Here is a 576,716-nt window from a genome sequence, read left to right as displayed (position 1 = left end):
CATTTTAATGTTCATGACAAATCCATACAAATCTTGGTAGGCTTTGTTGGATTTACTGGATTAATTTATGTAATTGTCAGCATATAAAATTAACTATGAGAATCTAGTCAGATACCAATGAATGACTTTTGCCTAAAGCAATTGATCACTTACCTGCCTTTCCCTCAGAAACTACTGACGATATAACTTAATGTCAAGGACTCCGTAATCCCAACAAAATCAAAAATATTGAAAATAAAACCGGGCACAAGTTTACAAACATCAATTTTCTGGCAGATCATAGTTGCCAGTATCTCACAGTTCTTTCTTTATATTCTCCTTTCCTTTCCTTTCTTATGTGGGAGATGTTAGTCTAGGTTTTTGTTACCTGAACACTACCTATCTTATCATTTGTCTATAAAGGGCAGGTCATGAACAATGGAGTAACAATTTTTACAAGTTTCTCCATATCACGGATGAGGTTAGAGTGTGTAAAAGGGAAAGGAGGATGAAAATAAGGAATGATATTTCTGTCACCAGAGGACTTTTCTGCCTGTTTCCTTGGCTTCTAAGCCAAAGCAACCTGGGAATAAAAGCATTCAATCTATTGCAGTGTTTTAGTTCTTTCCAACTCTTCCCAACCCAGCCCACACTCCAGGAATATTCAGTCCAGAAAAGTGAGATTTTACAATATAGAAAAGCAACTCTCAGTCTTATCCAACTCTTTTATTTTAAAGACTTACTAATTTATCTGAGAGAGAGAGAGAGAGAGACCATGTACTTACAGTGGGAAGAGGCAGAAGAAGATGGGGGGAGAGAGAATCTCAGGCAGTCTCTCAGGCAGTCTCCATGCTGAGTGCAGAGACAGACAGGGCTGCATCTCATGACCCTGGGTTCACAAAGTGAGCCAAAATCAAGAATCAGAAACTTCAACTGAGCCACTCAGGTACCTCTCAACCTTTTTTTTTTTTTTTAAGATTTTTTATTTATTTATTTGACAGAGATCACAAGCAGGCAGAGAGGCAGGCAGAGAGGGAGAGAGGAGGAAGCAGGCTCCCTGCTGAGCAGAGAGCCCGATGCGGGGCGCGATCCCAGGACTCTGAGATCATGACCTGAGCTGAAGGCAGAGGCTTTAAACCACTGAGCCACCCAGGCGCCCCGGTACCTCTCAACTTTTTAAAATCACATTTAAGGGGGCACCTGGGTGGCTCAGTGGGTTAAAGCCTCTGCCTTCGGTCAGGTCATGATCCCAGGGTCCTGGGATCGAGCCCCGCATCTGGCTCTCTTCTCCGCAGGGAGCCTGCTTCCTCCTCTCTCTCTCTCTCTCTGCCTATCTGCAATCTCTCTCTGTCAAATAAATAAATAAAATCTTTAAAAAAAAAAAATCACATTTAAGGAGAGTGACTGATATTATTAGCTGACTCAGTATCACTATCCTCTCTCCATCTGACGCAGAATCAAGATCTGACTCAGTGCATATTCCCCAGATTCTACTACAGCGAAGGACCTCTAAATGCTTAATAAGGTATGAATTGATAATTCTGTGAATTCTGGCCCTCTCTGCTTCTTCTTTCCATCTTTCTCCCTGGGACTCAGACAGATTCTGGAGGTGTAGCAATCGGCTTGCAACTAAAATTCCTGTCATTATTCGTGCTAAGAATAACAGAACATGTGCAAATACTGTAATAGGGTTTTCTATTATTTGCAGCCAAATACCCTCTTAACTGGCGGAAGCAGCATCTCTGTTTATAAGTCCTACACAGAAAAGCTATTCCACCCAGCATCATCAATATAGCTGTGAGGCAGCCCATTTCCATGGCAGCATTATGTCTCTATAATTGTCAGACAAATTAAATGTGGTTAATTGTCACATATTGTTCCCAGTATAGTGACATTTGATGTTTATGGTAAAAACAATGCCATCAAGATGACTGAGTATAGACAAAAAACCTCCCTAGAAGAGATGAAATTATTATCAGTAAGCCACACCTCATCAGAAAAGGGCTATGCTGGTTTAGGCATAGTTTATGGTGATCGTTGCAATGGCAGGGCAAGAGAAAAGGGCTAACAGATTAATTAACAGCCTCATTGACTGGCTTTTAAATCCATCTCAATAAGTCTCTAAATATTGGTTTTATTGATAACAAGTGCAAGCTCAGTGCTATCACGAAGAAAGCTCTGCCACAGTGTATGAGGATAGAGTCACAGAGCACACAAGAAATTTTGACAAGCACCAGAAAACATTCTATGGTGGAAAAGAAAATATTTGTCTTGCCACTCACACAGTATAGCAACATTTCTATATCTTCTTTACTTCTCAAGAGGGTAGACCATTTTTATACTAAGTGAGAAAAGGAAGCACTAAAAATGGTGATCATGACACTCATCTGCTTCTCACCAATCAATATTTGTCCAAAATCATTCCATATCACACTTCATGTAAATGAGACAATGCCAAAATTGCTGCAATCTGGCAGAATTCTTGGTATATGGTGACCGTGATCCAAGCTCCAATGCTTGCATGGATCCTTTCACCAAGGAAATAGCCATTGTTCACAGGGCAAGGTGGAGCTGGTGTCCTAAATGGCCTATATTGGCCTAAATGGTCATCAGCACTGGCTGTTCACCCATCTGTCTATGCAAGGCAAAATGCTTCAATTACAATAACACTATAAAAAGAATCATTGATATACTTGGAGAGACTGCTTACCAAGGGTATCCGTCCACACCAAAGTAAATATAATATTGTTAATTGTGGCTGACAGGAAATTTGCAAAAACGTTTTAAGTTATTTGTATTACTAACAGCCATCTGAAGTCTTTTTTATTTCCTTAAATCTGCTGCAATTTTCTGAATGAATTTTTATGGACACATGTAAGGAAACAATTACAAGTGCAAATAAAGAATTCCCTGAAGTCCCACTTATCTTGCGTGATTGGAACATCGGTAAACAAGTCCTTTAAAAAGTTCAGGCACTCTCTCCCATCTTCTCCTCACCATGATATGATGAACCAATCTAGTGAAGAAAGAGTGCAACTGACATCTGAATTATCCCCTTCGAGAGACATCATGTAACATTAAAAATTAATCTTTTTACTTTTTGATGTTCCCCGAACTTTCTCTCTCTGTTAGTCTGTAAGATTTTTCTTTTAAGCTAGAAGTAACAAATTTTTCAGGAAAACACTAGGATCCTTTTCCTCTACGAGTGAAAATGTATTTGGTATTCTGTTCATCATAGTTCGGTTCTCCTCACAACACTATTATAGGTACTTCAATTATATGTATACATGGTATTTCTGTATATTCAAAAAACTATTGCTGGTATTCTCAGAAAGCAGGATGTTTATAAATATGTTCAATATAAATGGAAAAATAAAAATTGAATATACAGCACTAGTCCCAAGCATGACAGGGAATCCATCACCTGCTCTGCCCTCAAGGGAGAGGAGACAGACACAAAAATAACAATAATACAAGTAGAAATTGATGTGTCAGAAGAGAAGTAAAATGAAACAATAAAGGAGTTCGAGGGGACACTCTTCCTGGCTGGGAGACTGGTGAAGAATTCACACAAAGGGTCCACCTGCAAGGGTGCAGCAAAAGAAAGTTTAAACAACTAAAGAAGCAGAGCCACACCTGCTAGCATGCACAGAGGGACTGACAGGAGAAAGGTGGGCAAACAAGGCATAATAAATTCTGTGCTTTGTCATGAACGTTGGAAGCATGAAGTAGTGTGGGAGAAAGTAAGTCTCAATTAAGTAGATGATTCACATGAAATATACTGGCCTGAAGAAATTGAAACTTTATTAGATAGATAATCATGACTTTTTTTTAAGAGTTTATTTATTAAACAGAGAGAGCATGAGCATGAGGAAGGACAGAGGGAGAGAGAGAATTTCAAGCAGATGCCGCAACAAATGCGGAGCCTGACACGGAGCTCCATCTCACGACCCTTAGATCATGACCTGAGCTGAAATCAAGAGCCTGACATTTAACCAAGCTGCCACCCAGGTGCCCCATTCATGAAAATGTTTATGACATGGTAACCCTACCACACGAAAGCAACAGTCACAGCCTGGAAAGGTCTTCTAATGCTATTGTGCAGATGAGTGAGTGGGGGCAGATTGCCAAATTTTGTCTCCAGCACACAGTGCTGCTTACAGACCACTCATCCATCTGAGGTCTTTTTCTCAACCAGTCCTGCAAGGGATATTTGCTTGCTCCAGAAAAGAAATATGCAAATTCATCAAACAATACAACTCCAAGTCACAAGGGATCACAGGTTTTAACTTCAATTCATAACAGTTTTGAGATTTGGATTAAGACTCTCTCCATAATCTTTGTGACCCTGAAAAATTCCTAACTTCTTTAAACATCTATGCCTACTTATAACAATATCCCAAGTTTCCCCATAGTGTTCCAGCAAAAAGGAAATATATGAATAAGAGATTTTCACATAGAAAAGAGTCACAAATATATCAGTATAATTAAATTACATAGAATCTAAAAGAATGTAAATATATACATATATATATTTGTTAAACACAATGCCAGTTCAATTTCCTTAAACACTTGACAAGACCTATTTTCTGTGAGATTTCTCGCTAGCAGGCCCTCAGTCACATTAAGTGTTCACAAAGTACATGGAAGTTGTATTTTATCGTACAGCTCTAATTGAGCTGTCTAGGTTAAAGAAGCCGAATGTTACGGAAATGTTTATTATACAAGCACACTTAATCTGAAGCTGGAAAGGAACATTTCTGTAGCTTCGGCTGTAATTTATCCCTGCAAAAGGCAAGAAAAAAGGCCTTTATCACCCTCTCATTTCAGTGAATTATGTTTATGGAGTCCTTCTACAGCTATGAATCTGGTTTCACTCCAACGTGAAGAGGAGTTAAGTCCCAAATCTCTCTCAGTTGAATCTCATTATGTTTCTTGTCCCTTGTTTCCCATCAAGACATATGCCTTCCCTATACATACATACAGTGCAGTCACAGTCATCTACGCCTGCTCTTACTTATAGCAGCCATTTATTTATAGCAAGGCAAACAATGTGTAAATCTAGGTATCTGGAGACATTTATTATTTCAAATATTTTAGTTTCAGTTAACTTGCTATTGGGGAATAAGTTATTTTTCTTGTTGTTGTTGTTGTTGTTGTTGTTTCAGTTGGTGGGCCAGGTAAAGGAGAGTCTTCATTTTGCTAGATTGATGTTTTCCTCACCTTTGATACTTTGAATCTGATTATCAGGGTGACAATAGCAGCCAATAAGATTAAGTATACATAGATTAAGCACAGGAGGCAGAATTAAATAATTTTTCTCATTTTATTTTGTTCTCCATTAAAACATCAAAGACTAATAAGTTCATCAAAATGGACAGTATTACTTGTCAAGCTATTCACCTGTGTTTTCTTATAACAAAGGAGATATTCTTTATGTATAGATTATAGTCTTGTTTTCAAAATCTAAATTTATCTTAAAATTTAGTAAACAAAAGCCTACATAATTTAATTGGAAAAACTTCATATAACTGTTAGTCATCTAGAAAATAAACCTCCAATAAATAATAACTTAATTCAAATAAGGAAATAAAATATAGTGATGAAGAAATCATTCTTCCCAACATGAAAAAATCATGTGGTATGTAGTAGCACTGACTAATAGACTCACTCATAGAGCAAACATTTATTGAGCGCTGACTATGGTTCAAGCACTCTTCTGGGTGTTTGTTATATGACAGTGAACAGAACCCCCCCAAATTTCCTCTGTTCATTGAACTTACATTCCAGCTAGATGAAAACCATTCCATAAAACAAGGAATAGGAAATAAGAAAAAATTACATAACCACCCAAAAGTGGTTGATTATTTTTATTTTATAAGTTTTTTTAAGATTTTATTTATTTATTTGACACAGAGAGATTACAAGTAGATGGAGAGGCAGGCAGAGAGAGAGAGAGAGAGAGAGAGAAGCAGGCTCCCTGCTGAGCAGAGAGCCTGATGCGGGACTCGATCCCAGGACCCTGAGATCATGACCTGAGCCGAACGCAGCGGCTTAACCCACTGAGCCACCCAGACGCCCCTATTATATAATTTTAATAAGGTAGAACACAAGTATTCCAAATGGAATTTGGTCAGGATACCAAAGTAACAATCTCCTCTCCTGCGACATAATAAACTTTTTTCTCAGAGCCATCTCTCTCTGAAAACTCTGGAAGAGGAACTGTTATTTCAGTATAAACCTAAAATAGTAAGTCAAGTCTTGATTCCAGCGACTATAGTAACATAAAACATGAATGGAATTTCATTTAACAAAAAAGTTTCTTAAGGTACAGTAGAATAAAAAGCACTTAAAAAGTTAGCTATCACACAACCAAATGTTGGGATTCAAAGCCACAGGCATTCTCTCCATAGTTCTTCCCACAACACCTTGCTATGGCAGAAAGTGGTAGACCTAGAGAATGTGATGGAAACTCAAACACAACTACTGATATGGCAATTTCTTAAAACACATCAAAATTAAGTAATCATTGGGTGGCTCAGTTGGTTAAACCTTGAAATCTTGATTTTGGTTCAGGTCTTGATCTCAGGGTCATGAGATCCAGCCCCCGATCAGGCAGGGTCACTCAGCCCTGAGTCTGCTTGAGATTCTCTCTCTCCCTCTCACCCCTTCCCGTGTTCTCACACACACACTCTCTCAAACAAATAAATAAATCTTTAAAAAAAAAAAAGGTAACCATTAAGGGAAGTGATCAACCACCAAAAAATTGATTTTTCCTACCACATTCAAATGTATAATACTCAAAAGCAATAATAAATGCACTCTTGAAGTGAAAATATCTAAGGACATTTTAAAAACAACAAAAATGGTTTATTATACATTGTTTTCAGATCCTAGATAGACAGGGCCACTGAATGTGGAGAGGATTGTGGTGGAGACCTTCTGGCTGTTCTCCACATATATTTTAAACTTTCTCACCTTTGTGCCTTTGCTCATAGTTCTACAGAATTTCTGTCACTCCACATATTCAAATCATACCCTTCTGTACCATTGTCAGCAGGAAGACAGGCTCTTTGTCTCTTTCTAGTCTGCTCTCCTTCACTGCAGCTTCATAGGAAGACTGGCTTTTCTTGTGAGAGCAAGAATACAGCCAGGAGCAAATGAAGCTAAATGTTTCCTTGTTCCCATCCAATATAGGAAACAGAGTTGCTTCTTCCTCCAAAGCCCCAGTGTATTTTACCTGTCTCATTGGTTTAAATTAGCATGGGCCTATCCATCTATGAACTAATCCCTGACAACAGGCATGGAATGGCCACAGTCAGTTTACACAAATCATTGGAAGTAGAGCAGATGATAGGGGCTTAGCCAGTATCCACCACACCATCTCCCAAAGCCCAATCCAATTAACTCTTTTGCAAAGCTTTCCTCCTCCTTTTTCACTCCTCTCTCAATTCTAGGCTACTTGTAACTTTCCACTTCTCAGACCTCTGACAAGATTTCTTTTTACTTCTTTCATGACACTTATCAGTTTATGCTTTATTAGCATTATTAAATTCTAATCCATACATGTCTTGGGATTCTTTGGGCAGCCTTTACTTACATCTCATGATTTCCTAAGGCCTGATTCAGTACTCCCTTCTCTACCCTGAAAATTCCCCCCAAAATACCCAATACCAGAAGCACTGGTAGTGAGTAATGGCCATGGACTCACAGAAGGAAAAGGAAAATGACTCAGCTCATATGTCTCATACCACAAAGCAGGACTTTCCAGGTCTTGCCTAATGCCTGCTGCCTATAAGCCCTCACGGACTAGCTGCCAGCCATCTACTGAGCACTCTCTCCCAAACCCCCATGCTCCTGATTCTGTGTGGCTAATTCCTGTCCAGATTTTTAAACATGAGACAGAGTCAGCAAGAAGTCTGTGTGGACATGATTGCCCTCATGTTCACCCTTCCTTGTTTTCTCCCTGTTATATATTTGCCATGGGTGAAATAGCATGGACTAGCTCCTCATTCTGAAAGTCACAGTATACCTGTTCCTTGCTTGTCTCTGCTTGGCCCTCCTGCTTCTGTCCTAAATAACAATAAATACAACAGTAAGAATAATTATAATGGCTTTCCCAATGTCCTTTGTCTATAGCCTAAAAGAATGTTCCACTGTACTTCTCTAATCCTTGCAAAAATCTTCTATTTATGCCCATCACTTCATATGTAGTTATACTGGTGGTTGAAGGGTAGGAGTGAATTTCTTGTGTGTGTGTGGTACATTTGTATATATCTTCTCTTCCTACAAGAGTGTAAGATTTTTGAGGAAAGACTCAATTTCTTTTTTTTTAAGATTTTATTTATTTATTACATAGAGAGAGGAGATCACAAGCAGGCAGAGAGGCAGGCAGGGGTGGGGGGGAGCAGGTTCCCTGCTGAGCAGAGAGCCCGATGCGGGGCTTGATCCTATACCCTGAGACCATGACCTGAGGGCGAAGGCAGAGGCTTAACCCACTGAGCCACCCAGGTGCCCTGAAGACTCGATTTCTTACAGAACTTACGTACCATACCCCATTATTTCAATATCTTAACATTAAATAAAAGTGAAAAATATTATATATGTGCTGCAGTTACTAAAGGAATTTCAACTTAAAGTTTACTATAAACTTCAACAGACGAATGGATAAGGAAGATGTGGTCCATATACACTATGGAGTATTATGCCTCCATCAGAAAGGATGAATACCCAACTTTTGTAGCAACATGGACGGGACTGGAAGAGATTATGCTGAGTGAAATAAGTCAAGCAGAGAGAGTCAACTATCATATAGTTTCACTTATTTGTAGAGCATAACAAATAGCATGGAGGACAAGGGGAGATGGAGAGGAGAAGGGAGTTGAGGGAAATTGGAAGGGGAGGTGAACCATGAGAGACTATGGACTCTGAAAAACGATCTGAGGGTTTTGAAGGGGCGGGGGTTGGGAGGTTGGGGGAACCAGGTGGTGGGTATTAGAGAGGGCACGGATTGCATGGAGCACTGGGTGTGGTGCAAAAATAATGAATACTGTTGCACTGAAAATAAAATAAAAAAATTAAAAAAAAAAACTAAAACAAAGTTTATTGAACTTTGCTCCACATGTTCTACAATGCTCAACCCTTATAGCTGCCAGATAGAACTCTTTCAGTCTGGGTCCAGGTTTAAATGGGCCAGAATGTAACTTGGTTTTTTGGGGGTTTTTTTTGTTTGTTTGTTTTTTTACTTGAAAGAACAGAATCATTTTACATAACATCCCCATTTTATATATCTTTTGCCAACATCATTAAGTTTTTAGGAAGTAGATCGAATGTAAACATTTCTTCTCTGAGAAGATATTGCTAAGGGCACTGCTTACCCTTAGGGAATTTCTACTTTCAAGAGCTAAAATACCACTTGAACAGATTTTTCTAGAGAGCACGAGTGGTAAAACCTCACTTCTAAAACTCATTGTGTACAGCTTCTTGCTTGCCTCTGTTGGGTCCTTGGCTTCAGCCTTAAATGACAATAAAAATAACAATAACAATGGCAATAACAACAATAAAACTAGTATCTGCCTTTTATTGAGTACTTACTATGTGCCAGTCACTCCTAAGTATTTTTCATACATAACCAGATTTAACCACAATGTTAACCAAATTCAATTTCATATGAGATAGGTTTGGTTATTTTCATTGCATAGGTTAAGAAATTAAAGCACAGAGAAAATATTTGTCCAAGACACTAAATAGAAGATTTAAATCCATCTCTGAATAACTTTGCTCCATTCTGCAGAGACTTGCAACCGTGATGGCCAGTCTAAGTGAGCGTCTGGGTATAGGGTGCTGTCCCCTTCCTGGTGAAGAGTCAGCTTGGAATCTAGCCCCCTGACCTGCAGTCATTCTACTTCAGTTTCATTATGTGTGGCATTTAAACATCTGCTTGACTTGACCTCTGCCTTGGCTTTTACCCAGTTTTCCTTTGGGATCAGTAACGGTATGAGCTGAACTTAGTAGCTAAAGCCTGATCCCCTTACCAGGCCCTGTTCTCCTAGATCCCCAGACAAAACTCTACTTCCCCTCTCACCTTAGTCACAGACTCAGGCCTTTGAATTACACTGAGGCCCTGAAAACCTCTGTGGCTGGAAAATTCACTTCCAGAGTATGCTAATATCCTGAAACAACAATTCCAAGGAAAAGAGGGCATGGGCCTCCCTGAGCTGTCAGAGATATTCTACCTTTTAGTGAATTAAATCTTAAGCCTTAAAGGAAATCATAGTTAGGGGACTGAAATTATGAGGGAAGCCATAAAAACACTTAGATTCATTTAAAAAAATGTACATAAACAAACAGAATAGCAATAATATTTTACACATCTAGGGGTGCCTGGGTGGCTCAATGGGTTAAGCATCTGACTTCAATTCAAGTCATAATCTCAGGGACCTGGGATTGAGCTTTGTGTATCAGGCTCCCTGCTCAGTGAGGAGTCTGCTTCTCCCTCTCTTTCTGCCCTTCCACCTACTGGTGTTTTCTCTCTCTCTCCCTCTCTCTCTCAAATCAATAAATAATATCTTTAAAAAATATAGCGTTTTACATATCTAAAATTAACAATAATGGGCTTTATACAATTACTGTCAATTTGCAATACCTTATTTATTATAATTTTATGTTTTAATTTTTAAGTTTGCCTCCTCTGTAATTTTTTATGTCATGTATATAATTCACTTTGGATGAACTACTTAACTTGAAGAAAAGACATGTTTTGCAAAAACAAACACTGTTTTTAGATTTAACACATCTCCTTAAAAAATAATCACGGAGACAACCAATGTAAACATAAAAGCTAATGTTTACTGACTGCTCTGTACATGTTTGACATTATTATTGTTGCTGTATTTGTTGTTGTTGTTGTTGTCAAATTAGAGATGAAGAAAATAAGGTTAATAACATCCTAACAAAGATTAGGTGGCATGTGGCAAACAAAAGGTTTAATTAGTGAGAATGCCTAGAGATTTTGAAACTCCACCTTATCTAGGAAGTTTATAATTCTATGACCAAAATCATAAGGAGGCCTAGAGCCTTTAAGGGTTTGTGAGTTCAAAAAGGGATGATATAAGAACTGAAAAGACAGAGGATGCATAAGTAGAATTTGAGGCTGAACTTTGGGTTGTTGAAAAATGCAGAGGGGACACTGACTCTGGAGATTTTCTTGTGAGCAGAATGTAAATAACATTGACTGAGGTGTGAGTCAGATGGATTCAAAGAACCACTTTGACATGGTACCAGCATGACTTCTCCAGGAAATGGAAATAATACTATCTAAAGAAAGCAGTCATCCTGAGATTTCAGGAGAAATTAGAATGAAATTTATTTTAAAAGGAAAATACTCCTAAGAGTCAGAAATCTTAAACAAAGGAAACCAACAAAGAATCATATTGATGTATCTCAAGCCTATGCTTAACTAAAGGAACTACTTGAAAGTGCTCATTTGAATTATTAACTTGTGTATGCCTTGCCCTTCATCCCAAAATGTGCTCACACCTTTTGGGAGTTATTAAAGTTGTATTTATGCATTCTCTTCCTCAATACATGAGAGCAAAAAGAAGGGGTCTTGAATACTAGGCATTAACACTAGAATGGTGGACTATGATAGGAAAGCAGAGTTAAGGTGGTGAAGCTGAAAGTGGACAAACCAGAAATTCACCCACATTGAGGAGTTACGAGTTGAACAATGAGTAAGCCATAGGGCAGGCAGATTCTAGCAAGACTTGCACATCAGAGGGCAGGCAAGAGCAGTAAGTTAGGAATCAAGCAGATACAGGGAAGACAGATCCTCACAGCTCCCAGACATCAGGCAAATACAGGTCAGAAACCAAGAAGGCAGGCCAAAAACAGAAGGCATAGCTGTCACAGAGCAAAGGAAAGCAGATGTCTGAAGCCCTGGACAAGCAGAGTAGGACCACTAGTTCTATAGAGTGAAGAGAGAGGGCAAAGGGAGTGAGAAAACAGATTCATGGGCACATGCAGAATTATGATGTTTTGTGCTTTTATGCACAAAAGTAGCAGAAACTAAGTATATATTCTAACAACATAACCTGTTTAACACTGAATTCTGAAATTTTCTCTTTGTATTTAATTGAATATACTATTAGTAAACACAAACAGTATACTTTATTATCTATTTGCCTCTTTCTCAAATGACTAGTAATTCAAAATAGTAATCTAAGAAAATTTTCTGTTGCTTCCTAGGGAATCACTGATATTCCCAAAACTAAACTGTCCCACTCAGATTTCAATAACAGTGGTCATTAAAAAAAAATACTAATAGTGGTCATAACCAAACACTCCTGAGATTATAAGGATTGGAGATGACACAAACAAATGGAAAGATGTTCACGGACTGGAAGAACAAATACTGTTAGAATGTCCATACTACCCAAAGCAATCTACAGGTTCAGAGCAATCCCTATCAAAATATCAATAGCAGTTTTCACAGAACTAGAATAAATAATCCTAAAATTTCTGTGGAATCACAAAAGACTCCAAATAACCAAAGCAATCTTGGAAGAAAAAAAAAAGAAGAAGAACAAAAAAACTGAGGTATTATAAATCCAGATTTCAAGATATACTAGAAAGCTGTACTAATCAAAATAGTATGGTACTGGTACAAAAGTATATCAATAGAACAAAATAAAGAGTCTAGAAATAAAGCCACAATTATATGGTCAATCTCTGACCAAAGAGTCAAGAATATGCAACAGATGGTGTTGGGAAAACTGGACAGCAACATGCAAAAGAATGAAACTGGACCACTTCCTTTACACCATACGCAAAAATAAATTCAAAATGCATTAAAAACACAATGTGACACCTGAAACCTTAAAAGTCCTAGAAGAGAGCACAAGCAGTAATTTCTCTGACATAGATCATAGCAACATTTTTCTAGATTTCTTCTTAAACAAGGGAAATGACAGTGAAAATAAACTATTGGAACTGTGTCAAAAATAAAAAGCTTCTGCATAGTACAAGAAACAATCAATAAAAGTGAAAGACAATCTATTGAATGGGAGGAGATATTCACAAATGACATATGCAATAAAGGGTAGTATCAAAGCAGATAAAGAACCTACAAAACTCAACATCAAAAAAACCCAAATATCCAATCAAAAAATGGGCAGAAGATATGAACAGACATTTCTCTAAAGAAGACATACAGATGTCCAACAGACATATGAAAAGATGCTCAACCTCATTAATCATCAGGGAAATGGATATCAAAACCACAATAAAACATCACTCCACTCCTATCAGAATGGCTAAAACCAAAAACTCAAGAAACAACAGCTGTTAGCAAGGACATTGAGAAAGAGGAACCCCCATTCACTGTTCGTAGGAATGAAAACTGGTGCAGCCACTGTCGAAAACAGTGGCTAATTTTTAGAGGAATTTCCAGTGTATGGAAGGGTATAGAATTACCATATGATCCAGTAATTCCTGTACTGGATATTTACCCAAATTATATGAAGACACTGATTTGAAAAGGTATATGCATGCTTATGTTTATTACATTACTTACAATAGCCAAGATATAGAAGCAGCCTAACTGTCCATCAATAGATAAATGAATAAAGATGTGGTATATACATATGTATGTATGTATATACACAATGGAATGGAATATATACAACGGAATATTACTTTGCCATTTAAAAAGAATGAAATCTTTCCATTTGCAACTACATGGATGGATCTAGAATGTATAATGCTAAGTGAAATAAGTCAGTCAGAGAAAGAAAAATACCACATGATTTCGCTTATGTGTGGAACTTAAGAAACAAAACAAATGAACAAAGGAAAAAGAGACAAACCAAAAAACAGACTCTTCAATATAGGGAGGAAACTGATGGTTTGTTATGAGCACTGAGTAAAGTATAGAATTGTTGAATCAATATATTATACACCTGAAACACACTTTAAGTTAATTACGCTGGAATTAAAATTTTAAAAATAAAAATTTTTAAAGAAAAAAGAAATATGTTTTAATGTAGGAAGTCACTGCCCTCAAACCCCTAAAAAGCTCCTCACAGGCCTGGCTGCCTAGCCCTCTCCCAGGACTCCTCCTGCCCATGACACAGCCATGATGCCTAGATGCAGAGGCATCCAGGATCCCATTCCAGGTCATGGCTGGTCTCTATACTGAAGGGTCAGGACCATGCCTCATCAGTTGTTGAAAGTTCTGGATATCACATGGGGGGTCATATATACTTTCTTTTTTTTTTTTTCTATTTTTTTTTAAATTTTCAGCATAACAGTATTCCTTGTTTTTGCACCACACCCAGTGCTCCATGCAATCCGTGCCCTCTCTAATACCCCCCACCTAGTTCCCCCAACCTCCCAACCCCCGCCCCTTCAAAACCCTCAGATTGTTTTTCAGAGTCCACAGTCTCTCATGGTTCACCTCCCCTTCCAATTTCCCTCAACTCCCTTCTCCTCTCCATCTCCCCTTGTCCTCCATGCTATTTGTTATGCTCCACAAATAAGTGAAACCATATGATAATTGACGCTCTCTGCTTGACCTATTTCACTCAGCATAATCTCTTCCAGTCCTGCCCATGTTGCTACAAAAGTTGGGTATTCATCCTTTCTGATGGAGGCATAATACTCCATAGTGTATATGGACCACATCTTCCTTATCCATTCGTCCGTTGAAGGGCATCTTGGTTCTTTGGCAACCATGCCAAACATGGCCATTGCTGCTATAAACATTGGGGTACAGATGGTCCTTCTTTTCACTACATCTGTATCTTTGGGGTAAATACCCAGTAGTGCAATTGCAGGGTCATAGGGAAGCTCTATTTTTAATTTCTTGAGGAATCTTCACACTGTTCTCCAAAGTGGCTGCACCAACCTGCACTCCCACCAACAGTGTAAGAGGGTTCCCCTTTCTCCACATTCCCTCCAACACATGTTGTTTCCTGTCTTGCTAATTTGGCCATTCTAACTGGTGTAAGGTGATATCTCAATGTGGTTTTTTGTTTGTTTGTTTGTTTGTTTTAAAGATTTTATTTATATATTTGACAGAGAGAGATCACAAGTAGGTAGAGAGGCAGGCAGAAAGAGAGGAGAAGCAGGCTACCTGCTGAGCAGACAGCCCGATATGGGGCTTGATCCCAGGACCCCGGTATCATGACCTGAGCCGAAGGCAGAAGCTTAACCCACTGAGCCACCCAGGCACCCCTCTCAATGTGGTTTTAATTTGAATCTCCCTGATGGCTAGTGATGATGAACATTTTTTCATGTGTCTGATAGCCATTTGTATGTCTTCATTGGAGAAGTGTCTGTTCATATCTTCTGCCCATTTTTTTGATGTGATTATCTGTTTTATGTGTGTTGAGTTTGAGTAGTTCTTTATAGATCCTGGATATCAACCTTTTGTCTGTACTGTCATTTGCAAATATCTTCTCCCATTCCGTGGGTTGCCTCTTTGTTTTCTTAACTGTTTCCTTTGCTGTGCAGAAGCTTTTGATTTTGATGAAGTCCCAAAAGTTTATTTTCGCTTTTGTTTCCTTTGCCTTTGGAGACATATCTTGAAAGAAGTTGCTGTGGCTGATATCAAAGAGATTATTGCCTATGTTCTCCTCTAGGATTCTGATGGATTCTTGTCTCACATTGAGGTCTTTTATCCATTTTGAGTTTATCTTTGTGTACGGTGTAAGAGAATGGTCGAGTTTCATTCTTCTACATATAGCTGTCCAGTTTTCCCAACACCATTTATTGAAGAGACTGTCTTTTCTCCTCTGTATATCTTTTCCTATTTTGTCAAAGATTATTTGACCATAGAGTTGAGTGTCCATATCTGGGCTCTCTATTCTGTTCCACTGGTCTATGTGTCTGTTTTTATGCCGGTACCATGCTGTCTTGGTGATCACAGCTTTGTAGTAAAGCTTGAAATCAGGTAATGTGACACCCCCAGTTTTATTTTTGTTTTTCAACATTTCCTTAGCGATTTGGGGTCTCTTCTGGTTCCATACAAATTTCTGGATTATTTGCTCCAGCTCTTTGAAAAATACCGGTGGAATTTTTATTGGAATGTCATTAAAAGTATAGATTGCTCTATGCAGTATAGACATTTTAACAATGTTTATTCTTCCGATCCAAGAGCATGGAATGGTCTTCCATCTTTTTGTGTCTTCTTCAATTTCTTTCTTGAGTGTTCTGTAGTTCCTCGAGTATAGATCCTTTACCTCTCTGGTTAGGTTTATTCCCAGGTATCTTATGGTTCTTGGTACTATAGTAAATGGAATCGATTCTCTAATTTCACTTTCTGTATATTCAATGTTAGTGTATAAGAAAGCCACTGACTTCTGTACATTGACTTTGTATCCTGCCACGTTACTGAATTGCTGTATGAGTTCTAATAGTTTGGGGGTGGAGTCTTTTGGGTTTTCCATATAAAGAATCATGTCATCTGCGAAGAGAGAGAGTTTGACTTCTTCATTGCCAATTTGGATACCTTTTATTTCTCTTTGTTGTCTGATTGCTGTTGCTAGGACTTCTAATACTATGTTGAACAAGAGTGGTGAGAGTGGGCATCCTTGTCGTGTTCCTGATCTCAACGGGAAGGCTGCAAGCTTTTTCCCATTGAAGATGATATTTGCTGTGAGTCTGTCATAGATAGATTTGATGAAGTTCAGGAATGTTCCCTCTATCCCTATACTTTGAAGCATTTTAATCAGGAACAGATGCTGGATTTTGTCAAATGCTTTTTCTACATCAATTGAGAGGACCATGTGGTTCTTCTCTCTTCTCATATTAATTTGTTCTATCACATTGATTGATTTGCGAATGTTGAACCATCCTTGTAGCCCAGGAATGAATCCCACCTGGTCATGGTGGATAATCTTTTTAATGTGCTGTTGGATCCTGTTTGCTAGGATCTTGTTGAGAATCTTAGCATCCATATTCATCAGTGATATTGGTCTGAAATTCTCCTTTTTGGTAGGGTCTTTGCCTGGTTTGGAGATCAGGGTAATGCTGGCTTCATAGAAAGAGTCTGGAAGTTTTCCTTCTGCTTCAATTTTTTGAAACAGCTTCAGGAGAATAGGTGTTATTTCTTCTTTGAAAGTTTGGTAGAATTCCCCAGGGAATCCATCAGGTCCTGGGGTCTTGTTTTTTGGGAAGTTTTTGATCACTGCTTCAATCTCATTACTAGATATCGGTCTATTCAGGTTGTCAATTTCTTCCTGGTTCAGTTTGGGGAGTTTATAGTTTTCCAGGAATGCATCCATTTCATCTAGGTTGCTTAGCTTATTGGCATATAACTGTTGATAATAACTTCTGATGATTGTTTCTACTTCCTTGGTGTTAGTTGTGATCTCTCCCTTTTCATTCATAATTTTATTAATTTGGGCTTTCTCTCTTTTCTTTTGGATTAGTGTGGCCAATGGTTTATTGATCTTATTGATTCTTTCAAAAAACCAGCTTCTAGTTTCATCGATATGTTCTACTGTATCTCTGGTTTCTACCTCATTGATCTCAGCTCTAATCTTGATTATTGCCCTTCTTATGTGTGGAGTTGGTTTGATTTGTTGTTGATTCTCCAGTTCTTTAAGGTGTAGAGACAGCTGGTGTGTTCTGGATTTTTCAATTTTTTTGAGGGAGGCTTGGATGGCTATGCATTTCCCCCTTAGGACCACCTTTGCTGTATTCCATAGGTTTTGGACCGAAGTGTCTTCATTCTCATTGGTTTCCGTGAATTGTTTCAGTTCTTCTTTGATCTCCTGGTTGATCCAAGCATTCTTAAGCAAGGTGGTCTTTAGCTTCCAGGTGTTTGAGTTCCTTCTGAACTTTTCCTTGTGATTGAGTTCCAGTTTCAAAGCATTGTGATCTGTGAATATGCAGGGAATGATCTCAGTCTTTTGGTATCGGTTGAGTCCTGATTTGTGACCCAGTATGTGGTCTATTCTTGAGAAAGTTCCATGTGCACTCGAGAAGAATGAGTATTCTGTTGTTTTAGGGTGGAATGTTCTGTATATATCTATGAGGTCCATCTGGTCCAATGTGTCATTCAATGCTCTTGTTTCTTTATTGATTTTCTGCTTCGGTGATCTTTCTATTTCTGAGAGAGGTGTGTTAAGATCTCCTACTATTAATGTATTCATATCAATATGACTCTTTATCTTGATTAACAGTTTTCTTATGTAATTGGCTGCTCCCATATTGGGGGCATAGATAATTATTAGATCTTGGTGGATAGTCCCTTTAAGAATGATGTAGTGTCCTTCTGTATCTCTGACTACAGTCTTTAGTTTAAAATCTAATTTATCTGATATGAGAATCACTACCCTGGCCTTCTTTTGAGGCCCATTGGCATGAAAGATGCTTCTCCAACCCTTCACTTTCAGTCTGGGTGTATCTTTAGGTTCAAAATGGGTCTCTTGTAGACAACATATGGATGGGTCCTGTCGTTTTATCCAATCTGCAACCCTCTGTCATTTTATGGGCGCATTTAGGCCATTCACATTGAGAGTGATTATTGATAGATACGTTTTTATTGACATCGTGTTACCTTTGAAGTCTTTCTTTCTGTATATTGTCTCTATATTTCTGTTCAATGCTATTCTTGGGATTTTTCCTCTTTTATAGAACCCCCCTTAATATTTCCTGCCGTGTTGGCTTGGTGGTTGCATAGTCTTTTAAGCCTTGCCGGTCTTGGAAACTCTTTATCTCTCCATCCATTTTGAATGTCAGTCTTGCTGAGTAAAGTATTCTTGGCTACATGTTCTTCTCATTTAGTGCCCTGAATATATCTTGCCAGCCCTTTCTGGCTTGCCAGGTCTCTGTGGACAGGTCTGACGTTATTCTGATGGGCTTTCCTCTGTAAGTAAGAAGGCTCTTTGTCCTAGCGGCTTTCAAGAGATTATATATACAATTATGATTCCTCAATTTGACTATCAGGTGCCTTGATTTTTTTTTGGAATCTATAATCTTGGGTGGAGACCGTTCGGCCTCTAGTACATGAACGCAGGTTCTATTCACGAGATTGGGAAAGTTTTCATGAAGAACTTGTTCCACTATATCTTCTAGACTTCTTTTCTTCTCCTCCCCTTCAGGGATTCCAATAATTCTGATGTTGGAACGTTTCATGGCATCATTTATTTCCCTGATTCTGTTTTTGTGGCTTCTAAGCTGTTTGTTCCAGGCTTCCTCCTGATCCTTTCTCTCTGTTTGTCCTCCAGATCACTAATTCTATCTTCTGTCTTGGTTACCCTAGCTTTGAGAGAATTTAGATTAGGTTGGAACTCATCAAGAGCATTATGAACCTCATCTCTGGTAGCTTTTAGCTCTGCCCTAACATTGTGAACATCCTCTCTGGTCACTGTCAGTTCGGTCCTAGTCAATTCCGTTTGGTCATCCATGGCTTTCTCCAACCTAGCTATTGCCTGGATAATTGTTAGCCTGAATTATCTTTCCGACATATTGTCTATGTTGATAGCTGTTAGATCTGTTGCAGAAGGTCCATCCTCTGTATTTTTCTTCTGTTGGGCATTCCTCCTCCTAGTCCTTTTGGTGAGAGATGACTGAACAGATGTGGCTGGATGTATCGACCGTGGTGCTGTCAAGGTGCACCCTGGAACACTTCTTAGCAATCAGGATTCCCCACGCAAATGAGAGAAAAAAGAAAAAAGAGAGAGAGAGAGACAAGAGACAAGAGAGACAAGAAAGGGAAGATAAAAGAGAAGGTTCAGCCCAAATGGGCCCTAAGATAAGATTTATGAAGTATACAAACAAAAACAGGCAAAAAAAAAAAAGACTGCTGACTGGCGTCTTCTGCCCCTGTAGAGATCCAGACGTGTATAATTCTGATCTCAGGCTGATTTCATGGGTGGTCGGAGTTCTTTGGTAGGTAATCAGCTCACTTTAGGGTACAGGTTGAAAAGGCGCCTCCTCCTACTTCCCCGCCATCTTGTCTCCTCTCTATATACTTTCTTTTAACCAACTGAGCACCTGTTGCCTTTGAGGACACTAAGAAATCTCCTGTGATCACCATCCGCACTATCTTCACCACTCAGCTATTCCACTTTGGTGTTGTCAAATCCCAGGATCCTCAGTCATAAAAGTTCCCATACCTCCCAACGTCCACTGCCTTGTCATACACACTCTACACTTGTCATCCCACACTACAAATGCAAGACAGTAACCACTGACACCCCCCATGGCTTTGGCTGAAGATTTGAATCCCTATATTTTACCCTATTAAAAGTTCTGGATTTTTTTATCTGCTGTGTATAATTAATGTCCATTTTTGTTACCTTACTTAATATTTCACATGATTGACTTTTCTGTTCTAGTACTGCTTTTTTTTTTTTTTTCATTTTCAGCATTATTTTGGACATTTTGCTCTCTGTATTTACTTTCTTACCTACTAGGACTCCCTTTACATCTTTGATCTGTCCTCTCATTAAAATTCAGAGTCCACACCAGTCTTCTGCTTTGATTGAAATGAGTAATTCTTCCCTGTGCCCATGTTTGGCAGGCATTTAATAGTAATTAAAGGTTTCCCTGATCTGTTCATGGGGCTCTCTGATAATCAACAGGAAGTCACTTTGATTGATAGTCACTGTCACAAAAATAGGAAGGCAGAACCTCTTAACAAATTTCCATGAAGAAATATTCAGTAGATGAAATGTTCCAAATGAATGTCCAGACATATTTAACCTCAAAGCAGGGTTTTTTTTTTTAAAGGACAATGTGAGCTTTATTGTCTGGCAACCATATCAAAGTAGAGCCTGGAATAGGAATTCTGAGGGTCCCTGAGGCCTGAAAAAACCCCTAAGGTTCCCTTTCTCCTACTCATTAGCTGGAACTCTTTGGTGGTGTGAGGGATCAACTAGAAATCTATAGCAATAAAGCTGGTGGTGAGACTGTCCTGGCAGGTGAGAAATTAAGACAGGAAGTGAATCCTGTGGGCTTTAAAATAATGAGGAGAAATGGCAAAACCAACAGCAGTGGGTAAAGGGCATGAACAGCTAAAGAGTCTCCATGGGTCATCATTGGAAAACATATTATTTCAGTATATATTCTCTTGATTTAGTGCCTGCTGCCTGAGGTCTGTGGTTTCACTAAAGCTAATAAATCATTGCTCTGGATGACAGCCTGAGCACCTGTGTTTTATCATACAGCAGGAAACCCTGTAAATTACCAAGAGAAGCAACTAGTGACCATGCAGCAGAGCTAAGAGAATCAGTCAAAGCCTCAGTCCATTAAGACCATTTCATTTTATTTGCAGGTGCATTAAAAGAAATAGGGAGCACTACAAAAAAGATGAGCCCCAGCCTTTTGATTAGCATTTAATGAGAACTACACAGGGCAGTTGGAGCAGACTCCTAATGGTCTACAGATGGAATATGTCCACGGTGGGACCTCACCTGCTTCTATCTGCCCATTGGCTATGCTGCAATTTAGCTTATAAAAGCAACAGGACAACTTCAAGGGAGTGAGTTTGTGGCAGACACAGAAACCTTGCTTTGTGCTTTTGTGCCTTTGAGCTTTGTTTCGTAGAGAAAGTTGGCTTATGGATTCACTTGGTGTGTCACACTTTTCAAAACTTTTGATTCCATGCCTTCCTCTCAAACAAATTGGCCAGGAAAAAAAAATGCCAAAGTTGGATATACTTCTCTTAGCAAATTCATCAAAGTGAGTAAGCTCACTCTTTTTCCCCTTAACTTTTTAACTACTTCTGTCTTATTACAATAACCTCTATATTCTTCAGCATTCACCAGAGGCAGAGTAAAAGGAAGCTTGACTAAAGAATCTGTGTGCACCACTCACTTAATGGAGCCATCAGCCATAAGACACACATTCACAGGAGACAAGCTGCAACAGTGCTTTTCTCCAAGCACTACTTGACTTAAAGTCTCCTGTCATTAAAAGAAAATCAAGTGCTCCTAACTTAGGTCAAGATGACATTAAACTGTATAGGACCAGGTTTTTGACTACCTAGAGATCATTAATCTAGGTTGAATACATGCAGTATTATACTAAGGTCACACTTCTTTACATGGAAGAACTCAGAATATCCTTGCTGGGCTTCCAAATACAAGGCCATGAGCCCAGATTTCAGTATGCCAACTTCTGGAAGACCAGAGAAAGGGAATTCTCACTATCTCTAATTGTCTGTTCCTAAAATAGCCATATGGCCATAATTCAGCAAAAAACCAATAGCTCTCTATTCCTTGTCATTCATTTAGAAACTGTGAGCTGGATAGGGACATACAGTAAGCAATGGAACTTCTCTTCACATACTTCCTCTCTGCTGAATATCAGAAGTAAATCCTGTAGGAACATCAATAGAAAGATGCCCATTCAGTGCCTCTCTGTGACTATTCAGCCAGTTCTCAATTATTCAGGGAGAAGTCCTGCCATATTCTGGGTAATTTTCATTCTGTGTATCCCTTATACTCTGTCATCGTCTCTTCACGTGCTATCCGCTATTTCTGGTTGTGCCATTGCTGTGGTGACAGAAAGAAGCATCACCCATCAGCAACCCCCTCCCCCGAAGCCATGCCAATGGCACTTCAAGCAGGGCTGCTAGAGTAAGTACTCCATCAACTTCCACCTCTCAAAGCTGTCAGCCCAAGATGATGTATCTACAAAGGGATTTCAGAGCTTTATAAGCAAATAATGCCTCTTCCAAAGCACATATTAACTGAGCAAACAATACGCTTAATTCAGCATGTGCATTTGCATATTTACACAGAAGCCCCTGATGCTTATTTGCCTAAGATAATGAAAGAGCATCCAAGGGACCTTCTCCACTGGAGACTTCTCCAGTGCAGAAAATATGAAGGGCTGATTTAAAGTTTTAATTTCCTTTTTCTGTGGGGAAGAGTCATTGTTTAGATTACTTTAGATAATCCATAGTATCTGATAAAAGAGAGATTGGACCAAAATAGAAATTCTTATCAATTGTTTTCTTTGCAGCACTGCTGATTTATTTCAGTATGTTTTGCCAAATTTTCTTCAGACTGCCACATTTTCTTCAGTCTGAAATGAGGTTAATAACACCTGTAGAAAGACAGGGAGTCCTAATGATATGTAAAGCTGTGAAGTTCAACAAAGTTTTATAGTAATGTGAAATCCAAACACGAGAAATTAAACTAATAAGCTATCTCTACTCGCAGCTGTCCACAGAACAAATGGTTACTCACAAACACCCTGGGTAATCAATTAAGAACAGCTTCAACAGAATTCCTCCTTTTAGATTTTCATACCTTAAATTTTTTTTCTTTTGGTATAATATTCCCGAATATGATTTCTGTAGTACATCCTATATAGATAGGCATGCCTTCCAAAACTCTTTTTAGATTAATAAACAATAGAAATAATCAGATACTCAACATTTCCTTTTCTCAGGTAAACTGAGCTGTTTATCATAAAAATCATCAGTTGATTTGAATGGAGAAAGACATCAAAGAGACAGATAAGAACAATAGGCACCTGGGTGCCTCAGTGGGTTAAAGCCTCTGCCTTCCATTCAGGTCCTGATCTCAAGGTCCTGGGATCAAGCCCCACATTGGGGTCTCTGCTCAGCGGGGAGGTGCACCCCCCACTCACTACCTGCCTCTCTGCCTACTTGTGATCTCTGTCTGTCAAATAAATAAAAAAATCTTTAAAAAAAGTTAGATAAGAACTGATTTTACTTGCATACTAAATGACTATGAATGTAGAAAATCATAAGGAATTTGCAGAAAATCTACTACTGGAACTAATAAGTAAGTTTAATAAAGTAAGGATACAAGATCAACATACCAAAAACTGTAGTCTTATATACTAGTAACAAACAATGGGAAAAGGTAATTTAAAAATCAATACCATTTACAGTAATATCAAAAATCAAGGTATTTCAATATATTGAAATAACAAGTGACAAATGGGTTAATGTGACAAAATGTTCAAAAATAAACTCATACATATACAATAAATATGTTATAGACAAAAATCCAAGGTAAATCAATGGAGAAAGGAAAGTCTTTTCAACAAATAGCATTGGAACAACTATATAAATGTATGAAAAAGTGAAAAAAGGGAAATTGACCCCTTCCTCACACCATGGATAAATGTGACCTAAGATGGATATAGACTTGAACTTAAAGCTAAAATTCTAAAGGCTTTAGAAGAAAAAAACAGAAGACTATTTCTATAACTTGAGGTAGAAAAAGATTTCTTAGGGAACACAAAAAATACTAACCATGAAGTACTAACTTTATTAAAATTTAAAACTCATCCAAAGACACTCCTAAGAAAGTGAAAAAGGAAGCTACCAGCTGGGAGTCTATATTTGTAATACTCTTATCTGACAAAGGACTTATATCCTAAATATATAAAGAACTCAATGATAAAAAGACAAAAATCCAATTTTAAAAATGCAAAAAAGTTTTGATTTCACACTTCACAAGAAGATACAGGATTCACACTTCACAAAGAAGACATGGAATGGCCAATAAACACATGAAAGGATGTCCAACATCATCAGTCATCAGGGAACTGCAAATTAAATCCAGAGTACAGTGACACTTCCTACTCACTAGAATAACTAAAATTAAAAAGACTCTCATAAATTGGTGGTAGGAATGTAAAATGGTATAACCGTATGGAAAACTATATGGCAGTGTCTTAAGACAAACATACACCTACCCTGTGATCTCGTCTGTCCCTAGGTATTTACCTAAAGAGAAATGAAAACATGTCCATACAAAGATTTTGATGGAAAGCTTTCTAAATAATGGCCAAAATGCAAAAAAACACACATGCATACCATCAACAAAAAAATGGGTAAACAAAATGTGGTATATATCAGATAATACTAATCAGCACTTAATGTTTAAAAATGAACTACTGATACGTGAAACAACATAAGTGAACCTCAAAAACATCATGTCGAGTGAAAGAACTAGACACAAAGGAGCACAAAATTTATTATTCTGTCACAGGAATGAAGTTCAAAACTGGACAAAACTGGTCTATGGCACTAGAAATCAGAGCATTTGTTGCATACTGGGAATCAAGACAGCCTAGAAGAAGGATCAATAGAACTTTCTGGAATGGTGAGAATGTTCTGCATCATCTTTCGTTTGTTGGTCACATGGACAAATGTTGGTCACATTTGTCTAAATGCATTGACTAGTACATTTAAGATCTGTGCATTTTACTGTATATAAGTTTTACCTCAATAAAAAGGAAAAGGAAAGAGAAATAATCACATGGAAAATATACATAATCAATTCTATATTACCTATGTCCAAAACATAGAGTGTTCTAATAATATTATTTAATAATATAATTATTCATTGAACCCTTGCAAACTAATATCATTAAATACTCATTGAACATTTTCTATATCGTAGAAACCTCTTTAGGTGAGCACATTTGATAGATTTTACTCATTTTATCCTCATGATAACCAGACGAAGAAACTTTTTTTATTATCACCCCCACTTTACAGATGAGGAAACTAGAGCTCAGAGAGATTAACTTACTCAGGATCACAAAGTTAAAAAGGTAAAGATTAATGAGAAACTTGATCAGAAAAAGATATATTGTATCTAAGTGGTGAAGAGTTTAAGAAAAGAGAATGTGAAAGTTTCATGAATTCAGGGTAATATTAATCATGATGATAAAGACAGCTAAGATTTATTGAGCACTAACTATATGTCAGACAACATCTAAATACTTAGAGAATTTTAATTTATTAAGTCCTCACAATGACTCTGTAAAACAAGTATTGTTATCCTTGTTTTTACCGATGAGGAAATTGAGACAGGGAGAGTTTCAGTCATACGGTCAAGATGCAACACAAGTAAACAGCAGAAATTGCCAAAATATTAGAGAACAGACAAAATAAAGAGAAGAAACCTGCAAGATGTTTGCAGAAGTGAGATGTTATCCCTCAAAAACACAGTTGAGGGATGCCTGGGTGGCTCAGTGGGTTAAGCCTCTGCCTTCAGCTTAGGTCATGATCTCAGGGTCCTGGGATCAAGCCCCACATCAGGATCTCTGCTCAGCAGGAAGCCTGCTTCCCAGTCTCTCTGCCTGCCTCTCTGGCTATTTGTGATTTCTCTCTCTGTCAAATAAATAAATAAAATCTTTACAAAAAAAAAAAAAAAAAGAAAGAAAGAAAGAAAAAGAAAAAGAACACAGTTGAAAGTTAGCCATGTTAAGAATGCCCTAATTAGAAAAGTCATAAGCAAAGCAAGTAATAGGGGAGAAAGTAACACATTCCAGCTATATTCACTTTCAGGGGAGGACTTAGGAGGTGCCTGGGAGGGAACTGTACATTGGATAAAAGAGGCATCCCCAAAAGGCTGGTCTCAGTTATACATTGTGATTGAATACTCTCTATCTAGTAGAACTTCTGAGACACACAGGGACACTGAAGTACAAACCGACACAATCTCGGGCTTTAATGTAAATCAACTACAGATTTATGAATGGACATAGCTTCAGTTGTTCTGCCAGCAATATTACTGCGTAAGTTAAGCCCCAGTCTAGGGAACAGTAAAGCACATTCTTCCTCTGCGGTGGCCTGCGGTTTGCGCATGGCGCTCCAGGAGTTGCTGCCATTTGAGGGAACTTGAGACTATTCAGTGGGGCAAGAATAGGTTAATGTGAACAGATACATATGAACAAGAGAGTGTCTTTTATTGTGAGATTATAAAATCATCCTATTAAGTACAAAATGTTGACTCGAAAAGGAAAAAGCTATGACAATCTGTCTTGGTGGGATGCAAAACAACTCTTCTTACCTATGCAGTTCAGCTCTGTCTCCTTCCTCACAGTGATGAACTCTATCACATCTCTCCGAGGGCTGACATTTACCAGCAAGCTTGGCAGCAAGGGAGACAAACTCAGTCATTCCTAAGGACTGAGCAAGAGGACAGATGCACTTTAAGTCTCTACTTACCATTTTACACACTTGGGCTGCAGGCTGAGGGAGAGAAACCAGCTCGGTAGGCAATTGAAGGCAATGTGGTCTTGACCAGCTTTCCTACTGCAAGAACACCAGGTGAACACAAAGATTTGTTTCTAATATGCTAGCAGAGAGATGCAAGACTGGAAAGTCAAATCCAGAGATAAACACTTAAATTTTTTAACAGGCTAACTCTAAGCATATGCTCTAGGAACAAAACTGAAGAAACATCCACTAGCAGGTATTTTTCTTTTTCTTGGGAAATTTGAGAAACTGTTTTTCGCCAAGTTGGGGACAAAACTGTATGAAATGATGGTTTCTAGTATATTGGCTTTTATCCCTCGTTTCTTGAATACAGAGAAATTTATGTCTTGAAAATCACTCAGTAATGACAATGAGGACAATACAGTGCATTTTGCTTTGATCATTGCAAGGATGAAACAATACTACCTCAATTATCTTTTAACCACTAGAAATACCTGATGTAACCAGGTACATCTTTAATATAAAACATATGAGTGTTTTCTCTGTAAAACGCCAGTACATATATATAATGTGACACTGGAGGTGGCATGGCAATTAAGGGTATAATTGCTGTAATTACTGATGGAATTACTCATATTCCTCTATGCTACTTTTTCTAATTATCTTGGTTTAATGAAAATGTGTATTTTTGCATTGAACAGGATGTGGCCATCATTTGGCTGCCTGCCTGGGATGATGTACAGTGTCTGTCCCTTGAATGAACATAGAGCAGAGAGGTCACCACTTGTTTGCAGGAAGAAGAGGTTTCTGGAACACAACAGGCAATTTAAATGCATGTCATGAACATCCTGAAAAAGCGCACAGATGGGTTTCATTGGAAGAAATATAACAGTAGGGGGGACATTATCCTAGAAGGAGCCCAATAGCTTTACAGTCTTCAGACTTTAATAAGAATGACTTGCAAAAATAGTACAAAGGCTTCATACTGTTTGTCCATTCTTCTTCTAGTCTCTGACTCAAAATGGATTCAAACAGCTCCATTTTTCCTGGTTTTGTTATATTCTTTATCACAAGAGTGAGGCCTGAAAGATTGGTGCTTTAAACATTCTGACAGTTCCAAGACTTAAAAGAAACCTACTCTGTCTCTTTTTATTTCATGTATTTTAAATTCCTTGGAAACTTAATTGGCAGGTTACACTGCTTATTTATTCATCTATCAGCCACTTGGACAGAGGTTAAATAGACACCCATTGAACAAAGACTATATGGTCATTCAGAACATAGATCTAATATATTCTGTTTTTTCTAGGAGTAAAATGTACTTTGTAAATCCAGATAACTATTGGTGTCACAGCCACTTGGTTTCACTTATCAGAAGAGCTATAGTATTTACTTTATTATGTCCATGAAAATCTTGGAAGGGAAACAAAAATAAAACTAGGAAAATTATCTTGATTCAATCACTCAACAATTCTAAAGATGTGCTTTCAGAGCCTGTATTAGTTTCCTATTGTTGCTGTCAATAAATTACCACAATATTAGTGGCTTAAGACAATACAAATTCATTATCTTACAGTCATGGAGGTCAGAAGTCTAAAATGCGTCATTAGAGCTGTATTCCTTCTCAAGTTCCAGGAAAGAATTTGTTTCCTTGACTCATAGCCACATCACTCCAACTTCTGCATCTCCTCCATCTTGCTTCATGCCTACAAGGATCCTTGGGATTACATGGGGCCCATCCAGATAATCCAGAATAATGTCCTTTTCTCGAGGTCCTTGACTTAATCACATCTGCAAAGATCCTTCTGTCATAGAAGGTAACATAGTCACAGTTTCTGGAGATTAGAATGTAGACATCTTTAGAGGCCATTATTCTGCATACCACAAAGTCTTTTATTTTAAATTGGTAGTAGAGGGATCCTTTGCCTCGCCTTCTTTTAGCTTATATTTTTTTTCTTTAAATCAAACTTTTCTGAAGAGAAGTCAATTACTGTTTTTATTAATTCAATTTTTATAAAGCTAAAAAATGTAAGAAATTGCATGTTGCATGTTTAAGTCACAGAGCTGTTTGTTACCCTTCGAGTTTTCATTCGCCTAGTCAATGAATGGATGTTTCCATCATGAAAATTAGAACTAAGAATATACACCCAGGTATGTGTTTCTAAATTAAATTAAAAGCCACTTTTCAATTTAAATTATTGTCTCCTACCTCTCTTCATGCACTGACATAACTACTGCATAATTTTTTTCCTGACTATCCAAGCTTCTCACTCCTATTCTCAGACTTCTACTGAAGTCCTCCACCTCTTTCTGCGATATCCTTTTCATTGTTTATTGACACCCCCTTCTGGTAATGTTTGAGTTCATGGCAATCCCAAAATTTCCCTTTTCACACTGAATGCTGAGTTAACAAACTGAACAAAGTTAAACCAGAAATAATATAGCTTCCTTGGGGGCAGCTACTGTTATCTTATGTGTTTTTGTACCTTAGTGGACACTTCTGAACCACCCTAAAAGGCATTCATACATGTGTCAGGAATGGAATAAGGATATATAGCTACACAACAGAAAAAAAGTTTCTGAGTAGGAAGATAAACAATAATCCTGGATAAATACTCCTGGAGAGATCCACACCAAGGCAATGTAACAGTCCCTAGTATTAGTCTCACCTACCCACTGAACATGTAGAAACGAAACACATCAACATAAATGACACAGTAACTAAGATAATCAGTGAATCATCACCTAACTGGTCACCAGCTCAGATGGATATATATAAACAAAAACGTAAATAGATAAGAGCAGTACACAGAGAGTATCCTATGTGTTTTCTGTGTCCTAGGGCAAACTGACAAGATCAGGTGACAAATCCTCTTTATTTTTATATCACATATTTTAAATGTCTTGGAAACTTAATTGCCATATAACACCATCAGTTTATTTATTTATCAGCCTGCTGGTAAAATTAGTAAATGTTGTAGTATATGAATTTTGTGCACATAACTAAGGTACAAGTCATATCACATTCTTCTAGTTCTATAAATTCATAAATTCAGAAACCATTTATTGAATACCTTCTATATACCAGGCATTGGGCTAGATATGAGTCAAGGATTGAAAAATACAGTAACTTTTGCCTTCATGGAAAGCTAACATTCTAGTGAGGACCATAGAAAATGCTCATGATAAATAAATCAAAGATATGTTAGATAATGTTATGTTCCAATGGGGAAAATAAAGCAGGGGAAAGGACGTGAATTGTTGAGGGTGTGAGGAGATCAGATTTTAGACAAAGTAGCCAGGAAAGGCCTCACTGAAAAGGAGACTTTTAGTTAAAGTGGGAAGGAAGTGGATCAATTAGTCATGCATGGTATCCTGAGGAAGAGCATTTCATACAAAGGGGAGAGCAAGTTCAAAGGCCCTATGATTGCAAGGTAGAAGTTAAGAAGGCTAGTATGGTGGAAGCTGAGCGAAAAGGTTGAGAGTGGTAGGAATAAAATCAGAGGGAAAATGAGGAGACAGATGCTATACAGTTTGTAGGTCATGACTAAGACTTTTTCAGAATGAAATGGGAAGGCATTAAAATATTCTGAACAGAGTGGTCACATAATCTGACCCATGCTCAACAAGGTTAGTCTGTCTTCTACATTGAACATAAGCTAAAGAAAATTAAAGGCAGAATCGGGACAGAAATGATGGTGGCTTGGACCAGGATGCTATCAGTAGGCACAGTAATAAATGGTCAGATTTTGAAGAGGAGAGTCAAAAGAATTTGTTGAAAAAGTAGATTTGGGGTATGACAGAAAGAGAAGAGTCAAGGATTAATTCAAGGTTTGAGGGTGAACTACTGGAAAAATGGGGTTGTCACAATTGAGATGAAAAAGACTATAGGAAGAACCAACTTGAGGGGTGAAAGTGTCATGATCACCAATTTCAGCTTGCATTGGTGATGGGGAGAAGTTCTTCCCCACATACCACCAAGCAATTCTCAGGACATCAGTTGGGCGTCCTATAATATAACTCAACCATTACATTATCTACCTGGAGATAGCATCAGATTCCACTGGTTAAGGGCTCAGTCCTACAAGACTGTCCCCATCTTCAGAAGCCAGTTGAAAGCCCAGATTGTTACCTGTACTTGTTGCCAACTGGTTATGAACCAGACATTCCCATGACTCCCTCCTTCCTTGGGTCCAATTAATTGGCTAGAGCAGCTCACTGAACTCAAAGAAAAATTTTTCTTATTAGATTACCAGTTTATTATAAAAGTTTATAACTCAGAAACAGCCAGATGTAAGAGATGCATAGCCAAGTTATGTGGGAAGGAGTAAGAAGCTTTCATACCTTCTCCAGGCACACCACTTTCCCCAAATCTCCAAGTGTTCACCACCCACAAGCTCTCTGAACCCTGTCCTTTTGGGTTTTATGAAGGCTGCATTACACAGGTCTGACTGATTTAACCATTTGCCATTGGCAATTGAACTCAATCTCCAGGCTCCATCTCCTCACCCAGGGAGTGAAGGGCCTGAAAGTTCCCTTCTAATCACAAGGTTGATTGCCCTGGCATCCAGCACACAAACATACACACACCCCTTAGGTATATTACAAAAGTCACCTCATTCACATTACAAAAGGCTTATATCTCTCTCATCACTTGGGTACTTCCAAAGGTTTTAGGAACTCCATGCGAGAAATGGGGAGAAAGACCAATGTATATTTCTTATTATAAATCACAGTATCACAAAGGGAAATTCAAGAGCCTAGATTAGGATACATTTAGCTTGAAATGCCTATTAGATAGCCAGTTAAAGATGTTCTGAAGCTATTTGGATATATATCTTGGACCCATTCAGCTACAGACTCCCATCTACCTGACTGGCAGGATAGTTTCCCAGGGTTATTTTCCTCTCCACTGGATATTGGGAACACAGGCTTATATTATACTAGAAAACCAGGAAATGACCTGGTCTTTAGTCAGTGGTAATTCTAAACATTGCAGATCCTTCTTCTTTCCCTTCATGCTGCTGTGAAAAGCTGGTACATTGTCCCTCCATTATCCACAGACCCATTCACAGAGAGACACAGATGATCTTCAGGACTCAGTGAAAATGTCCAATCATTAAGAACACAGGCTGAGACCATCATAATCAAATCAACTTACTTTTTGACTTGAGCAAGTTATTTAACTTGTCTGTACCGCATATCTATCTGTAAAATTATTAGAATACATCAGGACCAGAATCTACCACAAAGGATTATTGTGAATATTTATTAACAATCATAAAGCACCCTCCTGTCTGTAGAGTGGTACTTGGCAATTCAGCAATAATGAAGAGCCATTGTTCCCACTATTACAAGAATCTGCAGTAGCCCCCACCTAAGGTGCGATATGCAAGTGGAGTCATCAAAAAAACAAAACAAACAAACAAAAAAATACGTGCTCCGGTGGCACAGTTGTTTAGCATATGGTATTTACACAAGTGGGGTCACAAATTCCCAATACGTCTCTTAGTCTCAAGGACTTTCAACATTCCCCACCCATATCACCTTTAAACTTGGCCACTTTTGCCTCTCCATTATACACTTTCCTTCTATCTACCTCCTTTTCAAAGATTCTGAAGGAAAGAGATCTGTAGAGTGAGAAAAGGAAAATTTGAGCTTTTCAAAATGTCTTTCCTCAGACTTTTTCTCTTAAAGCAAGAATAGGGAAAGAAGTTACTAACACTCATGGATTTAAAAAAAAAATAACTCATCTGTTATATTATGACTATGCACACCCCTAAATATGTCTATTTCACCATTTTATGTTCAGGTTTCAGAATCTATTCAAGTTTGTTCATTAAGATTGCTTGATTGAACCATGATAAAGAAATATAAGGTGCAAGAAAGTTCATATAGTATGTAGATAAGCTCTCATCCAACAAAAAGCATCTTTGGGTTAAATGACTGCACAAAAAATGTAGCACCCAAATTTGAAGCCAAGACTCTAAGCCTTTCTTTTTAGTCCTCCTCTACCTTATCACCAATTGTCTCCCTCAAGTAAATACATGGAAATCATTTGTATTTACCCCATCAATTATTTAAATGTTAATGAGTGTTTCAGAACTTTTTATAGCATATAAATATAGGAAAACATTTCTGGTATATTTCTAGTTAAAAAGCAAGTTCTTATTGCACCAAGTTCTCATTACTAACTAAACAATCTGACCCAACACAGCAATTTAATCAACTCATCCTACTCATCTATTGTCTGAGAAAGTAAATATCCTTCTATTTTTTTTAACTTTATGTTCAATATCTGACATTAGGAATTTTTACTCATCATCATGGATGTTCTTTTCTGTCCCATCTTAAAAGTAAAATTTTACTTCAAAAATACTCTCAAAACATAGCTATCCATTTTAGCTGAAAGACGCTGGATCTTTATATTTTAAGACCTTTGATTGAGCTTCCTCCAAAGCAAAATTTCTTATAGTACTCAATCAACTTGTGAAATATTTTGGTCTTAGATAAGCTTTTCACTGATTCCAGGCAATAGCATTTTGACAAACAAGTTTACCATTGAAACCAACAGTTGCAATTCAGTAGAAAGAAGTTCTCTCTTTTTCATTTTAATAACATTTCTGCACAAATTCCAAAATGATAGGGTCCCTGTTATTCTGGGTGCAATGCTCATTACTCATGTCTGCTGGGGCATTATTGGATGTATACTTTGGAATAAAGAGGGCTTTTACAATGTCTAATATGATGTCCTTTGCAATCTGTTATTAGCCTGTGTATCGCCTTGCCAGTTAATCATTCCATTATAGATTCTGAAAATCTCACTTCCCAGAATGATTGAAATGCAGTGTGCTACAAAATTAGAAATAGCTATATGAAAATGAAGTAAGGATAACAAATGTTATAGATTGGTGCATAAAATAAAGGCTTCAAAAAATGTTTGTTCTGGAGATCTCTGAATTCTTTTACCATAAAGGAAAAAGGGCAACAGACAGGCAGAGAGACAAGAGAGCTAGGGACCTGACCACAGGTGAAGAATAAAATAAAACTAGCTGTTTGTAGAGGACTTTTTGGAAGCTAGCCAACATAATTAAAAATCAAATTAACACATACATCAGCTCTCTATTTACCTGCCCTGTCATCTGAGAGCAGAAAAGGCCGATGCATCTCGGCAGTCATCCCCAGAACCGCACAGCGCCATTAATCTCACTACTTGTTTATGTGTTATGGTTGGCTCCCTTGCTTCTGTGTACTTTGCTGCCATCTCCAGGAAACTGTGATGACAAGAACAGCCCAAATTGGATAGTTGTTATAGCCCTAGAAAAATGTCTTGGGATTTTCCAAAGTGACTGTATGTGAAAGCACCTTTAATTTCTTAGAAAAACCTTTGGAAATTCAAAATATTTGTAACTATTGATGGTTATTAAATCACAGATACAATATCTATAGGTTACCTATTTGGAAATGAAAGTCACACTTGAAAGTGAGAGTTTCATTAGCAAAATTCCAAATTCAGAAGAAATCCCACTAAAATAGCATTTCCACACTGTTAAAGATAATAGAAAAATAGTTTGTCATGAATACCTTTATTACTATAACAATCCAAAGAATTAATGGCAAATGGTCTGCACTGAGTATACTGAATTACTATAAATTCAAATCCATTTTTTAATGAACAAGTTCTCTAAAGGAGACGGCACACACTGAGATTCCATTTGCTAGTGACCATAAAAGAGGGTAATAAAAAAGCTGAAGGCAGGGCAGGGATTTGTGTTTTCCCTAGAAAACATCCTAAATTGGGGAAGAGGGTGTTTCTAAGGCTTTTTAATTTGCTAAACTCCTGTCTGTAGGATGGTTACTGCCCAAACAGGCACGTAAATAGGCCCCCTTGACTGGCACGTAAAATAAAAATAAACAGTTCTCACAGCCCTCAGGAAAAGCTCAGGGTACTTCTCAGCAGTGAACACACAGTAAGTGCACTGAGGTTCAATGTCATATATAACAATGTGTGACTGTTCACAGTAGCAGTGTTGTGAACACAAAGGACATGACTGAATAACTCGGGGAAGAAGGAGTGCCTGCTCTGACCCTGATTATTTATGTTTGACAAGAAATATGCAACATAATAATTGCACAATTCCTTAGTCTACAGCTAACATCTGATATATGAATAATACATATCTATACTTAAGATAAAATAATGCATTTATGACCAGGCATTTCATCTTTTAACAAAAGATCATACGCCAATCCTTAGATACTCTGATAAAAGATATATCCTAGATGCCCAATAGAACAGAATAGACCTTTTATATATAGTCAAAGAATTTAGTTTTTTAAATTCCAGTATAGTTAACATACTGTGTTACATTAGTTTCAGGTGGACAATATAGTGATTCAAAAGTTCTATTACATTACTTAGGGCTCATCAAGATTACTTGATTAAGTAATCATTACTCTCACTCCTCTTCACCTGTTTCACCCATCCCCCACCAACCTCCCCTCTGGTAACTATCAGTTTGTTCTTTACAGTTAAGACTCTTTTTGGTTTGTCTTTTCCTTTGTTCATTTGTTTTGATTCTTAAATTCCACATATAAGTGAAATCATATGGTATTTGTCTTTAGTTAAAGAATTCTTTTTTTTTAAGATTTTTATTTATTTATTTGACAGAGGGAGAGAGAACACAAGTAGGAGGAGCAACAGGCAGAGGGAGGGAAAGAAGTAGGCTATCACCGAGGAGGGGAGCCCAGTGTGGGGCCAGATGTGGGGCTAGATCTCAGGACCCTGGAATCATGAACCGAGCAGAAAGCAGATGCTTAGAAGATTGAGCCACCCAGGTGCCCCTAGTTAAGGAATTCTTAACGTGGGAAGTCTAGGCAGTCCACGCTCAAGATCAGAATTTAAATCACTTTCCACCTGCTGGATTACAGTATCTTTTATACCAAGGACAGTGTCTCCTTTACTTAAAACCCTTAGTTCCCAACAAAATGTGCAACACAATAATCTTTAAATGTTTTAGCTGAATTGAACATAAGTCACTAAAGTTATTCATTGATGACGACTTATAAATCTTCTAAAATAATATCTTCTAATCCTTGAGACAACTAGTATCATTTTGAAGCAACTGCTAAAACTTCAAAGAAAAGAAAGATCTCTCACCAGCAGACTTCTCTATGGAAATTAAGCCACTGTCAATGTGAAAATAAATTTAAGAGTGGTACATTAAGTGTTAATGCTAATAGTTCTGATCCTTTTTAAAAATACTGAAAAATATCTAATGAATGACTCAGTTTACTTGAAAAGAAGAGGGATAAACTATCAGGGGCATCTGGGTGGCTCAGTCCATTAGGTGTCTGCCTTCGGCTCAGGTCACAATCCCAGAATCCCGGGATTGAGGCCCTCATCATCTTCTACCTCTCCTTCTCCCTCTGTCCCTCTCCCCGTCATGTCCACCCACTCTCTCTCTCTCTCAAATAAATAAAATCTTAAAAAAAATAAACTATCATAAGAAAAAATCAACAGAAAGAATGAGTCAGCCAATTAAAGATTCCTCTGTAGAACACAGGTCTCGACTCCAAATACAAACCAGGCAGAATTAGGGAAGAGATGCACAAACAATATACAATAGAAATATATGAAGGAGGCGATGACTCCACTGTGCCAAAGAATTAAAGAATACCTGAAAGGAAGGCCAATTAGACTTTACCAAAAGGCTTCAGAATTTTTTGAAGAATAAAAGACTGATAGCTCATAAATTTGAAAACTGTACTTGCTGGTTTTTCCATAAACACCAAAGTGAAATTTACTTTATAAACAAAGTGGTCCACATCACACCACAAATGGAATAAGAAAATGAATTTTCCTAAGGTCCATACTACTAATTTTTTTTTTTTTTGCCTCTTGTCTTTAGATTGGACAAAGGCAGGGATAAGGCGACTCCCTTCATTATAAATTAGTATAAATGTAATCGGACTATTGGCTGTCATCTGCCCAGAGTACAGCTCTTCCCACAGCTCTACCAACTGCACTGGCTTCCATAAATGGACCCACATTGAATGAATGAGGGAAGAGGTCAGTCCTTGTCCTAGTCTGATAATTAACCTCCATCCCTTTAAGCATAAGACACAAGAAGAGGCAGAGAACCCTAATTCTAATATGCCAGCTGTCCCATTTATTATAGGAAGACAAGGGGTATCTTAATTCTGATTTAAGTAGGCAATAGAAAAACAAACCCTTTAATATATCAGTTGATAACAGAACCTTTTTAGTAACACATGTGCACTCTAAACTATGAGAAATGTGTCTACAAAATATATATCGGCACACCCCAAAACTGTGTGCCCAATGAATGTATGTGCTGATTTTCAGGATTTGTAACATATTTCCACAAGATACCAAAATTCCCCATACACGCTATAACCTCCTCAAAAACCAATGGTGCAAAAATGATATTTAACTCAGAAAAGGCTTTTTCAACTTTCCTTTCTGGCTATTTTTCCTTCCACATATTTTAATAGCAGTCTCTATTTCTCCTTATTCAATAATTTCATGGATTTGTTAGGATTAAAGAAGATGATGTATATATAAAATGCTTATAAATGTAAAACAGCTGTACAAAGTTAGCTGTTATTTTTACTGAGTTGAAAGTGACTTCTCTCCAAACTTCTCAGACTCTCAAAACTGTGCCACAAATATAATCATATACCAAAGTAAACTAATATGCATATCTTAAGCTGCTGGTATTGTAGAGACAAAAAGTTAAACTATAATAAAAACATGATCTCTCCACATGGGCTAGTTGGAGCACCAAGAACCTGATATTAATCTACTCTTCTGCTACGATGCACCCAAGGGAATTAGCCCAGGCACAGGAAGGCCAAACCTAGTGGAGAACAAAAAATGCTTTGTAAGAACAGGGCACCATGTATTCACGGGGTTACTTATGATTCAGGTAATGACTGGACTCTAGTAGGTAACATCATGGATGGCATCTCTGGCCATATCATCAGTAAGGCTAACAGATTATAATAAATTCTTTCCTGCCTATCCTTTGTCTTCTCCACTGAAGCAGGTTGCATCTTTTCTGCTAAGCAAATTAGGGAGTACAGCTGGATCCTTATAAGGGAAATCTATACAAACAAAGCAGAAAAAAATAGTAGGAGCCAGCATTCTCACTAAGTAATCTTTGGAGGTTCCTTTTGAATGTATTTTATCTATACTCCTTTAGAATATATTTGGAATATAATTTCTCTAAACCATCCAGAAATCAGTTCCTTTTGAATTAGTGGAAATTCATTCATCTCTGATCATAAAACCTCTAGCTGATTCTCTTGATCTTGTCTTGATTCTCAAAATAATAAGCTGGATGGCCTTATAGACCTGTGTCATTCAATGGTTACTTCTCAGTTACTTGTATCACACTGAATTAAAGTTGTCTTTGTATCTGTGTATTTCCCCACTGTTAGTTTCTTGACAAGAGGACTTTTCTCTATATATTTCCTTCTGACCTCCCATCTGAATGCTGCTTATTTGAATGACATCCTGAAGGTCATTAAAACTATAATGAACACCTTCTTTGAACCCCATAACCTTTCAAATTTACTCAATACTATAGATGGGCATTTCTTACATGGATGCCTAAGTCTTGAAGTTATTTTCTGGGCAAAAAATATGCTAAGAAACCAGAAAATCCTTAAATAAATCTTTTTAAAGTGAGGGGGGCACCTGCTTGGCTCAGTTGGTTGAGCATCCTACTCTTGATTTCAGGTGGGGTCATGATCTGGGGGTCATGGGATTGAGCCCCAGGCTCCACACTCTGCAGGAGTCTGCTCAAGATTTACTCTCCCTCTGCCCCTCCCCCACCCCCTTCCTCTCAAAATAAATAACTAAATCTTGGAAGGAAGATTTAGTTATTTGGAAGATTTAGTTATTTGGAGGGAAGATTCCAAGATTCCTTGGAAGGAAGGGGAAGGAGGGAGGGAGGGAGGAAGGAAGGAAAGAAGGGGTCAGAAAAGTCTGGTAAAGATAACATGCTAAATAGAACTCAGATACAATCATGAACGTGTAACAAACTAAACCTATTATATAAAATAGATCACCCTTTCAAAAATAGGTGTTACAATAGATTTTAATAGGAAGTTTAGAAGACAGCTGACAGTGCCAAAGATAAATACAGATTCAGGAACATTGTCTCCTACAGTATGGCTGGTGCAAGAGAAATTCCAGAAGCAAAAGAATTGCTGCCAGTATTCCAGGAATTAATTCATTTATCTTTCTCTCCTGAATGAATCAATTCACAATGTTAGCAAACGTTTATTTACTAACCTACAGTGCAGAAGCAATGTACTGTATATTAAGTAAGGATACACAACAAAAGCTGAAAAGGTTTACAGAGGTCTACCATATTCTTGGAAAGCCTATTCAGCTTACAAGAATGTGACTTAATGAGTTGTTTCATCTTCACTCTATTTCATCTAATGAGGTATCTCTACAATTATTTGGACTCACTTAGAGCCAAACACCTGGAGATGAGCACCAGCATGCTGTGACCTTCACAGTGATGTGGTTGGCTTATGATTCCTTCCATTCTTCCCTCCAAGTACTCACAGCTTGCTAATCACAGTAGTGATGATCTTGTGCATTACTCACATTGTTTTATTCCTTTGTCTTTATCACTGTTGTTTCATTTAGTTCAATTACATAAATTTGATAAATTCTCTTTCAGTTAAATGTTGAAGAACCAAAAATTTCTGTGGAACTTTAGATTTAGAAGGACTCATCCCTGAGGGACTTTTCAGGAACAATTTATGCCCCCAAGCCTAAGGGGAGGAAGGGAGACCAAAACTATGCCTTAATAATGGCACTTTCCCCCATAATTACATAAATTCAATGCAATTACTACTGGGTTCCTTAAAGAATAGGAAAAATATTTTAAAGTTGACATGGAAGAATCAATATGTGATTGTTGCCAAGATATCTGGGGAGAAGGGATAGTGAAATTGTGCCTATGAGACATTTAAATTATTAAACTAGACTAATCAAATCAGCATAATAATGGCATAGGAATAGCCAAATAGATAACTGAAACATATTAGAAAATCCATAAACAGACCCAAGTATATATAAGAATTTAAAATACATAAGAAAAATATTTCAATCTATGGAAAAAGAGAATGCTTGTGTAACTGTATATGGAAAAAATAAAAGAAATAGAAGGAAATAAGGGCAGACCTTCATTTCATATAAAACTAAATCTCAGGTGGGTTAATAGTCTAAACCTAAAAATAAAACTACAGAAATATTTTTAAGAAGTGCCTGGGTGACTCAGTCAGTTAAGCAACCAACTCTTGATTTGGGCTCAGGTCATGATCTCAGGGTCTTGAGATCAAACCCTGTGTTCAGTTCCACACCATGTGAAGGCTGCTTGAGAGTCTCCCTCTCCCCCTCCCTGCTACCTCCCCACCACTCCCACTAGTGTGCCCACACTCTCTTTTTCTAAAAACAAAGAAAAGAAACAGACAAAAATATTTTTTAAATAGGAGATTTTCTATAAAACCACAAGATGGGAAAATTATTAAACAATAAAGGAAACCCAGAAGCCACAGAGAAGATAACTAAATATGTTTGTTGTTTTTTTTTAATAGTAAATAAAAAAGAATTCTTCTTGGAATAAAACACAATAAACAAAATCAAGAAACAAACCACATCCTAAAATAAAATGTGTACCAACAAAACTCATGACTGACAAATAGTTGTATTCCTGATATACAAAATGCTTCTACTGATTAATAGGCAAAACAACAAACCCTGCCATAGAAAAGTGAGCAAAGAAAATATAAAGGCAATTTAAAAAAGAAGAAATGCAAGTCACCAGGACACAAATGCTCACTCAACTTCACAATAATAAGAAAAATGCAAAGTAAAATAACCAGATACCATTTTCACCCATTATTGTTGCAAACACTTAAGACTGATGTATCCAGGACTAATGAGGATGTGAAGCCTGGGCAAGCTCATACATTGATGATGGGAGCTTGAATTGCTTCTTTTTTTGAAAGTATCTGGCAGTCTCTGTTAAAATATTAAATGTGCGTAATCTTTGACTCAGCAATTCTAATTCTAGAAATTCATCCTATTGAAACAAAATCACAAACATAAAAGAATGTGTATAGGAAAGTGTTTACTGCAACACTGTAACATCAAAGTAACTGAAAACAACCTGGCCGGCTATAGATAAAGTTACAATTAAGTATATTAAGGTACATCCACATGACAGATGATCCTACAGTTATTAAAAAGGAGCTGAGTTTTTGTTCTGACTGAAAACCTAAGACATACTAAGTGAAAAAATGTAAGTTGTACAGCAATGTGTATAATATGAAATATATATTTCATATAATATAGAAAAACCTCTATAAATGTGTGTATGCATATATATGTATATATATGTGTGTGTATTACATCATACATATATATATATATACACACATATACATACATATATATATTTTTTCATGTATACACACTCAATTAGAAAAAATATGGAAGAGGGATGCCTGGGTGGCTCAGTGAGTTAAGCCTCTGCCTTCAGCTCAGGTCATGATCCCAGGATGCTGGAATCGAGCCCTGCATTGGGCTCTCTGCTCAGCAGGGAGCCTGCTTCCCCCTCTCTCTCTGCCTGCCTCTCTGCCTACTTGTGATCTCTCTCTCTCTCTGTTAAAAAAAAAAAGAAGAAGAAAAGAAAAAATATGGAAGAATACCAGGACTCCCACCAAATGTTCATATTGGTTTTATCAGAGAGATAGGAAGAAGGAGAAACTTATAATTGTTTCTTCATATATGTCTTTATTATTTGAATGTTTATAATAAACATCTAAACATGTCAAACTTTAAAAACTTATTTCAAAAGTAGCAGCTGATCCTGCCATTCTACTCTTACTTTATTTACTTATTCAACATATATTTATGGGTTCTTAAGCTTAAAACTAAAATTATATAATTGCCTAAAAGGAAAATCCAAAATAATTCCAAACAAGTAAAATCATTAAGGTGTTTGGGATATAGTTAGCAACAATTAAGTCATTCCATTGCAGTTCTACCCAGTAATTAAGTTTAAAAATTTATTGAAGTATTTTTATGGTTAGAAATCAAACTGGTAGCACAGGTCCTATGATTAAAAACACTTATCATTTATTCTATAGTCTATGGCATAAATCATTAACAAGATTCAGAATTTTTTCTTTTCACACTTTACCTCACTCTATAGACCCCATTCTATGAGGAAATAACTACCTTAAGAGAAGAATGTAAATCTAAACTCTCACACATTATTATAAATTTGCTTCCTGAACTTTGGGTAGCTATTGCATTAAAAAGAAACCCAGAAGTTTACTATAGGTGCCAAAAGTTGTCTCAAAAGACCCAATATGTATGAGAGAGTTTCTAGGGAATGTATTATCTAGCTATTCCTCCAGGTTTTTCAGGCTCTCTGTTTACTCTGTTTATATTAATTCCTCCATTCCTTCACTTTGATGGGGCAGGGTTTGTTCCTAGGGGATCTCAGAAACAAATGTGGAATAACTAACATCTTTATAGGTTCCTCATAACATCGTTCCATTCTATTTTAATTGATATTTTAACCCTTTCTTTTAATTTTTTTACTTTTGATTTTTCTCTTTTTCAAGTATTTTGGTGTATTTTTTAAAAGAATATAACTTCTTAACTGTATTTACTATATTTTCATAAATATTGAAAGTGCAAATTAAAACAGTCCCTTGCACAAAGAAAGAATAACTAAATACATATACCAACTTCCATTATTCATAAAGGTGTATTTATGCTATTTTTGGAAGACTATTTTCAATGTTCCTCTAACTATGTAAACACAAATACAATTATGAAAATTCTACAACAGGGGTGCTATGGTCTGAATGTTTGTGTCCCCCGCTAAAAATTCATAGTTTGAATCTTAACCCTCAAGATGATGGTATTAAGTGGATGGGACTTTTAAGATGATAATGTCAGGGGAGCAGAATCTTCATGATTGGAATTAGTGCCTCTGTAAAAGAGACCTCGAAGAGCTAGCTTGTCTCTTTTGGCATGTGAGAACACAGTGAGAAGTCAGCAGTGTGCAACCCAGAAAAGGGCTTTCACCAGAGTCCCACCATGCTGGCACCCTTCCAGCCCAAGAACTATGAGAAATACATTTCTGTTGTTTATAAACTCCCTGGTCTGTGGTTTTTGTTATAGCAGCCTAAACAGCCTAAGACAAGGAAGAAAGACATATTTAATTAATTGGTTCCCTCAATAAATTAGGTTCTCTAATAATGTAGCCCCAAGATGAGTCATTACTATTCAAAGCTAACAGAACTCGGACTTTCCATGTGCCTTGTAAGAGTGACAGCACACGTATTAATTGGGTGTCATCCAATTAATCTAAAGTCTTGGACATTCATTTTAAGAAAAAAAAAGGGGGGGGAAGGGAGGGATCTCTTTGGGTTCTTCTTCTGTTAATACCAGATTCTTAAATAGGGCAGTGCCCTATTTAAGAATTCTCTCATTTTTCCCCAAAAGAACTTTGATTGTAGAGAAGCACAAATTTCTACCACAATTTTATAATTCTCTCTTCTCAGTTTTCTGAGCTGCTTAAAGTTTAAAGTTGTATTAGACTAGGGTTGTTATAGAACATCTGATTCTGATTACTGACTCATGGAATTTATTTTCAATATAAGTGCAAACTTCTACTGTATAAGATGTGATTTCAGAGAAGTCTGAGACAGAATCAGGAAATTTATTAGAACTATATTCTATATAGTTCTATATAGATATAGAACTATATATAATAACTATCTATATATAACTATATGTATATATAGTTATATACAATAGAAGGTTTATTATAATTACCTGTATTTTCATGGTTCCTTGGAGTTTCAAAGTATTTTGGGAATAAATTATTCCATTTGATCCATGCAGTAGTCCTAAGTCATATATTATCCTTGTTTTCAAGAACAAGAAAACTGAGATTCATGGAAGAAAAATGGTTTACCTGGGTTCTTAGAAATAAGAAATGACAAAGATCATGACCCCATTCTTAATCCCTATCATTCAACTAAAATTTGCAGCTTTTAAAAAATTTATTAAAAGTTAGGGGATCCAATGTTTATAGCAGCAATGGCCACGGTCGCCAAACTGTGGAAAGAACCAAGATGCCCTTCAACGGATGAATGGATAAGAAAGATGTGGTCCATATACAATATGCAGTATTATACCTCCATCAGAAAGGATGAATACCCAACTTTTGTAGCAACATGGAAGGGACTGGAAGAGATTATGCTGAGCGAAATAAGTCAAGCAGAGAGAGTCAAGTATCATATGGTTTCACGTATTTGTGGAGTATAACAAATAGCATGGAGGACATAGGGAGATGGAGAAGAGAAGGGAGTTAGGGAAATTGGAAGGGGAGGTGAACCATGAGAGGCTATGGACTCTGAAAAACAATCTGAGTTTTTTGATGGGGGGAAGGTTGGGGGAGCCAGGGGGAGGGTATTAAGGAGGGCACATATTGCATGGAGCACTGGGTGTGGTGCAAAAGCAATGAATTCTGTTATGCTGAAAAGAAATTAAAAAATAAAATAAAATAAATTAAAAGCAACTTCCAATATAAATAAATAAATAAATATGCCCTATGTTAAATAACTGTAATTGAAATAAAAACTTAAAAAATAACTCCAAAAAAGGGGGGGGGATAACACAAGGGTAAATACCATGGCTTCTCCTGGGTTGTATCTACACTACCCAGAGTGTGGGACCAGTCAACAGGAAGAGAATCCCCATCTACTTCAGCCTTATACCAAACTTCTATATTCCTATTTGCTTTCCAAGACTTTTTGGAGAGTAAATATCTACTTTCTCTAGGGGACAATACCAATAACTCTACACAGGGGGAGGATTTGGTCCATGAATATCAACTGAGCAATTACCTAAAAACGCAGTGTGTTCCTCCAATGCTTGTTGTTCAATTGTGCCCAATAACTTCTATGAGAAGACTCCAGCACTCTGCTGCCATTTGGTCACACGGAACCTGCTCAGTCCTTTCCCTTTTAACAGGACTCCCTCCAGTCCCAGGGAAGACCAGGCTTGTGTGCTCTTCCTGCAGACTTCAGAATTCCTACATAATCTATCAACAGTTGCTTAAAGAAGAGCAAGCATTCCAGGACCAACCAGCAGTATCTATTCAGGGTGCTTTCTAAATCTATACTTAAAGAAAAAAAATTCTATCTTCAACCTTCTACCCCTTAAAACTGAAAGAATCTTCAAAAATCTAATACATATAAAATAGATACACAACTTATTTAAAAAACAGAGTATTTATCTTTTTAGTTTAGAATACCTGCATTTAAATTATTTCAAAGTCTCTTTTCAAAACAATTGATGGATAATCATTTACTTCCTATAACTGGAAGACCTTTTACAGTGTTATTTATTTTTTGTTTTTTTAAGATTTTGGTGAAGAGGTTGTATTTTTTTTAAGATTTTATTTATTTATTTGACAGAGAGAGAGAGAGATCACAAGTAGGCAGAGAGGCAGGCAGAGAGAAGGGGAAGCAGGCTCCCCCTGAGCAGAGAGCCCGATGCAGGGCTCGATCCCAGGACCCCGAGATCATGACCCGAGCTGAAAGCAGAGGCCTAACCCACTGAGCCACCCAGGTGCCCCAGGAGGTTGTATTTTTAAACAGAATTTATTCCCTAGAAAGCTAATTGTGAGTTCTGTCAAATTTAAGAAAAGTGGTTGCTCTTGATCAAGTGGTTAACTTGATCAAAACAGGTTAGCCACTAGTTAACCAGTAGTTCTGGTTAACTAGAACCAGAAAAGTGGTTCTAGTTAAGGTAGAACTACTTAACTACCTTAAGTAGTAATATACACCTGAACTACTTAAGGCGTAGTTCAGAAAATGATTATACCATATAATTAAGCACTTTTTCTCCCACTTTTCCCCTCAGAACAAAGAATCCATCTATCCCAAAGAGGAACTTTAGTCTCTGGGGAATAGAAAACTGCAACTTGGAAATGCTAACTTTTCCATCTTCTCACCATCAAGGTCTAGTCTCAGACCTTTACAATGGAAATTTTCTAATATATACCTTCTCATCTCACTTACTACCTGCAAAGGTCTAATTGTGCAACATAAAAAAGTGCAACATAAGCAGAGATGAAAAGAAGTAATACATCTATCTGGATCATTTGTGTCCCCAGTAACTTGTACAGTATAGACATTCAAGAAATATGGGATGGATGGATGGATGGATGGATGGATGGATGGACGGACGGAGGGACAATAAGCAAAAGAATGGAAAAACTCAATGCGACCCAACTATTTAAGTTAAGTACTGCTTTAGAACTTAAAACAGCAATGATTTAGTATTCTTCAGGAATCCATGGGCTGGTGAGGCAGATTTTCTGCTGGTTTCAACAGGGCTCCATTTGCTATATTTAGCTGCTGATCAACAGGCATGAAAGATCCAAGATAGTCCTGTTCAGACATCTGGTAGTAGGAACTGGTTATTAGCTGGAATGCTCTGGTTCTCTTCCACATGGCCCCTCATCTTCTAATGAGTTAGACAGTCTTCCTGATGTATCAGAGTCCAGGCATCATTCCAAGGGTGAAGACAAAAACTGTAAGACCTCTTGAGTCCTCGTCTTTGAAACTCACATAGCATTACCTCCACCACATATGTCAGTCAAAGACAGACACAAGGCCAAGCTAGAAAGGAATGGGAAAATGTATTCCACCTCTGGAAGGGAAGAAACTGCAAAAGATTTGATTTGTTCTATAGTCCACCTTCTGGCATAATTATTTATATTCTTTGTATAAGCAAAATTTACTCACATGCTTTCAAGACCCCAAAAAGTCTCAACCAATTAGAGCATTTCAAAATCCAATATCTAGGGGCACCTGTGTATTTCAGTTGTTAAACGTTTGCCTTCAGCTCAGGTCGTGATCCTGGGGTCCTGGGATCAGGCCCCACATCTGGCTTCCTGCTCAGTGGGAATCCTGCTTCTCCTTCTCCCACTCCCCCTTTGTATTCCTCCCCTTGCTGTCTCTCTCTGTGTGTCAAATAAATAAATAAAATCTTTTTTAAAAAATCCAATATTGGGGCACCTGGGTGGCTCAGTGGGTTAAAGCCTCTGCCTTCAGCTCAGGTAATGATCCCAGAGTCCTGGGATCAAGCCCCACATCGGGCTCTCTGCTCAGCAGGGAGCCTGCTTCTCTTCCTCTCTCTCTGCCTGCCTCTCTGCCTACTTGTGATCTCTCTGTCAAATAAATAAATAAAATATTTTTTTTAAATTCCAATATTTATAATTTGTACCCGTGTTTAATTCACCATCTATTCCTGCGCCATGAGACCAGCATCTTTAAAAATAATCTGTAAGAACTTCAGCCTATTAGCAAACAACTTCCTGGACTTCATCATTTCATTCTTCCTTTGCATCACTTCTTTCCAAATTGACACGTTATTTCTCCAACTCCTAACCTCTTGCTTTGCCTACTTTCTCCCCCACACACATTTGTCCCTCCTGTCAGCTAATAAAATTTGTCTGGGATAACCATAGGAATTTTCTCCTCAAATATAGATTACTCTCTGCAGTGCCATCTTGCCATGTCTCTTGGTAACTAACCCATCCCAACAACCCCCATGTAGCTGGCAGGAGGTATCAGATATCCTGGAGGAATTACAGGAATTACTCTTTTGAAATATTTATAAATTGCTTAAAAAATCAAACCAGTTGAATTGTATTTATGACTGCAGTAATGATTTGTAGTTCAACACTTTACTGCTTCACTTACCTATCTATAAAATTGAATAAATAATTTGCCTAGGGAGGTAGCTTGCCTCCCACTGATTTACAGTTTGTTACTGGGAGGATTTCCAAAGACCGCAACATATTTTATTTTTTCATCTCATGGAAAAACTGCTTTAAATTTATACATTTTAATTGGCATACTTAATTATATGGTATAATTATCTTCCGAACTATACCTCAAAATGGTTTGATCAAAAACAACCACTTTTCTTAAATTTGACAGAACTCACAATTAGCCTACTAGAGAATAACTTCTGTTTAAACAATTGCTATTCATGTTCCATTTTGCACTCTTATAATAACTGTGGCCCTGATTCATTATGATTTAGAGAACTGAAAAAAGGCTATACTTTTTCTCTTCAAAAAGATTTCTGAGATATTCATTTCACATACCTAAAGCACTTTGAATGAGGTAACCAAACCATCATTGTGATTCTTTTTGCTAAAAATAGAGTCAAAGCAGATAAATGAATTTCATTTCTTGGGTGTACTTCCTTAGTCTCCATAATCCATGGGCTCTGCCCATAAATAAAATACTGTACAGTATAATTTATAATTGGAGCTCTTTGTTTAGAAATGGCATTTGTTATTTTCTGTGCCTAACATAGTTTAAAATGTGTGATAGCACTATCTCTGACGATTTGCAACTTCACTTTGATATGCTCTACTAAAATCACTTTGAGTTTTCATACATGAATAGTATTTTTAGGTATCAAGTGGCCATTAGCTATGTGTTCTTATATCTGCTTATGCAGAATAACTATTAAAATCATATTTATTTTTCAAAAGATACATTTGAGCCACATTCTTAACATCTCACTAAGCCAAATATAATTGATTCACTTATTCAATATTTACCCACCATGTACAGGAAATACAACAATGATAAGACAAACTCCTTGCCTTCATTAAACTTACATCCTAGAATGCAGGGAAAGTCAGTAAACAAATAAGCAAGTAAGTGGAGAGGGTACTAAATGAAGATAAATGCTATGAGGAATAAAACAGGATGTAGAGATACTGAGCACCAACTCCTGGGAGGGGGAGAAGAGGCTACTATTTTGTGTAATGGTAAATGTCTGATGAATTTATTTCAGTCTAGATAATTGATCCTAAATATATTGTAATTCTGACCAAGCTCTCTCTTCCTCCAGGATTATGCAGCATATCAGTGTGTTCTTTGTCTCACATGTTAGTGATTTTAGCACACCAATATACAATCAACTAGATTCCTAACTTTCTGGTACCTGCCTTAATTCCTCTGGATTTAATTATCATGAAACAAAGATTTTCCTTCTCGTTGGAAATTTATCTTTGAATGTATTCTATTCTAGAAAGCCGTCAAGTCAGTTTGGTGGGACCTCATTTGGATAAGAGAATAAGGTTCTTTGCTGAGCTCATCACTGCTCTTTTTTTTTGTCCCCCCCCCCACCCATGGAGAAGGATCAAGTCTTTTTTCTATTCAAAGTTAAAAACAAAACTGAAAAAAAAAATGTCAGAAACCAAAAAATAAACAAGAAAACTGAGAAAAAGTTACACTCATTTTATGTGAGAATAATCTGAGTTACCATCAAAATGAAATTGCTGATGTTTTTTTTCAGAACTGAAAAGTTATACACAGATTATCTTTTAAGATTGTTGCATTGATTTTTAGCCAAAATCTTTTATTTCCCACCAATTTCCATCCTGTTCACAAAGCTCATCAGTCTGGCATTAGCTGTCTAAATTCCTATCTGTGTTTCTGAAACATGATTCTTTTCAGATCATCATCTTAACTGTTTTTCATTTGATATGTTTCCTATGTAGTTGCTTTGAACTTCATGGATCTTTGCTCTTCTGATCTCCACCTCCTACACACAAGAACTGAAATCATAATTCTACTTACCCTTTACCACCCACCTTAAGAAGTTATAGTTTCTTTGTGTGATTTTCTATTTCTAATCCTAAATCTTGAGACTTTAAGAATATTAATCAATGTGCAACATTGCACTGCAGCAATGCTGAAAACATGAGGATTGTACAAAATGACTGAATATTATTGAAATATAAAAGACTTAGTTAGGATCTTTGAAGGAGAAATAATTCTAAATTATAACCATTCAGTTTAATTGAGAGTATGGCACTATAGGTAAGTATTGTTTCAAGTAGTGAAGCGGATTATATGAATTGCTCCAGAAAACCAGTAATGCTTCTGGCTCCTGTGGTTATGCTTAGTCTACCAGCTTGCTCTGTTTTCCACTGTGGTATGCCTGCAGATAAATACTTTGGAAGAAATGTTTATTCTGGGCTTTTGCTGGATCACAACCACAAAAGTGATCAACTAGAACAGAGAAAATTAAAAAGTTTAAGGATTAAAGAGTTCATTAATTTCAAGGAGAATGAATATTGTGAATACCTACAAACTTTTCTTAATGGAGTATGGCTTTTGAGTTAGAGAAGCATTAGAATGAAATTACTATTCCTTCCTACTCTGCTTTCTCACTGTATGATAAATGATAGTCAGGTTTGCTGCATTGGCCAATTTCCATATTTTTGAGATATTTTTCTGGTGGCCATTGTTATGCAAAGTCAGCTTATCATTCAAACCGCCTATTGACTCTTTTTCTTCTCTCTCTTTCTCTCTCTCTCTGCAATATAGGATTTTTTAAAACTATACCACAATTTGAAAGTTGGATATTCATTACTGTGTTACTATTTTTTTTAAGATTTTATTTGTTTATTTGACAGAGAAAGAGAGAGATCACAAGTAGTCAGAGAGGCAGGCAGAGAAAGGGGGAAGGAGGCTCCCCGCTGAGCAAAGAGCCGGATTCGTGCTCTATCCCAGGACCCTGAGATCACGACCTGAGCTGAAGGCAGAGGCTTAACGCCCTGAGCCACCCAGGCTCCCCGTGTGTTACTATCATTATGGAGATTATCTAGTCAAAAGGCAACACAGAAATGTTACTGGCCAAAGTAACAGAAGTTTGAAAGATTAGCAGTTGCCAAGCAATAAATTCATTGCTTAATTCTATTTATTCATATAAAAAGAAGAAAACAAAAGATAGAGAACCCGTTGATTAAATGGATATATGTATATATGACTACATTATTTTTCCCATTGTCATCAATAGTTTTTCCTCTGCATAGACTCATTTTAGTTTTAACCTCTTTAGATTTGTAATCTCCAAGAATGAATGACAAATAAGGATAGTGATTTTACTAATTCTCTAAATTAACAAGTCATTATGCTGTGGTATAATTTATCCTTTCAGAAAATCCTTTTTGAAAAAAAAGTTAAGAGGTTGCTGATTTTCATTGGAGAAAATTTTATTATGGCAAAATTTGCTTTCTTGACTTTAGCTTACCATTAAACTGAAATGTAACATTGCAATAAATTCTCCAACTCATCTCAGCCTATACTAAGACTTCTCTAAATTGCTGGGAGGAGCATTCCTACACTGACTTTTTGTTGCTTTGGGATCAGTGAAAAGAGAGAAGATATAATATTTTTGTCATCACTTCTGTTTCTGGTAAATTTACTGGTTTTGACAAAACCTTAAGCATTTGCTTTAAGGCACTTAGGAAAACAGAGGCATTGTAAATTGCTAGTTTTTAAAATCTGTATTCATTCGTTTGGTCTGCATGCTTAAAGTGTGCAAAGTATTACCTAAACACTGGTTATGGATTGGGGAGGGATGCTGTGGCTTAAGATTGTTCTGTTCCTCTTACAGACTAAGTTTCAGGAAGAGAAAATGTAGACATTACAAGTATACTGTGAAGCATGCCTAGTATTTCTACAGCTTTCCGTGTCATAGATTATAATGATTCCCAGGCACATATCATCCATTTACCTGCTGCATGGCTATTGCTTACTAAGTATGTACCCTTTATTTTGAAAGAAGATACATATACACTATCTACAATATCAGAGGATTTCAGGGTGACATTAATACTTAACTGTCAAAAATGTAAACTAATATTTGCTTCATTTTTCCTATTCATATGTATTCTCTTAGAACTTAGAATCTTCCATGGATGGAAATCATGAGACACCTCTTGAGATTACTGAATGTATGGCCTTAAAAAGTGAATGCAACTTCCAAAAGTTTAAAATTTAAAGTCAAGGTGTACCCAAGCCACAGGGGAAATCTGGTTCTCTTTGTATTATCATTTTTCACCATCCCACTTTATGCATGGTCTGTCTTGAAATTTTCTTCTGAAATACAGGCAAAGTTTCTGTCATTAGGAGACTACTGTTGTGTGAAGTCAGCAAGTGCATTTCAAACTTTAAAATATGCATTAAAGGAATTATATTTGCAGTCAGTAATTGCAGTATGCTATAAAACCCTGGCCTAACAGGTTCAAGGACAGTGCTATCATGGCATTTACAATACCTACTTGCGTTAACAACTTTATGTAAACATGATCTCAAGTAAGTGTTCATTTCATAATGACTTCTGCTATCAATACCCAATCCACTTAGTTACCAGGGACTGTCAATACGCCCTTCACCTCTCATGTACTTTAGTGACAGGTTCCACTTCTCCAGCTTGTTGTTAGCTTTATTGATTTAAATTCCTTCTCTGCTTCTACTTACATGTCTAGAAGAGAATGATATAAGCACAGACTTTCTGACAAAGATGCAATGAACAGTTTAACGTGACTGCTACTGGATCAATCTGTAAGGTCAAGGGAGAATGGAGGGATATAAGTATATCAGGAAGTATTTACCACTATTCTTAATTTACACCAAACCAACTGCCATGAATATACTTTTCAAATTCAGCTAATGTTTTCTTTTTGGATAATATAGAACCCAATCCTGCCATTTAACAAACATTTCTTAGTACCTACTATGTGCTTGTCACTGTGTTTAGAATCACAGAAAGAAAGATGAAAAAGACATGTTTTTTGTTTACAGCCTAAAGAGGGAAAGAGAAAGCTTTAAAATAATCATACTACAATGTAATGAGTACTAAAGTAGAAATATGAATGTTTTGGGATTTGAATTCTTGGGTCTTGGCATATATAATAATAGCTTCCTCCTAAGAAGAGACTGTAAAATGAAAGTCCTTGATGTGAATGGATTAGCAAGTTTGAGTAAAACGTGGAGATAAACTGCTTTGCATAATAGAGGAAGAAGAATTTGACAGTTTGGGAGAGAGGTCTACCATACTCACGAATGCCTGGTGTGGGAGATTTGTGTTGTCAGAAATAACAAAACTTTTGGGACACCTGGGTGGCTCAGTCAGTTGGGTGTCTGCCTTTGGCTCATGAGCCCAGGGTCCTGGGGTCAAGCCCCGCATGGGGCTCCCTGCTCAGTGGAGAGCCTGCTTCTCCCTCTCTCTCTGCCTGCTCCTCCCCCTGCTTGTGCTCTCTCTCTCTCTCTCTGTCAATTAAATAAAAATCTTGGGGAAAAAAAAAAGGGAAAGGAAAAGAAATACCAAAGCTAAATTTCACAAAAAAATTGATGTGTTGTGGGTCAAATGTGCTGCTGTATGTTTAAAGACAAATAGGCATAAAAGAGTATGAATAAGTAGCTAAAGAAGTTAGAAGTTATTATTAAGAGATGAAGCCAGACAGAAGTACTGTGTTGAGAACAGAAAGGACTCTGTGTACCATGTAAAGGGGTTTGGTTTTACGTTGAACATAAGGAACTATGGAGCGTGTATACATCTGAGTATATATAATCAGATTTCTGTATTTCAGCAGTTGGATGTCCCATAAGTACTTCAAATTTAGCATGGTCAAAATTTAACTCACTGATGAACTATTATTTCAGACCTGCCATTTATTTTTTTTTTTTAAGATTTAGTTAGTTAGTTATTTTATGGGGGGGGAGGGTTGTGGATAGAAAGAGAGAAAATCTCATGCAAAGTCCTCCCTGAGTGCAAGCCAGACACAGGGCTCAATCCAAGGACCCTGAGATCACCAGCTGAGCCAAAACCAAGGATTGGATGCTTAACTGACTGAGCCAGCCATGTGTCCCTCAAACCTGAAATTTTCATGATTCTTAATTCCTCCCACTCTTAATCTTCTCAAACCTACCTCTTAAACCCTGCAAGGCTATTTTTCTTATTCTCTACTTCCATCACCCTATTTCAAGCCATCACTGTTTCCCACCTGAATTATTACAACTGGTCTCCCTCTTCAAATTCATGGAATTTCAATCCATTCGCTGTAGAAAGATAATTTTTTTTCTAAAATGCAAAGTGAATCATAAAACTTCCTATTTGTGTCTGCTTTTCTTAGAAGAAATTCTTAGTCTCCTAAAATTGATTTAGAAGTTGCTGAATGATCTGGCTCTTGATTACTTCTCCAGCTTTATTTCACCCCATTTTCTTCTCAGTCTCCACCTCAACCATATTGAATTTCTTTTAGTCCATCAAATGTTGCGACCACTTCAGCGTCTTTGGCAGGAACTCTTTCTTTTGTATGGAACATAGTCTATAATTTTACAATCTCTATATACATGACTTTCTCCTAGGAAGTGTCTCCAATATTCCCAAGTATAGGTTAGATTGTGCCCCTATATGGTTCTCTAGTACCTTGTATTTTTCCTATCATAACAATTAACATGTTGTTTTGTAATTTCCCATTAATTTGATAGTTCCCCTGTAAATTAATTTATCAACTAACATAAAAAGTAACCAGGTCTTTTTGCCAGTGGTATTTCTAGGTCATATCATACCTGGCACAGACACATGTACTCAATAAATGTTTGTTAAAAGATTACTTTATATCAATAGATTGTAGGTTTAGAGAAATCAAAGGAAGATCAATTTAGGTTACTGTGACAGTCTATATAATTGATGCTGAAAACCTGAAATTAGGCAGGACAACTGATAATGTGTGGGGGACAAATGAAGTGTAGTGAAAGATTTAGAAAGTAAATTTGGTAGGACTTGATAACTACCTGGATAGAGGTGGTAAGGGAAAAAAGAAAGTTAAGGATTATTCAAATTTTAGATCTTAGATCATTAGTGATGTCAATAAAAGAGGAAATACACGAAGAAGAGCAAGTTTTAATGTAGAAAAGGCACAATAACATTGAAGAGAAATCATCAGGTTAATTTTGAAACATTTCATTTGAGAGAAATGTAGATCCAAACACTGGTTGAAAACCTCCTACTGGAAGTAAAGCTCTGAAAATTCAGAAAAGAAATAGGAGATAGATACAAAATTGAAAGTCTTTGGCCTACGGATGATAGTTGAAGTCATAGGAAGGGATAAAATTGGGAAACAATGGTACGTAGAATAAAAAGAGAAAGACAATTATGATGGCACCTGAAAAGCATCAATTTTAAGGATTAAGCTAAAGAATGGAAACTATAGTATACTTGTGGTCAAAATGACAGATTGAACACATTCATCTACTTTTAATCCATCCAAATGACACTAAATTAAGAATACAGATATTTTTATTTTTAAGGATAGCTCATAAGGACAGGCAGAACAGAAGTGTGACAAGAAGAGCATACAACTTAGGAAGGTGACAAATATTTGGACAAATGGTAAATAATACCACAAACTGGGAGGGGAGAACACCACTAGAATCTTATCCAGTATTGAGGGTGCCCAAGACCTAAGCCAATTTATGTAACATCACCCCAAAAGCCTCAGTAAGAACTGGTACCACCATATACTTCACAAAGTTGGAGTAAATTTCTACTCACATGTTCAGTGTTTCCATAAATATTTTTCAGTTGTCAACTCTTCTAAGAATGAGAAGACAATGAAGTATTACAAACAATGAAAGAGAATTTCTACAATGAAATACAGCAATCAAAACAGTTAAATAAAAGTTGGAGGTGACTGATTTTCCAGGGGGGGGGGAACTCCAAAGAAAATTGCTATTAATACCCTTGGGTATTAATAATTAAAATACTGCAGGGGCGCCTGGGTGGCTCAGTGGGTTAAGCCACTGCCTTCGGCTCAGGTCATGATCTCAGGGTCCTGGGATCAAGTCCCACATCGGGCTCTCTGCTCAGCAAGAAGCCTGCTTCCCTCTCTCTCTCTCTCTGCCTGCCTCTCCGTCTACTTGTGATCTCTCTCTGTCAAATAAATAAATAAAATCTTTAAAAAAAAATAAATAAAATAAAATAAAATACTGCAACCATGAATAAGAACAGAATACCATTTTTTCACTATTTTAAGATATTATTTATATGCAAGTTAGTTAACATATAGTATATTATTGTTTTCAGGGGTAGATTTAGTGCTGCATTAGTTGCATACACCATCCAGTACTTATTACATCAAGCTCTTTAATGACGATCACCCAATTACCTCATCCCCCACCACCAACCTCCCCTCCAGCAACTCTCAGTCTGTTCCCTATAGTTAAGAGTCTCTCATGGTTTGCCTCCCTATTTTTACCTATTTTTATTCTTTCCTTTCTTTCCCCTATGTTCATCAGTTTTGTTTCTTAAATTCCACATATGAGCGGAGTCATGGTATTTGTCTATCCCCAGCTGTCTTTCTACAATTTTGTTAGGATAATATATTCTAATTCCATCCATGTCATTGCAAATATCAAGATTTCATTCTTTTTGATGGTTTAGTATACCCATTGTATATCCATAGCACATCTTCTTTATTCATTTATCAGTTGATGGGTATCTGGGCTCCTTCCATATTTTGGCTACTGTGGACATTGATGTTATAAACAAACATTGGGGTACATATGCCCCTTCAAATCACTATTTTTATATCCTTAGGATAAATACCTAGTAGTTCAATTGCTGGGTCTAAGACAGCTCTATTTTTAACTTTTTGAGGAGCCTCCATACTGTTTTCCAGAGTGGCTGCACAAGTTTGTATTCCCACCAACAGTGTAAGAGGGTTTCCTTTTCTCTGCATCCTCTCTGACATCTGTTGTTCCTCGAGTAGTTAATTTAAGCCATTCTAATCAGTGTGAAGTGGTATCTGGCTGTGGTTTGGATTTGTATTTCCCTGATGATGACTGATGTTGAATATTCTTTCATGTATCTGTTAGCCATTTGTGTGTCTTCCCTAGGGAAATGTCTCTTCATGTCTTCTGCCCATTCCTTGACTGGATGTTTTGTTTTTGGGGTATAGACTTTGATAAGTTCTTTATAGATTTTGGATACTAAACCTTTATCAGATAGGTCATTTACAAATATCTTCTCCCATTCCATAGATTGCCTTTTATTTTTATTAGTTGCTTTTTTGCTGAGAAAAAATTTTTATCTTGATGAAATCCTAACAGTTCACTTTTGCTTTTGTTCCCCTTGTCCCTGGAGACATGGCTAGTAAGAAATTTCTGCAGCCAGAGTCAAAGAGATGGCTGCCTATGTTCTCCTCTAGGATTTTTATAGTTTCAGGTCTCACATTTACGTCTTTCATCCATTTTTTTTAACATTCAATATGTATTTCTTTTTTTATTATTATTTTTTATTTTTTATAAACATATAATATATTTTTATCCCCAGGGGTACAGGTCTGTGAATCGCCAGGTTTACACATTTCACAGCACTCACCATAGCACATACCCTCCCCAATGTCCATAACCCCACCCCCCCATCTCAAGCCCCCTCCCCCCATCAACCCTCAGTTTGTTTTGTGAGATTAAGAGTCACTTATGGTTTGTCTCCCTCCCAATCCCATCTTGTTTCATTTACTCTTCTCCTACCCCCTTAATCCCCCATGTTGCGTGCTCCGTATCACTCGGCATCAGGGAAATACAAATCAAAACTACAGTGAGATATCACCTCACACCAGTCAGAATGGCTAAAATGAACAAGTCAGGAAATGACAGATGCTGGCGAGGATGCGGAGAAAGGGGAACCCTCCTACACTGTTGGTGGGAATGCAAGCTGGTGCAACCACTCTGGAAAACAGCATGGAGGTTCCTCAAAATGTTGAAAATAGAGCTACCCTATGACCCAGCAATTGCACTACTGGGTATTTACCCTAAAGATACAAACGTAGTGATCCGAAGGGGCATGTGCACCCAAATGTTTATAGCAGCAATGTCTACAATAGCCAAACTATGGAAAGAACCTAGATGTCCATCAACAGATGAATGGATAAAGAAGAGGTGGTATATATACACAATGGAATACTATGCAGCCATCAAAAGAAATGAAATCTTGCCATTTGCGACCACGTGGATGGAACTAGAGGGTATCATGCTTAGCTAAATAAGTCAATCAGAGAAACAACTATCATATGATCTCCCTGATATGAGGGAGAGGAGATGCAACATGGGGGGGGGTCTTTCATCCATTTTGAATTTTTTTTTGTGTATGGTGTTAGAAAGTGGTCCAGCTTCATCTTCTGCATGTGGCTGTCCAATTTTTCCAGCACCATTTGTTGAAGAGACTGTCTTTTTTCCACTGGATATTCTTTCCTGGTTTGTAGAGGATTAGTTGACCATAGAGTTGAGGGTCCATTTCTGGGTTCTCTATTCTGTTCCACTGATCTATGTGTCTGTGTTCATGCCAGTACCACATTGTCTCAATAATTACAGCTTTAAAATACAGCTTAATGTTCAGAATTGTGATGCCTCCAGCTTTGGTTTTCTTTTTTGATGTTAGTTTGGCTATTTGGGGTCTTCTCTGTTTCCATACAAATTTCAGAATTGTTTGTTCCAGCTCTATGAAAAATGTTGTTGGTATTTTGATAAGGATTGCTTTGGATGTGTAGATTGCTTTGGGAAGAATTGACATTTCAAGTCTTTGTTCTTCTGATCCATGAACATGGAATGTTTTTCCATTTCTTTGGGATTTCCTCAATTTCTTTCATAAGTGTTCTATAGTTTTCAGAGTGCAGCTCTTTTACTTCTTGAGTTAGGTTTATTCCTAGGCATCTTATGGGTTTTTGTGCAATTGTAAATAGGATCAATTCCTTCATTTCTTTCTTCTGCCCCATTGTTACTGTATAGAAATATGACTGACCTCTGTACATTGATTTTATATCCTGCTACCTTGCTAAATTACTGTATCACTTCTAGCAATTTTTTGGTGGAGAATTTTGGGTTTTCCACATAGAGTATCATGTGATCTGCAAACAGTAGAAGTTTGACTTCTTCCTTGCTGATCTGGATGCTTTTTATTTCTTTTTGTTGTCTGGTTGCTGAGGCTACAACTTCCAGTACTATGCTGAACAAGAGTGGTGAGAGTGGACATCCCTGTTGTGTTCCTGACCTTGGCAAAAAGCTCTCATTTTTTCCCCACTTAGGATGATACTCACTGTAGGTTTTTCATATATCGCCTTTAAGGTTTTGAGGTATGTTCCTTCTATCCCTACATGGTTTTTATTAAGGATGCTGTACTTTTGTCAAATATTTTTTCTGCATTTATTGAGAGAATCATATGGCTTTTGTCCTTTCTTTTATTAATGTGGTGTATCATATAGATTGATTTGCAGACATTGAACCACACTTATAGCCAGGAATAAATCCCACTTGATTGTGGTGAATAATTCCTTCAATGTACTGTTCAATCCCATTAGCTAGTATCTTGGTAAGAATTTTTGCACCCATGTTCATCAGGGATATCAGAGTGTAACTATCCTTTTTAGTTGAGGGTCTTTGTCTGGTTTGGGGATCAAGGTAATGCTGGCCCTCCCAGAATGAGTTTGGAAATTTTCCTTCCATTTCTATTTTTTTGAACAGTTTCAGAACAGGTATTAATTCTTCTTTAATTGTTTGGTAGAATTCCCCCTGGGAAGCCAACTGGCCCTGGAATCTTTGTTGGGAGGTTTTTGATTACTGATTTTTTTTTTTTTAACTGGCTATGGGTTTGTTAAGATTTTCTATTTCTTCCTGTTTCAGTTTTGGTAGTTTATATGTTCCTAAGATTATATCCATTTCTTCCAGATTTCCTAATTTGTTGACCTATAAATTGCTCATAATATTCCCTTATAATTGTTTGTATTTCTTTGGTGTTAGTTGTGATATCCCCTTTCATTCATGATTTTATTAATTTGGGGTCTTTCTCTTTTGACAAGTCTAGGGGGTTGTCAATGTTGTTAATTCTTTCAAAGAACCAGATCCTAGTTTCATTGATTTACCAGTTTGTTTATTTGTTATTTCTATATTCTTGGTTGCTGCTCTAATCTTTATTATTTCCCTTCTCTTGCTGAATTTAGACTTTATTTTGTGCTCTTTTCCCAGCTCCTTTAGGTGTAAATTTAGGCTGTGTATTTGAGACTTTTCTTGCATCTTGAGGTAAGCTATATACTTCCCTCTTAGGACTGCCTTTGCTTCATCCCAAAGGTTTTGGACTGTCCAATTTTCATTTTCATTTGCTTTCATGTGTTTTTAAAATTCTTGTTTAATTTCCTGGGTGACCCATTCATTCTTTACTAGGCTGTTCTTTAACCTCCATATATTTGTAGTCCTTCTAAACTTTTTCTTGTGGTTGACTTCAAGTTTCATATCATTGTGGTCTGAAAATACACATGGTATGATTTTAGTCTTTTTGTACCAGTTGAGTCCTGATTTGTGACCCAGGATGTGATCTATTCTGGAAAATGTTCCATGTGCACTCAAGAAGAATGTGTATTCTGTTGCTTTAGGATAAAATGCTCTGAGTGTAGCTGTTAAGTCCATCTGGTCCAGTGTGTCATTCAAAGCCATTGTTTCCTTGTTGATCTTCTGTTTAGATCATCATTCCATTGCTGTGAGTGGGGTGTTAAAGTCCCCTACTATTACTGTATTATTAGCTATGAGTCTCTTTAAGTTTGTTATTTATTGATTTAGATATTTGGCTGTTCTCAAGTTAGGGGCATAAATATTTACTATTGTTGGATAGACCCCTTTATTATGTTATAATCTCCTTCTTCAACTCTTATTACAGTCTTTGGTTTAAAATCTAGTTCATCTAATATAAGTATGGCTACTTCAGCTTTCTTTTGATGTCCATTAGCATGATAAATGAACAGAATGGTATCCAGTCTGATACCTTATGTCTTTTGATTGGAACATTTGTATTCAGAGTAATTATTGAAAGATATGAATTTAGTACCATTGTATTACCTGTAAAGTTAAGAACAGATAACTTTACAGGGCACCTGGGTGGCTCAGTGGGTTAAGCCTCTGCCTTCAGCTCAGGTCATGATCTCAGGGTCCTGGGATCGAGCCCCATATTGGGCTCTCTGCTAAGCGGGGAGCCTGCTTCCCCCTCTCTCTCTGCCTGCCTCTCTGCCTACTTGTGATGCCTGTTTATCAAATAAGTAAATAAAATTTTTTAAAAATATATTTTAAAAAGGAATTAGAAAATGTAAGAAAATAAGTGAAAATAATAAAAAAATAATAATAAAGAATAAAAGTAAAAAAGAAGCTAGATCCTATTTTCCCTAGAGCTGAAGTTTTGCAGCATGATATGATCAATAAACTTTACATGAGCTGGATGTTTATGCCCGTCTTCTGGGGGAGGGCCTGCTACGCTAATTCCCAGGCTGACTTGCTTTAGTGAGATGGGACTTCAGGGTATAAAAGAGTAAGGTTTGTTTCTTCAGCTGCAGCTTTTCACTAGGTGGCGCTGTTTTGTTCCCTGAAGATTTTAAGCAGTGATGGGCAGGATGAATATGGCTGCACCAAGCTCTCTGGCCTAGGAGCTAGAAGCTTGTGGCCCTTGCTTTTCAGTGAGTTCTTACAGAAAAGCAATCAATCACCCTAGTTGTGTCCCCAGTTTCCATCTGAACCCTATGTTCACCCTGCCCATATCTGAGCCTTTTATCTCAGATGTGACTAGGCTTCAAAATTCCAATTTTCAGGGACTCCTGTGGTGTGTAACCACACTGTTCCTCTAAGGGAGCGTCTCACCATGCTTGCTAGCCAGTCCCAGGAAAGTGATCATACTACTAGAAGGCAATTTGCTGTTTATAGTAGAAAGCTGGCTCTAAGACCTGCTGCTCTCATCTGGCTTCCTGGTTCTTATACCTGGGAACAGTGCAGCACCTTGGTGTCACATGTTCTTTCTGCTGCCCAGGGGATCCTCAGACCATCCTGTCACTCCTGGGATTCCGCCCCTCTTTGCCACCTGAACACCTTTAAGTCATGCAGGTCCCAGACAGGAGCGAACTTCCAAAAGTTCACATTTTGTGCTCTACCACTTCTAGTGCCTTGTGGTAGCCTCCATAAGCGAGTTCCTTGCCTGCTGCAGTGTCCAAAGTTGTGCCTCCCCCAAGTGAATTTATGCACCTTCTATCTTCCAAAAGGTGGTCACTTTTCTACTTAAAGACTTGCAGATTTTGTTCTCTCAGAACTCTGATTTCTTGGGTGTTCAGAATGATTTGATAACTAGCTATGTTCAAGGGATGAGACAGGCTCAATGTCCCCCTACTCATTCACCATCTTAACTTCTCCCCTCCAACAGAATACCATTTTTAAAAGAACATTCTGAAAATAGAAAGAGAAGCATATCCTAGAAAATTAGAACTTTGATAGTGGAAATGAAAAATCAAAAATATAAATGTGAAGAGAAAGTTAGGAAATATTCTAAAAAGTTCAGCAAAAAAGATAAAGAGACTAAATAAAGTTAAGAAAATTGCCCGTTTGGTCAAGAAGCTATAAGAAAACAGGAGTTCCACAAAGAACAGAGAAAAAAGGAGAAGAAAATCATTTGCATTAGTTTCCTATGGCTGTTGTAACAAAGTATCACAAACTTGACAGCTAAAAACAAAACAAAACAAAAAAACCATACACAAATGTATTCTTTTACACTACTAGAGGCCAGAAGATTAAAATCAGTTTCACTGGGCTAATGTCAAACTGTTGGCAGGCTGGTTCCTTCTAGAGGTTCTAGGAAAAAGACATTTCCATTCCTTTCCCAGCCCATACCAACCACTTGTATTCTTTTTTGTTTGGTTCCCTTCCTCCATCATCGTCAAATTACATCACTTTAATCTCTGCTCTGTCATCACATGGCCTTCTCTAGGACTCCAACTTCTTTTGCATACCTCTTATAAGAACCCTTATGTCATGTCCAGCCACATAATCCATAATAATCTTCCTGCCTCAAGATAACTAACTTGACCACATCTGTAAAGTCCTTTTTGGCTTATAAGGTAAGATTCACAGGTTCTAGGAATTAGGATACGTACATCTTGACAGGAAGGGAGGTGGTGTTGGAGAGTATTATCCAGCCTACTAAACTACTGATGAAATAATTCATGAAAATTTCCCACAACTGAAGGATCTGAGTGGGAAAATTAAAAATACACCTTACTTCCCAGAACAGTGATGAAAATGGAGACACAATAAAGTATAGTATAATTAAATCATAGAATATCAGAAACATATGACGATCCTATAGGCTACAATATAAATTATAATGATGTAATTCTTCCCAAGAGCACATTGGACATTAGAAAACATTGGAAGGAAATTATTTCCAACTTAAAATTCCATAACCAACTAAACTCATATTCAAGTGTCAAGTTAGTGTAACCCTGATACCAAATTCTAGCAAAGATACAAGAAATGAAAATTACAGGCCAATATTTCTCATACATTAAAAGACCTAAATGAAATATTAGCAAATCAAATCCAGCAATATATTAACATGACAAGATATCAAAAGAAAGTAGAGTTTATTCCCAGAATGCAGAATTGATTTAACATTTGAAGCATAATCAATGTAAATTACCACATCAACAAAATAAACAAGAAAAACAATATATCAATTAATTAAGAAAATGTAATTGATAAAATTCAACATCCATTCATGATAAAAACTCTCAGCAAACTAGCAATATAAAAGAAATTTCTCAATCCAATAAAGGGTACCAAAGAAAAATTATAGATAATATATTATAATTAATGGTGAAATACTGAACACATCCCCCTAAGAAAGAGTAGAGCAAGAAGAAGGTCCATTATCTCCACTCTGCTCAGCACTATTGAAAAGAACCAAACTACTACTATAAGGTTAGAAAAACACATAAAAGATATAAATATTGGAATGGAAGAAATAAAACTGTCGTTATTTGTAGTGGTATTTTTATATATGTGTAAAATTCAAAATAATCTATAAACTATTTCAATTAAGTACATTGAAAAATTTCACTCAATATGAGTTCAACATACAAAGATTAATTGGATTTTATTTACTAGTAACAAACAACTAGCAAATGAAATTCTTTTAAATATCATTTCCAAAAGCATCAAAAAAATGTAAAATACCTAGGAGCAAATCCAACGAATTTATACAGAGCCGACAGAATTTGTATAAAATCTTTATATTGGAAACTATAAACACTGATGAGAGGAAGTGAAAAAAAAAAATCTAAATCAGTGGAATAACACGTTTGTGGATTAGAAGATCAATATTGTTAAAATATCAAATTTTGCCCAAAATGATCTATAGATTTGATTCAATCCCAGCTATAATCCCTGACTTTTTATATTTTATTTTTGGTTTTATTTTGGGGGGGGCACCTTTTTTTGGTGGACTTTGACAAGTTGATTTTAAAATTTATATGAAGATGTAGAGAACCTTGAAGAGCCAAGATGACCTTGAAGAATTATGCTAAAGGATTTATACTTTTTTTAAGATTTTATTTATTTATTTGACAGACAGAGATCACAAGGAGGCAGAGAAACGGGCAGAGAGAAGGGGGGAAAGCAGGCTCCCTGCTGAGCAGAGAGCCCAATTCGGAACTCGATCCCAGGACCCTGGGATCATGACTTGAGCTGAAGACAGAGGCTCTACCCGCCAAGCCACCCAGGTGCCCTGAGGATTATACTTTTAGACATCAAAACTTACGCTATACCTGCTGCAATCAAGCCTATGTTAATGGTTTATCTGATTTACTCAAAGTTTCACTGTAATTCAGTGAGGACCACAGTATTTTTCTTAATAAAAGTTGCAGAAGATTGGATATCCATATGAAGGAAAGTGAACCTTAATCCATTCCTCTCATCATATTCAAAAAACTAATTTTAAGTAGATCATAGACATAAATGTTGAACATAAAGTGTTTTTTAAAAGTTTCCAAAAGAATACATATTTTGTGACCTATACATACAATGTAGTAGCCAAAAAATGAAAAATTACTTTTAAACACAATTACATGGATGAATCTCAAAAACATATGGAGTGAAAAAACATAAATGCAAAAAAGTACATAGTAAATGATTGCATTTTTATGACATTCAAGAAGGCAAAATTAATCCATGTTATAGTAGTTATAGTAGTCAGAATAATGGTAACTCCTGAAGAGTGGATACTGACTAACGTGGGGCACTAAGAAACATTTTTGACTAATGGAAGTTTTCTATATCTTTATTTGGGTGTATACAGGTACATACATATATAAAAGTCATCAAACTATATATTTAGGACTTGTGCAATACTATATATGAATTTTATCTTGTGAAATTTGAAAGACATAATTGATATTTCAGGGTAGGATAAAAACATATCTACACATGTAAAGTTATAAACTATGCTTTCTGTGAAATCTATTCGAGGACATACTCTACAAAATAAGAAAACAAACCAACCATGAGGAAGACCTAGGATAGAAAAAATAGGAGATCAAACCAAGGAGATAAGGTGAGAGGATCCCCACCATAGTGATAAATCCCAGATATGGAGGGAAAATAGCCCAGATTGGAACAAGCTCTGGGAGAGATGACTCCAAAAAAATTAGTTTGATAGAAAGCCTGATATTACTGAACATCTAGGGAGGTGATTTAGACAATTGTGGAGAATATGAAGTTTCATTAATGAAAGGTACATAAGAAGAGCAAAATCAATAAATAAGACAACTATATTTTCCAGGAAAATCATAAATTGCATAGAAAGTTAATGTAAACATAGTTTACTACCTAACTCAACTCTTTGAGGAGCATTTACGTGGTTATAATCATGTAGTCCCTAACTATCTAACAAACTATAATATAAATACACAAGGGTATAAATAATCAACTAAGGGGTTCCTCTGGGGTGGAGGAAATGGTGGGAAGTATGTCTGGAGAATATTGTTTTTTATAGTAAACTGGCAGCATATTTCACTGCCTTAAATAATGTGCATGCACAATTTTTATTTAAATAAAATCCTCAAAAGTTTTCAAAAAGAGAATGAGAGTGATGCAAAAGGGATTAAGAGGTGATCAGTTAGGAGATGAACTTCAGGAGGACTAATGGTTGGACTGAGTGATAGATTGCTGATGATCATGGTCTAAATGGAATACCTCAAGGTTTTCAAATTAAGTTTTCAATGCTATACCCTTGTATTTTAATCCTATCATCTTTCAGAGCAAGACAACCTTTCTTTTTGAAACTCCCTTTTTAATGCAAAATGCTTTAAATAATTTGAAAAACATTCTGTCAGCATGTTATTCTTGCTGGGAAAAGAAATTTCCTTCTCTCTTCCTATTATTGCTATCTCTCAACACATTCAGCAGAGGAGTTATTACTTATTAAAGCAGAGGACAATCCCTAAGACTTTTCAGGAATTATAAACAATTACAGGAAAGAGAAGTGTTTCATTACCAAAAGGCAATAATGATGGAATTCATTACTGAATATGCCAGCAACATCACAGAGTTTAGAGAGCAAGCATAGCATTTTAACCTTTATTCTAGCTGATAGAAGATGATTCAGTATTCTATTATCCACAATGACAAGTGATTTATTGGGATACTTTCTTTTCTTTCAAACTGTTTTAAGCCATTGTTGTTTTTTTCTCCAATTGCACTGATTTTTCATCTTAGTGCATGTACGAGGCTTAAACACTTGAGCCATCATTTTAAAAAACAAAGCCAACAATAACATCCTCAGCTCTAGAGATACACACTTCGTTAATGCTATACCACAAATGGAGGTTTGCCTTATTGCATGCCAAAACAGCTTTTAGACACACTTTTAGTACACTTGTCTCAAAGCAACCAAAAGCTTAGGAAAATCCTACTTATATTTCCCCAAAATTCTGCTTTCTAAAACCTTGTTTGAGGGAAAAACCACTGTGTGCAGAGCCAGATTCTCTTACTAAAAGGGAAAATTACTTTAAAATAGAATTCTTTAACATTGAAGGATGCAGGAAGCAGATTAAAGGCTGATAGTGAGACTGCGATGATTACGTATGTGCCATTTTTTCAGGCCTGAAATTCTAGCATGCATTTCCCTTGCCCTCAAGGGAGGTGAGATTGTTGGTTTTATGGTAATCGATCAGAAAACTATCAGACAAGTGAGGTTTTGCTGAGGTTCTGAAATAAGAACAAAACATTTAAGAACCTTTCCTCCTAATGTTCTTCTCCAATGGAGAGAAGGACCCATACTTTGGGTCACTGCTAGAGTGGCAGATTATTATTTAGTTTTCAGGTAGGGAGTTGGCAGGGAGTACTAAAATGCTGAGTCAAATGGTGCCTTGAAACACTGATATCTTTTTGACAAATTGCCCAGATTTCATGGTTAATGAGCCATTGTTATCTGTGTTCGGTTGATGTACAAAATTAAAGTTCTGAAAGACTAAAGACTGCCACTCTAGTGCATTTTCCAATATTGATTGCCCTCTGTAATTTTGTTACATACTAAAATTTAGAACTGTATATGCATGAAATGGTAGAAAATTTAAAGGAAGAATGTGTCATTAAAAATAATAATCATGCTTAGCGAAATAAGTCAATCAGAGAAAGACAACTATCATATGACCTCCCTGATATGAGGAAGTGGAGATGCAACATGGGGGGGTAAAGGGGGTAGGAGAAGAATAAATGAAACAAGATGGAATTGGGAGGGAGACAAACCATAAGTGATTCTTAATCTCACAAAACAAACTGAGGGTTGCTGGGGGGCGGGGGGGTTGGGAGAGGGGGGGTGGGGTTATGGACATTGGGGAGGGTATGTGCTATGGTGAGTGCTGTGAAGTGTGTAAACCTGGCAATTCACAGACCTGTACCCCTGGGGATAAAAATACATTATATGTTTATTAAATAATTAATTAATTAATTAAAAAAATAATAATAATCAGTATAGTTTCAGGTTGCTTTTTATATTAAAACATACAATCTAGTGGGGCACCTGGGTGGCTCAGTGGGTTAAAGCCTCTGCCTTCCGCTCAGGTCATGATCCCAGGGTCCTAGGATCGAGGCCCCCTTTGGGCTCTCTGCTCGTCAAGGAGCCTGCTTCCCTTCCTCTCTTCTGCCTGCCTCTCTGCCTCCTTGTGATCTCTGTCTGTCAAATAAATAAATAAAATCTTTAAAAAAAAAAAAACATACAATCTAGCAAGAAGGAAGTCTAAAGTACTGATATCTCAACCTTAGATTAGGGAACAAAAGAATTGGATTCTGACTATTTTCTTGAGTGGTTTGAGTAAACTACTTAATCTTTGTGCATCTAGGTCTTTATCATCTGACAAAAAACAAAATGAGAAAACTAAGAGACATTAACTCTAAAAATCTTTATATCTCCAAAGATCTTTGTTTTTGTTTTTAAAATATTATAATTTCCATGGGATATTAATCTATGATATTATCTGTTCAAAACAGGCCAAGATTTTATCTATATTTTTATAATTTTTATGCTTATTTTTAATAGTAATCTTTTGATTCACATAGGTTTAAAAATTACACCCATAAGGAATATTGGGGAAATTTGTTGTGTGCAGGCCAGGGTGATAATGTTTTATTTTGCTATTAAAATTATCATATTAAGAAGCTGTCATAGTTTTTTATTATGAAATCTTTTAGCCATATTGAGAGAGAGAGAGAGAGTTATAATAAACATCTACCACCTGTTGAAATAACTTTCAAAGATAACTTTCCAAAGTATTTCAAAAATAACTTTCTGAGATGGAGCCACTCCTGCCCAGGTTAGACATCAGCAAAACAAAACTCAGATAGCTCTCATGTCACTATAAATGCTCTGTTTAATCAGAAATACAGTATGTCCAGTCAGCCAATCCCTAAACACCAAGCCAACTCTGAGCTTTATACTTACTTTCTTTCTCCTTCTCACCCCAAACAAGGTTTACTATGTGGCCACAGCCAGTCAGACATCATCTATTTGTCTCTTCCTTTTTCCTCCTTTTTTTGTTCTAAGATTTTATTTGTTTATTTGTCAGAGAGAGAGAGAGCGAGCGAGCATGCAAAAGCAGAGGGAGCAGCAGGGAGAGGGAAGGGGAGAAGCAGGCTCCCTGCAAAGCAGAGAGCCCAGCATGGACCCCCATCCCAGCACACCAAGATCACAACCTGAGCCAAAGGCAGAAGCTTAACTGACTGAACCTCCTAGGTGCCCCTCTTCTTTGTTCCTTATTCTTTATCTTATGAAAGCTTCCTGCCTTTCACCCATTTTGCGGTTCTCCAAATGGAGACTTTCTGCTTCATGTAACATTAAATAAAATTTGTTTGTATCACCTAAGTTGTCTTCTTTAGTCATTTTTTAACATATCCTACTTAAGAAAAAAATCTTATTCATCTTCCTCTCTCAAAACAGTCATTTATCCTAAATTTGTTGCTATCATTTCCAATCATGTTTTATGTATATACACTAAGTGTCATCTTGCATGTTTCTATCTTTATGAAATAGTAGTGTATCATGCTTATACTATATATAAACAAGATTATATTTTTTAGATTATGTATTTTGGTAATTTGTCTATAACTCATAATTTTAATTGTTTTATTCTAAAAACTAATACAAAAACATTGTTCATTCACTTATGGATAAACATTTAAGTTGTTTTCAGTGTTTTAAAAAGAAGTTTCAATAAACATTCCTTTATTTCCTGTACATATGTAAGGAAATGTCTCTAGATTATACAAATAGAAATGGAATTATTGAGTTCTAAGGTTAGGTACAACTTTGTGTTTCCAATTGTTCTTCAAAGTAGCTGTATTAATCTATACTCTTACCAACAATGTTGACAGTGCCTTATGATGCACAGAAAACTTTGTACTTAAGTTAATCAATTTTATCCTTTCTGGGTCCTATTTAAGAAATCTATCCATGAAGTCTAGAACTTTTTTTTTTCTATATTTTCTTCTGAAAGCCTAATTTGCTTACACCAAGCCCCATTCCTCTGTGCTCTAGGGTGCTACTTTTTTTAGTCAAGTTTGCCTCAGTACAAGCACTGCATGCCCTTCCCCCAGAAGACCAGCACAGACCCCTGCCTACAACATTTCTCCAAACCAGAGAGTTCTCTGGGGCCTCAGTTCTTGTGGAAGTGTCAGCTCTCATTTCATAAGCAGACCAAGCACACTTAGTTAAAACTCACCACATTCAGGCCAAGGACCAAACACTGCCCACAGCAGACAAGGACAGTCCTTGCAGATGACTGACCTGAAGAATAGAGCAGCCAAAACACGACAGCAGAGCACACTCAGCACACACCAGAGACACTCCCTGAAGTTCCAGGCCCTGAGCACTATATGACTTCTTCATAAGGCCAGTACTTTTAGGAGCAGGAGATATCATTGGCTTTTTGAATACAGAGAAGATAGATACTTGGGTAAAAGGCCAAGATTTGGGAATTTATCCCAAATGAAAGAATAAAATAAGGCCATGGCCAAATATATAAGCAAAACAGGTATAAGTAACATGACTGGTAGAGAAGACATCAGTGAGACCTTTACCACAGAGATAAAAGAGTCCAAAAAGAATCCATCAAAGATGAAGAATACAATAAATGAGATTGGAAACAGAAGTGATGCAGTGAACATCAGTTTGGAAGAAGCAGAGAAATGAAGTGGTGATCTAGAAGACAAAGCAATGAAAAATGATGAAATGAAAGAAAAGAGAGAAAGAAAAAATATATAACATGAGAACAGACTTAGGGAAACAATGACTCCATCAAATGCAATAACATTCATATTATAGAAGTACCAGAAGAAGAGAGAGAAAAGGCAGCAGAAAATTTATTTCAATAAGTAATAACAGAAAACTTCCCTAATTGAGGGAAGGAAACAGACATCTAGATATAGGTGGCACACAGAACTCCCATCAAAATCAACAAAAGCAGGCCAACACCAGGATATATTATAATTAAAGACAAAAGAAGTACTTAGCTTACAAGAGAAAATCCATAAGGCTAGCTAGATATTTCTCAACAGAAATTTGACAAACCAGAAGGGAGTGACATGATATATTCAAAGGACTGAATGCAAAAAATCTGCAGCCAAGAATATTCTATCCACCAATGCTATCATTCAGAATAACACTTTGTCTATTTCAGAACAGCAATTTGTCTGTTCATTCAGAATAACAGTTTGTCTGTTTCCCAGAAAAACAAAAACTGAAGGAGTTCATCACCACTAATCCAGCCCCATGAAAATATTAAAGGGGATTCTTTGAGTGTTAAAGTGAAACTCAAAGTGACAAGGACAAGAAAGAATCAGAGAAAATCTCCAGAAACCACAAAACAAATAATAAAATGGCAAGAAATATATACCTATCAATAACTACTTAGACTGTCAATAGACTAAGCATTCTAATTAAAAGACATACAGTGTCAGAATGAACAACAACAAAAAGACCTATCCATATGCTACCTACAAGAGACTCATTTAGACCTAAAGATCTAAAGACCATTTTAGACAATTTAGACCTGCAAATTGAAAATGAGAAGGTGAAAAAACATTTGTCACATAAATGGATGTCAACAGAAAGCTGGAGTACCAATACTTACACTGGACAAATTAGACTTTGAAATAAATTGTAAAAAGAGGCAAACAAGGGCATTTATATAATCATAAAGAAAACAATCCAATAAGAAAATACAAAAATTGTAGATATTTTTGCATCCAACATGAAAGCACCCAAAAATATATTATATACTGTTTATATATAAAACAATAATAAACATGAAGGAATTAATTGATGATAACATAATAATAGGGGACTGTAACATCCCACTTACATATATGGGTAGATCATCTAAACAGAAAATCAATAAGGAAACAATGGCTGAATGCATATTCTTTGCAAGAGCACATGGAACATTCTCTGGAATAGATCACATATTAGCCCATGAAACAGGACCCAACAAATACAAAAATACTGAAATAACACCATGTACCCTTTCTGACCACAATACTACATGAAACTAGAAGTCAAACAAACAAAAATCTGGAAAGACCACAGATACATAGAGGTTAAATAACATGTTATGAAATAAACCAGGAAATCTAGGAAGAAATTTTAAAAGTATATGGAAACAAATAAAAATGAAAACACAACAGTACAAAATCTTTGGGATACAGCAAAAACAATTCAAAGACAGAAGTTTATAATAAGCACTATAGGCCTATCTCACGAAGCAAGGAAATTTTCAAACAACCTAACCTTACACCTAAAAGATCTAGACAAAGAACAGCAAACAAAACCCAAAACCAGCAGAAGGAAAGAAGTACTAAAGATTAGAACAGAAATAAATGATATGGAAACTAAAAACACAATAGAACAGATCAATAAAACCAGGAGCTTGTTCTTTGAAAAAATTAGTAACATTGATAAACCTCTAGCCAGACTTATCAAGAAAAAAAGAGAAAGGTCCCAAGTAAATAAACTTACAGATAAGAGAAGAAAACCACAAACTCCACAGAAAAACAATTATAAGAGAATATTATGAAAAATGATATGTCAAAAAATTGGACAACTAGAAGAAATGTATAAATTCCTAGAAACATATAATCTAACAAAACTGAAACAGAAACAAATAGAAAATTGAACAGACCAATTACCAGCAAAGAAATTCAATCAGTAAGCAGAAAAATCCAACAAACAAAAGCCCAGGACCAGATGACTTCACAGGCAAATTCTACCAAACATTTAAAGAAGAGTCAATATCTAGTTTTCTCAAAGTATTCCAAAAAATAAAATGGGAAGGAAAACTCCCAAATTCATTCTATGAGGCCAGTATTACTCTGATACCAAGTCCAGATGAAGACACCACCAAAAAAAAAAAAAAAAAAAAAAGAGAGAGAGAGAGAGAGAGAACTACAGGCCAATATCTCTGATAAAGATAGATGCAAAAATCCTCAATCCTCATCAAGGGGCACCTGGGTGGCTCAGTGGATTATGCCTCTGCTTTTGGATCAGGTCATGATCCCAGAGTCCTGGGATCAAGCCCCACATCAGGTTCTCTGCTCAGCGGGGAGCCTGCTTATCCCTCTCTCTGCCTGCCTCTCTGTCTGCTAGTGATCTCTGTTTGACAAATAAATATTTTTTTTTAAAAAGATCCATATATTTAAAAAAAATCCTCAACAAATACTAGCTAACTGAATCCAACAACAAATTAAAAAAATCATTCACCATGATCAAGTAGAATTTATTCCTGGGTTTCCAGTGTGGTTCAATATTTGCTAATCAATCAACATGATACATCACATCAACAAGAGGAAGGATAAGAGCCACGTGATCCTTTCAATAGATGCAGAAAAAGAACTTGACAGAAGACAACAGCCACTCTTAATAAAAACTCTCAACAAAGTAGGTTTAGAAGGAACACACCTTAACATAATAAAAGCCATCTCTGAAAACCCCTAGCTAACATCATCCTCACTGGAGAAAAACTGAAATCCTTTTTCTTACAGTAAGGAACAAGAAAAGGGGATCTACTCTCACCACTTTTATTTGACATAGTCCTAAAAATCCTAGTCACAGCAATCAGACAATAAAACGAAATAAAATGCATCCACATCAGTAAGAAAGAAGTAAAACTTTCACTATTTGCAGTTGACATGATACTCTACAAAGAAAACCCCAAAAATTCCACCAAAAAACTGCTAAAACTGATAAATGAATTCAGTAAAGTCACATGATACGGAATCAACATAGAGAAATCTGTTGCATCTCTATATGTCAAAAATGAAGCGGCAGAGAGGGAAATTAGGGAATCAATCTCATTTACAATTGCACCAAAAACAATAAGATACCCAGGAATAAACCTAACCAAAGAGGTTATAACACTAATGAAAGAAATTGAGGACGGCACAAAGAAACAGAAAGGTAGCTCATGCTTATGGCCTGGAAAAAAATATATTGTTAAAATGTCTATACTACCCAAAGAAATCTGCACATTTAATGTAATCTCTATCCAAATATTAATAGCATTTTTCACAGAGCTAGAACAATCCTAAAAAACCTAAATAGCCAAAGCAACTTCAAAAAAAGAGAGGCAAAGCTGGATGCATCATAATTCCAGACTTCAAGTTATGTTACAAAGCTCAAAACAGTATGGTACTGGAACAAAAACAAACACATAGATCAATGGAACAGAATAGAAAACCCAGAAATAAACCCACAACTGTATGGTCGATTAACCTTCCTCAAAGCAGGAAACAAGAACCAATTGGAAAAGACAGTCTCTTCAATAAATGATGCTAGGAAAATTGGACAGCCACATGCAGAAGAATGAAACTGGACCACTTTCTTACATCATACACAAAATAAATTCAAAATGGATAAAGGACCAAAATGTGAGACCTGAAACCATAAAAATCCTAGAGGAAAACATAGGCAATAACCTCTTTGACACTGGCAATAATGGCTTCTTTCTAGATAGGTCTACTGAGGCAAGAGAAACAAAAGCTATCAGAATTTCATCAAAATAAAAGACTCTGCACCATAAAGAAAACAACAAAACTAAAGGGCAACCTACACAATGAAAGAAGATACTGGCAATGACATAGCTCATAAAGGATTAGTATCCAAAGCATATAAAGAACTTAAACAACATCAAGAAACAAATAATCCAATTAAAAACCCAATTAAAAAATGGGCAGAAGACATGAACAGAGATTTTTCCAAAGAAAACAGCCAGATGTCCAATAGACACATGAAAAGATGCTCAACATCATTCATCATCAGGGAAATGCAAATCAAACTATGAGATAACACCTCACACCTGTCAGAATGGCTAAAATCAACTACCCAAGAAACAACAGGCATTGTTGAGGATGTAGAGCAAGGGGAACCCCTCGTACACTGTTGGTGGGAATGCAAGCTGATGCAGACACTCTGGAAGACAGTAAGTTTTCCTCAAAAAGTTAAATATAGAGCTACCTTACAATCTAGCAATTGCACCACTAGGTATTAAAGGATGTAAAAATAGTAATTCAAGGGGATGCATACACCAAAATGTTCATAGTAGCATTATCTATAAAAACCAAATTATGGAAACAGCCCATTGACTGATGAATGGATAAAGAAGTTGTGGTATATATACACAATGGAATATTACTCAGCCATAAAAACGAATGAAATCTTGCCATTTGCAATGATATGGATGGAGCTAGATAGTATTATGCTAAGTGAAATAAGTGAGTCAGAGAAAGACAATTACCATATGATTTCACTCATTTGTTGAATTTAAGAAACAAAATGAACAAGCAAAGAGGAAAAAAGAGAAAGAGAAGCAAACCAAGAAACAGGCTTTTAACTGTAGAGAATAAACTGATAGTTACAAGAGGGCAGATAGGTGGGGGAATGGGTAAAATAGGTGATGGGGATTAAGGAGTGCACCTGTGCTGAGCACCAGGTGTATGGAAGTGTTGAATCACTATATTGTACACCTGAAACTAATATTACTGAATGTGAGCTGGAATTTACATAAAAACTTTAAAAAATTAAATGTATAAACCACCTAGACAATGTAAAGTTGAGATCCAAATGAATGAGAGGGTGGGCCCTTATTCACAAATTCTCTAAGAAAAATTCTGTTACCCCACCTCCCACCTCAGACTAAGACAGGTAAGTTGTTTAATTGGCCCTCTGTTCCAGTGGATAGATATTTTTCTAGTTCATTCTTGACCTATTCATTGGTGTTACAACTCTTTAATAGTTTTTCTTTTATCTTCTGTTTCATTTTCAATCCCCTAACTCATATAGATCTATAGCATCATTTTCTGTACCCAAAGGGCCATTAAATTCTACTTCTTGATGACAGAGATGAAACCAACCCAATCCCACTTCCCTGGGTAGACACATCAACTTTTGCCTTGGGGTTTTGTTTCCTTAACATTTCTCTCCCTTGGGATTTTCCAAATTTTCTCATGAGCATTTAAATCAATGGTTATGTTTTATCTAGTATTTCTTTTTTTTTTTTTCAGTGTTCCAAAATTCATTGTTTATGCACCACACCCAGTGCTCCATGCAATACATGCCCTCCATAATACCCACCAACAGTATTTCTAGGTTTCTAAAAACTGAAGGCTGTTCTGGATATATAATCCCTACTATCCAGAATACAAAGCTCTTTCATGTTGTTTTAATGTTAGTCAATATTGGATATTATGTTTAATAGTCAAGTCAATGATGAAGATAATTTTAGACTTACTAAAAAATGAAACCAAAATCTGTCACATACGATTCAGTGAGAAATCCTTATATTAAAGTCACATTCAAAATGGTTTTAGCTCTTTCTTAGCTCTTTTTAAATCTCTTTTTTCAGAAGTCATGGACAAAGAATTTGGTTATTCTTCTAAAATTCTTTTAAAATTTTCTAAAGCTCTATTATTTAACTCATAATTTATTAATGTATTTGAGTTTATATGAATATAAATTATGATTAACTCAGTTACTCAACTCATCTCACACTTTCCTGATTTGGGTTGGAATGCTACATGTCATGATCTATAAGAATTCAAACTCTCAGTTCAGTTATTTTGCCAAGTTTTCCCATTATTGCCCATACCTAGCTTATGCCACAGTAAAAAAAAAGAAAAAAAGAAAAAAAGAAAAAAATTGTAGGACATTTTCCATCCACATGTGAAAGATTTTCCTGCCTCTGAGTTTTTGCCATGTTTTAAACTATCCAGAAGCTCTTATCCCCCACTTCTCAAGTCCAACTCTCAAACCTACACATTCTTCAAGACCTTACTTATAGGACTGTCATCTTCATGAAAGTACTCTTTATTGCCCCAATTGATCTCCAGTCTTCGCCTGCACAACTCTGTGGTCCTTATCACATTCTATCATGGTTTATTGCTTCATCAGGGTTTTAAATTTTGCTTTAGCTTAGAAAATACAAATTTTTATTCTTATATTCCATGATACACTTTGAGAATTTCTGAAAGTCAGCAAATAGAATTTCAAAATGAATAAAAGCTCCTTTGCAATTCAAATTGATTATTTTGTATTATTACAAAGGTGTCATTATTTTTTTTTAAATATAAGTCCTGCAAAGGGAGATTTAAAAGTGTTACATGAAAAGAAGGAAGGAAGGAGGGAGGGAGGGAGGAAGGAAAGAAAGAAAGAGAGAATGAATTACATGCTACATAAAAGGTGTGACAATAACTGGAATAAACCTCTGTAGATTCCTATAAAAAAGAAGTTTTAGACTATATGACTCCTAAGGTTTCTTCTATCTCTAATATGTTAATATTCTTCACCAACTACATATACATTTCCATGCATATTTCAGTCAGATGGCATAACATTTGTGTCGGCAGCGAGACAGTTACCCAGTTAGGGCCAGGAACACAAGTTCACCAAGGAACTGGCTCTTCTGGGAGCACAGCTAAGGCGGAGTGCAACTGGATGCTCCCTTCCCTCCATGCATGGAAGCTATGCTGGAGAAGCAAATAAAAGACAAAACACTAGAGACAGGGAGAGAAACTTTCCTCCTACATTGTCTCAACACTGCCCTCTATTGTCTCAGCTTAACACTATGGTTGCTGAAAAATAGAAATCTTCATAAGATGCAGTAAAAGCAAATAAAGCACTAAAACAGGAGGAGAAACTCTTTCCTCCTACAATGTCTCTCCATTGTCCTCTGTTGTCTTAGCTTAAAACTACCCTTGTTGGGGTGCCTGGGTGGCTCAGTGGGTTAAAGCCTCTGCCTTCAGCTCAGGGCATGATCTCAGGGTCCTGGAATCGAGCCCCGCATCGGGCTCTCTGCTCAGCAGGGAGCCTGCTTCCCCTTCTCTCTCTGCCTGCCTCTCTGCCTACTTGTGATCTCTGTCTGTCAAATAAATAAATAAAATCTTTTAAAAAATAATAATAAATAAAAAAAATAAAACTACCCTTGTTGAAAATGAGAAATGATTATAGGATCCAGCTCTATCATCGCAGACCAGGCAGTGAAGGATGGGTTCGAAGCTGAGTGACAACGAATTGATGACTGGCAGAATAAGGAATGTAAATTTCATTGCATACATGTTATCCTCAATTTAGGAGCAGATTTCCTAAAATTTAAAAGATAGATGTTCATATTAGGGTATAAGGAGATAAATTTGGATACTTTTAAACAATAATATAATTCTTTCAGACAGCAAAGTATTAGTTAATAAACTACAATTTCAGTATATTGAATTATAGTAGAGCAGCTCAGTGCATTGTATGATTTCAACTTATTTTCTAAATTTGCATTGAAGAATATATTTTACCTGTCCAAACTTATTCCAGTTTGATATCAAAGTCTATTTTTAATAAATATTATGAGCTATTCATTGGGGGGAAAAGCAGACTTATGACTTAAAATAAAAGAGCCGTCTAGTGGCTGGTATATATATATTGTATGTGTACAATAAACATTTGAATCTAATCTCTAGGAGTTTATTTGAATACAGAGATAGTATGATAGCACTAAACATACATTACATCAAATTACAGAATAAAGATCTGCCCTATAATATGATTTTCTTACTCATAATTCACTTATTTTTAAAAATATTTCTAATATATTTAATAAATAGAAAAATGCCTTGTAAAACCTAGGTAGCATGACTTTGTGGTGAAAAGCATGGGCTTTGAAAATAGACTGAGTAGGCTTGAATCCTGGCTCCCATACTCATGAAACTTTGGGCAAGACTAACCACTATTTTACACATTTATGTCATTTGTAAAATGGGGATAGAGTACCTGCCTCATAGGGGGTTTTGTGTGTATATTAAATGAGCTAATAGAAATAAAGTACTTAATAAGTGTCAAACAAAAGTTCACTATTGTTTTTCCTTTGATATATATCCTTGAGAACAAGTATCAGACACTCTTGACTGATTATGGTGACTGATTATGCTGATTATGTTAAGAAAAACAACTAATTTTCCCTATAACTCTCTTATCACCACATCAAAGAATCGAGGGATAAATCTAAAGTGAACTCTCTCTCCCCTTAGAACTTCAGGACCATTGACTATTTCTTCAAAATGAGACCAAACATATTTTTTGTACTTTTCCTAACACCTTGTCAGGTAGTCATGACTGACTTATCCCTACTACTCAAGGTTGTGACCTGTCAAAATGAATCATATTATATGTTTACATTTATATATTTCCTCACCCAACTAATGATCAGAAAAAATCTATTAAGCCCTAGGATGAGAGTCCTTAAACTTCTGATTTTAAAGCTTGTTAAATTTCCTGTTTCAAGCCATGAATAGCAATACTAAAGAAGTTATTCATATAAAGTTACTTTAGAAAATAAACTGGTACCAAGAACGCGCTATTGAGTAGAACATATACATATTGAGTAGAATGTGGTAGAACATTTTTTCCTGCCAGTCTTAATACAGTCATGTATCCAGTAGTTCAATTCATAATCATTTAATAAAGTGAACATTTGTAGTCTTAAATATTAAGAAAGAAACGGGCTATTAAAAGTTAAAACCCTAGTTGCATTAACTATGTTTTAAAAAAAAATCCCAGGAATACTGTAATGAAGTCTAGGTTTAGGAGCAAGCACTGTGCAAGTTAATGTAAGTAATGAACCTTTCATGTGAAATGATGTAGTGTCACAACTCATTTGCATCCCACTTAAAGTGTAATTAAGTTTCTCTGACAGCACGGCTTATGGCTGAAAGAACAGACCTGGCTGCTAAATTAATCCAGAGTCCCTCAGTTAATAACACTCAGCAAAGAAAACTTTACACGCTCTTTCATTTAAATTTCCCAAACTCCCATTTACAGAAGTATATGACAAGGCAGTCCTACAGAGAAACCTCTGCATGAAATTGATGGCATCTTACTAGATAGATTTAATCATCAAAATACCTGAAAACTGGACTTTGATGAATCAGAACGTAAGAATATGCTATTTTCATTCCAACTAGGAATGCTGGTAGTCTGAAGGGGATGATTTCACATTTAAATTTCACTGCACCACATATTCAAATTATAGTCTGTTTTCAAACTTAAATCTGAAGTGTTGGTAATTTTAAGACTTATAACAGAACTGGCTTACTGTAAGTGCTCAGAAATAATGGAATTTATTTTTTTATTCATTCTTCCAGGACTTGAGTACTTCATATAGGTTTCCAAGTTAAGTTGTTATTCAATAAATTCTCTTGAGGTTTTTGTTTGTTAGTTTGCCATTGTCATTGCTTATTTTTTTGTTAAGAATATTCAGTTTTGCAATCCCCAGAACCAATTATGATGTTGCCACAAGATGAGAACTACACTGTGTTATTTAAGACACATTTTAACTAAAGAAGAATTTGATTTATAAATAATCTAAACTGTTTTTAGAGAGGCAGACAAAAGGACAATTTCTCAGAATCAGATTACATTTCTTTTCAGGGCCATATAAGAATCTTTGCCCAGGGGCGCCTGAGTGGCTCAGTTGGTTAAGCAGCTGCTTTCAGAGCAGGTCATGATTCCAGTGTCCTGGGATTGAGCCCTGCATCAGGCTCCCTGCTTAGCAGAGAGCCTGCTTCTCCTCGCTGCTCTGCTTACTTGTACTCTCTCTATATCTCTCTGCCAAATAAATAAATGAAATCTTAAAAAAAAAGAATATTTGCCCAACAGTTATGCATAGCTACTGTTTGGTGCTATTATCCCATTTTTCTCTTCCTGGCCACCCCAATTCAAAGGCTAACATCAAAAGAAATACTCTATCTTTACATTAATAGCTACAAAAATCAACTAACGTTTCCACCACAAATAAACTGGTTCTTCAGAAAATCAGTTAAAGTTTTGGTAGCTGAAAAAAGAAGACTAGATATCTCTTTAACATACAAGACATTCCTGAATCCTACAAGTGCCCAATGATATAATCATATAATGCCTCTTGGACTTACTCCAGTCCCCTAAACTAATATTGTTTGGGGTCTTTCAGGTTAAGTGAGCATCTGTTCTGATAGATGATCTGAATGCCATCCCTACCAAGAAAACTGCCGTATTTAAGAATTAGACAATATGTTAAAGTATAATATTGAGTACAAGTTATAATGTTCACCTCTATGTATTTGCACAGTACTGATACATCCCTAAGGCAAAATTCGCAGCAGCTCATTTTTCTACATCAGGTCTCACCACTATGCAATGTGTCACGGCATTTTAATGGAAACATTGCATTCTTTTTTCTGATTTTCCAAAGATCTATTTCAGGAAACAGAAAACTTGCCAGAAATGACGAGTTGACAGGGAAAGAGCATTCCAACAATTATTTTCTCTTACCATTTATTAAAAGGAATCATTACATAGTAAAACATAAAGAGTAACAGTCATGTTCAATTAGATGATTTATTTGGGGCATGTTGTTGAAACATTTACAGTGGTACCAGACAAAGATTTTACTTCAGCTATCCAACTGAAGCCAAAAGGTAGATTGTGGAGGTCTATCTGTTAAGTGCTTTTCTTTATGAGTTATAAATTGTCTTGTCAGAAGTATCACAGCAAAGCTCCCTCTGCAACTGAGTCTGGAGGCCCTCAGTTGTCTCCCATAATCCACTTCAGATTGAAAGGTTTAAAATATTCAAGGTAATGGCTTCAGGTCACATTGAAATAAAAAATTTGAATTTGAAGTATTCAATACACAACCATGTTTTTATTTATTTATTAAAAACAATGAAATTTCAAAAGAAAAACATATGTGTTTAGAAACTGTATATTAATGTTACATTGTCTTTTAAATTACATTTATATTAACATTATGTATTATGTACTTTTTTACATACATATACAATCTTTCTTATGTGTGAGTATACAGACCTTGCTACAATAGTCATTGAAGTGAAACCGTTCTTTCTATGCTAATGATTACATAGATAGATAGATAGATAGATAGATAGATAATGTCATATATATATTTCTTAATTCAAATCACACCTAAAAGAGTTTGTATCAGCAGGTTATTTAATTCACATTTTAAGATATGTCAAGATGGTCCAAATCTAAGGTTCACCATGTAAAAATAAAGGTAACGTGTCTTGATGAAGTCCCAATAGCTCATTTTTTATTTTGTTTCCCTTGCCTTTAGAGTCATGTCTTAAAAGAAGTTGCTATGGTTGAGACTGAAGAGGTTACTGCCTGTGTTCTCCTCTAAGATTTAGATGGATTCCTCTCTCATATTGAGGTTTTTTTTATCCACTTTGAATTTATTTTTGTGTATGGTAAAAGAGAATGGTCCAGTTTCATTTTTCTGCATGTGGTTGTCCAATTTTCCCAGCATCATTTATTGAAGAGACGGTCTTTTTTCCATTAGATATTCTTTTCTGCTTTGTCAAAGATTAGTTGAGCATAGAGTTGAGGGTCCATTTCTGGGCTCTCTATTCAGTCCCATTAATCTATGTGTCTGTTTTTGTGCCAGTACCATGCTGTCTTGGTGATCACAGCTTTGTGACATAGTTCGAAATCAGGCATTGTAATGCCCCCAGCTTTGGTTTTCTTTTTCAACATTCCTCTGGCCATTCAGTGTCTTTACTGTTTCCATACAAATTTTAGGATTGTTTGTTCCACCTCTGTGAAATATTTCAATGTTATTTTGATAGAGATGGCACTAAATGTGTAGATTGCTCTGGGCACCATAGACATTTTAACAATGTTTATTCTTCCAATCCATGAGCATGGACTCTTTATCCATCTTTTTGTGTCTTCTTTGATTTCTTTCATAAATGTTCTATAGTTTTTAGAGTACAGATCTTTTAAGGCTTAGATAGGTTTATTCCTAGGCATCTCATAGTTTTTGGTGCAATTGTAAATGGAATCAATTCCTCAATTTCTCTTTCCTCAGTCACATTGTTAGTATATAGAAATGCAACTGATTTCTGTGCATTGATTTTGTATCCTATCACATTACTGAATTGCTGTATGAGTTCTCGTAATTTTTTGGTGGAGTTTTTTGGGTTTTCCACATAAAGTATCATGTCATCTACAAATAGAGTTTAACTTCTTCTTTGCTGATCCAGATGAGTTTTATTTCTTTTTGTTGCCTTATTGCTAAGGCTAGGACATTTAGTACAATGTTGAACAAGAGTGGTGAAAGTGGGAATCCCTGTTGTGTTCCTGACCTTAAGGAAAAAGCTCTCAGTTTTTCCCCATTGTGAATGATATTCAGTGTGGGCTTTTCTTGTATGTCTTTTATGATATTGAGGTATGTTTTATCTCTATACTTTGAAGAGTTTTAATCAAGAAAGGATGCTTTATTTTGTCAAATGCTTTTTCTGGATCAATTGAGAGGGCCATATGGTTCTTGTCTTTTCTTTTATCAATGTGATCTATCATGCTGCTTGATTAGTGAATGTTGAACCACACTTGCATCCCAGAAACAAATCCTACTTGATTGTGGTGAATAATGCTTTTAATGTACTGTTGTATCCTATTGGCCAGGATCTTTGTGAGTATTTTGGTATCCATGTTCATGAGGGATATTGGTCTGTAATTCTCCTTTTTGGTGGGATCTTTGCCTCATTTTGGGATCAGGGTGGTACTGGCCTCAGAACAAATTTGGGAGTTTTCCTTTCATATCTGTTTTTTGAAAAAGCTTCAGCAGAATGGGTATTAATTCTTCTTTAAATGTTTGGTAGAATTCCCCTGGGAAGCTATCTGGCCCTGGAATCTTGGTTTTTGTTTTTTGTTTGTTTGTTTGTTTTTGTTGTTTTTGTTTTTCAGATGTTTCTGATTACTGCTTCCATTTCCTTGCTATTTATTTGTCTTTCAGATTTTCTATTTCTTCCTGTTTCAGTCTTGGTAGTTTACAAGTTTCCAGGAATGCATCCATTTCTTCCAGAGTGCCTAATTTGTTGGCATATAGTTGCTCATAATATGTTCTTCGAACTCTCTGTATTTCCTTGGTGTTGGTTATGATCTCTCCCGTTTCATTCATGATTTTAATTTGGGTCCTTGTTTTCTTATGGATAAGTCTGGCCAGAGGTTTATTAATTTTGTTAAATCTTTCAAAGAACAATCTTCTAGTTTTGTTGGTCTGTTCTACTGCACTTCTTGTTTCTATTTCATTAATTTCTACTCTAATCTTTATTATTTCACTTCTCCTGCTTGGTTTAGGCTTTATTTGCTGTTCTCCAGGTCCTTTACATGTAAGGTTAGCTTATGTATTTGAGATTTTTCTAATTTTTTGAGAGACGCTTGTATCGCAATGTACTTCCCTAATAGGACCACTGTTGCTGTGTTCCAAAGGTTTTGAACAGATGTGTTTTCATTCTTATTAGTTTTCATGAATTTTTTAAATTCTTCTTTAATTTCCTGATTGACCCATTTGTTCTTTAGTAGGATGCACTTTAATCTTCAAGGGTTTGAGTTCCTTCCAAATTTCTTCTTATGATTGAGTAAAAGTTTCAAAACACTGTGGTCTGAAAGGATGCAGGGAATAATCTCAGTCTTACAGTATTGGTTGAGACCTGATTTGTGACCCAGTATGTGATCTATTCTAAAGTTCCATGTGCACTCGAGAAGAATGAGTATTCTGTTGTTTTAGGATGGAATGTTCTGTATATCTCTGCGAAGTCCACCTGGTCCAGTGTGTCATTCAATGCCCTCGTTTTTTTGTTGGTCTTCTACTTAGATGATCTGTCCATTGCTGTGAGTGGTGTGTTGAACTCCCTTACTATTGATGTATTATCAATGTCTTTCTTTACTTTGGTTATTAATTAATTTATATAATTGGCTGCTCCCATGTTGGGGGCATAAATATATACTATTGTTAGATCTTGTTGGATAGACCCTTTAGTATGATATAGTGTCCCTCTTCATCTCTTACTACAGTCTTTCATTTAAAATCTAATTTGTCTGATATGAGGATTGCTACCCCAGCTTTCTTTGGAGATCCATTAGTCGTAAATTGTTCTCCACCCCCTCACTTTCGGTCTGGAGATGTCTTTCGGTATAAAATGCATGTCTCTTAGATATCAGCCCTTTGTCTCTACTGTCATTTGCGAATATCTTCTCCCATTCCATGGGTTGCCTCTTTGTTTTGTTGACTGTTTCCTTTGCTGTGCAGAAGCTTTTGATCTAGATGAAGTCCCTAAAGTTCATTTTCGCTTTTGTTTCCTTTGCCTTTGGAGACATATCTTGAAGGAGTTGCCGTGGCTGATGTCGAAGAGGTTACTGCCTATGTTCTCCTCTAGGATTCTGATGGATTCCTGCCACACGTTGAGGTCTTTTATCAATTTTGAGTTTATCTTTGTGTATGGTGTAAGAGAATAGTCAAGTTTCATTCTTCTCCACATAGCAGTCCAATTTTCCCAGCACCATTTATTGAAGAGACTTTTTTCCACTGTATATTTTTCCCTGCTTTGTCGAAGATTAGTTGACCATAAAGTTGAGGGTCCATATCTGGACTCTCTACTCTGTTCCACTGGTCTATGTGTCTGTTTTTGTGCCAGTGCCACACTGTCTATAAAGAACTCCCCAAATTCAACACACACAAAACAGATAATCATGTCCAAAAATGGCCAGAAGACATGGACACTTCTCCAATGAAGACATACAAATGGCTAACAGACACATGAAAAAATGTTCATCATCACTAGCCATCAGGGAGATTCAAATCAAAACCACATCAAGATACCTTACACCAGTTAGAATGGCCAAAATTAATAAGACAGTAAACAACATGTGTTGGAGAGGATGTGGGGAAAGGGGAACCCTCTTACACTATTGGTGAAAATGCAAGTTGGTGCAGCCACTTTGGAAAACAGTCTGGAGATTCCTTAAGAAATTAAAAATAGAGCTTCCCTATGGCTCTGCAATTGCACTACTGGGTATTTACCCCAAAGATACAGATGTTGAAAAGAAGGACCATCTATACCTCAATGTTCATAGCAGCAATGGCCACAGTCGCCAAACTGTGGAAGGAACCAAGATGCCTCTCAACAGACAAATGGATAAAGAAGATTTGGTCCATATATACTATGGAGTATTATGCCTCCATCAGAAAGGATGAATAACCAACTTTTGTATCAACATGGACGGGACTGGAAGAGATTATGCTGAGTGAAATAAGTCAAGCAGAGAGAGTCAATTATCATATGGTTTTGCTTATTTGTGGAGCATAAAGAATAACACGGAGGACATGGGGAGATGGAGAGAAGGGAGTTGGGGAAAATTGAAGGGGGAGATGAAACATGAGAGACTGTGGACTCTGAGGAATTAGCTGAGGGTTTTGGAAGGGTGGGGGATGGAAGGTTGGGTGAGCCTGGTGGTGGGTATTATGGAGGGCACATATTGCATGGAGCACTGGGTGTGGTGGTGCATAAACAATGAATTCTGGAACACTAAAATTTAAAAAATAAACAAAAATTTTAAAAAAATAATAAAATGAGTCTCTTGTAGACAGCATATGGATGGGTCTTGCCTTTTTATTCAGTCTGACACCCTTTTGTATCTTTTGATTGAAGCATTCAGCCCATTTACATTCAGAGTGACTATTGAAAGGTATGAACTTAGTGCCATTGTATTGCCGGCAAAGTCCTTGTTTTTATAGATTGTCTCTGTTTCTTTCTGATCTATGTTATTCTTGGGCTCTCTGATTGCTTACAGGATACCCCTTAATATTTCTTGCAGGGCTGGTTTGGTAGTCACATGTTCTTTCAGTTTCTATCTGTCCTGGAAGCTCTTTATTTCTCCTTCAATTCTCAATGACACCCTTGGCAGATAAAGTATTCTTGGCTAAATGTCTTCTCATTTAGTACCCTGCATATATCGAAAGCCCTTTCTGGCCTGCCAGGTTTCTATGGCATAGGTCTGATGTTAATCTGATGTTCCTCCTTCTGTAAGTAGGGAACCACGTGTCTCAAGCTGCTCTCAGGATTCTCTCTTTTTCTTTAAAATTTGCAAGCTTCACTATGATATGTTGGGGTGTTGATATATTTTTATTGATTTTGGGAGGAGTCCTCTCTGTTTCTCAGACATGAATTCTTGTTTCCTTCCCCCAGATTAGAGAAGTTCTCAGTTATGATTTGCTCAAATACTTTCTGGCTCTCTTTCTCTCTCTCTTCCCCCTCAGGCACACTAATAATTCTGACATTGGTTCATTTCAAGCATCATTAATTTCTCGAAGCCTTTCTTCATGGGTTCTGAGTTGTTTTTCTCTCTTTTCCTCAATTTCCTTCCTTCCTTTCCATTAGCCTATCTTCTAGTTCACTTACTCTCTCTTCTGCCTCATTCACCCTAGCTGTTAGAACACAATTTAGACTGCATTTACAGTTACAGCATTTTTAAGTTTGGCCTGATTTGACTATATTTCTGCATTTAGAGATTCTCTATTATCTTTTATGCTTTTCTCAAGCCCAGCTATTAACTTTATAATTGCTATCCTGAATTCCATCTCTGACATTTTACTTCTAACCATATTGATTAGATCTATGGCAGAGAATGTTACCTCTGGTTCTTTCTTTTGTTGTGTATTCCTCCTTCTAGTCATTTTGCCAAGAGAAGAGCAAATGAGCAGAATCCAAAATATCAACCATGACCCAAGCAAAATACACACTTGACAAATCCAAAGCAGTCAGAAACCAAAACAAAAAAGCAAACAAGAACAAAAAAAGAAAAAGAGAAAAAAAGGGGGGGGAAAGGGAGAGAGACTATAATCTCACAGGGTGGACAAAACAGTGTGATCCACTTGTTCCTAAGTTTATTTGGGTCATTGTGTTAAAAGACACCAACTCCCAAACTGCAAATAGAGCAAAATTTATTCTATATACAAAAATAAAATTGAATAGAGGGGGAAAGGACAAAAATGAAGCATATGTCTATAAAATATAGACATAAAAAATTAAAGTTAAAAAGGAACTTAAGGGACTCCTGGCTGGCTCAGTTGGTTAAGCATCTGCCTTTGGCTTGGGACATGATCCCAGGGTCCTGGGATCGAGTCCCATGTCAGGTCCTTGCTCAATGGGGAGCCTGCTTCTCCCCCTGCCTGCCACTCCCCCTACTTGTGTGCACCTCTCTCTCCCTGAAAACAAATAAATAAAATCTTTTAAAGGATAAAAAAATTAAAAATAAATTTTAAAAAAATTTTTGAGAACACTTAAAAACAGTTGATAAAATAAGAGACTAGTTGAAATGGGGAAAAAAAAAACAAAAAAGAAATGGAAAATTTGGGACTGAAAGATAAACCATGAGAAAAAACCTCAAGCTCAATAGACTATTTTCCCCTGGTGCTGGAGTTTTACAGCCTTGTGGGATCCATATACTAGTTGTCCACCTGTTCTTTCAGTCATTCTTCTTGGGGGAGGGGCCTGTTGTGCTGCTTCTCAGGTGTCTTTGCCTGAGTGGAGTTGCACAGCCCCTTACCAGGGGGCTGGGCTCAGTGTAAGCTGGTCCTTTGTATTGCTTTTGTTCCCTGGAGGCTTTCCATCCCTCTTTAGAGGGTCATAATAAAAATGGCCAGCCCTGATCTTCAATCCCAGAGCTGGAAGATCACACCCTACCACCCCCCCACACACACACACATATACACACCAGCCTCCCCTTCAACAAATCCTCTGGGACAAACAGTCTTCACTTTTGTGTACACCAAACTCTTTGGACTCCTGGACTCTTTGGGCCCTCTACAATCCTCCTGGGGGATGTCAGGTCTAGCATCACTCCTTTGTGTTCAGTGTAGCTGAGAGCAGTCATGGGCTCGTGCACATACCCACTCTGCCTCTCTAGGGGGACTTCTGAGTGTCATTCTACTGTCCTTTCTGGGACCACTACTCTGAGAGCTGTTGCCTGGTCATGGGTACAACCATTTTGCCCCTCTCAGGGGATGGCAGACAGCCTGTGTGTTCCAGTCCTTTTCCGTGTGCTTAGGTAGAGAGTGGGCACCCAACAAGCCCAGCTTTCAGTTTATGGTGACCCAATCTGAGAGTCCCCTCCTGGACTTGCTGACCTTAACTAGTTTCCTGTTCCACTGCTTGGGCATTCTACCAGCTCAGGCACACCTGATTCTTCTGTGACTCCTGCAATCCTGAGATCACACTGACCCACCTAGAATTCTGCCCTTTTCATCTGAGCCCCTTTCAGATAGAGATGTCTCTCACTAAAGCAGATTACTAAGGGTTCTGATTTTGCCCTCCAGGGCCATTATCACTTTCCAGTAGCCAGCTTATGAAAGCTCCCTACCTCCTCCATTTATCTTCTGATATCTCCCCACAGATTCATGTCTCCAGAACTCCTACCTTGCAAAAAGCAGTCACTTTTCTAATTGTAGAGTTCCACATATATTTTCTTACATCCCAGGCTGAATTCATGAGTGTTCTGAATGGTCTATAGATATCCAGCTAAATTCAAAGGAACAGATGAAACAAGGTCCCCTACTCTTCTGCTTTCTTGCCTCACTAACACTATTCTTAAAAGCATACAGAAATCATGCAGTCTTATACAGTGCCTAATGTATCCTGAAGGAATTTGATCCAAACTGACTGGTAGATAGATTCATTTCAAATTGGTGGCAACTGATCCAAATAATAGAGTTGTTAAAATATAAAAGTATAAAATACAATTCAAACAAATATGCTGAAAATAATTCACCTGTGCTATAAAGCATATAAAACCTATATGTATATATAATGTATAAATACTTACATATTTATAATTTTATATGTATACTTTTTTTAACTTTAGGCACTGTGAAAAAATTATGAATATTTAAAGTATCTTCCAAAAAACTGTACAATATCTGCAATGAACAAAAACAAAAAACAAATTAAAAAAACTCAAATATTTATAAAATGTAACACATAGGGAATAATTGCAAAAGGTAAACTATATTTGGATTTTTGGAGTTATAAAAAGTTGAGAAAATACTGTAAATATCCAAGAAAGACTAAGTGGTAGATTTAAGTCAACACTTTAAAAAGCTTAACAAATATTTTAGAATAAATTCAGTTAAAATCTCATTTATAAATATACCCTCTTATTCTCATTATCAGAAATACAATGGAAATCTTTCTTAGATTTTTTTTTAAAAATTAAGGAGTTCTTAAGTCTCTTACCTCCCTCTCACAACCCCTTGTAGCTAAAAAACAAAAGGAAATATGTAATCAAATTATTGTTGCTTACTCACAAATTTGGTCCCTGTTGGTCCTCAATTTCTTCATATAGTATTAAATAAATGGCTTCATAAATTTGCCTAATCCCCAATCCATGAATTGTATATGAACTCTTTTTATCAATATCAGGTGGCAAATATTCCCAATGAAGAAATGCAATTGCATTCTACTGGCTCCAGGTAACATTGACTTTAAATGGTAAGCGCAACAGTTTTTTTCATAGTTAGGAAGAAGTGATCAAAGTGGTATAATTTTAACTTGACAAATTTAATGTTTAAACAAATAGAACCAAGGTTTAAACTAAACAAAAATTATATAATTACTTTATAAGACAAGTTGTCAGTCATGGTTCCTAGATTAAAAATCCATTAGTAATACCATTTGTAGTTTTATTATTTATAGAAAGTTAAAAGTGTTTACGGTCTGCTACAAAACACATAAAATGTCAGATTCAACTTGTGCAAATGGCTACTTTTTAAAAGGCATAATGGTACTGCTGTGCTAAGCACTGGTTCTTAAGTCTTGGAGTTCTAAGGAAAGCATCTAAAGCTGTTGTTTGCTCATTAGCCCAAACTTTATTGTAGTTGTTAACATCTATGTTGATCCCCAGCAGGCAAACCCAGACTCTAGAGACCTGCTAAGCAGCCACCTTAGCTCAAGGAATCTGACCCTACTTATATGCCCTCACCTGCTTGATTAGTCATTTTATTCTTTCTCATTATTTCAGAAGCTGATCACATTTATTATATTGGTCTTTTTCATTCAATCATTGATAATTATTTTCTTATTTTATTATTTGTTGATATTTTGCTAAATTTTTGCTGATATCAATTTCTACCTTTTTAAACTGTTCATCTCCTTATTAATGCTTATTAACTATAATCTTTTAACAGGGATAAGGCACAAAAGGGATAGGTTTTAGAAACCACCCATGTGCCAAACAGAGAATATTGGATTCCTTTTTTATTCAGATTGTCTCCCCATAGATTTTCTTCCCCTCTTCCCAAAGCAGATCCTGTCAACCCTAATGAAGAATCTAATATTAACTGAAGTCAACCAGAATCATTGACAATCCCATTCTAAGAATTACCCACTTGGAAAACTGTGGTGATCAAAAGCCAAATTACCTTCTCTGCTCTTCCAACTGCAGTCCCTCAGAGATCAAGACAACTTAATTGTAAAAAACTGTTCAAGAAACTGCTGTAACAATGTTATACACAGAACAACTGAGCACTTCTATGAATAGACCCATAAACTAAAATCTATTGTTTCTGATAAACACAATCCATTGATTATAGCCATTTTCCTTAACCATCTATTCTGTATCTAGAGAATTAAGTATGTGAGGAATTTCATCTAGGGAATCTCTGGAGCTCACTCTGGTATAACTCCATAAAGCTTTAAAAGTTGTTTACCTCCTAGAATTTCTTAAGAGAAGTTTCTAAATAAAGAGTCTATCATCAAATAACTTGAATCCTCTATATTATCCTGCTGCCAGGAGAAACTGGAATAACTTGCTTGATCTCCTTTCAAAATAGGAATTCGTAAGAGTTCTTCCTTATGGCTAGAATTTGGCATTTGGGGCTAGAATTTATTGATTTGTTTTAAGATGATAAGTGTATCATAAGAGCCAAGCACTAATTGTCTGTGATGTTATTTTTCCAAAAACAGTTTTCACAAAAGGATATTTTTATAAAGTCCTCAGACTACCAAACTCTAACAAGTGTGAGGATCTAAATATAACACTTCACTTCAATTCTTCTCACTTCACTTGTTTCTATAACAAGAAACTTACATTAATTCCTGACTTTATCAAGTTCTGGATTGTCATTCAAGAAGAATTTGTTAAGTGCTTTCCATGCAGTAGACACTTTTCAAACTGCAAAAGTAATCAACAAAACAAAGTCCTTGTCCTCATGGATCTTACCTTCTAGCTACATTCATAGAAAGGACTCAAGTATCAGCAGACACCTAAGGCAAGCAGCTTAAATTCCTTTTCCCATTTACCAAGAGAAGAACAGCATGCCATTTTTGATTTGCTGAAAGCATTGCAGAAAAAATGATTAATGTTCAGAACTTAGATTATAGCAGTAAATCATTATCCACCTGAATAACCTTTTTATTCATCACCTTCTATTTCCTTCTGCCTGAGAAGAATATAATTTTAAGAGGTCAAAGATGATGTCTACCTTGTACAGTAGCATGGCTCTATTGTCTAGCAAACTTTACATTTGTTGAGTGACTAATGAGCAACAGGCAAAATAGTGAGTGAGTAAATGAGTATCACTGAAGTACCTATTCATAGGCAACCCTAAATCATCCACAGTATCATTCTTATTGCTTCCCAAAGTGACTCTGTTAACTGACCTTCCTGTTATATTAGGCAGTATGCAATCCTAAGAAAAATTGTAAGTATACTAGTCATAGATTGAGGTAGCTATCTCTGTGCTCCTCACCCACCCCTTCTTCTGCCTTCCCACAAGTTGGATTATTCTGCTGATGACTTATTTATATTTTTCTCTGACTTGTAAGGGGAAAGATTCTATATAGTAGCTACAGGAAGGAACCAATGTGCCATTTATGTATTATCACAAAGGGGAGCCCTCCTGTTTTGCAAAACTCTAGCATCATCAGCTTGCAGCCTACCTTCTCAAATCCTACTCCAGTTTCTCCTACTAAATTGCACAATGGATTAATCACTTTCCAATTAAAAATTAAGCATGGTCCAGGAGCCACATGACAATCAGGCCCTCAAAAATATTCTAGGCCAATATCTTCTAAACTTATGGTGAGTAATACTATAATTTCAAGTAAGTGCTTATTTAAGCACAGTTGCTTTTTTGAGAAAAACTTCAGCTCTGAGACATTTGCACATATTTCCTTTTACATGGATTGGATTTTCATTCCAGTAAAAACATAAGTCGGGCTCTTCAATGTTCCCCCTAGAAAATCATTTTGATCATCAGTTTGGCTGATTAAGATCACAATAGTCTGGGGCGCCTGGGTGGCTCAGTGGGTTAAGCTGCTGCCTTCGGCTCAGGTCATGATCTCAGGGTCCTGGGATCGAGTCCCGCATCGGGCTCTCTGCTCAGCAAGAAGCCTACTTCCCTCTCTCTCTCTCTCTGCCTGCCTCTCCGTCTACTTGTGATCTCTCTCTCTGTCAAATAAATAAAAAATCTTAAAAAAAAAAAAGATCACAATAGTCTTCTTTCAATCAGCCACACATAATAGAAGACGTCATAATAGTGTGCTTGCTGTTGCTTCTCACTGTGAATTTTCAGTCACATGGTTCTTATTACAAACTCGGCTAAGATCAATTATATTCAAAAGAAATTGATTAAAGTGGTCATTTCAAAAATATTTTATGATTATAAACTCATCCAAGTTACCCACAAAAACACAAATTCTTGGAGATAGGGAGAAGATAGTAGTGGGGTAGAAGGGCCCTAAACTCCCCTAGCCCCACAAATACAACTAAATAACTTTCATACAAAATACCCCAGAAATCCATTGGAAGACTGGCAGAACAAACTCCACAACTAAAGGCAGAGAAGAGATCACACTCAAGAATGTATGAAATACAAAGACACAGACTTGGAGAGAAATGGATTATGGCTGCAGTGGTAGGGAGGGAGCTGTGGCCACAGAGAAAAGCCAGAGACAGACTATCACACAGGGGAGTGTATGGGGAAAAAGAATCCCCATAGCCAAAGACTTGAAAAGCAAGAGGGTCCAAATTTCATGAGTTTTTCCAAACAGTGGTACTTAAAGTCTGGAATTTTAAAAGCCAGCATGCTTGGCTCTGGGAGAGCCTGAGGACATTGGAGAGAAGGCAGGACAAACAGCCTGTCAATATACAGTGTAGAAACAGCAATCTGAAGAATGCCTAGAGCACAGAGTTGGGAGGTCAGTTGTTCATTTTGGAGCATGTCCCAGAGAGGCAGAGTTCACAGAGAGACCCCTCAGGGAAGAAAAGAACTGGAAGGCTCAATTTCCCTTTCCCCCTACCTCAGCATAAGAACAGGACCACCAGGAAACCAGCAGAGGGCCCATACTTGCTACCTAACTTGCTTACACCAAGCCTCCTGACCTTCTGTGCTCTGGTGGAACCACCATTCCTGGTCATATCTGCCTTACTTCCAGCATGGTGGGACCCCTTCTAAAGAAGACCGGCCCAAATTGTGGAGGCCAAGAAAAACAAGGCTATACCCACCTGGAGTCTAGCCCTGACATAAGTACAGCCATCTTGGCAAAGCAGAGGCTGGCACCTTGCACCCCCTCTCCACCTGCTCCCCTCCCCTCAGTAGTATGTGTGACATTCCTCAGCCACCCCTGGCTGCCCTAAAAGAAAAACAAATAGTTAACTTGCAGAGATCACAATCCTGCAAGACAAGAGTCCCCCTTGGTTTGCCAATGTCCTAGAGATTTACAACGAAGAAGCTATCTTAACAATAGCACAATTTCCAGAGGCAGATAACTCAGTTCCTTAAGCCCTAATGTCGCCCTCCCCACCATAAAACTGAAGGAGGCTGAGGCAGAAAGAAATGCAAATAAAGTTACATTTCTTCTAAACCTAAATCTCACTAACAAGGACACTTGATAGGAGAAATGTGAAACTTTATCTCTAAACCTCCAAGATAGTGTCAGCGATCATTCCCAAGCATATGACCCACTGATATACATCTAAAGGGTCTCACAAGATTTTTATTATTGGTAATGAATAACCTTTTCCCCCAGACAACAGCTAGTCCCTCAAAGTCCTGGAGACCTCGCTTCCAAAATTCCTTAGAGACTTACATCATCCATAACCCCCTTTGTCCTCACCCACCACCGAGTCCACCCTAACTCTGCCTTTAAAAACTCTGACTGTAATCTGGCTCGGGGTCCAAGTCCCTACTCGGCTGCATCGGGTATACTTGGGCCCAAGCTTAAGCTTGTCAAATAAACCGTCGTGTGATTGCATCAGTGCTTGGCTCCTTGGTGGTCTCTCAGACTTGAGAACTCGGGCATAACACAAATCCTGCCAACACAGCATTTTCCCACCTTGGAGTTTTGCAAGGCCTCAGTCCCAGTGGCTGTAGTAACAGGTCTCATTTCACAGGCAGACCTGGATTACACATTCAAGCCAGGGACCAAATACTGCCCACAACAGGAAAAAAGAGCCTCTGCATATGAATGATCTGAAGGATAAAGCAGCCAGGACACAAAAGCAGAGCAGACACAACACACACTGAAGACACTCCCAGAAGTGCCAACCCCTGGGGAATAGGGGACACTACAATACAAGACACAACAGGACCTCTTCATCATAAAGCCATTATCCTCAAGAACAGGAAATGTAGCTGAATTTCCTAACAAAGAGAGACAGGCACAGAGACTCAAACAAAATGAGAAGACAGAAGAATTTGTCCCAAATGAAAGAACAGGACAAGGCCACAGCTGGAGATCTAAGCAAAACAGATATAAGTAACATGCCTGATGGAGAATTTAAAGCAATGATCATGGAGTGCCTGGGTGGCTCATTGGGTTAAAGCCTCTACTTTCAGCTCGGGTCATGATCCCAGGGTCCTGGGATCGAGCCCCACATTGGGCTCTCTGCTCAGCAGGGAGCCTGCTTCCCCCTGCCCCTGCCTGCCTCTCTGCCTACTTGTGATCTCTGTCTGTCAAATAAATAAATAAAATCTTTAAAAAAAAAAAAGCAATGATCATAAGGATACTCACTGGACTTGAGAAAAGACTAGAGGATATCAATGAGACCATTAACACTGAGGTAAGGAATAACATAACAGAGATAAATGAACAATGAACAAAATGAGAAACATGCTTGATGGAATGAACAGCAGGCTGGAAGAAGCAAAGGAATGAATTAATGACCTAGAAGACAGAGTAATGGAAAGTAATCAAGCTGAAAAAAAAGAAAGAGAAAAGAATTATGCAAAATGACTTAGGGAATTCAGTGACTCTATTCAAACGTAATAATATTTGTATTTTAGGAGTCCTAGAGGAAGAAGAGAGAGAAAAGGGGGAAGAGAATTTATTTGAGGAAATAATACCTGAAAACTTCCCTAATCTGGGGAAGGAAAAAGATACTCAGATCTGAGAGGCAAAGAGAAACCCCCCAAAAAATCAACAAAAGCAGATCCAAGCCAAGACATGTTGTAATTAAAATAGTAAAATATAGTGATAAAGAAATAATAATAAAAGTAACAAGACAAAAGAAGACAGTTACATACAAAGGATAGCCAATAAGTTAGCAGATTTTTCAGATGAAACTTTCCAAGCCAGAAAAAAGTAGCATGACATATACAAAGTGCTTAATGGGAAAAACCTGAAGCCAAAAATACTCTATTTAGCAAGACTATCATTTAGAATAGAAGAACAGATAGTTTCTAAGACAAACAAAAACTAAAGGAGTTCATGACCACTAAACCAGTCCTGTAAGAAATATTAAAAGGAACTCCTTGAGTGGAAAGGAGAGACCAAAAATAACAATGTGAAGTAGAAAACACAAAAGTAATAAAAATTAATATTTCTATAAAAAATCAGTCAAAGAGGGGACACTAGGGTGGCTCAGTCAGTTAAGCTTTTGCCCTCAGCTTAGGGCATGATCCTGGAGTCTTGGGAATGTGTCCAGTGTAGGTCTTCTTGCTCAGTAGGGAGCCTGCTTCTCCCTCTGCCTGTCCTGCCTGCAGCTCTCCCTGCTTGTGCTCTCTCTCCGACAAATAAATAAAATCTTAAAAAAAAAAAAGGCCAAAGGACTCACAAAATAAAAGGATATAAAATATAGCACCATATATCTAAAACTTGGGGAAGAGAGGAGTGAAGAATAGGATCAAACTTAAACAACCTTCAACTTAATATAGACTGTTATATATAGAAGATCTTATATACAAACTTAATGGCAAGCATATATCAAAAACTGTTAATAAATATGCAAAGAATAAAGAGAAAGAAATCCTATCAAAGTACCATCCATTTTTTTCAAAGAAATGGAACAAATAATCCTATAATTTAAACGGAAGCAGAAAAGACCTCGAATAGTCAATGGAATATTGAAAAAGAAAGCCAAAGTTGGTGGCATCACAATTCCAGACTTCAAGCTCTATTACAAAGCTGTCATCATCAAGACAGCATGGTACTGGCACAAAAACAGACACATAGATCAATGGAACAGAATAGAGAGCCCAGAAATGGACCCTCAACTCTATGGTCAACTCATCTTCGACAAAGCAGGAAAGAATGTCCAATGGAAAAAAGACAGCCTCTTCAGTAAATGGTGTTGGGAAAATTGGGCAGCCACATGCAGAAAAATGAAATTGGATCATTTCCTTACACCACACATGAAAATAGACTCAAAATGGATGAAGGATCTCAATGTGAGAAAGGAATCCATCAAAATCCTTGAGGAGAACACAGGCAGCAACCTCTTCGACCTCAGCCGCAGCAACATCTTCCTAGGAACATCGCCAAAAGCAAGGGAAGCAAAGGCAAAAATGAACTATTGGGATTTTATCAAGATCAAAAGCTTTTGCACAGCAAAGGAAACAGTGAACAAAACCAAAAGGCAACTGACAGAATGGGAGAAGATATTTGCAAATGACATATCAGATAAAGGGCTAGTGTCCAAAATCTATAAAGAACTTAGCAAACTCAACACCCAAAGAACAAATAATCCAATCAAGAAATGGGCAGAGGACATGAACAGACATTTCTGCAAAGAAGACATCCAGATGGCCAACAGACACATGAAAAAGTGCTCCATATCACTTGGCATCAGGGAAATACAAATCAAAACCACCATGAGATATCACCTCACACCAGTCAGAATGGCTAAAATGAACAAGTCAGGAAATGACAGATGCTGGCGAGGATGCGGAGAAAGGGGAACCCTCCTACACTGTTGGTGGGAATGCAAGCTGGTGCAACCACTCTGGAAAACAGCATGGAGGTTCCTCAAAATGTTGAAAATAGAACTACCCTATGACCCTGCAATTGCACTGCTGGGTATTTACCCTAAAGATACAAACATAGTGATCCGAAGGGGCACATGCACCCGAATGTTTATAGCAGCAATGTCTACAATAGCCAAACTATGGAAAGAACCTAGATGTCCATCTACAGACGAATGGATAAAGAAGATGTGGTATATATACACAATGGAATACTATGCAGCCATCAAAAGAAATGAAATCTTGCCATTTGCGACGACGTGGATGGAACTAGAGGGTATCATGCTTAGCGAAATAAGTCAATCGGAGAAAGACAACTATCATATGATCTCCCTGATATGAGGGAGAGGAGATGCAACATGGGGGGTCGAGGGGGTAGGAGAAGAGTAAATGAAACAAGATGGGATTGGGAGGGAGACAAACCATAAGTGACTCTTAATCTCACAAAACAAACTGAGGGTTGATGGGGGGAGGGGGTTGGGAGAGGGGGTGGGGTTATGGATATCGGGGAGGGTATGTGCTATGGTGAGTGTTGTGAAGTGTGTAAACCTGGCGATTCGCAGACCTGTACCCCTGGGGATAAAAATATATGTTTATAAAGCTGTAAAAAAAAAAAAAAGAAAGAAAGGATGAATCCCCAAGTTTTGTAGCAACATGGACGGGACTGGAAGAGATTATGCTGAGTGAAATAAGTCAAGCAGAGAGAGTCAATTATCATATGGTTTCACTTATTTGTGGAGCATAACAAATAGCATGGAGGACAAGGGGAGATGGAGAGGAGAAGGGAGTTGAGGGAAATTGGAAGGGGAGGTGAACCATGAGAGACTATGGACTCTGAAAAACGATCTGAGAATTTTGAAGGGGTGGGGGGTGGGAGGTTGGGGGCACCAGGTGGTGGGTATTGTAGAGGGCACGGATTGCATGGAGCACTGGGTGTGGTGCAAAAATAATGAATACTGTTATGCTGAAAAAAAACAAAAAAATTAAAAACAAAGAAACAAAAAAAAAAAACACAAGACCAATCTAGGTGCCGCCTAGGAGACACTCATTTTAAACCTAAAATTACCTACAGATTAAAAGTGAGGGGATGGGGGCGCCTGGGTGGCTCAGTGGGTTAAGCCGCTGCCTTCGGCTCAGGTCATGATCTCAGAGTCCTGGGATCGAGCCCCACATCGGGCTCTCTGCTCAGCAGTGAGCCTGCTTCCTCCTCTCTCTCTGCCTGCCTCTCTGCCTGCTTGTGATCTCTCTGTCAAAAAAAAAAAAATAACATCTTTAAAAAAAAATTAAAAAAAAAAAGTGAGGGGATGGACAAAATTTTATCATGCAAGTGGATATCAAAAGAAGGCCAGAGTAGCAATACATATATCAGACAAAACGAACTTTAAAACAAAGAGTGTAACAACAGACAAAGGAGGACACTACAAAAACAAAGAGGGCAATCCAACAAGATGATATAACAACTGTAAATATTTATGCACCAAACATGGCAGCACATAAATACATAAAATAGTTAATAACAAATATAAAGGAAATAATCAATAATAATACAATAATGAAAGGGGCCTTACCCCCCCACTTACATCTGATGGACAGATCATCTAAACAAAAATCAACAAGGAAAAAACAGCTTCGAACAAAGCACAACGCACTGAACCAGATGGATTTAACAGATACATTCAGAACATGCATCCTAAAACAGCAGAATACAAACTCTTTTCAAGTACACATGGAATATTCTCCAGAATAAATCATATATTAGCCCACAAAACAGGACCCAACAAATTCAGAAAAGTCGAAGTCATAGCATAGCAATTTTTCTCTCCACAACTCTATGAAACTGAAAGTCAACCACAAAAAAAATCTGGAAAGACCACAGATAGATAGAGATTAAATAACATGCTATGAAACAATGAATGGGCAGGAAATCTAGGAAGAAATAAAAAATTACATGGAAACAAATGAAAATGAAAACACAACAGTTCAAAATCTATGGGACACAGCAAAAACAATTCAAAGATGGAAGTTTATAGCAAGTACTACAGGCCTACCTCAAGAAGCAAGAAAAATCTCAAACAACCTAACCTTACGCTTAAAAGATCTAAACAAAGAACAGCAAACAAAACCCAAAACCAGCAGAAGGAAAGAAATACTAAAGATTAGAACAGAAATAAATGATATGGAAACTAAAAACACAATAGAACAGATCAATAAAACCAGGAGCTGGTTCTTTGAAAAAATTAGTAACATTGATAAACCTCTAGCCAGACTTTTCAAGAAAAAAAGAGAAAGGTCCCAATTAAGTAAAAATCACATATAAGAGAAGAAAAATAACCACAAACGCCACAGAAAAACAATTATAAGAGAATGTTATGAAAAATGATATGTCAACAAATTGGACAACTAGAAGAAATGTATAAATTCCTAGAAACATATAATCTACCAAAACTGAAACAGGAACAAATAGACAATTTGAACAGACCAATTACCAGCAAAGAAATTTAATCAGTAAACAGAAAAGTTCAACAAACAAAAGTCCAGGACCAGATGATTTCACAGGCAAATTCTATCAAACATTTAAAGAAGAGTCAATACCTATTCTTCTCAAACTATTTAAAAACAAAACAAAACAAAAAACAGGAAGAAAAACTTCCAAATTCATTCTATGAGGCCTGAGGCCAGCATTACTCTGATACCAAGTCCAGATAAAGACACCGCAGATAGAGAGAGAGAGAGGAGAGAGAGAGAACTACAGCCCAATATCTCTGATAATGATAGATGCAAAAATCCTCAACAAAATACTAGCTAACTGAATCCAACAACAAATTTTAAAAATCATTCACGATGATCAAGTAGAATTTATTCCTGGGTTGCCAGTGTGGTTCAATATTTGCTTATCAATCAACATGATACATCACATCAACAAGAGGAAGGAAAAGAGCCACATGATCCTTTCAATAGATGCAGAAAAAGAACTTGACAAAAGACAACAGCTACTCTTAATAAAAACTCTCAACAAAGTAGGTTTAGAGGGAACACACCTTAACAAAATAAAAGCTATCTCTGAAAACCCACAGCTAACATCATCCCATTGGAGAAAAACTGAGATCCTTTTCCTTATAGTCAGGAACAAGAAAAGGATGTCTACTCTCACCATTTTTATTCAACATAGTCCTGAAAGTCCTAGTCACAGCAATCAGACAACAAAAAGAAATAAAATGCATCCACATCAGTAAGGAAGAAGTAAAATTTTCGCTATCTGCAGATGACATGATACTCTACAAAGAAAACCCCAAAAATTCCACCAAAAACTGCTAAAACTGATAAATGAATTCAGTAAAGTCACATGATACAGAATCAACTAGAGAAATCTGTTGCATCTCTCATTATGCCAATAATGAAGCAGCAGAGAGGGAAATTAAGGAATCAATCTCATTTACAACTGCACCAAAAACAATAAGATACCCAGGAATAAACCTAACCAAAGAGGTGAAAGACCTGTACTCTGAAAACTATAAAACACTGATGAAAGAAATTGAGGATGACACAAAGAAACAGAAAGGTAGCTCATGCTTATGGCCTGGAAAAAAATATATTGTTAAAATGTCTATACTACCCAAAGAAATCTGCACATTTAATGTAATCCCTATCAAAATATTAATAACATTTTTCACAGAGCTAGAACAATCCTGAAATTTTCATGGAACCACCAAAGAACCTAAATAGCCAAAGCAACTTCAAAAAAAGAGAGGCAAAGCTGGATGCATCATAATTCCAAACTTCAAGTTATGTTACAAAGCTCAAAACAGTATGGTACTGGAACAAAAACAAACACATAGATCAATGGAACAGAATAGAAAACTCAGAAATAAACCCACAACTGTAAGGTCAATTAATCTTCCTCAAAGGACGAAACAAGAACCAATGGAAAAAGATAGTCTCTTCAATAAATCATGCTAGGAAAATGGACAGCCACATGCAGAAGAATGAAACTGGACCATTTTCTTACACCACACACAAAAATAAATTTTAAATGGATTAAAGACTTAAATGTGAAATGTGAAACCATAAGAATCCTAGACAAGAGCACAGTTAATTTCTCTGACATCAGCCATAATAATGTTTTCTAGATGGGTCTCCTAAGGCAAGGGAAACAAAAACAAAAATAAACAATTGGGACTATTTCAAAATGAAAAGCTTCTACATAGCAAAGGGAACAATCAACAAAACTAAAGGGCAACCTACAGAATGGGAGAAGATAGTTGCAGAACATATCTAATAAAGAGTTAATGTCCAAAATATATAAAGAACTTAGGGGCTCCTGGGTTTCTCATTCGGTTAAGCATCCAACTCCTGGTTTCAGCTCAGGTCATGATCTCAGGTCTGTGAGATAGAACCCCACATCAGGTTCCACACTCAGCATGGAATCTGCTTGAGATTATTTCCCTCTTCCTCCACCCCTCCCCCAGCTCTGATTCTCTTTCTCTCTAAAATAAATAGTTTTTTAACAATATAAAAATATATTATATATTTCTTTATAATTAATAATATAAAATATATATATTAAATATATATCAATATATTTATATAATTTATAAATAGCATATATTATATGGTATATATTAATATTATATATAATAGATATTTATATAATTATAATATAATTATTTTAAATTATTTTCATATTATTTATAATACAAATTATATTTATATTATAATTTATTATCAATTATATTATTTATATATATTATTATATATATTATATATTATTATATATATTATTAATTATATTATTTATAATACAAATTATATTTATATTATAATAATATAATTAATATTAATATACTATATATTAGTATAAAAATAACAATATAAAACTCAACACCCTAAAAACAAATAATCCAATTAGAAATGGTCAGAAGATAGAACATACATTTCTCTAAAGAAGACATCCAGATGGCCAATGGACACATGAAAAGACGGTCATCACTTATCATCTGGGAAATGCAAATCAAAACTACAAAGCAAAATCATCTCACACCTGCCAGAATGGCTAAGATCAACAATACAAGAAACAACAGGTGTTGGCAAGGATGTAGAGAAAAAGAACCCTCTTGCACCATTGGTGGGAATGCAAACTGGAGCAGCCATTGTGGAAAACAGTATGAATGTTCCTCCAATAGTTAAAAATAGAACTACCTTATAATCTAGCAATCACACTCTTGGGTACTTACCCAAAAAATATAAAAACACTAATTCAAAGGGATACATGCACTCCTTTGTTTATTACAGCGGTATTTACAATAGCCAAATTATAGAGGTAGCCCATGTGTACTGATTGATGAATGGAGAAAAAATGATGTGGTATATATATACAACAGACTTACTCAGCCTTAAAAAAAATGAAATTTTGCCATTTGCAATGACATGGATGGAGCTTGAGAGGATAATGTTAAGTGAAATAAGTCCATCAGAGAAATACAAATACCATTATGATTTCACACATATATCAGATTTAAGAAACAAAGAAAAAAAAGACAAACCATTTCCTGAAGACAATTCATTTTGTAGAACAGAATCATTAGGATTTTGTCCACCTGCATTTTTTGCTAGTCTAGATTTTCCCTGGAAGTGAACTCTTTGAAAGATTTGACTGTCTTGGGGTGCCTGGGTAGCTCAGTGGGTTAAGCCTCTGCCTTCAGCTCAGGTCATGATCTCAGGATCCTGGGATCAAGCCCTGCTTGAACTCTCTGCTCAGCTGAGAGCCTGCTTCCCCCTCCCCCTCTGCCTGCCTCTCTGCCTACTTGTGATCTCTCTCTCTGTCAAATAAATAAATAAAATCTTTAAAAAAAAAAAAAGAAAGAAAGATTTGACTGTCTTATTCATGGTTATAACCCTAGCCACAAGAACAATTCCATATACACAGTAAGTGCTCACAAAATATTTGTTGAAAGAATTAACTAGTCTATAAACCTCCTAATTATCAAACCCCATACATAATGCCAAGAGTATTTAATCAGAGTAGAACTTATAATATTAAATACAGGAATATCGAAGCCAGAAAGATTGAAAGTTGACATTGATGACTTCAATGTATTTTAATTTTAATTTTAATTATAAATTATTTTCTTTCTTCAAACAATAACATTTACCATTTGGGAAGGACTGTAATAACTATTATTTAGAGAGCAAATTCCTGTATAATAATGTCCTATAGAATTACATGCCTATTATATGTCCATATGCTAAAAATGTGAAATGTATTTGTTTGTTAACATTGTGGGAGATTTTGCAGTTGGCACAAGTATTTCAGTGAACTTCTAATCCAAAGAACCACCTAGGAGAAAGCATGCATTCCTTAAGACAGAAGGATTTTTTTCTTCCTTTCAGAGCAAAGGTTTCCTTATTGTGTAGATTCCCAATATAATAGCATGGGTTTGGGTTCTTTTTTTTTTTTATTTTTATTTTCCTTTTGTTTTTGTTTTCCAAAATAGAACCAGAGATATTTAAAGTAGATATAAAGAAAACACATACTAAAAAATTCACATGAAACTTGTAAGAAATCCAATGTTAACTAAATTAACAAAACATTTGAAAAAGTGAATACATGTTATTGAAGTGAAAGCTTCAAGAAAACAGAGGTGACGTAGTATTTGACTCTGTATCCTATGGCCCTAACACAGAACCAGGTCCATAAAAGGTACTCAGTGAAAGTTTGATGAATGAATGAAAGAATAAACGAATGAATTCATTTCTGCTTAATAAATATATTTAAATAACTACTTTTGTTCTCATTAATCAAAGCCATTCTTTTTTTTTTTAAAGATTTTATTTATTTATTTGTCAGAGAGAGAGAGAGAGAGAGAGCGAGCATAGGCAGACAGAGTGGCAGGCAGAGGCAGAGGGAGAAGCAGGCTCTCCACAGAACAAGGAGCCCGATGTGGGACTCGATCCCAGGACGCTGGGATCATGACCTGAGCCGAAGGCAGCTGCTCAACCAACTGAGCCACCCAGGCGTCCCCAAAGCCATTCTTAACAAATGAGTTTCAATAGCAATTTGCTTGATAATCAAGTACACATACCATTTTCTACATATTAAGACAAATTGTGCTCCAGTTTTCAGTGTTGATTATGCTAAATATTACAGTATGACAGAGCCAAACCATTTTAAGAATTCAGCAAAACATTTAACTCTATTTGACACTTAAATAGACAACAGTGTTCAACGCATCAGTTTGTTTTTCTGTAACATCCACTACTAGGATTTTAATCCAGCTGGCATCCCATTAACAAAAAATATACTCACAGTTCTCAGTTTTCATTTTTCCCCTTTTACAAAATAGAAAATAAAATTGTAAAGGTAATAGAGCTGTAAAAAAAAAAAAAAGTACCAAATTTATTTTAATGACAGTGTGAGTGCAGTTTAGGACAGCTGCTCTCTGAATAAATAGATTCAGGGCCTAATAACTACAGAAAAAGGCATGGTAGATGTCCACTGCTGGGACCTGAAGACCTGTTGGCTGATCACTGCCCAATTAGGATTGCTGGTCTCAGCTCCAGTTTCCCTCTAGCTCAAAACACTGTCCAGCAGCTCCTTTTGTATGCAGCAGTTCCTAGATGGATTTCTTACTAGAATAGATTCCTCACAAACAAGGATAATCCTTTATTTGACGTTTAGTCACTTGAATTCCTCTCTGTATTTTTCACTGTCAGGCTTTGCAATTTTTATTTATTCCTGGTAGAATGTACTTACTATTGCAGTTACGGCACTTTTCACTCTAAGCCCTTCTTTTGGGGCTTTTGAGAAAGAAAAGTCTTTAGCCAGAACTTTCTCATGCCTTTTGATAGTCTAAAAATGATTTATCTTAGAAGAGAATAGAGGTGAAAGGAGTAGAAAGATCATTTATCCTACCATCTTTGAGAACTTGATTATCAGTTAATCACAAGTTTATTGTTAAATGAAATGTGATAGCTTTCAACATTTAATTTTATTGCTTCTATCTTCGTTTAAGAAGTAACACAAAATTATTTTACAATCTCACGAATAGAGTAAATCCAATAGGACAAAAATAATCCTTGTGAATAAAGTAATTTTAATTTATTCCCTTCCACATTAATATGGTAAAATGGATTACTATAACACTAGACAAGAAAACATGACTTAATCTTATATATATTTACAAATATATTTATTCATATATGGATCTATATATAAACAAATATTTATTTATTCTGTGGGTGCCCTTTCCATTGTTTTTAAAGACCAGCTTCTTCCACACAGGAAGGAGTCCATAATAACTAGAATTGTCACTCTCTAAAACCTAATGTCCTATTAAATCCACTGCTTTCCAAAACTTTTTCCCCATGAGAATTACTCTGTGTGTGTGTGTGTGTGTGTGTGTGTATACACATATACTTAGGACTAAATTATAAAATTATAAAATATATTAATATATATTAATATACTATATATTATATATTAATACATCACATATTAGTATATAAATTATAAAATGGTTACTGAAACAATTATTTAACAGCATTTCAAAATGTATCAAACTCACTGTGGAACACTCTGATTTTGCTACAAAGAAATAAAATATTAGACTAATTTCTTTAGAGAATAGCAAAATTCAAGGCAATCTGTTGCTCTTGTCGCTTCTTTTTCTAATAAAAGAAATTCTTCAAAGTTATTGCCTATTACTTACAAGTTCATCCAGGAAGAGGAAGAGAAAAAACAGTGAGTAGACTTGCTTAAAAGACTATTATTCCAACTTTCCAAATGTGAAATCTTTGATATAGACTAGTAAATAGTACAGAGACTATAATGGAGAATATACAAAAACTAAAACTAGATATAACTATTACAAATTTAAAGGAAACTTGTCATTATCTTTTTAATTAGATGTGAAAGCACGCTGTTTATGAAAGTTAAGCCCCATACTTATTTCTAATTTCTTATGTTAACTTTGAAAGCTCTACAATGTATAAAACCCACTAAAATATTGAATACATATACAGATGATTTCTCAAAATAAATTTTATACACCAGAAACAGAAGTAGGGGGAAAGTATAAATAAATGTATATATATGTTGTGTTTATTATTTTTTTATTATTTAAGCTCTAGAACTTGATTTTTTTCTCATTTTTATAGATTCAAATGTAAAATTAAAATAAATAAACTTTTTTTTTTAATTTTTTTTTTCAGCATAACAGTATTCATTATTTTTGCACCACACCCAGTGCTCCATGCAATCCGTGCCCTCTACAATACCCACCACCTGGTGCCCCCAACCTCCCACCCCCCACCCCTTCAAAATTCTCAGATCGTTTTTCAGAGTCCATAGTCTCTCATGGTTCACCTCCCCTTCCAATTTCCCTCAACTCCCTTCTCCTCTCCATCTCCCCTTGTCCTCCATGCTATTTGTTATGCTCCACAAATAAGTGAAACCATATGATAATTGACTCTCTCTGCTTGACTTATTTCACTCAGCATAATCTCATATTTGATTTAGAGTAAGACAAAAAGTAAGGTATTGCTAAATTTAAATTCCCTTCTCTAAGTAAGAGGTAAGCTGGGCATGTGTACTGTACATCAGGAATTCCTCCAAAAGACATACCATGTGGAGAATAGAACCCAACATGTTATAAAAATAGTGCACTGGAGCCAAACTCATATGGACTAGAGTTGTCTTAATTATTCCTCCAGGGAGCATGGCGCATAAGGAAAACACATAAGGTACGATTCGCTCCTTTCCTTCATATTCAGAATTATACATTGAATCACCTTCTTGGGTACAAGGAGACAAACATAAGTGACTGTTGCCTAACTTTCTAATACTGAAAATTATTATGCTCACTTCAAAAATCTTTTTTTAGCACAAAAGCATTACTTCTCACAGATTCTTAAATAATATAATATTTTGTGTCCAATCAAATATTATTATTGGGTATGGACCACAGTAGAACCACCTGGCAGGCATATTATTTGGGAACAAATCCCAATCTGTGTTTTTTGTTTGTTTGTTTGTTTGTTTGTTTTTTAACACTACACAAAATGTCAATTAGATGTTAGCCAGGGCTCAAAATGAAAACATATGCATGAGCCATTCAGAACTTATGAATAAATAAAAATGGAAAGGTCAATAATGGTCTTTCTTCCTCACTGTTACTAAGCTTTTGAATTAAGCTCAGGAAATGTATGCAGGTGGTTTTTGATTAATTTGATAGAGGTACATCCATGGAACCAATTTACAAGTGATTTGCAGGCAGACTAGCATTACTGAAATAAACGGTGCTATTACTATGATTTATGCTACTATTTCTAACACAAATGATAAACTGAAATTTACAGTCCTTAATTACCACCATGAAAAATTGGGAGGAAAAGAAAAGAGCAAAGATTGGCAATTTGCAAACTTGTCATTAAGGCAAGATACAAAAATCCATTTGCTTTACTTTAAAAAAAAAGATATTGCACAAATAGGTCTTACTATATTGTTATCAATCCATTGGGGAGGAGGAGGGAGTTAAAAAACAAATAAGAAGAACTTGACCTTCAGATACCAGGAAGTGTGGTTTTGGGAAAGCAGCTGACAAAATGTAGGCTCTAGTTATAAAAAACAGGAAAGTGACAAAATACAACACAACTCTACACATTATTCTGGGCTTCTCACAAGACCCAGTTTGTTCTTCAAATCACTTCAGTTTCATTTTTCAAATGTCTTATAGCAGTTTTTTTTTTAAAGCAATTTAAAGAAATCATATCTTAATTTTTAACTGTTTTTTTTTCTTTTATCCCATTTACGTCCAAATAGCACTAGAAGTCTATTAAAGATGTTTTCAGAGGTATTGCTACCCATAGAATTCTAACAAGGCTACACAGAGGAGAACCTAGTTTAAGAGACACAGCTCAAGCTGTGCAGCTGTCAAGAGGTTATATATACTGTGAATGCCCAATTGCCTAGGCCAGGGCTTTTTCCTCTCTCCATGTTTAATTACTTCCTATTTTAATAATCCACCCAGGCTTTTATTTCCAATACTCACATCCTTGTGTGACTGACCTACTACCAGGGAATACATAGAGTTCTAATGGATCGCCTAATCACTATCTGCTAAGTTTGGTTCAATATATAGTAATAACAGGTAGTGGTCATTCACACTGCTTCATAGACTCATCTATGGCAAAACTCTGAAAAGTTACAAAACATACCAACTGGTTATATATGAGGGGCAAGGGAGATGAAACAAAGACAGCAGAAGCTTCTTGTCTGCCTGACTTACAAAATAATGGTGTAATTTTAGATATAGGGATGGCACAAGCCAAACCTGGGAAATGAGAGTTTAGTTTCAGAAATACTAAGTTTGAATTGCTGGCAGGACATCCAGGTACAGATATCCAGTAGACATTATCAGGAATGTAGGACTAAATTCTGGAGATAACTTGGGCCCAGATATACAGATGTTGAAGAAATCTGAAAAAAAAAAAAAAGTAGAGGTTGAAGGATGAAAGAGGGTCAGATGGCCACAGGGCAGAATGTAAAGACAAGACACCTGACAGCAAAAACAAAGAGAAGGCGTATTTGGAAGACAGAGAAAAAAGAGAAGAATGAGATCAAAAAGAACTAATCAGAGGAGAAATTTTAAAAATCCTGAAAAGAATCTCAAGTAGAAAGGAATGATATCAATGTCACATGCTACATAGAAATCAAGAATAAGCAGATTCCATTAAATCCTAATGACCAAGATGACTTCAGAGATAATTACCAAAATAATAGTTTAAGAGATAAACACATTTGAGATAAAGGAGCTACAAGTATAGAATTTTCCTATTAAAAAATCAAACAGGGAAAAGTTAAGAACACTTTAGAGATGGATCAGTAGAAGGTGTTCTAAATAATAGATGTACAGCATATATAAGTATCTCATTGATATTTGATTTCTTGCCACTTCTTAAAAGTTTCTTCTTTTATGACTGGGATATTATAATGAGTAAAAAGCCTTCAGATAGGTCTTTGATGGAGTTTATCCCTTTGTATGTAGGACCCCAATGATCATGATGGATAATTTTATCTTTGCCTTGTTCCCAGAAAGCCTAAGAGCATTTGTGCATTCTACCACAAAGCAGTCTCTCCATTTCTACTTCCCATCAACACAGGCTTTCCCACTCCATAAGCCTTCATTTTTTAACCAGCATTTTCTCCCTTTTAATCATCTTCCTCATGAGATTTTAAATTACAATAAAATTTTCACATCTACTCTAATAATCTCCTTAATTTCAAATTCATATATTTCAGACTTTTCCCTCAAGAATTGTCCATACCTCCATTCATCTGTATTTAGATACTGTCTCCTTTTCATAAGCATTTTCTAAGTCATATTTTCTGTACCCTACTGAAATCCACCATGTGACATTTGCAATGCTCTGAAACAGAAAATTCTGGTTCTTCTAATTTATAAATATTTTCATCATAGTTAATATTAACTAGATTTTGAGGGCTTATTCTATGTATCAAACATTTTGTGTAGTGCTTGATATTGATTATCCCATTTTATCATCTCCAAAGCCTTTTAAAATGAATATTTTTATCCCATCCAACCCCTAGACAAGGAAACTGTTGGAAGAGGAGGTCATTAATCTAAAGTCACAAAACAAGTAAGCGACAAAGCTAGAGTTTGAACCCACATTGATTTGACTCCAATGTTCATCATCTACCTTATGGAAAATTCTATTTCAATCCTTTTATAGTCTTACTTTATAAGTATTATTGGAACACTGCACAAAACAAATTCTCATTACTGAAAATAGGCATCTGGTTCATCCTAATGCAAAATACTCAAAAGGATAGAATTTAAGAAATTTTTTTGTTCCTTCTTCTTAGCCTCTCTTCACAATTTACCAACCAGCATCCTGTCTCCCAAGAGACCCATGAGTTGTTTTTTTTTTTAAGATTTTATTTATTTATTTGACAGACAGAGATCACAAGTAGGCAGACAAGCAGGCAGAGAGAGAGAGAGAGGGAAGCAGGCTCCCCGCTGAGCAGAGAGCCCTATGCGGGGCTCGATCTCAGGACCCTGAGATCATGACCTGAGCCGAAGGCAGAGGCTTTAACCCACTGAGCCACCCAGGCGCCCCCCCAATGAGTTGTTTTAATGGGTCTTTCCCTCTGTCATTCTTCCTGTTCTTTTCTCTATCTTATTTACTTTGAGTGCATATTTACTGGTAGATAGCATGAATATGCATGAGATGACAATTTGAAATTACTCCTTAACTTTCATCAATATTATGATACATCTTCTAGATTTGGCTTTAGTACGTATATTATTTCTTACTCAATACAATATATATCACATATCTATAAGCATATATACACACTATTTAATGGTATTAAGTTAGTAGCATATCTTCATATTCTATAGCTTAGTGTGAACATGTTAATTTTTTTTATTTTTATATACATACACATACATATGTAATCTAATGGTATTAAACCAGCAGTATGTTTTCTTCTAAGTAGTTTTCACACAATGCATATATTGGTTCTTTACTACATTCCTTTTATAACTTTTCTCTCCTTTCTTCTTTCACAATTAAAATACTAGTTATATTTGTATCTTCTCAAACACACTAAAAATTGAACAACATAATTATACTTAAAAGAAAATGTTATGCCTCTATGTGATACTTTCACTAGAACTTCCCTGTCCAATATTGTAGCCATTAGCCTACCTGGCAATTTAAATTTAAATTTAAATTAATTAAAATGAAATAATAGTTAAAATTTATATTTCCCAGTTATTTTCCCAGTTCCCACATTTCAAATATTCAAAAGCCACATGTGGTTAGTGGCCCCTGTTTTGGACAAAGCATATATAAAACATGTTCCAAGATCATAGAAATTTCTATTGGACAGTGCTGATTTGTGATTTTCAGTAGATGAGTCAATCTTAAGTATGTTTTGCTACTTCTCTTATTACCCTCTATGAATGAATAAAGAAAATATGGCATACGCATATAATGCGATACTACTCAGATTTTTAAAGAGAGGGAAATTCTGCAATATAGGACAAAATGGATGAATCTTGAAGACATTATGCTAAGTGAAATAATAAGCCAGTCTGAGAAAGACAAATACTGTATGATTCCACTTATATGAGGTATCTGAAATAGTCAAATTCATAGAATCAGAGTGGTATGGTGTTTGCAGGAGTTAGAGGAATGAAAAATAGGGAGCTACAAATCAACAGACATAAACTTTCAATTTAGGAAAATGAATTAGGTCTAGAGATGAGGTATGTACAACATTGTACCTACAATCAACAATAATGTATTGTAAACTTAGAAGTTTAATAGGGTAGATTTCTTCTTTTTGTCCTTACCACAATAAAATGTAAAAAAAGAAAAAAAAATAGGGCTATATCTGGCATGGTTCAGAGGGAAACAAATGGCAGAAAATAAATTATTCTTTTACCACTGGAAAAAATATTATTATCTTTCTTCCTATTTTTTTTATTGCCAATACATAGCCCTTATAAATTTTTCTACTTACTACCACTTCAAAGTAATAGTCTTAGAAATATTTTACAACATAATATCAATAATGAAAATGTCCTTCAATTCAAAAAGTCTCCCATAGCTTTTTCCTAAACAAAATAGCCAGTAGACCTTCAGTCCCTTTCTTCATTATTTCTCCTTGTTTCAAAACTTAAATAACAAAATAAAGCAAGACACACCTTTCTAATAGAATATGCAACTGTTTGTAAATTCCAGTGATGTTCCTACTGGTGGTCCCTTGCTGAGAATTTTGTTGCTAGAGTTGGAAAAGAACTCCCCAATAGTTTATTATGATTTTTATAGATAGGTCATTATTTCAGTTCCTAAATCCTATATTTTTCCTACTGTCATCAGCGTTATAATAGGCATCTGGTTTTTTCCTTGCTTTCCTATTTTCTGAGAAGCTTGAAACCAACAGACTAGATGTGTGAAAAGTTGACAAAATTTAAGGTTGTAGTCTATAGTCTTGAAACACATAAATAAGAACTGGGTAATATATACACCAAACCTCTAATCTTGGCCTTCTTATCACATACTCTTTGACTGAGATAGTCTTGACAACAGAGAGACTACATCTTAATGCATTCATTAGTAGAAAAAAGAGATACATCATACTGTTGCATCTTAATGATTAAAAAGAACCACGGAAACACAGCCCAAGTACTTTGCATATGGAAACCAGAAAAGGAACCAAAACTCCTAAAAGCAGTTGTATGTGGGAAAAAGGCTGTAGTGAAGAATACTGGGACAAAGGAATACTGTATTTAGTCCTATAAGACCTTCAGTTGACTTTTAAACCATGTGCATTTTACTAATAGGTTTTTTAGGGTAATAATAAAAAATTTTAATCTATGGAAATAATTTGTCCACCAGTTGAACATAGGAATTTTACATATTAGAATAAAGTGCAGCAATTAAAATGAGTGGACACAGGGGTGCCTAGGTGGCTCAGTCAGTTAAGAGTCTGACTGTTGATTATGGCTCAGGTCATGATCTCGGGGTCTTGAGATGGAGCCCTGCATTGGGCTCAACATTCAGTACCAAGTCTGTTTGTCCATCTCCCTCTGCTCCTCCCCTCCAAGGGCACTCTCATTCTCTAATTAAGAAATAAATCAATAAATAAAGAAAGAAAATTTTTAAAAATAATAAAATAAAATGAGTGAACACACACACACACACACACAAGTGAGTGAACCATTGCAAAATATTTGGCTTTTGCCCTGTGTGTGTGTATCTGCCCTGGAATGTGCTACTCACAAAAACATCTTAGTTAATAGCTCTTCCCAATTTACTTTAAAAACTATATACTTCAGGGGCACCTGGGTGGCTCAGTGGGTTAGGCCTCTGCCTTCAGCTTGGGTCATGGTCTCAGGGTCCTGGGATCGAGCCCCACATTGGGCTCTCTGCTTGGTGGGGAGCCTGTTTCCTCTTCTCTCTCTGCCTGCTTCTCTGCCTACTTGTGATCTCTCTGTCAAATAAATAAATAAAATTTTTTTTTTAAAAAAGACTATACCACTTCATAAACTTTTAAAATATATAAAATGTAACAGTTTTATGGGCACACACAGATGTTTAAAAATCAAGAAAATATATGGAAATGATATAGACCAACTTTAGAATAGTAAAAATTGAAAAAACTGGAAAAGGTAAGAAGAGGAAATGAATGAGGGAAGAGAGAGGCATAAGAGATGGACCCTGGTGTCTATAATGATTTATTTTTCAATATCTATCAAGTCTAGGTGCTAAACGTTAAATCTAGATGGTGTGTGTGATTATTTTCTATACTTTTCAGTTGTTTGGAAATATTTCACTTAAAAAAAATATGCTTCTTTACTGTTTAAAGTGTCCTCAGTTTATATAAGATTTTCCAACTAAGTACACACTATTCTCTGCTGCTCCTTTTAGGGAGCAGAGTAGAAATTCTATCCCCAGAAGAGCAGTTACATTATTAAATCCAATCTGCAAGGGCACATATAAAATAACAAGCCTTATTAATGATCTACTCATAAACTAGTCAAACAAGTGACTCATTAAAAAAAAAAATTTAACCTTGGCATATCAGCCCTACTCAGGCCCTTGAACTTCCTTGTTTTGCTCTTTTTCCTATAACTTCAGAGAAGGAAATAAAGGTTAAACACCAAGTATATTAATATTCAAATTTCTAAAAACATTTAAACCTACATTTAAAAATAGTCATTTTAAAACAAAGGTTGATTTAATTAAGTAAAAATTTCTAGTACTCACTGCAAATGCATCACCACTAGAAAGCAATAGGACTAGGTGCTGTCCATGCCTAAGTGCAAAAAAAGAAAATCATAATGATAAAGTTGAACTTAGGAGAGTAATTCAGGCATTTTCAAATTAAAATGGCATCTAAGTTTCATTTTTCTCTAATCTTATTCATGATTTTCCAGTAGATCACTCTCAGAAAACTGTAGGTTACTTAACTGATTGAACCTATGAATAATTGGTGGTGAGACACAGAGTACTTGCACTGATATACTTAAAAGGAGGATGATTGTCTCTTTTCCACTTGTGTAGATAATGTAAATATCTTCAACTTACAAAAAACCTACTATTAAAAAACTAAGCATTGCCCATAAATCTAAACTTCACCTAAATTTTCAGCTCTATTTCTATTAACAGGGGAAGTTAATTGCCAGATAAAAGAATATCAATTTCAGGACCAGCTGTTTGGATTTGTGTTAATAATAATGTACAACACACTGTACATGATATGTGCAAGTATTCCATTCATAAAATAGTCAGAGATGGCAATATACCAGTATCTGTTCAACCCAGTCAATTTACTGCCATTCACAAAGGAGATGTATGTGCATTAAAGTCTGCATTAAATACATACTTGCATGATGCCATATTTACAAGGTCAGAAACTAAACTAAACTAAACTTGCCTCATCAAAAATCTTAAGGAATGAACATCTTTGAGGTATTTCTTAAGAATTCAGATTCCCGGGGGAGGAGCAAGATGGCAAAGGAATAGAAGGCCTAAATATCTTTGGGTCCCAGGAGTTCAACTAGATAGTTAACAAACCATTCTGAACACCTACAAATTCAACAGTAGATCTAAGAGAAGAATAGCAGCAATTCTAAGAACAGAAAAGCAACCACTTTCTGGAAGGTATGACTGGCAGAGAAGTGAATCCAAGGTGATATACGGGAAGAGGGACAAGCTCCTGGCAAGTGATAGAGTAGCAGAGCAAAAAATCAGAAAATTTAGAAGTCTGCTCCACTGAGGGACACCTTTCCAGAGGCTAAGCAGCAGGGGTGGAGCTCTCACAGGGACAGTGTGGTCTCAGGACCCACAGGGACACAAAAAGACCAGAGATGTCTGAGTGTGGCAGAGCTCCCAGGTATCAGAGCAGGGAAGCTGGCTATAGAGACAGAACTGAGAAGTGGGCTCTCAGCTCAGGATTACCTTAAACTGTTATCTGAGACACAGTTGGGCCATTGCTATTTGGGCAGGGGCCCCATAAGTGACAGATCCAGTGAGACTCACCTTCCTCCTCCAGGAGGAGTGGTGCAGGAGTATGCTACAGGAATCCACTGGGTTTGGAAACTCCAAATGGGGCCCTGCACCAGAGATAGAAACAGTCGGCCATAGGCTAGGTCATCACAGAGTGTGGCGGAAGACCAGGGAGACAGGAGGAATTGACTGCTTTTCTCTGAGGGCACACTGAGGAGTGGGGCCTGAGCTCTTGGCTCCTACAGACCAGAGATTGGGAGGCCACCATTTTCATTCCTGTCCTACAGAAAGTGTTCAGGGAACAAAAGCTACTGAGAGTGAACCCAAGCAGATAACTTAGCCTGGTCCTTGTCAAGAGGAGTGCAATTACACTTTGGGCAAGGACATTTGAGAATCACTGCAACAGGCCCCTCTCCCAAGAGATCAGCAAGAACATCCAGCCAAGACCAAGCTCACCAATCAATGAGAACTGTGAAACTCCAGAGCCTATGGAAAGTAACACATAGAATTCATGGCTTTTTTCCCATGATCCTTTAGTCTTTCAAAGTTAAATTTTTTCAATTTGATTTTTCTCTATTCTATTTTTTTAAATTTTTCCTCTTTCCTATTTCAACATTTTTAAACTATTTTATCTTATCAATAGCTTTTTTAAAATGTTTTTTAATTTTCATTGTTATAGTCATATTTTCTCTCTTCATTGTATTTTACCTAATTTCTTATATACATATAGGTTTTATTTTTCCTTAAAATGTTGGGATACTCTTTCTCTAATAGATCAAAGTATACCCTAAATCTAGTGCATAGCTTTGTTCTAGTCTCCAACCTGATCACATTCTTCCCTCTTTGCTTTTTCTTCTTTTTCAACCAACTTCTTATCAACTCCTTTATTTGAATCTTTTTAAAATTCTCATCTTTACAGTTATAGTCCATCCCTTCATTGTTTTTACCCTTATTTTCGTGTATATATATATAAATTTTTCTTTCTTTAAATTTTTGGGAGATAGTTTCTTCTAACAGGCCAAAATACACCCAAAATCAAATGTGTGTCTCTGTTCTCTTCACCAGCCTAATTATATATACATATTTTTTCTTTTTTTCCTCCCCTAGTTTCATGTCTCCTCTGATTTGTTCTGTGTATATTTTTCTAGGGTCATTGCTGCCCTTTTAGTATTTAGTTCTCTCACCTAGTCTTATCCAGATAAAATGACAAGGTGGAAAAACTCACCACAAAAAAAAAAAAAAAAAAAAAAAAAGAAAAAAAGAAGAAGCAGTACTGATGGCTAGGGACCTAATCAATATGGACATCAGTAAGATGTCAGAACTAAGTTCAGAATGACAATTACCAAGGTGCTAGCTGGGCTAGAAAAAAGCATAGAAGATATTAGAGAATTCCTTTCTGGAGAAATAAAATCCCTTTCTAGAGAAATAAAAGACTAAAATCTAACCAAGTTGAAATTAAAAAAGCTATTAATGAGGTGCAATCAAAAATGGAACCTCTTACTGCTAGAATAAATGAGGCAGAAAAGAGAATTAATAACGTAGAAGACCATATGATGGAGAATAAAGAAACACAGAAAAGGAGAGGCAAACAACTACTGGACCATGAGGGGAGAATTTGAGAGATAAGTGATACCATAAGATGAAACAATTTTAGAATAATTGGGATCCCAGAAGAAGAAGAAAGACAGAGAGAGGCAGAAGGGATATTGGAGCAAATTAAAGCAGATAATTTCCCTAATTTGGAGAAGGGAACAAGCATCAAAATGCAGGAGACACAGAGAACCCCACTCAAAATCAATGAAAATGGGTCCATACCCCACCATCTAATAGTAAAAATTACAAGTCTCAGTGACAAAGAGAAAACACTGAAAGCAGCTCAGGACAAGAGGTCTGTAACCTACAATGGTAGAAATATTAGACTGGCAGGAGATCTATGCATAGAGACCTGGCAGGCCAGAAAGAATGGGCATGATATAGTCAGAGCAATAAATGAGAAAAATATGCAGCCAATGATACAATATCCAGCTGGGTTGTTACTGAAAATAGAAGGAGAGATAAAAAGCTTCCAGGACAAATAAAAACTTAAGGAATTTGCAAACACCAAACCAGCCCTATAGGAAATATTGAAAGGGGGTTCTCTAAGCAAAGAGAGAGCCTAAAAGTAGCAACCAGAAAAAACAGCGACAATATATAGTAACAGTCACCTTACAAGCAATACAATGGCACTAAATTCACCTTTCCATAGTTACCTTGAATGTAAATGGGCTAAATGCCCCAATCAAAAGACACAGGGTTTATCAAACTGGATTTAAAAAAAAAAAGCCATTAATATGCTGTGTCCAAGAAACTCATTTTAGACCCAAAGAGGCCACCAGGTTGAAATTGGGGGGGATGGAAAAAAATTTATCATGCTAATGGACATCAAAAGAAAGCTGAGGTGGCAATCCCTATATCAGATAAATTAGATTTTAAGCCAAAGACTATAATGAGAGATGAGGAAGGACACTATGTCATAATTAAAGGGTCTGTCCAATAAGATGATCTGATAGTTTTAAATATCTATGCCCCTAACATGGGAGCAGCTAACTATATAAACCAATTAATAACAAAATCAAAGAAACACATTGACAATAATACAATAATAGTAGGGGACTTTAACACCCCCCATACTGAAATGGACAGATCATCTAAGCAAAAGATCAACAAGGAAACAAAGGCTTTAAATGACACACTGGGGGGCACCTGGGTGGCTCAGTTGGTTAAGCAGCTGCCTTTGGCTCAGGTCATGATCCCAGCGTCCTGGGATCGAGTCCCACATCGGGCTCCTTGCTTGGCGGGGAGCCTGCTTCTCCCTCTGCCTCTGCCTGCCATTCTGTCCGCCTGTGCTCGCTCTCTCTCCCTCTCTCTCTGACAAATTAAAAAAAAAAAAATCTTTAAAAAAAAAAAAATGACACACTGGACCAGATGGACATCACAGATATATTCAGAACATTCCATCCCAAAGCAACAGAATACACATTCTTCTCTAGTGCAAATGGAACCTTCTTCAGAGTAGATCACATTCTTGGTCACAAATCATGTCTCAACCAGTACCAAAAGATTGGTATCATTCCCTGCATAATTTCAGACCACAATATTCTGAAACTAGAACTCAATCACAAGAGGAAAGTTGGAAAGAACACAAATACATGGAGGCTAAAGGGCATCCTCCTAAAGAATGAATGGGTCAAAAAATAAAAAAATTAAAAAAAAAAAAAAGAATGAATGGGTCAACCAGGAAATTAAAGAAGAATTTTAAAAATTCCTGGAAACAAATGAAAATGAAAACACAACTGTTCAAAATCTTTGGGACACAGCAAAGGTGGCCCTGAAAGTATAGAACAATAACATGCCTTTCTCAAGAAACAAGAAAGTTCTCAAATACACAACCTAACCCTACACCTAAAAGGAGCTGGAGAAAGAACAGCAAAGAAAGCCTAAACCCAGCAGGAGAAGAGAAATAATAAAGATCACAGCAGAAATCAAGGAATAGAAACCAAAAGAACAGTAGAACAGATCAATGAAAGTAGGAGCTGGTTCTTTGAGAGAATTAATAAGATTGATACTGGCCAGACTTATCCAAAAGACAAGAGAAAGGACCCGAATTAATACAATCATGAATGAAAGAGGAGAGATCACAAACAACACCAAAAAAATAAAAACAATTATAAGAACATATTACAAGCAATTCAGTTATTGCTTATTGAGGCCGTACTCTATACCTGCCAATGCTCTGGACACTGGAAATAATACAGGCCTGTGGTTAAGAGGGCAGGCTCCTAGGGTGAAGGAGTCTGGGTTTTAATTCCAGCTCTGTCACTTGGTATACCTCAGTTTTTTATACTGCAGTTTCCTCACCTATAAAATGGACAATATAACAATGCTTTCTTCCTAGGTTAAAACCAAATAAGATTCTGGAAAAAAAAAGAAGAAGAAAATCAAATAAATAAGATAATACATGCAATGTGATTAACATTTCCTGGTATATGGTAAATCCTCAATAAATATTATTTATAATTCAATCACATAGCATCTATAAAATAATGTCAATAATATAACCATTCATATTATAATCTATGTACTATAATTCATTGGACAAAAATTCCATGAAGAAAGGATTTTTGCCCATTTTTTCTTTTCATTACTGTATCTCCACTGCCAAAAGGAGTGCCTGGAACATAGTAAGCACACCAAAAAAAAAAAAAAAATTAAATAAATGAATAAGTAATCAACAAATACTTAAAATGATTCCATTTTCTTTATTATAGACATTAATTTCAAGAATTAGAAACTAACTACATAGAAAAATGCTCTATTAAGATTAAATAAGGGGTACCTCGGTGTCTCAGTGGGTTAAGCCTCTGCCTTCAGCTCAGGTCATGATCTCAGGGTCTTGGGATCGAGCCCTACATCAGGCTCTCTGCTCAGCAGGTAGCCTGCTTCCCCCATCTCTCTCTGCCTCCCTCTCTAGATGATTGTGATCTCTGTCTGTCAAATAAATAAATAAAATCTTAAAAAAAAAAAAAAGATTAAATAAAGGGATGCCTTGGTGTTTCAGTCAGTTAAGCACCAACTTTTGGTTTCAGCTCAGGTCTTGATTTCAGGTTTGTGAGATCAAGCCCTGTGTGGGGCTCCATGCTCAGCAGGGAGTTGGCCTGAGGTCCTTTCCCTTTTTTTTCTCCCTCTGCCACAACACCCCCACACTCTCTATTTCTCTCTCTAAAATAAATAAATAAATCTAAAAAACAAAAAGATTAAATAAAGCGTGACTTCTATCAGATCAAGATAACCTAATTCCTTCCAAGATGCTGTCTACGAAAAACATGGACTGTTATACAGGCAGTAATTACTTAAAGTAAAAATCAACAACACAAGAAACAACAGGTATTGGCGAAGATATGGAGAAAAAGGAACCGTCTTACATTGTTGGTGGTGCAGTCACTGTGGAAAATAGTACAGAGCTTCCTCCAATAGTTAAAAATAGAACTACTCTACATGATCCAGCAATTCCAGTCCTGGGTATTTACCCAAAGAATATGAAAACACTAATTCAAAGGGATACAGCACCCCTATGTTTATAGCAGCATTATTTACAATAGCCAAATTATAGAAGCAACCCAAGTGTCCACTGACTGATGAATGGATAAATAAGTGGAATGGAATATTACTCAGTCCTTAAAAAAAAGAATGAAATCTTATCATTTGCAACAACTTGGATGACACTAGACAGGATAATGCTAAATGAAGTAAGTCAGCCACAGAAAGACAAAATACCCTATGATTTCACTGATATGTGGAATTTAAAGATTTTATTTATTTATTTGAGAAAGAGAGAGGGAGAGAGAGTGTGAGCAGTGGGAGGGGTAGAAGGACAGGGAAAGACAGAACCTCAAGTAGACTCTGAGCTGAATGTGAGCCTGATGTAGAACTCAATCTCATGACCCTGACATTGTGACCTTAACTGAAATCAGGAGTTGGACACTCAATCAACTGAGCCATCCAGTCATGCTTTATATGTGGAATTTAAGAAACAAAACAAATGAACAAAGGGAAAAAAAAGAGAGAGATAAACCAAGAAACAGACTCTTCATTATACAGAACAAACTGATGGTCACCAGAGAGGATGTGGGTGAAGGGATGGGTTAAATAGGTGATAAGAATTAAGAAGTGCACTTGTTGTGATGAATACTGGGTGTTGTATGGAAGTATTGAATCACTCACTATATTGTACACTTAAAACTAATATAACACTGTATGTTAACTAATTAAAGTACTTTTAAAAACTATATACAAACTGATGATGTACTATATGTTGGCTAAGTAAACATAATAATTTAAAAATCTTGAAATCAATAAAAATACGTAATAATAAAAAAAACTACTTACAAAAAAATGCCTACTTCTCTATATGATGTAAATAAAATCTTTATATTGGAAATGAATGTGGTGAGTTAATTAAACATACCTGTTAGATACTCAGAGAAGTCTTAACACTGAAGGACTTGAAAAACCCAAAATGTTAAACTCTTGATTTTCTTATCAATCTCAGGCTACACAAGACAAATAAATGCTTTTAGTAGAAGAAATTAGAATATTAATAATTCTAATCTTATATCCCAACAACATATTTTAGTAGTTCTTGGTGTATGGCAAAATGGCTTATGCACATTTGTTTTTCCATTCAGTATTCCAGAAAATCCACCAAAAGCCAGCGTTGCAGATGGAAAAGAAGAAAGAAAACATAAAGAATTTAAGTAACCCACCAGGATTTGCATTTAAGAATTATACAACGACTATACTGGAGTTGTGAAGATGTAATGAACACAGTCACTTCTATCACATTTTCCTTTTCCTTTTTTTTTCAAAAGCCTTCTAACCTTTGAAGAACTGCTCCTTACCCTTCTGACTGTATGCTTCAGGCAGGGCTGCCAAATTACAGTATCATAGCTTCTTTACATACTGAAGTGGGAAGAAGAAATCTGTTTCTTTTATAGTGGCTACATTAGGATTATTGCAAGCTTTCAACTTCGAGTCATTTCCCTCACTACCACCTCATAAAAGAAGCCCCTCTCTACAGGAGGAAAGAATTTAGATAGATACACAGAGATATGGAAGAGATATAGGATGAATGGGGGGGGGGTCAGACATGGGGATGTGGGAAGAGAAAAGAGGAAGAGAAAAATACCTGATGCCATCACTCTAATTTTTGGATAGAGGCAAATTGAAGCAGGCCAACTAGTCCTCATCTTCTTAGGTTCCTGAGCCAGTAATTCTCTCCTTCTACTCACATTTCCTTGAGTTTTACTTCCTCTACTTACAAATAAAAGAATTCTGATGAATATAGGAGGCTTTCAATTTTACTTAGTTACAAAATTTGTAGAGATACAGTTTTAGTTTATTAGTCAAACTATTTCAAGTCTTATGTATATTCAAGATTTTCAACTTTGGAAGCTATTTTTTTGTTATATATTTTTAATGTTTTATCCATTTATAGAGTTAAAACTACAAAACATTTGCGTTTTACTCATTGAAATTATTCTCTTCGAGATGTGAATGCCCACACAATAAAAGTGAAAAAGTGATTCATTTTGAAGAAATTATACTAGCAATTCAAGTTAATATAATTATCATAAAGTTATTAACAAAGGGAGGATAGCACAAAGATTAAAGGGCATGGACTCTGAAGCCAGACTGCCTGGACTCAAGTTTAGACTCTTCCACATTCAAGGCATGAGAGCTTGATCAAGTTATCCAAAAGAGACATATTTCTTCACAGGTGGTTAAAGGATTTGATATGTGAAAAGTGCTTAGAATGACATTTGACACAATGTAAGCATTACATTAGCGTTAGTCATTATTGTTGCTCTTGTTATCCAAAATAACATGGTGCTTTCAAATGTCCCCTTGAAAAAAGAAAAAAAAGGGGGAAGGGCTCATTATGTTGACTCATTTTATCACTTCACAATTTGCTTTAGTGAAAGAAATGAGGATCAGAACTACTTGATAAATGCACAAAAGTTTAGGCATACACATCAAAACTGATGAAGCATTTTAGCACCAAATCCAAGAAGAGCATGGTGGTTCCCTCTGCCACTTATCCTCTCCTCTAAAGAAGAGGAATGCGGTGGAAAGCAAATGACCTGATTGGGACTTGAGACTTAAAGAATCTAATGCTGATTGGTTTTACTTATTTTCTACAATAGGATGATGTTGTTTTCTTTTTTTAAGGCTGCACTGTGATTCTAGAGATTGCATGCTCAAAAATACAGAGGACCAGGCATGCACTATAACCATGAGAAACATTCTGAGTCTTACAAATCATAAAAACACACTGTAAGCTCAAAAAAAAAAAATCTGCTGACCATTTTGGCCATTGGGATGCCTGGTTATACATCCTAAGATGAATAGTGATTTTATCTGGGTAGTAATATTACAGAAGACTTTTATTTGTGTATGTATCTTTTCTTTTATCCTAGGTATTTTATAATGTATAGAATTTTATTTTATTATCAAAGAAGAAAAATATACAAAATATGTGAACTTTTTAGAAAAAGTATAAGTATAAGTCAGCTACACTGAACTGAATTTGCTAATTTGCTGCACCTAAGAAATCACCAAGCCTTGGAAGAAGAGCACAGCATAAATAAGAACTTCAAGGAAAAACTTCACTGAAAGATAAAGGAATCTGTGAATGAGGTTAATTTAAGGAGGTGAAGAACAACCTTAGATGACTGGCTGTCATAAATAAAAGTTCAGTGTAGCATTTTCAACAGGCAGAATGTGAAATGATTCAAATAGACTGAACATGGTAATTTCTTTTTTGGCATGGTAAAATTATATTTAACTATCCAAAATAACTAAATAATTTTTTTCTTTAAGGCTATAGACATGCAATGCATCTCTGAACCATACTCCTTGACTGAACATCTTTACACATATCAATATTTTTTGTCCAGCAAAAGTAGAGCCAGAAGAATCCATATACACTTGTGCAGACTTTGTGTTGAAATGAGTGATGCCCTCGACACAACTGAATTTATTGTTTTAAATTTTATAATTTTAAAGCTTAAAGCAAAGGCTTTGGAGCTCAGAATTCATCTCACTAGGAAATTATCTTCTAAATTTTGTTTGCTTGTTGATTTAAAGTCTATAAAGCATGGGGGAGGTATAGAACTTATTTAGTGAAGTTGAATTAATATTCTAATAATAATATCCTAAAACATTGGGTATCATGACTCCCTAGAAGCTCTCTACAGTGTTCAGCTCTTTAAGACTAGTTTCATGAAGTCACCAGTCCTGATGAATTTAAATTAGGAAGTGGGTCAACCTTAGGAAATATCATAATCTCTGTCACCTGTGTGATTTTGCATTACAGAGGAATTGCATAATTTCTTTAATGCTTCTAACTTTGGACAATGCCTACAATAATAAATATGGGTGACACTCATCCATATTTTGCAAACCAAACAGAGTGTTTGAGAGTTTAACAATTTTTAAATCTACTTGAAAAACTACCCTAAGGTAGCAAGCAGGTTTAATATGCATTAAAAGAGAATTTATCAGCAGAGTTCTACCTCCAGGTACTTTCCCCTCTTGCTTTACAAAAACAAAACAAAACAATGTTTCAAGACAGTGCACCTAGCAGTCCCATGAGCCTGTCTCTTGCTTCAACAGTTTTTGAACCAAACAAACCCAAGAATGCCCCTTCTTTCATCTCCAGACCACCCTCCAACTTCTTTTCCAGTAGCAACCTTTGGAACCATCTTCTCAGCCATCTTCTACCTCTGGCAACAAGCCAACACCCTATTTTGAGCATAGCTCCTTATTACCAATCAACTATGAGCTACCACATTCATGAGAATTATTCCACCAGGATGGAGGCTGCCCTCAACTGCCTGATTAACATGCATCTTCAAGCCTCTTATACCTACTTCTCTCTCTAGGCTTCTATTTTGACCATGACAATGTGGCTCTGGAGGATGTGGGAGGCTTCTCAGAAACTTGGCTGGACTTGGCTGAGAAGCTCAAGGGCACCAATGTCTCTTGATGCAAAACCAGCTCAGCAGCTGTACCCTCTTCTAGGATATGCAGAAGCTGTCCAAGGATGAGTGAGGTAAAACCCAGGATGCCATAGAAGCTGCCATGGTCTAGAGAAGACCCTGAACCAGGCTATTTTGTATTTGCATGCCCAGCACTCCAGACCTGCATCTCTGTGACTTCCTGGAGAACCAATTCCTAGATGAGGTGGTGACATGCATTAAGATGGTGACCACCTGACTGACTTCCCAGGCTGTCTGGTCTCCACGCTGGGCTGGGCCAGTATCTCCTGGAAAAGCTCATCCTCAAACAGGCTAGAAGCCTCCTAAGCCCAGTGGCCCTTGAGGGGCCTCTCTTACATCTCCCTCCTGTCAGGGCTTTTGCCTGAGCCTCTCCCGGCAGACACTAAGTAGCTTTTTAACCACTCTGAGGCCCTCTTCCAAGCTGGGGACCAAATGGAAACAATAAAGGTTTTTGCAGAAAACAAACAAAAATGATTAAACAGCTGCAAATAAATAACAATCATAGTATTGAGAAATTTAATCCAAAAAAGACAAGAAAGTAAACATTTGTATAAAGTTACATTCTAAAGAAGGGAAATCTAGACCTTAAAAAACAAAAGTTTTATATTCAATATTACTGCAAACTATTAGAAAAGTCAATGTAACATTCTCACGACCTTGTGAATATTTAATGTTAAAGAAATTTATCTGTTGTCCATACAAAATATTTGATTCCAAGTTTATATATATATATATATGTATGTATGTATGTGTGTGTATATATATATATATATATATATATATATATATACACACACACAATTTTACATATATTCTGTTCCAGTTGTTTCCCAGAGTGATTTCACTGAAATGTTAATTCCACAGAGCTTTTATAGATAGTTAAGTATTAAATGTGACTATTCTAAATGACAGCTTAGAATAGTAGTTGAGTTCAAATTATGTCTACTACACTGATGTGATCTTGGGCAAATTTCTTAACTGCCTTATGCCTCAGTTTCCTAATCTATGAAATAAAGATAAAAATGGTATCTGGAATATAGGCCTAATGCATGAAGTGTTTAGAATCGTGTCAGGCACATAGTGAATAAGTGGCAGTTGCCATTGTTATTGATATTGCTGTTATGTAAAACAAAAGTACAGTGGACAAACATGTTTGTGATATTTTGGGTTATTAATATAAAACAGATTTGTCTTTTGAAGGATTTTGGAGTTACTAATATGCTAATATTCACAGAGACTCTCCAAGGGACAAATAAAGTTTCCAATGCTTTCCAAACTTATCTCCCTAGAACCTCCCCCCCCCAGCATACTTTTCAAAACTATTACCAATGAACAGACCTGAAGGATATAAGTAAGTGAAAAAAGGATTTCAAAAAGAATTTTAAAAAATAATAATACAAACAAATCTGTCTAATCACTTTAGTAAGAAATTTTTAAAATTCTACTTCTAAAATCAGACCCAGAGCACCTGGGTGGCCCAGTGGGTTAAGCCTCTGCCTTCAGCTCAGGTTATGATCTCAGGGTCCTGGGATCCAACCCCGCATCGGGCTCTTTGCTCAGCAGGGACCCTGCTTCCCTCTCTCTCTCTGCCTGCCTCTCTGCCTACTTGTGATCTCTCTCTCTCTCTCTTTCTCTGCCAAATAAATAAATAAAATCTTATAAAAAATTAAATTAATTAAAATAAAATCAGACACGCTTTGAGTACCAGCTGCATTGCTTATGTATTATGTGATCTTGGGCAAGATAATGAACATCTCTGAGCCTCTGCTTCCTTATTTGTAAGATAATGATCATATCCATATCTATCTCACAGGACTGCTGTGAGGATTAAAGGGAATAATAAATATTGTATTTGCAATTGTAAATAAAGTAAAGTAAGTTGTAAATAAACTACTTGCCAGAATGCTGTCAAACTGGAGACAAAGATTCTGCTTGGACCGTATTGTGCACTGAGGTGTCGCCATTCCCCCACCCCACCCAAATGAGTCTATGATCCTCTGATGCTGAATGTCTTAGAACCAGGAGAATTCAGACATCTCCAAATGTTTCTGGTTAAGACTACATTATTGCTAATATAAGATTTTTTTGAGTAATAAAATAATCCCAACCATAAAAGAACTATGGCATAACAAATTATTCAAATTATTATCCAAATGAATGTGGAGTTAATATATATTACAGGAATTCAAAACACAGAGTGATCACCATGAACTGGATTATCCTAGGAGGCTTCACAGAGGAGGTGATTTTTAGTCAGGTTGAAAAGAGACAATTAGGGTAGGCAGAAAGAAAGAAAACTTCTATGTGTTCTAAGATTCGAAGCATTTAAGTTAAAATGACAGGCCTGCTTCATTGAGACAGAGGTTTCTGGAAGACATAAACTGAACATGGTTTGAGATGAGCCAATTAAAGACTTTGAATAGCAGTCTAACAATTTGGGGCTTGACCTTAAAAGCAAAATAGGGCTAATAATCTTCTTGAAAATCATAAAGTGGTGTTATAGGACCACCAGCCACGTGATTGTGTATGGAATAAGCAGGATCAGAAAGAAACTGGCAGCAGGAACATTATCTGAAAGCATATTATAGAAGTTTAGATGGTCCTCAAGAACTAATGTTGAGGATGGAAATGAAGGGACATATTCAAGGGACATCCCCAAAGAAGAATCAACATGATTTGATAACTACTGGGCCAGGGAGGGTGAAAGGTAAATGATGATACAGGATCTCAAACTGATAATGTGGAGAATAACTTAACAGAAAATTGAAATTCAGAAATAAAAGTGATTTTGTATGACAACAATCAGATTTAGGTATGAAAATCTGGGGTGAAGGAAAAATATATTCAGATTTATAACAAAGTTGTAAATACATTTTCAAGAGAGATTTAAGACAAAGAATTTCTACTCATCAAATTCTAGTAGCTTAAGAAATAGATTTTTGGGGAGCAAGATGGCAGAGGAATGGGAGACTGAGATATCATCAGGTCCAAGGAGTTCAGCTAGATAGTTATTAAACCATTCTAAACACCTACAAACTAAACAGGAGATAGAAGAGAAGAACAGCAGCAATTCTAGGAACAGAAAATAAACCATGTCCGGGAAGGTAGGACATGCAGAGAAGTGAATCCAAAACCACAGGAAGATAGACCGTGGCAGAGGGGCCAGCTCCCAGCACAGTGAGAGAGCAGTAGAGCACAAAATCAGAACTTTAGAACTCTGCTCCATGGAGGGACATTGCCCCAGAGGCTAAGCAGGGGGTGGAGAACTCGCAGGGATAGTGTGGTCTTAGGACCCACAGAATCACAGAAAGACCAGGGGTGTCTAAGTGAGACAGAACTCCGAGGTATCAGAGCAGGGAATCTGGCTACAGAAATGGAGCCAAGGAGTGGGATCTCAGCTTGGGGTTACCTTAAACCATGATGTGCAGCACAGTCTGCCAGTGCACTTTGAGCAGGGACCACACAAGTGGCATATCCAGGGACACCCCGTTCCTTCCTCCTCCAGGGGGAGTGGCATGAGAATGTGCTGCAGGAATTGACTGGGTTTGAAGTCTCCAAACAGGCCCATGCACCAGAGACAGAAACACTCTCACAATCAGGTGAACTCAGAATGTGGTTGGAGACCATGGAGACAGAAGGGATTGACTGCTTTTCTCTGCGAGGTCACTGAGGAGTGGGGCCCTGAGCACTTGGCTCCTCCAGGACCAGAGATTGGGAGGCTGCTGTTTCATTCCTCCCCTCCAAAGCTGTCCAGAAAGCATTCAGGAAACAAAAGCTACCCAGAGCGAACCCGAGAAGATTACTTAGCCTGGCCCCTGGCAAGGACAGTGCAATTCCGCCCGGGGCAAAAACATTACAGAATCACTGCAAAAGGTTCCTCCTCCAGAAGATCAGCAAGAATATCCATCCAAGACCAAGTTCACTGATCAATGAGAATGAAGGATCTCCAGGCTAGGCGAAAGCAACCCATGGAATTCTTGGCTTTTTCCCCATGATCCTTTAGACTTTCAAAGTTAAATTTTTAAAATTTTATTTTATTCTTATTCTATATATTTAATGTTTCCTCTTTCCATTTTAATGTTTTTTTAACTATTTTATCAATACCTTTTTAAAAATCTTTCTAAATTTTCATTGTTATAGTCATATTTTATCCCTTCACTGTATTTAACTTCTTTCTTATATACATGTAGATTTTCTTTTCTTTAAAATTTTGGGATACAATTACTCTAATAGATCAAAATATACACTAAATCTAGTGCATAGCTTTGTTCTAGTCTCCAGCCTGATCATTCTTCCCCCCCGCTTTTTTTTCCAACCAATTTCTTATCAATTCCATTTTTAGAATCTTTTTTTTAATTCTCATCTTTCAGTCATAGTCCATCACTTCATTGTTTTTATGCTTAATTTTGTATATATATAAGTCTTTCTTTCTTTAAAATTTTGGGAGGTAGTTTCTTCTAACAGGCTAAAATACACCCAAAATCAAATGTGCAGCTATATGTATGTGTGTATATATATACACACATACATACATACATATTCCCCCCCTTTTTTTCCTCCCCCCGGTTTTGGGTTTCTTCTGATTTGAGTAGTGTATATATTTCTGGGGTCATCGCTACACTTTAAGTATTTTCTTCTCTAAATCATCTATTCTTACCTGAATAAAATGACAAGGCAGATAAACTCACCACAAAAAAAAAAAAAAAGAAAAGCAGTACTTATGCTTGGGGACCTAATCAATATGGACATTAGTAATATTTCAGACTAGAGTTCAGAATGACGATTATCAAGGTGTTAGCTGGGCTTGAAAAAGGCATGGAAGATATGAGAGAGTCCCTATCTGCAGAAATATAATCAATTTCCAGAGAAATAAAAGAACTAATATCTAATCAAGTTGAAATAAAAAAAAGCTATTAATGAGGTGCAATCAAAAAAAGAAGGCTCTTCTGCTGGGATAAATGAGGCAGAAGAGAGAATTAGTGATATAGAAGACCACATGATAGAGAATAAAGAAACTGAGCAAAGGAGAGGCAAACAACTACTGGACCATGAGGGGAGAATTTGAGAGATAAGGGATACCATATGATGAAACAATATTAGAAAAATTGGGAACCCAGAAGAGGAAGAAAGGGGGGGGTAGAAGGGATATTGGAGCAGATTATAGCAGATAATTTCCCTAATTTGGCTAACAGTACACGCATCAAAATGCAGGAGGCAGAGAACCTCCCTCAAAATCAATGAAAATAGGTCCACACCCCACCATCTAATAGTAAAACTTACAAGTCTCAGTGACAAAGAGAAAACCCTGAAAGACCTCTTATAAGAAGTCTGTAACCTGCAATGGTAGAAATATTAGGTTGGTAGCAGACCTATCCACAGAGACCTGGCAGGCCAGAAAGGATGGGCATGATATAGTCAGAGCAATAAATGAGAAAAATATGCAACCAAGAATACAATATCCAGCTAGGCTGTCACTAAAAATAGAAGGAAAGATAAAAAGCTTCCAGGACAAACAAAAACAAGGAATTTGCATACACCAAACCAGCAAAACAGAAAATATACAGTAACAGTCACCTTATAGGCAATAAAATGGCACTAAATTCACCTTTCCATAGTTACCCTGAATGTAAATGGGCTAGATGCCCTAATCAAAAGACATAGGGTATCAAACTGAATTTAAAATAAAAAAGACCCATTGATATGCTGTCTGCAAGAAACTTATTTTAAACCCAAAGAGGCCTCCAGGTTGAAAGTGAGGGGGTGGAAAACAATTTACCATGCTAAAGGACATCAAAAGAAAACTGAGGTGACAATCCTTATATCAGATAAATTAGATTTTAAGCCAAAGACTATAAGAGACAAGAAAGAATACTATATCATACTTAAAGGGTCTGTCCAACAAGAATATCTAACAGTCTGGGACGCCTGGGTGGCTCAGTTGGTTAAGCAGCTGCCTTTGGCTCAGGTCATGATCCCAGCGTCCTGGGATCGAGTCCCACATCGGGCTCCTTGCTTGGCGGGGAGCCTGCTTCTCCCTCTGCCTCTGCCTGCCATTCTGTCCGCCTGTGCTCGCTCTCCCTCTCTCTCTGACAAATAAATAAAATCTTTAAAAAAAAAAAGAATATCTAACAGTTTTAAATATCTATGCCCCTAACATGGAAGCAGCTAACTATATAAACCAATTAATAACAAAATCTAAGAAACACATCGACAATAATACAATAATAGTAGGGGACATTAATACCCCCCATACTGAAATGGACAGATCATCTAAGCAAAAGATCAACAAGGAAATAAAGGCTTTAAATGACACACTGGACCAGAGGGACATCACAGATATATGCAGAACATTCCATCCCAAAACAACAGAATACACATTCCTCTCTAGTGTACATGGAACACTCTCCAGAATAGATCACATCCTGGGTCACAAATCAGGTCTCAGCTGGTACCAAAACAGTGGGATCATTCCCTGAATAATTTCAGACCATAATACTTTGAAACTAGAACTCAACTGCAAGAGGAAAGTTGGAAAGAACTCAAATACATGGAGGTTAAAGAGCATCCTCCTAAAGAATGAATGGGTCAACCAGGAAATTAAAGAAGAGTTTTTAAAATTTCTGGAAACAAATGAAAATGAAAACACAACTGTTCAAAATCTTTGGGACATGGCAAAGGCAGTCCTGAAAGGAACGTATATAGCAACACAAGCCTTTCTCAAAAAATAAGAAGGGTCTCAAGTACATAACCTAAATCTACACCTAAAGGAGCTGGATAAAGAATAGCAAGGAAAACCTAAACCCAGTAGGAGAAGAGAAATAATAAAGATCACAGCAGAAATCAATGAAAAAAAGAACATCAGAAGAAATCAACGAAACTAGGAGCTGGTTCTTTGAAAGAATTAATAAGATTGCTAAACCCCAGGCCAGACTGATCCAAAAGACAAGAGAAAGGATCCAAATTAATAAAATCATGAATGAAAGAGGAGAGACCACAACCAACACCAAAGAAATAAAAATAATTATAAGAACATATTATGAGCAACTATACATCAGCAAATTTGAAAATCTGGAAGAAATGCATGCATTCCTAGAGTCATATAAACTACCAAAACTGAACTAGGAAGAAACAGAAAACCTGAAGAGACACATAACCAGTAAGGAGATTGAAAGAGCAATCAAAAATCTCCCAAAAAACAAGAGTCTAGAGCCAGATGGTTTTCCAGGAATTCTACCAAACATTTAGAGAAGATTTAATACCCATTCTTCTGAAACTGTCCCAAAAAATAGAAATGGAAGGAAAACTTCCAAACTCATTTTATGAGGCCAGCATTACCTTGATCTCAAAACCAGACAAAGACCCCACCAAAATATCCTTGCTGGACACAGATGCAAAAATTCTCACCAAAATACTAGCCAATAGGATCCAACAGTACATTAAAAGGATTATTCACCACAACCAAGTGGGATTTATTCCTGGGCTGCAACATTGGCTCAACATCTGCAAATCAATCAATGTCATACAATACATTAATAAAAGAAAGAACAAGAACCATAGGATACTCTCAATAGATGCTGAAAAAGCATTTGACAAAGTACAGCATCCTTTCTTGATCAAAACTCTTCAAAGTGTAGGCATAGAGGGTACATACCTCAATATCATCAAAGCCATCTAGGAAAAACCCACAGTGAATATCATTCTCAATAGGGAAAAACAGACTTTTCCCCTAACATCAAGAACATGGCATGGTTGTCCACTATCACCACTGCTATTTTAAATAGTACTAGAAATCCTAGCCTCAGCAATCAGACAACAAAAAGAAATAAAAAGCATCTGAATCAGAAGAGAAGTCAAACTGTCACTTTTTGCAGATGATAGGATACTTTATGTGGAAAACCAAAAGACTCCACTCCAAAACTGCTAACAACTTGTAGAGGAATTCAGTAAAGTGTCAACGCATGGAAATCAGTTGCATTTCTATACACCAACAACAAGACAGAAGAAAGAGAAATTAAAGAGTCGATCCCATTTACAATTACACCCAAAACCATAAGATACCTAGGAATAAACTTAACCAAACAGGCAAGTAATCTGTACTCAGAAAACTGTAGAGTATTCATGAAAGAAATTGAGGAAGACACAAAGAAATGGAAAAACATTCCTTGCTCATGGATTGGAAGAATAAATACTGTGAAAATGTTTATGCTACCTAGAACAATCTACATATTTAATGCAATCCCCATCAAAATACCATCAATTTTTTTCAAATAAATGAAAAAAAAAATCCTAAAATTTATATGGAACTACAAAGACCCCAAATAGCTAGAGGAATGTTGAAACAGAAAACCAAAGTTGGTGGCATCACAGTTCCAGACTGCAAGCTCTATTACAAAGCTGTCATCATCAAGACAGTATGGTACTGGCACAAAAACAGACACATAGATCAATAGAACAGAATAGAGAGCCCAGAAATGGACCCTCAACTCTATGGTCAACTAATCTTCGACAAAGCAGGGAAGAATGCCCAATGGAAAAAAGACAGTCTCTTCAACAAATGGTGTTGTGAAAACTGGACAGCCACATGCAGAAGAATGAAACTGGACCATTTCTTTATATCACATACAAAAATAGACTCAATATGGATGAAAGACCTCAATGTGGGACAGGAATCCATCAAAATCCCTGAGGAGAACACAGGCAGTAACCTTTTCGACCTCAGCACAGCAACTTCTTCCTAGAAACACTGCCAAGGGCAAGGGAAGCAATGGCAAAAATGAATGATTGGCACTTCATCAAGATCAAAAGCTTTTGCACAGCAAAGGAAACAGTCAACAAAACCAAAAGACAACTGAAAGAATGGGAGGAGATATTCGCCAATGACATATCAGATAAAGGGCTAGGATCCAGAATCTATTTTTTATTTATTTATTTTAAGATTTTATTTATTTGACAGAGAGAGATCACAAGTAGGCAGAGAGGCAGGCAGAGAGAGAGAGAGAGGGAAGCAGGCTCCCTGCTGAGCAGAGAACCCGACGTGGGGCTCGATCCCAGGACCGGGAGATCATGACCTGAGCTGAAGGCAGAGGCTTTAACCCACTGAGCCACCCAGGCACTCCTAGGATCCAAAATCTATAAAGAACTTATCAAATTCAATGCCCTTAATAGAAGTTTGGGAACACAGAGCAGGAGCCCCTCGTTCTGTCAGTGTGAACTGGAAGAGTGGGGAGAATCTCAAGGACTTGACAGAAGTTATAATTAAAGGCTTATAGGAACAGAAGAGGAAAGAAAAGCAGCATATTATAAATGGGAAAAATAGCATGAACAGAAAGCACAGAGCATGTTGAAATCTGAGGAGAGATGGGTGAGCAAATATAAACAGAGCATGCTGTGCAAGGTAGAAGGTGGTGGGGAGAGGTGATATGGTCAGAGAAGCAGAGAAGTAAGGCTGATAGAGTGGGTGCAGATCCCAGGAGCTAACATTAGAGTTTATGCTGAAGCCACGTGGAACCACTGCAGGGTTTTAAGCAGAGAATTTACTGACAAGGTTTATGTTTTCGAAGAATCAATTTGGAAGATGTATAGAAGAATAAAAATACTCTAAGAAATTTTGAAGTCTTATCTAAAATCTATTTTTCTATCCCAACTTCCCCTAACTACACTGGTAATCTTTCATTTTCAAAGTTATGTCTTTATTTCAAATGATTCTTTTGAAATGTCTGAAGAAAAAAGGATCTTAAAGAATTGAACTCAACTCAATAACAATGGAACTCTTTATTCTCTCTCTGCAAAATTATACTTCCTGAATGTCCCTGTGCTAGACACACTCATGCCTTCTCAATTATTCCTTTCTCATTACACAAAGAAAATTAACCAAAGTTATTCTGACTGAAGGAAAGAAAGCAAAATTTAGAGCCAAGAATAAATTACCATAAGCATTGAATGCTATAGGTTTAAACAGCCATTAAGAAAACTATCCCATCATAAAAGCAAAAGAAATTTATCTGCACAAAAGTTTAAAACTCCATACATTCAATGGTATTATTGTTCTTTTGCTCCTAAATATTCTCAAATTACGTCTAGCTCTGAGCTACTTTTGCACAGAAAAAGCGTTGGGACAATTTTAAAATGTATTATGTTGAGGGTTTTTTTCACCTTCCTTTACAAATAGATTATGCTCTAATAGCCCAAAATGGTCAAAAGCATTCTTACAGCAACTTGCAAATTTCAGTAAAACTATCACTAACTTTAGTAAAAATTCAAAATGTCAAATAATCTTATTTATACAGGAAATTTTAGTTGTTTAGTTATATAGTTTAAAAATATCAAACGCCAACAAGAAAACTTAAAGAACAAAATAAAATTAATATGCCTGGACAGAAAGCACATATTTTTAATTCTAATATTCAAATGTTCTCTGGTGTGAAACTTCTTAAATGAGGTATTTATTTTATTAAACACACTTGGTATATAAAGAAAACCTTAAATGCAAAAAAAAAAAAAAACAAAACAAAACCTCACAACACCATACATGGCAGTTTGGGGGTATCCTAGTGCTCAACTGCTGATGCAATTATGATGTCAACCTCCTTCCAAAATTCCTGATGTTTACTAAATTCTCAACTGCTTAAAGAATGCTTTCTTTTAAACTTGCAAAATTCCCATTTGATGCCAGCACTACGTAGAGTCGAATTTGGCCTGATGAAGTTGTAGTTTTGGTTTCTTAAATCAAATTTCCACAGAGGAATAATACAACACCTATAGTAACAGGGACATGTTATTTAGCCAAAAATGCTATGACTCCTGAAAGGCAACACTGAATTTTTCTAAACTGGAATAAGTAAACTTCTAAAAGTCAAAAAAGAGCAGATAACTCTAAACAGACATGTCTTGTTTAGTTATATAAACTTTCATTGATTTCTTTTTTTTATTTTTTAAAATTGAAGTAAAATTGACATACAATATTATATTAGTTTCAGATGTACAACAGAATCATTTGAGATTTTCATTCATGTGAAGTGATCATGACAATCTGGCTGGTTACCATTCTTCACCATACAAAGAAAAAAAAATTTTTTTTTTTACCTTTGTGATGAGAACTTTTAAGAGTTCTCTTGGCAACTTTCACATATGTGGTACAATATTATTGACTATAATAACCATGCTATATATTACATCTCCATAATGATTCATTTATTTTACATCTGGAAGTGTGTACCTCTTGACCCCATTTACCCATTTCTCCCACCTCCAATCCTTTTCCCATCTCACAACCACTAATTTGTTCTCTGTACCTACAAGATTTGCTTTCTTTATTAATTTGTTTTGGTTTTTCTTATATTCCACATATAAGTAAATCATACATTATTTGTCTTTCTCTGACTGAGTTACCTTAGCATAATGCCCTCAAGGTTCACTCACGTTGTTGCAGTTGGAAAAATTGCATTCTTTTTTATAGGTGCATAGTATTCCACTGTATATATACACACCACAGTTTCCTTACCCATTCATCCACCCAGGGACATTTAGGTTGCTTACATATCTTGGCTATTGAAAATAATGCTGCAATGAACATAGGGGAGCACATCATCAAATCATAAGGGAGGAGAGCAAGAGAAGAAAGGAACGGAAAAGAACTACAAAAACAACCATAAAATAAGCAACAAAATGGTAATAAGTACATACCTATCATTAATTATTTTGAATATAAATTGACTAAATGCTCTAATTAAAAGACTTAGGGTGACTGAATGGAAAAAAAGTAAGACCCATCTATATGCTGCCTTCAAGGGACTCATTTCATAAGTAAAGACACACATAGATAGGAAGTAAAAGGATGGAAAAATCTTTATCATCCAAGTGAAGCAGAAAGAAAGCTGGGGTAGCAATACTTACATTGGACAAACTAGACTGTGAAACAAAGACTATATCAAGAGACAAAGAAGGACACTACATAATCATAAAGGGAACAAATCAAGAAAATATAACAATTGTAAATATTGGATTCTTTTCTATTTTTGGCATATCTGTTATAGGTTTTAGATTTGTGATTACTATTAGGTCTATATATAACATCTGATGCATACAGCAGTCTGTATTAAGTAGATGGTCACTCTTAACATTTGAACCCATTCTAAAATGCACTAAATTTTTATACTCTCCTCTCCACCCCACTCCACCCCCATTTTATATAAATGATGTGATATTTTACATCCTTGTATTTTGTGATATAAATAGTGCCCATCAGCATTTTTGTTCCCAGAGATGTCTCCTAAAGATACCTGCCCCTCTAGTGCATATTCTGAGATTAGTAAATAAATCTTCCCATAAACTCCAGGTCAAACTGTTGCTTCTAATGCTTTACCTTGGTGGGGTTGTTTGTTATGCTGTCTCTTTAAGGGCAGGGACTCAGTTTCCTATTGCCCTCCAGCCCTCCCAGAGCTGAACCTACTGATTTTTAAAGTACCCAGAGTTAAGTCCCACAGATTGTAAAAATTTAAGCCCCACTGGTTTTCGAAGCCAAATTTTATAAGGACTTGTCTTCCCAGTGCAGGTTCCCCATGTCATGTGTGGGGTCTGTTCCTCTCTTTGTGCTTGTGGTGTTTCTCTAATTTGTGGTTAGTCTTGCCAGGAATTTAGTTCCTCATTGGGTCTCTGATGCTCCAATATTTTTCAGTGTGGCCTCCTCTTTAAGATTAACTGTGCAGAGTATGTTTTGTCAGCCTCCAAGTTTGTTTCCTGGGTTAGTTGCTCTGATGTGGCTCTTATCTAGGTTTTAATATTAGCAAATGAATCTCCTTCACATATAGTCTAGGTATTTTTCAAACTGCTACTTTCATACTTACCAGCGAGATGAGGAGAGCTTAGGATCCTCCTATTCCACTATCTTCCCAGATTCCCAATGTTAAATCCTCATGTTGGATTGATCCCTTTATCATGATGCAATGCCTTTCTTTGCCTTTTATTATAGTTTTGTTTAGTCTATTTTGTCTGATATAAACATAGCTATAACAATTTTCCTTTCATTCCTACTTTCACAGGATATCTTTTTCTATCCCTCTTTCAGTCTTGTATGTCCTCACATCTGAGATCAGTGTTTATAACAGCATATAGATGGGTCTTGTTTTTTATATTTTTTTAGTCTTTTGATTAGAGAATTCAGTCCATTTACATTTAAAGTAACTTTTAATAGTTATGTACTTATTTCCATTTTGTTACTTGCTTTGTGGCTGTTTTTATAGTTCTGTTTTGTTTTGTTTTGTTTTTTTTCCTTGCTCTCTTCCCTTGTTGTTTGGTGATTTTCACTAGTGTTATGATTTTTTTCTCATTATCTTTTGTGTATGTACTACAGGTTTTTGCCTTGTGATTGTTGTGGGGGTCACATTCACATACTACAGTCTATTTCAAGTTGATAGCAACTTAAGTTTAACATATTCTAAAACTATATTTCCCCCATCAACACTTGGTGTGAGATATATATATATATATAATTTTTATTCTTTTAAATGTAAATGTTTTATGTTTTTGGTGTCACATTTTACATCTTTTTATTTTGTGTATCTCTTAATTAGTTATAGTTGTAGTTAATTTTACTACTTTGTCTTTTAACCTTCATACTAACTTTATGAGTAATTAATCCACTACCTTTACTACATATTTACTTTTACCAGTAAGATTTTTACTTCCCCAACATTCTTCTTACTAATTAACCCCTTTTCTTTTTGGCCTAAAGAAGTGACTTTAACATTTAGTGTAAAGCCAAGTTAGCAGCAAAGAACTCCTTAGCTTTTGATTGTCTGGAAAAATTCTTTATCTTTCCTTCATTTATGAATGATAATCTTGCCAGGTAGAGTATTTTTTGTTCAAGTTTTTTTTCTTTCAACACTTTGAATATATCATGCCACTTTCTTCTGGCTTGAAGAGTTTCTGCTGACAAATCTTATGGGGGTGCTTTTGAATGTAACAAGTTTTCTCTTGCTGTTTTTAAGAGTGTCTCTTTATCTTTAATTTTTTACATTTTAGGTATAATGTCTCATGGTGTAGATCTGTTTGGATCTATCTTATTTAGAACCCTCTGTGATTCCTGAACCCAGATGTCTGTTTCCTTTTCCAGATTAGGGAAGTTTCAGCCATTATTTCTTCAAATAAGTTTTCTGTCCCTTTCTCTCTCTTTGTATTCTTGGACCCCTTAATGCAATGTCATTCTGCTTGAAGTTCTCCTATAAGTCTCTTAACCTATCTTCAGTTTTTAAAATTCTTTTTTTCTTATAGCTGCTCCTTTTGGATGAATTCCACAACCTGTTTTCTAGATTGCTTGTCTGTTCTTTTGCTTCATGCAGTCTGTTATTGAACCACTCTAGTGTATTTTTCACTTCACTTATTGTATTTTTTCAGCTCTGTGATTTCTTTTTGGTACTTTCTTATATTTTCTGTCTCTTCGTTGAAATTCTCACTGTGTTCCTCTATTCTTCCCCTGAGTTTAGTGAGCATCTTTTGACCATTACTTTGAGCTCTCTATTAAATAGATTACTTATCTCTATTTCATTAAAGTCTTTTTCTGAAGTTTTATCTTTTTCTTTCATTTGGAACATATTCTTCTGTTTCCTCACTTTGCTTGACTGTATGTCTTTCTACATTTTAGGTATAACAGCTATCTCTCCCAGTCTTGAAGGAGTGGTCTTTCATAGGAGATGAACCTGATCATTCAGCCTTGCCTTAGCCCTTGGTTGTCTCTCCAACTTTTGTGACTACCCAAGTAACCTGATTTATTCTTGATAAATCCCAGTTATTGAGGTTGTGCCAAGATGTGTCAGTGTTCTAAAGGGTGGAATCTCAGCACCTACTTTCAGGCTGATGGAAGTCAGATCTTCAAGCAGCAACATTTAAGGCATGCAGATACATACAGTCCCATAGGATCACAATTTTAAACCCTGTTGGCCTCTAGACTAGGAGATCCAAGATGTCCCCTGGCCAACAGCTGAAAAATTTGGGCTTCAGACAAGTGTATAAGCTTCTTTCTAGGAGACACCTGTGAGCTGTAGCGAAGGCAAAGGAAAATGCAAAGATGATGTCTCCCGTCTAGGGTCCCTGAAAGCTTCTCCATATCCTCTAGATGTATGGCAAACCTAAAGCCTATTTCTCAGACTGAAGCTCTAGACCAAGTAAATAGGCCTTTGTCATAGAAGACTGGGGATGTGTTTTATTCTGCTGTCTGTGTAGAGCTGTGGGGGTGGTAGCCTGTTGAGAACTGTCTTTGTCTTTTTTATTGCTACAGTCCTGTGGGGCCCAGTCCCAAGTCCTCCTGACCATCAGGGTCAGGTGACTAAGGGGCATTTTCTGTGTAGACTCCATACAACCACTAGCTTTAGCAAGGCAGTGGGAAAGTGCTGAGGCTGGGGCACACCCTCTGGCTTCAGATAGGCAGTGAAAGAGCACTGGAGGTAGTGGGGCAGACCTGCTGGCTTTAGCAAGGCAGTGGTAGAGTGTTTGGACTGTGTGTATCTTCTAACCTTAGCAAGGCAGCAGGGAGGTGCTGTGTCTGTTTGTGACCATGTGTGCTAACGAAGGAGCCAGAGAGAGCAAAAATGGCATCAATTAGTGCCTCCATCATTGGAGAATCCCAACTGTCCCCTGCCCCCTGGCAGATGTTTTAATATTAGCAAATGAATCTCCTTCACATATAGTCTAGGTATTTTTCAAACTGCTACTTTCATCCCCTGTCCTGGGGCAAGTGAATCCACATTTAAGACTTTTAAAATGAGTGTCTCTTCCCTACCACCTTTCCCTTGGACATTAGCCTTATGGTTTTCAAAGCCAGACATTTTAGGGGCTTGTCTCTTCAGAGCAGGTCCCAAGGTTTGGGGCACCTGGTGTGGGGCACACACCACAGTTCTCAGAAAGGAGCTCTGGATTTGTGAGATCCCTCCCAATTGTGGGTCACAGCAGTAGGGGTGGGGATTTTGGCAAGGTCACATCTCTGTGTCTGCTAATTGTCTCAGAGAAGTCCCTTTATCTTTTGTTGTGGAAGAGCTGTTCAGATAGTTCTCAGTTCTTTTTCAGAGGAAATTGTTCCATATGTAGTTGTAGATTTGGCATGTCTGTGGAAGGAAATGAGTTCAGAATTTTCCTGTGTTGCCATCTTGTTGATAGTTTTCTTTCTTTTTTTTAAATTTTAGAATAGTTTTATTTCTTTTTTATTTCTTTTTTAAATTTGTTTATAAACATATAATGTATTATTAGCCCCAGGGGTACAGGTCTGTGAATCGCCAGGTTTACACACTTCACAGCACTCTCCATAGCACATACCCTCCCCAATGTCCATAAACCCACCACCCTCTCCCTACACCCCCTCCCCCCAGCCACCCTCAGTTTGTTTTGTGACATTAAGAGTCTCATGGTTTGTCTCCCTCCCGATTCCCTCTTGTTTCATTTATTCTTTTCCTACCCCCCCCCAAAGCTACCCTACCCCATGTTGCATCTCCACTTCCTCATATCAGGGAGATCATATGATAGTTGTCTTTCTCTGATTGACTTATTTCACTAAGCATAATACCCTCTAGTTCCATCCAACTTGTCGCAAATAGCAAGATTTCATTTCTTTTGATGGCTGCATAGTATTCCAGATAGTTTTCTTTTTTAAAAGTTTTTATAGGAAAATCTCCAACAATTTTCAAGTGATAATAACTGGAAACCAAGCTGCATTAAAGTTAGGGCTGAGTTGATAAATTAGAGAATTTTATTTCTAGATTTTCTACTTGCATCTACAAGGGCAGAGTTACAGTTATGCAATTATGTTGAGTGGATAGAATCAATGTAAATAACAGTCTGGATAACTAGGCTATAAACTCCTTGCTATATCATTTCTTCAATTATAGAGCATACAATTTGTGTCCAGCTTTTTCAAATAAGTACTTCTATTCTCTACCTAGTCTATGTAGACACTGCCCTTTTAAAAAATCCAAGAATTTATGTAGGTTTCTATAGCCATCTTTAAATTTTTCTGATAAATACATTTGAAATTGTATTTTTCATATCTAACACTAGTACTGAGTTACAATTACTTTTTTAACATTTTAATCATAGATGAGCAGAGAAATTATAAAATCAAACTAATGTCATTTGTAGAAAGATCAGCTTATTTTACACAATATATGAAGTGTCAGCAAAATAAAATTATTAGTTTTATCTAATGAGATCAAAGCATGACTAATAATTTATTTGTATTAATATTTCACTGGGACTACTATTTTGAATTAAGGAAATGGGTATATATGTATGCCCATTTATATATATATAGGTACTAAGTTGCCTTATAGAATAAAATGGTGAAGTTATTTATAATTTGCATTTATTCATTTGCAATTTACAAAAACATAAAAAAATGTATTCAGGTAATCTAACAATCCTATGTATTATTATACATATATCAAATCTAAAGAGGATTTAATGAATAGCATTTTCATCCTATTAAGATATAAAACAATATTTAATTTTAAGTTTTAATTAAGCCTTATCTGTAAGCAATACATAGAACAAAATAGGGAAATAAGGCTTAAAATTATATAAGGGTCTCCTAAATACATTTCTAGCAACTAAAATAGTGATGAACTAGATACAAATAATATTATATGAGTAACATAGAATATAAATTCAGGAAAAAAAGTTATAAGACCCACATTGAACTATACAAAATTATAGTAACATAAAGCTTGTCCCACTGTAGAACAAGGTGATCTCTGAAATTACAAGGCAGTGAATTCAGAACTATAAAAAGGAAATATTACTTCATAACCTTTAGTTAACCTGTAGCTACAGTTCCATAGGAGGTCATAAAATCAAATTCTGTGGTTGGATTTAAAAGCTGGATAATTTTGTAGCCACTCATAATATCAAGGTTCAAGCTCATTGCCTTCAGTGGCTGATATAGAATTCTTTGATCATTCATAACAGTAGACTACTAGGTATAAATGTGTGTGGTTCTATATTTTGTTTTAAAAGTTAAATATTGAAATAACTTCTTGGGAGTCAAATGACACTGTTTACCACATTAGTCTCCTTTCTAGCATATGTTAGAGGTGAAGAATGAAAGCCACAGGAGTCTATGTTTAATAAAATACTGGCATCAGATTGTTGTTAATATTCCTAGTTCCAGGTTATTTCATCTTCAGTGATCTTCTGTTTCCAAACTGAAAAACTTCACTTTTCCAGAATGCTCACTCTTCTCCCCTACATGATGATTTAGCTAATGAAGATATTTCCTATAACTATTATCTGCTTAAAAAAATACAATTACAATGTCTTACCTAGGCATGCTTTTTAATTGCTTTTTAAAACATACTGCCCTTTCATCTTTAAACATTTTTAAGTTGTTATTTCTTGTCTCTGTGGCTTTGCTCATTCTATCACTGGAATGCCTCTCCCACTTCAAGGATATATTTTAATTCCAGTTTTTCATGAAGTGATCCCTGATCTCCTCTGATTGAAGTGATAATCCAAACCCACCTTCTCTATCCAGCCTGTATTGCATCTGTATTTCTAATCTCTATCCATTTCTGCCTCGTTCAAAAGTATGCATAAATGAATATGGCTTACCTCTTGATTGGCTCTCTTCTAGAATGTAAAAATCTTATAAACCATTGCTACACCTAAGTCATCCCTAGTGCATTTCTATGCACCTAGCCAGTGTCTTCAATGTGCCAATTTTTCCGTAAGCATCTGTGACACAAAAGAATAATTAAATGAATGAATTTTGATGTGAGTATGTGCTTCCTTGGACAATAATGCATATGAAGAATTACTTTGGTGGCATATCTGTTAGCGATATCTTTACATAATTCTTACCTCTCCTCTTCCAGCTGGTGATTATTTGCTTTTTTGGTTACTTTTGAAAATTCTAATACTTTAAAATAATAAAAAGAAAATTAACCAATACAAAAAATTAAAAAAATTCATAAAGCCAGTATTCATATGAAAAGAAATACTGTAGTAAAAATATATAAATTAAAGAATGCTGAGACTGCATTCTTTTAAACACAGTCTTGGGGTTGGTTCTTTCTGGGTAGAATTGAATGAAGCACCAAAAATATCATTTTGTTAACCTACTTCTTCCATCTAGTGGCAAAAAGCAGGAAGAAACAATGTCCTAGAAAAACACCATGATCAAAGGGTTCTAAATGCCATTTCAGGAACTATTGAGAGTCCAACATCCAAGGTTTAAGTTATAAGTATATTTTTAAAAGTATATAAAGTACATAAAAAGTATATTTAAAATTCTATAAAAATAATTCTAGCAAATTGGTAGTGTTCACCTAGGGTAACTGTCAAAGTCACTTAAATTCATATATGTATTTACACATTTTAACAAAAACTTCTAGTACAGATATAAATGTTGATATCACCCTGAACTAAATTGGGATGAATTTGTTTGGATATGTAGTTACATTTCCAGACCAAATTTCAGATAACTATTTAGAATTCCATTATTCTTCAACTATAGGCACAGGACTCCTGTGCTGTTATAAGCTTCAAGAAATATAATTGAGAGCCAATGAAATTAACCGATCCCATTGGAATTTCCAGTCAAAACACTTCTCCAATAATAGGCACTGAAGTACTTTACGACCTGTCAAGTGCAGGGTGGGGAAAGTAAAAAAGTTTGAAGGAGGCACAATCAGCTATTCTGCATTGTTAGAGCTCCTTCAAAGGCATTAATGAAAAATTACATGTAATGAACAGCATAATTGTACATTTTCTGCACTCTCAAAGGCCACCAGCTTATCCCTAATGCATGAGGTTTAATTGCCCCTCCAAGACTCTGTTTGCCTCACTGCAAATGTAATTAATGTTTTAGAAGTTAAATGTGGGCTATACAGAAATTTTTTTTAAAAAAGTGTTCTCCAAGAAAGCAAGCTTTTTCCCTTCCCCTATTTAAGTGAGGCACATAACATGTTCACAATTTAAAATGGTAATATACTTACAGAGTTTGTTGGGGCACCTGGCTGGCTCTGAACGTGGAACAGGTGACTCTTGATCTTAGGGTTGTGGGTTTGAGCCCCACTTTGGCTGTGGAGATTACTTAAAAATAAAATCTTAAAATAAAAACAAAAATAAATAAGTTAAGAGTTTGTCAACATTCAAAAATATATTAAGACTACATGGGGCACCTGGGTGGCTCAGTGGGTTAAAGCCTCTGACTTCGGCTCAGGTTGTGATCCCAGGTTCCTGGGATTGAGCCTCACATCAGGCTCTCTGCTGAGTGGGGAGCCTGCTTCCCTTCTCTCTCTCTGCCTGCCTCTCTGCCTACTTGTGATCTCTGTCTGTCAAATAAATAAATAAAATCTAAAAAAAAAAAGACTACATAGGGGAAATATAAATATTAGTGAATATCATAATTATTTCAAATTCATATTTTTATTAAAAGAATTTTTGTTTGTTTCCTAATTTTCAAGAACAAAGGAACCCTGCCTTAACACCCTCAACCCTAAAAGCAAATATAAATATAGTAGGATTAGCTGCAATGCAGTGAAGCCCTAAGATCAAAGAATGGAAAAAAAATCATTCAAAAGCACCCAATCAATTTTTCTGTCCCTGTGTAATCTGAGTTGGAGTGAGGCTACAATATGGTAAAAAAAAAATTTGTAAAAACGTATTTGGAGAATAGACATATTATCATATTTGGATAGAATACATTCAATACTAAATGCCTATTCAAGATTTGAAATACATTCTTTGTAATTAATGAGGAAAAAAGGACTTATAATTTGCACATAAATGTATCTGAGTTATTACAGTCACTCACTCTTGTTTATTCTTCTGAAGCCACTTGCAATTATTAATTGATCATCTTTAACATGCAAAATATTTCTGAGGGACTCCCAAAATTACAAAAAAATACAAGATAACTTTAAAATATTTTAGGCTTCTAAGTGAAAGGTTTTTCTTTGCATGTCACATACTTGTTTTTTCTTTCTGAATCTACCTATTGCTTTAAATAAAGTCAGAATATACATATGTGCTCCAGTTTTGACTCAATCTATTGGACTTTAATATAGAATTTTTTTACAAAACATCAAATCTTTCTGATTTACCCATATCAATCTGTACATCCCATGGAACATGAGGTTTGATGCTGAACATTCTTTAACAGTTCTAAATTGTTCTGCTAACTATTCACTAGCAAAAGGGCCTCTGGCATACAGCTTTCTTTCTCACCTTTTGAAATCAAATTCTTTTAGATGATTCTACAAGTGTTCCTGAAAAAGTTTACTCCAACTTGACAATGATTTAAATGCAATACTTTCACAATAAAACCTTATTTACCTAAAACTCTAATAATTAGAAATACTTACCAGTATAACCAACATCTCATTTCTCTATTATCTAATAGAAATTTTACTGCACCACTTTTATTTTAAGCACATGGTGAAAAACGAAAAAAACACTGATGCGAAATTCTTCCTAAGATAGGAAAAACTATGACCCTCCCTAAAAAACAGTAACTTCCCTGCAGGATTGAAAAATTATAAAAATGAGTCAAATATGTATTTGGTAAAGAGCAGCATGCAGGGTCTCCACAGCATGCTGCAATAAGAATTAGGATCAGGATTGCCTTCACTTTTAAAAACTAAAACAAAAAAAGGGCACTCAGCTGGTTAAGCATCCAACTCCTGATTTCAGCTCATGTCATGATCTCAGGGTTGTAAGACTGAGCCCTTGGTTGGGTTTCAGACTGGGAGTGGAGCCTGCGTAAGATTCTCTCTCCCTTTTCCTTTGCCCCTACCCCCGCATGTGTGTGCACTCTGTCTCTCTCTCTCTCTCTCTCTATATATATATATATATATAAATTTAAAATGCATTTTGCACATTATTTATATCTTAATACAACTTACCAAGCTTACCACATTAGATTTCATATTTATGAGAAAGTTTATTCACTGTCCTTGATTGTATTTATTAATAAATAATGGTGATGGATTAATGTGGCAAATACATGGTCAAAACAAGGTAGACCAATATCACATAGACTAACTCTGATAGAGACACTTATGGTCACTAAAAGCAATGCTAACTTTTTTTAAAAGTTGTTTTTCTTTTAAAATATCATAATAATATTATTAATGGAGGAAAACTGTTTATTGACTCATTGAATAAGTCTAGAGGAAATATTTTTAGCAACTTTTAATTAGTAATCAGCCTTTAGCCTCTAAGATGACATTTCTTACATCTTCTAAACTGAAATTGGGAATAGATCTTCATTAACTAAATTATTTTCACTTATTTGAAATTATTTCTAGGACTTACAGGATACAAAACATTCCCCTTATACTGTAGTGAGGAAAAGGCAAACTAGGCACAAGTCATGTCCCCAAGTAGCTCAGTTTAGTTGAGGAGATAACTGAATAGATAAGACAAATGCAAAAATAATAAGGCACAATAAGAAAAGCATGTAGATAAAGGTTTCATGAGATTTTTGGAAAGGAATTTTAATAACAACAAAACATTGAAAATTTGATAGGATATATGCATGCTCTAAGGAAAAGATTTGCATTCATTCATTCATTCTTTCTTTCTTTCATTGATTCATGTGTCAGCCAATTACTCTACTAGGACACAGACTTAGATTTGTCCACTCTGTGGGAAGAAACTAAACAAAAAAATTATTGTAATTTCCTTCCCCACTAGCCAAAATATAGCCATGCAATGTCATATATTTCTGAATTTCTTCACTCTTGCATTGTAGGGCCTATAGGAGAAGTTCATAGAAATCTGAAATTCAACCAACACCTCCAATTATATTTGCATGTGTATGTGTGTGCACTTGTGTGTGTGTGTGTGTGTGTGTGTCTGTATGGAAAGGAGATAAAAATAGGTTCAGAGGCATTTAAATGGTCAACTTGTAGGAGGACAGAGTGAAGTATTTTCTGAATCTAAACTACAGACAGAGGTTTAGGGAATTAGAAGACTATGTGCAGGAGGGAGGAAAAAATGGCAGAGGAGTAGGAGACCTAAATTTCATCTAGTCCCAGGAATTCAGCTAGATAGTTATCAAACCATTCTGCAAACCTACAAACTCAACAGGAGATCAAAGAGAAGAACAGCGGCAATTCCAGGAACACAAAAGTAACCACTTTCTGAAAAGCAGGACATGCGGAGAAGTGAATCCAAGGCAATATATGGGAAGATAGACTACGAGGGGAGGGACTGGCTCCCAACAAGTGAGAGAGCAGTGGAGCACAAAATGACAACTTTAGAAGTCTGCTCCATGGAGGGACGTCACTCCAGAGGCTAAGCAGGGGGTGAAGCCCTTGCAAGACAGTGTGGTCTCAGGACCCACTGGGTCACAGAAAGACCAGGGGTGTCTGAGTGCAGCAGAGCTCCCAAGTATTGGAGCAGGAAAACCAGCTGCAGAGATGGAGCTGAGGAATGGGTTCTCAGCTCGGGGTCACCTTAAACTATAGTCAAAGGCATAGTCTGGCCACTACTTTTTGAGCAGGGACCCCACAAGTGGCAGTTCCAAGGAGACATTCCCTTCCTCCACTGGGAGCGGCAGCACAGGAGTGCACTGTAGGAATCTGCTGGGTTTGGAGACTCCAAACAGGGCCAGGTGCCAGAGATAGAAATGCTCGGTCAAAGGCTGGCTGACCTTGGAGTGCGGCTAGAGACCAGGGAGACAGGCATGGTTTACTGCTTTTCTCTGAGGGCTCACTAAAGAGAGGGGTCCCAAGCTCTTGACTCCTCTAGGACTGGAGATTGGGAAGCTGCATTCTTCATTCTCCTCTTCCAAAGCTGTGAAGAAATCATTCAGGGAACAAAAGCTACTGAGAGCAAACCTGAGCAGATTGCTAAGCCTGGCCCCTGGCAAGGGCAGTGCAATTCTGCCTTGGGAAAAGACATTTGAGAATCCCTGCAGTAGGCCCCTCCCACAGAAGATCAGCAAGAACATTTAGGCAAGACCAAGTTTACTGATCAATGAAAACTGCAAAACACCAGTGCTAGGGAAATAAAGCACATAGAATTCATGGCTTTTTCCCATGATTCTTTAGTCTTTCAAAGTTAAATTGTTTTAATTTTGGTTATTTTTTTTTCTTTTTCTATTTTTTTTGAATGTTTCATCTTTCCTATCTTAACTATTTAATCTTATCAATAACTTTTTTAAAAACTTTTAAAATTTTCATTGTTATAGTCATATAGTATCCCTTCATTGTATTTAACCTTGTTTTTTGTATACATATAATTTTTTCTTACTTTGAAATTTTGGGATATAGTTTCTTCTAACAGACCAAAATATATCCTAAATCTAGTGTATGGCTTTGTTCTAGTCTCCAGCCTGATCACATTCTCTCCTTTATTCTTTCTTTTTTCAACCAACTGGTTATCGTACCAATTCCTTCTTTAAAATCTTTTTCAATTTTCATCTGTATAATCATATTCCATCCCTTCATTGTGCATATATATATATATGTACATATATAATTTTTTCTTTAAAAATTTTAAAATTTTAATTCTTTTAATTTCCTTTAAAATTTTGGGAGGTAGTTTCTTCAAACAGACAAAAATACACCCAAAATCAAGTGTGTATCTCTGTTCTATTCACCAGCCTAATCATATATATATATATTTTTTTCCCCTTTCTTCTCCCCTCAGTTTCAGGTCTCTTCTGATTTGGTTAGTGTGTATTTTTCTGGAGTCATTCTTACCCTTAAAAGGGTAAAAAAAAAATGCTAAAGCATTCTGCTCTCTCACTCATCTATTCCTTTCCAGACAAAATGACAAGGCAGAAAAACTCATCTCAAAAAAAAGAATAAGAGGCAGTACCAATTGCTAGGGACCTAATAAACATGGACATTAGTGAGATTTCAGAACTACAGGAGAGTAACGATTATAAAGATGCTAGCTGAGCTTGAAAAAAAGCATAGAAGATAGTAGAGAATCCCTGTCTGGAGAAATAAAATCCCTTTCTAGAGAAATAAAAACTAAAATCTAACCAAATTGAAATAAAAAAAGCTAATAATGAGGTGCAATCAAAACCGGATGTTCTGACTGCTAGAATAAATGAGGCAGAACAGAGAATTAGTGTTATAGAAGACCAAATAATGGATAATAAAGAAGTGAGAAAAAGAGAGATAACTACTGGATCATGAGAGGAGAATTCAAGAGATAAGTGATACCATAAGATGAAACAATATTAGAATAACTGGGATCCCAGAAGAAGAAGAAAGAGAGTAGGGGGACAGAAGGTATATCAGAGCAAATTATAATAGAGAATTTCCCTAATTTGGGGAAGTGAATAAGCATCAAAATGCAGGAGGCACAGAGTACCCCACTCAGAATCAACAAAAATTGGCCAACACCCCGCCATCAAATAGTAAAACTTACAAGTCTCAGAGACAAAGAGAAAATCTTTAAAGCAGCTCAGGACAAGAGGTCTGTAACCTACAATGGTAGAAATACTATATTTGCAGCAGACCCATCCAGAGAGATCTGGCGGGCCAGAAAGGATTGGCATGATATATTGAGAGCACTAAATGAGAAAAATATGCCACCAAGAATATGATATCTAGCTGGGCTGTCAATGAAAATAGAAGGAGAGATAAAAACCTTCCAGGACAAACAAAAACTTAAAGAATTTACAAACACCAAAACAGCCCTATAGGAAACATTAAAAGGGGTCCTCTAAGCAAAGAGAGAGCCTAAAAGTAACAGACCAGGAAAAAACAGAGACAATATACAGTAACAGTCAACTTATAAGCAATACAATAGCACTAAATTCACACCTTTCAATAGTTACCCTGAATATAAATGGGCTAAATGCCCCCAATCAAAAGACACAGAGTATCAAAATGAATTAAAAAAAAAAAAGACCCACTGATATGCTATCTGCAAGAAACTCATTTCAGACCCAAAGTCACCTCCAGATATAAAGTGAAGAAGTGGAAAACAATTTACATCAAAAGACAAGCTGGGGTGGCAATCCTTTTATCAGACAAAGATTTTAAGCCAAAGACTATAAGAGACAAGAAAGAATACTATATCATACTTAAAGGGTCTGTCCAACAAGAATATCTAACAGTTTTAAATATCTATGCCCCTAACATGGAAGCAGCTAACTATATAAACCAATTAATAACAAAATCTAAGAAACACATCGACAATAATACAATAATAGTAGGGGACATTAATACCCCCCATACTGAAATGGACAGATCATCTAAGCAAAAGATCAACAAGGAAATAAAGGCTTTAAATGACACACTGGACCAGAGGGACATCACAGATATATGCAGAACATTCCATCTCAAAACAACAGAATACACATTCCTCTCTAGTGCACATGGAACACTCTCCAGAATAGATCACATCCTGGGTCACAAATCAGGTCTCAGCTGGTACCAAAACAGTGGGATCATTCCCTGAATAACTTCAGACCACAATACTTTGAAACTAGAACTCAACTGCAAGAGGAAAGTTGGAAAGAACTCAAATACATGGAGGCTAAAGAGCATCCTCCTAAAGAATGAATGGGTTGACAAGGAAATTAAAGAAGAATTTTAAAAATTTCTGGAAGCAAATGAAAATGAAAACACAACTGTTCAAAATCTTTGGGACATGGCAAAGGCAGTCCTGAGAGGAACGTATATAGCAATACAAGCCTTTCTCAAGAAACAAGAAGGGTCTCAAGTACACAACCTAAACCTACACCTATAGGAGCCGGAGAAAGAACAGCAAAGAAAGCCTAAACCCAGCAGGAGAAGAGAAATAATAAAAATCACAGCAGAAATCAATGTAATAGAAGCCAAGAGAAGCACAGAACACATCAATGAAACTAGGAGCTGTTTTTTTAAGAGAATTAATAAGATTGATAAACCCCTGGCCAGACTTATCCAAAAGAAAAGAGAAAGGACCCATGAATGGGTCCTTTCATGAATAAAAGAGGAGAGATCACAACCAACATCAAAGAAATAAAAACAATTATAAGAACATAATATGAGCAACTATACACCAGCAAATTTGACAATATGGAAGAAACTGATATATTCCTAGAGATGTATAAACTATCAAAACTGAACCAGGAAGAAATAGAAAACCTGGAGAGACCCATAACAATTAAGGAGATTGAAGCAGTCATCAAAAATCTCCCAACAAACAAGAGCCCAGGGCCAGATGGCTTCCCAGGGGAATTCTACAAACATTTAGAGAAGATTTAATACCTATTCTTCTGAAACTGTTCCAAAAAATAGAAATGGAAGGAAAACTTCCAAACTCATTTTATGAGGCAAGCATTATCTTGATCTCAAAACCAAACACCCCATCAAAAAGGAAAATTACAGACCAATATCCCTGATGAACATGGATGTAAAAATTCTCACCAAAATACAAGCCAATAAGATCCAACAGTACATTAAGAGGAATAATCACCACAACCAAGTGGGATTTATTCCTGGGCTGCAAGGTTGGTTCAACATCCACAAATCAATTTGATATAATACATTAATAAAAGAAAGAACAAGAACCATAGGATACTCTCAATAGATGCTGAAAAAGCATTTGACAAAGTGCAACATCCATTCTTGATTAAAACTCTTCACATTATAGGAATAGAGGGTACATACCTCAATATCATAAAGCCATCTATGAAAAACCGACAGCAAATATCATTCTCTATGGGGAAAAACTGAGAGCTTTTCCCCTAAGGTCAGGAACATGGCAGGGATGTCCACTATTGCCATGGCTATTCAACATAGAACTAGAAGTCTTAGCCTCAGCAATCAGACAACAAAAAGAAATAAAAGGCATCTGAATCACCAAAGAAAAAGTCAAACTCTCACTCTTTGCAGATAATATGATACTTTATGTGGAAAACCAAAAGACTCCAATCCAAAACTGCTAGAACTCACACAGGAATTCAGTAAAGTGCTTGACATGAAATCAATGCACAGAAATCAGTTGCATTTCTATACACCGACAGAAGACAGAAGACAGAAAGACAGAAGAAAAAGAAATTAAGGAGTCAATCGCATTTACAATTGCACCTAAAACCATAAGATACTTAAGAATAAATCTAACCAAAGAGGCAAAGAATCTGTACTCAGAAAACTATAGAATATTCATGAAAGAAATTGAGGAAGACACAAGGGAATGAAAAACATTCCATGCTCATGGATTGGAAGAAGAAATATTGTGAAAATGTCTATGCTACTACCTACAGCAATCTACACATTTAATGCAATCCCCATCAAAATGCCATCAATTTTTTAAATAAATGAAACAAATAATCCTAAAATTTATATGGAACCTAAAAAGACCCCAAATTGCCAGAGGCATGTTGAAAAAGAAAGCCAAAGTTGGCAGCATCACAATTCTAGATTTCATCCCTGTTACAAAGCTATAATCATCAAGACAGTATGGTACTGGCAAAAACAAAAAAAAAAAAACAAACAAACAAACAAAAAAACAAAAACAAAAACAAAAACAGACACATAGATCAATGGAACAGAATCGAGAGCCCAGAAATGGACCCTCAACTCTGTGGTCAACTAATCTTTGACAAAGCAGGAAAGTATGTTCCATGGAAAAAACACAGTCTCTTCCACAAATGGTATTGGGAAAGTTGGACAGCTGCATGCAGAAGAATGAAACTGGACCATTCCCTCAATTTCCTTCCATTTCCTTCCATTTCTTGTGGTAACACACAAAAAGAGACTCAAAATGAGGGTGCCTGGGTGGCTCAGTGGGTTAAAGCCTCTGCCTTCGGCTCAGGTCATGATCCCAGGGTCCTGGGATTGAGCCCTGTGTCAGGCTCTCTACTCAGCTGGGAACCTGCTTCCTTCTCTCTCTCTCTCTCTCTCTCTGCCTGCCTCTCTGCCTACTTGTGACCTGTCTGTCAAATGAATAAATAAAATCTTTTAAAAAAATACTCAAAATGGATGAAAGACCTCAATGTGAGACAGGAATCCATAAAAATCCTTGAGGACAGCATAGGCAGCAACCTCTTTGACCTCAGCTGCAGCAACTTCTTCCTAGAAACATCACCAAGGGCAAGGGAAGCAATGCAAAAATGAACTGTTGGACTTCATCAAATTCAAAAGCTTTTGAAAAGACAACCAACAGAATGGGAGAAGATATTTGTAAATGACATATCAGATAAAGGGCTAGTACCCAAATCTATAAAGAACTTACCAAACTCAACAACCAAAGAACAAATAACTCAGTTAAGAAATGGGGAGAAAACATGAACGACATTTCTGTAAAGAAAACATCCAAATGGCCAACAGACGTATGAAAAATTACTCAACATCACTTGGCATCAAGGAAATACAAATCAAAACCACAGCAAGATACCACCTTACACCAGTCAGGATGGCTAAAATTAACCAGTCAGGAAATGACAGGTGTTGGCAAGGATGTGAAGAAAGGGGACCCCTCCTACACTGTTGGTGGAAATGCAAGCTCGTGCAGCCACTCTGGAAAACAGTATGGAGGTTGCTCAAAAAGTTGAAAATAGAGCCTATGACTCAGGAATTGCTCTACTGGGTATTTACCCTAAAGATACAAATGTAGTAATCCGAAGGGGCATGCGCACCCAAGGGTTTATAGCAGCAATGTCCACAATAGCCAAAATATGGAAAAGAGCCTACATGTCCATCAATCAATGAATGGATAAAGATGTAGTGAATATATATACAATGGAAAGATATGCAGCCATCAAAAAAACTAAAACCTTACCATTTGGAACGATGTGGATGGAACTAGAGGGTATTATTCTAAGCGAAATAAGTTAATCAGAGAAAGACAATTATCATATGATCTCAATGATATGAGGAATTTGAGAAATAAGACAGAGAATCATAGGGGAAGGGAGGGGAAAATTAAACAAGATGAAACCAGAGAGGGAGACAAACCATAAGACTCTTTATCTCAGAAACAAATTGAGGGTTGCTGGTGGGGTGTGGAGGGGATGGGATGGCTGGTTGATGGACATTGGGGAGGGTATGTGCTATGGTGAGTGCTGTGATTTTGTAAGATTGATGAATCACAGACCTGTACCTCTGAAACAAATAATACATTATATGTCAATTTAAAAAAAAAAAAAGACTTCAGAAAACAAAATTCTGAATGAATTCCTCACAACAGACCTATACTCTAGTAAATGTTAAGGGAAGTTCTTTAGGCAGAAGAAAATGATGCCAGATTAAAAAAACAATACAAAACAAAACAAACAAACAAACAAACAAAAACTTGGATTTCAAAGGAATGAAGAGGACCAGAAACAGTAAATATATAGGCAGACATAGAAAAAAAAAAAAACCTTACTTTTCTCATTTTTAAATTTTTATAACATATAATTAACTAATGAAAGCAAAAACAAAAATACTGTATTGTGGATAGAAGAGTAAAAGAATGTATTCTAGCAGTGAATTGTATTGCGAATTCAAAGAGTAGACATTATAAAACATCTAGTCTTTGAGTGATGCATTTAAGAAAATTAAAAGGCAAGCCAAGCTACAGACTGGGAGAAAATATTTGCAATCTATACATTTGTCTAGGGACTTTTTTTTTTAAAGATTTTTTATTTATTTGTCAGAGAGAGAGGGAGAGAGAGCAAGCACAGGCAGACAGAATGGCAGGCAGAGGCAGAGGGAGAAGCAGGCTCCCCGCCGAGCAAGGAGCCCGATGTGGGACTTGATCCCAGGACACTGGGATCATGACCTGAGCCGAAGGCAGCTGCTTAACCAACTGAGCCACCCAGGCGTCCCTGTCTAGGGACTTTTTATCCAGAATATATATGTTTTTAAACAGCTCAATTATAAAAAGATAGAAATCAGCAAAGTATTTATACAAAAACTTGAGAAAAGAAAATATATGAATGGCTAAGAGGTACACAGAATTATTGGTCAGTCAAGAAATACAAGTTAAAACATTAAGAAAATAGCACACCCACACTTGAAGGTCTAAAATAGACTAACAATATCAAGGCTGGTGGGAATGTAGAACAAGAACCCTCATGCATGTTGCTATTATAAAATGGTAAAACCACTTTGCAAATAATTTATCACCCTTTTAGAAGCTAAATATACTGTTACCATATAATCCAGTTCTCTTAGACATTTTCTGAAAAGAAATAAAAACTTATGTTTGCAAAAATACTTGTATACAATGGTAGGACCATTACACAAAATAGACAGAAATTGGAAACAACATGAATGTCCATCAACATCAAAAATACTTGTATACAATGGTAGCACCATTACACAAAATAGACAGAAATTGGAAACAACATGAATATCCATCAACAGGTGAATCAATAAATAAATTGTAGTATATCCATTTGATGGTATAGTACTGAGCAATAAAAAGGAAAAAAAACAGTTGAGACATGCAACAACATGGATAAATATCAAAAAACATCATGCCAGGGACATCCCAGACACAAAAAAACTGGGATCATAGTGTACAATTATAAACATATAAAATTTCTAGGAAAGGAAAAACTGTGGGGACAAAAAAAATAGATTAGCTGTTCCTTGGGTTTGGGGATGGGAGTAGGGATTGACAATAGATAAGCAGAGGGGATATTTTCCAGTGGTCAAATTGTGCATTTAAATGAGTACACTTCAGAGGGGCCTGGGTGGCTCAGTCCATTGCTCAGTCCACTAAGCATCTGTCTTCAGCTCAGGTCATGATCCTAGGGCCCTGGGATCAAGCCCTGGGATGTTGGGGCTCCCTACTCAGAGGGGAGCCTGCTTCTTCCTCTTCCTCTGCCCCTCCCTCTGCTTGTGCACTTTCTCTCTCACTCATGCTCTCTTGTTCTCCCTCTTTCTCAAATAAATAAGATCTTTCTAAAAATTAATCTTAAAAATAAATAAATGAGTACATTATATTTTATGTAAATTTCACCCAGATAATATTGCTTTTTAAAAGTACATTCTGGCTTCTGTGTAGAGAATAGACTTGGGTGGTGGCAGGGGAGCAGGGCAAGGGGAGAAGCAGGTAGATCAGTTCAAAGACTACTACAATAATCCAAGGTTGCAATAATCTAAGGAAGATAATAGTGATTTGGGCCAGAGTGGTCGTAATGAAGGTGTTAAAAAGTTGTGAGCTTCTAGATATATTTCAAAAGTGGAAACTAGTTAAATAAACTAGATTTGGGTCAAGCAAGAAAGAGTTTTTGTCCTGAACTACAGAAGCCTTGCCATTTAAAATGAGATAGACTTTAGGAATATCAAGAACAGTGGCTGAAAACAGTTTAGTTTGGGGCATGTAAATATAAAATGCTCATCACACAACCTAGTGGCAATAGCAAGAGGTGTATATGTCCGGGAACATATTCAAAGGATGAAGATATATGTGGTGGAATCATCAGCACATATATTGCATTTTAAATCACAATATTGACTAAGATGACCAAGAGAGGGAATAAATAGAAAGAAGAGTTCTAAAGATTGAGTGTTGGCAAATTCCATTTTTAGGTTTACAAAGAGAAGGAACTAGCCAAGATGAATTAGAAGAAGGTGAACTGAGAAAGTGATATCCCCAAGACAAATGAGGGATATCTAGAAGCAACACTGTCAAATTCTGACATACACACAAATGATATCTAACAACCTTATGAGGTTAATGCAAATTATCTAACATATCATTTCTCACCTATCAGGACAGAAAAATCTTGAAAGTGTGATAAAATACCCTGGTGAAGATGCTGTGGGATAAAAGAAACTATCATACTTTAAAATGCAAATTTCGGGGCGCCTGGGTGGCTCAGTGGGTTAAGCCGCTGCCTTCGGCTCAGGTCGTGGTCTCAGGGTCCTGGGATTGAGCCCCGCATTGGGCTCTCTGCTCAGCAGGGAGCCTGCTTCCTCCTCTCTCTCTGCCTGCCTCTCTGACTGCTTGTGATCTCTCTCTGTCAAATAAATAAATAAATAAAATCTTTAAAATAAAATAAAATAAAATAAAATACAAATTTTGTACTTTTTAGCAAAATTGTATAGGCATTTGACCTTAGACTTAGAAAACACCTTTCCAAGGAATTTATTTCAAAGATATATTGGCAAAAATACAAAAGTCTTTGCAGAATAGCAATCTATTTCTTCTTTTACATGGGAATATCCTAGGTGAAAAGAAGGTGATTAAGGGGCACCTGGGTGGCTCAGTTGGTTAAACATCTACCTTTGGCTCAAATCATGATCCCGAGGTCCTGGGATAGAGCCCTGCATTGGGTTCCCTCTTGGATGGGAGTCTGATTCTTCCTCTCCCTCTGCCCCTCCCACCTGCCCTGCTCCTGCTCTTGCTCTCTTGCTTGCTCTCCTTCTCTCAAATAAATAAATAAAATCATTAAAATAAAAAAAGGATGATCCAGTCAAATCTCTTTGTAAATCAAATCATGACCAATCTGGCAAAATATGTGCTAGCAAGAGATTCCTTACTTATGGAATGCTTTTAGCAGGATGTATTTGGTTGGCTTAAGATTGCTTATGATAGGGGTGCTGGGGTGGCTCAGTGGGTTAAAGCTTCTGCCTTCAGCTCAGGTCATGATCCCAGGATCCTGGGATCGAGCACCGCATCCAGCTCTCTGCTCAGCAGGGAGCCTGCTTCCTCCTCTCTCTCTCTCTCTCTCTCTGCTTGCCTCTCTGCCTACTTGTGATCTCTGTCAAATAAATAAAATCTTTAAAAAAAAAAAAAGATTGCTTATGATAGAAAAACAAACCAACCAACCTAGACTTGGATTTATGTGGTACAGATCCTTGGGAAATAATATATAAACAGCATAATAATTCAAATATAAAATGGAGATGGTTATTGGCTAAAATATAGCCTCCTTCGGTGTTAAGTCCTAAAGCTGAAAACATGGGTCATGTTGCCTTTGCCTTCTTTATAGGGAATATTGACCAAGTTCACCCTTCACCTAACTTTAATTGGCCATGCTAAGCACCTCCAGAATTGGCTAAATCCTCCTCAGTAGTAAACATTAATCAATACAAAATTCTAGGACAACAACAATAGATCATACTTTTAATTAAGGAAATCATTGAGGAAGAAGTTTTGATCCTTTTTCAGCAGTCCTAGCTACCTTTTTCAGCAGTCCTAGCTACCATATAAAGCAGAAAGTTCCAAGGGATGCCTGGTTGGCTAAGTAAGTAGAGCATGTAACTCTTGATCTCACCATCATGAGTTTAAGCCCCAGGTTGGACCTAGAGCTTACTTAAACAACAACAAACCACAGAAGTTTCCAGAACATTCCTAAAGATAAACAGTAGACTATCAAAGATCAAACAAAGTAGTTCCTTGGATTGCCTCAGTTACATCTAATATGGTGAAGACTATAGAGGAAGTACAACAAGCCAAGGGGGCCTGATATGCACCTAAAAAAAATGCTGTATTCTCAATCCCAAGTTCAGAATCCTGCCAGAGACAGTAAGCCTTTTCGTGTAAATGTGTAATGGAAATCAGTGTAAACTTGCAGTACTGCCATAGCAATATGTAAATTTCCTGGCATATTACGACAGTCTAGTGAGTCAGTATTTGGACTTACCCATTAAGAGCAAATAAATACACTACCCAGATGTCATCATGCTAACTGACTCCTCAAAGGAAAGTCAAGAGGAGTTAAAACCATAGTCACCTTTATGACAATAGAGGATGGCTAATAAATCCAGCTAAAATCCAAGTACAGCCCAATCTGAGAAATTCCTGGAGTAACCAGAGATATTCCTCAAACTGAGAAATAAGTTGTCGTCTCTTAACAGACCCTTCCAACAAGCAAGGAAGACACCATTGGGAAGGCTATCTGAGTTTTGGCAAAATCACAGTCTTCCTATTAAGAATACTGTTAGTCACTATCTCAAAGTCATTAAAAATAAATCTCTTTTCAAGTGGGGTCCTGAGAGGAAACAATCATTAAAATATTTACAGAGGATGATTGCACAGGGACCCCACTAAGACCTCATGATCCATCAGATTATGTAAGAATATCCACTTCCTAGGATATTTGCAGCTATGCAGCCTTTGAAAGAAATCAAATAGTGCTACTCCACAAAGACCTCTCGGATTTGGATTTGTAACTACTATGACAGTTGCTCATTAAACTCCATTTGAAAGACATTTGCTAGCTTGTTAGTGGGTATTTGGTCAGTATCCCTGGACCACAGAAGGGCATTAGATAATTCTGAGGCTAAATAATAATCATGTCTTAGATGATGTCAGTGACCCTAGGTAAATGCTAATATGGTAGAGTGCCCTAAGGTGGGAAGTTCAGGAGGAATGCACTAAATACATAAGCAAGCTTCTCATCCATCCAACGAGAGAGCCCTCCAGGAATTTCACTTCCCCACATTACTTTGACAAAGTAGCTGACTGGTTCACTGATAGGATTCCTCACTTGACGTCTGTGTTACTGTTTGGAAATTGCCAACTATGTGCCTTACTGATAGGAAAAAAAAAAAAACTTGAGGAGAGAAGGAACAGGCAAGTCTGAAGATGTGGCAGAGTTGAGAACTGCTAATTTAGCAGTGTGAGTAGAATTAGGCTCCTGGTCTTAGAGACCATTTGGATATTTACAGACTTTGGTGTGTACTTGACAGCAACTGGGTCCTAGCTCCTCACTAGACAATAAAGAATGTCCTTATGTGGCACTCAACTAAGTAAATCTCTGTGATAATTAAGGAGAATTAAAGGGATTGTGTGGATGTTCACAAAACAAAATGATACAAAACATCCAGTTTCCAGCTTAGAGGGGAGATTGGAACACTAAGGAAGATGCTTTAATCCAATTCCTAAACTACCTATCTGGTAGGTATGCATGTTCAGATACAGTAGCAACCTGTGTCTTCCCTAGAGGACATCTATAAAAATCTTTACTACAACAGCTGGAACAAATCAAATGGAATCCAAAATTTACTGACAATGGATTCTAGAGACCACCATTATAATGGGGAATATAATGGGGAATATAGTAGAACTTGCTTCTTTAAGAAGAAACAGAATAATCCTATAATACTAACTGATCTGTGGTATAAAAAACATTATTTTAACTACATTTCTACATCTGTACAGTGTAACAAATGTTTAAAGTCTATTTATACAATTAAATAAAAAGCAAGATATATGTAAACAATGATTTGCCAACATGAGAAAATATTCTGGGAAGCCAAATTAAATATTCCAAAAGATATAATACTTATGAAAACTGATTAGTCAGAGAAGGCAGTGAATTTGGCCTTAAAAGAAATACACACTGAAGTTAAATGCTTCCATCAACACATTGTAAAAAGGTTCAAATGATGGTGGATAAAAGGGAAAAAAAAAGTAACTGAGTTGGTAAAAGAAATAAAAAAAGGTCTATGAAGCTGTATGGTCATCATTAAGATATTTAGTAGAGGGAATTCTCTACACAGCAGCTGGTGGCCTGTGATGTGTTCCTCTCTGATTATCAAGGGAACATTTTCTGGGAAAGGAAAAAAAGGTGTCCCCATCTAATCTTCTTGTAAACATGCTGATAACTGACTTCCTTAGGCTAAAGATACTTGCCAGCAGGAGTGCTCTTAACTGTGGAATTCTCTTAGCAAGACTGTTCCCCAAATCTATGGATTTATAAGGCATGGCTCCTGGGAAAATATCACATAAACCCTTTACCAATCTAAATGCAAAATGGATGTTTCATAACTTAAACAACCCCTCTCATATTATGTGAGGTCATTGACAAACCTCATTTAAATTCCTCACCTATTACTGGACAGAGAAGGTGTCCAATGCAGAAAAGAAGGGTCGAGGTAGTCACAAATGATAGACTAGATTTTTCTCTGATTTTCCTGAGTCTTTTGACTATTTATATCCTTGACATATTAGCAAATTTGGATAAGACGGTCTATTTATACAAGTCTACTTTGATAATGTAATCTTTTCTGTTAGTTTCAGTATGTTAACATTTGTATCTAAGTTGGAAGAAAAGAATATGACTGTTTACATGTATCTGCTTCTATTAAAAAATGGAAGTATAAACTATAAATTTTGTTAATGGTAATCCATAGGGAGAGGAAGGTTTTAGGGTAGAGGGAAATAGAAAAGAAGCCAGACTTTTCTGGGTATATCTTAATTTGTAGATTTTAATTTGGAAACTCACAAATATTTTAAATTACTTTTAAAATTCCCCAAAAGTGAAAGGGGAATGAAACCAATGAACCTGTGTATTGAGTTTGGTGGCATAATACAATGACAGAAACTATTTTTAACTGACTTTAAAGACAGAAATTTGCTATCTTTCCTTGGTGTAATATACTCTAAGGTCAAAAACAATAGCAAAAACAAAAATAATACACCCTTTAAACTCTTTTCAGTAATCATAGTGTTGCTGACAGTATTACTTTATTCAGAGTCTATGGTACATATTGTGGGAAAAAGCAAATGAGAAATTACGTTGAAATCACTGAAAACGTATTTGGGTTAGAAGGGAAACAAATATTAAGTAGGTAGTATCAATACAGAGTCATGATGTATTTGCTCTTTAAAAGGCCTAGAGGGAGGGCCTTTGGGTGGCTCAGTCAGTTATACACCTGCCTTTGGCTCAGGTCGTGACTCTAGGGTCCTGGGATTGAGCCCCACATCAGCCTCTCTGCTCAGAGGGAGCCTGCTTCTCCCTCTCCCTGCTGCTCCCCCTGCTTGTACTCTCTCTCTCTTTCTCTCTCTGTCAAATAAATAAATAAATAAAATCTTTAAAAAAAAAAAAAAAGGCCTAGAGGGATGCCCAGATGGCTCAGTCAGCTAAGCATCTGCCTTTGGCTCAGATCATGATCCCAGAGTCCTGTGACTGAGCCCCAAGTTGGGCTCCTGCTCAGTGAGGAGTCTGCTTGCAAGATTCCCTCTTCCTCTGCAACTCCCCACTGTTCATGCTCTCTCTCTCAAATAAACTAATTAATTAATTAAACAAACAAACAAATAAAGGGTCCTAGAAAAGGGATGCCTTGGTGGTTCAGTTATCTAAGCCTCTGTCTTCAGCTCAGGTCATGACCCCAGCCAGGGTCCTAGGATCAAGCCCTGCTTCAGGCTCCCTGCTCAGCAGGGAGCCTGCTCCTCCTTCCCCCTCTGACAACCCCCCGCCAGGCCACACCATTCTCTCTGTCTCTTTCAAATAAATAAATAAATAAATAAATAAATATTTTTAAAAATAAAATAAAAGGCCTAGAAGAAAATACCCAACCATTAGCAATTGGCACTCCTAATGTCCAAATAAGTGGTCTGCGAATATCATTTGCCGCTAAGAGAAGCCAAGACTTACTGGAGATGGCTAGCTCTATGACTATGTCAAGCAATGTGCAAGATAAACCCAGAGCATCTTGCCATACCAGAAAGCAAATAAGCTATTAAAGACCACTAATTAAAGTATTGTCATAAGATTTAAAAGCCAAGATGGAAAACACTGACCATTAATGAGAAATTTGCAATGGATAGATACACTATTTTTAAATCCGTGAGTTCAGAGAGATTTTTTTAAATTTCAGTATAATTAACATACAGTGTTATATTAGTTTCAGGTGTACAATATAGTGTTTCAACAATTCTATGCATTATTCAGTGCTTCTCAAGATAAGCATACTCTTAATCCCTTTTACCCATTTCACTCTCCCACCACCTCCCCTCTGGTAACCAAGTTTGTTCACCATAGTTAAGAGTCTGTTTTTCGGTTTGTCTCTTTTTTAATTTGTTCATTTGTTTTGTTTCTTAAATTCCACATACAAAAAAAAAATTCTATTCCACATGAGTGAAATCATACGGTATTTGTCTTTCTCCAACTGACTTATGTCACTTAGCATAATACTCTCTAGATCCATCCATGCTGTTAAAAATGGCAAGATTTCATTCTTTTTCATGGGCTTAGTAATATGATATACATATAACATCTTCTTTATCTATTCATCTATGGATGGACACTTGGGCTGCTTCCATAAATTGACTATTATAAATAATGCCACAATAAACATAGGGATGAATATATCTTTTTGAATTAGTGTTTTCATATACTTTCGGTAAATACCCAATAGTGGAATCACTGGATCATAATGGTAATTCTATTTTTGATTTTTTGAGGAAACTCTATGCTGTTTTCCACAGTGGTGCACCCAGTTTCCATTCCCACCAACAGTGCACAAGGTTCCTTTTGCTCCATGTCCTCAACAACACTTGTTTCTTTTAGTTATTCTGACAGATATACAGTGATATCTCATTGTTTTGATTTGCATTTCCCTGATGATGAGTGATGCAGATCATCGTTTCAGGTATCTTTAAGCCATCTGTAATGTCTTCTTTGGAGAAATATCTGTTCGTGTCATTGGCCCATTTTTAATTGGATTATTTGGTTTTCTTGGTGTTGAGTTCTTTACATATTTTGGAGACTATTAGATAAGTCATTTGCAAGTATCTTCTCTCATTCCATGGGTTATCTTTTAGATTTCTTGTTTGCTCTACTATGCAGAAGCTTTTTATTTTAATATAGTCCCAATTGTTTATTTTTGCTTTTGTTTCACTTGCCTCAGTGGGCATTTCTAGAAAACTGTTGTTATGGCCGATGTCAGAGAAATTACTACCTGTGCTCTCTTCTGAGATTTTTATGATTTCAGGTCTCATGTTTAGGTCCTTGATCCATTTTGAATTTATTTTTATGCATGGTGTAAGAAAGTGGATCCAGTTTCATTCTTTGGCAAATAGCCAACACTATTTGTTGAAGAGACTTTTACCCATCGCATATTCTTGCTTTCTTGATTGTAGATTCATTGACTATATAAAGTGTGGATTTAATTCTGGGCTCTCTTCTGCTCTACTGATCTCTGTGTTATATGTTTTTTTTTTTTTTGTTTCCTGGTTTTGTTTTGTTTTGTTTTGTTTTTGGTGCCAGTACCATATTGTTTTGATTCCTATAGCTTTGTAGTACAATTTGAAATCTAGGATTGTGATACCCTAAACTTTGTTTTTCTTTCTCAAGATTGCTTTGGCTAATCTATGGTTACACACAAATTTAATAATTATTTTTTCTAATTCTCTGAAAAATGTTCATATTTTGATAAGAATTGCATTAAATCTGTAGATTGCTTTGGCCAGTATGGATATTTTAACATTATTTGTTCTCCTAATCCATGAGCGTGGAGTATCTTTTCATTTGTTTGTGGTATCTTCAATTTCTTCCATCAATGTTTTATAATTTACAGAGTACAAGTCTTTCACCGCCTTGGTTAAGTTTATTCCTATTTATTTTATTATTTGTGGTACAATTGTAAATGGCACTGTTTTCTTAATTTCTCTTTGTGCTACTTCATTATTCATTATTAGTGTATAGAAATGCAACAGATGCATGCTATGATTTTGATCTTCTTGAATTTGTTGAAACTTGTTTTGTGGCCTAATATGTGACCTCTCCTGGAGAATGTTCCATGTATACTTGAAAAGAATGTGTATTCTATTGTTTTCAATCAAATATTCTGACTATTCTGCTAGGTCCTTCTGGTCCAGTGTGTCATTCAAAGCCACTCTTTCCTTGTCGATTTTCTGTTTGGACGATCTAGCCATTGAAGTAAACAGGGTTTTAAAGTTCCCTACTATTATTGTATTACTCTCAATTATCTTCTTTATGGTTCTTATTAGCACCTTTATGTATTTGTGTGCTCCCCTGCTGGATGAATAAGTATTTACAATTGCTACATCTTCTTGTTGGATTGTCTCTTTTATTATTATACAGTGTTTGTTCCACTTATGATTATAGAGTGTCCTTCTTTGTCTCTTGTTACAGTCTTTGTTTTAAAGTCTATATATGTTTTTTTAATTTTTAATTTTTTTAATTTCTTTTCAGTGTACCAGAATTCATTGTTTATGCACCACACCCAGTGCTGATCCCATGATACCCACCACCAGGCTCACCCACCTTCCCACCCCCTGCCCCTTCAAAACCCTAAATTCTATATATTTTTTAAAGATTTTATTTATTTACTTGACAGAGAGACAATGAGAGAGGGGACACAAGCAGGGAAAGTGAGAGAGGGAGAAGCAGGCTTCCTGCTGAGCATGGAGCCTGATGCAGGGCTCTATCCCAGGACCCTGGGACCATGACCTAAGCAGAAGGCAGTCAATTAGTGACTGACCCTTCCAAGTGCCCCTTAAAGTCTATTTTACGCAATATACATATCGCTACCCTGGTTTTCCTTTCACTTCCATTTGCATGATAAATGTTTTTTCATCCGTTTATTTTCAATCTGCATGTGTCTTCAGCTTTGAAATAAGTCTCTTGCAGACAGTATATAGATGGGTCTACTTTTTAATCTATTCAGTCATCTTATGTCTTTTATTTGAACCATTTAGTCCATTTACACTCAAAGTAATTATTGATAGGTAAATAATGCCATATTGTTGTTTTATGGTTGTTTTTGTAGTTCTTTTTGTTCCTCTCTTCTCTTGCTCTCTTCTCTCACAGTTTGCTGGCTTTATTTACTGAATAAATTGCATTCTTTTCTCTTTATTTTTTGCATATTTATTATAGGTTTTTGATTTGTGGTTACCATTAGGTTTACATACAACATCTTATGCATATACCAGTCTATATTAAATTGATGGTTGGTAAAGTTTGAACCCATGCTAAAAACACCAAATTCTTACTCCTCTCCTCCCAATGTTTTAGGTATATGTAGTCATACTTTATGTCCTTTTATTTTGTGAATCCCTTAACTGATTTTTATAGATACACTTAATTTTACTGCTTTTGAGCTTCCTACTTTTCTTACTCTTGCTTATGATTTTTCCTTTCTACTTACAGAGTCCTCTATAACATTTCTTTTAAGGCTGGTTAGTGGTGATAAACTCCTTTAATTTATGTTTGTCTGGGAAATTCTTTATATCCCTTCTCTTCTGAATGATAGCCTTGCTGGATAAAGTATTCTTGGTTCCATGTTTTTTCTTTCAGCACTTCAAATATATCATGCCACTCCTTTCTGACCTGCTAAATGTCTGCTGAAAAATCAGTTGACAGCCTTATGGGGTTTCTCTTGTATGTAACTGTCTTTCTCTTGTTGTTTTAAAAATTCTCTTATTTTCATTAATTTAATAATTAATTAATTAAAAATTCTCCAATACATTTTGCGACTTTAATTGCTATGTGTCTTGGTGCAGACCTCCTTTGGCTGATTTTGTTGGGGGCTCTTTGTGCTTCTGTGTGTTCCCTAGATTTGGGAAACTTGCTATTTTTTTTTTCAAATAAATTTTCTCCCCCCCTTTTTTCTCTCTGCCCCTCTGACATCCCTATAATGCAAATGTTATTATGCTTGATGTATTGCTGAGTTCCCTTAATCTATTTCCATTTTTTACTCTTTTTCTCCTCTCTCCTGTTCAGCTTGATTGCCTTCTATCTACTCTGTCCTCCAGGTCACTGAGTTGTTCTTTTGTTTCCTTTAGTCTATTGTTTATTTCCTCCTGTGTATTTTTAATTTCAGTTATTGAGTCCTTTTCTGATTATTTTATTTTAATGTATATTTTCCATCTCTTTGTTAAGGGTCTCTCTGAGATCCTCCACTCTTCTCTCAAGTCCAGTGAGTATCTTTATGATGATTACTTTGAATTCTCTATCAGGCATAATGCTTATCTCTGTTTTGCTTAGCTATCTTGCTGTGATTTTGTCCTATTCTTTCATTTGGGACATTCCTTTGTCTCTTCATTTTATCTAATTGTGTCTGTTTCTATATGTTAGGAAGGTCAGCTATGTCTCCTGCTCTTGAAAGGAGTGGCCTTATGAACAAGAGGTCCTGTAGTGCTCTGCAGTACAGTGTCAGGGGATACATCAAAACCATCATCAAAACCTGGCACTTCAGTGATGTCTCCTCTGTGTGTTGCATGCACCTTGCTATTATGACTAAGCCATGTTTGCCTTCAGTCCACTTGTCTGCAATGGCTCTCTTTCCTGTTATGGGCAGTGTTCGGACCCTGTGCTGTTAGTGGGCCAGTCTGGGGCTGCCTTTGGCTTGAGTTGTCAGACCAGGTATTTTCCAGAACTTCAGCAGCACCAAACTGCAGGGCACCCTTCCTGTGTTGTCCTCTGGGAAGTTCTCATTGGTGGGCAGGGCCTACAGTCAGACAACACATCTGCCCCCAACCCACTGCTGAAGCCATAGTCAGACTGGTGTGTGTGGTTATCATCACCTTTTCCTGGGGCAGGAGTCACTTTGGGGTGGCGCTGGCCCCTGTTGGGGCTGCTTGCACACTGCCAGGCTCCTGACACCACTTTGGATGGGCTCTTGCTGAAGGCATGTTGGAGGGTGTGTCTGCAGGAGAATGAGAGGTTGAGGCACTCGGTGACAGCAAGGTTTGCATAGGTCTTCTGTGGGTGGGTTATGTGCAGGTACCTGGGACAACTTGTGCCAAGGCTGGTTGGTTTGGAGGGAGTGGATCTGAAGAAACACCTAGAACAGGATGTGCTGTTATCAAGGTAGGTGGAGGGTGTTTTCAGTGCACTAATTCCTGCAGTTGTCCATGTCGGGGTTAGGGGTCGGGGAGAGAAAAGGCACACTCCAGCTCCTTTGCTCTTGGAGAAGTCTCCCAAGGTTCTCTGCCCTTCTGACACATGCTCTGAGATATTAAATAAATCTTCCCATATTCCCAGGTATTTTTCAAACTGCTGGGTCTTTTTTTTTTTTCCTGTATCTCAGCTATTTGTTGTGTTGTCTCTTTAAGGGTGGGGACTCAGCTTCTCCCTCTCCCTTTGCCTCCTCACCATCCTCACTGGAGCTCATTCTCTTTCAAATAAATAAAATCTTAAAAAAAAAAAAAAGGAAAGAAAAAAGAGGAGACTGTTTCTTATTGCCCTCCAGCTCTCCCAGAGAGGAACCTGCTGATTTTTTAAAATTGCAAGTGTGGGGACGCCTGAGTGGCTCAGTTGGTTAAGCAGCTGCCTTCTGCTCAGGTCATGATCCCAGCATCCTGGGATCGAGTCCCACATCGGGCTCCTTGCTCGGCGGGGAGCCTGCTTCTCCCTCTGCCTCTGCCTGCCACTCTGTCTGCCTGTGCTCACTCTCGCTTCTCTCTCTATGACAAATAAATAAATAAAATCTTTAAAATTGCAAGTGTGAAGCCCCATTGATTGCAAAAACTCATGAAGCCAGACCTCTCTGGTTTTCAAAGCCAAATGTTATGGGGATTCATCTTCTCAGTGCGGGTCCCCATGCCTGGGGTGAAGGGAGTGGGGTTTTCTCCTCTCCCCTCTCTGCACCCATGGCATCCCTCCCTCCTGCGGACAGTCCTACAGGTCTGTTTGGCTCCCAATGGTATCCCTGCCCTTCCTACCATCTTTGATATGGCCTCCTCTCCACATCTAGCTGTGATGAGTCTGTTCTGCCAGTATTCAGATTGATTTCTGGTTTATTTACACTGGAGTGGGTGTTATGTAGTTGTATCTGTGGACAGGTGAGCCCAGGATTATCCTACTCCACCATCTTCCCTGGAAGTCTGAGAGATAATTTTAGAAATCTCATTGGTCATTGTTGGAGATTGCTATAGCACCAATTATTCATAAAACTGCTAAATAAAAAGAATCAAGCATTTATACTGTAGAAACAGTGTTCTTGGTATCCAAATAGTTGAATTGAGACCATTCTTAATAGAAATATTTCAGCTAAGAAATATGTAATGACAAAAGATGGAATTATCAAAATTTTACAAGCCCTAATGAATTTATGAATTAAGTCGATGGTCATCAATGGCTCCTAATATTACAAAATGGAGACAACCAGTGATTATGCATCTCCTGACAGAAGAATACAACACCATTTATGAAATACTCTTACCAAAAATTTAACCTGAATGTAACCAAGCTTTTAGATGTAATTCACAGAAAATATAGGAAGCAGATAAAAGCATGGGAATTATCAAAATTTTCAAAATCCACAGTGCAGAATTTTTTTCTTTTTTCTTTTTTTTAGATTTTATTTATTTGAGAGACCTAGCAAGAGAGAGCAAAGAGAGCACAAGTGGGAGAGAGAAGAAGGCTCTCCACTGAGCAGGGAGCTGGGTATGGGGCTCAATCCCAGGACCCTGGGATCAGGACCTGACCCAAAGGCAGATGCTTAACCAACTGAGCTGCCCAGATGCCCCCAGGCTGCAGAATTTGTAAAATATGAGGAATCTAGGTAGAATAGTAACAAAAACCAGAGTATTTTCTCTTGCACTGGACTTGTCTTTTTAAATTATCTTAAAATGTGGTTTGTCATTTTAAGACCTGTGACACTCACAGTCATTTCATATGCAAAAATAAGCTGTCTTTAGATGAAGATGGCCTAGAAGATGACAGAGCAAGAAAACACCAATATAAATGAGGGTAGAAACCCGAGGACACAGTGTGATTATCAACCTCTACCTCAAACTGCAAAAAGTGAGTCTGTCATACCTTTTACTGTTTGAGCTGGTTTGAGCTAAACTTACTTTTACTTGTAAACCAAAGCTTCTTAATTTATAGATTAGATACGGAGCTATATATTGTGAAAATGAACCACTTCCAATGAAAAAATTTACAATTTGAGGCTCTATATATGCAAGTTCTATCTATCTACTATTTATCTATCCATCCATCCATATATCTGTTTTTTTTCCAAGTTATAAATAAAATCAAATTGAAGAGTAAACTAGAAAGCCATCTTTCTTTCCTTAGTTTTTAAGCTGCACTGGAGGCATGTTTAAATGTGAGGTTCCCCTCTAAATCTTCTCCAGTCATTAATCATTGAAAATATTTTGGATATTGTCTAGTAACCCAAAATATAATACTGTGAAAAACCAGTGTTTAGAACTGGTTTCTGTAAACACTCTAAATTGATGGATCTTGAACATTTGTGACTAGATCCACATAAGAACAGAACTCTTGAAACAATGTATACACATAATAAATGTGAGGCAGTCTGATATTTCAGTTCTATTTAATTATCTGTGTGTTACAACCCACTATATAGATTCCACAATCCCTCCCTAACAGGTTTTCAGCCTGCAGTTTGAAAAGTCATTGATATAAATTACTTATTTTTGAAAGCAGATGGTCCTCTCAGGAGAAAAAGATACACTGTCACCATTGCAAACAGTAAAATATTAAGGACAGGAAAGCAGACATTCACTATCTTTAGGTTTTCTACGCAAGTAGTCTACAAGATTACTTACAATAAATTACTATAAATGACTTCTGTTTCTGGTATGCAGATAAGAGGCTATTATAGTTATTGCAAGTTCCTCAAGGGTGTGATTCGGTTGCCAAAGTTTTCAGATCTTCTAAAGTTTGTCTTTTGATCTTTGACAAAAACCACATTAGTAAAAGCATTTAGTATAGAAGCAGCCTTGGTTTTCTGCCTCTCTAATGTTCTCCTACATTATGATTCATTCCCTAATCACGACAAATCCTAAGAGATCTGCCTTCACATTAGCCACTAGCCCACTACCCAAATATACCTGTTGCAATGACAAATTTTCAGGTGTGACACTGCTGCAATAAGTAATACGCTACAGGGGCCTATGGAAAAATGTGTTTCTCTTGGCAAGTAGCTTATTAATAAGAAGTGGCTTGAACATTCATCTTCTCTGTGAGTGTACCACGTAAGATGGGATTTGTACAGATACCTCTCACTTTTCATAGATTAATAATTTCTTTTTTCCTATATTCCTCACACCTGTATACTCTTAGCTCTGGTGATAACTCTTTTTACTATTCCTTTTATGAAAAATGATCGTTGGTGATAAAGTGCTTCTGATTGTCAATATAAAAATTTGCTCTATAAGAACAAAATTAGGGTAAGAAATGATCAGATAGTGTCCAGGAATGATGACTTAACAACAAATATGTTGCCCATATAAATCTTCAATTAGAAGATTCATTATGTAGATATGCTCATCTTAAAATGTAAATGCTACCTCTTGGACTTAGGTCCAAAAATCCATTAAGTATAAATTAACCTAATTAAGTCACTGAGTCAATACCTAGTAAAATCAGCACTTACAGAGTAAAACCGTTGATTGTGACGATGACTAAAGGACAAGTGGAGGTGGGTAAAGAGGACTGGGAGGGACAGAAACTTGGGACAGACAGAAGGAAGTGGGAGGCCCCTCATGTTTAGAGACCAGAAGAAGCAGCAGAAGTGGCTACAGAAATTCTGAAAGAAATTCTACTTAGAAATCAATGATTATTGGCTATGTACTATACAAATAATATTTTAGTGTAAGCATAGCTGAAACTAGAATAAATTAGTAAGACATGGTTCCTTTCTCTTTTTGTCTACTGTCTATTACATGTAGGACACAAAGGTGGCCTGTGTAACAGGAAAAAAATCTTTGTTGCAAGTCAGAGTTGTGATCTAGGGAAAAATAAGAACTCTTCAATTTCCTAAATATGGGCTCATTTTCCCAGTCAAAACTAACCATCCCTGCATCTCCAGTCTATGTTTCAATGAGAATAAGAAGGTAAGACAAAGATGAAGAGCTAGGAGGGAAAAAAGGTTAATGTATGGATGTGTTTCCATCTCCTTTCCTTCCGTCATTAAAACCAATATCAAAAAGGAAAGTACTCCAAGATTTTCCCTACACATGAAATTTTGAAATGTCTTTTAAAATTATTAAACTCAATAAATTCTCACTGAATGCCCACTGCACACTGGGCTCTGTGTGCATAGACATAGGCCCTTCAGAATTAACAGACATATGGATAAATAATTACAATGCAATGTACTTAAGCCTGGGTTCCCCTAAAAAGACTGAAAAAAGGGCTATGTGTCAGTCATTAAATTTGGAATGCAATGCTAAAAAATCAGAAGAGGGATCTTGGAAAAATTAAATTGGATAAACCAATATAAGGTGATGTTTTTGACGTGATCAATACTGTAGGCAACTGAAGCTTAGGCACTGAAGACCCTTGAGAAACTGCATGGAATGCATCTCAGAATCGTCTACCCAGAGGATAGAAGACAAGAGTATTTATCCACCAACTCCTATCCCCCATTTCACAAGAATGTTAACTCCCTGAACTTGCATATCTGCACATATATCAGAATAGCTGAGCAGATTTCCACAAGTGTCACATGTAACTGAAGTGTCAGAAAAGAACAAAGGTAGAAAACAAGAGATATGCAGTATAACAGAGGTAAGGTTCTATGAAAGAGTGCAATGGGTGGGAGCTTTAAAAAGATGGCCTGAAAAGATGGGAGTTGAAACACAAAAACTACCCAACACAGTCCACTCCTTGCAGCATTCGGAGCCACACATGTTCCATATCAAGACCAATTTACCACATAGTCTTCAAGGTAGCAGCTAGCCATGATTAAGACACAGTGCAAATTATTTAGTGGAACAGGCTACAGTATCCACTGCTTCAACTGAATTCACATCTATAATTGATATCATCTCGTTCCTCTACCACAAATTCTACTTTTCCCTCAGACTAGGCCAGATTCTTCAGCAAGTCCAGCCTGTTTGAATAATAAATGATCTAGACTTTCATCCTCAAAGATCAGTGTCCTTAGTTGCTTTACCCTGTCAGGCTGCTGCTGCTACAGTTGCCCATTTCAGGTTATTATCTGACATTGAAGCAAGAAATGCTCCAATGGATTGCCTAAGAAAGATGTACTTCATCCTGTCTCCATTAAAGCTGTAATTCCAGCTCTTCATGATAACCAAGGTCATAGGCCCTTAAGATATTATGCATTTATTTGCCTGATGAACTCCTGCCACAAGGAACCATGACTAGATAGTTTTCATAGGTTCAGGTTCACTGGAACACTTACTGGGTCCTACTGTGGAAGCCTTCCTACTTTACCTTCAATCCAGAAGGGCCATAGTTGCATCATGGTGATAGTAGTTGCCAATTTCCAACTTCAGTTTTTTTGGATCATTTGTTCAGGGTAAATACTATATCCTAGGGAAAAGCAGTCCAACCTTACAGGAAGCTTATACTTAGTTAACATGTTCTAAGCCATTTCATCATTCTATTAGTTTGGCTGCTTTCAGGTAATGCAGTATATGGTAAGACCCATAGCTACTATAGGAACATTCCTATTTTCATACCTCCTCTCTCATAAAATTGGTTCCCTGGTCTCAGTGATATGATACAGGATCCCATGTCAGGAAATCAGGCATCCTGTAAACTTTCCGAATGGTGGTTCTGGAAGCTGTGATAGATGTGGTAGGCATAGAAAGCAAATCCAAGTTTACAGTAGATGCTGAACACAGCATAAATGATTTATTTTTTTCTCAAATGGGAGTCCCATATACTTAACTTACTATCAAGTGGCTGGCAAGTCTCCTCAAGAAATGGTACTGTGTTAAGGTCTTGGTATTAGTCTGGGCTGCTGAGATTTGGGGAATTGAAGAATAAGTCACTGGTTCAACATGGTGATAAAGTATACATCCTATTGTGCCCATACATAGCCCCCATCCCTATCATTGTGGTCCTTCTACTCATGAATGCATTATGTAAACTCCAGAGTAGCTGAGGACAGAGCCTAGGTGATATCCACTGGATAAATTACTGTGTCTACCTGGTTGTTCAGGGCTTCCTCCGTAGTGTCTCTGCTCTGGCAGGAATTAATGTGAAACATAAATATCCTCATGCCTTGTGCCCGTTACCTTAAATCCATCCACATACCTCTTTCCCAAACTTCCTTGCCTCCCAACTTCAAATCTTATCCTCACCAACTAGCCAAACCATTTGCAGGGTCCTTAAATATATGTACTTAAGGACATTTCTCCACAACACAAGTAAATGACAAAGTAGACTGCTCCCATGACTGCTCACTAGAAGGCTCTCCCTTCGTCACTGTCATCTGGGGCCTTCCCTGAATGGATCTGTAGTATGGGAACACTTCACTTTCAGCTAGTACCAACATATCAAAATAACACAATAGGTTTGTCTTTTTCCCTCTTCTGTTATTTAGTTGTGAAAATATTCCCATGAAGCCTTGAGTGTAAGTTGAGGGGAAGACATCCATGCAATAGAAGTAGGTGACAGGGTTCTGGGACATCTATTCACGTGATTTATTTTGTGCCCTCTGGACCTTGTCAGACTGGATCTTAAAAGTAGTACCTCCATCATATGACGGACTGTTGTGGTGCCCTCTTGACCTTATGACTTGGTAGATTTGATAATACCTACCTCATAATAGATAGCTCTGGTCATAGTCACTTGTATGTTTCATGGTCAGGTATTCATCCTTTACTAGAAGCCAGGGACACGGCAGAAACTTCTTTTCAAATATTCAAATATTTGAGATTATTCTTAGCTAAGAAGGCATGGCCTTGCTCCAGAAACCTAAAGAGTCTGTACTATCTCTCTCCTATTGGGACTTTCCAGAGACTCTATCCCATATCCTTACTCACCACAGAAACTAGCATGATCAGATCTACTGGGTGACAGTGTCAATTGCACCATAGCCAAAACTACTGCAATATCCTCTCTTGCTCCTGGGAATGATCTCGGGGAGGGGAGTGGACCTATTAGACTTACTACGAGATGTTCGTAGCCAAGATTCCTTTGATCATTTGGTTTCCATGTGTCCCATTCAAACAGAGGGCCATAATAGCAATTCCCAGGTCCCTTATCATCAGCATCAACTCAGTCACTAAATTTACTGTATTCAGCAATCCCAAACATCTTAGTAGTTACCTTTCTTAAGGCTAGAGTTATTTTGGGTGTGAGTTAGGGGAGTATTTATCACTTATTCTTAGGGTAACATTTCTAGTTATTAAGGGACCCAGCTTCTCTTTCAGTCAACAGGCTCTGGGCTTGAAAACTGGATTAGATCTATGAAAAGGGTGACAAACCAAAATGGTCTAAGAGCTGAAAATAGCCTACTGCTCAACAGCTCTCAATTTTTTTTTCTGGTTTATAAGTCAAGGTGGCTAGCTACCCATATCATTCTTAGGTACACCCTGGACTATTAGGTAAAGTCATGGACATATGATGTTAATGCACTCTGACGGCCACTCCAGCCTTGCTGCTCATTACAGTAATTACATTCACATGGCTTCTGTTAATTAATGTCTCTACAGGAATCTGATATTCTGGCAATTTATCATACCCATCAACACTAGACTTCCCAGTTCTATGGCAACACTGCCTACTCAGTCCTGGGCTACAGAGACTACCTATAGTTACCCAGGTCACAACTGAGTTTCTGAAGAATGATGGTGTTCTCCTCTACGGTCTCCCTTATTTCTATTCTCCTTGAGATAAACACAGTCAGATGGTAGGTTCTCTTGTCTCATATAACATTATACATTTATAGTCTAATGTCATAACATTATCAGCTCTCCAAGCCTTTGATCTTTCGTCAATACTCCACCAAGGCAATTTTAGCATTTCTGCTTCATCTACGTATATAAGCCACCATTTTATCCAATTTCAAGTATTACCTTGGCAGCATATTAAGACAAATTTCAGGTGTCCTTGTCAAGATGTCAAGCACCAAGTTTAACATCCCATGTCAATAAACTTTTTCCCTTTCTAGCCACAGATACGGACTTTCCTAGAAAAACATGTGCTCCCCTTATGTGTGCACAATACTGCTCACCACGTGTACTAATTATTTCCACCACCTTTTGGGAAGTGCTGCAATGTGAACCTCCTAGGCAAGACAGTGCAAGATTTTATCAGGATACTCAAAATGGTGTGTAATTTAAAACTAATGAATTGTTTCTTCCTGGAATTTTCCATTTAATATTTCTGGACCACAGCTGACAACAGATAACTGAAACCTCTGAAAGCAAAACTGCAGATAAGGGGTGGGGGGACCACTGTATTTCCCCCTGGACTGTGACTTACACTCTACTGGAGCTCTGAAGAGGTATAAGAAAACACCTAAATAAATGCATGCACTGTGTCATCTATTTAGGTGGTGAGAAGAGAGGATCTGCATGATACTGTAGTGAACAATTCAGAACACAGCAAGGAAATGCATTTATACATATATTGAACAAAGGAATGATTATTCTTTCGTGGTCCTGAAGTTGAAAAGCAAATCTGAAATAGTGATTACACACACCACTCCCAAATACTAATTTTCTATAATATGCACTGTTTATATGGTAATAATGGACAAATTTTCCAAAACTCTGTGGTTGAACTGCATGCTCCTTTCAGAAGAAAACGGTTATATAAGGTGCTTTTGCTTCCTTGGTATTGGAAGAAGGAAAATATTTCTTATCTAGATGATAAAAACTTGAGAGGTTCTAAAGACACCAAAACAGATAGGAAGAGGATCTCTACTGGGTTTTAGAAGGTTTACAAACCACAACATTCAAATTCAGTATTTTTATGGTTATATCTAAAATATTTGTGCTTTACTTTTCCCATATTATAAACAATTTGCTTTATTTTTTTTAATTTTTTATAAACATATATTTTTATCCCCAGGGTACAGGTCTGTGAATCGCCAGGTTTACACACTTCACAGCACTCACCATAGCACATACCCTCCCCAATGTCCATAACCCCACCCCCCCCTCCCAACCTCCCTCCCCCCATCAACCCTCAGTTTCTTTTGTGAGATTAAGAGTCATTTATGGTTCGTCTCCCTCCCAATCCCATCTTGTTTCATTTACTCTTCTCCTACCTCCTTAACCCCCCATGTTGCATCTCCTCTCCCTCATATCACGGAGATCATATGATAGTTGTCTTTCTCCGATTGACTTATTTCGCTAAGCATGATACCCTCTAGTTCCATCCACGTCGTTGCAAATGGCAAGATTTCATTTCTTTTGATGGCTGCATAGTATTCCATTATGTATATATACCACATCTTCTTTATCCATTCATCTGTTGATGGACATCTAGGTTCTTTCCATAGTTTGGCTATTGTAGACATTGCTGCTATAAACATTCGGGTGCACGTGCCCCTTCGGATCACTACGTTTGTATCTTTAGGGTAAATACCCAGCAGTGCAATTGCTGGGTCATAGGTTAGTTCTATTTTCAACATTTTGAGGAACCTCCATGCTGTTTTCCAGATTGGTTGAACCAGCTTGCATTCCCACCAACAGTGTAGGAGGGTTCCCCTTTCTCCGCATCCTCGCCAGCATCTGTCATTTCCTGACTTGTTAATTTTAGCCATTCTGACTGGTGTGAGGTGATATCTCATTGTGGTTTTGATTTGTATTTCCCTAATGCCGAGTGATGTGGAGCACTTTTTCATGTGTCTGTTGGCCATCTGGATGTCTTCTTTGCAGAAATGTCTGTTCATGTCCTCTGCCCATTTCTTGATTGGATTATTTGTTCTTTGGGTGTTGAGTTTGCTAAGTTCTTTATAGATTTTGGACACTAGCCCTTTATCTGATATGTCGTTTGCAAATATCTTCTCCCATTCTGTCAGTTGCCTTTTGGTTTTGTTCACTGTTTCCTTTGCTGTGCAAAAGCTTTTGATCTTGATAAAATCCCAATAGTTCATTTTTGCCCTTGCTTCCCTTGCTTTTGGTGATGTTCCTAGGAAGATGTTGCTGCGGCTGAGGTCGAAGAGGTTGTTGCCTGTGTTCTCCTCAAGGATTTTGATGGATTCCTTTCTCACATTGAGGTCCTTCATCCATTTTGAGTCTATTTTCATGTGTGATGTAAGGAAATGGTCCAAATTCATTTTTCTGCATGTGGCTGTCCAATTTTCCCAAGACCGTTTATTGAAGAGGCTGTCTTTTTTCCATTGGACATTCTTTCCTGCTTTGTCGAAGATGAGTTGACCATAGAGTTGAGGGTCTATTTCTGGGCTCTCTATTCTGTTCCATTGATCTATGCGTCTGTTTTTGTGCCAGTACCATGCTGTCTTGATGATGACAGCTTTGTAATAGAGCTTGAAGTCTGGAATTGTGATGCCACCAACTTTGGCTTTCTTTTTCAATATTCCTTTGGCTATTTGAGGTCTTTTCTGGTTCCATATAAATTTTAGGAATATTTGTTCCATTTCTTTGAAAAAAATGGATGGTATTTTGATAGGAATTGCATTAAATGTGTACATTGCTTTAGGTAGCATAGATATTTTCACAATATTTATTCTTCCAATCCAGGAGCATGGAACATTTTTCCATTTCGTTGTGTCTTCCTCAATTTCTTTCATGAGTACTTTATAGTTTTATGAGTATAGATTCTTAGCCTCTGTGGTTAGGTTTATTCCTAGATATCTTATGGTTTTGGGTGCAATTGTAAATGGGATTGACTCCTTAATTTCTCTTTCTTCTGTCTTGTTGTTGGTGTAGAGAAATGCAACTGATTTCTGAGCATTGATTTTATATCCTGACACTTTACTGAATTCCTGTACAAGTTCTAGCAGTTTTAGAGTGGAGTCTTTGGGTTTTCCACATATAGTATCATACCAACTGTGAAGAGTGATATTTTGACTTCTTCTTTGCCGATTTGGATGCCTTTAATTTCCTTTTGTTTTCTGATTGCTGAAGCTAGGACTTCTAGTACTATGTTGAATAGCAGTGCTGATAATGGAAAAGCTTTCAGTTTTTTTCTCCATTGAGAAAGATATTTGCAGAGGATTTTCATAGATGGCTTTGATAATATTGAGGTATGTGCCTTCTATCCCTACACTTTGAAGAGTTTTGATCAGGAAGGGATGCTGTACTTTGTCAAATGCTTTTTCAGCACATATGGAGAGTATCATATGGTTCTTGTTCTTTCTTTTATTAATGTGTTGTATCACATTGATTGATTTGTGGATGTTGAACCAACCCTGCAGCCCTGGAATAAATCCCACTTGGTCGTGGTGAATAATCCTTTTAATGTACTGTTGAATCTTATTGGCTAGTATTTTGGTGAGAATTTTTGCATCTGTGTTCATCAAGGATATTGGTCTGTACTCTTTTTTGATGGGATCCTTGTCTGGTTTTGGGATCAAGGTGATGCTGGCCTCATAAAATGAGTTTGGAAGTTTTCCTTCCATTTCTATTTTTTGGAACAGTTTCAGGAGAATAGGAATAGAGCACATGGAACATTCTCCAGAATAGATCACATCCTGGGTCCTAAATCAGATCTCAACTGGTATCAAAAGATTGGGATCATTCCCTGCATATTTTCAGACCACAATGCTCTGAAGCTAGAACTCAATCACAAGAGGAAATTTGGAAAGAACCCAAATCCATGGAGACTAAACAGCATCCTTCTAAAGAATGAATGGGTCAACCATGAAATTAAAGAAGAATTGAAAAAATTCATGGAAACACATGATAATGAAAACACAATGGTTCAAAATCTGTGGGACACAACAAAGGCAGTCCTGAGAGGAAAATATATAGCAGTACAAGCCTTTCTCAAGAAACAAGAAAGGTCTCAGGTACACAACCTAACCCTACACCTAAAGGAGCTGGAGAAAGAATAAGAAAGAAACCCTAAACCCAGCAGGAGAAGAGAAATCATAAAGATCAGAGCAGAAATCAATGAAATAGAAACCAAAAAAACAACAGAACAAATCAACGAAACTAGGAGCTGGTTCTTTGAAAGAATTAATAAGATTGACAAACCCCTGGCCAGACTTATCAAAAAGAAAAGAGAAAGGACCCAAATAAATAAAATCATGAATGAAAGAGGAGAGATCACAACGAACACCAAAGAAATACAGACAATTATAAGAACATACTATGAGCAACTCTACGCCAGCAAATTTGACAATCTGGAAGAAATGGATGCATTCCTAGAGACATATAAACTACCACAACTGAACCAGGAAGAAATAGAAAGCCTCAACAGACCCATAACCAGTAAGGAGATTGAAACAGTCATCAAAAATCTCCAAACAAACAAAAGCCCAGGGCCAGACGGCTTCCCAGGGGAATTCTACCAAACATTTAAAGAAGAACTAACAATTTGCTTTATATCTGAACCTGTGATTCAGAATGATTGATTCACTTCTCAACTTAGGACACACTAAATATCTCTTTTTGTGGATAGTTTTATATATGTTTATAAAATATCTTCAGGTATTTTACTAGTAAGTCACTGTAGATTATTTTAAATATGACTTTCCTATCCAAAACCAGCATATTATTGCCATATGAGTTAGTTGCTATTGTCAATTTTTAAATTATTTTCTGAATTCATCTAGGATGCCTAATACTGATACCATGATAGGTAGTTATGAAGACACTTACGGCGTTTTGTAAGTCAGTATTTACCTTATATCAGCTCTCTTTTCAGATAGAAAACATGCTTAATAAATGAGAAAAATTGGTTAATAAGCCACATTTAGCTAGCACTAATGATTGTTCAATGGAACAATATACAGAAGTTAACTCCGTTTAATTTACAGCTTATTTTATAACAATATTTTATTAAGGTATAATTACACAAATCTTAAATATATAGCTTGGGGAAGGTTCACAAATGTATACAGCTATGCAACAGTCAGCCAGATCAAGATACAAAATATTACAACTACCCACCGCCCCAAATTCCCTTATGTCCCTTTTTCCAACTAGTTTGAATCCCCTGCCCTCAACCAGAGCAATCACTGTTCTGAGATGTATCACTGCAGCCTAGTTTGGCCTATTATTGGCCTTCATATAAATAATTACACAGAATGTTGTATCTGGTTCATTTTGCTCAACGTGATGTTTTCGAGACTCATGTAGGTTATGGCATGTACCAGTAGTCCATTTGTTTTCATAAGTAGTGTTCCACTGTCTAACTATATTGCAGTTTGTCTATCCATTCTCCTGTGGATAGAAACTTGGTTGTTTATAGTTTTGTGCCATGAATAAAACTGCCATAAACTTTCGTTTCTCTTGAGTGTATATCTAAGAATGAAACTGCTGAAACATAGAGTAGGTGTGTGTGTAAGAAATTTTCAGTTTTCCAAAGTGGCTGTACCATATATTACAATCCTATCCATATGGTATGAAAGTTCTAGGTACCCTACATTCCCATTATTGCTTGATATTATCAATCTTTTTCAGTTTTAACCATTTAACCAATGTGTATATTATGTAATTTTAGTCAGTTAGTGGTATCTCATTGTGGCTTTAATTTGCATTTCCTTGAAAATAAGTGATGTTGACTTTCTATATACTTATTGGCCTTTTGTATTTTTTTTTGCAAAGTGTCCCTAACTGGCTTCTCCTTATATTACTGGTTTATATTCTCCATATATTCTGGATAAATATTCTTTGTCCGATATGGATATTTTGAACACTTTATTCCAATCTGTGACTTGTTTTTTCATTTTCTTAATGGAAGCTTTTGATCAACAGAAAGTTTTGATTTTGATGAAGTTTAATCTTTTTCTCTTTGTTAGTGCCTTTCATGTCCTATTTGAAAAAAAAAAATGTTTCTCTACCCTGATTATAAAGATTTTCTCCTAGAACTTTTTCACTTCGTCAGTTACATTAATTTTTCTGTAGGCTATTAAGTAGAGGTCAAGGTTTCGTTTTTGTTTTCACAATTTTTACAGTTATTCAATACCATTTGTTGAAAAGATTATCATTTTCCTTTTTAAATACATTGGCACCTTTGTCAAAAATCAAAAGAACTGCATATAGTTCTCTTTCTGGTTTCTCTATTCCGTTACATTGATGTATTTGTCTAAATCTATGCCAAGGTTACACCATCTTTATTATTGAAGCTTAGTAGTAAGTTTGGAAGTCAGATTGTATAAGTCCTCCAACTTTGTTCTTTTTCAAAATTGTTTTGGCTATTTTGAGGTCCCCTGCCTTTCCATATAAAATTGGAGTCAGTTTGTCAATTTATACTCCCCAAAAAGCCACCTGTGATTTTTAACTGGGATTGTATTGAATCTATAGATCAATTTGGAATAGCAAATTAAGCAGCTTATTTTCTCCTATGTAAAGAAATCCAGATATGGTAGGCAGTCCAGATATGATACATTACTCTATTGTACTGTTTAGAACATAGGCCCTTTGCCTTACTGCTCAGGGGAACCTGGACTGTCTCCTCATTGATACAATATAGCTAGTGTGTTACCTCAGGTTTGAATTATGTAATGCTGGAAAAAGTAAGGGGAGGGCAAAGGACAAAAGGTAAAACATGTATGGCAGCTGAATCTTCCATCTTTAAAACATCTTTTCTTGAAGTTCCACCTAACACTGCATACTCACATCTCATTAACCTGAACTGTTTTATCATATCATTTCTATCTGCAAAGGAATCTGGAAAAATGTTTTTGTGCAGTGACCCTAAAAATTCAGGTTCTGTTAGTAAAAAACAAGAGGATAAATTATATTGTTGAGTAGACAACTAGGTATTCTGTACAAGTAATAAAAGTTCTTTTAAAAAAAGTTCTCCTGAAAGACTGTTAATCTCTGAGTTAAGAATGCTAGTGAAGGACCAGGGTTGGTGGAGAAATTCATAGATGATATACTAGATGGCTTTAAACACTGAACTATATCACAACACAAAATTTGAAAAATTCTAGACCAGGAGCGTTTGATGTTTATAAAATAAAGTGAAGATATTTTGGCATCTGGTTTAACAGCATTGAGAAAATGTCATCTGTTTGTAAATAAAAGTAGAACCTGCTGCCCAAATTTAAGAATACTTCATTCCATTTCCTTCTTCAGACTAAAAATAGTCTCAAGACATGAAAAACAGCTGGTTACATACATATGTATCTTAATGATGCCTTAACAGATGTGGATGTCCTGCTTATCTGAAATAGGTCATTGTTTTCAACCTACTTCAAGAATGCACAGAAGCTTCCAAGTAAAGAATTACTGTACGCTACATAGAACTTTAAAAAAATGCACAAATAAGATGTTCCAGTGTCAGGCTGGCTGAGGTTTAGGGAGTTAGGAAGAGAAATAACAGTATTGGTTGATAGAGTCAGGGATATCTGGGGTGATGGAAATGCAAAGCAGATAGAACATGATGGCTCCTACTCTGAATGACTCTGAGAAACATTTTCACTTTCTAGATAAAGTCATCTACAAACTTTCTATTTTCTTGTTAATTCATATACAACTTGCTACAAAGATACTCTATTTTCACTGATCTCTATGAAAATCGTTGTTCTTGAAGTATACTGGTGGTATCATGATTAAAAAAATTATACATATTGTTGGTTTACCTTAAAAGATACAGAGAAGAAATGATTGATATGGTCATCTACTATACTCCTATACATCAGGTTTCTCTATTAACCACAGCTCTGATTCTGGTTGTTTCCATTCTTCTCCAAGCAGTGTATTAAAACTGAAAGGCTTGAAGTATTCCAGACGATGACTAAACACAAAGAAAAAGAAAGTGGGAACTGAAATGAAATATGCATTTGCAAAATAGTTATCCTGAACGGCTATTTATTTGTCACATTTTTGACAGAACAACATTATAAAAATACCAAAGGTAAGAGGAATTCTATGTGTAAAACTTTTTCACTCTTGCCATCAAACATTCAGCTCTGAAATTCACCCACATTTCAAAACACTCTCCTCTTAATTCTAGAAAAGCTCCCTCACAGCTGAGGGAAGAATTAAAAATCAACCCTCAAAACCTGACTGATTCTATCTAGCCTTAAACAAATACTATACTCTTAGAGATGTTTTTACATTCAAATTTTGATACACTTTATATGCCATATAGAAAATCGTTTTAAAGTTTCAGCTCTGTAACTTAAAGGATAGACTCTTTGCCAAAGCAAGAGAGGTGAATGTAAAAAGGATTTAATCCTACTTATTTTCTTTCTAGGAAAACCATTTAAGTATTGTGGCTTAATGAAGAGACAAAGGCTTAACTAAATGTTACAGTGGGTCTCAGCTGTGCAGGAAATCATTCTGCACAGCAGACTCTACCTTGACTCTACCTTGAAAAATGGTATACTCATACTTTCATCTAGGGTAAGTCTCCAATAACTTATAAATGAGAAGCCTGAATACAGGAAGGCATTAGCTGGTGAAGAACCAGAGAAACAAGCCATCTTGTTTTTAGGATCCTGAGTAAGTTGCATCTGGATTCCTGTCCATTCTGCTCCCCTGACCAGGCTGAACCAGGCTGAACCTGGTTTAGAGTCACACTTTCAATCCAGAATTAAGAAGTTAAGGAAACCTCCAGTTATGAAATGAATAAGTCACAGGGATAAAAAGTACAGCCTAGGGAATATACTCAATGGTATTATAACAGCATTCATTGTACAGAGACTGATGGTAGCTACAGTTGTGAACATAGCATAGTATATAGATTTGTTGAATCGTTATTTTGTACACCTGAAACTAGTGTAACATTGTGTATCAACTATACTTCAATTTTTAAAAAATTAAAACAATAAAAGAGATTAGGGAAACAACAGAGATGGATAAGAGGTAGCAAGAAGAGAAAAGCAATAAGGGAAGAGTAAGAAAAAGGGTTAGGACTGGGGACAAAAGCAAAGGGAAATGTGTTTCAAGCAGAATAAAGGAATAGACTAGAAAAGATAAAGGCAAAGTGAGTGAAGTAAGAGCATTTCAGAAAGGAGAAAGCTAACAGGGAGAAGGACAGTATAGCACTTTCTAAAGGTAAAAAGGCAGGAAAGTCAGTCTACCATGGTGCAAAGCTCACCAGGATATCTCTGTTAGGCTCTTATAAACAGGCAAACTCACCAGACTGGCCACTAAGCACACCCAGAGAGATAAAGAGCAGGAATCTCAGCTTTCCCCAGGACAGCATTTGCCTTTACTATGTTTACAGCAGTCCACGAAGCACTTAGAAAGCTGGCCAGGAGCTACATTCTCCTTAAGTGACAGCTTCAGGTGCAAAGAGCTAAGACTCAAACTGAGGAAGTATAGGAGATACCTTAGCTTACATGCCTGCTGTGCCACAGGAGCCAATATCTCTTGTGATAACAACTCCACTATTAAAGTTTCTAGCATCCCCCTGGGAAACAAGACTTCTAAAGGGAAATCCCAAAGACATGTTGCCCTATCAGGTATTCAGAGTTTATTCATAATTCTTCTCAGATCAGAACCAATTTACCAATTAAGGGCCATTATTATGACAGGCAAAATTGCCTAGAAATACAGTTGACATTTTTATCTTTATGAGGTTACCAGAGGAAGTAAGCTAGAAAGTTAACTGAAGGTCACATTCTCAAACAGCAAGAAAGGCTTTCTTAACCCTTTACTCATACCAGAACACAGATGTCTCTGGCCATTTAGCTCTGAAAGGAATCATAAATGAATTTGCAACAATATTTTGATACTTGCTGTTGAAATACTCACTAAGCAAGACTTTTCTCATACCACTATGGAAATATAAGTTCTCTACTGACAGCAGTGAGAGAGACTATGTCTGTCCAAAGTCAGTCTGTCAAGTATTTACTGAGGACTATCAGGGAACATATGACTCTACTAGATATTTGCACACATATGTTTTCTTGGAGTGAAAAATGTTACTACTGTTCTACCCATAATTAGTTTACCAAAAACTCAGAGTTGGAACCTATCTTCATTTAATTTCTACTTACAAATCAGGTTTTTGTCCTTGTTGCAGTTCACGTTGAGGTATCGGGTAAAGAGCTTCATAGTTTCTTTTATCTGTTGATCCATGAATTGCAAATGAATTGAATTTTGTCACATTTGGTGGAAAATAACTCCAAGGAAGATAAGCTCTGCCTTCCCATTTTGTCTCTCCTCTAGACACTTTGTATGACAGAGCAAGTTCTTGCTACAGAAACAACATGTGAAACACATAAGGTAAATTCAGATTTAGACTTTAAACATTCTATTTAAGATATACATCTTATATATCTTTTACATACAACATATGTATCTTAAAGATTACATTTGAGGATTTTTTCTAATATTTTTATTTACTTACTTTCCAGACATTTCTTCTTCCAGAGAGTAAGAGCACCAAATGTTGTCCATGACTGTCAAAATTAAAATTTGTCATGAGTGTTTGAAAGAAACAAATGTTACCTTCTTTACTTTCCTTCATATCTGCAATATGTGCTTATAACTCAGTTTCCAAATAATTAAAAGATGTAATATGAATACTGGATAATTAAATGGAGGACCAGTGTGCTCAGTTACTTAGAAATACCATCTTTGAGTTTATCATTTTTCAGACAACTGCAGTGAAATGCATAAAGCTATACATGTCCAGACTGCTTTTTATATTCTGTAAATAAGAATTTATATAAAAAAATACTTCAACTGGTTAGATGGTACAAAATATGAAAAAGGGGTGGGGGGTACCATAGTATCTGGTAGTCATAATAAAGCCCATTTCAGAAACTAAAGTACCCTAGGAGAAGCTGGCACCAACTTCAAAGTCTGAATCCAATAACTTTACTAAAGGTTACTTCCATGAAAACAAACAAACAAACGAACAAACAAACAAAAAAACTATCTGAAGCTCATTAGGAAGATAGAAAATAAAAACATAGATTATTTACTACAAGTCAACAAGCTGAAGATTTTAATTTGTATCTATTCTCTTGCACAACTGTCCTCAACCTGCCTGCCTCTTGTATTTTCCTGCTTTTTACCATTAGTTTCAGACACTGGTGACACATTTTCAAGATAAACAAAATATAACCTCATGTGAAATTCTATTAAGAGAGCATAATTGGGATTAATCAGGTCAGTTAGAATCAAAGGATTTTAAGTAATTATATGAAGGAAATTTACTGTCAGTGGAAAAGACTGAACATTTCTACTCAGATGCTCTGTTGTGATCTTTTCAGGGAGGACTTCCCTTCAGTAAACTATTCTAACAGAAGACAAGTATCATTTTTCATTTAAAAGTTCTCTGCTTATTTTTATTATTATGCAACTTTAAGAATATCCTAAGAGGGATAAAAGTCCTTGCAAATCAAAACAACAATATTCTTCATGTTGCTTTCCCAGAGGTTAATTAACTGTCACAGTTGTTCATTGTCAGAAGCAAAACCATAATAATTGATTCATAACTGTCCCGTAATATATGAAACCACATTACTCTACAGATTTTTAAACTTATTAATAATGTAACTTAAAAATATATTTTAAATCATTAATTTTATATATGTTTATCACATAATTTTAAAACAAAAGAGAATCTAATTATGCTATTCATCCATTTTCACTTTGTGAAAATAAACTGATAGTATCATCTAATGAAATTAAAACCAAGGATAAAACTAGAATTCTAACAAATCCAAGTTCTTAACCGCTTTCTAGACAAGTAATAAACCTATTTGCCTTAGGTTTTTCACCTGATGAAAATAATCACACAGCAGTTGAAGTTTTCTTACCTCACAAGACAGTTAAGTCATATTTTTCAATAAAAGATTCTGGCATGTTAGTTAAAAGGTAACAAAGATATATGATTATTCTCAAAAATATAATTGTGAACAGCTATGCTTTCCACATTAGAATTAGCAAAAGTCAAACTAAGGGAAAAGAAAATGATACCTAAAATATTTAAATCAACTGTTTGGGACTCTGCCCATCCTACAAAGGGACAGAGGCTACCAAATATTAGATACTGAGAGGTATTTAAAGGTCATTTAAAATGAAAAGTGGCAACACAAAGAAATATTTCATTACTAAATATTTTCTAATTTAGAATTTGTTATCATGTAGATAACACGTAGGCATAAATTTACTTTTTCACATATGCAGGGAAAAGAGTAAAGTAAATAAAGTAAACAGGTTCCCAAATGACTGGTTAAATTTGAACAAAAGAGTCCAAGATTAATATTTTTATTAAGTCTAAAAAAACTATGTGTCATTTAATTTTTATCCCTGGCACTGAAGACAAAGTGATGTAGTATACACTCAATAAATGAATGATGAATAAAGGAAAGAATACATAATTATATAATTATGCAACACATAAAATTTAAGTTTAATCTAGTTATTTAAAAAAATTCCCTAAAAGAAACTAGTTCAATTCATTGTATTTATATCTCCCTTTATTTCTGAATAGGTAATTCATAATGATGTAAATTTCATAATAAGTAATGAGAGACAGTTTCTGTTATTTATAATGATTTTTTATTTTACAAAAAGACTTTCAATTTATTAGAAAACCAACTGCATTAGTGAATTGAAAACAATATCAATGTAATATTTTCAAGCATTTATAAAATATGTTTTACTTGAGAATAAAGAAGTATATATAATTCAGATTAGCATTCTTCCTTTTGGTTGAGCTTTTACCATGAACCAATAATTTATAACTAGAAATTAACTATATTCAAATTATGTAGCTGTGAGTTAGAAAAAAATTTTATACTTACGGACAAAGTTCAACTTCTAAATACTGTTCAGTTATGTCATTCAAGAAAAATGCTTCCACAACTTTTGAAAACAGAGAGAAGACATACCAAGAAATTTAATTTTACTTCAGTAATAAATTATTTTTTTAGAGTATAAAATGAATTAACTCATTATTTTTAACTATAATTCTATCTCGTAAGAAAAGGGGAAAAGCAAATAAATACACACTGCCTGGAAGAAGAAATACATAGAAAATAAATCACCAATTTTTCCCATATCAGATTGTCCTAAGATTAAAAATATTAATAAAGCCTAGTGTTGGGTGAAGTTCTTAAAGAAACGAATGTTATTACAGACTTTGAACCAGTTATCTTCTTCTAGGATTTAATCTTAAGAAATAATCAGAGAACTGGGAAAAGTAAGTATAATGCTATTCATCTAAGTATTGCTCAAAAATAGAGAATGATCTACATGGTTATTTCCTATGATATAAATAAAACTATTACACAGGAGAGCTGTTAAATAAATTATGGAATTCATATATTCCATGCAATAGAATATAATGCAGTCATTAAAATCAAATATACAGTTGAATATATTTTTTTAAGATTTTATTTTTTTATTTGAGAGAGAGAGAGATAGCAAGAGAAAGCAGGAGTGGGGCAGGGGGAGAGGGAGAAGCAGACTCCCCGCAGAGCAGGGAGCCCGATGCAGGACTCAGTTCCAGGACCCTGGGATCATGACCTGACCCAAAAGCAGACATTTAACCCACTGAGCCACCGAGGTGCCCACCAAGTGGATACTCTTCATAAAAATACCAAGAGGGAAGGAGGTATGGATTGCTGCTACACACACACACCAAAAAAAAACCAGACACTTGGCTCAAAAAAGTGGTTTAGGGAAGGATTCCTGGAGAGGGTGCTATCTAAGCTCCACCTAGAAAGATGAGTTGGAATTGGGGGAAGAAGAATGATGGAAAGGACATTCCAGGGTGAAAGAAAAGTGCAATCAAATGTACATGATTAGGAAATATCATCCATTAAAGAACTACAAGCAGTTCAGTCTTCCTAGGCAAACATTTCAATGCATAGAGAAGGAATGCTGCAAAGAGAATAAGGGGCTAGATCATGAAAAATCTTATATAAAGATCATAATAAGAAGGGTGAAACCATCCTGAGAGGACAGGGAGCCTGAAAAGGTTTGCAAGGACCTGAATTATGAGTTTGAATTTTCATTTTAGATCGATTGCTCTGGCTTCTAACTGAAGGATGGATCTAAGGGTAAAAAGACTATAAAGGGTGCTTTGACTAACCCAAGTAAAAGATCACAAAGGCTAACCTATGGTACGGAGAGTGTGAATGAAGAAAAGGTACTAACTAAATCAGAGAAACGTTAAGGAGGTGAAGCTGGTAAGACTCATAAATAAATCCAAATATGGAGAGTGAGAGAAAAGGTTATCTTGGAAAGCTCTCAAATTTCCATATGTAGTAAACTGATGTATTATAGTGTTTGGGCAACTGGGAAATAAGCAGGTTTATGAAAGAACTGGATGAGTTGAGTTTAGGACTTCTTGAGTTTGGTGTCTGTGGTACCTCTAGTAGATAAGTCACATTAGTGTCTATACCAGCAGGTAGCTGGTATATACAAGTTCTGTATCAGTAAAACATAACATGTTTTACATATGATAAAAATTAACACTGACAAATACATGCTATACAGATATTAGTATGGTATACAGGAACCATCAAAGGTTTCTTTAAAGAAATGAAACCTATATTAGACCTTGAACTAAGTGCATGAGAGGCAGGGGATGGGGAATAGAATGAGAAAAGGCACATGCGTGAGAATATGCATGGGTAGTAAGACCATTAGCCTTTCAGAAGTCAAGTTTTTGGTTGACATATGATTCCACTTACATATTGAATCTAGAAAACAAAACAAATGAGTAAACAAAAGGTAGAAATAAACCCATAAATACAGAGAACAAACTGAGGGCTGCCAGGGGTGGGGAGAGTGAGAGGTACAGAGGGTAAGGGGATGGGCAACACAGATGAAGGAGAGTGGGAGATACAGTCTTCTAGACAAAGAATGAATAAGTCACAGGGATAAAAGTCACAGCATAGGGAATATAGACAGTGGTACTGTAACAGTGCTATGGAGACTGATGGTAGCTACACTTGTGGTGAGCATAGCATAATGTAAAGACTTGTCAAATCACTATGTTGTAAACCTGAAACTAATGTAACATTGTTATATTAAAAAAGAGCTTTTGATTGAATAGGATAGCCCAATTTATGAGTATTCTGAAAGCTTAAAGGAAGGGTTTGAATTTTATCTCAGGGATAGTTATGGTTTGCAATCTGAGGAGTGGAATAATAAAGAGTATTTCAGAAAGATAAGATTGGTGGCTTAATTACGATACATTAGAAGGGGATCATAGAGCAAATCTGGCACAGTGTAATTTTATGGCATGTCCTTTAGCCTTCATTTGACATGTGAGATTAATTGCCAGTATAAAATAAAAACTACATTTCATATTAAGGCTGACAGTATTTCTATAATAAGTAAAACATCCCCAAACTTCCACAGAGAAGGTTTATAAGGTTAAAGTAGCAATTCAAAGATACTTAAAGACAAAAACAGAAATGCTGAACTCTCCTTAAAATAGGTATCAGAAGTAAATGAAAGAAATATGGCAGCAATTTAAAAATCTGGATTTGTAATTGCCATTTTTCACTGTTCTAGTTACATAGCTTAAGTCACATAAGTGATGGTGAAAAAGAATGAGAGATTGGTAGAGAACGGAAGAAACTGCACATGTCAGCTGCTCTTAAGAGCACTCACTTCCTTACAGTAAGATAAAATAATAGTTCTAGGAGAGGTTAATATAAAGAGATTTATGTTTGCAGTAAAATACAGAACTTCCACTTACCTTCATAATTCCACAGTTCATTGTAAGGTTTTCCTGGTTCTCCAAGTGGGGCTGGAGGATCATTGAAAAATGGAGCACTAACTTCCATCATCACTCCTCCATCACCTGGATTCAGCTTAACAAACACTGGCTCATGCTTCACGGGAAAACCATCCCAAGTGTACTGAATTTTAAAATCCATCTGAAGACTCTAAAGGAAAAAAAAATAAAACAAACTCTTTAACAATTTACAATTGTTTCCTTTAGTTGGAAATGAAAATTTCAATGCCAAGTAGCAGGTAGGAAGGCAGCAGAGTGACAAGAACATAGTTCTGAGAGTCAAAAGGCCATTTGTGTTATGGCAAACCATGGACAGGAGTTCTGTTGTAAAATAGGTTTTTGGATCCTAAAAGCTTTAGAACTAAGTCTAGATCCAGCTCAAGTTACCTTGTAAAGAGTATATCAAAATCATTTTATTTTTTCAATGTTCCAAGATTCATTATTTATGCATCACACTCAGTGCCCCATGCAATATGTGCCCTCCTTAATACCCACCACCAGGCTCACCCAACCGCCCACCCTTTTCCCCTCCAAAACCCTGTTTGTTTCTCAGTTCACAATCTCTCATGCTTTGTCTTTAAAAACTGTAATTAAGTCCACCAACGACACTGTTCATATACTTAATAACTATAAGCATTATGAGTTTCTATGTCATCATTTGTCTTTTATTCTAAAATGTGCAGGTGTCTGAATTATTGGATCCCTTGGGAATCAAGATCTTTCTAATAAAATTCGATCTGATTAAAAAAATAACTCTATAAGTCATCAAAAGCACTTCTGCTAACACTTGTTTCTTTGGCTAAAACCCTTTCTTTTTAGGGTGGGAGTTGCAGGGCAGGAGGTACTCCAACCATTTCAAAGTTAATAGAGTTTAATATTGTCTTTCTTGGTCTCAGGGTACATATTTTCTTAGCTACTTCAATTGTTGAAAATTCACATATTAAATGACCACGTTTGGTTAATCCTTTATCTCCCAATTAAAAAATGGGAATGGAATTTATCATTTAAACTTTGAAATAGACTAAATACATTTGATACAAGCAGTATTTGCATTTTTGCTTTTTTTCTAAGGATTAACTAGACATCCATAGCATTCTAGTAATAAAATTACATTTTTTTAAGATTTTATTTATTTATTTATTTGTCAGAGAGGAAGAGAGAGAGAGACACACACACAAGCAGGCAGAGAGGCAGAGAGAGAAGCAGGCTCCCTGCTGAGCAAGGAGCCTGATGCAGGACTCGATCCCAGGACCCTGGGATCATGACCTGAGCCGAAGGCAGCAGCTTAACCCATTGAGCCACCCAGGCGTCCCAAAATTACATTTTTTATTAAACACTATGTATCAGGAATTCTATAAACATTATCTCACTTAATTTCACAACAAACCTGCAGAGGAACCGTTTTTATCCTCATTACAAATGAAGAAACAGATTTGTCCAAGGTCACCTGGTTGGCAAACCATGAAACTGAATCAATGTAGTCATGTTTTCCCAGCTGAAGACATTTCAGGACTCTGCAAGGAGATGCAAACCTCCTTTTAAGAGTGGTAGAGTCCCCAAATCATATGAGGTCCTTATGTCTTGTTCAGAAGATAATCTTCATTAGTAACAATGCTATTTTCAGACTTAAATTTCCCTTATCTGAAGTCTTTGAATGCATTTCCTTGCTTCATATGTTATTTTTACTGCAAATAAGTTAAGTTTTGGATAAATTTATTTCAATGAATAGAATCTACTAGGTACCAATCATTGGGAGATCCAAATATATAAGCTCTGTCGCACACAGGAATCCAAGATCTTTGAAAACCTTTTTCTAAAGTATATAGCTCTTCCTAATTTTTACTACATGTTAACAAATTTTAATTGAGAACCTCAAAAATTTTAAAATAATTCTGGTATTACAACCCATTTGCAACTAATAGTATTTGAGAAGAGGATATGTTTAGTAATTTATATTCTTTATTATTAAAGTAAGCTCAGTGAGTGATAGGATTGTATAAATTGATTCTGATTTTTGTAGAATTTAGTACTGATTTATATGGAATAAAAACCTCAATAATAAACTGATTTTCTTTTTTTTAACCATTTTTTTTAATTTATTTTCAGCATAACAGCATTCCTTGTTTTTGCACCACACCCAGTGCTCCATGCAATCCGTGCCCTCTCCAATACCCACCACCTGGTTCCCCCAACCTCCCACCCCCCCGCCCCTTCAGAACCCTCAGATTGTTTTTCAGAGTCCATAGTCTCTCACGGTTCACCTCCCCTTCCAATTTCCCCCAACTCCCTTCTCCTCTCCATCTCCCCTTGTCCTCCATGCTATTTGTTATGCTCCACAAATAAGTGAAACCATATGATAATTGACTCTCTCTGCTTGACTTATTTCCCTCAGCATAATCTCTTCCAGTCCCATCCGTGTTGCTACAAAAGTTGGGTATTCAGCCTTTCTGATAGAGGCATAATACTCCATAGTGTATATGGACCACATCTTCCTTATCCATTCGTCCGTAAAAGGGCATCTTGGTTCTTTCCACAGTTTGGCGACCGTGGCCATTGCTGCTATAAACTGATTTTCTTTAGTTGAAATATCAAAGCACATTCTTCATACATAAATGGTTAAACTTCTATCCCAAATTTTGAAACTAGTAAGTATCATCTTGAAGCATATAGGAAGAAATAAGAATAAGTCAAGATGTTAGAAAAGCTGATTAAATCTGATTCTTATACCAACATGCACAGAGAAAATGTTATTCTCCTAACTTGGAGCTTGACAATCCTGGCAAAATATAATTTAGCAACTAGGAAGTTTTGACAGATTCACTCATTCTCCACAGAACCACCATATCTACAAAAATACTGTACACATTAAAAGGATCCCTATCTTAATCAGTAGGGTTTCCACTAGGGAATTTCCAACTTCTGGCTCTTCAAGGCAATCATCTCTATGTCCACATGGAATTAAAGCACATCCAGTGATTGGATCCTAAAAATGGCCTGTCATTTCCATGCACACATGTGGTCAGAGTGAGGTGTATTTTATAGCTTCAAATTAATTCAAAATGTAATCCTAACTGAAAGTTAAGAAGAAATTAAATATAAAAGCATAGCTACTTTGGTTGAGAGTATAAGGTAGTGATACCTCAAGACTTTCTACTGGCCCTTTTCCCTGATTTTTTTGAGTAGTGTTTAAAATTACTGTAAGAAATATTGACCAGACTTCCATCAGCATGGAGGAGTGCCATGGCTGACATGCCCAATGGTAGAATGTAATTTTGGCTTTAATTGCATAAAATGGTTTTAGTTTCCTATTAGAATGACAAATTTGTTAATTTGCTTAAAGAACAATTATGTTAATCCAAGTGTGCATAATATTTATAACAAATATAACCTAAAAAGCATAGTCCTGCCCACTAGTTTACAATGTAATCTAAAGAGAACCTGGACCTAGACAGAAACAACTGATTCTCCTTTCAACTTCCCAGGGATACTGAGAACTGTCTCCTGAAGCTTAATTCTCATGACCTCTCAATTTTTTTGTCTGCACATGTGCTGATATGAAGTAAAGACAATTCTACTGTAAATGTCCTTTGTGACCTGTGCTAGTGTGCACCCCCTGCTCTACTTCCTGTCATTCTCTACTGCCTGTACATTGCTCTGTTTTGATTCACAGCATTACACCACATGACATATTTGTTTATTGTCTCCTCACTCCCAACTAGAATGCCTGTAAGTAATAGGAACTCATTATTTATTTGTCAAGTGAATAATCATCTTAGTCTCTGGATCCAAAATTTCATGATTCTAAGAAATCAGCTGTGTTGGTGGTATCATTCTCTTTCAACCAAACAACTATAAATAACTAAGGTGATATATCTAGAAACTTCCTTTCAGTTTAGTTTATCAAAAGTTTATTAACTACTCACTTCTTTTGAGTACCATACCAGGTGCTAGGGAAATTAAGTATAAGCCTATGGAGAGTTAGAGATGATTCTCATGTAGCTAACCAACCAAGTCTCATGTAGCTAAACCAGCTAGGTCTATTATCAATCGGTTCATTTTGTAGTCCAATTTAATAAGGTTGGATCTATATACCAAACTAAGTTTTAAATGAGTCCAAGATTTACAAATAAAAAACAAATTAAAAAAGAAAAAAATGAATTTTTAAAGATGATCTTAGAGTAGAAAAGTCTTTTAAAATATAACCCCAAACCCAAAAGACATAAAAGAAAAGAGTGATACATTTGGCTGCATAAAAATAACAAAACTGAAAGCAGAAGTCTGCTTACACCCACCAAAAGAAAAGCACACCATTACAAAATCAAAAGACGGTTTCGGGAAAAAATATCTGCAACATGTATTTCAGACAAATGAGTAACTTCTTTAATGTTTAAAGGGCTCCTAGAAATCAATAAGGAAAAAGATCAATATCCCAGTGGAAAAATGGGAAAAAACAGTTCACAGAAAATAAATGCAAAATTTTCAACCTCACTTATGATAGAAATGCAAATTAAAACAACAATAAATCACTATTTTCACCAACTGGAAATCTTGAGAACATGCTGTGATATGAGGACTAAGAAACAATCACATAATTATTGTTGGGACATAACTGGTACAGCTTCTGGGAAGAGCAATCCCTCAAAATCTTTCAAAACAAAAAAATGCAAATATTCTTTGATTCAATAATTCTAGTTCTAGGAGTTATTACACGTGCACATATTCAAAATGACATAAGTATAAAGATATTCACTGTGACATTGTCTACAATAACAAAATATCATAGGCAATTTAAATACCCATCATTAGAGGAATGGTAAGGTATTTATGCTATATCATGGAATGAATTACTATGTACCTGCTAAAAAAGAGTGGAGCAGCTCTCTATATATATCTAAAATATATTAAGTGAAAACAGCAAGGTGCAAAAAGTATGAATTTATTTTATTAAAAAAGAAGACTATTTGCATCTATGCTTATGAAAGTATATACTATCTCAGGAAGCATATACAAGAAACCAGTGATGGCAGTGGTTACCTCTCTTGAGCAAGGGAGGCTTACTTTCAACTGTTGTTACTAAAAACAAAACTACCTGGATTTTTTACTATGATAGACACTATTAAAAAATAAATGAACAATTTAAATATATTTTTGTAAAGTCCATTTTATGGCTGGATCTCTCAGAGTATGCAATATACCTCTTCTCTATATTATACATGCTGAACATAACTGAAATGTCAGAATGAATACTGGGAATATTATTGAAGGAATATATTCATTCAAAGTGATCACCAGCCTATTACACAATTTTGATGTTGGTTGTTCAGACTTTCTTAAAAGAATGTTTATTGCTAATTTGTGTTTTTCCACATTTTAACCTCTACTCTCCAAATTACTCTTTCGTCAAAAAAAGTCACAATTTTTAAATTATTTTCATACTTGTCTGTACTATGGAAAGGCCTTATAGAAGGAAATAAAGGAAGAGAAATGAGAACTGCAGAGCACTAAGTGCCTAGGAGACGAAAAACGTTCCACAAAGGTTAAAATTAGGAAGTTATGGAAAAGATGTTTTCTCAACACAACGTTTTACAAGGAAAATTTCCAAATTCCTCTATTCACGAAATATTTAGTTTTCTACAATAATTATTTTTCAGTTTGCATTCTGCTTCCACCTGCACCCCTACCTTACAAAAAAAAATGGAGAAATGAGGAAGTGAGACGGAAAGCGGGAGTAAACTGTTCCAACAGAAGAAGCTGCTGAAAAATAAGTTAGCAGAGAAAAAGCTAACAAGACTTGGTGAAAGTGCAAGTAATGACTGAGGAAACAACGTGTAACAAGAAGAGAACACCGACCGGGAAGTTCTTTACCTTGCTCCACTCAGCTCGCTGCTTTCTGCAGAGGTGACTGGAGAGCCTTAGGCTCCGCCCAGATGCCTACACAGGCTGGGGCCAGGGCTTGGAGGACTGAAGCCCACTCTACCGGGTTTTTGCCCGACCCTGGGTGGCTCAGGGGCTTAAAGCCTCTCCCTTCAGCTCAGGTTATGGTATCAGGGTCCTGAAGAGAGCCCCACATGAGGCTCTCTGCTCAGCAGGGAGCCTGCTTCCCCCCCATCTCTCTCTGCTTGCCTCTCTGCCTACTTGTGATCTCTGTCAAATAAATAAATAAAACCTTATAAAGAAAAAAAGGAGGCTTAAAAAAAAAAAAAAAAGAAAGAAAGAAAAATGTGAAAGGACCACCCGAAAACATCTGAACTCAATCACTCCACTGAAACTTGAGTGGTTTTCTAGATGGAGAAGAAAGGGTAATTCAGTAATATAAACACTGTAACAATCTTAAAATGAACTGTAAATCATTAGGATTACAATAGAACACATACAGCAATAATTCACTTAATGTAACTAAAGGTTAACTGGCGATATAAGCAAAACTGCAAATTAATTATATTATACTGGCAGTAAACAATATTACCCTAAATGTAAATGATATTACACTACTGGGAGGCATATACATAGTGATTAAGGATTGTGACATTTTAATGCTAGATTAAAATTCCAATTCAGGCACTTTCCATCTATGATCATCAACAAGTTACTGTAAAAAGGATTCTGTAAGTGGAGATACATATATATATATATATATATATAGATATATATATATATATACCTATATACACACTATACACTATATGAGTGTGTGTGTGCATATATATATATTTAGCATAGTGCCTAGCATATATGTAGTAAATACTCAGAAAAGATAAGCTGTTATTATTAAAGTATATACAGGTTTGCTTAAAGAAAATATTTCTCAGATGCCTGTCGGTTAAGTCAGTCAGTTAAGTGTCTGCCTTTTGACCCAGGTCATGATCTCAGGGTCCTGGGATCGAGTCCCACATTGGGCTCCCTGCTCTGCAGAGAGTCTGCCTCTCCTTCTGCCCCTCATCAGGCTCATGCTCTCTCTCACTCTCAAATAAATAAATAAAATCTTAAAAAAATAAATTTAAAAAAAGGAAATATTTCTCTGTCTCAAATCACTAAAATTACAAGTTTCTTAAGTGCTTTTCCTATATAAAACTAGATGCAAGACAGGATAGTCTAACTGACCCTTGATATAATAAAATATGGGTAAGTGCTCCAGAGATGTACAACATGGTTCTGGTTGGTTCAGTCTTACTTATCCTAGTAGCTTCAGCATTTATCAACCTATTTTCCTTCATTTAGTGTCTCTTTCACCCAAGACAGTGTGAACTTATTGTTTCTACACAGGATTAAAGGTAAGTAAATTCATAAAACAGTCATACATAAACTTTTAAACTTCTTTGTTCGGTCTGACCAGCAAACCCTCAGATGGTGAATGAAAAGATTACTCCATACACCTTAACGGGAGAAAGGAGAGGTCTGGGCACAAGAAGCCCTAGCAGAGAAAGGCCTTGTGCCAAATTTTGTCTCCACTTTTATTGGGGTCTTAGCAATACATCAGGTGTAAGCGCAAAGTGAGGAAGAAAGTGTAACTTTAATGGTCAGGATAATAACATATGGAGCAGCGTGTGATAAGGATGAGGAGGCAAGGAGTTCCTGAAGTACGTGACCACCACAGGTGCTTATTTTTCTTCAAAACCTAAATATTGACTGCCTTGATGAGGACCTTGAGCAGCAGTAAGAATTTGGCCATTTTCAGCCAGGAAACTTCGAAGGAGACCCAGTGTTCAGGGACTCCTCCTTTGTTTTTCAATTAGTCTCACCCAGGGAGGCACACACAAGTCAGATTTTGTCTATCCAAGCACTGTGAATTCCCTCACTTCTAAAGAAAAGGTAATAATTTACAGAACTACAGTATTTCCAAGTAATAGAATCACTCTGTATTTTGGTTGCTGAGAGTTACCAAAATGTCTATAGGATCTGTGGGTTTAATTCAGCAAGGAGTCACTACACCTGAACTTCACAGCTACTCTGAGAATACTGTGCATATTCTACATGTTTAAGTAAAGTCATCACAATTTTCTCCTGATCTGAAAGAGCAGCTATTACATTAGCATGTAGCCATTATTCAAATATTGTTCAGGTAAAGTATTACACTATACCATATGAAATTGAAGAAAATCACAATTTCATATGGCTCAGCCTAAATATATTTTTTTCAAAACACACTTTTTAAAAATCTCTTTGGGGGAAAATAGCTTTGTATTCATTTTACCGAAACTATTATTTTTGTTTTCTAAAAATCACTTTTGGTGGGAGAGGGAAATAAGGAGTTATTGTTCAAGAGATATAGAGTTTCAGTCAGGCAAGATGGAAGAGTTCTAGAGATCTGCTGTACAACAATGTGCATATAGTTAAGACTACTAAATTGTACACATGAAAATCTGAGAATAGATTTCATATCATTTTTATACAAGAATTATAATAATAAAAAAGACAAGCTTAAGAAGAGAGCTCCCAATTTCATGCTTCTCTTGGCTGGTTAAAATGAACATAATTATTTAATTTATTTATTTATTTATGAGAGAGAGAGAGCGCACACGCACAAATGAGAAAGCAGAGGGAGAGGGACAACCAGACTCTATGCTGAATGGAGAGCCCCATGTGGGGCTTGATCCCAGGACCCTGAGATCATGACCTGAGCTAAAATCAAGAGTTGGACACAACTGACTGAGTCACCCAGGTGCCACTAAAATAAACATAATTATTATGTTTATTTTTATTTATTTATTTTCATTATTTTTATTATTTATTTATTTATTTTTTATTTATGTTATTATTAAGAGCTTTTTGAAAATCTCTTTTTTATGGCATTTGATGACATCAGAGAATGTTTCATATGGTTTTGACCCTGGCTTAAATTTCCAACTTTATATTCTTCATGATGATTTCCACATAGTACTGGGTGCTCAATGTCAATTTATTATAAAAATTAATATTACTAAAAGCTATCAATTTTCAGGAGTTTTCTTACTAAAGAAATATATCTAACATAAAAACATGAAATTGGGGCTAGAGCATGGTTAAACCCATACTAAGTAATTTTTCTGCCACCTCTCATCCTTGTACTCAGTTACACTAATAGATACTTCCAAGCACATCCACTGAATTCTTTAAATTCATTCCTTCATCAGATATTTACTGAACGCTTATTGAAGTTCCAGGCACTCTGTTGAAGCCTGGAGACAAACTACAAAACAATATGATTTTTTTTTTTTAAGATTTTATTTATTTATTTGACAGACAGAGATCACATGGGCAGAGAAGCAGGCAGAGAGAGAGGAGGAAGCAGGCTCCCTGGCTGAGCAGAGAGCCCGATGCGGGGCTCGATCCCAGGCCTCTGGGATCATGACCTGAGCTGAAGGCAGAGGCTTTAACCCACCAAGCCACCCAGGCGCCCCCAAAACAATATGATTTTTGACTGAAGGAAGAAGCATGAAGTATTAAGGAAACACCTTTCTAGGAAAGTGGGTAGAGGACACAAAGGAACCTTTAAAAGCAAGCAACACTAGAGGGAATACTTAAAGGATGAGTGGAAGCATAACAATTTTGTTTAATAAGAATGAAAAATATTTTCAAAAAAACTCCACTGAAATACAAAAATTAGCAGAATCTTGTAAACCAGCTCCCCAAAGAAACTTCAAATCCCCAAACTGTAGTTTTGGGATTGTATTGAACTTGACCATATAAGCCAAATAGTTCAAGTACAGAGATAAAAATTCCAACTTCAGATATTTATTTTACACATTGGAAAGACCACTCATCATTTATATCCAGAAGGTTCTCTTTGTTTTCACCAAGAGTAATGTATCTTATCAACTTACACTGTAAATGTAGAATTAAGTTTATAACTGTTTGGTGCCAAATTAAACTACAATATGACAATATACAGATTTAAATGTAGGAGAACTTAAACACAAGCCCCTTGGGAGGTCAGTGAGGAGTTCATGAAGAAAGTCATACACTGACCTTCAAAAAAGAGTTGAAGTTTGCCCACTCAATCTCTCCTTCCAATAAATTTTTTGTATTAACTTCATGGCCACCAAAAACCAGATCAAGGGGCGCCTGGGTGGCTCAGTGGGTTAAGCCTCTGCCTTCAGCTCAGGTCATGATCTCGGGGTCCTGGGATCAAGTCCCACATCGGGCTCTCTGCTCAGCGGGGAGCCTGCTTCCTCCTCTCTCTCTCTCTGCCTCTCTGCCTACTTGTGATCTCTGTCTGTCAGATAAATAAATGAAATCTTAAAAAAAAAAAAAACATCAAGTTCAATCTTCACTGACACAAAACTAAACTTTTTTAAAAATGATTTTTACATATATCTCCATATGTAACAGCCAGTCTTTAGAGGAAGGGACCACCTCATTCTCTCAGTAGTGAGTATGGAGAAAGCTTCAGGACTTCAAATACCTAACTGGACACAGCTGGACACATTTAAAAAATTTCTTAATACATTCTGCTAACATTACTTCCGTTATGTAAGAGTCTGCGTTCAGGACAAGAAAACTTATATTGTTAAAGAGAAAGCCAAATGGAGCGACCTCTTGACCTGTTTAGTGAAACTACTTCAATAAAAACACACAATCTATTAAAAATCACTAACACTAGTGGCTAGCTTCAAGTTAACATTTTCACTGCTAGTGTTGAAATTTCCCCCCAGAATGAAGATAAAGCTTAAATCCAGACAAAATCAATTTTTAATACTGGAAATTGTCATTTACCCCCGAATATAAAGTTTTGACTATTTTTTTCTGGAAAAAAAATGTAACTTTTTTCTTCTTTTCGAGGAAGCAAAGTTATTCTAAAGAAATAACTGGTGAGTTTGCAGGATCTTTGGAGTGCCTTTTAACTATATGCCTTATTGATATAGCTAAATATTTAAACATCTATTTCCTTCCTCTAAAAGACCCAAAGAGGCAAGATCGTACTTAGCTGCTGGAGTTCAAGCCCCAAATCAAAAATCCTCGGGAGGGTCAGCCTTGGTGGTAGGCTCTGAAGCCTCCAGTCTGGGTTCCGCCACCAGCCGCGGAAATCTACTTATTTTCCACCCACTCTTTGGCTACCGGGTTCTCCCAGTCCAGAAGTGCCAAGTATCAGAGATCCTGGGAGCATTTAAAATATGTATCAGATGCCCTACCTACTTTTACATCTTCGGGATTTTCTTTAAAAACACACACACAAACACCGGGCTCCAACACAGGAACACTCAAGCCAGCGAGCTTGCCCACTGGCTCGCCAGTGGCTCAACCCGCTGTTACCCAGGTTCTCATAGCTCGGTCCAGACCTTGACAAATAGCCAATGGCGTGTAAGGACTCTAGGAAGCGCGATGGCGTAAGCGTGGACGTTCACGTGATGACGCAGACGGCGTTACCGTCTCCAAGGAGCGGTCCCGGGCACCGGTTTCAAAGTCGCAGGGCGGGCCGAGTGGACTTCGGCTGCTGGCCTCGGGTTTCCCCGCCGTCCTGGAGTCAACCCCGCACCCCAAACGCTCCTCCAAGGACGCCGCCACCCGGCTACTTGGCGGCTCCTTCGGCTGTCTCCTAAGTGGCCCGACACGACCCCGAGTGACCTGCGGGACGCCTGTAACCATCCGCGTCCCCGTTTTACCCGGCCGGGATTCGGGTGCCGTGGAACAAAATTCACTCGGCGGGTCCCGAGCTGAAATCTGAAGTCTGTTGCCAGAGCGAGGGGCTGGGCTGGGACTCGGGAGAAGAAGGCGCGGCGGGAAGCCGCGTGAGTAGGATGCTGATTACACCGCCCGAGTGCTTGACAACCTCCGGAGCGTTGCTTTAGTTTTCCCGAACAGCGAGTTCTGGGGTTTTTCTTTTTTGGTGATGGTGGTGCTGTTGGGGTTTTGTTTATTTTTGTCTTGAAGAAAGTGAAGGTGGTGAAATATCCAAACTAAATTCTATCGAAATGGCTACAGAAATCGACTTTCTGAGAGATCAAAGTAAGCTCTATATTCCTTTATTGAGAATTCTTACATGTAAGGTTTAATGTCGTTGCTGACCAGCAAATATTTTTCTAATGCTTGCTTGGTGCATGGAAATTTGTAAAAACTTAAGTCAGCTTTACAAAAAGCTTGGGTAGTATGTGTGAGGATGTGTATATACTTAAGCAGAACCATTTGGTAAATCCTTGGACGATTCCTTAAGCTTACATGGGACTCTCCTAGACACTAAACATGGTTGTTTTGCTCCTCGCATGCTCTGAAGATATTAGAGGGCTAATAGCCAGGAATAGTTTACAAGTCTGCCATTAGAACCTGGAGGCACAGTTCTGGCCATTTGTAAAGAGATGTTTATTGAACTCCTGTTTTTAGTTATGTGCCAGGCTCTATACAGGCAGAGCTGTTTCAAAGACGAGGAGGGCAGTTCTACCCTCCAGGAATGTAATTTGGGGAAGGAAATACGTAAATTCCATACACTGAAGTGGCAGCAAGTGCTAACGCTTTTGCCTCCGTTTCCTCATAGGTGTTGGAATGATTAAATGAGTATTAAAATCTGTAAAAGATTTGTAATACCGGACAGTAAACAAATGTGCTCAACAAGTATTAACTATTACAGGATTATTATTAACTGTGGTCAAGGAAGGTGCAATTTGGCCTGAAACTTGAAGTAATAATATGAATTTACTAGATAAAGAACTGTGTAGATATCCCAAATAGAATAGTATATTCAGCGTTGAGGGTATTACGAATATGTTTGGTAAAGACTTGCGAGAACGTTGACTTATATGGAATGTGGTTTATATAGCAAATACCAGGTGGAGCTGAAAGGGATGAATGGGGCTAGATAGTGAAGGGCCTTGTCTGCTGTATGTGGAGTTTGGACCATTGTACAGGTTATCGGAACCACTGAAAGGGATTCACTTGAGAGTAGCGTAATCAAATTGTGATTTGGAAAGCCTGGTATGGCTGTTACGAGGAATATGCATTGTAGCAGAGCGCAATTAAGATGATTTGGCATACTGGTAAGAAGTGAACTAAGGTAGTACCGTGAGATTGGAGATTAGGGAATTTGAGAGAATAAGGTAGAGGGCAACTGAGGTTTTTGCTTTAAACAGCAGGGAAGGTGGGAAAAAAGTGCTAAGTGCCATTTTGGAAGCTTTAGAAACCAGTGGTTAAGAACTCAGCTTCTCAATTCAGTCTGTCGAGGTTCGTATCCTGGCTTTATCTCTTTTCAGGTCTTTGACCTTCCGCAAGTTACTTAGCTCCTCTGTGCCTCAGTTTTCTTGTTTGTAAAATGGAAAGAATAGCACAATAACCCTTATGGCGTTGTAAGGATTAAATGAGATGATATAAATAAAGCATGGTTTCTAGTACATATTAAGTACACTATATATGTTATCTAAAATTATTGATGCACTATAATGATACTATAACATTAGCATTATTTCTCAAGTTTGAAGTGGGAATATCTGCCACCTTGTAAGGAAAACTGGCTGGCCACCATCTTGCGTGGTGGGAGACAACAGTTCGGTGATGAGTTTGGTTGGGGTGGGGAGGGTACCTGAGTCACTCAAACTGAGTTTTGGAGGAATGAGCCAGCCATTTTTTCCTTTTAACTGAACCCAGTGTGCCAGTTACAGTTGAGTGGGTTACCCTAGTAGGCAAAACACCTTGACACCAACTGCGGTAAATATAGATGGCTTTATGTTCTCCCACCTATTTTAACCTTCTCTATACTGACTTCTTGATCTTAATTGCCTCTTTTCATTTGTTCCATTTGGATTTGGTGTTTCTCAACTGGCAACCCCTGTGATAAAGCATTAGCTTTACAAGTAACTACAGGCAATTCCAAACCTGACCATGCTTCTAGTAAACTCCTAACACATTTTCAGGACACCATTCTCCCACCTCCATCTGAGAAGGGAAATCTGATAGTCCTTGAAGACCTGTTCAAAGAAATACTTATTTATCAAGCTAAGGAATGAAAAAGTCATTCTTGTAGTGGGGATTTGGGAAGTGTAGATGAACTTATTTTTTCTTTTCATTCTCCGTGAAGTGTTCTTCACAGAGCAAAAGTTTTTAATTTTTTTTTAAAAGATTGTATTTATTTATTTGACAGAGAGACAGCATGAGAGGGGAGGGAAGAAGGTCAGAAGGAGAAGCAGACTCCTTGCTGAGCAGGGAGCCCAATGCGGGACTCGATCCCAGGAGTCCAGGATCATGACCTGAGCTGAAGGCAGTTGCTTAACCAACTGAGCCACCCAGGTGCCCAAAAGTTTTTAATTTTGATGAGGTTCTCAATTTGTTCTTTTATGGATGTCATATCTAAGAAATCTTTGCTTAATCAACGGCTGCAAAGATTTTCTATATTTTATTCTAGAAATATCGTAATTTGGGGTTTTACATTTAGATTTATGATCCACTTAGATTTTGTATAAGGTGCAAGATAAGGGTCAAAGCTCACTTTTTTGCATATGAATGCAATTGAAAAGATTATCCTTTCTCCCATCGATTACCATTGCACCTTTGCAAAAATCGTTTGTCCTTGGGACCCTTGGGCGGCTCAGTCCATTAAGTGTCTGGCTTCAGCTCAGGTCATGATCTCAGGGTGTTGGGATCAAGCCCCTCATCAGGCTCCCTACTTAGCAGGGAGCCTACCCCTGCTTGTGCTTGCATGCTCACTCGCGCTCTCTCTCTCTCTCTCTCTCTGTCAAATAAATAAAATATTTAAATAAGATCATTTGGCCTTATTTGTGTTCATCCATTTCTGGACTCTATTCTGTTCCATTGATTTGTTTATCTGTTTGCGCACCAGTATTCTAGTGTTTTGATTATTGCAGCTTTGTAGTAAGTCATAGAATCAGATGATGTTAGCCTTTCAAATGTGTTCTTTTTCAGTTATTTTGACTGTCCTATGTGCTTTACACTTCCATATGAATTTTAGAATCAGCTTGTCAATTTCTTCAACTAGATGTTGAGATTTTGAGAGGCATTGCTTTGAATCTGTTGATCAATATGTATAGAATTAATATCAAATGATATTGAGTCCTCTTATCAATGAAAAGGTATATTCTCTCCATTGATGTATCTATTCTTTTATTTCTCTCAGCGGTATTTTGTAGTTTTTCATATATAGGTTTTGCACATCTTTTATCAGATTGATCCCTATGTATTCTGTTTTTGATACTGTTGTAAATAGTATTATTCTTTTACTTTGGCATCTGATTTATCATTGCTAATATATAGAACTATATCTCTTTTTTTGGTATATTATACCCTGCAACCTTTTTAAACTCACTTATTCTAATAGGTTGTTTTTAGAGTTCATTAAATTTTCTGCATAGACAATCTTTTAATCTCTTAACAGTTTTAGTTCCTCCTTCCTCCTTTCCAATTTAGATGTCTTTCATTTCATTTTTTGGTTATTGTACTGGCTAGAACTTCCAGTACAGTGTTGAACATGAGTGGTTGGAGTGGACATCCTTGTCTTTTTCTTAATCTTAGGGTACAAACATCTATCTTTCAAAATTAAGTATGATACTAACTGTAGATTTTTTATAGATGTTTTTAAAAGGTTGAGAATATTCCTTTCTATGCCTAGTTTTCCGAGAATTTATCAGAATAGATGTTGATTTTTTTTTCAAATGCTTTTTTTGCATTTATTGAGAGGATCAGATTTTTTTTCCCATTTTTAGTTTGTTAATAGGGTGTCTTACATTGATTAATTTTCATATTTTAAGCCTGCCTTACCTCTCTTTTTGGGATAAACTTCTCTTATTCATGTATTACCCTTTTTATATATTGTTAGATTTGATTTTTTAAAAGTTTATTTAAAATTTTCATTTTCTCTGTTCATAAGTCCTTTTTTCCCCTTCTAATCTCTTTGCCTGGTTTTGGCATTGGGCAATGCTTGCCTTGTAGATTTTGTTGAAAAATATTTTGTTTTCTTCAATTTTCTGGGAAAGTTTATGTAGAATTGACATTATTTCTTTCTTAAATGTTTGGTAGAATTTACCAGTAAAGTCAATTGGACTTGGAGTTTTCTTTGTGGGAAGATTTTAAACTAGAAATTTAATTTCTTTAATAGATAAAGAGCTAGTCAGTAGTCCGTTGTGTACTGTTGTTTTTGTTTTTGAGGGGTTTTATTATTGTTCTTGTGTACTGTTATAAACAGAGACCCACCACAGATTTCATATATCCAGAGTTCTCTCTCTCTGTAACTTTCTCTTTCATACTTTGTCTTGCCAATTCTTGTTCACTTGGTCTCCACTTCCTTAACACAGAGAAGCTTCTGATCTCTGAGGCCTGCGTTTTCCTTCTTTGTGCCATGGCCTAGACTCTCCAGTCATTAAGGTGGAGCAGTCATAGGGTTTACCTCATTTGTTTTGCATCTCTCATTATCACTGTCTATTGTCTAGTATCTTGCAAACCATTATTTCATTTATTTGCTTTTGGTTGTATTGAATGGGAAGGTGGTCCTTATTACTTCATGTTGGACATAAGCAGGAATCTATTCAAGTTACCCTGCTTTTGAAATCTTAAACACAAGTTTCTTGCTCCCACTGTAACTGTTCTTTGGCTTCATCAAGACTTCTATTCTGATTGGGTTATGGACATTGGGGAGGGTATGTGCTATGGTGAGTGCTGTGAAATGTATGAGCCTGATGATTCACAGACCTGTAATCCTGGGGCAAATAATACATTATATGTTAATAAAAATAATTAAAAAAAAAGACTTATATTCTTTGAACTCTTCATTTTCCTCTATTTCCTTAATTCTTTCCCAGCTTATATTCACTACTTCCTCTTTTTTAAAAGATTTATTTATTCATTGGGGGGTTGTGGGGGAGAGTGTGTGCACAATTTGGGGGGAGGGGCAGAGGGAGAGATTCTCAAGCAGATAACCCCACTGAGCACAGAGCCTGACATGGGGCTCTGTTGGACAACCCTGAGGTCATGACCTGAATCGAAACCAACTCAACCAACTGAGCCACCCAGGCACTCCTGTTTTTACTACTTTCTTTACTGTAACCGTTGCCCATTAGTTCATCTGCTCTTTTGCCAGTAATCCTTTTTTTTTTTTTTTTAAGATTTTATTTATTTATTTGAGAGAGAGTGAAAGTGAAAGAGATCACAGAGGGGATCCACTGAGCAGAGAGCCGGATGCAGGGCTTGGTCCCAGGACCCTGGGATCATGACCTGAGCTGAAGGCAGTCGCTTAACTGACTGAGCCACCAAGGTGCCCCTCTTTTGTCAGTAATCTTGATATGATTATACTGCTTTTTTATGTAGCACACACTCAGTAATACTTCATCCCTTGACCAGTTGTTTAATTTTCCTTAATAGTTATCACACCCAACTGTTCAATAGCCATAGATTAAAAAACTCATTGCTTTGGGTAAGTACCACCACAAGCTCACTAAAGACTGACTGAGCTGAGATTTGAACTGAGACTGTCTAGTTCCAGTGTCTGTATTCTTAACTTCTATCCAACAAAGAGACTTGTAAGAAAAAAAAAAATTATAGGCCTGTTTCACTTGTGTATATACAAACTAAAAATCCTACATAAAAGGGGCGCCTGGGTGGCTCAGTGGGTTAAGCCTCTGCCTTTGGCTCAGGTCATGATCCCAGGGTCCTGGGATCGAGTGCTGGGATCGAGTCCCACATCAGGCTCTCTGCTCAGTGGGGAGCCTGCTTCCCCTCTCTCTGCCTACCTCTCTGCCTAATTGTGATTTCTTCCTGTCAAATAAATAAATAAATAAAATCTTTAAAAAGAAATTATTGAATACAATAAAGACCTAGGTTAATGGAGAAATCATTAACATATCAAATTTGTGGATTAGAATACTCAATATATTAAATATGTCAGTTCTTGATTAATGGTTAGACTTATGCATTCTCAAACTTAGTTTTGACAACATGACTCTAAAATCTAGTCGAAGAGGGGTGTCTGGGTAGTTCAGTTGGTTAGGCATTCAACTTGTGATTTCAGCTTAGGTCATGATCTCGGGACTGTGAGATCAAGCCTCACGTCGGGCTTTGTACTAGGTGTGAAGCCTGCATAAGATTCTCTCCCTCTACCTCTTCTCCTTACCCCCACTAGCTCACTCTCACTCTCTCAAAAATAAAAAAATAAAAATCTAGTGGAAGAACTAAGAATAGCCAAGAGAGTTTTAAAGAATATCAAGGTGGGAAATTTTACTGGCTGGTTGTTAAGACTTAAAAATTTGATTATTAAATCAATATTAGATTGTCAGATTGATATATACATAGATCAGTGCAATAAATTAACACGGAAAAGATATATACATGAAACTTGTTATCTGAAAGAACAGAAATACAAATCAGTGGGGAAAAGGTATTTAGCAAATGGTGCTAGGATAATTGGCTATCCAAATAGGAAGGAAGAAATAATAAAGATACCTTTCCACATATATAGAAATATCATCTGCAGGTTGATTGAAGAAATAAATTATATTTAAACTTTCAGAAAAAAATTTAAGAGGGTGTCTTTATGATCTCAGGATAAGGAAAGATTTAGATTTAAATATTTTGGATGAATGAATGAAAGAAATAGGAGACTTAAGTTAGAGTAAAATTTTCTCCTTATTAAAGTCAACCTCTGAGGATTGAATGTGTTTCCTTCAGTAATCCACAATTGACTTTTTTTTTTTTTTTTAGATTTTATTTATTTGAGAGAAGGAGCATGAGCGGGGAAGGAATATTTTTAGGAATTATGTATATGCGTAATTTTAAAGATTTTATTTATTTATTTATTTGACAGAGAGAGATCACAAGCAGGCAGAGAGGCAGGCAGAGAGAGAGAGGAGGAAGCAGGCTCCCCGCTGAGCAGAGAGCCCGATGCGGGGCTCGATCCCAGGACTCTGAGATCATGACCCGAGCCGAAGGCAGCGGCCCAACCCACTGAGCCATCCAGGCGCCCCTATATGCGTAATTTTAAAGTTGCACTAATTTATGTTCTCACCAGCAGTTGAGAGTTTTCATTATTTTACATTGTCACCAACATGTTCTATAATTTTAGCTCTTTATTGTAATTTTAATTTGTATTTTCCTGATGTCTAATGAAGTTGAGCAGCTTTTCTATGTTTATTAGCTCCCTGGGTAATCTTCATTGAAGGTGCCCATTCATGTCTTACCACAATCTATAGGCTTATCTGCCTTTTAATTGATAGCTTTTTGTATATTCTAGATACAAGCCCTTTTCTGTTACATGTGTTGGAATACATTCTCCATGTTTGTGTCTTGTTAAGTCTCTTTGTTGAACAGAAGTTCTTAATTTTAATGTGGTTCAGTATGTCATGGTTTTTTTCACTGTGGTTAGTGTTTTTGTGTTCTGATTAAAAAATCTTTCCCTACCCTAAGATATATAAAAATATTCTATACTTGTCTAGAATTTGTTTTGGCATTCACAATTAGATTTTCATTTCACCTAGAATTGATTTTTATGGATAATGTTTTATTTTTTATGAGGATATCCAGTTGACCCGGAACCAATTTTAAAAAGATTTTTTTTTTCATTTTTAAAATTAACATACATTATTTGTTTCAGGGATACAGGTCTGTGATTCATCAGTTTTGCACAATTCACAGCGCTCACCATAGCACATACCCTTCCCAATGTCCATCACCCAACGTGCCATTCCTCCCACCCACCTCCACTCCAGCAACCCTCAGTTTGGTGTCCTGAGATAGAGTGTCTCTTATGGTTTGTTTCCCTCTCTTTTGTCTTGTTTCGTTTTTTGCTCTCTTCCCCCAAGATCCTCTGCCTTGTTTCTCTAATTCCACGTGTTAGTCAATCAGAGAAAGACAATTATCATATGATCTTACTGATACGTGGAATATAAAAAGATTATTCTTTACTTCACACTGCTTTGCAGTGCCCCTTCAATCATAATTCAGTTGTTTTAAGTGAATAATTCAGGTGTTCTAAGTGAATGTGAATTTATCTTTGTATTCTTTATTCTCTTCCATTGGTTAAATTTGTTTATTTTTATACAGCTATCACACTTTCTAAATGACTGTAACTTTGTGATAAACCTTGATATCTGGTAAAGCAAGTCCTCCCCCATTCTACTTTTGTAAGAATCCCTTAGCTTTTCTTGTCATGTTTACACCTATATTTTAGAATCACCTTTTAAATTTTTGCAATATCATCTTTTGGAATGTTAACTGAGATTGCATTTAGGCTATTTGTAGATCACCTGGGGGAGAACTGCTATCTTCACAATACTAACTCCTATAAACCATGAGTTTCTCTGTCCACTTATTTAGTCTTTAATTTCTCTCCTTATTGTTTCATAGTTTTCTGTACAAGGTCTTGCTCTTTTGTTTAAATCCTTTAGATTTATTACTAGACATTGTTTTTTTAGTATGGTATTGTAAATGACATCTTTTATTGTAACTTTGTTGCAAATATATAGTAATATAATTAGTTTTTGTATATTGGCCTTATCTCCAACAACCATGCTGAAGGTCATTATTCTAAGAATTTATCTTTGTCTTCTCTGGGATTTACCTATACCTATACATGATTAACTGTGGATAGTGGATAATTTTTTTTTTTCTTTTCAGTCTTTATACCTTTTATTTCTTACTTGCCTTATTGCATAAACTTAGACCTCCAGTAGAGTGTGATTAAATGGCAAGAGAATTCGTCCTTCCCAATTTGTCATTCCCAATTTCCGGGGAAAGTTTTCAACGTTCTCATCGTTAGTATGATGTCTGGTGTGCATTTCTGTAGAAATCAGTTATTATATCAAGGAAATTAACTTCTGTTCTTACATTCCTGAGGCTTTATCTTGAATATATCTTAAATATCATCAGATGCTTTTACTGTAACTTTTGAGATGATTGTATTTGTTGATCTTTTTTGTATGTTTATTTTGAATTTCTTTGGGGGTGGACTTTATTATTTCCTTCACTTGATCTTTGGGTTTAATTTGCTTTTCTTCTAACTTTTTGGGATGGACCTATATTTCATTGACTATAAACCTTCTTTTCTAATATAAGCAATTAAAGCTATAAACTTTTTTTAGCAAGTTTTCAGGTATTACATTTTCACTATCAGTCAACTCAAAATACATCCAAATTTGTTTTGTAATTCCTCCTGTGACCCATGGGTTATTAAAAAGTAATTTTTGAACTTCAAAATGTATTAAAATTTTCCCTTTTTGGTTTTTTATTCTAGCTTAATTGCGCTACTGTCAGGTAACATGCCCTCTTTGGCTTTCAGTCCTTTTGAAAGTTGAGGTTTACTCTATTGCTAGCAAATTTTCAGTTTTAAACAATCCATGTGATCTTGAAATAATTTTTCTACATTCACTGTGTTCTATGCTTTCTTGATGTGAATAGAAATATTAAGCACCTTGTGCTTACTGAGAGCACTTGACTTTATTCCAGTCCTTCATTTTTATTATCTCTTACTCCTGTATAATTCAGAATCTTTGTCCTGCTGTTTCTCTTCTGTTTTTGTTTGTTCTGGAACAGAATTTTAGCCAATTTTCACTATTGGAAAAATATGACTATTAGCTTATCTTTTCAGTTCTTTTCACTTCCAGTAGCAGGAATTTGGGGAAAAAAAAATGGAGCATTTTTTTACTTCTGCTAGCCTGAAGAGTAAACCAGGAAGAATTGAGAATTAAAATGTAAGAAATCAGAATAATTAGTTCTTTGCAGCTATTCTTTTGCCACTAGCAGTAGGTAGTTGACCTATGTGTATAGAAGGGCCCTTAAATTAAAAAAACATGTGTTGAAATTGATGATTCATTTTGAGAAGCAGTGAAGACTAGCAGTTTTGCATTGGATATGTCAGATAATAACTATCTTGTTTGTAGTTTTTAAATATTGAGCATTAGCCAGTGAGCTACGGAGTGTTTTTTTTTTTTTCCCTTTGTTTCAGATCACCGACTAAATGAAGTTCTTAGACGATATCAAATGGAAAATTTTTCCAAATGTTCATCGGTGCAGGTATGTAAATTAGTTAAGGTCTAAAAAACAAGGTTTAGATTTGGTTGTAAATATGTTTATGTACATAAATTCTACTTAGGATTATTCTCATGTGAAGTTGCCTATAGCACTTTGAAATTTACTTACAACTGGGATTTGTATAGGGAAATGCTTGTTTTTGCTTAATAAAAGTAGTTCTTTGGCCATAGAAATTGCCTTTTTTTCTGAATTGGAGGTTAGGTATTATGTATGATGTTAAAATATCTGAGTTCTAAAATGAGAATTCATTTGACGTTTTGAAATGAAATCTTTTCTTAGGATACATTTCATAGTAAGCTTTAACGTGCAATTCTCATAAATTATGGCAAGCAAAAACTAAATCAAAACAGTAAACAATATACAGCATTGTTTTTAATACTTCTTTCCTTGGGTGTATGTTCTTTTTTAAATATTCTGTTAAAATTTTTTTGAACAATGAGATATGTTTATTGGTGGACTCTGAGTTACACAATATTAAAAGAAAAACAGTAGCTCCTATGTTAGTGATAGCAGCCTACTGAATTAATAAGGATGTGTTTTGATCTTGACATCAGTGAATCTTGTAACCAAAACATTGTTTTGCGGCGCCTGGGTAGTTCGTTGCTTAAGTGTCCGACTTTTGATTTTGGCTCACGTCACGATTTCAGTGGTGTGAGATAGAGCCCTCCATTGCTCGGTGCTGAGCCTGGAGCCTGCTTGGGATTCTCTCTCTTCCTCTCCCTCTACTCCACCACTACCACTCCCACCCCACTCATGTGCCCTCTCTCAAAATAGAATTGTTTTTAAGGTATTAAGAAAGAAGTTGTTTAAAAAGTAATGGTTTATCTTGTTGACTTGACTGTACTTATACTTTCTTTAGTGTATTCTCAACATTTAGCCTGCTGCTCAATTTTTATTTACAAAGACCAGACTGCTTCCAGGGGGTCTTAAAATTATCCATCCACTATGTTAATCATGTTATTGTTTTTCTTAGGTTATTTTGTTAGTTATGCTTAACTAAGAACTGTTATCATTTAGATGATAGAGAATTGTAAAACAGGAGCCTCTAAATTTTGTTCAGATTCTTAGGTTCTTTTTCTTCTGCTTAATGTCTTATAGAATATGTCTAAAAGGAGGATTCAAACAAAAGAGTGATTTTAAAGCCTGAGAAGATCTCTTGGCACGGTTTTATATCATACCTACTGTACATGGCTGACTTATGAAAGATGGTTTTACTAGATAAAGCAGTGATTGTATGTAGACCTTTAGATGCACTTATACATTGTGATTAATTAATTAAAGCCTCAAGGTAACATACCAAGTAAGGTCAAGTCTTCTCTTATTTAATAGTGTACAGCTCCTTGAATTCTCTAAAGGTACATATTCTTCTTTTACAGATGCTATTATAGTCATACAATCAAATCTTGATTCCAAGCTCTTATTTTTGGTAGTAATACATTGTTACTGCCTAAGAGTGTTCTGAAGTTCGCTGTCTCTTCAGAACACATTGCTGTCTCAAAATACCAATCCCCTTGCCTTCCACTGCATATTTTGCAGTAATGAGAAAAGAGGTGATATGAGAATATGAGAAAGAGATTAATCTGCTATCTAGCATTATGGTCCATATCCTTGGCCATATATAGTGCATTCTTCAGTTCTTCACCCCAGAAATGTTATACTGGTTTCTGAAAAAATACTGGAAAAAGTGAAAAAATTTGAAAAAAAAGAAAATAATGAAAAAAATTGAAAAACTGTCAAGAGGAATTTTTTTAATTGTGTTTTTCTTTTTATAGTATTTTTACTTTTTTTTCTGTTTGTAGACATAGAAGTAGGAGGAAACCATTATTAAAGGTTATGTGAAACCTAGGAGCACTGGCTGAGATCTCTTCTCACTAACTTTAGTGATTGCTGCTAGCAACAGAAATCCTTCATAAACTTTATTTGGCCTTTTTGTTCAGCTGTGTTTCCCAGGTGTCAATTCTTATTAATAGATGCTCAATAAATATTTGTGGAATGAATGAAGCAATTATACCCTTCCTTTACTTTATTCCTGCCTACTAATTTCCCAACATCATGTGAGCTCTGTATGCCATGTACAGTGAGAGTTGAGATGAAAAAGTCATGATCAGCTTGTGAAATACAAACAGTTCATGCTTTTTAGTCTATTTTTCAGGATAAAATCACAATGAAATTCCTTTCTTCCTCACACTAGGCAAATGGCCAGGACTTGTGTTAAATGAACATACTTTATGAAACTTTTCTAATATTAGAAAAATAAAGCTGCCAGAATTTGATATTTTTTTCTTAAATTTTAAGTTAGAATTTCAAACTTGATTTTCTGTAGAAACTGTGCTATAAGTGATAGTTAAAATTCATTTGTGCTATCACTATATAATAATCATTTAGGCTTCCCATGGATCAAAGGAAGTTTTATGAATTGCCTTAAGGTTTTTTTGTATAGTGTTTCTTAGGGAAGTACATGATATATTTAGAATAATGATACATAAATTGTATGGATTTAAACTGAAAGTTAGATTTTCCAGTGTGTGCAGTAGTTTGTATATTTAATATATTCGGTTCATTATACTTTAATAAGTCACTCCTCTTTTACTTATTTATTTTAAAGCTTTATTCATTTAATTTTAGAGAGAGAGACAGGGTGCATGCATGCACCAGGTGAGAGGCAGAGGAAGAGAGAGAGAGTCTTAAGTAGACTTGGTGCTGAGTCTGAGCCTAATGCAGGGCTCGATCTCACAACATGAGATCATGACCTGAGCCAATATCAAAAGCTGGAAGCTGAATCTATTAAAACACCCAAGCACCCCCATTCATCTTTAAAAATAAAAAACTTCTTGGGGGGAGGAGTCAAGATGGCGGAGAAGTAGCAGGCTGAGACTACTTCAGGTAGCGGGAGATCAGCTAGATAGCTTATCTAAAGATTGCAAACACCTACAAATCCAACGGGAGATTGAAGAGAAGAAGAACAGCAACTCTAGAAACAGAAAATCAACCACTTTCTGCAAGGTAGGACTGGCGGAGAAGTGAATCCAAAGCGACGGGAAGATAGACCGCGGGGGGCGGGGTTGGCTCCCAGCGAGCGGCGGAGCAACGGAGCACAAAATCGGGACTTTTAAAAGTCTGTTCCGCTGAGGGACATAGCTCCAGAGGCTTAACAGGGGTGAAGCCCATGCGGGGTCAGCGTGGCCTCAGGTCCTGCAGGGTCCCAGAAGGATCGGGGGTGTCTGAGTGTCGCAGAGCTCACAGGTATTAGAACGGGGAAGCTGGCTACAGAGACAGAGCCGAGGAGTGACTCTCAGCTCGGGGTTACCTTGAACCGGTCGCAGGCTCGGTCAGCTCGGAGCGCGGCCGGAGGCCAGGGTGGCGGGAGTCATTGGGCGCTGTTCTCTGGGGGCGCACTGAGGAGTGGGGCCCCGGGCTCTCGGCTCCTCCGGGCCGGAGACCAGGAGGCCGCCATCTTCATTCCCGCCCTCCGGAACTCTACGGAAAGCGCTCAGGGAACAAAAGCTCCCGGAAAGTGCTCAGAGAACAAAATCTCCCGAATGCGAACCCAAGCGGATTACTCAGCCCGGCCCTGGGCAAAGATGCTTGAGAATCACTACAACAGGCCCCTCCCCCAGAAGACCAGCAAGAAACCCAGCCAGGACCAAGTTCACCTACCAAGGAGTGTAGTTTCAATACCAAGGAGAGTGGCGGAATTCCAGAGGAAGAGAAAGCAAAGCAAGGAACTCATGGCTTTCTCCCCATGATTCTTTAGCCTTGCAGTTAAATTAATTTTTTTTTCTTTTTTTTTTCTTTTTTTTTTTTTAAGGTTTTATTTATTTATTTGACAGACAGAGATCACAAGTAGGCAGAGAGGCAGGCAGAGAGAGAGGAGGAAGCAGGCTCCCCGATGAGCAGAAAGCCCGATACGGGGCTCGATCCCAGGACCCTGGAATCATGACCTGAGCCGAAGGCAGAGGCTTTAACCCACTGAGCCACCCAGGCGCCCCTTTCTTTTCTTTTTCAATTTTTTTTTCTTCTTCTAAATTTTTTTAACTTTTACCCTTTTCTTTTTTAACATTTTTTAACTAGTTTATCTAATATATATATATTTTTTTTTTCCTTTTTATACTTTTTCTTTATTGGTTTTCTTTTTTTAATTTTTTTTTCTTTCTTTCTGAACCTTTTTATATCCCCTTTCTCCCCTCCCACCCCCCACGATTTGGGATCTCTTCTGATTTGGCTAAAGCATATTTTCCTGGGGTTGTTGCCACCCTTTCAGTATTTTACTTGCTCCTTCATATACTCTTATCTGGACAAAATGACAAGGCGGAAAAATTCACCACAAAAAAAAGAACAAGAGGCAGTACCAAAGGCTAGGGACCTAATCAATACAGACATTGGTAATATGTCAGATCCAGAGTTCAGAATGACGATTCTCAAGGTTCTAGCCGGGCTCGAAAATGGCATGGAAGATATTAGAGAAACCCTCTCGGGAGATATAAAAGCCCTTTCTGGAGAAATAAAAGAACTAAAATCTAACCAAGTTGAAATAAAAAAAGCTATTAATGAGGTGCAAACAAAAATGGAGGCTCTGATGGCTAGGATAAATGAGGCAGAAGAAAGAATTAGCGATATAGAAGACCAAATGACAGAGAATAAAGACGCTGAGCAAAAGAGGGACAAACAGCTACTGGATCACGAGGGGAGAATTCGAGCGATAAGTGACACCATAAGACGAAACAACAGAATAATTGGGATTCCAGAAGAAGAGGAAACAGAGAGGGGAGCAGAAGGTACATTGGAGAGAATTATTGGAGAGACTTTCCCCAATATGGCAAAGGGGACAAGCATCAAAATCCAGGAGGTTCAGAGAACCCCCCTCAAGATCAATAAGAATAGGTTCACACCCTGTCACCTAATAGTAAAATTGACAAGTCTTAGTGACAAAGAGAAGATCCTGAAAGCAGCCAGGTAAAAGAAGTCTGTAACGTACAATGGTAAAAATATTAGATTGGCAGCAGACTTATCCACAGAGACCTGGCAGGCCAGAAAGAGCTGGCATGATATATTCAGAGTACTAAACGAGAAAAACATGCAGCCAAGAATACTACATCCAGCTAGGCTATCATTGAAAATAGAAGGAGAGATTAAAAGCTTCCAGGACAAACAAAAACTGAAAGAATTTGCAAATACCAAACCAGCTCTACAGGAAATATTGAAAGGGGTCCTCTAAGCAAAGAGAGACCCTAAAAGAAGTAGATCAGAAAGAAACAGAGACAATATACAATAACAGTCACCTTACAGGCAATACAATGGCACTAAATTCATATCTCTCAATAGTTACCCTGAATGTTAATGGGCTAAATGCCCCAATCAAAAGACACAGGGTATCAGAATGGATAAAAAAACAAAACCCATCTATATGTTGCCTACAAGAAACTCATCTTAAACCTGAAGACACCTCCAGATTTAAAGTGAGGGGGTGGAAAAGAATTTACCATGCTAATGGACATCAGAAGAAAGCAGGAGTGGCAATCCTTATATCAGATCAATTAGATTTTAAGCCAAAGACTACAATAAGAGATGAGGAAGGACACTATATCATACTCAAAGGAACTATCCAACAAGAAGTCTAACAATTTTAAATATTTATGCCCCTAACGTGGGAGCAGCCAACTATATAAACCAATTAATAACAAAATCAAAGAAACATATCGACAATAATGCAATAATCGTAGGGGACTTTAACACTCCCCTCACTGAAATGGACAGATCATCCAAGCAAAAGATCAACAAGGAAATAAAGGCCTTAAATGACACACTGGACCAGATGGACATCACAGATATATTCAGAACTTTTCATCCCAAAGCAAGAGAATACACATTCTTCTCTAGTGCACATGGAACATTTTCCAGAATAGATCACATTCTTGGTCCTAAATCAGGTCTCAACCAGTATCAAAAGATTGGAATCATTCCCTGCATATTTTCAGACCACAATGCTCTGAAGCTAGAACTCAATCAGAAGAGGAAATTTGGAAAGAACCCAAATACATGGAGACTAAACAGCATCCTTCTAAAGAATGAATGGGTCAACCAGGAAATTAAAGAAGAATTGAAAAAATTCATGGAAACAAATGATAATGAAAACACAACGGTTCAAAATCTGTGGGACACAACAAAGGCAGTCCTGAGAGGAAAATATATAGCGGTACAAGCCTTTCTCAAGAAACAAGAAAGGTCTCAGGTACACAACCTAACCCTACACCTAAAGGAGCTGGAGAAAGAACAAGAAAGAAAGCCTAAACCCAGCAGGAGAAGAGAAATCATAAAGATCAGAGCAGAAATCAATGAAATAGAAACCAAAAAAACAATAGAACAAATCAACGAAACTAGGAGCTGGTTCTTTGAAAGAATTAATAAGATTGACAAACCCCTGGCCAGACTTATCAAAAAGAAAAGAGAGAGGACCCAAATAAATAAAATCATGAATGAAAGAGGAGAGATCACAACGAACACCAAAGAAATACAGACAATTATAAGAACATACTATGAGCAACTCTACGCCAACAAATTTGACAATCTGGAAGAAATGGATGCATTCCTAGAGACATATAAACTACCACAACTGAACCAGGAAGAAATAGAAAGCCTCAACAGACCCATAACCAGTAAGGAGATTGAAACAGTCATCAAAAATCTCCAAACAAACAAAAGCCCAGGGCCAGATGGCTTCCCAGGGGAATTCTACCAAACATTTAAAGAAGAACTAATTCCTATTCTCCTGAAACTGTTCCAAAAAAAGAAATGGAAGGAAAACTTCCAAACTCATTTTATGAGGCCAGCATCACCTTGATCCCAAAACCAGACAAGGATCCCATCAAAAAAGAGAACTACAGACCAATATCCTTGATGAACACAGATGCAAAAATTCTGACCAAAATACTAGCCAGTAGGGTTCAACAGTACATTAAAAGGATTATTCACCACGACCAAGTGGGATTTATTCCAGGGCTGCAAGGCTGGTTCAACATCCGCAAATCAATCAATGTGATACAACACATTAATAAAAGAAAGAACAAGAACCATATGATACTCTCCATAGATGCTGAAAAAGCATTTGACAAAGTACAGCATCCCTTCCTGATCAAAACTCTTCAAAGTGTAGGGATAGAGGGCACATACCTCAATATTATCAAAGCCATCTATGAAAAACCCACCGCAAATATCATTCTCAATGGAGAAAAACTGAAAGCTTTTCTGCTAAGGTCAGGAACACGGCAGGGATGTCCATTATCACCACTGCTATTCAACATAGTACTAGAAGTCCTAGCCTCAGCAATCAGACAACAAAAGGAAATTAAAGGCATCCAAATCGGCAAAGAAGAAGTCAAACTATCACTCTTCGCAGATGATATGATACTCTATGTGGAAAACCCAAAAGACTCCACTCCAAAACTGCTAGAACTTGTACAGGAATTCAGTAAAGTGTCAGGATATAAAATCAATGCACAGAAATCAGTTGCATTTCTCTACACCAACAACAAGACAGAAGAAAGAGAAATTAAGGAGTCCATCCCATTTACAATTGCACCCAAAACTATAAGATACCTAGGAATAAACCTAACCAAAGAGACAAAGAATCTATACTCAGAAAACTATAAAGTACTCATGAAAGAAATTGAGGAAGACACAAAGAAATGGAAAAATGTTCCATGCTCCTGGATTGGAAGAATAAATATTGTGAAAATGTCTATGCTACCTAAAGCAATCTACACATTTAATGCAATTCCTATCAAAGTACCATCCATTTTTTTCAAAGAAATGGAACAAATAATCCTATAATTTAAACGGAAGCAGAAAAGACCTCGAATAGTCAATGGAATATTGAAAAAGAAAGCCAAAGTTGGTGGCATCACAATTCCGGACTTCAAGCTCTATTCCAAAGCTGTCATCATCAAGACAGCATGGTACTGGCACAAAAACAGACACACAGATCAATGGAACAGAATAGAGAGCCCAGAAATGGACCCTCAACTCTATGGTCAACTCATCTTCGACAAAGCAGGAAAGAATGTCCAATGGAAAAAAGACAGCCTCTTCAGTAAATGGTGTTGGGAAAATTGGGCAGCCACATGCAGAAAAATGAAATTGGATCATTTCCTTACACCACACATGAAAATAGACTCAAAATGGATGAAGGACCTCAATGTGAGAAAGGAATCCATCAAAATCCTTGAGGAGAACACAGGCAGCAACCTCTTCGACCTCAGCCGCAGCAACATCTTCCTAGGAACATCGCCAAAAGCAAGGGAAGCAAGGGCAAAAATGAACTATTGGGATTTTATCAAGATCAAAAGCTTTTGCACAGCAAAGGAAACAGTGAACAAAACCAAAAGGCAACTGACAGAATGGGAGAAGATATTTGCAAACGACATATCAGATAAAGGGCTAGTGTCCAAAATCTATAAAGAACTTAGCAAACTCAACACCCAAAGAACAAATAATCCAATCAAGAAATGGGCAGAGGACATGAACAGACATTTCTGCAAAGAAGACATCCAGATGGCCAACAGACACATGAAAAAGTGCTCCACATCACTCGGCATTAGGGAAATACAAATCAAAACCACAATGAGATATCACCTCACACCAGTCAGAATGGCTAAAATGAACAAGTCAGGAAATGACAGATGCTGGCGAGGATGCGGAGAAAGGGGAACCCTCCTACACTGTTGGTGGGAATGCAAGCTGGTTCAACCAATCTGGAAAACAGCATGGAGGTTCCTCAAAATGTTGAAAATAGAACTAACCTATGACCCAGCAATTGCACTGCTGGGTATTTACCCTAAAGATACAAACGTAGTGATCCGAAGGGGCACGTGCACCCGAATGTTTATAGCAGCAATGTCTACAATAGCCAAACTATGGAAAGAACCTAGATGTCCATCAACAGATGAATGGATAAAGAAGATGTGGTATATATACACAAGGGAATACTATGCAGCCATCAAAAGAAATGAAATCTTGCCATTTGCGACGATGTGGATGGAACTAGAGGGTATCATGCTTAGCGAAATAAGTCAATCGGAGAAAGACAACTATCATATGATCTCCCTGATATGAGGGAGAGGAGATGCAACATGGGGGGTTAAGGGGGTAGGAGAAGAGTAAATGAAACAAGATGGAATTGGGTGGGAGACAAACCATAAGTGACTCTTAATCTCACAAAACAAACTGAGGGTTGATGGGGGGAGGGAGGTTGGGGGGGGGGTGGGGTTATGGACATTGGGGAGGGTATGTGCTATGGTGAGTGCTGTGAAGTGTGTAAACCTGGTGATTCACAGACCTGTACCCCTGGGGATAAAAATATATTATATGTTTATAAAAAATAAAATTAATAAAAAAACAAAAAAAAAAACTTCTTATAATTGTATGTGACCTTCCAAAGATGGTTTAAATATCAACTAGTTTCTTGAATGATCCCTTCAGGGTTATTGTGAAATTTAGTTGTCTTTCTTTGATTATTTTGTGTTTTATGTATAAATAAAAAGCATGTCAAGTGGCACTGCCCTCTGAGAGCATGAGATCCAGCCCCATGTCAGGCTCCGTCCTGAGCACTGAGCTTGCTTAAGATTCTCTCTCCCTCTCTCTTTGTCTCTTCCCTGTCACATCCATGCACAAGTGTGCTTGCTCTCTCTCTCTCAAAAAAAAAAAAAAAAAGGGAAAAATGATTTAGCACTTTAAAGAGAGTCTAAGTGTAAGAATTTAGCAATTTCTGTACATCGACCTTCATTGATAAATGACGAAAATCCATCTTTCCGTATATAAATGATTTGCTGCAACACTCAAAAATGTGCAACAACACTTTCACAAAATGCTAATCAGCCTATATTTTCTTCCAAAGGATGGCAGATAGGATGCGATTAATATATTTCATAGCCAGTGATATAGAGTAAAGTAAGGGGCACAAAATTAAACATTCAGAATTATGATTAGAATACTTAGTGTTTGTTTTCCTCAGAGGAAGTATCTGAGGAATATCCTCAGAGGAAGTATCCAGAAATTTTGTCTACCCAATTATAATCCAATATTATTGACATTCTTTGATATACTCTCATCATCATCTCAGGAAGTCCTTTTGCGATCAAAATAATAGAAATTAATTGTAGAGTATCTGTTATTCAAGATATATAAAATGCTTCGTATGTTTCTTTTATTTAGTATAGTTTGTTTAAATTTTGTTTTAGAATATATAAAAAGGATATTTATAAATGCTTTTTTTTTGGTGATAATAGCTTATTGGATAGGATTGTTAGTCTTGTTCACCTGAAACTAATATGACATATGTCAATTATATTTCAATTGAACTATATATATATAAATATATGTAAATGTATAAATATACATATATATTTGGCTTTTATAAAAAGATTTTATTTTTTTAAGTGTTTCTACACCCAGCATAGGGCATGAAACCCACAACCCTGAGATCAAGAGTCACACACTCTACTGAGTGAGCCAGCCCCGTACCTCTATATAAGTGCTTTTATAGTTGTTGTCAATCTTATTCTCCCAACTTGATTTTTTCCACTAGATCTTGAATTATTAAGTCATGCAGTCTTTTATTCTGAAAGTTTCTCTAGTAAGTGGGGAAGGATTGCTGAATCTATATTTTTATTCTTTTAACTATTTTTCTTATATTTTGATTTAATATGCTTATCTTAAAATCATGTAATTTTTTATAATTTGGATTATTGGTCATTTACTCTTAAATTAGTATTTCTGTAACAACTATCATTAGAAAATAGTTTCAGAGCAGTGTCTTTATAGAATTCAGTTAAACTAATATATATTGAGTACCTCCTCTATGTAAAGCACTAAGCCAGAAACTTTAGTGATATGAAAATGTATATAATAAAATTACCATTTCATAGGAACCTAAAGACTAATAAAAATAGCAGTTGAGACAAATATTAAATAACTAGGTATAAGGCATATTATTCGTATCTTAACCTTAAAGCCAAATGAGGGTATCAGAGAAAAAGCAGATCAAATATAGTTGGAGAGATCAGAAAAAGTTTCCTGAAGGATGTAGCATGTCTGATAGGTACTGAAAAGTAGGTAAGATTTCTAAAGAACTTCAGTGAGAGCTAAAAGAAGGGGTAGTGGAGAGCATAGCAGATGGACCCACTGGCATGATGAGAAGCAAAAGGAGGTAAGAAAGTGGGAGTTGTATTTAGGGAGTAAAACATACTTCATTTTTTATACTGTGTTTGACATATACAAGAGAAGTAATGGAAAATAACATTAGGAAGAGTAGGTTTTGTAGAGTGCCTTAAATGGTTAAGTTGAGGAGTTTGGATTTATTTTAGTAAACACTGTGTGATTCCTAAATATTGTTTAGAAGAATGATAGAGTGAAACTCAGTAAGAATAACAATTCAGAAACTTAAAATTGATGGGTGGGAGGTTAATGAGGGCTTGAATTATTATTTTGTAGAATGCCATCCATCTCCCAACTATTAGTCATAACACTGCTAGTTGATTTATTTTTATAAAAATTCCTAAGAAATTTGAGAAATATTTTTAAAGTTTGAATTACTTAGCTATCCCCAAAAGATTTTTAACTAACTTTTGAACAATTGAAAGTTAAAATATCACTTGTCCATTAATTAATATTTAAATACAATAATTATTTTTAATAGTCTAGGATTAAGTAAATCCTACCCTGAAATTACATAGACTACTGGATGCATTTATTCTTTAATCTGTCAGAGTTCTCTCTGGAAGGTTACCCTTTTTGTATAATTCATCTTACAGTCCTAGATCCATGTCAACATGTCTGTTGAGGCTGTATATTTTGAGAAATCCTTTCCATGTTGGTTGGATGTTCATAACATATACTTTGGTTAGCTAATAGAGTTTCCCCCATATTAAGAAAAAAGAAATTTTAAAAAGTAAAGAGCAAAGATTTATTAGGAGCTTTCTATATGTCAGGAATTATACTAAACACTTTGAGTATATTGTTCCTTTATTTAAATTTTTTCAAACATACATCGAAGTGCGGAAGTTATTAAAAATGGTATCTGGTAGCTAGCTACCATCCAGTTGTGTCCATTCTTAATTTTTTGCCATGTTTACTTCCAGTCTTTTTTTTTCTTTTTTCAGTCTTTTTTTTTTTAAGATTGTATTTATTTAACAGAAATCACAAGTAGGCAGAGAAGAAGAGAAGAAGGCAGAGAGAGAGGAGGAAGCAGGCTCACTGCTGAGCAGAGAGCCCGGCACACGGGCTTAATCCCAGGACCCTGGGATCCTGACCTAAGCTGAAGGCAGAGGCTTTAGACCACTGAGCCACCCAGGCACCCACTCTTTTTTTTTCTTTTTTAAAGAAATAAGACACTGCAGAAACAATTCAGTGGCTGTACCTCTTGTGCATTCCCTTCTATCCCTTTCCAGTGATAATCACCGTCCTAAATTTAGTGTTTTCCAATGGTATATATGCTCCCAGTACTTTTACTATGTATGTTCATATCTGCAGAAATTTTATTGTATCGTTTGGCAAGTTTAAAATCTTTTATAAGTGATATCATGCTATATGTATCTGACTGCAAACCTTGCTTTCTTTGCTTAAAATTATTTTTAAGAATTTGATACATATATCACAAGTTCATGTATTATATAACATTTGTCCACTACATTCCACTGTATTATTAGACCACAAGCTATCCATTCTCCTATTAAAGAACATTTAGATTTTGTCCAGTTCTTATATTTTGCAGTAATCCTTAAGCACATTGTTAAACATGTCTCCATATACACATCTGAGAGGTTTTTTTTGGATGTATACCTAAATTAGACTTTTCTCATCTTCAGGTTTACAATAAATTGTCCGAGGTGGTTGTACTCGTTTTCATTCCCATTCATGGTGTATGAGAGTGCTCCTTGTAAAACATCTTTCTGAGCCATTGGTTGCATTGTCAGACATTTTGTTTTGGTAGGTGTGGTTGGTGTAAAATGACATCTCACTATTGTTTTATTTGTATTTCCCTAATTATTAATGACGTGCTTGATTTTATTTGTCTGATCTCAGATTTCCTCTTTATTTTGCTTGTTGATACTCTCACTGACACATGTGGAAAGTTCAGTTTGTGGGTTTTCATTTATCTTGTTTATATGCTTTATAGTGGAAAAATTTAAACATTTAATATAGTCAAATGTGTCAGTGTTTTACTCTTGTGTCTTAAGTCCTTTACTTGCATAAGTGCATATTTAAGTCTTTAATTAATCTGGAATTTATTATTGTGTATTATGTAGGAAGGATGTCTGGTATATGAATAACTTCTAGAATTAGCCTATTTGCTTTTGGGTTATGCCCATAGTGATACATATAAATCTTGTTAATTCCTTGAACTACTTATAGGATCCTATTGTACTTTCCTTTAGCCTATTGTTGGACATTTTATCTATCATTACAGTAAAAGCTGCACTGAACATCCTGTACATCTCCTTGTGTTTGAGTATTTATTCATACTTTATACTAGATAATAAGTTTTTGGTCATGTTAAAAATGCTGCTGGCCTTTTAACTTTGTTTATGGTACTTTCAGCAGCATAGACGCTTTAAATTTGTTGTTATAAGAAATCTCAGTCTCTCTGTTCATAGATTTTACACCGGGTGTCTTCCAGTTAGAAATGTATTTTGAATGGAAGTATTAGGCACTGGTTGATATATTAGTGAACAAAACAAACAAAAGCCTCTGCATTTTTTGGAACTTAAGAAAGCTTTCTCTATCCCAAGGTCAAAAATGCAATTTTTTTCAATAATTGTTAAATACTTTTTAAACATTTGGATCTTTATCTGTAATTTATTTTTCTGTATAGTACATGCTGGAATCTAATTTTATTTTGTTACCTAACACTGTTACTTAAAAGCAGTATTTTGTCTATTCAGTTATAATTTCACTTATTTTAGATATCATGTTTCTATAATTTTTTTTTAAAGATTTTATTTATTTATTTGACAGAGATCACAGGTAGGGAGAGAGGCAGGCAGAGAGAGGGGAAGGGAAGCAGGCTCCTCCTGAGCAGAGAGCCCGATGCAGGGCTCGATCCCAGGACCCTGGGATCATGACCTGAACCGAAGGCAGAGGCTTTAACCCACTGAGCCACCCAGGTGCCCCTATAATTTTTTTTTATCTATTTCTGGATTTCCTATGCCCTTCTGTTTGTTACTATGTCTGTACCACAGTGGTTTTTTTTTAATTATTTTTATTAATATATAATGTATTATTTGCCCCAGGGGTACAGGTTTGTGAATCGTCAGGCTTACACACTGTACCATAGTGTTTTAATCACTCTAGGATTAACAATGTTTTACTATGTATAGGGCAAGCCCTTTCCTCGTTTTTCTTTTCCATTCCCCCCCCTTTTTTTGGCCAGGTTATCTTGGCTATTCTTGCACATGTACTCATTCACAAGAACTGTAAAATCTGTGTAAGATAAAGTTTCATAAATGATTCTATTGAAATTTTGTTTTGGAATTGAACTTGCAGTGAATTTTAATGAATTAATATATTTACAGTATTGACCATTCACATATCCATGAATAGTATAGTACTATTTATTTATATCTTCTTTTATGTCCTTCAGTAAAGTTGATTTTGCAGTAAAGTTATTGCAATGGTCTTTGTTTTGTCTTTGTTTTTTATTCTCAAGTACTACCTTTTGTTATAGTAGTGAATAGAGTATTATTTCCTTTTACATTTTCAAATTATTGCTGGCATTTGGGAAAGCTGTTCTATTGATCTTCTATCTGATAATTTAGTGTATTCTCTTATTAGATCTAATAATTGGTAGATTATACATAGATTTCTAGGTAAATGGTCAAATTGTCTGTAAATAATAATAGTGTTATATCTTCTCTTTCAACATTTAAATTTTGAACTCTCTACCCTGGTTCCAATGACTAGAACCTCTATACAGTGATGAAGTTAGCAGTGATGGTGAGCAGCCTTATATTATACTGCATTTAATGCAGTGTTGTTGGTGTTTTACCATGAGAGATAGTAATTGATGTAGGTTTCTGGTAGATATTCTTTATCATGTTGAGAAAATTCTTCCTATTTCAGGTTTGCCGAGAGTTCTTATTATGCATGGATATTAAAATTTACCAAATAAACTTTTTTTTAAGATTTTTATTCATTTATTTGACAGAGAGAGATCACAAGTATGCAGAGAGGCAGGCAGAGGGAGAGGGGGAAGCAGTCTCCCTGCTGAGCAGAGAGTCTGGATGCAGGGCTCAACCCCAGGACCCTGAGACCATGACCCGAGCCCAAGGTAGAGGCCCAACCCGCTGAGCTACCCAGGCGCTCCCTATCCCCCAAAATAAACTTTCAACATCAGTTTAGATGATTACTTGTTTCTCTTCTTTTTAAATTGCATTAAGATTTTCTAAGGTAAAATTTTTAATTGTATTTAATTTTAAACTACCGCAAATTTGGGGTTTGGATGATATGAGAAAACATTTTAAAATGCAATATTCTCTGTTATAGAAAGCTGTCTTGAAAGGAGATGGGGATGACACGTTAGAAAACACAATAGTTGATCAAAGGTAAGGTTGAGTTACCAGAAAAATATTATTTTCTTAAGTATATTTATTATTGTTGAAATAATTCCTTTAGTATTAGGATGGTTTATTTCATAGTCTGCTATAATTAGATTTGAACATTGAATATACAAGTGGAAAAAAAGCCAGCATTTTTAATCTGTAAGAGTAGCTCTCAAATGGGGTAATTTTATCTCCCTCCTATTCATAACCTCTGGAGTTTCTAGAAATTGGCCCTCAAAAGTGGAGGGCTAAGAGAGACTGAAGGAAGAGGCAGACCACTCCAGATTGGTAAGTGGCAAATTTATTAAGCAATAGAACCTATTTACGAGGCTTGTCTTGGGAGAACACAAGACAGCTATATTTCCTCACCTGCCTGCCATAATCTTGGAAGCTTAAACTTGGTTCAGTCAGAAATACAGAAGGCCTTACCTGGGTTCACTTACATACCCAATATAGATAGCCTCAGCATCATGTTACTATCTTAAGGCTGTATCCTTGGAGCTGCTTCTGGAAGTGGGGAACACATATTCCAAGGGTAAGAGGGGGGGTGAGTAGCCTCCAGTTGCCCAGGTTCAGCTCAAGAATCAACTGGCAGTTGTTTTCTTGATGAACTCCTTCATTACCTCCCCTCCTTCGATATTTGACAATATCTGGAAGTATTAATTGAGCTAAGATTGAGAACAGGAAAAAGACAAAGTATTGATTGCTGTGGATACACTTATCATTAAAATGTTCATATTCAATTTCATTACGTATTATACATTCACCTATATTAAACAATATACCCTTTTTTTAATTACGTATTTTTTCTTTAGCTTTTTAGCTCCTCTTATTATTGAGTATGATAAGCATCTGGAAGAGCTACACAGGCAGCTGAAGTATTATCAGGTATGAAATCATAGTTATCAAGCTTTTTATAATATTCTATTAAAAAGGTAAAATATACTTTTCAAAAACATTGATGATGAATAAAATATTTAGCTATAACTAATCAATTCTTGGCTGTCTATAAGAGAGAAAGTGTAGTATGTGTGTGTGTGTTTTAAGATTATCTTCAGTTTTGCTTTTTAATCCAGTGTTTCCTTGCTCCTGATATCTCCCAAGAAGATCTCCTAGGTGCTTGAAGCTCTTAAACTCATTATTATAAGGTTATATCTTTATTTTCCCCCAGGGAGATCCAAAACCATTTCATACTTTTAGACCTTTCTCTTTACCCTCATCCTACCTGTATTTCCCATTACTTAGAGAATGGATTTTTCACCCAATTTCAAGTATTATGTCCATCAGATTATAGATGCATTTGATCAATTTCTAATATAGGCTTAAGCTATGGCATCTTTTTTCTGAAATCCTCTTTGTAGTCAGGGTTTATTTTAGGAGTGAACAGAGTGAAGAAACTGAGGACACTTCTATATCCCAGAATTTCTGAGATTAGGATATACAGCAGGCTCATGGAGAACTAAAATGATAGCACAACATTGCTCAAGATATAATCTGAGTTTCAATGATTGATATTTTTAGAATATACCTAATACTTATAATCTGTTTCTTTGATTTTAAAATGTTTTTTACATTTTCCTCCCAAACTTTGACCTTTCTGATCGTTGGATAACCATATAAAGGAAGCATTTGTTCAAGAGATGCTGTATGTCTCAAGCTAAGCTCACCAGAAGGTGGTAAACTTCTTAGAGTTTGAATATACTCATCATTGTGTTTGGTTTAGATACCAATCCCTGGATCAGTTCACTTGGGTAGCAAGGTTAACTTAATTTAATGCAAATGAAAGTATAGCATGTTTTTATATGGGGCTGTAAATGTGACAAACACTAAAAACTTTATATCTCTCTCCACTTCATGCAGGGACAGCAAGAGATCCTACCATATGCTTTGAAGTCTAGTGCATAATACGCCCTCAATTTTTGATGAATGAATTAAAAACCAGGACTTACTAGAACAAGATGATTAGATCTAGCTTAACAATCTCCTACTTAAAAATTACTAGATTGACAAAGTATTTTACTAAAAGAACACATAATGCTTTCATTTTCTAAAAATAAATTAGGTTTTCCATTGCATTTGATATGATTTATACTTTCATTTCCAGGATTAATCCTCTAATATAAATTTACAGAGTGATCCTGTAGACCCAAATTTCAAAAACAAGCATTTCTTTAAATTGCAGTTACTGTCTTATTTTAAGTTAATTAGGTGTTTTCCTAGTCTTTACTATGGGCTTTTTTTTGCTTGTGTTCATTTAAGTTCGAACCTATCATAGTAATGACTTTAATCTTTCTAATTGACAATTAAAGAACAATAGAAAGCTCTGTTCTGCACAAATGGCATTTTGCTTTTCTTTTTAGAGCTAGTGAGTTTAAAGTTTCTGCTGAATTCACTCAAAATTGCTATAATGACATATTATGTGGTTCAATTGTTATAAAATGGGATAACTAGTTATCTTGAATTAAACTTTTAAATGTTTAATTTTTTATAATCTATCTGATTCATATATCTCTTTAATCAGCTATTTTACTAAGGTGTTTAACTTCATTCCCCCTTCTAACATTCTCAATCTAAGAGTGATTATTGAATTAATTACAAGAGAGAGAAAACTGTAGCCGAAGGCCCAAGGGTCTGTAACAAGAGTAGTTGCTACTTTTACAGAGGAAAAAAAGATGCTGACAGATAGATCTAAGAACAGTTGCTCACATGGATATTACTGACTAGTACTAGTTCTTAGGATTTATTGACCCAGTAAAAAGAATAGTTTATCCTGAAAGCAAGAAAACTATCACTATATTTCTTTATATGAAAAACTTCCTTCCAAAAATGTAAATAAGGGAAAATTTGATAATATAAGAGGTACTGCTGAGATTTTGTTTCCTTCCAACTATTAAATATTTTGGAATATTTGACAGTAAAGAATCTTTAGTGTGATCATAATGATTCATCTTTAATCGTAGCTATTATATATACATTCTAACTATTTGAGTAATTTGAGTAAATATTTTTTAAGATACACCAACCTTTTTACAACTTTTAAAGATCTTGCAAGATTTTGCAACTTTTGTTGTTGTATTTTTTAGCGGCAAGAATCAGGATAATTACTACAATAAAATACAAACCTCTTAGTTACCATGGCTTTCAAGAACTGCTGCCTGCCTTTCCAATTTTCTTTCACTGCATCATGACTCAATGTATGGTTACTTCTTAGTTATCTGATAGTGAATTCATTCATTTTAATTTAATTGTGATTCATTCACAGCAAGGACCTGGGAAAGGTTCACCTTTCCTAAAGCCAGCTTTGTATCTAGAGTTGGCTGTTACTGATTTCCTAGCCCAAGCTTCCACTAGCTTCTCTGGTTAGGAGAGGCAGAAGGCAGAAAGGGAGGCAGAAGGGGTTGGAGCATTGCCTGTTCCGCCCTTCCCTTGCCAGGTTCACTCCAGGCTTGGCTCCTCTCCTTTAGCCTAGGTTACTCAGTCAAGATTAATGGACATACCATGAGTTGATTGCAATTTTGTTTTAAGTGTGATTTTACATGACCTCCTTCCTGCTCTCCCCTAGCCCATTTACTCTCATTGAGAGCTAACAACAATGCCTGTGTTCTAATATTTTTTGCCTCTTTGCTTTTACACATATTTCTCCCTACTTGAAATGCCTTTTCTTTCCTGTTGAGATTTTACAATCCCTTCATCTCCTCAGAGAAAATTAATCATACCAAACTCATTCTCTTTACAGTACATATTTTATTCTCATTTTTATATGAATTAGTGATTTTTTTCTCCATTTTTCCTATTAAAGTATATGTTGGTGATGATACAGGTTTACCAACGTTGTATGGTGTGGAGAGTTTAGACAGTTAATAAAGATGGCAAATAGACTGAGCAAATTACTGCTAAAGATCTCTATTTTCTTTTTCACCATTAACATTTTACTTTTTCAAATACAAGCTCTCATCTGGGCTTCAACTAAACTAAAGTGGATTAAGAATACATTCAGGCGGGCGCCTGGGTGGCTCAGTGGGTTAAGCCGCTGCCTTCGGCTCAGGTCATGATCTCAGGATCCTGGGATCGGCCCCGCATAGGGCTCTCTGCTCAGCAGGGAGCCTGCTTCCTCCTCTCTCTGCCTGCCTCTCTGCCTGCTTGTGATCTCTTTCTGTCAGATAAATAAATAAAATCTTTAAAAAAAAAATACATTCAGGGTATGGGGATCATCTGGTATTTTTTATAGTGACATACTGAGGAATATCTCTCATCTGTTTTTTATAAACATCTACAAATCATAGGGCTGCATTTGTGAGTATTTCTCAGTGTGTCATATAAATATTTTCTTTATATTTCAAAATGAGTGTTTTATTATATATTCTTTATGTATTATTCTGTGTATCATTAAAATATCCAAATTTACTAGTGCTTATTATTAGAAGTAAAGAATCATTGTTTCTTATCAGTAGCCTAGTGCCATAGAATCTGACTGCTTAGATAGGAATGGATTACATAATAGAGACCCATCTACAAAATATATTCAATATTTTAATCTTTCAGAAACATATGGGTGAGATGAAACTACAACTTGAAAATGTCATCAAGGAAAACGAAAGGTAAATCAATTTAACTGTTGATTCTTTTATTGTTATCCTAGGTAACTTTTATTGTTCTTATTTGCTATTTTATTCATATAGTACACTGGTTATGAGTGCAGACTCTGAAGCCTGATAGCCTGTTTGACCCCTAGGTCCATTACTTACTAGCTATGCAACCTTGCTTGGGCAGTTACTTAACCTCTTTGTGCTTTAGTTTTCTCATCTATGAATTAGAAATAATTATTTCATAGTGCTGACTGTAGGGGAAAATAGGGTATATAATAAACACTTTATAAGTATTAGCAATCATTAATAGTATAGTTATTTTAGTCACGTATGTTATGAAACATACTGATAAAACAAAAACTGTCAACCCATCATCCAGTTAAGAGCTAAAAGAGGTTAACAGTACTGGTATACCTACCCGTGTTTTCCTTCCCTATTCATTCTTCTCCTGACCTCTGCTAGATATTAGCACTTTCTTGAATTTTGTGTTTATCATTCCCTTGCTTTTTAAATTTTTTTAATAAGTGTATGTATTCCTAACAAATTATTCAGTTTTGTATTTTTTAAACTATATAAAAGTGATAATCATTTAGTCTTCTGAGACTTTTTTTTTCTACTCAGTATCATACACAAACAAGCACAAGCGTTTCAAGGGATAATCTTGCTGGGTCATAGATTATGTAAATATTCAGTTTTACAATATAACACCAACTTAATTTGCAAAGTGGCTGTACCAGCTTACATTCCCGCCTGTGATATTTATGAGTTCTTACTGATCTACATGTTTTTTATCAGCACTTAGTCTTACTAGGTTTTTAAATTTTTGTTATTTTGAGTCTTGAATGGTTTTTCATTGTGGTTATAATTTAACATTTCTCTGAATCTAACATTTCCCTATAATACTAATATGGTTGACCATTTTTCATATGTGTATTTACCCATGTGATTTTCTTTTCTCATTAAATGCTTGTTCATTTCTTTTTCCCATTTTCTATTTACCTTTCCCTTATTAAATTGTCAAAGTACTTTATATACCCTGTATTCTGAATATTTGTTGGTGTGCCAATCTGTGTCAATGTAAAAATACTACTATAAACGATAACCATTGTAGAAATTTCAGAGAGGAAGGAATTTAGTCACTTACCTGTAAGTGCTACTAGGTCCCTGGTTTTAGGATGATAACTTAGGGATTGTGAAATGGAGGTTGGATATTTATGTTGCTGCCACCATCTCTGTTGCTACTCCTACATTATCATTTCCATAAAGCTGGAGCCTTGCCATTGGAAAGTGAGGCACAGGGTATTGACTGTAAGAGACACTCATGTCTATCCAGTTTTGCTTGCTATCTGTCATACCAGTAGAGGAATATTCTCAGCTCACTTCTATTTTCCATATCCCCCACAAGTGCTTCTCACTGGTAAAACTTTAATCCTATGCACAACTGCAGCTTCAAGAACCTCTGAGAAATAGAGTTTTCGACTTTCTGCCACTGTGCTAGAGGCTGGAAGATGAAAAGGGATGGGAATGAATAATGTTGCTGCAGTACCGTACAATAGGTGTTTCCTGTCTCTATTCCCAGGTTATGATAGGTTTCATGAAAAGAATTTTCTATTTTGTTTTTAATCTTAAGATAGTTGAATCCAGCTTTCTTCTTATGGTTGTTATTCTTTGTGTCTCTAACAAATCCCCTCTCAACCGGTGATCATAAAAATCTCCTGTTTTTTGCTTAAAATGTTTAAAGTTTTATTTTATCCGAAGTTTCTTAACTTTAACTTTTAAAGATCATACAGCTGGGCTGAAATCTGATATGTCTTTTGTTGTTGACTTGTATAACTAGACCGAAAGGTAAAGAGATAATTTTTTTTTTTAGTTCTAAATTCATTTAAAACACGGACTCTTTTAAAGCTGGCATTCTTTTGTATGTATTTTGGTATGTTATATAGCAGTTGCCTTTTTTGTTGTTTAATATAATACATGTTGTTCTTTAGAATAATCTAGAACTCCCATGGAATTTGTATGTCTGGTTTTGACCATTTTGTCATCTTCTCCCTTCAATTTTAAAAAATATGTTTCACTATTTCTCCTTTTCTCTAATTTCTGAAAGCTTCATATATTTAAGCTACTAATGTTGGCTGAAGTGTAAATAAATCCTTTAATTGGGTTTTCAATTTTTCTTATTTGTTTTTCCCCCGGGAAAAGCTTTTCTAACTTTAACTTTTTATGATTTACTATTCTTTCTCAAAAAAGTTATTAAATAAACTATGCTATTCCTAATAAAGAACATTGCTAAGATTTCTGAATCACCAATGTATGTAGATTAAGCTTGTATTTTAATGTAATGGGAATAGAAAAGGTACTATATGGTCTAGATAATCATTGTATTTCCTGTATTTGATTCCACATACTTACTTCCTTTCATGTCTGGTTCTTTTTAAGCCAGTCTTTTAAAAATCTGCCTTCACCTATTTAATAGTAATGTCATGTCTCATGAATGTATTTATTCCTAGTACAATAGGAAAAGTGGGAACAAATGGATTCTGAGCTTATTATAAAGGCATTTTTGGTAACTGGAAAATTTCTCGGTTTTAAAGTGAATTCTTATTATGTTTTTAGGGCAACATCCTACCTTTAATTATGTGTTGCAGTTAAGGATTGCAAAATCAAGAGTTTATCATTTTTAAGGAAAGTATCTTAAATGTGTGTACATAGTCAGTTCTGAATAATGGAAGCTAGCAGTGACATGGATTGTGTAGTAGTATGCAATTCTACACTGTTGGGTTTTAGAAACGTTTTAATATTTACATTTTTATATGGGTGGATATAATGTAAGAATTGACTACAGATAGGAAATAATGAAGTCATTTTAAATCAGGCTAAGGAAGAGGTGAAAAAATACTTTCCTTCCTCCCATTTTTAAATTTGTTCTTTGAAATCCAGCTTCTGTTGAGAACATATATTTTGTTTTGTCCTTTTTTTTTCCTGTAATACCATCTTTTCTCCTCAGAACTTATCAGAGGAAATAAATTGAATGCAGGATTATATGTACCGCACTTTCTGGCACTAAATACTAATTTTTTATTGTTTATTAAATTATTATTCAGGCTATTCATTTGTTGTCTCCATATGAGCCATTTTTAATTCTTTCATTCAGCTCTGATTTTATTCCAGTGCCCATGTCCTTGGGGGAGAAGAGCTGCTTCCACAATTTTAGATGATAAGTCTTTTATTTAAACTAGTTTGAATTTATTTTTACCAGGGATTGGTCTAGGAATGAACACAGAACCCTACTTTTAGCCAGTGAAGTATAAGAGAAAGTCTGTTGTAGAGCTTCTGGTAAAGAATCTTCTCCCTGATTAAAAAAAAAAAAAAAAAAAAGTGGCTGGCAAGAAGAAAGCTTTACCTCCTTCCAGCTTGTCGTTTTAGAAAGTGGTTTATGAAGTTGGTAAAACCATTTTGTATCCATGGGGGTAGATATGAACATTGAAAGAAAGGAATTGAACTGCTGAAACAAATCTGGAACCACTTACCCTTCTGATTTATTAGATGAGGTAATAAAATATTCATTCAGTCATTCATTTATAAGTATTTATTGGGTACTAAGTAAGTGCCAGGCACTATTCAAGTGAATACATCAGTGATACAGTGATAAAACAGACAAAAATGACCAAACATCCTTAGGGTGCCTGGGTGGCTCAGTCGGTCAAGCATCAGACTCTTGATTTTGGCTCAGGTAATGATCTCAGGATCCTGGGATCGAGCCCGTTGTTGGTCTCCCTCCTTAGTGGGGAGTCTGCTTGTCCCTCTCTCCCTCTGCCCTTCCCCCCACTAGTTTGTGCATTCACTCTCGCATGCTCTCAAATAAATAAATAAATCTTTTTTAAAAAATGTCCTTATTTTTTGTTAGGCATTTTGTTACTTACAGCCAAAATATACTAACTGATAGGCTTAATTGAATCTGTCAAAGATTCATAAACTACAGCCTGTGGATCAGATTTGGCCTGCTATCTCTTTTTGTAAATGAAAGTTTATTGACTCACAGCCACATTCATTGATATATTGTCTGTAGTAAACACTGCTGTTCTTGAGTTACCTGAGATCTGTGAGGAAGAACATCCCAAAAGTCCACCCAAATCCTAAGCTTTATAAAGTGTTAAATTTCTGTTTCAAATCTCATATAAAACCAGAGCTACCCTGATTTCTCTATGTCTCTGTTTATAACCCACTTTACTGTTCTTTTTTTTTTTTTTTAAAGATTTTATTTATTTATTTGACAGAGAGAGATCACAAGTAGACGGAGAGGCAGGCAGAGAGAGAGAGAGAGAGGGAAGCAGGCTTCCTGCTGAGCAGAGAGCCCGATGTGGGACTCGATCCCAGGACCCTGAGATCATGACCTGAGCCAAAGGCAGCGGCTTAACCCACTGAGCCACCCAGGCACCCTACTGTTCTTTTATTATGTGCATATACATACTCTCTTACCATGGTTCCCTTTGATTACTAGTCTCTCGTCACGCCAGCCTTCTTATTTGGCTTTCTCAAACCTAGCAAACCAGTGTTCCCCTGAAGACCTTACCTAATACTTTTGCCTAGAATACTCTTCTCTAGAAGACTAGTAGGACTGTCTACCCTTTTTTCAGCCCTTTTTCAGGAAAGCATTCCCTGACTACATTATTTAGCTATTTCCACCCTCTTCTTTTTTTCTATAATACAATTTTATTTTATTTATGGCACCTATTACTACTTGAAATTATTTTTTTGCCTTTTTGATTATTTTTTTGTCTTATCTACCAGAATGTATTCTTCATGCGAGCAAGGCCCTTGTCTATTCTTTTTTACTGCTATATACCTAACACCATTGAATAGTGCTTTATCTTTTATGTAAAAACCATATAATTCACTTTTTATAATTTCTAGATTGAGTTTCTTTGAAGGGTAAAACTTAGAGATCCTTTTGATCTCCTTTTATCTGTGATTTTATAATTTTTCTGACTTTTTGTAAATATTTTACTTACCTCTAATTCAACAGTAATTACTTAACGACTCATCTTTATTGGGCATTTTGTTTTCAGTTTAGGTTTCATGGGGAAAAAAACTCTTTTATAGTTTAATTTTACCACTTTGGGTCATATTTAATTAAAGTAATAATAACGGGTTCTTGCAGCTATGATGTAGATTGACTGTTCCAACCTCTTTTTAGTATGCCTTCCTGTATTACAGAGGCTGGAAAGCTGAAAACTAGCTCAGGATATGAATTAGGTTCCGCTAATGATAAGTACTTGTAGGAGACCTAAATTAGGAGATAAGTGGGAGGGAAAGCAGTATCTGAGGATCTAATTTTGTGGCTGAGATCTAACAAGTGTACTGTAGCGCTAGAGCTGATAATTCTGGGCAGCTTCTGTTTTTGCCTTTTTGATTATTTTTTTGTCTTATCTGCCAGAATGTATTCTTCATGCGAGCAAGGCCTTTGTCTATTCTTTTTTACTGCTATATACCTAACACCATTGAATATTAGCTTCTATTGAAGCTAAAGTAAGTTGTTCCTACAGGCAATAACTCTCAGACAGTAACATCCTAATCCCAGGATCTCAGATGAAAAGGTGTGAACTTGGAACCATCAGTTGGTGTAGTTGCTTCCTGATTATCTAGCTTCCTAATTATGGCCCACATATAAGTGGGCCATAGTTAGATCTTAGCAAATCAGTTTAGCTAAACCAGTAAGATTGACTTTTTCTAGAAACTGCACTAGAAAATAGAGATCAACTGATCAGTGGTGACAGCAGGAAAAATGAACACTACTAGTTAATAATAATAAAAATAGGGACACCTGGGTGGCTCAGCCAGTTAAACATCTGCCTTCCGCTTAGGTCATGATCTCAGAGTCCTGGGATTGAGTCCCCCACCCAGCTCCTTGCTTGGCTGAGAGCCTGCTTCTCCCTCTGCCTGTAACTCCCTCTGCTCACTCGGTGCATGCTCTCTCTCTCCCACACACAAATAAATAAATATCTTATAAAAATAATAATAAGGATAACACTCTCTATCTCCACAAAGTTTTATATGATTTCTCTTCTTACTCTCAAGCCATCCAAAATGATGGAACTTTCTTCTTTTTATTTTCTCAAGGCTCTTACATTTTTTTAAGAAAAGATTTTATTAATTTGATAAAGAGATGGAGGGAGCAGCAGAGAGGGAGCAGAAGAGGAAGAAGGAGAAGCAGGCTCTCTGCTGAGCAGGGGCTCAGTCCCAGGACCCTGCCATCATGAACTGAGCTGAAGAGAGACACTTAACCAACTGAGCCACCCAGGTGGCCCTAAGCTCTTACATTTTGACTTAATTATTATATATTTGAATAAGTACAACTAGAACCAGAAGTCATACCATCTTGTATGTAATACCTCTTCAAGTATTTATTGAACATGATTCAATTACTGATGTCTAATCTTCAAGATTTATTAATGATATATTAAAAAAAAACTTTGGAAAAGATTAATTCCTTGGATATTTGCAGTAACTAAATGGTTTTATTTTCTCAATTATACTGCTAATATTTTTAGAGAATTAGATAAAATTAATTTAATCAGTATTTGCAAACATATTATTACAATTATGTTTCAGAGGAAACAAGGGCAAAAATGTATAAGAAAAATAAGCATAAAGATTAGAGGATAGGAAGAACTAATTAGCAAGTTTGAGTATAATATTTTCTGTTTATATGCACTCATATCAACCAAGAATACACTGTTGTTTTTAAAGGCCCATGAAACATTTATAAACATAGACATGGATTGCAAACCTTGCCCACTGTTATACACACATACGAATTTAAAGCAATATAAGTCATATATATAGCAAAATATCATATATATATATAAATATATATATAGTCATACATATAGTAAAATTAGAAAGAGCAAAAAACAGCAGTGCCTGGTTGGCTCAGTCAGTTAAGTGTCTGCCTTAGGCTCAGGTCATGGTCTTGGGGTCCTGGGATTGAGCCCTGCTGCAGTCTCCCTGCTCAGTGAGGAGTCTGCTTCTCCCTTTCCCTCTGCCCCTCACCCTTACCCCATTATGCGTGCTTGTGCTCCATCTCAAATAAATAAAATCTTAAACAGGCACAGATAATTTAACTACATTTTCAACTAACTCCTGAGATGAAAAGGAATTGAAAACCAAAATTAAAAACTTCTTAGAATAAACAACATATCAAACTAGTGAGATGTAGCCAGACTAGTACTTAGAACATAAATCAATTAAAAAATCAAATTGAAAATAAGTGAACTAGGGAGTTTTATTTACAATGATATCAAGACTAGATAATCAGACTCCTGAGGAAAACTAGAAATTCTAGACAAAAACTGGAAAATTGGGACAAAAATTTGACAACAGATCTATTTAAATGAATTGGACTCAGTGGAGAATTATAGGGCAAGACCAAGAAAAAATGAAATCCAGGAATATGAGCCTGCTTTTTGGAGATGCCTTCCCCTAGGTAATTCTCCCTATCCTGGAGGAGGTGAAGAGAGGTTGATAAACTGAGCTTGAAACAAATTTATAGGGCTAGAGAGATTAAATTTGAAAGTCAGGGGCCATTAGATTTGAGGGTGAGTGGCTCAGGAAGTTTCCAGGCATTGGGTTGGGATACCCTAGAAGAGTGACCCCCAAAATATACTAGTCCTAAAAAGATCTAAAACATAGCTTGGAATTATCTGAATCTCTGATGTTGATATAAGGTGATCAGAAATTGGTAATGCACCCAGCCACCTGTGGGAAAAAAAAGAAGACTGTTTTAGAGGAGGATAACATTATTGCTAGACCTCACAATATCTCCAGATATTTTTACATGTAATATCAGGCTCATATTTTTAAGACAGCAGAGTTTTTTAAAATGATAAGAATTAATAGAAATAGAATAATAGAAATAATAGAAAAAAATCCACAGGACTGGTCTTTAAAATAACTCTGCTTAATATGTTCAATGAAAAAGACAACTTTGAGAATGTTGATAAGAGAAAAGGGAATGCTAAAAAAAAAACACCAAACCGAAATTCTGAAACTGAAAAAAAAAAAAATAAAGTAATGAAATAAGATATAACTGAAGAGAGAATTAATGGAATCCAGTCCACGTCTGAAGAAAATATTCTAAATGAATATCAGAGAGACAAGAGGATTAAAAAATACAGGAAATAATATAAGAGACATAAGAGAAATAGTGCAAAGGGCTAAAATTCATATAACTTGAGTCCCAGAAAGAGAGGGCAGAAAGACATTGATCCACAAATTAAAGAAACACCATGTATCATAAGCAGGATAGTATAAAAAACTATAGATACATTATTGTAAGATCAAATACGTAAAGGCAATTTTTTTAAATGTTCAAAGCAGAAAAATTATCTTTGAAGAAACAGCAGTAAGCCATAAATGAACTTCTCAACAGAAATGATGGAAATCGGGAGACAGTGGAATATCTTCAAAGCTGAAAGAAAAACTATTAACTTAAAATTATGTATCTAATGAAACATTTTTCTAGAAGTCAAATAAGTACATTTTCAGATGAAAAGTGGAGAAAATTATCATTAGCAAAATTAAAATCTTAGGATATTCTATAAAAAGAAAGGAAAGGGTAACTATGAGAGAAAGTCTAATAAAGATAACTATTCTGCAATGATAATGTTTCTAAAATATCTGTAGAGAATTAAAATACAAGGCAGCAATATCATAAATTTGGGAAAAGGGTAAATAGAGTTAAAATATTCTCAGCTTCCAGCATTACTCAAAAAAAAAAAATAGAATACTAATTTAGTTTTGCTAATTCTATAAGCATGTTATAATCTCTAGGATAGACACTGAAAGTAAAGAATCCTATAACTACCAGGCTAATAGAGTAGAAAAATAGAATAATAAAAACATATAGAACAACAGGAACTCTCACTCATTGCTGGTGGGAAAGTAAAATGTACAGTCACCCAGGAAGACAGTTTGGTGGTCTCTTAAAAAATGAAACTTATTCTTATCATAACAGTCCAGCAATCATACTCTTTGATATTTACCTAAAGCAGTTGAAAACTTAGGTCTACACAAAAACCTGCAAATGAATGTTTATGGCAGCTTTATTCACAATTGCCAAAACTTGGAAACAACCAAGATGTCCTTCAATAGGTGAACAGATAGATAAACTGTGGTACATTCAAACTATGGAATATTATTCCGCAATAAAAAAGAAATGAACTATCAAGCCAGGAGAAGATATGAAGGAGCCCTAAATAGATAATACTTAGTGAAAGAAGCCAATCTGAGAAGGTTACAGATTGTATGATTCCAAACTGTGTGCCATTCTGAAAAAGGCAAAACAATGGAGAAAAGGAGCACCTGGGTGGTGCAGTTGGTTGGGCGTCCAACTTTTGATTTCTGCTCAGATCATGATCTCAGGATTGTGAGATCAAACCCCAAAGTCTGCTTGCACACACTCTCTCAAATAAAGAATCTTAAAACAAAAACAAAAACAAAAACCTGTGGAGACAATAAAATGATCAGTGGTTGCAAGGGGTTGGGGGAGGGAGTGGGAGTAGAGTGAATGAAAAGGCAGAGCACATAGGATTTTTAGGACAGTGAAATTATTCTGTAAGACACTAGTAATGGATACATGTCATTATAGGATGTACAACACTAAGAGTGAATCTTAATGTAAACTATAGACTTTGGGTAATTGTGTCAATGTAGGTTTATCGGTTACAACAAAATGTACTACTCTGGTGGGGGAGGTCATGCTGGAGGGGCCAAAGGTTATAATGGGGAATCTCTATTTTCTGCTCACTTTTGCTGTGAACTTAAAACTACTCAAAAGTTCTTATTTTTTTAAAAAGAGTCACCTAAAATGAACACATTTAAAAAAAAAAAATCAAAAGAAAGCACATAAGTAGAGAAAATCATAATAGGCAGACATAGAATACTAAGGTAGTATATATAAATCCAAATATATCCGTAATTAAATTTCAATGTATTACATGCTACAAATAGAAGAGGTATATCAGCTACATATAGAAGAATGAAACTGGATCATTCCCTTATACCATACACAAAGATATACTCAAAATGGATGAAAGACCTCAGTGTTAGACAGGAATGCATCAAATTCCTAGAGGAGAACATTGGCAGTTACCTCTTGGAAATCAGCCACCATAACTTCTTTCAAGACACATCTCCAAAGGCAAGTGAAACAAAAGCAAAAATGAACTTTTGAGACCTCATCAAGATAAAAAGCTTCCACACACCAAAGAAACCATCAGTAAAACTAAGAGGCAGCCCAGGGAATAGAGGAAGATATTTGCAATAACATTACAGATAAAGGACTAATATCCAAGATCTGTGAAGAACTTCTCACACTCAACACTCAAAAAACTAATAACCTAGTTAGAAAGTGGGAAGAAGACATGAACAGACACTTCTCAAAAACACATACAAACGGCTAACAGACATGAAAAAATGCTCAACATCACTAGCCATCAGGAAATTACAAATCAAAACCACAATGAGATACCACCTAACAACAGAATGGTAAAAATCAACAAAACAGGCAACAACAAACGTTGATGAGGGTGTGGAGAAAGGGGAACCCTCTTATACTGTTGGTGGGAATGCAGTTGGTACAGCTACTCTAGAAACCAGTATGGAGGATCCTCAAGATGTTAAGAATAGAGCTACCTTATGACCCAGCAATTGCACTACTGGCTATTTATCCCAAAGATAGAGATATAGTGAAAAGAAGGGGCACATGCACCTTAATGTTCATAGCAGCAATGTCCACAATAGCCAAACTGTGGAAGAAGCCGAGATGCCTTTCAACAGATAAATGGATAAAGAAGATGTAGTACTTATATACAATGAAGTATTATTCAGCCATCAAAAACAATGAATACCCACCATTTGCATCTATGGATGGAACTGGAAGGGATTATGTTAAGGAAGTAAGTCAAGCAGAGAAAGACAATTATCATATGGCTTCAGCATAACCAATAGCATGGAGGACCATAGGGAAAGGGAGGGAAATCCAAAGGGGGATAATTTAGAGAGGGAGATGAACCATGAGAGAAGATGGGTTCTGAGAAACAATCTGTGGGTTTCAGAAGGGAAAGGGGACAGGAGAGGGGTTAATAAGGTGATAGGTATTGAGGAGGGCACGTGCTGTGATGAGCACTTGTTGTTACACTTAACTGATAAATTGTTGAACACTACATCAAAAACTAATTATGTATTCTACAGTGACTAACTGAACATAATAAAAAAAAAAGTGATGTATCAGAGGAGATTAAAAAAAGAAACCAATTATGGTATATACTTATCAGAGAGATTCCTAAAATGTAAAATAGAATGGATGCAGATGAAAGGATGGAAAATAGATACAGCATGCAAGTACTAACCAAATGAAATCTGATAATATTGGACCCAGTAGACTTTAATGAAGAACAGATTATTAGATGTAAAAAGAGATATTTCATGATGATAAAAGATTCAATTTTCCCAAAAGATATGATAGTTTTAAATTTGTAAGCACTCAGTAACAAAGGCTCAGATGGAAAATTTTCAATTTTTCTGTTCTTCTAGAATCAAAAAATTCAATTATAGCACTGAGTGGCAAGACAGACCAATTAAATTTTTTTAAAGCACTTAAAAATGTCAATAACAAAAGGTTATTTTTATTTAGTTTTTATTTATTTGAGAGAGGGAAAGAGTGCACGAGAGTGGGTAGGGTCAGAGGGAGAAGCAGACTCCCCATTGAGCAGGGAGCCGGATGTGGGACTCGATCCTGGGACCCCAGGATCAAGACCTGAGCCAAAGGCAGTCGATTAACAAACCAAGCCACCCAGGTGCCCCACAAAAGGTTATTTTTAAATATGCTTTACTATTTTTTAAATATTTACTTTTCCTTACAGAAAATGTTTAGTAAGAGAAAAACGACCAAAATATAAATATAACAAGATTTTTTTTAAAAGATTTATTTGTCAGAGAGAGAGAAAGCACAAGCAGAGGGAGAAGCAGGCAGAAGGAGAAGCAGAGTTCCTGCCGAGCAAGGAGCCCAGTGTGGTACTTGATCCCAGCACCCTGGGATCATGACCTGAGCCAAAAGCTTAACTGACTGAGCCACCCAGGCGTCCCTATAACAAGAATTTTAAAAAAGGCACCCCAGGGGTTCCTGGATGCCTGAGCCATCCCTGGATGGCTCAGTTGGTTAAGCAACTTTATTTTAAATGGATGGATGCAGTTTCTTTGCCTTCGGTTCAGGTTAGGATCCCAGGGTCCTGTTCCTTGCTCAGCAGGGAGCCTGCTACTCTCTCTCCCTCTGCCTGCTGCTCCTCCTGTTTGTGTTCTCTCCCTCTTTCTCTGTCAAATAAATAAATAAAAATTTTTTAAAATTAAAATAAAAAGGCACCCCAAGCCCCAGAGAAAAACTGTGATAGTAGGAAACACAAACAGATCGCTCTCAGTAATTGAAAAAACAAGCAAAAAACAACAACAAAAAAAGGGTATGTGATATTTGAACAATGAAGTTAACAAATCTGTAAGGGACATATATTGAATACTAATACCCAACACCTTCAGAATACATATTCATTGAAAGTACACATATAACATTTCCACAATTAACCAGTTTGAAAAAGTAACTCAGGGATTTTTAAAGTATCAGAATTACTCTGCTTATGTTCTTTGATGACAGTGAAAGTTATACTAGAAATCAAATTTTTAAAAGATAACTAGAAAATCCCTAACTGTTCTTTAGTTAAGCAACTGCTGAATATTACGTATAGGTCAAAGGATTGACAATGAAAAATTAGAGCATGCTTTTAACTGGTCGATAATGAAAATAAAGCGATAAAACTTATAGGTTGCAGCCAAGGCCATTCTTAGAGGAAAATCCAAAGTCTTAACTGTATATATTAGAAAAGAAAGTCTTAAAATCAGTGATCTCTAAGAATTTGCAAAAGAGGTTAGAAAAAGAACAGTAAACTAACAGTAAACACCTAAGGAATTATAAAATACCTAGGGAATCTGGGCACATTGGGTAAGAGCCAGCAGATGTTGAAAACTCCCAAGATTGGACCCCCAGCCCTAAGTACTAAATATACTAAAACAAAAATAAGCTATACATAGGCAGTCCTTGCTATGTATGATAGTGCGGGACTTTAAAAATGACCATGCAAAGTGAAACTGTGGAAAGTGATCTTAATAATCAATGGAAGAAAATTATGATTTTTCTGTGACCTTTAAAAATTTTTATAAAAATGCTAATAGCTGTCTTACTGGTTTATAACTGTACTGTTGATTATAAGGGATAGGTTTTGTTTTTTTTTTTTTTACAAAGAAAACATTTTAATTCTCAATGTTTATAATGTTTTTAGTGTAAGTGAATATTAACTTTACTGTTTTTCTTTCATTCAAAATTACTCTAGGAGGTTTACCTGAGTTGACTTATGATGAAAATACCTGTATAATGGAAATGATGGAATATTATGCCATCATTAAAGTATTTATAGGGAAATATTTTATAATCTGGAAGAATGCATATGTTTCAATAATAAAGTTTAAAAGCCAGGTTATAAAATATTAGCAATATGGTATAATTGTCTATTTTTAATGGAGAGCAAAAATTCTGCTAGAAAATATATCACACCATTACAATGTTTTTTCTCTGGGACTTGGGATGTCTTTTTTAAAACTCTTACTATATTTTATATTATGAAGTATTTTTTAAGATACCAGAAATATTTAAACCCATAATTTTATGTTCAGTTAATCTTCGACAAAAAAAGGAAGTATATGCAATGGGAAAAAGACAATCTCTTCAACAACTGATGTGGGAAAACTGGACAACTACACACCAAAGAATGAAACTGGACCATTTTCTTACACCAGACACAATAATAAATCAAAAATGGATGAAAGACTTAAATGTGAGGCCTGAAACCATAAAAATCCTGGAAGAGAGCATAGGCAGAAATGTCACTGACATTAGCTATAGCAACAATTTTTTAGATAGGTCTTCTGAGACAACAAAACAAAAACAAAATTAAAATACTAGAACTCATCAAAATAAATAGCTTACGCACAACAAAGGAAACAACAAAACTAAAAAGCAGCTTACAGATTGGAAGAAGATATTTTTAAATGACATATCTGCTAAACAGTATTCAAAATATATAAAGAACTTAGATAACACCAAGAAACCAAATAATCCAATTTAAAAATGGGCAGAAGACATGAACATATATTTCTCCAAAGAAAACATTGGTGCCCAACATCTGAAAAGAGGCTGAACAGCATTCCTCATCAGGGAAATCAAATCAAAACCACAGATACTACCTTACACCTGTCAGAATAGCTAAAATCAGAAACACAAGAGACAGCAAGTGTTGGCAAGGATGTGGAGAAAAAAGAACACTTGTGCACTGTTGGTTTGGAATCCAAACTTGTGTACTCACTGTAGAAAACAGTATGGAAGGTCCTCAAAAAGGTAAAAATTAAACTACACTACAATCCAGTAATTGTACTACTGGATATTTACCCACAGAATACAGAAACACTGATTTGAAAAGATATATGCAACCCTATGTTTATTGCAGCATTATTTACAGTAACCAAATTAAGGAAGCAGCCCAAGTGTCCATGATGAATGGATAAAGAAGTTGTGGGTGTGTGTGTGTATACACCTGCAGTGGAGTATTATTCACCCATTAAAAAAGAATGAAATCTTGCCATTTACGATGACATGGATCGAGTTAGAGTATAATGTTAAGTGAAATAAGTCAGTCAAAGAAAGACAAATACCATACAATTTCACTCGTGTGGAATTTAAGATACAAAACAAGTGAATAAAGCGGGGGTAGAAAAGAGACAAACCAAGAAACATGGCCTTAGATGTAGAGAACAAACTGATGCTTACCAGGAGGGAGGGAGGGAGGGAGGGGAGGGATGGGTGAAATAAGTGATGGGGATAAAGGAATGCACTTGTGATGAGCACTGAGTAATGTATAGAATTATTGAATTGCTGTATTGTATGCCTGAAATTAATGTAACACTATATGTTAACTATATTGAAATTAAAATTAAAAACTTAGGGGTGCCTGGGTGGCTCAGTCTTTAAGTGTCTGCCTTCAGCTTAGGTCGTGATCCCAGGGTCCTGGGCTCACTGCTCAGCAGGAAGTGTGCTCTCCCTCTCCCACTCCCCCTGCTTGTGTTCTCTCTCTCATTGTCTTTCTCTCTGTCAAATAAATAAATAAAATCTTAAGAGAAATTAAATTAAAAACTAAAATAAAAACCAAAGAAATAATAGAAATATTTTAAAATATGAATGTGTTGTTGATAAAATTTTTAACTAGGGAATAATCAGCAACCTCTGCCCTTTCCTTAGGGAGTAATTAATTTTTTGTTGTTTCTAAAGTTAATTATTCTGTGAGTTTCATGTGTTTGATGAACTTTGCTTTCAATAAATATATTCTAAAAATTAAGATTGAAGTTTTCTAGTTTCAAGGAGATTTTTAATATCAGCAGGTAATTCTCTTTATTTTAAATGGATGGATGCAGTTTCTTTGGGAAACTACCTTGAGATGTGTTTATTATAAATAACATTTTCTGCTTATAATTTATGCATTAAAGGTTTTTAAGTTTTTCTGATACTATAAATATATTTTTCCTTTTAGGTTTGTATTATTTTAAAGTAAAACAATCAGTCTTTTAATGTGTACTTCTATAGCTTTCTTTTGCTAGCTATTTTAAAATACAAAATATTTGTAATTTAATGTTGATTAATATTGAATTTAAGGTTTTCAGAGTTGTAGTCAAGCTTATGTAAAATATGCTGAAATGTAAAGCCTCTAATCATCTTGATTGCATAACTAGCAACAACTTTATTCTACTCTGTTTATTAACGGGATTAAGTAAGATGTTGCCTGAGTTTTGTGAAACACAATGAAGACAATAAATAATTCAACAGTATTTTATATCCCATTTGCTTTTAATTGACTACATGAAACCATGGTTACAGTTCCATTTTTTTTTTCTGAATGGCTCGTTTCATAAATTAATAAGATATAATATCTGAATTTTACCTTCTTGAATAACTAAAATCTCCTTAGGACAAACAGAATTATGCTTGAATTAATTATGACAAATTTAATGCATTTGAAATTGTCATATTTTTATTTTCATAGCTCAGTATTTAATGGGGATTAACAATTTAATTTTTGAAGTCTACTTAAAAATTATTTTTGTGTAAAGAATTATTTTAAATAAATTATTTTAAAGACTGTTTTTTGTGTCCAAATGTTTATTTAGTTTACCTTCAAATAGTGATAACTGTTGGTAAAATGAAATTACATTATTACTGTGTTAACTCTTTTCTGAAGGTTGCACAGCGAATTAAAAGATGCTGTTGAAAAGCAGTTGGAGACCCTTCCCTTTGGCATAGATACGGGAAATGATATGTATACAGATGATGAAACAGTCAAGAATTTAAGAGAACAATTACAACTAGCCAATCAAGTGAGTGATGTAAATTTTTTAAACTATATTCTGAATAAACAGAATCTGTGTTAATCATTATTTATGAATGATAACAGAATAGCAAAATTAGTACTTACTGATTTTCTACAATTTATAAGAATAGTTAACAGCTAACAAAACTTGTAATATATACCCTCTCTGGTTGTTAAAAATATAGCTACCAAATGTTTATTTTAATTGAATCATAAATCTTTTGACATGCTTTTTATGTCTTTTTTTTAATTAATTTTTTATTTTAATTTTTTTTTTCAGATGCTTTTTATGTCTTATAAAAAATATCTTAATGCCAGGAGTGCCTGGGTGGCTCAGTGGGTTGGGCATCTGACTTGATTTTGGCTCAGGTAATGATCTCAGGGTCGTGACATTGAACACTGCATCTGGCTCCATGTTAAGGAGAGTCTGCTTGAGATTCTCTCTCTCCTTCTCCTGCCCCTCCCTCAACTGGCGCACATGCATGCATGCATGCACTCTCTTTCTCTAAAATAAATAAATAAATCTTTTAAAATATATATTTTAATGCCCTAAAAAATTTTTAAGGAAAAAAAAATTATCCACTCAGCCAAATTTACATTTTCAGTTTTCTGTGTTTTCTTCTGATACGGTGTTTTCCTCAATTTTCAAGGATTCTAGAATTATATTTCTCAAAAATTGTACTTCTTCTAATTACTTCTCCTTTTTTCCTCCCTTGTAGTAATTGAATTATTTGGGAAGCTATGTTATATATACCTTGTTTTCAACACTGAAAATGTATAATCATACATAAGGGAATTTTATTTTATTTTTTTATCTTTTTTTAAAAATTTCATTTTTTTACTTGACAGAGAAATAGCACAACTAGTCACAGCGGCAAGCAGAGGGAGAGGGAGAAGCAGCCTCTCCGCTGAGCAGAGAGCCTGACATGGGCTCAGCCCAAGACCTTGGGATCATAACCTGAGGCAAAGGCAGCCGCTTAACTGACTGAGCCACCCAAGAGCTCCAGGAATTTTCTTTTAATTTACAGTTTTATATCCTAGGCATCTCATATCTTGTATGGATTTGAATCTCTGTTCTGCTTTCTAGCTGTGTGTCTCAGTTTCTTTATTTATAAATGGAGATTACAAATTCTTCATTGCAATTTTGATTTTATAGTTATCTTTGGAAAATCATTTTTTGTGCCCTACAAATTTAGTTTTAGAATTCTGATACTTACGAAAGTGATATTTAACTGATTAAATTAAACTGGATTTAAACAGTCTGTATTTACCATAATAAAAGAGCATGTATTTATTTATTTTTTAAAGGAGCATGTATTAATACTGATTTTTTTTTCATGTGTAAAGGAAGGGATTTGAAAAAGTAATAGAGGAAAAAAATAATGAGAAAGTATGCTCTTCCAAACTTTTCCAACTTTCAAGCTCTAGTTTGAACTCTGTTCAAAATAATAATATCAGAAAGGATTTGTGAATGTTTATATAGAAGTAAATGGAAATTAATTAAGCCGTGTGAAGGCTTTCTAATAGGCTATCAAAATTAGTGCACAATATGCAATTCTTGATACTCTAGAAAAAGATTATGATAGACCATATGTAAAACAACCCTCTGTTATATACCTTAAATATATACAATGATTATGGGTTTTTTTTTTCAACTTTATTTATTTATTTGACAGAGAGAGAGATAGGAAGAGAGGGAATACAAGGGGAGTGGGAGAGGGAGAAGCAGGCTCCCTGCTGCAGGGCTCCATCCCAGGACCCTGGGATCATGACCTGAGCTGAAGGCAGACACTAAATGACTGAGCCACCGAGGTGCTCTGTACAATGATTATTTGTCAATCATACCTCAATAAAACTGAAAAAATAATTTTTTTAAAGAGGAAGTGGGATGAAAACTAGATAAGATTTGTAGTTTCAAAAGACAAAACAAAAACAGAACCCTGTCTCAAAAAGATCTCTCTGCAGTACTTTTGTTGCTATAATTTCCAATGTGAAATTTTATTAAAACTTCAAAATTACTTATTCTTTTTTCCTTATTAAACCAAACTTGTTCTTTCATTCCTTATCTTTTCCTCTTCCTGCCTTATCCTCTCTTTGCCTTTCTCCTTCTACGTTTTGCTCCACCTCACATTTTTTTCTCTGAAGATGGTCCTATTTTTTTTGCTACATTTTGGATCAGTCACTCCACAGAAGATTTGATGAGGTCCAACTGAGCAGTCAAAAAGGAAAAAGCTGATTGGTTTTAAACAAATTTCCCACAAAATCTATAATGTACTTTTTATATAAATATAAAATTTCAACTGAATGAGAGTTTAAGCAATCTTATGAAGTATAAATAATAGAAAATGTTAATAATGCAATAGTATCAAAACAGTGATGTCAAATATTCTGCTTATGGTTCATATATGTCTAAGTATTTTGTTTTTAATGTGGGATAAAACATATAAAACTGTTTTGGTATCACCAAATTGAAAGACCTTTGTGTTATACATGAAGTCTAGCTGAATCCAAGCTGAAGAGACGAAAACTAAGTTAAATACAATTTATAGTAAAATATAGAATAATTTTTAAGTTTTATCAAAGTAATAAGCATGAAGAACTTGACTGTTCAGATATCTTCATTTATTTCACAAGTATTAATTAGATGTCTATTAAATATCAGGCACTGATAGGCAAATCGTTGAGGATACAGTAGAGAGTGTTGATCCTTGCTTTCATGGAAAACAGGCTTTTGTTTCAAAAAAACCTCTCACCAGACTTCTTGAGTTTGTTCTCTATTCTGTTTTCTAAATCTGTAATGTTGGAAATGTCTTTTGTACCTTACTTTCATTTATATAGAGAGATTATAATAATTCTTATCTTACAGAGTTCTTATGGTAATTCAGAAATTCCCATAAAGCACTTAATGTAATACCTAACACACATGTAAATTAATAAATTTACCTATTATTTTTATCATCATCATTGTGAAAGAGGAAGATAATTAAAATTGAGTTCAAAAGTTGTTGGGTAAAGCAAGTATAATTGCCTCGGGAGCTGATAACATTATTAAAATATTAAGTACCTAATTTAATATATTTAGTTTGGAGTATTTTGTTCTGATTGTGTGATTTGTAAAAATCTCTCTGGAGGGCAGATTGGCAGTAAGAGCCTTAGAAGTGTTTATATCCCTTGACCAATTAATTAGATTAGGATATCACATAGATTGTAGGAATATATCCTAAGAAACTGTATGTGAAAATTGATGAATAAATGTGTTATACTGTTATATATGATAATGAAAATTAGAAATAGTTTAAAAATCTAATAATATGGAATCACTTACATTGTGATTTTTCAAATAATGGGTTATACCATTTAAAAAATTCATATTAGTACATTGGTTCTTAATTTTTTTGTGCATTGTAATCTCCCAAGAGCTTTTTGAAATAGAGATTATTATTCCCCTTTCCCAAGTTTCTGATTCAAGAAGTCTAGGCTCAATAGTTTGTGTTTCTAACAGTTTCTGAGGTAATGCTGATGGTTTAGTCCTATGAGAACCACTGCTTTAGAGAATCTTGGTTTTCTATTTGTCCAGATAATTCTTACCATCAGGCAGGTTTGTAAAACTGCAAACTTTGAGGTTATGATGTGTCTTTCTGACCATTCTACTGAGAAGAAAATGTTCTTAAGGAATTGAAATGAATTGTCCAGGATCATTCAGCCAGAAATCAGGGATTGAATTCAAGTCTTATGGCTCCAGATTCTGTTTGTCTACAAATTTTAAAACTATGTAAGTTTTAGGAAAAGCTAATCGATGATATAAGGATAGTAGTTACTTTGAGGGAATAGTAGTGTCTTGAAGAAAGGGCTATCAGGCTTCTAGGTGCTAGTAATAACATTCTCTTTCTTGAACTGTGTGCTGGTTACATAGGTTCAACCACTTTGTGAAATTCATGATTTTCATGTGTGTTTTCTGAATGCATGTTATACTTCAGTAATAGTCTCCTTAAAACATATGAACCTCTATTTTTTTTTAAATGTATACTCTTTATCTTCTTAGAATGCTTATCTTTTCCCTATACCTTGTTACATTCTTACTAAAACAGGGTGGATTAGTTCTGACCTGGGATTTAAAAGTTTGGGCTTTGGGGGCACCGGGTGGCACAGTTGGGCATCTAACTCTTGGTTTTGGCTTAGGTCATGGTCTCAGGGTGATGGGATTGAGCCCAGTGGTGAGGCCTCCATCGGGTTCTGCACTGAGTGTGGTGTCTGCTTAAGATTTTCCCTCCCTCTGCCCTCTCCGTATCTCTCTCTCTCTCTCTTTTTCAAATAAATAAATAAATAAATAAATCTTTAAAAGTTTGGGCTTTAGAAACAAAGAGGTAAAGTTTTCTTCCTGATTCAGTCAACAACTTCCTGAGGAGCCCTCAGCAAATGGCCAGAACTTGTTCTACTTTTCTTTTTAGACAATAAAAAGAGAATAATGCTATGTGCCTACTAGCTTAGCATTTCTTACCCTTTTTGGTTTCAGGACCCTCCTCCAGGATGCTTAAAAATTATTGTGGACCTCGAAGAACTCTTTTTTTGTGGTTTACATATCTATCAATATCATATTATAGATTAAAACAGAGACATTTTAAAAAACAAATGGGAGCAGAAGAACACATTCCACTACCCATCAGAGAGAGGACATCACATCATATAAACTTTGGAAAACTTCAGTGTACACTCCTGAGACAATGAGAGTGAAAAAGGCGAATAATGTCTTCATATTAAAATGAACACAATTTTGACTTCAGGGGTCCCTATATCACACTTTGAGACTTGCTATATTGAAAGAATAGTTAATGACTCGAGAAAACTGTAATTATAAAATGCCAAGTGAAAATAGTACAGTACAAACAGTATATTGTCTGATTCCCAATTTTGTTAAAAGAACAGAAATACAAACTTTTGTTCCAAAATCACATTTAAAAACATGAATACATCCAAAATTTATAAAGATGGTTATACCCAGACACTAGCAATATTTATTATCAGGTGGTAAAATTACAGGTAATTCTTGTTTTCTGGTTTGCTATATTTTACCAACTTTCTACAACATTTATTACTTTTACGATCTGAAAAAAATCTAGTACTTTATTGGGGCAGTTTTCTTTAGTAATTTTTAAGGCTTACATCTTCTTATAGGACAAAAATAGTGCTTTAAATCCATATCTCTGATTTAAGAGTTAAATTTTAGGGATAAGATCTGAATGAAAAAATTTCAGCATAAGGAATTTCATCTTTAGGTTTATTCTCTGAAACATTTTTGTTTATTTGGGTTTTTTTTTAGTTTTTTTTTTTTTTAAGAGAGGGTGAGGAGGAGAAAGGGCAGAGGGTGAGAGAAAGTCTTAGGCAGGCGCCACACTCAATGCAGAGCCCAATGCGGGGCTCTGTCTCACAACCCTGAGATCATGGCCTGAGCCAAAATCAAAGGACAGATGCTTAATCAACTGAGCCACTGAGGCTCCCCTTCTCTGAATTGTTATTAATACAAGTGCATAACATCAGAAATATAACCATATAACTATACCATCTTTACACAAGTTCCATTTTTATTTTTGTGACTTTATATACTAGAATTCATTCTGCAAAACAATATGATTCATTTGTACTATGCAATAGCCTGATAACAGTTTAATGAATTCTTGATTCTTTTTGTGCTACAGGAAAAAACTCAGGCTATGGAACTCTGGCAGACTGTTTCTCGGGAGCTGGACAGACTTCAGACACTTTACCAGGAACATATGACTGAGGCCCAGATTCATGTAGTTGAAAGTCAAAAACAAAAGGTAATCTCAGAGAGAGTGATCTGGAAGAATTTACACTAAAAATTGGCAATGGCTGTCTCTTATTGGTAGGAATATGTTTTAATTTTTTTAAATATACGTTTGTATTATATGATTTGCTACCATTATGTATTGCTTTTGTAATAATAAAAGGCTGTAAATTTTAAAGAGGTATTCTTGGATTTCTTGGTTTTCTTATATATCAGTTTTCATGTATATCTTCATTCTTGAGAAACTCCATTTTGAAGAGGAATGCCCAAATGTCTACTGTGTTATTTATGTTAAATCTTTGCTGGTTAGGAATGCCCAAATGTCTACTCTGTTATTTATGTTAAATCTTTGCTGGTTAGAAAGTTCTTGGACAGTTAAAGCAATGCCTAGTATACATTAGGTTTTATAATGTGATTATCAGTGAAAGCTGTATTTAGTTTTAAGAAGCGGCTATATGATGATTCTGTATAAATGGACCTCTAGAGCTTATATATTGGCTTATGACAGGAACTATTATGGCCAGTGAAGAAACCTGCTCATATATAATGACAATACTGTGTGAAGTGAAAATGTTAACACCCTTTCAGTTACCTCTAAAATAGATGTCAAGTGTATTCAGCTTAAATTAATTAGAATAGAATTATACAGTAGGAAGAAATCTTAATGGTTATTAAGGCACTCTTTCTATCCATAGCTAGAATGATTTTTGTATCCTTTCAAAGTGGACATCTCAGCTTTTGCTCTATACCTCTGTTGACAAAAACTTACTATCTCAGAAGACCATCCATTCCATTGAAAAATGTGCCTCCTTGATCCTTCCATTGGTTCTTTTTCTGCTGGAAACATTGAGAACTATGGGGTATTCCAATTTTGATCCCTTTTCTATGGGTTTTGAGAAGGCAGATGTTTAAATATATTATCACTCCTTTCTCTCATTTATGGACTTTCCAAATTCCAGTGTATGAATGTTCCAATTACTATCATCATAATTGGGAATTTCTACCTAAAGGAGTGGTAATAATACTTATATGATGCTTTGCAGTTTACAAAATGATTTTTCTATATATGCCCATTTGAAAGTAGCCCATATGTAGTATGAGCAAGACCTTTACCTCTGAGGGAGGGGACTCTCTTGAGGGAGAATGGACAAAATGGTTGAAGGGAAGTGAGTAGGAGATATAGGCTTCTAGATATCAAATGAATAAGTCATGGGAATAAGAGGCATAATATAGGGAATATAGTCAATGATATTGTAATAACATTGTATGGTGACAGATGGTAGCTATACTTGTAGTAAGTCATAGCATAATGTATAGAAAAGTTGAATCACTGTGTTGGTTGTACACTTAAAGCTAATGTAACATTATATGTCAACTATATTCAAATTTAAAAAATTATTTTTAAATACACACACACGGCACTTTATCAAAAAGAAAAGGCTTTTACCTGTGAGATCTAGAAACTATCTCTAATATAAGTAACTACTCTGAGGCTGTTTCCTCATCTAGGTCAATCAACTCCTGTGGTTTTTTTTTTTTTTACTTTTATTCTTGTACTGTAGCTATGCAGTTAAGTTTTTTTGTACAAGCCTTTACAAATAATACTTCATATTCCTTATTTCTCTAGTTATCTATCAGTCTTTAATTCTGTCATCCAAAATATTAATAGCCCCTTCCATCATAACAGATAATCATATAGTTGGAAACTTGGGCTTTCAAGCCATGAGACTTTTAAGAAGGGATGAGACAATAATTCCTGTGCCAGGGTTTATATTGTAGTTTTTGAGTAGGTTTGAATGTAGTCTTTCAGTATTGTACAATGTCTCTCCAATATGTCTTTTTACTAATAGAGTGATTTCTAGAAATAATGCTTTTACATAAAACATAAATAGCCATGTTTGTTTCTACATTGTCACCTTATTTAACTTTGTAGTCATTTAAAATGTAGTCATTTAAAAAATTATCTTATTTCTTCAACTGCTAATTCACACAATAACAGAATACATCTAAGTTCATCTAGACTTAAGCATAATGATTTTAGACTGATTTTAGGTTAATTTTACACATGGGCTTTAAACAGAATGTTATTCATGTACACCTCTCCCTTCCTACTGTAGGATCAATTGACCAATTTTCAACAGTTGACCAAGCAGCTTCATGTAACTAATGAGAACATAGAAATGGTAAGTGAAAATATCCATTTAGTGTACTTGTTGATATAAACTAGAAATTGTGACTTTAATATTTATTTATGCTAATAAAAATCAATAACAAAAAGGCCCACATATGTGAAATGGAAATAAGTAGGCAGTACTCTTTTCTCTTTATCAGTCTTTTCCTTTCACATTCAATAACATGACTGTGTTCACAATACTTACTGGAGACCTAAAGCTAATATCTTTCTGAGATATCACCTAATCTAATATTATTCTTAGGGTCCTTGATAGGATCTCTTGAGAGTAACCTAGACTCTGAGCTTCTCAAGAGTAGGACTCAGGCTTTATTCTTAGTATTTCATTTAGCATGCTGGTAGGTATATAATAAGAACTGTGGAACTGTTAAATGAATAACCAGTTTCTTAAAAATAATAGGACATTAAGAATCATTTGTTAGTTCAACTAACAAATGATTGGTACCTCAAATTTAGATGTATCAATTACACCAATAGATGTAACTGGTACATCTAAATTTCTCTTTTTTTCTAAAAGAAATGTAATAGTTAGCCTTCCTTGTTCTGCTCACTACCTTTTTTCTCCTCTCACTTTTCTTTTTCTCTTCTTTTCCCTCCTTTTCTTTTCCTTTCTTTTTGGAATTTTATTTTACCTCATTGTTAAGTAATACAATTATGACATCCCGGGTAATTCCTCTCTTTCCTTTCTTCAGTTTGCTTAGCACCTCTGCTAATTCTCGTTAGTACTTAATGAAAATGTCTCTGTTTAACAGTGGAGTTGTGCCATCAAAAGTAAGTTATTCAATTTTTTTCTGCTTTTCAAAATTTTCTCCTTAACCATGTTAAAAAAATTATTAAATAAATTTTACCTTATTTCACTTTTGTTACTTCTAATCACTTAAAATTTTTGATAACATACTTTGTAGACATTTTAAATAGTATTAAAGTACTCCAGAACAAAATGACCAATATCTATAATTAAGAAATCATATTTCTATATGAAATTAATAGTTTAACCTCACATCACAATTATTAGTTCTTTCAGTATATCTCTTAGAATTGCAGAGATTATATAGTCCTTTGGTATCATATACCACAGGATCCCTATTTTGTTATAAGCAACCCCAAATCATTCCGATGAAAGTCATGGGAAATGAATATTTGAGTATATAGAAAATATGTTAAAAATTTGCACAGCACAAGAATTCATAGATTTTAGCCAAAACTAATGGGAAGTGATGGGTACAATAAAAGTGATAAAGAAGTAATAAGATGGATGAAATAGTTGTGTTACAAAGAACAAAGAAGAGACTATCCTGGTGGTTAAAATAAAGGTATATGGTAAGAGAAATTTTAAAACTTAAGCATTTTTTTAAATGTACTTACTGGTTATCAAACAAGACTGCTAAGTGAGAAGGGCCATAGTTAAATAATTGTAAAGATCTTGTGCATCTCAAGAGCATTTAGAGAATAGTCACAGGAGCGCAAGTTTGAGTCAAAATCAAACTTGAAGAAAAGTACTCATTAAAAAGTTTTCTGATTCCACGAATAAGCTGAGTAAATGAATAGGTCCCTATAGATGTATAGTCTTTCCATGAGTACACAAGAAGTAAATATCCTTCATAACCAATGCACATTTGTAACATAGAAAAGGTAGAATCCCCTGATGTGAATGGTACATGAAAGTACAAGTTTATTATGACTTGGGAGTTCACATTTCCTATAGATTTTCTTTACTGAAATCATATTCTTTTTTTGAGATTTGTTCATCTCTATAAAATTACTCAAAAATATTTTCTAATTGCATATTAATTTCCTTTCACTGTCAAAGATTTTCTAGTTGCAAGAGAAATGTGCCTCTATCTACAAACTCCTGTCCTACTTGGTAAAACAGGGACAACATATGAAATAATCATGATCGATGACTGAAAGGGATGCTTCCCTGATGAATCTCCAAATTCTAGAATATTAATATATTAATATATTAATATTAATATAGTATGTAATTTTCTATGTAATAACCATATTCAGAGAACACCATATTCAGTTGTTGAGCTCTGCTAGGCTTGCTAACAAGTTAGCTCCCAACACTAGCTTTTTAAAATTCACAATTCCAATTTATACTTCTCCTGAATACTCTACATTATTTACTTTTAAGGTGCTTCCAAATGATAAAAAAAAAAACCACACACACAAGCATTAATTATTTTAGTGCCAAGACAGTATATATAATAAAATGTTAACTGTACATTACAGACGTACATAGAAGAATTCAGAGTTGTGAATCAGTATGGACTGAAGTCATTGAGATAGTTTCACAGGAGAATTTGAAATGATATTAAAGGTCATCTATTTCCTTAAATGATATAGGCATCCTTTTATTAAATGCTTTTGAGTTAGATGATCATCTAGACTCTGCATTAACTATTCCCTTGTAAGAGATTTATCACTTCCTCAAAGAGTCTGTGCTTTTCAATTCTGATTATTAGAAAGCTGAACTCTGGGGCACCTGGGTGGCTCAGTCAGTTAATCGTCCGCTTTTGGCTCAGGCTGTGATTTCAGGGTCCTGGGACATAGCCCTGTGTCAGGCTCTCTGTTCAGCAGGGAGTCTGCTTCTCCTCCTGACCATGCAGCCCACCCCGCTCATGCACTCTCTCTCTCAAATAAAATCTTTAAAAAAAAAGAGAAGAAGAAGAAAGCTAAAATCTTGTTAAATTTCCTCCCATTGATATATGGTTTTATTCTTTTGGAGTAACAGAACAAGCTCACTTCTTCAAATCAACTCTTTAGTTTGCATGTAACCATTAATGTCTTTCCTGATTCGTGCCGTTTTGCACCCATTTTTTTTTTTTTCAACTCTTCTGGTATGGTATAATTTACCTGTCTCTCCATTATTCTGTTTTTTTTTTTTTTTCCTTGCATGTGATAGTTGGTCTCTTAAATTGTAGTCTGTGCATAAGAGACTCTTAATGTCACAAAACAAACTGAGGGTTGCCAGGGGGAGGGGGTCAGGGAGAGGGTGGTTTGGTTATGGACATTGGGGAGGGTATGTGCTATGGTGAGTGCTGTGAAATGTGTAAACCTGGAGATTCACAGACCTGTACTCCTGGGGCTAATAATACATTATATGTTAATAACAAATAAAAAATTATAAAAAGTTGTGATCTGTGAATTGAACACTAAATTCTGGTCTACAGTAGTCTATTTCCCAAAATAAAGATAAAGATTCAGTCTTCAGGCTTTCTTTTATGTTTCAGCGGAGGTGTTCATTCATTTATTCCTTAAAGGTGTAAGTACTAAGAATGTATTAAATCATATGCCAGTCACTGGGAATTCTAGGAGAAAGTAGTTTTCAAAAAGTGACTCATATTGTAGTATGAACTTTAAATTTAGTGTTTGAATATAATGCAATGTGCATTGTAAAAGTGCATATAAAGTTTTATCAAAGTGCAGAAAGGAAACAGTTATTTCTGTCTTAAAGTGAATAGATGATGGCAGAATGGAATTCTTATTCCGGAGGGAAATAAAATAGTGTATTAAAAATACAAAGTCAATACGATTGGGTAGAGTATGAGAGAAGCACAGTGAAAACTGCTTTCAGGAAAAGCAGTTGGAGAGATGTGTGTATGATCTGTTGGGATGGGAAAAAACTGAAATCAAGACTGTCAGTTAGGAGGTAACTATTCTATGTTGACTTTTCCCATAAGGCATGTAGATAATGATGATAAGGATAAGGAATTTGTGCCTTCATGGTAAAGTCATCACTTAGAGAAGAAAATCAATTCCCTTAGAAAAATTTTTCCTACACTTGGAAGACTGCTTCCTATATTCCGTTAGGTTCCTTTTTAGGCTAACCCTGAGAAAGAATTCTAAAGCATGCCATGTATTTAGGAGACAATACCAGGGAGTACCAGTAGGGGAATGGGAAAGTGAGACTGGGAAGAGAGAATAAGGCATCCAGAGGGTTTCGAAGGATCATGCAAATTAATACCTTGGTTAACTGAAACTTAATCCTACCAGTGGACTCTGGAAGCGGGTGTAGAACAGGCTCAGACTTACTCCACCATGGGGTACAGGAGTTTGGTGTATTTACATCCCAGTTCTCTTCAGTCATTGTTATGTGACTTAGGTAAACAAAGAAGGCTCAAATGGCCAAAGAAAAACCATAAGACATCAAAAAGCAGTTGTATATAATTTGAAGTGAAGCAGGTGTCCACTAAAATAGTAAAGTAAAAGCAAGGAAAGATTGCCAAGGTTATATTTTACTGTCAAAAACTCTAATCATTATCATGACTTAGTTTCTTTCTACTTATATGCTCTACAGTTAATCTTTAAAGATGTAGTTTTAAATGTTCTAATACTGAATGTTTCTAATTTTTTTTCTGTGGCAGACTAACCAACACTTTCTGAAAGCAGTAACTGAACAAAATGTGGAAATCGAGCGACTCCGAAAACAACTGAGGTATTTTCAAAAATGAATTTTGTTATTTTATTAATAATTATTTTTCTTCAGAATAAGTGATGATGCCACAGTTTTTCCATGAGCATTTTTTTCTTCCCTTTAAGTTTCTGTCAATAGCTTTCTGTATTTATGATCTGTTAGTACTGAAAAAGATTGAAATTGTGACACTTAGCAGGAGGCAACTATAATATATATATATACACACACACACACACACATATATATGAAGGGATGTTCCATGAAGGTAAAACCAGTGCCTATGGAGGACAATCAATTCTCATAGAAATATTTTTTCTGCACATATCTTTGTATTCCCCAATAAGCAGACCCTGAGAAAAGGGATTTAGGTGTAATATGAGTGAGCACCAGTAGAGGAGTGGGGAAGTAAGACTGGGAAAAAGACAAAGCCAATAGAGGGTTTTTAAAAAATCAGGTGACTTAATACTATACATGTTTATTGTGGCTCAGTGGTTTAATAATCATTGCATTAATAGACTTCACAGGAAAAACTTTTTCACTTTATTTCCCCCTTATTCATAATACTTAAAATTCACAAGTATAGACATAATAGAGTTTTGCTCTATGATGGAGTCATTTAGAAGTATCTTTAAAGTATAATATGAATTAACATTTTATAAAAAATATAAATTTCTACATTGAATTTAGATGTCACATCTTAGTCTCCTCCAATCTATGACAATTCCTCAGTCTTTGGCTTTCATCATTTCAAAGCTTCTGAAGAGTACTCACCAGTTATCTTGTTCCTTTGATGTTTTCTCAGGATTTAGGCTGTGGTTATGAATTTTTATGAAGAATACCACAGGTGAAGTGCCTTTCTCATCTTATCACATCAGGGGATACATGATATCAATAAGTCTTATTACTAGTGATGTAAACTTTGATCACATGCAAGGTGGTATCTATCAGGCTTCTCCACTGTTACCCTTTTTCCCTTTCCAGGGGTTTGTCACAGTGTCCAGCCCCACTCTAGGACAGAGAAATTGGGTTTTGCCTCCTGGAGGGAGGAGCATCAAGACATCTGTGGACTTATGTTAAGCCTCCACAGTAATTAATAAATACTTTGGGGGAGATATTTTGAGGCTATACAAATATCCTGGTTCTATAATTTAGATGTTTTCAAAAGCCATTTTTACATATATCATTTCCTTTGCCCATCCTAAGAATCCTTAATTTAATGAATAAATGGACTGAAAATGAAAAAAATATATATATAAATTTCTGTTTGTTAAATGAACCTTGCTATTTATTTTTATACCATCATGTATTTTGCCCCACAAAATATTTTGCTTTTTTAATAATTTATTTTATAGAATTTTATGTACCACTTTTTATATTTTTATTGCCTTAATCAACTTCTTAATTTAAATAAATTTACTTTCTTTTCCCCTAGACATTTCTAGTTGTGAGCTCTTATTTGGTCTTCCTTGTTTCTTTAAATGTTATTAATTTACAGTTTAAAACAGTAATGGTTTATTTAATTGCAAGATTTTGTTCATTTTTTCAAGATGGAAGTGGTTTTTTTAAATTATAAAAGTAATGTAAGTCCATTATAGAAAACTCTAGATAGTATAAAAGTATAACAAGTTGCAGTACAATTCTGGCACTAACCATAGTTAGTCCAGACTCCACAAGTTAATAGCATAATTCCCAACAAGACTATGCTCACTAAGACACAAGTTCAGGGATCCTCAGGCCGCCCACACGTCTGACCAATTGGCTATACTGTGTTCCAAATAACCTACCAGGCTTAGTAATTCTCTAGAATGGCTCAGGGAACTTATGATTACTTTTATTATAAAGGTCACGGATCAGAACCAGCCAAAAGAAGAAACCCACAAGGTGAGGTCTAGGAAGGTCTCAAAATTTGAACTTTCATGTCCTCTGTCCATGGAACCAGGGAGCATCACCCTCCTGGTGTATCTCATGTTCACAAACCAGGAAGCTCACCTAAGCCTTGGTGTCCGGAAATTTTATTGGATTTTTATTATTTGCATATGATTTATGTTAAATGTAAATACATATACTTTTAATGATATTTCTAAAATGACTGCATCATAGAAAAAAACTTAGACTATACTTCTGAAATTTAAGTATTATGACTGTTTGAACTGGCCACTTGATTGAACTCAATCTCTAATCTCCCTCCCCTCCCTGGAGGTCAGGAATTTGGGCCTGTATCATAGGGCTCAAAGCTCCAACTCTCTGATTACATGGTTGCTCTTTCCAGTATGGCGCAGCTCCTTTCTGAAACTATTTAGGGTCCTAACTTGAGTCGCTTTAGCATAAACTCAGATGTGGTCCCAAAGACCTACTGTAAATAAAAAGATACTGCTAGCCATTTGTATGTCTTCATGAAGAAGTGTCTGTTCATATCTTCTGCCCATTTTTTGATATGCTTATCTGTTTTGTGTGTGTTGAGTTTGAGGAGTTCTTTATAGATCCTGGATATCAACCTTTTGTCTGTACTGTCATTTGCAAATATCTTCTCCCATTCTGTGGGTTGCCTCTTTGTTTTGACTGTTTCCTTTGCTATGCAGAAGCTTTTGATTTTGATGAAGTCCCCAAAGTTCATTTTTGCTTTTGTTTCCTTTGCCTTTGGAGACGTATCTTGAAAGAAATTGCTGTGGCTGATATCGAAGAGGTTACTGCCTATGTTCTCCTCTAGGATTCTGATGGATTCCTGTCTCACATTGAGGTCTTTTATCCATTTCAAGTTTATCTTTGTGTACGGTGTAAGAGAATGGTCGAGTTTCATTCTTCTATATATAGCTGTCCAGTTTTCCCAGCACCATTTATTGAAGAGACTGTCTTTTTTCCACTGTATATTTTTTCCTGTTTTGTCAAAGATTATTTGACCATAGAGTTGAGGGTCCCTATCTGGGCTCTCTACTCTGTTCCACTGGTGTATGTGTCTGTTTTTATGCCAGTACCATGCTGTCTTGGTGATCATAGCTTGTAGTAAAGCTTGAAATCAGGTAACGTGATGCCGCCAGTTTTATTTTTGTTTTTCAACATTTCCTTAGCAATTCGGGGTTTCTTCTGATTCCATACAAATTTTAAGATTATTTGCTCCAGCTCTTTGAAAAATACCAGTGGGATTTTGATCAGCATGGCATTAAAAGTATAGATTGCTCTAGGCAGTATAGACATTTTAACAATGTTTATTCTTCCGATCCAAGAGCATGGAATGGTCTTCCATCTTTTTGTGTCTTCTTCAATTTCTTTCATGAGTGTTCTGTAGTTCCTCGAGTATAGATCCTTTACCTCTTTGGTTAGGTTTATTCCCAGGTATCTTATTGTTCTTGGTGCTATAGTAAATGGAATTGATTCTCTAATTTCCTTTTCTGTATTTTCATTGTTAGTGTATAAGAAAGCCACTGATTTCTGTACATTGACTTTATATCCTGCCACGTTACTGAATTGCTCTATGAATTCTAGTAGTTTGGGGGTAGAGTCTTTTGGGTTCATCATCACTAGCCATCAGGGAGATTCAAATTAAAACCACATTGAGATACCACCTTACACCAGTTAGAATGGCCAAAATTAGCAAGACAGGAAACAACATGTGTTGGAGAGGATGTGGAGAAAGGGGAACCCTCTTGCACTGTTAGTGGGAGTGCAAGTTGGTGCAGCCACTTTGGAGAACAGTGTGGAGATTCCTCAAAAAATTAAAAATGGAGCTTCCCTATGACCCTGCAATTGCACTACTGGGTATTACCCCAAAGATACAGATGTAGTGAAAAGAAGGGTCATCTGTACCCCAGTGTTCATAGCAGTAATGACCACAGTCGCCAAAATGTGGAAAGAACCAAGATGCCCTTCAACGGACGAATGGATAAGGAAGATGTGGTCCATATACACTATGGAGTATTATGCCTCCATCAGAAAGGATGAATACCCAACTTTTGTAGCAACATGGGCAGGACTGGAAGAGATTATGCTGAGTGAAATAAGTCAAGCAGAGAGAGTCAATTATCATATGGTTTCACTTATTTGCAGAGCTTAAGAAATAACATGGAGGACATGGGGAGATGGAGAGGAGAAGGGAGCTGAGGGAAATTGGAAGGGGAGGTGAACCATGAGAGACTATGGACTCTGAAAAACAGTCTGAGTGTTTCGAAGTGGCGGGGGCATGGGAGGTTGAGGGAACAAGGTGGTGGGTATTAAGGAGGGCACATATTGCATGGAGCACTGGGTGTGGTGCAAAAACAATGAATACTGTTAAGCTGAAAAGAAATTTTAAAAAATTTAAAAAAGATACTGCTACTATGGCGGGGGTGGGGTATAGTGGTGGGCTTTCAATTTTAAATAGAGTATTCAGAATAAATATCACTGAGCAGTTGAGATTTGAACAAAGACTTGAAGAATGTGAACATTTCCATACAATTGAGGGAAAGAGTGTTCAAAGTATAGAATTTGCCATTGCATAGTTGGAAACATACCTAGGGAACAGCAAGGAAGTTGGTTGTCTCTGTGATCTATTGCTGAGTAGCAAACCATTCCAATATTTTGTGACTCAAACAATAACCCATTTAAGCTTACGATATGAGGGACAATAGAGCAGTTTTCTGGTCTGGGCTTACTGGGCTATATCTGCTAGACTTGCCCATGTGTCTCTAGTCAGATGGTTGGTCCACTTAAAATGCAATAGTTGGCAGTGGGTGATAAACCTCTCTGGCAATCAGCAGTTTCTTTACCAGGACAACAAGGAAAGTCTTACTTCTTCACTTGGTCATGGCAGGATTCCCAAAGATAGTAAGAGAGAGATCTCAGTGTACAAATACATTTCAAGCCTCTCTTGAGTCTTATTTGTTAATTACTTATGGCAAAGAAAGTCACCAGGTCAACCCAAATTCAAAGGATAGGGAAATAGATAACCCTCTTGATGGGAATATTTTCAGCATCATGTTACAAAGATGTGGATGTAGAGTGGGAAGAATTTGGGGCCATTTTTTATACTTTCTCTTACCTGGTATACAGAGTAGACTGAAACAGAGTAAATGAGAGCAGTAAGAGATTAAGTCAGAAATGTTATGAAAAGTGGAAGACGAGGTCATATGGGGCCTTATAGGCTATTGTGAGGACTTTGATTTTTTGCTGTGGGTGAAGTAGGAATGGTTTTTTTGTTTCTTTTTTAGGAATGGATCTTAATAGAAGATTGACATGATCTGACTTATATTTTATTTGATTGATCATTCTGACTGCCATATTGTAAATAGACAGTAATGAGGGGAAAATGGAAGCAAGGAGACCAGTGAGAAAGCTATCACAGTAACCCAGGCAAAAAAATCATGTTGACTAGGACTGTGGTGGTGACAGTGGGAGATGGTTAAGATGTGGTCACTTTCTGGATATCTTTTTTTAATGTTTTATATGATAGATTTAAGAGGATTTACTGATTGGGTGAAGGAACCAGAGAGATTGAGTCATCAAGGGTGACCTGTGGGGGTTTTTTTTGTTCTGTTTTTGTTTTTGTTTTTCCATAAGCAACTGAAGAATGAACGCAGAACTCTATGTATAGGTGGCCACATTTGATGGGGATGGAGAAGTTGGGCCATATTGAGTTTGCAGTAACTACTGGAAATCCTAATGCTGATAACTGTTAGCAAGCAGTTCAGTAGAGATCTGGACTTAAGATAGGAGATGTTTGATGATCAACATAAGAATAGTGTTTAGAGCCATGAGACTGGGATAGATAAGTACACGTGACTCATGAACAGCACAGGTTTGAACTTCATGTGTCCATTAAGATGCAGATTTTTATCAATAAATACATCCAGTATTGTAAATGTATTTTTTTCTTCCTTAGAATTTTCTTAACATTTTTTTCCCTAAGTTACTTTAAGAATACAGTATATAATATGTATAACAAAAAATATGGGTTAATCAACTGTAAATGTTATCACTAAAGCTTCTGGTAAACAGTAGGCTATTAGTAGTTAAGTTTTGGGGGTATCAAAAGTTATATGTGGATTGTTGACTATATGGGGGGGGTTGGTGCTCCGTGTTGTTCAATGGCCAACTTTTTTGAATAGGAAGACTAAATTCCCTAATGAGAATAAATCTTCCCAGATCCTTAAAATTAATCTCAGTGTAAATTGTGTTAAAACCCCTATATTTTGTGTATATATGTGCCTGAGAGAAACTTGGTAATCTAATCCTAACATCATTAAATAGGGAAGTGCCATTTGCCAAGGCCATTCTGTAGAAGAATAAAAAGCAGTGTTATTTGTAAGAGCATGAGTTTGACAAAATAGAACAGAATAAAGAGTAAATAGAAATTTAGTATATGACAGAGGGGGGATTATAAATCAGTAGGAAAACAATCATATAAGGATTGGTGGCTATCCATGAAAAAAAAGTCTGTAAGGTTTTGCTTTTCACATTTAAGTATTTATATGTTTTTATGGATTAAGCATCTAAATGTAAAAAGCAAGACTGTATAGATTTTTTTTTTTTAATATCGAACAATCTCTCTTGAACATTTTGCTAGGGAAGTGGTTTTTTTTTAATTTTTAATTTTTCTATTAACATATAATGTATTATTAGCCCCAGGGATACAGGTCTGTGAATCGCCAGGTTTACACACTTCACAGCACTCACCATAGCACATACCTTCCCCAATGTCCATAACCCAACCACCCTCTCCCTACCCCCTCCCCCTAGCAATCCTCAGTTTGTTTTGTGAAATTAAGAGTCTCTTATTGTTTGTCTCCCTCTCGATCCCATCTTGTTTCATTTATTCCTTTCCTACCCTCCCAAACCCCCCATGTTGCATCTCTACTTCCTCTTATCAGGGACATCATATGATAATTGTCTTTCTCTGATTGACTTATTTTGCTAAGCATAATACCCTCTAGTTCCATCCACATCGTTGCAAATGACAAGATTTCATTTCTTTTGATGGTTGCATAGTATTCCATTATATTTATATACCACATTTTCTTTATCCATTCATCTGTTGATGGACATCTAGGTTCTTTCCATAGTTTGGCTATTGTGGGCATTGCTGCTATAAACATTCGGGTGCACGTGCCCCTAGGGAAGTGTTTTTTAATCAAAATTTAAATCCAGGCCAAAAAGGAAAGATTGATATATTTAAATATGTTAAATGTAAAACTTCTATTAAAAAATCAGTATGTCAAATGAAAAAGCAACTCTTAGTCTGTGAGAAGACATTTGCAATGCATATAATTAATAGTACATTAGTGTTGAGATACATTAACTAGGCATCAGTAATAATAAGTAAAAGTCCAAGAATTGGGCAAAGTATATGAACATTTCAAAAGTCATAGCAATCAAGAAAATGCAAGTTAAAATAATGCGATACTATTTCTAAATACTGCTACTGAAATAATGTGATAATTGTGATACCAATTATCAGTATCAGAAATGTGTGGAGTATAATAACAAGGTACAAAAGGAAATTACAGTACAGGATGATATAGTTTATATATTTTAAATACTTTAAACAGTAATGTATATTGGTTATGGATATATACTTTTTTAGTTCTATACATATCAGGGTATGTAGTAAAATAAAATGTATATATGTTGTATGTGTATATATATTATAAAAGAAAAAATTTAAAAATTACTAGGACTGATCTACCCTAACTTCAAGTTAATGATTGTCTGTATTCGTAGAAGTGGGGCATTGGAAGCAGCCTAAGTGTGTGTCACTGAGGAAATGGATAGGTAAAATGTAGTGTTTGCATCCTGTGGAATACTGTGAATCATTTAGAAACATGTATTTACATGTAAAGGTATAGTTTTGGCAACATAGATCTAAAAAACAAGGCTTTATTAAAGTAAAAAGGGATATGGATCTATAACATTAAAAACACATGCTTGTAGGGGCCCCTGGGTGGCTGAGTCGGTTAAGTGTCTCCTGGGATTGAGCCCAAATTGGGCTCCCTGCCCAGCAGGGAGCCTGCTTCTCCCTCTCCCTCTGCTGTCCCCCTTGCTTATGCTCTTTCTCTCTTTGTCAAATAAATAAAATATTTTTTTTAATGCATGCAAATAACAATATACATTTTACCAGTATATGTGTATGTCCAAGAATATATTGCATTTTCATGTGAACCTACAAAGTGAGGAATGAGAGAGGGATTGGGAATCAACAGAAAAATAAAAGAAACAAATGAGAGCAGTTTTTCACAGCTAATAGTGAAATGGGTCATGGAAAGAGTAGTGTGATTAGCTCCACTCTGCGCTCAAGGTTCAGAAAGAGTAGAAGAAAAAAGAATGTGACTTACAGTGTACATAGGATGAACCAGGGTGTGGATATTCTGGAAGGAAGATGAATAAGGAAATTGATTCATAAAGACTTGCGGTCATATGATAATAGAAACTTAAAATGCATGTAAAAGATTCCATATAGGAAAAATGGGTGGAACTTGGTAATATAGGACTAAAGGACAGGGGAAGGATTTTAGAATTTTATTGCTAAAGTTATCTTAATGATCATCTTAGTTTAACTGCCAGTTTTACGGAAGAAACCAAACTGAACCAAAGGTTCAGGAATTGTCTTATCCAGGGTTGCACAACAAATTCATGGAATTGGAATTCTGATCTTATAATTGCTAATCTGGTGAGTTTCTAAACCTGGCTTTCTGACAGTATTCACAGAAGTAAGAAAGTCCAGAATGAGAGTTAATTATTAAAGGATCATGAGTGCTTACATTGACTTTTGACATCTGCATGGAAGTTTCATTTGTTTTTTGGACATTTAGGCCTAAAGATTTTAAATTAAGGTTAGATATCAGTAAAGGTAGTTGTGATTTTCTAAAGCCTAAAAGTTTTTAAGTGTTTAATTGTCCGTGAGCAATTTTGCCACAATATTTACTGACAATATTCTGTAGCTTAGCATTAAGCAGTTCATGGTTGTATACATAAAACTATGCTTGCTTTTCCTGCCACAGATTTGGAGAAACATAAGGATAAGCAGATGCTTCTTTTAGAGTAGAGGGTGTTGCTTTCAAGCTTGACAGATTCTGAATGATGGGGCATATTGACATTACCAGAACTTGGGTTTTTGAGATGCCCCTAAAACTATGGCAAGAATAAATAAATTGAAAACTCTTTAAATGCTAGATTTGTTTAAGTTTGTACTTATACTGAAAACAATTAGTTTCATTTGCTGTCTGGTTTTATAGTGCAAAAAAAAATAGAATCATAGGAACTTATAATGAAAGCTTTTATCTTTTCCTTCTCAGTAGTGTCTGGTGAGGCTCTGTCATAGATAAAACTCTCTAACCTAGTTTCTAAGAACCTTCATTCACCAGTCCCCACCCCCACCCTTCCAGTTATGTACAGACTGCTCAAAGTAGTCATTTTACTGTTTCTCGTGGAAAAGTTTTGGTTTCTTCCTTTTGCCTTTGATCATTATTCCGTTTCTCAGAAAACTTACAACTTTCAAAATCTGGTTAAAATCTGCCTTCTCCAGGACTTCTCTCAATTCATCACACCAGATTTTTTCTCTTTTCTTGTTGATATACTCAGCATCTATTCACTTTAAGATGAGATTTTATGCTATTTCTCTTTTAGTTCTTTTTTTTTTTTTTTGGTCATATATTTTGTTTATAACATATATTTAGCTAACTTATGGAAATGATTATTTTTCAAATCATGTGATCACATTGTACATCTGCCTTTTTTTTTTTTTTTTTAAATTTTACAGAGCAAGTGAGCATGAGCTGCAGGACGAGCAGTGGTGGGGTGGGGCAAGAGGGAGGTGGGAAGAAGCTCAAGCTGACTGCACTGAGGGCAGAGCCCAATGTGTGGCTCAGCCTCACAATCCTGAGATCATTACCTGAACAAGATTCTAAGCAGGTATCAGAGGCTCAACCGAGTAGGCCACGAGCAGGGTAAGAGCAGAGGGAGCAGAGCAGGAGAAAGAGAGAAGCAGACTTTCCACTGACTGTAGAACCCGATGCTGGACTCTATCCCAGGATCCTGAGATAGTGACCTGACCTGAAATCAAGGGCCAGCTGCTTAACCCAAGTGAGCCACACAGTCACCCCTCAAAAATAACTTGTAAAAGGGCATAACTGTAAAGATTGACTAAAGCACTTGCATAGAGATCCTTATTAACCTTTCATCAGATTGGCATCATCAGAATATTTATTAAAAAAAATTTTAGCCACTAAAGAATGATCTCATTAGCAGACACAGATATTATCTTCATATAAAGAATCTGTAACTTGTCAATCACCTTATTTTATATTTATTGAAAACTTAAACATATACATGTGTGCTCAGTGTAGAAACGGTCCTTAATAAGTTTCTGTATGATATAGCCTCAAAATTGTTGTAATTGGACTCATTTCACACATCTTTTGTGGATTCAACAATTTCCAAAGATGAGATCCCATTCAGTTTTTCTAGCTTGAGGTTTTTTGTTATTTTCACTCACATAGGTCAAAGATCCTAAACTGAGCTTCTTACCATAGTTCTTGAATCTTTTTATATTTGTGAATGACACCATCCAGTTCCTGCTTCAGAAAACCAGGAAGCATCCAAAATCCCTTGCTTTTCCAGCTCTACCCTCTAAATGTCTCTCAGGTCCTCCACTTTTTTATCACTATATTGTTACTGTTTTGCTTGGTCCATCAATGCTGTAGTAACCTCCAAATTAACTTAGCCCTCCCCACTTTCTTTTTTTGTAGTCCTCAAAATTATCTTTCTAAAATAAAGTCTAATCATGTCTGTCTTCTTTGATGGCTACTAAATGCCTGTAGGATTTAAATCCGATTACTCAAAATGACATTAAAGCCTTATGTGACTTGACCCCTGGGAACTTAACTCTGTATTTTGTCAGTCCTCACTTTAATTTCCTGAACTACTTTCGGTTTCCCAAACAAGCCATGCTATTTCATAACTCCCTACTTTTGTTCACATTGTCAGTCTGCCTAAAATGCCTTTTGCTGATAAATGTCTCAACTTTCAAGGTTCAGCTCAAGTGTCACATTTTCTAGAAGTCTTTTTCTAAATCTTTATGGTTTCTTCTTCCTTGCATAGGAACCAAGCATGCCTACCTTTGTGCTTCAGCTGTAGACTGCTCATACATCTGTCAGAGCATTTTTAACACTTTAGTGTATATAATTCTTTGCAAATTGATCTTTGCTAGTTTATAAACTCCTCATTTAGCCATTTTTATCTTGCCATCATCTAACACAGTGCTAGATATGTGACAAGTGACAAGTGCTCAAAAAACATTTTTTGAGTCATTAAGTCAGTTAAATAGTTAAATTGCTTCTCATTGGAGGGGCATAACTAAATTTATGTGGGTTTTTCATTAGTGTACTTCACCCTTAGTCTTTTGGGGCACAACTCTTTCCTTGGACTATAATTATTTAGAAAATTATATGTTAAATTCTTCAGTTGTGGAGTACTGTATGTCTGCTTAGTAGTTTTTCTAATGTACACCTGAAAAAAAAAAAAAAAACAACATTTGTAATCTAACTAATAGTAGCCTTGTGGATAAACTAAGAAATTTTTCAATATTTCCCATTATGGATCCAGGCTTTAACCTATATTGACTTTTAAATCTGTCTTTATAACTAATCATCTCTAGGTTTAAATGCATGATAGACACATTTGTGTATTTTTTATGTTTAGTGTTCTATTTAAATATGACATAAAATCCAGGAAATCTTTAAAATGTGATCATAAAATGCTTTATAACTGAATGGTTTTATTGAAGAGTGTAAGAGCTGATGTGATAGGAATGTTATTTTTGGTATAATCTTATTATGCTTAGTGCAACAAAGTTTAAGTTACATAAATCACTATGTATATTCATTGTGTTCATTAATTTTTTTATGGATGCATACTTTTTTCTTCAAAAATGTGCCAATAATTTTTTATATATTTTAGAAATATACGTATATACCTTTGCCATGTAATAGTTTTATTTTAGCTGAGATAACAGATTTTTCTCAGATGTTTCATGTCCAAATTTGAATAATATTGTATCGTCTATTATAAAAATGCTCTGGAAATCTGGAATTCATGGATCACCACTTTTGATTCATAGTGTTTCTTGGAAACTATCCCTCATGAGAGATGGCCCTGTGCAGGTGTGCTTGTCATAAGAATTGCCACAGTTGCTTATGTGTTGGCAGCTAATTTTCTGAGCATAGAAAACATGCATTAAGATAAGAAAAGGGCTTTGTTGGCATTTTCCTATCCCATCATACTCTTTGATTTCAGTGTTATTTACTACTTCAGTGTAAACTTTGAGGACAAATTACTTACAGTGGCGCCTGGGTGACTCAGTCAGTTAACCATCCAGCTCAGTTTTGGCTCAGGTCATGATCTCAGGATTGTGAGATCAAGACCCAAGTTGGGCTCTGCACTGGGTGTAATACCTCCTTAAGCCTGTTCTCTCCTTCTGCCCATGCCCCAACCCCTTTTTAAAAAAGGTAGGGGTTACTTACAGTCACCCCCTTCTCAAAAATGTTTTTCTTTTCCTTTTCATCTTTAGAGGGCATAAAGAATATTAGACTTACTTCTAGAACATACTGGTCAAGAGTAGAAACAAATTCATAACTTAATTGTATGGAACTTTTACCTCTAATAGGGGATTACTGTTTTACTTCAAACTATGTATCTTACTGGTATTTTATATTTTGCTAATACTCCACATTTGCACACCTAAACTAAGAATGTTCTTCTGAGTGGTGTGAAGTTTAAAGAGCATAGGCTTTGAAGTCAAACAGCTCTATATTTGTATTCTTATTTTTTTATTTTCTATTGACTTGGGCAGGATGCTTAACTGATTTAGCTCCAGTTTCCTCATCTTTGAAATAGAAATAAAATGAGCTTCTCTGCAGTTTTGCAATGTACTATACTTTTACTATCTATGCTCTCCTCCATTCTACTTTGATATCCAACCTATGTAAGTAGGCTTTTGTAAGATATATAAAGTAGTCCCTCTTAGTCTCTCTTTTGTGGGGTTCTCCCGAGACCTCCAGTATATAGATGTCACCTGATTTTCTTCAAATTACTATATTTTCTTTCCCTTTTTTGAAATTGCTTGGAAGAAGAATCTGTATGTACTGTAGTCACTCATTGGAATTTCTTTCAACTTAGATTTAGTCCCACCTCTCTAATCTTTTCCTCAAGTTTACTGGTACCTTTTACCTTGTTTGCCTGAAAACAAAATTTCCATTCTTTTTGACTGATGATTTTTCTGTCCTTCTTGAACATTTCTCTACTATCTTTTGTGTTTGTGCCCTGATTTCCTCTCTGACCTTTGTAGCTGTTTCTTTTCTTACTTAGCTTTTTCTGCTTCTTTAGTCTACCTACTTAAAGTAGACATTTCTTAAATTTCTAGCATATTATATGATCACATTTAACCTACCCAACTTAAAATTTAATCTCAGTAATACTGTTTCCCCGATATGTGCCTCTGGCAATGATCACTTTGTGGAGCTCTGTACTTGAATTGGTAAAGCAAAGATTTTCAAACTTTTTTTTTTTTTTAGCAGCAGAACCCTTTTAAAAATCTTATACATACAACCCCAATATATAAAAATGACATAAGTGGGACTGCTATGATTGAGGTAAGGAGTGCAAATCTTCCCTATCTTGTAATTAATACTGTCATCAAACCTAGGAATTTTGCTTGATACTTCTCTTTTGCTTTACCACCCCGACCCCATTCAAATCTTTTTGGCTCTATTTCCAGATTATCACAAATCCAATCATTACCACTCTCACCTCTATCCCAAGCCATCACTATCTCTTGCTTTTACGTCTTCTATCTGATCTCTCTACTTTCACTCTTATCCACTGTAAATCATTCACTATACACCAGCCCAAGTAGTCTCCTCAAAACATAAAACAAATCACATTACTCACCTGTTTTAACACTCAGTGGATTTTCATTGCAACTGGAACAAATCGCAAATTTCTTACTGTGTCCAAAGGTACTTATATGATAGGACCTCTCTGCCTTCCTCTCTGATTTCTACTTTTTTTTCTGTAATACATCCTAGCTAATTGTAATTTCTCGAAGTACCTTTCTTCTACTATTTGCATTTATTGTTAATTCTCTCTGCCTTACAACTTTCCCTAGATTTCCCTAAGTTGACTCCATTGTCCTTTAGACCTTAGCTCAAATATCCTTGCTAAGACAGGCTCTTCCTGATGATCCATGTCTTTCTCTCTTTGTTCTATACCATGTGCTTCATAGCATTATCACACTCTGAAATTACTTCATTTATTTTTTTACATATATATTGTCTTTCTCCCTCTACTACATTGTAAACTTAATGAGGACAAGGGCTTTGTCTCCCTTGCTTACTACTGCATCACCAGTGCTGACAATAGTACTTAGTATAGTTTACATTATGTGCTTAATGAAATAAATCTAGGGCTCCAGAAATACAGTGTAAAAAAGAAAACTGAATGAGTCACCAACACTTGAAGCTAAACGTGTCCTGACTGTATTCACAGTGTCTGGCATGTTACAAGCATTCAATAAATATTTGTTCAAAGAATGAATGGATGGAATCTCTTAGATTCTATCCTGGTAAAATCTATGCCATCTTACCCATTGGAACTGCTTACTTATTGTCGACATTACTCTAGATCTTTCCTGCCTCTGGCTCATTTATTATGATCTATTGGTTAAAGGAGGAGACAGAACAATCATTCTAGTCCAACCTTTTTCATAAATGCCAGATTTGTTTACTTTATTTATTTTTATTATATTCAGTTAGCCAGCTTATAGTATATTAGTTTTTGATGTACAAATGCCAGATTTAAATTCTGAAAGTACAGCTCTGATTCCATTTTTTGAGCAAGTCCTTGCATTTAAAGTAATACAGATCACTTAACTTGTTAATTGACCCACATTGTAACCTCCCATCACCTTTCCAGTCTTATTTCCCATCTTCTCTAAGCAAGTCCTTCACTTTCCTACCTTCATGCTAGTACTTGTTCCTTCCTGAAGCTTCTCTTTGTCTCTGCTTGTGAAATTCACCATTTCTCAGCCAATTCTCATTTTAAATACCTCCTGCTTCAATATTCTCTGAACTAAATGCAAATATACTACCTACTCTGAATCATAATACTTTCTTGTTATCTTGGGTAGTGCTTGAAGAAGTGTGCTTTGTGGCCCTTCTAAAGATAACTATAGGACGCCTGGGTGGTTCAGTCCTTAAGTGGCTACCTTTAGTTCAGGTCATGATCCCAGAGTCCTGGGATCCAAGCCATGCATCAGACTCCCTACTTGGCGGGGAACCTGCTTCTCCCTCTCCCACTCCCCCTGCTTGTGCTCCCTCTCTCGCTGTCTCTCTCTCTTTCAAATAAATAAATAAAATCTTTTAAAAAAATAAAATAAAGATTACTGTATCTCACCTATCTTTGTGTGCTCTGTACTACCTAGCAAAACATCTTTTGTGTCTGATACATGACAGGTGTGTGGTAAAACTTTTGAACATGTCCATTGCATAAGCCTATATAATAACAGAAAATTAATGTGTTCTCTAGATTTTTAGTGGTATTTTAAAGTTGTAACACTCTAAAACTATATTTGTAATCATTATTTACAATATTTTTGCAAAGATAAACATGTTGATTATGAGTTATTGTGTAAAATCTAAGACAGTAGCTGTAGAATCAACTATAGTGATTCTGAAGAAGAGAGATGCCAGGTACTACCCTTCCTTCCCCTCCCCCCAATATTCTGAAATAAGACTCAGAGACTATGCACATATGGTTGCAAAAAGCTCACTCTCATACACAGAAAATATAGAGAACTACTAATATGATAGAAAATTATATTCTTACATAGAATTCAGCATTTTGAACTAAATTATATATAATTTTGAACTAAATTAGATAAAAATTTTATACAAATGAACTATGTTTAGACTGTGGAACCTCTCTTAAAATTTTAATAGCTCAGTACATGAATTATTATCCATTGTTTTTAGAGTTTCTCAGCAAGCTTCTGTCTTTTGAATAGGTTTAATCATTACACTACAGAGATTGAAAGGAGAGAAAATTAAAATAAAACTTTTCCAAAAATAAATAAATAATAAATTAAAAAATAAAATACAAGAACTTGTTCTTCTTATTTCAGTTTCCTAAAAACAGCAGTGATCTTAAAAATTCAGAACTTTGTCTAAAATTATGTTTGGGGGTTTTCAGAAGTTTTTAAGCACAAATAATTGGTTTATTTATACTAGATAATTACAGAAGTACTTATTAAAGTACCTGATGTGTGCATTTTTCTTTTACATTTAAAAATTTAGAATATTTGGGGTGCCTGGGTAGACTCAGTTAAGCTTTTGCCTTCATCTCAGGTCATGATCTCGGGGTCCTGGGATCAAGCCCTGCATCAAGCTCTCTGCTCAGTGGGGAGTCTCCTTCTCCCTCTCCTCTGTGCTTTCTCTCTATCAAATAAATAAAAATGTTTAAAAAAAATGGGGCGCCTGGGTGGCTCAGTGGGTTAAGCCGCTGCCTTCGGCTCAGGTCATGATCTCAGAGTCCTGGGATCGAGCCCCGCATCGGGCTCTCTGCTCGGCAGGGAGCCTGCTTCCTCCTCTCTCTCTGCCTGCCTCTCTGCCTACTTGTGATCTCTCTGTCAAATAAATAAATAAAAATCTTTAAAAAAATAAAATAAAATTAAATTAAATTAAAAAAAATATATTTAGAATATTCAACAGTAGCCAAATTATAGAAAGAGCCCAAAGAGTCCATCAACTAATGAATAGGTAAGTTGTGTTACACAAACACACACCCACACACACACACACACTCACACAGAGACTAGAATATTATTCAGCCATTCAGAAAAAGAATGAAACTCTTGTCATTTGCAATGATGTGAATGGAACTAGAATGTATTATGCTAGGTGAAATAAGTCAAAGAAAAATACCATATGATTTCACTCATGTGGAGTTTAAAAAAAAAAAACAGATGAACATAGGGAAGAAAAAAATTGAGAAAAAGCAGATAAAACAGATTCTTAATCATAGAGAACAAACTAAGAATTGTTAGGAGGTGGGCATTTGTGATGACCACTGGGTATGATGTATAAGTGATGAATCACTAAATTCTACTACTTACTGAAAGTAATATTATACTATATATTAACTGATTTTAAATAAAAACTTGAAACAAAAAAATAAAAACTTAGAATATGTATCAAATCAGTAAAAACTGGGTTTTATTTCTTTCAGAACCTTACCATTTTTCCTTGTATGAAAGAATTATAAACATTTCTAGAAATCTATTGATATGAGACTACAAAAGAAATTTATAAGAATTTACCTTAAAATAGACTCACTATATTTGATGTTTAATCTAAAATATTACAAATTGATAATTAAGACATTTTGATTTCTGTCTTGTTCCTAACCATTGAGGAAAAGCTCTTAGTTTTTCCCCATTGAGGATTATAATAGCTTTGGGTTTTTCATAGATGGCCTTTATTATGTTGAGCTATTTTCTCTCTAAACCTATTTTGTTGAGAGTTTTTATCATGAATGGATATTGTCCATTGCCAAATGTTTTTTCTGAATCTATTGAAAGGATCATGTGGCTCTTATCCTTTATCTTGTTAATGTGATATATAACATTGATTGATATTGCAAATATTGAACAATTCTTGCCACACAGGAGTAAATCCCACTTGATCATGATGAATGATTTTTTTAAATGTATTGTCAGATTCAGTTTGCTAGTATTTTACTGAGAATTCTTGCATCCATGTTCATCAGGGATATTGGCCTATAGTTCTTTCTTTCAGTGGAGTCTTTTTCTGGGTTTGGTAGCAGGATAATGCTGGCCTCATAGAATGAATTTGGAAGGTTTCCTTCCTTTTCTGTTTCTTGGAACAATTTCAGAAGTATTAATTCTTCTTTAAATGTTTGGTAGAATTCCCCTGTGAAGCTATCTGGTCCTGGGCTTTTATTTGTTGGAGTTTTTGATTACTAATTGAATTACCTTTCTGGTTATCAATCTGCTCAAGTTTTCTATTTCTTCCTGTTTCAGTTTTTGGTAGTTTGTATGTTTCTAGGAATTAATCCATTGTCCAATTTGTTCGCATATACTTTTTTTATAATATTCTTTACAATTGTTTAGATTTCTGTGGTGTTGGTAGTTAACTCTCCTCTCTCGTTTGTGATTTCATTTATTTGGGTTCTCTTTTCTTTTGGTAAGTCTGGCTAGAGGTTCATTAATTTATTCATTTTTTTCAAAGAACCAACTCCTGGGTTTGTTGATCTGTTTTATAGTTTTTTTCAGTTTCCTATGTCACGTATTTCTGCTTTAATCTTAATTACTTCCTTCTGCTGACTTTAGGCTTCATTTGTTCTTTTTCTACCTCCTTTAGATATAAGATTAGGTTGTTTATTTGAGATTTTTCTTGTTTCTTGAGGTAGGCCTGTAGTGCTACATACTTCCCTCTTAGGACTGCATTTAGTTCATCCCAAAGTTTTGGACCATTGCATTTCCATTTTCATTTGTTTCCATGTATTTTTTTTTTAATTTTTCCTGTGATTTTCTGGTTGGCGCATTCATTGTTTACTAGCATGTTGTTTAACTTCCATGTATGTGGTCCTTCCAGATTTTTTCTTGTGTTTGCTTTCTCATTTCATAGTGTTGTAGTCAGAAAAGGTACGTGGTATTATTTCAGTTCTTCAAATAATTTTCAAGTATTTCAGTCAAGTATTTGTTCAGGCCTGTTTTGTGACCTAATATGTGATCTATGGGGGAGAGATTATTCCATGTGCACTTGAGAAGAGGGTGTATTCTGCTCTTTTAGGATGGAATGTTCTGAATATCTGTTAAGTCCATCTGATCCATTGTGTCATTCAAAGCCATTATTTATTTTCTGTTTAGATGATCTATCCATTAATGTAAGTGGGGTATTAAAGTCCACTACTATTATTGTGTTACTATCAATTAGCTCCCTTACGTTTGTTTTAAAGGCTAGTTTATCCGATATAAGTATTGCTATTCTAGCTTTCTTTTGACATCCATTTGCATGATAATTGGTTTTCTGTCCCCTCATTTTCAAACTACAGGTATCTTTACGTCTAAAATGAGTCTCTTGTGGGCAACATGTAGATGAGTATTGTTTTTTTATCCATTTGCCACCCTCTTTTGATTGGAGCAATTAGTCCATATATATTCCAAGTGATTATTGAAAGATATGTATTTATTGTGATTTTATATCACTCGTTTTGTCACCATTCTGGTGATTTCCTCTGATCCTTTCTTGGCTTTGTCACTTTTGGTCTCTCCTTTGCAGTCCTAAGAGTCCCCTTTGATAATTTTTGCTGGGCTGGTTTATTGGTCATGAATTCCTTTAGTTTTTATTTGGGAAAATCTACCTCTCCTCTATTCTGAATGGTAACCTTGCTGGATAGAGTATTCTTGGTTGCAGATATTGCCCATTCAGCCCTTTGACTATATATCATTCCACTCCCTTATGGTTTGCCAAGTTTCTATTGAGAGATCTCCAGCCAGCCTTATAGCATTTCTCTTATAAGCAAAGGACTTCTTTTGCCTTTTGCTTTTAAGATTTTTTCCTCTATGACAGTATTTTGCAAATTTAATTATAGAATGTCTTGGTGTTGGCCTGCTTTTGTTGATTTTGATGAGAATTCTCTGTGTCTCCTGTATCTGGATGTCTGTTTCCTTCCCTCAATTAGGGCAGTTTTCTGCTGTTATTTCTTAAAATAAATTTTCTGCCACCTTTTCCCTCTCTTCTTCTCAGACTCCTATAATATGAATGTTATTACATTTGATGGAGTGGCTGAGTTCTCTAAATCTGTTCTCATGTTGCTGGATTCTTCCTCTCTTTTATTCAGCTTCATTATTTTCCATTCTGTTGTCTTCCAGGTCACTAGTTCACTTCTCTGTGTCTTCCAACCTGATGTTTATTGCATCACTCCTTTTTCCAATCTCATTTATTGTATTCTTCATCTCTGGTGGATTCTTTTTTAACTCTTCAGTTCCTGTGGTAAGTGTCTCACTGATGTCTTCTCTTTTTCTCAAGTCTACTAAGTATCCTTATTATTGTTGCTTTAAATTCTTCATCAGACATGTTACCTATATCTGTTATCCTTAGGTAGTATGCTTTTCTTTCATTTGGGATAAATTCCTCCATTTTAGCATTTTGTCTAATCTCTGCCTTCTTCTATGTGTTAGAGAATCCAGCTATGTCTCCTGCTTCTGAAATTACCAGCCTTATGAAGAAGAAATCTGGCACTTCAGGGAGGGGCTCCAGTGTGTACTGAGTATGCTCTGCTTTTGTGTTTTGGCTGCTCTGCCCTTTAGGCCAGTCATCTGCAGAGGCTCTCCTAGCCTCCTGTGGGCAGTATTCGGTCCATGACTGAATGTAGTGTTTAAATGAGGTGTGCTCTGGTCTGCCTGTGAAATGGACCTGACATCACCTCCACCAGAACTGAGGCCCTGTAAAACCCTCTTATCTGGAGATGTGGTGTGGGAAGGGGACTGTTCTGGTCTACTGGAGTAGGGGCCCACCACACTGAAACAGAGGCAAGCTTGACTAAGAAGGGCAGTCCCACCAAAGCTCAAGGAATTGGGGTTTGGTATAAGCAGTTAAGGCAGCCAATATTCATGCTGTGCTGCTTCCCCCAGGTGGCTCTGTATTTATGTTGAGGAGTGGGGGAGGGAAATGGAACCAGCCAATTCAGAAAGGTGTCTCAGTGAATGCTGCCTATAAGAGATGCACTATGAGAAGAGCAAATATCTCCCCAATGTGTGCCTCATACATTCTGCAGATCACTGTTTCCATGCTGCCTGCTCCCAGTTGTTTGCCTGTCTTCTCTCTAAGAGCAGCATAGTGCCCTCTAGGCTCTATTCCAGTCAAGCCCACCAAAATTTAAAATTCCAGTGCTTCAAGCCCAGCTGGTTCCAAGAACCTGCAAAATTCAGCCCTTATCATTTTCTAAGCCAAAAGCTTTGAGGAAATATTCTCCTTGTATGTTCCTCTGTGAATTCCCCCTTCTCTTGTCCTTCTCCTTGACCACAGCCCCTTCCCCTCTGTAGCACCCCTAAACCTCATCTCTGCACTTCTTACCTTTTTTGATGTGGCCTCTTCTCTTCCTTTAGTTGTGGAGTTTCTTCTGTCAATCTTCAGGTCAATTTATGGGATATTTAGGATGATTTGATAGTTAGCTAGTTGTGTTTGTGGGACAAGATAAGCCTAGGGTCCTCTTACTCCACAGCTGTGTTCCTCTCTGCTAATCAAATCCCAGAAATTTTAAATTGACAAGGACGTGTACCTGAAAATGAAATAATATACATTTAAAAAATATTCCTTTGGAGAAAAAATAAATATAAGTGTAGTTTTAACATTAAAATTGTTAGCATTTAGTTATTCTTATTTCTTTTTTAGCAAATGTGTTTTTCCAAAAAGGAAACTATTTTTTTTTTTTGGAAACTATTTTTGACTTTTATAAAATTATGTCCATAAGCAGACATATATCTAAGACATTTGCATATAAAATAGTATAAACACATAGTTATTAAACATCCTTCAGAAAATAAAATTAGTATTATTTTTGTTGATTCCTTCAAAGGTTTTACAAGTTTGAATATTTGAAGGACTGACAAGTTTCTGCAGAGCATACTCACATAAGGCTTTTTTTTTTTTTTTAATTTCATGCAGTTAAAAAAAAGCATAAACAGGCATACAGGGTATAGGTGACATTCAGCCACAAGCATCCCTAGGGTCTTTAGACAAAGACATGCTTTGTCTCCAGATTCAGTTACCAAGATGTGTCTTTTTTTTCCCCTCTACTCACATAGTCCATCCCTGTTGTCTACCTAGTACTAGGGGAAAACCATCAGGAGACAAATCCCATTTGGGGGTTACCAGGTGAGATTCATACTTTTTAAGCAGCACATCATAAATACTATTTTCCATTTTTTGGCCGAGAGTTAAGGCTAAAAATTCAAGCATCCCAAAGCTTTCTCAGCTGTAATCTAGCTCTACCACGCAGTTCTTGACAATTTAAATTCTTAAAAAAGGCAAAATTATGATAATAGTTTGCATTTGTATAAACTACAATAAAGTTTATAAAAGTGCTTTAATATGCATTAATTTATTTGAACTTTATGTTAATTTTGTGAGCTATGCAGGAAAATTGTTCTTAATCTGTATTTTACAGCTACAATTCTGAGACTCAGAAAAGTTAAGTGATTGGCCCAATTTACATGGCTTTTGTGGTGGTGGACTAAGGTCCAGAGGACAGACCTTACATTTTTGTTTTAAGATTTTATTCATTTATTTGACAGAGATCGCAAGTAGGCAGAGAGGTAGGCAGAGAGAGAGGGGGAAGCAGGCTCCCTGCTGAGCAGAGAGCGCAATGTGGGGCTCAGTCCCAGGACCCTGAGATCATGACCTGTGCCAAAGGCAGAGGCTTAACCCACTGAGCCATGCAGGTACCCCAGACCTTACAATTTTTATTCTAGAATATTTTTTAGTATTTCATGCCAGAATTAAAAGTATTTAGTTCATTTCTATCTTGTGAAACAAGGTATATAATATATGATATATTATTTTTATTATATATGTTTATATATATATTTTATATATTTTATGATACATTATTTTTATATATTTTATATATTATCTATAATATATTTTTTATAATTTATATATAATTTGTATATTATATATAAAATTTTAATGATTTCTATATTATGTGTAATATATAATTTGTATATAATATAGTTTTATATGGTTTATATATAGTTTTATAAATATTTCTATATCATGTATACACATAAATATACATAAATATCAAATTGGGTATGCAGGATCTAAAGTAAAATATCAAGATATAAATTGTACCTGTTACTATTTATCTCCTTTCCTTTTATGCTTTTTCATTGATTTGTGACATATTTATATGTCTGCCATATATATGCCAGGTACTGTGCTATCTCCTGAGAATTTAAAATTATTAAAATGTGATTCTTGCCTTTAATGATCTTATATTCCATATTTTCTTAAATATGGAATATACATGTTTTAATAAACTCACAATTCCACAAGGAAGTCAGTGTTAATGTACAAAGTATTATGTATTATGCAGACTGGCATTATAAGGTCTATTGCCTAGGAGAAGTTAGGGAAGACTGGAGATGAGGAGTCTTTTGAGCTACGTCTTGAAAATTTTTGAGGAATGTATGAGAAAACAAGGAAGAAATTTAGTCCAGTCAAACATGTCAAAAAATAGACAGGGATCTGTTTTAAGAAACAGTGAGTTAGTGCTTTGTTATACCTGAAAAAATAATTAACAAGAAGGGAATTGGCAAGAGATGAGACTCCTTGAGGCCAAATGATGGCTAGCCTTACATGACATGCAGAGGAGTGTTGATTGTGTGCCCAAAGAAGTAGAGAATCCAGAAAGTGTTATTAAACAAGAATTTTTACCAGTAGAAAACCTTAATTTGCAGGTAAGATGCATTATAGAAATTGAATTAAGGAGGAGACCCACAGTGAAGACTTCAGTTTGAAAACCACTGGAATAGTCCTGGAAAGTAATGATGGGACCAATGGTTGGGCCATGAAGTGGAAATGGAATACACAATTGAAAGACAATTTAGAATTAGAATCATTAGGAAAATTGGAAATCAGGAGACCAACTATTACAGGGTTTTGGTCTTTACAGATTGTCCAATCCACCTCCCTGTTTTTGGACATAAAATAGCTGAGACACTTTGTGTCAGGTGAATTGCATTGGGCTACATTACTAGTCAGTGACAGAACTAGGTTCCTGACTCTGGAGTTTACCATATTGCACCCTATTCTGATTATGTCTCTAACTGATCTTTTTTTTTTTTCTTAATCATGTTGTAGCCTTACATTTGTTTGTAGTTTATAGTGCATCTTAATATACAGTATGTATTTTGACTTGTTCAGCAACACATGAGATAAGTAGAACAAACATTGTTATCCCTATCTGAAGACAAGAAATCCAAATCAGTGTGGGTGTTATGCTTCCTTAGAGTTTACTCAATTTTATCATTACTACTTAAATATCTTACTCAAGTTTGTCCTTTTAAAATATACAGAGTGTTATAAATGGTAGGTTCATTTATGGATTCATATAGTAACTGCAATCTTGAAATTCTCTCTAACCTTGAAGGAGAATTTAAATACATTGGTATAAGGTGGGTTTTAGTTTTAGTTTTGTTGTTTGGTAAACCATTTTGCAGGTAGAAAAAGTCTATTTTATGTCTGATAAATTCAGATTTTTATAAATTGGATTTATTCAAAACAAAGCATTTTCCTAAAGTGCTTAATTTTATAGTATTGGAACCATTTTTTATAGATGGTATATCATAGAGAACTCTGTTTAAATACCAGTTTCATTACTTGTGAATCTTTGGGCAAGTTGGTAAATCTCTGTCAACCTCACTCTCTTGACTTCAGTTTGGTGGAATAGTCTTAATAGTACTTAATTCACAGAGTAAACTGATTGTAGTAAGTGAGATGATTGCAAAGCATTTAGGACAGTTTCTGTTACCTAATAATTATCTGATACATTTTAGCTGCTGTTAGATTTTTATTTCCTATTGTTGTATGCTAATCAGTAATGTAATTTATAGATACTGTTAGCCAAAAGTCAATTAACATATATTGTGAATTTCCTATCAAATAATTTTTTTAAGTCCAACAGCACTAAAATGGTTGATTTATGATACCTACATAAAATATAATTAAGAAATAAATATGGAGGGGCTCTTGGGTGGCTAAGTCAGGTAAGCGTCATAAGCATTTGCCTTTGGCTCAGGTCATGATCACAGGGTTCCTGGATCAAGCCCTGTGTCAGGCTCCCTGCTCAGTGAGAAGTATGCTTCTCCCTCTCCCTCTGACTCTCCCCCTGGCTTATGCACACTCGCTCGCTCGCTTGCTCTCTCTTTCAAATAAATAAAATACTTAAAAAGAAAGGAAGAAAGAAAGAAGGAAGGAAGAAAGAAAGGAATATGGACAGTTCCTACACTAAAGTAGCTTTGTTCCTAAAAATGTATGCTTTTTACATAATCCAAGTGTTTTGTATTCATATTTTTTTGTTTTGTATTCATACTTAATGCTTAATTGGTAGGATATTTAAAAAAATTTTTTTCTGTTTCAGAAAGTCTTAATATTTTAAAATCTTTCTATGGGGAGTCAAGAAGATACTGAAACTTATTTGATACTGATGGAACATTCAAAAAACTTGTCATTTTTATCCTTTGCAACTATAATTTCTAAAGAAAAGTATTATACTATTTTGAGACAAATGTTTGAATTCATCATGTTAAGTGGTTATATAATACATACTTCTGATGTTCAAGGAATGATCAAGGCACTGAAGCTTTGGTTCATTTTGATAGAAAAGCCAATCAGTGCTACTTCTTTAACTCTGTAAATTCAGAAAGTTATAACTATATTCTACTTAGCAGTGCCATTTTTGTTAGGTAATTTACTAAGATGATAAAGTGTTTAATCATGAAATATGAATCATTTGATTATGAAATATAATTTATCCAAATAAAGTATTAATGACTCCCACTTTATACCCATGCCCTTTGCCTATATTTTTCTTCTTTACTCTTCCACATGCATTTTATCAGTAATAAAGGAGTCTTTCAGGATCTACCCCTTAGATCCATTTTTAGGTGCATAAGCGTTATTGCCGATTTTACCAAATTTAGATATCTTTTCTAGCTTTTTAAATTCTTTATGCCCTATGAAAGGGTTTATTAATTTACTTTCTATTGTAGGCAAGGCAAGTTAGATCTGACAGTTGCAGTAGCCAAAGTGGAAGAGTTAACTATCTTGACGGAAGATCTTCAAGGACAAATCCAAAAGAAGGTATTTTCCTATTTCTAAGACAACTGGAAGGCTTTAACTTAGTGTTCTCTGAATTTTATTATTAAACTATTTTGGATTAGGTGTTAAAGAGGGTTGCTGGAAAGCAAATTAAAATCATTTTATTGTTCTCTAGATATAAAATATGAAATTAGGAAGCCAAATTATAATTTTGGAAATAACTTTACTTCCATTCACTTTCTCCTGAATCAGTAAAACATTGTAGTCATTCCTGAACACATCATTACTGAAAGACATTGAGGCTAGATCAAGTTTGATTAATTGGTAATACATAGGTGAAAAGAAGCATTTAATACTAGATTTTGTGTTATTTGTGGAAATGCTTATTGGCATAAGAAACTCTTGTTTTTATGTGTAATAAGGACATTTCAGGAAGGTGTCAAGGAAATCTCAGGCTTTAGATTTAGGTGGATCTAATTATTAAAAATTCTAGCTGTGGTACTTACTAGCTGTGTAAATATTCTAAGCCTTATTTCCTAATCTGTGAAAGTTGATTATAGATTTCTAATGATGGATTCCTTAAAGGCTTATGTAAAATTTCCCATAGATAACAGTTATAAACTTGGATACATTCTTTAAAATCCTGGGACACACCCAAAACCAGAAAGACCCTGAAAGAGATACAAATGGTAAATTTTTTGAATTTCTGGCCTGAGAGTTCTCGCCAACCCCGATAGCTATGGCTTCAGAAAATAACAGCTTTCTATGGACTTAAATGGCCAAGATCAAAGTTTTAAGGTGGGAGAAGCAGCTGAAAATTTAAAGAAGAAATATTGGCAGCAAGAGAACAACAACAACAAAAAAACAGAGAGAGAAACCTAAATTCTGAGTATAAACTCTGACCAGATCCATGGCTGACAGCCAGAGTATGCATATTAGGGGTGAAGGAAGGGTTCAGTGAAAAAGTAGGCAGTGACCTGAAAGAAAACTACTCTTAAAAGATAGAGCTATATGGAACTATATGTTTGAGTTTGCCGCTTTTTATAATTGATTGCATTCCTGAAATGTATGCTCTTCAAGCAACAGAAAGCTAAAGCCTTTAGGCTTTAGGACAGAGCCCAAAGCAAGCAGAGCAGCTTGAAATTACAGGGGAATCTCCAAGAGCAACAAAATCATGAAGAGGATGAGCCCTACCCCTGCCCACACTTGACTGATCGTTAAAGTATGTAGGCACGGGAGAATTTCCAAGAAGCCTAGCTAAAAAAGCAACCGTGGAAAGAAATAAGAACTGATTACAGATGGCAGCTGCTGCATACTGTAGGGGAAACATTCCAGAGTTTGAATGGATGCAAGATAAAATTGCCTCCTTGAACAGATAAGCCAATAATCCTGAAGAACAAAACAGAATCCAAAGTAACTGCATTGCATTATCTGTATTATCCAGTTTTCAACCAAAACTTTCTAGACGGGAAAGTGTGACTGATGGGGTTGGGATAGGGGAAGCAGTCAGTAGAAATTCACTCTCAGGAGACCCAGCTCTTGGATATAGCAAACAAAGACTTCAAATAAGTGGTTTTAAATATGTTCAAGGAATTAAAGGAAATGTGTATTTAAGTTAGAGTAAAATAAGGCTTTAGTGATAGAGCAGATAGAGAATGTTAACTGAGAAATAGAAAATAATTTTAAAAAATAGAAATTCTGGAGTTTAAAAGTACAGCAATCAAAATAAAGATTTAATTAGATGGGCTCAAGAAGAGATTGGAGGGGCGCCTGGGTGGCTCAGTGGGTTAAGCCGCTGCCTTCGGCTCAGGTCATGATCTCAGGGTCCTGGGATCGAGTCCCACATCGGGCTCTCTGCTCAGCAAGAAGCCTGCTTCCCTCTCTCTCTCTCTCTCTGCCTTCCTCTCCGTCTACTTGTGATCTCTCTCTGTCAAATAAATAAATAAAATCTTTAAAAAATAAAAATAAAAAAAAAAGAGATTGGAAAAAGCAGAAGAAATAAACAGTGAACTTTAAGACAGATCAACAGGGGCACCTGGGTGGCTCAGTGGGTTTAAGCCTCTGCCTTCAGCTCAGGTCATGATCTCAGGGTCCTGGATCGAGCCCTGTATCAGGATCTCTGCTCAACAGGGAGCCTGCTTCCTCCTTTCTCCCTCTCTGCCTACTTGTGATCTCTGTCTGTCAAATAAATAAATAAAATCTTAAAAAAAAAAAAAAAAGAACAACAAAAATTTTCCTATCCAAAAAACAGAGTTTAAAAACTGAAAGAAAAATTCGGGGCATTGGGTGGCTCCATCACTTAAGCAGCTGGCTCTTGATTTCAGCTGAGGTCATGATCCCAAAGTCCTGGGATGGAGCCTACTTCTTGCTTAGCAGGGAGCCTGCTTCTCCCTCTCCCTCTGCCTACCACTCCCCCTTCTTCTCTTTCTCTCTCTCTTTCTCTCTGTCAAATAACTAAATAAAAATCTTCAAAATAAAATAAAAGATGGAAGAAAAATGAACAAGACCCCAGATCTGTTGGAAAATACAAAGCAAGCCAACAGAAGTGTAATTGGAATTGCAGAAAAGATGTTTAAAGAAGTAATGGCTGGAAACCTCCAAAATTTGGTGGAAAACAGGTAGGATAAACACAAAGAAAATTACTTCTACACATCATGAATGGAGGAACGAGTGATAAGAGTAATGACTGACTTCTTACAAGAAACATGGAAGCAGAAAACATTGGAATAATATATCTGAAATGCTGAAGGGAAAAAATGCTCACTAAGAATTCTATGTCCAGTAAAATTGTACCTCAAAAATGAGGGTAAGATAAAGGCATTTTCAGATAAATGAAACAGAAAAGTTGTCACTGGCAGAGCTGTTCTTCAAAGAAGACCAAAAGAAATTCTTCAGGCTAAAAGGAAAGGACACCAGATGGTGACTCAGATATAGGAAGAAATTAAGAGCACAATAATGTACATATGAAATAATTTTTGTGCATTTTTTTCTTTAATTAATACCTTAAAAGATATGACTGCTTTAAAGCAGAATTGAGCAGTGTACGTGATGGATTTTTTTTTAATTTAAATTCAGTTAACATATTGGGTATGATTAGTTTCAGAGGTAGAGTTCAGTGATCTGTGCCTATGTGATGGATTTATAAAGTATGCAGATATAACAGTGGTACTCAAGACTAGGATGGTACATGGAGATAAATACATTGCTGCAAGATTCCAGTGTTTTCTCTTAACTAAACATTAACTCTAAATAAATTGGGATGAGTTAAGGATACATATTATAATCTCTAGAGCAGTTACTAAAACTTAAAGAGATATAGCTAAAACTCAATAGAATTAAAACAGTATGTAGGGGCCCCTGGGTGGCTCAGTGGGTTAAGCCGCTGCCTTCGGCTCAGGTCATGATCCCAGGATCCTGGGATCGAGTCCCGCATCGGGCTCTCTGCTCGGCAGGGAGCCTGCTTCCCTCTCTCTCTCTCTCTGCCTGCCTGCCTCTCTGTCTACTTGTGATCTCTCTCTGTCAAATAAATAAATAAAATCTTAAAAAAAAAAAACAGTATGTAAAAAATATTTAACACAACAGAAGGCAAGGAGGATAAACAGGATTTTTTCTAAAGGTGGTACAAATCAAACCTATTTATTTCAAAGCATTGCTAGGTCAGAGAAGAAATATTCTATGATTATAATGAGATGCTGTATATCCATGTTTTAAAAGAGCATATTCTGAAGGCAGATTATCTGCATACAAATCCCTGCTTTGTTTTGTTAGATTTGCACTACAGAAATAGTTTGAAATGTTGGTATAAATTTATATGCAACAACTTTAGATTATTGTTTTTCTAATACAAAAATAATAGGTTCTCTTCCCCCTTTTCAGTATGTGCATGATTTATTTCCAAACTGTTATTGCTTATTTTCCTTTTTAAGTGTTTGAAAATTCAACCTTATTACTTTTCTAGTTATAAAGGTAGTGCATGCTATTCATAAAAATGCAAATAATATAGAAAAATATAAGGAAAAGCACAATGTATATACAAAATATGTAATGGAGATAATGCAAGATTACCTCGCAGTCCAATCTCCAGGAAATAATCACTGTTAACAAATTGTTTGTAGCTTAAAGACATTTTTCTGTGTATGTAGATGCATATATGTTTAAATTTTTTTAATGTAAAATGAGTCATCATACCATAAATCCTATGCTACAGAATTTTTTTTAGTGAAACATTTCATGGACAGCTCTCAGACATCTAGGTCTATTTTTAAGGACTTGATTAGATAATGCTATATTGGTATCCCTTCTTTAAACTTACATTTTAAATTCTGGAAGTATAATAACTTTATAGAGTGAATTCTTTATGTTGTATAATGATGTATTGTATTTTCACATACTCAAGCTTCCAGTTTGTTTATTTTCTAGGAGGAAGATATGTTGTCTGCTCAAGGAAGAGAGGAAGCATCAGATAGGCGTTTACAGCAGTTACAATCTAGTATAAAACAATTAGAAACAAGGTAAATTGTTAAATACATCTAGCTTTCTCTATAAGCTTCAAAAGGTTTTCTAATTTGGAGTTTCAGTTTATGATATTTTCTAGGATATGTATTTTATAACTGCTAAACAAACTATAATCATAGGTTTTAAATATGATTTATTAGACATTATTTATTTCAAAAAATCATGTTCAAAACATTGATATATTTTGAATGTGTATTCGAAGATCATTTTTGTCTACGTTTTCCCCAAGGCAGTCATAGTCAGTCAATCCCCAAATCAAAAATGTTCTTTACATCTTAAAGCAGAAAAACAAAGTTGGGTAAAAATTAAACAGAAAAACTATCTTACTAAGTAGGTACCCAAGAGGAAAAAAATACTCAAGAAATCATTATAGGTATTTTCTCTGGAGTCTTCTGGAGCAGTAATTTTCAGTTATCTTTGAGGGTCTGGATTACTTTTTAAGTATATTCTTTGGTTTTCTTTAGTAGGTCTCTTAATGTAAATGTGTACTATAAAATCTTCTGTTGTTTTTGTTGTTCCCTAATCTTTGTTAAATGTTCCCTTAAAAGACTTGAAAATTATCATGTGTGATATTTCACAAGGTAGAGTTTATGGTTGTTAGCTGAAAAATCTACTCTGTATGATTGGAACCTTTTACACTCAGAAATAGTCTGCTGCTCTGAGCACATTAAAAATTGAGATCTCAGTTCTACTCATAGATCCAAAGCTAATTTATTGTTTATTGACCAAAGGAAAAAAAAAAAAAGTATGTTTGACCTTTTGTTTCCTGTTCTTCAAAGTATTAATAAAAATAATTTCTTAGTCATGGCAGTTGAGAACTAATTGATTTTAACTACTAACTTGAGATTCTGATGAAAAGAGTTGTGATTTTTAAGTGATAGGGGTTTTGGGTTTTGCTTTTCATTTTTCTAAACTTTTCAGCAGTTTATTGATTGCTTTGATTGTACTTTTGCTTTCCTGAAGGTCTTTACATTAACCTTAGAGAAAAAGCCTGTGGTTGTAGATTTTCATTTCTTTTATCTTAGTAGCTATTCTATGCTATACAAATAAATACTAAAAAATAAAGACTTAAAACAGTAAACTCTTGAATAATTATTTTTAATTCCTTTTGATTCTAATAGTAGTGAGTTAAAATCAAGTTGTTTTTTTCATTCAATGGTGCTTTGTCTTTTTAGTGTTGAGAGTTTGGGGATTTTGTTATTGTGGTTTTAGGTTTTTTTTGCTTTTAGTATGAAGCTATAATACAACCTAAACAAATAATTCTCTAAGAAGAGATCACTGCGTGTAAGAAAATCTAAGGATATTTTTTAATGTACTGTATACAGCTAGCCACCTCTCTTTTCCCAAAACTGGGAGAGTATGAGGTGTGCTAGAGCAGGGAAGTTCTTCTGTGTGGGAGTGGGGAGAGGATAGAGAATGCTGCTTCTGCCACCACTTAGAAGAAAGAAATGCCTGAAAATAACAAAATAGAGTATGCATTCTAAGAGAAGAATTGTCTTACCAGAATGTATCAGAACTTACTATAAAGCAATATTGATATGATTTGGGTATAAAATAGATAATGAAGCATCATAATCCATAAGTAAATAATTATATTTGCATGTTTTACATATGTTAAAGGGATTATTTCAATTCTTCAGTTACTAATGGTATTCATACAACTGACCATTAATCTGGAAGAAAGTTAAATTGGACTTCTCTCTTACAACACACTCAGAAGTAAACTCCAGATGCATTTAAGTTTTACCAGTAAAATCTTTTTTTACCAGTAAAAAATTTGCCAGTAAAAATATTAAAGGTATAGCAATCTTTTGAGGATATCTAAGAAATCAAATTTAGCTGTATTAAAATGAACATTTTTAGTGTAGTAAAGATTTCCTAAATAGAGTCAGCAGGCAAAAACAGCTAAAAAAGTATATTTGGGAAAAATATTTATAGCATACAGAACACCCTGAGGGTTTATATCTTAAGAGAGTTCATATAAAGGAACAAGCAAATTACCCATCAGAAAAAAATTGGCAGAAAAGTGCAGAAAAGGGTATATATTATGATTTTCATTTTTATAACACAAATTATGTTTTAAAACCTATGGACCAATGTGTAATATCTGTGTATGTACATGTATATATACGTATACACGATTTTATGAACATAGAGAAAAATATTCAAAAATACATGTTAGTAAATTAGCATGAGTTACCTGGGTAGAGAGTGGGTAAAGGAAGCCAAGCAAAAAAGGAAAATGTTTAAAAGACCATATAAATAAAAAGAATAACTCATTCTTTAAGGAGTTGCTTTAAAACATTATCATGTAACTATATAATACACTGTGATACTGTAGAAAGTGTAACTTAATTAGAGTCAGGATATCTAGGCTCAGTCTCAGCCCCACAGCTCATTAGCCATGTGGCCTTAATCAAATGCTTCACCTCTCTGGGTCTGTTGTCCTTTAAAATGGAAATAATGAAACTTACCCTATAAAGCTTTTTGCATATCAAATGAGAAAAATAGACTTGAAAGTAACCAGAATAGTGTTTGTTCTATTATAGATGCTCAGTAAATCTACTATTTTCCTTCTTCCTTTTAAAAATATTTAACTTTCTTGGGGCGCCTGGGTGGCTCAGTGGGTTAAAGCCTCTGCCTTTGGCTCAGGTCATGGTGCCAGGGTCCTGGAATCGAGCCCACATCGGGCTCTCTGCCTACTTGTGATCTCTGTCAAATAAATAAATAAAATCTATAATAAATATAAATATAAAATATAAAAAATATAAATAAAATAAAATTTAACTTTCTCAATGTAATTATTTACTTTTAGACTCTGTGTAACAATCCAAGAAGCCACCCAGTTAAGAACACAAAAAGCACATTTGGAAAACCAGACCAGAGAATTACAAGCAAAGTGCAATGAATTAGAAAATGAAAAATATGAAGCTATTGTAAGAGCCAGAAATAGCATGCAGCTCTTAGAAGAAGCTAACCTTCAAAAAAATCAGGTAAGAAAACTAGTAAACATATTTACAAACAATATAATACTGAACTTTCACCCATATGATCTAATAAGGGAGTCAATAATTACAGAATGAACACATGATGTTCATTATTATTGAACATATTAGTGAACATCATTATTGAACACAATAATGTTTCCATTAACAGACATAGTTTTCATAGTAAGAATTAATCATAAGACATGATAAAACAGGGGCACCTGGATGGCTCAGTTGGAAGAACATGAGACTCTTGATCTCTTGGTCATGAGTTAAAGCCCCACGTTGGGTATAGAGATTACTAAAAAAGTAAAATAAAACAGAGTATGATAAAATGTCAACCCTTTCCCAAAGCTTTCATATCAGATTTTATGTCTCCAATTCTTATGTAAATAATCTTTATCTTCTATAATCTCATACTTGAAAAAATCTGCTCTAGCACTTTATTGCAGTATACCCTATATTTTATTCGGTTGAATCAGATTAATCTTACTCATCTTTATTTCCCCTTCATCACGTACATAATTACTCTAATAGAGCAAAAGTTTAATTGGGAATTAAATTAAGCTGTAAAGATTTATTAACTGGAGGGTGCCTGGGCGGCTCAGTCATTTAGCGTCTGCCTTCAGTTCGGGTCATGATCCCTGCGTCCTGGGATCAAGCCCCACAGCAGGCTCCCTGCTTCTCCCTCTGCTTGTGTTCTCTCTCTCGCTGTGTATCTCTCTGTCAAACAAATCAATAAAATCTTTAAAAAAAGAAAAGATTTATTAACTGGAACTTTCATGTCACTGTTCTTTTTTTTAACCCTCTAACAACTGTGATTCCTATGCTATTGCATATTATAGTTTTTTTTTATCACCTCATATAAATGGCATATAGTTCAAAGAGTTCGGCAAGTGGATAGATTTGTTTTTAATGTTCTTGCCTCCTTTATTTAGAGATCACTAAATCATTACTTCATTTAACCAACATTCATTGAATACCTAACATATTATGCGTAATTACTGGGAAATATGGGGAGTACAAAGGAAATACTTTGCTTTATTTATGTTCCTTTTTTACCTAATAGAGGGCTTTCCAAGAGGGCTGTCAAAAACAAAACAAGCTATATGTCACATATTAAGCTAATAAATAAAAAAATAATATTCAAATCTGTGAGAATGCAAAGGTGCTTATCATGCCTTTCAAGCTAATAATTCCATCTGTGAGTTGAATACTGTCTCTCAGAATGGTTGAAAGGCATAGCATATATGCTTATATATAAATGCCTTAAGTAGAAATAATAATGAAATAATAAGTAGAAATAATATGCTTGGGAATTGCTCTAAACTCTTAAGTTAGCTAGAACAGTTCAGAGCAAGACAAAATTGTTTACCTTTCCCCTCTGAAGCCTCATCAGATGAGCATTGTTAATTTCAGGTCACTAAAGGTGAACATTTTGTATAAAACACAATGGACAGAGAAGTAGTGATATTCATTGCCTATCCCTTAAATCCTTTCACTCAAGTCCAAAGTAAACAGATCCTTAAAGAGGCTGTTTATGGCTACAGTATTAAGCTCCCTCCTGATCTACTGTATAATTATTATAGGACTCCCACCTTCAGTTGCTTTTTCCAGAAAGTTTTTCCAAAAAGTCAAGGATTCTCTCCACTGATCAGACATGAAACATAGCCTATTATCATTCTTTTATGATGCTTCCCTATTTCCTCATTGTCCTATTCTCCCCCACCACGTTATTACATCAAAACAGCTATTATTGTATAATTTACAATAGCCAGGGTATGGAAGCAACCTGGTGCCCATCCATATATGAATAAATAAAAATGTGTATATATACAATGGAACATTACTCAGTTGTAAAAAGAATGAAATCTTGCTATTTACAACAACAACATGGATGGACCTAGAAGATATAATACTAAGTGAAATAAGTCAGGGAAAATAAATACCATATGATTTTATTCATGTGAAATTTAAGAAACAAAACATGAACAAAAAGAAAGACTCTTAACTATGGTGAACAAACTGGTGGTCAAGGGAGAGCAGGTGGGGGAAAAATAAGTAAAGGAGGTTAAGAGTACTCTTATCATGATGAGCACTGGGTAATGTATAGAACCATTGCCTTTGCTAGCTCGGTAGAGCACACAACTCTTGATCTCAGGGTCATGACTTCAAGTAGGCATGGAGTCTACTTAAAAATAATTAAATAAATAATGATTCTTAAAAAAGAACTGTTGAATCATTATACTGTACACCTAAAGTTAATATACCTCCCTATTCTATTTGAATAAAAACACAGTTAATTCTCATTAGCTTACCTGTTTAAGCAGGAGGAAATTTGTTAAATGATTTTAAAAAAACAGATGGGGATGTGTATGGTATCTTCGGAAGGTAATGGGGTCAGAACACAGGGCCACTTACTATGTAATGATTAAAAAAGAGAGATTCAGTCATGCCTAAAATTGGAGCAGTTCCAGGCCCAGAAAGGTATTTGTAGGGTTTTTTGGTTATTTTTTATTTAAATTCAATTAGCCAACAAATGATATGGTACATCATTAGTTTTAGATGTAGTGTTGAGTAATTTATCAGTTGCGTATATCACCCAGTTTAGAAAGATATTTGGTCTAGAGATGTAAATTTGAGAGTTGTCAGCATATAAATGATATTTAAAACCAGGAGACTGGATTAGACCATCAAGGGACAGATGGAGATATAGGACAAAGGATATAGGTCTTAGGTAGTACAATTTTAATTTTTTAAATTCAGTTTTTATTTTAATTCCAGCATAGTTAACATACAGCATTATATTCATTTCAGGTGTGCAGTATGTTAATTCAAAAATTCCATACATCAGTGCTCTTCATGTCACATGCACTTCTTAATCCCATCACCTGTTTCACCTACACCCTCACCCACCCATCTCTCCTCTGATGTGTAGTGCAATTTCTTTTTTAAGATTTTTTTTTATTTGAGACAGAGAGAGTGAGAGAACACAAGCAGGGGAAGAGGGGCAGAGGGAGAGGAAGAGTGAGAAGCGGACTCCCTCCTGAGCAGGAAGCCCATCGCAACTCAGGGCTCAATCCTAGGACCCTGGGATCATGACCTGAGCTGAAGGCAGATGCCCAGGCACCCCAGGTAGTACAATTTTTAAAGAGGTTCAGGAGAAGAGGAAGAAACAGCAATGTAAACTAAAAAGGAATGATCAGTGAATAAGGAAGAAAACCAATACTGTGGCATGCTAAAAGCCAAATAAGGAAAGTAAAACAAGGAAAAGAGAGTAATCATTTATCTCAAGTACTACTGATATATCAAATAAGATAGTTATTCAAAATTGACTCATGAATTATTAATGGAGACTATGGATGGTGAAAGCCTGATTGGAGTTGGTGTAGTAGGATTGGAGATGAGCCAGCACAGACTTTAGAGGAGTTTTGCTCCAGAGAGAAGCAGAGAAATAGGTTAGGACTGACAACAGAACTGGGATTATAAGAGTATTTTTTTAGCTGGGAGAGGAAAATGATTGGATAAATAGAAACATCAAGGAGTTAGCTGACAAGGGATGTAATTTGAATAATACCAAATAATGGAAAGCAAGGGAAGTCCAAGAGACTTTTTTCCAAGACTTTAATACCTAGACTTCATGACATTTTTTACAAGGAGTAAAGGAAAATTGAAAAATAACTTTTAAGATTTTTAGGTATGGCCCTGGCTGAAATAAATACCAGAGTAAAATAATAAATTTTTAGGACAAGGTCAGGTGAGAAGGTTAGGAAAAATAAGTATCATTCATAACAGGCAAAGATTCCAAGTGGAGATGTCCCAGAAGTGTAGAATAAGATGTTTTCTTTCAAAAAAGTGATTAATCGACAGGTTTTTAATCATTTACTATGTTATCTTTATTAATAATGATGTGATTTATAATAACATCAAATGATTATTTTTCTGAAGGCTCTACTTGAGGAGAAGCAAAAAGAACAAGATACAGAGAAAATGAAAGAAATGGTCTCTCGGGTTATGCAAGATGTTGCCATAAGAACCAGGAAGGAAGTAAGGAGTCTTTAAACTTTAAAATTATTTAAAATTCAAAATTTTACAACCCAAGACAAAATACTACCTAAGTTTTTGCCTAATGGACCTAGCTAATTAACTGTTAGTGAACTGTACCAATTGTGCTGAACTTCAAATAAAAATCATCTCAGGATACCCCTACCATTTGAGCTAGAATGGGGCTGAGGTAAGGACAGAGGAGGTTGAGGTTGAGGAGAGAGGGGTTTAGGCCAGGAATATCATGATGATAAACACATGTGAAGTGTAAAATTAAAAAGAAGCCTCAAAAAAGAAACTCAGAATGCATGAGAAGTAAGAGAAGAAAACCTACCATTTGCTTGCAGAATCTTAGAGCAGCTTAAGACTGGAGAAATCTGGTTTGACCTCTTTTTTTTTTTTATTGGTAAAGAAACTGAAACCATAAGAGGTTGCTGACTCAGTTATATACAAATTAAAGCCAAAATTTAGGGGCACCTGGATGGCTCAGTTGGTTAAGCGACTGCCTTTGGCTCAGGTCATGATCCTGGAGTCCCAGGATCAAGGCCCGTATCAGCCTCCCAGCTCAGCAGGGAGTCTGCTTCTCCCTCTGACTTTCCCCACCTTGTGCTTTCTCTGATTCTCTCTCTCAAATAACTATCTTTATTTTATTGTTTAAAAATGTTATTTATTTATTAAAGAGAGAGAGTAAGGGAGACAGAAAGAGAAGGAGCAAGGAGAAGGACAGAGGGAGAGGGAAGAAGCAGACTCCCCACTGAGCAGGGAGCCCAATGTGGGGCTCAATGCCAGGAATCCAGGGATCATGACCCAAGCCAAAGGCAGACACTTAACTGACTGAGCCTCCCAGTTAAAGCCAGGAGTTAGACTCATACCTTCTGTTCTACTGAGCCCAGCATTGTTTTGATCACATCATGCTGGCACTTGTACAATTTGTGAGTTGTGTTATTTTCAATTCTCTTATCAAGACTAAATCTGATATTTTTGTGTAAACCTAATGAATTGTTTCTTGGTTTGACTTATGCAAATTAAAACTGGGAAGTGTAAATTTACTTTCATATATTTTCTTTCATATATTTACTTATACAAATTAAAACTGGGTAGTGGGGGAGGAGTCAGGATGGCGGAGAAGTAGTAGGCTCAGACTACTTCAGGTAGCAGGAGATCAGCTAGATAGCTTATCTAAAGATTGCAAACACCCACAAATCCAAAGGGAGATCGAAGACAAGAAGAACATCAATTCTAGAAACAGAAAATCAACCACTTTCTGAAAGGTAGGACTAGCGGAGAAGTGAATCCAAAATGACAGGAAGATAGACCACAATGGGAGGGGCTGGCTCCCGGCAAGCGGCGGAGCAACGGAGCACAAAATCAGGACTTTTAAAAGTCTGTTCTGCTGAGGGACATCGCTCCAGAGGCTAAACAGGGGTGAAGCTCATGAGGGGTCAGCATGGCCTCAGGTCCTGCAAGGTCACAGAAGGATCTGGGGTATCTGAGTGTCGCAGAGCTTGCAGGTATTAGAACGGGGAAGCCGGCTACAGAGACAGAGCTGAGGAGTGAGCTCCCAGCTCGGGGTTACCTTGAAACGGTCGCAGGCTCGGTGAGCTTGGAGCGCGGCCAGAGGCCAGGGAGACGGGAGTAAGTGGGCGATGTTCTCTGAGGGCGCACTGAGGAGTAGGGCCCCGAGCTCTTGGCTCCTCCGGTCTGGAGACCGGGAGGCCGCCATTTTCAATCGTGTCCTCTGGAACTCCACGGAAAGCGCTCAGGGAACAAAAGCTCCCAAAAGCAAACCTGAGCCGATTACTCAGCCTGGCCCCTGGTAAGGGCGGTGCAATTCCGCCTGGGGCAAAGACACTTGAGAATCACTACACCAAGCCCCTCCCCAGAAGATCAACAAGAAATCCAGCCAGGACCGGGTTCACCTACCAAGGAGTGCAGGTTCAATACCAAGGAGAGCATCGGAATTCCAGAGGAAGAGAAAGCAAAGCACGGAACTCATGGCTTTCTCCCTATGATTCTTTAGTCTTGCAGTTAATTTAATTTTATTTCTACTTTTTCAATTTTTTTTTCTTCTTCTGCTAAATATTTTTTTAACTTTTACCCTTTTTTAACGTTTTTTAACTAGTTTATCTAATATATATATATATTTTATATTTTTTCTTTATTCGTTTTCTTTTTTTAATTGTTTCTTTTATTTTCTTTTTCTTTTTTTTTTTCTGAAACTCTTCTTATCCCCTTTCTCCCCCCCAAAATTTGGGATCTCTTCTGATTTGGTTAAAGTGTATTTTCCTGGGGTCTTTGCCACCCTTTTAATATTTTACTTGCTCCTTCATATACTCTTATCTGGATAAAAAGACAAGGCGGAAAAATTCACCACAAAAAAAGGAACAAGAGGCAGTACCAAAGGCTAGGGACCTAATCAATACAGACATTGGTAATATGTCAGATCTAGAGTTCAGAATGACGATTCTCAAGGTTCTAGCCGGGCTCGAAAAAGGCATGGAAGATATTAGAGAAACCCTCTCGGGAGATATAAAATCCCTTTCTGGTGAAATAAGAGAACTAAAATCTAACCAAGTTGAAATAAAAAAAGCTATTAATGAGGTGCAATAAAAAATGGAGGCTCTTACTGCTAGGATAAATGAGACAGAAGAAAGAATTAGCAATATAGAAGACCAAATGCCAGAGAATAAAGACGCTGAGCAAAAGAGGGACAAACAGCTACTGAAGCACGAGGGGAGAATTCAACAGATAAGTGACACCATAAAATGAAACAACATTAGAATAATTAGGATTCCTGAAGAAGAAGAAAGAGAGAGGGGAGCAGAGGTATATTGGAGAGAATTATTGGAGAGAATTTCCCCAATATGGCAAAGGGAACAAGCATCAAAATCCAGTAGGTTCAGAGAAGCCCCCTCAAAATCAACAAGAATAGGTTCACACCCTGTCACCTAATAGTAAAATTTACAAGTCTTAGTGACAAAGAGAAAATCCTGAAAGCAGCCCGGGAAAAGAAATCTGTAACATACAATGGTAAAAATATTAGATTAGCAGCAGACTTATCCACAGAGACCTAGCAGGCCAGAAGGAGCTGACATGATATATTCAGAGTACTAAACGAGAAAAACATGCAGCCAAGAATACTATATCCAGCTAGGCTATCATTGAAAATAGAAGGAGAGATAAAAAGCTTCCAGGACAAACAAAAACTGAAAGAATTTGCAAACACCAAACCAGCTCTACAAGAAATATTGAAAGGGGTCCTCTAAGCAAAGAGAGACCCTAAAAGTAGTAGATCAGAAAGAAACAGAACAATATACAATAACAGTCACCTTACAGGCAAGACAATGGCACTAAATTCCTATCTCTCAATAGTTACCCTGAATGTTAATGGGCTAAATGCCCCAATCAAAAGACACAGGGTATCAGAATGGATAAAAAAACAAACCCCATCTATATGTTGCCTAGAAGAAACTCATTTTAGACCCAAAGACACCTCCAGATTTAAAATGAGGGGGTGGAAAACAATTTACCTTGCTAATGGACATCAGAAGAAAGCAGGGGTGGCAATCCTTATATCAGATCAAATAGATTTTAAGCCAAAGACTATAATAAGAGATGAGGAAAGACACTATATCATACTCAAAGGATCTGTCCAACAAGATCATCTAACAGTTTTAAATATCTATGCCCCTAACGTGGGAGCAGCCAACTATATAAACCAATTAATAACAAAATCAAAGAAACATATCAACAATAATACAATAATACTAAGGGACTTTAACACTCCCCTCACTGAAATGGACAGATCATCCAAGCAAAAGATCAACAAGGAAATAAAGGCCTTAAATGATACACTGGACCAAATGGACATCACAGATATATTCAGAACATTTCATCCCAAAGCAACAGAATACACATTCGTCTCTAGTGCACATGGAACATTCTCCAGAATAGATCACATCCTGGGTCCTAAATCAGGTCTCAACCAGTATTAAAAGATTGGGATCATTCCCTGCATATTTTCAGACCACAATGCTCTGAAGCTAGAACTCAATCAGAAGAGGAAATTTGGAAAGAACCCAAATACATGGAGACTAAACAGCATCCTTCTAAAGAATGAATGGGTCAACCAGGAAATTAAAGAAGAATTGAAAAAATTCATGGAAACAAATGATAATGAAAACAAAGTTTCAAAATCTGTGGGAAGGGACACAACAAAGGCAGTCCTGAGAGGAAAATATATAGTGGTACAAGCCTTTCTCAAGAAACAAGAAAGGTCTCAGGTACAAACCTAACCCTACACCTAAAGGAGCTGGAGAAAGAACAAGAAAGAAACCCTAAACCCAGCAGGAGAAGAGAATTCATAAAGATCAGAGCAGAAATCAATGAAATAGAAACCAAAAAAACAATAGAACAAATCAACGAAACTAGGAGCTGGTTCTTTGCAAGAATTAATAAGATTGATAAACCCCTGGCCAGACTCATCAAAAAGAAAAGAGAAAGGACCCAAATAAATCATGAATGAAAGAGGAGAGATCACAACGAACACCAAAGAAATACAGACAATTATAAGAACATACTATGAGCAACTCTACGCCAACAAATTTGACAATCTGGAAGAAATGGATGCATTCCTAGAGAAATATAAACTACCGCTACTGAACCAGGAAGAAATAGAAAGCCTGAACAGACCCATAACCAGTAAGGAGATTGAAACAGTCATCAAAAATCTCCAAACAAACAAAAGCCCAGGGCCAGAAGGCTTCCCAGGGGAATTCTACCAAACATTTAAAGAAGAACTAATTCCTATTCTCCTGAAACTGTTCCAAAAAATAGAAATGGAAGGAAAACTTCCAAACTCATTTTATGAGGCCAGCATCACCTTGATCCCAAAACTAGACAAGGATCCCATCAAAAAAGAGAACTACAGACCAATATCCTTGATGAACACAGATGCAAAAATTCTCGCCAAAATACTAGCCAATAGGATTCAACAGTACATTAAAAGGATTATTCACCACGACCAAGTGGGATTTATTCCAGTGCTGCAAGTTTGGTTCAACATCCGCAAATCAATCAGTGTGATACAATACATTAATAAAAGAAAGAACAAGAACCATATGTTATTCTCAATAGATGCTGAAAGCATTTGCCAAAGTACAGCATCCCTTCCTGATCAAAGCTCTTCAAAGTGCAGGGATAGAGGGCACATACCTCAATATCATCATAGCCATCTATGAAAAACCCACCACAAATATCATTCTCAATGGAGAAAAACTGAAAGCTTTTCTGCTACGGTCAGGAACACAGCAGGGATGTCCATTATCACCACTGCTATTCAACATAGTACTAGACGTCCTAGCCTCAGCAATTAGACAACAAAAGGAAATTAAAGGCATCCAAATCGGCAAAGAAGAAGTCAAACTATCACTCTTTGCAGAAGATATGATACTATATGTGGAAAACCCAAAAGACTCCACTCCAAAACTGCTAGAATTTGTACAGGAATTCAGTAAAGTGTCAGGATATAAAATCAATGCACAGGAATCAGTTGCATTTCTCTACACCAACAACAAGACAGAAGAAAGAGAAATTAAGGAATCCATCCCATTTACAATGGCACCCAAAACTATAAGATACCTAGGAATAAACCTAACCAAAGAGGCTAAGAATCTATACACAGAAAACTATAAAGTACTCATGAAAGAAATTGAGGAAGACACAAAGAAATGGAAAAATGTTCCATGCTCCTGGATTGGAAGAATAAATATTGTGAAAATGTCTATGCTACCTAAAGCAATCTACACATTTAATGCAATTCCTATCAAAGTACCATCCATTTTTTTCAAAGAAATGGAACAAATAATCCTAAAATTTATATGGAACCAGAAAAGACCTCGAATATCCAAAGGAATATCGAAAAAGAAAGCCAAAGTTGGTGGCATCCCAATTCCGGACTTCAAGCTCTATTACAAGCTGTCATCATCAAGACAGCATGGTACTGGCACAAAAACACATAGATCAAGGGAACAGAATAGAGAGCCCAGAAATAGACCCTCAACTCTATGGTCAACTAATCTTCGACAAAGCAGGAAAGAATGTCCAATGGGAAAAAGACAGTCTCTTCAACAAATGGTGTTGGGAAAATTGGACAGCCACATGCAGAAAAATGAAATTGGACCATTTCCTTACACCACACACGAAAATAGACCCCAAATGGATGAAGGACCTCACTGTGAGAAAGGAATCCATCAAAATCCTTGACGAGAACACAGGCAGCAACGACTTCGACCTCAGCCACAGCAACATCTTCCTAGGAACATCGCCAAAGGCAAGGGAAGCAAGGGCAAATATGAACTATTGGGATTTCATCAAGATGAAAAGCTTTTGCACAGCAAAGGAAACAGCAAAACCAAAGGACAACTGACAGAATGGGAGAAGATATTTGCAAATGACATATCAGATAAAGGGCTAGTGTCCAAAATCTATAAGGAACTTAGCAAACTCAACACCCAAAGAACAAATAATCCAATCAAGAAATGGGCAGAGGACATTTCTGCAAAGAAGACATCCAGATGGCCAACAGACACATGAAAAGTGCTCCGTATCACTCGGCATCAGGAAACACAAATCAAAACCACAATGAGATATCACCTCACACCAGTCAGAATGGCTAAAATTAACAAGTCAGGCAATGACAGATGCTGGCGAGGATGCGGAGAAAGGGGAACACTCCTACACCTTTGGTGGGAATGCAAGCTGGTGCAACCACTCTGGAAAACAGCATGGAGGTTCCTCAAAATGTTGAAAATAGAACTACCCTATGACTCAGCAATTGCACTACTGGGTATTTACCCAAAAGATACAAACGTAGTGATCCGAAGGGGCACGTGCACCCAAATGTTTATAGCAGCAATGTCTACAATAGCCAAACTATGGAAAGAACCTAGATATCCATCAACAGATGAATGGATAAAGAAGAGGTGGTATATATACACAATGGAATACTATGCAGCCATCAAAAGAAATGAAATCTTGCCATTTGCGACGACGTGGATGGAACTAGAGGGTATCATGCTTAGCGAAGTAAGTCAATTGGAGAAAGACAACTATCATATGATCTCCTTGATATGAGGAAGTGGAGATGCAACATGGGTTAAGGGGTTAGGAGAAGAATAAATTAAATAAGATGGGATTGGGAAGGAGACAAACCATAAGTGACTCGTAGTCTCACACAACAAACTGAGGGTTGCTGGAGGGAGGGGTTTGGAAGAGGGGGGTGGGGTTATGGACATTGGGCAGGGTATGTGCTGGGGTGAGTGCTGTGAAGTGTGTAAACCTGGCAATTTACAGACCTGTACCCCTGGGGATAAAAATATATGTTTATTTAAAAAATAAATTAATTAATTAATTTTAAAAATAAAACTGGGAAGTGTAAGTTTGCTTTCATGTAAAGAAACAAGGAAAACAACATCTATTTGCCTTTTCTTTTGGTATGGATATGAATCAGTTTGTAAGTGGTGTGGTAAAGTTTGAAAATTTATTGTGAATTGTAGAGGAAAAAAAAGAAAAACCCATTTAAGGATCCTAAGTAAATAACTTGCTTTAGGGTTCTACCTTTAGGAAGTAGCAGAACTAGTTTAAATACAAGTCTGTTGTTTCTTGAGCTCTCTTCTCAATCACTGTGAGAAATTGTTTCCCTTTAATTTTATATTCTTTTGTTTTTAGAAATTTTCAAACCCATAAAAGGTTAGAAGCTGTACAGTGAACACTTCTTTGCCCCTTACCCAGATAATTATTAATGTCTTGCCACACCTGTCCCATCTCTTTCTATACATACACACACTCTTTTGCCAAACATTTGGACATTGATTGCAGGCATTATGACACCTCACTCTTGAATATTTTGGCATATTTTTCCCCAGAGAAAGGATATTTTACTACACAACCACACCACTATTACCATATCTTTAAAAATATAAATATCACTTTAATCTACACTCAAATTTCCTCACAATATCCTTATTAGCTTTTTGTTTTTTTAAATCCAGAATCCAATCAAAATTTATGTATCATTGCATTTGACTGCTGTCTCTGTAGTCTCCCTCAATTTAACCCAGTGTTCAGCCTTCTTCTGTATATGACAAAGAATCCTTTGTAAAATCCAGAATATTCCCCATCTGGACCGCCTGCATCCCAAAGCTTTTGGACTATTGTGTTTGCAGTTTCATTTGTTTCCATGTATTTAATTGTTCTCTAATTTCCTCATTGATCCATTCATTCTTTAGCAGTATGTTCTTTAACCTCCATGCATTTGTGGTCCTTCCAATTTTTTTCTTGTGGTTGACTTCAAGTTTTTTAGCATTGTGGTCTGAAAATATGCATGGTATGATCTCGGTCTTTTTGTACAGGTTGAGATCTGATTTGTGGCCCAGTATGCAGTCTTTTTTGGAGAACGTTTCATGTGCACTTGAGAACACTGTGTATTCTGCTGCTTTAGGATGGAATGCCTGAAGGAGCTGGAAAGAACAGCAAATAAAGCCTAAACAAAGCAGGAGAAGCGAAATGAAAATGATTAGAGCAGAAATCAATGACAAAGAAGTAAAAAAAAAAAAAAAAACAAAAAAAAAAACAGATCAACAAAACTAGGAGCTGGTTCTTTGAAGGAATTAATAAGATTGACAGCCCATAGTCAGACTTACCAAAAAGAAAAGAGAAAAGACCTAAATAAATAAAATCATGAATGGAAGAGGTAAGATCACAACCAATACTGAAGAAATACAGTTTAAAGAGAATATTAGCAATTATATGCCAAAAAATTAGGCAATGTGGAAGAAATGAATGCATTCCTAGAAACATGTAAACTACCAAAACTGAAACAGAAAGAAATAGAATAACTAAACAGACCCATACCCAGTGAAGAAATTGAAGCAGTAATCAAAAATCTCCCAAAGAATAAGATCCCAGGGCCAGAGGACTTCCAAGGGGAATTCTACCAAACATTTAAAGAAGAATTAATACCTATTCTTCTAAAACTGTTCCGAAAAATAGAAATGGAAGGAAAACTTCCAAACTCATTTTATGAGGCCAGCATTACCTTGATCCCAAAGCCAGACCAAGACCCCACCATAAAAGAGAATTACATACCAATATCCCTGATGAACATGGATGCAAAAATTCTTACCAAGATACTAGCTAATATGATCCAACAGTTCAGTGAAAAGATTGTTTACTACGACCAAGTGGGATTTATTCCTGTGCTGCAGGGGTGGTTTAACATCCACAAATCAATCACTATGATACACCACATTAATAAAAGAAAGAAGAAGAACCATATGATTCTCTCAATAGTTGCAGAAAAAGCATTTAACAAAATACACCATCCTTTCTTGATAAAAACTCCCTGCCATGGAGGATAGAAGGAAGAGAACTCAATATCATAAAAGCCATGTACAAAAGACACAGCAAATACCATCCTCAACAGGGAAAAACTGAGAGCTTTTCTCCTAAGGTCAGGAACATGACAGGGAAGTCTGCTCTCACCACCGTTGTTTAGCATAGTATTGAAGTTCCTAACCTCAGCAATCAGACAACAAAAAGAAATAAAAGCATCCAAATCAGCAAAGAAGTCAAACTCTCATTCATTACAGATTACCTGAATCTCTATGTAGAAAACACAAAGACTCTACCAAAAAATTGCTAGAACTGATCAAGGAATTGAGCACAGTCACAGGACATAAAATCAATGCAAAGAAGTCAGTTTCATTTCTGTACACTAACAATGAAGCAGAAAGAAATCAGGCAAGTGATCCCATTTAAAATTGCACCAAAACCCATAAAATACCTAGGAATAAGTCTCACCAAAGAGGTAAAGGACCTCTACTCTTAAAACTGGAACACTTATGAAATAAATTGAGGAAGACACTAAGAAATGAAAAAACATTCCATGCTCATAGATTGGAAGAACAAATATTGTTAAAATGTGTATGCTGCCCAAAGTAGTGTGCACATTGAATGCAATCCCTATCAAAATACCATCAGCACTGAGACATCTGGGTGGCTCAGTTGGTTAATATGCATCTGCCTTCCACTCAGGTCATGATCCCATTGTCTTGAGGTTGACTCCCACACTGGGCTCCTTCCTCTGCAGGAAGCCTGCTTGTCCCTCTGACTGCCACTTCCCCTCCTTGTGCATGCTCGCTCTCTTTCACAAATAAATAAAATCTTTTTTAAAATTACCATCAGCATTTTTCAGAGCTGGAACAAACAATCCTAAAATTTGTATGGAACTACACAAGACCCCAAATAGCCAACACAATGTTGAAAAAGAAAACCAAAGCTGGAGGTGTCACAATTCCAGATTTAAAGCTGTAATCATTAAGACAGTATGGTACTGGCACAAAACAGACACATAGATCAATGGAACAGAATAGAGACCCCAGAAGTTGTACCTCAAATCTATGGTCAACTAATCTTAAGCAAGGCAGGAAAGAAGGTCCAATGGAAAAAAGACAGTCTCTTCAATGGATGGTGTTGGGAAAACTGGACAGCCACATGCAGAAGAATGAAACGGGACCACTTAGTACACCATATACAAAAATTAAACTCAAAATGGATGAAAGACCTAAATGTGAGACAGGACCCCATCAAAATCCTACAGGAGAATACAGGCAGCAACCTCTTTGACTTCCACTGCAGCAACTTCTTACTAGAAATGTCTCCAAAAGCAAGGCAAAGAAAAGCAAAAATGAACTATTGGGACTTCACCAGGTTAAAAAGCTTTTGCACAGCAAAGGAAACAATCAACAAAACTAAAAAGCAACCTATGGAATGAGAGATATTTGCAAATAATGTATCCGATAAAGGGCGAGTAACCAAAACCTATAAAAAAACATATCAAACTCAACACCCAAAAAATAAATAACTTAAAAATCACTTACAATTCCAATAGCAAAAAATACTATTTTTAACATTGTCCTCTGAATTTTCATTTAATTACAGATTATTAATGATGTAGCTATCTATGAAACAAAAAATTCTGGAGTTGTATACATCAACCTTCAAATAGTGCTAAGCCTAGAAGATAGAATAGGAGGAAACTTTCTCTTTCTACATACGTAATTCTGCACTGTGTGAAATTTCAAAGAATAGCTATTCTTTTCATTAACTATATTTAAATAAACCATAATATCTTATAGAGCATATAGTATATCCTCCTTATATCCATTTATTATTTTAATGTATATATTTATTATTATTATTATTTCTCCCCATAACACATACCCTTTCCATTGACCATCACCCTGCTACCCCAACCCTCCAACCCCCCTCTCTTCTGGCAACCCTCAGTTTGTTTCCTATGATAAAGAGTCTCTTATGGTTTCTCTCCCTCTCTGGTTTCGTCTTGTTTCATTTCTCCCTCCCTTCCCCCATGGTCCCCTACCCTGCCTCTCAGATTTCTTCATGTCAGCGAGACCATATGATAAATTATGTTTCTCTGATTAATTTCACATAGCTCAATACCCTCTAGTTCTATCCACATTGTGGCAAATGACAAGATTTCGTTTCTTTTGATGGCTGCATAGTATTCCATTGTATATGTACATACCACATCTTTTTATCCATTCATTTGTTGATGGACATCTAGGCTATTAACATAGTTTGGCTATTCTGGGCATTGCTGTTATAAACATGCGGGTGCATGTGCCCCTTCGGATCACTACCTTTGTACCTTTAGGTTAAATACACTATAATGCAATTGTTGGGTTGTAGGTTAGCTCTGTTTTCAACTTTTTGAGGAACCTTCATACCATTTTCCAGAATGGCTGCACCATCTTGCATTCCCTCCAACAGTGTAGGAGGGTTCCCCTTTATCCTTATCCTTGCCAACACCTGCTGTTTCCTGGCTGGTTAATTTTACCCATTCTGACGGGTGTGAGATGGTACCTCATTGTGTTTTTTTTTTTAATTAAAAAATTAATAATTAAAATTAATAATACATTAAAAATTTTATTTTCAGCGTAACAGTATTGTTTTTTGCACGACACCCAGTGCTCTATGCAATCCATGCCCTCTCCAATACCCACCACCTGGTTCCCCCAACCTCCCACCCCCCTCCCCTTCAAACCCCTCAGATTGTTTTTCAGAGTCCATAGTCTCTCATGGTTCACCTCCCCTCATTGTGGTTTTGATTTGTATTTCCTTGATGCTGAGTGATGTTGAGCACTTTTTCATGTGTCTGATGGCCACTTAGATGTCTTTGCTGAAATGTCTGTTCATGACATCTGCCCATTTCTTGATTGGATTATTTTTTCTTTGGGTGTTGAGTTTGGTAAGTTCTTTATAGATTTTGGATACTAGCCCTTTATCTGATATGTCATTGGCAAATATCTTCTCTCCTTCTGTCGGTTATCTTTTGGTTTTGTTGAAAGTTTTCTTTGCTGTGCGGAAGCTTTTGATCTTGATTAAGTCCCAGTAGTTCATTTTTGTCCTTGCTTCCCTTTCCTTTGGCAATGTGTCTAGGAAGAATTTGCAGCGGCTGAGGTCGGAGAGGTTGCTGCCTGTGTTCTCCTCAAGGATTTTGATGGATTCCATTCCCACATTGAGGTCTTGCATCCATTTTGAGTCTATTTTTGTGTGTGGTGTGAGGAAATGGTCCAGTTTCATTCTTCTGCATGTGGCTGTCCAATTTTCGAAACACCATTTGTGGAAGAGACTGTCTCTTTTCTATTGGACATTCTTTCCTGCTTTGTGGAATATTAGTTGACCATAGAGTTTTGGGTCCATTTCTGGGCTCTCTATTCTGTTCCATTGATCTGTGTGTCTGTTTTGCACCAGTACCATACTGTCTTGATGCTTACAGCTTTGTAATAGAGTTTGAAGTCTGGAAATGTGATTCCACCAACTTTGGTTTTCTTTTTCAACATTCCTCTGGCTATTTGGGGTCTTTTCAGGTTCCATATAAATTTTAGGGTTATTTGTTCCATTTCTTTGAAAAAAGTTGATGGTATTTTGATAGGGATTGCGTTAAATGTGTAGATTGCTCTAGGTAGCATAGACGTTTTCACAATATTTGTTCTTCCAATCCATGAGCATGGAATGTTTTTCCATTTCTTTGTGTCTTCCTCAGTTTCTTTCATGAGTACTCTATAGTTTTCTAAGTACAGATTCTTTGCCTCTTTGGTTAGATTTATTTCTAGGTATCTTATGGTTTTGGGTACAATTGTAAATAGGATTGGCTTCTTAATTTCTCTTTCTTCTGTCTTGTTGGTATATAGAAATGCAACTGATTTCTGTGCATTGATTTTTATATCCTGACAATTTACTGAATTCCTGTATGAGTTCTAGCAGTTTCATAGTGGAGTCTTTCGGGTTTTCACATAAAGTATCATATCATCTACAAAGAGTAGAGTCTGATTTCTTCTTTGGTGATTCAGATGCCTTTTATTTCCTTTTGTTGTCTGATTGCTGTAAGACTTCTTGTAGTATATTGAATAGCAGTGGTGATAGTGGATAGCCCTGTCATGTTCCTGACCTTAGGGGGAAAGCTGTTAGTTTTTTCCCCGTTAAGAATGATATTCACTGTGGATTTTTCATAGACGGCTTTATGGTCTTGAGCTGTTTACCCTCCATCCCTACACTGTGACGAGTTATGTTCAAGAGAGGATGCTGTACTTTGTCAAATGCTTTGTCAGCATCTGTTGAGAGGTTCAAATGGTTTTTGTTCTCTCTTTTACTAAATGTTTTGTATCACATTGATTAATTTGCAGATATTGAACCAACTTTGCAGCCCAGGAATAAATCCCACTTGGTCGTGGTGAATAATCCTTTTAATGTACTGTTGGATCTTATTGGCTAGTATTTTGATAAGAAATTTTGCATCCATGTTCATCAGGGATATTGGTCTGTAATTCTCCTTTCCAATGGCGTCTTTGGTTTGGGGATCAAGGTAATGCTGGCCTCATAAAATGAGTTCGGAAGTTTTCCTTCCATTTCTATTTTTTAGAACAGTTTCACGAGAATAGTTATGAATTCTTTAAATGTTTGGTAGAATTCCCCTTGGAAGCCCTCTGGCCCTGGGGTTTTGTTTGTTTGGAGATTTTTGATGACTGCTTCAATCTCCTTACTGGTTATAGATCTGTTCAGGTTTTCTGTTTCTTTGTGGTTCAGTTTTGGTAGTTCATACATCTCTAGGAATGCATCTGTTTCTTCCAGATTGTCAAATGTGCCCACATATACTTGCTCATAATATGTTCTTATAATTGTATTTCTTTTTTTTTTTTTAAGATTTTTTATTTATTTATTTGACAGAGAGGTCACAAGTAGGCAGAGAGGCAGGCAGAGGGAGAGGGGGAAGCAGGCTCCCTGCAGAGCAGAGAGTCCGACATGGGCTTTGATCCCAAGACACTGAGAACATGACCTGAGCTGAAGGCAGAGGCTTAACCCACTGAGCCACCCAGGCGCCCATAATTGTATTTCTTTTTTTTTTTTTAATTTTTTTTTAAGATTTTATTTATTTTTTGACAGAGATCACAAGTAGGCAGAGAGGTGGCGGGGGTGGGGGGAACGGGGAAGCAGGTTTCCAGTTGAGCAGAGAGCCTGATGCGGGGCTCGATCCCAGAACTCCGGGATCATGACCTGAGCTGAAGGCAGAGGCTTTAACCCACTGAGCCACCCAGGCGCCCCCATAATTGTATTTCTTTGATGTTGGCTGTGATCTCTCCTCTTTCATTCATGATTTTATTTATTTGGGTCATTTCTCTTTTCTTTTTGGTAAGTCTGGCCAGGGGTTTGTCAATCTTATTAATTTTTTTAAAGAAACAGCTCCTAGTTTTGTTGATCTGTTCTACTGTTTCTTTGGTTTCTATTTCATTGATTTCTGCTCTGATCTTTATTATTTCTCTTCTACCAGGTTTAGGTTTCATTTTTTTTTTTTTCTCCAGCTCCTTTAGATATAGAGTTAGGTTGTGTATTTGAGAACTATCTTGTTTCTTGAGAAAGGCTTGTATTGCTATATTACTTTCCTCTCAGGACTGCCTTTTGCAGTGTCCCAAAGATTTTGAACAGTTGTATTTTCAGTTTTGAATGTTTCCAGGAATTGTTTTAATTCCTCTTTAATTTCCTGGCTGACCCATTCATTCTTAGTAGGATGCTCTTTAGCTTCCATATATTTGAGTTCCAACTTTCCTCTTGTGATTGAGTTCTAGTTTCAAAGCATTGTGGTCTAAAAATATGCAGGGAATGACCCCGGTCTTTTGGTACCAACTGAGACCTGATTTGTGACCCACGATGTGATCTATTCTGGAGAATATTCCATGTGCACTAGAGAAGAATGTGTATTCTGTTGTTTTGGGATGGAATGTTCTGAATATATCTGTGATGTCCGTCTGGTCCAGTGTGTCATTTAAAGCCTTTATTTCCTTGTTGATCTTTTGCTTAGATGCTGTCCATTTCAGTAAGGAGGGTGTTAAAGTCCCCTACAATTACTATATTATTGTCTATGTACTTCTTTGATTTTGTTATTAATTGGTTTATATAGTTGGCTGCTCCCATGTTAGGGGCATGGATATTTAAAACCGTTAGGTCTTCTTGTTGGATAGACCCTTTAAGTATGATATAGTGTCCTTCCTCATCTATTATTATAGTCTTTGGCTAAAATCTAATTTATCTGATAGAAGGATTGCCACCCCAACCTTCTTTTGATGTCCATTAGCATGGTAAATTGTTTTCCACCCCCTCACTTTAAATCTGGAGGTGTCTTTGGGTCTAAATTGAGTTTCTTGCGGACAGCATATTGATGGGTCTTGTTTTTTTTTTATCCATTCTGATTCCTTATGTCTTTTGATTGGAATATTTAGCCTTTACATTCAGGATAAGATATGAATTTAGTGCTATTGTGTTGTCTGTAAAGTGACTTACTGTATTTTGTCTCTGCCTCCTTTCTCATCTGTTACTTTTAGGCTTTCTCTTTGCTTAGAGGACCCCTTTAAGTATTTCCTGTAGGGCTGGTTTGGTCTTCGCAAATTCTTTTAGTTTTTGTTTGTCCTGGAAGCTTTTTATTTCTCATTCTATTTTCAATGACAGCCCAGCTGGATATAATATTCTTGGCTGCATATTTTTCTCATTTAGTGCTTTGAATATATCATGCCAGTATATCATATGCTTTCTGGCCTGCCAGGTCTCTGTGGATAGGTCTGCTGCCAGTCTAATATTTCTACCATTTTAGGTTACAGACCTCTTGTCCCAAGCTGCTGTCAGGATTTTTTCTTTGTCACTGTGACTTGTAAGTTTTACTATTAGATGATGGGGTGTAGACCTATTTTTATTGATTTTGAGGGGATTCTCTGTACCTCCTGCATTTTGATGCTTATTTCCTTCCCAGAATTAGGGAAGTTCCTGCTATAGCTTGCTCCAGTATCCCTTTTAACCCCCTCTCTCTTTCTTCTTCTGGGATCCCAATTATTTTAATACCGTTTCATCTTCTGGTATCACTTATCTTTCAGATTCTCCCCTCGTGATCTAGTAGATGTTTATCTCTCTGTTTCTCAGCTTCTTTATTCTCTATTATTTTGTCTTCTATATCACTAATTCTCTCTTCTGCCTCATTTATCCTAGCAGTAAGAGCCTCCAGTTTTGATTGCACCTCATTAATAGCTTTTTAAATTTCATCTTAGATTTTAACTTTTATTTCTCCAGAAAGGGATTCTCTGATATCTTCTATGTTTTATTCAAGCCCAGCTAGCATTTTTATAATTGTCATTCTGAACTCTAGTTCTGACATCTTACTAATGTCCATGTTGACCAGGTCCCCAGCTGTCGGTACTGCCTCTTGTTCTTTTTTTTTTTTTTAGGTGAGTTTTTCTGCCTTGACATTTTGTCCAGAAAAGAGTAGATGGATGAGAGAACAAAATGCTAAAAGGGTAACAACGACCCCAGGAAAGTATACACTAACCAAATCAAAAGAGACTTGAATCTGGGATGAAAAGAAAGGAAAAAAATATGTAGCTGTGATTAGGATGGTGAATAGAACAGAGCCACACACTTGATTTTCAGTGTATTTTGGTCTGTTAGAAGAAAATGCCTCCCAAAATGTTAAAGAAAGAAAATATATATATATATATATATATATATATATATATATATATATACACACACACACACACACACACACACACACACACACACACACACCCGTATATATATACATATATATGGGTAAACATGATGAAGGGATGAAGTATGACTGTAAAGATGAAAATTTAAAAAATTTTAGGGGCACCTGGGTGGCTCAGTCATTAGGCATCTGCCTCTGGCTCAGGTCGTGATCCCAGGATCCTGGGATTGATCCCCGCATCAGTCTCCCTGCTAGTGGGAAGCATTCTTCTCCCTCTCCCATTTCCCTGGCCTGTGTTCCCTCTCTCACTGTGTCTGTCTGTGTCAAATAAATAAATAAAATCTTTATTAAAAATAAAAGAAAAAGAAAATTTAAAAAGGTTTTTAAAAAGGAATAAGATAAGTTGGTTGAAAAAAGAGAAAAGAAAAAAAAAGGAGAGAATGTGATCAGGCTGGAGACTAGAACAAAACCATATGTTAGATTTAGGGTATATCTGTTAGAAGAAACTGTATCCCAACATTTTAAAGAAAGGAAAGCTTATTTGTATACAAAAAAAATAAGGTTAAATACAATGAAGGGATAGAATATGACTATAAAAATAAAAATTTAAGGGGCGCCTGGGTGGCTCAGTGGGTTAAGCCTCTGCCTTCGGCTCAGGTCATGATCTCAGGGTCCTGGGATCGAGCCCCGCATCGGGCTCTCTGCTCAGCAGGGAGCCTGCTTCCTCCTCTCTCTCTGACTGCCTCTCTGCCTGCTTGTGATCTCTCTCTGTCAAATAAATAAATAAAATCTTTAAAATAAATAAATAAATAAATAAATAAATAAATAATAAAAATTTAAAAAGATTTTTAAATGGTATTGATAAGGCAAAATAGGTAAAATAGGTTAAAATAGGAAAGAGGACACATTCAAAAAAATAGAAAAAGAAAAAAATAACCAAAATTTTAAAAATTTGACTTTGAAAGACTACAGAATCATGGGAGAAAAGCCGTGAATTCTATGTGCTGTATTCCCCTAGCACTGGTGTTGTGCTGTTCTCATTGTTCGGTAAACTTGGTCTTGGCTGGATGCTCTTGCTGATCTACTGGAGGAGGGGCCTACTGCAGGGATTCTCAAATGTCTTTGCCTGAGGCAGAATTGTACCACCCTTCCCTGAGGCCAGGCTAAGTACTCTGCTTGGGTTTGCTCTGGTAGTCTTTTTGCCTTAAAGCTTTCTGTACAGCTTTGGAGGATGAGAATTAGGATGGCAGCCTCCCAGTCTCCAGCCCTGGAGGAGCCGAGAGCTCACCCTCCCACCCCCTTCACTGAGCCATCAGAGTAAAGCAGTCAATCAGTCCTGTCTCCCTGGTCTCCAGCCGCACTCTGAGCTCACCCAGCCTTTGACCAAGAGTTTCTATCTCTGGCACACAGCCCCAGTTGGAGTCTCCAAACCCAGCAGATTCCTGCAGTGTGCCCCCACACCACCCCTCTTGGTGAAGGAAGGGGGGGTTCTCCCTGGATCTGTCACTTGTGGGGTCCCTGCTCAAAGAGTATTACCCCAACTGTGCCTTGGATCACACTTTAAGGTAACCCCGAGCTGAGCGTCCCCTCCTTGACTCTGTCTCTGCAGCCGGCTTCCCCACTTGTTACTTAGGAGCTCTGCTGCACTCAGGCATCCCTGGTCTTTCTGTGACCCCACGAGTCCTGAGATCATGCTGTCCCAGTGAAGGCTCCACACCCCTCAGCCCACCCCACCCCCACTTAGCCTCTAGAGCGACGACCCTTAGCAGAGCAGACTTCTAAAAGTTCTGATTTTGTGCTCCACTGCTCTGTCACTTTCTGGGAGCTGACCCCTCTCCCTGTGGTCTGTCTTCATGTGTTTTTGCCTCAGATTCACTTCTCCGCATGTCCTGTCTTCCAGAAATTGGTGTCTTTTGTGTTCCTATAACTGCTGCTGTTCTTCTCTTTGATCTCCTGTTGAGTTTGTAGGTGTTCAGAATGGTTTGATGACTATCTAGCTGAATTCCTGGGACCAGAGAAATTTAGGTCTCCTACTCCTCTGCCATCTTGCTCCTCCCCTTTACATATATTTTTTAATGTTTTTGTTTGAAAATATTAAGCTGTATTGGTGATAATTGCCCCACTTATCATAATTTGACATGTTCTCCATCTATTGAATTGGGGATTACTTATGTCTAATGACTTTAAAAGTATCTTTCTATTAACAAAGTAAAATATGTTCTGGCTATAAAACTGAACAAAATGAGATAATAGGTCGTTTCTTTAAAATACAAAAATAGATTTTTTTTTCCAGTCTCTCTCAAACAAGTGAAACTTAATGTGTGAAAATAACATTATTTTATTTTTTTTTAATTTTCTTTTGATTTTAAATCATGGCTTAAAATTTGTGATCAAAATTACATTCATCCAGTTAGGTAATATTTGCACCATTATTGGCCTTTCCTATGTCTTTCTCATGTTAATTATCTTACTGTTTGGTTTATAAATACTCTTACTATCCATAAATTATCAAAGAAAATAAGGAAAGTGAGGTTAGGGTAAGAGAGGTGACTTTAGTTCCCATACAGACTTCTGAACCCCAGTCACATTAAACTGCCTCTCAGATATGTGTATTTGCTCGCATAATAAGATTTACATTGTGTTTTATCAGATACTAATCTCAAAATATTTTCTTTGACTTTTGCAGCATAGGATTTTAGTGATGATATACTATCAGTTTCAGTAATCCTAAAGTCTTTTTAGTAAGTGTGAATAGTTTAATTCACTGAATTTATCAGCATTACTGTAAAAATATTTCAAAATATATTTACTATTATGGTCATAAACCTTCATGCTAGCTGCATCGTTTTTAGATACTAAAAAGAACACTTTTGGTGTGAGAGACAGACATGACTGCATTCATAGGAACTAAAATTTTTATATCCTGAAAACCATGACTTAATTTCTTTGTGCCTTAATCTTACTCATCTATAATGTGATAATAACTACTTAATCAGAATCTTGGTGAGAATTAATGAGGTAATAACACTTAAATAAGTACTCTAAACAGTTCTTCACACATCAGACTTCAGTAAATGCAAACTGTGGTTATCACTGACCCATAAATAGGATAGATTGATCCATCATATAATTATTCATAGGCAAAGTTTGTACCAAATTAAAATCTAAAATGGAGCTCAGAGGGACTCACAGATATTTGTCATGTCTTCAGAAAAGTAACTCATATTAATTAACCAAATTAAATGTATGTGAATGTAATAAAATATGTCAATGTTATAAATAAAGAAAGCTTACCTCATGTTTTAGAAATAGTATATTTTATAAGGCCCTAGAAAATTTCCAAAAATCTTTAGATCATACGTGTTTACTGATGACATAGCATCAGTATCAGTATTCCTCGTGTCTTTTTAAAAAGTGTGAGTAGTTATTAGAAAAATATATTGTTAGGAACCATCCTGATGAGATGTAAATAATTCTTCAAAATATTCTGTATACATTAATCATACTGTTTCTGAAGTAATTTAAATTTTAATTCAACTAAGTTTCCCTCACAAAGTAATATGTGCAATATAAAAATATTCTTCTGTTTATAAAACAAAAGTGCCTTCAAAGTTATTAGTTATATTTTTAGTGTGTAACTCAGTTTTTCTCTTAAAGTGCTCTATGGCAGGAGTTTTCAAAAGGTGGTGTTCAGAGAGTCTGCAAGGTCAAATCTAACTTTCATACTTACGGTTTTCTGTTTGCTTTTTTCATACTCATTCTCTCATGAGTATACAGTATTGTTTTACAGAGGCTAACAATATGTAGCAACATAGCAGATTGAACGTAGAAGTAGATATGAGAATCTAGCTGTTTTCTGTTAAACCAGACATTAAGGAAATTTGCAAAAATGTAAAATACCATTCTTCTAAAAAATTTTCAATTTTGGAAAATATACTTATTTTTCATAAAATGTGTTACTTATGTTAACCTGTAATGCCCTCAGTTACTATCTTTAAGGAGATTAGTAAATATTTTGAATTTTTCTCAGTTTTCACTTCTAATATGATAAAATTTAATAGACACTCACTCCCACCACTATCATGGTATTGACTCTTTAATATACCATGTGTTTATTTACTTTTATGACCTAAAAGTTACATATTTATTTCTTATCAAAATAATTATCCTAAATATTTTTACTGGGCATTAATCATTTTTTGAGAACCTAAACAATTTGTAAATGTCTTAATTTACAGGTTGCAAGTGCAAGAAAACTGTATAACATACAGATTTCTCGACTAACAGAAGAACTTTCAGCCCTTCAAATGGTATGTTAGAAGACTATATTGATATTTTCTCCTGAATATTGATTATTTTAAAGGCCAGGATGCATTTTAATGAATCTTATAATGGGCATTCTTGTTCATTCAGACGATACTTATTAAGCCAGGAATTAGACTAGATGTTTGGAGAAGAGTAAAAGTCAAAATAAACATGTGTTACCTGCAATCTTGGAACTTACGGTCTAGCAGGAAAGATGGATGACATTTACCACATTTTACTACAATTACTTTTTTTGACAAAGAACACACAGAATGCTATTGAAGCACCCATCTGCAACTGCTACCATATGCCAGGTTCATTTGGGAGATGAGGGAGAAAGAAAAAGTATATATGACAGCAGAAAAGAAGAAAGACAAGCTACCCAAAAGAAATGAGTACTGAAGGATAAATAGACAAAGAAGAGAAAAGAAAAGAGTACTTGTATGTCTAGAGGTGAAATTAAATATGTAAATTTAATAACAAGATTTGATGAAATGGAATTTAATAGCTTTGCTTACAGGGGAATAAAAGTACAGGAATTTTCAGAGATTAGAAAGACGTTTTCAACTTCACAAACTCTAATATTTTCTGAATCTCTATATCTGAATCTCTCTCTCTATATATATATATTCTCAATCTCTATATTGCTTTTAATCTTGACAGTAAAACTTAGCAGTGAATTATGTCTTGTAATAAATATGTTACATTATGTTCTCTTTCTTCATAAAAATCTTAACTTTCCAATTAGATTGTAAATACCTCAGAGTAGAAGAGTCTTGTGCCTCCTTTTATTTTCCCCATGGCCTAGCCTAGTCTTTTCACAGCATGTTTTTTAATATTTATTCACTGATATTTAAAGAACTCTGAAAGAAGGAGCATATTTTCCACATTCTACAAACTCGGTAATGAGATGTGATGAGACTTTTGTCTATGTGTATAGATCCTGATCATAATAGAACAAGAAACAGTGTTATTTTTTGTTTGCTTAATGTCATCTGTTTTAAGGATGGAGGAACATTAACTAAAATTAATGGGATGCTATGTGGCCAGTTAGTCATGTCTAATTATTTGTTGTTTTTTAGTTTTGCTTCCTCTTCTATCACCTTGCTGTTTTGCTTTTTCTCTTGTGTGAACTGATTTAGCTATCAACAGATTCACAGCTTAGAAAAAGAAGATCCTACCCCAATCCAACATCATTTAATGGCTTGTAAACTCTGGAGGGACAAGAACACTATTTCTTTCTCATTTCCCGAAGGAATGTGTGTTGGATAAGATCTGCAGAGATTTTAAGTATAATAACTCTTAATAGCCACAACCAGAGTTATATAAACTCACTTCAAAGCAAAAAATTTTCAGTTTATTATGAAGTATTTCTTACAATTTATAGTAAAACAATTGTAATCCATAGCTAAGATGGATTTTTCTTTTTTTTTTTTTAAGATTTTATTTACGTATTTGACAGAGAGATCACAAGTAAGCAGAGAGGCAGGCTGAGAGAGAGAGAGAGGCGCAGGCCTCCCACTGAGTAGAGAGCCTGATGTGGGGCTCGATCCCAAGACCCCGAGATCATGACCTAGGCCGAAGGCAGAGGTTTAACCCACTGAGCCACCCAGGGGCCCCTAAGATGGATTTTTCTAAAGATACTAAGTATTATCTGATGTCTTATTGATTCCATGGGGAAAACTGTACTGATTAATTGAAAAGTGTATTCAACTACTTTAAAAAGCAGATTTTCTCAGGTAACTCAAAAACTCAGACTACGGTTTGAGACATAATAACCTGACATCAGCTTTTGACATATTCTTACATACCAATTTTACCACCTGAACCATAAAGATGAAGTCAAGGAGAGAAGTTAAGCATACTTTAGCTAACCCAAAACTAAGTTATGCTGGTAGGAAGAAGAAAAACTTGTGTTTTAGGTTAGTGTGCAGATTTTTTGATAGATTTAAGAAAAGGCCAGAGATAGTCTAGTCACATATCTCCCTTGGAAAGCAGCACAGCTTTTACTTTCTCCTACAGGGTACAATTTCTTCTAAGAATACTCAAGGTTTTAATTCTGCCAACTAACAGAGATTGCTGTTAATCTACAGCAAATGAGTAAGAAGATTGGTTATTAATTTTATACAAGTTAAATGAAAAGTTCATTATGATCTTTTGTGGATCAGTGAATTTAAAAAAAAATTTTTTAATTTTGAATCTTCACATCCGTAGGTATTTAGATATCTTTTTATTATTTTCTAATCCAGTTAAATAGATGCCACAGATTATAATCTATATGATATTGATTCTTTTTTTTTTTAAAGATTTTATTTATTTATTTGACAGAGAGAGATCACAAGTAGACGGAGAGGCAGGCAGAGAGAGAGAGAGAGGGAAGCAGGCTTCTTGCTGAGCAGAGAGCCCGATGTGGGACTCGATCCCAGGACCCTGAGATCATGACCTGAGCCGAAGGCAGCGGCTTAACCCACTGAGCCACCCAGGCGCCCCTGATTCTTAATACTTTTTATGATTTTCTTTATGGTAGACTATAGGGTATGATTTTGAAAATACTCCATGTGGGACGCCTGGGTGGCTCAGTTGGTTGGACGACTGCCTTCGGCTCAGGTCATGATCCCGGAGTCCCGGGATCGAGTCCCGCATCGGGCTCCCAGCTCCATGGGGAGTCTGCTTCTCCCTCTGACCTTCTCCTCGCTCATGCTCTCTCTCACTGTCTCTCTCTCAAATAAATAAATAAAATCTTTAAAAAAAAAAAAAAAAGAAAATACTCTATGTGTACTTGAAAAAATATTTAGTATCATTTGATCATATCTTTCCCAAAAGATAAGAATATTGGTGGGGATTAATAGCAAATATCCATGAAAGCTTTTTAATAATAGTAATTTTAAATGTTTGCTTTGGTATTACAGTGAATTTTTAATAGAATTAATGTATGTCTCTGTAAAGGTTTCAATTTACTGTCTTATTTTAACTTTGTTATATGAGGTTAACCCAATATTCTTTCAGTTGTCATTTATCCATGAAATGGTGGATTGGGTGGAGAGAGATGCATAATATATTTATCACAAACCTTTCTTTACATATCATTCACCAGTTTCAGAAGTGGGATCCAACCTTGTTATTAATACCCATATTAAAAATCATATGAGAATCATATCAATAGCTGCAGAAAAAGCATTTGACAAAATCTAACCCCCATTCATGATAAAAACTCCCAGTACACTAGAAACAGAGGGGAACTTACTCAACTTAGCAAAGAATATCTACAAAAAGCCTATAGCTCTGAAACCAAAGCTTTCCCAGTAGATCAGGAACAAAGCAATCATATGCCCTCTCACCACTGCTTTTCAACATCAAGCTGGAAACATTAGCTAATGCAATTTGACTGAAAAAGGAAATAAAAGTTGTACAGATTGGGAAGGGAGAAATTTGTTTGCAGATGACATGATTGTCTATGTAGAAAACAAACCAAAAAAAGAACCAAAAAAACATGGAACAAAGAAGCAATTTTGGCATACAAGGTTGTAGGATACGGAGTTAATATACAAAAGGAAATTGTTTTCCCATATACCGACAATGAACAAATGGAATTTTAAATTAAAAACACAGTGCCCAACTTTTGTATCAACATGGATGGGACTGGAGGAGATTATGCTGAGTGAAATAAGTCAAGCAGAGAAAGTCAATTATCATATGGTTTCACTTACGTGTGGAGCATAAGGAATAACACAGAGGACATTGGGAGATGGAGAGGAAAAGTAAGTTGGGGGAAATTGGAGGGGGAGACAAACCATGAGAGACTGTGGACTCTGAGAAACAAACTGAGGGTTTTGGAGGGGTAGGGGTGGGGGTTTGGGTGAGCCTGGGGGTGGGTATTATGGAGGGCTCGTATTGCATGGAGCACTGGGTGTGGTGCATAAACAATGAATTTTGGAACACGGAAAAAAAATTAAATTAAAAAAAACAGTGCCATTTAACTTAGTACATAAAAAGTTATATATCTAGCAAAATCTATATGAGGAAAACTCTGATGGAAGATATCAATGAAGAAGTAAATAAATGAAGAGATAGCCCATGTTCATGGATAGGAAGACTCAAAGTCAAAATGTCAGTTCTTCCCAGTCTGATCTATAGATTGAGTACAATCCTAGTCATATCCTAGCAAGTTATTTTCTGGATAGTGACAAACTGACTCTAAAGTTTATCTGGAGGAAAGGGTTAGTATCCAAAATCTATAAAGAACTTATCAAACTCAACACCCGAAAACAATCTAGTTAAGAGGCAGAAGACATGAATAGATACTTTTCCAAAGAAGACATCCAGATGGCTAACAGACACATGAAAAGACACTCAGCGTCACTCATTATCAGGGAAATACAAGTCAAAACCATAATGAGATACCACCTCACACCTGTCAGAATGACTAAAATTAATAGCACAAGAAACAGGTGTTGGGGAGGATACAGAGAAAGGAGAACACTCTTGCATTGTTGGTGGAAATGCAAACTGGTACAGCTTCTGTGGAAAACAGTGTGGAGGTTCCTCAAAACATTAAAAATAGAACGACGTTATGATTCAATAGTTACAGTACTAGGTATTTACCCAAATGATAGAAGAATACAGATTTGAATGGGTATATACACCTCACTGTTTATAGCGGCATTATCAACAGTAGCCAAACTACAGAAAGAGCACAAATGTCCATTGACTGATGAATGGATAAAGAAGAGGTGGGGTTGTGTGTGTGTGTGTGTGTGTGTGTGTGTGTGTGTGTGTAAATATATAGGAATGTTACTCAGCCATCAAAAAGAATGAAATCTTGTCATTTGCAACAAAGTGGGTAAAGTTAGAGTGTATTATACTAAGCAGAATAAGTCAGAGAAAGACAAATACCATATGATCTCACTCATATGGGGAATTTAAGAAAGAAATGAATGTATGGGAAGGGGGAGGGAAGAGAGAGAGAGAGGAAAACAAATCATAAGAGACTTTTAACAATAGAGAATGGGGCACCTAGGTGGCTTAGTTCATTAAGTGTTTGCCTTCAGCTCAGGTCATTATCCCAAGATCCTGAGATTGAGTCCCAGGTCAGGCTCCCTGCTTGGCTCCCAACTCAGCAGGGAGTCTGATTCTCCCTCTGCCGGCCTGCCCCTCCCCCATGAATGCACACATGCACACACACTCTCTCTCTCTCTCTCTCCCCCCATCCCTCTCAAATGAATAAAATCTTGAAAAAGAAAAAAGAGAACAAACTGAGGGCCAGTGGAGGGAGGTGGGTGAAGGATGGGCTAAATGGGTGATGGGTATTAAGGAAGGCGCTTATTATTATGTTGAGCACTAGGTATTGTATGTATACAATGAAGCACTGAATTCTACTCTTGAAACCAATATTGCACTGTATGTTACTAATGAGAATTTAAATAAAAATTCAAAAAATAATAATAATTTTTAAATAAATAAATAAAGCTTATCTGGAGGGACAAAAGATCCAAAATAGCCAATACAATATTGAAGGAGAATAAAAAAAAAAAAAAAATCAAAAGACTGACGCTACCATATTTCAAGAATTACTTTATAGCTATAGTAATCAAGCTAGTAGGATGTTGGTGAAAAAAACAGACAAATAGATCAGTGGAATAAAATACAGAATCTAGAATGGAATAAAATATAGACCCACATAAATGCAGTCAGCTAATCATTGACAAAGATGCAAAGGCAATAATACAATGGTGCACAGAGAGTCTTTTTAACAAATGGTGCTAGGACAATCAGACAGTCACATGTATAAGAATGAATATGGACACAGACCTTACACCCTCCACCAAAATTAATTCAAAATGGGTCATAGACCTAAATATAAAACAGAAAATTTTAAAATTCCTAAAAGGTAAATAGAAGAAAATCTAGATGATTTTGGGTTTGACGATAAATTTTTGGATACAGCATATAAGGCATGACCCATGAAACAATTGATAAGTTGGACTTCATTAAAATGAAAAATTTCTCTGTGAAAGACACTGTCAAGAGAATGAAAATTCCAACCACAGACTGGGAGAAAATATTTGCAAAAGGCATAGCAGATAAAGAACTATTAACCAAAATATACGAAAAATTTTTAAAATTCAATAATAAGAAAACTCAGTTAAAAAGTGAGTACATGTGGGGGCGCCTGGGTGGCTCAGTGGGTTAAGCCTCTGCCTTCGGCTCAGGTCATGATCTCAGGGTCCTGGGATTGAGCCCTGCATCAGGCTCTCTGCTCAGCGGGGAGCTTGCTTCTTCCTCTCTCTTTGCCTGCCTCTCTCTCTGCTTGTGATCTCTCTGTCAAATAAATAAATAAAATCTTGTAAAACCTCCTTCTTTCCAAATCCTTCCTCCTTAACATTGATCCTGTCTCCACTACTTCTTCCATCTTTAAAAAAAAAAAAAAAAGTGGGCACATGTGATGACACTGGGTGTTATATGCAACTAATGAATCATTGAACCCTACTCAAAAGCTAATGATGCACTATACAGTGGCTAACTGAACATAATAAAAAAAAAAGTGGACCAAAGATCTTGACACCCCACCAGAGAAGATATACAGGTGGCATATAAGCATATGAAAAGATGCTACATACCATATTTCACCAGGGAAATGCAAACTAAAACAATAATGAGCTGTTACTCATTATATCACGTAGGTACCTGATATACCTATTACCATGGCCAAAATTCAGAATACTGATACCACCAAACTCTGGGAAAGATGTGGATCAACAGGAATTCTCATTCATTGCTGGTGGGAGTGCAAAATGGTATAGCCACTTTTGAAGGCAGTGTGATGGTTTCTTACAAAACTAAATATGGTCCATATTACCATATTACCATATGGTCCAACAATTGCAATCTTCTGTATTTACCCAAAGGAGCTGAAAACTTATATCCATCCACACAAAAACCTAAACATGAGTGTTTATAGCAGCTTTCTTCACAGTTGCCAAAACTTGGAAGCAACCAAGATGTCCACACAAATGGACAAATAAACTGGTACATCCAGACAAAGGGAGTATTATTCAGCACTAAAAAGAAATGAACTATCAAGTCATGAGAAGACATGGAGGAAACGAAAATGCATATTATTAAGTAAAAGAAGCTAGTCTGAAAAGCCTACATACTGTGACTCCAACTGACATTCTGGGAAAGGCAAAAGTATGGAGATAGTAAAAAGATACTATTAGGGGTTTAGGAGGAGAGAGAGATGAATAAGCATAGGTGAAGCACAGAGGATTTTTACAACAGTGAAACTACTCTGTATGTGTGCATTGCCACTGGTGCACAAGCTGCCCTCCCTGTTTTGGGGCTCCAACAGTGTTTTGTAACTTCTGTATGATACTGTAATGGTGGATACATGTCATTATAAATTTGTCCAGACCCATATGTACAGCACCAAGAGTGAACTCTAAACTATGGGCTTTGAGTGATAATGTTGTATCAATGTAGGTTCATCAGTATCAGTAAATGTACCACTACAGTGAGGGATGTTGAAAATGGGGGAGGGCTCTGCATATATGGGGGCAAGAAGTATGGCAGAAATCTGTAACTTCTCAATTTGCTGTTAACCTAAAACTGCTCTAAAAATAGTCTATTAATCACACAAGATGAGTTATGAACATAGGAGAAATCCCAAATTTTACACCATAAAACCGCTTTCCATAGATTAGCAATTTACTGTATGAACATATAAGTTTCTGTATGAACTGTATGAACACTAAAGTTTCATTTCTTGTACACTAACAATTCCGCTCTAATGAAAGACAATAAATTTAGATTAATCATCTGATTCGTAACATAGGGTTAAGTAACATTAGGTTAATTCATTATAATCAGAGTTCATTTGGGGTCACAATTTAGAAGCTCATTTTAAAATTAAAAAAACTGATATGCAGTACTCTGTAAAATAAAGTTACGCTAAAGATGATTGAATATCAGTAGTGTACTGCCAGTAAGGATGTTCATCCAAATCATAATTTACAATTAGTAGAAAATAATCACACCCATTCTCAAAAATAAATAAATAAAAACAAATAGCTATGAGAAACCAGTCATTATAATGGTTATTTTCAGTTTTACTCTCATTTGCAAAATACTAAATTTTATCAACTGATTGATATGCTTGCTTGCTCAGTTTTACTGATTAAAACCTTTTGAGCAGAAATGTTTAATGATCCTGCTAATAAAACTTTTACTGTGTCCATTGGATTTTTTTTTTTTTTTGAGAGAATATGTAAGCTGAGGAGGGGAGGGGCAGAGGGTGAGGGAGAGAGAGGATCTTGATCAGACTCCCTACTGAGCACAGAGTCCAATGCAGGACTTGATCTCACAACCCTGAGATCATGACCTGAGCCAAGATCAAGAGTCAGACGCTTACCAACTAAGCCATTCAGGCTCCGTTTTTTGCCCCCCCCCCCAAAAAAAGTTTTAGACTTTAAATACCTGTGTGTCTTTTAAGGCCACAGGTTGTCCTCAGGGTGTTTTGTTACTGTCCAGATCTGTGTTCCCTTTTAAAATACGTGATAAGTGTATATGAATAAAACTAATATGAGAAAAGGTTCTTACTTTTTTTTCTCTCTGGAATCCTTCAACCTATGTCACCAATTTAGAATGTTTAGTTAGAACTCCTGAGATAGGTAGCTCTTTGAAGATAGAGGTTTTTTTGTTTTTGTTTAATAATCAATATGGTCCTGCTGTATTGATAGGGTAAGTGTGGTATTCTTGTAATGAGCAAATCATTTTATTCATCCATTTTTTCTTAAGATTTTACAAACATATTTATTTACAATATGAATTGAATTTATAGGAATGTGGTGAAAAACAAAGCCAAATTGAACAAGCCATTAGGGAGAAAAAAGCCGTGGAAGAAGAACTAGAAAAGGTAAAACAGAAAAAATACCTACCTACAACTCAGCTGCAAATACTCACTATTACTCTCCACTTTCATCACACTATTTAGTAGCAACCCCTACATTGTAAGTGAGTGTTTTTATTTTAAATATATTCACAGTCAGCACTTAAATACTAGTATTGCCTGAGTACATTTCTTTGTAAGAATAGCCACAGTATTTGCACTTTTTACTTAAATGTAGAAGTTTTATGAAGTAGCTATATTCCTTGTTTAAACTTCATCCCAATAGTAAATTTTACTTGGTCTCCCTTCTGTTTTTAAATTTAATGCCAACTTTTATTGGGTTTAAGCTATCTATAAAAACAAGTATATATAACCAGAAAATTATAACATTACTCTGATTTTAACCTTTTAAAAGTGTAGATTTTCATTTCTTAAGTAGGAAAATATCCCAATATTTGAGAAAAAATAATGTGAAAATTCTATGGTTTAAAATTGTATTTCTTACTTAAATACCTTTTTTATCATCAGTAAATATCCCACTCTTTTAAAATGCCTTGGGAAAAAAGGGAAACGAAACTTGTTGCAGCATATATTGTGTTTTAAGTGCTGCATTAGGAACTTTCGTAGAAGTTAAGTACCTTACCCATGCTAACAAATAGTGAATGGTAGAGTCAGAATTTAATTTTCAAAGAAGAACTACATAATATAAAAAGCATGTGACATATCTGTATTACTGGCATAGAAAGATCATGACATCAGATAGTAAAAGAGTCACTTACTTACAAAGCAGCACACAGCAAAAATATATATGTCATGTTCTGGGTAGGACCCTTATGGTCACCAGTCTCCTGTGATGTTGATTCCTTCCGAGTTACTATTTGTTATGGAATAGGGATAGATCCTATTTAGATTGCTACCTACTATACATCATGGTTGTGATGAAGTTTTAAAATCACATGACATAGAAAGGAACAGGCTTATTTGAGGAAATATAAAACAAGACTAAAGATAACAGGTAAAGAAAAGACACAGTTCCCTAATTCTCCTACATTCCCAGACAAGTGTGCTAAAGTCAAAGCACTGTGTCCTGTGTAAGGTAATATAAATATAATCTTTTGCAGATTTACCATGAAGGCAGAGTAAATGAAAGTGATTACAGAAAACTAGAAGAAATGCACCAAAGATGCCTGCTTGCAGAGCGTTCAAAAGATGATCTTCAACTAAGACTTAAGACAGCAGAAAATAAAATAAAACAACTTGAAATAAAGTAAGTTATTCTTTTCGATTTTCTGTTAACATTTTCAGAATTCATACACTTTGACAGATTCTTTACTTTTTTAAAATAGAACTTACATATATGTTGAAAAAAGAAACTTTTCAGCACCAAATAGAAATTTTTAAGCTTATTTTTTTAAGATTTTATTTATTTATTTTACAGAGAGAGAGAGTACAAACGGGGAGCAACAGGCAGAGGGAGAAGGATAATCAGGCCCCCAGCTGAGCAAGGAGCCCTATGCGGGGCTTGATCCCAGGACCATCATGATCTGAGCCAAAGGCAGATGCTTTAAGCTTCTTTCTGAAAACTGATTTCCTCAGGAAGAAAAGATTTAACAGTATTATGCCATTTTATTTTAAATTTCTCCTTTTTGGCAGTTAATTAGAATGCTCATAAGATTGGGTATTTTTCATACTAACTATGCAGCTTTTATAGTAGCTTCCTTATAATTGTTTTTATACTCAGTTTATACTTACATTTCTTTTGTTACTGAATATCCAAAATAATCCATCATGTTTATTTATTACATTGCTTATTAAAATGGTAAATTTGTAGTCTGGCATATCCCTTCTGAATATTTTTCTACCTTTCTCCCCCAGAGTGTTACTTAATACAGTAAAACTTAATTTGAATTGCATGAAATCTCAATCTGTTACAGAATATGTTTAATATATATTTTAAAAATAAAGAGGAATAGTGTCAGCAATACAGTGGAATGATTTGGAGGTACCCGGCCCATGTCCCTCCACAGAAAAATATATGAAAGGCATCCCTGGACAGAATTGCCTCTATGAGAGCTTTGGGATCCAGGTAGGAGGTTAAAAAACACTGTTGGAGCCCCAAAACAGGGAGGGAAGCTTGTGCACCAGTGGCAGTGCACATTGTGGTCCTATCTATGGACCAAAGCAGCCCCATCTCCCTGTGGTCCTGGCTCTGGCCCTACTTACCCATAGTCCTACACCTGGCCCCCTCTACTAAGGGACTCAGCAGAAGCCATTCCTGTGGGTACTTCTGATAACAGGTCTGCCAACCTCAAAGCTGACTCTTGTCCCTCCAACCCAACTCTAGTTCCACTGTCCTATGGTCTGGAGGGAGTACTGATTGTTCCCCAGCAGAGGTCACATCCAACAGCAGACTTAGCAAAAACCACAAGATATGGATCCAGCAGAAGCCACACTTGTAGATGCTTCTGGTTACACACCCACTGACCTCAGACCTGACTACAATCCCTGAGTCAGTCTTGTGACCCAGCTTCAGCCCCACTCTACCACAGTCCAGAAGCAGTCCTACCCACCCATGGACCAGCACAGTGACATGAAAAGAGCACCCTTAGGAACCCCCATGAGACACAACACCTGACTATATTCCTGAGTACATGCTTGCCAACTATGAACCTGGCAATAGCCACATGACATGGTTTCAGCCTTGCTCAACCACAATCCCAGAAGCTGCACCATCAGTTGTAGAACTTCGTGGGAGAAAGTCTGTGTGCCAAAATCACTCTGTAAAGACTGGAAGAGGAATCTGCTTCCTTAAATACACAGATACTGGGGCGCCTGGGTGGCTCAGTGGGTTAAGCCGCTGCCTTCGGCTCAGGTCATGATCCCAGGTCCTGGGTTCAAGCCCCACATCGGGCTTTCCGCTCGGCGGGGAGCCTGCTTCCTCCTCTCTCTCTGCTTGCCTCTCTGCCTACTTGTGATTTCTCTCTGTCAAATAAATAAATAAAATCTTTTAAAAAAAAAAATAAATACACAGATACCAAGAAAAGAATCTGGCAAACATGTTAACACCAAAGGAAACTAATAAAGCTCTACTAATTGACCCAAAAGAAATGGAGTTCCACGAACTGCTTGACAAAAATTTTAAATGTTGTCTTAAAGAAACTCAATGGACTATGAGAGAAGACATTTGACTGAATGAAATCAGAAAAATGATACATGAACAAAATGAGAAGTTTAACAAAGAAATAGAAACCATTAGATCAGATGATAGGCCACAAAACAAGTTTTAGAAAATTTAAGAAGATTGAAATTATATCAACTATCTTTTCCAGCACAGTGGTATGAAACTACAAATCAATAATGGGAGGAAAATTGAAAAATTAACATGCTCTTGAATGATCAATGATCAAAAAAGAAATCAAAGGAAATAAAAAATACCCTGACACAATGAAAATGGAAGCATAATATACCAAAACTTATGGGATGCAACAAAATCACTTCTCAGAGGGAAGTTTATAGCAAAGTTTATAACAATAAATATATATTAAGAAATCTATCAAATAAACAACCTAACCTTACACCTTAAGAACTAGGAAAAAAAAAGAAAAATACTAAGCCCAAAAGGAAGGAAGTAGCAGAGGTAAGAGTAGAAATAGAGAATTTTTACAATAGGAAAAATCAACAAAACTGAGACTTAATTTTTTTTAAAAAAGAGAAAATTGACAGTCTTAACTAGACTAAGAAAAAAAGAAAACTCAGAAGTAAAAGAGGGGAGACATGACAACTAATACCACACAAATACAAGGGACCACAAGAGACTACTGTCAACAATGTCAACATGCCAGCAAATTAGATAAACTTGAAGAAATGGATAAATTCTTAGAAACACATAAATTCCTTCCAAGACTGAATCTGAAAACTAGTAAGGAGACTGAATCAGTAATTAAAAACCTCCTTGGGTTTTGGAAAAGCCCAGAACCAGATGGCCTCACTGGTGAATTCTACTAAACATTTAAAGGATACATAAATGAGAGTGCCTTCTCAAACTCTTCCAAAAAATTGAAGAGAGAATATTTCCAAACTCATTTTATGAGGCCAGTATTACTCTGATACCAAAACAAAGACAGTATCAGAAAACAGAATTTCAGGCTTAATATCCATGATGAACACAGAGGCAAAAATACTCCAAAAAACATACTAACAAACAAAATTCAATAACACATTAAAAGGATCATATACAATTGTCAAGTGGAATTAATACCTGGGAGGCAAGGATGGTTCAAGATATGCAGATCAGTAAATGGGCTATACCACATTAAAGAATGAAGGGTAAAACTCATGATCATCTCAATAGACACAGAAAAAGCATTTCACAAAATATAACATCTATTCATAGTAAAAAATTCTCAACAAATTAGAGAAGAAATGTACTTCAACACCCGAAAGGCCATATATAACAAGCCCACAACTAACGTCATACTAAATGGGGAAAAACTAAAATCTTTTCCTTTAAGGTCAGGAACAAGACCATGGTGCCCACTCTTGCCACTTCTATTTGGTATAGTAACGAAAGTGCTAGTCAGAGCACTTACAAGAAAAAGAAAGAAAATGCATCCAAATTAGAAGTGAAATTGACTCTGTTTACAGACAACATGATCCTATATATTGCAAAAACCCTGAAAACCCCACCAAAAAAGTCATTTGATCTAATACATAAATTCATTAAAGCTGTAGGAGGCAAAATCAACATACCAAAATCAGTTGCATTTCTATACACTAACAACAAACTATTTGAAAAAGAAGGAACAATCCCATTCACAGTAGTTTCAAAATGAATAAAATACTCAGAATAAATTTAACCAAGGAAGTGAAAAAACTTTACACTGAAAACTAAAAATCATTGGTGAAAGAAATTGAAAGTCACATATAAATGTAAAGATACCATCTTCATGAACTGGGTGAAATAATATTGCTTAAATGTCCATACTATCCAAAGCAGTCTTCAGATTTGATAAAATTCCTATCAAATTTCTAATAGCATTTTTAATAAAAATGAAAATCCTAAAACTCATAATGGGGGCACCTGGCTGTCTTAGTTAAGAATCTGCCTTTGGCTGGGGTCATGATCCTGGGGTCCTGGGATCAAGGAGCCCTGTGTTTGGCTCCCTGCTCAGCAGAAAGCCTGCTTCTCCCTCTCCTGCCACTCCCACTGCTTGTGCTGTCTCTCTTTCTGTCAAATAAATAAATCTTTTTTAAAAAATTCATAATGAACCTCAGAAGACTTTGAATGGACAAAGCAATCTTAGGATGAACAAGCTGAATGCATCACAATTCCTGATTTAAAAATATATTTACAAGTCTGTAGTAATCAAAACAGTATAGTACATGTGTAAAAAGTAGATACATAGATCAGGAGAACAGAATAGAGAGCCCAGTAGTAAATGCATGCATTTATGGTCAGCTGATCTTTGACCGGAGTGCCAAGAACTGGCAATGGGGAAAGGATAGTCTTTTCGATAAATGGTGTTGGGAAAACTGGATGTCCACATGCAGAAGAATGAAATTTAACCCTTATCTCATGCCATATACAAAAACCAATTCAAAATGGATTCAAAACTGAAATGTAAATCCTGAAACTGTAAAACTACTAGAAGAAAATGGAAAAAGTTTCTTGACATTGGTCTTGGCAGTGATTTTCGAATCTGACCCTAAAAGTACAAATAACAAAAGCAAAAATAGACAAGTGGAATTTTATCAAACTAAGAAGTTTCTGCATAACAAAGAAGAAAATCAAGAGAATCAAAAGATCACCTACAGCATACGAGAAATATTTGCAAACAATATATCTGATAAGGAGTTAATATCCAAAGTATATAAGGAAGTTGAACAATTCAATAGCAAAACAGATAAATTGCTTTAGAAATAGGAAAAGGACCTGAAGAGATTTTTCTCAGAAGACATACAAATGGCTAACAGGTTTAACAAAAGGTGCTCATCATCACTGATCATTAGGGAAATGTGAATCAAAATTACACTGAGCTATTACCTTACACCTATTGGAATGGCTGTTATCAAAAAGACAAAAGATAGACTCCAGGTAAAGATGGCAGAGTAGGGTTAAAGCTTTTGGCTGACTACATTCAGCAAATGTAAACTTACCCAGATTGAATATGCTTTTACTGCTGTAGCTGGAGGAGCCCCTCCAGTGGGAATTAAAGCTGCAGATAGTGTGATATTAGCAACTGAGACAAAACAAATCCATTCTTTATGATGAGCAAGGTGTACGCAAAGTGGAACCAACTACTGAGCATGTAGGCTTGGTGTATAGTGTCAGGGGCCCAGATTACAGAGTGCTTGTGCACAGAGCTCAGAAACTAGCTCAGTGATACTATCTTGTTTAGCAAGAACCCATTCTAGCAGCTCAGCTGGTATAGGAAGTAGTTTCTGTGATGCAAGAATATACTCATTCAGGTGGTATTCATCCATTCGGAGTTTCTTTACTATTTGTGGTTGGAATGAGGGGCAACTGTATTTATTTCAGTCAGATCCATCTGGAGCTCACTTTGCCTGGAAGGCCTCAGCAATGAGAAAGAACTATGTGAATGGGAAGGCTTTCCTCAAGAAAAATAACAAAGACCTGGAACTTGAAGATTCCATTCATATGGCCATAAAGGAAAGCTTTGAAGGGCAGATGACAGAAGATAACATAAAAGTTGGAACTGCAGTGAAGCCAGATTTAGGAGGCCTACTTCAACTGAAGTTAAGGATTACTAGGCTGTTATTAGTATAATAAAGTGATTGGAAAATCCAGAATTTCAGATAATCCCTCTACTTAACCATGTTTTAAGTATGTTTTGTTTTGCAGGCTTTTTGCATACTTATTTCTACATGGTTTAATGGACTGATGTTTTTTAAATGGCACTCATAAATCATAATAAACTGTTAAATTTAAAAAAAAAGAAAAGAAAAAGAAGAAGATAACCAGTGTTGGTGAAGATATGGAGAAAAGGAAACCCTTGTATATTGTTGGTGGGAATGTAAATTGGCATAGCCACTATGGAAAACAATGCATGGAGTTTCGTCAAAGAATTTTAAAAACTACCATATGATCCATTTCTGGGTATATATCCAAAGGAAACAATATCACTGTCTCAAAAAAGATATCTACACTTCTATGTTTGTTGAAGTATTATTTACAGTAGCCAAGATATGGAAACAACCTAAGTGTCCATCAACAGATGAACAGATGTAGAAGGGGGAGAGTAAATAGATCTAGTTATCTCCCCTATTCTCTATTTTTTTCTTACAATTTGTTGAAAACCTAGGCTGTTTGTATTTAGTTTCCTCTTCCCGCATGCATATATGTGATGCCATTTATCGTTTCTCTGTCCATGTAATTCCTAAAAACTAGTAATCAAATCAAGAGGCTTAGCCTGATCCATTTTACATTTTTTTGTAAGAATTCTTCATAAATGATATATTTTTGGACTTCAGTTTGGAGGCATATAGTGTGTGATTATTTCTGATGTTAGCATCTTTCTGATTTTATCATCCTTTGATGATTGTAGCCTAGATCTATCATTAGGAACTTTATCAGCCAAAGTTGAAATAGGAAAAAAGAGCCAAAGTATTATGGAAATAAAAGACCTTATATATTCCCTCTGACACTTATTGACCAAGGCAATGTTCACAGTATTTGATTAGCTGGATTGAAAAGATGGAAATTTTTAAAGATAGGAATAAAAATTAGCAATATATTGAAGCCATATACATGTTTGAAGTTTGTGTCACCCAGTAATCCATTGTTGGAAAAGTTCAAGAAATATAACCTGTTTAAATTGATAAAACAAAAGTTTTATAGAACTGGAAGTTTATTTTTTAAGAAACATTTTTAAGTCATATAACAGGAAAATATGAAATAGGTCTTATTATAATTTAGTAATACGGACAGCTAATACGTCTTCCTATGGAGTTGATTTAAGTGATAAAAGAATTTTGATCATTACCTACTTCACCTTCCTTACTATTAGTTTCAGTTTATACCCTTGAAGTCTTCGTTACACAGTGATTCTCACAGTTAGCAAAAATTTGAAAAGAAGTTTCACATAGATTTTCTAGGTGAGTGGTAACAGTTTAGTTTATTAGTTGAGATTGCTAAATTGGTTGTATTTGCCTGGGGTAATACAATATTGTGAAACTACATAGTTCAAGTCTACAGTGAAGAGAAATGGGTCAGAGCAAAGAATACAAAAGTCTGTACTATAAAACATAACTTTTTGACTTTCATTGCAGATCATTGTTTAAAGGTTCCTTTTGTTCTTTAAATTAGTTCCTCGGAAGAGATATCACGTTGCCAAGAAATGATTCAGAAACTTCAAAACGTATTGCAGTCTGAGAGAGAGAACTGTGGATTTGTCAGTGAACAAAGGCTGAAACTTCAGCAAGAAAATGAACAGTTACAGAAAGAGATTGAAGATTTAAGAAAGATTGCTCTCGAGGCTCAAAAAAAAGCCAAATTAAAGGTATTTTGAAGCCTAGTTAGAGTTAAGTGTGTTCTTGGGAAAGTCAAAATATAAAAAATATTTAGAGAGACCCAGTAAAACATTTTTAAGTCCTTTTTTTTTTTGGCCTTTTCATCAGATGGCACTAAATCATAATGCAGAGCATTAACCAGTCTTTTTCATATTGTAGAATTTGGCAAGCATACTTGAAAATGATTGCTTTCACTATCCATACACACATAGAATTCTTTGCAACCGTGAAATACACTGATATTCTTGCCAAAGCAATTTAAGCAGTGCTAGCAAAACTATAGATTAGATAACTTTATGGACTGCCATCCTCTCTTCTATAATAGCCTCTTAAAAACTGAAGTCTAAAACTAGCTTTATAGAGGGTGCTACATCAGTATCCTCTGAGAACCTCTCATATATAGTCTGAAATTTCCATGCAAGGGGGAAGGCAAGGGACAAAAGTCTTCTTTGGAAAAACATTCTCCTTTATTTTCATTCTCCTCTCCCCTTCCTCATGTTAATGTTTAACTTTACTTTGAAAATAGGAATGAGATAACCTGTCTAAGGGAGTTTCAAGAAGCACAGATGTCATTTTGAACATGTGGCTTGCCTTACCCCATTCCATGCAACTTTTATAAAAGTTGTCATTAACTCTTTATGATAAAGAACTGTATCTTCCAGTTTCATAGAAAGAATATGAGGTGGCAATATTCATGTTTCACTTTGTTTTTTGTTGCTGTATACTCATAAGAAGTTACATTCCAACCTAATTCATATCAACACATATTTATTGAATGCCTTCTACTGCAAGCATCAAACACTGTAGTTATTTATAAAAGCTTGAACTCTGAAAGAGAGCCTTATACAGAGAAGTTTCTACTTTATGCTTTAGTCTCTGGGGATTCAAGACTTGATATAAAGCTACAGTAATTAAGACAGTGTGCTATCAATATAATAATTGGGTTGATCAGTGGAACAAAACAGAGTCCAGGAACAAACATTTTTCATAATCACCTCATATATAACAAAAGCATCACTGTAGTTCAATATGGAAAGAATTATCTTTATAATAAATGATGCTAGATCAGTTGGGTCCATATTTTAAAAATAAACCTTGACCTCTGTATCATGCCATACATTTAAATTAATTTTGCTGGGCGGCTCAGTGGGTTAAGCCACTGTCTTCGGCTCAGGTCATGATCTCAGGGTCCTGGGATCGAGTCCCACATCGGGCTCTCTGCTCAGCAGGGAGCCTGCTTCCCTCTCTCTCTCTCTCTGCCTGCCTCTCCGTCTACTTGTGATCTCTCTCTGTCAAATAAATAAATAAAAAAAAAATCTTAAAAAAAAAAATAAAAATAAATTAATTTTGCTGCCTTGTAGACCTAAATGCAACATATAAAACAGTGGAGTTTCAAAGGAGAAAAATCTGCATGATCTTGGGTAAGAAAGAATTTCTTAATGTGAACACAAAAAGCAATAAGCATAACATAAAGATTAATTGGATTTCATTATATTAATATTATTGGGTCATCAAAAGACACCATTAAGTACAATGCTGGGTCTGGTTTGCCAGTTTTGCCTATTAAAAATCACAACCTAAATTGTCCAAAAAAAAAAAAAAAAGATACCATTAAGAAAGTGAGAGAAAGTATTTATAATATAGGAAGTATTTGCAATACATAAAATATAGATAATACATGTATCACATACATTTATACTATAATAATATATAGATGCACGTTTATATATATAATACAAACAAAAAAGGACTATATCTAGAATATAAAAGCTGTTACTAATTAATAATGATAAAACGGCAATTAATAAGGAAAAACATGTACCTTATTTCCAAAAATATTTCAGCAAAAAACTGAAATATGCACTTCACAAAAGAGAATATATGAAAAAATGTTCAACTGCATTATTTATCAACAAAATAAAATTACAATGAGGTTCCACAGCATACTTACCAGAATGGCTAAAATTTAAAAAAAAACTAAGAGCATCAAGTGTGACAAAGATATAAAGCAACTGGAACTTCCATATAATACTTTGGGAATGTAACTTGATATAACCACCAGTTAATGGGTGTCTTTTAAAGTTGGATATACATACATACAATGCCAAATAATGCTGGCTTCATACCCACAGATATGAGTGCTCATGTTCATGAAAACATTCATATAAGAATATTCATGGAAGTTTTAATCCTGTCAAAAATTGAGAACAACTGAAGTGTCCATCCACAGGAGATTCCATAAATAAATGGCGTTGTACTCATATCATGAAATAGATACAGGAATAAAAAAGAATGAGCTATGTCTATAAGTAATAATGGATGAGTCTTCATAGACCTAATGTTGAACAAAGAAGCCAGATATAAAAAAGCTCATAGTCCATTAATTTCATTATATGAAAGTGAAAAATAGGCATAATTACCTATGAGGATGAGATCAGAATAGCAGTTACTATTTCAAAGGGTGACTAATGATTAGAAGGGCATATGAGGGAGCCTCCAGGAGTATCTAAATCAGGGTGGTGACTCTGGTATGTCAGTAAATGTGTAAAACTTGAACTGTATCCCTAAGACTTGTGTAGTTCATTATAAGCAAAAGATAAATCTTGGCAAAGGAAGGTCAGTAGGATTGTAGATAAAACAAGAATAGTTTTGAGTTTGATGCTTATGGAAGCTGGGTGATATGCATATAGGGATTCATTGTAATATTCTATTTTGTGTATGCTTGAAAGTTCTCATACTAAAACATTTCCATAATAAAATAAGTCCAAGTACTTTGGTGAAAAAATGTTATATCTTCCTCTTATATTTTAAGTTTCATATTATAAATTTCATGTGGATTAATAACTAAAAGCTACTAGTGACACTATAAAACAGTAGGAAATGTAGGCAAATGTATAACTGGTAGATGGAAAAGAACTTTTCTAACAAGCGAGACCAAAAAAAAGGAAGAAATTGCAAATGAATATATTAATAGACTTAAGTATATAAAGTTTTTAAATATTTAGAACCACTTTTTAAGTGTTTAGAAAGGAAATAACTGGGGGAAATAATTTTAATAAATATGACAGAAGACAAAAACCATTTATATATAAGGAGCTTTGAAAATATTAAAGGTGAATATTTGTAACCTATAATAAAAACATGTATGAGACATGAACAGAATTCACAAACTAAGGAAACAAATTGCTAATAAATAACTTTTTAAAAGTTTAAATTCACTGTTGATTAACTGGATAGTTACCAGTGTGAGTGAGTGTGCAGCTGAGAGTTTAAAATGGTACAGAGTCTAAAATTTGTTCATAAGAAAATAATTAGAATATTTCATAATTTTAAAAATTAATTGCAACATTATTCATTATAAATTAGAAACAACCTATCTAGAAATAAAGGAACAATGAAATGGTACATATCTGCAAAATACTTTATTGAGTCATCATTAAAAATTATTTCCAAATAATGTATAATACTTTTATATTGCTATGTTCTAAGTTTAAAAATAATAAAACACTTGAATATATATATATATATATTACAATTCTATATACACTAATCTAAATTCTAAAATTCATAAAAACAATGATGTAGAAGGAGAGGTAGTTATTCTGAGTTGTAGATTACAGAGACCTTATATTTGTTTTTAATTTTTTAAATTTTCCATTATTTTACAATATACATCTGCTTTGGGGTTTTGGTTTTTATAATGGGAAGAGAAGAGTCAGTGACTCTCCCCTACCTGGTACTACATTTTGCTTGTCTATCTTTAATAGTTCAGTATAGTAATTGATGTTTTAGACAACAAAAGAATGACCAAAAGCTTATCTATCCCACGAATCCCACCAAAACTGCAGCCTTTTTGCCAAGTCTGCATCTAGCTTAAGAATTATTGGTAAATAAGGGGCAGAACCTCTTAACTAACTAGATAGCTATAAAGTCTATTTTATAAAGGAGGATCACTGTCAGATAACTGCTGCTTTTTAGCTGATTGCTTCTTTGCCAACATAGGAACCTAGTGCCACACTTCACTGCTTTTCTTCCTCTTGAAAAAGAGTGTGATCTTCCATAGACAGACTGAAAGGAGCCAAACAGATCAAGACAGTTGGATATTGAGAGGTCAGTTGGCTGAGAACCTTACAACTTATTATATGAAACTTTCATTTGATCTTAAGGCCACTGCATTCCTTTCAGCCCCAGCTTTCTCCTTTTCTTACGTCTCTGTTCTTTCTGCCAGGGCTCTCATTTCTTTGGGTCTAAATGCTCCTTATAAGTTCATAAAATTAGGAAATGGATAGTTTTAGCATTCCAGTCTGTGTGAGTGGTTCTCTGCAGGGGAAGAACACAAAAGAAAAAGGGAGGGAGACCATGAGTACTTTCTTCCTCTACCAATATACCGAATTTAATCATCAGTTATATTTTTGTTATAGGAGACCTGGTTATAGCCCAGAGTCTTCCAACATCACTGCCAGCCTGTCCACTTTAATAATTGAAATGTTATCAACTAAAGGATCTGGGGTGTGTTTAAAGACTAAATTTTGATAGCAAAAAGCCATCATTCACTCTGTCCACAAGTGTTTTCGTAACTTTCCTGTTTCAGGTGCTGACGATGTGATGAAGACATGGTCCCTCTAACCAAAGCCCCTCCTTAAAAACATAATTTTTGCATTGAGATGGACAAACTTTAAACATATATTTACAAACTAATAAATGCACTTTAGGAAAAACTTAGGGCTTATGTGTTTATAAGCTTGTAACAGGGAACTGATTTTGTCTAGATAGAAGCAATAATTGAGCTAAGTTTTAGAAGTTGAATAAAATACCTAAGACAAGCAACAGGGGTAAGATTATTTCAGGCAAAGGAAAAACATGTCAAAATGAGCCAAGAATGAGAAGGTATTGTGACAGAAACAAAGAAAGAGGAGGGAGTAGTGGCACAACACAAGCTTGTAGAAGTAGGCAGAGACCGGGTTATCATTGAAGGGCCTCAAAACAAGGCTTGTCAAATTACAAATAGATGTTCCAAGAGGAAATGGGGAGTTAACTAGGCAGGCTGACTTCTAAAACTGTATAGATACATATATCAGTTTGTAATATATATGTGAGAGAGATGCAGACAGAAATACACAATTCCGCCTAACATAACCATGGTTTCTCCAGACAAAGTTGAGATTGAGGCAAAGAAGGAAAAGGAGTGTATTCAAATCTAAACGTACAGAATCCAATAATACAAAAATTAATAAAGTAGCAGGGTCAAGGAGCCTCAGGAGGCTCTAATACAATACAGAATTAATAAATCCAAGGTAGTTTTCCTGGGGCCAATGTTTATAAAGTCTTAAATTTCCACTTGTGTACTATTTGAGAAAAAAAATTTAAGCAATTTAGGAAACACATTGCATTTAAGCAGAAGTAGTAAGAACACCGTGTTTGCAGTTTACCCCATAAACCATGGATTTTGCTATTGTTGGGTTTTCCTCGGTGTTGAGAAAGTTGAGTCCCTGATTCATCCTTTTTTGATCTTGAAAATTATATATTTATACGTTGTTTATATATTTTATATATATTAAATATATACATATTTAACAAATTATTAGAATCTATACCAGCTATGATGATTTTTAAGGCATACTACTTTAAAATACCTCAAGATATTCTTTGTAGTATTTCTTTAGTATAGTAAGATAACGATGGCCCTAGAGTACACCAAAGAAATAGTTCTAGTAACTATTTTCTCAACTGACTCAAGGATGGTAATAGGTAGTTTCATTCTAGATGCATGCAAGAAAAGGCAATTCCTTACATATACTGAATGCCAGAGAGCATTAGAGCTTCATTCTCTCCCTGATCCCCAGTTAAGAAAGCTTCTAGAGTATCCAAAGAGCATCTACTTATGTTTATTCTGCATTAACGTATTTTTACTGTAATGACATAAATTACCTAGAAATCATGGAAGATATTTCCATATGAGATTCTGATAATCATTATAGTCTTTTTTCCTGAAAAAAAAATTTATTTATATCACAACAAAAGTGGTAAAGAACTTCTTGTATATGATTTTCTTTACAGAACTCTTTGAAAGACAGTTTGAAATTAATATGAGGTGACTTGAGATTTTGAGTTGTTGAATACATTAAGGTGCCAAGAGGGTGGTATACTTGGAAAGGTCATAGCTCTGTAAACTTTTTTTTAATGGCTTGAGTAAAAAACTCTCAGCTACTGACAACATGAATATTTTCCATGGATTCTAATAACAAGTTAAAGTAGATAATAAGAGCAATTTATATTAGATAGTATACTTTTTTCCTACTAACATTTTAAGGTATTGAGGAAAGTGTTGCAAAAAAATTATGGTCCATCATAATTCTGGTTTCACTAAATGTATGTTGTATTATAAATTTAGGCATAATAAATATAATTACATATAAATACACAATAGAGGATAAGTCTTCATTTGTGATGAAGACATATTATAAACTTAATTTTTATATAGATTTCTTATCCAAACATTTCTGTGCCACAGACAACACAATGAATGATTTCTTTTGTGTATTATCATTGATCGGTGTATCTCCTACAATATCAGAAAAGAAAAAGAAGATACTATGTTCATTTTATTCCTTAGATCAGTACAATGGAACATGAATTTTCAATAAGGGAACATGGATTTGAAGTTCAACTAAGAGAGCTGGAAGACAGTAATCGAAATTCCACTATTGAGCTGAGGCATCTCTTAGTGACTCAACAGAAGGCGGCCAATAGGTGGAAAGAAGAAACAAAGAAACTTACTGAAAGTGCAGAAATTAGAATCGGTAATTTAAAGTAAGTCCCTATTGTTTGATACATTTTACAGAATAAATTAACATTTAATGTCCTTGCCATAATGTTCTTTAAAATATCTTGTATTTTTATTAAGTGAATATTTATTGAGCTGTTTTGAAAATTATTAAGCATTATAAACCAGAACTCATACTGTATATTTTTGTAAATTTTACACATATTCTACAAAATATAATAATTTTTGTTGGAAATAGCAGTTTAGAATCCTTTTTTTTTAGATTTTATTTATTTATTTGACAGAGATCACAAGTAGGCTGAGAGGCAGGCAGAGAGAGAGAGAGAAGGAAGCTGGCTCCCTGCTGAGCAGAGAGCCTGATGTGGGGCTTGATCCCAGGACCCTGGGATCATGATCTGAGCCAAAGGCAGAGGCTTTAACCCACTGAGCCACCCAGGCACCCCAGCAGTTTAGAATCTTAACAGTCTTTGCATATAAGCATAGCATAAAAATGTTTTGTGGTTGCAACAGAATTTGATTGATTTGCAAAGCCTAAAGTATTTGCTCTGTGGCCCTTGAAGAAAACGTTTGCTGACCCCTGCCCAGAAAGTACTTGAGCTTTTATGCTGAATGCAATGGGGGTGCTTTAGAAGGCTTTGAGCAAAGTGAAATGATCAAGTTTAAATGTTCAACAAATCAGTTTGATTACAGTTTGAATAGACTGAAGAGGGGCAAAGGTAAAAGGAAGAAGGTAGGCGAGTACTGTATAATTTATACATAAAATGTAATTTGGATTAGGTTTTAAAGGGTTGGAGATCATTAAAAAAAGTTTGAGCCATGTTAAATATGACCTGCCTAGAAAACATTTAAATCAGGATATCAACTAGTCAGCTGAGTCTGTAAGTTTGGAGTTCCAGGAAGAGATTGCAGCAGGAGCTATAAATGTGGGAGTCAGTACTGTACACGTAATTTTTAAAGTCATGGGATGAGAACATGTAGAAAGGAAGTCTAGGTAAATTAAGCTGTCTGAGGTCTGAGTTCCAAGTCTGGAGAGATGAAAATTCCATTGAAAGAGACTGAGAAAGAATACCTAGAGAAATAAGAATCAAGATAGAATGGTTAAAAAAATTTTTTTTCAGGAGTATAAGCAATAATAATAGGTGATATTTACTTATTCGCACATAACATGTTTGCTGTTCTAAACGACTTACATGTGCTTAATCTTCACAACAACCCTACAAAGTGGATAACATTATTGTTTATTTTTACAGAGAAACTGAGGCTGAGGAAGGTTAAGGAACCAGTTCAAAGTCACATAGCTAGCAAAATGGCCAGTAAAGACAATATGCTCTTAACCATTGTTTTATAAAATGCTACTGACTGGTTGAGAAAAGTGAAGACAGAGAATGGACCTTTTAGTTTGGCACCCTTTGATGGTCTTTGTGAACTATGATAAGAGCAGTTTTGGTAGAATGGTGAAATAAAAATGTATTTAGAATGAATTTAAGAGAAGTAGAGAATTTCTGCTTCCAGTTTTATGGTGAGCTAAGCAATTTGAACCTCCACCACAACTAAAAAAGTTAGATGGATCTAACCCATCTACTAAGAGCATTAAAGAACTAACAAATAATTATTACCAATTTTGCCTTATCCCAGGAATGCAAAATTATTAAAACATTAGAAAATAAGTTAATATAATTTATCACATTAACTTTTCTTTAAGATTTTATTTATTTATTTGACAGAGAGATCACAAGTAGGCAGAGAGGCAGGCAGAGAGAGAGGAGGAAGCAGGCTCCCCACTGAGCAGAATGCCCCACATGGGGCTCGATCCCAGGACCCTGAGATCATGACCTGAGCCGGAGGCAGAGGCTTAACCAACTGAGCCACCCAGGCGCCCCCACATTAACTTTTTTTAAAAGAAAAATCATAAGGTCTTCTCAATAGATACAGAAGAATCATTTGATAAAACTTGATATCCATTTATATTTCAAAATAACTCTAGCAAATGAGGAATAGAATTTCTTTAATTTTATAATGTTATCTGTTCTAAAGCAAACATTATTTTTAATGGCCAAAAAATGTTAGTAATTTTCCTTTGAAGATTGGGAAGATAAAAAAGTTCATTATTACCACTTCTATTAATATTTGTATGAGAAGTCCTTATCAGTGCACTGTGGCAAGAAAATGAAAGAAAAGGTATGAAAACTAGAAAGGAAGGAGGAAAACGGACACAGATGACTGTATATATAGTATATATAAACTGTATATATAGAGTATATATAGACTGTATATATAGTGTATATAAAACATGACTATATATAGTAAGTCCAAAATTAATAGATAATAGGTTAATATACAAAAATCAATTGTATTTCTACATATCTGCAACAAATATTTCAAAACAAAACTTCAGTAAAATTTACAATGCATCAAAAAACATCAGATGCTTGGAAATAAATCTAACAATGTGTGAGACTTCTACATGGGAACTATGATATCAGGAAGACTGAAGAAGGCCTAAGTAAATAGAGATCAAGTTAATTGATCAGAATACTCAATGTTGTAAATTTGTTAACAACTTCCTCCGTCTAGCCATCTATAGATTCAGTGTAGTCCAGATAAAAATCCTAGCACTTGGAGCAGTATCCTAAGTATATTAAGTGAAAAAAAAAAAAATTCTGTATAGCATGTATAGTATTCTGCCCTTTAAGATGGGAAAGTTTATGGGTGTGTGTGTGTACATATATACAAGCATGCTATATGTATACTACATTCATACACATATGTGTACATTCTCTTCTTAAAAATAGGTGACCAAAACAGTAATTAAAATAGTTATCTATGAGGAGAGAGAAAAGAGTAAAGCTAGACTTCTTTGAATGAACATCGTCTTATAGATATAGAGGCTTGAGTTTGACACTATATAAATGTTTATATAATTATCTTTTAAATAAAAATTTTTTAAAAACCTAAAAGTCAAAAGAAAAATTAAACAAATGAACTTAATTGTGTAGAAAGCTGATGGCTTAACTACACAGATAAATTATTTCAGGTGACATTAAACACAGTAATTGAACCGTATATCCCTACTGAGATAAATCCTAAGGATAAAAGTAAATGTAAAAAACCATAAACTGTTTTTAGTAGTTATATCATCATAAATAATATTGATGTTACTATTACTCTGAATCTTATAGTTATAAGATAAAGGAATTGAATAATTGTAGAAATGCCTTTAAGAACCAGGATTTTTATAATAAGAAGGAAGAGACCCAAATAAAACTTGTATTTCTGCAATGAAATTGGGAATATTATCATGGGAACTCATGATGTGTTTTACTCATAAAAAAATGTATTTCCTGGCTCTGTCCACTTAAGGGACACTGATATCACTCTCTCCACTTAAGGGACAACCTAAGAGGCACTGACCATTATTCTGTTGCTATGAGATATCCTAAAAGAAACCCAGACTCTCTAGAAAAATGATTGATTACAGATCTAGGATAGGAAAGTACAATATGAACCTAGGAGACAAAAGGGGAGACAAAAAGACAAAGGGGAGGAAGGTATCAAGATTATTTGGCACATGTCAGAAGGACCCAGGAGCCAACTTAAGTACGCCCCCTCTGGCTGATGTGGGAACAATTTGAACATCAAAAAGAAAGTCTGCAGTAAATTGAAACATGTCAAATATATTAAAAATCCATGACTTCAGAATGATACTAAATTTTTTTAATATTTTATTTATTTATTTGAGAGAGAGAGAGAGACAGTGAGAGAGAGCATGAGCGAGGAGAAGGTCAGAGGGAGAAGCAGACTCCCCGTGGAGCTGGGAGCCTGATGTGGGACTCGATCCCGGGACTCCAGGATCATGACCTCAGCTGAAGGCAGTCGCTTAACCAACTGAGCCACCCAGGCGCCCAGAATGATACTAAATTTAAAAAAGCCTTTGGTCACCTTTAGAATATCCTATAGAACCGGCTCTTTCTGAAAAAAGATAAAGGAGAAAATCAAGCTTTTCTTGTACTTTTCCTTTAGTCACTACTATAATAGCCCTTACGTCATTGGTTAGGGAACCAACATAGGGATTTTGCTAGTTAGTAGTTCAATGTGTTTGTTCTGATTATGCATCCCAGAACCAGGGAAATAAACACAGAATAGGATTATAGAAACACTAGTTGTGAGACTTAAGCCAAGAGTTCGTTGATGACCTGATCTGCGTAAACCTGTGCTGGTTAGTGGGCCACAGTGATATTTGGGTCTCTAGGAATTTTTTCAGCAACAGTGTCCAGTAATCCTGAAGGTGTCTGGATTCCTCCTTCCTCACTGCTTGGTCACCCATTGCACCCCACTGCTTGGTCACCTAATTTTGGAAATTAGGTCTTCACAGATCTCTTAGGGGAAGGCTATGTATATGGATGTATAACAGATTCCTTTTAAAGGAACCTGCAACCCCTTTTCTTTATTCAAGAGGCTTTGAGTCTGTGACCTAACTCAAGTCTGAGAAATGGTTATAGGGCTGTAACACTTTCTTATAGTGATTCAAGTCAGGTTTGCTTTTCTATTTCTCCAAGTCGAGTAGTAGATTACCCATCAATTTCAGTTCTAGGGTCACAGTGATCAAACTAGCAGATCCCAAAGATCTCTGCAGATCAAACTCTCCTGGTAACTATTTCAACTCTGCTACCCATTCTAGTAATGATGACCACATTTTCTTTGGAGATTTAAGGCTGCTACATCACCCTTGCCATTGAGAATCCTATCATCAACAGGGAATTCAGGAAACACTACAGAGCTCCGCAGGGATACTGGAACAACTCTCATGACTGTATTTCACTCAGTCTCTGTGGAGAAAATGTCCTTTGGATCCTCCTGAGGGCCAGAGTTGAAGGATGGATGAGCTGCTTTTATATTAAAAAAAAAAAAAAAAAAAAACTGGCTACATTCTTCCAGTCTCCCCCAGCCTTTAGTAACTTCCTCTACACTACTGATTCTCAAATGGGGATTACTTTGTCCTTCTCCCCTCCCTGGAACATTTGTCTTGAAAATATCCAAAGACATGTAGGGATGATTCTGGATCTAGTGTACAGATGCCAGGGATACTGCTAAACATCCTATAATGCACAGAACAGCTCCTCACAACAAATGATTTTCCAGCCAAAGATATCAGAAGTGCCAAAGTTGACTAACCTTGCTTTACACCATAACAAGGATTTTCTTACATTTCAATATCATTCAATATAGGTCACCCTTGAGCCCAAATTATGTTCAGCTAACCAAACAAATCAAGACCCCTGAGCTAACCTGAATCCATAATGTCTGCTTTGTGAGCCCACATTGAAAAAGTTGGCCTAATCTAATGTTATTTCTTCCTCTTTAATACGGCATCCTTGGGATCCATTCTCGCACATACTCCCCAGGTTCTGTCTACATAAAAATGGCAGAATCGTGTAATGATTTTTGGGTATTCTGCCTCCTCACAGGTCTTATTTTGAAGGTCATTCCCTAGAGCCTATCAGACTTGACTGGCTATAGATATAGAAGTAGTGAATGAAAGAATGAATGATGGCAAAGTGAATCCTGAAGGGAATCATCTCTTCCTTGTAAAGCAGCTCCTTCAGGGGAGACTGTTATGAACTCCTTAGGCAGAGGATACTTACCTTTCTATATAGTGTGGAAGGACTGCTTCTACTGGCAAAGGAGACATACTAGAATTTAGGGATTCAAGACCAGCTTCACTGGAGTCTGTCTGAACACATATTCCCATCTCAATTTTCAGGGAAAAAGAGAGCCTGCAAGGTTGGGAATTCAGTTTGTGTTATAATTTAGTCACATACAGGGTTAGATTTTGCATTTGATTATCAGAAATCTCAGCTTTGCAACCGGAGGAGATAGGATTTCTTTTAAGGTAGTCATAAGAGCTTTCGGGTCCCTAACCTGGACTTTGAGCTCAGAATTTAAAACTCTGAGCTCTTTATTGTGGATCCTCAAAGTTCTCCAGTGTACCTAGAAGTCCCATTATGTTCTTCATTCGGTAGTGTTTTATGTCCTTAACTACTTGGTCACTCAAAAATTTATCCTTTATAGGCGCTTGATTATATAGGTGATAATTTAAGTATTTTGCCATTGTACAGCATGGATTACCACTGTATCCTTTATCAGTGGACTTTAAATTAATCAAAGCAGAGAACCAATTCCAGATAATCCAGAACCAGTTTAGAGTACTCATTCGTGAGGTTATATTCCTCCAGGACTACTTCTAGAATTGAAACCAATTCCTATATGTATCAGGGTTTGTTCAGGAAAACAGAGCTACTCTGAGTGATATAGAATATGGGATTTATTTTGGGAATTAGGTCTGACACAGTTGTGGGAGCTGGTAGAGAAGTCAATGCAATGCATCTGTTTTTAAGCCTAAAGTCACTATGGGCTAGCTAAACTAGCAGTCATGAAGAAAAGCTGGATATGAATGAAAGCAACTTTAAGAACAGACTGGAACCCTGTTTTCATTTATCCGTCATCATCTCCAACCACTGCCATTGAGACCTGCAGGAAAAGCTGGTACCATTTACTGTGCTTCTTCACATGACTCAAGAGGCTGAAAGAAGACATCTGCCAAGAGGTAGAAGACAGAATTTCTGTGGATCCAAGTAGTGCTCCACACCAACATAGTGACCTAACATATCAGCAACAATGTGCATGAATTGCCACAGTGCCAGGTGCCCTGTCACCCTTCAGAGCCTGTTGCACAAATTTCTTCTATGGTCAACACCAACCCAGGACCAGGCAGGGAAGGGAATGCTGGGAAATGTAGTTCCAGCTTAGCTAAATTGTTGTTGTCCAAAGCTGCCATCATGTATTTATCATAACTTAGTGATGTTGAGCAGTTCATAATGTTTACATAAGGAAATAGGAAACCATATAATATAAAATAGACTTAAATGAACATCAGTCTAAAGATTACATTTATGATAACTATAACTTGTTGAATATATACTATTTGACACTTTACAAACTCATGTAATGATCACAAAAACTTTATGAAGTAAATGCTCTAATATTCCCTGTATTAGGGTTCTCCAGAGAAATAGAACTAATAGGATGGATGTGTGTTTAAGTGTAAAACAGTTATTTTAAGGAATTCGCTTATGTGCTTGTGGAGCTTAGCAAATTTAAAGTGTTTCTGAGGGGAAAAAACTGACAAGCTAGAGATTCAGGAAGGAGTTGGAATTTGAGTCTAAAGACATTCAGGCTGGAGACCTGAAGAGCCATTGTTACTATTCAAGTTCGAAGGTCATCTCTTGCAGAATTCCCTCTGGCTTGGAGAAGTAAGCTTTTTGTTCTGTTAGGCCATTAACTAATTATATGAGGTCCACCCACATTATAGAAGGCATTCTGCTTTACTCAAAGATTTAAAAATAAATCTCATCTAAAACATTTCACAGGGATGCCTGGGTGGCTCAGTCAGTTAAGTGTCTGCCTTCACCTTAGGTCATGATCCCAGAGTCCTGGGATCAAGTCCCGCATCAGGCTTCCTGCTCAGTAGGGAGCCTTCTTCTCCCTTTCCCTCAACTCCTCTCCCTGCTTGTGCTCTCTCTCTCTGACAAATAAATAAAATGTTTTTTAAAAAAATTAAAAAACTAAAATATTCTCACAGAAACATCCAGAGTAGTGCTTGATTAAACACCTGGGCACCATGGCCCAGACAAGTTGACACATAAAATTAACCGTCACACTCTCCATTTTACACATGAGGAAACTCGAAGCTTTAAAAAATTTATAAAGATCCATAATCCATTGTCTGCAATTTTAGATTTGAAAAAACTCTAACAATAGAATTTTCCTAAGTTAGGTGGCTACAGTTCGGGTAACGAGACCTGACTTGAACTGACAAGTGGCTTTTTATGGTATAGGTATATCTATGTCTGCACACATACCCATATACACTTACAAACATTTCATTTATAGTGCCTATTTGTATGTTTTACTAAGAAATATTTCTGACTCTTGTAATCTTTATCCAACTCTAAACCTCTAAAATACTTTTCTTGGATGGCTTAGGCTTGGCTTAATATTGTATATGTAACTTGTACATATCAGCTAATTACTCCCAGGAGGTTATTGATAGTGAATGTGTTTTGTTTTAGTTTGTATTCTCTGAAGTATCGAGCAAAGTACTTTTCCAAAAGAAAACACATAGAATATAGAATGTAATTGGCCTGGAGTCTGTCAAAATAGTTTTAACACAACCCTATCTATTGCTTTCATCTGGGCTAGAAAGCTTGTTAAGGCCCTTTACAACTTGTGACTTCAGGAATAATCACATTTTATTAAGGAATTTTTACATGATTCCCTGGAGTTGTCCCATTATTACATAGGAGTCTGTGAGTTGTAAGATCATCCATATTTTTTGGTAGGATATTTTATTCAGGAAGATCAAAGAACATCTTCAAAAATTATAGATATCTTAGACTTTAAGTCTTATAGATCTTAGATTCTGTACATTTGTATTTTCATATATAAGAAATATTTTTGACCAATAAACACCTTAACTTATGCAACAAATGTCCTATAAATCGAATTTTTACATCTGAAATCATCTTAAATGCTCTGGTTCATTCTTTTAAAATAACCTATAAAGTAAGTGCTCTGGGAAGGAAAATTTGTATAGTTGTTTTCAATTATAGACAAATCAGTGATTCTCACAAATTATTTTTCCTCCAAAACATAAACAGAGGCAGAACACAAAATAGAGTTGTCCCCACATGTGGTATACATAAAAGATCAGAACAGAGTGAAAATGAAAAAAAAGAGTAGACTTGAATCACCTTAGGGGAAGATGGGAACACACTGGTGACATTAAACCAGATGGGCTATAATCATAAAAAGAAATTGAGTGAAATACTTATTTTAGTGAAAATATGCAGAATAAATTTGAAAACATGAAACTTTGTTAACTGTGTTGTTTTGTTTTGTTTTGTTGTGTAGCTATCAATTAACATTTTTTTAAGTTTTTAATTCCTGTTCATTAACATACAGCATTATATTGGTTTCAGGCATACGATATAGTGATTCAGCAATTCCATGCAGTACCCAGTGCTCATCACAAGTGCACTCCTTAATCTCCATCAGCTATATAGCCCAATGCCCCATTCTCCTCCCTTCTCTTAACCATCAGTTTGTTCTCTATAAGAGTCTGTTTCTTGGTTTGTCTCTTTTTTTCCCCTTGGCTCATTTGTTTCTTAAATTCCACATATGAGTGAAATCATATAGTGTTTGTCTTTCTGTGACTAACTTATTTCACTTACCATTATACTGTCCAGCTCCATTCATGTCATAAATGGCAGGATTTCATTCTTTTTTAGGGCCGAGTAATATTCCATTATATGTGTATATGTATATGTACACATACATACCACATTTTCTTTATCCATTCTTCAACTGATGAACACTTGGGCTGCTTCTATATCTTGGCTATTGTGAATAATACTGCTATAAAGATAGGGGTGCATGTGTCCCTTCGAAATAGTGTATTTGTATTCATTGGGGGAAAACCCCGTAGTGCAATTGCTAGATTGTACAGAAGTCCTATTTTTCACTTCTTGAGGAACCTCCACATTGTTGTCCAGGGTGATTGCATTAGTTTACTTTCCCACCAACAGTGCATGAGTGTTCTTTATTCTCTACATCCTTGTCAACACCTGCTGTTTCTTATGTTGTTGATTTTAGCCATTCTGATAGGTGTGAGGGGTAGCTGTGGTTATTTCATATAATCACTCAGTTCCTTTAATACTTACTGATAATATTAACAAGGTGATACTGGATCGGAAAGTCATCCATCTTTAGGTAAAACTCTTCCCAGTGAACTAAAAGGCTTCTTTGGATAACAAAAGGCTTCTTTGATTACTTAAAACATAGTTTTCAATGTTTCAAACATAATAGATGTTAGGAATAAACATTGATCTGGTGTGAGACTCGAAGGTGGGAAATACACTGCAGAAGAAAAGATCCAAAGCTCAGCATTGAATAACAACTTTGGAGGAATGTATCTGCTGGAATGTAAAGGGATTGGTAACCAAAATTAATAGTAAATGACATCTTTAGTGATTCCTAGTTTATAGATTCTATAATAGTAAGTGTTTATATATTGAAATATATCTACTTTTTTTTAAGATGCAGTAAATCTTGACACTAAAAAATAATGACTACACATATCTAAGAAAGAAATACTGCAGAAGAGTTCTTGTTTAGTTATGTTATGGAATACTCTTTCCACAGAGTTGATTTGCACTTGATCTCTGTTCAAGAGTTTCATTATCCACTTCATTGCTGAATTACTAATCTCTTTCTCATAAAGCTTTCACTGTGGCTCATTTAGGGGGAACTAGGCAGGAAGGAAAGGAGGGAGGAAGGAAGAAAGGAAGGAAAGAAAGAAAGGAACCAGGCAAAAATAAACCATAGCTTTAAGACTGTACATATAACTGCTGCAAGAATGCTTTTGGAAATGCAAATGGAAAGGAGAAGGGAGTTGGGGGAAATTGGAAGGGGAGATGAACCATGAGAGACTGTGGACTCTGAGGAACTAACTGAGGGTTTTGGAGGGGAGGGGAGTGGAAGGTTGGGTGAGCCTGGTGGTGGGTATTGTGAAGGGCACATATTACATGGAGCACTGGGTGTGGTACATAAAACAATTCTGGAACACTGAAAAGAAATTTTAAAAATAAATAAAAATTTAAAAAATAAAATAAAACCTAACTATGGACACCAAAAAAAAAAAAAATAGAGAAAAGAAAAATGCAAATGCCCGTTAGCAGTACACTGGATAATGGAATTCATTTTTATTACTTTATATTATCCTGATACACCTAAACATTCCTTCTTCTGGCATATTCCTAAAACTGAAATTGCTGAGTCATAAGGTATGCATATTTTCAACCTTAGTAGAAAATGCCTCAGTGTTTCCCAAAATAATTGTAGCTATTTACATTGTTGCAAGTAGTAGAGTATATGAGAATTTCTGATAATCCTCATCTTCACTCAGTGAATTAAACCAGATGTGTTAAATTGTGCTACTCTAATGACTACTGGTTTCTCATTGCAGTTTTACCTTGCAACTCATATTTCTACCGAAGTTGAGCATCTTTTTATATGTTTATTGGCCTTGTGAACTTTTATTTTGTGAAGTGTTTCTTTAGGCCTTTTAACCATTTCTCTATTGAGTTGTTTATCTTTTTTTAAAGTGTTGCAAATATCTTCTCCTATTCTGTGGCTTATCATTTCTCTCTTCCCCAGTTCCTCTCTTTTGATAGTTCTTAATTTTAATGGAGTCATATTTATCTCTTTGGTTTTATGATAACTGCTTTGTGTGTCTTATTTTAAGAACTCTCTTTCTATCCTGACCTCTAAAGATATTCTCTTTCAGTTTAACTGCCAAAAGCTTTACAGTTTTACCTTCTACATTTAAGTTCTCATTTAATCCAGAATTGATTTTGTGTACAGAGTAAAGTAGAAGTCTGTTTTTTCCCAAGTGGTAGCCGTTAATCCCTGCATCCTTTAATGACAAAATTGTTATTTCCTCACTACTTTGTAGTATCCCCTTTGTCATAATTTCTGCCAAATGTGTGTGTGTGTGTTTCTGAGCTTTCTTATGTTTCACTTGTTTGTCAGTCTATCCTATATCATTACCATACTGCTGTGTTCTTTATAGCTTTAGAAGATACTTTTGAAAACAAACACAAGATTAGAAAAATGATTTGATATCTGATAGAAACACTCCTGTTAATCGGTTTTTCAAAAATATCTGTTGTTAGCCATGGGCATTTCCATATTTATATAAATTCATATTCATAAAATTGTGTTCTAAAGTTTCATTAAGAAATGTGATGAGATTTTGATTGGGATTACATTGGCTCTCTAAGTAAATGTGAAGCAAGTTAAAATAATTTGAAATTTTAAAGATTCCAGTCTTTTGGCCATGAATCTTTCCATTGGTTTACATCTTTTTAACACCTCTCAATAAGGTTTATTAATTTCTTTGTACAAGTCTTACATGCCTTTGTTAGATTTAATTGGTATTTTTTAGTCCTCAATATTTTTATATTATAAATAAAACCTCTGATTTTATTTTCTGACCTTTGCTTTTATAAGAAATGGAAATACTTTTTGATACTGATTTTTTTTACCACTAACCTTGCTCAATACAAAAAGCTGTAGATTCTTTTGGATTTTTCAACAGCTTTATCATGGTATAATTTGCATACTATGTAGCTCACTTCATTAAACATAAAATTAACTGATTTATGGTAATTTTACAGCGTTGTGCAAGCATCACTTCAATCAGGCAATCAGTAATCTACTTGCTGACCCTGTAGATTTGCCTGTTATGGACATTTCCTATACACGGAATCACATATTATGTGTTCTTTTGCATCTGGATTCTTTCCCTCAGTATAATGTTTTTGAGATTCATCCATATTGCATCATAGATCAGTATTGAGTATATTTTTATTGATGAGTCAGTGGAATGGATATATACCACATTTTGTTTATCCACTCACTAATTGATGGGCCTTTAGATTGATTCCACTTTTTCTTTTAATTGTGGTAAAATATACATAAAACATTTACCATCTTAGCCATTTCTTTTTTTTTAAAAGATTTTATTTATTTATTTGACAGATAGAGATCACAAGTAGGCAGAGAGGCAGGCAGAGAGAGAGAGAGAGAGAGGAGGAGGAAGCAGGCTCCCTGCTGAGCAGAGAGCTGGATGTGGGGCTCCATCCCAGGACCCTGGGTTCATGACCCAAGCCGAAGGCAGAGGCTTTAACCTACTGAGCCACTCAGGCGCCCCATCTTAGCCATTTCTAAGTATACATTTCAGTGGTATTAAGTATATTCGCTTTGTAATGTTACTATCATGACCTATCCTTCTCTGGAACTTCTTTTCATCTTGAAAATTGGAAACTCCATACCTATTAAACTAAATTCTCCTAGTGCCCTCTTCCTTCTCCCCCGGCCCCTGGAAACCACCACTTCACCTCTGTCTCCATGACCTTGACTACTCTAAGTACCTCATATAGGTGGAACCACATGGTATTTGTCCCCCTGTGACAGCCCTATTTCACCCAACACAAAGTCCCCAAGGATCATCCATGTTGTAGTGTGTGCCAGAATTTCCTCCTCTTTTAAAGCTAATGAGGGACTTACTTTTTGTTTTTTGTATACTTCACAGTTTTTTTGTCTCCCATTTCTTGTTTATTACTGTCTTTTTATGTTTAGCTGATTTTCTTTAATGAAACCTTTGATTTCCTTTCTCATTTCTCTTTGTGTATATTTTATAGCTGTTTTCTTTGTGATTACCATAGGGATTACACATAACATCCAACAATCTGATCCTGTGTAGCTCTGTCCCCACTCCTTTCAGTTGTTGATATCACAAAATTATGCCTTTATACATTGTGTCTAAAAACATAAACAATTTTTTCCAAAATGCATTAGTCCCCTACATTATATAGGAAACAAAATATAACTCTACTTTTTTATCTTTTACCTTATTTAAGAGACTAATACATTTTTTAAAAAACAATTAGTCTAAAAGCCAGTCTTATTACAACTTTGGTTCATACCTGTACATTTTGCTTTCTACAAGACATTAATGCATGTGTTGGGTTTTGTTTATATATAATTATACCATCTCTGTAGATAACAGTTTTATTTATTTCCAGTCATCATATGTTTTATTTCCCTTTGTCACGTATTACACTGATGAGATCCCCAGTACAATGCAGAATCAGAGTGATAGTCAAGGATTCTTGGCCTTTTCTTCAATTTCAGAAGGAAAGATTTCAATCTTTATCTTTTGTATGATGTTTTGTGTGTTGGAGAATAACTTAGGTTAGATTTAGGAAGTTTCCTTCTCATTTTACTTAGTTTTTATCATAAATACTGCATTTTATAAAAGCTTGTCCTATATTATTTGAGGTAACCATTTTATTTTTTCTTTTTAATCTGTTAGTGGGATAAATTTTATAGATTTTTGCTAGTGTACCAAGTTTACATTCCTATAATAAAACCAGTACAGTTGGAATACATTCTTATGTGTTGCTGGATTTGGCTTGCTAGTATTTTGTTTAGTATTTTTTCATCTATGTTCACTAGAGAGATTGACCTGAAACTTTCCATTCTTGAACTTTCATTGTTAAGTTGTAGTATCAAAGTTATGCCAGCCTCAAGAAATTGGAGACCAGTGCTTTCTGTTTTTGCATAAACTTTGTATTTTAGAAATGTTTATTCTTTGACTATTTGGTAGATCTCTCCAATGAAATTCTCTTGGCCTGGAGTAGTGGTGGTGGTATTTTGGGATTTCTGTGGTAATATCTTTGATTGTTAATTCCATTGAACAGTTATAAAACTCATCAAATTTTCTTTTTCTTCTTTGAAACAGTTTTGGTAAATTACATTTTTCTATAAATGTATCCATGTCTTCTGAATTTTCAAGTATTTTGGATGGTGTGTTGTATCCACACAACTGTGTCCGTAATATATGACATCTGAAGTATGATAACCCTTTTTGCATTACTGATGTTAGTATTATCTGTACCTTGTCTGTTTTGTCTTTATCATTCCCACCAGAGTATTGTTTCATTACTCTATAAATAACTAATCTTTCTCTTAATTTTATATTTGTTATGTATTTTATTTCTGCACTTTATTACCTCTCTCTTTCTGCTTTCTTTGCTTTCATGTTGCTATTCCTTTTCTATCTTCTTGAAATAGAAGCATAGCTCACAAATTTGCACCTTTTCTTTTAATTTGAATGGATCATTAAATGTTACAGATTTTTCCCAGATTCGGGCATAGCCTTACCATATGAGCTTTGATATATCTAGTATTTTCACTCTTATTTACTTCAAAATATTTTCTAATTTTCATTATTTCTTCTTTCAATCCATGTGTTATAAGTACATTTTTAAATTTCTAAACATGTGGGGATATTTTAGTTATCTTTTTGTTAATTACTTCTGTTTTCCATAGATCTGTCTCTTAGAAACAGTATATGGTTCTGTTTTAGACCATTTAGTTCATTTATATTCAGTGTAATCCAAAGTATATTGAGATTTGTTATCTTTATTTTATTTTAGTACTTTCTATTTTTGTCATCTTTGCTTTCTTTTTCTTTCCTCTCTCATCTCTTTTACTAACTTGGTGTTTTTTGGTTTTTTTTTAAATCATTTTACTTCTCCCCCTAAGCTTTGGAAATTAAGTAACTCTGTTTTCTTTAGGTTGTTACCCTAGAAGTTATGCCACATATATTTACCATAGGAAAACCTAAAGTTAGTCAAAGCATTTATCCTCCTGCCAGATAATACAAGAACTTTGGAATATATTAACACCATTTATTTCCTTTGTCCAACTTTTATATTATTGTTGCCAGATTTTAAAGTCTGCTTTTTAGTGTTTTTATTTCTCCCCACTAATTGTTTTATATAATTGGAGTTCATTTTTATTAGCCCATATATTTACCACCTTATTTGTTCTGCATTTATTCTTATACCTCAAACATTCCAGGTAGGACTACTTACCTTGTATCTAAAGTATATCTTTTGGAAGTTGCTTTAATGAGGATATTCTGGTGATGAATTCTCAACTTCTGTTTATAAAATATATTTATTTTATGTCCATATTTGAACAGTATTTTGCTTGCTGACAGAATTCCATGTTGAAGCTATTTTCCTGCAGAAAATTAAAAACAACATTCTGTTAATCTCTGACTGCTGTTGTTTCTGTATAGAAATCATCTGTCCACTTCACTTTTCACCCCTTTAAAAGTAATCTTTTCCTGTGGCTATTAAAATGTTTTGGTTTTTTGTGATTTCACTGTGATATATCTAAGTTTGGGTTTCATTTCATTTGTTGTATTTTGTGCCTTTTGTTAGTATAGATTAGTATTGGTTCAGAAAATTGCTAGACACCAACTCTTCAGATATGGCCTTTGGGAATGCCTACCTCCTGCTATCATGGAGAATCTGGTACCAGACCTAACTTCCCAACAGAAACAACTAGAAAACTGGACAAAAATCTTTGAAACAATTGTTTTTTTCTGATCCATGAGAGATAAGAAACAAGATAAAATGTAGAATCATCTTGGATTTCTGCCTAAGGATCCTTTCAGGACCATGGTTCAGGGAAGGTAATCTTAGCCACTGCCAGGTCTGATGCCTGAGTAACTGAAATTTTCAAGGCAGAGAACCAGAGAAGATAGAACTACACAGAGAAAGAGCTTCAGAAATCTGCACAGTCCTTCTGAATGTGTTTCACACTCATGGAATAAAACTTGAAGAAGCCAGGCAAATAATGTCAAGGGAGTTGTAAGCCGAAAAACATTAGAGCTCACATAGGGCTGGGAAATATTAGCGTTCTGCCCAGCCAGAGTGGAGAATCCTTGTTGAATACATAGTGCATACAGTAAAGATTCCAGAGTCACTTCACCTTATTAATAGAATTAAACCAACCCATAACGAAAGGTATTCTAAATTCACCTTGACAAGACTTAAAAACCAAGCCTCAAAATAATCTAGCATGTTCTCAAGTAATTTAACTGCCTGCAAGAACAAATCCAAAACTTTTATTACTAGATAAATAAAAATGTTACCCATAGCCAGGAAGAAAAAGCAATGCATAGAAACACACTCAGAAATGACAGAGGTAGCACAATTAATAGACAAGAACTTTAGCAATTATAAATATGCTCAATGATTTAAAGGAACACATGAAGATGATAAGAAAAGAAGTGGAGTATACAAAAAGGAGCCAAATGGAAACTTGGACATGTAAATTATAATATTGGAAAGCTTTTAATTTACTGGATGTGATTAACATATTACACACTGCAGAAGAACAGATCAGAGAACTTGAGGACAGACAAAGGCCGGGAAAAAAAGAAAAAAATAAACAGAGAGTCTCAGTGACCAGAGAGACAATATCAAGTGATATAACGAAGGGTAGAGGTAGGAGTTAGGAGTATTTTAAGAAATAATGGCCCAAAGTTTTCCATATTTGATGAAAAGCCTATTAATTATTGATTACTATATAACAAATTACCCCAGAACTTAGTGGCTTAGAACAACATTTATTTTTTCACAGTTTCTGTGGGTCAGGAATCCAGGCATGCCTGAACCAGAATGCCTCTGACTCAGGATTTGTCATGAAACTGCAATCATCTCAAGGCTTCAGAGGAGAAGATTCACTCCCGAGTTCACGCTAAAGCTATGGCAGGCCTCAGGTGTTAACTGTTGTTGGCAGATGTCAGTTCCTTGCCTCATGAGCCTCTTTATATGTGTACTCACAGCGTGGCAGATTGCCTCCCTCAGAGTGAGAGCTGAGAGAGAAAGAGGTAGAGAAAGGGAGGTAAGGAGAGAGGGGAAAGCAAGACAAAGGCTGTGGTCTTTTAAAACCTAATTTCAAAGTGACATCCCATCACTTTTACCTTTTTCCATTGATTAGAAGCAAGTTATTGAGTATAACCCCCTCTCTGCCCCTTGAGTATGGGGTTCTGAATACCAGGAGGTAGGGAAATTGGGGGCCATTTTAGAGTCTACCTACCAATACCATTACATCACACAATATACATAAGTAACTTGAAATGAATCATAGTCCTAAACATAAAAGGAAAATGACAAAATTTCTAGAAGAAACATGAAGAAAATCTGTGGAAAGCAAATATTTCTTACATAGGACACAACAAGAATGATTCATTAAAAAAATTAATAGACTACATTGTATTTTATTTTTTGTTTTTAAAACCTGTACTCTTTAAAAATAACCATTGAAGAAAAGGAAAACAAGACTGTGAGAAAAAGATTTGTAAATAGTATAACTGACAAAGAACTTGTTTCAGATTATTAAAAACAAATCTTACAGTTCAATAATGATAACACCAATTTGTCCGTTTACTGCAAAGTTAAGTGTGTACTTACTATATGACCATGCAGTTGTACTCATACTTACCCAAGAGCAATGAAAACAGATTCACACACAAAAAAACTTGTGTACAAATATTTGTAGCTGCTTTATTTATAATAGCCAAAAATGGGAAACAACCCAAATGCCCATCAAGAATTGTGTGGATAAACACACAGCGATAAAAGGGACAAACCACTGATAAGTGCAACATGGATGGTTGTCAAAAATGAGATGAAACAAAAGCCAAAGAAGAGTGCATACTGTATGATCACACATGAAATTCTAAAAAAGACAATTCCTTTTTTTTTTTTTAAACAAAAAGAAAGCCATTTAATCCCAGTCTCTAGGAAATGGATTTGAAGAGCCACTGGAGTGCTCACAGACCCTAAAAAAGACAATTCTAATCTAGTGACAACAATATGGTGGATGCTTAGGGCTGGGGGTGGGAGAATGACTACATGGGGTCATAAGGGAATATTTTGGGGTGAGGGACATACATTCTGTATATTAACTGTGATTATAGATAAGTGGGTATATGCATTTGTCAAACCTTACTAAACTATACACAAAATGGCTACATTTTATTTCCGTAACCATACCTAAATAAGCTTGATTTTAAAAACAAAACAAATATTGCCCCTTTGCAGTTCCCTCTCTCCCGTCCTTCTGGGACTCTGCTCAAAAGTCAAATGTTAGACTTTTATATTACATTCCTGTGTCTCTCTTTATTTCCATCTTTTTCTTTTCACTTGCTGTATTCTGACAGTGTCTTCAAATCTAATATTTTATAAGTTCTCTTTTTGTGTTCACTCTGCTGTATGTGTCTATTGAGTTTTTATCTTAAGGTTTTTTTGTTACTGCAAGTTCTATTTAACTTTGTCATACCTGCCATTTTACATTCTTACAGCCTCCTATTTCTTGCTGACATTTCCAATTTTGCCTTGCTTTTCTGTTAAAATAGTAAACATTATTTGAAATTCTACATCTGGTAAGTTCAGTACCAGACAGGTTTGTTTCTGTTGGTTCTTTGCAAGTTGTCTGGTTTCTCTAGCTACTTGTTAGTAATTGCCCTGGAAAATTTTTGTTATGGGGTTTACATAGAGAGGCTTTGCCTTTGCTACTTCTGGGTGCCATAGAGCACTTCTGGTTTTAAGCACATGATGAAAGGAAGGCTTTCTGGCCTTCCATAGATATTTGTTCTTTGAGGTAAATCTGTAAGATGGCTGGTCTATGGCCACTTCACGGAAATGTTTATTTTTTTTCTTCTTCTGTTCTGCTTATGACCAAGGTAGCTTCTCTATAGTCCTATATGACTTTGCAAGGAGGGATGTGGATTAAGATATGGTTCACCTTTATCCTAAAGGAGTACCCCCTTGGGGTCCCAGATGAATATTGGGTGTGGTCCCACACCCCCTTCTCTGAGTGGTAACAGAACCAGACCCTAAATAGTGGGTATTGTAAATGTCTTCCAGGGCATAAGAAGCTTTGGTGTTCCTGTGTTCTGCTTATTTTTCTCATTACAAACATCCATTCAATAATTGTCTTGGGAGTTTTTGATATATTTTCATTTCTTTAATGCTTTTAAAGTGTTGTAGAGTTTTTCACGAATTGATTAGTCTGCATGGCTTCATGTGCTTTTACTGGATCCAAGCATATAGTCTTCAAAAATATCCATCTCATTTAGCACAATGATGGATGTGTCTTGGTGAAAACCTGGTAAAAATCTTTAGATAATTTTTGTTTACGTGTCTCTCTGGTCAATTATAGCATCCTGGAAGTTGAAATGGACTGTAGCTACAAAATAGATCAATTAGAACTGTTACAGGGAATTAGTTAGCATCAGGGTCATTAGAACCAATGTTGCACTTATGAAACATATTACTTCTAATTAACAAATATTGACAGTTGATATTAGTATTATTTCTTAACTAAAATATGTTGTATACCTTTGTGTCTTAACCGTATTACTTTGAGATACAGTGAGGCCAGACATAGATCAAGAGAGAGACATGGGAAAGAGTTCTATAATTTCTTATATTCACTGTTCCTGGGGAAACACAAGACCACTCAGGGAAAGCACCAGCATTGGTCTCAAGGCAAAGGAAGTAGGGTTAACAGTGGGCAGGTCCCTTTTTTGTAATTTCCATGGAAGGAATGGGGCAGGGTGAGTAGTTTAGGAATGGCTAATTTGAATGATTTCAGTGGGCTCGGGTTGTCTGATATCTGGCCCTGAGGCAGTTAAGGCAACTGTATAGTAGCCCCGATTATGAGAGCCTAATAGGCAACGTAGTTGGGAGTGAATTTCATTGGCTGCACAAGAAGGGAAACTGATGGGCCTCTAGCTAGGGCCTCAAAACTGAGTCAGGACAACATTTTTTCATGTGTCTGTTAGCCATTTGTATGTTTTCATTGGAAAAGTGTCTGTTCATGTCTTCTGTCCATTTTTTGACGTGATTATTTGTTTTGTGTGTTGAGTTTGAGGAGTTCTTTATAGATCTTGGATGTCAGCCCTTTGTAGTGTCATTTGCAAATATCTTCTCCCATTCCATGGGTTGCCTCTTTGTTTTATTGACTGTTTCCTTTGCTGTGCAGAAACTTTTGACCTTGATGAAGTCCCAAAAGTTCATTTTCGCTTTTTTTTCCTATGCCTTTGGGGACATGTCTTGAAAGAAGTTGCTGTGGCACGTGTCAAAGAGGTTACTGCCTGTGTTCTCCTCTAGGATTTTGATAGGTTCTTGCCTCATGTTGAGGTCTTTATCCATTTTGATTTTATCTTTGTGTATGGTGTAAGAGAATGGTCGAGTTTCATTCTTCTATACATAGCTGTCCAATTTTCCCAACACCATTTATTGAAGAGACTGTCTTTTTTCCATCATAAATTTTTTCCTACTTTGTCAAAGATTATTTGAGTGGAAGGTCCATGTCTGGGTTCTCTATTCTGTTCTGCTGGCCTGTTTTTGTGCCAGTACCATGCTCTCTTGGTGATCACAGCTTTGTAGTAGTTGTAATTGCACTACTGGGTATTTGCCCCAAAGATATAGATGTAGTGAAAAGAAGGGCCAAATGTACCCCAATGTGGAAAGAATCAAGATACCCTTCAACAGATGAATGGATAAAGAAGATATGGTCCATATATACAATGGAGTATTATGCCTCCATCAGAAAGGATGAATACCGAACTTTTGCGTCAACATGGACAGGGCTGGAGGAGATTATGCTGAGTGAAGTAAGTCAAGCAGAGAGAGTCAGTTATCATATAGTCTCACTTATAGAGCATAAGGAATAACACAGAGGACATTGGGAGATGGAGAGGAGAAGTGAGTTGGGGAAAATCAGAGAAGGAGACAAACCATGAGAGACTATGGACTCTGAGAAACAAACTGAGGGTTTTGGAGGGAAGGAGGTGGGGGGGATGGGTGAGCATGGTGGTGGGTTTTAAGGAGGACACATATTGCATGGAACACTGGGTGTGGTGCATGAACAATGAATTTTGGAACACTGAAAAATATTAAATTTTTAAAAAATCATCGTAATATTTTAATCTCTAATGGCAAAGGAATTAGGAAAAATAGAAAAATACAGTGATTTATAAATTTGTTAAAAAAAGGCAACATTTAAAAACAACTATATTATACCTTGAAGCAACTAATAGTTTGGAGTCATAAGCCTAGGATATAAGGATACATTATTTTAATAGTACAGAAGTGCCTAACTCTGATTTATTTATATCACAATGTTGAAATGAGAGATGAAAAAGTGCCTGTCATGTTAGCTGAGAACTTAAAAACATCTTTAAAAATGTAGCACAATTCGTAACTGTGCTTCTTCCTTAGTGAGAGACTTCCCATACTGAGGATGTCCTGTAAAGATTTAACATCCCATTTTCTAACATAATGGGTTTTTCTTCAGTCAGTATGCTTTGATGATTAGAAACTGTAAATCTACTCTGAGAAAGCTTTTGTCACTCAGCAATATTTTGCATCAGGCTTAAGAAAAAAGCAATGCCCCTTCTTTGTGGGTCTCTTTACACTTTTCCATAGTTCTTGGGGGAAAAAAATAATAAGTAAGTCAGTTTGGTTTAATATTATCTTTGTATTAAAAATTACATGTAGATTATTAAAATGATATAAACTCTGCAAGAATATAAGCACATTAGAATTTTATATATATTAATATATAATTAATATACTTAATTATATTCTAATTATTATATTATTAATATTTAAATATAAAATTTTATTATATTAGTAAACTTACCTGAAAATATCCAAATCTGCTCTGATTTGGGGTTTTGTACAGCTTCAAAAGTGTTCAGCAAGATTATTTGTATCTTGGCGATCCTTTGACTTCATTAAGTTCAGAACTAAGTTCAGAATTGCAATTTAAAGTGTCTGATACTTCAGTTTGCAAATTTATACAGGTACTTCCAGAAACAAAAGCAGATACCTAAAAATTCACTTTAATTTGTGTAAAAAACATCTGAGTGGCCACTCTTTTGTAAGCATTCTGCTAGATCCTGTAGAAACACAAAGATGAGTAAGACAAGATCCTACTCTTAATTACAACATCCCATTACCCACTTTTGTTTCTCCTTATAGCATTCATCATTAATAGTAATTGCATTTTATATTTATTTCTTTATACTTTTTATCTTTTCTGCCTCACAATAATATCAGCTTTATAAAGTAACTTGTCTCTTTTGTTCCCCACTATATCCCTAGACCATAAAAGAGTGTCCAACCCTAGTAGATACTCAGAACATAATTTGTTGAATGGATGAATGAAAGCTAGTTGATTTTTTTCAATTATTGTTTCTTTTCTCGGACAAATTCTCCTTCCAATTTTGATCCTTTATGAATAATTTTAGTTTTTGAAATGCATTTGAACTTTGTGAAACATCATAAAGTGTAATGTGTCCCCATTATCCAAGAAACTGAGAAACATAAATTCCCATAATTATACCACTGCCTTATAGTGAAACTTTTTTTCATCTCATAAACATTTGAAAATGCTACCCATTCTAATAATTATTATGAAAACTATTGATGTTAAAGGAATGCGTAGTCCAAGACATAGGTACCAGGATTGAGTGAAAAAGTTTTTTAAAACTAGTATTGCTCATAATCAAGATCATACTTTCAGAGGATAAACTTTACACAAAACAATGTGTCTAGGATTATTTATCCATGTTTTTTTTTTAAAGATTTTATTTATTTATTTGACAGACAGAGATCACAAGTAGACAGAGAGGCAGGCAGAGAGAGAGAGGGAAGCAGGCTCCCTGCTGAGCAGAGAGCCCGATGCGGGACTCGATCCCAGGACCCTGAGATCATGACCCGAGCCGAAGGCAGCGGCTCAACCCACTGAGCCACCCAGGCGCCCTATTTATCCATGTTTAAACTCATGTTTGAACTCCTGTTCTGAAATCTCAGGTACACATTGATCATATATTACAAATCTATGTGAACTCTGCATGTATATTCATAGGCACCAATACATCAGTAGTTATTGTCACATAATATTTGTTGAATGAATATGTGTATATGAGCATAACAATTTATGTAAACAAAAAGGCCATACATAGTATTGGGCACTTGATATATTCTGTAAAATGTCCATAGGTGACTCAGTTGCATTATTGAAATGTAACTTTTTATTTTTTTATTTTTTTAAGGTTTTATTTATTTATTCGACAGACAGAGATCACAAGTAGGCAGAGAGGCAGGCAGAGAGAGAGAGGAGGAAGCAGGCTCCCCACAGAGCAGAGAGCCCGATGTGGGGCTCGATCCCAGGACCCTGGGATCATGACCTGAGCCGAAGGCAGAGGCTTTAACCCACTGAGCCACCCAGGTGCCCCGAAATGTAACTTTTTAGAGGAGTTTTTCTCACCAGTAGTACAGGACCAAAGAAGAATCCCTTCAGCCTGAATTCTGGGATGCAAGGCCAACTTCATGAGGAAGCAGAGTAGGTAGTTCCATGATTCAAATGTTTCCTAGAATGAGACTGGTGTCAAAAAACAAAACAAAACAATAAAACCTCAGTATGCTACCCATCATCCCGTCACCATGACTTAATTCTTTTGAACACTGGAAATTGTTTTTCATAGACTTCTGGTGGTGTTTTTATCTAAAATTCAGGTGTTAAAGTAGTCCTGTGGTTTCCAATAGTCAGAATCTTGAAAACAATGTGGATATGGTCCATAGAATGACAAGTGGAGATTGCACTGGCTTCTCTCCTTGTCCTTTCCTGTACCCTCACAGTCAGTTACTGAGTCTGTCCAATCCTGCCTCCTTAATGTTTTCCAAAGACATTTGCCTTTATCCTCACTACCCGTACCTTAGTTTAGGCCAACCCTCAACTCTTACCTGGATTCCTGCAACAGCTTTCTGATTGACTTCTGGAACCCTAAATTTGTCTTCCCTCTAATCCATTTTCCACACTGTATGCCAGAGATGTCTCTTATCCATGTCGTTAATTCGTTTTACTCTCCCATCCCTTCCCACCCCCAGTTAAGAAGAAGGTAGCCACAGGGATTTTCTCATCTGGCCCTTACATGTATCCCAATAGCATTTCTTATCACTGTCTACTTTTTATTACTCTCTTCTACTTAAGGAAGTTTTAGAGAAGAGTGCCTGGTGACTCAGTCCATTAAGCATCTGCCTCCGTTCAACTCAATCATGATCCTAGGGTTCTGGGATCAAGCCCCACATCGGGCTCCCTGCTGCTGCTCCCTTTGCCTGCCGCTCCCCTTGTTTGTGCACGTGCATGCACTCTCTCTCTCTCTCTCTCTCTCTGTGTCAAATAAATAAAATCTAAAAAATATTTTTTTAAAGAAATTTTTAGAGAAACCACCATCATCTTGATTAAGGTCCTTTTATTATAATAAGGAATTAATATTACCAATTTAAAAGATCAAAATTATATCCAAAGCATCCAGTCCTTTCAAAATAGCTGCTAGCTAATAAACCAGCGAGTCATTTCTCCTTGTTAAACCATAGGGCATTGTTAGGTAGTGAAACTGCTTTGGGGAGTGTGAAGCTGCTTTGCCATTATCCAGCGAGGAATCATACCTTTTAAAAGACAATAGCAGTGAACTTGACAGACAAAAAATCCTTGCCCTCGTGGAGTTTTCATTGTAATAGAGACAGTAAACAAGAGAAATATAAAATATGGTAGATAATGAGTGCTAAAGAAAAAGATAAAGCAGAAAAAGGGAATAGATAGTAGTTATATTTTTAGAAGGGAGTATAGTTTTCCAAAGAGTCAGCGGGGATAATTCTCCTGAACTCTCCTGATGCTTTCTCTTCTTCCTTTTGTTGAATAAACTCTGGTTACAGCCAGTTTGTTGTCCTCCCTGTACCTTCACCCATTCAGCTTGAAGTGGTTGGACAAAAACACACAGCTGTGCTTGTGGTCTCACTCTAAATTCATGATCCCAAAAAGGATCTTTATACTCACCAGGCAGTCAGTCTGTAGATTCTACTCTCCTTGGCATCTATTTCATAACCCTCTTGTCCTTCCTCAGATCTTTTACATCTCCTCCCACTATCACTTCCATTTGGTAACTTCAATTCCTCTTTCACCAAAAAAAGAGAAGCTATCAGAAGAAGACTACTCCATTTATATTTTTTTATTAACATATAATGTATTATTTGTTTCAGGGATACAGGTCTGTGATTGATCAGTCTTACACAATTCACAGCACTCACCATAGCACATACCCTCGCCAGTGTCCATCACCCAGCCGCCCCTCCCTTCCACCCTCCTCCCCTCCGGCAACCCTCAGTTTGTTTCCTGGGATTAAAAGTCTTTTACAGTTTGTCTCCCTCCGTGGCTCCATCTTGTTTCCTTTTTCCCTCCCTTCCCCCACAACCCACTGCCCTGCCTCTCAGATTCCTCAAATCAGTGAGATCATACGATAATTGTCTTTCTCTGACTTATTTTGCTTAACATAATGGCCTCTAGTTCCATCCACGTATCATTGCAAATGGCAAGATTTTATGGTTTTTTGATGGCTGTATAATATTCCATTGTGTATATATGCTGCATCTTCTTTATCCATTCATCAGTTGATGGACATCTAGGCTCTTTCCATAGTTTGGCTATTGTGGACATTGCTGCTATAAACATTCGGGTGCACGTGCCCCTTCGGATCACTATGTTTGTATCTTTAGGGTAAATACCCAGTAGTGCAATTGCTGGGTTGTAGGGTAGCTCTGTTTTCAACCTTTTGAGGAACCTCCATACTGTTTTCCAGAGTGGCTGCACCAGCTTGCATTCCCACCATCAATGTACAAAGGTGCATTTATATTTCCCTGTGCATCTTTTCCCGTATACCCTGCTGTAGTAAAATAAACTGGCCCTGCTCCAATATAAGGCCAAATTCTTCATTTGTCCCATAGATTTCATCTCCATTTTGCCATACTGCCTCCTGTTGAATTCTCAAATAAAACAATCTTTTTTTGAAAATAATTTCCATAAAAAAATAGAGTGCTTTAATACAGCAACATGAAGTAGTCAACTACCCTCAAGAGAGAAATAAATAGAAATAATTCATGGAATAAGAAATATAAAACTAACCAACCAATCTTCTAAGGGACATTCCTACCTAAATGAAATCTTGGGGTATAAATTTTTGTTTCAACTGCCCGCCCCCTCGCCGTGCTAGTGCACCATGGTCAGATTTGCTCCACAGATCACATTAGGTTAACAGAGCCCTGCCTAGCCCAGTCAAGAAAGTTTGTATCTTGATGTCAGTTGTACCTTGAATCCAGTCAATATAAGTAGGATTTTTTTCAGTTTCAAACCTTACTTACCCTCTTCTCTGTCCAGCCTTAAAAACTAGGTTTTGGTAAACAACCTTCCAAACCCTAAATAAGTTAAAGCTACCAAATTTCCAGTAATTTAGTGATTTTTTCTTACCTCTTAGATAAAAGGAAAGAAAGGGAATAGAATTTCCTTCAAAATCAAGAGAGTAATACCATCACTTGACACCGAAAATGGGTAAGACTATTTTTCTTACATTATGCAATATTTTTAAAAATAGCTTTTAGCATCATTAAAAAAAAAAAAGTGAGTAACTATTGCCCTACTATCAGAAATACTACGTTCTACCTGGGGAGTCAAACTATAAAGATCTATACCAATGGAAGCTTACTCTGCTACCATGTTTTTAGCAATTCAGTCTCTATTTTTAGTGAATTAACTCTTCCTTTTACCTTTTCTGTGAATTTGAATTTATATCAAACTCAGTTTGTGTGTCATTGCTAAGAACTTAAACTGTTCTCAAAGCTTCTTCAGTAATGTTTCAGAATATGAACTTTTCAAATCATCCATTCAGCACATAACTGAAGGCATTATGTTCATTTATTTCCAGTTTTCATAGAATCTTGGATGACTATGTATGGTTTCCCAGAGTGATCTCCATCTTTTATGCATGGCTCTTAATTCAACAGCCTTTTAGACATTGAAAAATATAAGCTTAGACTCATATATTTATCAGTCGCTTTAAACAATGAGCTACTGAAATACATTTTTAGAGACCAAAAAATTTTCTCCTAAACATAAGTGACTGACTTTTAAGATGTTAGTTTAAGTATCAGTTGGGGTATATAAAAAGCTAACATACTAAATTCAAATCCAAGATCTGCCCCACAAATGTGTGATTATGTATAAATCAGTTTTTCCTAGCTTCAATTTTATCACTTACAAGAATAAAAGCTGCATTAGGTTGCTAAGGTTATTTATGAAAAAGTATAAATATCAAAGTGTCTCATAAACTGTAAAGTTCTAGAAAATCTATATTTTTATTCAAATTAGAAATATACTCAGATTTTGCTCTTTAATTTTCTGTCTCTGAATTGCTACTTCTTGACTGTCCTCGAGAGATTTTCAACATCCTTTTCAATTTTTATCATGATCTTATCCTTTCAAGTTCAAATGGATTTAGTTATTATCACTACATTTCCTTCTGCCATTCTAATTCAGTATAACCGTTTTTAATAAATTCACAATAAACACATATGGAAAGAATCCTTTGAATGCTCTTATTAGAGAAAGGAGCAAAAAAAACCAAAGTAGACCAAAAATATCCAGACTCTTCTAGCCATCATCTCTACTGCTTTTGTGACAGAGCACTGTTCTTTAGTAAATTTTAAAAGCCCCATGTTCTGTGGCATTTTGGGTCCATTGAGTAGATTGAAAAAGATTGTTCAAAAGTAAATCGATTATCAAAAATAGGTTACAATTTTTACGTGCTTTGAATTTTTAGATTAGTCATATTTCTTTAGACATTTTTAAAAGGAGTAATTATGCTTAAATTAACAATTTTTTGTTATATGATAATTTTTTATAAAATTATAAGAATATGAGAAAGCCTTATATTCTAACAAGGTTTCATTCCATATATTTAAGATTTTGCATAGGAAACCTAGCTTTCATAGGTTATAGTTAACCTTTGCTTGATATTCCTGTGTTGATTGTTTAAACCACAGTTGGAAATAGAATTACATTAGAATATACTAAGAAAAACTTTCTCCATGTCTCTGTGTCACTTAAATTGTACTAGTATGCTCAGACATATCAAAACTAAAATGTTAACTTTCAACATAGGAATATTTTCACAAGATTTTGCATTAAGATTATTTCCTTTCACAAAAGGGTTATATGTTTAATAATGGTGAGAAACAGTATGTTTTTAGCACATAAGGAGGCAGTACAGCATTAGACATAAGAGCACTAACTCAAAAGTCAGTCAAACCTGAATTTGAATCCCACGCAGCCCCAATCCTTTCCACTTACCTGTAAACCCCATATGTTATAGTAAGACTTTATTCACATGATAACAAATATAAGATGTTAGCTCCATGCCTTGCATGTAAAATGTTTAGGAAGCAAACAGTGAACTCTGGGCTTAGAGAATAGCCTTTATAAATGCTAAGAGATTATTGTATTCAAAGTAAACTGTGATATAATGCATGAGACTTATATGAGAAGTTCATGTGCTTATTCCATTTTTAATTTATGAAAACATTACTAGTTTAAAAAGCACTAGATTTTAGGCAAGTTTATATATTTAAATTGTATCTCTCATCTTTGGAGATATAAATAACACTGAGGAATATATATGAAATCAAGTCAAAAATCTTTCTGCAATAGAAGTGTAACTACTAAAATATTTTTACTGATATATCTCACCTATTGGTCAAAATAGCGAACTGCATGGACACCACAATAAATTTATAATTTTTGAAGTAGAAAATTAAGGCTTATTCCAATGAAAAAATGTTATGAATGTGAGGATCTATACTGGACATATTTACAGTAGCATCCATATTGGGCTTTAGCAATTTGATATATGGTATGTTGTACCAGTAGTGCACAAGGCTAACTCCTAGATGGTATTTCTGTATCTTTGGGGATGGATTCATTTGCTACACTTAGAAGTGGTTTTGTTTTCATAATGATTCAATGGTATAATCCAAGTCTTCAACCTATCAGGTCTTTCACTAATAATAAATTACAAAATAAACTACAGAGCAGAGCTTAAAAAGCAAATGGCTCATTTCATGCATCTGACTTTCCCTGTAAGAGTTTCTCTGTATATACCATGAATTTCTGTATTCTGCCATTCGAACAAGAAGTGTTTATTATTTTTTTTAAGATTTTATTTATTTATTTGACAGAGAGAGAGAGATCACAAGTAGGCAGAGAGTCAGGGGGAAGCAGGCTCCCTGCTGAGCAGGGAGCCCGATGTGGGGCTTGATCCCAGAACCCCGAGATCATGACCCGAGCCAAAGGCAGCGGCCCAATCCACTGAGCCACCCAGGCGCCCCACAAGAAGTGTTTATTACTAGCTATCAAAAATGAGCTCTGGGGGTGCCTGGGTGACTCAGTTGTTAAGTATCTGCCTTCAGCTTAGGCCATGATCCCAGGGTCCTAGGATCGAGGCCCCCTCCCCCCCCACCCTGCCCCCATCAGGCTCCCTGCTCAGCAGGAAACCTGCTCCTCCCTCTTCCACTCCCCCTGCTTGTGTTCCCTCTCCCACTGCCTCTCTCTTTCTCTCTCTGTCAAATAAATAAAATCTTTAAAAAAAAAAAAAAAAGAGCTCTGAAGGTTAGGTCCTGGCATCCTGCTTCCCAGTGTGCCATTATTGTGCCATATTAAGCATCAAAACTTTCTCCCTAAAAATGTGCCCCTTAAAAACTTAGTGCTAGTCTGTACTCAACAAACCTTGAAAATACTTGGCTGTTTGCCTCTGTCCTCTCTACTTTATAACCATTAAATTCTTACAGGTTGGCTATTTTTCTTGCTTATTATGTGTCCACCTACTTACTACAGTTAGAAAAACATTAGAGACAAAACCAAATACCAGCGTAGCCACAAAACCTTTAGGTTGCTAGAGTCCTCTCTGGACTACTTGTGCTGCCTTTGGAAACCTTTGTTACATCTGATGACTGACAATTAAACAATTACCAGGTACCTATGATTTCTTAAGATTGTACCATAAGTAAATATAGCCATAATTAAATGTAACACAAAATAATTAAATAATTTTCCCATAGAAGAAAATTTTTCATCTTAGTCTCAAAAAGCTAGTATAAAAGCTTTTTAAAAATCTGAGCTCTGGGGTGCCTGGGTGGCTCAGTGGATTAAGACTTCTGCCTTAGGCTCAGGTCATGATCCCAGGGTCCTGGAATCGAGCCCTGCATCGGGCTCTCTGCTTAGCAGGGATCCTGCTTCCCTTCCTCTCTCTCTGCCTGCCTCTCTGCCTACTTGTGATCTCTGTCTGTCAAATTAATAAATAAAATCTTAAAAAATCTTAAAAAAAAAAAAATCTAAGCTCCTCTGTGGTATCTTCTTTCAGTTTGAAGTTTGCTTTAATTTGTAAAATTTTATTAATTCACCTATAATTATTCCCTCTTAGTTTCTCTTTTATCTTGAAATATATGTAATATAGAATTTTGAGCTTCCAAGAGGAAATAACTTTGTTATTATTAATGTATAACATTTGTAAGTCCTATATCTGTAGTAATCTTACTAGAATGAGACCCTGTTATTTTTATAGATTAAATCAAAAACTTTTTTTAAGATTTTATTTATTTATTTATTTATTAGACACAGAGAGAGCACAACCAGGGGCATCTGCACGTAGAAGGAGAGGGAGAAGCAGACTCCCCACTGAGCAGGGAGCTCAATGCGGGGCTCCATCCCAAGACCCTGGGATTGTGACCTGAGCCAAAGGCAGACACTTAACTGACTGAGCTACCCAGGCGCCCTAAATCAAAAACTTCTATAGGAAAAAAGTGAGATGAGAGTTATCCTACCAGATATTAAAATATGTAAAGCTGTGTGGTAGTATTTACACAGGGATAGATAGTTTGAACAGAAATTTTGTTCACGATAATATGCCATTTCAAATCAATAGTGAAAAAATGATGTTGGAAAATTTTTAAATCATTTAGAATATGGTAAATTATAGGTGGATTACCAAGCTAAATAAATATGTATTAGAAGAAATAGGATTATTTTTATATCTTGGAATGGAAAGGTCTTTCTAAATAAAACACAAAACCCAGAATACAAAAAAGGAAACTATTGATTAATTGATTTAACCATAAAAATTAAACTTTTATGTGAAGAAAGGTACTAAACAGAGATAAAAGACAAATGACAAAAATAAAGAACTAATATGCAGAATTGATGAAGAATTTCATAATTAAGAAAAAGATTTTTTAAAAAAAGAAAAAGATTAACAACCAATAAAAAGATGGACAAAGTATGTGAACTGGCAGCTCATAAAAGCAGAAATACAAAGCTCCTTTAAACTTAGCAAATCAGGGCGCCTGGGTGGCTCAGTGGGTTAAGCTGCTGCCTTCGGCTCAGGTCATGATCTCAGGGTCCTGGGATCGAGTCCCACATCGGGCTCTCTGCTCAGCAGGGAGCCTGCTTTCTCCTCTCTCTCTCTGTGCCTGCCTCTCCGTCTACTTGTGATCTCTCTCTGTCAAATAAATTAAAAAAAAAACAAACATTTAAAAAATAAATAAATAAATAAATAAACTTAGCAAATCAGGTTCAGTCACACTATTTGCTGAAGAAATGTAAATTTAAACAATAATTTTACCCAGCAAATTGACAAAAAAGTTAAAGAATTAGTATGCAATGTCTGCAAATATATGAAGAAACAGGAAAGGTGTACATTATTGGTGGGAGTGCCTTTTTATAAGGTAATGTGGCAGTATCTAACAGACTTAAACTGTACAGATGCTTTTGAAATTCCAGGTACAGGAATCTGTCCGAAGAAATACTTGCATATATGTAAACGTGGTAATATATTTGTCCTTGCCACCTGTCAGAGCCTTCGCGTCTTTAATCATGACTGTTAAAGCAGCCTCTTTCCCTCTGGTTTCTCTGCCAGCCGTTTTATTCTGCTCTATTCCATCTTTCATACTGCTATCAGAATTATTTTCCTGAAAAGCAATTATGATTCTGGCACTGCCTACTTAAAGCCTTCTGCTTTACTATTGCCTATAGGTCTTTTATAGTGTTTTCTCCATGTTCCTACCAGAAATCTGCCTGTCTATCTCAATCGTTCATGGTGCTTGTGTTCCAGCCACACCGAACACCCACTTCAATAAACCCAACGTGTTCAGCCAGCCCTTTTACAGCTCCTAGTCTGCACTCCACTCACTCATCACATATTTATTGAATGGCCTATTCTTTAACTACGGATGATACCGCAAAGTCCAAGGTCCCCCTAATTTGTTTTGTTTTCTTTTGTTTAAAGTTAGTAGATTATTGATGGGAAGTGGAATTACTGCGTGTGTATAAGTGTGTGTGTGTGCATGCTTAAAATCAGATAATAAGTAGTATGTAAGAAATTGAAATCAGTCAATGTGATGATTAATGGGTGGGTACCTGAGAATGGTAGACAAGGAGGATACTATGAGAAAATAAATCTTAAGATAATCTGATGACAAAGAGGATCCTGTCATTTAAACATCAGGAGAAAGAACAGAGATCAAGTAGTGAGCAAAGAGAACAGTTAGTGCAAAGACCCCAAGGCAGGAATAAACTTGGTATGTTTGAAGTGAAAGAAATAGTATGCAAAATAAAGGCAATAGTGACAGATTTGGGAAATATATTAAGTATTGTCAGCCACCACAGCAAACAAACCCTAACATCTCATAGACTTAACACAACAAAGGGTTTCTTGCTCTTACTATACATATCAGACAGTTTTGCAGAAAGGCTCTGCTGGTAGACGTTCCACTGTCTTGAACATGTGGTTTCCTGAAATCACTGAAACAGGGAAAGAGAGGGGTGGAAGAACACTGGCTCTTAACTAACTCAACTCTGAAGTGATACACATCATTTCCTTTTACCTTCATTGGCCAAACTAGTCATATGGACCCAGTCTAACTGCGTAAGAGTCTAGGAAATGTATATGGAACAAACAGAATGTTTGGTGAACATTGTCTCTCCTGTAGACAGGAACCTGATCTTGTAGGTTTTTATTAGCCATATTAAAGGATTTTAAATGTGAATGAAGGGCAGTGGTTAGTTTTGAAAAAAGTTACCTGATCTGTTTTTTTTTTTTAAGATCACTCTGGCTATTATGTGGAAATGAGAGTGAATAATAAAACTGGGGGAAAACTTAGAAGGCTTCTGCAAGGTTCTTATTAAGAGTTAATGGTGGCTTAGACTAAGAAGAAAAAGAAAGGTGAATTTGTTAGGAATTTTTTTTTAGAGGTAATAGAAAGTGCTGATGGATTGGATGTGAAATATGAAGGAAAAGTAGTCTGTACATGCTATTTCTTTGTAGGGATGTCCTTTCCTGACTCCCATCTGAAAAAAATTTTCTTCCTTCCAGACCCAACTCAAGTATCATTTTTTTATAAAATATTTTTAATTCCCCTGACAGATTAAGTCTTTCCTTTTATTTCACACCCATACCATTCTGCTCATTCTTTATGACACTTACTGAACTTCCTATTTACATCTATTCTTTTTTTTTCAAGTTTTGTTGTTGTTTGTTTGTTTTTTTGTTTTGTATCTATTTTCTTCTATAAGACCATGAGCTAACATCTTGCCTGGCATATAGTTTACCAATAAAATTGTATTTAACTAATTAATTAATTTACAGCATGTAGTATTTTCTAAAGAAAATATTTTTCTGATGAAAATATTACATATTGTCCATTCATATACATATTGTACATTCAGTACAATTTTATTGATATATAAATACTTATATAAACATATATATTTAATATGAACACACAGCATTTGAGCCTATGGAATTTTCTTCAGTCTCTAAAACATTATTCTTGGCTATATATCTGTAATGTTTGGCTGCCATAACTGCTTTTTTTTTTTTAATAGAATGAGAGGCAGCTGCAGGTACTGGCAGATTACAAAATGCATAATTACTAAAAGTAACTGAAGCATATTACAGTATAATTCAACAGAAAAAACATCTGGCACATGCTATGTTAATTTGTCATAAGAGAGTTTCAAAGAAAGCACTTTCTACAGCTGGCAGATCCATCATTTCCTTGAAACGAATAGTACACCTTTTGTTTTTAATTCTCTAGTATAATATAGAATAGAGCCTTATGTGATTTAATCTTTAGTCATCACTAAAGGATTTCAAGCATTGAGGAAATTTCCCCTATGCTATATCAACCAAAATATACATAGCTTATTCTTATCTTAAATTGTGCCTCAATAATAACAGAATTATCTGAGCAATTACAGTAATTGACAATAATGTCTAAGATGTTGGCCCAAATTTCAAGCTTCCATTCCTTGAAGAACCATAACTTCTCTTTTTTTATTTTAAGTATACATGGTGTTTTCAAAGAAACTCATGCATTGTAGGGAAAACTTTGTTCTTATCCTTATAACCGTACTTTTTAGTTATTATACATGCCAGTGATGCTAAGAATTGAAGCACATTTCGAGTGGAAACTCTTCCCTTCAGCATGGCCTGAATGATAGAAATAAATCAGCTATAATACAAGAAAGCCAGGGAAATATTTCAGGCCAATGAAAGAATAGCAAGTACGAAGCTCCAGTATTACAAAGAAATAAACCCATATAATTAGCTCACTAAACCCATGTATAGTGAGTGTTGGGGCGCCTGGGTGGCTCAGTGGGTTAAGCCTCTACCTTCAGCTCAGGTCATGATCTCAGGGTCCTGGGATCGAGCCCCGCATCAGGCTCTCTGCTTGGCACGGAGCCTGCTTCCTCCTCACTCTCTCTCTGCCTGCCTCTTTGCCTACTTGTGATCTCTGTCTGTCAAATGAATAAATAAAATCTTAAAAAAAAAAAAAAAGTATAGTGAGTGTAGAGAGAGACGGTATAAGGTTGAGGAACTAGGCATAGATCAGATCATGAGAATCTTATAGGGCATTTTAAGTAAAATATTTTTACTTACTGTAAGTAAAATACTTAAATAAGACTAAATTAAGAGAAAGACCAGTGTACAGTAGTGGAAAATTATTGAAGAATTTTAAACATCCTTAGATCCTTAAAAGATCAGTTTAGCTATTGTGTGGAAAATGGACTTAGGGAAGGGGCAAAAATGGAGTCAGGGAGACCAGATATTAGATTATTACAATATTTCAGGCAACAGATGATAGTGGCTTAGAGCTTAGAACTGAAGTGGGGAGATGTAGGCAGCTATGAAATCTATTAGGGAAGTAAGACAAATTTATTTGATGTCAAATACAGGGAATGAGTCAAGGGAGGAGTCAAAGCGAAGCCTTGGCTTAGACTTGAACATCTGGGCAGATGGTGAGGCCTTGTACTGGGAAGGAGGAAACCTGGGGTGGTCTAGATAAGAAGTAGTTTGCATTTTGGACAGGCTACATTTGAGGTGCTCATTAGTGTTTCTTTAGTCATCGAATAGATGAGATCACTTAGGGAGAATGTGCAGATAGGGAAGGAAAGAACCTGGGACTATGACAAAGAGTGCTCTAATATATCTAAAGCTGGCATGTCTGCTTTAACCTGTGGTATTTTTAGTTAACTGAATGAGATTTGAAACCTTAGGATGAATTTCTTTTTTTAGTATTCAGGTCTTTTGAACTCATATACAAAATTGAGATCACAGTCTTCACAATAACTGACCATTTTGCCATATACTTAGGATTATTGGGGTTTTTTTAGAGAGAATCTTTATTTTTGCCTTTAGGGTCTAATATTATATGATGCCACAGATACACTTTACTAATATCTCCTTGTAATTATGAGGCAGTGTACTTTATTTTTTTTTAAGATTTTATTTATTTGACAGAGATCACAAGTAGGCAGAGAGGGAAGCAGAGAGAGAGGGGGAAGCAGGCTCCCCGCCGAGCAGAGAGCCTGATCCGGGGCTCAATCCCAGGACCCTGGGATCATGACCTGAGCTGAAGGCAGAGGCTTTAACCCACTGAGCCACCCAGGTGCCCCAAGGCAGTGTACTTTAATTGAGAGAAGATTTTGATTAAAGACTTGGTATGAACCCCATTTTTTCATTCAATCATTGCATTACCTTAGGAACATTGAATAACTTCTCTGAGTCTTAGTTTAGTCTTAACGTTAGGAACATTGAATAACTTCTCTGAGTTTTACCTCCTTTACTTAGAAGGTGAGAATAATAACTGCTTTGCAAACTTGAAGTGATAATAAGGTACAATAGTAAAGTCAAGGTACAGTAGAAAACTCCTTTGGCTGGTGTCCGCTTAATAATCATAAAACAACATTAACCAGTGAAGTAAATCGCTGTGCAAAGAATGCTCACAAATTGTCCAAAGTGTTCTAAATGCCCTTGCCTTAGTCGACTGCACTCTAATGTTGTCATCTGTCACTTGCTTTACAAGTGTCACTGTTTGCTCCCAAACTAGGTTATGCCAGTTGTATTTGTTTTGGAAATACGTAAGTAAATATACCAGTGATATATGAGTACAGAAAGAGAAAATTATGATGTCTTTCAAAACTAAATTGGATACTTTGGAGAATTTGCTATTGCAGTACATTTGGACAAACAACCCTGAAAGAACAGAGGGAATACTGTAAAAATCTAGAAAACTCTGTATTTGGATTGCTTGCCAAGTGCCCTTAAACGCTTGAACCACATTAATGAAGCCAAAAGTGGAAATAATTATAGATGATACATTATGGATGTGGTTTGTGTAAGAAAGACATCCAACATTAAAACACTCCAATCAGTTTGCTCATACTTTAAAACATGAAGATCTAAAAAAAACTTTGTATATTCTAGATGGAAAGTCCAGACAAAATCCTTATCCTTACTTAAGCCTCAGACCTCTTAAAAATCTCAGGAAATCTGTGGACTATCTTCCCAGAAAGGACAGTACACACAAAATCTTGCAGGTAATTTAGAGTGCTTGAGAGCATACCTAAAGCTTATCTGTGGATGACAGATGAGAAACCCTTGCCGTAGGTTCTCACTCTCGACCTACTTGCATCTCAAATTGATGAATTTGATGACTTATCAATTTTCAATTAATGAAATTATTAGTTTCATTAATAATTTGTTTACTAAACATTTAATGTTTTCTTAACAGATATAGTATATATTACTTTGTTGCCAAATTTTATAAAATTTTGCTTACAGGGAAGGCAGTAAATCAATTACATTTTACAAATGTATTTCAAAATTACATTTTGTAGGCATGACTAGGATTTTATATGACATGCACATGAACTATATATAAAATTATGCACATTAGCTAGCTACGTCACCTAACTTTATTTTTAAATTTCTCTATTTTCCAATTTTCTCATATGTAAAACTGGGGATCTCAAAGGGTTATCCTGAAAACTAGATAATGTAAATAAAACACCCAGAAGTGCCTGTCACATAGTAAGCACTATGAAAGTGTTTGCTGTTATTCTCACCATCATCATCTTCGCTATTACTTGCCAAGCTCTATTGAGTACCAGATCCTAAGGATACAAAGATGAGTAACAAACTTGCTTACCATCCAGTGGGGGTTACAGAGCTTGATACACAACAACATATTTATACAGATTAAAAATAATTCAAATAATCATTTGAATCTTTGTGGTCTTAAATTTTGTGAAAAATTATTACTAACTAATAGTACTTGTCAGAAATTATTACTATCATGTAAAATGTGTAAGTGAATGGTTTAGGTATCAAATTATGCAGTAGGTGTTTTCTGGAAAGGTCTTATATAAACTGAATGTTGGCTGACTTTATAAATGGGATCATTGTAACATCTTAATCTCAGTAGTACTCAAAGGTTATTTCTCATTAGCACTAATGTGCATAACTTTACCTTTAATTATATTTGGCCTAGAAGACTGGCCACTTCAATCATTTTTCCTTTCTTCCTTTTGTTCTGTTATATTGTAGAAGTAATTATAAGCTATGCAAAGTACTTGAAAGTAAGCACAGTAATTTATTCTACATTATTATTACACTAAGAGAAAGCAAAGATAAAACATATGGGTTTGTCTATCATGGAATCAATGGTAGTTACCTAGTGTCCTTGTAGACCGTATCTTGTATGGATGAAGCCATTTCCCTCTTAGTTCTATTATGGCAACAATTATGTGTTTACCACCATATACCTTGTCTTGGCACATAATGTTCAGTAAATATTTGTGGAATTGATTTGTTGGTGACATTTTTTTATTCTCTCCTATATATTTATAACAAATTGCTGATTTTAACAATTATTCATATACATATAGGTCACTTAAGGGGCTACCAAGTTTTTAGGCTGTGTAGCTCATTTGGAAAAAATTCAAAGCTGAAGTTACTTTAGAAGTGTTAATCTTCTGATTTATTTAAGAAGCAGAAGGTCAAAGGATAAGAACCAATCCTAAATTAACTGGGTATTTTGAGACTCAGAAATTTGATCTTTTTAAAAATTATTTTTAAGATACATTGTTTCTGGGATGCCTGGGTGGCTCAGTTGGTTAATTGTCTACCTTTGGTTCAGGTCATGATCCTTGGGTCCTGGGATCAAGTCGTACACTGGGCTCCTTGCTGAGCAGAGAGCCTGCTTCTCCCTCTGCCCGCTGCTCCCTCTGCCTGCCACTCCCCAGCTTGTGCTCTCTCTTGCTCTCTCTCTGACAAATAAATGAATAAAATCTTAAGAAAAAAAGAAAAGAAAAGAAAACTATACTGTTTCTGCTTCTAACCTGAGAATCTTGAAATTATCTTTGGTCAAAAGCAAGATAATGCTTATATGTTAGAAAAAAAAAAAGAAGAAGAAGAGGAAGAAGATAGCTAGCTCTATGCATAAGATAAATCCATCTATTAAAGCATAAAGGATATGAATGTATAAAATATAGCACATATACAACCAAAACTTAAATGCCAGTTCTGAATATACTACAACTTAAATGATGTTGGAGTGATTAATATTACCTTAAATTTCCAAAAATTGAGTTCCTCTAAGAAGCACGGTATATGAATCTTAAAAATGCATACTATAGCTAAGAATCACAGTAGCTTATGGGATTTTATAGTAACAAATACTTTATATGTTTAATATGAATAAATGTTCATTTTAAGCCAAATAATTCCTCAAGATAATATTGAAAACACTTGAGTGGTTTTAGAACATATGTGTGTGTGGGTTTTTTGCTTTTTTTGCAAAAAAAAAAAATTTTGGTAAAATTTACATAAAATTTAACATTTTTATAGTTGTGATAAAATACACATGAGATTTACCATCTTAATCATTTTTAAGTATATAGCTCAGTTGTGTCCAGTGTATTCACATTGTTGTACAGCTAATCTCCAGAATACATGTGCATGTCATAAAAAAATAAATGAGCTCTTTAAAATATGGATTATTAAGAAGAGACTATTTTGCACATAAGGTATTTTTGTTTAAAACATAAACATATATCTCATTAAAAATGATTCTATTTTGTTAGATTTTTGAACAATGATATTAATGGCTTGGGGTGGGGGACTGTCTCTTGATTAATAGGAGTGAGCTGAGTCGACAGAAACTTCATACCCAAGAGCTGCTTTCTCAGCTGGAAATGGCAAATGAAAAGGTAGTTGAGGTAAGATAATGACTCTCCCGGGAAGTACTTTCTGCTGCAGCTCAATACACATGTTATAGAATTTTACCTGAGCCAACTCCAAATTAATTCTCAACTTGGAGATGACCATACAGAGGTGAGTACTCTTTGTAGAGAAATCATCCATAACCCTAAAAGTCCACATTTTATAATGTGAATAAAAGCTTTGAAAGTCAGTCATTTATCATATATAAAAGACAAAAGGTAGAGCTCTTATTTCAGTCTCACCATTATAACATGCTGTATTGCAGAAAATGTGTTAAGATCTCCTTCATTTCTAAGGATGTCTAAGATTATATTTTTTAGCCCATCCCTCGTATTTTGTTTTAGTTCAACACATAAGATACGTAGAAATTACTTTTGTCTACTGGAATATATTAAAATACTCCTTCAGGGGCGCCTGGGTGGCTCAGTGGGTTAAAGCCTCCGCCTTCAGCTCAGGTCATGATTCCAGGGTCCTGGGATCGAGCCCCGCATCGGGCTCTCTGCTCGGCAGGGAGCCCGCTTCCTCCTCTCTCTCTCTGCCTGCCTCGCTGCCTACCTGTGATCTCTATCTGTCAAATTTAAAAAAAAAAAATCTAAAAAAAAAAAAAAATACTCCTTCAGATTAATGCTTAGAACTAAATGCAGCAAGAGCTCATCATTTTTCTCCTTGAATCTTTAAAAAAAAGTTAACAATTTCTAGATTATGATTAGAGCTTTCTAGATCTCTAGTTCTTCATTTGATATTCTAACTTCATATGTATTTGTTGGAATTTCATTAATAGGCTATACAGTCTGCTATATTTTTGTGGCCATCTATAGAAGCCATAATGAAATCATTATTCTTAATTTTCAAAGCATTATAACTTGATATGAGCTATTTAGAATGCAAACAGTAACTATTAAAATACTCATTGTAGTTTTCAAAACTTCCAGGAATCTGTACTTAAGGAAATAATTGAAAATATGAAAAAATTTAAAGGCAGATACTCAATACAATAATGTTAATAATATTGGAAGATCAAAAGCAACCAAAATGATCAGTTGAAAAAGAACAGTTGCAAATATTATAATTTACCTAACCTGAAATGTTCCTTAACCATTATGGTAGTAGCACAGAAAAATGCATATTATATGTAGTCTGATGGTACCTATGAAAATGATTATTATAAATGATGGGATTTCCCCCCTATGTTTTCTCTAGTGTTAATGATATGCCTTTTAAATTTAAGACTACTTATTTAAATATCTTGGTAAATTGAAACAGCCAATATAACTCTCTTCATAAAATTTAATTTTGCTTTTGGGTATAATAAGAAAAATATTAATCTCATTTTAAAAGTATGTTGTTATTTCAGTATTTTATATTACTACACCTGACATTCACTGTTATCACTTATATGTTAGAACCTGGGTACTATCTAGTTCTTCATAGAAAGTGTGTTTTTCTTACTATTTCTTTTTTTTTTTTTTAATTTGGGAGAGAATGAGCAAGAGAGAGCATGAGAGAGGAGAAGGTCAGAGGGAGAAGCAGACTCCCCAAGGAGCTGGGAGCCCGATGTGGGACTCGATCCTGGAAGCCCGGGATCATGACCTGAGCAAAAGGCAGTCGCTCAACCAACTGAGCCACGCAGGCGCCCTTTTCTTACTATTTCTAATTAAACTGGTGTTATCCTCTCAATTCAGACAAGTGCCAGAAAACCACATTCTAGTTGTACAAAAACTTTTTTCAGGCTAGTAATATGAAGAGGACGAATATATTTTATAATTGATAGTTTCTTTGAACCTGTCTGCATGACAGCATATTGTGACAGATTTATATTCATGATATCTGTATAGTTTCCTGAGGCTACTCTAACAAAGTGTTACAAATTTGGTGATTTAAACAACAGAAATTTATTGTCTGACAATTCTGGAGGCCAGAAGTCCGAATCAAGAAGTCAACAAGATTGGTTCCCTCTGAGGGAGAATCTGTTCCATGCCTCTCTCCTTGCTTCTGGTGGCCTCATGCATCCCTTGGTTTGTAGATGGTGTTTTTCCTGTATCTTCATGTGGCCTTCCCTTTGTCCATGTCAGTCTCTATGTCCAAATTTCCCCTTTTTATGAAGGTACTAGGCGTAATGGATTAGGATCCAACCTAAAACCTCATCTTATCTTAATTATCAGCAAAGACCCTATTTCCAAATAAGGAATGCATTCATCATAAGTACTGGGGGTTAAGACTTCAACCTCCTTTTTTAGGGACATATTTCAATCCATACCAATGCCTAATAACTCTACTAATGGCCTTCATGCCCTCTACATGCCCTCCCCATGTATTGGGGAGCATGTGAAAACAGAATTCTTCCTTCTTGGAGTAATACTTTTAACATACAAATCATTTAAAACAAATATATTTCTTTAAAAATCAAGACTTCTAGAATGAATATTTTCTGTTCTTTGCACTTTAATAGTGGCAACATCACAATTTCTCTAGAAGTTTGCTCTCACATAGTGGTTCTGAATCACTAGCAAACATCAACACCACCTAAGTTAGAACTCGGTAGGAGTGCCGATTCTCAAAATTCATCCCATCCTGCTGAAGCTCTGGTTTTGAGGCCCAGCAGTCTGTGTTTTCATATTCCCAATGATTCTGAAGCAGTGAGGTAGCATCTCAAGATTAATATCAAATATTGAAAATCTTGGTCTTTTTTTTTTTTTTTTTTTTTTTTTTTTTTTTTTTTACTTTGCTCATTTATTTGACAGAGAGAGATTACAAGTAGCCAGAGCGGGGGAAGCAGGCTCACTGCTGAGCAGAGAGCCCGATGTGGGACTTGATCCCAGAACCCTGAGAGCATGACCTGAGCCAAAAGCAGAGGCTTAACCCACTGAGCCACCTAGGTGCCCCTTGGTCTTAATTTCTGATTCACTTTGATTTTAGATTTAATTCACTTTCTTTGGTAACATAGGTTGGGGTAGGGGGGGAGCAATGTAGTTAAAGTGTGAAACCAATTTTGAAATTTGAAGTTCATAATTTGAAAAAATGTAAATTTGGAGATATATTATCCTTGCATTTTATAAGGAGTAAAGTGATATTCAGGTTTTTCATTGATTATTCCACAAAAGCTTTCTGTGTCACTTATGGATTTCTAACTTGTTTGTTTTATATTTCCCCATAACAGAATGAAAAACTAATTCTAGAGCATCAAGAAAAAGCCAACAGACTTCAAAGGCGTCTAAGTCAGGCAGAACAGAGAGCGGCTTCAGCTTCCCAGCAGGTAAGGAGCTTCCTTATTATCCCTAGAGTAAATAGTCTGAGTAGATCAAAGATAAGAAAAGTTCCTCAAAAGTTCCCAGAGAACTCAAAGTTTTATTTTTACTTGATTAAACTATTTAAAATTAGTCTCTCTAATATCTGAGGTTGAAAAAGTAAACTTTAAAAACAGAAATCAAGGGGCACCTGGGTGGCTCAGTGGGTTAAAGCCTCTTCCTTCGGCTCAGGTCATGATCCCAGGGTCCTGGGATGGAGCCCCACATCGGGATCTCTGATCAGCGGGCAACCTGCTTCCCTCTCTCTCTCTGCCTGCCTCTCTGCCTACTTGTGATCTCTGTCAAACAAATAAATAAAATCTTTAAAAAAAAAAAAACGAAATCAGCATGAATCTCCTAAATTGACACCTAAATCTAGAACTGTGCTGTCCAATATGATAGCCACTAGCCATAAGCAGCACTTCAAATTTAATTATTAAAATTAAGTAAATTAAAATTTGAAATCCTCATTACCCTGGCTGGATTTCTTTCTTTCTTTCCTTCTTTTTAAGATTAAGATCTATTTATTTGAGAGAGAGGGAGAGTGCACATGCAAGTCGGGGGAGGGGCAGAGGGAGAAGGAGAGAATCTCAAGCAGATTCCATGCTATGCAGAACCCAATGAGGGGTTTGATCCCACAACCCTGAGATCATGACCTGGCCAAAATCAAGAGTCAAATGCCTAACCAAATGAGCCACCCAGGCGCCCCATACTGGCTGGCATTCAGGTGCTCAGTAGCCATATATAACTGTGGTTCTCATATTGGACAGCATAAATAGAACTCTATGATCACAAAAAGTTCTTTTGGACAGCACTGCTCTAGAATATTGTTCTGTCTAGGCATGATCAATGACAGATTTGGAAGTAGAAAACATTGCTTTAGATATAATATATGAAATTGTACTTTTTTATTGTAGTTTTGTTTTTTTTTTTAAGATTTTTTATTTATTTGACAGAGAGAGAGAGAGAGAGAGAGAGATCACAAGTAGGCAGAGAGGCAGGCAGAGAGAGGAGGAAGCAGGCTCACTGCTGAGCAGAGAGCCTGATGCGGGGCTCGATCCCAGGACCCTGAGATCATGACCTGAGCCGAAGGCAGAGGCTTAACCCACTGAGCCACCCAGGCGCCCCTATTGTAGTTTTTAAATGGGAAAAATGACTTATAGGTTAAGTTCATTTAATGCACATTTGTATATAACCATATAAATCTAAAATACTGTATAAAAGTTTTCCAATGGAAAATAGAGTAGAAAATGCAGAACATTAATAAAATACTAGGGGGGTAATTACTCATAATATACACATATCATATAAAGTCAATGGGCCATTTATGCTAAAGTGGGAGCAATAGTCCCTCCCTCCTATTAGGAACAGTGTGAGATCATCTGGCAATTATAAAGATAGTCTGGAAACAGTTTAGATAGACAGATGGATAGATTCAGATAGGCAGGCAAAGAAACCATTTTACTACATTATTAAATACGTTTGGTTATAAATGTACTGTTTCAATCAAAATTAATACGCATAGCTATAACAGTACTTCATACATAGTACAACAGCTCTAAACACTGAATTCAGTTTATGTGTGTGATATTTATAGAGTTTTTTGAAGTCTACCTCTGATATGAACAATGCATGGCACTTAAAGAAAATCCAGTGATTTGCCCTTCTGTTCCCCTCCCTCTTGAAAGTAATTATAGCTTTATCAAATAAACTTATCTTATTAAATTATGAATTAATTAATTAAGTAGTTCATCATTCAAGAGAGCATTCATTCACTTAGATTATAAATTAACATGAGCCAAGGTATACTGGGAAGTATCTTAAAAGTGTATATTTTGGTGTCAGGCACATAGCCTGGGGCCATTAAGTAGCCATGTGATTTGGAGCAATTTCAATTTTTCTAAGCCTCAGTGTCTTCATGTTTGATATAGAATAACACCTCCCTTATAGACTTACTGAAAAATCAAAGGAATTAACACATATAAGCACTTAGCATAATCATTAAGTTGTTAGTAAATACTTAGTTATATAAGAAGTTAAATCTCTACATCACAATCTTTGGAGCTTCAAGTGCACCTTTTTTAAGGACTATGGTAAAGAAAATTCCTACTTAAAATCAACCACCTTGATTACTGTAGTTAAAGGAAACAGTTATAGAACCTTAATTGGATAACCCACTTGGCATCTCGTTTAGTCTCCCTCCTGACAGAAGTAAACCCAAACAGCCCAACACTGATGTTTTTCTCCTGTTACTTAAACTCTCTGATGACAAAGATTTCACCATTCTTTTTGTGAGCTTTTTTTTTTTTTAAAGTTGTGTCAGTAACCACTTCACTGGTTTTTCCTTAAGCTTTTCTTCTTCCATCCTGCTTACATGTAAAGATGAAAAGTAATCATTCAGCATTCTTCACATCCACAAAAAGGAATCATTCCCTGGAGTTAATTTTTTTCTATCCTAAATGAGTCCAAGTTATGAATTTTCTTTATTAGACATACATTCAGTTTTTTTTAAATCCTTATCTTTGCTTTCTCTGAATTCTTTCTAATTTTCCCATCTTCCTCTAAAAACTGAAAATTGCTATTAGAAAGACTCCTCTGCTAAGGGCCTGATACTTAACGAAAGGAAGGAGTAGAGTTAGAAGATTATTATTTCCTCTGATGCGCATGTCAAACGTACCAGTACAGCCCAGCATCATACACAAGCCCTGCATTGTACCAAGTCCTCCATGCTCTGAATGTGCTGTTCTGATCAACTTTTTCTGTACATTCTTCCTCCATCTTTGGACTATGGTTATATGTTCTAAGTGTATTAGTCTAAACCACTGAAAGCCATACTGTATTCTTTTGACATTAAAATCAGTGTGGTGAAGACTTTCTATGCAAGAACACAAAAGCCAGGAACTATGAAAAGAAATTAATAAATGTGAACATGTAAAATTTCAGGTATCTGCATTTTAAAGTCATAAAGTCAATAACAAATTGAGAAAAATACCTGCAAAACATGAGACAAAAGTAATATTCTTAACATGTAGGTAAAGAATGGGTAAGTCAACAAAAAAAATGCAACAGTACAGTAGACAAAAGAATAAAAAATATTTACAGAAAAGACTGATGGCTTTTATACATTTGAAAAGGTGCTCATCCTCACCCATAAGACAAACACAGGCTTAAATCATAATCACATACCATTTTTCACCATTTCACGATCATGTCAGATCATGAAGTTTGATAATACATTATGCTAGCACTTCCACACATCACTGATGTAAATGTATGTTGGCGCAATTTCTTTGGAGCCTGGTTTGGCAGTATCTTTCAAAAAATTATGATGTTTATCACCTTTGACCCAGTCGTTCTAAGAATTTATTCTGCAGATGGTGTACTTGCACCTGGGCAAGTCTGTGCAGGGAAGCATGTCAAAATACTAATTGCAGCAATGCCTATAATTTTAAAAGATTAAAAGCCATCTAAATGCCCATCAATAGGAAATCAGTTAAATTATGGCATATCCATACAGGGAAGGTTTGCTGCTGTTAAGGAGAATAAAGTAGGTCTCACATGGAGTCATTTGTACAGTAGATCATTTGGAAGGGGAAAAAAGTGAAAAATATGTATAGTACTTTATCATTTTTTAAATAAAAAGAGGTGAGGAAATATATGCATCTATTCTCATTTAGAATATATTTCTAGAAATACACTTAGAAAATGGAAATAGTGGTTGTATCTGGAAAGAGGGCTATGGAATGAACAGCAGTGAGAAAGCTTCTTTATAATGTATACTCTATTGTACTATTGGATTTTTTTTTACTTTGTGTATATAATATCAACTCCAATTGATATTTGAAGACTATTTATCTATTAGAGCTTTCTTATTACGATCTGTCATCATCTTATTACCAACCTAGTGTTGTGCTTGATCACACTTAGTTTGTATTTTACTCACTTTTTTAGTTAGCTTTTTATCTAGATGGTTTGCATCAGTGAAATATGCTTTGGAATTCTAAGTACTGTATATCACTCTTAGCTATGGAATGTCATATTTGACATGCACATCTCTAGTGTAATATGGGTATTTTAAAGTCTCAAGTGTAAAACAGACATGAACACCAAAAATGACCTCTTACAGGACCCCCTCCAGTAAGATTATTTTCAATAATTGTTGTGATGCATTATACTTTGTATTAGTGTAAGATTTTCCTAGAAAAAGTAACTACTTACTGATTGTCTATTTTAATTGCAGCTCAGTGTGATTACAGTGCAGAGAAGAAAAGCAGCCTCCATGATGAATCTGGAAAATATTTAAAAATATTCATAGTTCACTCACAGAACTTTAGAATTGGGAAAGCTGTTGGACTAGAAGTGTATTGAAATGGTAAAAACCTGCAGAGAATGGTTAAGGCTTGTGCCATTTTGCATAAGCATTTTCCATTCTGTTTTGAGGGTTATTGGAAAACAGAACAGTGGCAGCTTCCTGTAAGTAAAGAAAAGATAACCTTATATTGAGCTTCAGTGGAGAATAAAGCCAGCTGAGAAGAATTCATTGCCTTCATCAACGTGTCTGTTTTTCAATTCCCCCTTTCTTCCCTTGGAAGAGCATAACAATTTTCAATCTGTACTAATCATGAGAAAGAGATTTTTTAAGACAATGCTAGAATTCTAATATTTCAGGTTCCATGATTTGAGAATTTCACATCTAATTGTTACTCGTAACTCATTTTTTAAGTTCCCAAGTATCCATTTTATTATAAACTCATAAATGTAATAAATTATGCACTTTCTAAAATGATGCTGTCATGTATTTTAATGTATAATTATAGTGATTCATTTTTAATTTATATGATTTCCAGTATTTATCAGATATATAAGAATGGGAGGTTTTGTTTTTTATTTTGCTCTATTACTCAAAGCAGTACTAATCAAATGGAATCTTTAAGTCTGAGAATGCATGGGCATTAAACTATTGCAGTCTAGTTGATTTTCACAGATCCACATAGTTAGCTATTCTCTGCTCCTGGTTTGAACTTGGGACACCCTGCTTTCCAGTGATGAGTGCAGGAAAGTTTGCATCTGGTTAACAAGTTAGGAAACTATTACAGTAGTCCAGATAAAAGATAATGAGTTGAGTTTGAAGTGACATGAAAACCTTCATGTGTGAATATTTGAGCAGTTGTCAGAAGCTCAGGAGTGGTGTTGGCAAACCAGGATAGGAAGGGAGTCTTTGGCATGGGACTGAAAATGAAGCCATGGAGTCTAGGAGCTTCCCTGGAGGTTTATGTGATGTGGCTGACTACCTCTTCCCCTCATTTCTTGTGCTGTAGCTCTGATGGCAGCCTTCTGCTTCCATCAGTACATCATCCTTCCTTCCCCCAGGATCTCTGTGTCTCCCTTGCCATCTGCATGTTCTTCAAATCACCACTGCTCAGACATCCCTGCCTCAGAGAGCCTTCCAGCCTCCAGACCAGGTCAGGTCCCCTTGTAGTTCTCATAACATGTGCTGGATTTTTGATTCACAGCACTTGGGAAACTTAGTAATTAACTCTTTTTGAATCTTTTTTCCAATGCCGTCAGTCTGCAGACTCCTTGAGAACAAGATCCATGTCTGCCCTGCTTCCTTGTATTCTTAGCAACCCAACATAGTTTCTGGCACACAGAAGGTATTCAGTAACTGTTTTGTCAAAAACTGAAGGATTTTTAAGGACAGGACCTTTGAAAATTGTCTTCATTTTGTTGAATGAGTTCAGGGAGAGGAGTCCTTGAAGGAGACCGAAGACAAGCAGGGAGAAGGCTGTAGCCAGGAGAACTGAATATGACAAAAACTAAAGGAGGCAGGGACTCCTATCTTATTTGTAGGAGGGGACAAATGGTTGCTAGTGTCAAATGCAATGATGAGATGAAATAATACAAATACGATAGTTAAATGATAATTAGGCACTTAGCTTACTTTCATTTCCTCAGAATTTTTCATTTGATTCTCTAACGTAAATTTCTTCCCATGTCATTCACAGGCTAATTTCCATGTAATAAGAGTTATGTTCATATTCATGTTTATAGAATATAAAATTTATTTTTAAAAACTTTTTAATTAGAGAAGATGCTAGAATTATATCGTACCAAAAAAAAATGAGACTGTAGGAGGAAGCACTTCAGAAACTAACACTGTGGACAAATGGAATATAAGTATGATTATTGTCATTTTTTAAGAAGAAAATCTAACTTCCCAGACTCATTTCTTCAAGGTATATCTTTTAGCATAAGCACTTTCTTTAAACTTTGGCCATAGGCACCTTCTCTTTACATTTGAATATTGATAACCCTCTCTCCAGTTGGATCTCCTTGTATACTCAGATTGTCTCCAAATAAAGGACAGGCTACTAATAGGCAGATGATAGTCCTTTCTTACCTCTGCTGAATTTGAATTTGAACAGAGGTAAGCTGTGTTTACCAACAGAATTGAACATACATGGCTATTTTTCTTTCAGAAAAGTTTGTTAGCTAGATTTCCAAAGTAAAAATGTAGTGGAGTCTGTGACTTTTCTCATATTGGTCAGTCTTGCCTTCATTTACAAAGATAGTAAATATCAGTTTTCTGTGAACTGTATTTTAGGAGACAGAAGAAATGAATAGGAAAGAGAGAAAAGAAATGATGTAAATCTGAAATTGAGGACAACACAGCCAGTTCATTTTATTTATTCATGTTTCTTTATTTGTGTCTCCCTGAGGAAGAAAAGAGATATGATTACCTCTTCTTCCCTTTGTATACAAATATGCAAATTGGGGCAGCCAACAATCTTCTAATTTCTCCTCTGGTGTGATCACTGTAACTACCCCAAATATGGGAGAACATTAGCAACAATTCAGTCATTCGTTTATTCAGCAAATATGAATATTTCATAGCTACACAGTCTGCCAAACCAACTCTCAGACAAATCAAGGAAGAATGAAAAAAATACTTTAAGCATTTTGGTATAAATTCTGTTCTTTAACCATAATGTATTTTATCAATTTTTCCAAAATAGCAAATCTGTAATGGGCTTTTTTGCAAACATTTTAATCAAAAATAATTAGGTTTTTTTAGCTTATTTTAAAATGTATATATACATAGAGATATGTGCACAGAGAGGAGACAGACACGGCATCACCTCAGTGTTACGTATGAAATCTGTCCCTTACCAGCCCTTCAGACTTGTTCAAACATGTGCCTCTGGGGCAGTGTTAACTGTCTTATCTTAGTATTTATATGGAACTAAATAAATATGTATGTACTTAAGTAACAAAAATCATGGGGTGGGTGGGAAGGATCTTCAAAGTAATATTTATAACCCTGGCACTCACCCAGCTACCAAGGAAACCAATCTACACTAAGGAAGTGGTCTTGTAGCCCAAGGGTTCACCACAAAACATGCTCATGTGCCCCCACTTTCCTGTAGACACTCCCATGTACTAGTTCTAACATCATTCTTGTTTCTTCCACTCAAAAAGTAGACTGGAATGTAAGCAAGCATGTGAGAATAACATTATGGAGCTAACTTGGAATCTTCTCTAGTTTATTTCTTTCTAAATATACATTCTTAAGTTCACTATTTTTAGAAAACAAATTACTGCTGCTACTGGGCACCACTGTTGAAATTCACTGGGGTGGAGGAGGTGGGGATGGCACAATCCACTTTGAGTCCTTTTGCCAGGCAGGCGCTGGCCTCTGGAAGTGCTCCAATTTTCCATATATCCTCCTTCATCATTCAATAAATATTTATTAAGCACCTACTTCATACCAGATGTGCTTAGGATACATCAGTCTTATGCCCAGAACCAAAAATTACATTCAAGGTGTAAAAAAACTATTCCTTTGTTATAGAGCACGACAGAGAGCTGGGGATGGGGTGAGTGGTAGATACCTAAGTGTGAGGAAGACAACATACTAGAATCCCCAGGGCAAGGGTATGGTTCAAACTACATACCCTTCCACTTTCCCAACCCCAAGACAGTCTAACATAGTCTCTTAGGGAGGCATGCTTTGGGAGTTACTATAGTTAGTGATTCATGGAAATGTACATATAATTTCTCATTAGTATTTGGGATGAGAAAAGAAAAATTACTATTCTAGAGTGTGCAGTTCCATTAATGCAGCTTAAAATCATGTTTGGTTTTTTGGAATTTGAATTTCACTGTTGGGAGATATTGAGCATATTTTTGACTCAAATCTTAAACTCTTTTCCAGAGGTTTTGTTGCTGAGCCAAATCTTTGCCCCAGAAGCCAGACTGGTCATCCATCCCTTTTAAATTTTGTTATGTCATTACAGGGTGCTGCTTAGGTCCTTTTAGCTTCAAGTCTGTCATCCAGTTTGTTACTTATAAGCATAGGGACCATTTCTGTTTTATTTTGTTTTAGTGCTATGTTTCTTTTATAAATACAACTTTGTATTTATGGCAATGCCATCTACAGATTTGGTAAACATACCACCCATATTCTCATGATAATCATGAAAAAGATGAGAACTAGACAGATGTGAATACAGTTGTTCTCTTGGAACACAGTAACCACCAGCTCCCGTATGGATAATTAATCAGGATCCGTGGGACCTGGTCATTTCAGCCTGTTTTTAATCTAGCCCATTTGCTGCTGCTTCACCATCACAAAAGTTATTGAGAAAGACCCAGCATTCTGTCCAGTGAAAGTTCCTTTATGCCACAACTGTCATACTCTACAGACCTAACCTGGTAATCCTGTCCAAGAAAAAAATGTAGTCAGATTTTTTTTTTTTTTTTTTTTTTTTTTTTTTAGGATTTATCTATTTATTAGAAAGGGAAAAAAGCAGACCATGCTGAACACAGAGCCCCATTCGGGGCTCAATCCCAGGACCCTGAGATCATGACCTGAACTGAAATCAGGAGTCAGCCACTCAATTGACTGAGCCACCATGTGCCCCCAGATAGATTTCTTTTTAGTAGATCCATGTAGCAGCCTACTAATCACTGGGTTTTTTTTTTTTTTTTATGTTTATTTAAAACCCTGGAAGCTTTTAATATGGCATCATGGAAATGTTCATTCAATATTTTCATCCTATTTTCAAAGAATTAAAAAAATCAGAGCAAAATGTGATGCATAGAAAATCTGTTAACACTAAGATTTGTGAAGATTAAAAATATGAGACTAGCATCTCCTTTCATATAAACTATAGGGGATAAAAGAGAATGGGAAAAATTATAATCATGTTTCTACAAGTAACCAAAAGAATGTATTGGGGAATCTTTCCCTGGATCTACAGTACTCATCCTGATGTTTATGACTGTTTGTTTATTGTCCTATGGAAGATGCGTGCTGGCATTTTGCATTTATTACCTCGTAGAATTCAACAGACCTGCTGGTTAGAGTTTTATCATTTCCTTTTCCAAACATATAAGGTACTATAATCAGTAAGCAACTTAATCAGTAAGCCTCAACTAGTCCTCGGTACTCAAAGTGAAAAAAAATGCCTTTCAAATGTCATGTTGAATACAATGCTCCTTTTGACCCAGGAAATCATACAACAGGATATCAACTACTTTACAGTTGTTAAACACAACATATTTATGTTTTTGGTAAATACAGGGGGTTTTTTGGTGAAATTGTTACCACCCACTAAAGAAATCTGGAAGCCTTCAAAAAAGGTTTTTCTAACTTCCTTTGCTTAGATATATGTTGTCTGCTAAAGTTATTTGACTTTTTAGGTTATGGCAATTTCTTTTCAAGGTTTGAAAAAATTACCAAATCCCACTTGATAGGAAGATGCTTTTCCTAAGAAGTTTCCTATATAATGCAGTCTCTTTAAGATTTCCAGACTTTTTGAATGAGTGATTAACAATTTCACCAAAAAAAAGTGTTATATGTCCCAAAAAGTCATAAATATGTTTAGCAATTATAAAGTAGTTGATAAAATATTGTATGATTTCTTATGGCAAAACAAGCATGGTATTTTAAAGCATGATGTTTGAAAAGTATATTTACTCACTTTAAGTACTTGGGACCAGTTGAGGCAAAGATATGATCACAGGGATTTAATATGAAAAAGAAAGGCTCAGACAATTCAAACAGAAAAGCTGGAGCAGAGCCATAATTAGCAAGAGAAGGAAAGCGCCCTTTGAGGCTGCTACATGGTGGAGGGAAACACCAGAGAAAAAGATTTGCTTCATAAAGAAATTGTATCACACTGGTAAGAAACCTGAAATTAGAACCATCAGCCAGATTAGTGGGTAAAATAACCATAATTAACCCATAATGTAAAATGCAGTATTTCAAACAGCCATAAGTAAGCCCAGCAGTAGTGAGACTATCAGGATACACTAGTGATAAATTAGGAATGATACATGATTTTTTTTTATCTTTGCTATTTAATTTGGCATTGCTTGATTTATTCATTTCTGCACTTGATCTTAGCCAAAAGCCCAAGAAGTGATGACTTATTTCTAAAAACTAACCAGACTTAATGTACTTTATATCACAAAAAACACTGATTTGAAGGTTTCGCATAGTTTTAAGTCTGCAGACATTAGTCTTAATTCCAGATTCATCATCAAGAAACTATGTAATTTTAAATAGTTCTCTAACTTTCTAAACCATGTGTCAGGACATAGGAGAATTAAGTTTCTGATGGCACTGTTTTCCTCTTTGATGGTATATGCATATATTTTATCTGTAAATATGTGTGTGTTACATGTAGGTTACATAAATGTATAGGAAATGAAACCAATACCATTCTCCCTAGAAGGCAGGAACTGACCACAAGCCGATCATGTTGCTCATTATCCATTAGGTTATGTCCAGTCATTCAACTGGTACATGAACATGTTTTAAGCCAACATTGTTTTACTTTATAAAAATTCATTGAACTAAAGCTTCCATGTATAATCCTGAGTATACTCAAGAACACACTATTTGATGTCAACTATTTTTATATTCTGAGAGGCAATAGAGCCCAGGGAGTTCAACTTCAGCCTGGTTGGGATTAACTCGCAACTGACCAACTGACTTTATTTTATTAAGTGACTTAATTTCTGTGCCTCCATTTCCTCATCAGCAAATTAGGTAGTGGTGCCTACCTCACATTGTGAGGGTTAAGCAAACTGATATGCATAAAATACAGACCAGTGTCTGCCATTTGATAAACCCTTTTATCTGCATAAGTCTGAAGGGTCCCCTGAAGGCTAAGTAGAATGACAGAATCCATTTTTATTTCAGGTTTTCACTATGGAGATGGCATTGTCAAGGCTGTAGATACTGGGGACAGGAGAGGGAGGTATAAATTTTAGCAAGACTTGAGTCAAGGAAACAGATAAGAGGCTGCGGCTATAATCCAGGCAAAAAATGATAAATCTTGAATTACATGGCAGGTGGTAGAGGGATTGAGAGTAGTGAAAAATACTGCAGTGAGAAACAGAGACCTGGCTCACCATGTGGCTGTGGGAGTTAAAGGACAGACTCACAAAGGACTCCCAGGTTTCGGGTATGGATGACACTCTCGAAGGCAGGACAGGGAAGAGGAGGAGCTTCACGATCTCTAGCGCCTACGTACATCTGGCAGAAAATACTCAGTAAGCAGCCCATGAGAACTCAGGAAGAGCTGGACTGCACAGACCTCAGACTCTGCAGCAGAGAATCGCTGAAGTCAAGGGAGTAGATAACAGATTTGCCTTAAAACTCATTTTCAGTGACCAGGCAATCTTCTCTTCTATGCCAGACTAGAACCTATCATCTGATGCAGTTCTGAACGTTAACGGGAAATCATATTGAAGATTTCAACCTTGAAGTTAATTGCAAAGTTGGCTGCAGATGGCTAATGTTTCAAGGATAGAATCTGTTTTCTAAGTGATCTGGGTAAAAAAATGAACACAAGTCCCTGGTGCCACATTTCCCATCACATATTGCAGAACTGCCGATGATAGGCCCTTCCTTTGGCTCCTGGGGACTTAATTTCCCTGGGGAACTATTGTGGTTATTCAACTTTAAGACCTTGCAGGAAGAACCACTGTTATTCCTCTCCGGGGTCTTACTCAGAGCAAGCTACATGGAAGTAAATAGTAGTGACTATTTAGGAGGAACAAGGAGAAATAAACAAGCTTTTAGCCAAATGTATGAACAATTCATGTTTAAAAAAAAAAAAAATGACCAAGATTTTACAAAAATTAGAAATTGCAGCACCTGAGATTGCAGCACCACCCTGTTGTGGCTCATAATCTACCAGAGAATCTAGACTATAAACCCATAGCAGCTTTGCTGTTCCCAAGATAAAGGAAAGTGTGTTTCATTCTATGCTAATTTCTGCCTGCAGTGGTTAAAGACTGTTTCAGGCTGGGAAAACAAACCCAGAAATTAGAACTAGGGTCCAGGTCCAGTTCTGCCAGTGCTTACTGTTGTAATTTTGGACCTACCTCCTTTGTAGAGTGCAGAGATCTCTTCTTTTTCCTAGTGTTGCAGAATTCTGTGATCAAAAGATAGCACTTAATGAAACTAGCCTTTGAAAAATTATTTTTGAAGGATCTTAAAGTCTTCCTGTCATTCAATAATACATTTCTTGCCTCAGAGGGCTCACTGTTGTCAACATGTTGTTGAAATCAAGGCCTTGTTCCTAACATAGTCTACCATTTACTAAGTGCCTACTGCATGCTTTAGATGTTTATGAACTTGCTTGAAAAATCTCAATAACCTAACCCCACCCCAGTAGATAGTGGGGTGTAATCCTTTTGTACAGAAGGGAAGATGGAAACTTATGCAGGGTAGGTGACATAGCAAAGGTCCCGTAGCTGATAAGTTTCAGTTAGCCTTTAAACCCAGGTCTCCCTGACCCTGCAGTCAGATTACTTTCAGGTCAAAAACTGTATTCTGGAAAGAACTCCAGGCAGGGAAGACTAAAAATAAATGGTCATCATTTTCCTATGTCTCATCATCGGAGTTGGGCCAGACAGCAGCCCAGTGAATCTGTGCTCTTCGCTCTGTCCCCTACAGCTCTTCTTCCTAAACGGTCCAACAGTTGACTTACATACACCAATTCAGGACTGGTATGTCATATACATCTTTAAACACTTAGTAAAATCAGATTTCAAAAGACACTTAAAAATGTATTGCAAAATGTACAGCATTTATTCACATACAGACAAAAAGGCACAAATTCTACTAAATAGTTCAACAAAAAAATACAGCTGTCCTCAACTAGTTTTATAAATACTTTCAAAAAGGGGGTAGAAATAAATACAGGATTGGGCCATGTAATATAAAATAGTCATCTCTACATATACTTTGTTTAATTTCTGATTTTTTTTTTAACTCTTCATGCACCTTTTTTTTCCAATTTTAGCTGAATGGACACCAAGCTAGGCACATAGTGAAAAATCCTCTGTACAAGGTTACAAATGTAATGACAAGTTTGTCCATTTCAAAATAATTAAGATTTGTACACAACACATAGAACCCTTCATTTTCGATTTTGTGTTTATAACCTAACAAATGACATTCCAGGCAACTTTACAAAAGTTTAACTAGCCTACATTTTGACATAATACATTGATCATAATCAAAGATATTTCTTGGTCAGGATGCACAAGGAAAGATAAAGCTTCAAAGAAAAGAAAGGAAAACAGAGCAAATGGCTCCTAAGAGAGTGCAAGTGGGTAGGGTGGGTGGGTGCTGCGTATGGCCGCCTCATACAGAGTTCCCAGCAGGACATGAACTAACTTACAAAGCTATCATTACACTGTCAGAGAAACCGTGCTCTATACCATTTGCATTTCAAAGCAGGAATAAAAAGTGTGGGCTTTTTATTTTTGTGTTTTGTTTTTGTGTGGGTTTTTCTTTATTTTTTTGTTTTGTTTTTTTTTTTTGTTTTGTTTTTTGTTTTTTTTTTGGTTCAGCATAACTTGGAACATTTGAAAGCTTTTCAACCTAAATGTGGGGAAAAACAGGTAAGGCATTATTTTTGCACAAAACTAGCATTCCTAAATAGTGCAAATGAATCTGGTACCTCTTAAAATGGTGAGAGGTCATATACTTACTAAAATTTAGATTTTCTTTCTATGGCTTGACAGATTACCCCTCTATATATTCTACTCTCACCCAGAGCTGTTGCTGTGGTCAAAATGTAACTGTAAAAAGTGTCCACCTTCTTCTGTATCCAACAAAAACATTTTTGCTCATATGCAAAAAATCTGATTTTTAAATTACGCTATGAGTAAATGTACAACTTGGATTCATTAAGAAACTCCTAATATCTGTAGCAACAGCTTATCTGGACAGCAGTCTTTCAGAATGAGCCCCATAGCTCAAAAATAGTCAATCTAAAAACCTGGGTCATTCTTTCCCCTCCCCTGAATTAGCTACTAAAATGTATTCGAAAAGTTAAGACTTGGTTTGAAAATGTCATACATACAATGGGGATGTGACAGATCTACTATTTGATCATCGGATAAAACTTGCATAGCAAGATGGAATTCCATAAGCCTTTTTTGCTGTTGACAATCACCTGGAAGACTTGAAAGGTAACTACAGAACTCAAAGCATCCCTCGTTAAGTATCAGAATGTCCCTGCCACATGGAAACAGATGTATAAATGAATCAGGAATCTGAATACTGGTATTAACAAACTAAGGATAATTTAGGGGAAGTTGGGCTTGTTCCAAGTGCCCATAATTCTAAATTTCATTGCTACTTAAACTTTAAGTTTGATTCACAACTACATTGAATTCCAAAGAAAATTAACAGGACCTTAACACTATCCACTGTCTTCATACATACGCACTACAGTGAGTGCAAAAACAGAACATTGTACTCAAATTTAATGCTAAATTCATTATTGCTGATAACTTACTAGTTATTGCCATTTGCAATTAGAAAGTCCAAGTTACGAATTGGAGCTTAGAACTCTGACTCCAGGAAACCTATTACACTTCAGTCTCTTTCCCGTATAATCTTGGTCAATGGTAAGAGGTTATCGCAACTTATTGCCTTTCTATTGTTTTTAAAATATAACCTATTTTGCTTTTTTTTTTCTTTTTTCTTTTTTTTTTTCTTTTCCTTTTTCTTAAGGAATCCATTCATGTTGGAAGCCCGGATTCCCCAACATATGCAATAGTGGTTGGCTCTGGGAAATATGTCACCAGAGTCTGGAAGTTCATCACTTGAACTTGAATAGCCATTAGTATTGTTGGAAGCCAGATGGTCAGGTATGCCAAAGGCCAGGGAGATCCCAAGTTGGCCCAAAAGGAAGTGGTTAGGGAAGAGGAAGGTCAAGAGGACTGATAAAAATGGGACCAACTGCCCTTTCTTACAGAACTTTCTAATGGCTTCTTTCTCCACCAGTCCCATACCCACAACACACTCAAGTGCTTCAGGCAACAGGACCTTGCTATACTGACCCTAAATCTGCAAGCTGCAGCAGCTCCCCCCTGCCCCTTCAGATCTTCTAGATCTGACCTTTTTTTTTAAATTCTCTCTTCCCCATCTGCTGTTCTAATTTACACATGAATTCCCTAGAGTCACTGAAGCTTCGGAGCTGCTGCCTCTAACTACAATGCAACAAAAACAGCCTTGTGGGCCAAAGTATAAATATGACTTCAACATCTACCACAGTCCCAGGAAGTAAGTTCTATGGGCTATTAAACGGTACGTGAGGGTTTCTCAAGAACTGCATCTGATTCCGCATATTCAGGTAACCAAGAGTTTGTGCTTTGGGAAAAATACAGAGGGCAATACAAACTCAGGAGGCTTCTGAAAGCCTTGCCCTCTGAAGACTTATTTCAGTCATTCTTATCTTAGTGTTTAATTCAGCCTCAAGTACTAATGTCTTGAGGGTTACAATCTACTCTTGTGTTTCCTCAACAAGTTGCAGATAACACACTTCTCACAACAGTGATTCATAAAGCACTCTGAAAAAAAATTCAATCTGACTTGCAAGTAAATGTGTTTGTGTAGCTCAGGAGTGATGGGGTTCTGCTTGTCCCCCACATCAGAGCTCTGGTCTAGCAACTCCACGGCAAGCCCGCGGCACCCCCACGCCATCTGGGTTTCATCAAGAGGCCAGAATGCTTCTCCTGATAATATCTGTCCTCCGGCTGATAGTGCTGCTGGCGTGTATGCATTTCTTTTCTGATGCCTCACTCTCTGAGTCACTCATCTCTACATCAGGGACATACCCGTCATTCTCATTGTCAGATTTTAATTTGTTCTTTACCCTCTCCTTGGCTGGAACTCGGCCTAAGCCCAAATAGGGGTAGTCTGAGTGCTGGTGGCAGGCCCCCTCGTGGGCCTCTCCCTGCTGCTGCCGTTCCCCTTTCTTTGGAATCCGGAATCCTCCCCAGTTTTTCACTGGGCTGGCAGGTGTTGTAGGCACTTTGACTGCAGTCTGGTTACAGTTTACTTTGATGAGGGAGCCGTTGCACTTGGGCACTATCTCCTTCCTTGTGCCAGGTGCTGCCTGCCCCGCTCCCAGGGAGGCGGCAGCTCTGCTGTTGTCCAGGTGCCTCTGGGACACGTCTGTGGACCTGAGAGGCTTGTGACTCTGTTTACAAGGTCTGTCCTTTAAGTCTCCCTTACTGAGATCACAATGAAAACGATGGTCTCTTCTGTCCCCATGGTCTGGCATCACCAGCCCATTTTTCTGCTGTGCTGATATGAGACGTGCTTCTGCAAAGGTCTTTTCAAAACTCAAAAAGCTCTCTGGGACCACCATCCCCTCCCTTCTCCCACACAGGTCCGGCTGCTTCAGCAGGGTTTTGCCTCCACTCCCAGTGCTGTTCGGCAATAGATCTCGCTTATGGGGCTTTTTCAGCGAATGAACCAAGGAAGTACCCATTTGCTTCCTGAAGAACGCAGAATGCCACTTCAAGTCCTCTATCTTGGGAGCATCAGGGCCCACAGAAGGACTGTTAAACAAAAGCATGTTTTCCAGTGAGGAGGAGGAGCAGGAGGAAGAAGGCACACCTATGAACATATAACCACAAAGAAAAAAATTACAGAAGCAGATCCAAAAAAAATAAAATTCTAGAACCTTAGCATGGCCCTAGTAATGCAAACTACCCACCCAACAGTACAACGCACAACCACCCAGTCTATAAAAATTTACAGAGAAATATTATCCGCCTTGAGAATCTGCATTCAGTCTGTAGACTTGATTTAATATGCTGTATTTTCTAAAATAGCTGAAGCTCACAGAAGTTTTCATGAAACATCTTTCCAAGAGAAACATTCTCCTTCAAACAAAACAAGTGATCTGACTTTCAAAGAGGAATCCATGCAGAATGCCCCTGGTCAAGCACTGCCTCTGCCCCTGCACCTGGTTAGGCATCTGCCTCTGAGACAAGAAAGAGAGCATCACAAGGGCAGCAACTGGGGCCTTAGAAGTTTGAATCTCCAAGGGCACCTGGGTGGCTCAGTCAGTTAAGCACCCAACTCTTGATTTCTGGCTCAGTTGTGATCTCTGGATCATGGGACTCAGCCCTGCATCGGGCTCCACAGTCAGCATGGAGTCCGCTTGAGACTCAACCCTCTGCCTCTGCCCTTCCTCCCTGCACCCTCTCTCACACTGGCGTGGTCTCTCTCAAATAAATAAGTAAATGAAAATCTTTAGAGTTTCTTTCTCCAAAGTTAATGTACCCTCATGGGGCTATGATGAGGATAAGTAACTGTAAGTACATGAAACGAGAAAGGAAGATTTAGTTTAAAATCATTCTTGATACCTAGTAAATGTCTTTTAAATCTTCACTATTATATACAAAGCCTATTTGTGGAAGTAAACTGAACTGTCACCCAACACAAGAAGGATAAGTTAAAATGGTGTTTTGCAAACATTTTTGCTGCAAATCACAGTAACTAAAATTTCACAATGTAACCCAGTAAGAGCTCACATTTCATGAAATCATATTAGCCTTCCCCACCAGATGTGGCACTGACATGTCACTTGCTTTCAATGCTGGTGGTTACCCACTGAATTCATCTCACAACCAACTAAGGAATCATAACCCTCAACAATGAATTCATAACACACTGGATTTTATCATCACAAGGACCATGTTTCTGCAAGAGCCTCTGGGACATCTATAAAGAGCTGTTTTCATGTTCTGTCTCCCCTAAGGTATAAACCACCAGGAAAGCAAGGCTCTGCCAGGCAGGAGCCCAGTTGAGACCTCCCTGCTCCACAGACATGGGCACCACATGTGAACAGAACAGAGTGAGCAACTCCGAACATGATGGAGTTCAATAGAGCGCTCCGAACACGAAGGCATGTGGGCGCCACAGGGTAGGGAGTTCTACAGTCCACTGGCCAGAGACTGCCTGCTTTCTCAAGGATCAAACCTTCAGGTCAACCTTCATGCCACACTTCCATTTCTCTTCCTCAGTCACCTGCTGTGAGAAAACAAAGGTAAGAGGGACCGACATTTTCTAAACTCTGAGTTCCATCTACCTGGGATCCGTCTCTGAAAAGCCTTGGCCTCAGGACCTGGAAGCATGGTCCCCACTGAGGACGTGCTCCTCCAGCAGAACAGCCCTGCCGTTCTCAGCTTCACACACACGTCCAAACCATGGACCCTGACCGACATGTCTAAGCTGTGGCCATGTCCTCCTCACCTGGAACCACCTATCTTCTAAGACTGGGGATCCACCTGCGGCGTGAGTAAGAATACAGCTGAAAGTCTAAAACTGGAAAGGAGGGTGGGAGGAGGCATCCTAAAGGGTTTCCACTTCATTCCCTGTGGCAGCCTGCAGAAAGATTAATGTTGCTTTCAACCCACCACACTTAGTATGGGGAGGAAGGGTTTGTTTACCTTTTCTGGGATAGCAGTAGGATTTCCTCACAGCTATGTTACACAAAACACTTCCTAACCTGGTGAAGAATCTCAATCACTTACCCAAATAAAAACCTCAGCCATGAAATGCAGAAAGCTTCCTGCAATATCCAAAAAAAAAAATGACTCTTAAGTGAAATCAGATGAAAATGCTCTTTACAGCTTATTTTTATAGGTAATCACTCATTACATAACAACTTAACCAGAGTCACAGAAAGCCCTCCAATGGCACAACTCCACAGGCACAAAATGCATTGAGGATCCTGCTCAAGGGCAGCACAGGCAGCTCGGCCTATGCTGGCCAGAAGCTGGGGCATCTGCAGACAGCTGTTTACAGGAGGCCACAAAGACAAGGGATAAAATAGGTCCCATGTATTTATATTCAAGTAGGAATAATGAATGAAAGAAGTTCACTTGAAACACTGTGAGTCAAACAAACTGCTTTCCCTGATGAACCCTACTTAACAAAAATTTAAGTTTTACAACTATAAACTCTAGCTAATTATACATCTGGAAAATATTTCTTCTCGGGAAGAAAATTATCTAAGTAACATTAACAAGTTAATGCCATTAGTATTCACTATGTAACAACGCCTCAAGAATACCATTCAAAACTCCCTAAGTTTGTTTCTCTTTGTTCAGCTGACCAACTTAAAACTAGTTCCATTCATCTGGCTAGTTTTAGGTAAGCCAGAATTTGGATTTCAATATAATAGGGTATAACCACTTTGTTGCTCCTATGCGTCAGCCATCTACATCTACAGAGACAAAAAGTCACCGCAGCAGGAAAAGCTAGCTTTCTGTGGCCACACAAGGCAAGTGCTTTGGCCTGGGGACAGGGCCCTGAAGACCCAAGACCTGCCCGATCCACTCTGTGATCTCCTTCCCTGAGAGCCTCCCGATGCTGGCTCTGCGGGATTCACAGTCACAGAATGTCAGTACTCAGAGACCCAGGGGAGGTGGAGATTCTGAACCCAGCCCCTCTTACAGATCCAGGATCCCAGAGAGGTTCAAGGACTTGCCCTAGCATGCACCCTGCCTCCAAGTAACAGATGTGCTCTCCACAACAGAGAAGTATGTATCTTCGTTTCCTTGTTCACTCTGCCTAACCCAGAGCAATGTAGAAGAGAGGGCACTAAATAAACACTTGGCGCTGAATCTCAAAAACATCCAAACTTCCACCTACACCAAAATGTGCATTGGAAATGTTATCTCAACATGGATGTGGTGCCTTAACCATACTGTCTTAACAGATCTTACTTATCACACCTTACAAGGTAGATCCAAAGACCAGACAATCTGTAAGTCTTTATGGGTATCCCCATGACACTTTACAATTATCAGGTGCTTTGCAACACACCAGAGAAGTTGCTGTTCTACTCGAGTCTCACAAGAGCTCCCAATAGGAAGCCTGAGATACCATCCTCATGTTACACAGGAGGAAAATGGGGGAGCCTCCAAAAACTTGGGCTTGCTTGTGTTTGGCCTATAAGTAGAGGATATAGGATTCAATCCCTATTTGAGGTCACAGAGGTCACATCCAAAGCCCTTTTCCCTATACTGTGATGCTTCAGATGCCCAAAGATTTTCTTGAAATAGGAAAGTCAGTGCTTCCAAGATTCTCCTATAGCATACATAAAAGAAAATTAAAGAAACTATTATTTTTTTTTTCCCTTTCCCAGAACGTGAAGGCTTACAAACCCCTACACTATTGTTTGACCTACAAGAGCTTAATGCATACCTGAAACTCTTTCTTGCTCCAAGAGCTTAGTGTAAAGATTGAATATCTGTTCCTGGACTTTGCACACAGACCGCTTAATCTTTTCCCTGCGGGTCACCATGTAAGTGAGGTTCCGAACCTAGAACGTAGAGAATAAAGACGCTAAGTAAGCAACACATCATAACGGTACTTCAGTGTTTTTTCTTTACCTGAGAAATGTGTTCTACTAGGGCTGTGAGTGACGTCGAAATCAAGATGTACTTCAACATTTTATCCAATCTCTAAACCACTTTTGGGCTGCTAACTAGGATTCCGCGTAGGCAGCAGCCACATGGAAGAGAGACTGGATGGGGACCTTGAACAGAAGCCCTGCCTCATCCACCACACCCAGCCTGAGGCTCATCCCAGCAGGGAAGACCACTGGGGTCCAAGTCCAGACATGCCACCTCCTGCCAAAGGGCTCTGCATACCACCCCTCAGGAGCTACTCCCCATGAATTCTGATAGAAGGCTTTCGAGCAGTTCAGAAGCCACTTTATCAAGCATCTCTTGAAGATGGAATTAAGGAAGCACAGGGTCAAGGGCCATCACAGAACACCCTTGCCCACACCTGCCAAAAATGATCTCTGCACCAAGCCCACTAGAAGACCAAATGGGTACCAGAATCCAAGTAAACTTATTATCAACTGGACAGCATCTGAAATGCCTGCAGCCTACAGGTAGCTACTGTGTTCCTCTAGAATGTAAACCTAGGAAATGTCCTCCTTGCTTCGCTACTGATATGCTGTCAGCATCTCAAGTCCAACTCCCTGTATCACCACCACCAACTGCCACTGCCCTCTTCCACATTCATCTGTAAGTGACAAAAAAGAGCCAAGTACTAAAAGCTCCACTTGGCATCTGACCACAGCTGCTGGGGATCCCACATACACACCCACTAACCAATATGAACTAATCGATCCCTAGATTTGTTCCCCATTTTTAAAGCCACCTATGATCAGTTGATACAAAAACAAAATAACTAGTTAATAAACCTGACTAGATTGCATGCACCTGAAAACACAAATGTCAAATTCAACACCCCAGAGCTACAATTAAACCTCTTCAGGAAGATGAAGACCAGAGCCCCATTAGAGCTCAGCGGCGGAAGTGCAGGCCCTCCACCTCCGGCACAGCGTGGCGACACTCCCTTAACACCTGTCTTCCTGAGGTGCGGGCAACCCCCTTTCCCTGCCACCTCGACTGAACAAGCTGAAGGGTTCCCGACCTTTCCCGTAAGGGTGGCAACAAGCCCCACACACAGGACTTGGCACTTTGGCTTCTGTGCAAGCACCTCCCCTAAGGTTTCCAGTCCTTTCTGAACTCTAACCATTCCAGCTGCCCTTCCTGTGTTCACGGCTGTCTTGTCTCCAAGAGGACAGGAGGCATAAAGAGGGACTGGCTGGCTGGTTTTCTTCTTTTTTGCATCATGGTGGTTTCCAGGCCTATTGCAGGAGCACCCAGTCAGGTTTCTGCTGACCCTCATCACCTGGCGGACTACTCAGCATCCTCCTAACAGCTCTTCTTGATGTATAGACGTATGTGCGTGTGTATGTGTAATCTCAGAATTAAAGAATTGAGAAGAAAATCACTCTATCTCAGAGTCAATATTATTTTGGTGTAATTCACCTTGGCCAGAGCCTGTTCTGACAGCCTCAGGGCCCCAGGCCAGGAAGATGTCCTTTCTAAAAATCCTGACTTAATATGGGGATAGAAGTGGCTCACAGGCTATTATCTTTGGTAAGTATTGTTCCACCAGGGCGGAGGTTTGAGCGTGGAAGGCCAAAGAGAGGAAGAGGCAAGACTAGGTTTGTATCACAGATTAAAAACTTCTGCCCAACAGTTTTTACATCAAGGAATCTGACTTCTGGAAATAGGAAACAGAAACAAATTCTGACATCCTGAAAACAAGTGAAGTTACTCTATTCAAGTCAGATGTACACCCAAGATACTTACAGCCGACTTGAAAGTATCCATGAAAACAGAAAATAAGGAAACCAGGGTACCTGAACTTTGCATATTATTTAAATTTAATTCTGATCGCTTCAACCACTATCCCCAGGAAAGGCTTCCACCCTGACTGCTAAGTGGACAAATTCCACTACTATGCCCTCATGATCTCTGATAAGAAACCTCTACCTGTAACCCCAAAAAGCTAAGGCCAAGGTGAATTTTCATTGGGACAAATGAACCCCTGAATAACCTAGCCCTGGCTGACCACATTTAGACTAGTAAGCACACTAAACCTTCCCTCTCCTATGCACAAAATACTCCTCACAGGACAACTTCCACCAGCAGCCCCAGCTGCTCCTGGATGCTCTGCCCTTCCTGTACGCCGCTCAACCAAACATCCTCCCCGCCCCACTTCATCCTCTCGCAATTGCCAGCGAGGAGTTACCAAAAAAACCAGTTCATGGGTGCGCCCTCACAACACACTATACCAGAGTCAGGCTTTCCCCCAAAGCTGTGATTCTCAAACAGAAACATAAGAGGACCCTAAAACACAGGAAGCTGGCCACTAACCACCCCCACCCCCGTTTCTGGAGTCAGAGGTGGGATCCAAAACTCTGCATTTCTGTTACGTTTCCAGGTACTGTTGCTGCTGGTTGGGGCCCGCGCTCTGAGAACCACTGCCCTCAGGAATCCAAGAATGGTCTTAAGGAGTTTTCTTGAATCCCAAACACTGCTCGCACACTAAAGCTCAACATGCATTTTGTTTGGGGACACCTGTAGCCTCTATCAGATTCTCAGAGGTGACCATTCCACTGAGTGGTGAGTAGGACAGTCTCCCAGGAGCTGGCCCCTGCGCATGAGCCCCACGTGCAGAGGAGACAGGTCTCTGAGAAAGTTCTCGTTTACTGCATCTTGTAAACGACAATGTCTAAGGGATAGGGATTCCACTAGAGTGAAGCGGCAGCCTCGGGAACTTGACACAGCCACAGACCACACCTCAGCAATTGCGTCTTCTTAAAAATAGGGGTTCCCAAACCCTCCTAAAATGCACTCCTGCCACCTAACTTTGCCATCCAGAACTGTACCCAGGTGTGGAATGCCCGGCGGTGTGTATTTGGAAGAAAGAGCTATCAATATTATCGTTCATCAGTTGTTCGCATTTCTAATGAAGGCTACTCATTTGTCAGTTTAGAACCAACCACAGCCTTGATTATAATCCCGTGTATCCATGGCTTCTGCACACCTGCTATGAACTACTACTATGTGAATTAGAAGAACTGTAACTTAATTGAAAAAGTAATTTAGGATTTGTTCCGGTCACCCCTGCCCTGATAAACCTTTGGCCTGATATACTTAATTGTCTATAATTACAAAGCACTGTGCGGCTCTCAGGAGCACAGTACGGATTTCAATGTTTTTTAAAGCTTCCACCATAGCTGGCCTTGTGGCAAATTCTGGAAACTTATTTTTCATTATAAGAAGCCCATTTTAAACAGACACTAAATTCCCTAAAATGGCCTAGGCTTTTAATAAAATAATTGTAAGTAATGCCACACACACACAAAAATCCTGATTTATTCCCTGTTTCTCGTACATCATCGGTATCATTCTACTTAAAAACCAACAGTAAGGACTCCAAAAAAAATGTTTAGAATTTAATTATAAGTGCGTGTTAATCTGAGTAACTGAAGTACAGAAAAGAGTTAGTACACCACAAGCATTTTCTACAGTTTTATTCTGTGGTGATCATGAGACAAACACAGTCCAAACATTGAGACTTCTCGTCCTCCCTCCTGAGGACTATCTGACTCCATAGCTCATGCAACCCCACGGACCGCGGTCGTCAGGCTGGGAATAATGGCTTCTTAGCAGGACTCCAGTTTAGCTTTCTGAATCCCTTTCTCCTCCCTCTCTTACAAATGCCACACACAGGTGGTTGAGGCGAGGTCTTCTTTACACTCACCACCAGGGGGGGTACAGCAGCACAAGAGCCTCACAAACTCTCCTCCCGCTCGGCCTCCCCCTGAATCTGGAATCCGAACCTGGCCAGAGGGGCTGTTGCAACGAGCTGGCCCTCTGGCACTTGGTCTCCTACGGAAAGGATCTCTAACAAACACTAGATACTTCCGCACCTATGCCATCTTTAGCGCGGCCACACAGGTCTCTGTGAGAGCTGGATTTTTCAGCTTAATCCTCCTCCAATTTATCCCTGCTCTTTGCCTACGCTCTCATTTCAAATTATCTCTGTGTCAGATCCTCTCCCAGGCAGGTGAATCATTCCCTGCTAATAAGTGAAGTGCTTCAGAGCGATGCGGTAACGGTTTCAGGCCACTGGGGTGCCTTTCAGTGCAGGATGCTCCAGGCCAGAGAGCTTGGGTCCCAGTTCCTGTGCACTAATGAATTTAATCGTAGCTGGCAGTCAGGGGAGTTGCCGCAGAAGGTGCTCTAAGATGCATCCCCAATTAGCAACCTCAGTCAGAAACTACCTACGGGGAACAGGAGGCCCTGGAGGGAAGACAGCCCAATCCTAATTATTCCTGTAGCAGGAAGGGAGGTCCAGACTGGGGCTCCAAAGATAATGGAGAGTTGGGGAGGCACAAAGCAGCCACACGTTGAAGGAAGTGCCATCAGCCAAGGCTCCAGGCAGCCCAAAGCCACTACATTCACAATCCAGTAGTGGGATCGAGTAGTGTACTGAACACTACTCGGGGCTCCTCAGATAGATGAGACAGCCCTGTGCGCCAGCTAGCCCGCCCCAGCCCCGCACAGACACACCACAGACACACATGGACAGGAACACACAAGCACACACGCACAGTATATACTCTGCCTCAGTGATGACTTAGCACCTCACTGCCAGGACAACCTCCGGGAACAGATACGCATGTTTATGTAAGTTCATGCACACACATCGGCACCCACTACCTGCTCGCCCCCAGGACGGTACCGGGAATGTCCCTGTGAATTAGCCAATAAACGAGGGTGAGCCAGAGAAGCAGTGCCTAGCTCTCCTTGATGAGCCTGTCACTGGCACCCAGTGTTTCCCCAGGTCTGAACAAGAATCTTCTACATCTGCCTGCCCCCACCAGGAGTCAAATCCACCTGGTCTTTCTAACTCCATCTGCAAACAATTCTGAGCCAATCCCTTGGTCGTCTTCCTGGGGCTCAGTTCCCTCTAGTACTGGAACGAAGAGGAGAGGGGACACACCCCATTTGATCTTACAGAACAACAAGGATTAGTGGGAAAAGTGTCATAAAAATAAATCACAGAGAAGCTCCCCACTCTGTGGCAGTCTTACACATATGTACAATGAGTTTACCAGCCCATAAATATATTTAACTGACACAACCTCATGCTGCAGTGTGTACAAGGGTCTGGGAGTAAAGGAACTGGCTACCATTCCTTGCTCTGGGCAAGCAGCCGCCTCTTTGCAATCTTCTTTTCTAAGTCACTACAAGGTGTCAGTGTCAATCATTACCCTCTCCAGGTCCTGCCGCAGGTGAGTGAACAGCTGCAGCCTCCTAAACAAGACATCCTGCTCCCGCTTCGCTAGATTGTCCTCTTCATCTTTCTTTGGAGTGATCAAGGGCTTGTTGAAGTTGACCTTCCTCTTCAACTTCCAGTACTGGTACAGGAAATCCACTACTTCCTCAGGCAGCCGCAGGGCCCTGGCCACATCCAGCAGGTTGACGAAGGTGTAGAATTCATCTTCCAGCTGTTGCAGCTTCTGCTTGCGGACACTCACCCGGTGGGCCTCCTCTTGATTCTGCTCAAGGCTGGCAAAAGGCTCCAGCGGATTCCGAGGGGAACACTCAGAAGCTCCATTCTCCTGCGCGGCCCCCTCACCGAGGCTCTCCTCAGGTTTTCTATGTGAGCTGTGCTTCGGGCAGTAGGACTTAAACTTGACTTCATCATTCTCTGCCAAGATGGTCTTCATCTCCAGGCCCCGGTCGAAAGCACAGGTCACATGGAAGGCCGTGCGGCAGTTCTTCACAGAGCACTGGAAAGAACACAGAGAATGCGAGAAAAAACGGTTATGGAGCGACAGTGGCTAAAGGCCCTCCATGCTGGGCACCCTCTTCACATCCACACACAGGAAGAGTGGTACTTCAAGCATGCGCCAGGAGAGGGCTCTCTACCTCAGTTAACCCTGGCATGTCTAGTCTTCTCTTAAATAAGGTATTGAAGGGAAGGAACTCTTTCCATGAAAGGTTTCATAAACCAAACCATCACTCTTAGAAAAGCAACTGCATCCGAAACGCCTCTTAAGGCAGACGCAATTACACAAATGGCACACGTAGACAAAAGTGGTCTGGCACAGATTATACTAAAAAGAACATGGGCTCAATATGCAGCGTAAACTCTGAGGAATTAACTAGTTTTCCTAGATTTGAACTCTTTTAAAAGCGCTTATATAGGGACACCTGGGTAGCTCAGTTGGTTAAGCATTTGCCTTGTGCCCAGGTGATTATCCCAGAGTCCACTCTGGGCTCCCTATTCAGTAGGGAGCCTACTTTCTCCCTCTACTGCTCACCCTGCTTGTGCTCTGACAAATAAACAAAATCTTTTAAAAAATAAATTAGGGAGACCTGGGTGGCTCAGTTGGTTAAGCAACTGTTTTCAGCTCAGGTCATGATACCAGGGTCCTGGGATCAAGTCCTGCATCGGGCTCCCTGGTGTCAAATAACTAAATAAATAAATAAAATTAGTTTTTTAAAGTGCTTATATTAAAAGCTTAAAAAAGAATCTCTTCAGGAAGAATAACTACTACTCGGAGTTTTTCAAGGAACATGAATCCTCCTGCTTACTTCCAGCCAGGAAGGGAACACATGGGAAAATAAATAGTACACTTCTTCCAAGCAGCCGAGTCTGACAAGAGTGAATAAAAAACTCCTGGAAAGAACAGGTAAAAGGAGAATCGAGCACAGGAAGGGGGATGGGAACAGGTCTCCTCGCCGGTGAAGAGGCTCCACTAGATGCAGAAGGCTTCTGGGGCCAGGGGGAGGCCCAGCATCAGGAGACTAAACTGCAGTGTGGTAGAACAACTGCGAAGGACCCAATTCCTGTGGGTCACAGGGAGGGTGACCCAGAGACCAGGCCCCACCCTGCTGTGTCTCCCGCCTCACTAAACACTGTCCCTCTCCCTGCCTGATCAGGGCTACAATTTAGAGCCTTGATGTAGATGGCAAGCCAGAGGCTAGCAGGAAAAAAGTCATTAACTTCTCCCCATCTGATCTCACTGGGCAAATCCCTGGAAGGAGATTTCCTTGTGGTGACTGAAGCCAGTCCCTTAAAAACAACACTGTATTTGTGTGAGGCCAAGTGATCCCCGGGCACACCAAGACTGCAGAGAGGAGCAGAACCCGGTGGCCGCAGGCCAGCTGAAAAGCTTAATTAAACTCATTCAACAGACCCTGAATCCCATAACTACAAATGGCAGAGGCTGGAGATGGGGCTTTTTCCCCTAATCATTTCAGTATTTAAGAGGTGACACCCTGGCAGCCATGATTTCTTCCATTTTTATAAAGTCTCTTTTACACGGAAGTACAGAAAATCCAGCTCCCTTCACCAATCCCATTACAAACACTTCAGGCACATGAACTCACATAAATCTGTAATTTTACCTATAAATAACCTCAATTCCAAGAAATGTGTGAAATCAGCTTTAGTGGCAGGCAGAACGCACACACACACACACCTGGCCACTATCATTAAAAGACAAAGTGCTCCTCCTTTTTAGCGCACAGCCAAGTGGGAAGTAAAAGAGGGAACAGATGACGAGACACTATCTGGGTTTGGCTTAAACTACATCTAACCAAAACGTTCCAACCTTAAAGAGGAATGAGCTGCAGCAGAATATTTTATACAGGACTTTGTAAAAGCGCCAAACGGCCTTCCTCTGGGTTTTCCTATTCAGGTTGACTCAGCAAACAGATGTTACAGAAACATAAACCAGAGCCTTCCAGCTGCAGACATTTCAGAGAGGAATTCTTTAATAAAATCAACCTATTCTGTGAAGATATGAAAAGTCATCAACCTTACTTGGCCTCTTAGACTCCTTCAAATTAATGTTCTAGGAAAAAAAGGTCAGTGGCAACAAAAGAAGTCATTTTACCATTATTCTTTTCAAAAGAGAAACAGAAGATCTCATTCACCCACCTCTCAGAAACACCAGTTCAGGCCCAGGATTGGTATACTCAGAAAAGGGCATAAATTCTGTCCACAGAACATCAGGTAACATGGAAGGAAATAACTTCCATTTCCCTCGGTCCCCCTCCGCTTGTGTTCTGCAAGTGCTCATATGGGCAGGTCTATGCAAGAAATGCACTCGCAGGGCTCTAATGCTTGTTTTTAATTGAGGCTTTTAAAAAATTTTTCTCTTCCATTCTCTCCCCAAAAAGTCAGAGGGTTTTGCCATGTTTTAGTTTTAAACTGATTCTATTGATGTGCAAAACCCTCCACTATTTTCAAGGTGTGTAGCCAAATCCCACCACCTATCTCATGCCTCACCCTCTGAATACTTGCTACATTTTGGATCCTTGAACTCCAGTGGAGGTGATAATGAAGAAAAGTAGAAACACCAGGCTTACAAAATGAAAAATTTTAAAAACCTCTGGTCAGTAGATAACTTTACTGAAGTAAATATTAGCCAAAATACAAAATGATTTTGCCCAATGAGGTCATTTCCTTAAAACCTAAGCCCAACAGTTCATATCTGTGCTCATCTGTTGTGTCGTCTGCATCAAAAGAAGCCACTCCAGAGGGGCCTGCCTGGATGGCTCAGTTGTTAAAATTTGTCTGCCTTCCGCGGGAGTCAAGCCCCATGTTGGGCTCCCTGCTCAGCTGGAAGCCTGCTTCTCCCTCTCCCACTCCCCCTGCTTCTGTTTCCTCTCTCGCTATTTCTGTCAAATAAATAAACAAAATCTTTTAAAGAGAGAGAGAGAGAATCCACTCCAAAACAGTGCCTTTCTCTGCTCTTAGCATGTGTTGTGGAGACTGAGGACCAGCCTGTGGCCCTGAGCTGTGGACCTCCTACAGGAAGAGCTGGACTTGGCCTTTAGGGCCAATGTCTACCATAAACAGCATCTGAAGACCTGGGGAATGAAGCAGCATCCTGGTCCTCTTAAGTCATGACTCTAAATGCCAATAACAAGAGGCCTGGGGGTGCCTGGGTGGCTCAGTGGGTTAAGCCTCTGCCTTCAGCTCAGGTCACGATCTCAGCCCCGCATCAGACTCTCTGCTCAGTGGGGAGCCTGCTTCCCCCTTCTCTGCCTGCCTGCCTGCCTCTCTGCCTACTTGTGATCTCTATCAAATAAATTTTAAAAAATCTTTAAAAATAAACTAACAAAACAAAACAAAAAACAAGAGGCCTGAAATTAACCTCTGGAGCAGAGTTTTTGAAAAACTGAAAAATCATTTACATTCCCTCCATAATTCTACCTACCTAACGTCTGTGTGTGGGGTGTGTGTGTGTGTGTGTGTGTACACAGTTTGCACACAGCAGCTCTCCCCCACCCCCGACCCCACCCCACACACATGGTGCCTTGACAATCAGGTATCCAACCTGGATTCAGGTAACAGCTTCTGCAAACAACACTTGGTGCAGCACCCCTCCAGTGTCCCTCTACCTAGCTGGTGCTCCAAGGACTCTATTCTACCAAACACGAAAGTATCAGCACACCAAGCTGATTTTCAACAATGCACAGCTAAGGTCTGACACACCCCATGAGCACACTGAAACCAGCAGGATTGGGAGGCAGCCACAGAAGTGGGTCTGCCACCAGCCCTGTAAGGGCCACTGGGAGGGTGGCCAATGCTCCAGCGTCCCGAATGGTTCTTCCCAGAAGGTGTCTGCCTGTGGAAAGAGCCTCAGTGCCAGGCTTGGGGTAGAAAGGCAGAAACCAGAGACCAACGGGAACTGCCTTATGGCTCAAGTGGACTTCCGAGTTGCCTGTAATTGTTACAGCTGGGGTTCTGGTTACACTGGATAGAATCCACCAGCTAAAGATGTTTGTAGGGGCGCCTGGGTGGCTCAGTGGGTTAAGCCGCTGCCTTCGGCTCAGGTCATGATCCCAGGTCCTGGGTTCGAGCCCCACATCGGGCTTTCTGCTCAGCGGGGAGCCTGCTTCCTCCTCTCTCTCTGCCTGCCTCTCTGCCTACTTGTGATTTCTCTCGGTCAAATAAATAAATAAAATCTTTAAAAAAATAAAATAAAATAAAATAAAGATGTTTGTACTGGGCTTGAATCCTTCCTCAGCAGCCTCAGAAGAACTGTGAGAACCTTGATTCTAGACCTATCCCCAAAGCCTCTGACAGTTCACAGAGCCCTCCCTCATCCAGCCCCAAAACAGAGAAAGAAAATGACACTACTGTGACTAAGTGGATTACCTGTATGGAGGCCCCAAACTTCTCATTGCAGAGGCTACACACCAGCGCCCACCGACTGCTGGGGATGTGAGACACCTTCGTGATGGGTTCCATCTTCTCAGGGCTGCCAATGCTCACCTAGAGGCCCAAGGAATAGCAAGACAGGCTGGCAGAGGCCATCTGACAAGCAAGAGCTGAGCATGGACAGTAGAAACGTATTTTCCTACGGACATCCTACCAGCTGGTGGCAAGGGGCATGCATGCACTCTCTAGGCCAGGAAAATCCCTACTTCTGAGGATCTGGACAGTGCAGGTGCCAGCTCTGGGCCAGCAGCAGTAGAGAACCCAGAGCCCAGTCCCCTCCATGCGTCAAGGGTTGGGGGGTCCTGTTTATGAAACACTCAGGTAACTAGTAACAGTCACTTCTCACCTGAGTGTCTGACAGCAAAAGATGGGTCTGTAGCAGGACAATGCAATCTAACTAAACCTCTGGCCCACAACTAAGTGGTCAAGACTGAAAAGCCTTCCTAGATGTATTTAAATAGTTTGTGAACAATGAAGTAAATACATACTAATTTTAGCATCTCCCTCAGTGAAGAAAACCATTCTTTCCAGTCAGAAAACATTACTACAATTCAAAGCGGAAAATTACCAGGATAAATAGGCATCCTGTCTGCATTCAGCCTGGATCACTAACCTCTATCCCTATTAATAACAAACCATGAGATTCAGTGGTACCAAGACTCCAATCCAAATCATTCCCAGATAATATTCCTCAGGAGAAAAAAAATGCACCAAAATCACGCTCCCCCCCACCAAAAGCTGCAATATGAATCACAAATGACAGTCTCATAGTGAGCCATGCAAATCAAATTAGTCAAGGTCTGGGATTTGAAATAAATTAGACCAGACCTGAAATTAAAAAGGTTGAGGCTAAGTTAGAATTTTAATAAAAAATCACAAAACTGTGACCTAAAGCAGTGGTTCTTTAACCATCTAGTGCTGCATGAAGGCTCACCAGGCCCAGGGACTCAGAGCCGATCCCTAGGGAAGGCCAGAGCAGCACCCAGGCCAGACGGCCACAGGCCCACTCCTGGCAGCACGTGTCAGCAGTGGGAGGGTCAACTGGGACACAGTTCTGAAGTGGTTTGAACACAACCAAGAGTCCGACTCCCTGCTGCTTCCAGTTAACATTCCCACAAATTTATGTACCAAGTCAAGAGGACAGTATGCCTGAGATTCCGTTTAAGAGGGAGGAAAAAAAAAAACAATTAATAGGTGTCTTTTCACTCATCGGCTATAATACCCCTATTTATGAGTGGTTCCCCACCCCCAATCCCAGCTATAAAGCCCATAGTACTCCTGAGCTAGGCTACTACTAAGAACTACACCTACCTCAGGGATCCACAGAGCACAGCTGACATGGACCCATTTGGTGCCACTGCGGGTAGGCTTCATCGCTCCACCTTTCTTGGGACACAGCAAACATTTTGGCTGAACCCCCAGGGCACACGTCCGGCACAGCCAACTGCCCTCCGGGACCTTGAGGATTCCATAACAGGCCTGTGAAGCCACAGCACATCCCCCAAGGAAAACAGAGAAAGAAGAAAGATTTATTTTTCCCCGTGTATGTATCATTTAAAAAACACCCAGAAAGACTTTAACAGAATAGAATAGAGGTACTCCCACATCCACCTAGCTTAGCTGGAGACCCTCTCCCTTTAGCAAAAAATGCCAGCCAGCCTCACAGCAGCAGCCTGGAGGTATCTGGGATCTTCAGGGATAAACACATCCTTATTTACCAGAAGGTGGTCCTGAAAAATCCTGAAGGACAAAAAGCTTGACAGAAAACCTGCTTTACTCTATTGCTACGGGCACCCACCTATACCAAGTTTCTAAATATTGGGCAATAAATTCTCAAAACACCCCACAAGGCTAAGTGGGGGAAGCTTTTCCTTCTCTGATATACTAATGTGGGTGGGATACCAAAGTGAGGGAAAAATGCACAAAGCAGTTGAGTCTACAAAAGCTACTCAATGAGATGGCCTATGAAATAAGAATGAACTAAGGAGCATCTGCATTCCCACAGTCAAACAAAATCAGCTCGCTAGACCCCACCACTCTCCCAAGTGAGCACAACATGCACAGAAAAATGAGACCCTGTAGACAAAGAATTTGGTGTCTTCAGCCAATATTTAAAACAAAGCCTGCTTTGCACAAGATGGCAACATTACACCAGACAACATAGAACTGCTGAAATCAAGGATTTTACCATTGAAGTCATTAAGATGGTTCAAAAATAAGAAAAGGCAAATGTTAAATGTGAAGAAACAAAACCGAGATGGTACCAGGAGCACATTCAGAACCTTTAAAAACACCAAATTATTCAGAACTTTATCCTTAAAGAAGCCAGAAGACAGGAAGTCAAGACACAGTAACATAGCTCCAATCCTCCAGACAGGAAAAACACAGCCACTCTGCGATCTGAATAGCCAGGACACAGAAAGGAAACCACAGCAAGAAGAGAGGAGCAAAGTTAAGCAACACCAAGATTGGAGCTTAGGAGCCCTAGGTCGGTGCCATGAGTAAGCCACTGTCAACACAGACTTACTGGAAAAAAATTTTTTAACAGAGCTAAAAGACACTATTAAGTTTTCAAATACTAAAAAAGTCTGTATCAGGCATTCTAGAAAAAGTCACATTTGAAGAGAGAACTTTTTTTACTGGAAAATCAAGTCTACACTAAATTAAAAAATTAAATACAGTATGCCCTCAAGAGAAGCCTTCAAGAACCTCCCAACAGGATGGTGATATAAATGTGAGGGCAAAGGGACAATGTGGCATGGCAGGCTGGGCAGAGGGGTGGGGCTGGGGGACCAGGGTCCCAAGTCCCAGTTCCAATGCAACTAAACAACAACGGGCCCTAAACAGCCCAACCTGCCGTTAGTGAACCCATTTATAAAAGAGGGGGTTCAACTAGTTTTCAAGCAGAACCCTTGTTTTCAAACAAAATTCTCAGGGAGGAAAAAAAAAAAATGTAAAATGGCATAAAAAATAGTGAAACCTCATCCAGGAAAGGAACACCAGCAACAAAAACAGCAACACTGGTAGTCAGAGTGATCTTGACACAACAAAACCACTTTGAGAATTTTGTTATCCCAGGGAAACTTCCCAGATAATCTGAAAATCTAGTGCCAAAAGATGGCCTGTAACAGAACTAGAGCAAGAGACTGTGGCCTCCTGTCTCCTTGTCAGGATGAGTTGACCCAGGGCCACCGGTGGTGACGTCTTCAAGAAAAGAGGAAGCCTCCTTCTTGTAGAAGGAATACACGATCAGCAAGAACTTCACAGAACAAACCTGATTCTTCTTTGAGAGGTCGCCCAAAGAACTATTCCACAGGAGTCTTTAAGTTTGTTTTAAATCTCACCATCAACAGTTGAATGATAGCCTTTTCGTGAGTGTATATACAAACTAGTGTCCCCTCAGAAATCCAAATTACTTCATTACTGCATTAAGGAATACGTGAGAGAAGAGATGGAGATGGTCACAAGCTTTTTAAAATTACCCAGCACCCTTGTTACTGATGTTGGAGGCTTTACCTTTCTGTGGATGGTAGCAAGCAACCACCAAATGCCAGTGGGCACACGAAGGAAAGTAAGTAACATTTAAGAAAAGGAATCTCCTTACTCTTCTTTTAACATCACAGTTTATAAGCGAACACATTAGCGAATGTTATGGGTTGAACTGAGTCCCAAACAGATAAGAAGTTATCCTAACCCCAAGTCCCTCAGAATGTGGCCTTATTTGGAAACAGGGTCTTAACAGATATAACCAGCTAAGATGGTATCATATGGGAGTAAGGTGGGTCCCTAAATTCATTTGGAGGGTGCCCTTAGGAGAACGTGGCCATGTGTGAAGACAGACACACACGAACACTGTCAGACAACAAAGGCAGAGACTAGAATTGTGCAGCTGCAAACCAAAGAACATAATTGTTAGCAAACTGCCAGAAGCCAGAGAGGCAAGGATGGCTTCCCCTATAGGTTTCTGAGGGAACGTGGGCCCACCAACACACCACTGATTTCACACTTCCAGTCTTCAGAATTGCAAAATAATAAATGTCTGTTATCCACCCCGTTTGTGGTATTTTGTTATGGCAGCCTAACAAACTAATACAGCAACCTAACCAGCTTTTAGAAACTGCCCCCTGCCCTGCCCCCAGTGTTCATATCTAAACTCAGGTGTAAGCCAGTTCAGAGGGGCTGCATATATTCCTCTGAAGCAAACCTTACTTCTGTGGATGGGAATAAAAACATTATGCAAGGAAAGAAGATCTCCACAGAGGATCCTCTTCTTCCAGATGTAAGAAAGTAGTAGGAAATACCTCAGACACTGTAAGAACCTATTAGGAACAAAAGATTTAGTCCACAGAGCACACCTCTTTCACTCACTTAGGACAGCAGGAAAACAGACCCCATCTGGAGGGAGACCTCTGGCCTCCCTGGTAGCAGGTGAGCTCATACCCCAGGCGGCTCCGTTCTTTCTGGGCCTTACTGCCTACATACCTGGTGCACACAGATGTTGCATTTGTCACAGAACACCATCTCATTGCCGTCCTCACCATCAGGTGACTGGCAGACATCACAGACAACATCTTCATCATATTCAATCCCCAGGCCTTCTTCAGTCTCTATAGCATGATTCATATTGTCATAGCATCGCTGTTCGAATTCTTCTAGGACCCTTTCCATGGTGTATTCATCCAATTCAGGCATTCCTAAAGGAATCCCAAAAACATTTTAATAAAACCATATTGATAAACATTACAGTAAGACATTATTAGTATATTTGTATTTATAATGCATAAATAATCTTATAAATAAATCCATCCTGAGGATCCCAAACATCTTCTACGGAATGCCTCTCAGACTGTTCCAAGGAAGGATCTTCAAATTAAAAGGCAAAAAGAATCTTCCAGGCAATAGTCTGTTACTTATGGTCAGGCACTGAGCTATAGTGTTGTAAGCAGAAAAGCAAAAGGTAAATCCCAAAAGGGTTTAAGGGTATTAAACACATATATCGTTAAACTAGCATTTTATTATATGATACATAACAAAACCATGACCATATGGGGCACCTGGGTGGCTCAATTAACCATCTGCCTTCAGCTCGGGTCATGATCCCAGGATCCTGGGATCAAACCCTGCATCAGGCTCCCTGCTCAGCAGGACAGTCTGCTCCCTTTCTCTCTCCCTACTTGTGCATGCATACGCACTCACTCTCTCTCACATAATAAATAAAATCTTCTAAATAAATAAATGAATCTTAAAAAACAACAACAACAACCACCACCATGACCATATATTATAGTTTGGGTGTCTTCTGAATAACACTCCTTTCTTGCTACTGAAAATGTTGCTCTGAGAACAGATTTCACTGTGAGCACACAAATGTTTTTAACTGGTTTATCCCTCCTCACCCTCTGAATTTACAAAGTTGAGATGCATAGTCAATCAGACACATGAAAGACGGAAACACAAGGAATGTCTGAAGCAAGGGAAACAGCTCATTGTGAATCAAATAAAATGCATTCTTATGCAAGAATGATCAAAAATAAATTTCAAGTGGTTATCGTAGTTACAATACTGGTAAGATGAGACTTTTATTTCCTTCCATTTGTGGATATATTCCAAACTTCCTACAATGAAAACACTCATGCAGAAAGAAAAACCAGGTTATAAAAATATTCTAACAGAACATGTAAGTGGCAAGAAACAATAGGTCATTGGAGCCAACTTCTATGCACTCTGATAAATAAAAGCCATCAAATTAACACTTCAAGTTTTTAAAAACTTGGAGGACACAGAGCTGCCACCATGATAAGCTCTAAGCACATATTCAAAAAAGCCACCTACCCATCTCCCACACTCCAGTTACTGATAAAATACTCCACTGCCTGGCCAGGCACTTACATCTCAATTCCTCCTACCAGTTTTGAAACTAACACTGGCTTTGAAAATACAATTCTATGCCCTATAATTAACTTCTACCATTACAAAGACCAATAAAAACTAAAACATCTTAAAAAGCATATGTTCAATTTATGTTAGACAACCGCATATCCGTCTTGCCAAAGTATTCCAGACTACCTTTCCATCTGGCGAGTTAGTCCAGTACTCGTTCCCACAAAGGCCTCAGCGTCTTTGGCTGTACCCTCTACCATAAGACAGGACACCTAGCTAGTCAAGTGCATGATACAGGTCTTCCCACAGCTGTCACAAAGCAGAACTTTATAATCTTTGAAGCTAGAACTGAACGGTATTCAGTTCCAAGAGAGCTCTGAAAACTTATCAACAGATTATGTCAAACAACCTCCTGGCTTGCTAACGTCCTGGTCACTAATACCTAAAAGCAGGGACCAGGAGGAAGGCACTGTACTTTGTCAAAATGTGTGAGTGATCAAACAAGGAGAAAGCAACAACCTTCCTGGCTCAGTTGGCTTGACTGCCCCCATCCAGGGGGCCGAGGCCCAGGGAGTGGGGCGGCACAACATGCACCTGCTGTCCGCCGGGCCCTATGTGAGGCTCAGGGACTCATCCACAACAAAAGCAGTCTCTGTCCCTCAGGGCTCTGAAATCTACCACCAAGCATTCTATAAACGCTTACTTTGTGCCAAACTGCCAACAGACATCTCTGCCGCCTCTCCCCAACCCAGGACCCACAGCACAAGTTCTAATGAATCCTCAGTCTCTCACTCCAAGCCCAGACTTGACTGACCTCCGTGCTCCTGCTCATCACAGCCCTTCAAGCAGCGCTTAGCAGCCTGAGGTGACAATGTAAGATACAACCTACATACCATCCTGGTCTTGACACCAGGAGGCGCAAGTAAAACGAGGTACGGAAGCCCCAAACTGTAGATAAACACAAAAAGAGTAACTTATAGAAAATAGCCTACAATGGGCAAAACACTCAGCCAAGCGGGGGTTTCACAGAAAGAAAGCAGGACAGAGGTGAATGGGAAAAGCACTCCAGATTTGGAGCAGGACTTGAGAATCACAGAAGTAAAAATACAAGAGGTGTATTAGAGAACAGTGAGCTTGGCTGGTGTGGAGTTTCCTGAGAGAAACAACAGGCCACAGGAAGAAAGGATCTGAATGGCACTGTAGGAAAACACCACCAGGGCATGAAACTGTGTGGACCAGACCCTCCTGTCATCTTGGGGAAGTTGCTTCATCTCTCTGGGCTTCGGTTCCCTTGAGATAAGCAAGTGAGGGGGGGTAGATCAGGGCAGAGATGGGGAATCCTGCCTCCCATACCCATAGAAAACATCTTCCTTCAATCCCACCACTCTATTCATAAGCCACTCACAGACTCAGTCCCTTTGAACACAGGTGCCATAGCCAGGCACACTCATCTCCGAAAAAGACCCCATGATTCTGAAACCGAAGCTAGAATGGAGCGGACTTCACCAAACGATGCTGAGAGGCTTCTGCTACACACCCATATGCCTGAAATTCTTCTCTACTCATCATTCATTAATGAAGCAATATAACCCATGGTCTCTCACCCATCTCCTTAAATTCCTCATTGGTCAGTTCCAGCCATGCAGCATCCATGTCGTTGAGGTCGTAACGACACACACTGTCGGCCAGTGTCCGGATATCAACATAGCCCAACTCTGGAGGCTCGGAGCCTGGCGACACAATGTATTTCTTGGGCCTGATGAACATGAGGGATTTCTCTTCAGACACGACCCTAGTTAACAAGAAAACAAAGCAGCCAGGTTACCCTTCCTGCCACAAAAAAGGAAGTCTTTCACAAGGCCCAAAATTTGCTTCCACTTACAACACCCTAATCCCCAGGTTATCATCGGATAAACAGGCTAACACTGAGACATCCTCAAAACAGCTTTTTCCAACTGGCTTCCTGGGATACTGCACGCCCTGCCTTGAGCTAGGAGAGTGGCTGCCCTGACCTGCTGGCAATTCCGAAACACTGACCTCCTAAGCTTCAAGAGTCAGCGATTAAGTCACTTTCAACCAATCAGGCCTGCCCACCCTGCTGAAGGTCTAGCACCAGGTTCTTCAGAACATGGTGGCAGGACATGCACAGCAGGGCCCTGGGGAACCAAGGGGACAAACCCACCACCTCTAATCTTAAAAATAAAATTAGGCCTTGCCCATTACTAAGCAAGCTAAGAATCTGAGAGGCCTAGCCAAGTAGGGGACTCTCCCAACATATGCTTAGGACCCCAGGAGAGGAACATAAGCTCCCACTTCTCCTTATACTACCACCCTCTCCCCACACCTGTTAAGACCTGGAGAGCCTTTCACTACACCCCACTCAAAAGAAATGACAGCACACAAGACTGAATCCCTCCCAACTTGGAAGGAAGAGCCCTCTTCCTAAAGACATAGGCCCAGCATCACAGCCCCACATGTCCACAGTTCCTCCCTCCACGCTGCCATGTCAGCAGACCATCAGCAGGTGGTCCAAAGAGTGTCAAAGTACTGTCATCAACCTCGTAACTACCAGAGTGATTTTACCTACAGGTAAAACAGGCAAACCAAAGGGAGTTATTTCTCCGACTCAACCAAGAGCAGGGCTTTAGCTAAAAACTCGATAAGCTGTGGTTAACATGTACTGCTCTTGGTCTGGGCTCCCAAATAAAAAAATGACCTGGCGAGTAATTCTGGATGGGGACTGCCATCCAAATAGTGAAAACAGTGCTGTGCCCCAAACGTAGATTCGAAGGCAAACATGGTGTTTATCCTGCAGGGCCAACGACTCTGGCCTACGGAAGCATCGGATTGGTCATTTAAGCTTGCACATTTAAGGGGACATTTGTCACAGAGACCCCAAAACAACAATAATCAGCAACGGTAAAAGAGTCCATTTCACAAAGCTGGCAGCTAAACAACAGCACAGCAGAGAAACCAGGCATTAGCTGAGCGCAGAGGCCCTGAATCTTCCCTCCCTATGAGGGGCGTCCACAGTCAGCTGAGCAGCACAGTGAAGGAAGAGGCAAACAGGCCCCAGCTCCATGCGGAGGCAAGTCATCAAGGCCCCGGACCCACAAGACACTTAAATAAAATAAAATAATAAGAGAACTCATCAAACGTCCCTCCTCTGAAGCCCCCCTTCCACACAACCATAACCTGGCAGGTCTCCTCACACCTGCCCTCCTCCAGAGTGGAACCTATCCCCACAACAGCCATGAAGCCAGGCACTCCTCTCCAGCAGAACTGCTCCCCAGAGTGAACACAACTGGGGGTGGGGTGAGGGGAAAAAAAAAAAAAAAAAGCAGCAGTTGTGTAAACATCCCAATTTCCTCCCCTCAACCAGTCACCTCCCTGCAACGTCTTGGAATTTGCCCTCCTCTCGTAAGAGAGCAGCACCTTCCCAAGATGGCTGGAATATTAAGTGGAGGCCCATGGCCCACAAAATCACTCCCTCTGGACCTAAAGCATGTTTCTACACATTTCTGTGGCCACTTGAGGCCCCCCTCTTAGTTCACTGCTCTTCTCAGGCACCTGGCTGTCAGCAGAAAGGCAATGGCAGGTGGAGAGACACGTCTACCTGGCCACAGGCTGAGGGATGGTCCCTGGACTCACGGGCACCTGGACCCCTTTCTCCCACTCCTGTCTCCAGGGATCTGCCAACACATAGTACTCATCTGGGTTCAGCTGATAGGAGTCATGCAACTTCATAGCAGTGATCAGGTCTGTCCTAAACACCTGGAAAGGGAAAGAAAGGGTCACTGACATGTGATATTTGCATTCTGACTCAGAGTGCTGGCAGCTGCAGGGTAACCATGGAGCTGCCGTGTAACAAGGTCACTGTATCAGCAGAGACCAGGTCTGACCTATTACAGGAACCCCTTGGCCTGCCGCGCCCCTTGGCCTCTCAGGCTGGGGGCGGCAATGGCTCACACCAGCCTCTCACTTCCTCATCAACTCCACAAGCCTGCAGCATCTCTGACAGCAGCGAAGCAACCTTGTTGTCCTCCTCCCCAAAACTCTAGAAACTCTCAATTCAAAAGAGGGCTGCTGAGATTTCACTCAAGGGTGCTCTTTTGGTAAGATATAAAACTCCACTAACCATGCAACAACTTCAAGCCAAAACCCAGAACTGCCAGGCCTCCTCTCCCATACGCAGACCACCACCACCCAGCTCCTGCCTCCCAGAGCACCAGGGCCTGCGGCAAGGTACCCGGGCAGTCGGGTCCTGGCTGGCAGGTGCCACACATAAGTACATGTGGGGAAAATATGGGAAAGAAGCAACGACAGACCAGTGGGGTCAAGTCAGAAAAAGGGCTTGTAAAGAGCATGTTTACACATGTTTGTTTACCTGGTATAACTTCTATAAGGGAAGCAGTATTTGAGAGGAAAGGAGGGGAGGGAAGGAGAAAAAAAGAAAGCAAGCAAGCTGCTCTACCCTCTCTTCACCCCACCTAAAACCGACCCCCCCAAAACTCCAAAGCACCCCTTTACAGGCAGAGCTCCTCAATCTCTCATCAGAGGTAGAGACAAGAGCAAAAGTGGCCCTCGCAGGGCTGCTCTTCCCAACTGGGAAAAGGGCAGAAGTGCAGCGCCAGCGGCCAGACGGGGCCTTGTCCTCAGTCCACCAGTGTCTCAGGGCTACATAAGGAAGCTCTGACCCTGGCATTAGCGCTGGCCCAAAGTTGTATTTGGCACAAAGCATGCCTGCATCTGTAAGCTACACTCTCTGTTTACACAAGTCACAATGCTGAACTCTCTCTTCTCGGGACAGGGAGTTCTTTCTTAAGCTGTGAAGCACAGTTCACATTATAGGCCTGTTAATAGGTCCATATTTGTTTTTCCTGGTGGCTTTTCAGACTGGTGATCACTTTAATAAACTTCACCATAATAAAGTCTGAGGGCAGTGTCTGAGTAAAAAGTCCATTTCTCTGGCCTGCCGTTTTTTTCAACACAGACTTTTTCCCCACTATGCCACTTCTCGTTTCTCAAGTCCCAGTAACAAGCAGTAACCTGGCTGTGCACCATCTGCAAAAGCACAAGCAAGGTCAGGCTCCCCTGCAGCCCTGAGCCCCCGAAGCAGGCTTCCAGCCCAGATGCAAAGGACCCGTATCACCTAAGCCCTTCTCCCCCGACCAGAGAAAAGTGCTTTAAAACAAAAATCACAAGTCTACATCTTCAGGAAGCAAATCAGTTAAAAAACACATTCCAACTAAGCCTTGCCAGTAAAAAACAAGGGAGTAAGCCAAAGGAGGAGGAAAATCAAACTGCGGCAACAATATGAGAAAAGGCAACCCACCCTTCCTTTACGGAAAGACTCGGAGGACAGTCAAGAACTGAAACAGATGCCCTACACAGACTCCCCAGTCTCTGGCAGGATTCGATGTTAGCGCTAACCTATGTGTAAAGTAGTCTGAACTAAGAGCTCAACTCAGAATTTTAGGGGAAAAAGACAAAAAAAAAACCACGGGTCAGGGATAAGGCCGGTGCCATCCATGCCGCTCAGCCTCCTGCTGCCCGGTGCCCCTCAGACCCAGTACTAGCTCCCCCATCCTAACCCCCCATACTATTGTCCTGAAGTAACAGAAATGCATGTAGCGTGAACAGGAGGACACTGGTTGTGGAGGCAGCAGAGAGAATTAAGAAATAAAGACAGGCAGAGCCGCTCAGATCCCACAGGAAAGGAGGAGAGCACGGCAGATCAAAAATGACAAAGACCTGGGAAAACGATGGCAATAAAACGGCCACCTTCCCATGAAGGTTTGATCTAATGTTTAAGTGTCTCCTGGGATGGTTTTCTACTACGATTCCTCATGGAGAATGGTATTCCACAACTAACAACTCCTAACCTCAACACAGCCAGCGACCCACAGCACTCCCATTACAGACCCAGAAAAAGAAGGAGCTGGTGGAGCACAGGCCTCGGCTCCACAGCTACAGGATGAGGCAGCCTCTGAAGCCATCTATTCAAAAGGCAACACAAAACCAGGGGCTGAACCTAAGGCCCTCCTCCCCACAGCCTGCCCACCTGAAAACTGTAATAAACTAAAATGCCCTTTCTGCGATCGTTCAAATCCTCAGAGCCTGACCAAGGTTGTCAAATAAAACCTATCTCAGGCCTGGTAGAGGACCCTAATCAACAAAGGCCTGCAGAGAAACGCACCTAAAAGCAACTTTAAATAAAGAGACAATAGATAATAGGGAGGTAGGTAACAAAATGTGGGGGAGCAGGAAAATAGAAGATGAGAAACAAATCGAAAAAGAAGGGGGAAAAAAAAGCCTTAAACGTAATCGCCGAAACAAAACTCCCAGAATTACAATGGGTTGTTGCCAAATAAGCCACAAATTCATGGCCAAAACTAACTTGAGGCTGGCAGGGACTGGCAGCAGCCGAACCCGCTGATCTCCTGGCCAGAGGAAAAGTTGTTGGGAGCCAGCGAAGATGAAACAGAAAAGGAAAAAAAAAAGAATATAATTAATCATAATAGCTAACATTTACTACTGAGCACTATTTTAAGTGCTTAGTATGTATTAACGTCTGTGTATTAACCCCACTTAATCCTCACAAGAATCCTATGAGGCAAACACCTGTGTCACCCCCATTTTAGAAATTTGAAAACTGAGGCCAAAGTAGTTAGATAATTTGCCCACGATTGCAGAGACATCAGTATCAATCAACCAGGTGTGTGCCAACCACATGTACTCATGCACACGGTAGGACATGCACAGTCACACCATCATTCAGGAAATACCTCTGAAGGTTTTCGATCTTCATGTCTGGAGCAGGAACCTCTCCTGTGCTGGGATCGGGAATTCTGGGACCAAGTAGTTGAGAGGCCTAAAGACAAATATCCGAAGAGGAACAATTAAAAGTACACAAATCACTGTGTGTTCACAGGGTTTTGGTAATTTTAAAGATTTTATTTATTTGAGAGAGAGTGAGAGTGAGCAAGTGAGCGAGCAGGCACCGGCAGGAGCAGAGAGAAGGGGTGGGGGTGGGAGAGAGTAAGGATGGGGGCAGGAGAGAGTAGACTCACTGCTAAGCCCTGCTCAGCCCCAGGCTTGATCCCAGGGTCTCAGGATCACAACCCGAGCTGAAGGCACACCCTTAACCAACTAAGCCAGCCACCCCAGGACTCCCACAGGAGATTTTTTAACCAAATTCAACAAGGCTCACCTCAGTGCCTCCCCACAACATAAGCGGCAATGTTCTTCCACTCTCAGTACTTAAACCACACACTTTCCAGAGCAGGCCTAACCAGATCCCTCCGTCCTCGCTCTGTAGCCCAGGTAACAGCACACAGGAAGGGGGCATTTTAAGCGTATCACCCATGCAGAACCTTCATCTGTAGGCCTGCACTTCAAGAGGTTCCAAGTCTTTCACATTGGTAAATACAATGTGAAAAGCATTTGAGTTTTCAATAAACTTTCTAAATGCTAGATCATTATGTTAAATCATAATGCCACCCCCCAAAACATTAAAAAACAGTTCTGACTCCACAAAACCTAAGAACTTTGCATGGCCTGAAACGGGGAAGCTCAGACTGCACCAGACTAAGTGCTATGGCCAATTAACTTTTAAAATTGCCTACTCACCTTGCCCAAAAAATGCCAACAGGGTCTTTTCTGTGCCTTTCTTCCACAACTAACTAATGCTCTATGATCCAGCCACTTCCCCACCAGGCCACAGAATCCAGAAGCCCTACCAGGGCACCCATATCTCCTAAATGCCACCATGTCTAAGCCCCTCTCAGGCCTAAGACCTCTTTTGCAGCATGAACTCTATCCTGCTTGAGATGCTCCCTCAGCCTGGATGGGAATTCTTTTTCCTGGTATCTACTCAGTGCTAACTTCAGTCTTCGATGAACCCTGAACACATTAGCATTTCTCCTTCTTGTTCCAAGTATTCTCCCCATGGAGAGGTCATCCCTGCCCTTGGGTCTTCCCAATGTGCCCAGGAGACTGTCAGACTCGCATTTCCACTCTCACCTCCCTGCCAAGCTCCAGGTCCACGTTCACCTTCAGATAAGACATCAACTTCAGGGTTCCTTAGGTCAATCAACTCCACACGATAAAAACTGGCCTCAACATTTTACCCAAACCTGTTATTCCTCTTCTATTTCTACTTTGATGAATACCACTACCATTTCTACTAGAATTCAGAAATCTAAGAGTCATCCTAGACTCTCCTCACTCAGGATACATCCAACCATTGGCCGAGTTATATTCAGTGCAAATACCAATACCTCAGAATCCCCGCCTCTCTTCCCACCTCCACCTCTGCCTCCTCACTTGTTTTATTGGTCAACTGCAGTGGCTTCCTGTCTGTGGGTACCTTACCACCACCAGAGAGCTGAAACAGCCCTCACAACTGCCCCTGGCAGGTGCTGAACTTCCTCATCACTCACCTCTAACCTGAACACATACTGTACTGTTTCCCAGAAATGAACAAACCTCCGCAAAATAAAAGCACAAACCTAAAGGAACTGCCTTCTACCAATAAAATCATTTGCCACTCAAGTAGGAAGCTTTTATCTCTGTGGATTCCAGAGACGAGGGACACAGAATCAAAACACCTTAAGACCTTGGAGACATTAAGAAACAGATTCTACACATAAGCCTATCATCAGATTTGCAATGACGGAGACTAAAGGAGATTTCCAGGCTCCTCTGACACAGATGGGGGTAGTACCCTTGATCACCAGTTCTGAAGGCTCTTACTGGGTCAACTGACTGCTGTTAGGTTAGCAGAATTACATTTCCTACAGGTGGCCCTACTGTACTTTCGGTAAATATTTTAGAAAATTCTTCCTTACAGAATAGTGAGTATGTCTCTTTAGACTCTACTCAGTAAGAATGTTTCCTCCCACACTGAAGGAAATATTCTGGGCACACAGGAGTGCAAACCCAACTTGCAAAATCTCTATGTCCAGTCATCAGCGGAAAAAGTAGAGACAGAAGCCAACTCAGGAACCTGGAGAGGCAGGCAGATGGTTCATGTCTTCAGACAGGTCTCTTCACCCTCTGGTCCTGCAGGCCCTCCTCCGGCCAGCCCACAGGCGAAGAGAACAGACCGAAGAGTGCAAACAACTCTAGAAGGATGCCCAACTGTTTGTGGAGAGGAAAGAAGACACAGGGCAAAAAAAGGCATGGCCCCTTTCCTTTGAATTACTAGGAAAAGGATTATAAATATAAGAAAACCAGAAATTTTAGAAGAATCATTCCACTGCTATACTTTTAAAATGAATATAGAGGGGAGGTGAGTCTTTATAGTCTAATACTTTCAGAGTTAAAGCAGAAAATAAATTTGCTCACTTTTTAAAAAAGTTTTAAGTGATCTCTATACCCAATGTGGGGCTCAAACTCAGGACTCCAAGATCAAGAATTGCATGCTTGGGGCGCCTGGGTGGCTCAGTGGGTTGAAGCCTCTGCCTTCGGCTCAGGTCATGGTCTCAGGGTCCAGGGATCGAGCCCCACATCAGGTTCTCTGCTGGGCAGGGAGCTTGCTTCCCTTCCTCCCTCTCTGCCTGCCTCTCTGCCGACTTGTGATCTCTGTCTGTCAAATAATAAATAAAATCTTTTAAAAACGGGAAAAAAAAAAGAATTGCATGCTCTTCTTTTTATAAATATTTTATTCATTTATTTGAGATTGAGAGAGAGTGCACAAATGAGGAGGGGAGGGAGAAGCTCCCCCATGAGCTGGGAGCCTGACATGACTAGGGGCTCAATCCCAGGACCCTGAGCCAACCAGGCGCCCAAGAGTCACATGCTCTTCTGACTGAGCCAGCCAGGTGCCCCCAAATTTGCTCATTCTTGGTTTTTGTGTCACTCTTGCCTCTTCTTGGGGATGTCAGAAGTCCCTCCCAGGTAGTTTCCAAGATTTCCAGGAAGTACACAGTTTTGCTGGCCAAGAACACAATCCAAGTAATGGCAATCACTCAGAAACTTTTCCTAGGACTGCTTTTATATTCTTGAAAATGTCTGGGCCACATTTGCTTTTAAAACCAGGAATCCAAAGATGCTCCAAATTTGGTATCTGATAATAGTAATATCCAAGGGAAATGCTGGTCCACCCAGAAATAGTCTGTCCCTCTTCCTTCTAATTTAACTAATGCAAAAGGAAGGAGAGAAAAAGTAATCTACTGAACTCACTTTGCAGAAAGAGAAAGACTGGCGAAAAGGGAAAATTTAAATTTTAACTGACAAAAGGGATGTTCACTAGAGCCAAAAGCTGGTAATCACCCAAATATCCACAAACTGAATAAGTAAACATACGGTGGTATCCATACAATTTACTGACCAAATTATGGTATGTGCATACAATGGAGTACCACCCAGCAATAAGGGGAAAAATGAGCTAATGATACATACAACATGATGCTGGAATCATTCTGTGATGAAAGAAGACAAAGAATACATATTGCATTATTCCATTTACACAAAACTCTGGAAGGTAACAACTAAGCTATGTGACAAAGTAGATCAGAGGTTGATTAGGAAAAAGAGAGAAGGATTATCTTGAGTGTTATGATTTCATGGGTATAAACATTTCAAAATGTATCAAAACTGCATACTTTAAATGCATGCAGAAAATAAGTGATGATTTTCTATCATCCATTAACAGTAAAGGAAAAGATAATGCTCTATTTTACTTCACACAGGTAATTTGCATATAGGTGAGAATCTGCATAGAGAACTAGAGGATCCTTCCATGTCCAACAGCAGGTATTTTACCTGTAATCCCTTTTCTGGTTTACTTGCTTTTAAGTACTGTCAAGAGCCATCAGGCCCAAGACAGAGGTGACTATTTACAACATACAGTATACCTAAGTTGGTATTGTGCACACAGCAGATTCTCAAAAAAAATTTTTAAGTGGAAAAAAGTATAGTGTTGTTGAGAACAGCCATGCTCAACAAGAATCACCACCACTGTAACTCAAAAACTGAAGGTGGCAGGCACCAAGAATATATCTGTTTTACTTACTAGAAGATAAGTTTTGCTTTGTTCTTAAAGACTGATCTATTTATTTATCTTAGAGAAAAACACAAGTAAGGAGGGCAACTGGGGGGTGGTTGGAGAGAGTCTCAAGCAGACTCCCCACTGAGTGAGGAGCCCAACTCAGAGATGGATATTAACCCTGAGATCATGACCTGAGCCAAGATCAAGAGCCAGCGCTCAACCGACTGAGCCACCCAGGTGCCCCTAGAAGACAGGTTTAAAGAAAAAAAAAAAAGATATGTTTGAGTTCTGGGAAAACGAGGTCATGGAAAATAAAGCAAGAATGCATTTAAAGGGGTGCCTGGGTGGCTCAGTGGGTTAAGCCTCTGCCTTCCGCTCTGGTCATGGTCAGCTCCGCATCAGGCTCTCTGCTCAGAAGGGAGCCTGCTTCCCCCTCTCCCTACTTGTGATCTCTAGCTCTCTGTCAAATAAATAAATAAAATCTAAAAAAAAAAAAAAAAAAGAATGCACTTAAAGACAACTTGTTGGGCCACTGCCTCCTGACAGGAATGCCCCAACATCTACAGAAACATTCGCAGAAAGCCTACAGGCCAAGAGACTCAGGTCTTGACAGTATTATACCAGTTCTCTCCACAGCAATGCTCTCAAGTGGTCAAGAAGCTCCCAGAGTATTACTCAAGCAAAATAATTTGCAACCCCTTTTAATTTAAAAAAAAAAAAAAAAAAAGTTACAGAAATCTTTTTTTTAAGTATGTTGGGTGAAAAAAAAAAAAAAAAAAAAACAGAACCAAGAGTATTTCAAATACCACAAGGACCAGGAGATAGTGATTTATGCTACAGCAAAACACTAGACACCTGTAAGTTCTTAAAAACCATGTGCTAAAATCACACTTTGTTGGTACTGCATTTTGTTTTTGTTTTCAGAATGCTAACATTTAATGGCAAATTAAACTAAGAATATAGCAAGTAAAATTCTTTTTTATTTTCTCGTTGCTTTTAGGAGGAGTTGGGAACTCTAGAAATTTGGCAATGATGTCTAAAATTACTTCACTGTCCATAAACAAAACAGGGTTACTTAAAGTCCACTCTAGTGACAAGTTTAAGTGACTTTAAAAATTCTGGACATGTATACCATTTAAGAACAATTCTCTATTAAACACTGGAAAGAATGATTAGATAAAGCATCTTATTTTAATGGCCCCAAACTCCCACTGAAACAGAGCTCTGTGGGGTAACAATCAAAGTTATAAAAGGCTTACAGATCACAGCATCACGAGCATGGACCCCGTATGTGCACAGAGCACTCAACCCTGTTTTTCGGGTCCTACTAGGCAGGTATTTCGAACATTCTCCTTTGAAATTAAAAATAGCCATGCTTCTTGCCCTAGATCTAAAATAAGGAAAAACCTCAAGAGTAAATCTACTACCTACTGCATACACTCCACTGGTAACCCGTGTGTGATAACAGGTTGTGGAGCCCACGAGAGGTTTAGAAATCAGAACGAACTGTGGTCTGGGTGTTGACACCACCACAAAATGCAAACTCTGAAAGAACCGCACCACTCACCAAATACCGAATCTCCTAGGTCTCCAACACTGCTTTGCTTCTAGACACTACATCACATGCTGGTGTCTTCAGGAATGTTAAACCAGCTTAACAAAGAAAGGAACTTAGGGACCAATGAGTATCGGAGTCTGGCAGGGCAAGTGGTGTCACAAAAGCACAGATCCAAGACACACCCCTATGCATTACTTCAAAGCTAGGGACAGCCCTGTGCAAATAAAGCAAGGCTGTGGAAATTCCCACCGGAAAGTAAGCAAATTTAACGTAGTTATTAACCATTTGCTTTAATTGCATGATAGAAGACAAGACTCTAATATAATTGCTGTTTCTTGCAGGGGCTGACCCTACACTTCCCCCATCTCCTCCATCCCAGCATAGCTTAGCTCCATGGTCCAACTCACTTCCACATTCCAAAATACAAAAGCTTCATGCATATATCCAAAAAACTGGCTCAGGAATATTTCAACATAAATATACTTGTGCCTTCAACCAATGGACACACACATTTCACTTACCCAGTGCTCCTGCCGACACCCAAGTCCAATGGCTATAGAAGACTAGCCCATGGACTAGATCATTTTGTGCTAACTGCTCCTATAGCCCAAGAAGATGCTGGCTCTGCCTCTCAAAGCCAAGCCACACGTTGGTTTGAAAAGGGGCAAAGCCACCTCTGTGTGTCAGTACACATTCTGCAATATTTGAACCGAAAATCCCCTACATTTCAAGAATGCCTACACAATCCCTGAGTGTCACAAGATGCAACTGAAGGGGGAAAAGAACAAATTAAAGGTACAGTCAATTTATGAATGGAAGTGGAAGCATGCAAAAGAGAAACCACTGAACGACTTGCATGAAGGTAACCAAGCACAGCCAACTGAATTAAGAAAATGACAGCAAGTTATTGAAAGATGGAAGGAAACTCATTAAATGCAATAAGACATAAAGAAGTACAAAGCAGAAGTATATTTCATCCACTAAAATTTTGTTCTCTCATTGTTTACCTATAAGCTGGAGAAAAACTAAAGTCCTCACATAACTTTATGTTTACCACTCACCAACCTGAGTTACTAAATGCAAAATTAGTAGATCTGAATTTTTTTTTTTTAAAGATTTTATTTATTTATTTGACAGAGAGAGATCACAAGTAGATGGAGAGGTAGGCAGAGAGAGAGAGGGAAGCAGGCTCTCTGCTGAGCAGAGAGCCCGATGCGGGCCTCAATCCCAGGACCCTGAGATCATGACCTGAGCTGAAGGCAGCGGCTTAACCCACTGAGCCACCCAAGCGCCCAGTAGATCTGAATTTTGCTCAGCACTCTTTTTCTGCACATTCATCATCACAGGTGATGGAGCAGAGCTCAGCTGCTAACTGGAGAAGACAACATGTTTCAGGGCTAGTACAGGTGTGGAAACTAGGTGACCAGAGGGTCCGCAAGGTACCTGTTTCCAGACCCCCAGCAACACTCTCCAGGCCTTCCCACAGGGAAGTCCCAGTCCTGACAGTTATGAAATTCAACAGGAAAAGGAAGCTCTGCTTCACAACTTCAGGAAAAACTTTCAAGTGTCAGCACACTTCTCTCATTATTCCTAATAAATAAATAAATAAATAATTTTCCCCCTTTCCCTCTGTTGTCTTTGAGAGGCACATTAAAAACAACCCAAAAAACCCAAAAACATCATTTACATTTGGTTCCCTTATTCCAGCCAAAAATCCCGTATTTTGAAAAGAAAAAAAAAAAAAAAAGTGTGCCAAATGGACAGTATTCATTAAGTAATATTTAATTCTTGTCTTACTTTACAGAAAAAAAAAATAGAAGAATGGTGATCAGAGCTGTTAATTGGCCTGAGATAACAATCCATAATTCCTGCCAAAAGAAAGGACACTCAATGCTTTAATTAGCCTCTGCAGCTTTACCAAAGATAAAAATGCAATCTCCTTCAGGTTTTGGAAATACTGATAATAGCTGGTGGATCCCATTCCCACATTTGCCAAAACTCCAGAGGACAGAGGATCCTGGGCTGGGAAGCAGGAAATGAAGGGCTTGTTTCCCGGGGCCACACCCTGGCACAATATGTAACTTCAACCTAGTGAGGGCCACCCAGTCCCAGGAGCCCAGCTCTTACAGGCACAGCCTGTGAACACCCCAATGCTATTTCGTCTAACTGTAGGGCCAGCCCTCCACAGGGCACCTGGAGAAAGGCTTCAACAACTCCAAATGCAGCTGGATGAGGGCTTGCACTGGCACAGAAAATGCCCATCCATCCCCAACTGTAAATACCACACTGGTATTCCCCTGGATCAGGCCAGAAAACAAAGCAAAGGACTCCAGCCCAGAGGCCAGCAGGGCCCCGCCGTGGCTGCGGCTGGTGTTGTGGCCCCACGCTGACGTCTGCAGCTGCCTCTCCTCCACTTGGACAAGTTTTGCATTGGGCTGGGAACTGCTGCCAAAATTCTGTCAGGGCTGCAGGCTGGAGAGGCTGGGGCGCAGCCACTGCACACACCCAACCCTTCTTGCAATCAGGACTTTCCAAGTGCCCAGACTTCCCTGAGGGCAGGCCTGGTTCTAGGGTCCACACTGCAAGGGCAGAAAGCAGCCCAATCAGACCACCATGGGCTTACACAAAAAGATGGGCTCCAACACAAAGCCGTCTGGTACCAGAGGCCTCTGCTGTGAAGCAACTGCCCTCAGAGAGGGTTTGAAAGGGTATTCCATGGTGTCAATATGTATGTATTTCTATAAGCTTTGGGACTCCAAGGGTTCTTAATGAGACCTGTTTGTTTACTGTATCATCGTCTACTATAATTACCAAATCATTAAGCCTGGACAGACAGTCCAGTACTAGAGCATCAACATACACTTTATACTGAACCAACTATATGACAAAAGGATGGCCCACCTACCTTTTAGTAGCACTGTCGTGCTCCCCTCATCTATCTAGCCTGAGTAGGACAGAACCCAGCTTTGTGGTCTACCTAGTTTAACCCTCCAGCCCTCTGTAAATATTAATGCTCCTTAATGCTCTGACTCTACCTTCTTCAGGGAGGCCAGCACAGACAGGAATGTAGCTTTTTTTTTTAAAGACTTACTTATTTATTTGACAGACAGAGATCGCAAGTAGGCAGAGAGGCAGGCAGAGAGGGAGGAAGGGAAGCAGGCTCCCTGCCCAGTAGAGAGCCCTATGCGGGGCTCAATCCCAGGACCCTGGGATCACAACCTGAGCCAAAGGCAGAGGTTTTAACCCACTGAGCCACCCAGGTGCCCCCCCATTAAGGTGACTTTTGATGGACACATTTTGGCGAATTTGGGCACTCTTTTCCTCCTTCCATTCTAACAAGAGTTCTAGGTGGAAAATCCTATTTAGATGAAACACCTGGTCCTCTAGGGCTGCAGAATTCTTATGTTGGAGGCTAACCCCTAGTACCTCAAAATGTGACTACATTTGGATAAAAGCCTTTAAAGGGGTAATTAAGCTAAAATGAGGTCATTAGGGTTGACCCTGATCCTATCTCACTGATGTCCTTAAGAAGACATTTACACGCAGAGATGCCAAGGATGCACATGCTCAGAAGATCGTGTGAGGGCACAGTAAGAAGGCAAGCCAAGGAGAGAGGCCTCAGAAGACAGCAGACTTACTGACACCTTGATATGAGACTTCCAGAACCGTGAGAAAATAATTACCTGTTGCTTAAGCCACCCAGTCCTGTGGCCGTTTGTTCTGGCAGCTCAAACAGACCCATACAAGGGCCTCTGGGGCTATCAGGAGCCTCTGTGCAGCTGAGAAGGAGTAGATTGGGCCACGGCCCAGAACTGCACTGTTCAACATGGTCGTCAGTAGCCACATGCAACTTTTTTTAATGTACATTTTAATTAATTAAAACTAAACAAAATCTTAAAACCCAGAGTTCCTCAATTACAGCAGATAAGAACATTTCCATCCTGTTGGGAAGCTCTAGACCAGAGAGGGAAAGGCTGTAAGTCTGAGAGAATGTTCCAGGAGAACCTTGTCTTCCTTTCAAGATTTTAGTAATCTCAGGGGGGGCGCCTGGGTGTCTCAGTCAGTTAAGCCTCTGCCTTCGGCTCAGGTCATGATCCGAGGGTCCTGGGATCGAGCCCCGCATCAGGCTCCCTGCTCAGTAGGAAGCCTGCTGCTCCCTCTCCCACTCCCCCTGCTTGTGTTCCCGCTCTTGCTCTGTCTCTCTGTCAAATAAATAAATAAAATATTAAAAAAAAAAAAAAAAGATTTTAGTAATCTCTATACCGAACGTGGGGCTCAAACTCACAACCCTGAGACTAGAAGTTGTATGCCTTACCAACTGAGCCAGCCAGGTGCCTCCAAGAGAACCTCCTCTAACCCAGCTCTCTCAGGGAAGAGATGAAGCAGCAACAAGAGCAAACACAGTGAGCATAAACCTGCTGCTCAATGCCAAAAAATATATTAAAACAGGACTCCAAGCCTTGTATCCAGCATTATTAGTATGTGAAAGTAATTCATGAAACCTTCTTCTGATTAATTTTGAACCTAAAAAGCAAGACATTTTTAAAATTGCTATAGGACAAAATTGTGTATTCAAGCAAACAGCAAGCATTTATTGAGTACTTATGACTCCTGAGGACACTTTGATAGGCACCACAGGGGGCAGAAGAGAAATATCAGCATGTTTTTGCCTCAAGGAGTAAAAAGCCTAAGTAAATATCAGAGCAAAAAACAGGTAGTGAGGGCTGTGTACAGACAAGCGCTGAGAAGTTCAGAAGGCTCTCCTAAGGGCTCTCCCAAGTGGTTTTAGCTGCCTGTGCCTGGGCACCAACCCTCAACACCTCTCCCTGAAATTAAAGGGAAGCCCTGCTCTCTGCAGCCCCCAAACCTCCATGCCTCTCCTTCCTTCATCCAGTTAACTCTTCCCCTGTGCCAAACATCAGCAGCTCCTACCATCTGCCCCCAAAGTCCCCGATCCCCTAGCTCGTCAAACCCAGCCTTTCATGATCTTGTCACAACTTAACACTCCATGTACCCTAAACACCTGACACTGCTCCAACAGCCACCAAATCTACATCCCACTGCCCCACGCCTGTCCCCAAAGTCCCCTAAAGAAGCCGTGTTTGAGGTCTTCTGATTTTCATGGTCCCTTCCAGTAGGTTTCTCATGGCTGTCAGTGTGGCCACCTTTAGCAGCAAAGGCTTGCTGTCTATAATTTACAGCTTTTACTCTGTTGAAGACTTCCAGACCAGAAAACGGAAAACAATCCTGTTTGCCTAAAAACTATTTCATCCTTCAGGACCTGCCCAAATGTCAATCCTGGTGTTTCCCTGGTCCTCCTGTCCTCTGAATTTGTGTCTCTCTCTCTCTCTCTCTCTCTCTCTCTCTCTATATATATATATATATATATATATATATTTATATACACACACACACATTTCCAACAAGCATCAAAAAGACATCTCTGTTACTCCCCTAGTGACTTTCTGTCAGACCTAGATTTTATGTATGTCTAAGACAGAGTTCCTTGAAAGCAGGCCTAATACCTTTCCCATCATGCAGCAGAGCAAGCAGGTTTCCCAAGTTTCATCTGTAACCTAAAACATAAGCCAACAGGCTGGAGCTCAGGCACTGTGCTAGGTACAAAATTCCCTTGTTATCCGAGAAGAACTCTTTGAGTAGTATGTTAGCTTCTCAATACACAGAAGCTGTATGACATTTATTTTGACTGCCTGGAAGCCAACTTCTGGTTCTCAGCTGCACTGTGAAAATACGAGGATGCCAGAGAGCAGAGATGCAGACAGGAGTAGTATTAAATACAGTCACGTTAAAAGTCAAGTGAAGAGCATGGACTCTTGCCTCACTAAAAACCTATACTTAATATTCACACATCACACTCAATCTACCCCTGTATTAGGTTGGACTAGTTGATAATTAACTGGCTTCAATTAAGTTACCTCTTCATAAATAGCAAGTCTAAGTGCCATAAATGATGTTTAGGAAAAACAGACACACCAGTGACTCTTGGAACTGGCTTGTTCATCCTTGGATAACAAACAGGAAGCCTGAGGAATGCCCGCCTGCAATCAACCTTACCAGAAAGACTTGGTTACAGACCTGCAGTCTCACACTCAGAGGCCTTGGCTTTCTCTGACCTGCCTGATATGTGAAGGGCCTCAGCTATTTAAAGCATTACATTAAAAAATCATGTTTTTACACCAACCCAAACCCGGGAAGGCTCCAAGAACAACAAAGCAGGACTTACTGCCATTGTCGTCAGAATCCTCACTGCTGCTGGGAAGGCGACCTCGTTTCATGATCTCCCCGGGAAACAGCAGGCAGCCTGCAAAGCAATGAGACAGCACTTAACCCAAGATGATAATACACAATCATCAAGTTGTGCTTCAGATGGCAGCCCAGGATTTACAGCATACAAAAGCAAACAATTGGCTTTAAGTAGCATTTGAATTGTAAACAGCAAAAAGACCAAAGATACATAGGTCAATTAGGTGCAATCTTTAACAGAACAGGTTCAAAGGGGGAGGGGTGGCGAAGTCACGAATCAGTAGGTCTCCTTAAGGTGCCACGTTTCTCTCTAGTTCCAGTGACATTATCACTACAACTACTCCAGGAGTCTTTTTAGCTGACTGGCAGCAAGCAAAGCAGAAAGAAACACGCAGCAATGAGCACAGTGCTTCCTCACTACAGACAGATTCATATTTTGCGTGTGTATATGGGGGATGGGGATAAGGTTGTGCCTGAATGTGTGAATATTTACACTGCACTGGGCATGATTATGCTTCTCAGGCAAATTTTGCTAAAATAATCCTAAAAGCCAAATAACCTGGAGTTGCAGGAACAAAATAAATGGGGTATTAGGAAAGCAATTATCTCCTCCAGCCATTTCCAACCCCTTGGCATTCAAAGCTCCAAGAGGAAGGAACCAGACATAGTAGCTGATCCAGCTCCCTCCCCTTTACTTGTGAGGAAATGAAATCAAAAAAAGTTTAAGCAGCTCCTCCCCCAAGTTCACACCAAATCCTATTTCACCGAACTTCACCCAACTCCTTACAGCCTGGTCCAACCTAACCTAGCCAGACAGAGAGACACCTGGCCCAACTTGCTCTTGCTAACTCCTTCCCCGTGATAATAGACCTCCAGCATTACCAGGTAAGAGACTCTATTAGCAGACAGTGACCTGAGACTAAAAGCCAGTCAATGAACTTATAAAGATGGATTCCCTGGTCATATTCGCACAGGTAGCTCTCCAAAGAAATCCAAAAAGCTTTCCCAAACTGAAATTACTGATTCCCTTGGTATTTTTAGGAACTTGATCTTACTGCAGGGCAATGATTCCTGATGAGAGAGGAGGGCTTTTCAAGTCAGAAGTACACACCCAGCCCCTCAAGAAAAGTACATCCCAAGATCCCCCTCATTGGGAATCAGAGCATTGGAATGTGGTATGTTTCTCGTAGCCTAGAGCACAGGAACAGTGTGGGTTAAAATGTGGAGAACCACTGTGTTAGAACACTGTGTTAGAACATGATAGAAATTAGAAACCCAAAGCTCCACTCTAAATGGACCTACTAAAGAGCAGACCAAAAAGGCAGAAACCCATCATACACTGTATTCTGTTCCCACCTACAAAAGAGACCTATATGATTGACTCAAATGTTAGGCCCCTAATCTGTAATTCTCCCTGAGACACCAGTTAAGCTTTGTGAGTTTCTGTTCACAAACTGATTCTTCAAAAACCATTAATAAAACAATTTACCAAGTGGCAGCCCAGACATGACTTGGGATCTGGGTCATGGGCTACCTTGTGCGCTAAGGTTTCATACCATGGGGGCGGGGTCATAGTCCTAGAACCCACCCATCCCTTTTCTGCAGAGCCCCATTCACCCATAACTAACATCCAGCAATCTATAACTTGGCCTGGGGCAGGCCCATTCCAGTCAGAAGCATCCACACCAAACACCTGTGGCCAACTCCCCACTTGGAAGGACTGTCTTTCCTGCCCAGTCACCACATGCCGAAAATATCAACTACTGACATCTAAAGTCTCCTCCAACCTTCCAGGGAGGGCAGCCCTGTTTCCCTTCCAACAGGAGGCACAGGGAGAAGAGGAAAAAGCAAAAGACCATTTTTTCCTAAAAACAACTTCAAGCTCCCCAAAGCCTATTTACACCAAGCAGCTTTAAAAAAGGAAGGAATGAAGGAAGAAGGAAGTAAGGAACAAAGGAAGGAAGGGCTACCTAAAGAGGAATTCCTTAAAAGTAAGGGTGTGGGGCACCTGTGTGGCTCAGTCATTAAGGGTCTGCCTTTCTCAGGTCCTGATCCCAGGGTTCTGAGATGGAGCCCACAACACACTTCCTGCTCAGCAGGAAACCTGCTTTTCCCTCTCCCACTCCCCCTGTTTGTGCTCCTTCTCTCGCAGTGTCTGTCAAATAAATAAATAAAATCTTTAAAAAAAAAAAAAAAAGGGTGTGATGTGACCCAAAAGAGGTGCAGCTCCCACCCCAGACTAGACACAAGAAAACCAGTGCTGATCACATCTCCACTAACTCAGACAACTTAAATTTACCTAAAAAGAGCTTGAAGAAGTTAGCATCCTTTTCAGTCAAAAAGTCTTCCTCCTAGCCTTCAAACACAACTCCTAGAGAAAACACCCAGTTCAACTAAATGAAAAACGCCAGCACTGGCCAAAATAGAATGATGCTCCTAAACACATATATATAAACACTCTCTAAAGCAAAATTATGCAAGTAAAAGAAGAGTAAAAATAGTATTTTCCTCCTAACGCATTCCATTTTCATCCACCCTGAAAGATGTTGAGAAATGAAGGTTGAGAATGCTATATTATACTTCTCCAGGGAACCTGGCATAGTAACAGGGGTTAGTGCCGGCAGAATCTCCTCCTCTGTTGCTCTAACACACTTAAACCTTGACATCAGGCTGATTTATCTCACCTGGGGTTACTTGCTGTATCAAGAAATCAAAGTACGCGTTAGTATCTTCAAGATACACAATACAGTGGTGGTATGCTTCAAACATCTGACCAATAAAAGCCAGTGTGAGAAACAGAGGGCCCTCCTCATCATTACCTTTGCTGACTCTTTAGGGCATGGCTGATTATTATCTAGACGATAGTGTAGTAAGTAATAAGTAAAACAACACTTCAGAGAAAGCACAAGAAGATATAATAGCGTATAATGCACCCCATGAACACGTGAATACCGAATCTACTTGGAGGCGCTGGAGAAAAAGAACTGTTCCGGACCTCATGGAATTCCTGGTCTGGTTGAGGACAGACAAGTCAACAGAAATTCAGTCATGGTTAGTGCTTCACAGTGGTAGATACAAGGCTCTGCAGGAACAGAGCTTGATGGGAGTCAGGGAAAAATTCCCCGAGCAGAGTCCTAAAGAGTAAGGAGAGGTAGCCAAAAGTGGAAGCACGACATTCTGGGCAAAGCACTGTAATATCTGACAACATACATGCAACATACCATATTACTCTGCACAGCATCTTCATAACCAGAATCTTACTATTTGCTCAACTGTTTACTAATACACTTTCCTTTTTACCTTTTATCCTACTGCCAAGCCTTACCGATTCATAATGTAGGACTCTTTCAAGTTCCCCTAACTTTGCCTCACCGATTTGTCTTCAAACACCTATATCTGTATAGTTTTAAGCACCTCCCTTTCATTCTCTGTGCCTGCAATCTCTTAGCCCTTCTGATTATTACAATAAATGAATCCCCTCTAATAGGTGACCACATCAAGTCATTCCTTATACAAATCTCTCCGTCTGCTGCACACTTACAAATTAGTCCAGCCAGAAACTCCTATGTTTTCTGCCACCTGGACCCTCACAACCCTACCCAAGCATCTCTCCTAACATCTCCCCCTCAGCTAGGCTTGCCTCTGCTGGGCCAGGCCTCTTACTGTTCTCAGCCTCTGCTAACGCTGGCTTCTCTGCCCTTCTTCTCCTCTGGGGGTCTCAGCGAAAAACCAGTAGGCATGGTCTACCATTCCAATTACAAGCACTTATATTTTGTACCACTCATTCCATCTTGTTTTAAAAACTTTTTCACCCTACTTTTCAATGTGTTATTTTCTTCAATAATCAATTCTTGCTTTGTATGATCACCTAAATGTGCCATATGTGTGTCTCTAGAAATTTTATAGAGTTCTTCAGCACAGAGATCCTCGGGGCGCCTGCGTGGCTCAGTAGGTTAAGCCTCTGCCTTTGGCTCAGGTCATGATCTCAGGGTCCTGGGATGGAGCCCTGCATCCAGCTCTCTGCTCAACAGGGAGTCTGCTTTCCCCTCTCTACCTACCTCTCTGCCTACTTATGATCTCTCTGTCAAATAAAAAAAAAATATTAAAAAAAAAAAGAACAGAGATCCTCTTTTAATTAAATATGAAAATAAGATACCATGGAGAGGGTCCTGCATAAAATAGCCTCAGGACAGCTACAATAAAACACACCCAGAACTCTGGGTTCAGTCCTCACCCACTCCGCCTGGTTTCATCAAAAGTGACTCAAGGTGAGGCAATTTACAAGAGCCTGGAGTATCCCTTTGCCATGTGAAGCAGAACAGCTAGGCAGATAAAAATACTAATTATTAGGAATTTGGGACTTTGTCCAAAGAAAGTAAGACTACCTAGGAAGCCTAATTATAATAACATTGCCTGGAAAGGCCAAGTCAAAGGAGGTTTCTGGCAAAAGACCCTGGCTGGATGCATCCAGTGCCAATCCTCAGGCACCTCCACTGCAGGCAGGGGCATGCCAAGACAACTAGGCACCAACTCCTCACCAAGCACAGGCACTATTTATATGACCATCCTTGTGGACATTACATGCAAACCACTCTCCTTCAATCTTCTCTTCACACAGGTTAAAATGAGTGGATTAACTACTCTATTAATTCGATTAAATTTGTATTGAGTTGGATACCCAAGAAAGGGTGAACAAGATACGAAATGGCCCAACAGAAGATACGGTAAACTAGACAAGTGGCTTCACTGTGATAACTGCTATAAAAGTTACTTGACTGCCATTCAAGGATTACAGTGGGACACGGCATACATAAATGAGATAGCAAAGTACCTTGAAATCTTGAAATTCCTCAGACTGAAACTGGAGGAAATACATCAGCATGCCCGGAAACTAAGAGCAACCATTAGCTGAAGGAATCCATTCCCAAGGTGGCTCAGGAATTTACTGAAGAGTGAACAAGTTCAGTGACCTGGGTGTGGTCCCAGGGAGACATGACTGGTATGTGATTCTGAGGAATAAAGAATGAGAAATGACTTCCGGGATAAGGAGTGAAGGGGTTTAAAAAAAGAATGAGATAATTAAGAATTCGAAGATGTTTATTCAGTGCTATTCCTGGGAAAGAGGGTCCAATTTGAGGAAAAGAAACTGTCCAGTTACTAGAATTACTCTCTGTGGCATAACAAGACCATTTATCAGGCTATAAACTCTACAGTTATAGTAAGGATTACACCCTAGTGATTTTAATTATCTTACAGCTCATAGGTAGAAAGTCAGGCTTCTTCCTCAAAGTATTAGCCATTATGTCTCATTCTTATTTCACTCTAAAGAAGTTCTGGAAGGTACTCAATTAAACACCTGTAAGGACTTCTCTATGCTATCACCTAAAGCAATGCTATGTATTAAAATAAACTAGTGCAGACACCTGGGTGGCTCAGTCCGTTAAGCGTCTGCCTTCAGCTCAGGTCGCAATCCCAGAGTCCTAGGATCGAGTCCCACATTGGGGTCCCTGCTCCACAGGGTGCCTGCTCCTCCCTTTGCCTCCCTCTCCCTCTCTGTCTCTCATGAATAAATAAATATACTGTATTTGAAAATAAACTATTGGATGAATGACTGAGTTCTCATATACAAAGTGTATCTTATGCTCACTTGGCTTTACAGATTTTGAAATGCTTTCACTTTAGTATCTAATTGACATTTAAATGGCATTATTCTTTTTATATTATTTTTAAAGATTTATTTATTTGAGAGAGAGAGAAAGCATGAACAGGAGGGGGAGAGGAAAAGAGAATCTCAAGCAGACTTCCCACTGAACAGAGCCCACTGTGGGGCTTGATCTCAAGACCCTGAGATCATGACCTGAGCCGAAACCAAGAGTCAGACACTCAATTACACCACCCAGGAACCCCCATCATATTATCTTTAAATTTACTGGTGTCCTTCCATTTTCTGTCAAAGTTATTCTGATACCTAAATGTACTATATTTAAAGATGTATTCAGAAAATGTGTAATATAAAAATGTATATAAAGGAGAATATTTTCAGACACCAACTCATGGTTACATAAAAAGTATTTTATAATGAGCTACATCCTTTCTGTTCGATAAGGTCATACAATTTGGATATTATTTTTAAACATTATGTAATTGATACTTTGATTCCTAAGTTACTGAATACCCCCTATTTAAAAAAAAAAAAATTTTGTATTTTCTTAAGAAGTCACCTTCTTAACTTCTGTGGCATACACAATACCCAGTGTAACAAAGTATCCAAATATAATAATGATCTATACTTGATAGTAATCTTCTATTCCCCAAATGAATGTGAAAGAAATCCAGCTGGTTTCTTACCTGTTTTTAAAGACAACATTAATTGCTCGGAAGTTTTCAAACTGGCAACATTATCTAATTCATATGCTCACTGAGTCTAAAAATACTAGTGTGACTATAACTCAAATCCAGCTTCCTCACTTTAAGCAAGGGTTAGATCTGATTAAAAAAAAAAAAAGTCATATATTTGATGTAAATGACAAACTGCTTAGATCTTAAGTGTTAAAGTTTTAACCTTGTCCAAATATTTCAAACCCCCTAAAATGGGAACTTTTTTAAAATGTCCTTTATAATGTCATATATCAAAATCTGTTTAAAAAAATGCTGCCTAAGCTACTATAGAGCTTTTGTGAATATGTCACACTTGAAAATATTCAGTGTTTATATTAGCAATAAATAACCACCGTTCCCAAAAAAGATTATAACTGACCAGATAATCATGACTACAGTATTTATTCGTACAAACATTACTAATAAAAGCCTGAGTGCTCTAACGCCTTAGTTCACTGTAAATTCTTCATGATTTGTAAACTCAGCATTTAAATGTCAATAAAAATTTTTTTCAAGATTTTAAAGAATTTACAAATTTGAGTGGTTCTAAACAAATCACAAGCAGTTCCCATCTGCCAAATTTATAAATAATCCAATCCCTGCTTATGAGCTCTAAAAACAATCAAACCCCTCACAGGTCTCTGTAATCACTGACTCAATTAGAGATAGCAACTGAAGAGCAGCTATGACAAAACATTCCAATCATTTGTATTTAGAATTTATTTAACTTCCCTTGACATGGGAATAACGGAATTCACATCCAAACAACAAAGGCAGTCTGTCACCGTGGCCTCCCAATTTTGAGCTTCTATCCCTACTTCTACCTACTCAAAAGTCTCTTCTGTTCTATCTATATGCTCAGCAGGAGCCTCAGCTCAGGTCATGATCCCAGACTCCTAGGACTGAGACCCAGGTCCAGTTCCCTGCTCAGCAGGGAGCCTGCTTCTCTCCTCCCCACTCATGCTCTCTGTCACTATTTCTGTCTCTCTCAAATAAATAAATAAAATCTTAAAAATAAAGATTTATATGCTCAGATATGGAAAGATGCCAAAGACATATTAAACAAAAGCAAACCGTAAGGGAGGGAGGAAAACCTGAAATATAGGTCCTTTTACACATACAAAGGATAGAGGAAGAGAATATATACACACAACAATTGCATATTCATGGAAAATTTCTGTAAGAATATAAAGGATATTATTAATCCTATTTATCTCTGAGAAATGTGACCAAAGTGTTCAGATAGAATGGGATGAGAACTTTTATTCCTCTTTCTGACCTTTTATATGACTTTAATTGCTTAACCATGATACTATCCGATATTTATAATAAAGTAAACATTAATAGTAAAGATTTAAAATCCAACACCTTTCTTCCCTGCTCCTAATCATAAATATAAGACCCTGGGAGCACAACTTCTGAGTCCCATGTGAAGCACCAAGTCTAAAAGAAGCAGCCATCAATAAACTATGAGGTACCAAAGGCTTATTTATGTCTGCCTTCTAAAGAATATTTGATGGAATAGTAGTACAGAAGGAAAAAAGTAAAAAAGGTAACAGGGTAATACCATAAAATGCTATTATCACCCGCTCATTATTTACTTAAAAGCAAAAGTTTTCAAAACACGTAAGAATAGCCATTACCAATAGCAGGTCACTAAAATATATGTAATAAGAATAGAAAAAATTAATTTAGACAGGAAAACTAGGGTTTAAACTACCTTTAAAGAATAAACTTTCCAGGGGCACCTGGGTGGCTCAGTGGGTTGGGCCTCTGACTTCGGCTCGGGTCATGGTCCCAGGGTCCTGGGATTGAGCCCCACGTCGGGCTCTCTGCTCAGCAGGGAGCCTCCTTCCTCCCCTCTCTCTCTGCCTGCCTCTCTGCCTACTTGTGATCTCTGTCTGTAAAATGAATAAATAAAATCTTTTAAAAAAAAAAAAAGAATAAACTTTCCATTTCCTGGCCATTGCAAGAGTACTACTATTTTGGAAAAAAATAAAAATAAAAAAAGCTACATTCCAGAGATGGCTACCAAACAGGCCATTTCCTCCACCCATGATAGGCATTAATAAATTAGGTCATTCTTTTCACAAGACCAGACATGACTTCAGAATCCTTCTTAACACAGTGCTACCACCACTCAGTCAGAATTCATGAGATAAAGCCTATTTGCCCCATATGCCCTAACCCTCTTTACACACATTTTTTTTTTTTTGACAATTAACCAGGAAAAACTAAAAGTTTTTTTTTTTTTTTCCTAAAATATTTACTGAAATCAGAAGTTGTGTTCCAGTCTACCCTGGGGTTTCTGAACCAAATTCTAATTTATATAACATACATACACAGACACACACACCTCAAATTCTAATTTATGTAACATACACACACACACACACACACACACACACCAAATTCTATATATAACACACATACACACACCAGCTCAAAGTCTAAAAGTCCCCTGAAGGTAGAGAACACTTTTAGAAAAACCAAATGGTAATAGGAGAGTAAACAAAGGTGAGGGTAAGGATAGAAAGGAAGTCTACAAACCCTCACTCTGCCCACGTAAGAATAAGTCAATAAATGCAAAGTGTCTACAGGGTAATTTTAAAAGATTTTTAAATGCTTAAACCAGATGTTCTTATACAGGATATAAAAAACAGCTTCTGCAGAAACCAGACTCAACCAGCTAATGACAATTAACACTGTGCACAGATTGAAATGCAACTGTTTTGAGGACTTTGCTCCTTGATTATAGCTAGTTGTCAGAAACTATTAGTTACCACTAACAATGTTAAGTCACCAAAAATTGTTAAAAGTAATGTTGAAAAGGAAAAAAAAAAAAAAGGACTCCCAATGTTGTATATATTAAGACCTGGATAGCACATTTAACAAAAACAGCATTTACACATCATCTGAGCTCGATATGAGAACAAACACTATCACAATTGTACAAGTCTTGTTATTATGGTCACTGACACATAAAGTTGGTCTCAAAACCCAGCAACAAGGTCTCGAAAAAGTACTCTGAGTTGAAGGCTGAAAAGAGTCTCACCCATGGACTGCGTTTACAGGAAATCTTCCCAAAAAGAAACCCATAGAATGGCTGTAGCATTAGAAAACATTTCAGGGGCGCCTGGGTGGCTCAGTGGGTTAAGACGCTGCCTTCGGCTCAGGTCATGATCCCAGGTCCTGGGTTCGAGCCCCACATAGGGCTTTCTGCTCAGCAGGGAGCCTGCTTCCTCCTCTCTCTCTGCCTGCCTCTATGCTTACTTGTGATTTCTCTCTGTCAAATAAATAAATATTTAAAAAAAAAAAAAAAGAAAACATTTCAGAGATAATTTAATCCACTTTTCCTAATTTTAAAAATGAATACATTGAATTCTGGAGAGGTTAAGCAGTGTGAGATCTAGAACACAGATCTAGAACAAAGCCAGTCTCTGAACAAAAGACCAGTTCCCAAGGTGAGTGGGCATTCCAGTGCCAGCCACCTCCCAGGTGCCTACACCACAGGCTTCTCCCCTCCTGGACACCGACTGTGATTTACAAAGATGCTCTCTAAAAGATTAAGGCCGCGTACTATATATTATCATGGAGCAGACAATGAAAATACAATCAATGAAAAACAGTCTGTTAACTTAGAAACTGAAACATGGTTTCCTGGCAAGCTGATATGAAGACAGTTGTAAATGTCATTCTGCCTGGTGGAGCACACAAAAGGTAGAACTGGAAGAAGAGTGCGCGGGTAGTTTCCTGAACACTAATCACAGGGGGTATGGGTATGAGCCCTCTGAGCTGCAGGCATTAGCTTCTGAGCGGTCGGAGGACACACACATCCTACCTGGAAACAGTAGTCTCCCTCCGCAGGGAACTCCAGTCTGTAATCCACATTCCCTTCCATGAGGCTTCTTGGCCATGGTCCCTTGGGAGGGTATGACTACCTAAGTGTGCTTTCCCAGGTACACAAAGGCCCATGGTATAAATTCTATCCTCAAGTGGGATCTAAGAACGGAAGAATTAAGAACCACAGCCCTCAGACTAGCAAACTCCCTCTGTATTTATCAAACCAACTTGGTTTTTGTTTGTTTTTTATGATTTCAGCTTATTTCAGGTTCCCAACAGAAAGGTAACTTAGCCCCAACAGGAACAATCTGGTGACCAGGTAATGGTGAGTCTCAATATAAATCAGAATTTCACAGCTTATTTTTGTCCAGCCCCAGAACTAAAAATGGCTTTTACATATTTAAATGGGGGGGGGGTCAAAGAGGGAGTCAAAAGAACATCTCGTGATACATTAAAATTCAAAATTTCACTATCCACAAATAAGTTGTATTGGAACACAGCCATGTTCATTCATTAATTTTTTTGTCCACTGAGACTGCTTTCATACTTAGAAAAGCAGAGTTAAACAGTTTTATGAGATGATCAGGCCCACAAAGCCTAAAATAATTACTGTCTGGCCCTCTGCAAAGAGTGTACTGATCTCTGCTACAAATCAACATACTGGTACTATGTTTATAAACAAGCATCATGTATGTTTAGTGAAATGTAAATCAATGACCAGGTCCTGGGCAAACAAGTGCCTTAAAGCTTACAAAGTTAAGGATCAGACACACTCATTCCTCAGGAAGTTTTTAACTAGAACAGGAAAGACTCAAAAAGGGAGAAGAGAGATGGGGATGCTCTAAGCAAATTAAAGACCATGTCTAGAAACCTGTGACTTTTTCTCAAACCCCTGAAGACTCCTACTTGGAGCCAGTGCACACTAAATTATAAAATCTTCTGGGGCGCCTGGGTGGCTCAGTGGGTTAAAGCCTCTGCCTTGGGCTCAGGTCATGATCCCAGGGTCCTGGGATGGAGAGCCCCCGGATCAGGCTCTCTGCTCGGCAGGGAGCCTGCTTCCCTTCCTTTCTCTCCACCTGCCTCTCTGCCTGCTTGTGATCTCTGTCTGTCAAATAAATAAAATCTTTAATAAAAAATAAATTAAAAAAACTTCTAACACATTTCTTACTTAAATTTTAAGCCAATAACCAATAAGGAAAAAAAAGACTGTTCTAGACAGGCATTTTAAGAATACATGGTTAACAAGGATATGAAAGTATCAGAGAGAAATCATAAAAAGAAATCACCAGAATTTAAACAGTAAAATGGAATTCCAACAATACATTTAAAAGTATCCCCTAAATCCCTGAAATGACACACAAATTTCAATGCAACTCGATTTTTCTGGGGAGAGGTTCCACAGGCCTCAGATTTCAAGTGCGCCTGACTTTAAAGAAGTTACAAGCCACCAGTACTCAGCCTCTACATCTTAAATGCACCATTGTATTTCAACACTGAAATAACTGATACCTGTAAAGATGACTATGAGTAATCAAGAAAAAATCTTAAATAATGTTTAGTGTACCTTGTGTTAAACAAAAACCAACCATATACTTCCACTCCAATTCCAGCAACTTGTTACCCTTGCTAATTCTTGCTCCTTACTCTGGAGTAAGGAGTAAAGAAAAAAAAAAAATACTCATTTTACTTTTCAGTTTGGACTCCCACCACTGAAATTGTCATTTAAAATCAGTGCTAAGAAAAGGTCTTAGAGGGACGCCTGGGTGGCTCAGTTGGTTAAGCAGCTGCCTTCGGCTCAGGTCATGATCCCAGCGTCCTGGGATCGAGTCCCACATCCAGCTCCTTGCTCATCAGGGAGCCTGCTTCTCCCTCTGCCTCTGCCTGCCATTCTGTCTGCCTGTGCTTGCTCTCTCTCCCTCTCTCTCTCTGACAAATAAATAAAATAAAATAAAGAAAAAAGAAAAGGTCTTAGAAGCGGTCAGGAGATTTCATAAAATCTCCTGTGCAAACACTATTAATCAATACTACATATACATATATATACCACTGCCAATTTTGAGTGCTTTTACAACAAGAGAATATTGTGGCTTAATTCCTTCCACAAACAAGCCCAAAAAAACCCAAGATATTTTTAAAAATGAACTTCAACTATCCTCACCTAATTATATTTTGATTCCACCTGGAGAACCAAAAGCAAAAAGTAAATACTGAACTGGTTTGAGAGTAATCAAGTTTGATACTGAACATTTGTTAACTGTACATCATACACCATTGGTCCAGTTACTACAGAATGGCAACTGCCCAACAACTAAGTTTTCCATTCCACATCTGGCAATATTTTTGTCACTTTCAGGTGAGGAATGACATTATTAGTAATCATTCAAGGCCTAGGCCAGAGAAGACCACAATAACATCACCAGAGTCAGGAGCAATATCCTCTTAGACTAGATTTTGTCCGGACTCAGAGGATACTTGACCCTCAGCTAAACCTGCAGACAAGATGCCACTTCCATTCAAAGGTAAAAAGGCTCTCTAAGGCCACCCTGGCATATTTAAGGAATGCAGGGAACTTACTCCACCAAATGCAAAAACTACAAAACCTAACACCCCTCAAGATCACAGACCAATACTTTTATATAAGTATGCCAGGCAAATGACAATAAACTCTCAAATCAATCTCAAACTTTCTAAATATCATATACTACAAGTAATGTACTAATTGTCCAAATTTTAAATAATGAATCACATAAGCTACTGCAAGATCTTGAAAATGGAGAAAACAGACTGAACAGGAATACTTTCAAGGAAGTAACTTGTCTCGGGAATTAAAATACTCTTCTTATTAAGTTTCCTACCAGGCTTCTGATACTAAGAACTAATAACTCCAAGCAAAGCCACCCTTTATTTTAAAATTTAAAAAAAATGTTAGGGGCACCTGGGTGGCTCAGTGGGTTAAAGCCTCTGCCTTAGGCTCAGGTCATGATCCCAGGGTCCTGGGATGGAGCCCCATCTCTGCTCAGCAGGGAGCCTGCTTCCCTTCCTCTCTCTCTCTGGCCTCTCTGCCTACTTGTGATCTCTGTCAAATAAATAAAATCTTTAAAAATAAATAAATAAAAATTTAAAAATATTAATGTATTGTTGAATGTGATACCAATGTTTTAACTTACCAGGAGGGGAGGAAAGAAGTTTAATACTGGTATAACTGAACAACTGAGCCAAACTTTTTGATGCCAACCCAAATAAAAAGCAAAATGTACTGGCTGAGATGTCTGTTTTATTAACCTTGTGGGGAAACGGTGTTTACAATACATATTCTGAGAGACTGTTAACTGCAATGGTATAACGGGTGTCCCACAATACCAAAGAAGCCAAGAGCTTCACAACAGGAAGTAAGCAAACTGAGGTTCATATGCCTTTTTCCTACTCCTCACAAATAGTAGATACAGGACATGATCAGTTTGAGATCTTGATGTTTGCTGTTCCAACCACCTCAGTACTGAAACAAACAGTTGATAATTCTTTTCCCAACAAGCCTCCAGATAAAAACGTCAGGCAAATTTCTTTAAAGTATTTTTCAAACAAGAAATTTCCAAATGTAATCCCAAGTTACAATAAAATGCGATTTTCATTTTTAACTTTTTAAAAATCCAGTCATGATTAATTCCAAAGGCTTGATTACACAATGTCAGATGTTCTGTCAAAAAGTAACTACAGATTAAAATCTACTTATGGGAAATAATCACCAGATGCAATAATTGATCCTCAGCTGGACAGTATTAATTTAGACAAAGCTGCCACTGTATTTTAGGGCCAACTGAGGATATCTGAATATATCCCAGTAATAGATGAGATGAAAATTTACCAAGCTGGCAGACAAGGGAGTGGAAAAAAAATCTTTATAGAACTGTATGTATAGTATGATCTCATTTTGATTTAAGACTAAATATATAAGCATAGACAGTCATCTACAAAGTGATACAGTGGTGATCAGTGGTGATCTCTGGATAGTAGGAATGTGTTATTATATTTGCTTCTCTGTATTTTCTGATTTCCAACACACATGTAACACCACCTCTGTAATAATACTTTAAGTCACTAAGGGCTCCTAAAAGTCAAAAATCTGTATTTATTAAATGCCTACTATAGACAATTCACATGCAGATCTGCTTTCATTCCAAGTTCTCCAAGTTTTTGGCTAATCTTTCCCCCAAGCCTCTGACCTAAGCAACAGTCCCTTTAAAATGTAACATTTTCTTAAACTCCTAAGAGTTTTTTCCTCTCCTCTCATTCTCGAGCACACTTACCATTTTTCAGTTTTCTCCTTACAGCTATTCTTTCAACCTTAGTAACTAATATAAGGCTAAATCGCTCATTATAGGCTAAAACCTGTTAAGGGAGGAAGGAGGAACTAATTAGATAGACTTTTTTTTCTCCTTTTAAATGAACATACACCTAGCCTTGTCATAGTTAAAATTTCTGAGGCAGCCCATCCAACTTTTCTTACAAAAAAGCAGCTTCCAATCTTGAGCTTAAGATGGAATCAAGTTCAAGGTCTACAGCCTATCAGGCAACTCCCTTTTGTCTGGCTAGCATAAAAATGAAGGGAGATATGGGGAAAATGAACACATAATTGAAAATTTTACTTGTTGCAGACATCAAAGATGCCAATTCATATACAAATATAAAAATACACAAACTTAAGAAAAGCAAAATACTAATCAGGAAGTCATCTAATTTAAAAGGGACATTAAATGAGACCAAAATATTTGGAATTAAAAAGTAATAAAATTCCGGGTTGCAGATCTTTGTTATTAAGTGTCACCCCTAAAACACTCTCTATCTCTCTCAACATGTATTACCCACTTCACTCCAATTACTGTACCTAAAGTGTTAAATCTGTCAAAGTATGGTTATATAGAACTCTTCCTTTACCTAGAAGTTATTAAATCTTGATCAGCTGTGATCTGATCAAAATGCAACTTCCTGTAGTAATCTCTAACCATTGTGGACCACTATTAAACCAGCTTTCAGTGAAATAATTTCCCTGTACCTTAGAACTATAGAAATAGCTCATCAGCTTTGAAAGATAATGAAAGCCTTGAACTACAAGTAACGAAAGAGCAAGGCTTTCTTTCACAGTGGGTTTCCTAAAACGGAAAAATAGTTCACCTAATAAAAATCTTTGGGAAATAAGCCCCTAAGCATTCCTTATTAATGGAAACCTCAGATTTTCTCCCACTTCCCTAAAAATGTTGCTGTCGTGTCATTCAATTGCAGCTATCGTTTTACGAAAAGAAAATTTCAATTCCCTCTTGGACGGACTACACTGAGGACGGCGGACCCTCGCCCCCGCCGAAGCGAGGTGGGGCGTCTGTCTCCTCATTACTAGAAAGCCAGCCACAGCAGCTTTTAAACGGTCTCCGGGTGACGACGCATTCCTAACGGGTTTCGAAGGCACGTTTAAATCGCCCGCTTTTTTGTTTGCTCGCTGCATTCACCGGGCGCCGGGGCTGCATCCGCCCCCGCGCGCCCGAGAGGGGGAGCCCAGGGTCGGGAAGCCCGGAGCCCGATGGGTGGGGGGAGGGGTTGGAGTGGGGGAGAACCGGGGCGAGAGGCGGGGGTGGAGGACCCTGGGTCGCCGATCTCGTGTGGGAGGGAGGAGTGCAGGGTGCGCTGTGGGGAAGAAGGCTGGAGAGGAGGGGGGAAATCCCGGGGTGGGGGGAGCCGGGCCACCGCCCCGCACCAGAGAACGCTTCGCACGGCTCCCGCCTCCCGCCAGGGTGTGCGCAGGGCCGCGGCTCAGCGCGGCGCCGCCCCCTCCCTCCCTGCCAGCCTCTCCTCCCTCTCCTCCTCCTCTTCCCGAGGCGACAGAAACAACAGCGCGGAAGGAGGGGAAAGTAACTCCCGGCACCTCCGCCGGAATTAGCCCCGGTGCAGTGATGACACCTTCTCGTGGCGCAACCAAGCCCCGCTCCCTCCGCAGCGGCGTCCCCGCCGCCGCCCTCTCCATTTGAAAGTGGCCACCCCCCGCCGCCGCCGCCGCCGCTTCTCCCGCCCCGCCGCCGCCAGCTGCACCAATCCGCTCGGCCCCAGTTGCAAATCAAACGCTCCCTCGCGTCCAGAAGCCACTTGCGCCGCTGGAAACGGCCGCGCCGTCCTTCCCGAGTCCCTCCCGGGCGGCACCTTTGAGCTGGGGCGGGCACACCGGCGAAAAACGGCTGTGAGATGGGAGAGGCGGTGGCGGCGAGCAGCCCCGAGCGGGATCGGCTCCAGCTCTCGCTCCCGCCCCCAGACAGTTCTGGAAACTGTGTATCACCTCTGTCACAGGAAGCCATCCGGCAAGGAAGGCGGCGCGGAACCAACAAACAAACGCCTGCGGCCGCCCGCCGGAATCAGCACGGGGACGGCGACGGGCTTCGGGCCGTTCCCTAAGCGGGGGCGCGGCGGACGCCCCCGCGCCGCAGGCTTTGTGCGGGGCTCCCGCGGCGCGGGCGCGGCGGGCCGGGTGTCCCCGCCCCCGAAGCCCCCCACCCCGGGCCCCGCGGCAGCGCCTCTGGGACCGTTAGGTGACGCTCCGGCCGCGGCCAAGAAAGCAGCACCTCGGCCGCCGCCCGCCCCCATTTCCACATGGAGCAGCCTCTCCTCCAACGCCAGAGGCGGGCTACAAAAGTTGGCCCCGGGGCCACCCAGCACCTGCCCACGTGCCACGGAGGCTCGCTCCCGGGTCTCCCCCGTCCCCTTCCCCCCGCCACCCTCGGCCGCCAGGTCACCTATTACCGGTGGGAGGGGAGAGAGCCTGCTATTTAAACGCCCGCGGAAGTTGAGACACCCCCACTGGCGGGTACCGTGCACCTGCCTCCCGCCGCCGCGCTCCGCCACTTTGAGCAGCAGCCGCGTCCTCGGCCCCGCCTCCTGCCCGCAGGCGGGCGGGGGGGGGGGAGCGGGAAGGAGGTGGAAGGGATCGAATTTCTCCAGCAAATGGGACCGTTCCGACAGGATTCGGTTCCCTGGTCAACATTCCACATTCCATCCCTCTCCCGCATTTGCAAGCCAGCGCCAACAATCCGGAAAGCCTGCTGGCTACCAAACAACAGCCCCCAACTCACAAACACACACTCACAGGCACCAGACACGTGCACTGAAGGGCTTTGCAACTTGCAGTCCCGGGGTACACACTGCACGTTCATTTAAGGCAGGGAAGCCCAAGCGACCCCACCCCCACAATTTGCAGATGGTGCCAAAGGTTGCAATTTGCAATCCGTTTTTAAGTTCATGGTTAATCGGTACTTTGCTCCACGAATGCAACTCCTTCCTAATTTCACCGATGAAGGGTTTTACACTTTACAGACAGTCTCGTTTTAAGTAAGAGATCTGATTATTGGAAACCCAATTTGGAAGAATCTAATTGCCAAGCTGTCCCTACACCCCCTGCTCACTGCCCTTGAATTGATGCAAAGAATATTTTGGACATGTGGTGACGCGGTGACAAGAGCCAGGGCTGCTGCGGCCACCCTACAGAGATGGACCTACACACACAGACACACACACCTATGTTTGGACAAATATAGTCGTCCCCCCGCCACCACGGTCACACACACTCTGGATTCATATATGTACGCGGACCTGCGTTCTGCCATTGCCATCTGTCTACCAAGTTGCTACTATGCTTTCCACTTTCATGCAGCCTAATGCGCTTTGGCTTTTTAAAAAATTGTATCAACTAAAGCCAACTAAACTGGGCTTCTGTTACCAAACGCGTTTAAATGGTGATTCACCTGAAAACCGCATGTTCTTCGCAAATCCGAAAGAAGAAAAAAGCTCTAAGTCTTCAGCCCCCCAAAATTGAAAATTAATCATAATTAAACTTACTGATCCAACACAAATCAATTCTCAGGATCCAAAAATCATCTCCACCTCCTCCTCTGGCCCCCGCCCCAGCAATGACCAAGTTACTGGTGGGATAGTAACGCTGCGCTTGGCGGCTGCCTGCCCTCCCTCCTCGCTACATATCGAGAACCCAATCTTTTGGCGCCATATTAATGACGTACTATATTATTTCCACTAGGCAGCGACCTTCGGCACTAAATTACTCCCGAGAACTCCCGAGCAAAGCAACAAAACCATCAAATATGGCTGAGCCTCTCGGCTCGTCCTGCAGCCGCCGCCGCCGCCACTGCCGCCGCCGCCGCCGCCGCGGTACCGGGACGCGCACACGGACCCACACGCGGACACGCGCGGGCACAGGCGCGGCGCGCCGCCTCCCCCCGCCCACCCGCGCGGGCCCCCCGCGGCCCGCGCGCGTACCTGCTGCGGAAGGGTTCGGCGGAGGCACTGGGCTCCACGCCGCTCGCGCAGCGCTGCATGAGTTCTGGCCGCGCCGGGCGGGCCCCTGCTCTCGCCGGCGCGCTCACACACGGCACTCGCGCAGGGAGGCACTCTCGGACGGGCGTTTGGCTTGTTATGGAGGAAGGGCTATGTGAATCAAACTCATTTCTGGGTCACTGCTGCCACAGGGGGGAGCACTTTAATCCCTTGCCAAAACGAGAGGGTGGGGACACGAGGGCGGAGGGAGCGCGCTTGGAGTCCGCGGCGCGGGGGGCTCCGTCCCTCGTTAACTCTTCGCGGTCCTCGCCGCAGCCGGCTGGGCCTTCGTCCGCAGGAGCTGGCAAAGAGTGGCACTGTTCAGCTTTTAAAATCTCTTCCCTCACCTCCCTTGTGAGTCTAGAAATTCTTGAGGTGTCTCCAAGCAGGGAGGTAGGCTCTCAGATCACCCTCTTCAAACTGCCCCAGTTCCAACTCTAATTTCATTGCACCTAGAAATGGATTCTTTCAAGTTAGTTTAAAATTATTTAGATACCAATGTGACTATTAAAAGTGTGTAATCTGGGTGAAAGGTTTTATTTTTAGGCTGAACGGCAAAATAAATAGTTCTTTTGTAGTAACAGTTCTAGGGAGTTGAGAATTACAATGACATTTTTAAATACAGAGAATCCAGTTTTGGAGACGGACTGCATCTTTACCCAAGTTTATATCGAACTGATAATTGCAACTGAGGATTAATTCATTAGAAGACAGTGATTATTTGTAAATGGACACCAGCTTTATATTTCACAGGATTACAGAACTGGACATTGCCTTCCAGATAAGAAAATGGAGACGAAAGCTTAACCTGGAATTGCAGACTAACATAAAATTAGTCATCAGAGGTTTATTTGGAGGTTATTTATGTGTAAAAATAACTGACCGATTTTCCACAGAATACAAATTTGCATATTCATGCGGAGGTCAACATAAAAGAAATGAGTGTGTATATGTCATTTAGCTTCAAAGGAAAAAGACCTTGGTGCAGATAAAAACTCCCATTCAGTAAATGTGAACAGTGGTCACTAATTACAAAGTTGGATATTGAACCTAAAGGCATCCTTATCTGCTGGAAGAATTCTTCTGAAGATACCAGGTTTGATTTCACACAATCACACACCAACCTATCCACCTACATCAAGAGCACAATAATCTAAGAAAGAAAAAAAAAAAAGAACATAATCTGATAAATGTTGCAAAACAAAACTAATTGAGTCTTTCCATACTTTTTCAGAAAATGAGGAAGCCAAAGGAAATCTCAAGTATTAAGTCTCATATCTTCCTCTCCTGTTTCACTGAGGAAAAGTACGGAGACACCCTGTCAGTCCTATTCCATAGGCTCATTTAATCGTATTCAGAGATCACAGACATAAAGCACTATGCTGTCATTATTACTATCACTAGGTCACACGGCAGTTGTTGTTACCTTCCTTGGTTCACCTTACACACACTCTCCTGTAGAAGTAAGAGAACACAGGCTTCATAGCCAGACGGACCACACTGGATCTAGCTCTACCAGTTGACCAACTTGTATGGCTGTGGGGTAAAGTATAGAACTTCTTGGACCCTCAATTCATGAGTAATAAAATGAGGTTAACAACTCCTAACCTAAAGGGTTGTTAAGAGGAATGAGAAAGCTCCATAAAAGTGCCCAGCAGAGGCCCTGGGCAGTTGGAAGTTATCAGTTCCCTGGGTCATTTATTCCATCTCTTTCTTGATCTTCAACCAATTTTTTTGCAACGTTTCTAAATTCCAGCCAGCCTTCCTGCACATATTCTCAAACAAACAAACAACAACAACAACAACAACAAAAACTCAAAATGGAACACCTGAGTGGCTCTGTCCTTGGGCATCTGCCCTGGGATCCAGCGTGCATGGGGCTCCCTTGCTCAGCGGGAAGCTTGCTTCTCCTTCTCCCACTCCCCCTGGTTGTGTTCCCTCTCTAGCTGTCTCTCTTTCTTTGTGTCAAATAAATAAAATCTTAAAAAAAAAAAAAAGATTAACTTATATTAAAAAATTTTCAAACATTTGCTACTTAATGTTTTACTTGTTTTTTCTGACTATCCCATTCCCAAAACACCAGGCAACAAAATGAAAGTGTATTAAATAAGTTGATAAGAAAAATGAAGAGGTAAAATGGCACACAGACTCCCCTAGCTGATAGATTGACCAGGACTGATGGTCCCAAGAATATTCACTCAATAATGCCATGACATCAAAATACTGATGCACTGAGGCAGTGTGATGTGTTATAAATAACCCTGGACTAGAAGTCAGAAGACTCCCACCAACTCACACTGTGACTCTGACAAGGCTTTTGGGTCTTAGTTTCTCCAATGAGATGACTGACAGATGGTATCTGGTGCCTCTTCTTCTTTAACATTCAGTGATTTCTGATTGTTCTTACCTAACTTAGAAAGTGATGATTATTTGAATAAATGAAGGACGACTTGAGTCCTAAGGAACGTGTAAAAACATTTTGTCATTGATGATCAGCAGTTGTCATTTTTTTTTTTTTTTAAGATCCCATTCATTTATTCTAAGAGATAGAGGGAGCACAAGCAGAGGGAGTGGGAGGCAGAGGGAGAGGGAGAAGCAGGCTCCCCACCAAGCAGGGAGTAGACAAGGGCTTGACCCCAGGACCTTGGGATCATGACCTGAGTCAAAGGCAATGGCTTAACCGACTGAGCCACCCAGGCACTCCAACAGCTGACATTTAAAAAATAAGGCATTTTGCCATCAGACCACAAAGGAGACTTTTATACAAGCTATTTTTAAAATAGGAGAGGCAATGACATGGTTTGCCTTGCAGCTGCACAGGTAATACAATGTAGAGTAAGAAGTACTAAGGTGGCAATTAGAAAAACTACTTTCTCTTCCATTCTGTCACTTAACTGTCTTACCTTGCCCAATCACTCAGGATCACCATCTCCTAGTCTTTATTATTGCTATTTTTTTAAAAGACTTTATTTGTTTGACACACAGAGAGAAATCACAAGCAGGCGGGGCAGGGGGGGGTGGAGCAGGCTCCCTGCTGAGCAGAGAGCCTGACTCGGGACTCAATCCCAGTACTGGAGATCATGACCCGAGCAGAAGGCAGAGGCTCAACCCACTGAACCACCCAGGCACCCCATCTCCTAGTCTTTAGAACAGTTCTGTTAATTCACACTTTATTGCCAGAGATGAAATGATATTTAAGAAAAGAGCCACAAAGTGATCAGTGTGGTTGAAATAGCAAGATTCTAGTCTTCCAGGGCGCCTGGGTGACTCAGTTGCTGGGCTTCTGCCTTCGGCTGGGGTCATGACCCCTGGGTCCTGGGAACAAGCCCTGCATTAGGCTCCCTGCTCAGCGGAAAGCCTGCTTCTCCCTTTCCCACTTCCCCTGTTGTGTTCCCTCTCTCACTGAGTCCCTCTCTGTCAAATAAATAAATAAAATCTTAAAAAAAAAAAAAAAAGATTCTGGTCTTTCCTGATCTCATCTGGCCTGATCTGACCATGTTTGTGATGAAAGTTATAATTCTATATATCTCTTACATTCTGCTGTAGTCATACACTGTTCAATTATTTTCTTCCGTAATAATGGATTTTTATGAAATAAATATTTGGAACTTTATACTCATATTTCTGATTTTGAAACCATACATGATTAAACCTATGTATGTTTACTTAATCATTTCATTTGTATGTACATCTTTGTAGGTAAAGAATTATAAGGTCTTGATAAGAGATTCAGAATTATTCATAATTAATAGTTGTTTTATGTTTTGTTTTGTTTTTAAATAGGCTCCACATCCGACATGGGGCTTGAACTCATGACCCTGAAATCAGGAGTTGCATGTTCTACCAACTGAGCCAGCCAGGTGCCCACAGAATTGTTCACAATTAAAATGAAGTAAATGTATATGTTGAAACTGCTATATATCTCATTCGTTTAGAGAAATGAACAAAAAATTCTTACTGGCAAATACTACTGCTAGTTGGTATACATTATGACACATAGAGAGAATTATTTAATTGCATAAGGGCTATCCTGGATAAAATGGGTTGTGTTCTAGGGGCGCCTGGGTGGCTCAGTGGGTTAAGCCTCTGCCTTCGGCTCAGGTCATGATCCCAGGGCCCTGGGATCGAGCCCCGCATCGGGCTCTCTGCTCCGCAGGGAGCGTGCTTCCTCCTCTTGCTCTGCTTGCCTCTCTGCCTACTTGTGATCTCTGTCTGTCAAATAAATTAAAAAAAAAAAAAAGGGGTTGTGTTCTGAAAGTTTATTTGAACTTTACTTGTTTGGAATTTTGAATTTATACCCCAAATAAACCTTATTATAAAGAGGGTTTAGGTTGTTAAGCTATCTTTAAGAAAATAATTTTAGGGGGGCCTGGGTGGCTCAGCTAGTTAAGCAGCTGCCTTCAGCTCAAGCCATGATCCCAGTGTCCTGGGTTGGAGCCTTGCATTGGGCTCCTTGCTCAGCGGGGAGTCTGCTTCTCCCTCTCCCTCCGCTGCTCCCCCTGCTTGTGCTCTCTTTGTCTCTCTCTGTCGGATAAATAAATAAAATCTTTAAAAAACAATAGTAATTGGGGTGCCTGGGTGGCTCAGGGGGTTAAAGCCTCTGCCTTTGGCTCAGGTCATGATCTCGGGGTCCTGGGATCGAGCCCCACATTGGGCTCTCTGCTCAGCGGGGAGCCTGCTTCCCCCTCTCTCTCTTTGCCTGCCTCTCTGCCTACTTGTGATCTCTGTCTGTCAAATAAATAAATAAATAAATAAATCTTTAAAAAAAAAAAAAACAATAGTAATTTTAATACTGAATGATAGAAAAGAATAACTTTTTGTTTACTTTAAAAAATGGTATTATTTGGGTGGGAAAGGATCCAGTTCAAAGAAATAAGTAGGTATAATTCTGAATAAGAAGAGTAAAGTTGGGAACCATACTTAGCACATGCCTGAATTCCATGAGAAACAGGAGGTGATGAGTAAGAGATTAGGACTAGAGTACCCTGTCTGACCAGTCAATGAGGTCACCAGTCCCGAATGGCCTGGTTACCCCTCCAGGGAGGTGGTTACAACCTTCGAATATATGGAATGATTGAAGGCCAACATCTGACATACTTTCTTGTGGGTGTCAGTAACAACCACATTATTTTTTTCATGAGGTTCTTTCTTTCTTTTCCTTTCATCTTGCTTGTTTATTTTCGTTGTTTTCATTTTGTTGTTTTTCATACTTTTAGCACAAGTTGTCAATGAGAAACAAGTCCAAGAGGGGGTTAAGAAGGGACATAACTTAATCCAACCAAATGGAAATGTCTAAGACTGGAAAGGTTCAAAATAACAAAAGCTTTGCTCTAATTATGAAAGAAAAATATGATAATTTTGAAGAATTATTATTATTGAGAGAATTTTGAAAATTTACAAAGGCAATATAACTCACCCACAGGGATAACTATTATAAATACTGCCATGTATTTTCAGTATTTTTTCTAGACATTTTTAATAAAATTGGAATGATGTCACACATTCCATTTTACAATCTTTCTTTGCACTTACACCTTTTTTTTTAATTTCAATATTGTACTTTTTCAAGTAAAAAAATTTTATTTTTTTATTTTTTTAAATTTTCAGGGCTTTGCCTCCATACCATACTTTTATCTACAAGCCACTTCAACCATGCATTCTCATAGTTACTCTCTGGACCTTGTCAACTCTTGGAAAGTTTAATATCAAATTCAAATATCTCCCATTTGAGCCACCACTTCTGAGATGTGCAAAATATATAGTTCTCACTCAGCCTTTCTTTTTATCTGAAAAGTCACTCCGATCTACCTACCCCTCTGGCCTCTCTTCTTTCTAAGACTAGACTGGTAACTCAAAATGTGATCTCCAACCAGCCCCAGCAGCTGTACCTGATACTTACTGGAGATGCATAATTTCCAGTCCCACGCCATAACCACTGAATCAGTAAGGGGGATCCAGCAGTGTGTGTTTTAACAAACCCTCCAGGTAATTCTGATCCATGCTCAAGTTTGAGAACCACTGGTATAGATCTTCCTCCTACCCACTGTACTCAAAGCACAGGGATGGACGCTAGAGAGAAGGTGACAAGTAGACAGCTAGGCCTATTTTCAAGTTAGTTAGAAAATATAAACAAGTAATTACAAAAAACTGCAGGGTTGGGGGGAAGTATATATCTAGACATCTAATCTTGTGTGTGTGTCTGGGGAAGAGGGTGCTCAGGAAAGACTTCTCTAAATAAGTGACCCTAAAGCTGAAACCTGAAGGAGTATAGCTGTTAGGCAGGTGAGGAGGAGGGGGTCAATTATTGTGAAGTATTGTGCTACTTCTTTCCCCTCCTTCCCTTCCTCCCTCCCTCCCTCCCTCCCTCCCTCCCTCCCTTCCTTCCTTCCTTCCTTCCTTCCTTCCTACCTCCCCCTTCCTTTCTCTTTCTAACAAAACCTCTGACTTCCATGTGCAGGATGGATGGGGTGCAAGTAACATAGGAGGTAGGGAGGCTAGTTAGGAGGTTTCTGCAGTTACCAGGTGAGAGATGAACGAGGCTTGGCCTACAGTTATTGATCATGGAAGAGAGACAAGCAGACAGATCAGCTCATGATGGAGGCATGGTTAACAATGTCCCCGCTCTTTGGAGGTCTCCAGCTCACACTGTCAAGCAACCCTTCAGGGAAGCGTGTGGGAACTCCTTCTCCCAACTAATTAGTTGCCAAGGGGATGTCTCTATACCTTGCGAGCTCCCTGGGGCTCCTCAAGAGGCACCCCCTAGATAGATGCAGTTGTCTGGGGAGAGAGCATCTTCCAGGGGAACCAAATGAAGGTCCTGCTGGGCAGTGAACGGGTTAAAGGCCCAGTGCAGAGGGGTCCAAGCCCTAACCTATGCACAGAGCAGCGGCTCAAGCCTCACGGACCGGGCGATCAAACAGCCAGTTTCCTCCAACGTGGTTGGGAGGACTTGTGCCCCTGGCAGGGTCTTTCTCAGCCCCCCTTCTCGCACAAGCTTGGATCCCATCCCAGGCCCCTCCTCCCTCACTTCTCTGTTGCCGCCCCACGAGGTCCTTATCCCTCTCCAAAAAAGCTCTGTTTTCCTCTTTTCTTCCACAATATACCTCAATGGCCCATTATAACCTGAGCCCAAATCATTAGCAAATGAAAAACGGGCTTGCTTTTCTCAAAGACTGAGAGGGCTGGGTGCAGATAGGGAGAGGAAGCAGGGAGGGAGGTGCCCTCCCACTAGTTTAGTTCCAGTGTTAATGAAGCCAAGAAAAGGAGGCAGAGCAAATACAAGTTACTGTGTTAAAACTGTTTGATAATTCACTTTTTTTCCCCCTGCCATAAGACATATCTAGTTTTGGACACGACTTGGTGCATTGGATGTCAGAGGTGAAGGAGAAATTGGAGTAAAAGATGACTCCCAGGTCTCAGGCTTAAAGAACTGAGTGGATTCTTTCATTTATTTTAACAGACATTCACTGAACACTGAGCTCAGGGCATGCAGTGGTGAAAAAGACAAATAAAGCCTTGCCCTCCTGGAGTGCACATTCATTCTCAGAGTAGATGAAATGCTTGAGTTTGAGGAGACGCTGACTAAAGATACTCAGAAGGCAGATGGGCCCAGGAGTCTGGTGCTCTAGAGAAGGGCTGGGTTGTGTTGGGGAGGAAGGACTTCCACTCTATTATGGTCCTTCCAACTGGACTTAGAATCAAATTGATAGGAAACAGAGAGAAAATAAAATTTAATAGGCATATGTACAGGGAGTCCACACAGAAACGAAATTCCAACGCCGATTAGGCAACCTGAAGCTTCCAAGAGCTAAGGAAAGGGAGAGGGTCTGAGGCCCCAAAGGGGAGGAGGGCCATTAGCAGGAAGGTGAAAGGAGATGTCTTGAAAAACAAAGGTTGCCCTGTGATGCAGATAAGTTTCTTAGGTAAGGGGGAGTCTCTATTAATAGCTCTCTTCCTGGTACAGGCTCTCCTTTCTGATGTAAATTTAGGCAGGACCAAGAAGAGAACTTTCCTGCATTTGCTGGGTTTTGGTTACTTTTAACTCAAAAATAATGTTCATTTCAAAGTGGCCTGTCTTGGGGCAGCCTGCCCCAGGCACTGACAGTGGCAAGTATTGGTTTAGGAGTTATCAACATAGAGAGATTAATTCCCGACTTGAAGTAGATGAGATTAATTGGAAAGGTCTACAGAGTAAGAAGAAAAGAGAGACTAGGCTCAAAACTGTGGTGTCACATTTAAAGGATGGGCAAAGGAAGCTGCAATGCTTCAATGGTTTCATTGAGGACAGTCCAGATTAATTGAAATGTTTTAGCCTACCTCATGCCTAAGTCCAGACTTCTAAGCACTACTAGAGAAAATCACAGACTTGTGCTGATTGGTTTCACAATGTATTCATTATTCTCCACTTCCACAATGTCCTGAAATCACGCTCCATTTCCCCCCAGTCAGTTCAATCTCCCATTCTCCTTGGAATCTTCCTCAAAACTTAGTCTTCCCATCCTTAGTCTACCATCCTGATACTTACCTCGGCACTTTGAGCGGAGCTTCTAATTTCTTACATCACAGAAGTAACAGGCCCTTGGACAGGAAAGTCTTTGACTTTCTACCACCGAACTTGCAGATAGTCTTCCCTGCACGCCCATCTTTTCCCTTCTTTCCAGTCACAATGAGAGAGATCTTCCCTCTACCTGGACTCAGAGTCCCTGGAGCCTGACCCACTTTCTCTGTTCTCTAACTCGAGATTAGCCCTTCTCTCACAGGTACCTCTACTGCCCTGGTTGTTGACTTCTTCCCAAATATGTTTAAATATAGTTAATATCTCCACAAAACAAAACAAAAACTAACAAAAAACTCTCAAAAACTCTCTTCCTATTCCTTCCTCTTCATAGTCACATTTTTTAAAGAATGGTCTACACGTACTCTTGGGCCCACTGATATCTGACTCATACCCCCAATCACCCCAGCGAAACTGTTCTTGCCAAGATCACCATTGACATTCTTATTACTAATTCCGGTGGCAATTTTGCATCCTTGTTTTACCTGACCTTGCCCTAACATTTGACACTCTTGCTCAGGCGTGACCCGTTTCTTCAAATGCTTTCATCTGGCTTCCATGACACCAGCAGTCTTCTGGTTCCTCTCCTACTTCTCTAGCCTCTTCTAATTCTTTTGCAGGTTCCTCTTTCTTTTCTGTTAAAGCAATGCCTTGGACAAATTATTTTTGAGTATATGAGAAGAAGCTTTTTGAAAAATTCAACTAAAGGAATAATTTTGGTTGAGACATTTTATAAGAAAAAAAGAATGGTTCACTAACCATTAACCGTTTAGAATGGATATTAAAAAAAAAAAAAAAGAACATCTGGTTAAAGATTATTAGGCTAGTCAATCAGCTGGATGGGTAACCCTAGCTTCCCAGAAGGAGTTCTCAGTCTTATTAAAGTCTGTCAGAAAACTGTTCACGCACTTTATCAGGAATGCTAATTGCTTCCCAGAAGGAGTTGTAAATTACATCACACAAAAAAATTTCTGTCCCAGACCAGGTTTGAGTCCATTTTTTTTCTCTCATTTTCAGCCTCTCAAATGTTGGTTTTCCTTAGGGTTCCGTCCTACGTGTTTCCTTAGGGTTCCGTCCCAAGCCGTCTTCTCTTCTCATTATACGTATATCTTTTGGTGATCATATCTACTCTCATTACACCCCTCAAAACACATGTCTATACAGCCACTTTCACACCTGACCTTCACACTTGTGTCTCCAATGGTTTCCTGAACACTCCATTGGCAGCTTAAACTCAACATATCCCAAACTGAACTCATTTTCCCTCCCACTTGGTACTTCCTCATCTGTCCCATATCTGTCTCATTTAGTGGTACCACCATCCACAAAAGCCAACTCAGGAGCCAAAACATCTTCCTTGACTCCTACTCTTCGTTGACACAGTGGGGGCCAAGGGCAGGCTGCCCCAAGATGGGCCCCTTTGGCACGAACTTTATTTTGAGTTAAAAGCTTTTGAAACTCAGCTGGTTTAGGAAAAGCTCTTTACCTCCCCACTCAGCTGCCAGCCAGTTTCAGGAAGAGAATATTAACAGAGATTCCTCTTTACCTAAGAAACTTATCTGCATAATAGGGCAACCTTTGTTTTCCAGACATCTCTTTTCACCTTCCTGCTAATGGTTTTTCTCCACTTTGTATCCTCAGACCCCTACCACTCCCCTTAGCTCGTATAAGCAGCATGTGGTCTCACTGTCTTTGGAACTTCATGTTTCCATGGATTTCCCATACTTCTCAATTTTATTTTCTCCTGTTAATCTGGCTCATTTCAATTTGATTCTTAGTCCATCTAGAAGGACCTCAAAGGGCAGAGGAAACTCTTACTCCCCAAGAACACCCTCTCCACCAACACTACCAATCCAATTTATCCCCCAATCGCTTCTCCATCAGGTCTCATTTCTTCATCCCCACAGCTACTATTATCATGTTATTGACTTAAATCACCACTTAACTGGTCTCCTTGCCTGCAGTACTGTCTCCCTTTAATTCATTTCCTACCCAGTAATCAGTGTGATCTTTTTAAAGCAAAAAATATGATCATGCCATTTCCATTTAGAACCTTTAATTGCCATTTTTTTCCTATTTATTCATAAGGATAGAACATGTCACCAACACAGTCTATCAGGTCCTTCATGTTCCAATTTCTACTTACTTTTGCTACTTTTCTTTCCAAACCCTTCTCCCACACTCATGACAGTTCATATTTCTTTAATGATATCTTGAGATAACTTTGAAAATCTTTATCCCTAAGCTTGGATCATTCTTCGCTATCTGTCCACTTTTTTTGGCTCCATCTCCCTCAAATTCCACAAAAAAGGCTTATTCTACCTCTTTAACCCCCACCCTTATCTAATTTCCCATGATATTCAAGACTATTGCTGTATGATCACTTCTCTCACTATTCTGTAATTTTTTTGTGATTCAAGGACTTTGTCAGTTATGTTCTCCATTTTGTTCATAGAAGGGCCTCGCAGTTGGTAGGCACTTAATAAATGTTTTGAATGTGATGGATGAATGACGATTACATTCATGTAATAAATATCTCCAAAACACTATTTTAAAAATAGATTATAACTTTCATTCTTATTTTCTTGTGCTAAAAATATAAATATTATGCTTTAGAGAAGCCAAATTAAAACTAAAATTACCAAAAAGCTTTTACTCAAAGACAATCACCACTAAAATTTTGGTTTATATTTTTCCCGTCTTTTGTATGGTTGTATATCTATATGTACATACATTTTTTTTTAGCAAATGGGATCAAACTTTAATTCTATTTTGTGACTTTTAAAGTTAATTAATCCATATAGTTGGCCTTCTAATTTATTTCTATTTTTTTTCCTAGTGTAAAAAGTGCGTTAGTGAATATCCTTATAGCTGTATCATCCATGATTAGGAAAATGGAATCTTATTAATGGTATAATATTCTATCATACAAATAGAATTTGCATGATTCCTGATTTTTTATTGCTATATCTTTATGTCTTTCTAAGTCCTTACTTTTACAGATAAGGGTATGAGAAATATTCCTATGTATAAATTTTTGTTCCTATATCTGAACATTCTTTGGATAGATTCTGAAAAAAGTAAATTACTAGGTCAAAGTGTTTAAGACTTTGGATTCATTTTGCCAAGTTGCTTTGCACAAAACCTGCTGTAATTGAGATATGCTCTATCAGTGTATTGTGGACTTGTTGAGGACTTGCCACTTGCCTAGCATAGAGCTATATTCCATGGAGGAGGGTGAGGGGCTTGCTCTCTAGGAGATATGTACGGTGTACATAATATAATGTATATGTAGGCATATTATGCCCATGAAACAATAACGCTAACCTGACCACATATATGGGTACTATGATAGTTTGGAGACAGAAAAATCTTTCAAATGCCAAAGGAGATTGAGAAGATTTCATAAAGGAAGGAGAATATTAGGACCAGGAGAGAGAGGCAGAGAGGAAGAAATGGAGGGTGTGGGGAAGGAGACTCTGAGTTGGGGAAAGTGCCTAGAGAATCTGCATTGAGTGTGGGAAGGAGGGAGACCAACAGTTATGGAATATCTTCTGTGTATGTGTCAGGCACTGAGCTAAGCATTTTTACACTTAATACTTCATTTATTTCTCACAACAATCTTCAGGCATAGGTATTATTATTATTTTCATGCAGGTGTTAATGGACTGAAAAATTGACATTCAGAGGGATTAAGTAACTTGAGAAAGATCACAAAGTTTGGGAGAGGTGGTCCCAGGATCTGAACTCAAACAGTCTGGCTCCCAAGTTAATACTTTTAAGTACATCACTCAACTGACTCATTACAAAGTCAGAATCATGTGCCTTATCAGAAGTTGTATCCATGACTTGGTATCAGTGACTTGAGTCAATAGATACTTGAGAAAGAAAATTAGAACAGAGAGAACTGCAAGTACTAAGGCTTATTTCAGACAGCAAGCATCTATAGCTATGTAAATACGTGGCCAGGGACTTAACTGTAACGTGTAAAACTTTTAGGAAAAAATATGAAAAAACCTTTAGGATCTAGGGGTAGCCAAAGAGTTCATACACTTGACACCACTAGCACAGACCATAAAAGAAAATGTAATATACTGGATTTCTCAAAATTATTTTTTTCCCTGAAAGACCTGTGAAAAGGATAAAAAGTCAAGCTACAGACTGAGAGAAAATATTTGTAAACCACATACCCAACAAAGAACTAGAATCCAGAATATATGGAGAACACTTAAAACTCAACAACTAGGGGCACCTGGGTGGCTCAGTGGGTTAAGACTCTGCCTTCAGCTCAGGTCATGATCTCAGGGTCCTGGGATGGAGCCCCACATGGGGCTCTCTGCTCAGCAGGGAGCCTGCTTCATCCTCTCTCTCTGCCTGCCTCTCTGCCTACTTGTGATCTCTCTGTGTCAAATAAATAAAAATTAAAATTTAAAAAAAACTCAACAACTAAAATAAATAAATAAATATTTTTTTAAAATCCAACAATTCAATTAGAAAGCGGGCAAAAACCATGACCATATTTCCTAAAGAGGATATACAGATAGCAAATAAGCACATGAAAAGTTGTTCAACATCGTTAGTCATCAGGAAAATAATGCAGAGTTAAACCATAATGCTATATCACAACACTTGTTTCAGAATAACCAAAATAAAAAATAGTGGCAACATATAATACTGGCAAGGATGTGGAGAAATTGGATCATGTATACATTGCTGGTGGGGATGTAAACTGCTCTGCTCCCTCTTGAAAAGAGTTTGGCAGGTTCTTATAAAACTAAACATGCAATTACCACAAGACCCAGCAATGGCACTCTTAGGCATTTATCTTAGAGAAATGAAAACTTACGTTCGCATAAAAGCCTGTACACAGATGTTCATAGCATCTTTACTTGTAACTGCCCCAAACTGGAAACAACCCAGATATCCTTCAATGAGTGAAGAGTAAACAAACTATAGTATATAGATTCTATAAAAGAGTACTCTCCAGTTAAATAAACAAGCAAACAAAACTAACCATTGATAACATACACAAATCTCCAGGTATTTTTGCTAAGTTTAAAAAACCAATACCCAAAAGTTATAGACCATATGGTTCCATTTCTATACATTCTTAAAATGACAAAATTACAAAAATGGAGTAGATTAGCAGTTAACAAGGGATAGTGAAAGGGTCAGGGAAGAAGGGAGGGATATATGAGTATAGAAGTGTAATATAAAAGATCCTTGTGGTGATGGGAATGTTATACATCGGGGTACCTGGGTGGCTCAGTTGGTTAAGTGGCTGCCTCCGGCTCAGGTCATGGTCCCAGGGTCCTGGGGTTAAGTCCCACATTGGGCTCCTTGTTTGGCAAGAAACCTGCTTCTCCCTCTGCCTGCCACTCCCCCTGCTTGTGCTCGCTCTCTCTCTCTCTCTCTTTTTCTCGCTCTCACTGTCTCTCTCTCTCTCTGTGTGTCTCAAATAAATAAAATCTTTTTTTAAAAAATAATAAATAATGAAAATTAAAAAGGAGGGGCACCTGGGTGGCTCAGTGGGTTGGGCCTCTGACTTCGGCTCAGGTCATGATCTCAGGGTCCTGGGATGGAACCCTGCATTGGGCTTTCTGCTCAGCGGGGAGCCTGCTTCTCCCTCTCTCTGCCTGCCTCTCTGCCTACTTGTGAACTCTCTCTCTGTCAAATAAACAAATAAAAATCTTAAAGAAAAATAAAAAATAAAAAAAGGAAATGTTATATATCTTGATTATATCAATGTTAATGATATTGTAGATAAATGCATCGCACAATGATACTATACCATAGTTTTGCATAATGTTATGATTGGGAGAAACTGGGTAAAGGGTACCCAGGATCTCTTAGCATTCTTTTTTTTTTTTTTTTTTTTTTTTGACACAGAGAGACAGACAGTGAGAGAGGGGGTACAAGCAGGGGAAGTGGGAGAGGGAAAAGCAGGCTTCCCGCTGAGCAGGGAGCTGGATCCCAGGATGCTGGGATCATGACCTGAGCTGAAGGCAGACACTTAATGACTGAGCTGCCCAGGCACACCTCTTAGCATTATTTCTCAAAACTGCATGTCAATCTACAATTATCCCAAAAGTAAAAGTCAAAGTTAAAAACTATATAACCAATTAGAAGAGAAAAAAATTATTTTTTTAACATATTTTATTTATTTATTTGACAGAGAGAGAGATAGCGAGAGAGGAAACACAAGCAGGGAGAATGGGACAGGGAAAAGCAGGCTTCCCGCAGAGCAGGGAGCCCAGTGTGGGACTTGATCCCAAGACCCTGAGATCATGTCCTGAGCTGAATGCAGACACTTAACGAACGAGCCACCCAGGCACCCAGAAGAGAAAAAAATTTAGAGTCTTACACACTCCTAGAAAGTAACCTAAAAAGCAAAGGAATTTCTTTATTCAATAGGGCCGCACAAATGAAAAATTCATTTGGCTGTGTGATTATGCTGATGTATATATTCCTAAAACTTCTGTTCTGTACCTTTTCAGTAGTGGTAGATACAATATAAGCAGGGTTGCGTACGTAGGAAAAGAAAAGAGCATCGAAAATCGAGAAACAAAACAAAACAAAACAAACCTAGAGTGGTTCCTCCCAGAGCCCTTGATAAATATTCTCTGTCACCTGGCTTTCTGTGTTCTCCCCAAATGGCCAATAGGAATGAATGACTATACCCTTTTTATGGCAGAGACCCGCCGGAGCCCTAAGGACAGAGAAAGAATCTAAGCCTTGCCTCATATCAGCCAAATCTTACTTAATCTCTTGCACATATTTCTCCACCCCAGTTCCTAGGCTTCACCCTGGAAGCCCTTCCCATCCTCCCAGAATCCCGCTGCCCTAGCAGCCCTGCTCCCCAGAGCAGATCAGCCATGCAGGCATCTAATACATCAACGCCTGACTTCCACTTGAGGGTCAAGCCCACTAGGTCATTCTGTAACATTCATCTTAGTTTTAAAAACATGAGAGGGACATTGTTGGCAAAAATCCAGGCATAATGAATTCTATGTTCTAGAAACAGAGAAACTTGAACTATTTCAATTTGAAAGTAAGAGCTGGCAGGAAACCAACAGAGCAAAGTCCTCTGGGAGAAAAAACAAAACAAAACAAAACAGGCTGGTTAGTTAACTTGTAGGTCTGTAAGGTGGGCAGATTTCTTAAAAAGCAAACAAAGCAATTTTAGACTTGAGAGACTTAATTGGCATCCAAGGCCAAGAATATGAATAATGTTATATAAAAACCGTGCTCAAGTGAGAATTCTGCAATCGAAGCATTCTTACTCTAATAGCTAATGTTTAAGGGAAAAGAATACAGAAAAGGATATTATTTATCTACTCATACATTATATACCATTCATCGTACCAAGATATAAATTCCATCTTTTTGTTTCTTTGTTTTTAAAGATTTATTTATTTGAAAGAGAAAGCACATGAGCGGGGGAGGGAGAAGCAGACTCCCCTGTACTGCAGGACCCCAGGATCATGACCTGAGCTAAAGACAGATGCTTAGGGGCACCTGGGTGGCTCATTCCTTAAGCGTCGGCTTTCACCTCAGGTCATGATCCTAGAGCCCTAGGATTGAGCCCCACACTGGGCTCCCTGCCCAGCAGGAAGCCTGCTTTTCCCTCTCCCACTCCCCCTGCTTGTGTTCCCTCTCTCTCTGTCTCTCTCTCTGTCAAATGAATAAATAAAATCTTAAGGAAAAAAAAAAAAAGACACTTAACTGACTGAGCCACCCAGGCGTCCCTCATCTCTCTCTCTCTCTCTCTCTTTTTTTTTTTTCCAGGGAAGTAAGGATTGATGCTTTTTAGAACTTCTTTAAGAAAATAGAGTCAAGGGTGCCTGGGTGGCTCAGTGGGTTAGGCTGCTGCCTTCGGCTCAGGTCATGATCTCAGGGTCCTGGGATCGAGTCCCACATCGGGCTCTCTGCTCGGCAGGAAGCCTGCTTCCCTCTCTCTCTCTCTGCCTGCCTCTCTGTCTACTTGTGATCTCTCTCTGTCAAATAAATAAATAAAATCTTTAAAAAAAAAAAAGAAAACAGAGTCAAGCTGCTTTGGTAGGTTCCAGACAATGCCAGGGTATTCTTACATCATTGTATCACTGATGCATCCTCCATCAATAAAATGAGAAATTTACTATGTATAAGGTAAAATTAAGGAACTAATAATGGCTTAATAGCAATTCTAGATCACTTTGGTAATGAAGGACAGGAATAGCACATGTAAATAGAATTAAAAAATAATTAAAAAATCTATATGTAAAATATATGTTTATAAAAAATAAAATTTAAAAAAAATCTATATGTTTTATCCCTTTGCCTTTCTCATACCCCTCCCTGTCCACCTAGAATATTATCAGTGAAATGAAAGAAAGGCACACAGGAAGAAAAACAACAAAGCAAAGAACCTGGGGAAGCTACAACTATGTAATCTTCTCTCTTCTTTCAAAATATAAGCATCATTGTAAGCATCACTGGAAAAGACATATTTATGTATAAAATATGCCCATTTCTGGGTTATTAATTTTATTACAGCAAAAAAGGGAAACAATCTAATGACCAAAAACAGGAAAATGTTGGGGTACCTGGTTGGCTCAGTCAGAAGAGCATGTGACTATTGATTTCTGAGTCTTAAGTTCAAACCCCATGCTGGATGTAGAGATTACTAAAGTAAATAAATAAATAAATAAATAACCTTTAAAAAATCAGAAAATGTTTAAGGAATTTCTGACATGTTGACTGACAGAATGTTTTATAGCCTCTAAAAGAAGTCATATTTTTAAATCATAATAATTAAAGAGTGATTTGCCAACTAATAATGGAAACAATAAAGAAAGGGGACTCTCATATAATGCCAGTAGAAACATGAATTGCTATAGCCTTTTAGGAAAGTAATCTGGCAAGATTTTTTAAAATTAAAAATACATTATTCAGATAGACTTGATGAAGGGAAAGAGTATTTATTTATTTATTTTTAAAGATTTTTATTTATTTATTTGACAGAGAAAGAAAAACAGTGAGAAAGGGAATAAGCAGGGGCAGAAGAAGAGGGAGAAGCAGGCTTCCCACTGAGCAGGAAGCCCAATGTAGGGCTCGATGCCAGGACCCTGGGATCATGACCTGAGCTGAAGGCACACACTTAACGACTGAGCCACCCAGGCGCCCCAGAAAAGATTATTTAAAAGCAAAAATAAACAAAAGTGAGTAAGGACTATGCCATGGAATCCTCTTATACAAATGTGGAATAATTTTCATGGAAGTAATCCAAACTGAAAGTTTACTTCCAACTACCTGACCATAATGTCTCTGGGTTCCTGTGAGATCCTCAAGCCTTGTCCTTCTCTTTAATACAGCCCTCTGGGCAATACCGTCTCTTACTTGGCAACAACTCAGGGATATTTATGGACCACCCATAAAGTACAGTCTTCCTAGACTCTTTCTTCACTCTCTTTCTCCTCCTCCCCTGTACAATTAATCACCAAGTCTAGAAAACTCTGAATTTGCAATGTGTCTCCCACTTGTCCCTTTCTCCTATTCCTACTTCCTCTAACCTGACACAAAACTGTATTACCTTTCACTTGAATTATCCAATGGTTATAATTGGTTTTCCTTCCTCCACAGCTCTCCCTGCTCCAAGATACTTTAGAAAATGTAACCAAAGCAATCCTCCATGAAACTATAGCCATGATACTCTCCTGCACAGAGCAGTTGATGCCTCCTTTTTGGGTAGAGAGCAAACCTCAGCATCTTCAACACAACATTTCAGGTCTTCAAGCACCTAGCTTTAAACATGGCCTGAGGGGTGCCTGGGTGGCTCAGTGGGTTGAAGCCTCTGCCTTCAGCTCAGGTCATGATCCCAGGGTCCTGGGATCGAGCCCCACATCGGGCTCTCTGCTCAGTAGGGAGCCTGCTTCCTCCTCTCTCTGACTGCCTCTCTGCCTACTTGTAATCTCTGTCTGTCAAATAAATAAATAAAATCTTTTAAAAAATAAATATATAAAATAAACATGGCCTGAACCTGCAACCCTAGTGTCTTGGTGTACTGAATTGGTGTACTGGGTTAACGTCCCTCCCAAAATTCATGTTGACCTGGAACCCCAGAATCCAGCCTTATTTAGAAATAGGGTCTTTGCAGAAGTAATTAGTAAGGTGAAATCTTGCTAGATTGGGGTGGGATAAATCCAATGACTGGTGTCTTGTAAGAAGGCCATGTGAAGTTACAAAGAGACATACAGAAGGAAAATGGCCATGTGCAGATAGAGGCAGAAATTAAAGGGATACAGCTACAGGCCAGAAAATGCCAAGGATTGCCAGAAGCCACCAGAAGCTAGAAAGAGTGAAGGAAGGATTCCTCCCTGGAACCTTTACAGGGAGTGTGACACTGTCGCACACCTTGATTGCAGACTTACACCTTCCAGAACTGGGAGAATAAATTGTGGTTTTAAGCCACCAAGTTTGAGGTCATTTGTTAGAGCAGCCCTAGGAAACTAACACAACTGGCTAGGAGATTTTTGGTGGCTAACAACCATAACAAAAATCTAAAAAACTCAATTTAGCTTAAAGAAAAAGAAATTTATCACAAAGATACTGCTGTATTTCAGGGAACCAAGAGCAGAAATGCAACTGAGCTTCAGGAATGTCCAAAATCAGAGAAACAAAGGCCACCAGTTTCTCTGTGACATTTTTCCCCCCTTTTGTATCTGCTTCATTTCTTTCTCTTCCCACTTTTCCTTATTTTCTCTCCCTCTCTTCCTACATTTCTCAAGGTCACAGTCATTAAGAACTGCAAAGTTTACTTTCTGGTACCCCAAAAGATATTGACTTTTTTTTTTTAAGATTTTATTTATTTATTTGACAGAGAGAGAGAGAGAGAAATCACAAATAGCCAGAGAGGCAGGCAGAGAGAGAGGGGGAAGCAGGTTCCCCGCTGAGCAGAGAGCCCAATGAAGGGCTCAATCCCAGGACCCTCAGATCATGACCTGAGCTGAAGCAGAGGCTTAACCCACTGAGCCACCCAGATACCCCTGAAATTAACTATTTTTGTCTCACTTTCTGTTCCAAAATTCCCAAGGAAGAATAGATCATCCTTTTGGGTCAGAATTCAGCCTCATTTACCAACCAGTGATCAGAAGATGATTCCTTGAAAGACCATGTGATCCTATGGCCCCAAGAAGATGATTTTCACAGAAATCATGTAGATGAAGTGGATCTAGGAAAGAGAGGGGAAAAAGAACCACTGGTGCCTTGATACTCATGCTTCCCTTTTCCTAGAAATTCCTTTTTCTCTCATTCTCTATCCCTGCTTACTGAAATCACATGTCTTTTAAAGTCTAGCTTAAATGTCACCTTTTCCACAAAATATGTTGGTCTCTACCATTAGACCATGAATCCCCAAAAGCAGAAACCCATGATCTTATTCTTTCCTGTATCCCCTTCCCCTAACGGAAATTTGTGGCTGCCCCTTAAACCCTTCTTGTATCTATTCATTTGGGATCCATGCCACCCTAGGACTCTGCTGGAACCTCCTTTACAGCATTTGCCATCTTCTGGCTTCTACTGGAGACACTTCTAAACAGGTTTTCTCCCTCTCTGAGGTGTCTGCTCCTTGTAGATGAAGTCCAGTACTTTGTATATAACTGTCAGATGGTAGTTCTTTGTTAAATATAATTCCCCATCCCTACCCTCTCAAAAATTCAATTAACAGTATGTAAAGTTCATTTTAATTGAAATACAGGTACATATACAACATCAATGTATTTTTGTCCTCAGCATATGACCTAGCTTTGATCGTTTTCCTCACATCATGGTCTCGAACCATACTTTGTTGCATAATATAGTGAAGTCCTTTGAGCTTAGCGCCCTGAAGAAAGACATCCCTGCAAGAAGCCCATCCCTCCAGGCTCTGAGTACTGTGGGAAGGAAGGGGAAGATAGAGGTAAGAAAACTGCTGAGGACCTAGGAAGGGAGGCGGGCGGGCTGGCATGTCAGAGACAGGGATGACAAGAGCGGAGGGAGGTTTTGCCTGTATTAAAGAGAAAAACAGAGGGCTGAGTGGGCAGTTTTGACTGCCAGTCCAGGAAGATGAAGTTGGTGAAGGAAAAATGGAAGTAGGTCTTGTCACAGTCAAGATTCTGTAAACAGTCTGCCTCCCCTATTAGGAAAGCAAAGCCTTATAGTGCTTAGATTGTTGGAAACCCTTGGAGATGCTTGTCCGAGCTAGGTAGGGCAGGGAGTGGAGGTGACCACACTGTGCCTGGGTGAGAGATCGCTGTGCCCTGCAGGTGGTAAGGGCAGGGCTAGGGTAGGCAAGGGAAGGCCTCCAGGGAGAAATCCGGACTGGGAGGTTGTAGCCAGTGGTCAGGCAGTGCAGGAGATGTTAAAACCCATGCAAAGGGCAGTAGGGCTGGGAAAATGGTGCCATTGCAGAGAGAAGCCACCCTGCTATCCGGCATCTAAGAGGATCCCTCACCCCTCCCCCACAACAAGTTGGGGACTTCTGAGGCTCCCTTCCTGCACCTTAATGCCATCTCAGACAAAGAGCACAAACTGGGAAAGACAGACACAAGGGTTAATAGAAAATTTAAGAGTGCTCCTGCCCATAAAACAGCTGGGTAGGGGGTTCAGATGTAAGATCAGTTAGAGTCCATTTAAAACTTCAATATGACAACCAAAAACAAAATGTGGGACTGTGCCACCCAAAATTAATCAATGCTTGTCCATACTTTTGTTTTATATTGATAAGTCATATGACTACAATGTGATGATTTTGCAGATCCTATGTCCAGGACCTCATGCAGGTTTTTACTGTACCCTTTGCTTAGTCCCGTAGGTCAGTTCAAAATCCCTCAGACAATCAGAGAGAAAGTTAATAAAGAAAGACCATCATGCCATGTGCTTACCTTCTTTGGGGAGAACAAGAATCATGCTGTGAATTGGCATGAAGGACAGTACAGCTCTTATCACATGCACCGAGCACAGTGAGGACAAGGGAGGTAGATGGGGAGACAGACGACTGACCAGGGACTCCGCATGCCTTCCTGCTTCGCTCTCCTCCTCGGTCTGGCCCTGGCAGGGAGGAGCTCCTCCAGGTGGACCCGCTCAGCTCATCAGCCAAAATCTCTCTTCCTCCCTTTCCCTACTTACCACTCAGAGAATCTCTTCACTCAAGGGTGACTTTGGTGCATAGAAAAACTATTCAGAAGTTACTTTTGTTTAGAAAATTAATAATTGACTTTACAAAGTTAAAATCTCTGGATAGTTTTCTGTAAGCTTATAGATTCAATGTATACATTTTATAGATATAGCTAAATTAAACTTTTTTAAAAAGATTTTATTTATTTATTTGACAGAGATCACAAGTAGGCAGAGAGGCAGACAGGGGGGGGGGGTGGGGAAGCAGGCCCCCCACTGAGCAGGGAGCCCGACCCAGGGCCCATCCCAGGACCTGAGATCACGACCCCAGCCAAAGGCTGAGGCTTAAACTACTGAGCCACCCAGGCGCCCCTAAAACATTTTTTTAATTTACTTTTTCTCATCATAGCACATACCCTCCCCAATGTTATTTCTATTTATTTTAGATAGATTCTACATCCAACATGGGGCTCCAGTTCATGACCCCGAGATCAAGAGTTGCATGCTCTATGGGCTGAGCCAGCCAGGGGTCCCTAGATATAACTAAATTTAGACAATCCGTTTTAAGGGGGGTTTTGATTATGTTTGGTCACATTTCCAAATTTACTTAACTAACCTATTTTAAGTATTCTTTAACGATTGTTTATTTATTTATTTGACAGAGAGAGATCACAGGTAGGCGAAGAGGCAGGCAGAGAAAGGGGAGGGAGTGGGGGGGCGGGAAGCAGGCTCCCTGCTGAGCAGAGACCCTGATGTGGGGCTGGATCCCAGGACCCTGAGACCATGACCTGAGCAGAAGGCAGAGGCTTAACCCACTGAGCCACCCAGGCGCCCTATTTTAAGTATTTTAACTGCATTTATAAATTTAACATATTCTATTTATTTTTTTAAATACTTTATAGTTGTCTGACCAAAAAAAAAAACCTCCCCAGAACAAAAAAACCTTTCCAAATACTTAAGTAATTCATATATATCTAATGAATTAATCTTATAAATGTATCAACATTAAGTTCTTTTAAATGTCTAATATTACATTTACATTTGAAAATTTTCCACTTAAAATCACAAATACAAATAATTTACTTAGATTACATATTTTAAATAAACTCTATACATATAATGTGTTATTCTAATAGGTCATATTCTCTTGAACATCATAAAAAGTTAAAATACTTAATGGACAGATTTCTTTACACAAAAGTACTAATACAATGTGTTTGATTTTCTTAAACATTTCTATATTTAGTTGTAAATTTTCCCACTGTTTAAAAACATTCTTATTGCTTTTTAAAAAAATTTATTTTCTCTAATTCTTTTGAGCATATCTTCCAAAGTTGGTTGAATTGCATGAGGTTTGAAGCCACAAATATCTAAGGGAATTTTGCTCATGACACCACTACCAGGGTGAGTCCCTTTATACTCTTAATATATCATAAACTCAAAAACATAAAAAGAGAGTTGCCTGTCACCAGTATCTCCAAATTGCTTGCAATGATTCTCACCTCCTGTTAGTTACTTCCCTGGGTAGACGTTTCCATTCTAACCAGGACTCACCTGTGTAATCAATAGGATATGGTGGAAATGATGCAGAGTTCCTTCTGAAGCTAGGTCATAAAAGACATTGCTTCTATCTTGTGTGCTCCTAGATCGTTTGCTCTGGAGGAAGATGGCTACTCATACAACCTTGCGAAGAGTTCTGTGTGGTGAGGAATTGAATCCTCCTGCCAATAGCCAGTGTTAACCTGTGATGTGTATGAATCACCCATCTGGGAAACAGATCCCCCAGCCCCAGTCAAGCCTTCAGCTAACTGTAGCCCTGATTGACACTAAGACCAAGCAGGTGCTTCCTGCTCAAAACACAAAAACCCCTGCTCCCAAACTCCTGATCCATAGAAACTGTGAGATAATAAACATTTGCTATTGTTTTAAGCCTCTGAACTTTGAGAGATTTTAAGTAGCAGTAGGTAACTAATACAGAATGGTCCTATCAGCCACACCCCTGAATCTAAAGCATATCATTATCTCATTTTAAGTCTTTAGCTTCTATAAACCTCCACTCATGTGCCTACACCATTTGCTTGGATTAAACTATTTATTGCTTCATCTCATCTGGATTCCCCCCCCCATTCTTTCTATCTGTTTGATCCACAATTATAGACGTTAAAGTATGTCGAGCTCTGTGTCTAATAGCCTATTGCTGACTCTATTATCACAACTTAAAGGAACAGCATTCTATTGCCACTTATCATCATAGTTTCGGAGTTAAAATGTCCATGAAGTCTAATAAACATCTCAGGCTTAACATGGCTAAAAAAGAACCGTCAATTTTCCTCCCCCTCTAGCTTACTCTTCTTCGTTTTCCACAGCTCTGTAGATGGCATCATCAACAACCCAGATCTAAAATCTAAGTCCTTCTTGATTCCTCTCTTCTTCTCATGTAATCATCAATGAGGTTCTACCTCTAGAACATATCATGAATTTGTTAACTTCTCTTCATCTCTATTCCTATCAGCCTAGATTAAGCCATCGTCTTTCACCAGGACACTACATATAGCCTTCCAACTGTAATCCCTGCTCTATAAATATTCACTTACAGGTCTTGGCATGACATATTTTATGTCTCTTGAGTAAATACCTAGAAGTGAGATTGTTGAGTCATATGCTAAGTGACTACTTCATTTTAAAAGAAATTGCCAAACTATTTTGCATTTCCACCAATAAAAAGAGTTCCACATCCAGTTTTCCACATCTTATTTAGTACTTGGTATTGGTTTCTTTTTTTCTTTTTTTTTTTTTAAGCTGCTCTAGTTGGTGTGTAGTAGTATTCTCCCCCCTTTTTTTATTGAGGCAAAATTCACATACAATGAAATGTAATGATCCTAAGTTTTCAATGAGTTTTGATAAAAGCATACATTTATGTAATCAAGATGTAGAACATTTCCATTACCCTATTTAATTCCCTAGTAACCCCCTTCCAGCGAGTTCTTATCCACTAGAGGCAGCCACATCTGATTAATATCACCATAGATTAGATTAATTTTACTTGTTTTTCTTCTTAAACCTCATAAGAGGAATAGTATACATATACTGTTTTGTATCTGGTTGGTTTTGCTTAATATGCAATGGTTTTGAGATTCATCCATGTGATTGCCTGTATCAAGAGTTCTTTATTTTTATTGCTGAATAGTATATTATTGTATGAACATATCACAATTTATCCATTCACCTTTTGATTGACATCTGGGTTGTTTCCAGCAATTCCATTCCTAGGTATTTACCCAGGAGAACTGAAAGCATATGTCCACAAAAAGACAGTAGTAATAGCCTGCCTCCTCTCTTGATTCACTACAATTCACTCTCCATTACAGCAGCTAGAGGGATCTTTTAAATAAATTACTCAAATCCCATCACTCTTCTGCTTAATACCCTTTAGTGATTTCCTATCCCACTTAGGAGAAAACACAAATCCCTCACCGTGGCTTGTGAAGCCCAGACATCACTGATTTTCAACCTCTGGCAACTTTTGATGGCTGGACCCCACCTCAGGCTAAGTGAAAGAGAATCCCTGGAGGAGGGCCCCACATAGTTTTTCCCAGGAGATTCTAAAAGGCCTCCATGTTTTTCAGGTCCTGCCAGCATGACCTGGTCTCTGGCTCTCCCCCTTTATCTCATACCACTCTCCCCATCAGGTGCTATAATCCAGCCACACTGGCCTCCTGTCAGCACTCTGAACACAGCAATTTCATCCCTACCTCTGGGGCTTTGTACTAGTGTTTCTTCTGCCTGGAATGTTCTTTAGATCTTAGTGTGACTGGTTCTTTCTTGTGAGTCAGGTCTCAGCTGAAATGTCACCTGCTCAAAGGAGCTCTTCCTGACCACCCAGTCTAAAGGAGGTGCATTCTAGCATTTTACACTTTTTCAAATACACTACATCACACTTACTTCTGACACTGTCTTGTTCATGTACTTTTGTGTGTGTTTATTGTATGCCTCCCCTTTCTAAAATGTAAACCCTGTGAGAACAGGGAACTTTCCTGTCTTGCTCTCTACCATATCCCTAGAATTTATAACCATGTCTGACACATAATAAGGGTGTAAGAAATATTTGTTGAAAGGACAAAGGGATACATGTATGAAATATGCATGTTACCTGGAAAAAGGCAGAAATCGAGAAAGGTTCTTATAACTTTTTTTCCCGAAGTGTGTTAGCATGAGGTAGTTGATTTATAGGGGAAAGGAGAGATTCTAGCCTGAGCAAATGAAGTCCAGGTTCTTGAGTACATTGGGACTAAAGGCAGAGGTTGTTTTTGGCTTCTACTATCATCTTTAGCCCTAACTTCATGCTCTGTACATCATAGGTACTCAGTGATTATATTTCTATTAACAGTGAAGTGACTATGATCTGCTTTGAGGGGCTTGAGGGGATGTGGGAGGAGGGGGTATGGAGTATAGTGTATGAATGGGGATTAGGGGATCATGAGAAAGGAGACTGAAGTGTATTTATGCCTTTATCCTCACTTTAGGGAACTGTCATCAATTCAAAGCATGAAATTCAATTAATCTATGCTAGTCAACTGGCTTTCAAAACACCATTCTACTCTATATGTGATTTCTCTTTATAAGCCAGGCAATATGTTAAAGCAATGTTTTAAAGAGATTTAAAAAGAAAAGGAACAATATCAGGAAGAAGAGAAGAGGAAACAAGGAAGAATTCAGGAACCTTTGTGTAGACACAATACTAAGCATGTTCAAGCGTTTACTTATTTATCACAACCCTACAAGAAATAAATATAATTATACTCATTTTACCGATGAGGAAATGGAATAAAATTTAGAGAAAAGTTACGTCTCTTTTAAATATTCTTACAACTTACCTGTTATAAGATTGGATAAAAATATACAAGACATATTCACTTAATATATAGATGACATTAACAGTGGAAAAGCCACCTAATGTAAGCAGGATAGACCAAAGAGTCAAATTGATTTTGTCAGGCTAGCGAGCTTGACTGAAACTGAAGGTTAAATACAATACAGGGCATAAAATGTAAATCCTGCAGTCAGCTACACAGGTACAGAAAGTTTATCTGGAGTTTTTTGTTCTTTTGTTTGTTTTTATTTATTCATCTGAGAGAGAGCACAAGCAGGGGGTGGAGTGGTGGAGAGGCAGAGGGAGAGGAAAAAGCAGACTCCCAATTGAGCAAGGAGCCCCATGCAGGACTCCATCTTAGCACCATGAGATCATGACCTAAGCCCAAGGCAGACACCTAACCAACTAAGCCACCCAGGCGCCCCTGGAGTTTTTGTAAAAAATAAATAAATAAATAAAATGTTGTCAGAATGGCGAAAATAAAAAATGCAATAAACAACAAGTGAAGGTGAGGAAATGGAGCAAAAAGAAACCCTCACACACTGTTGGTGGGAATGGAAACTGGTGCAGCCACTGTGGAGGTTCCTTAAAAAGTTAAAAACAGAGTTACCCCTATGACCCAGTGATCCAGTAATCGCACTACTGAATATTTACCCAAAACATACACAAACACTAATTCAAAGAGATACATGCACCCCCATGTTTATTGCTGCATTATTTACAATAGCCAAACTATGGAAACAGGCCCAGTATCCACCAGTTGAATGAATAAAGAAGTGTGATATGTGTGTGTGTGTGTGTGTGTGTGTGTGTGTGTATTCTGAGATATATACATACACACACACATATATAATGGAATATTATTCAGCCATAAAAAAGAATGGAATCTTGCCATTTGCAACAACATGGATAGAGCTAGAGAGTACATGCTAAGCAAAGTAAGTCAGAGAAAGACAAATACCACATGATTTCATTCATTTGTGGAATTTAAGAAACAAAACAAGTGAACAAAGGGGAAAAAGAGACAGAGAGAGAAAGGGAAACAAATCAAGAAACAGATTCTTAACTGTAGAGAACAAACTGATGGTTACCAGAGGGGTGGGTGAGGGGGCTGGGTGAAATATGTGATGGGGATTAAGCAGTGCATTTATCATATCATGATGAGTCCTGAATAATGTATAGAATTGTTGAATCATACTATATACCTGAAACTAATGTAACACTGTGTGTTAACTGTATGGAATTAAAATTAAAAACAATAAATAATGAATAAATAAAACTTGTGGACTGCTAGTTTAATGTACAGTAATAGTAGATGCTAAAAACGCAAATAGAACAACCCATAAGCATTTCATGATGGCCCTTACCTTACGACTTCTTTTTGTACTTATCCCCAGAGATATTTAAAAATCCTCTACTCTCCTGGCTTTGGTTACATATGATTATCTTTTTGTCTCTGAAGCAGATCCTCATTAATACTAACATGAATAATACAATAGCCCTCATTTATTAAATGTTCTGGGCCAGCTACACACAGTATTGTGTTTAATCCTCCCTCTTGACAGCGCTAATGAAATAGGCATAATTAGTCCCTCCATTTTCTAGATGAGAAAACTTAGGTGTAGAAAATCTAAGTGATTTTCTCCAGGTCAGACAGATGATGAGGTCAGTAGCATCCAACTCCAACAGTCTGACTTAGAGCATATGCTCTTCACCCCGTACCACAGTTTCTTTCCGAGCTTCCTTTTCCTTTGCTCACTCAAGTGTCCGTGTTCCTCAGAGTCCAGTCCTCAGTTCTTAGCTCAGCTTACTTTATTGCCTCTCTGGTTAATCACCAGTAGACGTGAGATTTCCTCTTACAACTTCTACACTGATGAATCCCATAGCTGCCCCTGGTAGTTGTTCACCCAACATACCCTCCCACTTTCTTTCCTACTGGTAGGCACCTCTGTGAGCTTTAGAAGAGGCTGGACCCCAGAGAATGAATCATGATCACTTAAAACCAAACATGATGTTCCGTCTTCCTCCATCCCCAGCTTTCTAGTGACTGGTTTAAGCACTGGTAGAAAGTCAACTGAGGAACTTTTGAGAAAAGTTATCTTGGTTCTTAAACATAAATACGCATTAACTGATAATCTGTCTTCTATCACTTTGTTGTGTCTGTTTATGTGTAGAACTAAAGTAGCTGTCTTCGATAATAATTTAATTTTAAATTAATTTTTATAATTTTTAAGATAATTTAAAATTTTTTTTAAATTTTAAAAATAATTTTAAAGAACGTGAAGGGCTTCTGAGAACAAAATGTTTGAGAACTCTTGCCTATAAATGCCAGAATCATTCCTCACCAGAATTTATTTGAATTAATTTCTGAAATGGTTTTTCTGCTCCTGATTTGTCCATGGCCAATCCCAATATACCCATTCCCTACATTGCTTCCAAGGTGATCTTACTAAATGCTAATCAGATCCCTGTTTAATCCTTCAATGGCTCCTTGTTTCTTTCAGTTTAGCATATAACACTACACTTCTTGTGTTTTTTTTTTAAGATTTTATTTATTTATTTATTTATTTATTTATTTGAGAGACAGAAAGCAAGTGCACACAAGCAGGGGAAGCATCAGGCAAAGGGAAAGGAAGAAGCAGACTCCCCACTGAGCAGGGAGCCTGAAATGGGACTCAATCCCAGGACCCTGAGATCATGACCTGACCTGAAACTACTGAGCCACCCAGGCACCCCTGTACTTGTCTTACTTATTTTCTTCACTCCTCTCACACCCATTCACAATTAATTGCAGTTTCCAGTCAGAAATGATGTTTCTATGCCTTCCCACCTGCTCTTTTTTTGTCTTTAGACCAGAGGGCATTTACTCCAGTGAATTGATTACACAGGTGATGGAAGAGCTAAGAAATCAGTTGGGATGGTGAGGCAACCAGAGAGGAGCAACACTAGCAAGCCACTACCAACAGACAGTCCCAGGCTGGAAGGAAGAGGAGGAGGAATTGGTGTCACCAGGTCCCATGGGTCAGGGCTCCGCAGGGAAATCTAGAACACGTAGACCTGTTCTGCAGATGCTGGGAGCACAGAGGACCCAAGCCCTGCCAGTTGTGCTTTCCAAAGCAGGGGTTCCCCACCTGCTCTTAAGTCAGACCTGTCACACACTCTCCCCTCATTCTCTAGCTAGCTAACTCCTACCAGTCCTTTAAAATCCAGCTCCAGGGTTATTTTGTACAGGAAGCTGTCTCTGAGCCCACAGTATGATTTACCTGTCCCTCTTCTGGGCTTGCAAAGCTCCGTTTATCCAAGTGGTCATCAGAAAGTACTGTGACCACTGGTTTGTCCGGTTTTCCCACTAGATAATAAGTTCTTCGAGGGGTGATGTATATCTGTTTTCTTGATATTTCTTGAGCCCAGGACAGTATCTGACTACAGTGTTGGGGGCTAGTATATGTCCTCAGAAAATGTTTTGTGAATACATTCATGAACTCTAACATAATTTGCTCCTGGGATGAGTTTCATTTTCTGAAGCATTTACTTTCCTTTGTCTGTGTTCAAGGCCTGTACTATTCAGGGCCTTTTTCCTCACACCTCCTGTCCAGTGTCTCCTGTTGCCCTTGAGAGGAAATGTTATTTAGCTTTTTAACACCAACTTTATTCCTAGGGATGTACAGCAATACTTTCTGGGACCCCAACCTTACACTCCCCTTCAAACTGTGCTTCCTGGAGTAGAGGCCTCAGCGGTTTCTTCCTAAGTCTCATGCTTAGAGCACTTAAATTTTACAAATCACTTTCTAAAAGACGTCAGAAAAGATTTTTCCTGTTTTGTCAGTCTTGTACGTTTTGTGCTTTCTCATACCTTTTTTCTTTCACTTTGGATAAAAATAATAGGTAACAAAGACTTAATCGTATTTGGGGAATCGCTTCTTTGCTTTTAGATATTGCCATTAATATTAGTGCCTTGGCTTGAGACCGTTCGTACATGCACAAGTACTAAGAAAAGTTTTTTAAAGAGTAGGAAGACAATGAGCACAGTTAAAAATGAATAAATTATGTACTTTATAGAGATAGAAATCACATACCATAGCAGTCACTCACTTGTGTACAAATCAATGGTTTTTAGTATATTTACAGATGTGTGCAACCATCACCATAATTAGAACATTTGCACCACTTCAAAAAGACACCTTGTACCCTTTAGCTACCCTCCCCCACACACACTGCCTGCATCCCACACTACAAATTTACTTTCTGTCTCTATAGGCTTTCTGGACTTCCATATGAGTAGAACCATATAATATAGTAGAATCTTTGGGGACTGGCTTCTTTCACTTTGCATAATGCTTTCAAGGTGCATCTGTGTGGTAGCACGTGTCAGTACTCCATTCTTTGGGGCAGTCCTTCCCAAACCCCAAAACTGGACTGGCCAAGCACTGTCACTGGAGCCATCAGTGTGACCCAATCTGTTTCACTTTGGTGAGGTTTTCATCTGCAACAGTTCCTTGCTGGGAACCTGCCTCGTGCCTGCTGTGTGCTTCTTTACCCAAGCCACCACTTCACACTGAGTCTTATGTGAAGAGAGGAAACTCGGAACCAATCAGAATTACAGACAGAATCCTCCAAACCATTGTATGACTTGGAGCAATAGATTTCATACAAAACCACCTTGGATTGTTTCTTCATACCGTTCTAGTGGACTCCCCGAGTACATCCAGCAGGGGAGTCCAGGCTGGTAAGTGGGCTGAAGCTTATACGAATAGAGTGGTTATTAGTTCAGTTGTTCAGTTGTTCTCTGTGTGTTCCCTCGGACCAGTAGCATCAGTAGCACCTGGGAAACTTGAGAGAAATGCAGACTCTCAGGCCCACACTAGACTCACTGAATCTGACATCCTGGGAGTGGGGCCCAATACATCTGGGTGTACCGTGTACATGCCACGTGATTCCGATCCACACTTAAGTTTGAGAACCGCTGATTCATTAACTGGTATAGTACTATCATCACTGGCACATGAACACAAATTACTGACTCATATTCTGTTTGTATCAAGTGTATATACCTGATGGAAGACAAAGAACACCATTCAGGGACGAAATGGCAGATCGTGAAATATAGACTGGATTTCTATCCTTCGATATGACAGACAACCAATTATTCCCCATCTCCCATCTTTGTTTCCTTTTAAACATGTTTTGATAAAAAATGTACTTTAGGGGTGCCTGGATAGCTCAGTCATTAAGTGTCTTGCCTTCAGCTCAGGTCATGATCCCAGGGTCCTGGGATCCAGTCCCACATCAGGCTCCCTGCTCAGAGGGAAGCCTGCTTCGTCCTCTCCCACTCCCCCTGCTTGTATTCCCTCTCTCGCTGTCTTTCTCTGTCATATAAATAAATGAAATCTTTGGGGAAAAAAGTACTTTAAAAATCCTAATAAACTTGTTGCATGAGTAGAGTTTATTTCTACTTCAGATGGAAATGATCTTAAAGCAAGCATCCTTAGAAGATGGTATTTCTACAAATCTTGGTTCAGAAAATTAGTTCTTCCATGCACTCACATCAGACATAGGTCTCTGGAGATTGCTTTTCTGAGTGAATGTTTTGTCAGCAGAGACAGTATCAAGCAATGCCTTTTTAAGGCAATTGGTAACATGATGCCTGTATTGATGAAATACCCAAGAGTTCACTTTGGACATGCCAGGGACTTTATCTACCCTTTCTTGTAAAGACCAAACACTTTTTAGTTATTCTGAGGATAGTCATTATCTCTTTCAGAAAGAGCACAAGAATGGTTTATTCTTAGTTAATCTGAATAGATTTGACTCATGATTAGCAGTTTTGAAATTTTGCTAAAATGTGCCTTAAATACTTAGATAAAAGAATAATTCTGATAAAAGCAAAATTCACTTTTGTGTGGTTCTTTTGAAACAGTAGCCATCGTTTCATCAGCCTCTATTTTCATTTTGCTTTAAATACTATTAAACTTGATTCTTAAAAAGTCTTAAACTTACCAGATCGTGTCATGTGGTACTTACTATATACAGCCTTGCACTGCTAATTATCACTTCCTGAGTCTCTGTGTCATCCCTCAACTAAGATTACCCTCCCGGAGGCCAATAAAAATCTCTTATACATATTCGTTTGCCCTCATCCTGTCTATCAGATGTCTTAAACATAAACATCCGTTAGATATGTGTGTATTGATTGAAAGTTTTGATGGTAATGTGAAATACCCATTCCTCTGGTCAGGAATAGAAACTCTTGGGGTCCCTGGGTGGCTCAGTGGGTTAAGCCTCTGCCTTCAGCTCAGGTCATGATCTGAGGGTCCTGGGATCAAGCCCCACATGGGGGGGGGTCTCTGCTCAGCAGGGAGCCTGCTTCTCCCCCCTCCCTCTCTCTCTGCCTGCCTCTCTGCCTACCTGTGATGCCTGTCTGTCAAATAAATAAATAAAATCTAAAAAAAAAAAAAGGAACAGATAACAATAGACAATTTGTAGATATCCAAGGACATAAGTAAAGTACACCCAGACATGAGACAGAGACATGGAACTGGACAATCAAGACCCAAGGCCATTCTTTCCTCCTGGGACCCTGTGGCTTCAGGTCTGTGCTTCTATCTCTGCCCCTCCTTCTCTCTCAAAATTCTTTAGTAGATTGACCTTTTTACTGTGGAAACTTTATTTTAAAATATGAGTTAAAATAGGAGCTTATAATTGGTTTTAGTTTATCATGGCCCTACCCAACTATTGCAGATCAAGAGCCCATCAGCATGTATTGGTTTGGTTTCAGTAGCCCAATTTCAAATTTGTAGAGACATTATCTGATCAGGGTAGTGTTCAGTTCTAGTACAGTCACCCATGAGTAGGTAAGACTTGCTGTTGAGGTATCAAGTAGTATATTGAGCTGTCTTTCCAGGAACTGTGAGTGGAACAGTGTCACCAAGAAGAGATCTTGGGCAAAGGAGTTAACAGCTGGTGCATCTATTCCAGTTTATATACTACAACCTAGAACTCCAAAAAGTATGCAAAAGTTAGGCATTAGAGATAACAGAGGTCATAGATAAACTTCTTTCTTAATCTATATCAGGGGCTAGCAATTATGGCCCTGGGGTCAAATTCAGCCTGCGGTCTGTTTTTATAAGAACGAGGAATGGTTTTCCCATGAAAAAGAATAGACAACAGAGATTTTTAAGTGACAAAGCCTAAATATTTTCTCTCTGGCCCTCTACCTTTGCTCTAGATGAGCTTTCTTTGTTCATTCATTTCATGAATATTCACTGAATATCTAATCCATTCTAGGCACTGTTCTAAGTATTGGAGATGCTGTGATGTCACAAGATGGTTCCTGCCCAGGAGCTTAGATTCTGTTGTGGGTGAGAAGAGATCAATAATAGGCATATATATTAATAAATAAATAGGAGAATTTCTTTTTAAAAAATATTTATTTATTTATTTATTTGTTTATTTATTTATTTGTCAGAGAGAGAGTGCATGCACACAAGCAGGGGGAGTGTCAGGCAGAGGGAGAAGCAGGCCCCCTGCTGAGCAAGGAGCCCGGTTCGAGACTTGATCCCATGACCCTGAGATCATGACCCGAGCTGAAGGCAGATGCCCAACTGATCGAGCCACCCAAACATCCTTAAATAGGACAATTTCTAATTTTTAATGTTGTGAACAAAATAAACAGGAGATACTAGTACAGGGAAAATAACTGGGGAAGTAAACAAGTTGGTCCGAGAGATCCTATTTGTGGAGAGGACAATTATGCTAAGACATAAAGGACAAAAAAGAACCAGTCATAGGAAGTGAGCATTACAGACAGAGGAAATGAGGGCAAAGTCCCTCAGGGAGCTTGAAGTTTGGCTTAGTCAAGGAACTCCAAAGAGGCCAGTAGTGTTCAGGCTAGATGCAGTAGGAAATGAAGTTGAGAGGTAGATAGGGATCAGATCATGTATGGCCTTGGAAGGAAGCTATTGAAGATGACATGCTCTCATGAATGACATGATCTCATGGAGTTTCAAAAAAATTCCTCTGACTTGGGGTGCCTGGCTGGCTTAGTTGGTAAAGCATATGACTCTTGATTTCAGGGTCATGAGTTTGAGTCCCACTTTGGGCATAGAGATTACTTAAAAAATTCTCCGGTTGCCATGAGATAGATTATAAAGAAGCAAGAGTAAGTTTTCTCTAAGATTATTGTAAGATTATTTAACCTCTATTTAAGGATATTGTAATAGTTCAGGTGAGATATGATTGTGCCATGGAAATGGAGAAGAGTGGATGAATTAAACTATTTCGAAGGGAGAATTAATGAGACTAATGGATTGAATATGAGAAGAGAGGAATCACAGATTTCTGTTTGAGCAGCTGGGTGGATAGTGGGGTTTGTCACCTTATCCATATCATGTTTCAGTAACAGTAATTGAGGCTCCAGAAATAAGAATCTTGCTTATGTATTAGGAACATTTTCAAATCCAGGAAAAACATGCTCAGTATTGAATTTTCTTAACTTTTATGTATGTATTTGTCTACAAGGGATAATTGAACACAAAGCACTTCTTTGGTAAACTCCAGGCTGTCCTTAGAAAATTGCAAGTAGGGGTGCTGGTGTGGCTCAGTCGGTTAAGCATCTGCCTTTGGCTTGGGTTGTGATCTCAGGGTCCTGGGATTGAGCTCGCCCCCACATCAGTCTCCCTTGCTCAGTGGGAGTCTGTGTCTCCCTCTCCCTCCCCACACTTGTGTGCTCTCTCTCTCTCAAATAAATAAATAAGATCTTTTAAAAGAAAGAAAGAAAGAAAGAAAGAAAGAAAGAAAGAAAGAAAGAAGAAAGGAAGAAGGAAGGAAGGATGGAAGAAAGAAAGAAAGGAAGGAAGGAAGGAAGGAAGGAAGGAAGGAAGGAAATTGCAAGCACTCTTCTCCTCTTCAGCATAATAACTTGTGTGTATTGACAGTGTAATGACCTCTCAGGGCTGCCATTTTGTCCCATGATTTTGTCACTTTGTTTCTCCCTTGGGGGAATTCTGTGAAAAGCCAGAGAACCATGGGTCCCTGTCCAATAGGGCATACCTGTCCCTCTCCTTCTTCCCCATCAAGGGCGCAAGATGAGAACCAGCATCAGCCTACAGATGCTGAGATTTGTTTTGAAGCATTTTAAGAGGAAGTAAATGCTCGAGGGAGGCTTTAAATTTCTTTCTACTTACAGAAGTTGAATTGCAGGAGCTATCTCTTTACCATTAATCACCAGGTCTAGTGTGAAGCCTGCCAACTTCAGAGTTAGTTAAAAGAGGTGACAAATGACTCAACTCTCTCCTTATCTCACTTTCTCTTCAGGTTTGATCTCCCTAGACACTCAGGCTGCGCTCACCAGCTCTCACAAGACTTCCAGGGCACTGCAGTGTCCAGGGAGTTCTGCGTTTAAAGAGGCCTGTGCGGGGCGCCTGGGTGGCTCAGTGGGTTAAAGCCTCTGCCTTTGGCTCAGGTCGTGATCCCAGGGTCCTGGGATCGAGCCCCGTGTCAGGCTCTCTGCTCAGCAGGGAGCCTGCTTCCCTTCCTCTCTCTGCCTGCCTCTCTGCCTACCTGTGATCTCTGTCTGTCAAATAAATAAATAAAATCTTTAAAAAAAAATAAATAAAGAGGCCTGTGCTTTAGCCCCGTGTGGGCTGGTGGGGAATTTCAATGCCTAACCTGGGTTGGGAGCAGGGCCCAGGTTGGAAGAGCAAGTGTACTAGGTCTTTAGAAATGTCTGTGCTGACCTTGATGGTTTAGGCATGACCTAAAATCCCTGGGAGGTCTTCATCATTTTAGTCTAACAGTTTGACTCTTATTATATAGAACCTTCTTTGAAGTTAGTTCTTCTAAGAGTCTGCTTTTGGTCTCCACTCCCTGACTCCTGCAAGAAGTTATTTCAGAGATAAGCTTTCATGGTTATCCCTATTGTTCCAGCTTCAGTGATCAAAACATCCAAGACTGTGTTTTGATTTTACTTCTTTGTAGTTATTCTATTGTGGGTCTTTCTGAGTCTTAGATTATACTAAGCAATTATTAGTTACTTTGAATCCACAGTTTCACTGTATAACCCCTGATTATAACCAAGCATTACTCTCTTAATGATATTCCAATTGGAGCTAGTTGTTCAAATCACGTGTATCTCCCAGGATGTCTACTCTCCTTCACAAACATGGGGCTCCATCCACTCCCCTCCACCATGGCTGCACATTTCCAGAAGGCCCTTTGCCAGCATCCAGTCAGACACATCTTAGGTAATGAAGTCAATAGGAAAAAAATAAAGGATGGAAATGTAACCACTTAATGCCAATGAATTTGTTTAACTATTTAAGGCTGTATCTCAAAGTATAAGTGTGTTGCACTGTGTTCTGTAAATTAGTGCTTATAATTCATTGAGCTTTCAAAATAACTCTTTTCTATTAAGCTTGCATTGAGAAGTGGGGTTAATTTGCCAGAGTACTTTTTTGTGATAATTACAGGACTTGCAGAATTAGCATGAGTGAATTGGCGAGGTTCTGTAGCTAATAAAAATACACACAAAAATTGTAACATTCAACTGCTTCAAGATTCCTCGAGGAAAGCATTAGGCATTCCTGCTAGGCCAGTTTTGAGTTCAAGCTAACACATTAATACTTACTTAGGGAAAGATACTTTTCAAGAAACCTGGTCCAACTTTCCCCATAATAAAAGACAGAGTTCTGCTATTCAAAGATTTGAAACTAATGGTAGATGAACTAATAAAAGATAAATTTCATGAACTAGAAGATATTTTTAAAAATCAAATAAATGAGATTGAGGGGGAAATAATTATTCTGCCAGCTAGGCTATATAATTTATTAGAACCATATGTGGAATATTGTAACACTGCCCTGAAATCTAGGAGCACATTATCATTAATCCAATGAACACTTGTTAAGTACCTACTGGGTTTCAGGCACCGTGCTAGGCACTGGAGCTGAAAGTCCCCACGGGGAGTCCTGTCTGAACACTATGCTCAGAGATCCTGCAACTAGACTTCCGATGGTGGTTACTTCTGACCAGTTAAAACCATCACTGTAATTGCATTGGTTGAACTTCAAGGACTGCAGAGGAAGGGGTCTACTGTTTTAACATTTAGAAGCTACTGACTATCAGTGTATAATACTGGCTATTTCTCAGCTGCCTTAGAAATCTCTTCAAGTTCCAACTAAATAGTTATATTATCTACTCAAGGGTGCTAAGGCATCTGTCTTCAACTTTGGCAAGCTCACTCATAACACCAAAGGGCAAAAAGAAAAACTTTCTGTGTCTCTGAGCAAAGATCTTTTCTGTGTTTAGCAAAAAAAACAAAAACAAAAACAAACAAAATAGGGGCTCCTGGGTGGCTTAGTCAGTTAAGCATCTGCCTTCAGCTCAGGTCATGATCCTGGGGCCCTGGGATCAAGCCCCAAGTAGGACTCCCTGGGAGCCTGCTTCTCCCTCGCCCTCTGTCTCCTGCCCCACTTGTGTTCATTCTCTCTCACTATCAAATAGATTAAAAAATCTTAAAATACTCCCTGAGTTAGAAGGGAGGAAAGGAAAGTTTCTTTGCTATGCATGGAGGGGGATCGAGGAACAAATCAGGGCATATCATAACGTAGTCTGTTGACCACTGACTTCATGGCACTTTCTTAGAGAACTGTTGTGGGTTTTTATAGTATTTCATTTATTTGAGAGAGGGTGTACACATGTGTATGGGTGCATGTGCGTGAGAGAGCATGCACGCAAGTAGGGGTGAGGGAGAAGCAGACTTCCCACTGAACAAGGAGCCTGATGCAGAACTCCATCTCAGTGTCCTGAGATCATGACCTGAGCCAAAGGCAAATGCTTAACCCACTGAGCCACTCAAGTGCCCCAAGAACAGTTTTTATTTCACAGAAAAGTTGAGAAGATAGTACCGAGAGTTCCCCACCCTACGCTAAACCCCAAGTTTGCATTTTTAGTGATATCTTACATTAATATGGTACATGTTACAATTAATGAACCAATGTTGATATATTATTAATATCTGAAGCCCATACTTATTAGATATCCTTAGTTTTTACCTAACGTCCTTTTTCAGTTCCAGGACACCAAATTATATTTTAGTTCTCATGTCTCCTTAGGTTCCTAAGGACAGTTTCTGAGTCCTAACAGTTTCTAAGTCTTTGTTTTTGATGACCTTAACAGTTTTGAAGAATGATGATCAGGTACATTGTAGGATGTGCCTCTTTTGGAATCTATCTGATAGTTTTCCTCGTGATTAGACTGGGGTTATAGGGTGTGTTAAGAAAATCATTGGGAACAGTATCATTTTCATCACATCATATTAAGGGTACACACTATCAACATGATTCATGACTGCTGTGGTTGTCCTTGATCACTGTGCTGAAGTAGTATCTGTCAGCTTTCTCCATTATAAAGTTCCTCTCTATGTCCCCTTTTTATACTGTCCTCTTTGGAAGGAAGTCTATGTATAGCCCATGCTTAAGGAGTGGGGAATTATGCACCCCTCATTATGGGTTGAATAGCTACATAAATTATTTGGCATTCTGCACATGAACAGAAGAGATTTGTGTCTACCTCACCATGTATTAATGGACTCAGTCATTTATTTCTATCAGTATAGACTCATGGATACTTACGTGTTGGGTTATAATCTGATACCAGTTTATTTTCTAGTTGCTTGAGTTGCTCCAGACTTGGCTATTTTATGAGAACTTCATTTGGCTCCCATGACCCTATGATAGACACCCAGCAATATAGGGGGTTTTTGTTTGTTTTTAGCACTTTGTGACTCCTTTTTATTCTACACAAGAGTCTTTTATAGTTTCTAAATCAGAGATTTAATCAAAAGGAGAGATATTTTTTCAGCTATCTGGATTTAGTTTCTCAAATCTTGTAATGAAGTTGCCCATTATTTTAGGTTTATCCAAAGGTATATACACTGTCTCTGCTATGCACCTCCCAGCCCTTTCCCCACCTGGACATAGAAAGATGAGTTAATCACATTCCTTGGTACATCATACATTATCAACACTGTTATGTGCAAGTTTCTGCTCTTACTCTACTTATTTATTCTCTTATCCTTAGATTCCATTCCCATTTCCCCTTTCTTCTCCTCCCCCACTCCTGACCCAGGAAACTATTATAAATGGTTGTAAACTATGAACTTAATGTGTGTGTTGGCTGCATGTACTTCTGTAAAATGCACAGTGTTTTATGCTCAGGTATTTTAAGCAAATGGTGTTCTATTATATACTCATACTTTTTTTACTCATCCATATTCTTAATGTCCACACATGTTGCTATGTGTGTATCTTTGCTTTGCTTCTAACTGCTGATTGGTACTCTATATTTCATCTATTCAGTCTCCCATATTATCCCCTACTTCCCATTATCACAAACAATCCTATAACAAACATTCTTACACATATCGCTGAATGGATCTGTGTGACAGTTTCTTTGAGGTGTATAGCCGGGAGTAGAACTGCTGGATCCTGGAATACTGTGATTTTAATTTAACTAAGACGAGCCAGATTGCTCTCCCAAATTATACTGCCTACATTTCACCAGCACATATCCCACCAATATTTGGCATTAGCTAGTCAAAATTTTTAAGGGTAAAAGTGTAAAGCAATATTTAGTTATTTTCATTTTTTGAAAAAAAAGATTTTATTTATTTATTTGACAGACAGAGATCACAAGTAGGCAGAGAGGGAGGGAGCAGCAGGATCCCCACTGAGCAGAGAGCCCAATGGGGGGCTCAATCCCAGGACCTTGGGATCATGATCTGAGCTGAAGGCAAAGGCTTAAACCACTGAGCCACCCAGGCACCCCTGTTATTTTCATTTTCTTTTCACTAACTACTAGTTACTCTGAATATCTCTTCACATGCTTCTTGGACTTTGAATTCGCACTCTTATAAATTGCCAGTTGTACCCTTTGCCATTTTCCCTTTGAGTTTGATGTCATTTTCTTGCTGATTTGCAAGTTCCTTGTTTGTTTTAGATACTAACCTCAACAGTTTTAGATAATGCAAGTATCTTCTCTATTCCGCATTTTCCTATCTTCACTGTGTTCTTCCTTGAAGAGGAATTCTTAACTCAATATAATCAAATACATCAATATTTTACATTTTGATTTTTTTTTAAGATTTTATTTATTTATTTGGTAGAGAAAGACACAGTGAGAGAGGAAATACAAGCAGTGGGAGTGGGAGAGGGAGAAGCAGGCTTCCCACTAAGCAGGAAGTTCTGATGTGGGGCTCCATCCCAGGACTCTGGGATCATGACCTGAGCCGAAGGCAGACGCTTAATGACTGAGTCACCCAGGTGCCCCAATATTTTATATTTTGAAATCTTGTTTTAAAAGTCATTACTTAATGATTGCTATTTTTTATAGGTTCACTGATGGCATTGTGGCCATCAGAAAAAACGTGGTCACACAAAAAAATTTGGCCATATTTTTAAGATACACTGGGGGCTATAAAGAATAAAATAGGGACACTTGGGTTACTCAGTCAGTTAAACTGGAAGCAGGGAACCTGCTTCTCCCTCTGCGGCTCCCCCTGCTTGTGCTCTCTCTCTAACAAATAAATAAATTTTTAAAATCTTTAAAAAAAAGAAAAAAATGATAAAAATCTTGGATTTGCTTTAAAATAATTTGGTAAAGTGAAGAAATGAAAAAGGGAATAGAAGAAGCAAATATAATAAAAATCTTACTAATTTAAAAATCTGAGTGATGACTATGTGGAGTTCATTATTCTATTCTACTTTTTTTTTTTTTTTAAGTAAGCTCTATGCCCAACATGGGGCTTGAACCCACAACCCTGAAATCAGGAGTCATATACCCTACCTACTGAGCCAGCCAGAGGGCCCTGTTCTATCCTACTTTTGATATATTTGGAAATTTTAACATGAAAAAATAGAAAAATGAGCTATTTCTTTCTCCCAGGTCAGAAATTATTTTCTATATTTTCTCTTATTAGTTGTATACTTCCAACATTCACATTGAGGTCTTTAGTCCCTGTGTGATTTTGGCAAGGATCCAGTTATATATTTCCTTGTATGTATTAAATAGAGAAAACAGGTTTTCACAAAAACATCTGTTAAATTATCTTCTCTTCATTCTAATTATTTGTATACATTAGTATATCTCTATAATCTGTTCTATTCTATTTGTCTAATATGTCCATTCTATTTTATTCCATTCATTAATTTGTTCTTACACAAATATTATCCTGCTTTTAGTGCTAAGGCTTTGTTATATTTTAATACCCTTTATTCTTGTTTTTAAAAATTAAGTTGGCTATACATATGTCTTTCCATATAAACTTTAGACACGTTTATTAAGTTCTTTAAAAAATCTAACTGGTATTTTGATTAGGGTTGAACCGAGTTTATGGATACAATTAGAAAGCACTGACAGGTTTATAGTTAAATTTCATATGTCTTTTTCTATCACAGTGACTTAATAAAGTAATGGTCTTATATCTCTTGTATCAGAATCTGGCCAATTTATATTATTTGCCTATTAACAAGATAGAATTAAACTGAATGAATGGCAAAGAAACCAGACACTGAGTCATGAAGATATATTTGTTAAACTCACAATTATTCTTGGTGCTATGCTAGATTTTGTACCCAAAAAAGACATAAGTGTGTATGTTACATCAGTTGGAGGCTTACATTTAAATGGGCAACACTGAGTGGATAAACATGTACAAGATTTAGCACAATAAAAGCTAAACTAGTCAGTGAATGGACTAATGTATTTCCAGCATACAAAAGTGTAGAGTAAATGTATATCAAGAGTGAGAAATGGGAGCATGGGAAGAGAGAGGATAAAGAGCACAAGGGTGGAGAAAGTGTTAGAAGATACCAGGAGTTATTGTTGCCTAAAAACAAAGTGTGTAGGGGTACCTGGGTGGCTCAGTGGGTTAAGCCTCTGTCTTTGGCTCAGGTCATAATCTCAGGGTCCTGGGATCGAGCCCCGCATCCAGCTTTCTGCTCAGCAGGATGCCTGCTTTGCCCCCTCCCCCCGCCTCTCTCTGCCTGCCTCTCTGCCTACTTGTGATCTCTATAAAATAAATAAATAAAATCTTTTAAAAAAGTGTGTAAAAAGTATGCAAAATAGACTACCACATGTGTGAAAAAGGGAAAAAAGATTATCTATACATTGTTTTTCTTGCATATATTTAAAATATCTCTGGAAGGATACACAAAATTTAATAACATTGGTTGCTGCATAAGTGGGAATGGGTGGGTTGAAATGGGAACAGAGAGAGAGAAAGAGTCCTTACTGTATACACTTTTGAATTTTTTAAAATTTGAATTATGTTAATTATCTATTTAAATTTTTTTAAATTAAGCTTAAAAATTAATGGGTCAGAAAGGAAATTTACAGAATATTTATAATTTAAAGTAGGAAAAACAGGGGCACCTGGGCGGCTCAGTGGGTTAAGCCTCTGCCTTCAGCTCAGGTCATGATCTCAGGGTCCTGGGATAGAGCCCCGCATTGGGCTCTCTGCTCAGCGGGGAGCCTGCTTCCCTCCCTCTCTCTGCCTGTCTCTCTGCCTACTTGTGATCTCTCTCTCTGTCAAATAAATAAATAAAATCTTAAAAAAAAATAAAGTAGGAAAAACAGGCATGCATGCATACACACTTATAGACATACATCAAAAGAATTTTGTACCAATAGAGGGAAAGATAGTGGTGGAATAGGAGGACTCTAGGCTTGCCTAGTTCCACGAATACAACTATAACTATCATAACATCTAAGTACCCCAGAAATCGATCTGAAGACTGGCAAAACAAACTCCACAACTAAAGACAGAGTAGTAGCCACATCAAAAGAGGTAATTGTGAAGACATGGCTTGGGAGAGAAATGGATTGTGCCCACTGTGGCAGGGAGGGAGTCACAGTCACAGAGAAGGGTGAGAGATAGACTATCACACAGGGGAATGCACAAGGAAAACAAATCCCCATAACAATTGGCTTGGAAAACAAAAGGACATGAATTTTGTGAGTTCTTGCAATGAGTGGGGTTTAAAGCCTGGAGTTTCAAAGGTCAGTGTGCTTGGCTATGGGAGAGCTCAGAGGACATTGGGGCTGTTTTTGGAGAAGAGGCAGGACAAACAGCTCGCAGACTTACAGTATGGAAACAGGTCTGAAGTGTGCCTGCAGTACACAGTGGAGAATAAATAACTACTTATTATGAATAAATAACTATTTATTCATCTCAAAGCATGTCCCAGAGAGGCAGCATTCATGAAGAAACTCCTCCAGAAACAAAGCAGGTGCCATATCATTCTCCCCATGACCACCACCATACACCCACACCTCCCCCACCCCCACTGGTCTCTCAGCATGAGCACAGAGTCGCCTGGGAACCAGCACCACACCCACACTTGTTACCTAAGTTGCGTACACCAAGACTCATACCTCACACTCCAGTGGAACCACCCTTTCCAGTCATGCTCACATGTCCCAGCACAATGCGTCCTCTCCCCCAGAAGACTGGCCCAAACCCCTACCAACATTGCACCACATTCAGGCCAGGGATCAAACACTGCCCACAAAAGGCAAAGACAGCCTCTTCAGATGACTGTCCTGAAAGATGAAGCAACCAGGACACAACAGGAAAGCCCACACAGCAAAAATTGGAGACACTCCATGAAGTACTAGACCCTGGGGAACAGGGGACACCAAACTGCAAGGCACTATAGGACCTCTTCTTTACAAAGCCATTACCCTCAAGGACAGGAGACATAGCTCACTTTCCTAACACAGAGAAAGACTTAGACGAAATGAGAAGACTTAGACAAAATGACAAAAGACTTAGACAAAAAGATTTAGACAAAATGAGAAGACAGAGCAACTTATCCCAGATGAATTAAAGGACAAGGCCACAGCTAGAGATCTAAGTGAAAGAGATATAAGTAACATGTCTGATGGAGAATTTAAAGCAATGATTATAAGGATACTCACTGGACTTGAGAAAGAAGTGGAGGACATCAATGAGACCATCAACACAGAGATAAGAAATAACATAGCAGAGATAAAAGTTTCAATAAACAAAATACAAACACACTTGATGGAATAAACAGCAGGTTGGAAGAAGCAGAGGAATGAATTAGTGACCTAGAGGACAGAGTAATGGGAAGTAATCAAGCTGAAAAAAAGAAACTATGCAAAATGAGAACAGATCTAGGGAACTCAGTGATTCCATCAAACATAATAACATTCGTACAATAGGAGTCCCAGAAGAAGAGAGAAAAGGGGGCAGATAATTTATTTAAAGAAATAATACCTGGGGTGCCTGGGTGGCTTAGTTGGGTAAGCATCTGCCTTTGGCTCAGGTCATGATCTCAGGGTCCTGGATCAAGCCCCTTTGCTGATTTCCTGCTCAGCAGGGAGTCTGCTTCTCCCTCTCCCTCTGCCTCACCCCTCCTGCTTGCGTGTTCTCTCTCTCTCTCTCAAATAAATAAGTAAAATCTAAAGAAAAAAGAAAAAAAGAAAAAGAAAAAGAAATAATACCTCAAAATTTCCCTAATCTAAGAAAGGAAACATATCCAGATCCAAGAAGCACAGAAAACCCCCCAAAAAATCAACAAAAGCAAATGCATACCAAGACATATTGTAATTAAAATGGCAAAATATAATGAAAGAGAAAAAATATTAAAAGCAGCAAGACAAAACCAGACATTTACATACAAAGAAAAGCCCATAAAGTATCAGCAAATTTTTCAGCAGAAACTTTCCAAGCCAGAAAGGAGTGGCAGGATACATTCAAAGTGCTAAATGGGAAAAACCTGCAGCCAAGAATACTCTATATAGCAAGGTTATCATTGAGAATAGAAGGACAGATAAAGAGTTTCCCAGACAAACAAAAACTAAAGGAGTTCATGACAACTAACCCAGCTCTGCAAGAAATATTAAAGGGGACTCTCTGAGTTTCGGAAAGGAGAGGCCAAAAATTATAATGTGAAGGTAGGAAACACAAAAGCAGTAAAATGAATATTTCTGTAAAAAAAATCAGTCAAGGAACTCACAAAATAAAAAGACATAAAATATGACACCTTATACCTAAAAAGTGAGGAGGAGAGGAGTAAAGAATAGGTTCAGACTTAAACAACTTAATATAGACTGCTGTATGCAGATGTCATATAAAAACCTAATGGTAACCACAAATCAAAAACAAACAAAAAATTTGCAAAGAATAAAGAAAAAGAAATCCAAATATTTCACTAAAAAAAGGCAGCATACCACAAAAGAGAGAAACACAAGAAAGAATCAGAGAAAATCTACAGAAACAATCACAAAACAAGAAATAAAATGACAATAACTACATGTCTATCAATAATTGCTTTGAATTAAATGGGCTAAACACTCCACTCAAGAGGCAGAGGGTGACAGAATGTATAAAAAAATAAGACCAATCTATATGCTGCCTACAAAAGACTCATTTTAGACCTAACATACCTGCAGATTGAAAGTGAGGGGATGGAGAAACATTTATTATGCAAACAGAGATCAAAAGAAAGCCAGAGTAGCAATACTTATACCAGACAAAATAGACTTTAAAACAAAGATTGTAAGAATAGACAAAGAAGGACGCTATATAAAAATAAAGGGGACAATCCAAGAAGAAGATATAACAATTGTGAATATTTGTGCACCCAACATGGCAGTACCAAAATACATAAAACAGTAACAGTCTCTTCTCTACCATACAAATGGTATTGAGAAAACTGAACAACCACATGCAAAAGAATGAAACTGGACCACTTTCTTACATCATACACAAATACAAATTCAAGATGGTTGAAAAACTTAAATGTGAGACCTGAAACCATAAAATCCTAGAAGAGAACACAGGCAGTAATGTCTCAGACATCAGCAGAAGCAACTTGCTTTCTAGATATGTCTCCTGAGGCAAGGGAAACAAAAACAAAAATAAACTATTAGGACTACCTCAAGAGAGAAAAAAAAAAACAACAAAAATCCACTTTTGCACAGAGAAGGAAACAATCAACAAAACTAAAAGGTCACCTGTCAAATGGGAGAAGATACTTGCAAATGACATATCTGATAAAGGGTTAGTATCCAAAGTATATGAAGAACTTGAAAAACTCAACACCCCAAACCCAAATAATCCAATTTAAAAAATGGGCAGAAGACATGAATAGACATTTTTCTAAAGAAAACATTCAGATGGCCAATAAACATATGAAAAGATGCTCATCATCACTTATCATCAGGGAAATGCAAATCAAAACTACAATGATATCACCTCACACCTGTCAGAATGGCTAAAATCAGCAAAATAGGAAATAACAGGTGTTGGTTGAGGATGTGAAGAAAAAGGAACGCTCATGCACTATTGGTGGGAATGCAAACTGGTGCAGCTACTGTGAAAACAGTACAGAGGTTCCTCAAAAAGTTAAAAACAGAACTACCCTAACTATAAAAATATGAATTCAGAGGGATACATGCCCCTATGCTTATAGCAGCATTATTTATAATAGTCAATATGATTTCCTTCATATGTGGAAGTTAAGGAACAAAACAAATGAGTAAAGGGGGAAAAGAGACTGAGACAGAGAAAGAGAAACCAAGAAACAGACTCTTAACAATAGAGAACAAACCGATGGTTACCAGAGGGGAGGTGGGTTAGGGGATGGGTTAAATAGGTGATGGAGATTAAGGAGTGCACTTATGATTAGCACAGGGTGATTAAAATAAAAACTTAAAAATATTTTTTTTGTACCACAATGCCAGTAAGTCAACCCTATATTAGTGAGAAAATAAGGAGACCAACTTAGAAGTTCCAAGTCTTATCAAGGTCTAGTAGCCACATACAACACCCACTAATGTGAATAGAGCAGGACTAAGAGTGAATTATTGAACAGGTGAGTCTAAGTCACCCTCAAAGTGTTCTCCCTCTTGGAATAATCTATACTTTAAAGATTTTTTTTATTTATTTGAGAGATAGAGAGAGAGAGCATGTATGCAAGTGGGGGTAGAGGCAGAGGAAGAGAATCTTCTTCAAGCAGACTCCCATTTGAGTGCATAGCCTGATGTGAGGCTCAATTCCATGACCCTGAGATCATGACCTAAACTGAAATCAAGAGCTGGACATTCAACTGACTGAGCCACCCAGGTGCCCCTAAGTGGATAAATCTTTTTAAAAAATAATAAAAGATATTTAACCATGAGATACAGTATCAGTTTATTGTCCCATAGCACCTGCCATGAGGATGTTAGAAAAGCAATTTGGTTACTAAGATGCAGCCATCTTTGTGGTATTCACTCCCTTTCCTTCCTTTTCATTCAAATAGGCTGCAAATCACTTTTACTAGAAACTTGCCAAATCATATTTCAAAAATTTATAGGAGACTTGACACTCTTCAAATGGTGTCTTGGGATTGGCTGTTTCATTTGGTCATACACATTTGGCTATCCTTGAATAGCTACAACAGCAGCAGGCAAAATGGAATGTTGCTCACCAGGTTGGAGCAAAGGGCTCAGGTTACTTCCTCATGTGACCCAGTTGGCTTGGCTTTCTTCTATGGCAGCAAACTAAATCTCTAGCTCCAGCCAGCTGTCACAGAACTGCCAATGGTCAAAGGATGTCCCAGCCCTTAATATAGCCTAAGGATCCATGCACACCTTTGGCCCAAAGAAGCTGCATGACTTGCCACAAGGAGGGTCAGGAATAGAACCGAGTGTCCTAGTTCAAAATGCGCTTTCACGACAGAGGCTAGATTTACAGACTCTAAAGATGGCTATGAAAGGCTTAGTGAAGAACTTTCGCTTACTAGGAGACTCTACTATTTAGGCAACTTTTTTCTTCCTTCTTTCCCACTTTCTGTTAGATTAACAATGTTTTCTTTTTTTTTATTTTAAAAAAGATTTTATTTATTTATTTTTTAAAAAATTTTATTTATTTATTTGACAGGCAGAGATCACAAGTAGGCAGAGAGGCAGGCAGCGAGGGGCGGGGGGAGCACGCTCCCTGTTGAGCAGAGAACCCGATGCCGCACTTGATCCCAAGACCCTGAGATCATGACCTAAGCGGAAGGCAGAGGCTTAACCCACTGAGACACCCAGGCGCCCCAACAATGTTTTCTGATTTTTGGTTTTTGTGTTTCCCCTGGCCATTCTCTATCCTCACCTCTTGCTATACTGTTTGGAGGCTATGATGTTTCCACTAATTAAAAAAATACATGATGAGGGGCGCCTGGGTGGCTCAGCGGGTTAAGCCTCTGCCTTTGGCTCAGGTCATGGTCTCAGGGTCCTGGGATCAAGCCTCGAATAGGGCTTTCTGCTCAGCAGGGAGCCTGCTTCCCCTCTCTCTCTCTGCCTGCCTCTCTTCCTACTTGTGATCCCTCTCTCTCTATCAAATAAATAAAATCTTAAAAAAAAAATACATGATGAGATTTCTCAAACACATACAAATAGAGATAATAGTATAAACTTCCCCATGTATTCATTACCTAGCTTCTTCAGGTGTAAATAAATAGCCAATTTTGTTACACCTCTGATTACTTTGTTTTTAAGGGTATTTATTTATTTAATTAATCTCTACCCTCCAACGTGAGGCTCAAACTCACTACTCCAAGACTAAGAGTCGTATGCTTTCCTGAGTGAGCCAGCCAGGCACCCCACACTTCTGATTATTTTGAAGAAATTCTAGATAGCAGGGATGCCTGGCTAGCTCGGTCGGTTAAGTCTCTGCTTTCACCTCAGGTCATGATCCCAGGGTCTTGGGATCGTGTCCTGCTTTGGGCTCTTTGCTCAGCAGGGAGCCTGCTTCTCTCTCACCAAGCCTCTCCATCTGCTTGTGCTCTCTCTCTCTGACAAATGAATAAGTAAAATCTTTTTTTAAATTTTTTTAAATTTTTATTTTATTTATTTTATTTTATTTTTTATAAACATATATTTTTATCCCCAGGGGTACAGGTCTGCGAATCGCCAGGTTTACACACTTCACGGCACTCACCATAGCACATACCCTCCCCAATGTCCATAGCGCCACCCCCCCACCCCTCTCCCCCCATCAACCCTCACTTTGTTTTGTGAGATTAAGAGTCATTTATGGTTTGTCTCCCTCCCAATCCCATCTTGTTTCATTTACTCTTCTCCAACCCATTAATCCCCCATGTTGCATCTCCTCTCCTTCATATCAGGGAGATCATATGATAGTTGTCTTTCTCCGATTGACTTATTTCACTAAGCATGATACACTCTAGTTCCATCCACATCGTCACAAATGGCAAGATTTCATTTCTTTTGATGGCTGCATAGTATTCCATTGTGTATATATACCACATCTTCTTTATCCATTCGTCTGTTGATGGACATCTAGGTTCTTTCCATAGTTTGGCTATTGTAGACATTGCTGCTATAAACATTCGGGTACACATGCCCCTTCGGATCACTACGTTTGTATCTTTAGGGTAAATACCCAGTAGTGCAATTGCTGAGTCATAGGGTAGCTCTATTTTGAACATTTTGAGGAACCTCCATGCTGTTTTCCAGAGTGGTTGCACCAGCTTACATTCCCACCAACAGTGTAGGAGGCTTCCCCTTTCTCCGCATCCTTGCCAGCATCTGTCATTTCCTGACTTGTTAATTTTAGCCATTCTGACTAGTGTGAGGTGATATCTCATTGTGGTTTTGGTTTGTATTTCCCTGATGCCGAGTGATATGGAGCACTTTTTCATGTATCTGTTGGCCATCTGGATGTCTTCTTTGCAGAAATGTCTGTTCACGTCTTCTGCCTATTTCTTGATTGGATTATTTGTTCTTTGGGTGTTGAGTTTGCTAAGTTCCTTATAGATTATGGACACTAGCCCTTTATCTGATATGTCGTTTGCAAATATCTTCTCCCATTCTGTCAGTTGTCTTTCGGTTTTGTTAACTGTTTCTTTTGCTGTGCAAAAGCTTTTGATCTTGATGAAATCCCAATAGTTCATTTTTGCCTTTGCTTCCCTTGCCTTTGGCGATGTTCCTAGGAAGATGTTGCTGCGGCTGAGGTCAAAGAGGTTGCTGCCTGTGTTCTCCTCAAGGATTTTGATGGATTCCTTTCTCACAGTGAGGTCCTTCATCCATTTGGAGTCTATTTTCATGTGTGGTGTAAGGAAATGATCCAATTTCATTTTTCTGCATGTGGCTGTCCAATTTTCCCAACACCATTTATTGAAGAGGCTGTCTTTTTTCCATTGGACATTCTTTCCTGCTTTGTCGAAGATGAGTTGACCATAGAGTTGAGGGTCCATTTCTGGGCTCTCTATTCTGTTCCCTTGATCTATGTGTCTGTTTTTGTGAAAGTACCATGCTGTCTTGATGACGACAGCTTCGTAATAGAGCTTGAAGTCTGGAATTGTGATGCCGCCAACTTTGGTTTCTTTTTCAATATTCCTTTGGCTATTCGAGGTCTTTTCTGGTTCCATATAAATTTTAGGATTATTTGTTCCATTTCTTTGAAAAAAATGGATGGTACTTTGATAGGAATTGCATTAAATGTGTAGATTGCTTTAGGTAGCATAGACATTTTCACAATATTTATTCTTCCAATCCAGGAGCATGGAACATTTTTCCGTTTCTTTGTGTCTTTCTCAATTTCTTTCATGAGTACTTTATAGTTTTCTGTGTATAGATTCTTAGTCTCTTTGGTTAGGTTTATTCCTAGGTATCTTATAGTTTTGGGTGCCATTGTAAATGGGATGGACTCCTTAATTTCTCTTTCTTCTGTCTTGTTGTTGGTGTAGAGAAATGCAACTGATTTCTGTGCATTGATTTTATATCCTGACACTTTACTGAATTCCTGTACAAGTTCTAGCAGTTTTGGAGTGGAGTCTTGGGTTTTCCACATATAGTATCATATCATCTGCAAAGAGTGATAGTTTGATTCTTCTTTGCCGATTTGGATGCCTTTAATTTCCTTTTGTTGTCTGATTGCTGAGGCTAGGACTTCTAGTACTATGTTGAATAGCAGTGGTGATAACGGACATCCCTGCCGTGTTCCTGACCTTAGCGGAAAAGCTTTCAGTTTTTCTCCATTGAGAATGATATTTGCGGTGGGTTTTTCATAGATGGCTTTGATAATATTGAGGTATGTGCCGTCTATCCCTACACTTTGAAGAGTTTTGATCAGGAAGGGATGCTGTACTTTGTCAAATGCTTTTTCAGCATCTATTGAGAGTATCATATGGTTCTTGTTCTTTCTTTTATTAATGTGTTGTATCACATTGATTGATTTGCAGATGTTGAACCAGCCTTGCAGCCCTGGAATAAATCCCACTTGGTCGTGGTGAATAATCCTTTTAATGTACTGTTGAATCACATTGGCTAGTATTTTGGCGAGAATTTTTGCGTCTGTGTTCATCAAGGATATTGGCCTGTAGTTCTCTTTTTTGTTGGGATCCTTGTCTGGTTTTGGGATCAAGGTGATGCTGTCCTCATAAAATGAGTTTGGAAGTTTTCCTTCCATTTCTATTTTTTGGAACAGTTTCAGGAGAATAGGAATTAGTTCTTCTTTAAATGTTTGGTAGAATTCCCCGGGAAGCCATCTGGCCCTGGGCTTTTGTTTGTTTGGAGATTTTTGATGACTGTTTCAATCTCCTTACTGGTTATGGGTCTGTTCAGGTTTTCTATTTCTTCCTGGTTCAGTTGTGGTAGTTTATATGTCTCTAGGAATGCATCCATTTCTTCCAGATTGTCAAATTTGTTGGCGTAGAGTTGCTCATAGTATGTTCTTATAATTGTCTGTATTTCTTTGGTGTTAGTTGTGATCTCTCCTCTTTCATTCATGATTTTATTTATTTGGGTCCTTTCTCTTTTCTTTTTGATAAGTCTGGCCAGGGGTTCATCAATCTTATTAATTCTTTCAAAGAACCAGCTCCTAGTTTCATTGGTTTGTTCTATTGTTTTTTTTTTTTTGGTTTCTATTTCATTGATTTCTGCTCTGATCTTTATGATTTCTCTTCTCCTGCTGGGTTTAGGGTTTCTTTCTTGTTCTTTCTCCAGCTCCTTTAGGTGTAGGGTTAGGTTGTGTACCTGAGATCTTTCTTGTTTCTTGAGAAAGGCTTGTACCGCTATATATTTTCCTCTCAGGACTGCCTTTGTTGTGTCCCACAGATTCTGAACCGTTGTGTTTTCATTATCATTTGTTTCCATGAATTTTTTCAATTCTTCTTTAATTTCCTGGTTGACCCATTCATTCTTTAGAAGGATGCTGTTTAGTCTCCATGTATTTGGGTTCTTTCCAAATTTCCTCTTGTGATTGAGTTCTAGCTTCAGAGCATTATGGTCTGAAAATATGCAGGGAATGATCCCAATCTTTTGATACCAGTTGAGACCTGATTTAGGACTGAGGATGTGATCTATTCTGGAGAATGTTCCCTGTGCACTAGAGAAGAATGTATATTCTGTTGCTTTGGGATGAAATGTTCTGAATATATCTGTGATGTCCATCTGGTCCAGTGTGTCATTTAAGGCCTTGATTTCCTTGTTGATCTTTTGCTTGGATGATCTGTCCATTTCAGTGAGGGGAGTGTTAAAGTCCCCTACGATTATTGTATTATTGTTGATGTGTTTCTTTGATTTTGTTATTAATTGGTTTATATAGTTGGCTGCTCCCACGTTAGGGGCATAGATATTTAAAATTGTTAGATCTTCTTGTTGGACAGATCCTTTGAATATGATATAGTGTCCTTCTTCATCTCTTATTATAGTCTTAGGCTTAAAATCTAATTGATCTGATATAAGGATTGCACTCCTGCTTTCTCCTGATGTCCATTAGCACGGTAAATTCTTTTCCACCCCCTCACTTTAAATCTGGATGTGTTCGGGTTTAAAATGAGTTTCTTGTAGGCAACATATAGATGGGTTTTGTTTTTTTATCCATTCTGATACCCTGTGTCTTTTGATTGGGGCATTTAGCCCATTAACATTCAGGGTAACTATTGGGAGATATGAATTTAGTGCCATTGTATTGCCTGTAAGGTGACTGTTAATGTATATTGTCTCTGTTCCTTTCTGATCTACTACTTTTAGGGTCTCTCTTTGCTTAGAGGACCCCTTTCAATATTTCCTGTAGAGCTGGTTTGGTGTTTGCAAATTCTTTCAGTTTTTGTTTGTCCTGGAAGCTTTTAATCTCTCCTTCTATTTTCAATGATAGCCTAGCTGGATATAATATTCTTGGCTGCATGTTTTTCTCGTTTAGTGCTCTGCATATATCATGCCAGCTCTTTCTGGCCTGCCAGGTCTCTGTGGATAAGTCTGCTGCCAATCTAATATTTTTACCATTGTACGTTACAGACTTCTTTTCCCGGGCTGCTTTCAGGATCTTTTCTTTGTCGCTAAGTCTTGTAAATTTTACTATTAGGTGACGGGGTGTGGACCTATTCTTATTGATCTTGAGGGGGGTTCTCTGAACCTCCTGGATTTTGATGCTTGTTCCCTTTGCCATATTGGGGAAATTCTCTCCAATAATTCTCTCCAATATACCTTCTGCTCCCCTCTCTCTTTCTTCTTCTTCTGGAATCCCAATTATTCTAATGTTGTTTCATCTTAGGGTGTCACTTATCTCTCGAATTCTTCCCTTGTGATCCAGTAGCTGTTTGTCCCTCTTTTGCTCAGCTTCTTTATTCTCTGTCATTTGGTCTTCTATATTGCTAATTCTTTCTTCTGCCTCATTTATCCTAGGAGTGAGAGCCTCCATTTTTTTTAAGATTTTATTTTTTTATTTGACAGACAGATCACAAGTAGCCAGAGATGCAGGCAGAGAGAGAGAGAGGAGGAAGTAGGCTCCCTGCTGAGCAGAGAGTCGGATGTGGGGCTCGATCCCAGGACCCTGAGATCATGACCTGAGCCGAAGGCAAAGGCTTTAACCCACTGAGCCACCCAGGTGACCCGAGAGCCTCCATTTTTTATTGCAACTCATTAATAGCTTTTTTTATTTCAACTTGGTTTGATTTTAGTTCTTTTATTTCTCCAGAAAGGGCTTTTATATCTCCTGAGAGGGTTTCTCTAATATCTTCCATGCCTTTTTTGAGCCCGGCTAGAACCTTGAGAATTGTCATTCTGAACTCTAGATCTGACATATTACCAATGTCTGTATTGATTAGGTCCCTAGCCTTTGGTACTGCCTCTTGTTCTTTTTTTTTTTTTTTTTGTGGTGAATTTTTCCACCTTGTCATTTTGTCCAGATAGGAGTATATGAAGGAGCAAGTAAAATACTAAAGGGTGGCAGCAACCCCAGGAAAATATGCTTTTGCCAAATCATAAGAGATCCCAAATCGTGAGGGTGGAGAACGGGATAAAAAGAGGTTCAGAAAGAAAAAAAAAAAAAAAAGGAAGAAACAATTAAAAAAAGAAAATGAATAAAGAAAAAACATAAAAAAGAAAAATATATATATACATTAGATAAACTAGTTAAAAAAACGTTAAAAAAGGGGCGCCTGGGTGGCTCAGTGGGTTAAGCCACTGCCTTCGGCTCAGGTCATGATCCCAGGTCCTGCGTTCGAGCCCCACATTGGGCTTTCTGCTCGGCAGGGAGCCTGCTTCCTCCTCTCTCTCTGCCTGCCTCTCTGCTTACTTGTGATTTCTCTCTGTCAAATAAATAAAATCTAAAAAAAAAAAAAAAAGTTAAAAAAGAGAAGGGTAAAAGTTAAAAAAATTTGGCAGAATAAGAGAAAAAAAATTGAAAAAGAAAAAAAATTAAATTAACTGCAAGGCTAAAGAATCATGTGGAGAAAGCCATGAGTTCTGTGCTTTGCTTTCTCCTCCTCTGGAATTCCGCTGCTCTCCTTGGTATTGAACCTGCACTACTTGGTAGGTGAACTTGGTCCTGGCTGGATTTCTTGTTGATCTTCTGGGGGAGGGGCCTGTTGTAGTGATTTTCAAGTGTCTTTGCCCCAGGCAGAATTGCACCACCCTTACCAGGGACCGGACTGAGTAATCTGCTCAGGTTTGCTTTTGGGAGCTTTTGTTCCCTGAGCACTTTCCGTAGAGTTCCGGAGGTCGGGAATGAAAATGGCGGCCTCCCAGTCTCCTGCCCAGTGGAGCCGAGAGCTCGGGGCCCCACTCCTCAGTGCGCCCTCAGAGAACAGCGCCCAATTACTCCCATCACCCTGGCCTCTGGCCGCACTCCGAGCTCACAGAGCCTGCAACCGGTTCAAGGTAACCCTGAGCTGGGAGCTCACTCCTCGGCTCTGTCTCTTTAGCCGGCTTCCCCGTTCTAATACCTGTAAGCTCTGCAACACTCAGAACCCCCCGATCCTTCTGTGACCCTGCTGGACCTGAGGCCATGCTGACCCCGTGTGGGCTTTACCCCGGTTAAGCCTCTGGAGCGATGTCTCTCAGCGGAACAGACTTTTAAAAGTCCTGATTTTGTGCTCCATTGCTCTGCCGCTTGCCGGGAGCCAGCCCTTCCCCCCGCGGTCTATCTTCCCGTGGCTTTGGATTCACTTCTCCGCCAGTCCTACCTTTCAGAAAGTGGTTGATTTTCTGTTTCTAGAATTGCTGTTCTTCTTCTCTTCAATCTCCGGTTGGATGTGTAGGTGTTTGCAATCTTTAGATAAGCTACCTAGCTAGCTGATCTCCTGCTACCTGAAATAGTCTCAGCCTGCTACTTCTCCGCCATCTTGACTCCTCCCCCCCAATAAGTAAAATCTTTTAAAAAAATAAAAGAAATTAAAAACTAAAGAAATTCTAGACAGCATATCATTTTACCCAAACATATTTTACTACGTATTTTTACAAGATAAGGACTCTTTTTAAAAAAACATAATTATAATACTTTCATCACACCCAAAGAAAATTAACAACTCCTTAATATTATCAAATATCTAGTCACTGTTCATACTTAATTGTCTTTACTTGTCTTACATTTTTCTTCTTTTTTTTTACAGTTTGCTTGGATCAGTGTCCAAATAAGGTCCACACACTGGAAATGTTAGAGAAGTATTTTAAGTCTCTCTTCTCTTTATTGTTTTCCCTCTCATCTCTGTCTGTTTTATCTCGTAATTTTATTTTTATTTTTGTAAAAATTTTATTTGTTTATTTGACAGAGAGAGATACAGCGAGAGAGGAAACACAAGCAGAAGGAGTGGGAGAGGGAGAAGCAGGCTCCCCGCTGAGCAAGAAGCCGGATGTGGTGCTCGATTCCAGGACCCTGGGATCATGATCTGAGCTGAAGTCAGATGCTTAACAACTGAGCCACCCAGGTGCCCCTGTAATTTTATTTTTTATTGAAGAAACTTGTTTTTTTTTCTTTTTTAATTTACTGAGTTTCCCCACAAAAGCAAAAACATGTTCCACTATCTCTTATATTTCTTGTGAAATCAGTGCTAGGTCTAAAGGCTTGGTCAGAGGCTCCTGAGTGGCTCAGTCATTAAGCATCTATCATTCAGCTCAGGTCATGAATCCGGGGTCCTGGGATCAAGCCCCACATTGGGTTCCCTGCTCAGGGGGAAGCCTGCCTCTCCCTCTTCCTCTGCCTATAGCTCCCCTTGCTTGTGCTTTCTAGCTCTCTGTCAAATGAATAAATAAAATCTTTTTTAAAAAAATAAAGGCTTAGGACCCTTGGGTGGCTCAGTGGGTTAAGCCTCTGCCTTTGGCTCAAATCAGGCTTTCTGCTCAGCAGAGAGCCTGCTTCCCCCGTCTCTCTCTGCCTGACTCTGCCTACTTGTGATCTCTCTCTCTCTGTCAAATAAAGAAATAAAATATTTTTAAAAAATAAATAAATAAGGGCACCTGGGTGGCTCACTTGTTAAGCGTCTGCCTTCAGCTGGGTCATGATCCCAGGTTCCTGAGATCGAGCGCCATATCCGGCTCCCTTCTCGGTGGGAAGCCTGCTTCTCCCTCTCTCTCTGCAGCTCCCCCCGCTTGTGCTCCCTCTCTCGCTCTGCCTCTCTCTGTCAAATAAATAAATAAAAATCTTAAATAAAAAATAAAAATAAAAGTAAATAAATAAATAGAGTCTTGATCAAATTCAAACATTATGAACTAATCACTATGAACTAATCATGAACTAATGGATTTAAGTAAGAATTATAAGCAAATAAATAAAATCATGTGGTTTAAGCCACTACATTTTGGAGTAGTTTGTTACGTGGCAGTAGATAACTGCAACAGTCCCCTTTCATTGAAAGAGAAACCTTTATGAATAGAAGGATTAATTAAAACACTTTTCATTGTCCATTCTGTTGCATCCATGAGCTGGCATTCCAAACTCGATGGGCAGGTGGCATTGCCATTTGTTATAGAAACTGCTCCCCATTCTGCGCCCACCCATGTGTGGCAGGGTGCCTGATCAGCCCGGTGTGTTCCCCACATGTCCTTTCTGGCATTGTTGCCTCATGGATCACTGCATTTGTCCCTCAAGAGTTCCCTTCCCATGATCAGGTTCTCTGGTTTCTGCTAGTGCTTCTTAATCACTGGTGACCCTTTTACTTCAAAGCCAGTGTCTGGGAGCCTCTTTTTCTGGAGACAGAAATGTTTTAAGCAAAATTGTCAGCCTCCTTTACTTACACAGAAGCCATGTCTAATTTGTAGGTGGATAATTTGGATATTACAGGAACTGTTTCTCCTGTCCAAATGACTATAATTTGTTTGACTCTCATTTGCGAATGAGGCACTTACATATAACTTTCTTAATATTTAGTTTCTGTGTTGGAGCCTATGGAGTGATGGGAACTTAAATGTAATAACATTGTATAGTAAAATTTTAAGAGCTGTATCTAGAGACTTCTTGAGTCTCCAAATCTCCAACATCGATAATTACGGTATGACTAGGTTTTTTCACTAGCCAAGTGACTCTCAGCCACCAGCTTTCTGGGTTGGCTGATTCTTTCCTACAGAATTCTTTAAAGGCATTGTCTCATGTAATTCTCAACAAACCCCCATGAAATAGGAATTCCTGTTGCAAACCACAACACACCAGCACCTTTTAAGTCACCTGCAAAGAGCGAATGCAGCAGATATTAAATCAAAGTGTATCAGGGTTTTGCTCTGTTCACTATAATGTGAATATTGGTCATGACCATCATCAAGGTTTGCTGTCTTCTAAATAGACACGTGCACAGGGCTACTAAAAACGTGGAAAGCAGAACCTATAATTTTGGTGGTCTTAGCCCTCCCAGTTGTGAGCTAAATGGATGATGTGTACACTTTGATTGCCCTTTGGACGATTTATCTGCTTTTGGTGTGTGGAAGTTTCCTAGAAGGGGAAATATAAAGCTAATCCGATGCAGAGGAGACAGAGGGAGAAGAGTAGGAGAAAGAAGGTAATAGAAAGAGAAAGTTTCCTTGACATAATAAGACTTACCCATCGGTTACTGTATAGATAAGTCAGAAGGAAATAGAGTAGATTTACATTCTTTCTTGCTGTGTGCTTTATCACAATACCAGAAGACTATAGCAACAGAGGAAGAACAACATGAAAAACACTGAGAAACAACAACAACAAAAATATTCTGACAGGCTGCTCATCTCCTGTACAGTGGTATTTTCTCTGGTCAGGCTGCTAATGTTATGGCTGGGAAAGAGGGTGATTGGAGGATGGCAGTAATGAGTATATTCAGGAATAAATTTTAGAAATTCTTTTTTTTTTTAAGATTTATTTATTTATTTGACAGACAGAGATTACAAGTAGGCAGAGAGGCAGGCAGAGAGAGAGGGGGAAGCAGGCTCCCTGCTGAGAAGACAGCCCGATGCGTGGCTCGATCCCAGGACCCTGAGATCATGACCTGAGCTGAAGGCAGAGGCTTTAACCCACTGAGCCACCCAGGTGCCCCAAATTTTGGAAATTCTTGATGAAGTTCAGTAACATCTTGCTAAATCTCAAGCCTAGTAATTTATATACACTCTTATATAAAAACACAGACACAGTCTTCTGCTCTGGTTCTTCAGCAAAGGGAGGGCAGCTTATAGCTAAAGAGAAAGCTCACATTACAAAGACTTCATTACTTTTACAAAATATGTACCCAAGGACATTTACTAGTGCACTGAGAGCTATTATCATAAATAATTAAAACTAAACTATTCCTCTCTAAATAAATGTATAAAGTACATTGGGTGGTTCAGAGCACTAAGCCTTCTCAACATAGTGTTTTGTACACTTATAATGCAAGAACCCACCCAGGTCATTAAAATCATATTCCTGGTTCTTCCACAGAGACTTTTAGAGCAAATTTGGATGTAACATAACAACTTAGGATATTGAAGTAGGAACTGCTTGTTTTTTTCTTCCTACAGTGATTATTTGGAAAAGAATGAAAAGGTTTATAGACATCTTCACATAAGGGTCCTCACAGCAGTATTTTATACAAATACATTGACACATAGCTCAAAAAAGTCTGAGTGTCAAGCAACATGATATTTCTCAAGCATCACTGCCCATCACAGAAGCCACCGTGGTTTGTGTTGAGGTGTTTCCTTCCGGACACTTCCCTACTCAAAGAATACAAAATGAAGAGCCATCACAGAGACACCCAAAGGATTCCCTATGCCCTTTAGCCCAAAGTACATCCTTGTATTTTCCTCAAAACACTGATTTAGATATCATAACTGCTTGGCTTGTTCCTGTGTTAGTCTTAGAGGACTGAGGTTGCCTTGAGAAGGAGGTGCTATGTTAGGGTCGACTTCAATACGTAGGATTCTCCTTAGTTAGTCGACTTCCAGGATTATCCTGATTTGAGTCTTCTGAAAGTAAGTCACCTTTAGGAATCCCAGCAACCTGGAGGTTAATCTGACCCAATTCAGCTCTTGGAACTGAAGTTAATTCAAAAGCAGCTTACAGAGAACCTGACCTAGGTTCTTATTCCTGGGGTCTCTATTAAACTAGACCTCTCCTTCTTCTATCCTTAAATCTTTAAAGTCAGTAGAAATCCACTGAAGAACTCAGGCTCTGTATATCTGCAGCTGTGCTACCTAAAGGCTGTGAGTATTCACACTATCTCCAAATCAAAAGGATTTATGCCAGACTTTAGGAAAGCTCATGTCAAATAAACGTCTTTATCATGATAGGTTAAAGTAACAACTAAATGATAAACCCAGGCATTTGAGAAGATTTATATGTAACTTCAATTTAAATATCCTGAAGCTCATTATCAGCAATCAGAGAGAGGTACTATACAAACAAAAAAAATACTGTACAAAAAAGTACAAGCTTCATTTTGCCCAAATTTTTAAACCCATCCTCTATCAGTTTTTTCATCAAAGTCGAAGTTATCATGGCCTTCTGACTTGCCCTTCTCCTTTCCACCTGCATCATCTCACCACCAGCAGCCTGAACAAATTCAGTAACCTAGAATGCACAAACACATGTGTTATGTCCACCCTCTGGCTTTGATCTCTATTTATTCTTTCTCTTCCCCTACAAAATTCTAGAGAGATAGGTGACCCTGAACAGGTATGTGGGCCTATGAAGTGAATCAAATTTGCTCACTTAAAGTCACTTAACAGATTTGTATTATACCTTAATAAGATGTTCTATCACCCATTGCATCATGGGTTATGTAAAATAGAATCATCAAAAGTTCACCAACTGGAAGGAAACAGAATACATAATTAGCAGCCAAGGGGTCGCCATCTTAGGGTTTTAGAGGCATTGAGAAAGGCCTTCTCAATCCAAACTCTCTCTCTCTCTCTTTTTTTCTTTTTCATTTGACAGAGAGAGAGAGAGAGATCACAAATGGGCAGAGCAGCAGGCAGAGGGGGGGGGGGGGACTCCCTGCAGAGAGCCCAATGCAGGGCTGGATCCCAGGATCCTGAGATCATGACCCCAGCTGAAGGCAGAGGCTTAACCCACTGAGCCACCCAGACACCCCTCAATCCAAACTCTTAATTGGTTCCTACCATAGGCTGTTTCCACCATGGTGTTTGAGAATGTCGCATTACCAAACCTTTGGAGGGGGTGGGGATTAGAAAGTATTTGGTACCTGTGCCATCACTCCCCACCCCTCCCTAAGGGTAGACAGCACTAATCTACCGTGATTTTCTGTTTTAATAAACTCAGATGTGTTCTTGAGTACTTCGCAATGTGCTACAGAGAGCCGTTATCAACTGTTGGTATTAGCTCTTTAAAAGAACACTGTTGGGGCACCTGGATGGCTCAGTGGGTTAAGCCTCTGCCTTCGGCTCAGGTCATGATCTCAGGGTCCTGGGATCGAGCCCGCATTGGGCTCTCTGCTCAGCAGGGAGCCTGCTTCTCCCTCTCTCTCTCTCTGCCTGCCTCTCTGCCTACTTGTGATCTCCCTCTGTGTCAAATAAATAAATAAAATCTTAAAAATAAATAAATAAAAGAACACTGTTTGCTATTCTGAGGTTATGATGTGGACATCTTTAAACTAAAATGAAATATTAGACCCAATGACATTGTCAGGCATAAAAATTTTAAAACTCGAATGTTTATATCAACGCAGTGTAAAACCGGCTAAAATGGGGAAATGTTTCGTAAAGAAGAAAGAAAGGAAATATTGGGGCCTGAATTTGGGGCAAGGAGCAGTTCTCTGTAAAATATTGTGGCAAAAGGAAGATGAGACTGCAGTACAAGTATCCCTTGGCACACAGGTGCAGAAGAACTTTTCATAAAGCAGTAATTTTTTAGAATGAAAACACTAGACTTTGAATCCACTTGTTATCCTGTTTTACTTAGAGATGAAGATATGATATTTTAAATATTTAAAATGGAAACAGGAGAGATCAGGGAATAAGTTTATTTTTAATAGTATTTATCCATTCTCACCTCTGGTGTGAGGTTTGTCCTGTTTTGCAAATGAGAAAGTGAAGAAGGTAAGAAGGTAAGGAAGGGCAAGTTCAGAAGGCAGAAAAGTGTGAGCCAAAGACAAAGTGCACACTGTAAAGCCAAGTGAAAATAAAATAAAAGAATTTTAGTATAATAATTTACAGCAGCAAAAGCTTTCGCTATCAGGGAACTCGTGGAGGCTCGATTTTCAAGTGTTTAAGTTTGGAAGTCTGCAAATTGGGGAGTTGCTTCTGCATTCTGAGCGGGAGCATGGAAGTGGAATTTGTCCTTAGGTCAAGTCTTCATTTCTGTCCAGGAAATACTATTCTGGTAAATCTTTTAGTGATACAAATATAAAGTTGGTCAGTTCCCACCTTTCCCACCTGTCTCAGTCCATTTGGGCTGCTATAACCAAATAGCATAGACTGGGCAGCTTATAAGCAACAGGAATTTATTTCTCACTGTTCTGGAGGCTGGAAATTCCAAGATCAAGGTAGCAGCATGATCACGCTCTGGTGAGAGCCCTCTTCGTGGTTCACAGCTGGCGCCTTCTCACTCTGTCCCACATCATGGAAGCGCCTAGGGGTCTCTGTGGAGCCTCTTTCACAAGGCATGAACCCATTCATGAGAGTCCCTCCCAGACTTAAGTAATTCTGAAAGGCCCCACATACTAAAATCATCACCTTTGGGGCCAGGATTTCAACATACGAATTTTGCAGGAACACGGATATTCAGACCATAGCATGGCTCCTTACCAATGCTCTGGATCAGCAAGTTACACAAATGCAAAAACCGATGTTAACGTTCTGCTTAGTCCTTTCAATTAGTTTATTACTGATGGAAGCTTGCCTCTCCAGATAAAGAAACTATTTTCTTCCACAATCTGAATTTCAACTGCCACATACCTAAAAACTATCCCTTTCTCTAAAGATATTTGATTAGCTGTTTCCAACCATTTGTTTGCAAAGAGATAAGGAAACTAGATTATGACAAGAAACATTTTCAGACTAAACTTTCCTCTAGTTTATACCTGAGGAAATAGAATCCCAAGAAAATGGATGCATTGTATACATGCTCCCTGGGTTGCATGCAGGAAAGGCAACACAACTTGTGGGCCCAGTACAAAATGAAAATGCAGAGCACTTTGTTCAAGAAGCAAGAAAAAAAACGCTGTTAAAGCTACTAAAATACAAGATTTTCCTCTCTTCCAGTGTCTCTTTCTCTACCTCGGATGGTGTTCTTTATTTGCCACTTAATGTCACTCTCCCTTTAGCACCAGAATACTCATGGGCAAGTGCAGATCCTCACAGGTATTGACAAAGACTCTCCCTGTGGTCAGGCAGTAGGCAGACTCCTCTGACCTTCCTCTTGACGGGCCTGATCCATAGCCCCCATGCTGGCTATATAGCCCAACTGAGAATCTCCCACCTGTGACCCATGAGCACCCTAGCCTGCCTTCAGTAAGAGTCCTGTTAAGTCGTTAACAAGAATCCCCCTACTGCGGGTATTTCCTCTTAGTAATTTTTCACCCACAGACTCCTCACTCCGCTCCTTGGCTTAATCCCCATTGTCTTTGCTGCATTCAGAGCAGAGCCTGATCTCTCTGTTCTGTTACCGCAGTCTTGACGCCTGTAGCCATAGTCCCAAATAAAGTATTCCTTACTGCTTTAACAGACGTCAGAATAACTTTTTCTTTAACAGTTACGATGCTGCCACTCAGGATCCCATTCATCATCAGACCCCTGGACCCCTCACCCAGGATCCCAAGTGTACATCTTTGAAGCCTTTGTCTTCAGTCCCGACTGACTGGGGATGCGTTGGTGAGTCTGACGACTAAGCCAGTGCTTTGGATGACAGGCCATTGAAGCGCTATAAGGGCAGATTCTGATTCTCAGGGTTCGGAGTATACTCTCTGAGGCTGGGTTACATGCAGTCACAGGGGTTTTTTGTTTGAAAGATGCCTCCTGAGCTGGGAGTTCTTTCCAGAACTTTCAAATGGAGATCACTCCCTGATTTTTGGGTTGGAAATTTCTTCCCAGCACTTTGTTTCAAGTGCGATTTATGTCCTGACTCCTAGGCTGGAAATTTGTTTCCTGGTTCCTTGTGAAGCCTCTTTCTCTTCTCTATTTGATCCTGCTTCTCCCATAAGAATGTCTCAGTCAGCTGAAACCCCTTTTTCTCAAACTCCTATTAACTATATGCTCCATCACTAAGGCACTCATTCTGCCCACTTTCTTTCTAGTTGACATGATTTTACAAAGGATAATTTGGAACTTAGGATCTCTCCTAACTGGCTCATCTAAGACCTCTCCTTTTCCATCACCTCTACTCCTTTTACCACCTTCAGTGTTCCCTTCATCCCTTGAAACTTTTAGTTTGTCCACCTCCCAACTCCTGTCTCCTCCATGCCCCTATCCACCCCTCCAGTCCTTTCCTGCCCCACTCCAGGCCCTCAACTCCCCATAATCACTACAACTTTAAGTCTCTTGCCCCCACCGGAAGCTCCTAAGAAACTCAGGGAGGGGTGCTCGGGTGGCTTAGTCATTAAGCATCTGCCTTCAGCTCAGTTCATGATCCCAGGATCCTGGTTATCAGGGAGCCTGCTTCTCCATCTCCCACTCACACTGCTTGTGTTCCCTCTCTCCCTGTCTCTTTCTCTCTCTCTGTTTAATAAATAAATACATAAAATCTTTTAGAAAACCCAAACAAATTGGCTTAGAGAGAAATACACACTTAAATAAATTAAATAATCCTGAAACTATCAGAAACATAGAAATTTTTTAAATTAAAAAAAATAGAAATTATTCTGAATGTTTTTCTTTTCCCTTTTCTTCTTTTTTTCTAAACCTTTTCTCTTTTTTGAAGATGTTATTTATTTATTTGAGAGAGAGAGCACAAACAAGGGGAGGGGCAGAGGGGAGGGAGAGGGAGAAGCAGACTCTCCACTGAGCAGGGAGCCCAACTCCTGGCTCAATTCCAGGACCCTGAGATTATGACCTGAGCCAAAGGCAGACACAACTGAGACATGAAGACACCCCTATCTAGATTATTTCTAAGATAAACTATCTGAAACATTCATCACTAAGCATAAATTTAAGTGTATATACTTTGGCTTCTTATTTTAATATGGCACAGAGAAGCTAACTGTATTTGGGTCTATTAATAAATTCTTTTTGCCATATTGAAAAGTTGTACTATGAGGAAGCATATATCCATAAAAATTGTGAGATGCAGGGATGGCTAATTTTATGTGTCAACTTGACAGGGCTAAACATATCTAGATGGCTGGTAGAACTCCATTTCCTGGTGTGTCTGTGAGGATGTCTGGGAAGAGATTAGCATTTGAATCAGTAGACCAAGTAGACCACTGCCCTTACCAGTGCTGGTGGGCATTATTTAATCCAACAAGAGCCTGAATAGAAGAAAAAGGTGAAGAAAAAGAAAATTTTCTCTCTTGAGCTGACACATCCATTTTCTACTGCTCTTGGGGACATCAGAGTTCCTGGTTCTTGGGCTTTTGGACTCAGACCGGGACTTATACCATTGGTCTCTTAATTTTCAGGTCTTATGACTCAGACTAAATTACACCACTGCCTTCCCTGGTTCTGTACTTTGTAGATGGCAGACACCACTTCTTGACCACCATAACTGCGTGAGCCAACTCCTATAATAAATCTTATATTATATATATCTGTCCTATTGGTTCTGTTTCTCTGGAGAACACTGACTGATACAAATAATATAAGATTTGCCAATCTGCTGCAGAATTATGGTATGCAACATAAAATTCACAGTTGACTACTTCCCCATTTTCTCTGTTTCAAAAAAGGTTACTAATGGCTAAAAATTATAATAAGTATATGTAAATAAAACTACTACAAATAATAAGGGTAAAGAGAAACTTAACGTGAAAAAAAAGCAAGGAATGTAGGGTGTGTTTTTGTTAAGGGAAAAAGAGTAATTTTTGTCTTAAATTAAATGACTAGTTATTTCAGAATGAAAAAGAGAAAAGTGTAGGACAAAAACTGAATGGATACAAATTTTGTAGGTTTGCAGAAAAGGAATCTTAGAAAAGGAAATCTATCTCGTGGTTCAAGCTGCCTCAGATTCAGCATGTCAAAGCCGGTTCATTTATAAGTTAAAAAAAAAAAAAAAACTTTGATACCAAAAGCACACTGATACAAAACTAGATTTTGGTTTTCTCCCTATTAAAAAAGATAAAGTTTTAAAAAAATATGATAAAGTTTTCTTGGATTATTGGTCTACTCTTGATAAGAGATTGTAAGAGCTTTTTCTTTACCTTTTGAATAATATGCCTAGGAAATCAAGATTTTTGTGTCTTATCAGAATAATTCCCTGTGCTTTAAGTTAACCTTTATCATGTCCTCAGTTGTTTAGGAGGACCAAGTTGTCTCACTTTTTGAAAGAGCTAAGGTTTTTTACAATCAGGTTACCTTCTATAGATACTTTTGATTTCTTTTATTGTCACTTTGGTTAAATGAGTAGCTTAGGATTGTTTCACAGTGACCTAGGATCTTATTTAAGTAACTGTTCAAACCTTTTGACATTCTGCCTTCCCAAAATCAAATCCTAAGTAAAATCTTGATCCCAGGCTATGAGATGTTCAAGTGGGCTCTGGAAAATCACAAAGGATTTGTTCTTTCACTTAGTAAAAAGAGAGATATTAAAAAATAATTAGGGTATTTCATATGCTGAATGGCATAAAAAAATGACTGTTGAGATACCTAACCTTCCCTAGATTATATCTGTATGGGTAAATGTCATTAATATAAATATTTCAGAACTTGTATAAAGTTCATAGGAATTTAGCAATATTCTCACTGTCTATGATATGACCAGTATAATGTTATCAATTAAAATTCCAGTTATTATTTTTAAATGTGGTATGCTATAAAAATAACAAAAACTCCTGACCAAATTAACTCACATTGGATCTTCAACCATGGCCTTTTAAGTCTTTTGTTCACAGGTAGTGTTTGCTTTACTCTGATACTTTCTTTTTTTTTTTTTTTAAGATTTTATTTATTTATTTGACAGACAGAGATCACAAGCAGGCAGAGAGGCAGGCAGAGACAGAGAGGAGGAAGTAGGCTCCCTGCCAAGGAGAGAGCCCGATGCAGGACTAGATCCCAAGACCCTGAGATCATAACCCGAGCTGAAGGCAGAGGCTTAATCCACTGAGCCACCCAGGAGTCCCACTCTGATACTTTCTTGAAAGTGTTTGGAATCAATTATGGATCAGAGCATTTCATCCTCAACAAAAAGCAATTCTCTTGGGGAGCCATGGAAAAGAATATGACAGATACTCTAGGATACAGGCTTTTTGGTGCCATTACTTAAAAAAGTTTGAGACCATACCACTGAACTGAGTAAGGATTTCTAGAACTCTAGCTGAGAAGCTGACAGGTTCCTAAAACTGTTAACCCAAGATCAAGCAGAACAAGAATTAATTACATGGGATTGAATGATCTGATTAAGGATGATTATGGTTTTTTCTTTGGAATTTTGCTAGTTCTTTAATGTTCTATATTCCAGATATAATGTACTCCTTTCTCTTTTGTCTTTTAAATTTTTTTTTAAGATTTTATTTATTTATTTGACAGACAGAGATCACAAGTAGGCAGAGAGGCAGGCAGAGAGAGAGAGAAGAGGAAGCAGGCTCCCTGCGGAGCGGACAGCCTGATGTGGGGCTTGATTCCAGGACCCTGAGATCATGACCTGAGCAGAAGGCAGAGGCTTTAACCCACTGAGCCACCCAGGTGCCCCTCCTTTCTCCTTTTTCTTAAGCTATGTAAAATCTACAACAATTTAGTGATTATACTTTTATAAACGGAAATTGAACACATATTTTTTTTCTCTCTGCCTGATCCCTCCAGAATTAAGAAATTCTTGTTGAGTATTCTTATTTCCATGACAAAATAGTTATTTGCATAATTTCCATAAGAATCTGTTCTCCTTGTAACAGAGCATAACAATTAAAGGCACCTGTCTGGCTCAGTCAGTAGAGGATGCAACTCTTGATCTCCGGGATGTGAGTTCAAGCCCCATGTGGAGCACAGAACCTACATTAAAAAAAAGTTAGTTATATAACCAAGCTTTGACTGGAGTGCCACATTTCAGAGTAATATGCATAAAATCAGATGTGACCAGAGAGTTTTAAGGAACTAAGTCTGATTTTAGGAATTAATGCTTACAAAGCCGTCTTGGGAAAACCAGCCTGATACCAGAGTTAACCAGATTTCTGGATTTATGGATAAGTAAGGAAAGTCACTTCCTGGCATGCCCAGAAACCTAGGATCTCTGGAGGAGCTTGAAAAGAAAGGAAAGCACCCAAGTCTGTAGGTATTGCAGGTGAAGTCTGGTGGTGAGTTCTTGGCTTGGCCTCTTATCCTCGAAAGTCTAATTTGAGATTCCTTATTAATAGTTGTAGCTAAACAGACTTAAGACCTGCCTATGTGGTCAATTACGTCGACACTGTTATGTAAATAATCAGGCCAAATCTGATGAGACCAGACTTATTTGGTAAACAAGAATCAAAAAGGAAGATAACTTGGCACCTGGCTGGCTCAGTCAGTAGAGCATGTGACCCTTGATCTCAAAGTCATGAGTTCAAGCAAGCCCATGCTAGGTATAGAAATTACTTTATTTTATTTTTTTTAAAGATTTTATTTATTTATTTGACAGAGAGAGATCACAAGTATACAGAGAGGCAGGCAGAGAGAGAGAGGGAAGCAGGTTTCTTGCTGAGCAGAGAGCCCGATGCGGGACTCGATCCCAGGACCTGAGATCATGACCTGAGCCGAAGGCAGCGGCTTAACCCACTGAGCCACCCAGGCGCCCCTAGAAATTACTTTAAAAAAAAAAAAAAGAAAAGAAAAGAAAAAAGAAAAAGAGGTGACTATAGAGAAATTCCATGTTTTACAAACTATAGGAAATATTAATGCTTAATATAAATTACAAGAATACTATAGCCTTCCTTTGTGGGTTATCAGATTCTGGTTCTAGTCACCTTTGTCTTTTTTTTTTTTTTTAAATCTATCTGTACATTGGACTGGATCCTGCTATCTTGCATATTTTGTCAGTCCTTACCAAATTTTCTATTTGGTTGTACCTCTCCAAATTAATGTTTTCAATTTTTCTCCCACCTCTCCTGCATTAGAGCTATTGAGAACCAAACACTGACTACCCAGTTCCCTGTGGGGATTCTACATTATCTTGTCTCTAAAGAAGTCCTGTGAGCTGAAACTGGACATTCGGCAACTTTTGTGCCTGGAGCGACTTCTGTGTGAACCACTCAGGAAGTTCATTGGAAAACCTGCATCTTCATGCTCTGCTTCAGGAAGTAATCACAAATGTGACATTGGTGTTCATGCTATATCAAATACATTCATACCACAGACCAGGAAATCCGTCAGATTGCCACTGCTGTCCTCACTCCACCATCTAAGGATGTTTCAAGCCTAACATCTAGAAATCTTTTCCACGGGCTGCCCTACTACCAGGTCTCGACAGATAGCTCAGTAAGTCCTGAAGCAACAAAAGGCAACTAATGAAAAATGGACTTACACTGTCTAATAAAAGAAAGAATGTCTCGGGACGCCTGGGTGGCTCAGTTGGTTAAGCAGCTGCCTTCGGCTCAGGTCATGATCCCAGGATCCTGGGATCGAGTCCCACATCGGGCTCCTTGCTCAGCAGGGATCCTGCTTCTCCCTCTGCCTCTGCCTGCCTCTCTGTCTGCCTGTGCTCACTCTCTCTGACAAATAAATAAATAAAATCTTTAAAAAAAAAAAAAAAAAGAAAGAATGTCTCTTCTTTCCTGGAACAAGAGGAGGGGTTGAAAATGATTCACTGCTTTAAAAAAAAATTATTTATTTATTTATTTATATGAGAGAGAGAAAGCACAAGCCGGGGGAGGAATAGAGGGAGAGGGAGAAGCAGGCTTCCCGCTGAGCAAGGAGTCCGACTTGGGACTCAATCCCAGGATCCTGGAAGCACGGCCTGAGCCGAAGGCAGACACTCAACCTACCAAACCACCCAGGTGCCTCAAAGATTCACTTTTTCTTTTTTTTTAATTTTTTTTTTAAGATTTTATTTATTTATTTGACAGGGACACACACACAGAGAGAACACAGCACGAGGAGTGGGAGAGGGAGAATCAGGCTTCCCGCTGAACAGCGAGCCCAATGCAGAGCTCCATCCCAGGACTCTGGGATCATGACCTGAGCCGAAGGCAGCCGCTTAACCGACTGAGCCACCCAGGTGCCCCAAAGATTCACTTCTTAATCAAACTTTTAGACAGATTCCTCTGAGCCTTTTTCTTAACTAGGCCTTGGTCTTGACCCCCATCCCTGCTGGGCCTGAATACCCTGTTATAGGATGAATCTTGCTAAGTCAGTTTAAAGATAATCCCCCATCACCTGATATCTAATCAGATTCCTCAACCCCCACTCTTTATACCTGATTACCCAGGCCTGCCATCAGCAAGAATGCTGTTCTGTCAGTTTGACAACCCCCCCTACCTTTGATGTCTCATCTTGGTAGTTTTGCATTCTACTGACCCCTCTGTTTCTGTTTTTTGGCTGTAAATCTTCCCTAGTTTTGCTGTATGGAGAGGTGAGCCTGAGCTTTCTCCCCTATTGCAATTGCCTAGACACCTATTGTGACAGTCCTGAATGAAGACTTCTTTACTATTTTAGTAAGTTTTAGAATAACTTTTTATTTAACAGAATTTTGGGTTCCCATCCTGACACTCAGCACATGGCCCGTGGGATTCCCTTCCTGCGCCTGCCTGGGGGCAGCAAAGTCAAGACAGGTGTCTATGCCAAGAAGCTCAAGATACCTGGATCAGGGATGAGGGAGGAGTGAAGTTTCCCCATTTTTCTGGGTCAGAGGGCAAGTTGGAGGCCTCAGTGGCATATGCACTTGGAGACACCTCTGCCCAGCAGAACAGACATTTCACGAGGGTCACTGGCAGCACAGGCAAAAGGAAGAGGCTTGACTAGAAAAAAAAAAAACAAAAAAACAAACAAAAAACTGAGTGATCTGTTCTGAAGCACATGAGGAAATCCCCTAAGAAATTTTCCAGAAATAGCAGAGGGAAGATGTAAAAGGACTATATTTCAGCAAATGAATCAGTGATAATTTAGTTACCCAAAGGAAATATAATTTCATTTTGAAGTTACACACTACTGAGGCCAAAAAGTGTGGGTGGCACGTTCCAGAAATTATAAATAACCAGGATTATCATTCCTATTCTAAAACTCTCAAACACACAAAATCTATGGCTATTCACCACTTTAAGAAGCAAAATAGAAATGATTTCTTGGCTACAATACCAAAAGCTCAGGCAACAAAGGAAAATACAGACAAACTGGACACTACGAAAATTAAAAGAGTAAAAAGGGAACCCACAGAATGGTAGAAAACATTTGCAAATTGTATATGTGATAAGAGATTAATATTCAGAATATATAGTAATATAAAGGTGTGGATAGGAGTTATTGCTTAATGGGTATGGAGTTTCAGTATGGGATGATGAAAAAGTTCTGGAGATGGATAGTGATGATGGTTGTACAACAATGTGAATGTTCTTAACACCATTGAAAGTAGCTAAAATGATGTTTCATGCATATTTTACTACAACAAAATGAAATAAAGAATAACCTAACTACCAAAACCCTTGAATTTACTAAACTAGTTAAGTTAGGAGATGGTTATGAGACTATAAAACGATTTCTCAATTTTCAAATGATCACCTTTAAGGAAGCTCTTTCCTAAAACTATACCATCTTTTCACAAATCATTAAATATTTGTTAAAGCAGTTAATAAAGAGGGGGGAAAAAAGGTAAAGAAAAAAGAAAATATACTAGACTATATGTGTTTCTTTACAAGGCTATTAAGTATACTGTATATAAGGGTTTTCCAAATGTTTTGTTTTGAAAAAGACTTTAAAGTTACAGATATAGTAAAATGAACTTCCTTCTATCTGTCACCAAGGTTTATCAATTGTTAACAATTTGCTACATTACCTTTCTGTCTCAATATTTATATAATTATTGTAATTTTATTATTATTTTTGATAAACTATTGAAGATTAGAGAGTAAACTGTGGACACATTATGATTCTTTACCTCTAAATAATTTTATCATGTATTTCATAAAAACAGTGACTTTATATTATGTAGCTATGTTAAAATGATCACAATCAGGAAATTTAACATTGATGCTGTATTTTACAATGCATATGCAAATTTCTCCAGTTACCCTCTTTTTTTTTTTTTTTTTTAATAGGCTCCACACCCAGCACAGAGCCTAATGTGGGACTTGAACTGGCAATACTAAGATCAAGACGCACATACTTAACTGACTGAGCCACCCAAATGTCCCTCCAGTTATCCTCTTAAAGTCATTTATAGAAAAAATAGTTTTCCTTTCTATCCAGAATCCAATCTAAGATCTGCATTTAGTGGAGATGTGTTCTTTAATCTCTTTTGATCTGGAACAGTTCAGCCTTTCCCAACATAAATAATTTTGAGGAATACAGACCAGCTATAGAATGTCCCTTGCTTGAGATTGATCTGATTCATTTTTGTGATTAGTTTCAGGCAATGCACTTTGGGCAGGAATACTACCTCGGTGATGTTATGTCTTTCTGAGTGCATCGCGTTATGAGGCACCTGACACCAGTTTGTCTATTCTTTTGCATTCTCTCTTGGTTAAAAGTGTCCACCAGTTTTCTCCACTATAAGATTACCCTTTGTTACCCTTATTTTCCCCTTTGTTATTGTAATTTGTGGGGAAATACTTTAAAACGAAGTAAATAACCTGTCAAATTTGAACTCAGTGGTCTTAACACCCATTGATGATTCTAGTCCTGATTATTTCTTTTTTTTTAAATATCTATTTATTTATTCGACAGAGATCACAAGTAGGCAGAGAGGCAGGCAGAGAAAGAGGGGGAAGCAGGCTCCCTGCTGAGCAGAGAGCCCGCTGCGGGGCTCAATTCAAGGACCCTGGGATTATGACCTGAGCTGAAGGCAGAGGCTTTAACCCACTGAACCACCCAGGCACCCCTGATTAATTATTTCCATGATGGTTGCAAAATGGTAATTTTCTAACTTGATCATTTCTTTAACTAGATGATGTTGTTGTTTTTTGTTTGTTAGGTTTTTTTTTTTTTTTTAAGATGTTGTTTTAAAATGTAATGTTCTGGGGTGCCCGGGTGGTTCAGTTGGTTAAGCATCTGTCTTCAGCTCAAGTCATGATCCTGGTGTTCCGGGATCAAGCCCTGCATTGGGCTCCCTGCTCAGTGGGAAGTCTACTTCTCCCTCTGCCTCCGCTCCTCCCCACCATCCATGTTCTCTGTCTCTCTCAAATAAACAAATAAATATTCTTAAAAAAATTAAAATGTAACGTTTTGTAGCAAATAAATGCATTCTTTTATATGGCAGATATACTGGAAATAAATCTATATTATGACCGTGAATGTGAAAAAAATGTATTACATTTTTGACCACAGAAGATATAAAAGAGAAAATTAAAGAGGTATGGGAAAATGGACAGATATTTTAGTTTTCTTTCCAAAAAATAGAGGCTTCTTTTGGAAGACAATAGTCATCTAGAACTACACTAGCGTTTAATATAAAGAGGTCTATTTCCAAGATAAAGGTTTACAGAGTGAAGGCAACTTTTTAAGGAAGTCTGGTAATAAAAAACCAAGCAGAAAATAACATCAATTGATAACAATCAGGGACTAGTGAGGAAGATTGGTTCTGAGTATTTACTTCTTTAAAGCTTATTTTAAAATATTATCTTAAAATGGGGTGCAGTGATTCTAATTGTATTTGGCTTTTTTTTAGAAGTACACTTACTGTGGTCCACAGAACTAAGGACCATTAGTCATGTAACAGCATGATATAGTAATTGCACATAATAAACTAGCAAGAAAAACCTTCTGATGCTAAACTTGCAAAAATCAGGTGAGAAAAACCTTAAGTCAGTGGTTCTAAACCCTGATAGCACAAAAGAAACACCTGGGAGTGTTTAAAAGGCTCAGCTAACGTGTGTGTGTGTGTGTGTGTGTGTGTGTGTGTGTGTGTGTGTGTGTTGAAAAATCTCCCCAGGTGGTTCTAATGTGCAGAGTTGAGGACCACCACCTAAATCCATCACGCATTAAGGAAACAATTAAATCTCAGGCTGGTTAAAGCTTCCTGCCCAGTTCCCCATTGCTTTTTCATCCTAGGCTAGGATCTTTGGTTTTTCCCAAAGCCCATTGGAGTATGACTCTTTCAGCATCTGTACCCACTTGTCTTACTTACCTCTTATAGTTCCTCCTTCACAGTTGAACATATAATAAATATTTCCATTTCTCTGGATTCTTCTGCAAAGAGTCCCTTTCATTTTTTTGAAGTTTTCATTCTAATTCCAGTTAGTTCACATGCAGTGTAATATTAGTTTCAGGTGTACAATACAGTGACTCAACACTTCCATTCAGTACCTGGTGCTCATCATGACAAGTGCATTCCTAAACCCCATCACCTATTTAACCCATCCCCCCACCCACCACTCTTCTAGGAACCATCAGTTCTCTATAATTAAGAGCCTGTTTCTTGATTTATCTCTCTCTTTCTTATTTGAACCCCTTTCATTTTAGGGGTTTTTTGTTTGTTTTTTAAGATTTTATTTATTTATTTGACAGACAAAGATCACAAGTAGGCAGAGAGGCAGGCAGAGAGAAAAAGGAGAAAGCAGGCTCCCCGCGGAGCAGAGAGCCTGATGTAGGGCTCGATCCCAGGACCCTGGGATCATGACCTGAGCCGAAGGCAGAGGCTTTAACCCACTGAGCCACCCAGGCGCCCCTCATTTTAGGGGTTTTTGATGCAACAAGCAAAATAATAAAGCATACATTGTGGAAACTATAAATATTGTGAAGATTTTAGTCAATTCTTAAAGTATCTATTGCTATTTGAAATATAAACAAAATTCACCTTGCTGTTTTCCCTTCCTAGCCTCTTTTCTTTGATAATATAGAATAATCCTCTATACTTTCATTGTATTACTTTTACTCCCCAGGGATTAAGTTCACTAGGATTCAACATTCCCAATAAAAATCCCCAAACTTTCCATCTGATACCCTTCTTAGAGGTCCCAATGATTTTACTAAGGCAAATATATCAATATATAAATTTATATGCATATATATGTGTGTATACACACACACACATGCTGGTTATATATAGCAGAATATGCAACTGCTGTAGGACTCCAGTTTTATACTTCAGGGAACTGGCTTATTCAATCTCTAATCTCCCTGTTTTGCATTGGAAAACACTCCCCTATAGTGTCCTGCTGCTGCATATTGAAAATCATAATGGGTAAAAGGTAAAATACATGTAAAGCTAACATCTAAGCCAAGGAAATCCAAGTTTTTTTGATTTATTAAATTCATTTTATAACATGCCCAGGAGCAATTAGAAACACTGAATGAGAGTGAAAACAGAGGGAAACATAAATATTAACAGTCATGATAAGTTCTGCTGATGAGTACTTACAAGAATTTCTTGAAATGCTTCTAAATCTTAATATGAATATTTTAACACCACAAAATACATTTTTGAGGTAAGTCGGTGTTATAAACTCTTGTCCAAATGTAAAACATATTTCTGAACATCTAATTTCAGCAAACTTATGTTCATTTAAGTAAAAATGCTGGGAAAGTATAGTTCTTTCAAGTTCAACACAAGGGTTCTATTTAATCAAACATTTCCATCTTTGAACAAGTTGGAGCATTTGGCTGCTCTGGTCATAGTAAGTAATCGTGGACCATGCTCATTTTCTATGGTCTCTCCATAGAAGATTGACTCTACCGATGGAAGTCTCTGGATATTGTACATTGGCAAAGAGAGAAAAGAGATCAGCTAACTTAGCACTTCATCATTTTTCATCCAACATGCAAGTTGCCATTTTCATTGAACTTGTTTTCTTTCTCTCCACCTTAAAGTGATAAACAATCACGCTAAGAAAACTACACGGAACCTTTCCTGTTTTACTCTTTTGTGAAATGTAACTCTGACTTCTTATCATTGTTTTATGACACCATTGTGATAAAGCAACTGAAAAAAATGTCACCATGCTAGTTATAATAAAATTTAATCTATGCAATTAGTTATTAGAAATTCAGAAGCTGTATCTGGCCAAAAGGCTTAATATGATTCAGGAGGTTTGGTCCAAACCCACCCAGTGTAAAGCTACATGATTTTGAAGAGACCACTAACAAAATAAAATACCATGTAAAGTAGGAGTTAAAAAAAAAAGCAAAAAGATATAGAAGAAAGTCCCAGAATCCAAGAAATAGTCTTTGGCTAGGAAACACTTTATTACCTATAGTTGTTTTTTTTTTTTAAAGATTTTATTTATTTATTTACTTGACAGACAGAGATCACAAGTAGGCAGAGGCAGACAGAGAGAGAGAGGAGGAAGCAGATCCCCTGCTGAGCAGAGAGCCCGACGCGGGGCTCGATCCCAGGACCCCGAGATCATGACCTGAGCCAAAGGCAGAGGCCTTAACCCACCGAGCCACCCAGGCGCCCCTACCTATAGTTTTTTACTTCTGGAATTACTCTTCACCAAAATTTAGCTACACCCAGGATATGGTGTTGGGGAGTTTCTTCCCAAAGTGGTCTTAAGGCTCTTCAGTTTCAGTAAAGAAGCTACTATGCTTCCCTAATAATGCTCATTTATTTGCCTTTATACACCATAATTGAAAAAAGAAAAAATAAAGACCATAATTGCATACAAAATGCTACATTACTTTTCATTTGAAAAAAAAAAAGTGTTTGATGAGTTTTATTATTTCACTCTGGTACAAGGATGCAGGGTTCAGAGAAGTGCCTTGTAATCTCCTTTCCTCTGCTCTTCAGCAATGCAGTAATCCCCCTGAGCTGGAACACTGACTTCATCTATTATGGGGTGTCTTTGAACATTAAGTGTGTAGTAGCTTTTGATAATAGAAGGGCTTCCTCAGAGGCAAGGCTGAAATCACAGTAACTGACTTCAGGTATAATAAATAGCACCAAAGGCAGGGACCTTTCTATATCAGAAAAAGCCTATGCTTTTGAGCCATTAAGTCAAAAAACAACTTCCAAGACCTCTGAGTCAATGTGACAATAACCTGGATTAAGGTTTTGCTACCTTCTGAACACTCGGTTTAGCCATGATGAGCGAAGAAAAAATAATTATTTTCCAGCTTTATTATTTTATTCTAAGGGAGATTATTTGGGGTGTCTGTGTAGCACAGTAGGTTAAGCATCCAACTCTTGGTTTCAGCTCAGGTCGTGATCTCAGGGTCATGAGATCAAGCCCCTTGACAGTCTCCATGCTCAACTCGGAGTCTGCTTGAGATTCCCTTTCTCCCTCTCCCCTTCTCACCCCATTATCTCTCTCTCTCAAATAAATAAATAAATAAAATTTTTTAAACAAAGGAGATTATTACAGTAAATGCCATTACCACTATCTGTTATCTAAATTTAACAATTATCAACATTTTCCCAATCTTGAGGAAAAAAAAGAGTTTTAACACTAGGGAGAGGTAGAATAATTAAGACAGTCACAATAAAAATACGACAAGCTGATCTGAAAAATTTAACATTTTTTAATGTTTTAATGAGAAAATGAAAAGAATGATAGTCAATTGTAAGAAACTTGCTTTCTGCTGACCCAGCATTCAGTTTTGTTCAATACCATGAAAGTAATTGCTGCACAGTAAATTTTCAGCTGAAACAACAGTATAAACATTGCCTTTACTTTGGGTTTTATGAGACCCTGACTGGGAAGAGTGGTACTTTACTTCTTCCAAGACTACTGCAGGGTTCTAATTTCAAAAGATTATGGTGGATGTAAGAAATAGGAAAAGGGAACTCTTCTCCTTCCAAAGGCATTCTGTGATGGAAAAGGGTCCCAGATAAGGCTGGAAAGATTTAGGTTCTGTTCTCAACTCAGTCAATAGGTAGCTGGATAACCACTAACAGAATAAAATACTATAGAAAATAGGAGTTAAAACAAAAAAGATGTAGAAAGAAATTATGCAGAGTCCAAGATCATAGTAAACTAAAGCAGATTAAGGTTTAAAATGGCCTATCCTGGGGCACCTGGGTGGCTCAGTGGTTAAGCCTCTGCCTTCGGCTCAGGTCATGATCTCGGGGTCCTGGGATCGAGTCCCGCATCGGGCTTTCCCCTCTGCAGGGAGCCTGCTTCTTCCTCTCTCTCTCTCTGCTTGCCTCTCTGCCCGCTTGTGATCTCTCTCTGTCAAATAAATAAAATCTAAATAAATAAATAAATAAATAAAATGGCCTATCCTGTTTAAAAAAGAAAAAATTAAATTAAACCTGAATCTAATCTACCTTCAAGCTGAACCACAACTTACAGGGGATAGAAGAACAAGTCATAGAACAAGGAGACAGCCAAATTCAGAATGGAACGGAAGTCATTCTACAGGGGGAAAAAAATGAGCCAGTTTCTGTAACAAATTATGCACAAAAAGAAAAAAGTGAGGGAAATGGGAAGAGAGGAAGCTCTTACAGAATAAAAGAGATTTAAGAACCATAACAAAGAAATGCATTGTGTGAACCATTTTTGGATCCTAATTTAAACAAACCAGCTGGAAAATACACCTTTGAGACAGCTGGGAAAATTTGTAGATGGCCTCAATGTCATATGGTAAGCAGTTACTCATAACTATGTTAGGTATGATAACAGTGTAGTAGTTATTTTTTTTTTAAATTTCGTTAAAGACCTTTTACTAAAGTATTTATAAGGGAAATGACATATCTGAGACTTTCTTGAGAAGTTTTCAGCAAAAAGAAGAAAAGGAAGAAAGAGAAAAGAAAGGAAAGACAGGTAGTAAAGTATGTGAAGTAAAGGAAAAAAGTATGTGGGGAAGGATAGATGAAACAAAATTGACAAGATGTTAATTTTTGCTGAAATTGGATAATTGGAACATGGGAGTTCATTCCACTTTTTTTCTACTTTTGTATACATTTGAAAATTTCCATAACTAAGCGTTTTTTAATGGATGCTTTAGTGTCTTGGTGGGATATAATATTGATGTAATTTCACCCTGCTCCCTGGGATTTATAGACTGAGAAATTTTCATCTTATTTGAAAGCAAATAATGTAGGAGCACTTACAGGGTACATGATGTGATTTAGGTTAGACTTATTCTAGCATTGTTTTTGTGTCATAATTTACTATAGTTGAAGGGATGTTTTTTGTTTATTTCCTGCTTTTTGCAATTTCTGTAACACAACCTTACCTAGCTCTTGAATTCTGTGCTTTATGAAATACCATTTATAAATTAAATATTGCATGAGTCCCCAAGCCAGGCCACTTAGATAAAACAGAAGAGTTTTTAATACCTCCGAAATGCCCATGCAAGTACATTTTATTCCAAGAACATATTCTTGGACTTAGGTGAAAACGCACTGTGGAAATTCTAAGCTTTACTAGTTAAGATGAGCAAAACTTGTCAACTCAAGATCTTAGACCTAGACAAATATGAATTATGGTGTTCTCCTCAACACCGAACAGCAATTTAACCTCCTTCAATAACAAATTTTGATTCCATCTAGGGCCTCTGCCCATATAAGCAAAATCTACTAAACAGGAGTTGGCAGAGTTATAACTTTCTTATGCCTACAATATATCTCTCAGAATGCAAAGTTCTGACAAAGAAAGATCTCATCGGTTTTTGATAAGAAGGCAGACATCAAAAAACTATTTAATTTGATCTGAACTTAATTTTTAAAAATTAGCCAAGTTTTTATACACTAATTTATTTTTAGGTGAACTTTTAGCAGAATTCTAAACATTCTAGAGTAACTGTTTAGTTATGAATGGACAAAAATGTAGTTACTTTTCCCAAAATTGAAAGAAAAGCAGTCATTCTTTAAAGGTCTTTAATACATCTCCAGTCATATGTCTCCAAATACTCCTCTTTTGAATAGCACTCTAGCATAGATAAATTGAGACAAGTCATGGAGAGGTCAAGAATAGGTCCTAGAATTAAAACACTACCAACAATGAATATACATTAAGATATATCCCTTAAAACAGCTGACATTTATTTTTCAATATACTTTTCAATAGAAATTTACAAATATGCACATAAGTGTATAAATCAGTGGATTTTGCACAAAGGGATCACAACTGTGTACTGACCTCCCTGTTCAGAAAACAAGTCATGGGGATGAAAGGTGCAGCATAGGGAATATAGTCAATGGTATCGCAACAATGCTATATGGTGACAGAGGGTAGCCATACTTGTGATGAGCATAGCATACAGTTGTTGGATCACTATGTTATACACCTGAAACTAATGCAACATTATGTGTCAGCTATACTTCAATTAAAAAATTAATTAAATAATTTTTTTAAAAACAGTATGTAGCAGGGACACCTGCGTGGCTTAGTTGATTAAGTGTCCAACTCAATTTTGGCTCAGGTCATGACCTCAGGGTGTGAGATCAAGCTCTGCATAGGGTTCCACACTCAGCGAGGAGTTTGCTTGAGATTCTCTCTCTCCCTCTCCCTCTGCAGACCCCCCATGCTCTTTCTCTCTCCCTCTAAAACAAACAAAACTAAACACATTATGCAACAGCCCCCCCTTGTACACCAACCAGCTGCAACTCCCATAACCTCATTGTCTGCTCTATTTTGTGCTCTTCTGCCACATTTTATTTGTGCCTGTTTTAAACTTTACATAAATGGAATCACGCAGTTTGACTTTTTCGTATCTACATTCTTTGGTTCAACATTGTTTGTGAAATACATTCATATTGTTGCAGATGCTGTATTTTCACTGCTAGAAAGTATTTCATTGTATGCATACCCTATAGTTTATCCATTCTCTCCTGAGGAGCAAGTGGGTTATTTCTAGTTTGGCAAATTACAAATTGAGCTGTTATGAAATTCTTATGCTATCTTTTGGTGCACATATGAATACATATCTGTTGAGCATATGTAGGTGACATTTATTTTAATAAAACCTGAGATTTACAGTGTAGGGATTGTATTTCCTTCATCATTGTGGTCCCAGGACAATCTAGTGGTTGGTACTCAGTAGATAATAAATCTCTGCTAAATGAATGAATGAATAAATGCCTTCTGTGGCCAATTAGCTTTCCTTCAGGACTTAAGGCCAAACCACCCAATATGTGAGCATAGTTCGGGGTATCATTCAAATCTTTCCTTTTATACACATATGTCAAGTTTTCTTCAAGTTAGGTTCTATCACAGAGGTTTTCTATATTGTGTACGTGTGTATTGTAACTGAAATGATTGATGCCGTGAAGGCCTTTCAAAAACAACATGCATATTAAGACTGCCCTCTGCCTTGTGCTGTTTACAGCTTGCTTTTTGCTTTGTGAACTGCCTGACACGTTTGCTTAGATCATTTATTACTGAGGCTGCATTCTACCTTTATCTGTTTGCTACTCTTTTTCTAGGGTACCATTACTCAACTTTGTAATTTGAATTAGCTCTGGTTATAATACTAGCCCTCACAAGTTACATAAACTTAAAAAAAATGAACTTTAAACTAAAATTTTGACTTTTATCTTTCTGCAGTGTAGGCGTGGGACAAAAAAGAGCATTTTTTGAGGCTATATTTATATGAAATGGGAAATGTTATGGCATATGCTGCAGGTGCTGATATGTAGCCAAAAGAAATGGCTAGCCATATTAGTATCTTACCTTACTTTCCACTCTCTAGTTCAGAAAATGTTACTTTTCATTGTGGGTGGCATTAATTAAGATAATGAGAAGATGATAGAACCACACAAAAAAATGTCACAAGCTCTTCATTCAGCTATAGAATGAAGTGCCCACTCAGGTGAACTTCTAGAGTTACAGAGCTCAGGATTATAGGATTCTTACATTGGCAATCATCTAAAGCAGGAAATCCAATATTGTTGGTAGCTCAAAAAAAATTAGCTCTAAAAACTTTAAAATTACAATGTATGTTGGGTGCCTGGGTGGTTCAGTCAGTTGCGTATCTGCCTTTGGCTCGGGGCATGATCCCAGGGTCCTAGGACTGAGCCCCAAGTTGGGCTCTCTGCTCAGCAGGGAACCTGTTTCTCCCTCTCCCTTTGCCCCTCTCCATTTTGTTCTCTGTCTCTGTCTCTCTCTGTCAAATAAATTAATAAAATCATTAAAAAAGAAACAATATATGATTTGCTACACTTTTTACTGAAGACAAAATACCTTCATGAAGAGACTGATTTAGAGATGTCAACCCAAAAGTCTTTAAAAGAAAGGACACATCTAAAAAGGACAGTCACTTTTGATGGTTTGTCCAATTAACTTAGAAATACCCTTGACATTTTTCCTCCAGGAAGAAAGACTTGGGTGACAGTTTTTTATACTGCTGTTGTTTGGGGTTGTGGAATTTTCTTCTTCGTTGTTTTTAAGCCTTTAAGCAATGAGAAATGGCTTTGAACTTAAGCTCCGGAGTTTTATACCTCCTTGCATGCATGTAGCTACTTTTTGGATTATTGTATTTGTAGTTTCCTTTTTTCCCTCTTAAAGTCACTTTGATATCTCATCATCATTTAAAAACTACTGTTCCCAAAGGCCTCATCTAGTTATCTTTTAGATGACTGATTACTATCAAAAGAGGGAAAAAGTAAAATAAACTTTAAAATAAACCTAAAAAGAAAAGGGAAAAAATCCAAACCATTTAAATCAGTGCCATAAAACTATTTTGGAAAACCAGCTTTCTATATTTTAATGCTTTCCATGTCTGAGGCATTTCTCCAGACTCTGGTGCTATAATTGTAACACCATCTTGACACTTCTACTTTTAAGCCACAAAGTTTGTGCCTGTTCTTTTTCAAAGAGAAAAAGTTGGAGCCAAGTGACCACTATGCATACTCATGACTCATAGGTAATGGAGCAGCAGGGAAAAGTCCACATTGAAAAAGCAAATCCAAGCCTGTGCTTCTTGAGGTATATGGAGAGGGGAGGGTGGCCAGAGCACTGAAGAAAGGAGCATGGCTGAAGGTTACACCTGCTCTGATGGAGGAGGGGTAAGGGGAGGGAAGACAATACCTGCAGGGCAAAAGCCAGAAGGGAGAATTCCTTTGTGAGATTCAGGAAATAGAGCCCCTGTAGCATAGGAATTGCTCCTTAAGAGTAGAGCACTTAAAAAGAGCCCCCTAGGGCACCTGGGTGGCTCAGTGGTTAAGTGTCTGCCTTTGGCTCAGGTCATGATCCCAGGGTTCTGGAATTGAGCCCCGCATCAGGCTCTCTGCTCCACGGGAAGCCTGCTTCTCCGTCACCCACTCCCCCTGTTGTGTTCCCTCTCTCACTGTGTCTCTCTCTGTCGAATAAATAAATAAAAATCTTAAAAAAAAAAAAAAAGAGCCCCCTTTCCCAGTTGAAGTAAGGGAGTATCAAGTTAGATGTCATCCCCTTCTCCAGCCCTGGGCCAATGCTCTGTGCTGGACACAATCTGGATAATCACAGGTTGCAAACATTACTTCATGGCAGCCTTGCAATTTACCAGTTCTCTGACTATCCCACCCCAAAAGGGACTTTGTTTAGGCCATGTCCAAATCACACCCATAAATGACCTTCCAGCCAGCTGCTCAAGTGCAGGAACTTTGAGGCATAAGCAGGTTTCCAAGCACATAATTTGGGATTGGTGAGGAAGTGGTCAGGGAGAGATGGTGATAAACAGACCCATCTCAAGAACTTTTAAAAAACACACAGTCAAAAATAAAAAATAAGGAGCTGCAATAGGCAGAGCTAGGGAAACTGTAACGATGAAGAAAAAGGAAAATTGGGGCGCCTGGGTGGCTCAGTGGGTTAAGCCTCTGCCTTTGGCTTGGGTCATGATCCCAGGGTCCTGGGATCGAGCCCCACATCAGGCTCTCTGCTCAGCGGGGAGCCTGCTTCCTTCTCTCTCTCTCTCTCTGCCTGCCTCTCTGCCTACTTGGGATCTCTCTCTGTCAAATAAATAAATAAAATCTTTAAAAAAAAAAGGAAAAGGAAAGTTATATGCACTAAGTGCCTCTCACATGCCAGACACTGTTAATGCTCTATTTTTATAATTACCTCTTAATCATCCTGAAACCCTGTAACTTAGATATTGCCTTCTTTCTCCTAATAGGGAGAAAAGCTAAGGCTAAAAGAGGGTATGTCAATTGCTCAAGGCCACATGGGTAGTAAGTAGTAGTCCCAGCCCCCAAATATAACGACTCTTATGACTAGCTCTTTCAGGTCTCACATACTGATACTAATGATCTCCAGATCTGACACAGGAGATCTGGGGCTGAATGGCATGGCAGAAACTACTGCTTGCCTCCTAATATCTATTCTCTGCTTCTTTTTTAAAAAAGAACTAATTTTAACAGAGCACACAGCCAGCCACTCAGCTAACAGACTGTATTTCCCAGTCCCTTTGCACATAGGTCACGTGACTGCATTTCGGCCAATGAGATGTAAGCAGAAATGCCAAGTGGAACTTCGTGGAGGTTGTATGTCCTTTTGGTCTCCTTTCTCCCTAGTGCTACCTAAAGTATGGATATAATTTTGAGCCACGATGTTGCTTTGAGAATAGAAGTTTAAAATTACCAAACAAAAATACAGAATCTGCTTGGGGCTCACACATGGAACTACCTCCAGACTTCCTTTTTTTATGAGTCAGAAATAATCTATCCAGTTTAAACCACTATTTGGGGGGTCTTTCTTACTTGTACATGAACCCAACCCTAAGTGGTACAATGTAAGATCTGCCACCTTATACATCCATACCACTGAATTCTTCCCCCCTTCTACTTCAATACTCTCTGGTTCTACCTTTTTATACCTCAAGCTAATTTTATACCAGGTATACCATTGCTTTTATCTGACACTGAGAGTTAGGACCCCCTGTTCCATATTAATAGGTTTCTCTGATTTGTAAGTTTAGTTAAGAGAGGTCAGTACCTTACACTGGAATTAAAATCTTAAAAAAAGGGGGGGGGGGCGGGTCAGTCCCTTCCCTAAGGAAATTCCCTACTGATGATTTCTTTATCCTTTTCAGTGTAAAGCTCTGTTTGTCATGCAGGTAAAACTTACCTTGACAGGTACACCAAATTTTCGCTACATCCTTCCCCCAGCAAGTAGGTAATTATTCATCCTAACTTATATAACTAAAGAACACCAATTGTCTGCATGCTCCCTGAAGAGAGCTCATCTGTTGCTAGATGACTTTTTCTTCTACTCGATCAGATTTGCAGGGGATCATCTCGTTCCCAGATATACCAGCTTCATGAACAGGAATGTTATGTATGTTTGGGTAGGTTGTGCATTGCATAAGGGCTTTTGCCCTATGAAAGGAGTACTGTCTTTTAATTAAAACACAGGGGCGCCTGGTGGCTCAGTTGTTCGACTCTTGATTTTGACTCAGATTATGATCTTGGCTCAGGACATGATCTCAGGATCCTGAGATGAGCACCACGTAGGACTCTGCACTCAGTGGGGCACCTGCTTGAGATTCTCTCCCTCTGCCCCTCCCCCTGAACTCTCTCTCTCTCTTTCTCTCTCTCTCTCAAAATAAATAAATAAACCTTAAAAAAAAAAAAAGGCACAAAGTTGCTGTCTGATGGCTAAGCTATTGCCTGCTATATTGGGGCTGGCACTATATGGGATAACTGCGAACCTGTGACGATAAGACTTTAACCTCTATTAGTCTTAGTCTTCTCAACAATAAATATAGATAAATTCATAAACCTTCGGTTTTCCTGGGTGCCTGAGTTGTTCGATCATTTAAGCATCTGCCTTCAGCTCAGGTCATGATCTTAGGGTCCTGGGTTCAAGGCCCATATTGGGTTCCCTGCTCAGCAGTGAGTCTGCTTCTCACTCTTTCTCTGGTCCTTCCCCATCCATTCTTCATCTCTTTCCTCTCTCTCTCTCTCTCTCTCACATAAATAAATAAAATCATTTTTAAAAACTTATGTTTTTCTCCTCTATGTTATTCTCCTTATCTAAAAGATAAGGAGAATACCTTGTCTAGAAGGTAAGATGGAATAGATAGGTTTTAAAGTTCTTCACAAAGTCTAAATATTCTGCCCATCTTTTTTTTTTAAAAAGAGACTCTTGTGACCACCTAGTTGGAAAGAGGCACAGTCCAGAGTCATTCTCTATTATGTCACTTTGCTTTATTGTCTTTATTATCTAAAAATATTCTGTTCATTTACTGTTTCCTATTTATTATTTGTCTCCTTCCCATCACCCACTGTTTTGAAGTATGAGATACATGGTAGCATAAGCCTTGTCTGTCTTGTACATTGCTGTATTCCCCATCACCCAATAGTTATTGGGATATAGTTGGTTTTCAATAAATAATGATTGACAAATGGATGGATAATTTTGATAGTACCATGAAAAAAATTCCACAAATACAAAGTACTATTATTAAGGATCATTTAGCACTTTGATAACTCATAATATTTCTCTCATCAAAAGTCTGGCTTTCCCTTAAGCCATTTATCATATTTACTACACAAACATTTAAAATGCAGAGGGTAAGAAGACCAGAGTGAAAGACTAAAGAAAGGCTGAAGTGCTAGTGTGGAAATGCAGAAGCCAGTGAAGGTGTCTTTGCTTTTATGCTATGCCTGATTTGAAGATAGCAGCTGTGTTATTTTACCCATTCAGAAACATCATTTTATTATTTTTCTAATGATCATTTATCTGAGAGAGAGAGTGAGTGGGGTGGGAGCAGAACAGATGGAGAGAAATCCTCAAGCAGACTCCTGCTGAGTTTGAAGCCCGAGGTGGGGCTGGATCCCACAACCTGAGATCACGACCTGAGCCAAAATCAAGAATCAGCTGCTTAACTGACTCAGACACCAAGACACCCCAGAAACATCATCTTAAATACACAACTGGAAGGTCATCAGTTCAGGCTTTTTGCCACAGTTAAAAAAAAAAAAATCTACTAAAGAATAACTAAGAGGAGTGCCTGGTTGGCTCAGTCGGCAGAGACAGGACTCTTATCTTGGGGTCCTGAACTTGAGCCCCAAGTTGTGGGCTAGAGTCTACTTTAAAAAAAAAGAATAACCAAGAGATTGCTACCTTGCTCTGTATGTAGAATGGAAACACACAAGTGATTGGTGAGTCTTTGTTTTTTGTGGGGAATCCCCAAAGGGCATTCTTCATTTCAAGAAAAGTTAGGTTTTCCACACTCCCTATAAGGTCTCTCAAGTAGTCATGCCCATCAGAATCTTCTCTCTTCCAACTTTTCACTGGCTTCTCATTGTAGCACTTATGCTAACCTACTACTTGTGGAGCAGAGTACTGATTTGTTTTTTCCCTGAAAACTATGGTCATGCTTTCCAAAAATAAGTTTTCTTTTGATTTCACATAGGTACTCTATTATTCAGTCTTAAGACAAATAAAGAGAAAGAGTTACAGAAGAAAAAGAAAGAAAAAAGTGTAATGTCTGGTCATGACTGCTGCTGTGAAATATTAAAATGCCACTGACATTACCCTACACACTAACAGATTAGAGATGTACAAGCAGCATTTTTAGGATGTGATAAATGTCCTGGAAAGTAAGAAGATGTAAAAATGAAATTGGATAGAAAACAGACCAAGAGGAAAAAAGCATAAGATGAAAACAAGCAGCAGAAGAGAATGCCTTCTGATCACTCATAGAGCTTGTTAAATAACATTTTATTAAAAAAAGAAATATTCCAATACAACTTCATCTCTTTAGTATCTTGAATCTTTAGTTTTAAAAAAAATGCAGGTGTACTGAATATAGTAAAGATGTTTCTTCTTTTATATAAAGATGTTATAAGTTTCCTATTATATTAACTGAATCAAATGGATTTAAAAAATAACGTTTTGGTATTTGGTTATTTAATGAAATAAAATAGGATACAAATTATAATTTCAAGATTAGAAAAGTAACTTTTTGATAAGATAAATAACATACATAATAAATTTATTGGTGAAATACTTAAAATTATATTAAGAGAGCTATGTATGTATCAGAAACAGAGACTAATGTTTTCAAATAGAGAAGACAAATTAGCAAATTTCATAACTTATGAATTAGAGTTTAATTCATAGTTTCACCCCAGGATAACAATTTGTTTGCTTAAGTCAGATCCTGGTTCTTGTTAGGCATGTCAGTACATACAGGTGTTCTTTGAGGTTAGGTACTTGCTTTTTAAAAACCCTATGTATTCTTTTTTTTTTTTAAAGATTTTATTTATTTATTTGACAGAGAGAGATCACAAGCAGGCAGAGAGGCAGTCAGAGAGAGAGGAGGAAGCAGGCTCCCTGCTGAGCAGAGAGCCTGATGCGGGGCTCGATCCCAGGACCCTGAGATCATGACCCGAGTTGAAGGCAGCGGCCTAACCCACTGAGCCACCCAGGCGCCCCGTAAACCCTATGTATTCTTTAAAAATGGTATCATTCAGTAACACTTATCAATGAAGAAATTAAAAATAAAAACAACTCAAAAATGATTAGAACAACATCTGTGACACTGTCATAAGGTAAAAATGAGATCAGTCTTTAAAATCGGGTAGATCTAGGTTACATTCTGACTCTACCATTTACTTGCAAGGTCTCTAATAATCTACTTAAATTCTGAGTTTTGGCTTCGCCAGCTTTAAAACAAAGAGATTATTACCCACCTCAGACGGCTGTTGTTTAAATCAACATAATTTATTTAAAAGCATCTTGGACTCTACTGAGCACACAAATACTCAAGAAATCTTGATCTTACCTGCTCAGGAAGTGAGGTTATGTCAAATTGTGCATGCAAAGTACTCCAATTTAAAATAGTAACAACCTTTGGATTTTCTGAAATAAACTTAAAATAAAAGCTATCCAAGAGAAAAATAAGAAGTATTCAAGGGAAAAAAATTAAGATTCAATTTATCATGGGATGCATAGTTACAAAGATTGCAAGTCTTTAGATGTCAACAAAAGATGGGCACAGAATTTAAATATTGCATTTTGAAGCCTAAAAGCTTATAGAAATATACAAGCCATGGTATCATGATTTCATGATCCATGGCATCACAGATTATGGTAACTATTATGATCGCTATGTTGGTTTCAATTTTCTCCATTTGTAAACTCAGAATAGGCTAAGTTCAGCAGGGCTCAGACTGAGCTGTAAGATTGGCTTCTGACTCACAGAGCTCCTCTTGCTGAAATGACTGCTATTTCATGAATTTAAACAAGTGCCACAAGTGCTCATTTCCATGTGTGACATTTTTGATAAACTTCCAGATTTCAAACTGGATAGGAAAGCCAGATTACAAGCCACATTTGCTTAGTATGAACAGTGAACTAACTCTGATAATAGTCCCTCTCAAGACTTCTAGTCAAGGGGCGCCTAGGTAGCTTAGTTGTTAAGCTTTTGCCTTAGGCTCAGGTCATAATCTCAGAGTCCTGGGATCAAGCCCTACCTCAGAAGCGGCAAGCCTGCTTCTCCCTCTTCCACTTCCCTGCTTGTGTTCCCTCTCTCGCTGTGTGTCTCTCTCTGTCAAATAAATAAATAAATTCTTTAAAAAAAAAAAAAAGACTTCCAGTTAAATTCCTCAAATAGTAGCCAATTGCTTTAATATGAAGAAAACTAGCTAATCAATTTCCAACATACAACAGAAATACAAAGGATGGAAAAGAAAGTGCTTTAAAAAGAAAGAAAAAAAAATGCTTTGTGACAGAAAGATCTTTGGAAGTACTCAGGACTGAATGGAATCCTCCAGAAGCTCTAAGCAATAAAGCCATTATGGTTTACCATCTCATATATAATTCAAAATAAAAACAATCCCAAACCATATAATAAGAACAAAGAGCTCCAATAAAACTCTGAATTGTCACATGATGATGGTGTAGAGGTCTTTTTTAAGGAAATGGTAGATGTTAAACAAAACTAAATAAAACAGAAAACCTGTTTTTCTTGCTTTGCTCATTGGTGTATCAAGTTCAACAGCAAACTCCCCAAGAAACCACTAGAATAATCTATTGATCAAGCATGGCTAAATTTGTTAAACTTACTGCAGAGAGGGAGAATACCATTTCAACAGTTTTAGGAGATCTCAGAAGAGGTCAGAGGCAGAAATTTATAGGGTTTGGGGTATGGGTCTTTTAAAGTGAGATCAGATCAAGATTGGGAAAAGTTGGGGTCCCTGGGTGGCTGTTGGTTGAAGTCCAACTTTTGATTTCAGCTTTAGTCATGATTTCAGGGTTGTGAGATCAACCCCTGTGTCAGTCTCTGTGTTGGGTGTGGAGCCTGCTTGGAATTCTCTCTTTCCCTCTACCCCTACACCACCCCCGCCCCTGCTCTTGTGCTCTCTCTCCCTCTCTCAAAAAAAAAAAAAAAAAAAAAAGGCAAAAGTTTATGATATAGTAGTTTGAGATTGATGTACACAGCAATCAGAGGGTCATGAAGCAAGTCTTGATAAGGAAATAGTTGTCTGATAACAGAACATTTGGCCAGGTAATAATCTATTGTTTTGAAAAGAGGGTTATTTACCCAGATGATCAATTTATTGTTCATATAAATTGGGTTTTGGAAATTTCCTAATGCAAACAATGAAATTATTTATTGCTCTACCAGTTTATCTTCCTGGACAAGAATTTCCTGGAACAATAGTAAGTCATGTTGCTACAAGTGGTCTAAATTCTTAGAGCTGATCCACTATGTGGATGCAAGCGGAGTCAGTTCTCATCGCCTAATATGGAATCCAACACTGGTGGAACCTCAACATTGAATCAGGTATTGAATTAGGAATAAAAAAGAGGAAGGTTTGGAAGTAGAAGGGTCAGTCAACAAAGGGATATGCAAAATAATTTCAAGGAGACTTGGATAAAGTTAGCTTCCTCCTCCAGAAAAGCAGGATTGAGGGACTTCAAAATTCAACTTTTGCCCCAAATGGAACAGAGAGAGAAGATTCAGCTATAGCTTATATAGACCTGCTTAACTAGTTGACAAGTCTGAGATGCTTAGATCTGGTTTGTTTCTTGAGGGCTGAACCTGCCTATTCAATTTTGTGTCCCTAACACAGGACACAGTGTCATTAAGTGCTCCAAATATGACTGCTAGAATGAAGGAGGCTCTACTAAAGGTTGTAAATTGGTCTCTGAATGGGGAGCTAGATAGAACAAGTGTACATAGATGCAGTCTCCTGGTTGGTAACCAACCCACATTTAAGAAGCCGAGCATTAAGTACATTGAGAATTTGGGGCTAAGAAAAAACCATGAAGGTATTTAAAGGACACCTGAGACAGATGAGGTAAAGGAAAGAGCAGGAAAAAAGAAGAGACACTTGATAATTAAAAATAGCTTGTGTTTACATAGTACTTTCTATTGTACGGAATATTTTCATTTATGTTATTTCATTTGATCTTCACAATATTCCCAAAGGAAAGTAGAATGTGCATTATCACCTCCATTTTATGGGAGAAAGTTGCAGCTCAGAGATGGTTTAGTGTCTTACCCAGGGTCACAACATTGTAAAATGCAGAGAGGGCTCTGGGATCTAGATCTTCTGAGGAATTTGACACCTGCTAAGAATTGGAAGCAGACCTAAAACTGTGAGAAGAGTGAGAGAGGTGTTTCTCTTTACCCCTCCAACCATAAGGACCAACAAGGTTTGCCGAGTTTTAAGTCCTGTAAATAGACAAGAGTATGCTGTGAACTGTAACTGAATGGGAACTGTTGATACAGTCGTCAGATCCCATTCACTGTGCCTGGGTACCCTGAATAAAGCCTCTGAACCACCAGAAACCAACACTGCCATCGTGGAAACACAGATTACTGTTTTTTACGCCAGAGTCCTGCCTGGCCACGTGTTTCCACAGGCAGCAAAATTTCAGTATCCTTGTCTGGCTGGGCTTCAGTTTTTGGCAAGAATTTCCCCTTCTCTTGTGAACATCTTGGAAAGCTTTTCACTGAGCACAAAGATGTTTATTTTGAGAAGCAAAAGGGACTAACTAAATACGTTCAAAAACAATCTCTACCTCTCCCACCAGATGACCCTTACTTTTAACATGAAAGGTATTTTGCCACCCTCACCATCTAGTATAACAGAACCCGCAGGTGATACTATCTGGAATAGCTCTGAAGTAATGTGATTCTCTGTGTGACTTCAAATCCTGGAGAGGTATTAAGAATCTGGGATGGGGAAGCATTGAAGATAGTAGAAAGGGAAAGAAGTGGTGAAGTCTAGGAGGGGGAAAGTGCTCATATGAAGAAGTAGACAGCCAACCACTATTCAGCTGCCTCTCAATTGCCTGATTATTTCTCAGACACATTTGGAACAGTTTTCACACTGGTTTTAGAAGGGGTCGTGTCCAGGCACAGAACACTGTTTGGTAGGCCTCAAGGAGAGTGGCAAATATCACGTGGTCAATGATTTTTGAGGCATGTTGATATATAATCATGTCATTTTAGAATTATAACATACTTTAGAGTAATTGGTTCAAGTTTCTCATTCGAGAGATAAAGGAAGACCCAGAAAATTAAGGGAGTTTTCCAAGGTCAGACATAATTCAGCAGTAAATCTGGGGAAGTTACTCTTGAGTTTTGTGGTTACTCCACCACACTGTGAGACAGTTATTCTGAAAGCTAATATTTGTTATTGTTTGTTTGTCTACTGAATGATTGGTTATCATTTTCTCTTCTTTCTACATTGGATTTCTGACTTTTTAAAAATACTGTCAAATTTCCCTTCCAGTGTGAAAGGACTTAACAAAGGAAAGGCTCTCTTCACTGAAGTTAGCTGAGGTAAAAGTAATTTTTTAAAGTTTTGCTTAGAGGCTCAGATTTTAAACTTTCTCTTGAAGTTTCCAGTAGAAATATGGTAGTAAGAGCAGGGAAGCGATGAAAAAAGGAGAGAACTGAACTTCTTGAAATTGAGAAAGCAGATCCCTAAGGGCTTGGAGACAAATGGAAGGACACTGGTTTAGATCAAGATGAAACCTTAATTTCTTCATTGTGGAAACAGCCAAAACTTTATGAATAGATTCTTGAAGTTGTTTGCCTCTGATGTATATAGAGCTCTTTATGAGCTATTAATTAGTAATAGGAGAGAATCATACCACTAGAGCCAACAGATGGTGTAGTTATAAATCAGGTTGGTTTGTGGAGGTAGAAGATTAAAGTGACTTGGATCAGTACTTTTTATTCTTCTAGAACAAACTCAGGTGTGGAGGCTAGGTGGGAGAGGATGCCTCTGGGATCCCCTCCATTCATAAGCTCTTAAATTCTTAGTATTCAATTTTCCCGTTGCTTGCCTCTCTCCTACAACTTTATATCAAACATCACAATCCCTTTGCCATCAAGTCCCACTATTTACAAGTAGACACACTCCGTTTTCTGCCAATGCTGAATGATCTTCATTGCTTTTCAGTCTCTCTAAATTCATTTTATTCTGCCTTTTAAGGTTCCAAAGACACCAAATTCCTGTTCCCACCTAAATACCCTCCCCCACAGTACACAATTTCTCTCTTTTCTCAAGAAAGCAATAGTCACTGGATTTTATGTTTCTCCTATACTCCAGAGGAAAAGAAGTGACACCAGTTTGAGAGAGTTCTTATTAATATTGCTGCTATTGGCAAAGTATTATTTTGCTTTATAGCAATACTCACCTTACTTCTTGGGTTTTGCTCCCTGAAGTTAACTCCTGACTTAAAGCTCAGATGTAAGTAAATTTCGACAAGCCAAGAATCAAACCAAGAAGCGGAAGATAAGGGTAGCCTATATTTTAGATCTAATAGCTACAGTCGCAGACTTCCAAAAGGGAAAGCAGGAGCAGGAGCAAAAGAAGGCAGGATTCCAAATTTAACTGACACCTCAATGAAGATGAAAAGCAACCAAAGTCACTAAGATAACTGGTCTTTGATTCTTCTCCCAGATAGCATTCTCAACATCTTGAGGATTCCTTTGGTTTTCCAATTAGCTAAACTGCAATGGGCTGAATATTTATGGACCACCCCCCTCCAAATTCATACACTGAAATCGTAACTCCAAAAGTGATGGCATTAGGGGATGGGACCACTGGGAGGTGATCAGGTCAAGAGGGCAGAACCTGCATGGGATTCATCCTTATAAAAGACACTCCAGATCTCTCTGAGGTCACCCTTTCCTTACCCCTTCCACTATATGAGGTTATAGTGAAAAAACAGCTGTCTAGCAAGCAGGCTCTCACTAGACATGGAATCTGCCTACATCTTAATCTTCGACTTCCCAGCCTCCAGAAATGTGAGAAATACAAGTTTTTGTTTATAAGTACCCGATATATGATCTTCTGTTATAGTGACCCAAATGGACAAAGATATTAATGCAAAAATGTTTCTTGTTCGGGTATAATGATGTTTCAGCTATCTAAATGTGGGCATTTTTCCTGATTCCTAATAAGTATAAAATTGTTGTAATTCCATCACTCACAGCTTATACTCCTAGGAACTAGTGAGGACTTTTCCCTTCCTCTGAAGTAAAGCTTGGATTTCAAAAATTGTCCTATCTATGGAAATTTAAGGAAAACAATTCAAATGATGAAACTACTATGGTTCAGATTTTTAGGTTTTTTTTTTTTCCCCTTTTTAGGTTACAAGATTATACTTCTCTCCTCTGTAACTACAGAACTCTTAGGCAGGTCAAAGCAACCTGAAAAGCAATTTTTGACTAAAGAACTGATAACCAAGGCATAGATCACTTGTTTTTGTGAAGTTCTTCAATAAGTGGGGGATTTTATTTACAGCATGAAACACCAAAACCTGTTTTAAGTTAAAGAAGTGTGGTGTTTTAAAAACATGTTCACAAAATTTTTGACACCCCTCCTTTCAAGAGGTGGAACGTAATTCCCCTCCTTTTGAATGTGGGCTGGACTTGGTGAACTGCTTGGGATGAAGAGAATGTGGTAGAAATGATGCTATGTGGCAACCAGGGCTAGGTCATTCAAAAAAGATTGCTTCTGCTTGGCTCTCATTGTCCTGGATCACTTGCTGGAGGCGGGGAGCCATGCCCAGGAGCAAGCTGCCATGTCATGAGAACACTAGCACATCCCTGGGAGAGGTTTACGTGGAAAAAGCCTGAGCCCTGCCCCCCAAACCAAGTCACATGTGGGAGCCACCTTTAAAGGGGATCCTCCAGCCCCATCAAGTCTTCAGAGGGCTACAGCCTCAGCTAATATCTTGATTCTAGCCTCATGAGAGACCCCAAACCAAAACTACTCAGCTAAACTGCTCCAGAATTCCTGACCCATAGAAACTGCCAGAAATAATAGATGTTTATTTTTGTTTTAAGCTACTAAGTTTTGGGGAAATCTGTTGTGCAATAATAGATAACTAATATAGGAAGCAATTAGCAGAGGATACTGTTCTATTCTTGAAACCCTAGTCTTGAAATGAAAATAATAATTATTGTACAATCAGAAAATTCTTTTTTTCCAGCTATTTACATTTTATTCTCATTCATTTGGATCACATAAATCTCACCCAAAATGCTCTGAATCTCTATTTTTCTTTCCATCTGTTCACATTTGAAAGGTTGATATGCATTATTTGCATGTGAATGCATGGATGTGAATGGAGCAGGAATGCCAAAAAAGGGTTAAGAAAACTGAAAGTTAAATACAACTCCCCTATGACACATTAAATATTTTACACCTTTTATCTCCTTTGAAATCCCCTTTTTATCTTGGAGAAACCGCTTTAATTTTGGATTGGTGTTAGCTTCTTTTAGGTACTAGCTTCTTTTAGGGTCTTATTATTTCTTGAGTGAGTTAATGGTAAGTTTTCACCTTTTGCCCTCTGGCAAAATTCTCTTCTAAGTTAGGCACGGATCTGACAATATGACCTTTTCACTCAAAACTTTCAAAGATTACTCATTGTATTCTGGATTGAGGTCAGTCATCAAACACCCTACTCCCCGTGTGGTCATATACAGGGCTTAAAACAAGGCAGTGTCTGGAAAAATGTTTTATCAACTCTAAGACATGTACAAGTATGACATATCCCCTTCTTTAGTGTTCTAGAATACCTCATAATGTCTTCCATTTCCTAAGGAATTAAAATCCATTGGTAACCACAGTTTAGTGATACCTGTTTTCCTTAGGTTATGAGGTTTACTGGAATCTTTTAGATTTATTGCCATTTTCTTCATAATACAAGACTGCTATTTTTTCCTATCCCTCTGCTAATCTTTTTTTTTTTTTAAGATTTTATTTATTTATTTGACAGACAGAGATCACAAGTAAGCAGAGAAGCAAGCAGAGAGAAAGGGGAAAGCAGGCTCCCCTATGAGCAGAGAGCCCAAAGCGGGCCTCGACCCCAGGACCCAGGGATCATGACCTGAGCCCAAGACAGAGGCTTTAACCCACTGAGCCACCCAGGAGCCCCTCACTCTGCTAATCTTCATGATGGGTTTGGAGATACCAACTCATTGGTTTTTTTTAAGAAGAGAATTTCAAAGGAGAGTAAACTCATCTCTAGTCATGTGGCTGTTACTGTAATCTACCTGAAATGGGAGATGGGAGTGGGTGAGCAGCATCTTCCGGTAAACAGTGTAGGGGAGGAAAATCGCTTTATCCTTCTGTCCTTCTAGCTTCTCTGCTGGGGCTCTGTAACAAAAGACAGATTGATAAGAAAAAAGAAACAAATACAAATTTATTTAATGTAAGATTTACATGACACAGGAGCCTACATGAGACCTGAAAAAGCAGTTAAATCTTAACATTTTTGTACTAGGTTTGGTAAAGAGTAGAAAGTCATGGGAAAATGTGATAGTACAGAAAGTGTGAGCTAAGGGTAATAAACTGGGGGACATTTAGCAAAATCTATTCAAATTCCTCCCACTACCCGCATATTTAAAGATATAGATGCTCTTTTCCTCTGGGTATGGGGTGGGCACCTCTCACATGAGGCTCTAATGTCTGGCTTTAGGGGAAAAGGTCAGAGAGCCCTTCCAACATCTATTTCTCAAGATCCCTCAGCTGAAAATATTTAATATGCCAAGATGCCATATTTTGGGGTAGTGTGTCCTAAACTCTATCACCAGCAAACCACAAAAATCACGTCTGGACTCATGTTGAAATCATAGGTGCCAATAGCCAGTCATTTTTCAGCATTACACTAACTGAGTGTGATCTTTGGAAATCTTCTGCTTGTGTGGCAGTTATTAAAGTTTTACTTTCAATTTCAGACCCAGTCTATTATATTCTGCTCTGCATTTCTGCTTTGCCAGCGGCTCCCTGTTAGGCTCTGTCAAAGGGGCTGCTGAGGGAGACTGCAAAACCAGAGCAAGGAGAGGGAGTGGCTTCTGCCTGTTTGTTTTCTCTTTGCTTCCTGTCTACCTGAGGCTCCTGGGGTGCATCATTCCAGCAACACCTCTTCATCCCTGAAGAGCAGTTCCTTCCCCTGGTAGTGGTTGACTCCAGTTTAGAGCTTTCCAGTACCTGTATGACCAGCTTCATCCTCTGCTGTCTGAGTTTCAGCTTCTCATAACCCTCTTCTAAATTTTGAATTCCAACCTCTTACCTTTCTTCTCCTAGCCCTAAGAGTGTGTGACAGTCATGAGAATGCCCCTCACACACCTTCGGCTATAGAGGGAATAATTAAGGTTGCTAGATTTCACAAATAAAAATACAGGATGGGGGCGCCTGGGTGGCTCAGTGGGTTAAGCCGCTGCTTTCGGCTCAGGTCATGATCTCAGGGTCCTGGGATCGAGTCCCACGTCGGGCTCTCTGCTCAGCAGGGAACCTGCTTCCTCCTCTCTCTCTGCCTGCCTCTCTGCCTGCTTGTGATCTCTGTCTGTCAAATAAATAAATAAAATTAAAAAAAAATACAGGATGGATACCAGTTAAATATGAACAACAAATAACTTTGTAATGTAAGTACATCTTATACAATATTTTGGGATGTGCTTATACTAAAATTTTATTGTTTATCCGAAATTCAAATTTAACTGGATGTCCTATATTTTACCTGGCAAACCTAAGATTAATTAGCCCAAGACCTCGACTACTGCTCTTTGAAATCCATCCACTGCTGTGTCTGCTCTGAAACCATTCCTCCCCTGGCCCGTTGCTGATGATGACTGAGCGTGCCAGACCACTGAGGCAGATTCCTGGGACACCTGGGACTCCTGTGACTGGCAACTCTGGCTCAGCGCCTGTGATTGGCAACTCTCCTATGGGCTAGCAGAAACTTCCTTATGTTTTACGGTCCCTTTCTCCTTCAGTCACTTTAGACATCTCAGCTTTACAGCTCTCCCAGCTCCCTCCAAGTTTCCTTTCATACAGGCATTTACTCTTAGTGAAATTCTTTCAGGTTGAATCCTGTCTTAGAACCTAACACAAGGTAGGCTAACACAAAGTAGGAACAGATTCCTACAGTTAGTACTCCATGAGGCTTTAGTATTTCTCTCTACTCTTTCAGTTACCTGGTAAAACAACTCACTACCTTGCTAACTATTCTTTATATTAAATTTTCTCTCTTGAAATAACTGGTGCGGTTTCTGTCTCTTCACTAGACCCAGACTGGCTGCCTGAGAGCTTCGTGAAAACTCTTAATTTCTCCAGGAAGTTTAAGAGACTAAGCCACTCCATTAAAGGGATGTGGCATGTTTATTTTCCCTTAACTTCCCTTGTTATTTAACAGAGTTGGCAAAAAACAGGTTGAGCAAGATGACTGCCTGTTACAAATGTGGCATTAGACACTTGTTATGTTGTGTTTGATTCTGGGAGTCACACTTGGACACAGCAGACTGGAAGGGCTTTACAGGAAGGCAATCATGAAAATGACGAATCTGGAAGCCACTCCCAGTGTGCTTATTTAATCTGAAGAAGAGAAGACTACAGGGCAATGGGGTTCTCAAATACTCACAGGTCAGTCGTGTGGAAACTGGATTAAACTTACTTTGTATGGCTCCAGATGTTAGAACTGGAACCCATCAGCAGAACCAGAATGAGACATGTGAGCTCAAAATTTGGCAACAACGCATACCTGTGTTCTTTCAATATTTGCTAAACATTTATCTGGCAAGAGGAGAAACCATTTTTGCCTACTAATAAAATGTGTAGTTCTTTATGTTCAAAATAAAGGACTTATTACATGTGGTAATATAACAATAATTGTTTCACTTTTTGAAAATTTTTTCTGGTTTTTATATGACTCACAACTGCATAGCATAAATCACTTACACTCACAAAGTAAGAATAGTGGGAACTTACATGGGTATCATTAAGTATCCTGTCCAAACACAGGTAAGAATTCCTTCATCTGACTGTTATGTTGGCATACACTTTCTTGTTTTGTCCAATACTTACTGTAATATAATATTCTTAGGTTATTTGACAATTATCTCTGTGAAAAAATCATGACCTAATAAAGCATTTGTGATTTAGATAATAAAGTAAACCACCTATTCCTAGTGAAAATACATGGCATTATTGAGTTATCGAATTTCAGATGAACAGATCTTTATATTTCACTGGGCAAGTGTTGAAGTTGGGAAGACTAACCCTTATTCTGCTTGCCCTACTTATGAATTTTTCTCTCAAAAATACTCAACATGGGGCACCTGCAGTTGGTTAAACTTGCAACTCGATTTCAGCTCTGGTCATGATTTCAGGGTCTTGAAAAGGAGCCCTGTGTCAGGAGTCTCCTTGTCCTTCTCCCTGTGCTCCTCTTCCACCCCCTGCTTGTCTTCTCCCTTTCTCTCTCAAATAAGTAAATAGTCTTTAAAGAAAATACTCAACAAAGATAGTTTAATGTAGATGAAGAATATATGTTTTTCAAATTTCCCCTTTGAGAGCACTATCTACTTCCATGTAGCTGGACTGGTTTACAGGACCTTAGTATTAAGGAAGTGTGGCACCATTTAACAGCTGAGTTTAGGGATATTTTAGCATTATTTTTATTTTAAGAGTTTGTTGATTTACTTGAGAGAGATACAGAGAGAGCACAAGAGTGAAGGGAGAGGCAGAGGCAGAGGAAGAAGCAGACTCCCCCTGAGCAGGGAGCCCATGCTGGACTCAATCCAGGACTCTGGGATCATGACTAAGCCAAAGGCAGACATTTAACTGACTGAGCCACCCAGGCGCCCCTCAGCATCACTTTTTGGTTAATGCTCAGGAGCTGCATGGTTTGTATGTCTCTTAATTCAAATCTCCAGTGGGTAAAAACTACAGGGAGCATATTTCTGTGAATACCTCACTAAGAACTAGAGTTTCTAAAAATAAATTGAGCTACCTTGCAAAGTAGAGAGTTCCTCAACATTGAGTGCTATTTATCATAGACATTGCAGAAAAGAATTCTGCACATAGAAGGAAGATAAACTGGCATAACAGATGGAAATAACTTCATATAGATAAACGTAAAGTCCTATCTTGTGATATTTTAACAGGTTGTTAGAGACAGACAAAACAATGGTTCATATGAAAACGATATTAGGAAATCCTCTGTGATGCTTGAAGATAGAGCAAAAGAGAGGACCGTATGTCCTTTCTATGTCATACATTGTCCAAGAGGCCCCTGGTAGGAACGTTTTAATTTTCTAGGAGAGTATGAAGAGTTTGGCTTTGTTATTTACTAATGATTAAAGCCCAGATACTATGAAGGTATCTTTAACTTGTTGGTTTTTACCTGATAGAGATGCAAATAATTTCTCATTGGTGGGAAAAATAATAATCTCAAAATGTATGCTTTATTGCTCTATTGGATGTTAACTAGATTTTTTTTCCAACTTAAAAAAAATAGTGCAATGTGCCTTTCTTGATAGACTATACAAGTCTCAGTTCTTCAAAAGTTTTCAAAATCAGCTTTACTGACCTATTGGTTCTCTCACTAATTAATGAGAAGTTTTTTTTTTTGTTTGTTTGTTTTTTACCTGTGTTCATTCTGTGTGTCTATGAAAATCATGTTTTTAACTTTTGAAAAAATTGTAGTTGACAATGACATGCATTAAAAAGTGAAATGGTTGGGGCGCCTGGGTGGCTCAGTGGGTTAAAGCCTCTGCCTTCGGCTCAGGTCACGATCCCAGGGTCCTGGGATCGAGCCCCACATCGGGCTCTCTGCTCAGCGGGGAGCCTGCTTCCTCCCCTCTCTCTGCCTGCCTCTCTGCCTACTTGTGATCTCTGTCAAATAAATAAATAAAATCTTTAAAAAAAAAAAAAGTGAAATGGTTGTTCAACTGGTAAATAAGATATTAATAAATCCAGACTTCAGAACACACACTGTTCCCTGAACTAATCAGTTGACCCCTGTGGCATTTGATTCAATTCTGGATGCCTCACTTTTGGAGGGATATTGTCTCAACAAAGATAAGAAGAGGATCTAGGATGATGAGGGGTCTTGAAAACCTTTTAGATGAGGTATTTATAGAACAAAGAGAGATGTACTGTGAAGCTTTAAAATTTCATCTCTGACTCTATCAAATATGACAAATCACAGTGCTATATGAATTGAAGAAAGTCATTAACCTTTCTGGGTCTCAGTGTCTTTATCTGTAAAACGAGTGAGTTGGACTAGCTCTAAAGTCCTAAGATAATTGTACTCAGTATTTAAAGTTTATTGAATAAAGGAAAGATTCCATTTTTTCATGCATTTCCTAAGAACATGATAAGCTCTCTGGTTAGAAGTTACAGAACATAGATTTTTGGAAGAGTGTAAGAAAACTTTCTAACTGTGGGAAATGTTAACAAATAGAACAAGCTGTCTTCTGAAGTACTGAGTACTGGGGCCATTTTGGAAGATCCATTGAGATACTGAAGTAGACCCACCCTGGTGGTGCCATTAAGCTACAAGGCCTGAGACAAGTATTGCATGGTCTTGATTAAACCCAGGCACATCTTTACTTGTCTCCCAGAATGACTCCCAAATGACTAACTCACATTTCTAAAGATTTCCTTTTTTCTGATTTTATGTTTCTGTTTTTTTTCTATTTCTTGGCCAAGTCTGCTACTCTGACTTTGTTTTCAATAACTTATGGTCAGGCACAGTTGTGTCCTAGAACAGATCATACTGTGAGAATTTGTTAAGAATTACATTTCGGAGAATTAAATTACATACATTTGTGAGAATTAAATACATGCATCTCTTCCCAATTCTAGGATAGTAGCATTGTGTTGGTAGCTTTAAGATAGCCTTTATGGGAAAATTTACACAACAAAATAGGTAAAAGCTATACATACACAAATGCTGGTATATCTGAATTGATGCTTCTCTTTTCACAACTGCGTCCAGTCCCTGGTAGTTCCATGTCCTGTTTTGAACCATTAAACTAGTCTCAACTGCATAATCCTAAATGATCCTTGTAAAACTTGTGGTTTGCACCATGTCACATTCTTGAGCCAGACCCAGGACTGCTAAGCAGGTCTTGATTCCATGGCTAAGAAAGGACCTTGTACAAATATAATTCTGATATGCACATGGCTGATTACTATAGGGAACATGGCTCTATGATCTGACCATTTGATGATCTCTGCAAGTGGATAATGGGGATCTATTTTCTGTCACAGAAGAGATGATAGCTAAACCAGTTTGTCCATCTCTTTCTTTGTCCATTTGTCTACTTGTGAGAACAAACTAAGAAAATATATATGCCTACTAGAAAACATTTGTGCCTACAGTCTTTGAAAACTGGACTGGTGAGTTTTTGATTCTATATTTACTCTTGACCTGTAGCTGAGGTTATAGAGCTAAAGTCAGCCAGTTCGCTTAATTGAGAAAAGCTTTTATCCTTCATTGTGTGTCTCAAATATTTTCTTACCTCTGGAGAAAAGTAATTAAATTGATTATAATGTCTTTTAAGTTAAAGAAACTCTGTTTTAATTGAGTTAGAAGATAAACCAATTATTTATACCTACAGTATGCTTACATATGTTTAATATTTCCAGAATTTCTAGAAAATAAACTAACTTTCTAATATCCTAAACATTTTAGACTTTTAACAAAAAATTCTTTCAGAAATTGCCAACTCAGGAGTGCCTGGCTGACTCAATCAATAGAGGATATGACTCCTGATCTTGGGGTCTTGAGTTTGAGCCCCATGTTGGGTGTAGAGATTACTTTAAAAAAAAAAAGTCCTAACTCAGAAGCACTTTATATGATAATCTGAATACATACATGTAATATATAATACATAATCTAAATTCACATGATTAAGATGACTGTTTGGATATTTCAGACTAGTTTTAATAATGGTTTAAGAAAAAAATATCTTTTCCCCTGATCTGAGTAGTAGCAAATATAGTTGTACATTTTTTTTTTAGAAGATGTAGGTTTATTTTTTGAACTTCAGCAACTTCCTGCACTCATTTATTGATGAAATGAATTAACATGACTTTTTATAATGTTAAGGATTATGAAAAATACACAATTATGTGTCTAAGCGAACTGAATTATGATTTTGACATTCTTTTTGCTATTACCAGTCATGTTCTATAGTATATTAGCTGAACTATCACTTCTAATATCTTTGAGTTAACTTTAAAATATTGGACTACTGGGAGGAGCAAGATGGAGAGGACTAGGAGACCTAAATATCATCGGGTCCCAGGAGTTCAGCTAGATAGTAATCAAACCATTCTGAACACCTAGAAATTCAACAAGAGATCAAAGAGAAGAAGAGCAGCAATTCTAAGAACAGAAAATCGACTACTTTCAAGAAGGTAGGACGTGGGGAGAAGTGAATCTCAGGCCATATAGGGGAAGAGAAACAACAGGGGGAGGGGCCGATTCCCGGCAAGCAGTAGAGCAGCATAGCACAAAATCAGAACTTTTACAAGTCTGCTCCACTAAGGGACCTCACTCCAGAGGCTAAGCAGAGGATGGAACACTCACAGGGACAGTGTGGTCTCAAGACCCGCAGGGTCACAAAAAGACCGGGGGTGCTGGAGTGCAGTAGAGGTCCCAGGGATCAGAGCAGGGAAGCCTGCTGCAGAGACAGAGCAGGGGAGGGGACTCCAGTTCTGGGTTACCTTAAACCGTGATCCAAGGCACAGTCGGACCATTAGTCTTTGAGCAGGGACCACACAAACAGATCTGGGGAGACCCCCTCCTTCCTCCTTCAGGAGGAGTGGAATGGGAGTGGGTTGCAGGAATCTGCTCAATTTGGAGACTCCAAATGGGGCCATGCACCAGAGATAGAAACGTTTGGTCACAGGCTGGGTGAGCACGGAGTGCGGCCATAGACCAGGTAGATGGGAAGGATTGACTGTTTTTCTCTGAAGGTTCATTGAGGAATGGGGGCCTGAGCTCTCAGCTCCACTGGGGCCAGAGATTGCAAGGCTGTCATTCTCATTCCCATCATCCAAACCTCTACGGAAAGTGTTCAAGGAACAAAAGCTACCGAAAGTGAACCCAAGCAGATTACTTAGCCTGGCCTCTGGCAAGGGCAGTGCAATTCTGCCTCCAGCAAAGACATCTGAGAATCACTGCAACACACCCCTCCCCCAGAAGATCATCAAGAACATATAGCCAAGACCAAGTTCACCAATCAATGAGAACTGCAAAACATCAGGGCTGCGGGAATACAGCACATAATACATGACTTTGTTCCCATGATTCTTTAGTCTTTCAAAGATAAATTTAAATTTTTTTCTTATTCTATTTTTTCTTAATTTTTCCCTTTCCCATTTTAACCTTTTTAAACTATTTTATCTTATCAATACCTTTTTTAAAAATCTTTAAAAATTCTCATTGTTATAGTCATATTCTATCCCTTCATTGTATTTAACCTTATTTTTTGTATACATATAGGTTTTTCTTTCTTTAAAATATTGCATAGAGTTTCTCCTAATAGATCAAAATATACCCTAAATCTAGCACATGGCTTTGTTCTAGTCTCCAGCCTGATCACATTCTTTCCTCTTTTTTTTTCTTTTTTCAACCAACTTCTTATCTTATCAATTTCATTTTTAGAATCTTTTTAAATTTTCATCATTACAGTCATATTCCATTCCTTCAACGTGTTTACCCTTATTTTTATATACCCAAAATCAAGTGTATGGCTCAGTTCTATACACCAGTCATATATATATATATATTTTTTTTTCTCCTTTCTTCTCTCTCTGGTTTCAGGTCTCCTCTTATTTGATTAGTGTATATTTTTCTGAGGTTGTTTCTACACACTTAGTATTTTGTTCTCTCATTCATCTATTCTTACCTGGATAAAATGACAAGACAGAAAAACTCATCTCAAAAAAAAAAAAAAAAGAACAAGAGGCAGTGTCAATGGCTAGGGACCTAATCAATACAGACATTGGTAAGATGTCAAAACTAGAGCTCAGAATGACAATTATCAAGGTGCTAGCTGGGCTCAAAAAAAGCATGGAAGATCCTAGAGAGTCCTTTCTGGAGAAATAAAATCCCTTCCTGGAGAAATAAAAGAACTAAAATCTAATCAAGTTGAAATAAAAAAAGCTATTAATGAGGTGCAATTAAAAAATGGAGCCTCTTACTGCTAGGATAAATGAGGCAGAAGAGAGAATTAGTGATATAGAAGACTAAATGATGAAGAATAAAAAGGCTGAGCAAAACAGAGATGAATAACTATTGGACCACAAGGGGAGAATTCGAGCCATAAGTTATACCATGACATGAAACAATATTAGAATAATTGGGAGCCCAGAAGTAGAAAGAGAGAGGGGGGCAGAAGGGATATTGGAGCAAATTATAGCAGAGAATTTCCCTCATTTGGTGAAAGGAAAAAGCATCAAAATGCAGGAGGCACAGAGAACCCCCCTGGAAATCAATAAAAATAGGCCCACATCCTATCATCTAATAGTAAAACCTACAAGTCTCAGTGAAAAAGAGAATATCCTGAAAGCAGCTCCAGACAAGAGGTCTGTAACCTACAACGGTAGAAATATTAGATTGGCAGCAGACCTATCCACAGAGACCTGGTGGTCCTGAAAGGACTGTCATGATATATTCAGAGCACTAAACTAGAAAAATATGCAGCTAAGAATACTATATCCAACTAGGCTGACATTGAAAATAGAAGTAGAGGGGCGCCTGGGTGGCTCAGTGGGTTAAGTCTCTGTCTTTGGCTCAGGTCATGCTCTCAGGTCCTGGGATCAAGCCCCGCATTGGTCTCTCTGCTCAGCAAGGAGCCTGCTTTCCCCCTCCCCTGCCTGCCTCTCTCTGCCTACTTGTGATCTCTGTCTGTCAAATAAATAAATAAAATCATAAAATAAAAAGTAGAAGGAGAGATAAACAGCCTCCAGGACAAACAAAAACTAAAAGAATTTGCAAACACCAAACCAGCCCTACAAGAAATATTGAAAGGGCTCCTCTAAGCAAAGAGAGAGCCTAAAAGTAACAGGCCAGAAAGGAACAGAGACAATAGACAGTAACAGTCACCTTACAGTCACCTTACAATACAATGGCACTAAATTCATACCTTTCAATAGTTACCCTGAATGTAAATGGGTTAAATGCCCCAATCAAAAGACACAGGGTATCAGAATGGATGAAAAAATAAGACCCATCGATATGCTGTCTGCAAGAAACTCATTTTAGACCCAAAGACACTCTAGATTGAAAGTGAGAAGGTGGAAAATAATTTACCATGCTAATGGACATCAAAAGAAAGTTTGGGTAGCAATCCTTCTTTCAGATAAATTGGATTTTAAGCCAAAGACTATAATAAGAGATGAAGAAGGACACTCTATCATATTTAAAGGGTCTGTCCAACAAGAAGATCTAACAATTTTAAATACCTATGCCCCTATCATGGGAGCAGCCAATTATATAAGCCAATTAATAATAAAATCAAAGAAACACATCAACAATAATACAATAATAGTAGGGGACTTTAACATCACCCTTACTGAAATGGACAGATCATCCAAGCAAAAGATCAACAAGGAAATAAAGCCTTTAAAAGACACACAGGGGGCACCTGAGCAGCTCAGTTGTTAACCATCTGCCTTCAGCTCAGGTCATGATCCATGGTCCTGGGATTGAGCCCTGCATTGGGCTCCCAGCTCAGCAGGAAGACTGCTTATCCCTCTCCCACTTCCCCTGCTTGTGTTTCCTCTCTAGTTGTGTCTCTCTCTATCAAATAAATAAAATCTTTTAAAAAAAGATTTAAAAATAAAAAGACCCACAGGACCAGATACATGACACCGGACCATTTCTTTACACCACACACAAAAATAGACTCAAAATGGATGAAAGACCTCAATATGAGACAGGAATCCATCAAAATCCTTAAGGAGAACACAGGCAGCAACCTCTTTGCCCTCAGCCACAGCAATTTCTTCCTAGAAACATTGCCAAAGACAAGGGAAGCAAGGGCAAAAATGAACTATAGGGACTTCATCAAGATCAAAAGCTTTTGCACAGCAAAGGAAACAGCCAACAAAACCAAAAGACCACCGACAGAATGGGAGAAGATATTTGCCAATGACATATCAGATAAAGGGCTAGTATCCAAAATCTATAAAGAACTTATCAAACTCAACACCCACAGAACAAATAATCCAATCAAGAAATGGGCAGAAGACATGAACAGATATTTCTGCAAAGAAGACATTCAGATGGCCAACAGATACATGAAAAAATGCTCAACATTGTTTGACATCAGGAAAATACAAATCAAAATCACAGTGAGATACCACCTCACACCAGTCAAAATGGCTAAAATAAGCAAGTTAGGAAACAACAGATGTTGTCAAGGATGTGGAGAAAGGACCCTCTTACACTGTTGGTGGGAATGCAAGCTGGTGCAGCCACTCTGGAAAACAGCATGGATGTCCCTAAAAAGTTGAAAATAGAGTTAGCAATCACCCTACTGGGTATTACCCTAAAGATACAAATGCAGTAATCTGAAGGGTCACATGCACCCGAATGTTTATAGCAGCAATGTCCACAATAGCCATACTATGGAAAGAACCTAGATGTCCATCAACAGATGAGTGGATAAAGAAGAGGTGATATATATATATACACACTATGTAACCATCAAGAAAATGAAATCTTTCCATTTGCAATGACGTGGATGGAACTAGAAGGTATTACGCTAAGCAAAATAAGTCAACCAGAGAAAGGCAATTATCATATGATTTCTGTGATACAAGGAATTTGAGAGGCAGGGAAAGGGGGGTGTCATGGGGGCTAGGGAGGGAAAAAATGAAACAAGATCAGATTGGGAGAGAGACAAACCATAAAAGACTCTTAATCTCAGGAAACAAATGGAACATTGCTGGGGCGTTGTGGGGCGGATAAGGTGGCCGAGTTAGAGACATTGGGGAGGGTATGTGCTATGGTGAGTGCTGTGAATTGTGTAAGACTGATGATTCACAGACCTGTACCCCTGAAGCAAATAATACATTATACGTTAACTAAAAAAATAAAGAAATTAAAAAAAAATATTGGACTAATGTTAAATATTTGGGTACCTAGATTATTTCTAGTAAGATAGGATGCTACAACATTGATTACTAAATATAATTTTAAAATATATATGTGTTTGTTTCGTATTTTATTGTACTATAGAGTGGCAAACCTTTGGATCATGTTAATAAACATGTTTATTTATGTTTGTATAGAACACTCAATTATCAATTACCCATCTCCCAGTTTCTCTGTACAATAGGCATTAGTTTGTTTAAAAGTTATGGATATTATGTGTGATTAAGAGCATATTAAGATCAATAATGACAATAGTATAAGCAATAATTAAATGAAGAACAATAAATGATTGCAAAATAAAGGAATTTGTTTAAAGTGAGTTTTGTTCTCAAGGAAAATGTGTATTCCAGATATGAAATATGAAATAGGATATGAAAAGATAAAATTTGAATGTATACAGAAAATTGTCAGTTTACTGAACATTAGCCATATTTATCATGGTTGTCTTTTTTTTTTTTTAACATTTTATTTATTTATTTGAGGGAGAGACAGTGAGAGAGAGCATGAGCAAGGAGAAGGTCAGAGGGAGAAGCAGACTCCCTGTGGAGCTGGGAGCCCAATGCAGGACTCGATCCCGGGACTCCAGGATCATGACCTGAGCTGAAGGCAGTTGCTTAACCAACTGAGCCACCCAGGCGCCCTATCATGGTTGTCTTAAAAGAAGCAATAAAATATATTAAAATTTTGGCAAAGTTCTCTCAGATTTGATGGGCTTATTCAAAAGATAATTTTTTTTAAAAAAGAACTTGGACTCCTTTATTGCAAAATATTGAATTAATGCAAAAATAGAATTTGGCTTTTTCTCTATTAAAATTGTAAAACATGGGGCACCTGGGTGGCTCAGTGGGATAAAGCCTCTGCCTTTGGCTCAGGTCATGATCCCAGGATCCTGGGATCGAGCCCCACATTGGGCTCTCTGCTCAGCAGGGAGCCTGCTTCCCCCTCTCTCTCTTCCTGCCTCTCTGCCTACTTGTGATCTCTGTCTGTTAAATAAATAAATAATATCTTTAAAAAATAATTATAAACCAATCTTAGAGTTCTTTAATGGGGTAATAAGCAGTTATATTTTACCTTTTGTGTAATAGATATAGATATCAGGAATTTATATTGTATCAGAGGAAATTTCTATGCTTTGTGTTGATTTTCTCATGCCTGTGATTATTTTTTTAAGGAAAAAGAACAAAATCTCCTCACATGTAAAAGAGCCAAGATTCCTTAAAATGGTTTTATCTACTTCTATGTCTATTTTAAAATATTACATTGTTGCTTTAATGAATAAGTAACTAAACATATTATCTCAAGCACGCATAATCCTATCTTAGTCACGGACCAAATCTCTTCTGTTGTATCTATTGCTTTTGCCTTGCTAAGATTTAGATTCGGAAAAAAACAACATTCTCAGAATGTCCTTACAAGTCAATCTACCTTGGAGATTCCCAAGAAACCTCTGGAAAATCACAAATGTTTGTTTTTGAACCTTATAAGAAAAGATAATGTTAGGAATAGTTAGGTTTTATAAGAAAAGGTAATGTTAGGAATTGTTAGGTTTTGGGGGTAGCTCAGTATTGTTTAATAAGCTCAATACTGTGGTAAGATTAGCATGAGAAGAGTTGTCCAATCAAATCAAAAGGGATGCTCAGCCTTCCCTAAGTTATGGTAAAAAAAAAATTTTTTTTTAAAGATTTTATTTATTTATTTATTTGACAGAGAGAGAGAGAGATACAGTGAGAAAGGGAATGCAAGCAGGGAGAGTGGGAGAGAGAGAAGCAAGCTTCCCACTGAGCGGGAGCTTGACAGGAGGCTAGATCCCAGGACCTTGGGATCATTACCTGAGCCAAAGGCAAACGCTCAATGACTGAGCCACCCAGGCACCTTGAGGTAAAATAAACAAATAAATATTGTATTTATTTATTTGAGAGAGACAGAGAACACAAGCAGGGAAATGGGAGAGGAAAAGAGAAAAGCAGGCTCCTTGATGAGCAGGGAGCTGACATAGGGCTAGATCCCAAGACCCTGGGATGACGACCTGAGTGCAGGCAGACACTTAACCAACTGAGCCACCCAGGCACCCTGTCCTTGCCTTCTTATCCTAGGAGATACAGTGATCAAACCCTATGAAATATGCACACATTAGACAACATTGTTCTCCTCCATTCTGATAGTCTAGTTACTGCAATAAATTAACCATAGCCATTTAGTCTTAGGGGTCCTTTCTGCTTTTCTCTGATGGTTGCCTGAAGGCTCTACTATAAGTTACAAGCTACAGATCGGATCTTCAAAAAAAAAAAAAAAAAGTCTTCACACCACAAGGAGAGGACTGTACTGGGTACTCCAATCTACGGATACTTCAAAAAATGTACTCCTAAATATAAGTCTTCTAAGTTAACAAGCCCTTTCAGTCTGTACCAGGGTTCTGAGTCAGGATTTCCAGGACTCCATTTTTTGGAGAAGCAGTTGGCTAATAACTTTGTAAATCCAGAATGCTGATGCAAGATGCAGTGGAACCAGAATTAATTATAGGATCAAAAGAACTGAAAGAGGAAATGAAATAGTTGCAGTTATTTGTTTGGTATATGATTAATTTTTAGGTGGCAAACGTTTTTTTAAAGGAAATCTTTTCTTTTATAGGTATGTGCTGAGGGGCGCCCGGAGCCTAGTTGTTAAGTGTCTGCCTTCAGCTCAGGTCATGATCCCAGGATTCTGGGATCAAGGCCCGCATCTGGCTCCCTGCTCAGCGGGAAACCTGCTTCTCCCTCTCCCACTCCCCCTGCTTGTGTTCCCTTGCTCGCTGTATCTCTCTCTGTCAAATAAATAAATAAAATCTTAAAAAATATATAGAAGTAGGTGCTGAAACATATTTATATGAAATGATATGATATTTCAGATTGGCTTCAAATAATCTGGGTGCAAGGATGAGAAGGTAGATGAAAACTGGTTTAAAAAATCATGTTCTCGGGATACCTGTCTGACTCAGTTGGAAGAGCACTTTTGATCTCAGGGTTGTGAATTCAAGTCCCACACTTTTACTTAAAAATAAAATCTTAGGAGTGCCTGGGTAGCTCCATCAGTTAAGCCTCTGCCTTCAGCTCAGGTCATGATCCCGGGGTTCTGGGATGGAGCCCTGCATCCAGCTCTCTGCTCAGCCAGGAGCCTGCTTCTCCCTCTCCTTCTGCCTGCTGATTCCCCTAATTGTGCTCTCTCTGTCAAATAAACAAATAAAATGTTTAAAAATTAAAAAAAATCTTTTAAAAATTCTATTATCGCAAATTTTACTGTGTAAATTTTGTTCATAGTCATTATTTCAATATTCACATCTTATTTCAAAATATATACAAATGACTACTATTCATCTTTATTGTTGAATTTAGTTTGCTTTCAAATTTTTTATTATTATAAATAATACTGAAATACACCTTTTAATGCATTAACTTTTCACTGTATTTTGAATTAACCCTAGAAGACTTAGTGGATCAAGAAGTATGAAATTCTAAGGCTCTTGATCATTAAGCTGTTGGATTTCCTAAATGTCTTTACCAATATACACCACACCCTCATTGGCGCTGGGTATTTTACTTTTTAAAATATTTTCCAATTTTGTGAGGGGGGATAGTATCTCAATGTACTTTCACTTGAGAATTATTTCCAGAGGGCTCTTCGTATGTTGCTGCTTGAAGTTTCTACATCTTGTGTTCACTTTTGCTTGGATAATCATTCCTACTGGGTATGGACTTTGATATCTGGCTGCTGATGGTC

General features: G+C 37.5%; 3 protein-coding genes and 1 pseudogene across 22 annotated transcripts; 2 read left to right on the top strand and 2 right to left on the bottom strand.

The window, feature by feature from the left end:
- Positions 1-182,433: 182,433 nt before the first annotated feature.
- C2H4orf33 (chromosome 2 C4orf33 homolog) lies at positions 182,434-203,980 on the bottom strand. 6 transcript variants are annotated; one of them, XM_047718440.1, is made up of 6 exons: positions 203,865-203,980; positions 192,571-192,760; positions 189,659-189,719; positions 187,249-187,300; positions 186,896-187,095; positions 182,434-184,683 (listed from the first exon to the last, which is right to left on the bottom strand). In XM_047718440.1, exons 2-6 carry the CDS (start codon positions 192,749-192,751, stop codon positions 184,578-184,580), a joined length of 600 nt encoding a protein of 199 aa, XP_047574396.1. In that variant the 5' UTR covers positions 192,752-192,760; positions 203,865-203,980; the 3' UTR covers positions 182,434-184,577. The 6 variants fall into 6 exon arrangements, with proteins under 6 accessions (XP_047574396.1, XP_047574393.1, XP_047574395.1 ...); XM_047718437.1 differs by lacking the exon at positions 203,865-203,980 and adding an exon at positions 203,718-203,849; XM_047718439.1 differs by lacking the exon at positions 203,865-203,980 and adding an exon at positions 203,722-203,813.
- Positions 203,981-204,257: 277 nt separating this feature from the next.
- SCLT1 (sodium channel and clathrin linker 1) lies at positions 204,258-394,748 on the top strand. 4 transcript variants are annotated; one of them, XM_047718434.1, is made up of 22 exons: positions 204,258-204,531; positions 214,451-214,518; positions 215,635-215,768; positions 230,071-230,129; positions 230,942-231,014; positions 234,669-234,724; positions 251,101-251,236; positions 256,923-257,045; positions 259,150-259,215; positions 263,594-263,664; positions 289,460-289,550; positions 293,928-294,019; positions 296,839-297,016; positions 300,959-301,057; positions 322,406-322,477; positions 331,309-331,383; positions 332,478-332,623; positions 339,683-339,875; positions 346,499-346,695; positions 386,596-386,674; positions 389,836-389,931; positions 394,203-394,748. In XM_047718434.1, exons 3-22 carry the CDS (start codon positions 215,742-215,744, stop codon positions 394,263-394,265), a joined length of 1,992 nt encoding a protein of 663 aa, XP_047574390.1. In that variant the 5' UTR covers positions 204,258-204,531; positions 214,451-214,518; positions 215,635-215,741; the 3' UTR covers positions 394,266-394,748. The 4 variants fall into 4 exon arrangements, 3 of the variants coding, with proteins under 3 accessions (XP_047574390.1, XP_047574389.1, XP_047574391.1); XR_007125225.1 differs by lacking the exons at positions 215,635-215,768; positions 394,203-394,748 and adding an exon at positions 373,542-373,615 and having other exon boundaries at positions 389,836-389,853; XM_047718433.1 differs by lacking the exon at positions 215,635-215,768.
- LOC125093851 (proteasome subunit alpha type-2-like) lies at positions 337,457-338,151 on the top strand (annotated as a pseudogene).
- An 8,302-nt stretch (positions 394,749-403,050) lies between the features above and the next one.
- JADE1 (jade family PHD finger 1) lies at positions 403,051-464,372 on the bottom strand. 12 transcript variants are annotated; one of them, XM_047718421.1, is made up of 11 exons: positions 464,153-464,371; positions 445,608-445,685; positions 433,598-433,683; positions 430,426-430,583; positions 428,414-428,601; positions 425,412-425,623; positions 422,241-422,408; positions 420,867-420,983; positions 415,957-416,478; positions 410,508-410,625; positions 403,051-406,904 (listed from the first exon to the last, which is right to left on the bottom strand). In XM_047718421.1, exons 2-11 carry the CDS (start codon positions 445,657-445,659, stop codon positions 405,994-405,996), a joined length of 2,532 nt encoding a protein of 843 aa, XP_047574377.1. In that variant the 5' UTR covers positions 445,660-445,685; positions 464,153-464,371; the 3' UTR covers positions 403,051-405,993. The 12 variants fall into 12 exon arrangements, with proteins under 12 accessions (XP_047574377.1, XP_047574380.1, XP_047574378.1 ...); XM_047718424.1 differs by lacking the exon at positions 464,153-464,371 and adding an exon at positions 463,897-464,032; XM_047718422.1 differs by lacking the exon at positions 464,153-464,371 and adding an exon at positions 463,718-463,887.
- Between the last annotated feature and the right edge of the window lie 112,344 nt (positions 464,373-576,716).

Source organism: Lutra lutra, chromosome 2 (genome assembly GCF_902655055.1).
Source record: "Lutra lutra chromosome 2, mLutLut1.2, whole genome shotgun sequence".
In the NCBI taxonomy this organism is placed as follows: domain Eukaryota; kingdom Metazoa; phylum Chordata; class Mammalia; order Carnivora; family Mustelidae; genus Lutra; species Lutra lutra.
This window is presented reverse-complemented; position numbering and strand designations above follow the sequence as displayed.

What these genes read in the sequence shown, in the direction of transcription:
- C2H4orf33 (XM_047718440.1), bottom strand. Translation starts at nt 192,751, where the DNA reads ATGGATTTTAAAATTCAGTACACTTGGGATGGTTTTCCCGTGAAGCAT. An exon ending in TGAACTGTGGAATTATGAAG is followed by an intron (nt 189,720 to 192,570) that starts GTAAGTGGAAGT and finishes TGTTTTCAAAAG; the next exon opens with TTGTGGAAGCATTTTTCTTG. An exon ending in TTAGAAGTTGAACTTTGTCC is followed by an intron (nt 187,301 to 189,658) that starts GTAAGTATAAAA and finishes TAATTTTGACAG; the next exon opens with TCATGGACAACATTTGGTGC.
- SCLT1 (XM_047718433.1), top strand. Translation starts at nt 204,498, where the DNA reads ATGGCTACAGAAATCGACTTTCTGAGAGATCAAA. An exon ending in GTCATCAAGGAAAACGAAAG is followed by an intron (nt 234,725 to 251,100) that starts GTAAATCAATTT and finishes TCTTTTCTGAAG; the next exon opens with GTTGCACAGCGAATTAAAAG. An exon ending in CGGCTTCAGCTTCCCAGCAG is followed by an intron (nt 389,932 to 394,202) that starts GTAAGGAGCTTC and finishes TTTTAATTGCAG; the next exon opens with CTCAGTGTGATTACAGTGCA.
- JADE1 (XM_047718420.1), bottom strand. An exon ending in TGCGGCAGGACCTGGAGAGG is followed by an intron (nt 410,626 to 415,956) that starts GTAATGATTGAC and finishes TCTACGTTCTAG; the next exon opens with GTTCGGAACCTCACTTACAT. An exon ending in GGAGCAAGAAAGAGTTTCAG is followed by an intron (nt 406,905 to 410,507) that starts GTATGCATTAAG and finishes ATATGTTCATAG; the next exon opens with GTGTGCCTTCTTCCTCCTGC.